The sequence below is a fragment of the Hypanus sabinus genome, chromosome 3 (genome assembly GCF_030144855.1).
Source record: "Hypanus sabinus isolate sHypSab1 chromosome 3, sHypSab1.hap1, whole genome shotgun sequence".
In the NCBI taxonomy this organism is placed as follows: domain Eukaryota; kingdom Metazoa; phylum Chordata; class Chondrichthyes; order Myliobatiformes; family Dasyatidae; genus Hypanus; species Hypanus sabinus.
Window position 1 is genome coordinate 16,526,640 of NC_082708.1, and position 576,716 is coordinate 17,103,355.

General features: G+C 42.9%; 2 protein-coding genes across 4 annotated transcripts; both read left to right on the plus strand.

The window, feature by feature from the left end:
- Positions 1–84,633: 84,633 nt before the first annotated feature.
- LOC132391069 (E3 SUMO-protein ligase ZBED1-like) lies at positions 84,634–108,607 on the plus strand. Of its 2 annotated transcripts, none has more exons than XM_059963777.1 (2): positions 84,634–84,769; positions 105,085–107,805. In XM_059963777.1, the coding sequence occupies exon 2, from the start codon at positions 105,137–105,139 to the stop codon at positions 107,120–107,122; it is 1,986 nt and encodes a 661-aa protein (XP_059819760.1). In that variant the 5' UTR covers positions 84,634–84,769; positions 105,085–105,136; the 3' UTR covers positions 107,123–107,805. The 2 variants fall into 2 exon arrangements, with proteins under 2 accessions (XP_059819760.1, XP_059819761.1); XM_059963778.1 differs by lacking the exon at positions 84,634–84,769 and adding an exon at positions 101,379–101,464 and having other exon boundaries at positions 105,085–108,607.
- On the plus strand, positions 84,646–412,207 carry dhrsx (dehydrogenase/reductase (SDR family) X-linked). 2 transcript variants are annotated; one of them, XM_059963779.1, is made up of 7 exons: positions 84,646–84,769; positions 183,700–183,807; positions 202,294–202,362; positions 284,811–284,912; positions 314,983–315,190; positions 366,456–366,663; positions 411,862–412,207. In XM_059963779.1, the coding sequence occupies exons 1-7, from the start codon at positions 84,670–84,672 to the stop codon at positions 412,057–412,059; spliced, it is 993 nt and encodes a 330-aa protein (XP_059819762.1). In that variant the 5' UTR covers positions 84,646–84,669; the 3' UTR covers positions 412,060–412,207. The 2 variants fall into 2 exon arrangements, with proteins under 2 accessions (XP_059819762.1, XP_059819763.1); XM_059963780.1 differs by lacking the exon at positions 411,862–412,207 and adding an exon at positions 411,541–411,831.
- Positions 412,208–576,716: the final 164,509 nt, after the last annotated feature.

The following is a 576,716-nucleotide window of genomic DNA, read 5'->3' on the forward strand; positions in this document are numbered from 1 at the left end:
CTGTGCCCAGAATTGCATTCAGTACTTCAGGTGTGGCGGATCGGAGATCCACAGGAAGTGAAAGGAGCTCCTTCCTTCCACTAGCCTACCATCCCCCCCTCCGATCAGGGACATTGGAGGCCACGGGAGCAGGTGGTGGGTGGCCAAATGAGCGGCTGGTGCATAAATCCTGGTTATGCAACCACTGATGCCTGGCAACTCTGAGGAGAATTGAAAATGGCTAAGTCACCCATCTTGTAAGTACACTGCACAGAAGAAGGGAATGGCAAAACACTTTTGCGAAGAACAATCAGTCATGGAAAGAGCACGATTTCCCACATCATACGAAATGGAACATGGAACATAACAAATGTGCTTCAAGTGTGACCCAGACAGCATTTGGTAAAGTACTATTAAACTGGAAGCTAGTTCATGCATAGAGAAAGTGTATCCACTGAAGAGATGCTGCCTTCAAGTTTAGAACTGACTACTGACTGACTGCACTGTTAAGGTATACAACCAGACAGATGGAGAAGTGGTAATATTTTTCTTGTCGTTCAGAAGTCTGAAGCCTACCCTGAGAGAAATTAAGTGAAGGAAGCTGCAACATGGGTATTACCATCACAGCAATCAAGACAACAAGACTGTTAACATCTCTATTTCCTTGTCTGCTTCAAATGGAATAGGTCGTCATGAAGAAGAAATGCCAAGCACAAATTTGGCAGGCAGCTACTGGCACAAAGCCATTGAGCCCCATGTGTGAAACTCGGAATTAGTGCAGTCAGGACACAATGTCTTCTCTTGAAGATCTGTTAAAAAATACTTATCTGTTCCATCCAAAGGAGATCATGAATATCAATGGCCAATAAGGAGATTTTGAAAGAACGTATAAATTGATGCTGACTGAATGAGCGTGTAAGGAGATACTGTCTAAAGGAGTGTGTAAGGAGACACTGTCTAATGGAGTGTGTGAGGAGATGTCTAATGGAGTGTGTGAGGAGACACTGTCTAATGGAGTGTGTAAGGAGATGTCTAATGGAGTGTGTAAGGAGACACTGTCTAATGGAGTGTGTAAGGAGATGTCTAATGGAGTGTGTGAGGAGATGTCTAAAGGAGTGTGAAAGGAGACACTGTCTAATGGAGTGTGTGAGGAGATACTGTCTAATGGAGTGTGTAAGGAGATGTCTAATGGAGTGTGTGAGGAGATACTGTCTAATGGAGTGTGTAAGGAGATGTCTAATGGAGTGTGTAAGGAGATGTCTAATGGAGTGTGTGAGGAGATACTGTCTAATGGAGTGTGTGAGGAGATACTGTCTAATGGAGTGTGTGAGGAGATACTGTCTAATGGAGTGTGTGAGGAGATGTCTAATGGAGTGTGTGAGGAGATACTGTCTAAAGGAGTGTGTAAGGAGATGTCTAATGGAGTGTGTAAGGAGACACTGTCTAATGGAGTGTGTAAGGAGATGTCTAATGGAGTGTGTGAGGAGATGTCTAAAGGAGTGTGAAAGGAGACACTGTCTAATGGAGTGTGTGAGGAGATACTGTCTAATGGAGTGTGTAAGGAGATGTCTAATGGAGTGTGTGAGGAGATGCCATTGCCTTCTTCAAGCTGGGTGACCCCAGCCATTATCTACACTCTTCAGACTGTCTGCCTGGTGTCAATGGTTGCATTATCAGGACTTGTGTTCTACATCAGCTGCTCATATGACCATCCACCACCTGCTCCCATGGTTTCACATGACCCTGATTGTGGTGGGGGTCGAGAGGCTAAGCAGGTGCCAACCTTTGCCCAATGGTGATGCCTTAATCTCCTTTGGTAGAGATGTTTCTCCATGCTACCACTCTTTGTGTTGGTATGGCAACCACAAAAAAACTATACGGCTCAGCACATCACAAAAACCAGCCTCCCTCCCACGGACCCTGTCTAAACTTCATGCATCCCAGCATAATCAAAGACCCTACCCAACCCAGATATTCTCTCCTGTCCCTCCTCCCATCGGGCTGAGAATACAAAAGCATGAAAACATGTACCAGCAGGCTCAAGGACAGCTTCTGTCTCATTGTTATCCGAGTACTGAACAGTCCCCTTGTATGTTAATAAGGACTCTTGACCTTGCGATCTATTGCTTCATGGTCTGGTGCCTTATTTTCTACTACACTGCACTTCCTCTGCAACTAATGTCTAACAGTTTATTCTGTTATTTCTTTTCCCTTGTACCACCTTAATGTACTGATGCGATGCAATGAAATGTATGTGGGGCATGTAAAACAAAGTTTTTTTTCACTCTATCTTGATACATGTGACAATAATAAACTAATTACCTTCCAGAAGGGGGCTGCTGAACCTGCTGGATGTTATACCTGTGCAATTGTTTATGCTCATCATCATAGTTGCTAACTTGTTCATGGGGAAGGTGATTTTGGTGTATTTCTTTCATATCTCTTCAAGTTTTCCAACACTTCTCTTTCAGTCTGTTGCCACTTGTGTGTTTTCATCAGCAGGGGATAAAGAAAGTACAAGATATCTAGATTAGAAATCACATAAGGTAATGAATTCTTCTTCCACCTGTCTGGTACCTAGCATTTGTCTCCTGACATAAGTATTACTTCACAGTTTGCATCTATTGTGGATTTGACCCAAACCACACGGATCTCTTGGGAAGTGTTGTTCAATTTATTCCTCTAATCCTCCCACAGCAGATTCCAGGAACGTCAAGTAAATCTCTGGAACTCTTTGTGTGTGGAACGCCCGGCCAGACATGGTGGTAGAGGCAGATGTATCGGGGACATGTAAGAGACTCTTAGATAGTCAAAGTAACTTTATTATCAAACACATATATGTCACCATATACTTGCAGGCATTTACAGGAAAATAAAGAAATACAATTTGACGGCCCTGGGCCTGTATTCTCTAGAATTTGGAAGAGTAAGGGTTGACCTAATTGGAATCTATTGAATGGTGAAAGGCCTTGATAGGGTGGATGTGGAGAGGATGTTTCCTATGGTGGGAGAGTCTAAGTCCAGAAGACACAGCCTTAGAATAGAGCGGCGTCCTTTTAGAAGGAGATGAGGAGGAATTTCTTTAGCCAGACAATGGTGAATCTGTGGAATTCATCGCCATAGGCAGCTGTGGAGGCCAAGTCTTTATGTAAATTTAAGGCAGAGGTTGATAGATTTTTGATTGGTCAGGGCATGAAGGGATAAGGGGAAAAGGCAGGCGATTGGGGCTGAGAGGAAAAATTGATCAACTATTGTGAAATGGCAGAGCAGACTTGATGGGCCGAATGGCCTAATTCTGCTTCTATATCTTACAATAGGATTTACAAAAAAAATTAAAAGCACATACCTAGTGCAATATTGAAGAAATAACCATGTATTTCTGTTCTTGTGAATGACACATCATCTGTGAATGTGAAAACGAATAGGGAGATTAGAGTAAATTTTATTCATCAGTAAATTACATATCTGTGACCATATACTTCTTTGAGATTCATTTTCTTGCAGATATTTACAGGGAAGTAAAGAAATACAATGGAACACCATGGCAGCAAAGCAATTAGTACAACAGCTCAGGGAGATGGAGTTCAGAGTTCAAGTCTGGCGCCGTCTGTAAGGAATTTGTACATTCTCCTCATGACCGTGTGGGCCTCCTCCGGGTGCTCCGGCTTCCTCCCACAGGCCAAAGACGGAACGGTTAGTAGGTTAATTAGTCATTCTAATTAGGCTAGGGTTAATTAGATGTAATTAGGTGGGTGGCAGAGCAGTGTGGCTCAATGGGTCAGAAGGGCCTGTACCATGGTCTATCTCTCAATAAATAAATTTATGCATAAACACTGACAATGAACCAATGTGCAAAAGAGAACAAATCATGCAAGCAATAATTTTAAAAAAACATAGATGCAGAGAACTGTACTGCTGCCGCAAAAATAATTCTTCAATACGTGAGTGATGATAAACCTGTTTCTGATATGGGTCTCTATTGTGGACTGAGAGTGGGAAGAGGGCAAGGAGAGGGGAACCGTGGTTCAGAAAAGGGGAAGGGAGTGGGAAGCACCAGAGAGATCTTCTGCAATAATCAATAACCTGATTGTTTGGAATCAAATGACCCTGCCTCGTGTCTCAGGGCTGGTTGTGTCAGTGTCTGCACCCAGGCCAGTCCCCGCCTCAGGACTCCTCCTCTGTTACCTGTCCCACACACCTAGCAAGGCATTCCACCCTCGCCAATCTCAACATCCTTTGCTCCCACCAGATTTACAAACGGCCTCTCCGTTCCACTTTGACAAATAGAGTACTGTGCAAAAGTCTTAGGTGCCCTCTCTATATATATCTGCCTAAGACTTTGGTACCATATTGTAGATAATAGAAAAATGGAGGGCTATATTGGGTGGAGGGGTCAGATTGACCTTTGAGTAGGTTAAAAGGTCGTCACAAAAGGACGTCATCAGATGGCAATGGCAACTGAATGTGTTTGGCTTCAAAAAGCCTTTAGGTCTATTCGATGAAGGAAGTATTCACAATTCAATTGTCTTTCATACCTTGATACCACCATGTTCCCAGTCACTTATGAGTCCATCATCTCTCCACACGGCCTCGGAACAATCCGTACTAACGTTTCTTGTTTCGAAAATTGAAAGGTTCACAGGAACAAGAACATCCCTACCCAAATGGAGACAAAGTGATTCCAAGTTGCACTTTAGTTAAAGAAGATAGTGGCTTATTCCATCATTCAGAAGTAGTTCAATGTGCTATGGCTCCGATAGATGACGCTACCAGGATGCAGAGGTCAATGACCTGAAAATAGATCTGGCAACTTTATTACCCACAGCAAGTCCATGCAGGTCACATCCTTTCAAGCAGATCATTAGCTCAACATTGTGGCAATGAATTTCTGTTCTTGTGGATGACACATTGTCTACCGACATCGATAAATCCAGGGAGTTTCTTAACATCCTGCACAGTTCCACTACTGCTGGTACTGCAACTGGTCTGCCCAGGACTGCAAGGAAACTGTGGAGAGTTGTGGACACAGCACAGCACATCACAGAAACCACGCTTCCCTCCATGGACGCTGACTGCATTTCCCTCTGCTATAGTAAAGCTGCCAAAGATTCCACTGACCCTAGATATTCAGTCTTCTCACTGCCCCACTCCTTCCAATAGGCAGATTTAAAAAAAAACTGAATATATTTATTTATTGAGAAACAGCGCAGAATAGGTCCTTCAGGCCCTTCAAGCCGTGCTATCCCAATTTAGTCAGCAGCCCTTGATCCCAGAGGATCACGGGTTTGCACCTCTGGTGGACTGCATCCTCTCCAGGGCACAAGCCTGCAGCGGGTTGCCCCTCTCAACGTCACTGAATTTGTCCAAGGGAAGGTCAAGTGCCAAAACAGCTTGGCACCAGCATAGTTGCCCCCATTTTAAGAATAAGGGGCCACAGTTTAAGAATAAGGGGTAGGCCATTTAGAACAAAGATGCAGAAAAACTTTTTCACCCAGAGAGTTGTGGATATGTGGAATGCTCTGCCCCAGAAGGCAGTGGAGGCCAAGTCTCTGGATGCATTCAAGAGAGAGTTAGATAGAGCTCTTATAGATAGCGGGGTGAAGGGATATGGGGAGAGGACAGGAACGGGGTACTGATTATGTATGATCAGCCATGATCACAGTGAATGGCGGTGCTGGCTGGAAGGGTCGAATGGCCTACTCCTGCACCTATTGTCTACTTAAACCTAGCTTAATCAGGGAATAATTTTACAATGACCAATTAACTGGTCCATCTTTGGCTGTGGGGGGAAACCACAGCATATGGAGGAAACCCATGTGATTACAGGGAGAACATACACACTTCTTACAGACAGTACCAGGAATTGAACCCAGGTCACCAGGTACTGTAAAGCATTGTTATAACCACTACACTAACTCAAGGATAGCTTATATCCTGATTGTATCAAACTATTAAATGATTCACTAGTACAATAAGATAGACTCTTGACCTCATAATCTACCAGGTATGGTCTTACACCTGTGATGCACATTCCCTGTAGCTGCAACTCTTCATTCCACAGTGCCATTGCTTTTCCCTGTCCCTCAAGGTACAGATGTGATGAAATAATCTGTAGGGATGACACATAAAACAAAGATTTTCACTGCACTTCAGTACATGTTACAATAGTAAGCAGTAAAAATAAACCAATGAAACCCCAGCATCATTTATTTTCAGTGGGAAGAAGGCCTAGTTAATAGTTTTTTTTTGGTGGCATTGTCCAATGAAGAATCTAAGCCTTAATCTCCCTGTTTGTCTTCAAAGCTTGCTGTAGATAAGATGTCATCCACAGGGGAAAAAAATTCAGTGAAACACGATTTAAGATTAGGTTGGTACATTGAAATACCGAAAAATACAGTGAAATGTGCCATTTTGCAGCAACAACCAACACAGGCCGAGGATTGTGTTAGGACAGACCACATGTGTTGCCATACTTTGGGCTCTAACATAACATGCCGATATAATGTTGAGGTAATATCAACAGTGATTCAATTAAAAGGCAAATCAGTTTGAGCAGCTGACCACCCTATGAACATGCTCTCAGTGGCCATTTTGGTAATAAAGTGGCCACCAAGTGTATGTTTGTGGTCTTCTGCTGCTGTAGCCCATCCACTTCAATCTTCAGTGTGTTGTGTGTTCAGAGATACTCTTCTGCACATCACTGTTGTAACACATGGTTATTTGACTAACTGTCGCCTTCCTATCAGCTCAAACTAATCTGGTCATTCTCCTCTGACTCTCTCGTTAACAAGGCATTTCCGCCCACAAAAATGCCGCTCACTGGATTCTTTTGTTTCTCGCCCCATTCTCTGTAAACTCTTAGAGACTGTTGTGCATGAAGATTCCAGGAGATCAGCAGTTTCTGAGATAACTCCAACTACCCCATCTGGCACCAACAATTACTCCATCGTCAAAGTCTCTTAGATCACATTTCTTCCCCATTCTGATGGGGAACAACAGCTGAATCACTTGACTATGTCAGCATGCTTTCATGCATTGAATTCCTGCCACACGATCGGCTTATTAGATACTTGCATTAATGTGCAAGAGTACAGGTATACCTAATAAAATGGTGACTGAATGTATATTCCAGAAACCTTTATTCTAAAGTCTATGAATCTTTGACATGTGCTCATTCCTTCAATACTGCATTAGATATGTGCTTCAAGGTCTGACAGAACTTTCAATTGGCACCTTATCGGGCAAAAGTGGCCTGCAAATGGAGCAAGCTCATCTACCCCAAGAGATAAAAGGATAAAAATGTTGTCTTTTGATAAAGACAGCCTCATATTTTGAACTGGGGAAGATGATAATCAACTATTCTATGTCAGAAATGGCATTTAATCATTGTCACTGTTACTCTGGCATATGCAATGTGATTGAGATCCTGACTAAATTCTGTCTGATGATGAGATCAGCTCTTTCCCCAGGCAGCAAGCCTTTTGTACCTGCTATTCCCAGATGGTCTCCCATCCAACTACTAATTGGGCCTGATTCTGCTTGTTAGGGAACTCACACAGACCACGACAAGGACATTGATCCATCATTACTAAACCTTATTTCAATAGAATATAAAGGAGGGCAGGTTGCAGTTGAGACTAGAGGCTCTCTTGTTTTGTATATTAGCTTGAATACAAAGATGAATATGTTGGAAACCAGGAATCATTTCTATTGAAATCAGTCACCTATTTTCACTTCTCTCATTTATGTCAAATCTTGACAGCCATTTCTCACTATCTCAACCCATGGAAGATGGGATTAATAGAGATGGATACCCGCTTGTCAGCATGGTTGTGACAGAATAAGTGGCTTGATTCCGTGATTCAATGGGGGGATTCATGACCTTCGCTATGCCATGGACTAATACCACTAGCAATGGGTGTCACAGCGTGCACTCACAAGACTGGACCCAGGAGTGGAGGAGCGACAGGCTCACAACTCGACCTAGGAGGGGAGGGTGGCAGATTCCACATGGAGAGACAGAAACAAGCGGTTAGACAAAGGAATATCAACAGAGCCTTGGAGAATGGCTGCGCGACACCGTGAGACAAACCATTCTCTCCAACGCAATGACTCCACTAAGGCACTAAACAAGAGTCCTTCTTAAATAATCATTGAATGCAGGATACTAGTGCCTGTCACAATTAACTTGACAAGATTAAATCAAAAGCACAGGGGCTTAGTGGCTCTAGTTAAGATAACAGTTAACAAGTACAGGTGCTCAAAAAACCCAGACCAACATTCTACACAAGCTGCAGAGGCCCCAGGTTGTGAAGCCCTGCTCTATGGCTCTTTGACTCTCTTGCTGCTGTCTCAGGTGCTTTAGATAAGCCTATCTATGCATTTTCTGGCATGTCCCAAAAGGATTAATAACATACCACTGAAGGGTCCTGATGAATGGTCTCAGCCTGAAAGGCCGTCTTCTCCATAAATGCTACCTGACCTGCTGAATTCCTCCAGCGTTTTGTGTGTGTTGAATAAGATACTGTTTGCGGCTTCCTTGTGGGTAAAAGTGTTGATTGCTTCTGCCTCCCCCTTTTGTCAATCGCCTCATTCATCCTGGGGGGGGGGGCAACCTAGCCAAACTCCTGCCCATCTTGCTCATCGGTTCCATAACCGACCACTTGCACTCTGCTAGATGAATAGCAATCTCTGTATCTCTTTTCCAAATAGCTGTCCACTTGTAATCAAGGCTCAAACATCCACAAGCCTGACTCCAGAGGCCTGAAGCACTCTATTTAGTGCTTTTTAATGGGAAGTGATTACGAAACGGGAAATTAAAGGATCTAAGATTTGGCCACTTTCTCCTTGGAGAAATGCTATCTCTGAACCAGAATTCAGAACGGAGTATTTCTGATAGTATCGAAGCCTTCAAGACCAGACATTGGAAGCAAAAGGAGGTCTTGCATAAATGGCTGGAGGAGCGCACCACCCTCGCAAGCTAACCACTCACCCCCACCACGTCTGTGGAAGAGTCTGTGGTTCTCATGTTATCGGCTAACCCAGGACCAACAGACCTGGAAGGAAAGCAAGTGGGAGGAGAAGGAAGAAAGAAGAAGGCAGCACGGCAGTGTGGTGGATAGCATAACGCTTTACAGTGCCAGCAATGCGGGTTCAGTTCCTGATGCTGCCTGTTAGGAGGTTGTTCCTTCTCCCCATAAACGCGTGGGTTTCCTCTGGATGCTTCACTCTTCCACAGTCCAAAGGTTGGTAGGTTAATTGGTTATTGTAAATTGTCCTACGATTAGGCTTGGATTACATCGTGGGATTGCTAGGCAGTATGACTCAAAGGGGCAGAAGGGCCTATTCCACTTTGTATCTCAATAAAATTTTAAAATAAGATAAAGAGCATTAATATTATAACTCTTTTATAACTCTTGCTTGACCATCTTTTGTTTATCTATACTTCTCATAAGTTCCACTGTATTTATTTATTTTCCTGTAAATGCCTTTGAGAAAATGAATCTCAAGGTGGTATCTGATGACATATACATACTTGGATAATAAATTTACTTTGATTTTGACTTTGACTTCCTCTCCTACCTTAAGGACTGTCCTTGAAGATGAAATACTTCTGCATTTCGCCTTTACCCCTATTTTTCCCATCTTTCCCTCAAGCTCTTTAGGATGTTTTCCTGCACTAAAGATTGGGTGCATATTTAAATCTAGACGTCACGGTAGAGCAGCGGTTAGTGCAACGCTATTACAGTTCGGGACATCGGAGTTTGAAGTTCAATTCCAGCATCTTCTGTAAGGGATCTCTGTAGGTCCTCCCTGTGGAATACGTGGGTTTTCCCCAGGTGCTCCAGTTTCCTCTCACAGTCCATAGATGTACTGTAGGTAAATTGTCCCATGATTAGGTTTGGGCTAATCAGCATTGTCAGGGGTTGCTGGGGTGGCATGGCTTGAAGGATCAGATGGATCTACTCTGTGCTGTATTGCCAAATATATAAGTAAATTTTTACTAATAATCAACCCACATCTGGAATAAAAAAGAATTCAACTGCAATGAGCAATTTTTGCTTATTCCAAAAAAGTACCCAAAATGTTATTCCCCTTTATTTTCTTCTCAGTTATGAGGAAGCTCTCAGTACTACTTAAAGTTATTTTTGATTGAGAATAATTTGATTTAGTTTATGTCATTTTAAATTTGGTGAATGATGGAATGGCAGAACAGACTTGATGGGCCGAATGGCTTACTCGGCTCCTGAGCCTTATCATCTTCGTGATGAACATGAAAGATTATAAACCAACATGAAAGAGATCAACAAGTCCTATGGTTATTGTTAAATTCCTGAAGGATAGATACTGAAGCCATAGCATCAATAGTATGGTCTCACTTGCCCCTCGAATTCCCTGTTCTAAATGAGCTGCAGTGTCATTGAGAAAAGCAGCCAAGGTGCACAGTGCTCAGGTGAGGAAAATCAGCTGATCTGTATGCCTGTATCCCTGTTTCAAACACTGACCCACATTCCAGCCTTACAGCACGCCGCAGTTTGAGAATTATGATTCAAGCTGTGATAACTTTCCGAGTATGATTACAGAATAAAAGGTGTTAAGACACCTGCAGCCATATTCCAACTGCCCAAAGAACAGAACACAATACTCTAGGCATGGCCAAATCAAAGTTTTATACAGCTGCAATGTGACTTTCCAACTTTCATATTCAACACTCCAAATTAAGACAATCATGTTCTACTCCTTCTTTACCATCCATGGAGTAATGGGCACCCCAAGATTTCTCTCTACATCATCATTCCTAAGGGTCTGACTATCTACTGTGGATATTCTTTTTTTTTTGAGCTCCCAACATGCATCACCCAACAATTGTACCATGGAGAGCATTTTAACTGGCTGCATCACTGTCTGGTATTGGAAGGGTGGGGGGCGGTGTTACTGCACAGGATCAAAGTGAGCTGCAGAGAGCTGTAATCTTAGTCAGCTCCCTCATGAGACTAACCTCCATAGTATCCAGGACATCTTCAAGGAGCGATGCCTCAAAAAGGCGGTGTCCATCACTAAGGATCCCCAACACCCAGGTCACGCCTTGTTCTCATCACTACTGTCAGGAAGGAGGTATAGAAGCTTGAAGACACAAACTCAATGATTCAGGAACAGCTTCTTCCCCTCTGCCATCCAATTTTTGAATGGACATTGAACCCATGAGCACCACTCTTTTATTTCTATTTTTGCACTACTTATTTAACTTTTTACTATCTCTCTCTCTCTCTCTCTCTCTCTCTCTCTCACACACACACACACACACACACACACACACATATAAATATATATACATACACACCTGTTATAATTCAGGTTTTTTCTCTATCATCATGTATTGCATTGTACTGCTGCCGCTAACAAATTTCACAAAATATGCTGATGATATTAAACCCGATTCTGATGGAACTCCATCTGCCAATTCTCAGTCCAAATTTCCAACTGATCGACATCCATCTGTATCCTTTGACAAACTTCCTCACTATCCACAACTCTATCTGTGTCATCTGCATATTTATTAATTAGACCACCTATGTTTCATTGAAAATATTAATGCATTTTCTTAGTGCACCATATTACTCTGCCAGTTGTAAAATCGATTGGGGTTCAGTTCCCACTGCTGTCTGTACAATCCCCCCCATGATCACGGGTTTCCACCGGCATTCCAAAGACGTACGGGTTAAGGTTAGTAACTTCATGGGCATGCTATGTTGGCACCAGAAACATGGTGACACATGTGGGCTGCCCCCAGCACAGCCTTGGACTGTGTTCATCATTCATACAAACGAACATTTCTCTGTATGTTATGTACATATGACAAAGCTAATCTTTAATCAACTGATGTTCAGTACTGGTCTTTGCCCAATACCACCAGTCATAGACCTCCAGACAGAAGTACACCCCCCCCCCCCGCCACCATTACTACTAGCCTCTGTCTCCCATGGCAAAGCCAACCTGAATCCAATTTGCCATCTCACCATGAATCCCATGTACCTTTATATTCTGGAGCAGGAGGCAACATGGTCAATGTTTTACTAAAGAGACACCAAGGAATTTCTGCCCCCGTGACTTCTCAGAGGAGGGAACCATAGAACACTACGGCACAATACAGGCCCTTCAGCCCTCTATGTTCTGCCCACCCATATAATCCTTAAAAAAATACTAAACCCACACTACCCCATAACCCTCTATTTTTCTTTCATCCATGTGCCTGTCCAAGAGGCTCTTAAATACCCCTAATGTTTTATCCTCCACCACCATCCCTGGCAAGTCATTCCAGGCACTCACAACCCTCTGTGTAAAAAAACTTACCCCTGATGTCTCCCCTAAACTTCCCTCCCTTAATTTTGATCATTCCAGATGATACTGCTGAATCAAAGGCGGTGATGAATCAGCACATAGGAGGAAGACAACATATGGCTGAGTGGAGTCATAACAACACTCAATGTCAGCAAGATCAAGCTGATTATAGACTCCAGGAGAAGGAAACCAGAGGTCCATGAGCCAGTCCTCATCAGGGGATCAGAGGTGGAGATGGTCAGCAACTTTAAATTCCTCAGTGTTATTAATTTGGAGAACGTGTCCTAGGCCCAGCATTTATGAAATACAATTACGAAGTGCAATTATGAAGAAAGGATAGCAGTGCCTCTATTTCTTTAGATGTTTACGCCAAATGCAGCATGCTACCTAAAACTTTGACAAACTTCTATAAATTTGAAGTATATTGACTGGCTGCATCACAGCCTGGTGTGGAAACTTCAATGCCCTTAAACAAATGGAAAATCCTACAAAAATATATGAATACAGCCCTGTCCATCATCGGTAACACCCTCCCCACCATTGAGCATATCTATACGAAATGTCATCGCAGGAAAGCAGCATCCATCATCAGGGACCCCAACCACCCAGGACGTGCTCTCTTCTCACTGTTGCCATCAGAAAGAATGTAAAGAGCCTCTGGACTCACACAACCAGTTTCAGGAACAGTTATTATCCCTCAACCATCAGGCTCTTGAACCAAGGGGGCTAACTTCACTTGCCCTATCATTGAAGTGTTTCCATGACCAATGGACTCACTTTCAAGGACTCTTCATCTCATGATCTTGATATTTATTTATTATTGTTGTTTCCTCTTTTTACATTTGCAGTTTGCTGTCTTCTGCACTTTGAATGCACTAGTTGGGCAGATTATCACTGATTCCGTTATAGTTAGTATTCTAAATATTTGTTGAGTATGCCCACAAGAAAATGAATCTCAGGGGTGTATATGGTGACATAGCTGTACTTTGAGAATAAGAACTACTTTGAAATTTGAAAACCTCAAAGATGTGCTACAGGAGTATACAAGAGCCCATCTCAAGTGCTGGGAAGAATGCACCACCCTCCAGACCTGTCCCATCAACTATCATCTGCTCCATCTGTGGAAGAGTCTCCAGTTCCTACATTGAGTGCATCTCTGACCTTAGAACCCCCAAAACCAGAAGAGAAGCAATTCATCTTTGGTCCTGAGGACTACCTATGATGAAGATAAGGAGCAGTGATATATTTTTACAATAAAGACAATGCAAAATTACAAAATTGTCTCGTGCTTCCACAATATGTAACAGATTTCCCTTTCTGCCATTGGATTAGCCAGGTGAGTTAGATGATACATTGCTACAGAAAAATGGCAATCTAATAGTTACCATCTACAGTCCCAAGCCAATTGACTGCCACTAAACACAGAACATAGAGCAACACAGGACCAAGCCCCTGGTGAAAAATTCATTTGTTCATTACGTTGCATATAGTACGACATGGGTGATCTTGTACTTGGCAAATTTTTCTACATAAGTGATTTGCCATTGCTATCTTCTGGGCATTGTCTTTACGAAAAGGGTGACCTCAGGCATTATCAATACTCTTCAGAGATTGCCCTGCCTGGCATCCAGTGTCACATAAACAGGACTTGTGACATCCACCACCTGCTCCCATGGCTTCACTTTGTCCTGAGCGGGGAGCTAAGAAGGTGTCCAAAGGTGACCTGCAGGTCAGCAGAGGGAAGGAGCACCTTACGCCTCCTTTGGTAAAAATGTATTTCCACCCCAAAATTGCAATACATAACAACAACAACTATAAATTACAGTGAAGAAGAAGAAGAATAGCCCTTAACTCGGCAGTGGAGTTATCGGGGCACCATCTTTGACAGTGTTTCCGTAGCAAGCTATACTTGTTTCTAAGAGGCCGAGTTGCAAGCTCGACGCTCAACCTGACTTGGATTTGAACTCGGAAACCTTCGCTCCAGAGTCTGACGCTGATATTATTGCACCACCAAGTGGGATAAATTAAAAAAGAACAGACAATGAGACCCTTCATCAGGACTGGAAAGAAGGACTGATGACTAGATGCTTCGCTGTTTTATGAGATGTCTTAAATAGGAACGAGGAGAATTAGAGAGGGAATTTAGAGCTTTGGCATCTGAATGTAGTGCCACTAATAATCCAGTTTTTACATCTGGGTATCACCAGAAGGCTGGAATGAAAGCAACACAGAAATCTTGCATTGTTGCAGCATCTGAAGAACTATTACAAAGATAGGATCATGAAAAAAAATTAAATATTAAAATTAAAATATTGCTTAGTTGGGAGACACAGGAGGTCAGTTGGAGCAAAAGTACAGGTAAGTTTTAACGTGGAATTTTGGATATCTTCAAATTCACAATCAGAATCAGGTTTATTATCATTGACAAACAGTACTGTACAAAAGTCTTAGGCACATATATATAGCTGGGATGCCTAAGACTTTTGCACAGTACTTCAGCAATTTTATATTTTGTTCTGTACTTCTGCCACAAAAATAACGAATTTCATGATGTTTGTGAGTAATGATAAACCTGATTCTGTTATAAATCCGTAAGACACAGGAGCAGAGATAGGCCTTCTGGCCCATTGAGTCTGCTCTGCCACTCAATCATGGCTGATCCTTTTATTTTAACCCCTCCTCAACCCCAGTTCCCGGCCTTCTCCCCGTAACCTTTGATGCCATGTCCAATCATGAACCTATCAATCTCTGCCTTAAATACAACCAACGACCTGGCCTCATCAGCTGCAAATCCCACAAATTCAACACCCTTTGGCTAAAGAAGTTTCTCTGCATCTCTGTTTTGAAAGGGCGCTCCTCTATCCTGAGGCTGTGCCCTCTTGTCCTAGACTCTCACACCATGGGAAACATCCTTTCCACATCTACTCTGTCCAGGCCTTTCAACATTCAAAAGGTTTCAATGAGATCCCCCCCATCCTTCCAAATTCCAGCAAGTACAGACCCAGAGTCATCAAACATTCCTCGTACGATAACCCTTTCATTCCTGGAATCATCTTTGTGAACCTCCTCTGCACCCTCTCCAATACCAGCACACCTTTTCTAAGATGAGGGGTCCAAAACTGTTCACAATACTCAAGGTGAGGCCTCACCAGTGCCTTATAAAGCCTCAGCTCTATTGTGGACTGAGAGTGGAAGGGAGCAGGGAGAGGGGAATCATGATTGGGAAAAGGGGAAGGGAGAGGGGAGGGAGCAGGAAAACGAGACAGATATCCTGTAATGTTCAGTAAACCAATTATTTGGAATCAAATGACCTTGCCTGGTGTCTCGGGGCTGGGTGTGTCTTCACCCTTCACCACCTTCTGCCCTGGCACTCCTTCGCTGCCACCTCTCTCACAGCCCTCAAGCGACGCTCTATCCTCACCATTCCCAACATCCTTTTTTCCCGCCAGATTTACAAACTCGCTCACTGTTCCACGTTGACAATTACAGCACCGTGCAAAATCTTAGGCGTCCTGTCCCTAAGACTTTTGCACAGTACTGCATATTGTGAAATTTGTGGTTTTGCAGCAGTACGGTACAGTACATAAAAATTACTATAACTTACTAAAATAAATAAATAAATAGCATAAAAGAGGAATAATGATGCAGTTCTTGTGGGTTCATGGAGCATTCAGAAATCTGATGGCAGAAAAGAAGAATCTGGTCCTAAAAAGTGAGTGTGCATTTCCAAGCTCCTGTACCTCCTCCCCAATTGTAGTCATGAGAAGAGGGCATGCCCCAGATGGTAAGGATTGTTAATGGTGGATGCCTCCTTTTTGAGACACACCTCAATGATGAGGCAGCCGGTGTCCACAATGTAGCTGGTTGAGTCTGTGACCTTCGGCAGCTCTTTCCGATCCTGTGCACTGGCCCGTCCATATCAAACAATGATGCAACCAGTCGAAATCTGCGCAAGTCTTTGGTAACGTGCCAAACCCCCTCAAATTCCACATGAAATATAGCCATTGGCATGCCTTCTTTGTAATGACATCAAAATTTCAGATTTTCAGAACTGTTGACACCCAGGAATTGGAAGTTGTTTACTTCTCCCATTCTTACAAACAGCAAGTTCAAGATCTTAAAAATTCTGTGGCTTAGATATTTCCAGTATGGCCACCCTCAGAGCGGAGGAACATCACCTTGTATTCCGTCTGGGGACCCTCCAAGCTGATGGCACGAATATTGATTCCTCCTTCTGGTGAACAAAAATTTCCCACTCTGACCATTTTACTTTTTCTCACCTGCCTATCACTTCCCCCGGGTCCCCTCCTCCTTTCCTTTCTACTCTTGTCCACTCTCTTCTCCCATCAGATTCTTTGTTCTCCCCAGCCCTTGACCTTTCCCACCCACCTGGCTTCACCAGTCACCTTCCAGCTTGCCTCTTCGCCCTTTTACGTTTTAGTTCAGGCATCTTGCCTACTTCCGTCTCGGTCCCGAAGAAGGGTCTCAGCACAAAACACAGACTATTGACTCTTTTCCATAGATGCTGCCTGACCTGCTGAGATCCTTTGGCATTTTGTGTGTGTTGCTTTAGGTATTTATCCTCGTTCCCCCCAACCCCCCGTGTCGTTTGATGGGCTGGTGTCCATGATGGAGCTGGCTGTATACAACCTTTGGCAGCTTTTTCCGAATCTTTGCAGTGGCCCCTCCATACCAGACAGTGATGCAACCATTCAGAATACTCTCCATAGTGCATCTGTAGACATTTTCTAAAGTCTTTGGTGAGGTACCAGTTGTCCTCAAATTCCTACTGAAATATTACCGCTGTGTGTCGTCTTTGTAATTGCCTCAAACATGCTGGGCCCAGGACAGAGTTTCGGAAATGTTGACACCAAGGAGACTTTAGTGGCACACCAATTCAATGGAATGAAGGAGAAGAGCATGATGATACAGAACACAAGAGATTTTGCCGTTGCTAGGAATCCAGCATAACACACACACACACAATGATGGAAGAACTCAACAGGTTGGACAGCAGCTATGGAAAGGAGCAAAGAGTGAGTCAGCATTTCTGGCTGAGTATTAGCAGGAACAGTTACCATGGATAAGAGTTTTTCTTTCACAATTATATGTGGGTAGATAGTATGAATGCTCACATGGCGTGCACTTCCAGTAAATTTGACCATCCTGACAAGCTTCTGCCCAGATTAAATTAATTTGCCTGTATAAAGTCACCGCTTTTCACCTCCTCATGCCCCGGTGGTGAGCCGTAGCGCCACTACTTGGAGGGAGGTGATCGCAGCATCCCAAGTTTGCACGGGCAGTTTCCAAGATAAAGAGAGACGTGGGAATTTATAATGGCAACACGGAAGTATGGGGAGAATGCATGAATTTGAAGCGGGGCTGAATGTGTTTACATAATGCGGCTTTGCAAACCCTTGGACTCCAAGCGTCACTTTGTAAGCTGCATTTTTTCTATGTGCAAATCCATGGTATTACATCCACATAAAACACGTGTGCGCTGTAATGTTCATTTCTGAATGGTTGAAGATTGTCTGACATAAATATGGCTATTAATCCCATAAACTCCTTCGTTTTGCCTATTTAACTGGCGATTAGATGAAAAAAACCCTCATCTCAATCATCGGGAACCTCCCAAACATTACGAAATTATAATTTAAAACGCAGATATACACGCTCACACCTCTGCAAAAGCACAGAACTGCCTTGAATGACAGCAGGCCAGTCTAAAGGAAAGTCCCCTGCTCCTGACAAAACCAATTTATCCCTGCTTTAATGATCTAAATAGATTTTACAAAACATTGCACCATTTAAGTTAACTCGAGTTTCAAATGAATAGTTATAATTTAGTAGTCACCGCTTATTGCTTGTAATTTAGAAGTCACTGTTTCATTAGTTATAATTTAGCAGTCACTGCACGGTGGTTTAAAATCTAAATGTAGTATTTTACGCGTATCTATTTTAGCCACAGCTGGCGGACACTGAAACCCTGCTGTATAACGTTTGCTGAATTAAACCCTATAATACTTTCCCTCACACTCCGGATATTATTTCATGTAAATCTCAGAATCGCGAAGTCGATCTGTTACAAACGGAATTTGAAACAGGGACACATGGTACGTGTGTTGAGAGGTGTCATACTGTATGTCTGTATCTCGCTCTCACTCCCTCTCACACACACTTTTCCTCTCTCTCTCTCTCTCTCTCTCTCTCTCTCTCTCTCTCTCTCTCTCTCACTCTCTCTCTCACTCTCTCTCACTCTCTCCCTCTCTCCCTCTAAAACATCTAAAATATTTTCACCCGTCCCTGCGCTGTGGTTTACAAGTGAAAAGCCATTCGGCTTGGGACTGCAGAACGCACAACAAGCGTGAAATGAATTGTTGATATCCAAGTCAGGTTTGGTCTCCCATTCTGCAATAAAATCCCTTGGGATCAAAGGGATTCGGGAATATGGAAGGGTTAAAATCTTCCCATTTAAGTACGATAAGTGCTTAGTAAAATAACATCAAAGACACGCAGTCAATCTGAAAAACGAGGAAGGGAGAGAACAGATACAAAGGGACGGAGAGCGAGCGAGCGAGCGAGAGAGAGAGAGAGAGAAATCCCTCCATCACGTGAAATCAACAGCGCATTGGGAAGGTTTCTTCCTGGAATACTAATCAATGTCTCCTTCTCTTTCTCTCTCCAACACATACAAACGTCTCCTCCGTTGACATCGAAGGATTGGCTAGGAAAGATTAAGAAACAGAACTTTGATTCTCATCGGGTCTCTGCCTCTTCCGGGAGTGAGTGAGTGTGTTACAAGTGTGTAAATCGCCAATATACCCCCCTCCCCGATCGGTTCTACTCTGGAAGTCCTGAAGATAGTTTGCTTCACTTCGACTCGGAGATCGCTACGTTGGATACACACTCACTCTCTCTCTCTCTCTCTCTCTCTCCACATCTCTCTCACCCTCACTCTCTCCCTCTCTCTCACTCACTCACTCACCCTCACTCTCTCCCTCTCTCTCACTCACTCACCCTCACTCTCTCACCCTCTCTCTCTCTAGCCCATTCCCCCCTCCCCACCCTCATTCCTGATTTTTTTGGTGCGATTTCTTCCATGTGGGCCATGCTAACGTTCGATGTGCTCGGAAGAACCTTCTGATTCGGATCTCGGGGAGGAAGCTACCTATTTTTTTTGAACTCTCTGCCGAGTTGACACTAGAAAGCAGCGTCCTTCTTGCAGAGACATATTTTGTCTGGAACTCTGGTAGTGTGCCGCGGTGTCCAACCGGCAGCCTGGCTGTCAAGGGGTCGCTTGTGACTTTCAACAACAGTATTGTTGTCATTTCGAGGTCTGATACATTTATACCCAGGAGTTCCGGATGTCATGCAGTCTTTGATCTCTCCGGTGACAAAGGCTATTTTGGTCGCCTTGTTTATTTTTGCCATACTGCTGATTCTTTATGTGATCCTGTGGTACATCTGCCGAGATGTCGATTGTGATCACGGCATCTGATTTGGGAGGCGAGACACGCTGAGGACAACCTGACATTGACCAGCGGAGGAAGAACCTGAAAGAACGGTGAGTGCAGTTGCTCTTGCATCCTCCGCCACCCCACCCCCCCCCCCCCATCTCCCCACCCTCTTCCAATGTATTAACGTGGATCTAACACCAACCTTCTGCAACCACAGGATGAAAAACATCCGTTGACGTGGCACAGATTTTATCCCTAAAATTATGTGCAATGTTGTTATTTCTGTTAGCCTAGATGTTAAACCTGATTTAATTGGTTTCACCTTGTATTAAGAATACAGCCTGACCGTGCCACGTCCATCACTGAACTTGTTACTTTCTTAGCAGAGACCTGGAAGTTTTCTTACAGCAGATTTGTATTTTTGAAATGTATGTGTGTGTGTGTGTGTGTGTGTGTGTGTGTGTGTGTGTGTGTGTGTGTGTGTGTGTGTGTGTGTGTGTGTGTGTTGTATGTTCTGTTGGGGTGCGTGTCTGTGTGTACTGTACGTGTATGCGTTTGTGAGTGTGTGTGTCAGTGTGTACTGTATGCGTTTGTGAGTGTGTGTGTCTGTGTGTGTTATATCTTATGTGTGTGTCTGTATACTGTAAGTGTATGCGCGTGTCTGTATGCACTGCATGAGTGTGTTTGTGTGTCTGTGTGTACTGTATGTGTATGCGTGTGTCAGTGTGTGTGTGTACTGTGTGTATGCGTGTCTAGTGTGTGTGTGTGTGTGTGTGTGTGTGTGTGTGTGTATGTGTGTGTGTGTGTGTGTGTTGGGGGTTGGGTGGATGTGGCAAAGAGTGGTGACTCGAAAGGTTGGGAATATCCCCCTTACACTCGCTCATTTGCGAATCAGTGCTCTTTATTGATCAGCGGGAAAGCGGAAAGGTGCGGTGCTTTTCAAAGACTCCTTTCCCATTTAAAAAGAACCAGTCACCATATCCGGATTAACTTTGGCACACATTGGCTTCTGTCTTTATGTATAAATATGCGATTGTCCATATCTCCTCGGCATGCATCAAAACACAAACGCTGAAATCATTGTAGTGGGAGAGGCGAGCGGTTTTAACATTTTCTTCACGTTTGCTTCGACCAAACCGTATCTGTCTCACAAATCCCGAGCAGTCACGAATTGAATCCCCCCACACATCACGGCGCGTCTTAGTTCCCAGGTTATACACAGGTCGGGTCTCACGCTCATCTTTGAAGCACTTCGGTAATTCTTTAAATCAAAAATGTTCGCTCCATAGAAGCGCACGGATTATTTTTGTTTTGGGGGGAGGGCAAGAACGAAGAGCATTTCGCGAAAAAAAAACTGAGTAATTAATCTTTGGAGAAATGTGCTGGTGTGGATGTATCCTGAGTTTTAAACAAACGGGGAACATCCGTAGGTTCAGCCAGGTTGTGAAAAACCAGCTTCAATTAACTTTTCTTGTTATAACGCTACACAGATCATATTCTGATTTTCCCTACAACATCATAGAGAGAATTAACTATCCCCCCCTCACAAAAAAAAAGCCCAGAGAAATCACATCTCCATTTTCCTCATCACTGTTTATCTCCATGTTAATTTGCGCAGAGGAAGCCTGGATGATTTCGGCGCGGTGCGCAGACTGCTAAACGCACCTTGCAACAACCTGTATAGTCAGGTGCAATGTTACAATTTAATTGAATATTAATCAAAAATATTTTTTCTGCGCTAGCAGAATAGGTCATTTGTTTAATAGATGTGCGTGCACTTAATAATAAGTTCAAAATACCAAATGCAACAAGTTGTTTATAGGTGGAGCGGCAGTAATGAAAACATATATTACCCGTAAAGTCCACGTCACATTCTCCTCTCCGGCTTCACTCCGTAATGCTTCGAATTTGACAGGCCATCTCATTTAAGTGAAGGTTAATTTTGTAAAACTACATTTCATATATCATGTCCACGTTAAAAAAAAACAAATTTCACAAGGTATGCCAATGATATTAAACCTGATTCTGATTCTGAGCATAATCCGCTTCTCAAGGACGTTACTGTATTAAGTGTGCGCTTGCAAGTTTAATGGTTTAGATCTAATTTGTAAGTTTTTTTTAAATGCACGGACGATCAATTCCAAAAACTGATTGGTTCTTCCGTCAATTTTTTTTTACCCCCCAAAAATGTCTGTTTATTTGTGACGCTATAATAGCGTGCAATACACCATCAGAGAAATTGACAAACACTATTTCCCGCCCGGAGTGGTTCCTCTGAACCATCAGAGTTGCCTATTACACAAAGGAGAAACGTTATTCCTAATTTCCACCATTCACGTGGTGCGTCTTTCCCTCATCCCTTCCTCAACTTTTCTAGTGCCATTCTCACTGTAAGGGTATCAACCAATACCCACTGTCATTCACTGACTCCGCAATTGTCTTGAGTAGATTTCACCCTGGGACTCTTTCAGTAAGGAATCTATCTCAGCCATGGGCACTCCCCTCCATCCAGGGCAATGTCTCAAAAAAAAGCTGCATTCTTCATGAACCACTGAGAACAAGCCCCCTTCTCATTACTACTATCAGAGAGGAGGTGCAGGAGCCTAAAGGCACGCACTCAATATTTTATGAACAGATTCATCTCCTCCACTATCAGAAGTTGAACTGGACAATGAACCAACCCATGAGCTTGCTCTCTTTTTGCACTATTTATTTATTTTTAAATATATATCGTACCATAATTTATACTATGTTTTATGTGTTATGCTGTACTGCCAGTGCAAAACTGCAGACCAAGAGAAAATTTGAAGATGCTGGAAATCCAAGCAACACACACAAAATGCTGGAGGAACTCAGTAGGCCAGACAGGATCTATGGAAAAGAGCACAGTCGGCATTTCGGACCAAGACTTTTCAGCAGGACATACGTTTCCTGACATATGTTAGTCATAATAAACCTGATTCTGATTACATTTTTCCAGTTACCCCATTCACTGCTGCATCAGTTTGATAATGCCAACTTCCACACTAAAACTTCCAATACACTCTTCTTTTCCTTTGAACTAGTTTCATGGTTGACAGGGACCTCAATTCAGTCCATCTCATTTTTCACACTTGGAGTCATTGAGTCCTAGAGTAATACAACACAGGAACAGGTCCTTCAGCCCAACTTGTCCATACTGATCAAGAGGTCTGCTTAAGCTAAGTCCCATTTGCTTGTGTTTGGCCTATGTCCCTCTAAACCTTTCCTACCCAAGTGACATACCAATTCTCCTCAAGGTCCTAATGAAGTTTAGCTGTACAAGTGCCTTCTAAATATTGGCAGTGTACCTGCCTCAACCACTTCCTCTGGTAGCTTGTTCCACTTAAGCACCACTTCTGCATGAAGGTGTTTTCCCCCAGGTTCCTTTTAAATCTTTGCCCTCTTACCTTGAACCTAATCCCTGGATTTTTAGATTCCCTTTCCTTGGGAAAAAGAGTGTGCATGTTCACCCTAGCCATGTCCCTCTTGATCTTATACACCTTCCTGAGGTCACCCCTCAGACTCCTACACTCCAAGACCGGGTCTGTCCACACTCTCTGTAACTCATGCATTTGAATCCCAGTAACATTCCAGTAAAACATTACTAGAATTTATAGAGTTATATTTGACTTCACACTTAATCTCACCATTCTCCACATTAATTTTGCTGTGTTCAGTTCATCTAATTTTCATAAAGCATTGAATATAGATCATTACAGCTCAGTACTTACTCTTCAGCCCACAATGTTATGCTGACTTTTAACCCACTCTTAGATTAATCTAACGCTTTCCTCCCATATAACCTTCCATTTTTCTATCCACCTACATACCTATCTAAGAGTTTCTTAAATTCCCTTAATGCATCTGCCTCTAACACCACACTTGGCAGGAAGTTCCACACACCTACCACTCTCTGTTTAAAGAACTTACTTCTGACATCCCCTTTCCGCTTCTGTCCAATCAGCTTGGATTTCCACCCTAAGGAAAAAAAATCTCTGGCTATCCACTTGATCTATGCTTCTTATTTTCATGTACAGCTCTATCAAGTTATCTCTCATCCTTCTATGCTCCAAAGAGAAAACTCCCATCTCACTTAACCGATCTTCATAAGACCTGCCCTCTAGTCTAGGCAGGACTTGCCTTTCCTTTCACTGTTCTAATGAGATCATTGCTCTGTGAAACCCTGGTCCATTCTTCATCTGTCCGCCCAAGACCACCTTCTTGTTCCCTGAGACTTCGCCATGCAAGGAAGGATATACAGCCACACTCTGACCACACTCAGGTTGAAGGAGCAACAAGTTATTTTCCATCTCGGTAGCTTGATGGCATGAATAATGATTTCTTGAACTTCCAGTAATTACTCCTCCTCTTCTTCAACATTTCCCATTCGTGTCCCCCTCTCAAACCTTCTCTTCTCACCTGCCCATCACCTCCCTCTGGTCTCGGCCCAATACAGTAGCTGTTTATTCTTTTCTATAGATGCTGCCTGACCTGCTGAGTTCCTCCTGCATTTTGTGTGTGTTGCTCTGGATTTCCAGCATCCACAGATTTTGTTGTGCTTGTGATGTGCAGTATTTATTATATTACCTTCCCTCTCCCCTGCACTATTATCCAGGGCCCTAAATACCCCTTACAGATGAAATATAAGAACGTAAGAAAGTAGGAGCATAAGTAGGCCACCCGGCCCCTCAAGACAACTACATCCATCGTCAAAGATCCCCACCATCTGGGCCATGCCACCTTCTTGCTTAAGGTACGGGAGCCTGAAGTCCCACACCACCACATTCAGGAACAGTTACTTCCCTTTAACCAATCATTTCTTCCATCAACCAGCTAACCCCTAAACACACCATTAATATAGCGACACTATGACCACTTTTGCACTACAATAGTCCTTCTATTGTTCTCTTTGTTGTTTGTCTTGTGTGATTTTGTATAAATTAAATTTATGTTTCTCTTGTGAATACTGTGTTTCTAAGTGCCCATGATACTGCTGTTATTAGGTTAAACATTACATCTGTGTATGCATGTACTTGTGCAAAAGACAATAAACCCAACTTGACTCAAAACCTGACACCCCATTCAATATGATTATGGCTGATTGGATCAGGGCTTCAATTCCATTCTTGTGTCATAGCCCCCATTTCTCAAATCTACTTCCTCTCTAATGATCTAGCTTCCTCTTCCTTTAGGGATGGAGAATACCAGAGATTTAACACCCTTTGCAAGCCATCCCTCAGGCAACAATTTTTAATCATTGCTCCCTGACGTTCAGAATCAGAATCAGGTTTAATATCATCGACATATAGCATGTCATGAAATTTATTGTTCTGAGGCAGCGTTACTGCGCAATTCATAAAATACCATCAATTACAATAATATATACATAAACAAGTAGCGGAAAAAGAGAGCAAAAATAGTGAGGTGTTGTTCATAGGTTGCATCACTGTCCATTCAGAAATTTGATGGTGGAGGGGATCAAGTTGTTCCTAAAACATTGAGTGTGAATCTTTAGGCTCCTGTACCTCCATCCTGATCGTAGTAATAAGAAGAGAGCATGTGTTATGTTTTAAATGGTGGATACCTCCTTTTTGAGGCATTGCCTTTTGAGGATATCCTCGATGCCGGGGATGCTAGTGCCCATAATGGAGCTGGCTAAGGTTTCATGTAGAAACTATGACACATCATTCAAAATTCCACCCTTGCGCAAACATCTCGACGTCTCGACCTTGAAGATCTATGGAGAGGAATATGCAGTTGATAGTTCGGGCTGAGACACAAGCGTTGACTGCTTGTTCCACTCGAACAATGCTGCCTGACCTGCCGAGTTCATCCGGCACTTTGAGTGTATTGCTCAAAATTTCCTGCATCTGCGGAACCTCTAGTGTTTTCAGCATCTACCCTCGTGATTTTATGTTTCAATACATCGCCCTTCCAAATTCCAAAGAGTGCAGATCTAGTTTCTTTAGCCACACATGATAGGATAACCCACTTATACCAGGATTTAACCAAGTAAATCTAGCTTAATGAATCCCTTTTGGACTGCTTCTAATGCTGGTATGTATTTTTTAAAAATCTGTGCTTCTTTTAACTTTATAACACAATATGTGTTCATCTGCGCCGACAAGACCAAGTGTAGACTGGTGACAATTCAGGTCCCAACACTAATGGTTTTATTGTCTGGATCTGATGTCTACATCTGAATATTGTTTAAGCACTAGACATTTAACAGAGTATCTTTTAAGCAATGCCTGGATTTGAATGTTTATTTAAGCAATATTACTTCATTGTTTTTTCCTGGGTAAAGGTTTGTCCTCTGTCCTTTTTTAAAATCTTGAACCTCTACAGTTTTGTAACGTTAAGAACTAGAATTTGTTATTACTGGAACTAGGTTTATTATTACTGACATAACATACATAACATAACATTTGCTGTTTTGCTGTAGTAGTACAGAGCAAGGCATAAAAAACTGTAAGTTTTAATAAATAATCAGATAAATAGGTAGGTAGATACATAGATAGATAAATAAATAGTGCAAAAGAGGAACAGTGAGGTAGTTTTCATAGTCTGTTCAGAAATATGATGGCAGAGGGCAAGAAGCTGTAGAAGAGAGAGATGGTGAGGATCTTTAATGGTGGGTGCCACCTTCTTGAGGCACTGCCTTTTGAAGATGTCCTTGATGCTGTGCAGGCTTGTGCCCAGGATGGTGATCACTGAGTCTACAACCCCCTGAACCCTCTTTCAAGCATGTGATTTGGAACCTCCATACCCGGCAGTGATGCAACAGTTGGAACGCTCTCCACCATGCATCTGTAGAAATTTGAAAGGGTCTTTGGTGACATACCAAATCTCCTTCAACTCCCAATGGAACAGAACTGCAACTTGCCTTCTTCGTGATTGCATCAATGTCTTTGGCCCAGAAAAGGTTAGTGAAAATATATATGTTTTTTAATTACAAAAATAGAGTCATAGACTACTACAGAAAAGGCCTTATGGCCCATCTAGTCTGTGCCAAGCTAACATTATGCTTAGTCCCATTGACCCACATCCAGACCATTGTGCTCCAAACCCCTCCCATCCATTTACATATCTAAACTTCTTTCATTCTTGCAATCAAACTTGTATTGACCACTTCCACTGGAAGCTTGTTCCACACTTGCACCAGTCTCTGATTGAAGAATTTCCCCCTCAGGCCTCACCTTTTATCCTAAACCTATGACCTCTAGTTCTAGGCCCACCCAACCTCAGTGGAAAAAATACCCTGCTTGCATTTATCCTATCAATATCCCTCCCCTAATATTGAATGACAATAAACAGAAACAGTAAAACAGGAAAAAGTATATGTCCCTCAACACAAGGATGACAACTGCTCTTCAACCTCATACCATTGCCTCGTCACTTATTATCTAGCTAACCCATTTCACATTGCAGTAAGGTACTGTGCAAAAGTCTTAGGCACATACCTGAATATGTAGTTAGGGTGCCTAAGACTTTTGCACCGTACTGTAGTAATTTTATATATTGTAATTTACTGCTGCCACAAAAAAACTGATTTCATAACTTGGTGTGAGTGATGATAACTGATTCTGATAGGGATCTCTGTTGGTGACTGAAAATGGGAAGTGAGCAGGGAGAGGGGATTCATGGTTGGGAAAAGAGGAAGGGAGGGGGAAGCACCAGAAAGACATTCTGTAATGATTAATAAACCAATTGTTTGAAATCAAATCACCTTGCCTGGTGTCTCAGGGCTGGGTGTGTCTGCACCAATGCCACCACCCTACTCTTGGCATTCCTTCTCTGCCACCTGTCCCACACCCCTCCTGCAGCACTCCATCCTCACCATTCCCAACATCCTTTGCTCCCACCAGATTTACAAACTCGCTCTTTGTGACAAATACAGTACTGTGTAAAGATCTTAGGCACCCTAGTGACAGTGTATAGATGTGCCCAGGACTTTTGCATAGTACTGTATATAAAGATTCACAAACGCTGTGCATCCAATCACCTCAGCAAACTAAACTAAAATATAAGCAAGATCATACCCCAACTCATCAAGGTATCAGTTGATTAACTATTTCTTAGCTATTTCAACTGATGATTAGTCCAGGAAAGCTCAGTTGTTCTCTTTGGAGTGAAGTTGAGAGATTGTGTACAAGATCATGATTGGGCTAAATAGGGTAAATATGTGGATGGTTTAAGGATCAAAAGACAAAATTAGAATGCAGATCAAACAATTATGGTCTTAGGGTCTATACAGGATGGAGGGAATGAGAACTATCTCAAGCACAGAATGCTTAAGCTGTAGAACTCACTGTTTGTAGGAATGGGGGAAGAAATAGAAAGGGTGAGAAACTTGAAGTTCCTGAATGTCAACATTTCTGAAAATTGTATTCTGGGCCCAACATATTGATGTAATTATGAAGAAAGAATGACAGCAACTATATTTCATAAGGAGTTAGAGAAGATTTGGCATGTCACCAAGGAATTCAGCAAATGTCTACAAATGTACTATGGAGAGCATTCTGACTGGTTGCATCATCGACTGATAGAGAGGCATTACTTACAGGATTGGACAAAACTGCAGAGGGTTGTAAACTCAGCCAGCTCCATCATGGGCACTAGCCTCCCCAGCATCGAGGACATCTTCAAAAGGTGATGCCCCAAGAAGGTGACGTTATTCATTAAGGACCTCAACACCCAGGACATGCATTACAGGCGCCTGAAGTTATACATTCAACATATTCAGGTCTCAGCCTGAAACATTGACTGTACATTTTTCCACAGATGCTGCCTGGACTGCTGAGCTCCTCCAGCGTATTTTGTGTGTGTTGCTTCAACATATTACGAACAGCTTCTTCCCCTCCGCCATCAGATTTCTGGATGGTCCATAAACCCATGAACACTACTTCACCATTTTGCTCTCTTTTGCACTCCTTTTTTCCCCAATATATTTCTTATTGTAATTTACATTTTTTTATATGTTCTGCACTGCAGTGCTGTGGCAAAACAATACAATTCACAACATTCTGTACATCAGTGATAATAAACCTGAATATGATTCTGATTTTATTGAAGACCTGTCATATAAAAGTTCTTTATGTTGAAGATATTCTATATGGACTGCTACTTATATTGTTTATAAACTATTTCATGTAACTTATTGTGTGTGTTTTAAGATGTTCACTGCATTAAGGTTGTGTCAGTATTGTCCTGACAGGGATTAATTTAGCATTATTCAGGGGTTTTCTGATGTCCAACCAGTAAAAAAAAATGTTCTGCCAGCATTTTGTGTTTTTAAAAAATATGGAAAAAGTCTTGAGCCTTAGATAATGACTTAAATAAATCTTTCTTTCAACTGTAATCGGTTTCAGGAAAGGTTTGGAAGTCATTTTCCCCTCACCTTCTCTTGCCTCTTGAGTGAGTGTCATACAGTGAGTGTCTCCTGATTGTTACCTGGGTCAGAAATAATAGGAAGTAAAGAGGAAACAGCAAATTAATGCTCAAAGGAGATTATTCAGAAATTGTTATGATAGGATGATGCTTACCTGACAATAGCACATCAAGCCCCCTCCAATCCAGGAAATGCTGGAAGCATTCAGCAGATCAGATAGCATCTGTGGAAAGAGGATTAATGTTTGTAGTGGAGACCCTTTATCAGACAATTGCTGAACCTTGCAAAATATCCATCTCTAGGAGCTGGTGGCTGGTGCAAAAATTGGGGAAGCAGTCTCACGGATGAGTTAAGCAACAATAATTATTTGCATTTATAGGATGCAAAGCTGGGCTGAGAACTGGCAGATAGAGTTCAACCCAGAAAAGTGTGAAGTGATTGGCTTTGGTCAGTCTACTATGAAGGCAGAATATAGGGTTAATAGCAGTGTGAAGGAACAGAGGGCTCCTGGGGCCCACGTCCATAGATGTCTCAAAGTTGCTATGCAAGTTGGTGGGGTTGTTAAGAAGGCATATAGTGTGATAATCTTCACTATGTTCTATGTATGTTAACAAAGTGCCTCAGAGCACCTCAGAAGAACACTACTAGATATGAATGACAGACATGAGAGAAAATGACTAAGAAAACAGTATAATAATTATGTTCTAAGGACCACCTTAATGAGTAAAGAGGCTGATAGAGGGACCATGCACTCAGAAGCTACTTTATTAGGTACATAGTGGAACCTGCTCTCCCGCTGCTGGAACCCATCGACTTCAAGGTTTGTCGTGTTGTGCATTCAGAGATGCTCTTCTGCACACCACTGTCGTAACGCGTGGTTATTTGAGTTACTGCCACCTTCCTGTCAACATGAACCAGTCTGGCTGTTCTCCTCCGACCTCTCTCATTAACAAGGTGCTTTCGCCCACAGAGCTGCCACTCACTGGATGCTTTTTATAGTTTGTTCTTCACACCATTCTCTGTAAACCTAGACACTGTTGTGCGTGAAAATCTCAGGAGATCAGGAATTTCTGAGATACTCAAACCACCCTGTCTGGCACCAGCAATCATTCCACGGTCAAGGTCACTTAGATCACATCTCTTCCACATTCTGATGTTTGGTCTGAACAACAAATGAACCTCCTGACCACGTCTGCATGCTTTTATGCATTGAGTTGCTGCCAGATGATTGGCTGAAGCAAGGGCAAAAGTTTTAAATCAGATGTTATTTATTTATTTTTATTTTTACTTTGTTTAGAGATGCAGCACGGTAACAAGTCTTTCTGGACGAACGAGTGTGCGCCACCCAGTTACACCCATATGATGAATTGACTGACTAAAACACACATTAACCCATACTTCTTTGGGATGTGGGAGGAAACTAGGGTCCCCAGAGGAAGCCCATGCGGTCCCCAGGAGAACATGCAAACTCCTTACAGACAGTGGCAGAACTGGACCCTGGTCGCTGGAGTTCTAATAGCGTTATGCGAACCCTGCCATGGCAAAATTGCTGCTGGGAGGTCGCTTGATGTAACTCAATTGTCATAATGTGTTTGTAACACAGTAGTCAAGTAAGAGAACACACAGCAAGAGTACTGGATCTGGAACCATGAGTTTGGATCCAATGCTGACAGATAGGGAATATAAAATCAGAGTGATTAAATAAATCTGGAATTAAAACTGGCATCAGCAACCACAATAATAATGGAATTCTTGTAAAAAACCCATCTGATTTACAAATGTCCTTCAATGAAGGAAAACTGCCATCCTTAGATATGAGGCAAATGGGTTAGGATCAGTAAGTTGTGGGCATGCTATTTTGGCGCTGGAAGAATTGTAACACTTGCGAGCTGCCCCAGCACGCATTGACATAAATGACACATTTTATTGTATGTTTTGATGTATATGTGACAAATAAAACTATCCTTTGAAAGGTTCTTTGAATCTTTACATGGAATGAATGGGCACAGTCTTTTTCCCAGGTTAGAGTATTTTTGTCAGAATAGGCTAGTTGTCCTGTTTTATGTGGTACGACTATGGATCGTTGAGTCTATGTGACTGGTATAGATGAGTACTTGATGGGCAGATTGTACCAACAGGCTTATCTCTGTGATTGACTATGTGTGCGACATGCATCATTAAATATATTAATGGGTATATTTAAAGCAGAGTTTGATAGGTACTTGATTAATAAGGGTGTCAAGGGGCTCGGGGAGAAGGTAGAAGAATGGGACTGAGAGGGATAACGACTCAGCCGTGATGGAATGGCAGAACGGACTCAAATGGCTGAATGGCCTAATGTCTTCTGGTCCTACACTCTTAAATTACTCTATTTCTCAGTACTTCTTCACTAGACTTGCTATTAGTGACTTTAAGACTGGTTCATCATAAGAATTTCTATTCTCTTGCTCCAGTTTCAAAGCATTTCTCATTACTTAGCTCCTATGTTGCTCTGGGTTTTAATTTTAAAAATAGAACTGGAAAATTGAGAATTGCTTGATTAGATTTTATTAAGGGGCGTTGACATACAAAACTGTAATTGTTACTTCCTTTTATTACTAGAATCCTTGACCTGACTTTAGTTCTCTCTCCCTGCATCTTGCTTTGGTCTTTTGGGGCATGGTTTCCACTTTACAGCAATATTAAAGTGTTTTTACAGAGTCAGGTTTGAACTCTGAACGGAGAACTGAGGCATCCCTAATGAATCATAGATTGATTCACAGCCCCACAGAAATTCAAAAGAGGACAGTCATGTCCATGCCAGCCAGAAACGGAGAGATTTAGGTCACCCCTCACTTTCCGGTTTTGGGGAGGCAGCCCTACAGGTTATAATTCAGGATCTAATTTTTCACGCACATCGTTGAATGTGATCAAGACATCTTCCTCCTCTTCGCTGATAGAGGTTTATAAGATTAGAAGCAGACAGAGAAAGAGTGGACAGTATCTTTTATCCGGGGCCACTGTTCCCTCTAAGCTGCGTGGGTGTGTGGCGATGAGGCCATGCAATAACCGAAATGCTCCTGCGCACGTAGCCTTTGTTAGCACGCAGCTGGAATAAAGACACACAAGAAAAAGTTGATGAAGTGTGAAAGGTTTTCTTTGTTGTTCTGTATTTCATCATATCCTTCAATTAATAAATAAAATCAAAAGTATCTGATATTTCAATCTTCCGTTGAAATATTCATAGTATTCATATTACAAAAAGAATACATTTGAAGTGCCATGCTGTTTTCAGGCTGTGTAGAAATTTCCCATTCAGGGCAATGATTAGTCTGTGCAGGTGGAATAAAAAATTAGAGGGAGTGTTGCCCAAGGTCGGAACATCCAATACTAGAGGACGTGGATTTAAGGTGAGCGGGGGTAAGTTCAAAGGAGATGTGAGGGCCAAGTTTTTTACACTGAGAGCGGTAGGTGTGTGGAATGCACTGCTCGGGTAGTGTCAGAGACAGATGCACTAGGGACTTCTAAAAGATGTTTAGATAGGCACATGAATTTGAGGGAAGTAGAAGGATATGGACATTGTATTATCATAATGGATTAGTTTAGTTGGCCATTTCATTACTGATTTAATTGGTTTGTCACAATATTGTGGGCTGAAGGGCCTGTTCCTGTGCTGTACTGTTCTTTGTTCTATGTTCAAACAAGTCAAGCAGTGAGTTCTAAAGGTCCATTATTCATTGCATGTAAATAAAGCCTCGTTAATGTCCTTTGAATTTCTTCAGTCATTTAATCTAAATTAAATTTCACTTAAATTAAGTTAAATTTAAGTGAAATTTAACTTAAATTAAGTTAAAGTTAACTTAAAATTCACTTAACTTAGATTTAACTTATGCTCTTCTGTCATTTTCCTTAGATTTCTTCAGTCACTTAACTTAGATTTATGTCTCCCAGTAATTGGCCTCACTGGCAAATTTTCCTGGTATGTCTCTCATAATTATATACACATAAATTAAATCTCCTCTTACTCTCTCTTGTTTCTCAGAAACCAATCGCAGACTTGTTACTATCTCTCATCATCTATGAGTAACACAATATTCAGCCTCAGCAACATCTTTATAAATCTCCACTGCATTCCCTCAAGCATTATCAGACACTTATTGCAGTGGGGTGACTAAAATTGTCCATGGCTCAGCTTGCACAATTTTGTACAGGATCACTAGTTCTCCAGCAAAACATTATAAAATCGTCTGTGCTCTCAATATATATTTGAAATATCATATTTCCATATTTGTTATGATATACAGTACAGTGGAAAAGACTTAGGCATGTATTTAAAGCTAGGGTGCCTAAGACTTCTGCACAGTACTCTATTTGTCAATGTGGATCGGAAAGCAAGTTCATAAATCTGGCAGGAGCAAAGGATGTTGGGACTGGAGAGGGGAGAGCACTGTGGGAGGGGTGTGGAATGGCTGGCAGAGAAGGAATGCCCGGGGCTTGGGTTGGCATAGCTACAGGCACACCCAACCCTGAGACGGTGCACAGGGTCATTTGATTCCGAACAATTGGTTTATTGATCATTACTGAATGTCTCTCTCTGGTGCTTCCCGCTCCCTCCCTTCTTTCTTCCCCTTTTCCCAACAATGATTCCCCTCTTCTTGCCCCCTTTCCTCAGTCCACAATAGAGACCCATATCAGAATCAGGCTTATCATCGTTTATATATGTCACTAATAGGAACCTTTAGTGGAGAGTATCCCAGCTGATTGCATCATGGGCTGGCAGGAAAGCACCATTGCCCAAGAAGGGAAAATTCTACAGAAAGAGGTGAATACAGCCCAGTCCATCAGATGAAAAGCCCTCCACATTTACGGAAGAGAGGTGAGCCAGCAAAGAGGGAAGAAGGAGAGTAGCAGGAAAGGATGCTGCAGAGAATGGTGGACTAAGGGGGGGGGGTACGGGGTGACAGATAGGATGGTAGTTGAGTGGGTTGGAGTTGGAAGACTATGGCAGGTGAATGATAGATGAAGACAGGGAAAGAGGAAAAAGGGGGAAAAATAAATGGAGCAAGATGAAGGAGGGGAGAGAGCTGCTGAGGGAGATAAGCAGGATCACAAAGGGTCCATTATAGTCCGTCACAGGAAAAGCCCTCCCCACTGTTGAGCACATTTACATGGGCGCTCTCTGTCACAAGAAAGCAGCATCCAACATCAAGGAGCACCACCAATCAGGCCATGCACTCTTCTCACTGCTGCCATCGGGATGGAGGTACAGAAACCTTGGGCCCCTCTCCACCAGGTTCAGGAACAGTTATTATCCTTCAACCGTCACACTCCTGAACTGGCAAGGATAATTTCTTTCACCTCAATAGTGAATTGATTCCACAGCTTTCACACTCACTATCAAGGAGACTTTAACTCATGTTCTCAGTAGTAGCTACTGATGTACTATTTGACTTCTTTTCTATATTGGATGTTTGTCAGTCTTTGTTTACAGTAATAGAGGCAGGTTCTTCAGCCCTTCTAGTCTGTGCCAAACCATTTAAACTGCCTACTCCCATTGACCTGCACTGGGACTATACCCCTACCATCCATGTATCTATCCAATGTATAGTTGAGTATAGTTTTTCATAAATTCTTTTGTATTTCTTTATTTTCCTGTAAATGCCTGCAAGAAAATGAGTCTCAGGGTAGTATATAGTGACATATATGTATTTTAACAATAAATTTACTTTCACTTTGAGATGAATGGCAGTAAAATGCTTCTCCTCCTTATACTGGCCATCATGCCAGAAACTGAGAAACAACTAATGTGCAAAAGAAGAGAATTTGTGCAAGTACAATAATATTAATATTAACAATATTAATAATAATCGTACGTCAGGTTTTACCAGATTGATGAGAAAATATATATTTGAAATAATAATAAGTAAAAAAACATCAGAAGTATGCTGAATTAATAGAGGAAATTGAAAGACTATCAAACATGAATAGGCTATACATTGTCCCAATAGTAATATTTACAACTGATATCATCCCGAAATCACTACACAATAGCATTAAGCAATTAGGGCTATACAGTACTATTTATGTAAAGCCACAAGCCACAAGTCCCAAAGTTCCTAGCAATTGAGAAATGAGCATGCTTGGCTATGCTGAACCTTAGTTTTTAACAGCTTGAGCTTAGAAAAAAATAAAAGTATGACAATAGTAAATAAATAATACTGAGAACAAGAGTTGTAGAGTCCTTGAAAGTTAGTTCATAGGTTGTGGAATCAGTTCAGTGTTGAGGTGAGTAAAGTTATCCATGCTGGTTCAGGAGCCTGATGGTTAAAGAGTAATAACTGTTCCTGAACCTGGTGGTGTGGTACTTTAAGCTCCTGTACCATCTTCCCGATGACAGTAGCAAGAGAAGAACATGATCTGGATGGTGGGGTCCTTGATGATGGGTGCTGCTTTCCCACGGCAGCGCCTCTTGCAGGTGTGCCTAGTGGAAACACTCGGAAGAAACCCAAGTAGTCACAGATTGAATGTGCAAAGTCCACACAGATAAAGCTGAAGATCGGGGGTGAGCAGCTCTACCAGCTGAGCCACCCTTCGGCACCGCAGAAGCTGGGGGCTGAGCCGACTTGCTTATACAACTGCGCAGAATGCAATGGCTATAATGCAAGCATTACTGGCTTTGAAGAAGCAGTAGGCAGCATGATAAAAAAAGCAAGAAAGATTAACTTTATTTGTCAAATGTACATCAAAAAATCAAAACATACAGTGAAATACATACATGAGGAAATCTGCAGATGCTGGAAATACATTGAAATACATTGTGTCTAATCAACTCAGAGAGGATTTCTTCTTCTTCCTTGTTTCTTTTAATTTTTCATCTGGGATGGGGTTGTTAATGACATCCATGGCTTTTCTACACTTTAGGGTTATCTGAAGAAGACGAATCTCAGAGTTATATTTTGCATACATACTTTGATAATAAAGTGAAACTTTGAACCTTTGGATTGTGCGACTCACTAACCCTAACCTTATGTCTTTGGAATAGGAAATTCATGTGGTCATGGGGACAGCGAGCAAACTTCTTGCAGGTAGTCATGGGAATTAAACCATAAACAGTTATTGCTGGCGCTGTAAAGCGATGTGCTAACTGCTGCACTACCATGCCACCGTAGCATAGTCCATGATGTTTTGTTGCCCTTTTTAACCTACTCTAAAATCACTCAAACCCTGCCCTCCCATGTATCTCTTCATTTTCCCATCATCCATGTGTCCATCCAAGACTCACTTAAAAGTCCCAAATGTATCTCCCTCCACCACCAGCCCTGGCAGGAGTTTCACACATTCTCTGTGGAAAAGAAAGCAACATTTTGGGGCAAGGGCTTGTAGTATGTTCTAATAAGAATGGAGATGCTTGGGGCGGTCATGTTTGATAAACCACACTGTGAGGCTACGTCCACACTAGACTGGATAATTCTGAAAACGCCGGTTTCGCATAAAAATGATAGGCGTCCACACCAAGCATTTTTGAAGATACCTCCATCCACATTAAAACGGGTATTTGGGTGAATCTCCTCCTACTGGGCTTGTGCAGGACACATCTACAGAAAACAAGTGACATGTTTGGTATCGAATCTCACAGTGAAAGTGAGTGTCTTTGCAGTTACAGACTAGAAAAACTTAAAAGGAAATTGCCAAACAATGGGTAGGAGGACTTAAAACAAAAAAAAACAAATACTGGAGCATATGGAGGCAACCAACAGGGAGTTCACAGACAGTATGACCCGGCTGATGACGAACATTGAAAAACTGACCAACTCTGTTGCATTAATAAAGCACCTTGTTAAATGTATAAAACAAGTCAGCATCAGTGTTATCTTGTATTTCCATACAATGTTACATTAGGCTGTTACACATCTATTGCCAGAGAAGTACTTGCATAAATAGATAAACCACCTTCATACAAGCAAGGACAGAAAACAGGGCAAAGTGACTATACTTATTTATTCAGCAAGTTATGGGTCAAAGTATTTGGTGAGTACATTTCGAACACTTCTGGCTTCAGCCTTGTTGCCGTCTGTTCTGAAATAGGGTGTGTGGGGGGTTGTGTTCAGGAAAACAATGAAATGCCGCCAGCTGTTCCAGCACGTCATTGCACCGTTTCTAGAAATCTCCGGTTACCCCCTCCATATTACTCTTGCCCAAGCAGCATTTTCAAATTTACACACACTGGAGGGCGTTTTAGAAAAGCTCCATTTACGGAGGAGGAAAATAGCGTTTCAGTGTGGACGGAGGGTCAAAACGAAGAGAAAAAGCTTCGGTTACAGATTTATCCGGTCTAGTGTGGACTTAGCCTCAATGACATAGGCTCTGTGTGCCTTCCGGGACTGGCTCGCAAGACTCTTCCGAGCCAATCCTGGAAGATAAGGAGAGCTGATGCCACTGAGGCTCCCTCCCACCATGTAGAACCATTCTTTCTTATTAATTTATTGAGATACAATGTGGAATAGACCCTCCCAGTCCTTTGGGCTGTCCTGCCCAGCAATTAACTCGATTCAATCCTAGCCCAATCAGCAAAGCTAAAATGTCTTCATTTCAATAAGCAACATGTGGGGATCAACAGGTACAGCATCCACACCAAGGTGAAGCTACACCAGAGCTGTGTTCTGTCCACTCTCTTGTACGGGTCAGAATGCTGGTGCATGACAGACAGTGACCTTACCAAGCAGTCGCCAAGCCTCTGGAAGATCCTCCACATTTTCTGGCCAAGTAAGATCTCCAACTACGCCCTACTCCTTCAGTGTCAGCATGGCCACAGTCAACATGAGGAAATGTTGGAGACAGATTGGGCACGTGATGGGAGGCCAACTCCATCATCAAGTTAGCACTTTGTTAGAGCCCCGAAGGGCGGAGGAAGCACGGGGGACCAACGACAACGGCACTGGACTGTAGAAAAGAGGATGCTGATCCACACCTGGGGCACAATAGCAAAGAGGGCCAAGGCAAACAGAGATGGAGGACCCTCATTGCTGCCCTAAACACCAGTGGCATAATGGGCAGTAAGTAAGTAGGTTAAGTTCATTGTCATTTAACTATATACTTTTATACAGCTAAACGAGGCGTTTCTCCAGACCAGTACAGTAGTACACATAACACACAATAACTTAGTAAAAGAAGGGTAAAATGTACAGTTGAATTATGCATAAATAAACAAAGTAAAATGCATAAATTAAATATTTTAAGCTATGGAACAGATTAACTGGGGACACTTTGAATGCAATACAGCAGGGAGTTCAGAAACCTATTAACCTGAGTGAAGAAGCTGTTTCCCATCCTGATCATTCCTGTCTTTCTGCATCGGAGTATCCTGCCTGATGGTAGAAAGTCAGAGAAGATGCTGGTGGATGGGTGGGATCCTTGATAATACTAAAGGCAGCACTCTTGATGGATGGTAGGAAGACCCCTAAGATCTTCTCAGCCACTTTCACCATCCTTTGTAGAGACTTCTGGCTGCTCCATACTAGATGGTGATGCAGGTTGTCAAGACACTCTCAACTGAGCTCCTGGAGAATTCAGTTAAGATGGGAGAGGGTGGAGAGCAGCCTTCTTTGTTTCCGTCCCCTCTGGAAGTGGAGGCGCTGCTGTGCCATCTTGTTCAGGAAGTAAGTAATCACAGGACAATTTACAACGGCCGATTTACCTACTAACCAGCATGTCTTTGGACTGAGGGAGAAAACTGGAACACCCAGAGAAATCCCAGGCAGTCTCCGGGAGAACGAACAAACTCCTTACATGCAGCAATGGGTGTCCCTGAGTTTAGCTTTATGCACACAAATTTAACGTATTTATCCTTCATTCATTTGTCTTCTGAACAAAATGGCCGGCATTAGTTAATGTCATTCATTTCTTCTGCTTCTTGAATAGGCTCTATTTTCTGTATGCTGGCAGTACAATAGACTGCCTGCTGTGAGTTGAATGCCCCGTACCATTTCAGCCTTTTCTCTGATGCAGTGTTGTCAAGAATTACTCTGTAATTACGAACGTCTCCTGTTCCCTTGTGACTTTCGGTTTTCAAGGAGGCTGAACAATAATACAGAGGTGAAGAAACAGAAACCCAGCAACAGCAAGGCTCAAAATATCATCCAGTTGACTCTTTTTTTAAAACGTAGAAAGTAAAGTGAGGAGAAATGGCTTAGGAATGAAGGTGGGGAGACCTTCTTCACTCAGAGGGTGGTGAGAGAACAGAACAAGCTAACAACAGAAGTGGGGGATGCGGGTTCAATTTCAACACATGCAGAATGCTGGAGGAACTCAGTCGGCCAGGCGGCATCTATGGAGAGGAATAAAGAACCAGGTTTTTGGGCTGAGGCTGAGCTGCTTCAGCACATTGTGTGTGTTGCTCCGGATTTCCATCATCTGCAGAACCGAAACACCAGGAAGCCTGCAGGGGCTGGGAATCCAAAGCAACACACACAAAACGCTGGAGGAACTCAGCAGGCCAGACAGCATCTATGGAAATGAATTGACAGTCGATATTTCAGGCCAAGATCCTGTTTTGGGACTGAGATGGAAGGATGAAGATGCCAGAATAAATGATAGGGGGAGGGGAAGGAAACTAACTAGAAGGTGATAGGGTGAAGCCAGGTGGGCGAGGAAGATCAAGGGCTGGAGAAGAAGGAATCTGACAGGAGAGGAAAGTGGACAATAGGAGAAGGGGAAAGAGGAGGAGACCCAGGGGGAGGTAACAGGCAGGTGAGAAGAAGCTAAAGGCCGGAGTGGGGAATAGAGGTGGGGGGACAAATTTGTTTACTGCAAGGAGAAACAGATATTCATGCCATCAGGTTGGAGGCTACCCAGATGGAATATAAGGTGTTGCTTCTCCATCCTGAGGGTGGCTGCACCTTGGCACCAGAGGAGGCCATGGATGGGTACGACAGAACAGGAATGGGGTTCAGAATTAAGATGATTGGCCACCCGGAAGTTCCGCTTTGGCAGATGGAGCGGAGGTGCTCGACATAGCAATCTCCCAATTTATGACATGTCTCAACGATGTAGAGGAGGCCACATTGGGAGCACGGGGCATAACAGATGACCCCAGGAGATTTGCAGGTGAAGTGTTGCCTCATCTGGAAGGACTGCCTAGGGCCCTGGATGGAGATGAGAGAGGAGGTGTATGGGCAGGTGTAGCACTTGGGCCACTTGTAGAGATAAATGATGGGAAGGAGATTCGCGGGGAAGGATGATTGGACAAGGGAATCACGGAGCAGGCAATCCCTGCAGAAAGCGGGATGGAGGGGGGAGGTACAGATATGTTTAGTGATGAGATCCCTTTGGAGATAGTGGAAGTTGAGGAGGGTGATGTGTTGGATGTGGAGACTCATGGGGTGGTAGGTTAAGACAAGAGGAATTCTATCATTGTTAAGGTGGTAGGAAGATGGGGTGAGCATGAAAAGGAGATCTGCATGAGGGCAGCATTGATGGTGGAAGAAATGAAACCACGTACTATAAAAGAAGGAGGACACCTCCGATGCCCTGGAATGGAAAGCCACATCCTGGGAACAGATGCAGTGGAGGCAAAGAAACTGAGAAAAGAGAATGAAGGGTCTTGGCCCAAAACATTATCTGTTTACCCTTTTCCATAGATGTTTCCCCAGCCTCCTGAGTTCCTCCAGCATGTTGTGGGTGCTGCGTTGGATCTCCAGCATCGGCAGATTTTCTCTTGTTTGTGAGAAAAGGGAATAGCATTTTTACAGGAGATGGGGTGGGAGGAGATACAACTTCAACAGTTAAGAGAAGTTTAGATATGTAGAATGCGTGGATGGGAGGGCTATGGACAGCTGAGCTCCAGTGAAAGTCAATGAGACTAGATGGGCTGAAGGGCATTCAGTGGTGGTCTATGACTATGACAAAGTGCCCAGTGAGTACAGGTTGGAGCTCCCATGTAATATCCAAGATTGAACAGTTGGTCACAGAAAGTGGTAGATACCACCCAGTCCAACACAAGCAAAGCCCTCTCCACCATGAAGCACATCTACAAGATGGACTGCCACAAGAAAGCAGCATCCCTTGACAAGGAGCACCACCATCAAGGCAATGCTGTCTTCGCATTGCTGCCATCGGGAAGGAGGTACTCCTGGAGGTCTTAGGTTCAGCAACAGTTACTACAACTTCAAACATTAGGCTTCTGAACCAGCATGGATAAATTTAGTCACCTCAACTCTGAACTGATTCCACAACCTATGGACACACTTTCAAGGATTCTATCTCTCATGTTCTCAGTATTATTTATTTAGTTATTCATTTATTATTAATATTATAGGGTGACAGGGTGGAGATAGGTCTTTATCAAAGGAAGTGTAAGGTGCTCCTTCCCTTCACTAACTTGTAGGGCACCCTAGGGTAAGGTGTAGCACCTGCTTAGCCCCATGATCAAGGTTACATAAAGCAATGGGAAAAGGTGGTGGATGGCCACATCAGCAGCTGGTGCAGATCACAAGTCCTGTTTATGCGACCACTGACACCAGGCAGACAATCTCCGAAGCATATTAATAATTGCTGGGGTCACACATCTTGTAAAGACACCACCCAGAAGGCAACGGCAAACAACTTCTGTACAAAGATTTGCCAAGGACCATCATGGTCAAGACCATGATCATCCACATCATATGACACAGCACAGAATGAATGGATAAATTAATTAATATTATTTTGTTTTGGATTTGCACCAATTATCTGCTTTTGCACTTTGGCTGTTTGTCAGTCCTACAAACATGAGAAAGCCTGCAGGTGCTGGAAATCCAAAGCAAGGCACAAAATGCTGGAGGAACTCAGCAGGTCAGACAGCAACTATGGAAATGAATAAACAGTCGATGTTTCAGGCTGAGACTCTTCAACAGGACTGGGGAAGAAAATGATAAGTCTTTGTAAGAAGGTGGGTTGGGGAGGCAAAGAAGCTCAAGGTAGTAAGTGATGGGTGAAACTGGGAGGGGGAGGGGTGAAGTAAAGAGCTGGGAAGTTGATTGGTGAAAGAGTTAGGAAATCTAGAGAAAGGAAATTTGATAGAAGAGGACAGAAGACCATGGCAGAAAGGGAAGGGTGCAGAGCACCAGAGAGAGCTGATGGGCTGGTGAGGAGATAACGTGTGAGAAGGAAGAGGGAAAAAGAAATGGGGAATGGTTGGGGGGGGGCAATTACTGGAGGTTTGAGAAATCGAGGTTCATGCCATCAGTTTGGAGGCTAACCAGATGGACTTTAAGGTGTCGCTCCTGCAGCCTGAGTGTGGCCTGCAGCAGTAGAAGGGACCATAGACTGATATGTCAAAATGGGAATGGGAATGGGAAGTAGAATTGAAATGGGTGCTCACTTGGAGATCCTGCTTTTTGTGAAGGATGGAGCAAAGGTGCTTAGTGAAGCATTCCGACAATCTACGTCGGGTCTCACTGATATACAGGAGCCACCATACCTGGGATAGGATTCCTCTTGTCCTCACCTATTACCCCACTAGCCTTGGTGTCCAGCTCATAATTTTCCATGACTTATGCCATCTCTAACAGGATCCCACCTCCCATGTTTCCCTCCCCCCAATAACTTTCTGCTTTCCACAGGGATCACTCCCTATGTGACTCCCTTGTCCATTTGTCCCTCCCCACTGATCTCCCTCCCGACACTTATCCTCTAAGCAGAACAAGTGCCACACCTGCCCCTACATCTCCTCCCTCACTACCATTCAATGCCCCAAACAGTCCTTCCAGGTGAGGGGACACTTCGCCTGTGAGTCTGTTGACACCTATGGATCATCCACTGTATCGGTGTGGCCTCCTGTATATCAGTGAGACCCGACATAGATTGGGAGACTGCACTATCGAGCACCTACGCTCCGTCTGCATCAAAAAGCGGGACTTCCCGGTGGCACCAATTTCAGTTCTATCTCCCATTGCCATTTCAACATATCAGTCTATGGCCTCCTGTACAGCCACGATGAGGACACCCTCAGGTTGGAGGAACAACACCTTACAGTCCCTCCGGGTAGCCTCCAATCTGATGGAATGCACATCGATCTCACCAACTTCCGATAATTGCTCCTCCCCACCTCCTTCACCATTCCCCATTCTTATTTCCCTCTTTCAGCTTATCTCTTCATCTGCCCGTCATTTCCCTCTGGCGCTCCTCCCCCTTCCCTTTCTTCCATGGTCTTCGGTCCTCTCCTATCAGACTCCCCCTTCTCCAGCCCTCTATCTCCTTCACCAATCAACTTCCCAGCTCTTTGCTTCATCCCCCCCCCCCCGATTTCACCAATCACCTACCACCCTGTATTTCTTCCTCCCCTCCCCCCACCTTCTCACTCTGACTTCTCCTCTCCCTTTCCAGTCCTGATGAAGGGTCTCGGCCTGAAAAATCAGATGTTCCCTCTTTCCCACAGATGCTGCTTGGCCTGCTGAGTTCCTCCAGCATTTTATGTGTGTTGGCTGTTGGTCAGTCTTTGTATGTAATTTGTCATTGATTTTATGGTATTTCTTTGTTCTAATGTGAATGCTTTAAGAAAATGTATCTCAGGGCAGTATTTGGTGACACTGTATGTATGTACTTTGCTAATAAATTCACTTTGAGCTTTGAATTTTGAACACTGGCCTTTATCAGTCAGGGCATCAAGTTTAGAGCTTAGGATATGATGTTGCAGCTGTACAAGACAACATTTGTAATATTATATACAGCTTTGGTAGCCTTAATTCCTAATGGACATCTTTAAACTAGAAGGAGTGCTGAGAAAATTTACAAGGCTGCTGCAAGGAATTATGGGGGCTGGATTATAGGGATAGCTAGGGCTTTATCCCTTGGAAAATAGGAGACTGAAGAGTGATCTTATCTTATAGATACAGTACTGTGCAAACATCTTGGGCACCTATATGTAGCTAGAGTGCCAATGACATTTGCCTAGTACTATAGTAACTTTATGTATTGCTGCTGCAAAAAAATTCATGACATGTGATTGAGAATAAACCTGATTCTGATATGGGTCTCTATTGTGGACCGAGAGTGGGAAGGGAGCAGGGAGAGGGGAATCATGGTTGGGAAAAGGGGAAGGGAGAGGGGAGAGAGTGAGAAGCACCAGAGAGACATTCTGCAATGATCAATAAACCAATTGCTTGAAATCAAATGACTTGTCTGGTGTCTCAGGGCTGGGTGTGTCTGCACCCACAGCACCCTCTGCTTCTGACACTCCTCCTCTGCCACCTGTCCCACACCCCTCTGGTGGCGCTCCACCTACGCCATTCCCAACATCCTTTGCTCTGCCAGGTTTATGAACTCGCACCCCGCTCCACATTGACAAATAAGATACTATGCAATGATCTTAGGCACCTTAGCTATATATGTGTGCAATAGACTTTTGCACAGTACTGTTGTGAACACATAGTCCTTTTCCAAGGGAAAGGGAATAAAATCTAAGGGGCAGATGTTTAATGTGAGAGGTGAAAGATTTAAAATGGACCTCAGGGGGCAATTTTTCCTGCAGAGGCTGGTGTGTTGAGACAAGTAGATAACAATTAAAAGACATTTGAAGAAGTACTTGGATAGGAGCTTTATTTTAGGGGCCAAACTCAGACAAATGGGATGAGCTTGATGGTTACGTTGTTTAGCCTGAACAAGATTGGCAGAAGGACCTATTTCCATGCTGACTCTTTCTCACTAAGTTTGAAAGGATTAGAAGAGATTAATAAGGCATCATATTCAATGTCAAATAATAAATTGTTTCATGCACAATTCAAGATTATTAGAGTAGGTTCAGTTCAATTTCAAGTCAAGTTCAAGTTTAATTGTCATTCCAGCATACTCCTGCATACAGCTTAATGAAATAGTATTCCTCTGGGGGCAAAGTGTGAACAGCACACAGTGCATACAATCACACAACAGCCCACAGAACATACAATCACACAACAGCACACAGTGCATACAGTCACACAACAGCACACAGTGCATACAGTCACACAAAAGCACACAGTGCATACAGTCACACAACAGCACACAATACATACAGTCACACAACAGCACACAGTATATACAGTCACACAACAGCACACAGTACATACGATCACACAACAGCACAGTGCATGCAGTCACACAACAGCCCACAGAACATGCAATCATACAACAGCACACAGTATATACAATCACACAACAGCACACAGTGCATACAGTCACACAACAGCACACAGTACGTACAATCACACAACAGCACACAGTACATATGACCACACAACAGCACAGTGCATACAGTCACACAACAGCCCACAGAACTTACAATCACACAACAGCACACAGTACATACAATCACACAACAGCACACAGTACATACAGTCACACAACAGCCCACAGTACATACAATCACACAACAGCACACAGTACATACAGTCACACAACAGCATACAGTCACACAACAGCACACAATGCATACAGTCACACAACAGCACACAGTACATACAATCACACAACAGCGCACAGTACATATCATTACAGTATCACCTACAGTCACAAAATAATTTTAGCACAGGGCCCTGAGTGGCATGGCCTGAAGCTTGATGGTGCATGGGATGTTGTCCTGGAGCCATGTTCCTGCAAGAACAAGCATGTGGCAATTCCTCACCTCACACATGGGTCAGCCGCAGATAAAGCCAACCCAGATTGTCTTCCGGGGAGTGAAAACTGGAGAGCAGCACTGACAGTAGAGCCAGTCTGCAGGGGCCGACCCCCAACCCAGTGCAGATTCCAGTGTGTTCGATGTGTCTCCATTCTCTCCCACACCGTCTCCTAAGCGGCTCTAACAGGTGATGCAGCGGGTGTGCTTTGGGTGGCTACTTCGCAGATGCGAGAGATTCTGCAGACGCTGGAAATCTTGAGTAACACACACACAAAATTAGTGGCTACGTCTGCAGAGTTTTCAGATCCTGTGCAGTGGCCCTTCCATTCCAGACGGTGATGCAATCAGTTAAAATGCTCTCCAGAGTACATCTGTAGAAACTTCCTGGTAACATAGCAAATCTCCTCAAACTCCTAATGGAATTTAGTGGCAGGTATGTTTTAGTTAGTAAGTAGGGATTACATGGTGCAAAGGTTTTGGTTTTAAAATCAAAGGAAACAAACAACGACAGAGCCAAAACGCTGGACGGCTACTTTATGCCAATAATCTATCTTTTGTTGCCCTTAATATGATATAAGATTTAAAAAGCAGATGCAGTTGTTACCGTGAAGGTAGATGTCCCTCTGCAATAAAACAAATGGCTGTGGAAATCAGATGTTATAGTGACGTCAGGCAGAAGGTTTCGCAGTATAAGAACAAGGACTGTTAGGCTGGGTAACAGTTTCTTTCCCCAGGCTGTGACACCTCTGAACACTGCTGGTACCCCGTACACATTATTTATGACAACACCAGTAACATCAAATCTGCACCTTATGTCAACTTGTACAACATTGGTGTCGTGGAGAGGGGAGACTTGCAGCGTGGGCAACTGCCGGTCTTCCATAAAAAAAACCCTGCCCAGGCTTGCGCCCTGGAAACTTTCCAAGGCGCAAATCCATGGTCTGACGAGACTACCGAAGGCCTACACACACATCTACAGAATACTTTTCTTAAAATCTGTTAATATTGTTCGGGTGATGAGACAGATATACATCTCTACATCATATGATGAATATTATTATATTAATATTAATTTGTGCTGTTTGTGATATATTTATTGTGTTTTGCACCTTGGTCCCTGAGAATTGTTGCTTTGCTCAGCTCTCCACATATGAATGATTGAATGACCTTAAACTTGAACTTGAAATGCAGTTGTCTTAGAGTGAAACATGGCAAGGCCAAGAACATTGGTGTTTCATGCCGCTCTCAAAATTGACTTGGCACTTCCACATGTGTCGCAGAGACACAGAGACCAGACAACAGGAGGAATTATCTGAGGTATTTAAGGTAATGCGTTGTCTGGACTGAGTGAAAGGCTTTCATGCGTGATGCTTACTTGCAGCAAGAATGTATGGCCCAGGTTCAACGGAACAGCAGGTACATGTTGGTAAGTAAATAGGGATTAGATGACGCAGAGGATTAGTTTTTAAAATAAGAGAAAGGAAAAAAATGAAAGAGATACAGAACAGATTTCAAGCCAGAAAAAATAAAGAATAAGAGTAGGGTACAATGTTACAATACCACACTCACCAGTTCCTGAAAAGATAGAGATAGTTAACGAAATGGAAAATCAAAGGGCAAACTGAAAATTGTGGAAGGAATCATAAAAGCAAGGACGTAAGGCCTTAGAGTATTAACTGCACTTGGAATATTGTGAGCAGGTTTGGGCCCCTTATCTAAGAAAGGATGTGATGGCATTGGAGAGGATCTAACGGAGGTCTTGGGAATTACATGGTTAATATACAGTATGAGGAGCATTTACTGTGATCCTGGGAATGAAATAGTTAATATAGGAGGAGTGTTTAATGATTAGGCCTGTATTCTCTGGAGTTTAGAAGAATGAGAGGGGGTCTCATTGAAACCTATTGAATATTGAAAGAGTGGATGTGGAGAGGATGTTTCCTATAGTGAGAGAGTCTAGGGGCACAGCCTCGGAATACAATGAACATAATATAACTCTCTATTATGTGGCAGTCCAGGATCACAGCCCCAGAATGCAGGGACATCCCTTTAGAACAGAGATGAGGAGGAATTTCTTCAGCCTTGGGGTGGTGAATCTGTGCAGTTCATTGCCGCAGACTACTGTGGAGGCCAAGTCATTGGGTGCATTTAAAGCGGAGGTTGATAGGTTCTCGATTAGTCAGGGTGTCAAAGGTTATGGGGAGAAGGCAGGAGAATGTCTCTGGGAGGATTAATAATCAGCAGTGATGGAAAGGCAGAGCAGATTCGGTCGGCTGAATTGCCTAAATCTTTCAGGATATTCAGGAAAGAGATTGATGGATTATGAGATTGAGAGAATGAATGGATACCAATAGCACAAGTAAGTGGCCCTGAGCCATGGTCTTGTCAAATGTTAAACAGGCTCAGTGGACTTTATGGCCTAATCCTGCTTCTACTTCTCATGCTTTAATAAGCTCTGGATGAGTCATTAGGACTATCCATCTGGAATCTGCATCAACTACGATCATGATCATTTTTCCCAAAGGAATCATAAGTACCAATTCTAGTCATTCTGACTCATATCACAAAAGCATCAATTTGGCCATTGGACTGTTTCTAGCTTTATACTTCATATGCGTACCATGAATTCATGGCTTTGTCAGCAACCTCCACTCAGCCACAGAAGACACAAAAAACTTCACAAAAGTTCATCAAAATTTATTTGAGAAAGAAACATCTGATTTTGTCATTTTCTCCAGTTGTCTTTCAATTGTCCAAAACGTGCAAACATGTGACTGAGCATCTCTTTCTCTATTATAAAGTAATTCTCTACACTCGATGATGTTATGTCAAATAAGGTAGTGTATTTAATGTCTGTATGATGGTTTAAGTTCTGAGGCTACTACAGATCTGGACAGGGATGTTGAAGTAGCTGAAGATTTCCACTTTTTGGCTGGAATAACTAGATATTCCTTTTTAAAACATAGAACATGGAACAGTACTGCACTCAAATGAAATCAGATCAAAGAGGTGCAAAGTTGAGACAGCAATGTATTCAACAATATTAACTTTACCATGGAAGTTGAAGCAATTGACCAACTCTGTTTCTTAGACATGCTAATCAGGAGGAATGTGGACAGAAGTTTGGAAACATCAGTTTGTCGGAAAGGAATGAATATGGACTACATCCTCAGTTATTGCAGCAATCACCCCTACTGCCATAAGCAAAGTTGTGTCCAAACGTCATTCAACTAAGTGGAAACAGTAGTGTGGACCTCAAGAAGAAAGAAGAAAATCTCCTTTTCAAAAGATTTACACACAATGGTTATCCAAAAAACTTCACTAGAAGGTGTCTCATCCAGAGGAACAACCTTTTAACTCCTTCTGAATAGACAAGAAAGAGGCTAACCCTACCCTACCCTACCCTACATCAGGAATATATCCAAAATGATGGCAAAACTGCTCCAACCGCACAGAATAATGGCAGCATACAAACCCAGCACAACCAGCAGAACCCTCATCTCAAGACCCAAAGATCCAACAGCCTACATGGAGAGAACAAACGTAATATACCAAATCCAATGTGGCAACTGCCCAAAACACTCTGTAGGACAGACGTGGAGAAAACTACCCATGAGAATATGAACATCAGCTAGCTATAAGAAGACACAATCGTCTGACACATCTCAGTACGTGAAGATCAGAAAAGGCACAAGATTGTTTGGGAAACTACAAAGATCCTGGTAGAAGCACAAAACAAGAAGTCAAGAGAATTCTTAGAATCTTGGTTCTCAACAGAATACTCTATTAACAAGTACACTGAACTCGATGCAATTTATGAACCTATGCGTCTGCGGGATCAGGGCCAAGGAGTGAGCCACGGACTCCCAAGGAGCCAACGCTCCCAAGGACCGATAAGCAGAGACATGGGCCAGTGGGTCAGTTAGCTGTCCAGTTGGCCGGGACCCAGCAAAGACTAGCTGCCAAGGTGGCAGCCATCCAATCAGAACAATGAGTCGGTCCAATATAAGTACTTGGCAGAAACAACACTCAATAGCACACTAATGATGTCACCGGTGATGAGACTTTTGCAACCTAACCTCCAGGATCAGTGAGCAACCCTACAAGCTAACAGCCAAACTGAGCTACCAATCTTGTCTTTCATTCATAAAACATAGAACAATACAGCACAGTTATGGGCCCTTCAGCCCACAATAATGTGCTAACCCTTAAAACTACTCCAGGATCAATCTAACCCTTTCCTCCCACATAACCCTCCAATATTCTATCATCCATGTGTCTATCTAACAGTCTCTTAAATGTCCCTAATGTATCCACCTCCATCATCACACAACCAACGTGTTCCATGTACTCACAACTCTTTGTTTAAAAAAACCTACTACTGATATCCCCACCTACACTTTCCTCCAAACATCTTAAAGTTATGCACCTTTGTACTTGCCATTTCCAACCAGGGAAAAAAACCTTTGGTTGTTCACTCAATCTAGACCATCCTTTTTTCTTGTACACCTCTATCAAGTGACCTTTCATCCTCCTTCACTTCAAAGAGAAAAGCCTTATCCAAAGAAATTTACTAGGCAGCATCCTGGTAAATCTCTGCACCCTCTCTGACCAATAAAAGCCAATACATCATATGCCTTGATAACTGCCCTATTATCTTGACTGCAACTTTCAGGGATCTATAGATTCTTCTGTATCTCCACAATACTGAGAATCCCACCATTAACCCTATGCTTCAATTTCCAAAGTCAAACACTTCCCATATTTGTGAATTGAACTTCTATGTTATAAATCTTGAAGATTCTTTGAAGTGACAGTTCATTCCACACTTGTACCAGCTTCTGAGGCCACTTGAATATTTCATCTTTCACCCTGACCTTTTGTTCTAGTGTCAACCTGAGAGGGAAAAAGTCTGCATGTATTTTGATAAGACCTTAATAAGATCTCTGCTCATTCTCCTATGCTCCAGAATTAAAATCCTAACCTATTCGACCTTCCTCTGTAACTCAGGTCCACAAGACCACAGCAACATCCTTGTAAATTTTGAAGAGTGTCAGAGGAGGTTTACAAAAATGACTCCGATATTGAAAGGCTTACTTAATGAGGAGTGTTTGATGGCTCTGGGCTTGTACTCACTGGAAGAATTCAGAAGAATAAGGGGGTATCTCATTGAAACCCATTAAATGTTGAAAAGCCTAGATGGAGTGGACGTGGAAAGGATATTTTCTATGGAAGGAGAATCTAAGACCAGAGGACACGGCCTCAGAATAGAGGGACATCCATCTAGAATGGAGATGAGGAGGAATTTCTTTAGACAGAGAGTGGTGAATCTATGGAATTCTTTGCCACAGGTGGTTGTCAGGGCTAAGTCATGTGGTATATTTCAGAATCAGAATCAGGTTTAATATCGCTGGCATATACCATGAGATTTGTTAACTTTGCGGCAGCAGTACAATGCAAAACATGATAATGTAGAAAATACAGTGAATTACATTAAGTATATATTATGTATATCAAATAGTTAAATTAAATGAGTAGTGCAAAAACAGAAATAAAAACATAGTGAAGTATTGTTCATGGATTCAATCACAAACACAAGAAAATCTATAGATGCTGAAAATCCAAGCAACACAAACAAAATGCTGGAGGAACTCAGCAGGCCAGGCAGCATCTATGTTTCAAGCTGAGATCCTTCATCAGGATGGTTTCAATGTCCCTTCAGAAACTGGATGACAGAGGGGAAGAAGCTGTTCCTGAAACAATGAGTGTGTGCCTTCAGGCTTCTGTACCTCCTTCCTGATGGTAACAATGAGAAGAGCAATGAGAATATTTAAGGCAGAGCTTGATATATTCTTGATTACTCAGGGCATGAAGGGACGCAGGGAGAAGGCAGAAGGCTGGGGCTGAGAGGAAAATAGATCAGCCATGATGAAAAAGCAGAGCAGACCCGATGGGCCAAATGGCCTAATTCTGCTCCTGTATCTTATGGTTTAATCAAAGATTGTCAACATGGCATTGCTGAAGAGATCCTGCCCAATCTACTTTATTTAACATTAGAAAGGAAGGAGATATATTGATGAAGATGTTGTGATTGTGGTAGTCCACATAGACTTCAAACAGGCCTTTAAGTAGGTCCCTCCTGGAAGACTGGTCCACATGGTTACATCATTAGCCAGTGGCCAATTGGCCCCAAGTTCCACTTGGAAAGGAGAAGCAGAGGGTGAATGGTGGTGGGTTGTTATGTGATTGGAAGCTTGCATGCAGTGTCACACCGTAGTGCCTGTTATGCTCATTAAACTAATTCAAAGGAAGACACAGGAGTCTGAAATGTGAATCTAACTTCATGTTTACTTTAAGGGAGGCACGTGCATAGATGTGGTAGCATGATGATGTATATACATATAACCTGTGATGAATTATTTAAATGAACAAGAATGCTTAATCAAACTATATATATAAAAGATTACTCAAATATTTCTGAAATATAAAATACACAATGGTGCTGGAAACCTATTGTCTGTTGTATGCATTAACAATTTGGATGTAAGTGTAGGAAATTTGCTTATTTATGCATTTATGCATATTAACTGAAATTCCATATTTGTACTTTTATTTGTTCCTTTTCAAACCTTCTGGCGCATTAGTCAGCATTTTTTTTTTGGCCATTTCTTTAGTGTTTGTCTGCTTTTTGCGAGGCTGAGTTGCTTAACACGGCACGGATGGAAAGCAAACAGGGGGGCCAGATGGATTTGAACCTGGGCCCAATTGCCTCAATGTTCAGAGCTGATGCCACTACACCACCAGCCAGCTTACTGTGTCCATATTTTAACCCCTGTCTTTATTCTTGTGTGTAAGTCTGTACGCTTTAGTAATTTCACAGTCTGCATGGAAATGGATGGTGTTGTTAATAGGGAGGAGAGTAATCTTAGGCTATTGGATACTGATGGGTTGGTAAAATAGGCAGTGCAGATGGAACTTAATCTTATTAAATGTGGTGATCGTTTTGATGGGTTAATAAAGCTAGGTTGGGTAGTGGGGTGGAGATACGTCTCTACCAAAGGAGATGAAGGTACGCTTTCCCTCTGATAGTATGCAGGTCACCACTGGACAAGGTGTAGCACCTGTTTAGCCTCTCTGATCAGGGTCATGTGAAGCTATGGGAGCATGTGGTGGATGGTTGTATGAGCAGCCGGTGTATATCACACTGATGCCAGGCAGACAATCTCTGAAGAGCATCGATAATGGTTGAGGTCACCTGTCTTGTAAAGACACTGCCCAGAAGACGGCAATGGCAAGCCACTTCTGTAGGAAAATTTATTAGGAACAATCATGTTCACGCACAGACCACGATTGCTCATGTCATATGAACAAACGAATCAAGCTAGGATTTACACAATGGCCTTCAGGTGTATTGAAAGACGACGATGATGGTGTACAAATCCATGGGTCCCTCAAGATGGCAGCACAGCCAAGGTGGTTAAAGATGCTTTTGGGATATTCCCTTCATTAACCAGGTGATACTATACATGAGCAGGAAACTTGCAGTACATCATTGTTAAGACCACAGCTGGGGTGCTGTGTGTAGTTCTAGTTGCCACAAGCTATGATTATGCTGCAAAAGGGAAAGAGCAGATTCAGCAGCATGGTGCTTGGAATGGAACATTTCAGTTACGAGGAGAGAGTAGATAGCCTTGGAGTGGAGGCATTCAACAAGGTATGCAGAATTGCATAGCATGGATAGAGACATAACACACACAAAATTCAGCAGATCACGCAGCATCTAGGGAGGGAAATATACAGGTTATATTTCAGGTAAAGACACTTTTTCAGGACCCTTCATCGGGAAGAATCTCCGCCTGAAATGCTGACTGTTTATTTCTCTCTGTGCAGTTCCAATAAAAAGTATTCACCCACTTGGAAGTTCTCATGTTTTACTGTTTCATGACATTGAATCACAGTGGATTTAATTTTACTTTTTTGACACCAATCAGCAGAAAAAGATTCTTTTGCATCAAAGTGAAAACAGATCTCTGCAAAGTGATCTAAATGAATTACAAATATAAAACACAAAATAATTACATAATTACTCACTCCCTTCACGTCAGTATTTAGTAGATGCACCTTTGACAGCAATTACAGCCTTGAGTCTGCTTGGAAAGGTCTCTCTCAGTTTTGCACTGCAGGACACTGAAAATTTCCTCCCACTCTCCTTTACAAAGCTGCTCAAGCTCTGTCAGATTGCATGGAGATTGTGAGTGAACAGCCCTTTTCAAGTCCAGCTGCAAATTCTCAATTGAATTAAGTCTGGACTCTGACTTGGCCACTTCAGGACATTAACTTAAGCCATTCCTTTGTAGTTTTGTCTTTATGCTTGGGGTCATTGTCTTGCTGGAAGACAAATCTTCTCCAAGTCACAGTTCTCTTACAGACTGCATCAGGTTTTCCTCCAGTATTTCTCTTTATTTTGCTACATTAATTTCATTTTCTGCATTCACAAGCCTTCCAGGGCCTGCTTTAGTAAAACATCCCCACAAAATCATGCATCCACCACCATGCTTCATGGTAGGGATGGTGTGTTTTTGATGATGTGTGGTGTTTGGTTTACGTCAAACATAGCATTTAGTCTAATGGCCAAAAAGCTTAATTTTGGTATCATCAGATCATAGAACCTTCTTCCAGCTGACTTCAGAGTCTCCCATATGCCTTCTGGCAAACTCTAGCTGAGATTTCATGTGAGTTTTTTTCTACAGTGGCTTTCTCTTTGCCACTCTCCCATAAAGCTGTGACTGGTGAAGCAACTGGGCAACAGTTGTATGCACAGTCTCTCCCACCTCAGCCACTGAAGCCTACAACTCTTCGAGAGTTGTCATAGGTCTCGATGGTCCCCTTTATCGCATGGTCACTCAGTTTTTGTGGAAGGTCTGCTCTAGGAAGATTTATAGCTGTGCCACTTTCTTTCCATTTCTTTATTGATTTAACTGTACTCAAAGGGATATTCAGTGACTTGGAAATTTTCTTGTATCCATCTCCTGACTTGTGCTTTTCAATAACCTTTCTGTGGAGATGCTTGGAGTGTTCTTTTGGTGTAGTTTTTGTCAGGATACTGACTTACCATTTACAGGTGTACCTTCTAGATACAGGAGTATTTTTAAACAAACAATTGAAACACCCTGACTGCCCAAAGGTCTCTAGAAACAGACTTCCATTTAACTGACTTCTAAAAACAATTGGCTGTACCAGTGTTGATTTGGTGTGACAAATTAAGGGGATGGGATGGTGAATACCAATGCAATCAATTATTCTGTATTTTACATTTGTAATTAATTTAGGTCACTTTGTAGAGATTTGTTTTCACTTTGACATGAAAGTCTTTTTCTGTTGATCTGTGTCAAAAAAAAAGACACATTATATCCGCTGTGATTCAATGTCAAAAAAGAATAAAACATGAAAACTTCCAAAGGGGAAATCCAATCGCAAACAAGAGAAACTTTTCAGATGCTGGAAATCCGAGCAACACACACAAAATGCTGGAGGAACTCAGCAGACTAGGCAGCATCTGTGGAAAAGAGCACAGTGGACGTTTTGGGCTGAGGACTGCACTCTTTTCCATAGGTGCTGCTTGGCCTCTTGAGTTCCTCATGTATCTTGTGTGTGTTGTGTGGGGGTGGGGGGGGGGGGTGTTGAATACTTTTTATAGGCACAGTAGCTGCAGCCTGACCTGCTGCGTTCCAAACAGCAGCATATACAAAATGCTGGACCAACTCAGCAAGTCAGGCAGCACCTAAGTTCTTGTATCCTCCCAGCTTTTTACTCCATCCTCCCTCCTCCACACACCCACCTTCACCCTCACATGGTCTCACCTATCACCTGCCAGCTTGCCACCCTTCCTCTTCCCCAGCCTTCTTATTTCAGCTTCTGCCCACTTCCTTTCCAGTCCTGATGAAGAATCTTGGCCCAAAACATCAACTGCTTATTCCCCTCCATTGATGCAGCCTGTCCTGCTGAGCTCCTCCAGCATTTTGTGTGTGTTACTCAAGATTTCCAGCATCTGCAGAATCTCTTGTGTTTAAGGTAGGTAATTTTTTTTTAATCATTGCAAAAAAGTATATTCTGTAAAGTCAAGGGACATAGATTTAAGGTGAGTGGTAGAAGGTTTAGAGGGGATCTGAGGAAGAGCTTTTCACCCAAAGAGTGTTTGGAACAGAAGAACACTGACTGAGGGGATGGTAACTTCGTAACTGCACACTCAGTAGCCATCTGGATACTTGCTCGTTTATGCAAATATCTAATCAGCCAATCATTTGGCAGCAATTCAGTGCATAACAGCAGGCTGGCATGGTCAAGGGGATCAGGTGCTGTTCAAATCAAGAATCTGAATGGGGAACAAATATGATCTAAGTGACTTTAAATGTGGAATGATTGTTGGTGCCAAATGGCCATTTTGAGTGCCTCAGAAACTGCTGATTTCCTGGTATTTTCACACACAACAGTCTGTAGACCAGGAGTTTCTAATCTTTTTTATGTCATGGACTAATATCAGTAAACAAGGGGTCCATGAACCCCAGGGTGGGAACACCTGCTCTAGGCTTTACAGAAAATGGTGTAAAAAACCCCAAAAATCATCCAATGAGCAGCTGGTCTGTGGGTGAAAATGCCTCATTGATGAGAGAGGTCAGAAGAGAATAGCCAGACTAGTACAAGCTGACGGTAAGGCAGCCAATTAAAGGGGAGGAGGGAGCACCCAGAAGTCTTGGCACATACTGGCACCAATGACATGGGTAGCAAGGGTGAGGAGGTCCTGAAGGGAGCTAGGCAGAAACCTGAAAAACTGGACTTCAAGGTTAGTAATTTCTGGATTGCTGCCTGTACCATGTGCCAGTGAGGGTAAGAATAGGATGATTTGGAAGGTGAAAGTGTGGCTGAGGAACTGGTGCCGGGGGAAGGGGTCCAGATTAATGGATCATTGGAATCTCTTCTGGAGAAGGGATGACCTGTACAAAAAGGACGGGTTACACCTGAATGGGGACAAATACCCTTGTGGGCAGATTTGCTCGAGCTGTTTGGAACGGTTTAAACTAATTTGGTGGGGTTTAGGAACCAGAGTGATGGTGCTGAGGATGAGGTAGTTGATTTGCAAACAGGCAGTGTGTAGTGAGACTGCCAGCAAGGAGAGGCTGATGACAGGGCAAAATTACAGTCAATTGGACGAGTTGCAATGTAAAAGGAGGACAAAATAGAAAGGGGTGAATACAGAACTGAAGGTGTTACTTTTGAATGTACACAGTATATGGAATAAGGTAAATGAACTTGTAGAAAAGTTACAGGTTGGCAGGTTTGACTTCTGGCTATCATTGAATGGCAGTGGAAAGAAGATAACAGCTGTGAGCTTAAAGTCCAAGGATACAGATTGTATTTGAAAGAACATGCAGGTAGACAGAGGGGGTGGTGTGTCTCTGTTGGTAAAATATGAAAGCCAATCAGTAGAAATAAGTGCCGTACTGTCAGAAGGTGTTGAGTCATTGTGGGTAGAGGAATGGAATTGCATGAGTAAAAAACCCTGATGTGAGTTACATACAGACCCCAAAAGTGTATTAAAGATGAGGTCTACAATGACAATGGGAGATTTAGAAAATGCTTGCCAAAAGGGCAATGTTGCAATAGTCATGGGGGGGGGGGGGGGATCCAATACACAGGTAGACTAGTAAAATCAGGCTGGTGCTGGATCCCAAGACGGGAAATTTCTAGAATGCCTGTGAGCAACATTCAGCTGAGCCCACTAGGGATCAGCTATTCTGGATTGGGTGTTGTGCAATTGAAATCAATTAGGGAGCTTAAGGTAAAGGAACCCTAAGAAGAGCATGATCACAATATTATAGAATTCACCCTGAAATTTGAAAAGGAGAAACCTGTTAGAAATACCTCTATTACGGTGGGAATTAGACAGGCATGAGAGCAGCTGGCCAAAATTGATTGGAATAGAACACTGACAGGGATGACAGCAGAGCAGCAATGAATACTACAACACAGTACAGGCCCTTCAGCCCTCTATGTTGTGCCGACCCATATAATCCTTAAAAAAAAAGTACTAAACCCACACTACCCCATAACCTTCCATTTTTCTTTCATCCATGTGCCTGACGAAGAGGCTCTTAAATACCCCTAATGTTTTAGCCTCCACCACCATCCCTGGCAAGTCATTCCAGGCACTCACAACCCTCTGTGTAAAAAAAACTTACCCCTGATGTCTCCCCTAAACTTCTCTCCCTTAATTTTGTACATATGCCCTCTGCTGTTTGTTATTGGTGCCCTGGGAAACAGGTACTGACTATCTATCCTAATTATGCCTCTCATAATCTTGTCCCCTCTCTATCAAGTCCCCTCTCATTCATCTGCGCTCCAGAGAGAAAAGTCCCAGCTCTGCTAATCTTGCTTCATATGACTTGTTCTCCAATCCAGGCAACATCCTGGTAAATCTCCCCTTAGGAGATAAAACCCTCTCCATAGCTTCCACATCCTTCCTATAATGAGGTGACCAGAATTGAACACAATACTCTAAGTGCAGTCTCACCAGAGATTTGTAGAGTTGCAACATGACCTCTCTACTCTTGAACTCAATCCCCCTGTTAATGAAGCCTAGCATCCCATAGGCCTTCTTAACTATCCTATCAACCTGTGCAGCGACCTTGAGGGATGTATGGATTTGAACCCCAAGGTCCCTTTGTTTATCCACATTCTTAAGTAACTGACCATTAATCCTGTACTCAGTCTTCTGGTTTGTCCTTCCAAAATGCATCACCTCACACTTATCCGGATTGAACTCCATCTGCCATTTTTCTGCCCAACTCTGCAGCCTGTCTATATCCTCTTGTAACCTTTGACCACCTACAGCTCCATCAACAACTCCTCCAATCTTCGTGTCAAAATTTCTGAAAGCAATTCAGAAGGCACAGGATATATACATCCCAAAGAGAAGGAAGTATTCCAAAGGAAAGATGATACAACTGGAGCTAACAAGAGAAGTCAAAGCCAACATAAAAGCCAAAGAGAGTGCATATAATAGAACAGAAATTACTGGGAAGTTAGAGGATTGGAAATCTTTTAAAAACCAACATCAGGCAACTAAAAAAAGTAATTAAGGAGAAGATAAAATATGAAGGTAAGTTAGGCAAAAATATTAAAGAGGATAAAAATATAAAGAGGATTAAAGAGGTTTCTTCAGAACCATGAAGTGTAAAAGAGAAGAGAGAATAGATATCAGATGCTGGAAAATTATCCTCAAGAAGTAGTAATGGGGACAAGGAAATGGTGGATGAACTGAATAGGTATTTTGTATCAGTCTTCACTGTTGAAGACACCAGAAGTATACTGGAAGTTTCAGAGTGCCAGGGGTCAGAAGTGTGTGAATTTACCATTATTAGTAGAAGGTTCTTGGGAAACAGAAATGTCTGAAGACAGGTAAGTCACCTGGACCAGATGGTATACACCCCGGGGTTCTGAAAGAGGAGGCTGAAGAGATTGTGGTGGTGTTAGTGATGACCTTTCAGGAATTACTAGATTTTGGTATGGTTACAGAAGTCTGGAAAATTGCAAAAGTCACTCCACTCATCAAGAAGGAAGAGAGGCAGAAGAAATAACATTATAGGCCAGTTAGTCTGACCTCAATGGTTGGGAAGATATTGGAGTCGATTGTTAAGGGTGTGGTTTTGGGGTACTTGGAGGCTCATGATAAAATAGGCCATAATCAGCATGTGTTTCTTCAGGAAAAATTTTGCTTGTCAAATTTGTTGAAATTCTTTGAAAAAGTAACAAGCAGGATAGACAAAGGAGAATCAGTGCATGTTGTGTACTTGGATTTTCAGAAGGTCTTTGACAAGGTACCACACCTTGTCTAGTTAAGCTGCTTAAATAGATAAGAGTCCATGGTATCACAGGAAAGATATGGGCATGGATAAAGCATTGGCTGATTGGTAGGAGTTGGAATAAAGGGATCCTTTGCTGGTTGGCTGCCTTTGACTAGAGGTGTTCTGCAGGGGTCTGTGTTGGGATAAAGATAGGTAGGGGGCAAATAGTTTTGAGGAAGTAGAGGGGCTGCAACACGACAGACAGATTAGGAGAATGGGCGAAGAAGTGTACCAGTAAGTGAATGGTCATGCAGTTTGGTAGAAAAGATAAAAGTGAAGACTATTTTCTAAACGGAGAGAAAATTCAAAATTCCGAGGCACAAGGGAACTTGGGAGTACTTGTGTAGGATTCCCTAAATTTGTGGTTTGAGTCAGAGGTGTGAATGGCAAATGTAACGTTTGTTACGAACCCCATAACTGGGTCACTTACCAGCAAAGATAGAGAGGTCCGTTGAAGTCTGATGGTACTATTTTTAACAGTATTTATTAGTAAATATACACAAAAATAATATCAATGCAAACATACAGATAATATACATCATCAATACTAAATCTAAAAGTGTGGGTATAATAATAATCAATAAGAAATAAGCTCTATCGTTGTCTAGGGGATAATGTATTGTCCGATGGAAATATAAAAGTCACTCAGTTCATTCAGTTCATACAGGTTTCAGCCTTTGGGGACCGCTGGGTTTTCAATTGTTGGAGAGAGAGAGGGCTTTTGAGAATAGAAACTTGCCAGCTTTCCTTTATCCGCTCTTGATCCGTATTTGTCCTTTAGCAAGGCCGTTCCATGGAAGACTCGTCATCTGGTCAAGGATGGACACACACACAAGTCCCCACCGGTCTTATATGTTTCTCCTGGTGCGTCTAAAGGGGTTGTTCCCCAGACCCTCTTTTATCCTTACTCACGGGGTCTCAGATGTCAATCAGGTTGGGATGATGCAATCTCTCAATCAGCCCACTCTGGTCATTCCCTGAGGGCTTCAATGAATAGTACAGTAGTCAATACACAATTCTGTCTCCAAGAGACAATGGCCATTATCCGTGGCTTTATATTGCTGAGGCCAGGACCCACATTCCAAACCCTTGTGGATTCTGCGTGTCTCTCTCTCATTTCCTGGGTCCCAGACCCGAATTAATAGCGATCTTGCGATTCTCAAAAAGGAGGGGGCTACTTTGTACCCTTCGGCCGCTCAGAGTTGTGGCACATTCGTAACACGTTAGCATTCATTTCGAGAGGACTGGAATATAAAATCAAGGATGTAATGTTGAAGCTTTATAAAACATTGGTGAGTCCTCACTATTGTGAGCAGTTTTGGGCCCCTTCTCTAAGAAAAAACTTCTAAGATTCAAAGCACATTTATTATCAAAGAATGTGTAAATTATACACCTCAAAATCTGTCTGCTTATAGGCAGCCACAAAACAAGAAACTCCAATAACCCAATTAAAAAAAGACCAACAATTACTGCTTAGAGAGTTAGAGGGGGAAAAAAACACATTGTTCAAACAATAGAAGAAAGCCAACAGCATCCCAAACCAGACTGAGTCCCTCAATGCCCAGAGCAGGCGCAAGCCAGCCCTGGTCCCCAGTTTCCATACCAGCAGGGCAGGAACACAAAGTAGCAGACTCAATTTACAGTCTCAGTGCAGCGGAGAAAGGAATAATCTTTTGTGGGACAGCGAGTGAAAGTAGCCTGAGCACCGTCTCCGCACCTGACACTCGGGCTTCCAGTCTATCTGTGCCTATGTTTAAACTGTCCACTCACTGAGTAGTGCTGAGCTCTGGGAGTTGTATCCCGGCACTCCAATACGCTGGGGCTGCTCCAGCCGAAGCCGCTCTCCATCTCACCGAATTGGTTCGGCGCTTGAAGCAATCTAACCTCGCAACCGGGTTTAGTAGGTGGGCATTGAAATGCTTCTGCATCGACGCCTCTCCAAGTCACTCACTCCATTTCCAGTCGCGATACGAAATCCATCTGTGAACCTGGCGGCTCGAACACATTGCACTTCACAATGTCCCAACACGGCTCATATCCTGAACCAGCCTCGCCTCCATCTACCTCCTCACTGTCTGCGGCGATAGTTCTTGAAAGATGTGTCTGTGCAATTCTCTTGCCTTAGGACTTATTGGTAAGCTGTTGTGCATCTTTGGTAGCGCAATCTTAACCCTGCTGACATTGGAAAGGGTTTAAATGTGGTTCAGAAAAATGAATCCAGCATTGAATAGCTTGTCATATGATAAGTGTTTGATGACTCTGGGCCTGTATAAGAATGAGGGGTGGCCTTATTGAAACCTATCGAACATTGAAAGACCTCAGTAGAGTGGATGTGGAGAGGATGTTTCCTATGGTTGGTGAGTCTAAGACCAGAGGACTCAGCTCAGAATAGAGAGGCATCCTTTTAAAACAGAGATGAGAAGGAATTTCTTAGCCAAAGGGTGATGAATGTATGGAGTTCATTGCCACAGGTGGCTATGGAGTCCAAGGCATTTGGTATATTTAAGGCAGAGTATGACAGATTCTTGATTAGAGCATAGAGCATAGAAATCTACAGCACATTACAGGCCTTTCGGCCCACAATGTTGTGCCAACCACGTAACCTCCTCTGGAAACTGCCTAGAATTTCCCGACCGCATAGCCCTGTATTTTTCTAAGATCCATGTATCTATCTAAGATTTTCTTAAAAGACCCTAACTATTCAAGAAAATGCCAATCTCTTCTTTAAATATACCCTATGACTTGACCTTCACAGCCATCTGTGGCAATGAATTCCACACATTTGCCAACCTCTGGCTAAAGAAATTCATCCTCATCTCTGTTAAAAATGGATGTCATAGAAACATAGAAAACCTACAGTGCAATACAGGCCCTTCAGCCCACAAAGTTGTGCCGAACATGTCCCTACCTTAGAAATTACTAGGCTTAGCTATAGTCCTCTATTTTTCTAAGCTGCATGTACCTATCCAGGAGTCTCTTAAAAGACCCTATCGTATCCGCCTCCGTCACCATTGCCGCAGCCATTCCACCCACTCACCACTCTGTGTGTAAAAAAAACTTACCCATGACATCCCCTCAGTACCTCTTTCAAGCACCTTAAAACTATGCACCTTTTGTTAGCCATTTCAGCCCTGGGAAAAAGCCTCTGGCTATCCTCACAATCAATGCCTCTCATCATCTTATATATCTCTGTCAGGTCACCTCTCATCTTCCATCGCTCCAAGGAGAAAAGGCCAAGTTCACTCAACCTATTCTCATAAGGCATGCTCTCCAATCCAGGCAACATCCTTGTAAATCTCCTCTGCACTCTCTCTATAGTATCCACATGCTTCCTGTAGTGAGGTGACCAGAACCTAACACAGTACTCCAAGTGGGGTCTGATCAAGGTCTTATATGACTGTAACTACTTCATGGCTCTTGAACTCAATCCCATGGTTGATGAATACCAGCACACCTTCTTAACAACACTGTCAACCTGCACAACAGCTTTGAGTGTCCTATGGACATGGACTTCAAGATCTCACTGATCCTCTACGCTGTCAAGAATCTTACTATTTATACTATATTCTGATGATGGAAAGATCATTACCAGATGCTCAACAATCTCCTTCTTTGCTTCCCAAAGTAGCCTGGAGGGCATCCCGTCTAATTCCAGTGACTTATATCATTTAATGCTTTTCAAAAGCTCCAGCATATCCTCTTTCTTAATGTCTATTTGCTCAAGCGTTTTAGTCCACTGTAAGTCATCCCCACAATTGCCAAGGTCCTTTTCCCTGGTAAATACTGAAGCAAAGTATTCATTAAGTACCTCCTCTACCTCCTCCGACTCCAAGCACACGTTTCCAATATCACATCTGATTGGTCCTATTGTCAGACAACTCATCTTCTTGCTGTTCACACACTTCGAGAATACGTTGGAGTTTTCCTTAATCCTGCTTAACAAGGCCTACTCATGGCCCCTTCCAGCTCACCTAATTTCATTCATAAGCTCCTTCCTGGAAACCTTGTAATTTTCTAGAACTCTATGACTACCTAGTTTCTTGAAACTTTCATAAGTTTTTCTTTTGTTCTTAACTAGATTTTCCACATCCTTTGTACACCATGGTTCTTTTACCCTGCCATCCTTCTCTGCCTCAATGGAACAAACCATGCAGAACTCCTTGCGAATGTTCCCTGTTCCCTGAACATTTGCCACATTTCTGCCCTGCATTTCCCTCAGATCATCTGTTCTCAATTAATGCTCCCAAGAACATCTGCTCTCAATTTATGCTCCCATGAAGGGATATGGGGAGAAGGCAAGAGACTGGAGCAGAGAGGGAAATTGGATCAGCCGTGATGAAACGGTGGAGCAGTTTTGATGGACCAAAAGGCCTAACTCTGCTCCTATATTTTATATCTTATGACAACTCAAATAACCAACAGTGGTGTGCAAAAGAGCACTTCTGAACCCAAACACATCGAACCCTGAAGTGGATGGGCTAAATCAGCAGAAGACCGGGTGGTCCCAAGTGAAGTGTGTATGGGAATCTTTGTACTTTTCCTGACTTTCTCTTTCTCTGGCCATGATAATGTTTTTACAGCACTTGTTTATGTTTCACTGTTAATTTGAGAAGCAATTTAATTTCAAGTCATTAAAAAAATAAAATACTTTTGCTTAAATAATGTGCCTAATGATTCCATTAGGATTATTGCGGTTTGGAGTTACTGTCGTGGATTAATATGCATCATTGTAAAGAAACAATTACTGAGCCACTAAAACTATGTCACATTTACTTATTTAGTTCATTCTTGTAATTGAGTTGTTGAAAATCAAATATGTAATGACATTTTGGGTTTATTGTTAAAAACAAAAAGAAATCAATGAATGGATTTGCTCATTCTCTTTTGCAATAATTTTATCATCATCATCATTATGTGGAAAGCGGCCAGTGAGTTAGTGGGCCAGTGAAGGAGTAGAGATTTGAGGCTTTGACTCGAGACACTTCGAAGAGAAGAGGCGGAGGACGAGCTTCACTCCAAGTGAGGTAAGGCCGGGTAAGTTCCTTTCAAAGGAGAAAGTTTCAAAAGTTGAGGCGAGTATTGGGTAGGTCATGGCAGCTGAGATCGGCCCCGTGGTTTGTTCATCCTGCAGTGTCCCTGATGACTATGTGTGCAGGAAGTGTGTCCAACTGCAGCTTCTGGCAGACCGCATTGAGTGTCTGGAGCTGCGATTGGATTCATACTGGAGCATCCGTGATGCTGAGCAAGTCGTGAATAGCACGTTCAGTGAGTTGGCCACACCACAGGTAAAGGCTACACAGGCAGAAAGGAAAGGGGTGGCCACTAGACAGCGTAGCAGTAGGCAGGTAGTGCAGGAGTCCCCTGAGGTCATCTCCATCCTAAACAGATATACTGTTTTGGATACTGTTGGGGGAGATGTCTCATCAGGGGAAGGCAGCAGCAGCCGAGTTCAGTGCACCATGGGTGGCTCTGCGGCACAGGAGGGAAGGAAAAGGAGTGCGAGAGCTATAGTGATAGGGGATTCGATTGTAAGGGTAATAGATAGGCGTTTCTGCGGCCGTAAACGAGACTCCAGGATGGTATGTTGCTTCCCTGGTGCAAGGGTCAAGCTGCAGAACATTCTGGAATGGAAGGGTGAACAGCCAGTGGTCGTGGTGCACATAGATACCAATGATATAGGTTAAAAAATGGGATGAGGTCCTACAAGGTGAAATTAGGGAGTTAGGAGATAAACTAAAAAGTAGGACCACAAAGGTAATAATCTCTGGTTTACTACCAGTGCCACGTGCTAGTCAGAGTAGAAATAGGAGGATATTTCAGATGAATACATGGCTTGAAAAATGGTGCAAGGGGGAGGGATTCAAATTTCTGGGGCATTGGAACCAGTTCTGGGAGAGGTGGGACCGGTATAAACAGGACGGTCTGTGCCTGGGCTGGACTGGAACCAATGTCCCGGGGGAGCATTTGCTACTGCTGTTCAGGAGGCTTTAAACTAATGTGGCAGGGGGATGGGAACCAGTGCAGAGAGACAGAGGGGTGTAAAATGAGGGTAGCAGCAAAAAGTAGTAAGGTGAAAAGTAAAAGTGGCAGGGAGACAAATCCAGGGCAAAAAGCAAAAAGAGCCACTTTTCAACATAATTGTATAAGGGCTAAGAGTGTTGTAAAAACAAGCCTGAAGGCTTTGTGTGTCAATGCGAGAAGCATTCGTAACAAGGTGGATGAATTGAATGTGTAGATGTTATTAATGAATATGATATAGTTGGGATCACAGAGACATGGCTCCAGGGTGACCAAGGATGGGAGATCAACATCCAGGGACATTCAATATTCAGGAGGGATAGACAGGAAAGAAAAGGAGGTGGGGTAGCATTGCTGGTTAGAGAGGAGATTAACACAATAGAAAGGAAGGACATTAGCCTGGGGGATGTGGAATCGATATTGGTAGAGCTGCATAACACTAAGGGGCAGAAAACGCTGGTGGGAGTTGTGTACAGGCCACCTAATAGTAGTAGTGAGGTTGGGGATGGCATTAAACAGGGAATTAGAAATGTGTGCAATAAAGGAACAGTAGTTATAATGTGTGACTTCAATCTACATATCGATTGGGTGAACCAAATTGGTAAGGGTACTGAGGAAGAGGATTTCTTGGAATGTATGCGGGATGGTTTTCTGAACCAACATGTCGAGGAACCAACTAGAGAGCAGGCCATTCTAGATTGGGTATTGAGCAATGAGGAAGGGTTAGTTAGCAATCTTGTCATGCAAGGCCCCCTGGGTAAGAGTGACCATAATATGGTGGAATTCTTCATTAAGTTGGAGAGTGACATAGTTAATTCAGAAACAAAGGTTCTGAACTTAAAGAAGGGTAACTTTGAAGGTATGAGACATGAATTAGCTAAGATAGACTGGCAAATGATACTTAAAGGGTTGATGGTGGATATGCAATGGCAAAGATTTAAAGATTGCATGGATGAACTACAACAATTGTTCATCCCAGTTTGGCAAAAGAATAAACAAGGGAAGGTAATACATCCGTGGCTGACAAGGGAAATTAGGGGTAGTATCAAGTCCAAAGAAGAAACATATAAATTAGCAAAAAAAAGTGGCACACCTGAGGACTGGGAGAAATTCAGAGACCAGCAGAGGAGGACAAAGGGCTTAATTAAGAAAGGGAAAAAAGATTATGAGAGAAAGCTGGCAGGGAACATAAAAACTGACTGTAAAAGCTTTTATAGATACATGAAGAGAAAAAGATTGGTCAAGACAAATGTAGGTCCTTTACAGTCAGAAACAGGTGAATTGATCATAGGAAACAAAGACATGGCAGACCAATTGAATAACTACTTTGATTCTGTCTTCACTAAGGAGGACATAAATAATCTTCCGGAAATAGTAAGGGGACGAGGGTCTAGTGAGATGGAGGAACTGAGGAAAGTACATGTTAGTAGGGAAGTGGTGTTAGGTAAATTGAAGGGATTAAAGGCAGATAAATCTCCAGGGCCAGATGGTCTGCATCCCAGAGTGCTTAAGGAAGTAGCCCAAGAAATAGTGGATGCATTAGTGATAATTTTTCAAAACTCCTTAGATTCTGGATTAGTTCCTGAGGATTGGAGGGTGGCTAATGTAACCCCACTTTTTAAAAAAGGAGGGAGAGAGAAACCGGGGAATTATAGACCAGTTAGTCTGACATCGGTGGTGGGGAAAATGCTAGAGTCGGTTATCAAAGATGTGATAACAGCACATTTGGAAAAAGGTGAAATCATCGGACAAAGTCAGCATGGATTTGTGAAAGGAAAATCATGTCTGACGAATCTTATAGAATTTTTTGAAGATGTAAGTAGTAGAGTGGATAGGGGAGAGCTAGTGGATGGGGTATAATTAGATTTTCAAAAGGCTTTTGACAAGGTCCCACACAGGAGATTAGTGTGCAAAATTAAAGTACACAGTATTGGGGGTATGGTATTGATGTGGATACAGAATTGGTTGGCAGACAGGAAGCAAAGAGTGGGAGTAAACGGGGCCTTTTCAGAATGGCAGGCAGTGACTAGTGGGGTACCACAAGGCTCAGTGTTGGGACCCCAGTTGTTTACAATATATATTAATAATTTAGACATGGGAACTAAATGCAGCATCTCCAAGTTTGCGGATGACACAAAGCTGGGCGGCAGTGTTAGCTGTGAGGAGGTTGCTAAGAGGATGCAGGGTGACTTGGATAGGTTAGGTGAGTGGGCAAATTCATGGCAGATGCAATTTAATGTGGATAAATGTGAGGTTATCCACTTTGGTTGCAAGAACAGGAAAACAGATTATTTTCTGAATGGTGGCCGATTAGGAAAAGGGGAGATGGAACGTGACCTGGGTGTCATTGTACACAAGTCATTGAAGGTGGGCATGCAGGTACAGCAGGCGGTGAAAAAGGCAAATGATATGTTGGCATTCATAGCAAAAGGATTTGAGTACAGGAGCAGGCAGGTTCTACTGCAGTTGTACAAGGCCTTGGTGAGACCGCACCTAGAATATTGTGTGCAGTTTTGGTCCCCTAATCTGAGGAAAGACATTCTTGCCGTAGAGGGAGTACAGAGAAGGTTCCCCAGATTGATTCCTGGCTTGGCAGGACTTTCATATCAAGTAAGACTGGATCGACTAGGCTTATACTTTCTGGAATTTAGAAGATTGAGGGGGGATCTTATTGAAACATATAAAATTCTAAAGGGATTGGACAGGCTAGATGCAGGAAGATTGTTTCAAATGTTGGGGAAGTTCAGAACGAGGGGTCACAGTTTAAGGATAAAGAGGAAGCCTTTTAGGACTGAGATGAGGAAAAACTTCTTCACACAGAGAGTGGTGAATCTGTGGAATTATCTGCCACAGGAAACAGTTGAGGCCGGTTCATTGGCTATATTTAAGAGGAAGTTAGATATGGCCCTTGTGGCTAAAGGGATCGGGGGTATGGAGAGAAAGCAGGTACTGGGTTCTGAGTTGGATGATCAGCCATGATCATACTGAATGGCGGTGCAGGCTCGAAGGGCCAGATGGCCTACTCCTGCACCTATTTTCTATGTTTCTATGTTATGTGCCCTGTCTTAAAATGTGGGCAATCATGGTCTTTGACCATCAATTTTTCTACAGCATCAGAACTAGGACTGGATAACAGCTTCTTCCCCCAGGCTGTGAAAGTATTGAATTCCCTGCCACCACTGAATTCTCATCACTAGGTCAGCGAGTTGTTTACTGTTGGCTGGAAAAGTGGAACAGTTGACCTTTTGGGCTGAGACCTGAAACATCGACTGTACTTTTCTCCACAGACGCTGCCTGGCCTGCTGAGTTCCTCCAGCAGTTTGTGTGTGTCGCTTCGATTTCCAGCATCTGCAAATTCTCGCATTTTTGTACTGCCGTGCTACATGCACCGAATTATATTTGATTAACGCATTTGTGATAATATTCTGTTTTATGCGCTATGCTTTGTGGGAGCATCATGGTCCACAGGAACATTGCTTCGATTGGTTGTATATACGGTATGTACAGCCAGATAACAATAAACTTGAGCTTGAATTTGAAATGTGGGCAAATGGGACTAGTTTAAGTCACCTTGGATGTCATGGCAAGTTTGGCTGGAAGGGCCTGTTTCTGTGGTGTATTTTTTTCTATGACTGTGCTGTCTTCACATACACACATTCCTTGATCTGGGTTCTCAACGACTGTGAGTTGCAATTCTTACTCTGAAACTGAAGTTTCTCACCTCATTATCACTTTCTTTTGTTTTGCAACCAACCCCCACTCTCTCCCATCATCCCCCAAGTCTCAAAGTAATTTCAGCTCCCACTTTGACCTCATGGTGCCTCACTACTTCCCTTAGTTTTATTCTTGCTAATGAAATAGAATTGTCACACATTCCAATATAGTTAAGAAATTGATATTCCTATATTTTGTGAACATGATTGCATTACAACTGAACCACATAATTCTTTGGTAAATTTTCACTGTTAGTTCCTGGGTGGGCCCTCTCTAGAACTAAGAAAATGGACTCTATGAAGTAATCTGACAAGTAAGTTCTTGCATTTAGCCAATTCCAGTGTGCTTTACACTCAAATATGGATTGCAGATCTGTATCTTGGGGAGGTGAAAGACATAACTATCATGGGAAGTTGGTGGGAGGGTAGAGATATATCTCTATCACAGGAGGTGTAAGGTACTTCTTCCCTCCACTGGCCTGTAAGTCATCCTTGGACAAGGTGTAGCACCTGCAATCAGGGTCCTGTGAAGCTATGGAACCAGGTGGTGGATGGTCGTATGAGCAGTTAGTGCATATCACAAGTCCTGGTTATGTGACCACTAATGCCAGGTAGACAATGTCTGAGGAGTATTGATACATGCTGGGGTCACCCATCTTGTAAAGGAACTAGTCAGAAGAAGGCAATGGCAAACCAATCTGTGGAAAAATTTCCCAAGAACAATCATAGCCGTGAGACCGTGATCGGCTTCGCCGTATAACACGGCGCATAATGATGATGATGATGATCGTAGAATGGTTGTGTCTGACAACTTGGTTGAAGTTTTTTACAGAAATAACAGAGGGACTTGAGAAGAACTGTGGATATGACGTAGTATAAATGGGGCTTAGCAAGGTTTCTGACGAAGTTCCACATGTCAGTACAGTCAAACAGGCCCTCCTCTGCTCTACACCTCTGAATATCCTTCCATTTGTCATGTGTTCTCTTGAATAACTGCACCATCTCAGATCCATTACCTCGCACCTTTTGGAATTAAATTCTGTTTGCTAGCTGTGACTTACTGTCCAATAAGGTGGATGAGGCAGAAGCTAACATCACATTTATACAGTATTTGAATCTGTATGAAAGAAGATGCTGGAGGAACTCAGCAGGCCATGCAGCACCTATGGCAAAAAAGTACCGTTGACGTTTCGGGCCGAGGCCCTTCGGCAGGACATTAATTCCATACTTTGTCCAGTGTGAATTCCTGGCATCCCTGATTTCTCTCTCACACTATCAGTGAAAAGCCTCATTTATTACACACCAGGACATAATGTCTTTAATTACCCACAAAGTTAACTTAAGACTACACATGAATTAGAATGATGGACCCCATAACATAGTTAGTCATATTACACAATTAGCATAATTATCTACAGTACCTTAAATACAGTATACAAAAACATATACACATCTACACACTCCCATTATTAAAGACATGGAATAATCCACCGTGTGTCGCGGAAAAGGCACCATAAAGCCAACCCAAGTGCATCAACTTGGTTTAGGACCCATGATGCGAATATATCAGGGAAGATATTGACATGAGTACACTCAGTGCACTGACAATAGGATGACAAGGCAACTGTGAATTTTGTGTGTGTGTGTGTGTGTGTAAGCAGTGTGTTTACTGAGTGCTTTCTGTCACAGCTTCAAGTCAAATCGGCAAGGATTGTGATGGGCAGCCCACAAGTCTCAACACGCTTCCAGCGCCAACACAGTATGCCCACACCATACAATGAAATGCATTGTTTGTGCCAACGACCAACACAGTCTGAAAGTGTCGCCATGTTTCCAATGCCAGCCCACAAAATACTGACCCCTAATTGGACATCTTTGGAACGTGGGAGGACACATTTACAATCACAGCGAGAACGTACAGACTACTTACAGGCAGTGGCAGGAGTAGAACCCCGATTTTACCACTTGTTCTGTCAAGTGTTATGCAAACCTTAATGGCTTCCTCTCTGTGTCATAAAATTTCCCTAATCTGACGACAGGCCTTTGATTTTACAGAGGCCAGTAATGCCCACAATATACTGAAGTGCCAGCCTTGCTCACACACCCGACAAGTCAGTTGAAGAGCTAAAGCACCAGTCTGCCAGAGAAACTATCTCCGAAAATGGCAAATCATAAATTGCCAGCTAAACTTGATATGTGAAACGTAAAGGCAATTGTGATGAAGTAATAAACTATATCACATAGAGCCATCATGTAGGAGTCAGACTTACTTGGTCAATCTGAGTTGAATGTCCACAGTGCTGTGAGGTACTAATGAGAACTATGATTCCAGATTTCAGAGTTTTTGTTCTTGGTCCTTGCTTGTCTGAGCACAGTGGTCCTGTACTAAGTGTCTGATCTTCAGATCTGCGTGTCATGACTATCAAAAGAGACTAAAATCAATGTTCCTGACATTTTCAGCCACCACATTATAGATGAGGCTGACATTTCAGGAAGCTGCAATTCATTACAACTCAGGGCAAAGCGAAGCAGTGCTTTGGTTCAGAAAACTAGAACACCGGAGGAAGCCTAGACAAGTCAGCTGAGATGGTTTATGCCACCCGGATGCCACAAAGCATTTCAAAGATTCAAAATACATTTATTATCAAAGTATGTCTACAGATTACAACTCTGAGATGCAACCACTGCAGGAGGAAACACCGTGGAACTTGTTCAAGAACAGATCAAACACCCAATGCTCGAAAAAGGAAGTAATTTCATAAATGGTAAAAAAGTAAACGACCAGCACATGGATTATCAAACATCAAACCAAGTCTAGTAGCATTCTGTATAGTTCCATTCAGCTTTGTGCTGCTAGCCCACTGCAGGCTGCAGGGTAAAGTGTTCTTTATTGAACCGCCCCAGACCACATCAATTGTCTTGATCGAACCGCTCAAGAATAGCGAAAGAAAGAGTAACCAGAATGCAGGACACGTGCAACATGAACCTTAATGCCCTCCCAAACCATGTCCATAGCCTCACTGATCAATCTTTGCAAGATGACACCTGCACTTTCCTCTGACAGCAGTGAGCGAGAGGGAGAGGAAGGTCACCCAAACGCAAGCAGACAGCACTGAACACCAGCCTGTCCTCCTCTCTCGTCCTTGCCAACTCGAACCTTGCTCAGCCCTTCAATTTCGAGAAAAGCAGTGGAGTCGATCCAGGGCTTGCACTCTACATGCTTCAATCAGAGAGAAGCAATGGAGTCAATCACGGTCTCCCACCTTGCAAGCCTCCAAGCTGCAGACTCCTCATCAAACCTCACCGAATTCACAGCAAATGAATCAAGATGGCGGCGCGATGCAGCTTGCAGCAGCCACTCTGGAGCTGATACGTTATTTGTTAAGCAGGGTGCCGTGCGCAATCCTAATCTAAAGAAAAAACAATTGGTTTTGGAGCTCCTTTCCGGGGAACACGCTAAGATGGTAGCGCAATATTAATACGCAGCAGCCTCTCCGGACTTTAGATTGGTGACTGCCAAATGTTATGTGGATTTTCTGGTGTAGCCTATTTTGTCATATGCTTTTTTGATATCATTCTGGAGGAACGTTTTCTCATTTTTTCACTGCATTGCATTTGTGGTTTTTAAATGACAATAAACTGAATCTGAATCTGAATCTGAAATAAAGAAATTATGAAACCCAAACATGAGAAAATCTGCAGATACTGGAAATCCAAAGAGAACACACACAAAATGCTGGAGGAACTCAGCAGGTTGGGCAGGATCTATGGAAAAGAGTGGACAGTGAATATTTTGGGCCTGAGATCCTTCATCAGGACCAGATCAGAATCAGGCTTGTTATCACTGACATATGTCGCAAAATTTGTTTTATGGCAAAAAAAGGTGCAAGGCAAAAAAATTACTATAAGTTACAGAGAAAAGTGCAAAAGAGGAATAACAAGATAGTGGTCAAGGGTTCATGCACGGTGGGGGTCAATCTGCAGATAGCCCTTTTGATAATCTTATGAATGAAATGTTAAATTGAGACTGTGTCTGCTCTTCCAGGTGCATGTGAATGATCCCTTGATAATCTGCTTTAATGATGTTGGCTGAGGATTAAATATTCAATTGGATACTACAAACATTCTACTACTCCTTTTCAAAATAACAATTTTTGCAATTATTCCAGCATAATTTATTCCACCCTCCTGGTCGCTCGAAATGAATGATTTGCTAGGCTGGCCATTTGGGAGAGCAGTCAGAAGTCACAGTGAATCTGGTGGGCCAGCAGTGCAGCTGATAATAATCAGAGAATCAATGATAATAATTATCACTGACTTATGTCCTGAGATTTGCTTTTTTGTGGCAGCAGTACAATGCAAGGCATAAAAATTATCATGTTACTAAAATAAATAAATAGTGCGAAAGATGAATAATGCGGTGGGGTTTATGGGTTCATGAACTGTTCAGAAGCATGATGGTGGAGGGGAAGAGGCTGTTCTTATTACTGTAACCCTCTCTGCATGGCTTGTAACAAACTTGGCTTGTTAGCTAACTGGTTAACAGCCACATGACTCAGCATTGCATGGGTAACAGTGAAAGGCCACCTTTGAAAAACAACACACACCTAGGGTCGGTTCTGACAAACAGGCAAGTTGGGATGTTCTGATGTGGGAACGAAAATTGTAGTGAATGCTGCACTGTGCAAAGTTATCGTTTGCTAGGAAATAACAGACCTTACACCAGCATAAAATTAAAGTGGGGGTACATTTACAGATGATCCACCTTTATATTTGCAGTATTTCAACTTTAACAAACATTTAATTGGAAAATGGTAAAAGGGCCCAGTACAGTTAATCCAGTTGAAATGTGTACTCATTTGTGGAGTAGTTGGGTGTTTCACTTTGATAACTCACGTGCTGAATCCATGTTCTGTGTGAAAGACACCAGCTGCAGTTCGAAATTCCCTCAGAGACCATCTTGAATGAACTGGCTAACTCACGGGTATCAGCCCTCCCTCCTTGGAACCATTCATCTGCAAAGCACTTCTTGCAACAGGGTCTCTCCTTCGAGCAGCATTCTGCAGCATCTTTCCTGGTGCCCTGCTCCGTACCCCCTTTGCCTTCCAACCCCTGCCACCAAAAATCTCAAAACCAGACGACTGTCCTTCAGAGATCTGATCTCTTGAATGCTCCATGGCATCCCACTGCACAGAATGTTACAGCACGCTACCCAGGCAAATCCAAGTGGCTGTCACAACATTCCTCGGCTGAGCAAACACTGAATATTTCAACCAAAGCCAAAACACTAGTCCAGGGGTCAGCAACCTTTACCACTGAAAGAGCCACTTGGACCCGTTTCCCACAGAAAAGAAAACACTGGGAGCCGCAAAACCCGTTTGACATTTAAAATGAAATAACACTGCATACAACGTTTTTTTTTGCCTTTATGCTATGTATAAACAAACTATAATGTGTTGCATTTATGAAATTGATGAACTCCTGCAGAGAAAACGAAATTACATTTCTGCATGCAACAAAAACATTTTGAACACCGAAAAAAAGACGTTGGGTTGAAAGTTACTTTTAAGTAAAATATTCAATGTCTATTTGAGTCCTTCTTGTATTTATGAAAAACGCTGAACTTAAATTTTCCGCCAGCAGCAAACCAAAAATAACGTCAGCCAGCTGTCATCCTGAAAAATGAAAGGACTATTTCACTGAACAATGAAAAAATATGAATATAAGTAAAATAATAGGCAATTAAAATATTTATCATACTTGGTTAATGGGATTTCTGCTCCTGGACCTCAGCGCACAGCGTCTGCACATCAGGGCTGTATGATGTCACCTTCATCTTTACACAGGATCGCAAGCTGTCATCTGTGAGGTTTTCAATATCACTCCATTTGTGTTTCTGAGCAAGAACGGCCTTCTGACGGGCAACATCTTCAAGGTCTGCTGTCAAGCGTCTAAACTTGGACACCCATATGTCTTTGTCGGCTATGTCGGCCAGTTCCATCTCAAGATCAGGTTGACTCACACCTGCCAATGCAGTCGTATTCAGTAGGGAAGGATCGATGCTTAAGGGAGTGACCGGGAAGGATAATGTGTTTTTTTCCTCTCTGAACTCACAGAAGCGTTTCCCAAACGATGTTTGCATTGCGATGATTGCAGAATGTAAATACTCCGAAATTATCATGTCGTGACCTTGTTTGAACTCTCTCAAATTGGGGAAGTGAGACAAAGTGCCTTTCTGTAAATCTCTGGCAAGCACTGTCAACTTGCGCTCGAATGCCAAAACATCCTCCAACATGTGCAGGGCTGTACGTCCTTTCCCCTGAAGAGCTGTGTTCAGCGTGTTCAGGTGCGCTGTCATGTCTACCATGAAGTGTAGCTTTTCCAGCCACTCTGGCTGTTCCAGCTCAGGAAAGGTGAGCCCTTTGCTGCCCAGGAAAGTTTTCACTTCTTCCAGACACGCGACAAAGCGTTTCAGCACCTTCCGTCTGGACAGCCAGCGATAAAAACACGTTGTAGCGGTGTCAGTAAACTGCAGTCAAAGATAGCTTTATTCGAACTAAACAGCCTTGCTTTTAAGCCTCCCTCAACCCAGCCCCCATGGACGCAGATGCTGCAAAAGACGCGTACTCACAAACCCCCGTAGGCTATCTCCCTTAGCCGGAATGCTGGCTAATTGTGAGCCGTTTCGGATGTGGCAGGAAATGTGTCGCTACACTTAGGTTGTACAAGATCACCATAATTACATTTCAAAAGCTAACAAACTAACATAAAATACATTTTAATTAAATACTGACCAATTATTTCCCAAAGCCACAGGGAGCCGCAGCACAGAGGTGAAAGAGCCACAAATGGCTCGGGAGCCGCAGGTTGCTGACCCCCGCACTAGTCTATAAAGCTGAACTAACAGGACACACTGACTGCATTTGCAGAAAACTGCTGAAATAAAAATACCTCACAGTTTAGCAGCAGAAGTACAATAAAACATGTCCTTAACCAGGGCATTATATAACATTAAATGTTCCTATAACGCTGAGTTTACTTTGCCTTTGACTATGACTGTGGGTCTTCAACTTCCTGTACCTCACTCCTGATGGTCGTAAGGAAAAAGAGGCATTCAGTCCCGACCTTTGGTGCAGTCTGTGAGCATGAGGGTTTCCTTGTCTTCTGCAGTTTCATCCCACATCCCAAAGATACCCGGTTTGGTCAGTCTGTGGTAAATTGCTCCAAGTGTGTCGGTGAATTCTGGAGTTGAAGAGAATGTGGAGTAAATTTAAAAAGGGATTGATTTTGATTAGAGTAAATGGGAAATTGATAGCATGGATTTGGTGGGCTGAATAGCCTGTTTACTTGCTGCAATTCTCTATGACTAGTTTAAGGTGGTGCTGGTGAATCTCAGCAACTTCTGACTAATGAAATAAGGAAAACAACTAAATATTTTGTTAATCAATCTTTATCTGTCAAATGCTCATTGTTTGTGCAGCTTCTGAGCTATATATCAGACATGGTTATGTGCAGCACTGAGGACTGTTTTCGCTCCCTTCCTGTTAACCCTGTAGACCTCAGATACAATACTGAGGCATGTCATCTGCTGAAATTCTCTGATGACTCAGCAATAGTTGGGTGTATAAAGGGAGGACGGGAGGATGAATACAGGGCCCTGGTGGAGGATTTGATCAAATGGTGCAAGCTGAATCTTTTACAGCTCAACATCAGTAAGACAAAGGAGATGATGATGGACTTTAGGAAGACTAAGCCTGCATTGCTCCCCACTACTATTGATGGTGAGGATGTAGATGTGGTGAGGACGTACAAGTACCTGGGGATGCACCTGGATGACAGACTTGAGTGAAGCACCAACACAGAGGCAGTGTACAAGAAGGGCCAAAGTTGTCTCTACTTCCTGAGGAGACTGAGGTCCTTTGGAGCATGCAGGCCTGTCCTTCACATGTTCTACCAGTCTGTTGTCACCAGTACAAACTTCTATGCAGTGGTGCGCTGGAGCAATGGCATCAACACGGGTGATGCCAACAGGCTCAATAAACTGATTAGAAAGGCTGGCTCTGTTATAGGAGTCAAACTGGATGCACTGGAGGCTGTGGTAAAACAAAGGAACCTCTGGAAAAATCCTGACACAATTCTGGACAATGTTTCCCACCCTCGGCATGCCACTTTGGCTAAACAGATGAACAGAAGAACATTTTTAGTCATAAAATAAGACAACTGCCCTGCTCCAAAGAGCACGATACGAGGTCATTCTTACCCTCGGGCATTAGGCTCTATAATGAGTCAACCTATAGCTGGGGAAGAGATGACTCCCTCCCGTTAAACAGTTTGAGGTAACTTTTTTAAAATTCTTTTTTACTTCTAATATTTATAGTTTTGGATATATATGTAATGCTTCTGTGATGCTGTAATATCCTTTGGGATCAATAACGTTTCTCTCTGTCGCAAGCAATAGTCAGTAATTTTCCTTTGGACTTGGAGGCAGTTCAGTGTGGCAGAAGTGAGGCGAGGTGAGGCAGCAAGCCTGTTGCCGAGAGCAAGGAAGACCCAAGGTTCGATGGATTTAAGCACCGTGCTGAATCGGAAAGGTCGGGTACAGGTCAAATCAAGCTGTCGAGTCCAGGCCCCAGAACACATCGAAGCAACAAAACCCGATGTTAGAATGATGATTTAGGCTCTGAGCCAGATTTTAAAGGTTAGGGTGTTGGGCGAGGTACAGGCTGGTTCAGCTCGCTGCCCCGCGAGGTTTCCTCGGCTCTGCGCTGAACTAAGGGTCTGTGGACAAACCCCTCATCGGCTTCAGTTCAGTACACTATTAGCTTGCATTTAATGTTTGCATTATTCGTTTCTCTTTGCACATGGCACATGGGTGTTTGATGATTTTTTTTGGGGGGGGTTCTTTGCTTTGTGGCTGCCTGACAGGAGACGAATCTCAAGGTTGTATGATGTATACGTACTTTGAACTTTTGAACTATATATCATCAGATCAGATAAGGACCACAGTGTTCCTTCCCTGAAAGGATACTAGCAATCTAAATAGACTTTTATAATCATCTAGTGGTTTTGTGGTTCTGTGAATACCCAACTCTTATTGATGGGAGTAAGTTTCCCTACACGGACGTTAGAGTTATAGAGCTATACAACATGGAAATTAGCCCTTTGGCCCATCTCATTAATGTAGGCCAAGTTGACTAACTGACTTAATCCTACTCACCTGCAATTGACCCATATCACTCTCACCCTTCCCTATCCATGTACTGTCTAAAGATCGTAATTTTTCCTACCTTAGAGATGGAGTTCTGTCCTGAGGTTAAATGACTGTATACGTGTGTGTGTGGGAGGGAAGAATTGGGCCCGGTCTTTGCAGTTGCTTCTTTCTTGCTGTGCTCTGTGTTGTTTTGCCGAGCACTGCGGGAATGCTGTGTTGGTGCCAGGATGTGTGGTGACACTTCTAGGCTGTCCCCAGCACACCCTCGGGAATGTTGGTTGTTAAAGAATATTAAACATTTCACTGCATGTTTTGACGTACTCGTGACAAACGGATCTTCACCTGGCAGGTCGCACCATACACTCACCACCCTTCATGTAAAAAAGTTGCCACTAGTGTCCCTTTTAATCTTTTTCCTCTTACTTTAAACCTGTGCCCCTAGTTTTAGACTCCCCTACCCTGGGGGTAAAAAATGGCAATTTACCTTATCTGTCACTGATCATTTTATAAACTTCGCCAAGATCATTCCTCAGGCTCCCACCCTCCAAGGGAAAAAGTCCTTTCTTTATTGTTATCATCATCATGTGCTGAGTCGTACGACAAGGGTGATCACGGTCTATCTATGCTACTACCCCAGCCATTACCAATACTCTTCACAGACTGTTTGCTTGGTGTCTGTGGTCGCATAACCAGGACCCTTCCTCGTAACTGTAGGATTAGGATGTTATTTTCCTTATGGATTAACTTTCCTATGCTAGTAATGCTCCTGAATGGAAAATCCTACAAGAAGTATTGGATGCAGCCGAGTCCATCATGGGTAAAGCCGTCCCTACCATTGAGCACGTCTACATAAAACGTTGTTGTTGGAAAGCATCGTCGGGGATCCCCACCACGCAAAACATGCTCTCCTCTCGCTGCCGCCATCAGGAGGAAGGTACAGGCGCCTTAGAACTCACACCACCAGGTTCAGGAACAGTCATTACCCCTCAACCAAAGAGGAGAACACCATCATTTAAATGTTCCCACAACTCACTTTCAAGGACTCCTCATCTCACATCCTCGAGATGTATTGTTTATTTATTTATTAACACTTCCTGTGATTATCCATCTAAATGTTCGGTGAGTTTTTCAGTGATAACAGTTGCCTCTATATTCGTCTGGAAACTTCATTGTTTCATGTTACTTGAATATGGATATTTTATTGGTTAATGTTATAAGTGGAATTTCTGTTATCAGTAGGCTGTTATGAGAAGACACACTGCTTCGAGTCTTTCCATTGTCTGCTCTCTTTCTTTCCTTTGTTTCCCACCTTACCTCTTTTCTTTCTATTATTTGCTCCTGTACCACTTTAAAAAAAACAACTGTAAGCAACATTTTTTTATGCCTCATTCTTAACTTCCAAAGAATCTTTGGATCGCAAACACATAGGCCATAGAGAACATAGAACAATACAGCATAGTACAGGCCATTTGGCCCACAATGTTGTGCTGACCCTTAAACCCTGCCTCCTATATCACCCCCCACCTTTAATTCCTCCATATACCTGTCTAGTAGTCTCTTAAACTTCACTAGTGTTTCTGTCTCCACCACTGACTCAGGCAGTGCATTCCACACACCAACCACTCTCTGAATAAAAAACCTTCCTCTAATATCCCCCTTGAACTTTCCTCCCCTTACCTTAAAGCCATGTCCTCTTGTACTGAGCAGTGGTGCCCTGGGGAAGAGGCGCTGGCTGTCCACTCTATCTATTCCTCTTAATATCTTGTACACCTCTACCATGTCTCCTCTCATCCTCATTCTCTCCAGAGAGTAAAGCCCTAGCTCCCTTAATCTCTGATCATAATGCATACTCTCTAAACCAGGCAGCATCCTGGTAAATCTCCTCCTACCCTTTCCACATCCTTGCTATAGTGAGGCGAATAGAACCAGAAGGATCCAACATAACACAAGACCTGTCAACAATCTTGTCCGCCAGGGGTTCCCAACCTTTTATATGTTATGGACCCTTATCATTAATTGAGGGGTCTGTGGACCTCAAGCTGGGAACCCCTGTTGTAAATCTTTCTTTTTTACATCCCTTCCAGTTTTAATAATATCCTTCATAGTGCAGGGCAACCAGAACTGTTTGGCTGGGTGAAGATTACTGATTAGGTGCAAAGTACTTGTAGACATGCAAAGGTCAAAACTATTGTGTTGGTCTAGCACATAAACCAGATAGGATGAGATAATATATGCTCTGGTGAGATAGAAAGAAGAATTATTAATGTGCCCATTTTATTAAAAATAAATATTTTCCCTCCCCCTTGCCTCTTCCTCTATTCCCCACTCTGGCTGCTTACTCCTTCTCACCTGGCTGTTATCTCCTCCTGAATCCCTCCTTCCTTCCCTTTCTCCTAAGGTCCTCTCCTCTCCTATCAGATTCCTTCTTTTCCAGCCTTTTATCTTTCCAACCCACCTGACTTCACTTTTCACCTTCCAGCTAGTCTCCTTCCCGTGCTTCTTATTCTGGCATCTTCTTCCTTCCTTCTCAGTCCTGAAGAAGGGTCACAGCCCAAAATGTCGACTGCTTATTCATTTCCATAGATGCGGCCTGACCTGCTGAGTTCCTCCAGCATTTTGTGTGTGTTGCTCTGGATTTCCTGCTTCTGCAGAGTTGCTCATGATACATTTTCAACATGCCGGAATTGGGTAGATCAGGTACACGTTCAGATGAAGCACATGGATTTGGGTTGATTTATACTGGGCCTTGCCACTCCAGCTCAGTACTTTGTCTGGGTCTTGATGGTTTGCTCGTCATTGCCAGCATGTGAATGGATATTAGAGATTAAAGTCATACAGCACAGAAACAGGTCCTTTGGCCCATCTGTTAACTACCTTCAGGAGAACTCGTGCCACTCACACCCCTCTTTACATCGAGCAGTTTCAAACTCTGGGAGAGCACATCTTGCACAACCTCTCATTGTCCCAGAACACATCATACACAATCAGGAGAGGTCAACAATCCTTCTACGTTCTGGAGAGGCTGAATAGCGATGGACTAGGCACATCTATGCTCACATCCTGCTACAGATGCACAGTAGAGAGCATCCTAACATGGAATGGAAATTACACTGTGGTAGACAGGAAGGCTCTACAACTTGCAGTAATAACTGCCCAACAGATCATCGGCACCAGCTTTTCCACATATGTACAGAAAGACACCAGAAAAAGGCCAGTAAGATTGTGAAGGCTCTCTGTCATGGACTGTTCCACTCAGGGAGGAGGTTACGTAGCATCCACACCAGGACCACTAGACACAAAACCAGTTACTTGCCCCAAGCAGTGAGGCTGATCAACATCTCCATCCACTAACCCTCCCCTTCACACCATCATCACCACTATTTTATAATTTCTTGTCAGTCACCTTATGTTCTTTTGTGCTGCATTGCATCTTGACTAGCAATAATTTCATTCTCCTTTATACTTGTGTACTGGAAATTATATTAAATAATCTTGAATACTGAATTCTTGAATTTAGTCCATGCTGATTTGATTACCTGCCTAATCACATCTACATGCACTCAGCTGATGTCCCTCCAGTCCCCTCCTACCCATGTATGTACCCAAACATCTCTAAAATATTACAACTGAACCTACATCTACCATTTCTGCTGGCAACTTGTTCCACGTTTGACAGTACCACCCCCTGAATGAAGAACCTTTGCCTTGGATTTCTCTTAAGTATTCCACCATTTACCTTAAAGCTCTAGTGTTAATCTTGGCTTGGTATGGCAGCTGTTCAGCAAGAAACTGCAGAGAGTTGTTAACATAGCTCAGAGCGTCAAGGGAACCAGGCTCCCCTCTATGGACTCTGCTTATACTTGTCACTGCCTCAGTAATGCAGGCAGTACAATCAAAAACCCTTCCCACCCCGACATTCTGTCTTCTCCCCTCTCTCAGCAGGCAGAAGATTAAAAATAAACATGGAAGTGCATACCACCAGGCTCACAGAGAGTTTCTATCCCACTCTTATCAGACTCTTGAAAAGTTTCTTTTACAGTAAGACAGACTCTTGACCTCACAATCTACCCTGTTGTGATCCTGCACTTTAATTGTTTTCTTACACAGCACTATTTCGGTAGCTTTTACACTTTATCCTGCATTGTTATTGTTTGCCTTGTTCAGCACTGTGTAATGGTTTGATCTTTAAAAGCTGCATGCATGACAAGCTTTTGGCAGTGTTTCAGTACGTGTGACAATAATGAACCAATTCCAATTCCCCCCAAAAAATCTGCCTGTTTTATTACTTCTTTGGTCTCTATGCCATCAACCCAACAGCATGCTCTGTCCATTTTATATAGTAACTGGGGTGCAAAGCATTCCAAGTTACATTAACTGATGCATGAGCATTTTTCACACTCTTCTCTATCCGAAGGGTTTGTTTAGTTAAAGGGACATACATATACTGAATAAACATTTTGTATCCATATACGGATACACGGATACGTCAAAGGCACATTCCTCTCCACCATCGCAGTATCTACACAAAGTGCCGCCTCATGAAGGCAGTGCCTATTATCAAAGGTTCAAACAACGAGGCCTTGCCATAGTGTCACGATGACCATCAGACAGGAGGTACAGAATTCTGAAGTCCCATATGACCAGATTCAAGAACAGTAACTACTCTTCAAGCATTATTATTGAAACAACCGTTGCAACTTTAACCACTACCTCACTAGAGCAATACTGTGACCACTTAGTACTACGACAGATTTTTTTTTGCTCTAATCCTGTTCTTTCTTGTAAAACTTTGTGTAATTTATATTTTTCTCGTGAATGTAGCCATCCCACCTCTCCCGGAAGTTCTGGGAGTCTCCCGCATATTGTTAGCGGCTTCCTGACACCCGCAAATTATATACAATATCCCGGAGCATCTTGATTGGTCTCTCTTTGTGCTAAGTAGACCTAACAGTTTTCTCTGTTGGTGGGGGGGGGGGGGGGCTTCACAGTCGACCTCTCTCTCTATTTTATTGTCCATCAGTTCAGTTTAGTGTCCTGCAGCGCCATGGCAGAGTGTTCCAAAAAAAGAAAATATAAAACGTACTTCACCCCAGACTACACTAAAGTGTACCCCTGCCTATTAGGGGTCAAAATAATGACAGTGTTGCTCGCTGCACTGTTTGCAACAGTGACTTTTCTATTGCCCGTGGTGGGTTAAATGACTCAAAATGGGAGGCAGGGTTTAAAGGTCGGCACAACATTGTGGGCCGGAGGGCCTGTACTGCGTTGTATTGTTCTATGTAAAAGACATGTTGGGGTGAGTTTAACAGCCGACATTCGTTCATTAGCATAGCTAACGTTATTTAAACTAGCTGGCTAGCTGCTAAGGAGCCAGTCCATTGATGTCGTACGTGGTGATGTGCTCCCTGTAGACTTGCTTAAAGTTGTAATAAAATTTAAAAAAACGACTCCATGATAATATAAGTACATATTTTAATGTCACGTTTTCTGCATATACCCAATTTTGTTTACAGATTAGACAAGATCACTAAACAAAGTATTACATACACCCTTGGAGGTCGACCGGGGTGGGGGGAGTGAGATATGGGGTTGCGGGGGGCGGGGGTGCCTCCTCCCTGAAATGAGTGTTTGCAGGGTGCAATGTCTGTGAATGTTATGTATTTGTGATGCAACTACAAGCAGGATCCTATTACACCTGTGCAAATATGTACTTATGCACATGTCAATAACTCGACTTTGTCTTTGAATTACCTTCAATGCATACGCGCATATATTTATAAAAGTACATGTATAAGTTTTATGCATAGGTTCATCTTCTGAAAGGCAAACTGCATATATTGATCAACATAATAATACGCATCGAATTGTACACATATTTAATAAAAATGAGCTCACTGAATAGATTATATGGGAATGAATCTATTCACATAGATACAGATCGCACTTACTGAGCTGAGCTAGAGACGGGACTGATTGTGCGGCGGAACCAAAGTGCGAGCTGCAGGAGCCGGGTGCACGCTGCACTGCCCGATGGCTGCCATGTCGCCGGTGGCCGCCTGCCTGTGGATGTACGCGGTGGGGCTGAAGGTTCTGCTGGAGCAGCTGCTGAGGCGCCGCTTCTCGCTGCCAGGTTAGAGCGGTGGCCGCGTTCGGGGTGTGGGAAGCCGGGGCAGGGGCACGGTCGGTGGGCCGCGGGCGACCGAGTCGGAGTTCTCTAGGCAGAAGAAGGAGCGACGTCGCTCGACAGTCCCGGGCCCCCTGTCTCCTCCCTCCACTCCTTTTTCCCACCCCCCCCCAATCTGTCCCTGATACCCCACTTACCCCTCCTAACGCGGCCCTTCTTTGATGTGTCCCTTAAACCCCATTCCTCTTCCTGCATCCCCAACACCTCCCTGTCTACCCCGGCCTCCCACCCCACCCATTCCGCTTCCTTGGCTTTCAAACTGCCCTTTCCACCTCCCTCGCCCATCACTCACTCTCGTCATTTCCCCTTCTCCCTTGATGCCCCCCCCCACTCCGCCCCATCTCCAGCCAGCCCATGTGAGAGTGGGTCCTGTCTCCTGATCAGCATCACAACACCCTATTCGCCACCTCATCCGCCTTGGATTGATTCATAAATTGAAACAGCTAGAGAAACTCCTTAAGCAGAAAATAACATCAGAGACTCACTTGTCATTAGTCAATCATCAGAGGATTAATCACAAACTTCAATGTACAGTAATTGCAATCGTTTTGATAAATTTATAAATAATTTTGAATCAAGGTTTTGATCAGTCACGTGTTAAATATTTGTTGCAATTGTGATAATTTTTGTTTTTAAAAACAATCATAGCAATTGAAAACAACAAAATGGTATCAAACTGTAGTTGGGACTGTGCTCTCTGACTACAGGTTAACCAATTGGTTGATTTGAGGGACTCTGATGTGTAGACGATGAGGATGGTACCATGGACTAAAATTTTATAGATGTGATCTTATACTGCTTGCTTTTCTGGCAAATGTTTAATTTGCTGTAGAATATGTTGACCCTTGGAGAATTCTGATTATTTAAGTGGCTTACTGGGACGCTGACTGGATTGGAGGGTGTAAGGTATAGGGAGAGTTTGGATAAACTTGGGTTGTTTTCTCTGTACAGCATTACTGGTATGGTAGGGTACTACAGAGAATGGCACGGTAGCATGGCTGTTGGTGCAACACTTTTCAGCACCAGTGATTGGGGTTCAATTACCAACTCTAAAGAGTTTGTATATTTTTCCCATGACTATGTGGGTATCCTCTGGGTGTTCCAGTTCTCTCCCACATGCATTCCAAAGGCACATAAGATACTAAGTTGTGGGCATGCTATATTGGTGCCAGACACACAATGTTACTTGCAGGCATTAGCGGTGGACCAGTTGATTTGCAGAGAGACAGAGCTTCGCACAGGTCAGGGAGAAGAGTTTAAAAAAGGAGCATTTTGCAGGGCTTGCTGCATTAGCAGCAAACTGGTTGATTTGTACAGAGAGAGAGAGCTTTGTACAGGTTGGGGAGAAAAGTTTAAAAATGGAGCGTTTTGCGGGACTTGGTGCATTAGCGGTATACGAGTCGATTTTCCATTCATTAGCAGGAGCAAATAAAAGTAAAGCATGGTCAAACTGGAGTGGCCATTGTGTGAATGGACCGGTGTAGGAGTGGAAACTTGAGGCTTTGGCTCAAGACGTTCGGAGGTAAGGCACAAGTAAGTAGCAGTTAAGGCTTTTGAAGTGGTTGAATAAAAAGTCACTAAATTACAGCTAATTAAGGAAAGTATGAATGATGCAGGATCAGGTGATCTGATGTGCTGTAGCTGCATGATGTGGGAACTGGTGGACCCCATTGTAGTTCCTGGTGACCACATCTGCAGCAAGTGTTGATGACCTGGAATCCGAGCTTCAAACATTGTGGTACATCAGGGAGGGGAAGAGTTTCTTGGATTCTCTGTTTCAGGAGGTAGTCACACCCATTAGATTAGCTGCCTCAAATTCGGTCTGTGGTCAGGGACAAGAGGGTGTGATTGCGAGTGAGGTGGGTAGTAGGTTCCACAGACGGTGCTGAAGAAACCTCAGCCCTTGAGCTGGTCCAACAGGTCTGAGACTCTTGCTCTCTGTGTGGATGAGAGTGGGGGCTGTAGGAAGCATGAACAATCTAACTGTGGCACTGTAGTTCGGGAGACCATTCAAGAGGTGGGAGAGAAGAGAAATGTAGTGGTAATTGGGGATAGTATGGTCAGGCGATAGACAGAGTTCTCTTTCATGATGATAGAGCGTCCGGAAGGCTGTGTTGCCTGTCTGGTGCCTGGATTCGGGACATCTTATCTGACCTGCAGAGGAATTTGAAGTGGGAGGGGATGGATCCAGTTGTCGTGATCCATGTGGGTACCAATGACATAGAATGAGGAAAAAGGTTCTGCTGGGGGAATTTGAGCAGCTTAGGGACTAAATTAAAAAGCAGAACCAAAAAGCTGGTCATCTCTGGATTACTACCTGTGCCATGCGCAAATTGGCATAGGATCAAGGAGCTTTGAAAGTTAAATGTATGGCTGAAGGATTGTTGTGGGAGACATGGGTGTGAAAAGATTTCATAGGTAATTGCCACCAGTACTGGAGAAAGAGGGAGCTGTACCTGCTCCACCTGAACCGTGATGGGACCTGGATCCTAGCAAATTGCATAACTAGGATGGGAGTGCTTTATGCAGGATTCACAAAAGGTTGGTTTGCAGGTGCAGTACACTATCAAAAAGGCAAAGGGATGTTGGCCATTGCAAGAGGGTTTGAATTTAAGAACGTGGAAGTTATGTTGCAACTGTACAGGGTACTGGTGAGGCCGCACCTGGAGAACTGCATGCTGTTCCGGTCTCCTTACTTGAGGAATAATATACTGGCTTTGGAGACAGTGCAGAGGGGGTTTGCCAGGTTGATTCCAGAGATAAAGGAGTTAGACTATGAGGAGAGATTGAGTTACATGGAACTGTACTCGCTGGAATTCAGAAGTATGAGAGGAGATCTTATAGAAACATATAAAATTATGAAAAGGATAGATAACATAGAGGCAGGAAAGTTGTTTCCACTGATAGTTGAGATTAAAACTAGGGGACATAGCCTCAAGATTCTAGGGAGTAAATTTAGGACAGAGATGAGGAGGAACTGCTTTTCCCAGAGAGTGGTGAATCTGCGGAATTCTCTGCCCAATGAAGCAGTGGAGGCTACCTCAATAAATATATTTAAGACAAGGTTGGATTGATTTTTACATAGTAGGGGAATTAAGGGTTATAGGAAAAGGGAGGAAGGTGCAGATGAGTCCATGGCCAGATCAGACATAATCTTATTAAAAGGCAGAGCAGGCTTCATGGGCTAGATGACCTACTCCTCCTATTACTTATGTTCATGTGTTCTGCCCCCTGCACATCCTTAGACTGCTTTGGTTGTTCATGCAAATGACACATTTCACTCTACATTTCGATATAGATGTGTGTGTGTGTGTCACAAATAAAGCTAATGTCTATCTTTAAGAGTCAGTGACTTGAGGGGAAACTGATAGAAGTTTGTAAAATTTTGAGCCATGTTTAATATAGAAGGAATCTTTTTCCCAAATTAAAAATCTCAAATGCTAGACAGCACACATTTAAAATGAGAGGGAAAAGTTTAAGGAGGATGTGTGATGCAAGTTTTTTTTAATAGGTTGTGGTAGGTGTGTGGAATGGGCTGCCAGGGGTAGTGGTGGAAGCAGCTATGAAGGTGGTGTTCAAGAGGCTTTTAGATAGGCAGTTGAATGTGCAGGAAACACGAGGAAATCTGCAGATGCTGGAAATTCAAACAACAGCACACACAAAATGCTGGTGGAACACAGCAGGCCAGGCAGCATCTATAGGGAGAAGCGCTGTCGACGTTTCGGGCTGAGACCCTTCGTCAGGACTAACCGAAAGGAAAGATAGTAAGAGATTTGAAAGTAGTGGGGGGAGGGGGAAATGCGAAATGATAGGAGAAGACTGGAGGGGGTGGGATGAAGCTAAGAGCTGGAAAGGTGATTGGTGAAAGTGATGTTTGCCTGTTCTCCATCTCCCTCTGGTGCTTCCCCCCACCCCCCTTTCTTTCTCCTGAGGCCTCCCGTCCCATGATCCTTTCCCTTCTCCAGCTCTGTATCACTTTCGCCTTTCCAGCTCTTAGCTTCATCCCACCCCCTCCGGTCTTCTCCCATCATTTCCCATTTCCCCCTCCCCCCACTACTTCCAAATATCTTACTATCTTTCCTTTCGGTTAATCCTGACGAAGGGTCTCGCCCCGAAACGTCGACAGCGCTTCTCCCTATAGATGCTGCCTGGCCTGCTGTGTTCCACTAGCATTTTGTGTGTGTTGTTGTCTGAATGTGCAAGATATGGAGGGGCATGAATTATTCAAGATTCAAAAATCTTTAATTTTCTGTACACAAGTTTAAGGCGAATGAAATAGATGTTACCCCACTTCCGATGCAGCACAAAAGCCCCCACAAAATCTAATGAACACTATAATATGAAAAAGACACCATAAATATTAATACATAGTATAGCTTAAGTATGCATATAGATTACTTGTATATCTATAAAGTGATGCTAGGCTGTACATAAGGTGACTGATGGGAAGTAATAAAGTAGTGATGGTGTTAGTGGGTGGCAGTGTTGAACTGTCTTACTGCTTGGGGAAAGTAACTATTTTTGAATCTGGTGGGACTAGGTGAGAGTAAGCGTTCGGCACGGACTAGAAGGGCTGAGATGGCCTGTTTCCTTGTTGTGATTGTTATATGGTCTTAATACGTGGGCAGTTTTTTGACTACCTGTTTGTTGTAGAGCCCTTCCTGTCTGTCTCAGTGTAGTTTCTGTACCATGCAGTTATGCAGCTTTGTTAGGATGCTCTCTACTGCATCTCTGTAGAATGATGTGCAAAGTCCAGCTCTCTTTAGCTTCCTCACATAGAAGAGGCATTTCTTGTGCTTCTTGGCTATGTATGCCTTGGCCGAAGAGACTGAGTTTAATTTGGCGTCATGTTCTGTACAGATATTGTGGACATGAATGGACTATATTTGGTAAATGCCAGTCTTTCAAACTAAATCTATGCATTTCCTTCATCTCCTGTTATATCTTGGAAATTGAGTTGTTGCTCCATTATTAAATGTCTGTCTATAATTACCTTTGAATGGTCAGAATCCAAACAGCATCACGGTTAGAGCCGCCATGCTATTACAGCTCAGAGGCCTTGGAGTTCGGAGTTCAATTCTGGTGTCCTTTGTAGAAAGTTTGTACATGATTTCCATGAGTGCATGGGTTTCCCCTGAGTGCTCTGGTTTCCTCTCAGAGTCCAAAGAAGTACCGGTTCATCAGTTAATTGGTCATTGTAAATTGTCCTTTGATTAGGCTATCATTAAATAGTTGGGTTGCCTGGCCCGTGTATTTCTTTTGACTGGAAAGGCCTGTTCTGCACTGTATCTTTAAATAAGTCATTTGTCATGTTTTTGAACATCATTGAGATTTGGGCATTTGTATTGTCAATAAAAGGCAATTAGACTCTTGGGACTTGGAGATAGTTTTGTCTGGTACTTGAGCATTGCAAATAATGCATTCTGACCTGCAATAGCAAGAGGTGTCAATTTCTTGCTCTGTATGCTGGCAGGGACCACTCCGGCATTTGAACTTCTGTCCCGAATTTGTCTTTGGTTGGTATTGTGTCAAGCTTAGCTGACCACCTTATGCCTTACACCTTGTGGGTTGTCTTTGTGTAGTGATTAGATTTCACATAAATTATCTTGTATTTCAAAATAATTGTGAGTCACCATCAGATGTAGTTCTAAGTTTTGCTACTGCCTCCTCCCTTTTCAATATTTGTTTTTCCAGTCCCTATAATAGTTTTTTAGAACTGGGCTGTGCTATTATTTATTAAGGAATATTATATTTTCCCCACCCTAGGACTTTATCATTATACAGTTTTGCAAATTGACTTATTAAGATAAAAGTACAGGTTTCTAATTCACAACACGAGATTTTGCAAATGCTATAAATCCGGAGCAACACACAAAATCCTGAAGGAACTCAGCAGGTCATATATCTTGTAAAAGGTATATTCACAAAATATTTTTTTGTAAAGTCATTCTGGATTGGATCATACTGCTTTGTGAATACTTTGTCAAAGAATAACAAAAAAAACTCTGAAAGCCTCAAGTGTGTTGTTAGTACAATGCTCTTCTGATGGGAGTAATCACGCTGCAATTAAATGCAAGAACCATACTCAAATTCACTTCGTATTTTTGAACAAAGTTATTATGTGAGTTCTCCGTTCACTTGTCGCAGTCAAAGCAAGCTTGCAATTCGATGTGGGCTAAACAAGATTTATGTCGTTGCCTTTGAAGACTGAAAGTTAGTGCATATAAATTTAGTTTCCTTCAGATCGTTTCGAGATACCATTTGTGAGAAAGTACTGCTGGTTGTATCAGTTTAACTGTGCCATTTAGAATTCCTTGGTGGCAATTATAAAACCATAGAATAATAGGCATAGAAGGATGATTTGTGGCCTTTTGAGTTCTTGCCAATTGTTTTGATGGATACTCTGGTTGATCTTATTACCTTTCCCTTTTTTTTCTAGGCTTGTCTTCTGATTTCATTCTGAAAGCCATTATGGAAGCAATAATATTATTTGCACATTAATTCCTTTTATATCTTATTTTTGATTTTCTCTATTTCTCCCCCAATCCTCAGACTTCGATATCATCTGGGTTGTTTAAATGCATTTATAATTTCAAAGTCAAAGTAAATTTATTATCAAAGGACAGATAGAACCCTGAGATTTATTTTCTTGTGGGCATATTAAATAAATCCACAATAGAATAATAGCCATAATGAAATCAATGAAAGACTACACCAATTGGGTGTTCCCTTTTTCTTCAAGACCTTGATGGTTGAGGGGCAATAACTGTTCCTGAACCTCGCGGTGTGAATCCCGAGGCTCCTGTACTTTCTTCTTGATGGCACCAGTGAGAAGAAAGCATGACCTGGTTAGTGGGGGGGGATATCCCTGAATGCTGCAGCAACGCTCTGTATAGATGTGCTCAATGGTGGGCAGAGCTTTACCTGTGATGGACTGGGCTGTATTCACTACTTGTTATCGGATTTTCCATTCAAGGGAATTGATGTTACCGTACCTGGCTTGAATGCAGCCTGTCAATATGCTCTCCACTACACATCTTTAGAAGTTTGTCTAAGTTTTAGATATCATGCCGAATCTTTGCAAACTTATTAGGAAGAAGAGGTGCTGCTGTGCTTTCTTCATAGTTGCACTTAATGTACTGGGCCTTGGACAGGTCCTCTGAAACGATAACCGAGGAATTTAAAGTTGCTCTCCACCTCTGATCCTCTGATGAGGGCAGGCATATGGATCTCTACTTTCCTCTCCCTGAAGTCAATAATCAGGTCCTTGACCCTCCTGACATTGAGTAAGAGGTTGTTGTTGAGGCACCACTCAGTCAGATTTTCAGTCTCCCTCCTATATGCTCATTCAGCCAATGACAGTGGTGTAATCAGCAAATTTGAATATGACATTGGAGATATGCTTAGCCACTTAGTCATAAGTATAAAACAAGTAGAGCAGGGGGCTAAACACACAGCCTTGTGGTGCACCTTTGCTGATGGATTTTATGGAGATGTTGCTGCCAGTCCAAACTGACTGCACAAGGATGTATTGAGGCTAAGGTCTTGAAGATTATTGATTAATTTTGAGGGGATGATGGTTTTGAATTCTGACCTGTAGTCTGTAAGACCATAAAGAACATCCTGATGTATGCAACTTTGCTGACAATGAAATGGCATCTGCTATGGACCTGTTGTGCCAGTAGGCAAATTAGAGTGCTTCTCAGGCAGGACTTGATATGTTTCATCACCAACTTCTCAAAGCACTTCCATCAATGTAAGTGCTACTGGATGATAGTCATTGAGGCAGGTTACAACATTCTTCTCAGGCATGGATATAATTGAAATCTGCTTGAAGCAGATGAGCACCTCAAACTGCCGAACCGAGAGGTTAAAGATCTGGTGAACACTGCAGCCAGCCAGTTGAATGTCACTGGTACTCTGTTTGGGCTTTTTTTTTGTGGGTTCACTTCTTGAAGGATGCTCACCTGTTGGCCTCAGAAACTGAAATCAGGATCATTGGGGGCTGTGGAGTTCATGATCTTTCCTTCATGTTTTGATGGTCAAAGCGAGCATAGAAGGCATTGAGCTCATATGGGCTCTCAGAAGATTACAGATCTCAGAGTTCATCCAGGGTTTCCGGTTGTAGAAGACTGAATGATTTTGTGGAGACACAGTCACCTACAACTTATTTTATAAAGTCCATGACAATCATGATGTATTCATCCAGATCCACAGAGGAGTCCTTGAACAAGGTCCAGCCCATGAACTTGAAGCAATCCCATAGCTGCTTTTCTGCTTCCCGCGACCACCTTTTCATTGTCCTAATTTCTGGAGCGTTGTTGTTTAGTCACTGCTTGTGTGTGTGGATAGGAGAAGGACAGCCAAGTGATCAGATTTCCCGAAGTGCAGTCTGGGTATAGAACAGTAGGCATTCGTTATCTTAGTATAACAGCGGACTAGTGTGATCACACAGTACATTAATTACTCTAGTTAACTTGAGAAGTCAGATTGCTAGCGTAGAACTGTATGTGTTAATTGGCTTGATAAGTATAGTTTTTTTTTGGTTTTATTTCATTTAGAGATATAGCATGGTAACAGGCCCTTCCTGCCTGGTGAGGCAGTGCTGACCTGTTGCATTCTTGTGACCAATTCGCCTATTATCCCGTATGCCTTTGAAATGTAGGAGGAAACTGGAGCAACCGGAAGAAACCAACGCATTCATGGGTAGAACATACAAACTTCTTGCAACAGCAGCGGAATTGAACCTGGGTTACTGGCACTGTAATAATGTTATGCTAACCATTACCATACTGCTCATGTCCAAAGAAAGTTAAATTGAATTGTCATTTGTTGGTTTGAGCGCTGCTAACCGTACCTTCTCTGCCACTCTCCCTTTTAAAAAAGCAAAAGCTAATTTATGACAAGTAGTTGGTGCTGTGCATGTTGGAAAAATGGAATAAAGATAAGAGTACTCAGGTCAGGCAGGATGTAGTTAGCTGCTGGCTGATTGGTAAACTCCAAGACCTGGGCCCCAATACCCCCTTGTGCAAATGGATCTTCGGTTTCCTCACTTGCAGACCCCAGCCAATCAGTTTGGATTGGCAAAAGCATCTCCTCCACAATCTCCATCACCACAGGGATGTGTGCTTAGCCCCCGGCTCTACTCACTTTACACCTGTGACTGTGTGTCTAAGTACAGTTCCAACACCATATACGAGTTTGCTGATTACCCCACTGTTGTGGGCTGTATCAAAGGTGGTGATGAATCAGCATATAGGAGGGTGGATGAAAATTTGGTTGAGTGGTGTAATAACAACAACCTCTCACTCAATGTCAATAAGACTTTTGGAGGGGGAAACTAAAGGTCCATGAGCCAGTGCTTATCGGAGGATCAGAGATAGAGAGGGTCAGTAGCTTTAAATTTCTGAGGATCACTATCTCAGAGGGTATAGCGCGTGGCCAAGTGGTTAAGGCATTGGACTAGCGATCTGAAGGTCGTGAGTTCGAGCCCCAGCCAAGGCAGCGTGTTGTGTCTTGGCAGCGCATATCACGCAGCTGCCATTCTCAGTGTAAAAAAAACTTGCATTTCCCTTATACTTTTCTCTAAACACCTTAAAATTATGCCCCCTCATTTTAGTTATTATTGCCAGGGAAAAAAGTCTCTGGCTGTCCACTCAATGGCCCTTATCATCTTGTACACTTCTACTAAATCACCTCTCACAACACCAACTCCAGCTTGGCAATCTCTTATTACTCTTTCAATGTTGATTGGTTGAAATCGAATGGAGAAAGCAACAGTATGGTGTGTGCATGCCAACATAATGAAAAAGTAATGTCCAAAGAAAATGGTATCACATTGACAGTGTCTGGATACATGGTCACTGGATATGGGGTAAGACGTGAGTGAAAACAGATACTTTACTCTCAGTTGATTAAGGTCAGTGAGCCCCTGGTGGCAAACAAAACTCTTCAGAGATAACCTCAAAATCAACCTGGAGGAAATCTGTTCAAGGGGGAGCTGCACTACGTGAGAGACCTCTCTGTGCTGCAGAAATCATGTGGCAGCTATGAGAGGAGTGTCTGAACAACCAAAAGACCCAACCATTAATCATAACAACCACTTACTCTGACCCACAGGGTACCAGAATACAGTACGTAGATCCTGGATCAGCCTCTATAGGCACCTCAGAACCTACCAATAGACAATCTCTTAGGAGAACCATCTTACTCGCCTTGAGTGATTACACTACAATGGGGTGTAGCATTTAAGGAAGCAATGAAGTAGAATTTCTTCAATAGGGTGATAAACCTATGGAATTATCTGCTAAATTGGAGAGGGTTCAACGGAGGTTCGCAAGAATAATCACAGGCGTGGAAGGGTTAATGCATGAGAAGTGTTTGGTGGCTCTTGGCCTGTACTCACTGGATTTTAGAAGAATGAGGGGGAATCTCATTGAAACCTATTGAAAGGCCTTGATAGAATGGATAAGGAGAGGAAGTTTTGAATAGTTGGGAAATCTGGGACCAGAAAGCATAACCTCAGAATACGTGGATATCCCTTTAGGACAGAGATTAGGAGGAATTTCTTTAGCTGGGTGGGGATGGTGAATCTGTGGAAGCAGAGTCATTGGGTATATTTAAAGCAGAGGTTGACCCTTCATTAGCAAGGGTGTCAACAGTTAAGAAGAGAAGGCGGGAGAATGAGTTTGAGAGAGCTAATAAAGCAGCCATGATTGAATGATGGAGCAGACTTGATGGGCTGAATGGCCTAATTATGCACCCTATGTCTTGTGGTCTTTTGGTCTAAAGATGGTGGAAGAAACGTTGATTTTAAAGGCATTAAATGAGAATCAGACAATATGATGTTGAGTTGGAAGATCAGCGGCAATCATATCAATTGGTAAGCAAGCTCAAGGAACTAAATCTTGCAATTTTCTGTTCCAGTCTTCTAAATATAGGGAAAATTATTGGCATGCAGTGAGTGTACATGCTATTGTGTTGCAACTTGTACAAGTAATGAGAAATTATTGTGTTAATTTAAATTTGCTGTTGAGTGGTGAACAACAGTTGCTTATTCATCACGCCACTGAAGAAGCTAAATAGATGTCTGTAATTAAGGGGTTGACAACAGTGAAGTATTAACCCACCCCTCCATATCGCCCACTGCCACTACTTTATCATTTCCTGTCAGTCTCCTTATGTATGGACACTTCTGTGCCTATTGTCACTTCATTTACATACAGTACAATCAATGTATATAAGCTATCATATGTATTTATTTTTTTTATTACTTAGTTCTTCATCTTACTGTGTTTTTTTTGGTGCTGCATTACATCCAGAGTAACAATTATTTTGTTCTTCTTTACACTTGTGTACTGGAAATGACATTAAACAATCTTGAATCTTGAATTAGCACTGCTAATTTTTACTTGGAGTTATGGACAAAAAAAGAAAGCTTCCAGAGGTGCAGAAATGCATGTTTGAATCATATATCTGAAGACATGAAATCTTCAACCCATCAAGCTCCTGAAGCAGCGTGGATAACTTCACTCACCTCAACACTGAACTGGTTCCACGATCTACGGACTTGCTTTCAAAGACTTTACAAGTCATGTTCTCATCATTTTTTTTTGTATTTGCACAGTTTGTCTTCATTTGCTCATTGGTCGATTGCTCATCTTGATTGATTCTGTTGTATTTGTTCTATGAATGCCTGTGGAAAAAATTATTTTAGGTGACTCATACATACTTTGGTAATAATTACTTTGACCTTCGATACTTTATATTTCATATACATTATGTTATTGATATATTATAGACGTTATTCAGGATGTTGTAGAAAGGCAAGACCAGCTGTAGATACTGCATTTGTGGAGAAACATTAGCATCTTGCTCACTTTCACTGTGTTTCATGTGATGCGAAAATAGCTTCAACAGCCTTGCAAGAAAGGTTCATAGTTTAGGAACAATGCACAAAACAGTGGAGGAACTCAACAGATTAGGCCGTTTTTATAGAGGCCTAATCCTCTGTAGAGGGAAAATGGGTAGTTGTAGTTTTGGGTTCAGATACTTCATCTATTGGAGTGAGGTAAGGGTTGATGTCTCTATAATGTTGACTGCCCATTTCCCTCCAGTGTCTCTGTGCTGCTTTAGATTCCAGCAATTGCTTGTGTTTTCATGGTTTAATAACTTTGCTATGAACATTTGTGTTTATTAAAAGTGAGTTGTTTCCTTTAGGAATACTTTTCTCTTTACTAGTTTTCTGTATAAGTAACCCTTAATGTATAAATAATGTATAAATAGCCCTTAGTGCATTATTCCCTCATTCTGGCACTGGGGAGAAATGGAGAAGGAAAGCAAAAATAAGTTATAAGGGAAATTAATGTGCAAGTAATATCATTGCTTCCATGATGGCTTTCAGAATGAAATCAGAAGACAAGGCTAAGAAGAAAAGAGAAGGGTAATAAGATCAACTTGAGCATCTATCAAAGTATGAGCCCTTGTATATCATGCTTCCAGGAATAATAGACTATGAATAAAATGCAGGTTTTTATCTTTATTGATTATATAATCCTAGCAGTCTATCAATAGGTGTGGCATGATTGTACTGAGCATGCTGCATAAGATATATTGTGTTAAGGGACTCATAATGTATTAAAGCTAATTTACACTTGGTGGATATTTTTTTAGGTACAGGAGTGAAACCCATTGTGGTCTTCTGCTGCTGTAGGTGTTTTGCATTCAGAGATGCTCTTTTGCACACCACTGTTATAACGGATGGTTATTTGTGTTATTGTCACCTTCCTGTCAGAGGCAGTGGAGTGGGTGCAGAGAAGATGGACAAAGATGAAATCAGAATTTCCAGATAATCTCTGATGAGACATGTTGGGTCTCCATTAATTTAAGATGAACATTGTCTGAACAGTGACCTAATTCAAGACATTAATATACAGTTATAGAGCACAACAACACAAAAACAGGTCCTTCGGCCCATTTGGTCCTCTTAAACATTTCAACTTTCACACTTAACTCATGACCTAGAGTTCTCATCTCACCCAACCTGTGTGGAAATATTAGTGTTTCCATGTGGCAGAGCGGAACTAGAATTATCAACGTGTCATCAAGAAGTTAATAGGAATTGCGAGCTTGTTTTCTGAAGAGTGACGCAAATGTTCATCTCATCATTGAAGTGAGTAGTAAAAATGCATTTATATGGGGGGGGCGTTGGCAAGCATATATGGAGGAGGTAATAAAAGATCATGCTGATAAACAGATGTGGAAGGACAGGAACAGAAGAGGCTTGACTGAATCAGAATCAGTTTTATTATTGCTGATCTATGTTGTGAAATTTGTTTTGTGACAGGAGTACAATGGAAACAAACATTACTCTAAATTAGTATAAAATTATATATAAAAATTAATACTACTAAAATAGAGCAGAATAGTGAAGTAGTGTTCATGGACCATTCAGAAATCTGATGGTGGAATGGAAGAAGCTGATCCTAAAGCACTGAGTGTATATCTTCAGGCTCTTGTACTCAACAATGGTAGTAATGAAAAGAGAGCATGCCATAGGCAGTGAGGGTCCTTCATGATAGATGCTGCTTTGGCATCGCCTATTGGAGATGACCTTGATGGTGGAGAGGCTTGTGCCTAGGTTGGAGTGGCTGAGTGTACAACTCTGCAACTTTTTGGCACCTCTGTACTAGAGGGTGAGGTTACTTGTAGTGAATTTCCCTCAGTGTAAGTTGGAGAATCAGGGTGGTATTAATGGGATTCAAGATTCATGACTGTTTATTGTCATTCTTCAGTACAAAAGGAGTTCAGAATCAGGTTTAATATCATCGGCATATGTCGTGAAATTTATTAACTTTGCAGCAGCAGTACACTGCAATGCATAAGAAAAAGCTGAATTACAGTAATATATATTAAATAGTTAAATAAGTAGTGCAAAACTAGAAATTTTAAAAAAAGGTAGTGTTCATGGGTTCAATGTCCATTCAGGAATCGGAGGGCAGAGGGGAAGAAGCTGTTTCTGAGTCATTGAATGTGTGCTTTCAGACTTCTGTACCTCTCCTTCCTAATGGCAATGAGAACAAGGCATGACCTGGGTGATGCAGGTCCTTATTGATGGATGTCACTTTTTTGAGGCATCGCTCCTTGAAGGTATCTTGGATGCACGAGGCTAGTGCTCATGATGGAGCTGACTTAAGTTTACAACTCTCTGCATAGGATACCTGACCTTCCTGCTGCTTTGCCTCCCTTCTATAGACCCTGTTTTCATTTCCCAAATAAATTCAGATGCAAACATCCATTTAAGATCTCCCTCATCTCTTTTGGCTTCATGCATGTATTGCCACTCTGATCTTCCAGAGGACCAATTTTATTCCTTGCTATCCTTTTGCTCTTATTATATCTGTGGAAGCCCTTAGGATCAACACTGGCACACGTCAGGTATATGTGTTTAGCCTATTGCTCTATTCTCTATCCCCATGACTGTGTGGCTAGGCATAGCTCAAATAACCATCTATCAATTGGCTGATGATGTAACCATTGTTGGTAGAATCTCAGATGGAGATGTGAGGGCATACAGGAGTGAGGTATACCAGCCGGTTGAGTGGTATTGCAGCAGCAACCTTGTACTCAGTTTCGGAAAGATGAAAGAGCTGATTGTGGACTTCAGGAAGGGTAAGATGCGGGCCATGAATCAGTCCTCAGAGGGATCAGAAGTGGAGAGAGTGAGCCATTTCAGGTTCCTGGGTGTCAAGATCTATGAGGATCTAACCTGGTCCCAACATATCAGTGCAGCTATAAAGGAGGCAAGACAGTGGCTATATTTCATTAGGAGTTTGAAGAAATCTGGTTTGTCAACTAAAACACTCAGTGACGAGCATTCTGACAGGCTGCTTCACTGTCTGGTACAAGGGGCTAGTGCACAGGACCGAAAGAAGCTGCAGAAAGTTGTAAAATTAGTTGGCTCCATCCTGGGTACTAGCCTTCATATAGTAGCCAAAACAGTTACAAGGATCCCTATCACCCAGGGCATGCCTGCTTCTCATTGACTGAAGCCTAAAGGCACACACTCAGCGATTCAGGAACAGCTTCTTCCCCTCTGCTATAGGATTTCTACCTCACTTTTTTGAACTATCATTAATCTATTCAATATACATATAAGAACACAAGAAGTAGGAGCAGGAGTGCCAGTGTTTGAGGACAGCATGAATTTGTGTATTCATTCCAATTGATTTACCTATTTATTTTTCTTTTCTATATTATCATGTATCGCTTTGAACTGCTGCTGCTAAGTTAACAACTTTCACGACACATGCTGGTGATAATAAACCTGATTCTGAATCTCCTTCACCTTGCCTGCTAGAGCAACTTCATGCTTTCTTTTAGCCCTCCTGATTTCTTTCTTAAGTGTTGTCTTGTAGCGGTGTGCTACACGCAGCGCTAAAATTACGACACGGAGTCGGTAACTGCAGTCGAAGAAAAACTTTATTCGAAATACCCAGCCTTGCTTTTAAGCCTCCCTCAACCTGCCCCCCGTGGCGCAGAGGCTCCAAAGCTCTGTGCTCGCAAACCCCCCGTAGGCTATCTCCCTTAGCCGGAACGCTGGCTAATTGTGAGCCGGTTCGAATGTGCCAGGAAATGGGTCGCCACAGTCTCGCATTTCTTATTCTCTTCTAGTTCCTCACTTGCCCCTTTATGTCTATGCCTGCTAGGCACCTCCTTTTTCTCAACCAGGGCTTCAGTGTCTCTCAAAAACCAAGGTTCCCTAAACCTGTTATCCTTGCCTTTTATTCTGACAGCAACATACAAACTGTACTCTCAAAATGTCACTTTTGAGTGTCTCCCTCTTATAGTACCAAGTACATCTTTACCAGAAAACAACCTATTCCATTCCACACCTGCCAGAATCTTTCTGGTACCATCAAAATTGGCTTTTCTCCAATTTAGAATCTCAACCTGAGGACCAGACCTATCCTTTTTCATAATCACCTTGAAACTAATGGTATTGTGATAATTAAATTCACCCTGCCTCATTCCCTTATACGTGATCTGGTGTCACACTCTCTCGTACTGGGACTTCGATGTACTGATTAAGGAAACTTCTCTGAACACATTTGACAGACTTTTTCCCATCCAGCCCTTTTACAGTTTGGGAGTCCCAGTAAAATTGTAGAAAAGTTAAAATCACCTATCACATCCCTATGCTTCTTGCAACAGTCTGCAATCTCACTACAAATTTGCTCCTGTAAATCCCATTGAGTGTTGGGTCGTCTATAATATCCAATTAATGCGGTCATTCCTTTTTCTACATTTCTACCCATAAAGCCTCATATGCTGAGTTTTCCAGTCTGTCTTGACTGAGCTCTGCCGTTTACTTTGGCTAGTAATACCACCCTCCCTTTAATCCCACCCACTCTCTCAGATCTAAAACAATGGAACCCTAGAACATTGAGAACAATCAAACTTCACTTTAGCATCCAAAGGTCAATGCTGCAATAATCTGAGCTATAGTCTAATGACCAATATGATGTTAAATGACATGTGACCAATTAAAATTGACATGACAAATTATATTTCTGCTCCATCAGGTTGCTAAATGCATTAAGAAGCAACACCAAAAATTTATGGCAAGAGATGCAAGAGAATGTAAGAATTTTGTTTAACATAAAGTTCTTAAGACTGTATAATAAAAAAATACTTTTGATTGGGGTACATTTTTGAATTATCTTCATGGATTGCTCCATTTTCTTTTCAATTTTAACATTTTGCTCTTTCCAGTTTCCCTCCATCTTCTTAGCACTTGTGCTGGGTCACCAGTTGGTCCTGTGTCAGCTACCTTTTGAACGCTTGCTCAGTCATGTCTCAACTTGAGAGTTTTGGCCTAATCTGTCTGGGATTGTTTTTACCATCCAGAAGTTTGTAGACTTTGTTTCTAACTCTGGTCCACCAAATCATGTGATCAACTGCTTTTTTCCCCAGCTTTCCAAGGGTACTATGGAGAGCTATTGAGTTAGATTGTAGGCGAACATAGTGTTTGTGTTTGTACAGTACAGAAATAGGCCCTTCAGCTCACAACATGCCTGTCAACCTTTTTGGTCATCTACACTAATCCGAGTGTCTGTATCCTTCTGTTTCTTGTCTGCTTAAGTGTATGGCCATATGGCTCTTTATGTAACAATCATCTCTGATGCCATGACCCATTCTTCTGGCAGCACATTCCAGAAATCAACCACTTGTTGTATACATGGGTTTCCTCTGGTTTCCAGTTTCTTCTTACTGCCCAAGATCAGAATCAGGTTTAATATCACCGGCATATGTCGTGAAATATGCTGTCATTATCAAATAGTTAAATTAAGTAAATAATGCAAAAATAAAAAAAAGTAGTGAGGTAGTGTTCGTGGGTACAATGTCCATTCAATGTCGAAATCTGATGGCATAGGTGAGGAAGCTGTTCCTGAATTATTGAGTGTGTGCCTTCAGGATTCTGTACCTTCTCCTTGGTGGTAGCAATGAGAACACGGCATGACCTTAATTATATGAAGAATAAGAGAGAGGTATGAGTTGATATTGGAACACTGGAAAATGATGCTGGGGATGTAGTAGTGGATGACAAAGAAATGGAAGATTAACTTAATAAGTACTTTGCTTTAGTCTTTACTGTGGAGGACCGTGAGTGTTGGGGAGCAGGAGTGAGTGCCATTGCTATTACAAAGGAAAGAGTGCTAGGCCAACTCAAAGGTCTTAAGGTAGATAAATTATTTGGGCCAGATGAACTACATCCCAGAGTTCTGAAACAGGTTGCTGAAGAGATAATGGATGCATTGGTCATGATCTTTCAAGAATTACTTGATTCTGGCCTGGTCCCAGAGGACTGGAAAATTGCAAATGTCACTCCACTCTTTAAATGCGAGGAAAACAAAAGAGAGAAAATTATAGGCCAAGTGGAGCCAAGTTATTGGGTATATTTAAAGTGGAGTTTGATTCGTTTTTCAAAGTTTGAAGTAAATTTATTATAGTAAGGGCATCAAAGGTTATGAAGAGAAGAATGGGTTGAGAGGGATAATAAATCAGCCACTATGGAGTGGCAGAACAGACACCTTGGTCCAAATGGCCTAATTCTGCTCCTCTGACTTACGGTCTAACCCAAAGTTGTTGATCAGAATGTGAAGGTTTCCTGAAGCCAGCATATCTATTTGTGTCCAGTTCACCTTGGGATGGATAACTAGGTTGTATTTAGCAATACTTACCACCATCACAATTACTGAAGATGAACTTAAAAAGAATAAATATGTTGTAAATATTGACTTGTAAATAGAGAGGTTTGATCTTTAAATATCACTACAAAGGCTTACCCTCTAGGGATTGGGAGGTAGAAGCAGATCAAGCAAATTGTCTAAATGTTTTCAGAGGAAATTTTATGTGTACATAAGAACAAAATAAATGGAAATGTACATTTCAAAGCTCAGATAAGGTAAATGGGAAATGACTTGTGGAAGCATACATTCAGTGGCACTTTATTAGGTACACCTGTACACTTGTAATACAAATATTTTATTAGCCAATCCTGAGGTAACAGCTCAATGCAGAAAAGCATACAGGCATTGTCAAGAGGTTCAATTGTTGTTCAGACCAAACATCAGAATGGGGAAGAAATGTGATCTAAGTGACTTTGACCATGGACTGATTATTAGTGCCAAATGTGGTGGTTTGAGTATCTCTCAGAAACTGCTGATCTGGGATTTTCACCCACAATGGTCTCTCAAGTTTACAGAGAATAGAAAGAAAAACAAAAGAAAAAGTCCAGTGAGTGTGAATGAAAATGCCTTAATGAGAGAGGTCATAGAGGTCAAACTGGTTCAAGCTGACAGGAAGGTGACAGTAACTCAAATAACCACAGGTTATAACAGTGGTGCAAAAGAGCACCTCTGCAGCACATCAAGCAGCAGCAGACCACATTGGGTTGCAGTCCTTTCCTTCATAAAGTGGTCACTGAGTGTACATGCCAGTGATGACAGTTGGTCTAAATAGGATTTTATTATGAACTAATTCTGCAGGACTACCGTATTATAATAGGACCATCTGCACCATCATTGTAAAACGAAGGATATCTGCAAGGTAATTGTTATAGCTATGAAAATCGACTTGTTTACATTGTGGCATTGTATCTGTGGGTCAAGTCTGTTTAGACAAGTGCATGCTTTAGGGTCATAATCACTAACCAACATCTTCATGGGGCTGGGAGGCTCTTAAGTTTCTAGTGAAGTTGCCTGCACTGTACAATGAGTGAAATCATTTTGTTAGATAGTATATAAAGATAGTGACTGCATTTAAGCTTATTATCTGCATTGACCTGTGCAGAACTGTTCTAATGCAAAGGTAGAGAGCTAATGATACTTTTTGTTGATCTCACTATTCTTAATCTCACTATTTATTGCGTATTATTATTTCTTTCTTTTTGTATTGGCACAGTTTGTTATTTTGCACATTGGTTGAATGCATGAGTTGGTGCAGTCTTTCACTGATTATTATTCTATTCAAAGTTCAAAATAAATTTATTATCAAAGTACATATACTGACATCGTATTCAACCCTGAGATTCATTTTCTTGTGGGCATTCTCAATAAATGCATAATAGAATCAATGAAAGACCACAGCAACTACACGGCTTTCAATAAAAAATAACAATTATGGATTTATTGCATATGCCCGCAAGAAAATTAATTAAGTTAGCCCATATGTTATCTTTTCTGTACTGTTTGCTGCTGTTATTCTATAAGCCTAGACCAATACATTGATTTCTTGAATCACAAGTTATTCTTAAATTCCTGCCAATGAAGATAAACCATTTTTGTTCAAACTGTATGTTTTGAGTAGTTAGGACGGCAAGACTTTCTTTGTGTATTAAAAAAAAGAGTTTGACTGTAAATTCATGCTGACAGTTGTGACACATTGCAACTCTCAGGCATGATAACTACTCGTATAAAAACCAATCCGTGTTAAACATTTCAGGTTTTGAACTGTAACCCTGCCTTTATCTGTCAGTTGGCATACTTGCTGGGCAAATCCAATTTACTTGCCAACTCATCAGCCGATGAGTCATCCTTTTCAGTTCCCCTGCCTTCACTTTCTGTTCTCGTTTATTTTTACTTAGGAACAGATCAGGTAGGTTATTATTGTGCAACCTTTGCTCTCCATATCCTTGAAGTGATGTCTGTTTTTTTTTTGGTAACTGGACTTCTTATTGTTTTCTTTCTTTTATTTGGCAGGTTGATGTTAAATGGATGAAAGCTCCATGTTTAGAGTTGTGTCCAACCAGCCATGGAGCACAAGACCCCAGAGGGCTCCACCTCAGACCTAAAGCTGGTTTGCCACCCAAGAGCAAAAAGTAAAGTCTGGAAGTACTTTGGGTTTGACACCGATGCTGAAGGATGCATACTGCAGTGGAAGAAAATCTATTGCAGAGTTTGCCGTGCTCAAATTGCTTATTCTGGAAACACCTCCAACCTTGCCTACCACCTTGAGAAGAATCATCCCAATGAATTCCATCAAGTTGTCAAAAGCAACAGTGAACAGCCTAAAGAGCCCTTTACCTCTAGTTTCTTGAAACAGGAGCCTGAGGGTGCACATCTGAGCATGCAAGATGCAATCATGAAGACTTCTTACAGCCAAGATAGTAAGCGACACCAGGAGTTGACCACGGTGGTCACCAGCTTCATATGTGAGGGGCTTTATCCTGTCTCTGTGGTAGAGGAGCCAACGTTCAAAAAGCTCCTCAAAATGGCTGACCCAAGGTTTGAGCTCCCTGGCAGGAAATATTTCTCAACCAAAGCTATCCCTGAGCGCTACCATGTTATTCGGACTGGTGTGGAAAAAGAGTTGGCTCTGGCAGGGTGGTGCGGTGTCACTGCCGACATGTGGACAGCACAGGGTCGAAACCGATGCTACTTGTCTTTAACTGCCCATTTCTTGGGAGGTGCAAACAACAGCTCAAACCCTTTGAAGTTCTCTTCCAGATGCCTCACCACATTCGAAGTGGCAGATGAATACACAACAGAGAACTTGGCACATGCCCTTGTTGAGTCCTTCAGAGAATGGGGCATCAGCAAAAACGTGTTGGGGGCCACGACCAGCAGTGACTGTGAAAGTGTGGTGAATGCCTGCTCCCTGCTGAACCTCCCTGTGCACGTGCCGTGTTTCGGCCACGCCATCAATCAGGGCATAAACCAAGCTCTTCAGCTCCCAAAATTCTGCACCCTTCTTCTGAAATGTAGTAAGCTGGTCGAGTACTTCAAGATGACACCAAGAGCAGCCTGCACACTAAATGAGAAACAGAAGCAGCAGTATTTAATGCAGCACCAGCTTGTTAATGACTGCAGCACTTGGGGAAATGCCCTATTGATGCTGCAGCGCCTGAGGGAGCAACGCACAGCAATTGCAGCTGTGTTGTTTGAGGACAGCATGAATTACCACTTAATGCCAGAAGCAAGTGAGTGGAACACAATTGAAGGGCTGGTGGAGTTGCTGCAGCCGTTCCAGCAGGCAACCGAGATGATGGGCAGATTGAAGTACCCGATCATTAGCATGGTAAAACCCCTTCTTCATGTCCTGTTGAACTCAGCTTTGAAGGTCGGAGATTCAGACTCACATTTGCTTGGTGCCGTGAAGGAGACGATTGCCAAAGAGTTGTCTGAAGCGTACCAGTTATCCCCAGAGCTGGACCTCTTCCTCAATGCTGCAACGTTCCTTGATCCAAGGTACAAGAAAGTACCGTTCCTTTCAGTCGCTCAGCAGAAACAAGTTGAGAGTAAGCTCATAGAGGAAGCCAACAGTCTCTTGGAAAAGGACAAAGAGAGCCCTGCCGGGGGAGAGGGGAGCTTTGCCTTCGAAGAGCCGCCACTAAAAAAGCGCGTCATGTCAATGAAGCCCTACAGCACCGGCAGCATCGACTTCATGCTGGCGGAAATCTTTGGGCAGGCAGGCAGCAGGGACGAAGACCAAGATGGATGGCGCTCCCAGGTCATGGAAGAAGTGCGCAACTACAAATCCCAGAAGCTCCTGGAATTGGCTGAAGATCCGCTGGCTTGGTGGTGTGACCGGGTGGCTTTATTCCCCACCCTAATCAAACTACTGCGGAAATACTGGTGCATTCCTGCCACGAGCGTCCCTTCTGAGCGGCTCTTCACTGCGGCGGGCAATCTGGTGGACACCAAGCGAAACCAATTGGCGCCAACTGAAGTCGACCGGCTGCTGTTTCTTTACGAGAACACTCGAGTCGATCGTGAGGTCATTGCAGACGATGAATAGGGCTGAGATCTGGACTAATGGCAAGAAGTCAGTTCAGTTGTTAAAGAAGTAAACAGAAGTAATCAAAGTAATGAGTTACTGTTGATTTAAATAAAAGAATTTTATTTTTTTGGAATGAATATATAATGTGAGGTGGTGTATATAGAAAAAATATAATGGATGACCAAGTGTACAGATTAAAAAAAATTATTTTAAAAAAACAAATGTTGATAGGATCTTATATTTGTTTTTGTCGATCATCTAAGGTGGCTTGGAAGTACCTGTTATTTTACCAAAAGTATGTTCCAATATTACACATTTAGTCCCCGGTGAAAGTGATATGAGCAATAATTTAACATTCCTTCAATTCTGCTGCCATACTTTTTTTAATCTCAGCCATCAAATTAGGAGTAATGCATACTCAAGCATTGTGAAATTGCACAGTACTTGAAGGGCTAAAATCTGAAAGTTGGAGAAAAATATAGCTTCTTTGATGATTTATGAAGGAAACTTCATAAGAACCATATAAAATAAACCTTAAACATGCACTATTTTTGTCATTTTTTTAAGGGAATGAATGATTGCAAGCTTTAACGTGATAACTTGGCCACTGTATCTTCATGTAATAATATCTGTTGTTTTGTCTTTTCTGTGTGTGGTCTATTACCCAGTTGTGTATCAGATTTTTTTTCTTGTTTAATGACAATTAAAGCACATTTGAAATTCTGCAAAGTAACTTGTGAAGTTTCACAAGAGATGCAATTCGTTTACTGTTCAGAGCCATTTGACTTGTGTGACTGCTTCTGTATTCCCCCTCTGGGCAAATTTCATTCTGCCACATCCAAATAGTCATGTTACTTTTGCTGGCCACTTTATTAGATACACCTGTACATCTGCTTATTATGCAAATATCTAATAGCCAATCATGTGGCAGCAGCTCAATGCATAAAAGCATGCAGACATGGTCAAGAGGTTCTGCTGTTCAGACCAAACATCAAAATTGGGGAAAATGTATTCTAATTGACTTTTACTGTTGGTACCAGACAGGGTGGTTTGAGTATCTCAGAAACTGCTGATCTCCTGGGATTTTCATGCACAACAGTTGCAGGAGTTTACAGAGAATGGTGCGAGAAACAAACTTTCAGTGAGGGGCAGTTCTGTGGGCAAAAATGCCTTGTTAATGAGAGAGGTCAGAGGAGAATGGCCAGACAGGTTCAATCTGACAGGAAGGCCGTGGTAACCCACGTAACCATGTGTTATAACAGCGGTGTGCAGAGGAGCATCTCTGAATACACATGTCAAACCTTAAAGTGGATGACCTACAGAAGACCACAAGCGTAAACTCAGTGGTCACTTTTTTAGGTATAGAAGGTACTTAATAAAGTGGCCACTGAGTATAGCATACATTGATACTGAATTGTTTAGTATCTTTTTCAAAGTCATTAAGTATAACAGTATGTGGATTTGAAGTATTGATTTATTGGCTTATAGTAGAAATAATTCCCAACTGAAAATTCTGTGAAGATTGGACCATTTGATGGTCTTCAAGTGTAAATGATTAAAACTACATACAAGCAACAAACTACTAAGTTGGTTTGATACTTGGGGTGCGTTTGCAAGTGCTACATTTGATGTTTTCCCTCTTAACAAGGGGAGAAAAAATTTGGTTCCGCGCTATGATCTAATTATTGGTCTCTAGATCCATGTACAGATGAACTTTTATTCATTCTGTAAATTGTGCTTTTTTTTGTGGGAGCTTCTTAACAGCCATAGGTGTGAGAGGTGCCTAGACTTGAGTTCTGACTATTCCCATGTCATGAATAGGTACTTGTTTAACAATATCTGTAAATTAATTTTGCCGATAAGATCGTGATATAGGAGCAGAATTGGCCATTCATTCCATTGAGGCTGCTCCTACATTCTATCATGACTGATTTATTATCCCTCTCAACTCCATTCTCCTGCCTTCTCCCTGTGACCTTTGATGTCCTTACTAATCAAAAATCTATCAACCTCTGCTTTAAAATGACTTTGCTCCACAGCCATCGGTGGCAATGAATTTCATAGATTCACCACCATCTGGATTAAGCAATTCCTCCTCTGTTTTAAAGGAATGTCCTTGTTACCTAAGGCTGTGCCATCTAAGCTTCACGTCCAGTTTATTTAGGCCTTTCAATATTTGATAGTTTTCAATGAGATTCCCCTTTCATTCTTCTAAACTCCAGTGAATACAGGGCCAGAGCTATCAAATGCTCTTTGTATGTGAACCCTTTCATTCCCAGGATTATTCTTATGAACCTGTGGACCCTTTCCAATCTCAGCGCATCCCTTCTTAGATAAGGGACCCAAAACTGCTCACAACACTCCAAATGTGGTCCGACCAATGCTCTATAAAGCTTCAGCATGACTTACTCAATAATACACAAAAATTACTCTATTGTAAAAACTCTACAGTACTCTACTCCAATGAATGGCATCAAAACACACAAAAATGTTAAAGAATGGTTACTAAAACCAGAGAGAGGGAAGAAACTAGTTTTGCAGTCTGTAGGTATGCATGTAGTTAAGTCGGACTTCTGAATTTAAAAATATTATGGGAGTTGGTCTACATGTAGTGTTGTCCATTTTTTTTTCCTGAAGATAGGTTGTAGATCTTTCAGTTGCAGCAGATAATAGTGAAAATGCTTCTATGTTGGTCTTGAAGAAAGGTCTCGGACCAAGACGTCAAGGGTTTATTAATTTCCATAGATGTTGCCTTCCCTGCTGAGTTCCTCCAGCATTTTGTGTGTGTTGATTCGGATTTATCAGAATCAGGTTTATTATCACTCTCATGTGTCGTGAAATTCGTTAGTAGCAGCGGTTCAATGCAATATATAATATAGAAGAAAATAATAGTAAATAAATAAGTACATCAATGACAATATACATACATTGAATAGATTAAAAATTGTGTGAAAAACAGAAATAATATATATTAAAAAAGTGAGGTATTCAAGGGTTGAATGTCCATTTAGGAATCAGATGGCAGAGTGAAAGAAGCTGTTCCTGATTCACTGAGTGTGTACCTTCAGGCTTCTGTACCTCCTACCTGATGATAACAGTGAGGCAAGTCCTGGGTGCTGGAGGTCCTTAATAATGAACACTGCCTTTCTGAGACACTGCTCCCTAAAGGTGTCCTGGTTACTTTGTAGGCTAGTACCCAAGACGGAGCTGAATAGATCTACAACCTTCTGCAACCTCTTTCAGTCCTGTGCAGTACCCTCCCCCCCCCCCGCCCTCTCCATACCAGACAGTGATGTAGCCTGTCAGAATGCTCTCCACAGTACATGTATAGAAGTTTTTGAGTGTATTTGTTGACATACCAAATCTCTTTAAACTCCTAATGAAATATAGTCATTGTCTTGCTATGTTTATAGCTGCATCAACATGTTGGGACCAGGTTAGGTCCTCAGAGATCTTGACACCCAGGAACTTGAAACTACTCACTCTCTCTACTTCTGATCCCTCTATGAGGATTGGTATGTGTTCCTTTGTCTTACCCTTCCTGAAGTCCACAATCAGTTCTTTCATCTTACTGACATTGAGTGCAAGGTTGTCGTTGCAACATCACTCCACAAGTTGGCATATCTCACTCCTGTATGCCTTGTCTCCATCTGAGGTTCTACCAACAATGGTTGCATCATCAGCAAATTTATGGATGGTATTTGAGCTATGCCTGGCCACACAGTCATGGGCATAGGGTAGACCAGTGGGCTATGCCTGGCCACACAGTCATGGGCATAGGGTAGACCAGTGGGCTAAGTATATACTGCTGAGTTGCTATTATGTAAGGAGTTCCAAAATGTTAACTCTGTGTTTGCGGGGGAGGTAATGGCAACAAGAAACGCCCATATCAGGATGAAGTATGACTTGGGAGCTGGTATTATTCCAATGCATCACTTATCTCTCTCCTACTGAGTGATTGCAGGCTAATTGTGCTGGGGAAGCATGGCTGAATTGCTGCAGTGAGCATTCTGTAGATGACAAACACTGAACTGACAGTGCGCAATCTAGGACATGGCGTTTAGGTCAGTGATGAATACATTGGCACGTATGATGTTGGCTACAAATTGTGTTGCACAGAATTATAGGCAAGTTATTTCACTGCATGTGATAGGGCGACTAGGCATTTGGGAACTGAACCATTTGTGAGAGAGAAAGCATAGTCTGTGGCATTTATGCAGCTGGACCAAGTAAGACCATAAAATACAGGAGCAGAATTTGGCCATTTGACCCATTGAGTCTTCTCTGCCAATTCATCAAGGCTGATCCAGAATTTTCCTCTTGGGCCCAATATCTTGCCTTCTCCCCATATCCCTGATCAATCAAGAATCTATCAGCCTCTGTCATATGTATACATAAAGACTTGGCCTCCACAGCCACTTGTGGCAAAGAATTCCATAGATTCACCACTCACTGGCTAAAAAATTTACTCCTCCATTTTGAGACTGTGTCCATGGTCTTAAACTCCCCCACCATAGGAAACATCTTCCCCATATCCACTCCATCAGGGCCTTTCACTCTTTGATCGGTTTCAATGAGGTCACCCTTCATTGTTTTGAGTTCTGGTGAACACAGGGCCAGAGCCATCAAATGCTCTTCATATGACAAATGTATATTTAATCAGCATCAGCTTATTATCACTGTCATGCATCATGAAACTTGTTAACATCAGCAGTTCAATACAATACATAATATAGAAGAAGAAAAAAAAGTAAGTAAATCAATTGCAATGTATGTATATTGAATAGATTAAAAATCATACAAAAAGCAGAAATGTAAGGTAGTGTTCACGGGCTCAATGTCCATTTAGTAATTGGATGACAGAGGGGTAGAATCTGTTCCTGAATCACTGAGTGTGTGCATCAGGCTTCTGTACTTCTTAACTGATGAGAACTGTGGGAAAAGGGCATGCCCTGGCTGCTGGAGGTTATAAATGGAAATAACCATAATGGTTTGTTAAGCTGACTACTGCTGGAAATGGGTATTGTCTGGCATTAGAGTGGTGAGAATTTTACTTGACACCTTCTAGCTTGAACCTTGAGTCATCCCGTTCTTGTTACTCTAGACATGTAAACATTTTCTTTTTGATGAATTGGGCCTTGACAAGGTAAAAGATTGTCGATTAAGCAATTGAAACACAGTTGAGCCAAGGAATTCATACTGAGGGCTTTCTGCACAAATGAGAACCTGGTTAATTATTTGTTGTGAAATTTGCTGTTTTGCGGCAATAGTACCGAACTGGAAGATATCAATATTACTATATGGTACAAAAATAAATGGTGCAAAAGATGAATAACAACATGAACCATTCAAAAATATAATGGCAGAGAGGACAAAGCTGTTTCTAAAACATTGTGTGTGGGTCTTCATGATCCTGTACCAACTCCTGGATGGCAGTCACATGAAGAGGGCGTGTCCTGGATGGTGAGGGTTCTTGGTGACAGATGCTTCCTTCCTGAGGCATGTTCTTGATGGCAGAGAGGGTTGTGCCTATGGTGCTGCTGACCAAGTCAACAACCCTCTGCAGCCTCTTGTGATCCTGTGCGTAGAAGCTTTCATACTGCTCTGTAATGCAACCACTCACAATACTCTCCACCATACAAATGTAGAATTTTGCAAATCTTTGGTGATATGAGAAGATTTGGAATGTTGGCTAAAAACATTCTACAGATGTATTCTGACTGCTGCATCACCATCTGGTATGGGGATGGGGGGGGGGGGTTTGCTACTGCTTAGGATCATAGTAAGCTGCAGAGAGTTGTAAAATCAGTCAGCTCTATCATGGGCATTAGCTTCTATTGTATCCAAGACATCTTAAAGGAGCAGTGCCTCAAAAAGGCAGTGTCCATTATTAAGGACTCCCATCACCAGGTCATGTCCTCTTCTCACTGTTACCATCAGGAAAGAGGTACAGAAGCCTGAAGGCATCCACTCAGTGATTCAGGAACCGCTTCTTTACCTCTGCTATCTGGACATTGAAACCATGAGTATTACCTCACTATGTTTTTATTTCTGTTTCTGCATTGCTTATTTAAATTAGCATACATATATATCTATTCTCACAGTGATTCAAATTTTTAATACAGTGCCCATAAAAAGAATTCACTATTCCCTTGGAAGTTTTCATGTTTTATTGTTTTACAACATTGAATCACAGTGGATTTAATTTGGCTTTTGATGCTGATCAAAAGACTCTTTGGTGTCAAAGTGAAAATAATCTCTACAAAGTGAGCTAAATTAATTATAAATATAAAACACAAAGTAATTGATTGCATAAGTATTCACCCCTATTAATATGACAAACCAAATCATCACTGGTGCTGTCAATTAGTTTTAGAAGTTACATAATTAGTTAAATGGAGATCACCTGTGTGCAGTCAAGGTGTTTCAATTGATTGTAGTTAAAATACACCTTTATCTGGAAGGTCCAACTGCTTGTGAGTCAGTATCCTGGCAAAAACTACACTTATGAAGGCAAAAGAACACTGAGCAATTCTGCAAAAAGGTTATTTAACAACACAAGTCAGGAGATGGATACTAGAAATTTTCCAAGTTACAGAATATCCCCTGAATTACGGTTTCATCAGTCATCAAGAAATGGAAAGAATAAGGCACAGCTGTAAATCTGCCTAGAGCAGGCAGCTTCAAAAACTAAGCAAGAAAGGAACTAGTGAGGGAGGCCACCAAAAGACCTATGACAACTCTGGAGGAGCCACAAACTTCAGTGGCTGAGATGGGAGAGACTGCACGTACAACAACTGTTGCCCGAGTGCTTCACCAGTTGCAGCTTTATGGGAGAGTGGCAAAGAGAAAGTCACTGCTGGAAAAAGCACATGAAATCTTGGCTAGAGTTTGCCAGAAGGCATGTGGGAGACTGAAGTCAGCTGGAAGAAGGTTCTATGATCTGATTAAATCCAAATTGAACATTTTGGCCATCAAGCTAAACACTATTATTGGCGTAAGCCAATTGTCAAAAATGTACTATCTGTACTGTGAAGCTTTGTGGTGGTTGCATCATGCTGTGGAGATGATTCACTGCAACAGGCCCTGGAAAGCTTGTGAAGGTAGAGGGTAAAATGGATGCAGGATACAGTATGCAAGAGAACTGCGAATTGGGAGTAGATTTGTTTTCCAGCAAGTCAATGATCCCAAGCATAAAGCCTACAGAGGAATGGCTTAAAAACAACAAAGTTAATGTCCTGGAGTGGCCAAGTCAGAGTCCAGACTTAATTCAATTGAGAATTTGCAGCTGCACTTAAAAAGGGCTGGTCACTCATGATCCCCATGCAACCTGACAGACCTTGAGCAGTTTTGTAAAGAAGAATGGGGAAAGATTGCAGTGTCCAGACATACAAAGCAGATAGAGACCTATCCACACAGGCTGTAGTTGCTGTCAAAAGTGCATCTACTAAATACTGACTTGAAGGGAGTGAGTAATTATGTAATTATTTTGTGCTTAATAATTATAATAAATTTAGACAGATTTGTTTTCACTTAGACACAAGAGTCTTTTTCAGTGTCAAAAAAGCCAAATTAAATCCAGTGTTATTCAATGTTGTAAAACAACAAAACATGAAATCTTCCAAGGAAGTAAATACTTTTTATTGGTGCTGCATGTTATCATGTATTGCATTGTACTGCTGCCGCACAGTTAACAAATTTCATGCTGGTGATATTAAACCTTATTCTGATTTACAAAATTTCAAACACCCAGTGAAGTAGACCCATTTGGGTGCCTTCTTCACGATTGCATCAATACATTAAGCTCAAGGTAGATTCTCATGTTGATGCCCAAGAAGTTTAAGATGCTTGCACTTTACATCACTGAACTCTGAGAATTGCTGTGTATTCTCCTGACTTCCCCTTTCATAAGCAATCTTGGTCTCAATGAACAGAATCAGGTTTAACAATGCTGGCATATGTCTGAAAGTTGTAAGTAAATATGTAGTTCCTCATACTTTCTTTTAGTAATGTTGATGGGTTCAATGTTCATTCAAAAATCTGATGGCAGAGGGGAAGAAGCTATCTTGAATCGTTGAGTGACTTTGAGTGTAAGATTGTTGTTATGGCACCACTCAGCCAGCTCACTCCTATACTGCCAATAACAATTGTGTCATTGGTGATATAAGATGTTTGAGCTGTCTCATGAGTGTACTGAGAGTAGAGCTGTATATGCTTGAGAACAGTTTGTAAGCTTGGAAGAGATGTTATTGCCAATCTGCAGTGTCTGTGGTCTTATGAAGAGGAAATGAAGGATCCAGTTGCAGAAGAAGGTACAGAGACCCAGGTTTTGAAACTTGTTTATCAGTAGTGAGGGGATGATGGTACTGAAAGCTTAACTACAATCAATCTGACCTATATCTGCTGTTGTCTAGGTTTTCCAAAGTTGATTGGCGGGTCAGTGATTCATAAACACAGTACTGATGAAGGGTCTCAGCCCAAAATGCCGATTGTTTATTCCTCCCCATAGATGCTGCCTGACTTAATTGAGTTCCTCCAGCAATTTGTGTGTTGTACTCTGACAGCCAGTAAGATTGTGTCCATGGTAGGTAAACTGCAACAGGTCCTGACTGAAGGGATTGGGCTTCAGTTTCCACAGAGATCTTGGTTTAAGCCAGCTATTCCTGGGCTCAAGAAAATTTTAATTCCTTTTAGATTTTAGTTTAACTGGATCTTCATATCAAGCTAAAAGCTGCCTTGAATTCAAGGTTTATTGCTTGCAGCTTCTCTTTGGTCCTTGTCTGAACCAAAGCTTTGATGAGACCTGGAGTTCAGTGTGAACATTGGTGATGTTTATTCGAGAATCAGAATCAGGTTTGATATCAGTGAAGTATTTTGTGAAATTCGTTGTTTTGCAGCAGAGTACAGTACATTTCAATACATAAAGAATTGTAACTTACAATAAGAAATATATCTATTTATATGAAATGTATTAAAGGGTGCAAAAAGAGAACAAAAAAGAAACACAAGATAGTGAGGTGGTGTGCATGGGTTAATTGTCCATTCAAAAATCTCAAGCTCTTCCTAGAACATTGAATATGTGTCTTCAGCCTCTTGTACCTCCTCCCTGATGATAGCAATGAGAAGTCATGCCCTGGGTGATGGCTTTCCTTAATGATGGATGCTGCCTTTTTGAATCCTCGCCTTTTGGGGAGGCTCAAGCTCATGATGGAGCTGGCTGAGGTGGCAACTTTCTGCACCATTTTCTGGTCCTGTCCAGTGATTCCCCCAGACAATGACGCACCTAGTTACAATGCTCTACACAGAACATCTGTAGAAATTTGTGAGTCTTCGGTGACATACCAAATCTCAAAAAATATAGCTGTTGCTGTGCCTTCTTCATAATTGCATCAATATGTTAGGTCCAAGATGGAATTTCAGAGAACTCAGGAACTTGAAGCTGCTTTACATTGCAGATCCCTTGATGAGGACTGGTGTATATTCTCTTGACTTATAAGACCATAAGATGTAGGAGCAGAATTTGGCCATTTGGCCCATCGAGCCTGCTTTGCCCTTCAATCATGGCTAATCCTTTTTTCCCCTCCCCAGCCCCACTCCCCAGCCTTCTCACTGTAACCTTTGATGCCATGTCCAATCAAGAACCTATCAAACTCTGCCTTAAATACACTCAATGACCTGATCTCCACATCTGCCTGTGGTAATAAAACCAACAAATACCCCACCCTCTGGCTAGAGAAATTTCTCCACATCTCTGTTTAAAATGGACGCCTCTCTATTCTGAGGCTGTGCTGGCTTGTCCTGGATTCCCCCACCATGGGAAACATCCTTTCCATATCTACTTTGTCTAGGCCTTTCAACATTTCGAAAGACTTCAATGAGCACCCTCCACATCCTTCTAAATTCCAGCTTTTAACTTAAGCTCCCAGAGCTATCAAATGTTCCTTGAATGACAACCTTTCCATTCCTGGAATCATCCTTGTCAACCTCTCTGAACCCTCTCCAATGCCAGCACATCTTTTCTGAGGAGACCAAAATGTTCACAGTACTCATGGTGAGGCCTCACCAGTGGAACCTCTTGAAGTGACTGCTAACATTGTATTTGCATTCCTTACCACTGATTTTACCTGCAAGTTAGCCTCTAGGATGTTGTGCACAAGGTCTCCCAAGTCCCTTTTGCGTCTCAGAATTTTGGATTTTCTCCCCATTTTGAAAATAGTCTGCACATTTATTTCTACTACCAATGTGCATGACCAACATTTCCAACATTGTATTTTGTTTGCCAATTTCCTGACCATCTAAGTCCTCCTGCATCCTACCTGTTTCCACAACATGGCCTGCCCCTCCAACAATATTTGTATTATTTGCAAACTTAGCAACAAAACCATCTATTCTGTCATCTAAATCATTAATATTAGCATAAAAAAGCGGCCCCAACACCGACCCCTATGGAATGCCACTAGTCACTGGCAGCCAACCAGAGAAGGATCCTTTTATTTCCACTGGCTGCCTCCTAACAATCAGCCAATGCTCTAACCATGACAGTAATTTTCTTGTGATACCATGGGCTCTTAACTTGGTAAGCAGCCTTATGTGTGGTGCCATGTCAAAGGCTGCTTCTGAAAGTCCAAATATACAACATCTACTCCATGCCCTTTTTCTATCCAATGTGTAATCTCCTCAAAGAATTCCAGTAGATTCGTCAAGCAAGACTTTCCTTTAATGAAACCATGCTGACTTTGTCCTATCTTGTCCTATGTCACCAAGTACTCCACAACCTCATCCTTAACAATTGACTCCACCATCTTCCCAACCGCCGAGGTCAGGCTAACTGGTCTATAATTACTGTTCTGCTGCCTTCCTACTTTTTTAAAGACTGCAGTGACATTTGCAATTTTCCAGTCCTCTGGCATCATTCCAGAGTCCAATGATTTTTGGAAGATCATTACTAATGCCTCAACAATCTCTGCTGCTGCCTCTTTCTGCAGTTCATCTGGTCTGGGTGACTTATGTACCCTTAGATCTTTTGGCTTTTTGAGCACCTTCTCCCTTGTAATAGTAGCTGCACTCACTATTCTTCCCTCACACCCCTCAACCTATGACACACTGCTGGTGTTCTCCATAGTGAAGACTGATGCAAAATGCTCATTTAGTTCATCTCCCATCTCTTTGTCCTCCATTATAATTTCTCTGGTCTCATATTCTAGCGGTCCTATATCCACTCTCATCTCTTTATTTTTTACATACTTGAAAAAGCTTTTACTATCCATTTTGGTCTTGTTTGCTAGATTGCTTTCATATTTCCTCTTTTCTGATGATTCTATTAGTTGCTCTCTGTAGGGTTTTAAAAGCTTCCGAATCCTCTGTCTTTGCACTAATTTGTGCTTTGTTGTATACCGTTTATTTTTCTTTTACATTACCTTTGACTTCCCTTGTCAGCCATGGTTGTACAATTTTGCTATTTGACTATTTGTTTTTGGAATACACCCATTCTGCATCTTCCTCATTTTTCACAGAAACCCTCACCATTGCTGCTCAGCTGTCAGCCCTGCCAGCATACTCTAATCTCCTTTAATCCGCTGAGATACTGCTATGCCAGACTACTTTCTCCCTATTAAATTTCAAGTTGAACTCAGTCATATTGTGATCACTGTCTCCTAAGGGTTCTTTTACCTTAAGCTCCCTAATCACCTCTGGTTCATTGCATAACATCCAAACCAGATAGCTGATGCCCTAGTAGGCTAAAGGACAAACTGCTCTAAAAAGCCATCTCATAGGCATTCAACAAATTCTCTATTGAGATCCATTTCCTACCTGATTTTCCCAATCAACCTGCATGTTGAAATTTTCCATGACTATCATAATGTTGCCCTTTTGACATGCCTTTTCTATTTCCTGTTGTAATCAGTGGTCCACATCCTAGCTGCTGTTGAGACGCCTGTTTATAACTGCCATCAGGGTCCTGTTACCCTTGCAGTTTCTTAACTCAACCCACAGGGATTCAACATCTTCTGATCCTATGTCACATCTTTCTACTGATTTGATGCCATTTTTACCAGAAGAGATACGTCACCCTCTCTGCCATGATTTAATGATTGCTCAATGACACCTGACAATCTGTAATAGTGCATCAAGATCATCCACCTTATTTCTTATATTCCATGCATGGAGATATGACACTTTGAGTACTGTGTTTGCTACCTGTTTTGATTCTATATCCCTAATGCACTGTTACTCACCCTGCTGGCTGCAATTGTGTCCTATCATCTGCCTACCCTTCCTGACAGTCTGACTGTATGCTATCTTTGCTTTTTTTTAAACCATCCATCCTATCCTGAGTCTCTTCCTTATGGTTCTCCCTCGTCCCGCCAAATTAGTTTAAACCCTCCCCAAAAGCTCTAACAACCTGCCTGCTAGAATATTGGTTTTTCTTGGGTTCATGTGCAAACTGTCACTTTTGAACAGTCAGACCTCTCCCAGGAAATATCCCAATGATCCAGAATCTGAAGCCTTGTCCCCTGCACCAGCTTCTCAGTGACACATTAATTTACCAGATCATCCTGTTTCTACCCTCACTGGCATGTGGCACAGGCAGCAAACTAGAAATTACTACCTGGGAAGTCCTGCTTCTCAGCTTTCTATCTAGCTCTTAAATTTCTCTTTTCAGGAACCCTTTGCTTTTCTTTCCTATGTCATTGGTACCCATATGTACTAAGACATCTGGCTGCTCTCTCTCTCTCCCTCTCCAAAATGTTGTAGATGTGACTGAGACGTCTCTGACCTTGGCACCTGGGAGGCAACATGCCATCTGGCTGTTCTGTTCATGTCCACAGAATCTCCTGTCTGTTCCCATCACTATTGAGTCCCCCTGTCACTACTGCTCCCCTCTTCTCCCTCTTTCCTTTCTGCACCACCGACCCATACTCAGTGGGTCATGCTCAGTCTCCGTGGCGTTCCCCTGGGAGTTCATCCTCCACAACAGTATCCAAAGTGGTATACTTATTATTGAGGGAGATGGCCACAGGGGAGCTCTGTGCTAACTCCCAATTCACATTTCCATTTCTCCTGACAGATACCCAGCTGCTCGCCTCCTGCAACTTTGGGGTGACTCGTCCCCTGTAACTCTGATGAATTATCTCCTCACTCTCTTGTACAAGCCGAAGGTCATCCAGCTGCTGCTCCAGATCCCTAACACGGTCTTCAAGGAGCTGCAGCCGGATGCACTTCATGCAGATGTAGTTCCTTGGGAGACTCTGGGTCTCCCAGGACTCAACATCCGGCATGAAGAACACAACAGCCATTTACTACACTAGGTACAGTGAGAAATAAAAGGGAACCTTAACTGAAGCTTACCCAGAGCCAACGCCTCCTTTGAGCCGAAGCCTGACTCTCCTACTCTCACCACCGGCCTACCCCCAACACTGGCCGCCCTGCTTGTCCCTTCTGTACTTTTAAACAAGCTGCGAGAAACCTCGTTGCTGTGGCCAGCTCCTGTCACTGATTGTGTCTTCAGAATGACCCTGAATGCCCGTGAAGCTGTCCTTTTAAATAAAAAAACGGAGAGCTTCACGGCTGTCGGACGTCATCTTCTGCCGTCAGACCGTCTCCTCACTAAAGTCCACAACCAATTCTCAGGTCTTGGTGCAAGGCTGTTGTTGCGACAGGACCCAACCACTTGATCTATGTCACTCCTGTTCGCCCCACAGTCATGGGTGTAGAGAGAGTAGAGCAGAGGATTAAGCATGCATCCTTGAGGTGTGTCGGTGTTGATTGTAGTGAGGGAGTGATGCTATTTCTGATCACAAGACCATAAGACTTAGGAGCAGAATTAGGCCATTTGTCTCATTGAGTCTGCTCTGCCATTCTATCGTGGCTGATGTATTATCCCTCTCAACCCTTTTTTTCCTGCCTTTTCCCCATAACTTTTGATGCCCTGACTAATCAAGAACCCATCGACCTCTGTTTTACATATACTGATTTACTCCACAGTGATCCATGCTAACAAATTCCACAGATTCACCACCCTCTGGCTAAAGAAATTCCTGCTCATATCTGTTCTAAATGGATGTCCCTTTATTCGGAGGCTGTGTCCTCTGGTCATAGACATCCCCCTCTGTAGGAAACATCCTCTCCACATCCACTCCATCTAGGCCTTTCAATATTCAGTAAGTTTCAATGAGATTCTCCCTCCCATTCTTCTGAGCTCCAGCGAGCACAGTCTCAGGAGCTATCAAACACATCCTCATATGTTAACCTTTTCATTCCCAAAATCATTTTTATGAACTACTGGCCTTCTCCAGTGCTAGCACATCCCTTCTTAGACAAGGCACCCAAAACTGCTCACAACACTCCCAAGTGCAGTCTGAACAATGTCTGATAAAGCCTGAGGATCACATCCTTGTTCTTGTATTCAAGTCCTCTCAAAATGAATGCTAACATTGCATTTGCCTTCCTCATCACTAACTGAACACAAAGTACACTGCAGATGCTGGGGTCAAAGCAACACGTACAACACGCTGGAGGAACTCAGCAGGTCGAGCAGCATCTGTGGAAACGAGCAGTCAATGTTTCTGGCTGAGCCAAAGGGTCTCGGCCCGAAATGTTGACTGCTCTTTCCACGGATGCTGCCCAACCTGCTGAGTTCCTCCAGCATGTTGTTGCTTACCACTAACTGAACCTTCAAGTTAACCTTTAGGTAATTCTGCACAAGGAATCCCAAGCCCTTTTGAGCCCCTGTTTTTGAATTTTACCCCCGTTTAGAAAATCGTATGTACCTTTGTTCCTTCTACCATAGTGCATGACGTTACACTTCCCTAAAGTGTATTCTGTCTGCCACTGTTTTGCCGATTCTCCCAATCTGCCCAATGAATACAATATTTTTGTATTGTCCAGAAACATGGCCACAAGGTCATTAATTTAAATCATTGACATCTGACATGAGAAAAAGCGGTCCCAACACTGACTCCTCAGCAACACCACTGGTCACCAGTGGCCCCTTTCATGCCTTTGTTTTACCTCCTGCTAGTCAGCTAAACTTTCATCCAAGCTAGTATCTATCTTGTAATACTATGGACTCTGATTTGTTAAACAGCCTTGTGTGAAGCACCTTGCCCAAGACCTTCTGAAAATCCAAGTAAACAACATCCACTGGTTCCCCTTTGCCTTACCTGCCTATTCTCAAAAATTTCCTATAGACTTGTCAGGCAGGTTTTTCCCTTCAGGAAACCATCTGCACTGCACTGACTTGTGGTCTCCCGAAGAGGAGGTCAAGGATCTGGTACAGAGGCCCACGTTTTGGAGCTTGTTGATTGGTATCAATGGTGTTGATTGCTGAGCTGTAATCAATACACAGCAGCCTGGTGTAGGTAATGCCATTGTCTGATCCAAAGCCAAGTGGAGAGTTAGTCAGATTGCATCCGCTGAAGATATATTACGCAGATAGGCAAATTGCAGCCTACATAGGCAGGAGTTGATTCGAGCTATGACCAACCTCTCAAAGCGCTTCGTTACAATAGATATGAGTGTACCTGAGCGATAGTCATTGAGGCAGCTCACCCTGCTTTTCTTGGGCACTGGTATGATTGTCACCCTGTTGAAGTAGATGAGAACCTCTGACTGCAGCAGTGAGTGATCAAGGATGTCCTTAAACTCTCCTGTTAGTTGGTAGGCACAGGTTTTCAGTGCCCTACCTTGTACACTATTAGAGTCTGACGTCTTGCAAGGGTTCGTACTCTTGAATGATGTTCTGATGTTGGTCTCTGAGACAGCTATTGTATGTGTTCATGTGTTGTGCAAGAAATTTCCATGCAATAATACTTACACAGAGTATAAAAATCAACTGGCCATTTTGCTTAGATTGTGTGGCTTCCAGTGGGACTGTACAGGAAGCAGCACAGGTAGTGTTTGGACTACTAGTATCAAGGCCCTCTTTATCCACTTCATAAATATATGCAGTGTTTAAAGCATTCCCGAGGTTCAATGAAACGCAAAGTAAATTTATTATCAAAGTACATACTATATATGTCACCATATGCTACCCTAGATTTGTTTTCTAGCAGGCATTCACAGTAGAACAAAGAAATGCAACTGGATCAATGAAGACCTATACACTGGCACTCAAAGAGCAAAAGAAGACAAACTGCAAATACAAAAAAAAAAGCTAAAATAAATAAATAATACTGAGAACAAGAGTTGTAGAGTCCTTGAAAGTGAGCCCATAGGTTGTGGAGTCAGTTCAGTGTTGAGGTGAGTGAATCTGTCTAATATAGGTTGGTGTATTTGAAATTAAAGGCACTTCACAATCCAAAAAATGCTGCAAAAGGCTCATGAAGGGGATTGAATAAAACAGTTAAGGTTTTGGATGAAGGGTCTTTGATCTGGATTGTTAACTTTGTTCCTCTCTGCACAGACACCACTTGAGTTGCTGAATATTTTCAGCATTTTGTTTTCATTACTGGTTTAGAGAATTTGCAATATTTTGCAGATTTTCTTGGTGGTGGAAATAGAATTCCTTGACTGTTTTTCATTATACATTCAGTGTTTTACCTAAATGATTCCACACATAATGTACTCTGTAGAAGAAGTGTGGAACCCTACTGGGAAGGTATTGGTTCCACCTCATCACCTCTGTCCAAGGTTTATTATTTGCATGGGCTAGACGCAATAAATTGTCAGCCTGAAAACCTAGACAGAATGATTGCAAGCTAGTTTTATACATTGGAATGGCACTTTGTACCTATATCTTTGCTGGATACGCACTAACAGTCTAATTTCCCATCAGTGACTCAATAAATTAAGTTGACCTGTTGCTTTACATTCTCTTTAAAGCCACAGAATCTCTCTTGTGAAATGTTGACCTTCTTCAAAAAGAGCTTTCTGAATTGATTGATCATTATTGCATTGCTGTTTCCAGGTCTTGCTATTGTCAGGCTCCCCATGTGACCACACTTCTGTGGTGATTTAATTGGCTTTAAACTCTGAAAGATAATGAGGTCCTGAAAGACGGACATAAACGCAAGAATGACCTATATAATGCTGCAACATTAGAGCAACACTTTGCATAACATTTTGCATAATTTTCCAACAAGCTATTTCAGTGTTTCCAATGAAGGAATTCAAATTCCATAACCAGTTCAATAGGATGATAATCTCTGCAGAGATAGAACATACGTAGAACAATCTTACTCTAAGATTAAGTTATTACACCTCAACTGTCAGGTTCCTGAACCAGATTGAATAACTTCACTCACCCCATCACTGAACTGAGTCCACAACCTATGGACTCTTTTTCAAGGATTCTATAACTCAAGTTCTCAATATTTATTGCTTGCGTATCCTTTTTTTGATATTCGCACAATTTGTTGTCTTTTGCATATGGGTTTTGCTTTGTATTGTTTTTCATTGAATCCATTGTGTTTCTTTGCATTTACTGTGAATGCCTGTAAGAAAATGAAACTTAGGGTAGCATATGGTGACATTTATATACTTTGATACATAATTTACTTTTGAATGTTTGAACCTTTGAATCTAATCCTTCTCTCCTACAGAGTTCTCCAGTTTTCTATCATCCATATGCCTGTCTAAGAGTTTCTTAAATGTCCCTAATGTCTCTACCATCACCCCTAGCAACTAATATTTCCGGTGCATAAAAAAAAGCTACCTCTCACATGCCTCCCCGATACTTTCCTTCAATCAAGTTAAAATTATGCCACGCCCATCAGCCATTTCTGCCTTGGGAACGTTCTCTGGCTGTCCACTTTATCTATGTTTTTATCATCTTATATGCCTCTATCAAGTTACCTGTCATCCTCCTTTGCTCCAAAGAGAAAAACCCTACCTCGCACAACCCATCCTCATAAAATATGGTCTCTAATCTTGGCAGCATCCTGGTAAATTTACTCTGCACTTTCTTTAAAGTTTTCACATCCTTTCTATAATGCGGTGACCAGAACTGAACACTCTATTCCAAGGGTGGTCTAGCTAGGATTTTATAGAGCTGCAACATTACGTACTCTAAGATCAATCTAACCCTTCCCTCTATATAGCTCCTCATTTTTCTATCCTCTGCATGCCTATCTAGGAGTTTCTTAAATATCCCTAATCTGTCTACCTCTACCACCAGCCCTACCACCACCATTCCATGCACCTGTCACTCTATGTATTAAAAAAGAACACTTACCTTGATATCTACTCTATATTTCATTCAACCACTTAAAAAAATATTCCCCTCAAAATTCTGGCTTGGTAAAAAAGTCTCTCACTGTCCACGATCTATGCCTCTTATCTTGTACTACTCTATCAAGTCTATATTTGGGTGTAGAGGAGATTTACCAGGATGTTGCCTGGATTGGAAAACATGTCTTAAGAGGCAAGGTTAGCAGAGCTGGGACTTTTCTCTTTGAAACGTAGAAGGATGAGAGGGGACTTGATAGAGGTCTTCAAGATTATGAGAGGCATAGATAGGGTGAGCTCAATCCTTTGATTAATGAAAGCCAACACACCATACACCTTCATACAGCATCTTTAAAGAATCTGTGGATGTCAACCCCAAAATTTCTCAGTTTCTCCACGCTACCAAGAATCCTATCATTAACCCTGTATTCTTCCTTCAAATTTGACCTTCCAAAGGGCTACATCAGAGAGAAGGCTTAGTTTCAAAGGTTCAAAGGTAGATTTGACCATCGCACTTTTGCGGGCTGAACTCCACCTGCCACTTCTTAGTCCACCTCGCAATCCTTACAATCGCCCATTGTAACCTATGCCAATCTTCTACATTATCTACACCACTAGTACCCTTCATTGGTGTAGCCATGTTACTTGCTGTAGGTTTGCTATTTATTCACTTATAGTGACTGGGCCATCTGGAATTGAACTTGAACTGACTGGCTGGCGAAGTCATTTCAAAGGGCAAAATGGTTGATCGCTTTGTAGTCAAGGGTCAGACCAACTCAATGACAGAAGATTTCACTATTTTGACGGCAGAATATTTTTCTTTGGAAATTTATAGCGCAGGAACTCCGAGGCAATCAGCAATGTGCATTTTTTAGCACCTTTCGTGTATTTTCAGGGCATCCAAAGTTGTTTACTGCAAACTTAACTACTTTGAAAATTCAGTGTTGTAATGTGCAACACCGCAAGTCCTGGAAACCAACCTGCGAAGGTCGAGAGAATCTGTTTTTGTACTGTCGGTTGAGGAATAAGTATTGCCAGGATATGAGTGAAACTTCCACGCCTAGGAATCTGATTCATTCACACATATATCACACAAGCAGTTTACGTATAATTGGCCTTTTGCACTTTGCATGCTTATTGGTCTTCGTTTATGCACTTTTTTAAAAAATAAATTATGGAGTACTTTATATATAGCAAGAATATAATGCTGAATCTTTAGGAAGCATTAGTCAGAATGGACTTGGATCATTTGAGCAGTTTTGGGCCCCTTATCTAAGTAGGGATGTGCTGGCATCGGAGAGGGTCCAGAGGAGGTTCACAAGGATGATCCCAGGAATGAAAAGGTTAACGTATGAGGAGGATTTGGTGGCTTTGGGTCTGTACTTGCTGGAGTTTAGAACACTGTTGGGGGATCTTATTGAAACCTATTGAATATTGAAAAGCCTAGATAGAGTAGTAATGTTTCCTAAAGTGGGGGAGTCAAGGACCAGAGGGCATAGCCTCAGAATAGTAGGACATCCCTTGAGAGCAGAGATGAAGTGCAATTTTTTTAGACGGGGTGGTGAATGGGTGGAATTCATTACCACAGACAGCTGTGGAGATCAATGCATTGGATATATTGAAAATCGAGGTGGTTAGGCTTTTAATTAGGTCATCAAAGATTGCAGAGAGAAAACAGGAGAATGGTGTTGAGGGGGAAGATAAATCAGCCATGATGGAATGGTGAAGCAGACTTAATGAGCAAAAATGCCTAATTTTGCCCCTATCTCTTCTGATTTTATTTTCTATAAATGCCTGCAAGAAAATGAAACTCGGGGTAGTATATGGTAACATATACATACCTTGATAATAAATTTTACTTTGACTTGGACTTTAGCCAAGATATTCTTATTACTCTACAACATTCAGGCTCCTGAAACCAGTGTGATTAACAATTCACCACTACACTGAAATAGTTGTGTGATCTGCAGGCTCACTTTCAAGGACCCTACAACTCAGTATTATTTTTACTTGCATGATTTGTCTCGTGAACATCAGTGTTTGTTATTCTTTGTTTATGTATAGTTCTTTCTAAACAAAAATTGTATTTTCCAATGAATGCCTGCAAGAAAACAAATTTCAAGTAGTATCGATTTATGTATTTTGATAATAAATTTTCTTTGTACTTTGATTGTTGGTAAATTGGCTTAGTCACTTTTGTGTCTGATGCACCTGACTGTCTAAGGTTTTCAAAGCATTAAGTAGGCATCTAATAATCGGGATTGCAGTAGCTATTTCTGCACTCAGTGACAGGAATTGTCAGTTTAAGGTGTGATCTCTGATCCGGATTTCCACTTGTTAGGATAAATAAGCAGCAAACTCCATAATATTGGCAAGGAGATGTGAATAAAACATCTCCCGCTGTCTTTGCCAGTCTTGTTTCTTTGTGCTCCAATACCTCTGGCGGAGCTGGCAGAAGATGATGACATATCAGAATGGCAGTAAGGTGGAGGAGGGCTACAGCAGTGAAGGATACCCAGTTGTCTTGCATTCAGGACACTGGATCCAGACCCTAATCTGTCAAGAACCGTCTGATATATGCCCACGCATCAGCACCCCTCAGTGAAAAAGGCAAATGGTATGTTGGCATTCATAGTAAAAGGATTTGAGTACAGGAGCAGGCAGGTTCTACTGCAGTTGTACAAGGCCTTGGTGAGACAGCGCCTAGAGTATTGTGTGCAGTTTTGGTCCCCTAATCTCAGGAAAGACATTCTTGCCGTAGAGGGAGTACAGAGAAGGTTCCCCAGATTGATTCCTGGCTTGGCAGGACTTTCATATGAAGTAAGACTGGATCGACTAGGCTTATACTTTCTGGAATTTAGAAGATTGAGGGGGGATCTTATTGAAACGTATAAAATTCTAAAGGGATTGGACAGGCTAGATGCAGGAAGATTGTTTCCGATGTTGGGGAAGTCCAGAACGAGGGGTCACAGTTTAAGGATAAAGGGGAAGCCTTTTAGAACTGAGATGAGGAAAAACTTCTTCACACAGAGAGTGGTGAATCTGTGGAAATCTCTGCCACAGGAAACAGTTGAGGCCGGTTCATTGGCTATATTTAAGAGGAAGTTAGATATGGCCCTTGTGGCTAAAGGGATCGGGGGTATGGAGAGAAAGCAGGTACAGGGTTCTGAGTTGGATGATCAGCCATGATCATACTGAATGGCGGTGCAGGCTCGAAGGGCAGAATGTCCTACTCCTGCACCTATTTTCTATGTTTCTATGTTAAACAAGTCAGGCACAGGTATTCTCTATTAAGGGAATCCATCCTAGCATCCTGTTTATGTGGATCCTGGATGGGTCTTTACAGCCACCTGAACGTTTCCTTTAATTTTTCCTTTGGAGAATATCGTACTTGAGTGCACTACCCATTGGGTCTTGGCCCAAAATGTCGACTGTTTATTCCCATCCATAGATGCTGCCTGACCTGCTGAGCTCTTCCAGCACACTGTGTGTATTGCTCTAAATTTCCAGCATCTGCAGTACCTCAGATTGATCTCAGGTTAAAAGGTTGGCACAATATTGTGGGGCCTAGAGGCCTGTGAAGTACTATTCTTTGCTCTATGTGACATGGCAGACTACTTTGCCAGACTATTCTATTAGTCTTTCAAGGCCCCACAGGAGAATATATCTTTCACCTCCTGGAACTTCCTTCACTGCTGTGGTGGCTCCTCCTCTTGCTTGTGCGTGGAATAATGAGTGTTCTTTGAGAGCTGATTGGATTTAAAAGATTAACTTAATTATCACATACATCGAAACATAGAGTGAAATGCATTGATTTCATCAAATCAAATCAGTGAGGATTGTGCTGAGCAAGTTGTGCAAGTGTCGTTTTCTGGCACCAACATAGTTTGTCCCCAATTTACTAACCCTAATCTGTATGTTTTTGGAATGAGGGAGAACGTACAACTTCCTTACAGACAGTGGCTCGAATCGAACTCTGATTTTAGATATGACACACTCACAGCAGTCTATGCTTCAGTCGCATGTTTACCATAAACTCTGCACGTGCAAAGTGTACAGGAATTGTTTTAAAGTGGGATTTAGGATCAAAGTCATCCTAATGTTCAAAGTAAACTTATTAACAAAATACATACTGTATATGTCACCATATACAACCTTGAAAATCACTTTCTTCCGGGCTTACTCAGAAAATCCAATAACCATAATAAAATCAATGAAAGAACACATCCAACAGGGTGGACAACCAATGTGCGAAGGACACCAAACTGTGCAAATGCAAAAGAAAAAGAATTATTATTAATAAACAATAAATATTGAGAAGTAAGATGAAGAGTCTTTGAAAGTATAGGTTATGGAAACAGTTCACTGATGGGTGCAAGTAAAATTATTCCCTCTGTTTCAAGACCAGAACCTGGTGGTGTGAGTCCTGAGGCTCCTGTACCTTCATCCTGATGGCAGCAGCAAGAAGAAAGCATGATCTGGGTGGTGGGAGTCCCGGATGATGGATGCTACTTTCCTGCGACAGTGCTCCTTTAGATGTGCACAATGGTGGGGAGGACTTTACCCGAGATGGACTAAGCTGTATCCCCTACACTTGTAGGATTTTCTGTTCAAGGGCATTGGTCTTTCCATACCAGGCTATGATGCAGCCAGTCAATATACTCTCCACCAGACAACTATAGAAGTTTGTCAAATATTTAAATATCATGCCAAATTTTTACAAACGTCTAAGGAAGTAGAATGGCTGCCATGCCTTCTTCGTAATTGCAGACATTTTAGGCCCAGGGCAGGACCTTTGAAATTATAATACTGGGGAATTTAAAGTTGCTCTCCATGTCTGATCTCCTGTTGAGGACTGGCTCATGGATCTCTAGTTTCCTCCTCCAGAAATCAATTATCAGTTCCTCGATCTTGTTGACATTGAGTAAGAGGTGGTTTTTGTGACACCACTTAGCCAGGTTTTCAATCTCCCTCCTGTAGTGGTGCTAGAAAGTTTGTGAACACTGTAGAATTTTCTCTATTTCTGCATAAATATGACCTAAAATTTGATCAGATCTTCACATAAGTCCTAAAACTAGATAAAGAGAACCCAATTAAATAAATAACACAAAAAAATATACGTGTTTACTTATTGAGAAAAATGACCCAATATTACATGTAACTGTTGGAAAAAGTTTGCTTTCAATAACTGGTGTGACCCCTTTGTACAGCAATAACTTCAACCAAATGTTTCTGGTAACAGTTGATCAGTCCTGCACATCATGCATCTCTACATTTCTTTTTCTAAGGTCTTCTGAAAGTTGTTTTGATCGAGGCATGGTGCACATAAACGGATCTTTCTTGAGAAGAGCAGGCTTTGTCCGTAACCTGACTTTGTGTGTCTTTTTTATAGGGCAGGGCACCTCTACAACACAAACCTCCAATTTCATCTCATTGATTGGAACACCTGACTCCAAATAGCTTTTGTATACCCATAACTGTATCGCCACCCACAGCTCCAATCTGCTAATTAAATTTGCCAATGATACCACATTGATGGCCTAATCTCAAACAATAATGAGGTGGCCTACAAGGAAGAAGTCATCTCTCTGACACAGTGGTGTCAAGAAAACAACTTCTCCCTCAATGTTACAGAAACAAAGGAGCTGGTTGTGGATTACAGGAGGCATGGAGATGGGCTAACCCCTATTTACATCAATGGATCTGGGGTTGAGAGGGTAAACAGTTTCAAATTCCTTGGCATCCACATCACCAAGGACCTCCATGTGGTTTGTACACTCCAGCTGTGTGGTGAAAAAGGCACAACAGTGCCTCTTTCACCTCAGATGGTTGAGGAAGTTTGGTATGGGCCCCCAAATCCTTTCTACAGGGGCACAATTGAGAGTATCCCGACTGGCTGCATCTCTGCTTGGTATGGGAACTGTACCTCCCTTAATCGCAGGACACTGCAGAGAGTGGTGTGGACAGCCCAGCACATCTGTAGTTGTGAACTTCCCATGATTCAGGACATTTACAGAGACAGGTGTGTTTTGAAAAAAAAAGGCCAGTAGGATCATTGGGGACCCGAGTCACCCTAACCACAATCTATTCCAGCGGCTGGGAAGTGGTACTGCAGCAAAAAAGCCAGGACCTTCAGGCTCCGGGACATCTTCCACCAGGCCATCATATAGATGAACTCATGCTGACTTGAATGTACTCTATATTACATTGACTGTTCTATTTATTATAAATTACTATGATTGCACATTGCACATTTAGATGAAGACGTAATGAAAAGATTTTTACTCCTCATGTGAAGGATGTAAGAAATAAAGTCAATTCAATTCAATTCAGAAGGCATTTCACCAGAGGTTCACATACTTTTTTTCCAACAAATACTTGCAATATTGGATCTTTTTTTCTCATTAAATAAATGGATAAGTATAATTATTTTTCTTTTACTTATCTAATTATGTTCTCTATCTAGTTTTAGGACTTGCATGAAGATCTGATCACATTTTAGGTCATATTTATGTAGAAATAGAGAAAATTCTACGGGGTTCACAAACTTTCTAGTACTACATAGTACATAGTTACATAGTTACCGAATTATAGGAAAGATATCAATAAATTAGAGAGAGTGCAGAGACGATTTACTAGGATGTTACCTGGGTTTCAGCACTTAAGTTACAGAGAAAGGTTGAACAAGTTAGGTCCCTATTCATTGGAGCGTAGAAGGCTGAGGGGGGATTTGATCGAGGTATTTAAAATTTTGAGAGGGATAGATAGAGTTGACGTGAATAGGCTGTTTCCATTGAGAGTAGGGGAGATTCAAACGAGAGGACATGATTTGAGAGTTAGGGGGCAGAAGTTTAAGGGAAACACGAGGGGGTATTTCTTTACTCAGAGAGCGATAGCTGTGTGGAATGAGCTTCCTGTAGAAGTGGTAGAGGCCAGTTCAGTTGTGTCATTTAAGGTAAAATTGGATAGGTATACGGACAGGAAAGGAGTGGAGGGTTATGGGCTGAGTGCGGGTAGGTGGGACTAGGTGAGATTAAGAATTCGGCACGGACTAGGAGGGCCGAGATGGCCTGTTTCCGTGCTGTGATTGTTATATGGTTATATGGTTATAGTATATGTTGATTGATTCAGCCTAAGACAGCAATGTCATTTGCAAACTTAACATATCATTGGAGCTGTGCTTAGCCACAGTCATAAGTGTAAAGAGAGTAGAACCAGGGACTAAACACACAGCCTTGGTGATGGAGGTTATGGAGGAGATGTCGTCACTAATCCGAACTGACTGACATCTGCAAGTGAGGAAATTGAGAATCCAATTACATCAGGGGCCAAGGTTTTGAAGTTTGTTAATTAGTTTTGAATGGTTGATAGTATTGAATACTGATCTGTAGTTGATAAGGAGCATCCTGATATATGCATCTTTGCTGTCCAAATGTTTCAGGGTTGAACGAACAACCAATGAAATACAATGGACCTGTTGTACTGGTAGGCAAATTAGAGCACCTCAGGAAGGAGTTGATGTGTTTCATCACCAACCTCTCAAAACACTTCATCACTGTGGATGTAGGTGTTACTGGACGATAGTCATTGGGGCAGGTTACCACATTTTTCTTAGGCTTCTGTATAATTGAAACCAGCTGGAAGCAAGTGGGTACCTCAAATTGCAGAAGCAAGAAGTTAAAGATCTCGGTGAACACTGCAGCCAGTTGAACAGCACAGGTCTCTAGTACTCGACTAAGTAACCCACCTGGGCTGGATGCTTTCTCTTGGTTCACCCTTCTAAGGTTGCTCTCATGTCTGCCTCAGAGACTGAAGCCAAAGGGTCATCAGGGTCTGTGATGCTTCTTCCATGCTTTGACGGTTAAAGTGAGCATAGAAGGAAGGCATTGAATGCATCTAGAAGTGAAGCCCTACTGTCACCCATGTCCCTTGATTTCACTTTGTAAGATGTGATAGCATTCAAGCCCTGCCACAGGTGTTGAGCATCTTTCAGTAATTCAAGTTTAGTCCGGAATTGCCACCTCACCTGTGAGATACCTTTCTGGAGATGGTACCTGGATCTCATGTAACTTTCTTGGTTGTCAGACTTGAACGCCTCTGCTCAGGCCCTCTGCAGATTGTGGATCTCATGGTTCATCCAGGGCTTCTAGTTGGGGAAGGCTGAATGATCTTGTGGGACACTTGTCTACGACTGTTTTTATAAAGTCCGTGACAGCTGTTATGTATTCATTCAGATCCATAGTTGAGTCCTTGACATTGCCCTGTGAACTGACTCGAAGCAATCCCATGGCGGTTCCTCTACCATCTCTTTGGAAGAGGAGTGGCCACTTCTTTGTTGCCCTAATCATTGGAGCTTTGTTCTTTAGTCTCTGTCTGTATGCAGGTAGGAGAAGGACAGCTAACTAATCAGGCTTCCCAAAATGCAGTCTAGACAGGAAACCATTGTATAGCAATGATCTAGTGTGCAGGACTCCTAGAGCTGCAATTATATTCTGCTGGTAATTGGGCAGGGATTTCTTCAAGCAAGCCTGATTGAAATCCATGACTATGATTTGAAATGTTAGTTTCTTGTTTTGTGACAACACTATACAGTATCTCAAGTGCTTGATCATCATCGGCTGCTGGTGGTATGTAAACTGCAGTCAGGATCACGGAGGAGAACCCTCTTGGTGTTAAAATGATTGGCATGTGATCATTAGATGCTCAAGGTCAGGGGAACAACAGTATGACAAAACCACCACATTGGAGCATCACAGAGCTTATCATGAAACACAGAACCTCTCCTTTTGCTTTTCCTGAATCAGCATTTCTGTCCTTCCTGAGTATCGAGAAGCTTTTGGGCCTGATCGCTGAATCTGATGTCTGGGCGTAAACCATGTCTTGGTCAACAAGCAGCATCCTGAAATAGGTGTTTGTATTGTCTAGGTGATTGAGGTTGTGTGAAGAGCCATTGAGATTGCATCTGCCGTAGACCTATTGTGGCAGCAGGTAAATTGCAGTGGGTTTAGGTCCTTGCTGAGGCAGGAGTTGACTCTGAGCATGACTAACCTCTGAAAGCATTTCATCACCATAGATGTGAGTGCTACTGGAAGATAGTCATTAAGGCAGCTCACACTACTCTTCTTGGGCACTGGTGTAATTTTGCCCTTTTGAAGAAGGTGGGAAATTCCCACTGTGGCAATGAGAGGTTGAACATGTCCTTGGATACTCCCAGCAGTTGGTTGGCACAAGTCTTCAGCGCCTTACCAGGTACTCCATCAGGGCCCACCGCCTTTTAAGGGTTTACCCTCCTGAAAGAGCGGGTGAAAACCTGGCCAGCAGGAGCCATCTCTGCTCTTCAAGACTGCTTTGAGCACACTGACTGGCACATGTTCAGGGAGGCTGCAACTGATGGTGACTCTACCAACTTAGAGGAGTACACAGCATCAGTGATCAGCTACATCAGCAAGTGCATTGATGATGTTTCTCTGTCCAAGACCATCACTATATGCACTAACCAGAAGCCATGGATGACTGCGGAGGTGCATGCGTTGCTGAGGACCCGTGATCAGCCATGATCTCAGAATGGTGGTGCAGGCTCAAAGGGCCGAATGGTCTACTTCTGCACCTATTGTCTATTGTCTATTGACTCCGCCCTTCAGAGCAGGCGACAAGGCAGCCCTAACACCAGCAAGGCCCAAACTGTCCCGGGCCATCAGAGGGGCAAAGTGTGCACACGCCCAGTGAATCCACAGCTACATCCACAGCAGCAACATGCGGTGCATGTGGAAAGGCATCCAGGACATCACCAACTACAGGACAACATCACCTGACTGTGCAGGTGATGCCTCCCTCCCAGATGCACTGAATAACTTTTACACCCGTTTTGAGGCAGAAAATGATGTGGCAGCGAGGAAGTCCGCCTCTCCTACAAATGACCAGGTGCTGTGTCTCACCGTGGCCGATGTGAGAAGAACCCTGTGTAGGGTCAACCCACGGAAGGCTGCTGGACCAGACAATGTTCCTGGTAGAGTGCTCAGAGGATGTGCAGACCAGCTGGCAGATGTTCTCACTGACATCTTCAACATCTCTGAGCAGCGCCTCTGTTCCAATGTGCTTCAAGGCCGCCACCATCGTCCCCGTGCTGAAGAAGTCTTCAGTGTCCAGCCTCAATGACTACTGTCCCGTTGCACTCACATCCATCATCATGAAGTGTTTCGAGGCTCGTCATGAGGCATATCAAGGCCCTGCTGCCCCTCTGCAGTTTGCGTACCGTCCCAACCACTCAACAGATGACGCCATTGCCATCACCCTCCACCTGCCCCTAACCTACCTGGACAAAAAAGACACATATGTTCAAATGCTGTTCATAGACTTCAGTTCAGCATTCAATACAATCATCCCTCAGAAACTGATTGGAAAGCTGAGCCTACTGGGCCTGAACACCTCCCTCTGCAACTGGATCCTAGACTTCCTGACTGGGAGACCTCAGTCAGTCCGGATCGGGAGCAGCATCTCCAACACCATCACACTGAGCATGGGGGCCCCCCAGGGCTGTGTGCTCAATCCACTGCTGTTCACTCTGCTGACACACGACTGTGCAGCAACACACAGCTCGAACCACATCATCAAGTTTGCCGTGGTGGGTCTCATCAGCAAGAACGATGAGTCAGCTTCCAGAGAGGAGGTGCAGTGGCTAACAGACTGGTGCAGAGCCAACAACCTGTCTGAATGTGAACAAAACAAAAGAGATGGTTGTTGACTTCAGGAGGGCACGGAGCGACCACTCCCTGCTGAACATCGACGGCTCCTCGGTAGAGATCATTAAGAGCACCAAAGTTCTTGGTGTTCACCTGGCAGAGAATCTCAGCTGGTCCCTCAACACTAGCTCCATTGCAAAGAAAGCCCAGCGGCGTCTCTACTTTCTGCAAAGGCTGAAGTAAGTCCATCTCCCACCCCCATCCTCAGCACATTCTACAGGGGTTGTATTGAGAGCATCCTGAGCAGCTGTATCACTGCCTGTTTTGGAAATTGCACCATTTGAGATCGCAAGACACTGCAGCGGATAGTGAGGTCAGCTGAAAAGATCATCGGGGTCTCTCTTCCCGCCATTACAGACATTTACACTACACGCTGCATCCACAAAGCAAACAGCATTATGAAGGACCCCACACACCCCTCATACAAACTCTTCTCCCTCCTGTCGTCTGGGAAAAGACACCGAAGCATTCGGGCTCTCACGATCAGATTGTGTAACAGTTTCTTCCCCCAAGCTATCAGACTCCTCAATACCCAGAGCCTGGACTGACACCTTACTGCCCTATTGTCTTGTTTATTATTTATTGTAATGCCTGCACTGTTTTGTGCACTTTATGCAGTCCTGGGTAGGTCTGTAGTCTAGTGTAGTTTTTTTTCTGTGTTGTTTTTTACGTAGTTCAATCTAGTTTTTGTAATGTGTCATATAACATCATGATCCTGAAAAAACGTCTCATTTTTACTGTGCACTGTACCAGCCGTTATGGTCGAAATGACAATAAAAGCGACTTGACTTGACTTGACATCGGCCTCCAAGGTAAAGAGCACAGGGTCACCGGGTGCAGCAGGGATCTTCAAAGATGTAGTTATATTCTCCCTTTCAAAGTGGGCGTAAATGGCACTGAGCTCGTCTGGTAGTGAGGAATTGTTGCCATTCATGCTACTGGGTTTTGCTTTGTTGGAAGTAATATCCTGCAAATCCGGTCAGAGTCATCTCTGGCCTCACTTGAAATTGTTTCTTGGCTCTTGAAATAGCCCTCTGCAAGTCCTATCTGGTTTTCTTGTACAGGCCCGGGTCACCAGACTTAAATGCCACAGAGTTAGCCCTCAGCAGACGATCCTGGTCCATCCATGTCTTTTGGTTTGGTAATGTACAGCAAGTTTTCGTTCGCACGCACACATCCAGACAGGTCTTAATGAAGTCGGTGACAACTGCAGCATACTCATCCAGATTCAACGATGATTCCCTGAGTACAGTCCAGACCACCAAATCTAAGCGTTCCTGTGCTTCTCTTGTCCATTCGTTTTTGATCCTCACTAGTGGTGCTGCAGTCTTCAGTCTCTGTCTATATTCAGGATGTAGAAGTACGAGCCAGGTGATCAGACTTTCTGAAGAATGGGCGTGGAATAGCACAGAAAGCACACTTGGTCTTAGTGTAACAATTGCTCTGGAAATACAAGTGATTTGTTGATGATAATTGCTTACTAACTTTTTCAAGCTGGCTGGGGTAGGACTCTGCTCGCTGGCCCTATGAAGCAGCAACTTTATTAGCTACGCCTCTGTGCTGCCCAAATTTACTGATTCTTTTCAGGCGTAGAAGTTAGATGACCAAAAAAAAGAAGAGGTTATATCAGATAATAATCAGAATCTGGTTTAATATCACTGATAAATATTGTGAAATTTATTGTTCTGAGGCAGCAGTACAGTGCATTACATAAAATATTTTAAACTTTAATAAGAAATATGTAAACAAATTAAATTAATGCAATAAGAGAGCAAAATAGTGAGGTAGTGTTCATGGGTTAGTTCATTGTCTGTTCAGAAATCTGATGGTGAACCACAAGACCATAAGATGCAAAAACAGAATTAGGCTATTTGGCCCTTCGGGTCTATCCGCCATTTCATAATGGCTGAACCAGTTTCCCTCTCAGCCCGAATCTCCTACCTCCTTCCCGTCTAATGCCCATGGTTCATATTTTTTCTCAGTTATGCTCTCCTGTTCTCTGTGTAAGCTGCTTGTCTTGGTTACTGTTGAAGATGAGAGATAGAAGAAACGTGTGCCATCCTATTGGGATGAATGGATTCAGGGGAGGTTTCTCTGGTGAGGGACACTAAGGCTGGGCTTGGGGCTTTTGAGAGGAGAGAAGAGAGAAGATGCTGGAGAGAAGAGGTTGGAGGAGTCGACCCTGAGTGGGGTCGGGATTTGATGAAGCCCGGGGAGATCGAAGGAGGATCGTTGAAGGGGAACCCTGAGCACCAACTTGTGCACTTTAGACTGTTTCATTAAAATGGGCCTTTTTTTTTGCTTTTTCTTTACTAACAATTAAGAATTGTAAAGCTAAATCTTTTAATTGTATGCTCTTTACTGTCTGTTATTCCATGGTACTTACTTGCAACAAGGTAACAAATCACGCAACATCCACACAAACAGGGATTTGGGAGCTTGCACTTCAACCTCCCAAGTTTGGCGGGGCGGGAGTGTGTCTTCCCTAGACTTATGCAGCCGACAGAAACAACCAGAAAAGGCACCTTTAATTCTGACTATTTGCCTCCTGCCAATCAACCAATGCTTTATCCATACTAGTATCTTTCCTGTAATATCATGGGCTCATAGCTTGTTATAAGACCATAAGATGTAGGAACAGAATTAGGCCATCTGGCCCAACAGGTCTGCTCCGCAATTCAATTATGGCTGATCCTTTTTTTTTCTCCTCCTCAACCCCATTTCCTTGCCTTCTCCCCGTAACCTTTGATCCTTTGATGCCATGTCCTATCAGGAACAAATTGCAACAAATTTCACAATTTCACCACCCTCTGGGTAAAGAAATTTCTCTACATCTCTGTTTTGAATGGTTGCCCTTCTATCCTGAGGCTGTGCCCCCTTGTCCTAGACTCTCCCACCATGGGAAACATCCTTCCCACTTCTACTCTGTCTAGGCCTTTCAACATTTGAAAAGTTTCAATGAGATCCCCCCCTCATCCTTCCGAATTCCGGTGTGTATAGACCAAGAAACATCAAACGTTCCTTCTATGATAACCCTTTCATTCCTGGAATCATCCTTGTCAACCACCTCTGGACCTTCTCCAATGCCAGCACATCTCTTCTAAGATGAGGAGCCCAAAACTGTTCACAATACTCAAGGTGAGGCCTCACCAGTGCCTTATAAAGCCTCAGCATCACATCCTTGCTCTTGTATTCTAGACCTTTTGAAATGAATGCTAACATGGCATTTGCCTTCCTCACCACAGACCCAACCTGCTAGTTAACCTTTAGGGTGTTCTGCACAAGGACTCCCAAGTCCCTCTGCATCTCAGATTTTTGGATTTTCTCCCCGTTTAGAAAATAGTCCACACATTTATTTCTACAACCGAAGTGCATGACCATGCGTTTTCCATTATTGTATTCCCAACATTGTTCTTTGTGGGCTGAAGGGCCTGTATTGTGCTGTAGATTTTCTATTTGCCACTCTCTTGCCCATTCACCTAATCTGTCTAAGTCCTTCTGCATCCTACCTGCTTCCTCAACACTACCTGCCCCTTCACCACTCTTCTTATCATCTGCAAACTTAGCAACAAAGTAATCTATTTCATCATCTAAATCATTTATATACATCACTGTATAAAAAGAAATGGTCACAAAACCACCACCTTCGGAACACCACTAGTCACTGGCAGCCAACTAGAAAAGGATCTTTTTATTCCCACTTGCTGCCTCCTACCAATCAGCGAATGTTCTAACCACGTTAGTAATATTCCTGTAATACCATGTGCTCTTAACTTGGTAAGCAGCCTCATGTGTGGCACCTTGTCAAAGGCCTTCTGAAAGTCCAAATATACAACATTCACTACATCCCCTTTATCTGTCCTACTTGTAAATCTCCTCAAAGAATTCCAACAGGTTCATCAGGCAGGATTTTACCTTAAGGAAACAATGCTGACTTTGTCATGCAGCCTCATGTGTGCCACCTTGTCAAAGGCTTTCTGAAAATCCAAGTACACAACATCAACCAATTTTCCTTTGTCTATCCTGCTTGTTATTTTTTCAAAGAATTCCAACCGAGTTATCAACCAAGATTTTCCTTAAGGAAATCATGCTGACTATGGCCTATTTTATCACGTGCCTCTAAATATCCCGAAACCACATCCTTAACAATCAACTCCAATATGTTCCTACTTGAAGTTAGGCTGACTGACCTATAATTTTCTTTCTTCTGCCTCTCTCTGTTCTTGAAGAGTTGAGTTACATTTGCCATTTTCCATTCCTCTGGAAACATGCCAGATTCAATTGATTCTTGAAAGATCATTATTAATACCTCCTGAATGTCCTTAGCCACCTCTTTCAGAATCTGGAGTGTACACCATCTGATCCAGGTGACTTACTGTATGTACATTCAGACCTTTCGGTTTCCCCAAGAACCTTCTCCCTAGTAATGGCAACTTCATACACTTCTGTCCCCTGACACTCTTGAGCTCCGGCATACTGCTTGTATCTTCCACACTGATGACTGATGCATATACCTTATTCCGTGTACTGCTCACATTCAAGTATAACATCTTCATTTCTTTATCCACCCTTTTCAATTTTGTCCTCCTTTTATATTGCAACTCATCCTGTTGGCTGCAATTTTGTCCTATCATCAGCCTGTCCTTGCTGGCAGTCTCACTGCACACTGCACTATTTGTAAACCAACTACCTCATCCTCAGCACTATCACTCTGGTTCCCATCCCCTTGCCAAGTTAGTTTACACCTCCAGCATCCCACAAGGATATCGATCCCCCTCGGGTTCAGATGTAACCTATCTCTTTTGTACAGGTCGTACCTTCTTACAACAGATCCCAGTGATCCATAAATCTAAATCCCTGCCACCTGCATATGTTCCTAAGCCAAAACATGTTATTCTACCTTCACTGGTTTGTGGCATAGGCTGCAACCTGGAGATTACTACCCTGGAGGTCCTGTTTATTAGCTTTCTATCTAGCTCCCTAAAATGTCTCTTCAGGACCTCTCTACCTTTCCTACTTAAGCCAATGTTGCAATATGCACCAAGACTTCTGGCTGCTCACCTTCCCCCTTGAGAATGCCATGTACCCAATTCCCAAGGCATCTCTGACCCTGGCACCCAGGAGGCAACATACTATCTGGGTGTCTTGATCGCGCCCGCAGAATTTCATCTCTGTGCCTCTGACTATGGAATCTCCGTTCAATACTGCAGTCCACTTCTCTTTTCTTCTGAGCCACAGCAGCAGACACGATGCTCTCCCAGTAGGTCATCACCCTCAACAGTATCCAAAGTGGTTTACTTATTATTGAGGGGAACAGCCACAGGCATACTCTGCACTGCTTTCCAATTTCCCTTCCTTCTCTTGACAGTCACACCGTTATCTTTCTCCTGAAACTTGGGGGTGACCACCTCCCTGTAGCTCCAGTTCCTTAATACATTCTCTCAGGAGCTGCAGCTGGTTTATTCAGGAGACTGGAGGCCTCCCAGAATTCCCGCATCCCACACACACAATACAGAACCTGGAGCCATTCTCACTGCACTACCTTGCCCTAACAGACGAGGAATGAAGAATTAAGAAGAGAAAAAGAAACTTACGAGATACCTACCTCGCTGAAGCCTGATGAGCCACAGCCACTCTAAACACTGGCACTCTCATAACAGTGGCTGCTCCACTTGCACCTGCATTATTTTTATTCGTCCTGTTTAATGAATCCTGCTCAGTGATTGGTCGCAGTCCAACTCCAAAAAAAACGGTGGTGGGGAGGAAGCTGTTCCTAAAGTGATGAATGTGTGACTTCAGGCAATAATGAGGTGATTAGATTAATAGTTTTAAGGATAAAAAAAAAGCAGCTGAGAGGATAAATTATTGTAGCTGACTTAGTAAATAAATTGAATTTTTTGGAGGACAAAAACCCAATATTTACAATATTGTTTGATTGGTATGCTATGAGCAACATTCAAAAATACTTTTGTCCTTTCTCAATACTCATAGCTCAGAAATGATTAATCATTTGTGAGACTGCTTTTACCACATGGAACATTATGGTCCCATCAGCTTCCAAAAGTCAGCTGAGTAGGGGTAATAAAAGATGTCCTTGCCACATTGTATGCCAGCTACATTTTGAGAAGAAATGTCACAAGATGCTCTCTGAAAAAGCAGTTGAGATACCTTGAGAATCTTTTGTGCAAAGGGTAGCTGTGTGTTGCCTTCTGAAACTTATCTGCTCTTTTGAAGAAGAAAGCTATGAATCACAGACAAGTTCAAACTGGATTTTGCCCTTTTATCTGTTGGTAAGGGTCCATGTCCCTGGAGTCCAGGATGTTGAATATGGAACATAGGACACAACAACAAACTATAGGTCTTTCAGCCCACAAACATTGTGCCAACCTTTTATCCTACTCTAAGATCAATCTAACACTTCCCTCAATTTTTCTGTCTTACATGTGCCTATTTAAGAATTTTTTATATGTCCCTAAAGTATCTGCCTCTACTACCTCCCCTGGCAAGGTTTTCCACACATCCACCACTCTGTGTGTAAATAAAAAAAAGTTTTGACATCCCCCCTGTACTTCTCCCCAATCACCTTAAAATGATGCCCTCTCTTATTGGCCATTTCTGGCTATGGGGAAATATTTCTGGCTGCCCACTCAATCTATGCTTCTTAACGTTTTGTACACATCTATCAAATTGCCCCTTATACTTCTTTGTTCCAAAGAAAAAAAAACCTGGCTTGCTCAACTTTGCCTCATAGTACTAGCAACATATAAGATGCTGGAAGAAATTAATGGGTAATAAAGGATCCCTCCATAGAAGCAGCCTGATGAGTTCCTCCCACATCTTGAGTCTTGTTCCAGCAGCTGCAATCTCTTGTGTCTCCAAGGTGCTGTTATCTGACTTGTATTGGCTCTCAGTCCAGTCTGCTTTTCTTCCATGTTCTTCCTCCGCTCTAATGTTTTGTAACTTGTAAGATTTTTACCCCCTTTTCAAATCCAATTTTTTGTACAGCTTGTTTTACATTGCTTGTAATTCTCTCCGTTACCATTTCTCCAGACCAGTCACCATGTCTTCGGCTCCACAATAGCATGCCCACAACTTACCAAACCCTAACGCCTTTGGAATGTGGGAGGAAACCGGAGCACCTAAAGGAAGCCCACTCTGTCATGGGGGAGAATGTGCACGCTCCCCAAATCCCGATCAGAGACCTTCTCATACCTACCCCTTGAAGAGGACCCCATTCCAGACCATCAGAAAACTGTCTCCGACTCCATCACTGACCTCATCAACTCTGGAGAACTCCCATCCACTGCCACTCAGCTCATAGTTCCCCTGCTCTGCACTGTTCATTTCTACCTCCGACCCAAGATCCACAAACCAGGCACTCCAGGTAGGCCTATTTCCTCTGCCTGCTCCTGCTCTACTGAACTCGTGTCCTCATATCTCAATTCCCTTTTATCCCCCTTGGTTCAGTCTCTTCCCACCTATATCTGCAACACTTCTCATACCCTCAATCCCCTCAGTAACTTTCAAATCTCTGGCCCTGACTGCCTCATCTTCACCATGGATATTCAGTCCCCATATAATTCTATCCCCCATTAAGAAGGCCTCAAAGCACTCTGCTTCTTTCTTGACAAAAGATCCAACCAATGCCCTCCACCATCAACCTCCTCCGTCTGGCGGAACTGGTCCGCACTCTGAATAAAATTTCCTTCAGCTCCTTACCACCTTCTCCAAAATCAAGGGGTAGCCATGGGGAGTTGCATGGGCCCCAGCTATGCTAACCTCTTCTTTGGCTATATAGAACAATCCATGTTCCATGCCTTTCCCGGTAATGTTACCCAACTCTTCCTCTGCTACATTGACGACTACATCGGCGCTGCTTTATGCATCCATGCTGAGCTCGTCAATTTGATCAAGTTTGCCTCTAACTTCCACCCTGCCCTTAAATTCACTTGGTCTGCCTCTGACACCTCCCTCCTTTTTCTTGATCTGACTCTCTCCATCTCTGGAGACAAATTGTCAACTGACGTCTTTCATAAACCTGCTGATTCTCACAGTTATCTCAACTTTTCCTACCCTGTCTCCTGTTAAAAGTGAAAATCCTTTTTCTCAGTTTCTTTGACTCCATTGCATCTGTTCCCAGGACATGGCTTCTGTTGCAGGACATTAGAGATGTCCTCTTTCTTTAAATATCGGGGTTTCCCTCCCTTCAGTATTGATGCTGCCTTCACCCGCATCTCCTCCGTTTCCTGTACATCTGCACAAACTGCATATTCCAATCACCTTAATAAGTGATAGAATTCCTCAAGTCCTTCTCTACCAACCCATCAGCCTCCACATCTAACACATTATCCTTGACAACTTCTGCCATCTCCAAAGGGATCCTACCGCTAAACATTTCTTTGCCTCCCCCATCTCTGCTTTGTGCTGGGATTGCTCCCTCTGTGATTCCCTTGTCTATTTGTCCCTCCCCACTAATCTCCCTCCCAACTTACCCCTGTAAGCAGCCCAAGTGCTACACCTGCCCCTACACCTTCCAGCTCTTCCAGGTGAGGCAACACTCGCCTGTGAATCTGTTGGGGTTGTCTATTGTGTCTGTTGCTCCCGATGTGGCCTCCTGTACCGTCGTGAGACCCATCGTAAATTGGGGGACTGCTTTGTCGAGCACTTCTGCTCCATCCACCTCAAACAGGACTTTCCGGTGGCCAAACATTTTAATTCCGACCCCCACTCCCATTCTGACATGTCGGTCCATGGCCTCCTCTTGTGTCAAGATGAGGCTACCCTCATGGTGGAGGAACAACACCTTGTATTTCCACCTGGGTAGCCTTCAACCTGATGGCATGAATATCAATATCGCTTTCCAGTGAACAGATCACCCCACATCTCTATTCCCCACTCTGATCTTTTATCTCTTCTCCCTGGGTCCCCTCCACTTTCCCTTTCTCTCAGGGTTCACTCTTCTCTTCTACCAGATTCTGTCTTCTCCTTGACCTTTCCCACCCTCCTGGGTTCACCTTTCACCTTCCAGCTGGCCTCCGTCCCCTCACACCCTTCTAATTCATGCATCTTCTCCCTTCCTTCTCAGTCCTGAACAAAGGTCTCGGCCTGAAACGTCAACTGGCAATTCACTTCCATAGATGCTGCCTGGCCTGCTGAGTTCCTCCGACATTTTGTGTGTGTGTTACTTTGGTTGCTGGCGCTGTAAAACGTTACAGTAACTGCTCTACATAGCAAGTCATTTAAAAAAAAAGTTACAACATGGGTATCATTGAAGGAACAATAAAAAAAAATTACTGTATTAGTGTTCCTGAGAGAGAGGAGCCTGCAGTTTTCCGAAGCTGTTATGTAGGCCACAGAGTCATTCCCTGCAGTCTCTTGGTCATGGTTATACTTCTTTGATCCCATTTTTTAAAAAAAAGGACTTTGACTTCTGAGAAATCAAATAAGGAATTGGTAACAACAAATGGAAAGTCTTCAAACAGCTTGCTCTTGCCAGTTTCCACAGCATCTGCTTGTCTCTGAGTGCGACTGTGTTTCAAAGAGACATTTCTTGCTTTCTGTTTATTCTTGCTTCTTTTGGATCTCTGCCCTTCCTTTACACTGCAGTCTGTCTTTAGTCCCCTGCTGTCTGGTGTTTTCTCAATATTTCACCTATCTCACAGCAGTTGGTGGTAAATATGGAGAACACTGCAAGCACTCAGCAAAGCGAGCAACATCTGTGCAGAGAAAACATGTGATAGGTCTCAGGCTTATGAACTTCCATTGTATTTAGAAATAAAGTTAACTTTTAAGCAGAAGTACTCTTTCCACAGATTCAGTTTTCCCCGTTGTTTTTTATTTTGTACTTTTGGCCATATTTGATTTTTGGTTTCAGTAGATTTTACTAACTAAAAGCTATGGATTGAAGGTCCTGGAAAGGATTTTAGGAAAGATTTACTAGAATGGTTTCGTAAATGAGGGAATTCAACTGAGAAGCTGGGGGTTCCTCTTGAAGCAAAGAACATTGCGAGACGTCACAGAGGTGGCTCGAAATAGCGGTTATTTATCCCCCTCTATAGATGTTCATTCTGACGCGAGATCTCTTGTTACCTAACATGAACAATACCATCAAGGTAGAAACTTTGGGTGGGATGATTGTATAGCAGTTATCACAATGCTTTCCAGTGTTGGCTGTAAGATTAGGGCTTGATTCCAACCACTGTCTGTAAGGAGTGTGTAGAGTACATTCTCTCTGTGGCCACATGAATTTCCTCCTGTATTCCAAAGGTGTCCTGCTAAGGGTTCGTGAGTTATGGACGTGCTATGTTAGCACCAGGAGTGTGCTAAGGGAGGATCTCATTGAAACCTGTTGAATGGCCTCGAAAGATTGGCTGTTGAGAGGATGTTTCCTTATAGCAGGAGAGTCTAGGACCCGAGGACACAGCCTCAGAATAGCAGGACATCCATTTAGAACAGAGATTGGAAGGAGTTTTAGCCAGAGAGTTGTGAATCTGGAATTCATTGGCACAGGTGGCTGTGGAGGCCAAGCCATTGGGTGTATTTGAGGCAGAGGTCAATAGTTTCTTGATTAGTCGAGGCATGAAGAGATAGGGGAAGAAGGAAGAAATTGGGGCTGAAAGGGAAATGGATCAGCTGTGATGAAATGGTGGAGCATTCTTGATGGACCAAGTGGCCTAATTCTGCTCCTATATCTTATGGTCTTGTGGGCTATGCAGCACAATCCTTGCTGATTTGAATTGATGCAAATGACACATTTTACTGTACGTTTTGCTGTTCATGTGACAAGTAAAGCTAATCTTTCTTTTCTTTGTATCATGAGGAATGGAAAATTTTAGCAGAAACACTCTGGCTTTGAATGCTAGTTAATATGTTTCATGTGTCACTGGACCAATGCATGCCAGCAGTTAGTGTGTACACTTCCACCAGAGCTTGAAATCAGTGTAAGAACTTATGACATTTTGGGATTTTGGTTTGCTCTGTAGTTACTTCAGCAGTATGTTGACTTGTGTAATGGTGTGAACAAACCCATGAACTGTTCTTGCTTGCTTTTTGCACTACTTAATTAATTTAATTTTTAAAAATATATATTTTTTGTAATTTATAGCATAGTGGTTAGCACAATGCTTTACAGTACCAGCGATCCCAGTCTATTTCTTGCCGCTGCCTGTAAGGAGTCTGTGTGTTCTCTCCGTCACTGCGTGGGTTTCCTCCGAGTGCTCCAGTTTCCTCTCACTGTCCAAAAATTATACATAAAGACTGAGAAACAACTAATGTGCAAAAGGACACACTCCTCCTTTTTCCAACGAGGTTAACATAGATGATTACAAAAATATATTTAAGATTTCAAACCCTATAATATTGAACATACTGCAGATGCTGGCAACTTTCAACAGTCAGGCAGCATCTGTTGGTAGTTAATTGGTCATTGTAAATTGTGCTGTGATTAGGCTAGGATTGAATTGGTGGATGCTGGGCGGTGCAGCTCGAAGGGCCGGAGAGGTTGACTGCACTGTATGCCAACAAATAGTTATTTTTAATAAATTACACTGTATTGCTGCCGCAAAACAAAAAAAAATCATGGTATACTGTATGTCAGTGATATTAAATCTGATTCTGAGCCACACATGTCCTGCTCATCATTCAGAACACAAGCTCTGCTAGTTTCAAGCCACGCTATTCCCTGTCAGAGCTCTTCATTATTAGTTAGGCTTTTCTTCTGGCTTGGAATATTTATTCTGATTAGATCACTATATATACTCTGTGCATGTAGTGATTCAATGTTTCTATTAGACTGAAATTAGACATTTTTCAGTGTAATAAAGGAATAATGATTGTTAAAGCAATGACTTTTTGTTTATCTCCTCAAAATCAAAGTAAATTTATTTTCAAAGAACATACATCAGAATCAGTTTGAATGTCACCAGTGTATATCGTGAAATTAGTTAACTTAGCGGCAGCAGTACAATGCAATCCATGGTAGCAGAGAGGAAAAAAGTAAATAGGTAAATCAATTACAGTAAGTGTGTGTGTATATATATTATATATATGTATGTGTGTATATCTATGTTAAATAAAAATCAGTGCAAAACAGAAATAATATAAAAAAAAGAGGTAGTGTTCGTGGGTCCAATGTTCATTTGGGAATCAGATATATTTCACTATGTACTTCCTTGAGATTTATTTTCTTTTACGCATTCACAGGAAAACTAAGAAATACAATGATAGTTGTTAAAAAAAACTATATTCAAATAAAGATTGACAAACAACCGAAGTGCAAAAGAAGACAAATTGTGCAAACAAACTCCTTTTTCCAACGAGGTTAACATGGCCGATTGCAAAAATATATTTAAGGTCACAAATCCTATAGTACTGAACTTTAAAAAGCACTACAGATGCTAGAAATTTGAAATAAGATCAGTAGATGCTGGCAACTTTCAACAGTCAGGCAGCGACTGTGGAAAGAAAAAACAGATTTAATGTTTTGCAACTGAGACTGTTCATCAGATCAAAGAACCTAATGGAAACTCTCATATCTGAAAGGTTAACTGTGTTCATAGATGTACCTGACCCAATAATATACTCAGTAGGCCTCTTTAATTAGGTACAAGAGTTTATCTATAAAGTGGCCACAGGAGAAGAACCCAATTTGGTCATCTGCTGCTATAACCCAATGCATTTCAAGGTTCATTGTGTGTGTGTGTTCAGAAATGCTCTTCTACATACCAACTTTGTAATGCATAGTTATTTGAGTTGCTGTTAGCTTGAACCAGTCTATCCATTCGTTTCTGTCCTTTCCACATCCATTGTCACTATCGTTATGTGTCATGTCATGTGACATAGGTGACTATGATCCCATGACCATGGTTGTTGTTGGCAAATTTTTCTACAGAAGAAGTTTGCTGTTGCAGTGTCTTTACAAGACGGGTGATCCCAGCCATTATCAATACTCTTCAGAGATTGTCTGCCTGGTCTCAGTGGTTGCATAACCAAGACTTGTGATCAGCACCGGCTGCTCGTGCGACCTTCCAACACCTCCTCCTATTGCTTCTCATGACCTTGATCAGGGGCTGAGCAGGTGCCACAGCTTGTCCAAGGGTGACCTGCAGGCTAGCAGAGGAAGGAAGCGTCTTACACCTCCTTTGGTAGAGATATATCTCCACTTTGCCACCCACTGCTCTCGTTAAAAAGGCGTTTTTGCTCACAGAAGTGCTGCTCACTGGATGTTTTTGTATTTTGCTCCATTTTCTGTAAACTCTAGAGACTGTTGTGTGTGAAAATCCCAGAAAATCAGTGGTTTCTGTACTCAAACCACCTTGTCTGGCACCAGCAATCTTTCCATGGTCAAAGTCACTTGGATCATATTTCATCTCTATTCTGATGATTGATTTGAACAACAAATGAACCTCTTGACCTTGTCTGCATGCTTTTTTGTACTAAGTTGCTGTATTAAGTAGCTGATCGACTGCATATACAAGCAGGTGTACCTAAGCTGAGTGTATCTGTTGCCAAGATTTTATCTTTTAATTAAAAATACATTGACACTTTTTGGTTTTTAATTAGCTGACTTGGTTTACGATGTAGGATAAAATTTACTGGTGTGTGTGCCTCATTCCTGAGAACTTTGTTCTCGTTGAAGACTCTAGTGTGAAGCTATTCAATTAATTTAAACCGCAGTGAAGTCACTTCAGGAAAGTCATCCACCACTTGTATTGTATTCGATGCACTTGATTCAAAACAAGCCCCAAGATGCTGTTCAGTTCATGTTTTTTCTCTGCTGTTAAGACTCTGACCTATGAAAGTAGAATTTGAACTACTGTCTCCTCCAGTAACTCAGCTGATTAAAGATGAAGATCATCTGGCTCCTGTGTAAGCAGCAGCCATCTGTGCCTGTCAGATGAGAGATATCCTGGACCGAGTCCCTGGCCTTTGCTGGTAGTGTAATGTTATTGTTGGTGGGTGGAGGAATCCTGCCTTTGATCTAAGTGTCACTGGATTAGTAAGAAAAAAGATTTGCAGTACTGCTGCCTGTCCTGGCTTCGGGCTGTCCCAAAGTCAATGAAGTATTTTGGAATTGTTATTGCTGTTGTCATAGGAGAACCCGTTAGCTAGATCGCATGCAGCATTGTCTCACAAACAGTAATGATATAAGTGACCAGATGCTAGATTTTGATGATAGCTGAGGGGCAAATATTAGCCAGGATAATGGCAAGAGGTTCTTTAAGGCTTTTATAGCTACCTATTAAATGTTCCCAGTGATGTACATCTCATCTTGTCTCTGACAACCAAGTCCAGTTCCTGGCCTTCAAGAGCAGCTTAGCTACTAAGCCAGGTGGACCTGTTTCTACTGACAGAAGAAAGGGGGGAAAGGTGGGTTACTGGTGTCTCAAAGCCAATCACTTCGAGCAGGTAGGACTCGTTGTCCACGGTTGGCAGCTCATCTAGGTGAAGGCAAGCTCTGATCTCAAACCTCTGCTGCCTTGCAGTAATGCCCACTAATGGGAAAGGCTTTGGGAATAAACCTTGAGGAAAAATCTGGAGCTAGAGTCCCCAAGGCAGTCCTGTGTTGAGTTCAATGCTCCTGTGATGCAGCTCGTGCCAAACTGTATCAGTCTTTGCTGTTCCTTTGGATTCATCAGCAGCGTGGAGCGGTGGCGCCTGCTGTGCGGGTAATAGCTTACTATCCATATTGTACTGCACTAGCTTGCGTATTATGTGGACAGCTGGGACACGACATCCATCGTCGACCCCGACCAGCAGAAGGCCTTCAAAGTGGCGAGAAGTCAATTGCTCTTCAAAGAGCTGTGAAACACGGTCTGGAACCACACCAGGACCACCAGACCGAAACACAGTTATTTTCCCCCAAACCGTCAGGCTGATCCCACCCACTGATCCACTCCATTAGCATTACTTTCTCGTTTCCTGTCAGAGTCACCTTCTGCACAGATATGCACCTAGCATCACTTTATACACATGCAATCAGTCTATGTACAACACAGTACTCCGCAAAATTCTTCGGCATCTTTATATAACTAGGAAGGCACAGCGCTGAGGTAAATTTATGTATTGCACTGTACTGCTGACATAAAAATAAACAAATTTCATGACATGAGTAAATGATGAAAATGCTGATTCTGATATGGGACTCATGTGGACAGGAAGTGAAAAGGAAGCAGGGAAAGGGAATCGCTTAGGAAATGGGGAAGGGAGAAGGGAGGGAGCAGGAAGCACCAGAAATACATTCTTTAATTACCAATAAACCAATTGATTGGAATCAAATGATCTTGCCTGGTGTCTCAGGGCTGGGCATGTCTGCACCTATGCTACCCACCTGCCCCTGGCACTCCTTCTCTGCCACCCCTTCTCTGCCACCTGTCCCACACCTCTCCCGCAGTGCTCCACCCTCACCATTCCCAACATCCTTTACTCCCGCTAGATTTACCAACTTGCTCTCTGCTCCATATTAGCTCCTAGCTATGTATGTGTACCTAAGACTTTTGCAGAGCACTGTAAGTCAATATGAAGTATGTTTATTGCTTTTTAAATTGTGTTACTGTGGTGAACTATGTGCCTGTCTGGACACGCCCCCTGCTGACTGCTCCTGTGGCTCCTCCCACAGGCCCTGTATAAAGGAGGTCTGAGGCCTGACGCTCAGCCTCAGTCTCCAGGTCATAGTATGATGGACACTCACTCCTGGTTCCTTCTTCCAGTCAATAAAAGCCGATATCTCGCCTTACGTCTCAGTGTGAGTTATTGATGGTGCATCAGTTACTTATGCTGATTGTGTATTCGCTATGCTGCATTGGATCCAGAGCTACAGTCATTTCCTTTCCCTTTGCACTCCTGTACTGATGAATGGCAATAAACAATCTTGAATCTTGATTTAACAACTCATGTCTTTGATGGTCTGACTAGTAGTGCACTGCTTCCTCTGTCGTCCTGTCTTTCCTCTTGCTGTTCTTGGATACGGTGTTAGGACAGGCAGAATATTAAGCTAGGCTAATATTGGATGGCTGTTCTCTCATTATGGGAACAAGGTCCATTGACCCTTCTAAACTTAGTTTTTCAAAGCATAAAAAATTCTTGTTAACCTTTATTACCCCAAACAATCTTTCCAGGTGTGGCAACACTTCACCTATGACTCTGTCAGTGTCATCTACTGTATCTGGTGCTCCCAGTGTGGCCTTCTCTGCATTGGTGAGACCCGACATATATTGGGGACCAGCTTGTCAAACACCACTTGCAATAAGCAAAATTTCCCAGTGGGTTTTTATTTTAATTCCAATCCCCATTTCCATCCCCTACTCCTCTCTACTGCCACGAAGAGGTAACTCTCATGTCAGAGGAGGAACACCTCAATCTGGGTACCCTCCAAACTGATGCAATGAACTTCAACTTCTCCAACTTCGTTAATCTCCCCTGTTGTTTATTTAATATTTCATCAATATTTGAGTAATATTGTTAATATATTGTTTGATTAAGCATTCTTTGTTGTTTAAATAGTTCATTATGGGTTGTGTGTAAAAGTATGTGAATGGCATACATTATTACACCATACGTGCATGTCTTACAGTCGAGTTAAAAAAAGGTAGAAAACCAATGAATTCATGGGTTCATAAACAGTAAGTACTGGGTTTTGGTAATCATAAATTAAAAGAAAACAGAGCAGAAATGGCTGGCGCAGAAAGATAGGCATGTTCGATTGCATGAAAGATAACTGGATATTGAATAGCATGCGAATTCAGCAGTACTTTGAAGCAATGAAATAGCCAATGAAAAGTGAGTGCCAGTTTTGTTGAGCACATTGTGTGGAAAAACACACAGTTTGCTTAGAAGTTTAACTGCAGCAATCAAACCAACCAAAATGAGCTTTGTTGATATTGTGAACATAATGCGGGAATATTTTGAACCAAAACCATTGTGGATTGCAGAACACTTTAATTTTCATAAGTGGGATCAGAAGGAAGGGGAGTCCTGTGCTTACTTGAATTGAAGAGATTGTCCGAGCATTGTCAGTTCAGTGATGGGCTTAATGAGGCCCTGAGAAATCATTTAGTTTGTGGAATCTTACAAGAATGCATTTCAAAATGGATCCTAACTGAAGCACATCTCACCTTTAGAAGAGCCGTTGAAATAGCTGTATCAGTGGAAACAGCAGAGACACAGGTGAGTTGCAATTGGGAATGAAAGTGAGCATGAACAAGATACCACCATTCTGATGCAGCTGTGTGCAGAGGCTCTACTAATAGTGATTTCATTCAATAAATCCCGGGAGGTTTCTGTAAGGAGTTTGTGAGTTCTCCCCCTGCCTCTGTGGGTTAGTAGGTTAATGGGTCACATGGGTGTAACTAGGTGGCGTGGACTGGGCCCACAGGGCCTGGCAGCATGCTGTATCTCTAAAGAAAAATCTAGAATTCAGTTGGCACTTGACTCCATCTGAGGGATGAATTAATGTTTTATTGGCAGCAGGAGAAAATCACATAGAAACTAATGGATTTTAATACTGGCCAACATACAATAATTCTGCTTAAAATTATGTTTGACTGCCATTTCCCTGGCATCTTTCATGTTCATTTTAGGATGCACAAAGCATTATAAAGCTTAGTGAAATGCTTCTGAAGTGCAGTGGTCTAAGAAATTCAGCAGTGAAAGAGACACAGGGTTAGTTCCATTCTCTTCTTCAAAGGTCGAAGGTTCATTTATTATTGACGTAGTGACACTGATCTTTCCTCTTGAAAGTAAGGGAATAATAGCTTGCTGTGTTGTCAATAAAAGAAGCAACAGTGTCACTTCCTTTGGTACCTCTGAAGAATGTAAGGTTAAACTTTTATGTTCAAATTCCTGACATGGAATTCCAAGGGGACCATAAACTTGTGGTTTCGAGGCTTGTATGCCTCAATGACCCGGAGATCTATGTTGGCTGGAGTCAGGGCTTTATGCTTTGGCTCTTGTTAGGGTCACTCATGCCAAACAAGTCAAAGGGTAGAAGCTAGACTAAGAGTGGTCCACTTGTCCTCCAGGTTCGGGGGTTCAGCTCAGTGCTAACAAACCTGACCGGTAAAACAAAACTGTTACAGAAACAGTAAGAACGAATCCATCTATATCTGAGTGCGATGGTATTCCTGAGTCTCCACCCAAGATTTGCAGGATTGGCAGTAGTGAAAACTGACAGGAAGCAACTGACGCAATGAAGGAAGCTCGGAACATCACCAGAGATGGAGGTGCCCTAAATGCACCTCCTTCATTGCTGCCCTAAATGCCAGTGACTTAATGCAAGTCCTGGAGTGAGACGTGAACCAATGACTCAGATTTAGCAATCTTAAGCATCTTTGGTGACAGGAACACACTGCCTTTATCAGCGCAAGCCTTCGGTAGTGACGTGCCCAGCATACTTTGTCCTGGTGACCTTTCCTTGATCAACAATACAAAAGGAGAAATGCTAGCTGTTTTCCTGCACTGTACCAACAATCAACCTGATGTTTCCTTCAAGAAAAAAACTTTTTTCATGAAATAACAATTGTATTGCCTCTATACCAGTCACTGTCAATATATATCCGAGTTGCATGCTAGCCCATTTCAGATGGTTAAAAAACAAAAAGAGGTGGCTTCAATATTTCTTGGAATATTTTTTAGTTTCCTCATCTCTCTGTTGAACTGAGGGTTTGGCTTGCAATGAACTGGCTCCTGGATCGGCTGTGACTGGCTTTGTGGCTGTGGACTCACTTTCGTGAACTTCAGTTATAGGCAATAGACAATAGACAATAGGTGCAGAAGTAGACCATTCGGCCCCTCGAGTCTGCACCGCCATTCTGAGATCATGGCTGGTCATTCACTATCAATACCCAGTCCCTGCCTTGTCCCCATATCCCTTGATTCCCCTATCCATCAGATATCTATCCAGCTCCTTCTTGAAAGCATCCAGAGAATTGGCCTCCACCGTCTTCCGAAGCAGTGCATTCCACACCTCCACAACTCTCTGGGAGAAGAAGCTCTTCCTCAACTCTGTTTTAAATAACTGACCTCTTATTCTCAATCCATGCCCTCTGGTACTGGACTCTCCCAACATCTGGAACATATTTCCTGCCTCAATCCTATCAAATCCTTTAATTATCTTAAATGTTTCAATCAGATCCCCTCTCAATCTCCTCAATTCCAGCGTGTACAAGCCCAATCTCTCCAATCTGTCTGGGTAAGACAGCCCTGCCATCCCAGGAATCAACCTAGTGAATCTACGCTGCACTTCCTCAATTGCCAGAATGTCCTTCCTTAAACCTGGAGACCAAAACTGTACACAATATTCCAGGTGTGGTCTCACCAGGGCCCTGTACAAATGCAAAAGAACATCCTTGCTCTTGTATTCAATTCCCCTTGTAATAAAGGCCAACATTCCATTTGCCCTCTTCACTGCCTGTTGCACTTGCTCATTCACCTTCATTGACTGGTGAACTAGGACTCCTAGGTCTCTTTGCATTTCTCCCTTACCTAACTCTACACCGTTCAGACAATACTCTGCCCTCTTGTTCCTGCTTCCAAAGTGGATAACTTCACATTTATTCACATTGAATGACATCTGCCAAGTATCTGCCCACTCACTCAGCCTATCCAAGTCTCCCTGTATTCTCCTAACATCCTCTTCGCATGTCACACTGCCACCCAGTTTAGTATCATCAGCAAACTTGCTAATATAGTTTTCAATGCCCTCATCTAAATCATTGACATAAATCGTAAAGAGCTGTGGTCCCAATACAGAGCCCTGTGGTACCCCACTAGTCACCTCCAGCCAGTCTGAGAAACACCCATTCACTGCTATCCTTTGCTTTCCATCTGCCAAACAGTTTTCTATCCATGTTGAAACCCTGCCCCCAATGCCATGAGCTCTGATTTTACTCACCAATCTCCTATGTGGCACCTTATCGAATGCCTTCTGAAAATCTAGGTACACAACATCTACTGGCTTACCCTCATCTAACATCCTTGTTACACCCTCAAAAAACTCCAACAGATTAGTCAAGCATGATTTGCCCTTGGTAAATCCATGCTGGCTCGGCCTAATCCTATTTCTGCCATCTAGATGTGCCACTATTTCGTCCTTAATAATGGACTCAAGCATCTTCCCCACGACTGACGTTAGGCTAACAGGGTGATAGTTCTCCGCTAACAGGGCGATAGTTCTCCGCTAACAGGGCGACAGTTCTGAAAGTTATTCTCTTATTTTTATTGTTTGCACAATTTGTTCTTATTCTGCACATAGGTTGTTTGTGTTTCTTTATTTTGATGGGTTCTATTTGGCTTCTTTGTTTTGTGGCTGCTTGTAAGGAGGTGAATCTCAAAGATGAATATAATATACATACTCTGATAATAAACTTTAAACTTCTGTTTCCAACTGGGATTTGAATTCATTCTATAGGTTACCAATATAATATTCTGGAGTAATTACTTAATATTCTGGATTATTACTCTGGCAACATGAGCAATGTAAATGGGAAAATAAACAATCTCCATCAAATTAATGTGATGTAGTTTTCTACAGAAAGACAAGGGGTTAGGCACAATGAAGTGGAAAGCTTTAAAACATAAATGGAAGTAAGTCTCCAGATGCTAGAAATCCAAAGCAACAAACACAAAACACTGGGGTATCTCCGCAGGACAGCCAGAATCTATGGAAATGAATAAACAGTTGATGTTTCAGGGCATCTTTAGGACTTTTAAAACATCATCTCTGCTTCCCTACTAGAGATGCTGGCTGCTTCTGCCATTTTCAAGATACATAAAGAAAATTTATTGCAATATTAAACACAAAGTACACTGCAGAAGCTATGGTCAAATTAAGATGTACAAAAAAGCTGGATGAACTCAGCAGGTCGGGCAGCATCTGTTGAAAGAAGCAGTCAACGTTTCGGGTTGAGACCCTTCGTCAGGACTAAAAACGTCGACTGCTTCTTTCAATGGATGCTGCCCGACCTGCTGAGTTCATCCAGCTTTTTTGTATGTCTTAATTTATTGCAATTTGTTTTTTGCCCTTATCAGAATATCCCAGATTCAGTCGCAACTTTTAAACATTACTTGGACATGGAAGGTCTTTCCCTTTTCCAACCCTCATGACATGCCTATTATTTTCGCCTTCCTCTCTCTGGTTCCCCTGCGTCTTCCCTTTATTCCATATTCCCTTTTTCCCTCCTACCTTCTCCCTCTCACTTGAATTTGTCTCTCACTTGCAAGCTTGTGCTCCTCCTCCGCCACCCTTTTATTCTAGCTTCTGACCTTTCCCTTTCCAGTCCTGATGAAGGGTAGAGCCATCCCGCCACTGAGCACATCCATACGGAGTTTATCGCATGAAAGCAGCATCTATTATCAAGGACCCCCACTGTCTAGGTCATGCTCTCTTTTCGCTGCTGCCATCAGAAGGAAGGTACAGATCCTCATTATCTCACCACTAGGTTCAGGAACAGTTAATATGCTACAACTATAAGGTTGCTGAACAAAAGGGAATAACTTCACTCAACTTTACTTGCCCCATCACTGAAGTGTTCCCACAACCAATGGACTTTTAGTGACTCTTCATCTCATGTTCTAAATATTTATTGCTTATTTAATGATTCTTTCTTTTTTATCTCATTTGCACAGTTTGTTGTCTTTTGCACTTTGGTTGAACGCCTGGTCGGTGTGGTCTTTCATTGATTCTATTATGGTTATTATTCGATGATGGATTTATTGAGTACCTGCAAGAAAATGAATCTCAGGGTTGTATATGGTGATACATATGTACTTTGATAATAAATTTACTTTGAAGTGCTGACTGTTGATTTCCCTACATAGATGTTGTCTGACCTGCTGAATGCCTCTGGTGTTTTGTGTGTGTTGCTGTGCATCTGCAGAATCTCTTGTGCCTCAATTAGCTAAATGGCCTCATTGCTAAATAGCCTTTTCCTCTTTTGTATAAACTCAAGCCGAGCATAGATATTCCACCTGCACTGCATATTCACGCGAATTGGCCACTTTATTAGATATACTTTTATACCTGTTCGTTCAAATATCTAATCATCCACCCATGTGGCAGCAACTCAATTGATGAAAGCATGCAGACATGGTGAAGAGGCTCAGTTGTTGTTCAGCCCAAACGTCAGAAAGGAGAAGGGATGTGATCAGTTACTTTGACAGAGAAATGACTGCTGGTGCCAGACGGGGTGATTTGAATATCTCAGAAACTCCTGATCTCGTGGGATTTTCACACAAAACAAGCTCTAGAGTTTACAGAGAATGGTGCAAAAAACAAACATCTCAGTGAGTGGCAGTTCTGTGGGCAAAAACTCCTTGTTAATGAGAGATGACAGAGGAGAATGGCCGAAATGTTTCAAGCTGACAGAAAGGTGACAGTAACTCTGCATTACAACAGTGTCATGCAGAAGAGTATCTTTGAATGCACAACGCATCAGACCTTGACGTGGATGGGCTATGACCATGGAACATGCACCCACTTTATTGGGTACAGGAGAAACTGAGTGTACATTGTTATGGACCTAGGTAATTGACTGAAATAATTATAGCTCCTTAACAAGCCAGAATAAATGTTTTTTTTAAAGCAAATTTTAACCTGTTCCCATTCAGACTAGAGAAAAAGAAGAATAGACAGACATGAGGTAACGTGCTTCACCTTGATCCTATTTATGAACCAATGCGGGCAGAATTCCAGAGCACAATGCACAAAGTTTGCCGCACAGCCAATCAGTAACGAGATTTCTTCCCCACATCAAAATTGAGTTTCTGAAATGATGTCCCATCAGCTGATTGAAAAGCATATGAAGGCCAAGCTTTCAGAGGACACAGCACATTCAACAGGGCACTGACGATGTTTCCTTGCGTGATGCCGAAACGCTTGCAAGAACAATTCAACCGAACCATCAACCACCTGAGCTACACATCTTCTGAATTATTTCCAAGAATAAACCGTTATTATCACTGAATATTCAGTGTTCACTTACAAATGGCAAAAGAAACCAATATTAGGAAAGCTATTGACCAACAACCCAACAGTTTGCTATGCAGTTACCAATATGTAGACCAGGTCAATGAGGGGTTCAGTATGCATAATCCAATGTCGTGTGTTCTCGCAACTGTCTAGCTACCGTCAAGCCAGCAAGAGACGTTTCCTGTGAAGACATCTCACCACTCTCAGGTTGTAAATAAACATTCAATGCTTCACTTGATAATAAAGATCGCAATAGTGCATCTTTTCACTATGAGTATGGTTTAAAGAACGAGGGGCCTCTCTTCTTGCCTCAATGCCAACAACATTCTTGGACATGCAAGCCCTAGATTTGTCACCACTGTGCAGGAAGATGCCCTGGCCAGGTTACTGGGGATCTTTGATGATAGATGTTCGTCTTCATCAAGCAACATCTGATACTTAATATCAGGCTGTGTTTTCATCCAGAGGGTTAAAAGGGAAACTGAGAATTGACACCACAACAAATCCATCATCTGGAAACAGAACTCTATGAACAATTTGAAGTGTAGCTTCCACGATTTCATTACCAACTAATTAGAATTTTGAATTTAAACAAAACAGGAAATTAAGAAGAGAAAGGATTACTCTTGATGATAGCTGTGTGCTTGTAAAATAGCCAGACTGACAGACCAGTGCTTTATAAATTTGAATTATTTTAAAGCCCTTTGTCACAGGGAGGGAACAAGGCAGTGCGCACATACAAATTGCTGGAGGATCTCAGCAGTTCAGGCAGCATCTATGGAAAGGAATAAACAGTCGATATTTCAGGCTGAGCCCCTTCATCAGGACTGGAGAGGAAGGGAAAAGAAGCCAGAAAGAGAAGGTGAAGGTTGTGGAAGATGATGGTTGAAGGCAGGTGAGGGGGAAGGTAGGGGAATGAAGTGAGAAGCTGGGAGGTGATCAGAGAGAATGGTAAAGGGTTGAAGAAGAAGGGATCTGATAGGAGAGGAGAGTGGACCATGGAGAAAGGGAAGAAGGAAGGGCACGAGGGGGAGTGATAGGCAGGTAAGGAGAACCGAAGTAATAGAGAAGCCAGAGTGAGGAATGGAAGAAGAGAGAAGAGGAGTGTTTTGTAATTCAAAAACATAAACTAATTGAAAAGAAAAGAACAGTGCTGAGATGCATGTCTTAGTTTCATTTTTACTTTAGCGAGGCAAGCACATATGACGTGGTGGCATAATGACGTACGCCATTAACGTACTCTTACATATAACTCACAATGAACTATTTAAACAAAGAGTGCTTAATCAAACAATATATTTCCTATATTACTCAATTATTACTGAAATATTAAACATGCAACATGACTCGCTGCTTGACTATATACAATACTCCAACTCAAGATAGAATGCATCTCAACTCAGCACTGACATCCACAGCATAGTAAATTATTAAATTATCCTATTCAGGCCTGAACATCTAACTGTTGTGGAGGATTTCTTACTCTTGTGAGAACGTATTTCCTGACAAGGGGTTTCACTCTGCTTAGAAGGTGAGACTTGTGGCTGTGAAACAATCTCAGATTTTGGGGCTTCCTCCATGGTTGTAGGAGTTGACTCTGGGACTGCAGGAAGTGGTTCTGAGAGCTCTGGACACCTTTCTTCTCTAACAGTTGGCTCTGTTCTCCTCAAGTGATCAATATGTTTCCAGATAACATCAGACATGACCTCCACTGCAGACATGACCTCCACTGTGTAGGGGTGTTGTTTACTTCTCTCTTTAACCTTCCCAGGTACCTAATTCTGACCATCTCTAGTCCCTCACAAGGACTACTTGTCCAAGAGTGAAACATCGAACCTCCTTGTTTGAGGAGCCCTCAGTTTGTCTCAGATGTTTGTTCTGGATATTCCTTTTGAGATTGGGTTTGAGGAGATGCAAGTATGAGTGCAAGAGACAACCCAGGAACAGCATAGCTGGTGAATTGTTGGTTGTGGAGTGTGTTGCATTGCGATATGCAAGGAGGAAGCTGGTGAGTTTCTGATTCGCTGTCAGTGTAGTGTGGTCTGCTGACATTGCTCACAGTCCCTTCTTTAACCCTGGACAAACCTTTCCACCAAGCCACTTGTGGCTGGATGGTGTGGTGCAGTTGCAATATGTCTTATTGCTTTCATTTTCAGGAATGACTGACACAGTTTCACTACAAACCGTGGTCTGTTGTCACTGACTAAGTGTTCTCGAAGGCCCGTCCTTGAGACGAGACTTCTCAACACATCAACAGTGTGTGAGGCTGTAGTTGAGGCTACTGGGAACACTTCCGGCCAGTTCATAGCTGCATCCAGTGCCACCAAGAAATTTGTGCCCATGAGTGATCCAGCAAAATCCACACAAATCGTCTGCCAGAACAATGGAGGCCAGTCCCAGGAATGGAGAGGTGCTCCCCTTGTCATCCTGAACAATGCATGGTGAGCGGTCGGATCTGCTGATTTTTCTCAGGCCAACAGGCAAAGCTTCGAGCCAACGCATTCATTTTGACCACGCCTATATTACCAGCATGTAGTTCCTCCAATACTTCAGCTCTCAGCTTGGATGGTACAACAACTCTCAATTGTCACACAAGACAACCTCTGTTCATCCATTGTTGGAACAAATAGTTAACTGGCATTGCTGCTGCCCATTCCAGCCATTTTGGGTGACTATGTAGACCTGAGAAAGGGGTCCTTTCTGGTTTCCCTTTGGATCATTTCTGCATAATAGAGAGTCTTTCAATTTGTATTAAGTAGAGTATGTCCAGAGAAGTATCCTCCTTTGTAAATTTTTCAGGATTTCCTTTCCCAAGTGTTAACGGGACAATCCATCAGCATTTCCATGATTAGTTGTATTCTTAAATGCAATCTTATAGTTGTGTCCTCCAAGAAAAGGAGCTTACCTCTGCATTTGTGTTGCTGCTGTTAAAGGAACACAGTGGATTGAAAATGGACACTATGGTTGATGATCAGTAAATGATGGAAAACTCTCTCCCAAACAAGTACTAATTGAAACGTTTCACACCCCGCAATAGACTCAAGGCTTCTCTGCCAATCTGTGCATAATTTTTCTCTGTAGTGGTAGGGGAACTTGATGCAAAGTCTATGGGGCGTTCACTTCCATCACTCATAACATATGACTGCACATGTGCCATAAGGTGAGGCATCACAGGCAGGCTTCACTCGATGTAATTGATCATAGTTTGTGAGTACATTGTCTGATATCACCATTTCCTTTACCTTTTAGAAAGCCACCTCAAACAGTATGTTTTGTCCAGTGTCATTTCTTCCCGATCCCAAGTAATGAGTTCAAGGGATGAAGCATCATAGCCATGTTTAGCTGGAAACTGTTATAGTAATTGACAAATCCTAAAAAGGACTGCAACATCCTATGGCTTTGTGGCATTAACCACTGCTTAAGTTTCCTCAGCACACTTGTGTAATCTTCTGTATCAATGGTGATGCTAAGTGATGCTTGATTTAAACAATTCACATGTATTGTGTTGTGCTTTGAGCCCATAATCTTCTAATCTTTTTAACATTTTCTTGCGATTTTTTTGAGATGCTCCTTGTCATTCTCACTGGTAACAATAATGTCATCCAGGTAACACGGAGTGCCTGGGCAGCCTTGCAGCACCTGGTCCACAGCTTTCTGCCAGAGTGCAGGTGCAGATGCTACTCCAAAAATAAGCCTATTATAGCGATAAAACCTTTTGTGAGTACTTACGGTGAGAAACACTTCGAACTCTTCTTCCATTTCCATCTGTAGGTAAGTCTCAGCCAAGCTTAGGTGTTTTCCTTCAGAAAGGTTTGTAAAAATAACCTCTATCCTGGCCAGAGAGTACTGAACTACTTTCAGTATTGTGCTGATGGTGACCTTAAAGTCACCCTAGATCCTGACAAACTCTTTCTTAATGACTGGGGTTGTTGTTGTTGCCCATGGATGTCACAATCTTAGAAAGAATTCCTTCAGCTTGCATGTGATCTAGCTCATTGGCTACTTTATCACAAATAGTATAAGGAACTAGAAGGGACTTGTAAAACTTGGGTGTGGGATTTTCACTTAACATTATTGTACCCTTGATATGTTAGAGTTTTCCAATATGATCCTTGAACACTACTGTGGCTTCACCCAGTAGCTTTCTTAATTTGCTTTCAGTTGATTCTATTGCAGGGGATTTGGCATGGGTGGCGCTCCAATCAATTTGTAGTTGTCTCAGCCAGTGATAACCCCACAGTACTAGCTAACCCTCCTGTTTTTGCCAGATACAAGACAATGTGGCTTGTTGGTTGTTGTATTTCACTACTATGAATGCCATTCCCTATGTTTTCTCCAGTATGAGTTCTTAGTTGGGTAATTTTGTTCAGTATCTTTGAAATGTTTGAAATTCAAACTCATTTTGAGGAATGATTGGGACAGCTGAGCCAGTGTCCAATTCTATTTTAATTAATGTGCTGTTCACTTCTGGTGTAAGCCATATTGCTTGTCAGGTTGTATATTGTACACATTCTCTGATATTAAGTGGAACTATTGAGCAACTGTTAGTTTTCACATTGTGCATCTCAAGGCTTCTCAGCTATAGTCACTCTCATCAATGTTAGATTTGTTCTCCTTTTGAAACTGCAACTAGATTCTTTTTATCTTTTTCCCTTTCCGGTGCAGTCCATTTGTTTTTGTCTGCCTGACGTGCTCTTTGTATGAGTCCTTCTTTGATGCATTTTCTGCAGATTTCACCTTTAATTCTTCATTGGTCTGGTGTATGTGAACCATTGCACAACTTTAACACAATTTGTTCAGTCAGGCCGGTTTCTGTTCAGATAATGCAATTGTGCTTATGGTTACATTCATTCCTGACTACAACTCAATTGTGTCTGTGTCTGCTGTTTCCATTGTACAGTGATTTCAACTGCTCTTTTAAATATGTGTTGTGCTTCAGTTAGGAGCCATTTTTGAATGTTTTCTTGTAAAATTCCAAAAGCTAAATGATCTCTCAGGGCATCATTAAGCCCATCACTGAACTGACAATATTCAGACAATCTCTTCAGTTCAGCCACATAAGCTGAAATGGACTTTTGATTCCACTTATGAAACTGCAAGCTTTCTGCAATCAGCAACGATTTTGGTTCTAAATGTTCCTGTATTACTTCCATGATATCAACAAAGCAAATTTTGTCTAGTTTGGTTGGAGCAGTCCAACCTTAAAGCAAACTGTTTGCACTTCCTCCAGTTACACTCAGCAAAACTGGAGCTTACTTTTCATTGGCTATTTAATTTGCTTTAAAATACTGCTCAATTCGCTCAGTATACATCAGACAGTTATCTGTTCTGCAGTCTTTCTTTCTGACGTAGCCAGCTATTTCTGCTCTTTTTTTGTATTATGATTATTATCACCCAGTACTCAACATTTGTGAACCCATGAATTTGTCTTCCATTTCTGCCTTTTTTAAAAACTTGAATGTTTCATTACACTTTTTCAAAAACTCGAGCTTCTGTTGTACTTTTAAAAAAAAACTATAACGTCTCGTTTCACTTTCCCAGGAGGTAGTCATCTCAGGTTTGTTTAAAACTTCCTCATGACCACTGTTATATTTTGTAACTCCAAAACATAAAACTAATTCAAAGAAAAACACAGAGCCAGGATATGTGTGTCTTATTTTTGTTGTTATTTTTTAGAGAGGTGTGTGCTTATGACGTAGTGGTGTAATGACATATGCCATTCATGTATTTTTGCATATAACCTATAATGAATTATGTAAACAACAAAGCATACTTAATCAAATAATATATTTGTAATATTACTCAAATATTAAGTACACAGCAAGAATGAATGTGTGGAATTCTGGGCATTAGGGGTGAGAATGAATGTGTGCTTAGTTAGAATAAACTGTGTGGAAAGTAGTCTGTCGAGCATCTATAAAGAGCGGCTTCTGAGGCAGAGAAGGTGTTGTTAAATGATTAATAACTTGAAATTCTGTGTTCCTACACACACTGCCTGCAGCATTTCAAGACTGAAGTCCATCACCTTTTCTTGGTAATTTACAAATGAGCATTTAAATTTTGACCTTGTTCACATCTTGTGAATTAAACAAAATTCTAATGACCGGCAGAACTGGCACATTAACTATCTCTGCTGACTTCTGAAGAGATTATAACTTAATTGTTGTTGGAGATCATGTGTATTTTAGAGGTTAAATGTTATCTTTATTTGTCACACATACACCGAAATAATGAAACAGATAGTGAAAAGTGTTATTTGCGTCAAATCAGACCCATGAGGAATGTGCTGGGGGTGGCCCGCTAGTGTCATCGTGCTTCTGGAGCCACACAGCGTGTCCCAAATTACTATCCGTTACCCTAACCGCAGTCTTTGGAAGGTGGCAAGGATCCAGAGTAGCTGAAGGAAAATGATGCAGTCATGGCAAGAACGTGCAACTCCTTACAGGTAACGGTGGTAATCGAAGCCCGATCGATGATTGCTGGCGCTGTAAAGCAATTGTGCTAACTGATGCATTACAGTGCTACCCCAAGACAGGAAAGCACCCCCAGGGATAGATATTTAAAACCTATGAAATGTTGGTTCTGAAATATGGTGACTTAACTGCATCTATATCAGTTACAGTGACTATTCGTGCATGCATTAAATTTGTGACCAGAATTAAAAAGATTCTCAGCTTTCGGAATTGACACGCCAGTCCATCCTTTGGGTTCCTTGCGGTTATCTTTGACAGAACTGTTGCAAGTTCTGTGGATGGTTTGCTATTCGGCATTGGGGCTTTGATCTCTTTAATAGCAGGCAAGAAAGTGCATCAGATTTATATGGAGTCCAGCCTTTTGAAATGTCAAGCACAGTTTTCAAGCTTTTGTGCTCAGTGCGATGCCAATCTCTGCAAAAACATCCTGGTGTGTGGCAGTAACACTTATCTCACCTCTCTCATCTGTGTTCGGGGTATTGAATAATGGGTACAATGCTCGAGTGGGCTACCTATACATAGTTTGCAAGTAACTTACAGCAAAAGTTGCGATAATTCTTCTCCGTACGAAAGTTTCTAATAGTGTCTGCAGCATTTCAAATGCAGGCTTTGAGGTGTATTATATTTTTTGTCTTCTTTACCCAGGGGAGAAATGGCTAGTACAAGGCAACAGCATTTTAAGGTGATTAGAGGAAAGTTCAGGGTGTTTGAGTTACATTTTTTGCATAGAGGATGTGGTGCGGTAAACACTTTGGTAGAGGCAGATACATTAGGGACATTTAAAAGATTCTTCAATAGCCACATGGATAAATGTAAAATGGAGGTCTATGTAGGAGGGTAAGGTCAGATTGATCTTGGAGTAAACTGGAGGCCAGTTGAGGGAATCAAACCTCTTGAAAGATCCAGATGACCTCAGCTGTCTAGTAAGCATCCTGATGTAGGACTGCTATCGCCGCAGGACCTGTATATGTCCAGGACAAAGAAGCGGGCAGGATAAATCATTACGGACACTACCCACAATTGCCTCTTCTAAAATCTCCCTTCTGGAAAGTGCTACAGATACAAAAACTTCATGCCATCCTGAAAGATTTCTCCTTCAAACACGAGGAAGTCTGCAGATGCTGGAAATTCAAGCAACACACACAAAATGCTGGTGGAACGCCGCAGGCCAGGCAGCATCTATAACTTAAAGACGCTGCCTGATTTCTCCTTCAAGACAGTTTATCTAATCAATTATTTTACCTCAGTCATTGAACTGCACTATAAACACTTTAAACCAAATTTTATAATGCTGTTTAATAGTAAATACATGCTGGTATTTATGTAGCTATGCATATTTTACTCTCTATCTGTACTTCTAACTTCATTTTGCTGAATATTGCTGTGTTTTGTTGCATGTAGCACCAGCACATGACTACAAATTCCTAATACATGTACATGGACAGTACTGTGCAAAAGTCGTCGGCACCTGACCTAAGACTTTTGCACTGTATTCAACATGGAGCAGAGAAAGAACTTGTAAATCTGGGCGGGAGCAAAGGATATTGGGAATGGCGAGGGTGGAGTGCTGCAGGAGGGATGTGGGACAGGTGGTAGAGAAGGAGTGCCAAAACTGGTATGGGGTGGCGCGGGTGCAGATGCACTCAGCCCTGAGACACCAGTCAAGATGATTTGATTCCAAACAATCGGTTTATTGATTATTACAGAGTGCATCACTGGTGCTTCCTACTCCTACCGCTTCCCCAACCATGATTCCCCTCTCCCTGCTCCCTTAACAATCTCAGTCCACAATAGAAAAGCATATCAGAATCAGGTTTATCATCACTCATACAGTATATGTCATGAAATTAGTTTTTTTTTGTGGCAGCAGTACAGACCACTACATAAAATTACTACAGTACCATGCAGAATTCTTCAGCACCTATATATGTGTCCAAGACCTTTGCACAGTACTCTATATAGTATATAAAGTTGACCCTTGTTTTTTGAGATGGTCTGGCCTTATCGATTCATTGGATTATATCAGAATCAGAATCCGATTTAGTATCACCAGCATGTGACATGAAATTTATTATCTTAGCAGCAGCAGTTCACTGTAATACATAATTTAGAAGAGAATAAAATAAAATAAAAATAATAAACAAGTAAATAAAACATGTAAAAACAGAAATACTGTATATTTTTTTTAAAAAGTGAGGTAGTGTCCAAGGATTCAATGCCCATTTAGGAATCGGATGGCAGATGGGAAGAAGCTGTTCTTGAATCACTGAGTGTGTGTCTTCAGGCTTCTGTACCTCCTACCTGAAGGTAACAGTGAGAAAAGGGCATGCCCTGGGTGCTGGAAGTCCTTAATAATGGATGCTGCCTTTCTGAGACACCACTCCCTGAAGGTGCCCTGGGTACTTTGTAGGCTAGTATCCAAGATGGAGCTGACTAGATTTACACTCTCTGCAGCTTCTTTCAGTAGTCAGACAGTGATGCAGCCTGTCCTCCATGGTAGAAATATAGAAGTTTTTGAGTGTATTTGTTGACATGCCAAATCGCTTCAAACTCCTAATAAAGTATAGGCATTGTCTTGCCTTCTTTATGACTACATCGGTGTGTTGGGACCAGGTTAGATCCTCAGAGATCTTGACGCCCAGGAACTTGAAGCTGCTCACTCTCTCCCCTTCTGATCTCTCTATGAGGATTGGTATGTGTTCCTTCGTCTTACCCTTTCTGAAGTCCACAATTGGCTCTTTTGTCTTACTAACGTTGAGTGCCAGGTTGTTGTTGCGACACCAATCCACTAGTTGGCATATCTCACTCCTGTACGCCCTCTCGTCACCATCTGACATTCTACCAAGAGTGGTTGTATTGTCAGCAAATTTTTAGATGGTATTTGAGCTATGCCTAGCCACAGAGTCATGTGTATATAGAGTGTATATCAGAGCATCTTCCTGAGTAAGAGTTCTGGTTTGGTTTTACTGTACAGGGTATATCTGAACTGGGGTTTTTGGGGTAGCAGTGGAGAGGAGTTGGAAGAAATCTACAGTAAAGACTTTCTAATTAACATAAAAAATTCTGATTGCCAACAATGTAAGAGACATATAATTGTGTCAAGATCATTCGCCTAAAAAGGAAAGATCTGAATATTTATAAGCTTCAATTTGCTGGGCCTTTCAGCTCCGCAGGGGATTGTTTCAGGGTTTCTTATGATGCTGGGGGTGTTTGGATCAAAGCTGCCATCAAGTGGTTGTTGGAATTAGGATGCATAATTCAAGATAGCTCAACCCCACCCCTGGGTGCAACAGATCTCAGATTAAAAGAAAACAGAATGTTTTATGCATTACCTTGAGACCACTGGGAGAATATAGAGCTGTCATTGATGCTTTGGTAAATTTCTTTCTGCACCAGCAAAACATTTTAAGCAGGGAAATTATGAGACCAATCACTAGAGTGAATTTAGAAATCATTGTTTCTGATTTTTTGTTTGCTTGAAACAAAACCCAGCTGATTTATTAATATGCAGGCACAGTGACTGTAGATCCAAGGTGAATTGAGTTTATTGTCACAAGCACCTTATCATCTGCCTGCACTGCACTTTCTCTGTAACAGTAACATTAACTCGGTTATTATTAGGTACAGGAGTGGAACTCAGTGTAGTCTTCTGCTGCCGTAGCCAGTCCACTATCAGGTTTGATGTACTGTGCATTGAGGAATGCTCTTCTGCACACCACTGTTGTAGCACGTAATTGTTTGAGTTACTGTAGTCTTCCTGTCATCTTGAACCCGTCTGGCCATTCACCTCTGACCTCTTTCATTAACAGGTGTTTTCACCCATGGAACTGCTGCTGTCACGGTCATAGAGAAGTACAGCACAGAAACAGTAGACAATAGGTGCAGGAGTAGGCCATTTAGCCCTTCGAGCCAGCACCGCCATTCACTGTGATCATGGCTGATCATCCACAATCAGTACCCCGTTCCTGCCCTCTCCCCATATCCCTTGACTTCGCTATCTTTAAGAGCTCTATGTAACTCTTTCTTGAAAGCATCCAAAGAATTGGCCTCCACTGCCTTCTGAGGCAGAGCATTCCATAGATCCATAACTCTCTGGGTGAAAAAGTTTTTCCTGAACATTCTAAATGGCCTACCCCTTATTCTTAAGCTGTGGCCTCTGGTTTTGGACTCCCCCAACATCGGGTACATGTTTCCTGCCTTTAGTGTGTCCAACCCCTTAATAATCTTATATGTTTCAATCAGATCCCCTCTCATCCTTCTAAATTACAGTGTATACAAACCCAGTTGCTCCAATCTTTCAACATATGACAGTCCCACTATCCCAGGAATTAACCTCGTGAACCTATGCTGCACTCCCTCAATAGCAAGAATGTCCTTCCACAAATTTGGAGACCAAAACTGAACCCGGTGTGGTCTCACCAGGGCCCTGTGCAACTGTAGAAGGACCTCTTTGGTCCTATACTCAACTTCCCTTGTTATGAAGGCCAACATGCCATTAGCTTTCTTCACTGCCTGCTGTACTCGCATGCTTACTTTCAGTGACTGATGTACAAGAACACCTTTATCTCGTTGTACTTCCCCTTTTCCTAACTTGATACCATTCAGATAGTAATCTGCCTTCCTGTTCTTGCCACCAAAGTGGATAACCTCACACTTATCCACATTAAACTTCATCTGCCATGCATCTGCCCACTCACCCAACCTGTCCAAGTCACCTTGCGCTCTCCTAATATCCTCCTCATATTTCACACTGCCACCCAGCTTTGTGCCATCCGCAAATTTGCTGATGTTACTTTTAATCCCTTCATCTAAATCATTAATGTATATTGTAAATAGCTGTGGTCCCAGCACCGAGCCTTGCGGTACCCCACTAGTCACTGCCTGCCATTCTGAAAAGGACCCGTTAATCCCAATGTTATGTTTCCTGTCAGCCAACCAATTTTCTATCCATATTAGTACTCTAGCCCCAATACCATGTGCTCTAATTTTGCCCACTAATCTCCTATGTGGGACCTTATCAAAGGCTTTCTGAAATGAGCCCTTTGGCCCATCTAGTCCATGTCAAAACCAATTAAACTACCTACATGCATTGACCTGCACCGGGACCATAGCCCTCCAGACCCCTACTATCCATGTACCTATCCAAACTTATCTTAAACATTGAAATCGAGCTTGCATGCACCACTTGTGCTGGCAGCTCATTCCACACTCTCACGACCTTATGAGTGAAGAAATTCCCACTCATGTTCCCCTTAAACTTCTACCCTTCACCCTAAACTTGCTTGCATTTACCCTATGTTGTATACTTCTATAAAATTTCCTCTCGATCTTCTATGATCTAAAGCATTCAGTCCTGTCACTGGATGTTCCTTGCACCATTCTCTGTAAGCTCTGGTGTGGAAATCCCAAGAGATACTCAACCATCCCATCTGACACCAACAATCTTGCCATGGTTAAAGACATTTAGATCATACCTCTTGCCTATTCTGATGTTTGGTCTAAACAACAACTGAACCTCTTGACCATGTCTGCATTTTATGCATTGAGTTCCTGCCACAGGATTGGCTGATTAGATATCTGCATTAATGAGCAGGTGCATGGGTGTACCTAATAAAATGGCCTCTGAGTGTATAGTCTACATTGTGTGATTGTTTTCCCTTGTAAGCACATGTGCAATGAAAATCTTACTTGTAGCAGCTTCACAGGCACCTATGTAGCACCATTTAGGGAGCATCCACAAGATAAACATAAATTATACACAACTTTTATGAGAAATATACAATTAAAAACAAAAGGCATTTTTAGTGCAAAGTGGTCAAATGGATCATATTGTAATGATTACAGTTTTGGTGGTTGGTTCAAGAACATCTTTTTCTTTCAAATGTGTATCTGCTACTGTTGGAGCGTGTGATCTACATTTTAGTGGTGTTTTTTCGGGCCGACTGAGTGACCCGGCACTTTGCTGTCTCCGTGGGTATTCTGTGAGGGTATTCATGCTGCCTGGAGGCCAAGAATCCTGGAGACCTGGCGCGAACCCCTGATCGACTTCATTTCTCACCGATCTCGCCGATTAAAATGCCGAGGAAGACTGAAATCATTGAAGCGAGTGCAGAAGGCGAGTGGGTGTTCAACGCCATCTACCAGCCTCTCGCTCACTGTGTGTGACGGTCTCTCTGTCTCTCTCGGTGCTATTGGGGGGATGGTGCCGGAGCTCTGTGTCTTGGGCAAGGTTTCATCAATGGTGTGTGGATTAGACTCTGGAGTTCACATTATGATGGATTTCTGGTTTCTGTTCGGTCACTCTTTTGTTGCTATTTTGGTCAATTTTGAATCGAGGTCGCCTGCAAACAATGACACAAGAAAATCCGCAGATGCTGGAAATCCAAGCAACTCATGCAAAATGCTGGAGGATCTCAGCAGGTCAGGCAGCATCTATGAAAAGTAGATATTTTGGGCCGAGACTCATCATCAGGAATCTCTTAAGAGTAGTGTTAACACCTGGGGGGGGGGGGCACGCATCATGTATAGACACTGCCTGGATAAAGGGAATGGCAAACCACTTTTGCAGAAAGCCAGGAACAATCAAGGTCAAAGACCATGATTGCCTATGTAATATGACATGGCACATAATGATGAAGATGATGAAAAGACAGGCAAATGGATGATAGCAAGTCTATGTGGGAGGGAAGTGACCTTAGAGCAGGCTGAAAGTTCAGCACAACATTGTGGACTGAAGGGCCTGTGCTTCCCTGTGTTCTATTTATCATTGTGTTCTTCTTCGGTTGTCCATTGGAATCTGATGACAACGTCCACTCCTTTAACGGTGAGATCTTTGATGACTATACAGTCCTATCCTGGACCTACAAGCTCTATTGCAGGTGGGACATGTATATGTGGTAGTGGTGGTAGTGTTGGCAACCATGGCTGCATTTCTCCTGGCTCTCTTCTGCTGTCTCCTCGTTGTTCTTTTCATCTCCAGAATACAAACCCCATCCCTACATACCTGTCGCCAAGTGTTACGGTCAGCAGCAACATCCTCCAGGTCCTCAGGTCTGATCTTGCACTTCCTTAAAGCATTCTTCATCTGATCCTTATAGCGCTTCTTCAGCCCTCCAACAGAGCGTTGACCATGATGTAGCTGGTCGTATTACACTCTGTGGGGTAGCTGACATGGGGGCATCCTTATCATGTGTCCCAGCCACTGCAGCTGACGCTGGGTGATCATGGCCTCAACAAGTGTGAGGCACCCCCTCACGCCAAGTAATTCCCAGGATGCACTGAAGGCAGCTTATGTGGAAGCGCTCCAAGGATTTGATGTGATGGCTGTAGATTACCCAAGCTTCTCAGCTATAAAAGAGGGTGGTGACGCAGACCGCTTGGTATACAGCGACCTTTGTGGAGGGACGAAGGCTCCTGTTCTGAAAGACTCTACGCCGAAGTCTCTCAAAGGCAGCTGATGCCTGTTTAATGCGGCTCTGGATGTTGTTGTCAATGCCACTATCCTCAGAGAGAATGCTCCCCAGATATTCAAAAGGTGGAACTACTGACAGCTTTTCATCACCAACAGTGAAGGGAGGTAGGGTGGGTGGGACACTGGTACTCCATTGACAAACCACTTCTGTCTTGGTGGTATTGACGGTCAGCCCCATCCTGCTGTACGCTCTCACCGCCACAGCAATGACAGTCTGAAGATCCTCCGGAGTATGAGCCACAAGAGCACAGTCATTGGGTTAGCACCCAGCAGAAGGCCAGATATGATACCGTACCATGTTCCAGAATTGAACACTATATATGTGATTATCAATGGCTCGCGGTCAAATCAGTAATTAAGTCAAATCAGTAATTAAATCAAGAGACTCGGGCCATGTTAGATTATGAAGGCAAGTCACAAACAATTTGCAATGTGACTATTCACTGAGATTCAATTGCTCCTTGCATCTCTCTGTTTGCTGTGATCATAATGACTGTCGCACTGAATCTCCTGCACTAAGAGACAGAATTCAGTTAACTTAGTTGATTTATATTCACTTGATGCAATAAGGAGAGGTTGGACCAACTTGGATTGTTTCCTTTGGGGCATCAGAGGCTGAAGGGGAGACCTGATAGAGTCTTATAAAATAATGACAGCATAGATGGGGGCAGTTAGTCTTTTTTACCCCCAGAGTGGCAATATCAAATATGTGGCATAGCTTTAGTTTGAGAGGGAGAAAGCTTAAATGGGATATGTGAGGCAAGTTCTTTTACACAGATATAATTAGTGAACTGAGGCTGAGAGTGTGGCCTGCTCCAGCTGCTGTTTGCTTACGCTAACACGAGGAAATCTGCAGATGCTGGAAATTCAAGCAACACATACAAAATGCTGGTGGAACACAGCTGGCCAGGCAGCATCTATAAGAAGAAGCACTGTTGACATTTTGGGCTGAGACCCTTCGTCAGGACTAACTGAAAGAAAAGATAGTAAGAGATTTGAAAGTGGGGGGGGGGGGATCCGAAATGATAGGAGAAGGCAGGAGGGGGTGGGGTGAAGCTAAGAGCTGGAAAGGTGCTTGGCAAAAGGGATGCAGAGCTGGAAAGTATCATGGGACGGGAGGCCTAGGGAGAAAGAAAGTGGGGGGAAGCACCAGAGGAAGATGGAGAGCAGGCAAGGAGTGATGGGCAGAGAGAGAATAAAATGGGAGGGGGGAATTAAATAAATCAGGGATGGGGTAAGAAGGGGCTTCTCTGAGTGAAGGTGGGGGAGAGGAAGCAAGGAGGGGATAGGCAGGAAATGTGAAGAAGTAATATTCAATGGCGTGAACATTGAATCCTCCAATTTCTGGTAATTCCCTTCCCCCATCCCCGTTTCACTCTGACTCCTCCTCCAGCTGCCTATCACCTCTCTCATGATTTTGCCTCCTTCTACTACACATAATGCTTTCCCCTTACATTCCTTCTTCACATTTCCTGCCTATCTCCTCCCTGCCTCCCCTCCCTCACCTTCTTTATAGGGACCCTGACCCCTTCCTCTTCAGTCTTGACAAAGGGTCTTGGCCTGAAACGTTGACTGCTCGTTTCCGCGGATGCTGCCCGACCGGCTGAGTTCCTCCAGCGTGTTGTACGTGTTACCTTCCAATAGTTTCTCCCTAGCTTGTCTCACAGGGACACTAGACATTACCGTCTCCAGGAACAGATGTGCGAGGGGCATCCCCCTCTTGAAGGTGGTCTCCTTCTTCATAGTGTTCCTGACAATCGCTGCCATCCTGCTCGCCTGTACAACCGAGGGCTTCTGTAGTTCAGGCCTCACCAATAACCCAACAGGAGATTCCAACTCCCCCCTCAGAGCATCTACTAAGAGGGCCTCGCCCTCAGGCATTCTGGGAAATTTGGGGGTCCCCATCACACTTGCTACTTCCCCGGGCCGTACCACCATTGGCTTCGACTCGGTGAACCACACAGTCCCTCATCAGGATTCGTTATCCGGCCCAATGCAGCCATGCACTTCCTCAAAAGCAGCTCGAAACACTGGGTAAACGTACAGTGTTCCCAGAAAGCTCTCGCCAGCCTTCTTCTTGCAGGCCCCCATGAGCCTCCTCACAATAGGGGTGTTGGTCCCCACCGGAATTGAAATGCTGCCCTTCTCAACAGGCAAACCAGCAATAATGTATCAAGGACTTAAGACACTGCCACACTGGCCTCTGAAAATTTCAGCTTTGCTGACAAATAACCATCATATGGATAATCACAGGTACTGAGACCCTAAATCTCCAGTGCCAAGAATGGTGTCAATGGCAAATGATTTAGATACCGGTTGTAAAACGAATGGTACAACAACGTGACCTGTGACCTGGTGTCGAGTATGTTTAAATACCCTCTATCCGTAGCGACACACTGGAGCATGGTCCCACTAAGCCTCTAGGAATTGGGGCTTTTGCTTTCGGGAGTTCCTTGGTACATTGCTGGGAACGTGTTCTCCCAGAGAAACCAGGCCATTCCCCCACTGGATGTCCTCTACGTTTTCCCATCGACTCTCCCTGCTCACTCTCCTCATGTGACACCGGCTGCCAGCAGCCCACTGCATTGATTGTCCTCTTAGGGGATTCATCCCCCCCATCAGCACCGTTAAATGGGGGGGGGGATAAAACCCCCATACAGCCGATAACAGCCGACATACCTCTCACCGTGGTAGGCTATCTGTGGTCACTTCACCACAAGGGGGTACTACCGAGGACTGTACCCTGTTGATGGAGCCGTGTCGTGTCCTCCTCCTCCTGTACCTCTCTGACCAGAGAGAGGGGGGCGCATCTTATGAGACTGTCGGAGACCCCAAGCAATCAGGTCCTGGGACTGGGCGCCTTCGGCTATCTGGTTCATTCTTAACTGATCCACCTCAGCGGTATGAATGGCCCCACTGCACCACAAGCAATTTAGCTGCCTCTCTAGCCGAAAAATGTTAGCAGTAAGCTTCTCCCCCCTTTCCTGACACATGTTCTGAAACCCCAGTGTGAGCTCCAGTGGGCTTCCAGTTGGACCAAAGGCGTTCTCCAATGCGCCCACATAATCGGCAATGTTACCTAAGCGTGTTTTCACAGCTCTCACCACCTCAGCAGCCCGCCCACTCAAACTCTCAACCAACTTCTGTCGTTTTACGTCATCGGATCACTGCCACTCATCTAACAACTGAGAGGTCTGCTCCGCCCAAGACTCATACTCCTCCCCCCCCTTTAGGGTTGGGCGTTATTCCAGAGAATAGTCGGAGCCTACCACGGCAGAGAATTTGAACCTGGGCATTTTTCCATTTATTTGCCAGAGACATAAGGTCGGATACTACCTCAGAATTCTCACTTTTCACTGGGGGACAGGGACTAATTAGACATTCCAAATCTGAGCACCCCTCTCCTCACTCCTCAGAAATGATAAAAACCTGTGTTTGAAGTCTATGCCCCCAGCTATGGGAAGCTCAACTTGTGACTCGACCGGCTCTGTTACACTCCCTGACAGTATGGACAGGTCATGGCCCTGCCTCACCATTGGCATCGATAGACGCTGGCAGTCCCACCACCGTTACATCAGCACTAGTCTGAATTAAGGCAAGGTCTGAGCCCGCCATTTTATCAAATCTCCATCCTACAACCAGGACTTTGCAACAGCTTTAAGTGTACTCAAAAATTGAATTAACAATCCAATATACGAATATCCAACCCACTCAATACGCACTTATTAGTTACAGGTAACCCCATGGAGGCACACCAGTGCTCCAGCCCATCAGCATCCACACCAGCACAGACGTAAACACGCAAACCATTGGTTCAATACTCAGGGTAGTCACACATCATCCAACAGAATCAATCCCAGACGAGCCCCCACAATTGTAACCCTCAGGTTTGGTCAGCATGCGTTTATCTAGGTGAGACAGCCTCTGGCGCAGCCAAACTGAGAAATCTTTTTTGTGTGGATGCTGCGTGATGTGTTGCCCAGTTACAAATCCGCTCTGAAAAATATCAGACAGTACACCATATGCAATTAAATGATGGAACTTTGTAAATCTTAATCTGACCGTAGGGTTAGTAAAGAAAATAAAACAAAGAGAACATTTTAATGAAACAGTCTAATGTGCACGTTGGAGCTCACGGATTCATCCTTTCGTTCCCTGTCAACCTTCTCTGAGGGTTGTTGACCGTCGGATCCTCACTTCGAGTCCACTCTGTCCACCGATCTACCAACTCATTCTATTCACATCTTCTCTGTCCATCTCTCACTGACAAAAGACTGCAAAATCCCTGCTCCCAGACACACAAGGAAGAACAACATACCTCTCATTGGATAGTGCACATTCCAAAGCCCCCCATTATCTCTAGTCATAACCCAAACATTGCTGCTACAGAGAAACCATTACCTTAGCAGTGGAACATTACAGAGAGGCCAATACATTAGCAGTGAAACCTTACAGTGTATTACGTATGTTAACTCAGCATTGGTTATTATAACAAGCTCTTCAGTTCTTAGGGAGGTGTTGGACAGGCGAGGAGTTAATTCTTAAGAGCATAAGATACTGAGGGGTGATCTTTGAGAGGTGTAGAAAATCATAATGGGCATGGACAGGGTGAATGCACACCATCTTTTCTTCCAGGGAAACGGAATTGAAAGTTAGAGGGCATAAATCAGGGGAAAGGTTTAAAAGGACTACAAGCTGGCAGCTGCTGGGTGGGTGGGAGAAGGGGAATGATGTGTGAAGCTCAGGGTGGATAGGTGGAAGTGGTGAAGGGCTGAAGAAGTAGGAATCTAGAAGGGGAGGATAGTGGACCATGGGAAAAAGGGTAGGACTACTCCACTCCTTCCCCTATCCTTCCTATTCTGCTCCCTTCCTTTCCAGTCCTGATGAAAGGTCCTGGCCTGAAATTTTGACCGCTTATTTCACTCTGTAGATGTTGACTGCCCCGCTGAGTTCCCCCAGCATTTTGTGTGGTTCTTACGATTTACAGCATCTGCAATTTCTCTTGTGTAACTATTTCAGATGGTTGTGGGATTCAAAAACCCAGGTCTGTGACCTTGAAACTAAAAGTACACTGTCCAATTATGGGTGGGCTATTCTTGCATGAAATAGTAATCACCTGTCTTCCCCCTAAAAGCACTTGATTAAAAATTTTAATTCTTAAGAATTTAGTGTCCTTTGTTGAGTTAAACTCTTAGATATGAGGAGATAAAAAACATTATTTATTTATAGACATTCAGCGCGAAGTAGTTCCTTCCAGCCGTACGATCTGCCACTCCCCTCCAGCAATTCCCCAATTTAATCCTAGCTTAATCACAGACAATTCACAATGACCAGTTGACCTACCAACTGGTATGTCTTTGGAATGTGGGAGGAAACCAGAGCACCCGGAGGAAACTCACACAGTCATGAGAAGGATGAACAAACCTCTTAGAGGCAGTGGCAGGGATGTGGGATTGTTATGTTAAAGGTTTACAAAATATGGATTTCATGGAGCTTGAATTGTTGTGTTTGGTTTTGGTCACCACTGTACAGGGAGGATGTGACAGGAATAGAGAGAGTGCAGATGAGGTTCTCCAGGATGTTATCCGGAATGGATGGTTGTAATGATTAGGAGTAATTTTTAGAATATATTCTCTCAAGAGTGTAGTGTAGAAGGAGAGAATTCATTCAGAGTCTGGGGTCTGAGGCAGCATGGTAGCACAGTGGTTAGTGAATTACTTTTACAGCAATCACAGATCAGGGTTCAATTCACACCACTGGTAGTATCACAGCCCACACCAAGTCCAGCTCCTTCAGTTTCTCTGCAAATAAGCATCTCTGTGTTGAGGTAGACCAGCAGTGCTTTAAGTTCTTAATGTCCAACAGTGTTTTGCAATCATAAAAAATGTTGATAACATCTTTGGTTGACTCTAGAAGCTGCTGCATCCAAGCGCACTATTGTCTTACTGGAAGACAAAGTGAAGGTTTTTACTGATGGATGCCGCCTTCTTGAAGTACTATCTTTTGGCAGTGTCCCTGATCGTGGGGAGTTTAGTGTGTGTGATGGAGATGGATGAAACTGCATCCCTCTGCAGCCTCTTTCGATCCTGAACATTAGAGTGTCCATACATGGTGTTGATGCAGCCAGTTGGAATGCTCTCCTTTGCACAAGTACGGAAATTTGATAGAGTCTCCAAACAAAATGAGATGAGACTAAGGGAAAGAATGAAAGCTTATATCTGTTTAGCATTTTTCATATTCCTTTCAGAAGGTGCTGATGTGCTCCAAAGGGAATGAATTGTTTTGAAAAAGTGGACAACTTCTTTGTTTTAAAGGGCAGACAGTCAAAGTTTAAAGTCAATTTATTATCAAAGTACATATACGTCACCATACTACACTGAGATTCATTTTCTTGCAGGCATACTCAATAAATCCATAATAGAATCAACGAAAGAACACACCAGCTGGAACGTTCAACCAGAGTGCAAAAGATGCAAACTGTGTAAATACAAAAATAAATAATAATAATAAATAAATAGGCAATAAATATCAAGAACATGAGATGAAGAGTCCTTGAAAGTAAGTCCATAGGTTGTTGGAACATTTCAATGATGGGGTAAGTGAAGTTGAGTGAAGCGAGTCCTGAGGCTCCTGTACCTTCTTCCTGATGATGGCAATGAGAAGAGAGCATATTTTGGATTGGGAGGGTCCCTGATTATGCTTTCCTGTGCATTGTTTTGTGTAGAAATGCTCAATGGTAGGGAGGGCTTTACCTGTGATGGACTGGGCTGTATACACTACTTTTTGTAGGATTTTCCATTCATTGGCATTGGTACTTCTGTACCAGGCTGCATCACAGCCTGGTGTGGAATTAGTATTCAGTAAGGCTCACAAACAGCATGATGGTAATGACCAGATAATCCATTAATCAAAGTATCAAAATTAGATAGGACTTCGAGAAGAATTACCTCAGCTTTTTACATAACAGTATCTTTTGATCTTAGAGAAGAGACAGGGCCTTAGTTTAAGGTAATATTTTAAAATATGCAAATAAACTGGCAGATATGCTTGTGATTTTAGAAGTTGTGTTTGTGTTCAAATTATAAGGGTACACAAGTTTGCATTAGCCATGGTGTCTGGATACTGCTTAAAGGACACAGACTTGCTGCTAGCTGTCAATGCTATTTCACTGTAGGGTCTAATTTAATTATTAAACACCATTTGAAGTGAAAAAATATGTTTTGATTCTGCTCTGAAAGATGAGAACTTGTCCCTTTGCATAAATTTCAAACCCTTTCCTGTCTAATCTGTCTGATGAATGCTACCTATTATAAAAATAGAAGTTGAAGCTGTAATGATGGTTCAAGTGAACTGACAAAGCATAGAGAATGGATTATTTAGAAAAATGGAATCGATTAAGGCTCGTTATGGCTTTGATTACTTTGTTGTAACTTGGTTGATTTGTCATCGTTCAGCCCCAGTACTTTGAGACACAAATAAATTAGGTTAAACTGTGACATTAGTATTTACACTCAGTGGTCATTTTATTAGGTACACCTGCACACCTGATCATTATTGCAAATATCTCATCAGCCAATCACGTGGCAGCAACTCAAAGCATAAAAGCATGCAGTCATGGTCAAGGGGTTCAGTTCTTGTTCAGACCAAACTTCAGAACGGGGAAAAAGTTTGATCTAACTGACTTTGACCGTAGAATGATTGTTGATGCCAGATGGGGTAGTTTGAGTATCTTACAAACTGCTGGTTGCCTTGGAATTTCATACAGAACAGTCTCTTCGGAGAATGGTGTGATGAGCAAAAAGCGCTCAGTGAACGACAGTCCTGTGAGCCAAAACGCCTCCTTAATGAGGGAGATCAAAGGGAAATGGCCAGACTGGTTCAAGCTGATCAGAAGGTGACAGTAAATCAAATAACCATGCGTTACTAGGGTGTTATGCAGAAGAACATCTATCTTGAGGTGGATGGGCACCAGCAGACGTACACTCAGTGGCCACTTTAGTAGGTACAGGAGGTCTAATAAAGTGGCCTGTGAGTGTATGTTGTCAAGGGTTTAGCTTAGTGTTTTTGATTTGAACCTGATCTGCATTCTTACTCATCGCTGATTTGTCCATGGAAGGAATGGCAGGCATGCTGCTTCACAACAGCACGGCAACTGCAGAACCCACATTTTACCAAAGCTGTGTGTGGATTAACTCTGATGGTCAAGCTTCTTATGGTGCTGATGCCTGGCACAAAACGATTTTCAGAAGCAGCACCTTTGAAAGATTTTCTGAAATCCAGGACAACAGACACAAATTGTTGGAGGGACTCAGCAGGTCAGGCAGCATCTACGGGAATGAATAAACTGTTGACTGCAAAGGAAGGGGGAAGAGATCAGAATTAGAAAATGGGGGGAGGGGGAAGGGAATACAAGTTATCAGGTGATAGTGAGATCAGGTGAGGGGGAAGAAGTGAGTGGTGGGAGGTGATAGATGGAAAAGGTGAAGGGCTGAAGGAGAAGAGGACAATGGACCATGGAAGAAAGGGAAAGAATACTCCTCTCCCTCTCTCATCCTTACTATTCTGGCTTCTGGCCCTTTCTTTTCCAGTCCTGATGAAGGGTCCTGGCCCAAAATGGCAAATGTTTCTTCCTCTCCATAGATGCTGCCTGACTGGCTGAGTTGTTCCAGCATTTTGTGTGTGTGTTACTCAAGATTTCCAATATCTGCAGAATCTCTTGTGTATAGAATTTGCTTTGGCCAGCTCAACTTGATGGGTTAAAACACAGTATCTTGCTCTGGATTTCCTTTGGTTTCTGTGGGTACTCAGAAATGCTGGTCCTTTCCTGTAGAAACGGAGAGAAAACGAATACTGAGATCTTGTGCTTGTGAAGAGGGCTTCATGCCATAATGGATGCTATTTTGTTCTTCACTGAAATGAAAATATAATATTAATGGTAAGACTCTTAGCAGTGTGGAGGATCTGAGAGATCTTTGGGTCCGTGTCCATAGGACACTCAAAGCTGCTGCGCAGGTTGACAGTGTTGTTAAGAAGGGGTATGATGTGTTGTCCTTCATCAATCATGGGATAAAGTTCAAGAGCCATGAGGTAATTTTACAGCTATATAAGAGCTTGGTCAGACCCTCCCTGGAGTACTGTGTTCAGTTCTGGTCACCTCACTACAGGAAGGATGTGGATACCATAATGAGAGTGCAGAAGAGATTTGCAAGGATGTTGCCTGGATTGGAGGGTGTAACTTATGAGAATTTGGCCTTTTTTCCTGGAGCGACAGAGCATGAGAGGTGTATAAGATGATGAGGGACATTGATAGTGTGGATAGTCAGGTGCTTTTTCCTGGGGCTGAAATGGCTAACATGAGGGGGCATAGTTTTAAGGTGCTTGGAAATAGATACCGAGGAGTAAGTTGTTCACATAGAGAGTGGTGGGTGTGTGGGGGTCTTCTAAGAGGCTCTTAGATAGGTACATGGAGCTTAGAAAAATAGAGGGCTATGCGGTAGGGAAATTCTAGGCAGTTTCTGGAGTAGGTTATATGGTCGGTAAAGTGCTGTAGACCACTATGCTCTATGTTCTTTGTTCTAATGTTCAGTACATCCCAAATTTCACATTTCTGTTGGTGTTTGATGCTTCGACGGAAAGTAAGGATTATTTCCCCTGCCGTCTTCCAATGGAAAGCATGGAACTGAAACAGTACCTCTCGTGTGAATTCATCAATGTAATTTACTGCATCCAGTGCTCCCTCCGCGGCCTCTCTACATCAGTGAGACCCAATGCAGATTGGGGATCACTTCATTGACTACCTTCGCTCTGTTCCCTGTATCAGCCAGGAGGTCTGTGTGGCCAGCCATTGTAATTCTATTTCTCATTCCCACACTGATTTATCTGTCTACGACCATCTCTACTGTCAAGTTGAGGCTAGACCATGATTGAAGGAACAATGCCTCATACAGTAATCCATTTTGGTGGTCTTCAACCAGACAGCATCTTCGATATCTCACCCCATCCTCTCACCTTTGCTTTCCCTCATATCCGAAGCCCCTTCACCCTTTTCCTCCCCCTCCCCCGGCACTCTTTTCACCTGCTGTTTCCTCCCTCTTGTTCTCCAGGTCCTTAATCCAAAAGGCTCCACCTCTGTTACACTCTTTCATGGCCTGAGTGCCAGCCGAGAATACACACTCAAGACTGGAGCTAAACACATAATCGCTGTGCTGAAAATGTTGACATGACAAATTGGGAGTGCCTGCCGCCCTCCCCCCACCCAGCTCGACTCTTGTGTTGGCGAGGGTCTACAGGAGGTTCCGGAGAATGATCCCAGGAATGAAAGGGTTAACATATGGGGAGAGATGCATTTTTGTGTGAAAGGCAAGATGCTAATTTATTTCACCATGGGCTCCCATTGTGCCAGTACTTATATCAGATCCACACAACTAACCACTTTATACATATGTAAACAAGCCTAGGGGCATAATTGTTTTGCATCAAAGCACCAGTTTAAGTGCATTTTATGACTGAACAACTTTTAGCTCATTGACAAGAAAAATCTCAACCTTATAATTTAAATCAATTTCTATTTGTATGTATACATTTTCACATTTAACATAACTTTATAATTGTGTTCTTTTTTTCTTTTAAATTGAGTTCAGCTTCTCAAAATGGTTTGATTGGACTTGAATATTATTTTGTGCATTGTAGTCCATTTATATGGCCAGTCTACAGCTATTTTTTTGTGATTACTCTACATAAATAGGGATATAATATGACGTAAATCTTATTTCCTCTTGCAGTTCTGCCATCTCAAGATGGGAAAGTTGCCATTGTGACTGGAGGTGCTAAAGGAATTGGGTATGAAACCGCAAAGCATCTTTCAACACTGGGAATGCACGTGATAATCGGTAATTGCCTTCTATAATAATATATGAATATAATGTCAAATTAGTGGGGACTTGCAATGAAAGGGCCAGTGGCATCATGAAGGATCGCATCCACCCTGTTCACGGACTGTTTGTTCCACTCCCATTAGGGAGGAGGCTACATAGTATCCATGCTAGGACCACCAGACTCAAAAACAGTTGCTTTTACCCACGTAGTAATACAGATCAACAACTCAATCTGCTAACCCACCCCTCCACACCCCCCACTACTGATGCTTTATCTTTTCCAAGCAACACATACTAAAAACTGAGGAGCTTAGCAGGTCAGGCATCATCTATGGAAAAGAGTAAATAATCAACGTTTCAGGTAGAGACGCTTCATCAGGTTATTTCTTCAGTGGTTTGATCGGGGCACAACTGTGCAAGCGCGTGGATGTCATCCAGGTAGAACAGCGAGAAGAGTTTAAAAGGAGACGGTTATTTCTTCAGCAGTTTGATCGGGGCATGACTGCGCAAGCATGCGGATGTCAGCCAGGTAGAAGAGCAAGAAAAGGAGACAGCTTTATAGAGCAGGTGCCAGAGGGGCGGGCGACAGAACAGAGGGAGACAGAGTAGGAAGGCTTTGACTCAATTCAGCTTTGGCGATAACAGGTTCAGGTAGGTAGGTTGCCTGTGTAGAATACAGACAGGAAGTATGTGTGTGAGGCCGGTTTTCTGTGCTGGGTGTCAGATGTGGGAAGTTCGGGAGACTCCCAGCCTCCCGGACGGCCACATCTGTGCCCAGTGTGTCGAGCTACAGCTCCTTAGGGACTGTGTTAGGGAACTGGAGATGCAGCTTGAAGACTCTCGTCTGGTCAAGGAGAGTGTGGAGGTGATAGAGAGGAGCTACACGCAGGTAGTCACACTGGGGCATCGGGAGACAGATAAGTGGGTAACAGTCAGGAGAGGGACGGGCAAGAGTTAGAGGCTAGAGAGTGCCCCTGTGGTTATCCCCCTTAACAATAAGTACTCCTGCTTGAGTACTGTTGGGGAGGATGGTCTATCTGGGGGAAGCAACAGTGGCCGAGCCTCTGGCACAGAGTCTGGCCCTGTGACTCAGAAGGGTAGGGAAAGGAAGAGGAAGACAGTAGTGACAGGGGACTCTATAGTTAGGGGGTCAGACAGGCGATTCTGTGGATGCAGGAAAGAAACTCAGATGGTAGTTTGCCTCCCAGGTGCCAGGGTCTGTGATGCTTCAGATCGCGTCCATGATATCTTGAAATAGGAAGGAAACAGCCAGAGGCTGTGGTACACATTGGTACCAGCGACATAGGTAGGAAAAAGGAGCAGGTCCTGAAAGCAGACTACAGGGAGTTAGGAAGGAAGTTGAGAAGCAGTACCTCAACGGTCCTCAGGATTACTGCCTGTGCCACTTGACAGTGAGTATAGGAATAGAATGAGTTGTTGGATAAATGCATGGCTGAGGGATTGGAGCAGGGGGCAGGGATTCAGATTTCTGGATCATTCGGACCTATTTTGGGGCAGGTGTGACCTGTAAAAAAAGGACAGGTTGCACTTGAATCCTGGGGGACCAATATCTAGGCAGGGAGGTTTGCAAAGGCTATTGGGGAGAGTTTAAACTAGAATTGCTGGGGGATGGGAACCGAACTTTAGGGATGGAGGAAGAGGCAGTTGGCTCAGAAATAGACAAAGCTTGGAGACAGTGTGAAAGGGAGGATAGGCAGGTGATAGAGAAGGGATACGCTCAGACTGATGGTTTGAGATGTGTCTATTTTAATGCAAGGAGTATTGTGAACAAAGTGGATGAGCTGAGAGCGTAGATCAGTACTTGGAGTTATGATGTTGTGGCCATTACAGAGACTTGATTGGTCAGGGGAAGGAATGGTTACTTCAAGTGCCAGGCTTTAGATGTTGCAGAAAGGACAGGGAGGGAGGCAAAAGATGTGGGGACATGGCGCTGTTGATCAGGGATAGTGTCACTGCTGCAGAAAAGGAGGAAGTCAGGGAGGGATTGTCTACGAAGTCTCTATTGGTGGAAGTTAGGAACAGGAAGGGGTCAATAACTCTACTGGGTGTTTTTATAGACCTCCCAATATTAACAGGGATATTGAGGAGCAAATAGGGAAACAGATTCTGGAAGGGTGTAATAAAAGGGGTTTGTTAGGTGTGTTCAGGAAAGTTTCTTGACACAATATGTAGATAAACCTACAAGAGGAGAGGCTGGTCAGGTGTCAGGTCTCTCAGTGGGAGAGCATTTTGGAGATGGTGATCACAATCCTATCTCCTTTACCATTATCTTTGGAGAGGGATAGGAACAGACAAGTTAAGAAAGTGTTTAATTGGAGTAAGGGGAAATATAAGGCTATCAGGCAGGAACTTGGAAGTATAAATTGAAAACAGATGTCCTCAGGGAGCTGTATGGAAGAAATGTGGCAAATGTTCAGGGGATATTTGTGTGGAGTTTTGCATAGGTATGTTCCAATGAGACGGAAAGGATGGTAAGGTACAAAAACCATGGTGTACAAAGACTGTTGTAAATCTAGACAAGAAAAGAAGAGCTTAAGAAAGGTTCAAAAAAACTAGATAATGATAGATATCTAGAAGATTATAAGGCTAGCAGGAAGGAGCTAAAGAATGAAATTAGGAGAGCCAGAAGGGGCCACGAGAAGGCCTTGACGGACAGGATTCAGGAAAACCCCAAGGCATTCTACAAGTGTATGAAGAGCAAGAGGATAAGACGAGAGAGAATAGGACCAATCAAGTGTGACAGTGGAAAAGTGTGTACGGAACCAGAGAAGATAGCAGAGGTACTTAATGAATACTTAGCTTCAGTATTCACTATGGAAAAGGATCTTGGCGATTTTGGGGATGACTTACAGCAGAATGAAAAGCTTGAGCATGTAGATATTAATGAAGAGGTTGTGCTGGATCTTTTGGAAAGCATCAAGTTGGATAAGTCACTGGGACCGGATGAGATGTACCCCAGGCTACTGTGGGAGTTGAGGGATGAGATCGCTGAGCCTCTGGTGATAATCCTTGCATCATCAACGGGGACAGGAGAGGTTCCGGAGGATTGGAGGGTTACGGATGTTGTTCCCTTATTCAAGAAAGGGAGTAGGGATAGCCCATGAAATTATAGACCAGTGAGTCTTACTTTAATGGTTGGTAAGCTGATGGAGAAGATCCTGAGAAGCAGAATTTATGAACATTTGGAGAGGTATAATTTGATTAGAAATAGTCAGTTTGGCTTTGTGAAAGGCAGGTCGTGCCTTACGAACCTGATTGGATTTTTTGAGGATGTGACTAAACACATTGATGAAGGTAGAGCAGTAGTTGTGGTGTATATGGATCTCAGCAAGGCATTTGATAAGATACCCAATGCAAGGTTTATTGAGAAAGTAAGGAGGCATGGGATCCAAGAGGACATTGCTTTGTGGATCCAGAACTGGCTTGCCCAGAGAAGGCAAAGAGTGATTGTAGATGGGTCATATTCTGCATGGAGGTTATTCACCAGTGGAGTGCCTCAAGGATCTGTCCCAGGACCCCTACTCCTTGTGATTTTTATAAATGACCTGGATGAGGAAGTGGAGGGATGGGTTAGTAAATTTGCCGATGACACAAAGCTTGGGGGTGTTGTGTATAGTGTGGAGGTCTGTCAGAGGTTACAGCGGGACATCGATAGGATGCAAAACTGGGCTGAGAAGTGGCAGATGGAGTTCAACACAGATAAGTCTGATGTGGTTCATTTTGGTAGGTCAAATATGAGAGCAGAATATGGTATTAATGCTAAGACTCTTGGTAGTGTGGAGGATCAGAGGGATATTGGGGTCTAAGTCCATAGGACTCTGAAAGCTGCCATGCAGATTGATTCTGTGGTTAGGAAGCCATACGGTGTATTGACCTTCATAAGTCGTGGTATTGAGTTTAGTAGCCGAGACATAATGTTGCAGCTATATAGGACCCTGATCAGACCCCACTTGGAGTACTCAGTTCTGGTCACCTCACTACAGGAAGGATGTGGAAACCATAGAAAGGGTGCAGAGGAGATTTACAAGGATGTTGCCTGGATTGGGGAGCATGCCTTATGGGAATAGGTTGCGTGAACTCGACCTTTGCTCCTTGGAGCATTGGAGGATGGGAGGTGACATGATAGAGGTACATAAGATGATGAAAGGCATTGATGGTGTGGATAGTCAGGAGCTTTTTTTCCAGGGCTGAAATGGCTAGCATGAGAGGGCACAGTTTTAAGGTGCTTGGAAGTAGGTACAGAGGAGATGTCAGGTGTAAGTTTTTTATGCAGAGAGGTGAGTGCGTGGAATGGGCTGCTGACGACGGTGGTGGAGGTGGATACGATAGGGTCTTTTAAGAAACTCCTGGACAGGTGCATGGAGCTCAGAAAAATAGAGGGCTATGGGTAACCCTAGGTAATTTCTAAGGTTAGCACATGACTAGCACAGCTTTGTGGGCCGAAGGGCCTGTATTGTGCTGTAGGTTTTCTATATTTCTATGTTTCTATCCGTTCTTAATTTTTCCTGTCAGAATTACCTTATGTTCAGACATGTCTGTGCCTTGGGTCTCTTTATGGACATACATAATTTATGCATGGACATACATAATCTATGCATAAGCTATCTTATATATTCATATCAATTATTACTTTTTATTATTGTGTTCTTTATCTTAGTGTGTTTGCGCTGCACTGAATCTGGAGCAACAATTATTTTGTTCTCCTTTACACTCGTATACTGGAAATGACATTAAACAATCTTGAATCTTGAATTTCCATGTTGCACATTCAAGGTTCAAGGCTCAAAGTTCAAGCAACACATCCTGGGTCTCACCAATATATAAAAAGCCACACCAGGAGCACCGGACGCAGTATACCACACCAGCTGACTCACAGGTGAAGTGTCGCCTCACCTGGAAGGACTGTCTGGGGCCCTGAATGGTGGTGAGGGAGGAAGTGTAAGGGCAGGTGTAGACCCGATGCAGACTGGGAGACCGTTTCATTGAACACTTATGTTCGGTCCGCCAGAGAAAGCAGGAGCTCCCAGTGGCCACACATTTTAATTCCATGTCCCATTCCCATTCTGATATGTCTATCCATGGCTGCCTCTACTGTCAAAATGAATCCAAACTCAAGTTGGAGGAACAACACCTTATATACCCGCTGGGTAGCCTCCAACCTGATGGCATGAACATTGACTTCTCTAACTTCCGTTAATGCCCCTCCTCCCCTTCTTACCCCATCCCTGACATATTTAGTTGTTTGCCTGTTCTCCATCTCCCTCTGGTGCTTTCCTTCCCCCCCCCCCCCTTTCTTTCTCCCGAGGCATCCCGTCCCATGATCCTTTCCTTTATCCAGCTCTGTATCAGTTTTGCCAATCACCTTTCCAGCTCTTAGCTTCACCCCACCCCCTCCGGTCTTCTCCTATCATTTTGAATTTCCCCCTCCCCCACTACTTTCAAATCTCTTACTATCTTTCCTTCCAGTTAGTCCTGACGAGGGGTCTCGGCCGGAAACGTTGACAATGTTTCTCCCTATAGATGCTGCCTGACCTGCTGTGTTCCACCACCATTTTGTGTGTGTTGTTTGAATTTCCAGCATCTGCAGATTTCCTTTGTTTGCTCAAAGTTCAAGATCAGTTTATTGTCATTCAACTAACTGTACACTTGCATACTGCCAAATGAAACAATGTTTTTCCAGACCAAGGTGCATAACACAGTACATATAACCCACACATAACACAAAGAAAATATTACCACTAATAAATTAGGAAATAATAATGTGCATATATGATACAAGTTAGAAAGTGAACTGTACAATGCTACTGCTGTTTCATACGTGACAAGACTGCATGATGAAATTCATATGTGGCGGCAGGGAGTTCAGTAGTTTTATGGCCTGGGGCAAGAAGCTGTAATCCATCCTAACAGTTCTTGTCCTAATGGTGTGATATCTCCTGCCTGATGGTAGGGTGTCACAGGGTAAACTGCAGTAAGCAAACTTGTCATGCAGAAGGTGATGTCTCTATACCTTATAATAATCCCGACCACAGAACAGTAAAGAAACAGGCAAAGCAAGAAAAGTTGGTAATGAAGATCCCAAGAGTATTCTCAGGTTGTGAAAACAAACCAGGAAAAGTCGGGACGAAGAACATTGGGCTGGAAGTTGTATGTTGCCATGCTAGTGTTTTCTTTCTTTTTCAATATTTTTATTGATTTCTTACAAAGAAGAATACAGAGTACAGGAGGATATATATCATATATCAATTACAATATATTTGAATCACACTTACAGTCTCATTACCCCATATTCATGCAACTTAATTTGTATCGTAATATTGAAAAGTAATAATTTTAGTATTCAAAAAAAATCTAAACCCACTACCAAGAAAAGCTGTTTGGTAAAAAGGAAAAAAAGGAAAAAAATCCTTATCATATAGTAAAACATATTATTAGCTAACATCTGTACTTGATAACAAAAAAAAGATTTTGAAAATAATTCAAAAAAGGTCCCCACAATGTTACAAAATCTTGTCTTGATTCAGTGATTTAACAGTGAGTGCAGTGTGAATTCTGACTTCCTGTCTGGCTGCATCATTGTGAGGTACAAAAGCTGCAGGGCATCAGACCACAAGACTGTACAGAGGATAGTCAAGCTGTTGAGAGGATTACTGGGGTCCCTCTTTTCCCTGTTTGTGAGCATTCTATACAAAAGGCCCAAACCATTGTTTTGAAGATCCCTACCATAACGTCTTTGACCCATGACCATCAGGAAGAAGGCGCAGGACATCAGGACTAGGACTTTTGGACTGAGTAACGGCTTCTTCCTTCAGGCTGTGAGACTAATGAACATCTTGTCACCACCAATGTCTTGTCACTAGGACAGCGAGCAGGTTACCTGTGGAGTGCACTACATGCATTTTGAATCATATTAACTTATCTATGGCAGTATTTTGTTTATTGTGCTATGTATGATATATGTTTTCTGGGTGCACCATGGTCCAGTGGAACGTTGTTTCATTTAGTTCTAAACTGTATTGTTTGGTACAGTCAGATGACAATAAACTTGAACTTGAATTTGAACGTCTAGCCATTGCTGTTCTGTTGGCATCCCTACTAGTGTTGCCGTTCAATCAACTTTGGCCAGCTGCACGCTCATGCTTCTGTAATTTTCTTTTACTCCACTGTAATAGTAATACATCTAACTTTATCTTCTCCCTCTCAAACTGCAGGATGAATTCCATCATACTATCACTGACTCCTAAGGGTTCCTTTACCTTAAAATCCAGAATCCAGAATTGTCTTTTCCTTAATGGTCTCAACCATAAGCTGGCTGCTTTCCCAAGGTAGCAAGAAAAGTAGACAGAGATCCATGAAAGTGTGGCTGTTTTCATGATGCACAATGCACAGTGTGATTGGTACATTTCAAAATAATTTTTTCCATTTTGTTTCTGCTCTGCAGAAGGATGTAGCAAAGAGTTAAATGCAACAGGAAGTGTTATTTTGTCCTTTACCTATTGTATTGGTAACCACTACGTTTTTCAAAAAATGGCACAGTAGGAAAAAAAGAGCTTTATTTGTCGCATGTACTTTGAAACATCAAAACACTGTGAAATGCATCATTTTTTGTCAATAACCAGTGCATTTCAAAGATAAGCTGTGAGCATCCCGCAAGTTTCGCTACACTTCTGGTACCAACTTACTAACCTGTACATCTTTGGAATGTGTGAGGAAATAGAAGCACCCGGAAAAATCCCACCCAATCACAGATGAACGTGCAAAATCTTTGCTGACACCGGGTGCAGGAACTGAACTTCTGGGTCTGTAAAGTGGTATGCTAACCACTACGGAATAGTGGATCCAGCTGAATCCCATTTGGCCCAATGTGCTAGACAGTACTGATTCCTACATTGGCCTCAGTCACTTTAGAACCAACAGATCTGTACTGGAAGCAAGTTATTCCTGATCTCAACAGTCTGCCTTGGAGGAGAAGTGAGGAGGGAAATATTTATCATATGAAGTTAGTGATAAATGTTCAAAATGAACCTTAAATTTAAGAAATTGCTTGTGTCTAAGTCATAGTTTGCAGAGAATTGAATTTGGTGTTTTCAGCTGTTTGCTGTGCCCATCTGTGCCAGAAGCAGTCATGTAAACAGTAAGACTTAACACTTCAATTTTAAATATTTCTAATTTCCTTTATCTTTAGTCGAGAATGCTGAGAGCAACTGCAGATAAATATTTTGTCAGAAGTGCAATTTCGGCTGCTGCCTGAGGAGAGTCTGGTGTTTCTGATAAGTAGGCCCATTACACTGTTGCATTGCAGGCTGCCATAAAGAATTGACAAGCAGGTTGATCATAGGAGCAGACCTAGGCCATTCAGCCCATCAAGTCTCTCCACCATTTGATCAGGGCTGATTTATTTTCCCTGTCAACACCATTCTCCTGCCTTCACCCCATAACCTTTGACACCCTTAGACCACAAGACCACAAGACATAGGAGCAGAATTAGGCCATTCAGCCCATCAAGTCTGCTCCACCATTTCATAATGGCTGATCCTGGAACCCATTCAACCCCATACTCCTGTCCTTTCACCATATCCCTTGATGCCCTGACCAATCTGGAATCTATTAACTTCTACTTTGAATATACCCATGGACTTGGCCTCCACTGGAGTCCGTGGCAGAACATTCCACAAATTCACCACTCTTTGGCTAAAAAAATTCCTCCTTACTTCTGTTCTAAAAGGTTTCCTCTCAATTTTGAGGCTGTGCCCTCTAGTTCTGGATACCCTCACCAAAGGATACATCCTCTCCACATCCACTTTATCTAGTCCTTTCAACATTTGGTAGGTTTCAATGAAATCCCCATATATTCTTCTAAATTCCAGTGAGTGCAGGCTCAAAGCTGCCAAACACTCCTAATATGTTAACCTCTTCATTCCCAGAAACATCCTCTGGACTCTCTCCAATGACAATACACCCTTTCTGAGATAAGGGGCCCTATACTGTTGACAATAGTCCAAGTGTGGCCTGAGTTGTGCCTTATAAAGATTCAGCATTATCTCCTTCTTTATTGAAATAAATGCCAACATTGCATTTGCCTTCTTTACCTTAGACTTGACCTGTAAATTAACTTTCTGGAAATCTTTCACAAAGACTCCTAATTCCTCTTGTACCTTTGAGATTTGAATTTTCTCCTTGTTTGGATAATAGTGTGCACTATTGTACCTTTTACCGAAATGCATTACCATACATTTCGCAACACCGTATTCCATCTGCCACTTTTTTGTCCATTCTTCCAATTGATCTAAATTCCGTTGCAATTGCATTGCTTTCTCAGCAATACCTACTCCTCCACCTATCTTCGTATCATCTGCAAACTTTGCCACAAAACCATCAATTCCACTATCAAAATCATTGACAAACAATGTGAAAAGCAGTGGTCCCTGTACTGACGCCTGAGGGACACCACTAGTCACTCACAGTCAACCACTAGTCATTGCCTCCTGCCTGTCAGCCATTCCTCTATGCATGCGAATGTATTTTTTGTAACATTATTAGATTTTATCTTGTTAAGCAGCTTCATGTGTGGTATCTTATCAAATGCCTTCTGAAAATCTAAGTAAATGACATCCACTACCTCTCCTTTGTCCACCCTTTTGTTACTTCTCTGAAGAATTCTAACAGATTTGTCAGGCAAGATTTCCCAGAAACCTTGCTGCCTTTATTTTATTATTAGTCTCCAAGTACCCCAAAACCTTATCCTTAATAATGGACTCCAACACTTTCCCAACCACTGAGGTTAGGCCAACTAGCCTATAATTTTATTCCTTTTGTCTTCCTCCCTTTAAAGAGTGGTGTGACATTTGCAATTTTCCAGTCCTCTGGAACCATGGCAGAATCAAGTGGTTCTTGAAAGAATATGACCAATGCATCCACTATCTCTTCAGCAACCTCTCTCAGGATACTGGGATGTAGTCCATCTGGTCCAGTTGACTTATCCACCTTAAAGCCTTTCAGTTTATTTCACACTTTTTCCTTTGTAATAGCAATGGCACGTACTTCTGCTCCCTGAGAGTCATGGACTCTGGCATACAGCTATTGGCTACCACAGTAAAGACAGATGCAAAGTACCCAGTAAGTCCATCTGCCATTTCTTTGTTCCCCATTACAATGCACAAGCATCATTTTCTAGTGGTCCAATATCAACTTTTACCTTCCGTTTATTCTTTATATAACTGAAAACAAATTTTAGTGTCCTGCTTTATATTATCAGCTAGTTTGCTCTCATATTTAATCTTTTCCTTTTTTAGTTGCCTTTTGTTAGATTTTAAAAGTTTCCCAATCATCCCACTTTCCACTCACTTTTGCTACCTTATATGCCCTTTCCTTTGCTTTTATGCATCCCTTAATTTCCCTTATCAGCTACAGTTGTCTATCCCTGCCATTTAAGAATTTCTGTGGGACATATCTATCCTGCACCTCATGAACCATTCCTAGAACTTCAGCCATCTCTGTTCTACTGGCATCCCCACCAGTATCTCCGTTGAATCAACCTGAGCAAGTTCCTCTCCCATGCTTCTGTAATTCCCTTTATTCCATTGTGATATTGATACTTAAGACTTACACTTCCCCCTCTCAAATTGCAGTATGAATTCTGTCATATTATGATCAAGAGCAAGAACTCTGTTAAAGTAAATGGCATTAAGGGGCTCAAAATTATGTTGCCACTTCAATATATATTTGAAAGTTTACACTGAGTGGCTGCTTTAAGAGGTACCCCCTGTACCTAATAAAGTGGCCACTTGGTGTATGTTCTTGGTCTTCTGCTGCTGAAGCCCATCTGGGGTGTAGTCCATCTGGTCCAGTTGACTTATCTCCTTCAGACCATTGAGCTTCCCAAGCACCTTCTCCTTAGTAACAGTAACTGCACTCACTTCTGCTCCCGGACGCTCTTGAATTTCTGGCATACTGATAGTGTCTTCCACAGTGAAGACAAAATATGTTTGTCCCCCATTATTACTTCTCCAGTGCCATTTTTCAGCAGTTGTACCTCTCTTTTATTCTATCTGGAATTATCTGGAAAAACTTTTGGTATCCCCTTTGATATAACCAGCCAACTTACCTTCATATTTCATTTGTTCCTCTCCTTATGGTTTTTTTAGTTGCCTTCTGTGGTTTTTTTAAAGCTTCCCAATGCTCTAACTTCCTACTAATTTTTGCTTAATTGTGTGCCTTATCGTTTGCTTTTATACTGTCTTTGATGTCCCTTGTCAGCCATGGTTGCCTTATCCTCCCTTTTGAATAATTATTCATCTTTGTGGTCTATCCTTCCTCCACCAGCTCCAGCCATTGCTGTTCTACCATCATCCCTGCTAGTGTCCCCTTCCAATCAACTTTGGTCAGTTCCTTTCTTGTGCCTGTGGAATTCCCTTTACTGCACTGTAGTGCTGATACATCTGAATTTATCCTTTCCCTCTCAAACTGCCAGGTGAATTCTATCATATTATGGTCATTGACACCTAAGGGTTCCTTTACTTTTAAGATCTATAATTAAATCTGAGTCATTACAGAATACGCAATCCAGAATTGTCTTTCCCTTAGTGGACTCAACCACAAGCTGCTCTTCAAAGCCATTTCATAGGCACTGTAAGTTCTCTCTCGGTATCCAGCACCAACCTGATTTTCCCAAATTACCTTCATATTGAAAACCCCATGACGATTGCATATTGCCCTTGTTACATATCTGTTCTATTTCCTCTTGCGTTTTAATCCCACATCCTGGCTACTATTTAGGTTACTGCATGTAACTCCCATCAGATCTATTTATCTTTGCTGTTTCTTAACCCAACCCACAAGGATTCTACATCTTCCTGTCCTATGTCACCCCTTTGTTAGGGTTTGATTTCATTTTCACTAACAGAGCCACACTGCCCTCTGCCTATCCACCTGCCCTTTCAATAAAAGGTGTATCCTTGGATGTTAAGCTCCCAACTATGATCTTCTTTCAGCTATGACTCAGTGATGCCACAACCTCATACCTACCAACCTCCAAGATCACCTACCGTATTTCATATACTGCGTGCCCCCATGTAACAGTTTTATCTCATCCCACTCACTGCAATTTTGCACGATCGTCTGTCTGTCCCTCACAGTCTCATGACCTGTATACCGACTGCGCCATCCTCAGTCCTAACCCTCTGGATCCCATCCCCCTGCCAACTTAGTTAGAGCCCTCCCCCACTACTCTAGGCAAGTTGACTGGAAGAATATTTGTCTTCCTTGGGTTCAGGTTATACCTTCCCCAGAAGAGATCTCAATGATCCAGAAATCAGAAACCCTGCCCCCTGCACCACTTCCTCAGCCATTCTTTCATCCATACTATCATTCTATTCCTGCCCTGACCAGCACGTGATACTGTGTGTAATCCTGAGATTGCTACCTTGGAGATCCTACTCTTCAGCCTCTTCCCTAACTGCCCATATTCACTCCACAGGACCTTTACTCTCTTTCTACCATGTCATTGGTACCAATGTGGACCAGGGCCTCTAGCTGCTCACCCTCCCTCTTGAGAATCTTCTGCAGCCACTCTGAGACCTTGGCACCTGGGATGCATCGCATCACTATGGCTTCTCTTTCATGGTCACATAATCTGCTGTCCATCCCCCTAACTATCGTCTCCTATCACTACAACTCTGTCTGACTTTACCCCTCCCTGCTGAACAGAGCTGGCCACAGTGCCAATAGTCGGGGTGCTGTTGTGTCATCACCCCCATCAGTATCCAAAGGTTTATGCTTGTTGCTGAGCAAAATGGACACAGGGGAGCCCTGCACTGACTGCTTACTCTCCCTCCTTCTCCATCTACTATCTGAATCCTGCACTTTGGACGTGATCACCTGAGTAAATGTCTCATCGATGAGGTTTTCAGCCTCCCGGATGGTCCTGAGTGCACCCACATCTGGCTTCTTGACTTTGAGAGTCAGGAGCTGAATTTGCATGTTCTTTCCACAGATGTAGTCATCAGGGAGACTGTTAGGTACCCTGAAATACCACATCTCACAGGAGGAACATTCTACTGCCTGAACTACCATCCTATTACATCTCTAACCTCTCAGACTTTTAACCTGCATCTGTTCTCGCCCAAACCTGTTGAGACACAGCCTGACCGACCAGTCCAACACTGAAGCCATCATAGTATTGTGATTTCATAATGGACAATAGATTAGCATCCATTTCAACACCTCAGGTGCAACATTTGGACAATGTGATTTTCATTCATCAATAACCTGTCCTGGATCAACAACACTGATGTCACGGCTAAGAAAGTTCAGCAACACCTGTGTTTACTTTGGAGGCTAAAGGAATTTGCAATGTTCCCGTTGACCCTTACCAATTTTTATCGATGCATCATAGAAAGCATTCTATCCAGTTGCATTACTGCAAATGCTCTGCACGAGACTCCAAGAAACTGCCAAGAGTTATGGCGCAGCTCAGCGCATCATGGGAACCAGCCTCCCCTCCGTAGACTCAGTCTGTACTTCTGGCTGCATCGGTAAAGTAACTAGCATAATCAAAGGTCCCACTCACCCTGGACATTGTTTCTTCTATCCTCTCCCATCAGGCAGAAGATACAAAGGACGTACCACCAGTCTCATGGTCAGCTTCTATACTGCTGTTGCTAATCATTCTACTTACCTGGAAAGTTCTTCTCTAGATAATCCTAAATGATCTTCTCTGTGGTCCTGACTGCAGTTTGCATACTGCCGCCAGCCGACTATACTCAGGCATTTGAGATGCTGCATGCTTCCATCACCGGACAGGAAACAGTTCACACTGACGCATCTCAAATCCGAGTTGGGGACTTCAGTCAGGTTTGTTTGAATAAACCTCTGCCCAATTACCATCAGCCTATAACCTGTAGCACCAGAAGACCCAACACATTAGACGACTGCTATACCGCGATAAGGAATGCCTACCATTTCATGCCCAGACTGCACTTCGAGAAATCTGATCACTTGGCTGCCCTTCTCATACTTGCAAACAGGAGAGAAACGCTAAAGAGAAATGCTCTAGGGATTAGGATGATGGAGGTAGTCGTGGGAGGCAGAGGAGTAGCTTCAGGGTTGCTTCAAGTCAGTGGACGGGGTCACGTTCAAGGTCTCATCAGTTGATCTGAATGAATACACCATGGTTGTCACGACTGTTATAGAAAAGTCATAAATGAGCATGATCCCACAAAATTATTCAGTCTTCCATTACCAGAAACCCTGGATCAACCACGAGGTCCGCAATCTGCTGAGGGCCAGGTCAGTGGCATTCATGTCTGGCAACCAAATAAGATACAAGAGGTCCAGAAATGATCTCCGGAAAAACATCTCATGGGTAAACTGTCGATTCCAGACTAAACTTGAATTTGCTCAACAGCTTGTGGCATTGCTTGAATATATTACCTTTTATAAAGTGAAATCAAGAGATGCAGGTGACAGCAGGGTTGCTATCTCAGATGAGCTCAATGCCTTCTATGCTCGCTTTGACTGTCAAAACATGGAGGAGCCTTCATGAACTCCCACAGCCTCCAATGATACTGTGATTTCAGTCTCTGAGGCCGACATGAGAGCATCTTTCAGGAGGGTGAACCCACAGAAGGCACCCAACCCAGAAGAGTACATGGCTGATCAATTGGCTAGACTGTTTACTGTTATCTTTAACCTCTCGCTTGGGCAGTCTGAGATGTCCACCTGTGACAAGCAGGCTTCAATGATACCACTGCCTAAGAAGAATGTGGTAACCTGTTTCAATGACTATCACCTGTAGCACTTAAATCCATGGTGATGAAATGTTTTCAGAGGCTGCCTGAGAAGCAACTTGGATCCACTCCAGCTTGCTGACCATCACAACAGGTCCACAGCAGATGCCATTTCATTAGCTCTTCACTCAACCCTGAAACATCTTTATCAGCTGCAGCTCAGCACTCAATACTATCATTCCTTCATAACTAATTAATTTGCTTCAAGACCTTGGCCTCAATACCTCCTTGTGCGATTGCTTCCTGGATTTCCTCACTTGCAGACCTCAGTCAGTTCAGATTGGCAACATCATCTGCTCCACAAGCTCCATCAGCACAGATGACCTGGCTGTGTGCTTAGACCTGTACTCTACTCACTTTATACTTATGACTGTGTGGCTAAGCACAGCTCCAGTTCCATATGTACTGTCAGTCTGCTGATAACAGGAGGAGGACCCAGGAAAGATGGCGGCAGCAGATCTTGCAGACCGAGGCAAATTCTTCCAGTTCATCCATGAAACAGATTATTTCTCTTCTCTTGCCTTTCTTTTCTTTTCTTTTCTTCACAATCAGTTCTTCACAAGCGGTGTGTTTTTGAACCGACTGTGAGGCGTTTGCTTCGCTAACTCCAGGAATGGCCTGGAAGATATGCATCCTTGAGACTGAAAGGTCGGAAGTCAGGGAACGGCACCATGTATGACTCAGCTCCTCACAGATTTTGCTGACTGAAGTGTTGTGGGTGACTAAAATATTGAGAATGGAACACTGAGACAGCAGGTGGTGTGTTTGCTAATTTCCGGCTGCGGAGGAAGGCCACTGTACTTGAGTTCTCTCTCTCCTCTCCTCTCCCTCTCCTCTTCCCTCCCTCTCCCTCTCCACCCTTCCCTCCCCCCCTTGATGGGGGGGGCGAGAGAGCGAGAGCGCGCGTGCCCAGTGGTCCTTCAGACAGTGGGGATGGTGCTCGGAGAAGTGATGTGGAATATTGTAGCATCAGAACAGCGAGTTGCTGGTCTCTACTCTTCTTGTTGCAGGAGTGACCTCTCTTTCCCTCGATGGAGAAAGAGAGCCTGTCTGAGATACCAAAGTGCTGGTTTGTGAATTGTAGTTTGATGGGCTCCGAATGAATGGTCTTTTTAGTGCTTTTGCTGCTGTTGGCATGGTGGCATTTAGTGAGGTCGGTACTCCTGCTGGGGCGAGTGGATGGGTGCTGATGCTTTTGTTGCTGCAAAGGGAGAGAAGGGGCTTTGGGGCTTCGATGTTTTTGGGGTTTCATTCTATGGGGTTTCTTTGATTCATGGATGTCTGTGAAGAGGACTAATTTCAGGTTGTATCTAATACAACCAAAAAATTAAATGATACTTTGATATTAAATATACTTTGAAACTTTGAAAACCACTGTCATTGGCCAATTCAAAGTGGTGACGAATCTGCATGTAGGAAGGAGATTGAAAATCTATCTGATTGATAATCAACACTGTAACATTCAATGTCGGCAAGAGAAAGGAGCTAATTATTGACCAGGAGGAGGAAACCAGAGGTCCATGAGCCAGTCCACAATGGAGGATCAGAGTTGGAGAGGGTCAGCAACTTTAAATTCCTTGGTGTTATCACTTCAGACTTGGGCCCAACACAAAAGTTCAATTATGAAGAAAGCATGGTAGTACCACTACTTTCTTAGAAGTTTGCAAAGATTCGGCATGACATCTAAATCTTTGACAAACTTCTATAGATGTGTGGTGGAGAGTATATTGACTGGTTGTATCACAGCCTGGTATGGAAACATGGAAAATCCTACAAAAAGTAGTGGATACAGCCTAGTCCATCATCGGTAAAGCCCTTCCCATCACTGACCATGTATATACAGAACGCTGTCACAGGAAAGCAGCATCCATTATCAGGGACCCCCACCACCCATGTAATGCACTCTTCTTGCTGTGGCCATCAGGAAGAAGGAATAAGAGCCTCAGAATTCACATCACCAGGCTCAGGAACAGTTAATACTCCTCAATCATTAGGCCCTTGCATCAGTGGGGATAAACTTCACTCAACCTCACTGGTCCCATCACTCAACTGCTCCCACATCCTATGGTCTCACTTTCAAGGACTCTTCCTCTCATGTACTTGATATTTATTGTATTGCTTATTTATTTATTATTATTGTTTGTTTTATTTCTTTGCATCTGCACAGTTTGTTGTCTTTTGCACACTAGTTGTCTGGCTGTCCTGTTGGGTGTGGTCTTCCACTGATTCTATGAAGGTTCTTGGATTTACTGAGCAAAGAAAAATAAATCTCAAGGTTGCATATGGTGACATATAGGTAGTTTGATAATAAATTTATTTTGAATTTTGAAATTTATTATAAGACCGTTAAATTGTTCCCTAGTATGATAAGACGGATTCCTGCCCTCAAAATCTACATTGCAATGGTTTGCTCTGTATGAACAGTATTCAAGACAAGCTTTTTACTCTATTTTAGTACACGTTCCAACAATAAAACAATACCAATACCTATAGCTAGGAAGTAAATAACATGTCCTTCATCGTTTTTCACTCTAAACCCTTAATTCCTTCCTCAACAGCACAGTGTGAGTATTTTTACCAGAAGTGGTCAGGAAAACAGGTCACTATCGTCTTCTCAAGGACAATTGGGAATGGTCAATGAATGCTGGTCTTCCCAGTGAAGCCTCGGTCCTGTTAAATGAAGAAAGAGTTAGAATTTTCTCTTTTGTGGTGCACTGTTGCCAGCAGACGGTATCTGATGGCATGAATAATGAATTCTTCTTCCAGTTAAAAATATCCCTCCCCTCTTCTTCTATTCCCCACTCTTGCCCCTTACTTCTTCTCACCTGTCTATCACTTCCCCTGGATCCCCTCCTCTGTCCCTTGCTCCTACAGTCCACTCTCCTCTCCTATCAGATTCTTTCCTCTCCAACCCTTTAATTTTTCCACCCACCAGGCTTCACCTACCTTCAGTTACCTTACTTCTCTTCCCCCCACCTTTTTATTCTGACATCTCCCTTCCTTACTGGTCCTGAAGAAGCGTCTTGGCCCGAAATGTTAATTGTTTGTTCATTTCCATAGATGGTGTGTGACCTGCTGAGTCCTCCATCATTTTGTGTGTGGTGAGAAGGTACACGTGGCGTGTTTTACTGTTTTTATTATTATCACAATGCACAGTGAAGAGTTTGTCTTGCACATTGTCCATACGGATCAGTCATTACACAGTGCATTGAGAAAATACAAGGCAATGCGGTAACAGAATGCAGAATAACTTAGAAGTTCAGGAAATTCTGCAGATGCTGGAAATCTTCAGCAGCATGCACAAGATGTTGGAGGAACTCTGCAGGTCAGGCAACATCTAAGGAGTGGAGTCAGCAGCTGACGTTTCAATGGAGATACTTCACCAGTACTGATGAATGGTCTGGGCCTGAAAAGTCAACCATTTGCTCCCCTCCATTGATGCTGCTCGACTTGCTGAGTGTTTTGTGTACATTGCACAGAATAAAGTACAACAGCTACCAAAGCATGTGCAGCACAGGTAACCAATAAGGTGCAAGATTATAACGAGGTAGATTGTGAGGTCAGAAGTTCAGTTTATCATACTAGGGAACCTTTGAATATTCTTATAATTTTGTGTGTGTGTGTATATATATATATATATATATATATGGGAAAAAGATTGTTTGTAACTATTTATGTTTCCATTTTATTTCAGCTGGCAATTGTGAAGATACAGGACAAGAGTCTGTGAAGAGAATTAGAAAAGAAACTGGGAATAACAAAGGTAATGTACAGAATATGATATGAAGTGTCTGGATTACATGAAACAGGAAAGCAGCATCCATTATCAGGGACCCCCACCTTTCTCTGTTTTTAAAATTCACATTTTGGAGACAAAAGGAAGATTCTTTAGAGAGTTGAGATAGCCTCTGGGGCAACACAGTAACATACTGGTTAGCAGAAAGTTTTAGTGTATCACCAACCTGGGTTCAATTCCTGCCGCTGCCTGTAATTTGTATGTTCTCCCCATGATTGTGTGGGTTTCCTTCCACAATCCAAAGAAGTACTGGTTCGTGGGTTAATTAGTCATTGTAAATGGTCCTGTGATTAGGTTTAAGTTGGTGGTTTTCTGGGTGGAGTGGCTCAAAGGGCCAGGAGTGCCTGTACCTCATATTCAAACAGTTGAGGAGTTTGGGGTGAAAGCAGTGTCAGAAATCAGCGGTGCAAAGGGACCTGGGAGTCCTCGTGCAAGGTTACCTAAAGATGAACTTGCAGGTTGAATCAGTAATAAGGATGGCAAATGCAATGTTGGCATTCCTTTCAAGAGGAGTAGAATATAAAAGCAAGGATGTAATGCTGAGGCTTTATAAGGCACTGATCAAATCGTTTTAGGCGCCCTTTCTAAAGAAGGATGTGCTGGCAGTGGGTAGGGTCCAGAGCAGATTCACTTGAATGATCTTGGGGCTAAAAGGGTTAAGGTATGAGGAGCATTTGATGGCTCTGGGCCTGTACTCACTGGAGTTTAGAAGAATTGGGGGGGGGGGGGATCTCATTGAAACCTATTGAATATTGAAAGACCTAGATGAAGTGGAAGTGGAGAGGATATTTCCAATAGTGGGTGAGTCAAGGACTAGAGAGCGCAGCCTCAGAACAGAAGGACATTCTATTGGATCCAGAACTAGCTTGCCCATAGAAGACAAAGAGTGGTTGTAGACAGGTCATATTCTGCATGGAGGTCAGTGACCAGTGGTGTGCCTCAGGGATCTCTTTTGGGACCCTTATGCTGTCCGAGGATGCTGTCCAAGTTGCATGCTATCTTGGACAATGACTCCCATCCACTCCATAATGTACTGGTTAGGCACAGGAGTACATTCAGCCAGAGACTCATTCCACCGAGATGTAACACTGAGCATCATAGGAAGTCATTCCTACCTGTGACCATCAAACTTTACAACTCCTCCCTCGGACAGTCAGACACCCTGAGCCAATAGGCTGGTCCTGGACTTATTTCCACTTGGCATGATTAACTTATTTTTATTTAATTATTTATGGTTTTATATTGCTATATTTCTTCAATATTCTTGGTTGGTGCAGCTGTAACGAAATCCAGTTTCCCTCGGGATCAATAAAGTATGTCTGTCTGTCTGTCTGTCTGTCTTACTCTTCGTGATTTTTATAAATGACCTGGATAAGGAAGTGGAGGGATGTGTTAGTAAGTTTGCTGATGACACAAATGTTAGAGGTGTTGTGTATAGTGTGGAGGGCTTTCAGAGGTTATAGCGGGACATTGATAGGATGCAAAACTGGGCTGGGAAGTGGCAGACGGGGTTTAACCCAGATAAGTGTGAGGTGGTTCATTTTCGTAGGTCAAATATGATGGCAGAATATAGTATTAATGGTAAGACTCTTGGCAGTGTGGAGAATCAGAGGGATCTTGGGGTCTGAGTCCATAGGACACTCAAAGCAGCTGTGCAGGTTGACTCAGTGGTTAAGAAAGCATACGGTGCATTGGTCTTCATCAATCATGGGATTGAGTTTAAGAGCCAAGAGGTAATGTTGCAGCTATATAGGAGCCTGGTCAGACCCCACTTGGAGTACTGTGCTCACTACAGGAAGGATATGGAAACCATAGAAAGGGGGCAGAGGAGATTTACAAGGATGTTGCCTGGATTGGGGAGCATGCCTTATGAAAACAGGTTGAGTGAACTCGGCCTTTTCTCCTTGGAGCGACGGAGGATGAGAGGTGACCTGATAGAGATGTATAAGATGATGAGAGGCATTGATCATGTGGATAGTCAGAGGCTTTTTCCCAGGGCTGAAATGGTTGCCAGAAGAGGACACAGGTTTAAGGTGCTGGGGAGTAGATACAGAGGAGATGTCAGGGGTAAATTTTTTTAAGCAGAGAGTGGTGAGTGTGTGGAATGGCTGCCGGCAACGGTGATGGAGGCGGATATGATAGGGTCTTTTAAGAGACTCCTGGACAGGTACATGCAGCTTAGAAACATAGAGGGCTATAGCTAAGCCTAGTAATTTCTAAGGTAGGGACAGCTTTGTGGGCTGAAGGGCCTGTATTGCGCTGTAAGTTTTCTATGTTTCTATGCCATCCATTTTTAACAGAGATGAGGATGAATTTCTTTAGCCAGAGGTTGGCAAATGTGTAGAATTCATTGCCACAGATGGCTGTGAAGGTCAGGTCATAGGGTATATTTAAAGAAGAGATTGGCATTTTCTTGAATAGTTAGGGTGACCGATTATGGGGAGAATGCAAGAGAATGGAGTTGAGAGGGATAATAAATTGGCCATGGAGGAATGACAGAACAGACTTGCTGGGCTGAATAGCATAATTCTGTTTCTATGTCTTTTGGTCTTGTACACATAAAGGTCTTATGGTCTTGTACTTGTAAAGGTCATGAAGCAGGGCTGAAGGATTCATCAGACCTGATAAAGGGACTTGACCCAAAACATTGAATGTTCATTTCCCACCACAGATGCTCCCTGACCTGCTGAGTTCCTGTAGCATTTTGTATGTTAATCCAGGTTTCCAACATCTGCAGTCTTTCTTGTGTTTTAACAATCCAATGTCATCTTCGTTTTATAGAAGTATATGACATTATAAAGGAGGAGAGGCTAGTTTACATGAAATGTGTTCACAACTCTCCTCAGTTTTTTGTACTGCTCAGTAGAGCAGTTGCTGAACAAAGCCTTGATGTCATCTGGACAGGATACTTTCTGTGCTGCGTTGGTGAGGGTCCATAGGGACACACAAAATTTCTTTTGTCTTCTGACGAAGTAGAGGTGCTGATGCACTAGATATCATTGCAAAAAGTATTTCCAAACACTTAGGAGGAAAGAATGAAATAGGTTAGACTTCTATCCCTGAAAAGAGAAGGCTAAGGGTTGACTAAATATTTGTGAAATGTCTTCATACAGTAATGCAAGAAAATGTTCCTGTTTGTGATGACAAACAAAATGTAGGGGCCATCAGAATAAATTGGGAATTTAGAAGAAAGCCGAAATCACCTACCATCACAACCCTCTTATTCTGGCAGCTCACTGTGATCTCCCTACATGCTTATTTCTCTAACTCCCACTGATTAAAACACAATCCCATCAAAGTGATCATTCCCCTCCTCTTATCTCTAAATTCTATGCATAATAGTCTTACTGGCAATCCCCTGGGGATCTCCTCTCTAGGTACTGCTGTGATTTTCTCCCTAATCAAAATCTCTAATTCTCCCATCATCTCTTACCTCCACTTCCACCTGCAGTATCTGTACCCTAAAGATGCCAGTCCTGCCCATTCTTCAATTATATTTCTGTAATGGCTATAATATCACAAATGCAATGTGCTTATCCATGGCCTGGCCTTATAGAGTCAAAGAAAACTACAGCACAGAAATAGGCCCTTTGGCAGCACCTAGTCCAAGCTGAAACCTTGTTAGTTTGCACCCAGACAATATGGTCTTATGGACCATAGCCCTCCATGTACCTATCCAAACTTGACCTAAGTTCTGAAATTGAAATCACATTCACCTTTTGTGCTGGTAGCTTGTTCCCCACTCTCACCAACCTCTGAGTGAAGAAATTTCCCCTCGTGTTCCCCTTAAAGATTTCATCTTTCACCCTTAACATGTGTCCTCTAGTTATAGTCTCACCCAACCTCAGTGGAAAAGTCTGTCCATTCTGCCCAATCTGACTAACATAAAAAATAGAACAGTATAACACAGGAAGGGGCCTTTTGGCCTATACTGTCTGTGCTGACTGTGATACACTTGATCCATGTCTCTCCATTCAATGCATGTTCATGTGCCTGACTAAATGCCTTTTGAACACACTTGTCATGTATGCTTCCACCAGCACCACCCCTGGGAATATGTTTCAGGATTTTGCTCTCCGTGTAAAAAAAATCCCTTGTATATCTCCTTTAAGTTTCCCCCACTCCTCTTAAAGCTAAGAACACTAGTGTGAAACACTACCATTCATGGAGAGAGGAGTAAAATTGCCACCATCTTGATGCACAAGAGGCACTACTGATTGTGATTGACATATCAGCAGAAAATAGTCATTTTCTTGTATGTGAAGTCATTTTGTCATTTTCTTGTATTTGTATCTGATTCAGATTTTTTTCATCTGACACAGAGGAAGTCTCATCAGCCCATCAAGTCTGTGCAATCCCATACTCCGTTTATTCCCTCCCCCTTGCTAATCGGTTCCCTTCTGATTCTCCATCCTCATCGGGGATAACCTAAAGTGGTCAATTAACCCACCAATTGGCACCTCTTTGGAATCTAGAAGATCCAGGGAGAACATCAAAGCTTCAGAGGAACAAGTTAATGCCAGAGAAATGTATACAATATGCATCCTAAAATGCTTTTTCTTCACAACCATCCACAAAAACAGAGGAGTGCCCCCAAAGAATGAACGACAGTTAAATGTTAGAACCCCAAAGCTCCCCCACCATGTGTAAGTGGCAGCAAGCAACAATCCCCCCTCCCCCCACTGGCAAAAAAAAGCAACGGCACCTGCCACTGCGCACTCAAGCGTGAGCAAAGCAACAGCAAAGACCCAGACTTGCAGTTACCCCAAAGACTTCCTGTTTCACCCGGTATACAACATACCACAGGCTCTCTTTCTCCCTGATAAGGGAGAAGGAGGTGTCTCCGTTTTACCCAGTTAGCGGGGAGACGTAACAAACAACACGCTGGTTTACGGTGTTAAAAGTCTGTTACGTGGCTCTCTTTGAGCTGAGTGCCTGAGGATCTCAAAGATCTCGGGCTTCCAGGCACACAACCGTAGATGATTGACTCACCCGACGACACACGGGTCTCCTGTCATGACACCGACTCTCGATCTGCCTGTCTCCAAAGCCCCAAGATCCTAGTCTTCCAAATCTCTTAGGCTGAGCCCTTGGCATGTCGAACAATGTCCGGTTATGGAACCCTGAGAGCGGATCCCATTCCTGCAAAGAACCAAAGTCAGCGTGTAACTCCAGGTCAGGGTCTTCAAAAGAACCCTGAAAGGGGAAAATAAAGATATTTAAAGATGGAAATAGAGCTGTTCCCAAAGATGCAAGGAAAGGGGTCGCCGTTTAGTGCCATCATTATTCCACTCCGCCTCCAGAGGATGTTCCCCCTGAGGCTGTCCTCTCCCTGTAACTCAGCGTCTCAAGCCCTGCCACCATCCACGTAAATCTTTTTTGCACTCTTTCCATCTTTGAGCTCCATGTCTATGCAGAACTTCGTCTGTATTTGAACTTTGAACATTTTCTTGCAGCCTGTCAGAACAGGCAGAGTGGGACTTTGCCTGCAGGTTTTCCCAAAGTACAGGAACTTATGAACTATATTTAATTCCTTTCATGGTAGCAAACTCTAGGAGTCCAATAGCTATATTGACAGGGTGGTTTTGTCACAAAGCATATGGCTTGTGCAGGTCTGTTTTTTCACTGACCTGTCTAGATCCCTCTAACCTACTTTGGAGTACGTATTCTTGTACCATTGTCCAGTCGATATGGCATCTATTCATTTAGTAGAATACTCCCCTGTAACTATCCTGATGTGGAGAGGATGATTCTTATAGTCGGGGAAAGTCTAGGACCAAAGGGTACTACTTCAGAATAGAAAGACATCCCTTTAGAACAGAGATGAGGAGGAATTTCTTTAGTTGGAAGGTGGTGAATCTGTGAAATTCATTGCCACAGATGGCTGTAGAGGCCAAGTCATTGGGTATACTTAAAGCGGAGTTGATAGGTTCTTGATTAGGAAGTGTGTCAAACGTTACAGGGAGAAGGCAGGAGAGTGAGTTTGAGATGGATAATAAATCAGTCACGATGGATTGGCAGAGCAAACTCAATGGGCCAAATGGCCTAATTCTGCTTCTTTGCCTTATGGTCTTAGTCATATTTGTGTAGTAATTTCATAGTCCAGTGGAGCTTGGGTGTACAAGCTCTAATCTGACGAGGCTACACCTATCTGAGTGAACAATGCACTGTAGTATCTGCACTGTCAGGTGAAATGTTAAACCAAGTTTTTGTCATCTCAAGCATTAGAAGATTGCACCAACACCATTCATGAACACTTGATATTCTCACGGATGCTGGAAACTGAGATACACACACAAAATGCTGGAGGAATTCAGCAGGTCAGGCAGCATAAGCAATTGATGTTTTGGACCAAGACCCTTCGTTTGGAGTGGAATGGAAGGGGAGAAGAAGCCAGAATAAGAAGTTGGGTGGACAGGAAAGGATACAACCTGACGAGTGATAGTTCAGGCCAGGATGGCACGTGGGTGAGGGGAGATGAAGTAAGAAGCTTAGATGGGATTAGTGGAAGAGATAAAGGGCTGATGAAGAAAGAGTGTAATAGGAGAGGGCAGTTGTCCATGGGAGACAGGGAAGGAGGATGAGAACCACAAGGAGGTGATGGGCAGGTGAGAAGAAGAGAAGTGGTGAGCGGGTGAACATAATGGGGAATGGAAAAAGAGAGAAGGAGGGAGTGGTGGTAATGTATCTTCATGCCATCAGGTTGGAGGCTACCCAGACAGAATGTGAAGTGTTGCTACCCTAACCTGAGTTTGGTCTTATCATGGTGGTAGAGAAGGCCATGGACAGATATGCCGGAATGGGAAGTCGAATTTAAATGTGTAGCAACTGTGAGATTCTGTCTTTTGCAGTGATCAGAGCAAAGATACTTGATGAAACGGTCCCCCAATCTGGGAGCATGAGATACAGTAGATAACCCCAACAGACTCAGAGGTGAATTGTCACTTCACTTGGAAGGCCTGTTTAAGACCCTGAATGGTGGTGAGGAAGGAGGTGAATAGGTTGGTGTAGCACTTGGCACACTTATAGGGAAAAGGGCCAGGAGGGGCAGCAGTATTCTAAAGGAAAGTCACCCTGACTCATTTTTTATCCTGCAATCAACTTCACTGAAATACATATTCTTTCATTGTCATCTGAGCAGAAATGCTGTTCCATTTCCAACATTATAGCAGGGACTGCATTTAAAAGGTAGTGTCATAAAACCATAGTAAAGTATTGACTTGAAGTAGTTTGGGATGTAAAAACTGCTATATAAATATTTAAAAATTATCTTCTTTTAAGGATAACAAAAGGTGTGATAAATCTGGGGCTCCCAGAGGAGTTTGTGGAAGCATTCTAGAAGGTTGTGTCATACAATATAAGGCCTAGATACTGTGAATGTAGAGAGGATGTTTCCTATAGTGTAGGTGTCTAAGACAAAAGGGCACAGCCTCAGAATGGAAGGATGTTCGAATGTTCATTTAGAACAGAGAGGAGGAGGAATTTCTTTAGCCAGGATGAATCTCTGGAATTCATTGCCACAGACAGCTACAAAGGCCAAGTCATTGAGTATATTTAAAGGTGGAGTTCTTTAAGTTCTTGATTAGTAATGGCTTAACAGGTAATGGGAGAAAGCAGAAGAATGGGGGTGAAAGGGGAAAAGAATCAGCCATGTTGGAATGGCAGAGCAGACTCTCTGGACAAAATAACCTAATTCTGCTTCTATATCTTTTGGTTTTATGGTGTCATAAAATCCACATTGATCCTTAAGTGTGTTACAGGGGAGATTGAAGTACTATTCTGAGCTGCCAATATCTGTCAGTAGAGACAAGGAAGTGAGTTTGTGATAAAGGTGAATGAGCTAAGGTGGATTGAAAGTCCTTTCCCATCTGTCAAATTCTGTTTTATTGTTTGGGATTCTGCACTTTGCAATTTTCCACCAATCAAGAGATTAAATTGCGGAGTATTCTGTTATAAAGGTTCTACAGGTATCTCGCATTAGCTGTGAGTCAGAAAAACCCATTTCAGATAGTACAGATTATTTTTATCAGCCAGTGATGTGCAGTTATAGCTAGCTTGAACATTGAAAGGAAACACTTATCAGATTAATAGTCAGGATTTTAGGAAAAAATACTTTTATTGTACATGCAAACTGCTGTTAATCTCTCTAGAACACTACAGCTGTAAAGCATACTTATATGAAAAAAGCATTTATAAAATCGTTGAACATTTACAATCAATAATTGTGTTGTTGCTGCTTAAAAATCCATCCATCTTAATCCCATTTTGGAACATTGGTCCATTAGCCTTGAAGGTTAACTAATCGAGTTCACATCAGGACTCTTAAAGTACACATCCATTTTGCTATCTACTATCCCATCTCTCCTTATAGCCTCCCCAATGTCATTCAGCTCAGTGACTATGTCAGCTCTCAGTGCTATTCCATCAATTCTATTCCCCTCCCCCCTTACTTCTTTATAATCTACTTATTCTCTCTTGCATGATTGCAAACTATAAGGATGTGCTGACATTGGAGAAGGTTCATAGGAGGTTCACAAAATGATTCTGTGATTGAAAGGCTTGTCATCTGAGGAGCATTTGATGGCTCTGGGCCTGTACTCACTGCAATTCAGAAGAATGCTGGATAACCTCATTGAAGCCTACCGAAAGTTGAAAGGCCTCAATGTGGAGGATGTGGAGAAGATGTTTCCTTTAGTGGGGGATTCTAAGACTGGAAGGCACAGCGTCACAATAGAAGGGCATCCTTTTATAATGGAGATGAGCAGGAATTTCTTTAGCTGGAGAGTGGTGAATCTGTGGACTACATTGCTGCAGGTGGCTGTGGAGGTCAAGTCATTGGGTATGTTTAAGGCAGGGCATGTAGGGATATGGGGAGAAGGCAGGAGATTGGGGCTGAGAGGGAAAATGGATCAGCCATGATGAAATGGCAGAGCAGATTCGATTGTCCAAATAGAGTAATTCTGCTCCTATATCTTATGGTCTTATCATCTTATCCCCATTTTCCCCTACTTTAGAGGTAATTTACAAAGGCCACTTAACCTACCAGCCAGAATGTCTTTGGGAAGTGGGAGGAATCAGGAGCATCAGAAGAAAGTAATCATCAAGGACCATCACCATCCAGGCCATATTTTCTTCTCATTACTACCAGGAGATACAGATGCTTTAGGGCCCTCGCCACCAGGTTCAGGATCAATTATTATCCATCAGTCACCAGGCTCCTGAACCAGCTTAGGTAACTTCATTCACCACTAATTCAAACTGAATCTACGATCTGTTGACTCAGTTCCAATGATTCTTTTCAACTCATGTTCTCAGGGTTATTAATTTTTTTCTATTTTAAGAGTTTGTCTTTTATTTTACATTGTTTGTCAGTCTTTGTGCTTGTATAGTTATTTTATAAATTCTATTGTATTTCTTTTTTTTTGAAAATGCTTGTTTGCAAGAAAATTAATCTCAGGGGAATGGAAGAGACTGATACAGGTTTGGCACCAGCGACGTCGCAGGAGTTTCTTGTCAGTGTTGAATTCAACGTAGGAGTGCGTTAGTGACTCCAGTTCCAGAATTTTCCTCCGGGCTTACTTCAAAAGCCTTTTCCATGAGTGGATATAGCTGCAGAGCAGCTGAGGTTTGAGATCAGAGTCTTCCTTCTTCGAGATGAGCTGCCAACCACGAATGAAGAGCCCCCATCTGACCAAAGCGACTGTTTTTAAGACATCAGTAACCCGGCTTTGCCCCTTCTCCTGTCAATAGAAACAGAGTCTGCTATCCTGGGCCGATAGAAGGTTGATCTATGTGACTTAATTAGATGTTGATCTATGTAACCCTGTGGCTTCTGCTTTCACCAAGTGACTTCATATGTATTATAAGTCAAGATCCTACCTCTCCCTAGGATGAGGACTTCGGAGATTCTATTGCTGCTTCTGTAGCTCTAGGTTTTAATAGGATGAAGTTGCTAGCTCCGTCTTCTTTCATAGCTGTGGTTGGGACTGTCCATGGCGGAGTTATAGAAATCTTGTGGCTTATACAAAATTTACAAGGTCACTTGACTCAAGACAACTTTTTGTAACCTACTGCCATTAGCATGTGTGCATTGACTTGAAAAGTAAACGTATCTATTTATTTAAAGATAGAATGCAGAATAGGCATTTCCAGCCCTTTGAGCCATTAGAGTCCCCTGTCGTATCCCAGTCTTTCAAATTATCCCCAGGTGTAGTCCCTCCTCAAAGATCCTTCCTCTCCCAGAGATGAGATCTTTGGAACTTCTGTTGATGTTTCTGTAGCTCTGGGTTTTTATGGGATGGGGTTAGTAGCCCCATGCCCAAACCTCTCCCTTTCACAGCCAAGTTTGGGACCTCCATGGTAGAGTTCAGACACATTTTTGGTTATCTCTGTAGTCTTTGCACTTAATGCAATCTCACTTTCACTACTGAGCAGCTGAGAAAGGCTCTGGGGGAAACTCAGACATGGCGACGCTTTGGGCCTGGATGGTGTGAATACCAAGGTCTTGAAGGAGTGTGCTAAGCAGTTACATGGAGTTCTCCAGCATACTTTCAATCTATCTCAGCGAGGAAAGGGTTTCAACTGTGTGGAAAACATCATGAGTGGTCCCAGTACCCAGGGAGGGCCAACCAAAAGTATTGAATGACTACCGTCCAATGGCCCTGACCTCCCACATCATGAAGTCCCTAGGCTGGTCTTGGCTCACCTCCGACCTCTGGTCAGATCAGCCCTTGATCTCCTGCAGTTTGCCTGCCAGGAGCACATTGGAATCTACCTGCTGAACAGAGCCTACTCCCATTTGGACAAGTGGGGCAGCACTGTGGGGATCATGGTTTTTGATTTCTCAAGTGCCTTCAATACCTTACAACCATCATTGCTGGGGAAGAAGCTCCATTCAATGCAGGTTTGCACTTCTTTGTGTCCTGTATAATGGACTACCTGACCACAGTTTGTGTGGCTTCAGAGTTGTGTGTCAGACATGGCTATAAGCAGCACTGGGGCCCCACAGGGGACTGTATTGGCTCTCTTCCTGTTTACCCCGTATACCTCAGACTTTAGATACAACACTGAGTTATGTCATCTGCAGAAATCTGACATAGGAATTGTTGGGTGTATAAACAGAGGACGGGAGGATGAATTCAGGTCCCTGGTGGAGGACTTTGTCAAACGGTGCAAGCTGGATCATCTGCAGATCAACATCAGTAAGACAAAGGAGATGGTGATGGACTTTAGGAAGGTTAAACCTGCATTGCTCCCTGTTACTATTGATGGTGAGGACATGGGGGTTCACCTGGATGACAGACTTGAGTGGAGCACAAACACAGAGGCTGTGTACAAGGAGGGCCAGAGTCACTTCTACTTCCTGAGGGGACTCTCCTCCACATGCTTTACCAGTCTGTTGTCGCCAGTACAAACTTTCTTGCAATTGTGTGTTGGTGCAATGGCATCAACATGGGTGATGCCAACAGGCTAAATAAACTAATTAAAAAGTCCGGCTCTGTCATAGGAGTCAAACTGGACACACTGGAGGCTGTGGTAGAACAAAGGACCCTATGGAAAATCTTGGCAATTCTGGACAATGTTTCTCATCTTTTGCATGCTTCCTTGGCTGAGAAGCACTTTTAGTAATAGACTAAGACAACTGCATTGCTCCAAAGAGCACTATATGAGGTAATTATTTTCCTCGGCCACTAAGCTCTAAAATGAGTCAACCTGTAGCTGAGGAAGTGATCACCCCCCTCCTGTTAGACTGGTAGTAGTAACTTATTTTTTATTCTTTCTATTTCTCTACTAATATTTGTATATTTGGATATCTGTGCACTTGTAATGCGACTGTGACACTGTAATTTCCTGTAGGATCAATAAAGTATCTATCTATCTAAATCTTCAGGTCTGCTCCATGACATAGTCCCTTTCTACATCTGCTTCTACTGTTTAATTCCTCAAAATCTTTGCAATTCTCCAGTTTTGGCCCCTTTTGATATCTCAACTTTCCTTTCTCAACCTTGTACTATCTTTCTGTTCCTACTCTCCTCTTTCCCACCCCTTGAGATGTTCAAAACCATGTTCTTTGATCAAACTTTGCTCACTCATCCTGGCATGAGTCAAATATTGTTAAATTTCTTAAGCCATCTTGTACGTTAAAAAGTTATTATGTTGAATTGTTAAGTGAAAGTGTAACAAAGAGCGAAGAAACAATTATTGAATTTGTCGCATTTACTGTACATCGAAACATATAGTGAAATGTATTGTTTTGTGTCAAAGACCAACACAGTCCGAGCATTGTGTTGGGGGCAGCCCACAAGCATTGCCATGCTTCCAGCACCAACATAACATGCCCACAATGTAGTAACCCTAAACTGTACATCCTTAGAAACTGGAGGTCTGGAGGAAACCCATGCAGATATTTCTTACAGACAGTGCTGGAAACCCGACCGCAATTGGTGATCGCTGTGTTGTAAAGGAATTGTACTCATCACCACGTTACTGTGATGCCGTCAAGGAGTTTGTACGTCCTTCCCATGACCAAGTGGGTTTCCTCCAGGTGCTCCTGATCCCCGCCAGATTCCATAGGCTAATCTTTTTTTTTAAATACTGGGGATTCTTGTTGATCTTCTGCTCTGAGAATCATGATTTATAAAACTTGGGTGACTGGGCATGAAAGATAATTTGTGTTAATACATAAACATGAGAAATTCTACAGATGCTGGAAATGCAAAGTGACGCACACAGAATGCTGGAGGAACTTAGCAGGTCATCAGCATCTGTGGAAAAATAAACAGTCAGCGTTTCGGGCCGAGAACCTGGAAGAGAAGTGGGGAGACATCAGAATAAAAGAGGGGCCCCAGGTAGAGGTGATAGGCAGATGAGAAGAGATAAGAGGCCAGAGTGGGGAATAGAAAAAGAGAGGGGAGGGGAATATTTTTTTTACCAGATGGAGAAATCGATATTCATGCCATCAGGATGGAGGCAGATGGAATATAAGATGTTGTTCCTCTACCCTGAGGGTGGCCTCATCTTGGCACAAGAGGAGTACATAGACTGACTTGTTGGAACAGAAATGGGAATCAGAATTAAAATGTTTGGCCACCTGGAAGCTTAGCTTAAGGTGGATGGAACGGAGATGTTTGATGAAGTGGTCCCCCACTTTTCAACAAGCCTCATCAATAGACGATCCCAGCAGATTTGCAGGTGAAGTGCTGCCTCACCTGGAAGGACTGTTTTGGGCCTTGAATGGAGATGAGGGAGTTCGTGAATGTGCAGATGTGGCACTGAAGCCACTTGCAGGAACAAGCGTCAGAACGGATATTATTGGGAAAGAATGAATGAGGAGGGAACCATGGAAGGAGTGATCCCTGGAAAAAGCATGGGGGGGCGGTAGGTAAAGATATGTTTGGTGGTTGGATCCCTTTGGCGATGGCAGAAGTTGCATTGGATGATGTGTTAGATCTGGAGGCTCTGGATAAGGACAAGAGGAACTCTATCATTGTGTTAGTACATGCCTTTATGCCCATAACATGGAGTGTGGAGACCACAGGTTTTTATATGAAAGGGTGAGAGGAGATTTAGAGCAGAAGGCAAGGGAGTGAGAAGGCAAGAGACAGTTTGAATCAATCAGGTTGTTAGTAATCTTAACAATCTGGCAGGCTTGGTCTTAGTAATGTTTCAAAGAAAGATTTGACAGCTGGGACATGGCATTGTAGTATGAAAATGCCTTCCTGCTCAGTGTTACCAAATGTTGGTTTCTCAGTAGTAACCTCTGCAGAGCTAGTTCTATTTCTAGCGTGCATCCGACCCTTTATCAATGATGATGTGCTTCCTGTGCACTGGTGCCTATTCAATGTCTATTGTCCTGAATATTAGGACTATAGTGAAGTCCAAGAGTGAAATTATGGCGAGGTGGAGATACGTCTCTACCAAAGGAGGTGTAAGGCACTCTTTCCCTTCGCTTCCCCGCAAGTCATCCTTGGGCAAAGTATAGCACCGGCTTACTCTCCCCTCTTTCCCCTGTAACCCTCAGCTCATGTTCGTCTAGGGGAAACAGCCTTTGGCCCCTCCAAACTGGGAAATCACGTTTGTGTGGATGCTATGTAATGTACTTCCCAGTTACAAACCCACATCGCAAAATATCAGACAGTACGCGATATGCAATTAAATGATTGAACTTTATGAATCTTAATCTGAATATAGGGTTAGTAATGAAAATTTTAAAAAAGGGTCCAATTCAAAGAAAAGAATAAGTTCATGTTGGAGCTCACTCAGTAGTTGTTCTTCCACCATTGATATCCTCCGAGAGTTGCCAACCTTCGGATCCTCATATCCCAGTCCACTCTGTCCGGTGGTCTACCAGCTCTCTCCACACGTGTCTTCCCTCTTCATCTCTCCTCGACAAAGACCAAGATAAAATATCCTTCCAGATTCACAAGACAGAGTAACAATATCTTATTGGCTAACATGCATACCATAGTGCTGCTATCTCCAGCCATAACCCAAACATTGCTGCTGCGGTACAAAGAAGCCATTACATTAGCCTTAGCAGTGAAACATTACAAAGAAGCCATTATATTACCAGTGAATCCTTACAGTGCATTACCCACCAGTCAGAGTCACATGAAGCCAAGGGAGCAGGTGGTGGATGGTCATATGAGGAGCTGGTGCATATCACATGTCCAGGTTATGTGTCCACTGCCACCAGGCAAACAATCTCTGAAGAGTATTGAATCACGGTCATGAGACCATGATCACCTATGCCATACAACCTGTAATTTAACGATGATGAGTGAAGTAATGAGCTTATTACTGATTTTGAAGAATGTTTTTTTACAAAGGACCTCCTGATCTTTATGGTGGAGACTAGTCTCCTTTGCTGACATGAGGTGCTGCTGGGCACCCTAAAAATCCCTGGCATTGGGCACAATAATGTCATTCAACTGGCAGCCGAGCCAGGATTCTCACAGACAGTTATCTACATGAAAGAATGCTTGTATAGCAGAAACTCAGCATTGTGGGCATTCAGCAGCACTTTGTAGATGTGAGTTATGAGAAAAAGAAATTAAATGAAGATTGAGTTTGGAAACAAAATTCAAAGTTTAAATTTATTATCAAAGTACATACATGTCACCATATACTACTCTGAGATTCATGTTCATGTTCTAGGCAGAAACAGAAAGGAATTAATGCATAACAAAGATGTAATGCATAACCAATGTACAAAGAACAACAAAATGTGCAAATACAAAAGAAGAATAAAATAATAAATGGCGGTTGTCTGTCATGTCTGGCGATGACAGGAAATCTGAGTGGGAGAGTTGCACTGGGGCTGTTTCACTCTCTTGATTTCGGAAGTCCAAGTCCAGTGGTATAAACATGCGTCACAAACTGGGCTCTTCCTACGATGCAGTGGATGACCATGGCACTTCTGTGCCTTGTCATGCACTTTGCCCTCCACAGAGTGTTGCAGCATCGCCTTCCTGGCCGTTGGATCTCACTGTAGCCCAGACCACCAGAGCAGACTTTGTACACTGGGACAGGCACGTCCCTATCTCACTGGGGTATGAGACCGCCAGCTACCCTCACCTGGTTTAGCTCGTTTGTTGAAGTGACGCGGCCACTGTCCTATGCAAACAGCTACCTGGAGCCGAGTGTCCAGTGAGTGAGCTGCTCCAGAATGGACACGACAAGCCCCTTCACCAGAGACGCTACCCCTCTACACCAAAAAAAGGTAAACAATCAATATCAAGAGCTTTAGTTGTAGAATCTTAAGAATGAGCTCATAGATTGTGGAATCAGTTCAGTGCTGGGGTGAGTGAAGTTAGCCCCCTCTGGTTCAAGAGCCTTTTGGCTGAGGAACAATAACTGTCCTGAACTTGGTGGTGTGGACATAAGGCTCCTGTACTTCCTTCCCCATGGCAGTAGGGAGAAGAGAGCATGGTCTGGAGGTGGTGGACCCTTGATCATGGAAGCTGCTTTCCTGCGACAGTGCTTCTTGTAGTTGGCTCAGTGGTGGTGAGGACTTTACCAGTGATAGTTTGAGCTGAATCGACTACTCTTTGTCTGTTTTCATATAACAAAATCTGCTTAATACCATCAAGGATGTAGAGAGATAATGTTGATTGTGATGACTAGCTGGTCATATATCTCAGAGTACTGATTATCCACTTGTGCAAGGCGTTTTACGGTCTCAGAATCCCATGTGTATTGCTTCAACTGTTTTACAAGTGAACCTCTTGACTAATTGCAAGACAGAATTGCATATAAAACATTAATTGGAAGAGGGATTATATCTTTACGGATAATACAATATTAAGTGGCACCCACTGTAATTGTGTTCTATCATTTTCGAGATCATTTGCTTTCAGCTTGGGACAGTGAAACTCCCTTGAAGCAGGGATGGTTGTCTTTGTACTTCAGCTGGTGATAATGATTTGAAGTGTTTCTTATTGTCTGCATTTTCAGTACTGCAGAAACACTTGAGACTTTATTTTTCCATCTTCTGTGAAAGAGATTTACTGGAGCCCATGAATGAGTTGCAGCCATCAGACAGGACAAGAACCTTTTTAGAAAGAAAAGTGCAAAATTGTGTCATCCTTTAACGGATCATTCACCTGGAAAGGTGTTGGATAGTTGCTGCTCTAAATAAATCAAGCTCAGCAAGTAAAAGGATATAAATTAGCCTTAATATTTGTGGAGAATAAAATCAAGCTTAAGGGGGAGCGCAATTAAAATTCTTTTGAAGTCAGAATATATATAGTCAGTGGCCACTTTATTAGGTACACCTTTACACCTACTTGTTAATGCAAATATCTAATCAGTCAGTCATGTGGCATGGTCAAGAGGTTCAGTTGTTCAGACCAAACATAAGAACGAGGAAGAAATGTGATCTAAGCGACTTTGACCATGAAATGATTGTTGGTGCCAGAGGGGGTGGTTTGAGTATCTCTGTAATGGCTGGTATCCTGGGACTTTCACGCACAGCAGTCTCTAGGGTTTACAGAGAATGGTGCGAAAAACAAAAAGAAAACAGTGAGCAGCAGGTCTGTGCGTGAAAGTGGTTAATGAAAGAGGTCAGTGGAGAATGACCAGACTGGTCCAAGCTGACAGGTAGGTGATAGTAACCTGAATAATCATGCATCGAAACGGTGGTACGCGGAAGAGCATCTCTGAATGTGCAACATATCAAATTTTGACTTGGATTGACTGCAGCAGCAGCAGCAGGCCAGAGTGGGTTCCACTCCTGCACCTAATACTGTAAATCGGGTTGCTGTGCGGCGAGGCTTAAAGAGTCAGAAGGGCCTACTCCATGCTGTATTTCAATAAAGAAACAATAAATAAAGTAACCATTGCGTGTACAGTACCCATATTGTTCTCTTTATGTGGAGAATAAAATCAAGCATGAAGAGGAACTTGATTAAAAGTCTATTGAAGGGGTCAAAAATGTATTTTCATCAGATTTTTTAATCCACTAAGTGGTGTGCAAACCTATCATTCCTCCCACTAATGAATAGCCATGGATTTTATAACATGCTGTTGAACTGTTGTGAATTGCATGCATTTTTTTTTTGAAAGCTTGAATTCTTTAATTGAATTACCATCCCTTATTTCAACTTAGTGCATACATGGATTTAGGACTATTAAAGAACACATCTTAAGTTCTACATTTCTCCATTTTTTTAAATATATTTTTTAAATAAAATTTTTAAGAGAATTACATAAAATGAATTGAATAATAGAGTAATGAAAATTAATATTAGCCCTCCCCTCCCCTTAACCCTTCCCCCCCCTTAACATCCCTGTCTAAAAAAGAAAAGAATAAAAAGAAAAAAATAATTAAAAAAAGGATTCACGAGTTAATCTGCAGATGCTGGAAATAAATAAAAAACACAAAATGCTGGCAGAACTCACCGAAACGTCGTTATTACCTCCTCCCATAGATGCTGTCTGGCCTGCTGAGTTCTGCCTGCATTTTGTATTTTTTTAAAAAGAAGGACTGCCTGGATATCAGAGGATCCCCACATGCTCCATGGAGTTCAAAATAACTTTAGTATATATTTTTATTTTTGGAATATTGGAATACAAAATTATTGGAATTATTGGAATACAACTTCCACATAGCCAAATATTATTTTTATTAGGTGATTGTTGAAGGGATAATACCGAAACTTAAATTGAATAAATATCAGAAAAAATTTATAAAAATTGCATTGGCAGTAGCCAAAAAAGCTATTGCAGTTACTTGGAAATCAGATTTATACTGAACTATGGACCGTTGGAATAATGAAATATATAGCTGCATTCCACTTGAAAAAATTACTTATAATTTAAGAAATGAAATATGATACATTTTTGAAAATTTGGCACCCCTATCTACAAAAGATAGGACTAAATATTTAGGTCCTTTGAAGATAAAATTATTAGTTATTTGGGGAAAAAATACTGCATGCATTCTTGAGATTCATTAATCTACCTGAAGTATTAGAGTGTAACAAAAGTAAATTAAACTTCCTTGAAACATACACTCAGTGGCCACTTTATTTGGTACGTCCTCTACCTAGTAAAGTGGTCATTGTGTACGTTCCTCATCTGCTGCTGCTGTAGCCCATTCACTTCAAGACTCATCGCGTTGTGCATTCAGAGATGCTCTTCTGCACGCCGCTATTGCAACATATGGTTGCATGAGTTATTGTTGCCTTCCTATCACCTTGAACCAGTCTGGCCATTCTCTTCTGAGTTCTGTCATTACTAAGGCGCCTTCACCCACAGAACCGCCGCTCACCGGATGTTGTTTGTTTTGCACACCATTCTCTGTAAACTCTAAAACTGTTCTGGGTGACAATCCCAGGAGATCAGCAGTTTCTGAGGTACTCAAACCACTCTGTCTGGCACCACAGTCAAAGTCACTTAGATCATATTTCTTCTCCATTATGACATTTGGTCTGAACACCAATTGAACCTCTTGATCATGTCTGCATGCTTTTATGCATTGAGTTGCTGCCACGTGATTGGCTGATTAGATATGTCCATTAACGTACAGGTGTAACTAATAAAGTGGCCACTAAGTGGATCATTCCTTCCAATAAGGGATGGCCATGGAATTTATAGCAAATCATTGAACCATGTGAATTGCAACCATTACTGAGACTCGTTAACGTACTTGAAGCATTAGAGTGTAACTAATGTAAATTAAACTTCATTTAAACATAAATATTAGAGTTGTATTATGCAATAAATAATATTAGCAGTTTGTTTTATACAGCTTCTTACATACAGCAAAATATCCTGAACTGATTATCTGGGGCATTATCAAAAACAATTTGAACTGAGCCACATTAGGAGATATTAAACCCAACTTTGCTGATTTTAAAGATAATTAGCTGTCACATATACATCAACAACATTGAAAAATGTAGTGAAATGTGATGTTTGCGTTGATGACCAACACAGTCTGAAATGGGCTGGGGGCAGCCCGCAACTAAGGGATTCACGTAGATGTAGTTTTACTCTCCCTTTCAAAGCATGCATAAAGGACAATGAGCTCATCTGGGAGTGAAGCATCACAGCCATTCATGTTGTTACGCTTTAATTGTAAAAAGCAATGGCCTGCAAACCTTGCTGATGAAAATCAGATTCTATATCTAACCTCAATCCAAATTGTTTTTTTTTGCTCTTAAGATAGCCTTCCATAGGTCATATCTTGTGTAGTTCTTGAATAGTGCTCAGCAGACTACAAATCTCCTGGTTCATTCATGCTTTATGATTTGGGTATGTCCTGTATGCTCTCGAAGGCACATACCCGGTACTCATCCACACAGGGTTTGATGATGTTCATGTGTCGATATTCATTCAGAATGGAAGATGAATCCTTGAATGTTGCCCAGTCCGCTGACTCAAAACAGCCCTGTAAGCACTCCTCCACCTCCCCTGACTATACTTTCTTCTTATCTATTAATACTCGTTACTCGACTTAATGTTCGACTACTAATCTGCCAAATATGAAATCAGCTTAAAAAATTCAGATGTCGTCTGGCATATTAGACTTTCTTTTCATAGACATGTGAACTTGATCCTTTCAATCATATGAATTATAGAGTTGAGCCCATTTAAAGCATAACCTTCCTTGATAAAATTATCTTGAGCTCCCTTTTTTTCAGAAAGACTATAATGAGAATCATCTTCAAACCATCACGCTGTTCTTGGGAAGGAGATGGAATATAATTATGCCTTGCTTGTTGGAAAGAAGGGAATAAAAGAGAAGGATCGATGATCTTATTAGACCACTGTCTGCAGAGACTTAAAATCTGAGGTGTGTTAAGGTGATTGAAAAATACTGCCAGCTTTAAGAAACCACAAAATATAGTTTGACTTCTCCAAGAAGGACAGAAGAGAGAGCGAGAGATTGGATTTATTACCGATCTCTAAAAGACTTTGAAACGCTGATGGTTGCCCACCTTCTGAAACTGCTGCTATCCTTCACATGAAGATGCTCACAAGGTGTGAATGAGTAGGGAAAAGTCCAATGACCATGAAGGAAACAGCGATATTTCCCATTAATGCAGCAGTTCCCAACCTGTGGCCATGGGCCACTCGCTTAATGGTATTGGTCCATGGCATAAACATGGTTGGGAGCCCCTGCACTAGTGTAACTTAGAGGGGAACCGTTAGGTGGTGGTGTTCCCAGCACTCTGCTGCCATTGTCTTTGTACAGGTCATGTGTGTGTGAGTTGCTAATGGAGTAGTCTGGGTCAGTATCCAGGATCAGCTCACTGGATAGGTCTTTTAAAGAGTTGGGACGTATGATGGGATGAACAGTTATTGTATCGTGCAGAAGTCTTAGGCAAATATATATAGCTAGGGTGCCTAAGACTTTTCCTCAGAACTGTAGTAATTATATGTATTGCACTGCACTGCTGACACAAAAGTAAAACCCCACGAATTTCATGACAACACACACAAAATGCTGCAGGAATTCAGCAGGTCAGGCAGCATCAATGAAGAGGAATAAACAGTCGAAGTATTGGGCTGCGGCACTTACTGATATGAGTCTCTGTTATGGACTGAGAGTGGGAAGGGGGCAGGGAGAGGGGGACCCTGGTTGGGAAAAGGGAACAGGAGAGGGAAGCACCAGAGATACATTCTGTTATGATCAATAAATCATTTGTTTGGAATCAAATGACCTTGTCTGGTGTCTTAGGGCTGGGTGTGTCTTTACCCACGCCAACCCTGCCTTGGCGCTCTTTCTCTGCCGTCTCTCCCACACCCCTCCCGCGGTGTGCCACTCTCACCATTCCCAATATCCTTTTTCCCCTCCATCCCCAGATTTACAAACTTGCTTTCCATTCCACGTTGACAAATATAGTACTGTGCAAAATTCTTAGGCACCCTAGCTATGTAAATGAGTCTAAGACCTTTGCATAGTACTGTGTATGTTATGGTATGGTTATGGTATACATGTAAGAATAATTGTATATTCTGTGCATAATTCTAAGCATAATTGGATTGAAATATAGTCCTTGTCAATCAGTGCTGTTGTGAAAGGTACTGTATATAGAGTAGTCACTTTATTAGGCACACCTTTCACACTGGCTCGTTAATATAAATATCTAATCAGCCAATCATGTGTCAACAAGTCCAGGCATAAAAGCATGCAGACATGGTCAAGAGGTTCATTTGTTGTTAAGACCAAATATCAGGATGGTGAAGACATGTGAGCTAAATGATTTATGGAATGATTGTTATAGACAATAGATAATAGACAGCAGGTGCAGGAGTAGGCCATTCGGCCCTTCTAGCCAGCACCGCCATTCACTGTGATCATGGCTGATCATACACAATCAGAACCCCGTTCCTGCATTGTTGGTGCCAAATGGCATGGATTTGAGTATCTCAGGAACTGTTGAGTTCCTGAGATTTTCATGCACAACAGTCTCTCGAGTTTACAGAGAATGGTGCGAAAAACCCCAAAAAACATCCAGTGAGTGGCAGTTCTGTGGGTGAAAATGCCTTGTTCATGAGAGAGGTCAGAGGAAAATGGCCAGACTGGTTCAAGCTGACAGGAAGGTGACAGTAACCTAAATAACCGGTATTACAACAGTGTTGTGCAGAAGAGCATCTCTGAATGCACAACATATTGAACCTTGAAGTAGATAGGCTATGCCAGCAGAAGGCCATAAACGTATACTCACAGATCGTTTATTAGGTACCTCTTATAGCTAATAAAGTGGCCACTGAGTGTATAAAAGCAACTTAATAAAAGGTTCTGATGAAGAGTCTTTGATCCAAATTGTTAATTTTGTTCCTCTCTCCCTGGATGTTGTCTGACCTGTCAAGTACAGTGCATTCTGTAGACGACACACCCAGCGACCAGGAAGTGTAAGTGAAAGTATGAATATTCAAGGTTCTGCATCCACTACGTTGGGCACCAAGAAAACGATAAATAACCATATAACCATATAACAATCACAGCACGGAAACAGGCCATCTTGGCCCTCCTAGTCCGTGCCGAACTCTTAATCTCACCTAGTCCCACCTACCCGCACTCAGCCCATAACCCTCCACTCCTTTCCTGTCCATATACCTATCCAATTTTACCTTAAATGACACAACTGAACTGGCCTCTACTACTTCTACAGGAAGTTCATTCCACACAGCTATCACTCTCTGAGTAAAGAAATACACCCTCGTGTTTCCCTTAAACTTCTGCCCCCTAACTCTCAAATCATGTCCTCTCGTTTGAATCTCCCCTACTCTCAATGGAAACAGCCTATTCACGTCAACTCTATCTATCCCTCTCAAAATTTTAAATACCTTGATCAAATCCCACCTCAACCTTCTATGCTCCAATGAATAGAGACCTAACTTGTTCAACCTTTCTCTGTAACTTAAGTGCTGAAACCCAGGTAACATCCTGGTAAATCGTCTCTGCACTCACTCTAATTTATTGATATCTTTCCTATAATTCGGTGACCAGAACTGTACACAATATTCCAAATTTGGCCTTACCAATGCCTTGTACAATTTTAACATTACATCCCAACTTCTGTACTCAATGCTTTGATTTATAAAGGCCAGCGTTCCAAAAGCCTTCTTCACCACCCTATCTACATGAGACTCCACCTTCAGGGAACTATGCACTGTTATTCCTAGATCTCTCTGTTCCACTGCATTCCTCAATGCCCTACCATTTACCCTGTATGTTCTATTTGGATTATTCCTGCCAAAATGTAGAACCTCACACTTCTCAGCATTAAACTCCATCTGCCAACGTTCAGCCCATTCTTCTAACCGGCAAAAATCTCCCTGCAAGCTTTGAAAACCCACCTCATTATCCACAACACCTCCTACCTTAGTATCATCGGCATACTTACTAATCCAATTTACCACCCCATCATCCAGATCATTTATGTATATTACAAACAACATCGGGCCCAAAACAGATCCCTGAGGCACCCCGCTAGTCACTGGCCTCCATCCCGATAAACAATTTTCCACCACTACTCTCTGGCATCTCCCATCTAGCCACTGTTGAATCCATTTTATTACTCCAGCATTAATACCAAACAACTGAAGCTTCTTAATTAACCTTCCATGTGGAACTTTGTCAAAGGCCTTGCTGAAGTCCATATAGACTACATCCACTGCCTTACCCTCATCAACATTCCTCGTAACTTCTTCAAAAAATTCAATAAGGTTTGTCAAACATGACCTTCCACGCACAAATCCATGCTGGCTACTCCTAATCAGATCCTGTCTATCCAGATAATTATAAATACTATCTCTAAGAATACTTTCCATTAATTTACCCACCACTGATGTCAAACTGACAGGTCTATAATTGCTAGGCTTCCTTCTAGAACCCTTTTTAAACAATGGAACCACATGAGCAATACGCCAATCCTCCGGCACAATCCCCGTTTCTAATGACATCTGAAAGATCTCCGTCAGAGCTCCTGCTATCTCTACACAAACTTCCCTCAAGGTCCTGGGGAATATCCTATCAATTTTATTTTAGTAAGTATGATTTTTTTTCTGTTGTTCATGATACAGATGAAAAGTTCAATTTCAAGTTTAATTATAATTCAATCATAGACATTTGTAGAGCTGAATGAATCAGTGTTCCTCCAGCGACAAGGTGCAAAACACAGTACATATAGTCACGAAAAATAATGCTAGCACATGTCCGTGACATGGCATGAAGATTGTTGGTGCATAAGATGTTGCCTCAGAGCGAAAGTTCCCAGCCTGGGGTCAGTCCACTGATTCCTCGGTTAATGGTGGGGCTCCATGGCACTAAGAGTGTTGGGAACCCCTACCCTAGAGCCACGCTAGTTCAACAGATGAAGGCAACTCAGCTTGTCTAGTGTAGAGTCAGATACAGGCAATCCTGCTTATCTTCCTTGCAGCAAACACTGGAGAGCAGCACTGATGGGTGGGGCCAGCTCCTAACCCAGCACAGGTTCCATTGCACCCGCTGCATCTCTCAGTCTTTTGTATTTTTGGTAACTCTAGGGCAATGGCAAAGGATAGCAAAATCCAATATACTGCATGAATCATACAAAAATTACAGACAACAAAGTAATACCTCATCAATTCCATGTCAAACTCTTTTTATTTAAAAAATCATTTACATTCAGCGCAGCGTCTGTCAAAGTCTGGAAATGCATTGATGATTTCTGAAGGGTATTTCACATGTCATTGGTATTGTTTAGGGCTCTAATTTTGATAAATGAGTGGATATTACTAAAAGATAAAGCAATTTCCAGAGTCTGAAATGCTATTATCGCCAAGCCACATTATCCAGACTCTTCTTCCCCTTCCAAACGTGTCACATGCATTTATCAATGGCTTGTGCTGCTCGCTGCCATTTCTCTCTATTTACAAATAACTACAGCTTTGTCCCCAGCTAATCTCTGGAAATGAAAAAATTACTCTACCATACCACAGTTAAATCAAAGTCAGATTTTCTGCCTAAGACGCCCGTGTGTGGGATTTATATCCAGCAAGATGAATAATACCAACTTGTCAGGAGTGAGTGGTGTGTATCACCTGAATCAGCCACTGTTTCCTTCTTCCAAAAAAAATGTTCAACTTTTTTTTTAATGTGATTAGTGGAGGTTTTTTTTGGTGCATTGTAAAGTTTCTCTTCACCTCTCAGATGAAAGTTAACTGCAGATGCTAGAAATTTAGAGCAATACACACAATGTTCTGGAGGAGCTCAGCAGGTCAGGCAGCATCTATGGATGGGAATAAACAGTTAACATTTTGGGCCTGATCAAGGTTCTTGGTCTGCAATGTAGACTGTTCATTCCCATCTATAGATGCTGCCTGGCTTGCTGAGCTCCTCCAGCACATTGTATATGTTGACCTCAGTAATTGTGATTGGCTTGTGAAGTGGCCGTGGAGTCACTTTTGTGAATTTCAGTTCCCTACGCAATTTGCTTGCTATCTGTCTCATTTTCTCTCACCCCACATTGCTTGTTTAACGGTCTTCTGCTTTGATGATTCTTTTGGTTTTTGTGTTTTATGGTTGCTGGTAAGGAGAGGAAGTATGCATACTTCGATAATAAATGTACTTTGACTGATTTCTTTGGCTAGCTGACAGAAGCTGATCTATTGGCGCCAAGCATTTTGCTGGTAATTAGATTTTTTTTGGTTTATTTAATTAAAATTGCATGTAATCTATTTTTTATAAAGACGTTTAAAATGTTGCAATGAACTTTCACTTTAGTTTTTGTAGCTTTCTTTATATCAGTGCTTCTGTTTTGGACCTTGTATAAATTAGCTGCAACATTTCCTCCAATGTATGGTAAATACACAACATTTATGGTAGAATTGGAGAATATCCTGTAATGAAAGGTGCTCTGTATAAGCAACTGGGTGAAGGGTTAAAATGGAATATCATCACCCTGAAATAGAGGGATAAAGATAAAGTTAAAGGTTAGCTACATCTAAAACTTTGACAAATTTCGATACATGTTTGATGGAGAGTATATTGCCAGGTTTATACCAGCCTGGTATGGAAACATTGATACCATTGAATGGAAAGTCCTACAAAAAGTAGTGGATACGGCCTAGTGCATCACAGGTAAAGTCCTCCCCACCACTGAGCACATATACATGAAATGCTGTCAAAGGAAAGCAGCATTCATTATCCATACCCCCACCCCCAGGAAAATCCATCATCAGGGACTCCCACCACCCAGGACATACTCTCTTCTCACTGCTGCAATAAGGAAGATGATACAGGAGCCTCGGGTCTCACCAGTTTCAGGAACAGTTATTACCCCTCAACCATCAGGCTCTTGAACCAAAGTGGATAACTTCACTCAACTTCACTTGTCCCATCTTTGAAATGCTCCCACAACCAATGGGCTCACTTTCAAAGACTCTTCATCTCATGTTCTCGATATTTATTGCTTGCTTGCTTGCTCGTTTGTTTGTTTATTTATTTATTTATTGATCGCCATCAATTTATTTATTTTTGTATTTGCATGGTCTTCTGCACTCTGGTTGAACCCTAGTTGGTCCAGTCTTTCATTGATTCTGTTATAATTGTTATTCTATAGTATGCCCACAAGAAAATGAATCTCAAAGTTGAATATGGTGACATATATGTATTTTGATAGTAAATTTACTTTGAATTTGAACTTCGCATGTGCATCGAAACATGCAGTGAAATGTGCTGTTTTCACTCAATGACCAATACAGTCCAAGAATGTGCTGACAGCCTTCAGCCCACTAACCCCACCCTAGCTGTACATCTTTGGAATGTGGGAGGAAATTGGAGCTTCCATAGAAAACCTATGCAATCATGGGGAGAAGATACGAAACTTCTTAAAGACAGCAGTGGGAATCGGATCCTGAGTAGTGATTGCTGGTGCTGAGAGCGATCGTGCATACTGTTTTGCCCCTTTCACAACAGGATGGAGGATATCCTGTCAAGTAGCGTGCTACTTACAGTAAAAACAACTTGATGAAGTGTTCTGATGCTGGGTCATTTACCTGAAGCATTAATCTTGTTCCCCTTCTCCAGATGCTGCCTGACCTGTTGAGTATTCTCAACATCCCCTGATCTTAAATAAATCCAAGGCTTGTTTTCTTTACTTTGATATGATTTGAAATAGTTTTCAAATCCAAACACACAAAAAAGAGTCAGATTGCAATTGTTTTCACCTTGCAGTGATGTGATGAAATATTCATCTGATGACAGGCTCCCATCTATAAGTGAAATGCTGCCTGAATTATGAGATGTTGGTGGAACGGAGAATGTGAGCCCTAAATAATGAGTTGTATTGTTCTGTAGCAATTGCTAAAAAATAATTTTGTTCATTTCTCTTACTGGTCAACTTGCAAATCATTATAAATTAAAGTGAGACATCAACAAACAACACAGGCAATATAGCCATGGATTTATAGCAGCAATACAGCATCAAAACAAGGCCTTCGGCCCACTGAGTTTTGAATCCTACATTAACATCATTTTTTATTCTCACATTCTAAATTGATAATTGGATTATTATTCTCATACTGTGCTGTGCAAAAGTCTTAGGCATACATTTTAGCTAGGGTGCCTAAGACTTTTGCACAGTGCTGTATTTGTCAACATGGAGTGAAGAGCAAGTTTGTAAATCAGATGGGAGCAAAGAATGTTTGGAATGGTGAGGGTGGAGCACCACAGGAGGGGTGTGGAACAGGTTGTGGAGGGGTGGGGGATGGTATGTGTGGAGACATACCCATCCCTGAGACACCAGACAAGGTCATTTGATTCCAAACAATTGGTGTGTTGATCTTTACAAAATGTCCCTCTGGTGCTTTCCACTCCCTCCCCTCTTTGCAACCATAGTTCCACTCTTCCTGCCTCCTTCCCACTCTCAGTACATAACAGAGACCCATGTCAGAATCAGGTTATTCATCACTCATGTGTCATGAAATTAGTTTTTTTTTGTTTTGCGGCAGTAGTCGAATGCAATACATGAAATTACTACAATGCTGTACAAAAATCTTGGGCAAAACAGCAATATGTACATAGACACACACGCACATACACACACACACACACACAGGACTCTATGCACTGATCTATGGTGTAAAATTTTGTTTTGCATGCAATCCATGTACACTCATCGCAATTGTGCATTGAGGTGATATAGGGAAAAGCAATAACGGAGGGCAGAGTGTAGTGTTACAGTGTAGGCAGACAATAGGGGGCAAGGGCATAACAAGGGAGATCTCAAGGTTGTACTAGAATTGAATAGTCATACTAACAGTTTGATAGTAGCTCCCTTGAGCTTGGGGATATGTGCCTTCAGGCTTTTGTATCTTCTGCTCCATGGGAAGGTAGAGAAGAGAGAATGCCTGGGATGGGTGGGATGTTTTATTATCCTGGCTGCTATACTGAGACAGTGAGAAGTCCGGACAGAGTCCATGGAGGGGAGGCTAGATTCTGTGATGTGCTGCAGTTTCTTGTAGCCCCATGCAGAGCAGTTGCCATAACAAGCCTTGATGCATCTGGATAGGATGCTTTCTATCTTGCGCCAATAAAAATTAATTACCACTAGCCACTATATTGGGTACATCTAAACTCCTGCTTCTTTATGCAACTATCTAATCAGCCAATCATGTGGCAGCAGCTTAATGTACAAAAGCATGCGGACCTGGTCAAGAGGTTCAGTTGTTGTTCACACCAAACATCGGAAAGGGGAAGAAATGTGATCTAAGTGACTTTGATAATGGAATGAACGCTAGTACCAGACAGGGTGGTTTGAATATCTCAGAAACGGTTGATTTCCTGGGATCTTCATGCACAAAGACTCCAGAGTTTACAGAGAATAGCAAAGCAAAAACAAAGACAAAATCCAGAGAGTGGCAGTTCTGTGGGTGAGAGTGCTTTGTTAATGAGTGAGGTCAGAGGAGAATGACCAGACTGGTTCAAACTGACAGTAACCGTGTGTTACAATGGTGGTGTGCAGAAGAGCATCTCTGAATGCACAACACATCGAACCTTGTTAATGCAGCAGAAGACCACAAACATTCACTGAGTGGCTACATTAATAGGTATAAGAAATACATAATAAAACAGCTACTGAGTGCATGTAGTTTGATAATAAATTTGCTTTGAAATCTGAACTTTGAACCATACCGTTTCTCTCAATGACTATGGAATATGAGTATCATGGAATTGATACAATGGTTTCACACAGAGATCCTATCACTTTGCCTTAATGCTCTCTGAAAGCCTTTGTGAGTCAGAGCAGCTCAGTGGCCACATTATTAGGTACAGATTGTATTATCAACTCAGTAAGAAGTGTGAACATTGTCATTAATTCTTCCCAGATTTCAGAACCCACCTGCAAATTAGGGAAATTTTGCAGTGGCCTTAGAATGTAGAAGATCGAGGGGAGATTTGATGGAGGTATATAAAATTATGAGGCTTAAAGATAAGGGAAATGCAAGTAGGCTTTTTCCACTGAAGTTGGGTGGGACGACAAGCAGATGTCATGGGTTAAGGGTGAAAGGTGAAAAGTTGAAGGGAAAACATGAGGGGAAACTTCTTCACTCAGATGATCATGAGAATGTGGAGTGAGCTGCCAGCACAACTGGTGCATGCGAGCTTGATTTCAATGCTTAAGTGATGTTTGGATAGATACGTGGATGGTTAGGGTAGGATGGCTATGGTCCTGGTGCAGGTCGATGGGAGTAGGCAGTTTAAATGGTTTGGCATGGACTAGATGGGCCAAAGGGCCTGTTTCTGTGCTGTACTTTTCTATGACTCTATTTGAGAAAGGCAATATATGCTGCTCATGCCAGTGATGCTCAGTACCTGGATTTAAAGGGCAAGGCCACAAAGAATTGTGGAGAGCTGTGAATGCAGCTGAGTTTATCATGTAAAGCAGCCTCCCTTCCATTTACTCTGTCGACTCTCACCACTGCCTCAGGAAAACAATCAATGTAATCACAGACCCCTCACACTCCATCACATTTACTTCCATTGACCAGAGTATGCAGAAGTTTGAAGATACATCCCACCACAGTCAAGGTCAACCCTCCTGAATGTACCTTTTTTACAATAAAGATTTCAGAATATATTTATTATCAAAGAATGTATAAATTATCCAAACTTTGCACTACGATGTTAATCATAATTTTATTTTTTTATTATGTATGAAACGAGCCGTTTTGGCCCAGTGAGCCACACCGCCTAGTAACCACAAGATAATTTACAATGATCAATTAGTCTTCTAACTTTTCGCCTTTGGAATGTGAGAGGAAATTGGAGCACCCAGAAGAAACCCATGTGGTTCACTAGGAGAATGTACAAACTCCTTAGAGACGACACCAGGGTTGAACACTGAATCTGGAACGCCCTGACTGTAATAGCAATGCACTAACCACTACATTACTGTGGCGCCCAAAACTAACTAATGTTAGTTTCTGAAAAGAAAATCTATCAAATTTGTGTTTACATGAATCAATACCAATTGCCCTCACTATCTACCAATGCAACCTTTTCAATAGAAAACCACGCCCTCACTGGAACTTTACATACTGTTTGTGCTCTCTATTCTGATTCTGACTGAAGTTAATACACAAAAAATATAATTGGATGTTATGGATGAAGTGAATGGTGATTGATGATGTCTTTGCATCAAATTGAAACAGGGGAGGCTTTTGCCTCACTGTATAATGTAGCACTTGTGTCGATGTTAAACACAAAGATTCTTCAGCTGCTGGAAATTCAGAGTAAGAAAATGCTGGAGGAACTTAACAGATCAGTCAGCATCATGGAGAGGAATAAACAGTCGACATTTCAGGCTGTGATGGAAGTGTCTCTATCCTACATGCTGACTGTTTATTCCTCTACATTGATGCTGCTTGACCTGCTGAGTCCCTGTAGCATTTAAAAACATAGAATACTACAGCACAGTACGGCCCACAATGTTCTGCCGACCCTTAAACCCTGCCTCCCATATAACCCCTCACCTTAAATTCCTTCATATACCTGTCTAGTAGTCTCTTAAATTTCACTAGTGTATTTTGCTTGTGAAGGTATCTTCTTGTTCACCTAAAGAACACAACATTAAATATTAAAGTTTAAAGTACATTTATTATCAAATGCAAACTTGAGGTTCATCTTCTTGCAGGCAGCCACAAACCAAAGAAACACAATAAAGTCCATGAACACACACACACACACACACAGAACAGAGATAGTCAAATATGCAATGTCCAATGTGGGAAAAAAGAACAAATCATGCAAACAATAAAAAGATAAACAAATAGTACAGAGAACATGAAGCAGAGTCCCTGAAAGTGAGTCTGCAGGCAAGCAGACAGTTCAGGAGCCTGATGGCCGCAGAGGCCAATAAAGCCTCATGGAGTAGTGAGCTGAATACCAGTTCATCCTTTGCCCTCAGCGTCGACGCCTTGGTCTTTTAAATCTGGTTCTGTACTTAAATCAGCATAGGTTCATTTCTCACTCTCAAACCTGGGCCTCACCACTTCAGTCCAACCTGAAGTATCAATTTGACCCAAGGTTATTTGGCACCTGCACTGAAACTTTGAAGAATCTTGCTACTTATCATTACCATATGGGTACAGTGCAGTGTCTGCATGAGTAATCCACAAATCTGGATGATTATAGACAATAGGTGCAGAAGTAGACCATTCGGCCCCTCCAGTCTGCACCGCCATTCTGAGATCATGGCTGATCATTCACTATCAATACCCAGTCCCTGCCTTGTCCCCATATCCCTTGATTCCCCTATCCATCAGATATCTATACAGTTCCTTCTTGAAAGCAACCAGAGAATTGGCCTCCACCGTCTTCCGAGGCAGTGCATTCCACACCTCCACAACTCTCTCGGAGAAGAAGCTCTTCCTCAACTCTGTTTTAAATAACTGACCTCTTATTCTCAATCCATGCCCTCTGGTACTGGACTTTCCCAACATCTGGAACATATTTCCTGCCTCAATCCTATCAAATCCTTTAATTATCTTAAACATTTCAATCAGATCCCCTCTCAATCTCCTCAATTCCAGCGTGTACAAGCCCAATCTCTCCAATCTCTCTGCGTAAGACAGCCCTGCCATCCCAGGAATCAACCTAGTGAATCTACGCTGCACTTCCTCAATTGCCAGAATGTCCTTCCTTAAACCTGGAGACCAAAACTGTACACAATATTCCAGGTGTGGTCTCACCAGGGCCCTGTACAAATGCAAAAGAACATCCTTGCTCTTGTATTCAATTCCCCTTGTAACAAAGGCCAACATTCCATTTGCCCTCTTCACTGCCTGTTGCACTTGCTCATTCACCTTCATTGACTGGTGAACTAGGACTCCTAGGTCTCTTTGCATTTCTCCCTTACCTAACTCTACACCGTTCAGACAATACTCTGCCCTCTTGTTCCTGCTTCCAAAGTGGATAACTTCACATTTATTCACATTGAATGACATCTGCCAAGGATTGAGCTGGAGCCTCAGGTTCAAATTCCATCATAGCAGGATGGGAATTATTAAATTAAAATTAATTGAATTAAATAATTTTGGAATATAAAGCTCACCTCAGTTGTAGTGACAACAAAGTGGCTAGACTTTCATGAAGGAAATTTGTCACCTCTGCTCGGTCTGTCAATATGTTCAAAGTTTGAAGTAAATTTATTCTCAAAATACACAAACGTCACTGTATACAACTCTGAGATTCATTTTCCTGTGGGCATACTCAATAAATCCATAGAATTATAACCATAACAGAGTTGAGTCAAGCTATCCTCTTTGATTCAAGGTTGAGAGGTAGTAACTGCTCCTGAAGCTGTTGGTGTGAATCCTGAGCCTCCTCTACCTTCTTCACAATGACAGCAGCAAGAAGAGAGTATCAGAATCAGAATCAGAATCAGACTTTAATCGCCAAGTACCTGTGCACATACAAGGAATTTACTTCCCGCAGATGTTGTCTCTCTGCTCATAACAATAATAATGATAAATATAAGTGAAAATATAGATTATACATACAGGTAGTGCAATCCAAGTAATAGTTAGCCGACAGTTAACTGTTCAGCAAAGTGACCGCTGTATGTGAAGTATTAACAGAAACTGCTGCAAGAAAATAAATCTGAAGGGGGTATATGGTGACTTTGATCATCAATTTACTCCTACTTTGAACTTTGAAATTCTCAACTGGTCAGCCAACTTATGACAAAAGGCTGCTGCTCTGAAGTGTTGATTCTGTTCCTTTCCCCATTGATGATTTCCAGCATTCTGTTTTTATTTTAGATTTCCAGCATCTTCATTTTTTTTTGCTTTACTTATAGCTCATCCATGGCTTCAAACTCATCTGAATTAGCCTCATCCAATATTCTCTTTAATTTCTTATGAACTACAGAATCACTTTATTGATCAGTCTGGGATTCCATGAAGACTAGACTGGTTTAGCAAAGCAGATTAGTGAACAACTTGTACAATAATCCTACTATTTGTGTTTACCTCTACTGAGGTGTTATACTCAGTGGTGTCTTTATTAGGTACGCCTGTACACCTGTTTGTTAATGCAAATATCTAATCAACCAATCATGTGGCAGCAGGCCAATGCATAAAAAGCATGTAGGTCAAGTTGTTGTTTAGACCAAACATCAGAATGGGGAAGAAGTTTGATCTAAGTGAGTTTGACCATGGAATGGTTGTTGGTGCCAGACAGGGTGATTTGAGTATCTCAGAAACAGCTGAGATATTCCTGCACAACATTCTCTAGAGCAGGGTATCCCATCCTGGGGTCTATGGACCCCTTTCTTAATGGTATTGGTCCATGGCATATAAAAGGTTGGAAATCCTGGCTCTCGGATGGCATGGAAAAAAAAACCATTAAATGAAAACAGTTCTATGGGCAAAAATGCCTTGTTAATGAGAGAGGTCAGAGGAGAATGGTCTCAAGCTGACAGGAAGGTGACAGTAACTCAGAAAACCATGTGTTACAACAGTGATGTGCAGAAAAGCATCTCTGAACACACGACACGTTGAACTTTGAAGTGGATAGGCTACAGCAGCAGAAGACCTTAGACACAAGATTAGCTTGCAATGAATGAATGATTAGGACTTGAAATGCAACAATTCAAATGCAGCCGTAAGAAAGGAAATGGATAAATATACAAAAGAGTAGAATTGCAGGGTGTAAGGAAAAATACAATTCAGGAGACTAACTGTTTTATACTTTGAAGACCCAGTATTGGCAAAACATGCTGAATTGTCTCCTTTCTGTCTTTATTCATCTCTGATATTTTGACATTAGTGCCAATGCTGGTATTTGTTGTCCAGTTCTAATTGCCCTTATCTGGTTATCTGATTTGTAGATTTATTTAATTACTTGTATTTATTTTCACCAACTAAAATATTAGAATTCAAGCTCATGATCGGACTGCGATGGACTTTGGGAAACAGTACCAAGGTCCCATTTGAAAATGATGTATGTGCACACTTGTTTCTCTGGAAGTGCAGAGCTCTTGTTAGAACTGTGAACTGTCTGGACATAATAAACAGGAACAAACTTTTAACAGAAGACGCAAAAGAGTTCCATCTCATCGGAACATTGAGTAGAAGTTCGACAGTATGGTGATGGCTACAGCTTTCAACGATGTGTCAGGTTTTTGACAGTGTGGGTTCTACTGAGGTGGCATTGTCCATACGAGGTACTTGATACCCACCACGCACCCCCCCCCCACCTCCTTCATCTACCTATCAAGCAGAAATCAACTCCACTACCATATGCTGAACAACTTCCTAACTTCTAATAACACACAAGATTCTGCAGACGCTGGAAATCCAGAGTAACACACATTGAATGCTGACTGACCTCAGCAGATCAAGCAGCATCTATGCAAAGGAATAACCTTTTTATTCTGGCTTCTTCCCCCTTTCATTCTAGCCTTGATGAAAGCTCTTGGCCCGAAACATCGGCTCTTTATTCATTTCCATAGATATTCCCTGACATGCTCAGTTCCTTCAGCATTTTGTGTGTGCTCCTTGCTTCCTATGTACTATTGTCATTCTACCAAGTTAGTGCAGGCTGAATTTGAATTTAACACAGAATATCATAAGTTGCTTATTGGACAACTCATCTTGCTATTGTACAGATTAAATTTTCAACAAATGTATTGATAGTCAAAAGAGAAGTATCAATGATAAACTTTATACTCCTTGTTTCCAAATCAGAATCAGGTTTAATGTCACTGGAATATGCCATGAAAATTGCTGTTTTTGCGGCAGCGGTACAGTGTAATACAGAATAACAGATCTGTGAATTGCAGTATGTATATGTTGAATAGTTAAATTAAATAAGTGGTGCAAAAATAGAAATTAAAAAGTAGTGAGGTAGTGTTCATGGGTTCAGTGTCCATTCAGAAATCAGATAGCAGTGGGGAAGAAGCTGTTCCTGAATCATATATTAGTAATTTGCTGTGTTGTGTTGCCATGACATGTACCACAAAACACTAACATTCAACAACAATGAATTGCTGTCTCAGGAAAGCAGCATTTACCATCAAAGAGCCTCATCACCCAGGCCAAGCACTTTTCTTGCTGCTTCCATCAGACAGAAGGTACAAGTGATTCAGGACTAGCACTACCAGGTTCAAGAACAGTTACTACCCCTCAACCATCAGGCTCTTACTCAAAAGAGGATAACTACATTCATCTATTGAGGTGTTCCCACTACCAATGAGCTCACTTTAAGGACTCTTTACCTTTTTATTTTATGCTCTCATTACTTATTGCTATTTATTTATAGTTGCATTTGCACCATTTGTTGTCTTCTGTGCTCTTGCTCTTTCATTGGTCCTGTTTATAGTTACGATTTTATGGATTTGTTGCGAATGCCCACGGGAAAAAGAATTGCAGGGTTGTATCTGATGACATATGTGTACTCTGATAATAAATTTTACTTTGAACTTTGAGCTTTTTAAAGATTGATATAACATAAAGTTACAGCTTAAAGTACAGATATGGAATAAAATGTGTATAAATATATAAATACCAGCATGTACTGTATTTACAATGTTAATAGTATTAAACAAGTTGTTTAAAGTATAATGATATTGGTTCAAATATTAAACAAAATGAATTAGAAACAGTCTGCAAAAGGTTAAGTCATACTGTTAAGAAGAATATTTTATTTATGGATGGATCTGATGAACCTGATGTGATCCCTTGGTAAATGAAGCCTCAAGGTGTACCTTGTGGGATGAGATGCTATATATGGATTGTTCTAATCCAATGGAGATTGGTGCATCTGTGCCAGAACTAAAAATTAACAACTAGACCCAGGACATTTGACTGTCAGATCTCATTGATCCAAAGCGATATTCGTGATAGAAGTCAAGCAAATAAACTGCGAACAGCTTTTATTTGTTCAATAAGCAATATTTAAATTCTGTTAACTTTCCTGAGACATCGACATCTCTACAAACCCAATTTAACACATTACAATAATATTTTTTTATAATTGACCTGGAAAATGGAATGGGATTGAAAGATACACAAGCAACAATTAAAGAAAAACTCTGTTGTCAAGCAAAATAAAAATAGAATTTGATTTATTATACAATGAACAGTGTCCTTAATTACAAAAAAGAAAGAACAGAATGTGATTTCAGAAGCATTTGTAAAAATCCCTGAATTCAATTTAAAAAAAGAATTGAGTTTTCACTTGGCATCAGAAATGATACATTAATATGCCCATCACATCAGAATGAACTTACATATTCCTGGAGAAGGAATTGATAGAATACTAATGAAGGATAAGCACAGAGGGATTGTTTCTCACCGGTCTGCATCAGGTCCTCGCTGAGCACCATATAAGCTATTTGCCATGGCTGTCTTAATGTCCTTTTCCTCCTATTTGCAAGGATGTCAAGTATATGTCTAGTGGTATCAGACAAGATACAGTTGATTCATTGTCACTTCATGGTCAGGTAGTTGTATGCTCAGCTTCCATTGCAGACGTAGCCAGGACGACATTTCATTGTAGGACTGCGGGAATGCTGTCCGGCCTGTGGTGTCCTCTTACAGCTGAGACGTTAAATGAAAACCCTGTTTGCGCGATCATCTTTTGTTGATCATCTTCATGTAGTTTCAAGGTTCATGATTGCTTACCATCATTTTTCAGTAAGCAAGTGAAAAGAGAATAAAATAATTACAGCATATGAAATACACCATAAGCCTAAAAACAGAATAAAAAGAACAAAACACAATCATTGCAAACATAAACATAATCCTCTAAAACAGTGTACAAGTGCAGGTCGATGGGATTAAGCAACTTAAGTAGGACCTGTTTTTGTGCTGTACTTTCCCATGATTCTAAGAAACTTATATACTGGTACCTGGACTGATGGTACGTACTGTGCCTAAAGTGACACCAGATGAAGTAAGTTGGAAGAAGATGCTGGCAGGGATGACAGCAGAGCAGCAACGGCGTGAGTTTCTAGGAAAAATGAGGAAGGTACAGGACAGATGTATTCCAAAAGCAAAGAAATGCTCAAATGGCAAAATAGTACAACTGTGGCTGACAAGGGAAGTCACAGCTAATGTAAAAGCAAAAGAGAGGGCATACAACAAAGCAAAAATTAGTGGAAAGACAGAGGATTGGGAAGCTTTTAAAACCCTACAGAGAGCAACTTAAAGAATCATTAGAAGGGAAAAGATGAAATATGAAAGCAAGCTTGCAAACAATATCTAAGTAAAACCTTCGTCAAGTATGTAAAAAACAAAAGAAAATTCAGAGTGGATATAGGACCACTAGAAAATGAGGCCAAAGGAATAAAAATGGGGGCCAAGGAGATGGCAGATGAACTAAATGAGTATTTTGCATCAGCCTTCACTGTGGAAGACACTAGCAGTGTGCTAGATGTTGAAGGGTGCGAGGGAAGAGAAGTGAGTGTAGTTACTATTACAAGGGGGAGAAGGTGCCCAAAAAGCTGAAAGACCTGAGTCACCCAGACCAGATGAACTGCATGCTGGGGTTTCTGAAGGAGGTAGTGGTAGAAATTGTGCAGGCATTAGTAATGATCTTTCAAAAATCATTGGATTCTGGCATGATGCCAGAGGACTGGAAAATTGCAAATGTCACTCCACTTTTTAAGAAAGGAGGCAGAAAGGAAATTATAGACCAGTTAGCCTGACCTCAGTAGTTGGGAAGATGTTGGAATCAATTGTTAAGAATGAGGTTATGGAGTACTTGGTGACACAGGACAAGATAGGACAGAGACAGCATGGTTTCCTTAAGGGAAAATCTTGCCTGAAGAACCCGTAGAAATTATTTGAGGAGGTTAGAAGTAGGACAGACAAAGGGGATACAGTGGATGTTGTATATTTGGACCTTCAGGAAGTTTTTGACAAGGTGCCGCACATGAGAATGTTTACCAAGTTAAGAGCCCATGTAGTACAGGAAAATTACTAACATGGTTAGAGCATTGGCTGAATGGTAGGGAGCAGTGAATGGGAATAAAGGAATCCTTTTCTGGTTGGCTGCCAGTGACTAATGGTGTTCCGCAGGGATCGGTGTTGGGCCCACTTCTTTTTATGCTGTAATCTTGACTATTGTGAACAGTTTTGGCCCCTCATGTAAGAAAAGATGTGTTGGCATTGGAGAGTGTTCAATAGAGGTTCACAAGGATGATTCTGGGAATGAAAGAGTTATCGTATGAGGAACGTTTGATAGCTCTGGGACTGTACTTGCTGGAATTTTGAAGGATGGGGGGGGGGGTATCTCATTGAAACCTTTCAAATGTTGAAAAGCCTGGACAGAGTAAATGTGGAAGGGATGTTTCCCATGGTGGGAGAATCTAGGATAAAAGGGCACAGCCTCAGGGTTGAGGGGTGTCCATTTAAATCGGAGATGTGGAGACATTTCTTTAGCTAGAGAGTGGTGAACTTGTGGAACTATTACCACAGGCAGATGTGGAGGCCGGGTTCTTGGGTGTATTTAAGACACAGCTTGATAGGCTCTTGATAGGTTCTTGATTAGACATGGCATCAAAGGTTATGGGGAGAAAGCTGGGGAGTGGAGCTGACAAGGGGAGATAAGGAGCAGCCGTGATTGAATGGCTGAGTAGTTTTGATAGGCCAAATGGCCTAATTCTGCTCCCATGTCTTACAGTCTTATATGTATATCTTATATGGAGGTGTAGTGGACAGTAAGGAAGGTTTTCAAAGCTTGCAGAGAGATTTGGATCAGTTGGAGACATGGGCAGAAAAATGGCAGATGGAGTTTAATGTGGACAAGTGTGAGATATTGCACTTCGGAAGGTCAAGCCAAGGTAGAACATGCAAGGTAAATGGTAGGACATGGAGGAGTGCAGTGGAACAGAGGGATCTGGGAGTACAGATACATAATTCCCTAAAAGTGGCATCACAAGTAGATAGGGTTGTCACACATTGGCCTATATAAATCAAAGTATTGAGTATAAGAGTTGGAATGTAATGGTGAGGTTGTATAAGACATTGGTGAGACTGAATTTGGAGTACTGTGTGCAGTTTTGGACACCTAATTACAGGAAGGGTATTAATAAGGTTGAAAGAGTGCAGAGAAGATTTACAAGGATGTTGCTGGGACTTGAGAAACTGAGTTACAGAGAAAGGTTGAATAGGTTAGGACATTATTCCCTGGAGGGTAGGAGAATGAGGGGTGATTTGATAGAAGTGTATAAAATTATGATAGGTATAGATAGAGTGAATGCAAGCAGGCTTTTTCCACTGAGGCCAGAGGAGGTAAAAAACAGAGGTCATGGGTTAAGGGTGAAGGGGGAAAAGTTTAAAGGGAACATTGGGGGGGGGCTTCTTCACGCAGAGAGTTGTGGGAGTGTGGAATGAGCTGCCAACTGAAGTGGTGAATGCGGGTTCACTTCTAACATTTAAGAAAAACTTGGACAGGTATATGGATGAGAGGGGTTTGGAGGGATATGGCCCAGGTGCAGGTCAGTGGAACTAGGCAAAAAAATGGTTCGGCACAGCCAAGTAAGGCCAAAAGGCCTGTTTCTGTGCTGTAATGTTCTATGGTTCTATGGTATGTAGTGGTGGCAGGGGGTGGAGATTTGGGTTGATCAGGCCGACGGCTTGGGGAAAGCAGCTGTTTTTGAGTCTGGTGGTCATGTTTTCGATGCTGCATAGCCTCTTCCCTGATGGGAGTGGGACAGACAGTCCATAAGGAGGGTGGGCAGGATCCTCCATGATATTGCTGGCCTTTCTCCAGTACCTTTCTGTATCTATATCTCTGATGGCGAGTAGGCCTGTGCCTTCGATACGTTGGGCAGTTTTAACCACCCATTGTAGGGCCACACCAGTCTGCCATGGTGCATTTTCTCTACTCTGTGGATGATACAATCTATCATCCGTATTATGGGCAGCATGGTACCGCTATTACAGTGCGAGTTACCTGGGTTCAATTTCCAGCACTGGCTGTAAGAGTTTGTATGTTCTCCCTGTGAATGTGTGGGTTTCTATCCAGTGCTTTGGTTTCCTTCCACAGTCCAAAGACGTAGGGTTAGGGTTAGCAAATACATGCATGTTCTGTTGGTGCTAGAAACATGACGTCACAGTACACATTTGATCTGAGTTGGTCAGTGATGCAAATGATGCATTTCACTGTATGTTTTGATGTATTGATTTTATTTATTTAGAGATACAGCATAGTTACAGACCCTTCTGGCCCAACGAGCCCTCAGTTACACCAATGTGACCAATTCAGCTAATAACCCTACCTCTTTGGACTGTGGGAGGAAACCAGAGCACCCGGAGCCCCACATGGTCATGTGGAGAATGTACAAACTCCTGACAGACAGAAATGGGAATTGAATGGTGATTGCTGATCACTGGTGGGAATTGCTGCCGTAATAGCATTAATGTGCATGTATAAAGCTAATCTCACTTTAATCTTCCACTACCCCATCTACCTGCAGTGCCGCTTTCAGGGAAGCCTTGCTAATCTCAGTGCCAAAGTGTCTATGGAAGGACGTGCTGACATTGGAGAGGGTTCAGAGGAGATTCATGAAAATGATTCTGAGATTGAAAGGCTTATCATATGAGGAGTGATTAATGGCTAACCTCAGTGCAAAGTTCGAAGTTTATTATCAAAGTGCATAAATATCACGATATACAATCCTGAGATTCCTTTTGCTCCAGGCATACTCGGCAAAACTATAGAATAGTAACTATAACACAATCAATGAAAGAGCAGCTAGAGTGCAGAAGACAGCAAGCTTTGCAAATGAAAATATAAATAAGTATCAATATATAACAAGAATATGAGATAACGAGATAAAGATTCCTTAAAGTAAGATCATTGGCTGTTGGAACATCTCAGTGATGGGGCAAGTAAGTGTAGTTATCCCCCTTTCTTAAAGAGTCTGATGATTGAGGGGTAGTAACTGTTCTTGAACCTAGTGGTGTGAGTCCTGAAGCTCTTGTACCTTCTACCGGATGGCAGCAGCAAGAAAAGAGCACGGCTTGGGTGGTGGCAATCTCTGATGATGGATGCTGCTTTCCTACAACAGCGTTTCATGTAGATTTTTCTTCATTGACCTGAAATTCCCCTAATATTTAAAATTCTATCATATGACAAAAAGCATTCTGCGTCTTCCTGGATTAGTGAAAGATTTTCTTGGAATATGCTCTCTTTATCAGCAACAGAGCTCAGGAACTCTTGGAGTTTGATGGATTGAGCGTAACACGATATCACCACTGTGCTGCACATCCCTATCTAATGGAAGTGTAATGTGTCCTTCCTCTTTGTGAGAACAGTGTTTAAAATTTTGCAGATTCAATATCATAATTCAGATGTCATTCTCTAATCTCAGTAGTATTTCTGGGTTAAGTCAGTCAGCTTCAGATGCAGCACGAACCAATTGACTCAGTTTAAATCCTGTAACTGTAGAATTTGTACCCTCTTTGTCCATTTGGTCAGAATTTTAAAGACCTTTCATCTATTCATTTTAAAATCAAAGCCAAAATTAAAATTGGAGATTCTGACAAATGAATACTTAACTTTCAAGGGACATAACTGGATTTGATTTTATTGCTATTTATTTCCACAAAACACCAAGTTTTAGTTTGGAGAAATTTTCAATAATGGGAACTTAAGCTAAAAATTACTTTTAGTTTTTCTATTTCTTAGAACAGAGATGATAAACTTGTTTAGTTAAAGGGTAGTGAATCTGTGAAGTTCATTGCCATAGATGGCCGTAGTTACCAACTCATTGGGTATATTTAAAGTGGAGTTTGCCAGGTTTTGATTAGTAAGGGTGTTGAATTTTGCAAGGAGAAAGCAGAAGAATAGGGTTGAGAGTTCAAAGTTCAATGTAAACTTATTATCAAAGTACAGGTGGACCCGTTTTCCGAACGTTCGCTTTACAACAGCTTGCTGTTACGAAAGACCTACATTAGTACCTGTTTTCACTAACCAAAGAGTATTTTCACTTTTACAAAAAAAAGACGCCCGCTTTATACATGTGTTTACCCTGAGAAAGACTACCATGACCGTGAAGCCTTGTGCGGGCAGTTGTGTGTACATACCGATTTTTTTCTTCAAATTGATTTTGGCTCGCTGTCTTCCAGATTTTGATAAGTGAAACTAAACTGTACGTACAATATTTCTACTTTATATCGGCTGTATATTTATCATATCATTCCTGCTTTTACTGTATGTTAGTGTTATTTTAAGTTTTATGTGTTATTTGGTATGATTTGGTAGGTTATATTTTGGGTCTGGGAATGCTCAAAAATTAATGTTAATTGCTTCTTTGCTTTTTGACATTTCGGCTTACAAACAGTTTCATAGGAACGTTCTACCTTCGGATAGCAGGGGAAACCCGTACATATATGTCACTGTTAAGGAAATTAATTTGTCAACATATTTCAATTAACATTGATCACAAGTAAGTTAGACACAAATGTTGAAGTAAAGAGAGCTTTATTCACAATATCGTGGAGAGTGGAACTGCTAACTGTGGGTTTTGAACTCCCAATACTACAGGGAGCACAGCTCCTTTTATTCATGTACAAATCAATCAAAAAGCAAAGGCTGTTCAGTTCCCATGTGAATTACAAAAGATAAGCTCGAATCACATGCATTTCTCATGATAAGCTATACCCACAGCAACAGCCAAAATTAAAAATTCAGTCCTGTGTACAACTTTGTATTAACAGACAGATTGTCTCACATCCTTGAGGCTAATTCTTACAAGATGAGCAACTGCAAGTATATATTGTAAGAACCGTCTTTGCTAAAAGGCAAGGCCATATCTCTCATAAGCTAAATTGCAAACTGGTTTCCATTTTCAAAAATGAATATTAACCCTTTGTCTATCAAAATCTTTAGCTTGTAATGTTTTCCTCCACAGTCACCATATACTATCCTGAGATTAAATTTCTTTTGGGCATTCACAGTCAATGTGAAGAAACACAACCGAATCGATGAAAAGCTACACACAAGCAAAGGCGGACAAAAAACCATTTACAAATTGTGCAAATACAGAAATAGAAACAAAATACTAATAATTATAGATTATTAGTAAAACATAATATCGAGGACATGAGTTGCAGCATGCTTGAGAGTGAGTGCATAGTGAATGGGGTGAGTTGAGTTATCCAGTCTGGTTGAGGGGTAATAACTGTTCCTGAACCTGCTGGTGAGGGGCCCAAGGCTCCTGTACCTCCTTCCTGATGGCAGCAGCGAAAAGAGAACATGGTCTGAACGTTGATGATGGATGCTGCTTTCCTGCGACAGCATTCCTTGTTGATATACTTAGTGGTGGGGAGAGATTTACTTGTGATAAACTGGGCTGTATCCACTACCTGTCGTAAGCTTTGTGTTGGTGTCTCCATACCAATAAATCAGCCATAACCAAATGGCGGAGCAGATTTAATGCTCTGAATGGCCTTATCATCTATTTATGAGAGTAGGCCATGATATATTCTCATATTCTAAGGCTGAGCGTTTTCATTTTCCCAGGTATTTGATTACACTTCTATGTGAGCATAAGGTGTAGGTTATTTCAGCTAGATATTTTTCCACACCACCTCCCAATATCAGACTAATGGCAGAAGAGCAACACCATTACTGTCCTTCTCACTCAGGATAAAAATAGCAGATGCTATATTAGCATACAGATACATTGAATTGCTGCTATTTGTACAGGCGTCCACAGAAACTTTCTAGATATGTTAAAGGCAAAATGTGAATGGAAATTGTTGTATTCAATTGGCAGGTCGTTGACAATTCTTAAAAGGCACTTCGACGGGTACATCAATAGATAGAGTTTAGAAGGACATGGGCCAAAAAGCTTGTTTCCATGTTGTAAACTCTCTGAATCAGAATCAGGTTCATCATCAATAACATATGTCGTGAAATTTGTTATTTTACGGCAGCATTACCATACAACACTTAAAATATACTTAAAATTATAATAAGAAATATATATCAAATAAGTAAGTCAAAAAGAAAACAAAAAATAGTGAGGTAGTGTTTATGGGTTCATTGTCTTTTCAGAAATATGATGGCAGAGCAGAGGAGCTGTTCCAAAACTGTTGAGTGTGTGCCTTCAGGCATCTGTACCACTGCTCTGATGGTAGTAATGGGAAGAGGGCACATCCTGGGTGATGGAGTCCTTGATTATTGAGGCATTGCCTTTTGAAGATGTGTTTAGTGTGGTGGAGAAGCTTGTGCCCATGATGGAGCTGGTTAAGTTGACAACTTTGTGAAGCTTTTTTTGATCATGTGCATTAACCAGATGGTAATGTAACCAGTTAGAACACTCTGCATGGTACATCTGTAGAAATTTGCTAGAGACTTTGGTGACATACCAAATCTTCTCAAGCTCCTACTAATAAAATATAGCTACTGGCATGCCTTCTTCATAATTGCATCAGTATTTTGGGCCCAGGATAGATCTTCAGAGATGTTGACACCCAGGAACTTGAAAGTGCTCACCCTTTCACCTGCTGGCTTGTTGATAAGGACTGGTGTATGTTCTCTTCCACTTCCTGAAATCCACAGTAATTTCTTTTGTCTTAATGACATTAAGACCAAGGAGCTACTAATGTTTCAGAAACTAATGCTACTTTCCATTCCCATTCCGACATGTTGATCCATGACTTCCTGTATTGTCAGGATGAGGCCACGCTCAGGTTGGAGGAGCAACGCCTTAAATTCCGTCTGGGTCAAATCCAACCTGATGGCATAAACTTCTAGTAATTGCCTCCCTCATCACCATTCCCCCTTCCTGTTTCCTTGTCTTCATAACTGCCCATCATCTCCCTTTGCTGCTCCTCTCCCTTCCCTTTTTTCTATGGTTTTCTGTCCTCTCCTGTCAGATTCCCTCTTCTCCTGCTTTTTGTCTCTTCTGCCAATCAACTTTCCAGCTCTTTAATTCACCCCCTCCCGGTTTCTCCTATTATCTACCACCTTGAACTTCTTCCTCCCCACCCCACACCTTCTTACTCTTACTCTTTCCTATCCAGTCCTGAGGAAGGGTCGCGGCCGACTGTCCATTCTTTTCCATAGATGCTGCCTGACCTGCTGAGTTCCTCCGGCATTTTTTGTGTGTTGCTTTTGATTTCCAGCATCTGCAGAATCTCTTGTGTTTGTTCGTATCACTGGAAAATGTCGTGAAATTTGTTGTTACGTGGCAGCAGTAAATTGCAATTCATAATAATAGGAACACCATTATTACTGTAAGTTGCAGTAAGAAATATATAGTTAAATCAAATAAGTAGTAAAAAAAAATAAAAAGGAAAATAGTGATGTAGCATTCGTAGGTTCAATGTCCATTCAGAAATCTGATGGCAGAGGGGAAGAAGCTGTTCCTGAAACATTGAGTGTGTGTCTTCAGGCTCCAGTTCCTCCTCCTGGTGAGAAGAGAGGTTGTCCTGAGTGATGGGGGCCCTTAATAATGAATGCCATTGGTAAAGTAACCTATCGTATGAATTTTGGTTCTCTTATAGTTTAAATACATTTCTGCAGAGATTCATGGCAAACATATCCTTCGGCGTATTACTTTTGTAACTTTGGAAAATTTGTATTTGGGGCTCTATGACAATGAAAACTTGGTACTTGTGACTTTGTCTGACCAGTCATTCAACATGCACTGGGTGTGGCAGTGCAGGACTGTGACACCAGCTGTCTGTGGTCAGTTTGTGTTCAGTGGTGAACAGATATGGTCTGCTTGCCATCTCTCTAAAGATAACTTCTGCAGGATACAGTTTCTGAGTGTAATAGCACCTGTTGGTTATAGGTTATCCTGCTAAGCATTGCGGGCATGCTATTTCACGATGTTCTGATATACATATGATAAATAAAGCTGAATCTGAATCTGTTCTCACTAATTGCAGGATATGTGTGAGAAGTCCTGTATGAATGACGCGCAAGACCATAAGACACAAGAGCAGAATTAGGCCATTTGGGCCATCGAGTCTGCTCCTCCATTCATTATGACTGATCGATTTTCCCTCTCAGCTCCCATCTCCTGCATTCTCCCTGTATCCCTTTATGCTGTGATGAATCAAGAATCTATCAACGTCTGCCTTAAATATACCCAGTGATGTCCTCCACAGCCGGCTGTGGCAACAAATTCCGCACATTCACCACACTCTGGCTAAAGAAATTTCTTCTCATCTCCATTCTAAAAGGAAACCCTTCTATTCTGAGGCTGTGTTCTGTAGTCTTGGACTCCCCCACATCATCATGTATTAGAAACGCAGGTACTGTATGGAAAAGGAAACAAAAGTTTTCAGCTGGAGTGGGAAGAAGAATTGGCAGTCATTGTTAGAGATGATAGATCACCGTGCTTTCTTGAAAAGCTTCATCTACTCACTCAAACATAAAGAGCTTGAAGTATCACTGGAAAAAGAATCACAGGAAGATTTCATCTGTATGTCCTCCAGGAGCAGAATTATAGTATTAATAATATTGACTAGCTAACCAACAAGCACTATTTTTTAAGCTATGACAACCAAAGCCAAAGTTAATTTTTTTGTTCCACAGAACATCACTAGAGGTAAACAAGTTCTGGTGGAGAAATTGTTGGAAAGATATTATAGCTATAGCTTCAATTTGATATCTGGATAACACAAAGGTGTTGAAAAAGATTTGCTTTATTTATCACACATACATCAAAACATACAGTGAAGTGCATTGTTTGCGTTGACGACTAACACAGTCTGAGATGTGCCCACATGTGTCTCCGTGCTTCTTTCACCAACATAGCATGTAAACAACTTATTAATTCTGATTCGATCTTCTATAATTTTCACACACTAGGGCAAAGGTTCCCACAGATTTTTTGGTTAATAGTAGGTGTCCATGACGTGAAAAAGGTTGGAAACCCCTGCACTGGAGTATTGGTTGTAAAATGTATATATAAAAGTTATGGGTTGCAGATCCTGAAATTCTGAACACAAACAAGAGAAATCTGCAGATGCTGGAAATCTGAGCAACACATACAAAATGCTGGAGTATTTCCTCCTGCGTTTTGTGTGTGTTGCTGAAATTCCGAATATTGTCACACCTGGTGATGAGGTCTGGTCAAAGCTGATCCATAGCAGATGGAATTTAAAGCAGTGAAGTGTGAGGTTTTGCATTTTGGTAGGACCATCCAGGGTAGGTCTCACACAGTGAATGGTAGGACAGTGAGGAATGTGGGAGAACAAAGGGATTGAGGAATGCAGGCCCATAATTCATTGAAAGTGGTGTCACAGATAGATAGGGTCATACGGAAAAATTTAGGCACGTTGGCCTTCATAAATCAAAAGTATTGAGTACAGGATGTTATGCTGAAGTTGTGTAAGACATTGGTGAAGCCCAATTTGGAGTGTTGTGTGCATTTTCAGTTACCCACCCACAGGGAAAATGTAAATAAGGTTGAAAGCGTACAGAAACAAATTACAAGGATGTTGCTGGGTCTGGAGGACGGGTTATAAGGAAAGATTGAATAGATAAGGACTCAGAATGTAGAAGAAGGAGAGGACATTTAATAGTATACAAAATCATGAGGGGTATAGATAGGGAAATGCAAGAAGGTTTTTTCCACTGAAGTTGGGTGGAATGACAACCAGAAATCATGGATTAAGAATGGAAGGTGAAAAGCTTATGGGGACCAAGTGAGGAAACTATTTCACTCAGAGGGTCGTGAAAGTGTGGAACGAGCTGCCAGCACAAGTGGTCCATTCAAGCTCGTTTTCAATGTTTAAAATAAGTTTGGGTAGGTACATGGATGGGAAGGGTATTGAAGTTATTAACTTCAAATTTTCTGCATAATCACTCAAAGAGTTGAACTGTATGTGCATTAACGAGAGCTGTATAACTCATCTCCTTCTACCTTGGCCACGAACTTATCAATCACCCCTGCTGTGGACCACTTCTGGAGGTCCAAGACGCCAACTTCTACAAAGAAGGATCTGTATGCTCCACGACCGCTGGACTAAGTGTGTAAATGTAGGAGGGGGCTATGCTGAAAAGTAAATGTGCTGGATTTTCTAAAATTGATTCCTTCTACCCTAGGCCACAAACTTATTAATCACCCCTCGTAAAGCAATACAGCACTGTACAAGCTCTTCAGCCTCTGATGTTGTGCTGACTTTTTAACTACTCTAAGATCAATTTAACCTTACCCCCCCTCTTAGTCCTCCATTTTTCTAACATCCACGTGCCCATCTAAGAACCTGTTAAATGTCGCTGGTATATCACCCCGGAAGAGCATTCCATACACCCACCACTCTCTTTGTAAAAACCTACTTCTGATATCCCTCCCCCATACTCGCCCCCCAATATATTTAAGTTATGCCCTCTCGTATTAGTTATTTCTACCCTCAGAAAAAGGCACTGATCTATGCCACTTATCGTCTTATATATCACCATTAAATTGCCTCTCATCCTCCTTTGCTTCAAAGAAAAAAAGCCCTGTTTGTTCAACCTGTCCTCATTAAACAAGCTCTCTAGTCCAGGCAGCATTCTAATAAATCTTCTCTGAAACCTCTCTAAAGCTTCTACATTCTTCCTATAATGAGGTGACCAGAACTGAGTATAATATTCTAAGTGTTGTCTAACCACGGTTAGATCTGCCACATTACTTTGTGGCGGCTCTTGAAGTAAATTCCCCAACAAACAAAGGCCAATCCAATTGCCTTCTTAACCACCCTATCAACGTGTGTAACAACTTTGAGGGATTTATGGATGTGGATCCCAAGATCCCTCTTCCATCACACTGTCATTAACATTGTACTCTGCCTTCACGTTCAACTATCCAAAGTGTTTCACTTTGCTACATTGAACTCCAGTTCTCATCCCAGCTCTGCATCCTATCAATCTCCCATTGTAACTGGTAATAACCTTCTGCACTATCCACACCACCAAACTTCATGTTATCCATAAACTTACGAACCCACCCTTCCACTTCTTCATTTAGAATCATAGTACACTACAGCACAGAAGCAAGCCAACTTGCCCATCAAGTCCATGCTAGCCTATTATTCTGCCTAGTCCTATCAACCTGCACCCAAATGATAGCCCTTCATACCTCTCCCATCCATTTCTCTTAAGTGTTGAAATCAAACCTCTATCTATGGCTTCCACTGGCAGCTCATTCTACACTCTCACCACCTTCTGCATCAAGTTCTCTCTTGTGTGTCCTTTCAATCTTTCCCCTTCAATCCATGACTTCTAGTTCTAGTCTCACCCAACCTCAATGGAAAATCCCTGCTTACATTTACTTATTTACTTTCTCTCTCTCATGTATATATATATACTTTCTAGGGAAAAAATCCTAACCTACTGAACCTTTCCCTATCCCTCAGATCCTCAAGTCCAGACATCCTTATAAAATTTCTCTGCACTCTTTCAATCTTACTGATATCTTTCCTGTAGGTCAATGAGCAGAACTGCACTCAATACTCCAAAATAGGCCTCACCAAAATCTTATACAACTTCTGTTCTAAAGAATTTGCAATTATTGTACAATTTAGAGTTGTTATCACATTTCTTTCCAGTAGTCTTGAAACATTTCCTCTGCCCATTTCTTGAGCACATGCTATGACTGAACTTTGACAGAAAAGCTTGGCTCTGGCAGGCCAGAGCTCTGCCGGATTCTAAGAACATCAAGTCCTGCAGGACAACCCCAGCAGCAGGTTGCTTAGTAGTGAGGGAGCTGGAGTTATTGTACATCATTGTTGTGTTGTTGCCAGGACTTGTTGCATACTATTGCGCCAAGACGGTACAAAATCCAACAATTGGAGCAAGTAATTGTTTTGGACATTTTTATTGTGATCACAAGAACCTGTTAGACATTGGTAATGTAGAATAATGTAAGTCCAGTTCACTGGTTCATTGGTGAGACCAACAGCGGGAGAGGTGCATTGCCTCAGCTGCTCCAAGGATTAGGCCTATGCCATATGATCACATTGGACACGGCCACATCTTGCAGTCACCCAGGTGTGAAAGGCTGAGGTAATATGGGAGCAAGCAGGGGCATCTGCCCATGTGCGCTGGAATCCGTGCTGGCTTTGGGGCTGGTCCCTCCCATTGGTGCTACCTCCAGTGTTCAGCCAGTGCTGCTCTCCAGTATTTGCTCAGTAGAAGAACAAGCTGGTCCTGGACAATCTAAATCATGCCCTTCAGGAACTTTGGCTGTATTATTTGTAACAGTATGTTTTTTTCTGAAATGGTAACCATATGTACTATTTGTGCTATTTGCTTTGTGCAGTGTGCCATGTGCTGTTGGTGATGTGTTTTGCACCTTGGTCCCAGAGAAATACTCTTTAATCTGGCTATATTCATGTATGCTTGAATGATAGTTAAACTTGAACTTGAGCATCCATTGGCGATGACTGGACCAGGAAAGTTGATGTTGTTTAGTTATTGCTTCAATGAGTTTCACCTGGAAATGGTATGCAATAGTTACTGAACTGATTGAAGTACAATTGTCTTGTAGTGAGTTCCTTTCTTTTTACAATAGCCTGCTGACGTGATTTTCTCACAAAAATCTTTGACAAATTGAGCAAGACAAGGGAACAATGTCTGTAAAGAGTACTGTCAACATCTACCAATACTAATGACAATACTAATTTAGCCAGCAGCACTTGTTCAAATGGAGTATTAACTCAGGATTTGACGGATTTTTTACAATGGTGAGGATGGGAAAGGCACCTAGGAGTAAGACACAGCACAGAAGGTCATTTAGACTATGTGCCTGTACTTACTTCTTGAAGGGCCTTTTCTTAACCCCATTAAGCAATTGTAATGGTTTTGTATTCCTGTGTAGATTAAAGGTTTTCAGATTCAGATTTATTTATTGCACGTAGATTGAAACGACCAGTGAGATGTATCACTTACAGTAAGAACCATCATACATAAGGATGCTAATGCAAGTGTCGTCACATGTTCCGATGCCAACATAGCATGCCTGCTATCCTCGGCAGAACAACATACAATACAACACGCAACAAAACAACAGCAAATCAAGCCCCTTTCCTCCCTCCCACCCAAGCACACACTTGGACAGTCCTCCAACTCTAGGACAAACCCCTGGGCTTCCCGTCTCCAGTATCCAGGTTCGCTGCGCGTATTACCATATTTGACTAATACTTTGTCCACCAATTTTGCAAGGCCTAATTTTCAAAGCTACACTAAACACTGGAGGAACTGAGCAGGCCAGGCAGCATCTATGGAAATGAATAAACAGTCGATATTTTGGGCGGAGACCCTTCTTTAGGACTGAAAATGAAGGTGGAAGATGCCAGAATAAGAAGGTGGGGGGAGGGGAAGGAGGATAGCTAGAACATAAACACAAAGAATACTGCGGATGTTTGTACATGTTAGCTAGAAAGTGAAGGGTGAGGCCAGAGTGGGGGAAAAGAGGCAAGGGAGAGGGAATTTTTATTTAACCGCAAGGAGAAATCAATATTAATGCCATGAGATTGGACTCTATTGAGTTGGAATATAAAATGAAAAAGGAGCTAGTGCTTTCCTGGCGTATATGACAAATAAATTTTTCTTGGACTTTTAGCTGGGTACAGGTATCAATTTTAACCAACATTTCAATGACAAAATCTGCCGTCTTCATCAGGGATGACACCTGGGCGTGTCTAGTCCAGTGGTATTCATACTCCTATTGTCTGTCCCGACTGATTAGTTAGGTCTCATCCAATCAGGTTTCTGCTGTCCAATCGTGTTTACAATTGAATTCCATTTCTTACTTAGAGCGAGACCTTTGTCTTTGTTAAAATTCATTTTCTCTAGTTTTATTTCAATGGCTTCCTTTACCAGGTGGTCCCAAAAGTCATTGGTGTGGCACAGTAGTTTGGACAGTGGAAACCTGATTGGATGAGCACTAACCAGTCAGGAGGGACAGACAACAAGAGGTATAAATACCATCGGACTAGACATGCCCAGGCACTATCCCTGATGAAGATGGCAGAGTTTGTCATCGAAATGCGCGTTAAAATCTATATGTATACCTGTCTGGAAGCATGAGAAGAGTTTATTCGGTATATAAAGTATTGCTCTCTACCCTGTGGGTAGCCTCACCTTGGCACAATCCCTTTGTAATGAAAGGACCATCAGTATTATAGATCCAAACTTTACAAGTGATAACCTTGTAAAATGAGAGGCAAATTCTTCAGAATGAATGGCTGCATTCAGATCCTGAAGCCATTTGGCTCAAAACCGTATTGGTTGAGAAATTGAATCATATTTCCAAGTAACTATGGTGACATCTAATGAATGCATCAGAGTGACTGGTCCTGTAAAATGATGGGACATTTGTCCTTAATAATAGAAGTTCTGAATTGCAAATGTGTTTCAAAGAAATACGGAATTGATGCATCTGAAAGATGTATTTTTCTAATTGAAGTGATGGAACATTTCCTTCCAAGATCGTGTTTTAATTCAACGATTTTCTCCAAAGCACAAGAACACTTCACATCAAAGAATATTACATCCGGCACTCCTGTTGGTTATACAACATTCTGCGGATATGAAACCTACCGATGGTTCGTTAAGGAGTAAAATGATCTCTAATGATACCACAGATTATATGTTGATTGTCATTTAATTAGAAGGCTGTGTCTCAATATGTGCAGAGCATTGGAAAAAAGACAGTAAATTTACATAATGTTCACATACAAAAACAGAAATTAGTGGCCTCATAGCCCGAAGAACCTCCTCTACCATTTGGCAGAGCGGATCAAATGTCATTTTTCTCCAAACTAGGTGGAATTGTGAATAGGGAGGGGATTTTTTTTAAGGACTTCAAGAGAATGCAGATTATCCAAGTAAGTGGGAGAAAACATAGAAGAAGTAGTATACGACCATAAGATTACAAGAGATAGGAATAGAATTAGGCTTTTCAGCCCATCAAGTCTGTTCTGCCATATTATTATGGCTGATTTATTATCTCTCTGAATCCCATTCTCTTGCATTCTTCCCATAACCTTTGATGCCCTGACTTATCAAGAACCTATCAACTTGCACTTTAAATAACCCAATGATTTAGACTCCACAGCTGTCTGTGGCAATAAGTTGCAGAGAACCAACTCCCTCTGGCTGAAGAAATTACTGCTCATCCGTGTTCTAAAGGGACGTTCTCGTATTCTGAGACTGAGCTCTCTACTCCAAGACCTCCCACTATAGGAACTTCTTCTCCAAGTCCACTCTATCTAGTCCAGGGGTTCCCAACCTTTTATAGGCCATTAAGCAAGGAGTTTGTGGACCCCAGGTTAGGAACCCCTGATCTAAGCCTTACAATATTTGATAGGCTTCAGTGAGATCCCCCCTCATTTTTAAATTCCAGTGAGTACAGGCCAGAACCATCAAACACTCTTTAGGTGTTAACCCTTTCATTCTCAGGATCATTCTGATGAACCTCTTCTGGACCCCCTCCAATGCTAATACATATGGGGCCCAAAAAGCTCACAGTATTCCATGAGTGGTCTGGTCAATGCCTCATAAAGGACGTGACTTTTTGTAGAAAGCTCAGTCCAGAGGTTGTTCTGTGCCAGAGGGAACTCTCTGTTCAGATGTTGTTATTAGGTAGCCTGGGTGGCTCTATCCAATGACTCCAGAATGTATCTGGTTAATCAGCACCAGGTGGTTGGACAGGAAGAAGTCAGCTTTAGTGGAAGCTGATCCCATGGATGGCAGTGGTGCAACAGTCTAGGTCTGTCAATATTCATAGGTTTCAATGTGGTATTATGTGGAAAATTGTGAAGGTACACACTCTGGTGCAGGTAACAGTGTCTTTACAGTGGTGGATGAATCAGAATCAGGTTTATTATCACCGGCATGTATCGTGAAACTTGTTAACTGAGCAGCAGCAGTTCAATGCAATACATAATGTAGAAGAAGATGAAAAAAATAATAAAATGATAATAATAAATAATGATAATAATAATAAATTACAGTATATGTATATTGAATAGATTAAAAATCCTGCAAAAAGCAGAAATAATATACAGGTGTCCCCCACTTTACAAATGTTCACTTTATGCCACTTTGCTTTTACAAAAGACCTACATTAGTAACCTGTTTTCGCATTACAAAGTGGATTTTCACTTTTACGAAAATTTTTCCCATATAAAGTAATGGTTCTTCGCTCTACACCACTTCAGCGTAAGAAAGTTTTCATAGGAACACTCTAACGTTGTAAAGGGGGGGGGGAGGACACCTGTATATTAAAACAGTGAGGTAGTGTTCACAGGTTCAATGTCCATTTAGGAATCGGATGGCAGAGGGGAAGTAGCTGTTCCGGAATCACTGAGTGTGTGCCTTCAGGCTTCTGTACCTCCTACCTGATGGTAACAGTGAGAAAAGAGCATGCCCTGGGTGCTGGAGGTCCTTAATAATGGGCACTGTCTTTCTGAGACACCACTCCTTGAAGATGCCCTGGTTACTTTGTAGGCAAATACCCAAGATGGAGCTGACTAAATTTACAACCTTCTGCAGATTCTTTCAGCCCTGTACAGTACCCCCACCCATACCAGACAGTGATGCAGCCTGTCAGAATGCTCTCCACGTTACATCTGTAGAAGTTTTTGAGTGTATTTGTTGACATACCAAATCTCTTCAAAGTCCTAATGAAGCATAGTTGCTTTCTTGCCTTCTTTATAACCGCGTCGATATGTTGGGACCAGGTTAGGTCCTCAGAGAGCTTGACACCCCAGAACTTGAAGCTGCTCACTCTCTCCACCTCTGATCCCTCTATGAGGATTGGTATGTGTCCCTTCGTCTTACCCTACTTGAAGTTCACCCTCAGCTCGTTCAACTTACTGATGTTGAGTGCTAGGTTGTTGCTGTGACACCACTCCACTAGTTGGCATATCCTGTATACCCTCTCCTCTCCATCTGAGCTTATACCGACAATAGTTGTATCATCAGCAAATTTATAGATGGTATTTGAGCTATGCCTAGCCACACAGTCATGGGTATACAGAGAGTAGAGCAGTGGGCTAAGCACACACCCCTAAGGTGCACCAGTGTTGGTCATCAGGGAGGAGGACCTATTGTAACAATAGGCAAATTGCAATGGATCCAGGTCATTGTTGAGGCAGGAGTTCAGTCTAGTCATGACCAACCTCTCAAAGCATTTCATCACTGCAGATGTGAGTACTAACGAGTGATCGTCATTAGGGCAGCTCACATTACTCTTCTTAGGCATGGGTATAATTGTTGCCTTTTTGAAGCAAGTGGAAACTTTCACCCATTGAAGTGAGAAGTTGAAAATGGCCTTGAATACTCACACCTGTTGGTTGGCACAGGTTTTCAGAGCTTTACCAGGTACTCCATTAGGACCTTCTGCCTTGTGAGAGTTCACTCTCTTTAAAGACAGCCTAACATCGGCCTCTGAGACAGAGATCCCAGGGTCACCAAGTGCAGCAGAGATCTTCACAGCTGTAGTTATATTCTCCCTTTCAAAGGTGGCATAGAAAGCCTTGAGTTCATCTGCTAGTGAAGCATCACTGCCATGCATGCTATTGGGTTTCGCTTTGCAAGTAATGTCTTGCAAACTGTGCCAGCATTGTCGTACATCCGATGTCGCCTCCAACCTCATTTGAAATTATCTCTTCGTCCTTGAAATAGCCCTCTGCAAATCATACCTGATTTTCTGTTACAGACCTGGGTTGCTAGACTTGAAAGCCGCAGATCTAGCCTTCAGCAGACAACATACCTCCTGGTTCATCCACGGCTTTTGGTTTGAGTATGCGCAGTAAGTCTTTGTAGGCACACACTCATCCACATAGGTTTTAATGAAGTCGGTAACAACTGCAGCATACTCAACCAGGTTTGGAGATGAATCCCTGAATACAGTCCAGTCCACCGATTCAAGGCAGTCCTGTAGGCTCTCCTGTGCTTCCCTTGTCCAAACCTTCTTGGTCCTCTCTACTGGTGCTGCAGTCTTCAGTCTCTGCCTATACTCAGGGAGTAGAAGTACAGCCAGGTGATCAGACTTCCTGAAGTGAGGGCATGGAATAGCACGGTAGGCATTCCTGGGTGGTGATATTTTAAGGATCTTGTGTACAGGTGATGCACCATCAATAACTCACTCTGAGACGTGAGGCGAGATATCGGCTGGAAGAAGGAACAAGCAGTGGTTGACCACCATACTACATCCTGGAGACTGAGGGCTGGCTCAGGCCTCAATCACCTTTATACAGGGGTCTGTGGGAGGGGCCACAGGAGCAGTCAGCAGGGGGCGTGTCCAGACAGATAAATGTAGTTCACCACATTCACCCCGCCTTTGTTTTAAAAGAGAGTCCCCATGTGCAAAATGTCTTACAAGTATATTTACAGGTTAAGTCTATCAGATGGTCGAATCTGTTGCTGCGATCTACGTAGCACCGGCTGTGATTGCACAGGTGCCGGTGGTGATTGCACCGGAGACGGTGGTTGTGCTGGTTCCGGCCTAACTGGAGGTGTCAGCCCAGGAGGCGTCAGTGATCCCTCATGCGTGTGTGAGGCGCCCGGAATATAGGCGTACGAGACGCCCGGGTTATAAGTGTCGTGAGGAGTCTGTGTAGGGCTTAGTGTGCGCGGTGTCACCTCGGGTACAGGGTTCATAGTTACCAAGAAGTGTTCGGGGTAGTGGTCTGCTGCTCCTGCGGGCGCCAGGTCGCAGACGGAGACCGTGTCCTCCCGCCCATCAGGTAAGACCATGTAGGCATACTGGGGGTTCGCATGTAGAAGGTGAACCCTCTCGACCATCGGGGAGTATTTATTACTCTTCACATGTTTCCGGAGCAGCACTGGCCCTGGGGACGTCAGCTAAACTGGTAGGGTGGTCCCAGTGACAGACTTCCTGGGAAAAGAGAATAGACGTTCATGAGGGGTGGCATTGGTGGACGTACATAACAGGGAGCGGATAGAGTGGGGTGCCTCAGGGAGGACCTCCTGCCATCAAGAGACCGGCAACCCTTTTGACAAGGGCTAAAAGTGTGGCCTTCCACACTGTGGCATTCTCCCTCTCCACCTGTCCATTTCCCCGAGGATTATAACTCGTGGTCCGACTAGTAGCAATGCCCCTAGCTAGCAGATACTGGCGCAGCTCGTCACTCATAAAGGAGGACCCTCTCTCACTGTGGATATAGCAGAGATATCCGAACAGAGTGAAGAGCTGGTGCAGGGCTTTTATGACGGATGTGGTAGTGGTGTCGGGGCAGGGAATGGCAAAGGGGAACCGCGAGTATTCATCGATAATATTGAGAAAGTAGACATTGCGGTCGGTGGAGGGAAGGGGGCCCTTAAAGTCAACACTCAGTCGCTCAAAGGGGCGGGTGGCCTTGATAAGTTGCGCCTTTTCAGGACGGTAGAAGTGCGGTTTGCACTCAGTGCAGATTTGGCAGTCCCTAGTCATCGTCCTGATGTCCTCCAGGGAGTACGGCAGGTTCCGGGCTTTCACGAAATGGTAAAATCGGGTGACCCCCGGATGGCAAAGATATGCATGAAGGGTGTATAGCTGGTCGAGCTGTGCGCTAGCCCACGCTCCCCGGGATAGGGCATCAGGGGGCTCATTGAGTCTGCCAGGCCGGTACAGGATGTCAAAGTTGTAGATAGAGAGTTCTATTCTCCACCGCAAAATTTTATCATTTTTGATTTTGCCCTGCTGTTGATTGCTGAACATGAACGCAACCGAGCGCTGGTCGGTCAGCAAGGTAAACCTTTTGCCGGCGAGATAGTGCCTCCAGTGCCTAACAGCTTCCACTATGGCCTGGGCTTCTTTCTCCACCACGGAGTGCTGAATTTCAGGGCCTTGAAGGGTATGAGAGAAGAATGCTGCTGGCCTGCCTGCCTGATTGAGGGTAGCAGCCAGCGCGAAGTCGGAGGCATCACTCTCTACTTGGAAGGCAGCGGTCTCGTCTACCACATGCATCGTTGCTTTGGCAATGTCCCCTTTAATGCAGCTGAAGGCCGCGCAGGCCTCAGCAGAGAGGGGAAAAGTGGTAGACTTGACCAGGGAGCGGGCCTTGTCTGCGTAATGGGGGACCCATTGGGCGTAATAGGAAAAAAACCCAGGCACTGTCTGAGGGCTTTGAGAGTGGTGGGAAGAGGGAGTTCTAACAGTGGGCGCATACGGTCAGGATCAGGGCCAATGACCCCGTTTTCCACGACATACCCAAGGAGAGCGAGTCGGGTGGTTCCGAACACACACTTGTCCCTGTTATAAGTAAGGTTCAGAGCTTCGGCCACTTGGAGAAATCGTTGGAGGTTGTCGTTGTGATCCGGCCAGTCGCGACCACAGATGGTGATGTTATCCAGATAGGGAAATGTGGCCTTCAGTTGGCACTGGTCCACCATCCGGTCCATTTCCCTCTGGAAGACAGAGACACCATTCATGACACCGAAGGGGACGCGCAGGAAGTGATAGAGCCTGCCGCCCGCCTCGAAGGCGGTGTAGGGGCAGTCCTCTGGGCGGATGGGGAGCTGGTGATAAGCGGATTTCAGATCTATTGTCGAGTACACCTTGTACTGAGCCATCTGGTTGACCATATCCGCGATGCGGGGTAGGGAGTATGCGTCAAGCTGCGTGAACCTATTGATGGTTTGACTATAGTTCACGACCATCCTATTTTTCTGCCCAGTCCGAACAACAACCACCTGGGACCGCCAAGGGCTTGTGCTTGGCTCAATGATCCCCTCCCTGAGCAGCCACTGCACCTCCAACTGAATGGAGGCCCTGTCCCCCGCGCTGTACCTCCTGCTTTTAGTTGCCACCGGTTTACAGTCGGGGTTCAGGTTGGCAAACAGTGGTGGGGGAGGGATCTTGAGGGGGGAGAGGCTGCAAGTGGAGTCGGTAGCGCAGCTGTCAAGCATGGTGCTGGGCGGGACGTGTGGTTCGGTGTGTGTGTGTGTGTGTGTGTGTGTGTGTGTGTGTGTGTGTGTGTGTGTGTGTGTGTGTGTGTGTGTGTGTGTGTGTGTGTGTGTGTGTGTGTGTGGTCAGTAGCAGGGTATATGGTGAAGTCCCACCAAACTGAGGATTCCGGACAGTGAGTGGTGGGAGGGGCCTGTCATATGCCATAGTCACACTTTCGAGATGGCTCTGGAAGTCCAGCCCCAATAGCACAGGTGCGCACAGTTGAGGCATGACCAGTAGCGCAAAGTTCCGATATTACCACCAATGTCGCTGCACAACCCACCTGGATGTCTGTGGAATGCGACCCAGAAGCCAAGGTGACTCTCTGACTTACCGGCTGTGTCACGAGTCCACAGCGTTGCACTGTGTCCAGATCAATAAAACTCAGTGCTGCCCCTCCACCAGGATGTCCATCATTGACCTTGCAAGCTGGTGTGGGGCGCTTTGGTCGAGGGTTACGGTGGCCAGAGTTGAACTGCCGTCTTGGTACCCAGTAAACACTGGTGGGTCGGGGGCGGGGCATGTTGACGCTGACAAAGATGGCCGCCCACATCCGGGCATGCAAGATGGCGGCCCCCACGTCTCACATGCAGCGCTGCTCGACCCCGCTGGGGGTTTAGACTTACAGACCTTGATGAAATGGCCCTTCTTTCCGCAGCTGGAGCAGGTCGCTTCTCGGGCTGGGCAGCATTTTTGGGGGTGCTTTTCAAGTCTGCAGAAGTAACACAGCACGGGCTTTCGCCTGGCCGCAGCCATGGTTGGGTTCGGGAAGTTTGTGGAATCACGACTGGCAGCGGCGTTGGCGAATCCGCTCGCGGGAACCAGCGGCGGCGGGGTCTGAGGTGTCCACGGAACAGCCGGGGAATCGTGCGGCTGGACAGCATCGGCATTGCACAGAGCAGCCTCCAGCGTGTCAGCCGTCTCGATCGCCGAGCGTAAGGTAAGATCGGCATTTTCCAGCAGCCACTGGCGCACATACACTGATTTAATTCCTGTAACAAAGGCGTCTCGTACTAGCAGCTCCGCATGCTGTTCCGGCGTGAGTGTTTTGCAGTCACAAGTTCGGACGAGTGTCTGTAGGGCTCGGAGAAACTTGGCGCTCGACTCTGCAGGCCACTGTCGTCGCATAGCTAAACGATGTCTTGCGTAGACGGTGTTCACCGGCCGCAGGTACTGTCTTTGAGGGCGTCCAGTGCCCCTTCATAGGTCAACAGGTCCCTGATAAATGAATAAACTTTTGGGGTGTCCCTCGAGAGGAGAATTCTGTGCATAACAGCGGGGTCAGTTGCACGAACCTCCTCCAAGTATGATTGGAAGCATGCAAGCTAGAGTTCAAAGGCAAGAGCTGCTTCAGGGTCTTGGGGGTCCAAATCCAATCTTTCTGGACGTAAAATGGTTTCCATGTTTTAAAACTTCCAGTCAATAAAATTGATGCACCATCAATAACTCTCTCTGAGACGTAAAGGTGAGATATCGGCTTTTATTGACTGGAAGAAGGAAGTGGTTGACCACCATACTACATCCTGGAGACAGAGAGGCTGGGCTCAGGCCTCAATCGCCTTTATACCGGGGCCTGTGGGAGGCGCCACAGGAGCAGTCCGCAGGGGGCGGGTCCAGACGGGTATATGTTCACCACAACAGGCTACAGAAAGGCAGCATGCATACGCAGGAAGGAGTTAGAAAGGCATGTGGTATGGAAGTATTTTTGTACAGTTGTTATCAACCACCCCTCATATGTTAACTATTTCATTCCTGGGTTCACTTTTGTAGTCTTATTCTGGCCCTTCACCAATGTCAGCATGTTTTCTTCGATAAGGGACCCAAAACTGCTCATGCTACTCCAAGTGCAGTCCAACCAATGCCTTATAAAGCCCAGTATTACAACCTTGCTTTTATATTCTAATCCTCTTGAAATGATTGCTGGCATTGCATTCGCACCCCCCCCCCCCACCACCACTGACGCACAAGGGAATCATTCACAAGGACTCCCTGGTACCTTTGCATCTCTGATTTTTGAATTTTCTCCCCATTTAGAAAATAGTCAATGCCTTTATTCCTTCTACCAAACGGCATGGCTATACTCTTCCCTCCACCATATTCCATCTGCCACTTTGCCCATTCTCTCAATTCTGCAGACTCCATTTTTCCTCAACACTACCTGCTCCTCCACCTATCTTCATATCATCTGCAAACGTGGCCGCATCATCTAAATCATTGAAATATGATGTGAAAAGAAGCAGTCCCAATATCAGCTCCTGTGGAACACCACTAGTCACCAGCAGCCAACCAGAAAAAAACGCTTTATTCCCATCCTTTGTCTCCTGCCGGTCAGCCACTTATTTATCCATGCCAGTATCTTTCTTGTAATACCATGGACTCCTTTCTTGTTAAGCAGCCACATATGCAACACCTTGTCAAAGGCCTTCTGAAAATCAAAATAAGTAACATCCACTGACTCTCTTGTCTACCTGCCTATTACTTCCTCAAAGAATTCCAACAGATTTTTTGGATATTTTCCCATAAGGAAACCGTGCTGGCTTTGGCCTATTTTATCATGTGCCTCCAAATACCTCATCCTTAATAATAGACTCCAACATCTTCTGAATCACTGAAATCAGGCTAACCAGTTTATAATTTCCTTTACTCTGCCTCCCTTCTTAAAGAGTTGAGTAACATTTGCAACTTTCCAGTTCTCCCAAACCATTTGAGAATGAATTGATTTTGAATTGAATTTGAATTGATTTTATTACATCCTTCATATACATGAGGAGTAAAAATCTTTACGTTATCTCTGTCTAAATGTGCAGTGTGCAATTTATAGGAATTTATAATAAACAGCATACGCAACAGGATAGTCAATATAGCATAGAAATACAGTTGTGTCAGCATGACTTAGTCTGAATGCCAAGTGGAAGAAGTTGTCCTGGAGCCTGTTGGTCTTGGCTTTTATGCTGCGCTGTGGTTGTGTCGTCAGCAAGTCTATAAATTTGCTGACGATACAGCAGTTGTTGGTAGAATCTCAGGTGGTAACAAAAGGGCATACAGGAGTGAGATATGCCAACTGCTGGAACGGTTCCGCAGCAACAACCTGGCACTCAACATCAGTAAGATGAAAGAGCTGATAGTGGACTTCAGGAAGGGTAAGATGAAGAAACACATATCAATCCTCATAGAGGTTTCAGAAGTGGAGAGAGTGAGCAGCTTCAAGTTCCTGGGTGTCAAGATCTCTGAGGATCTAACCTGGTCCCAACATATCGTTGCAGTTATAAAGAAGGCAAGAAAGCGACTATGCTTCATTAGGGCTTTGAAGAGATTTGGTATGTCAACAAATACACTCAAAAACTTCTACAGATGTAACGTGGAGAGCATTCTGACAGGCTGCATCACTGTCTGGTATGGGTGGGGCTACTGCACAGAATCCAAACAAGCTGCAGAAGTTGTAAATCTAGTCAGCTCCATCTTGGGCACTAGCCTACAAAGTACCCAGGACATCTTTGAGGAGTGGTATCTTAGAAAGGCGGTGTCCATTATTAAAGACCTCCAGCACCCAGGACATGCCCTTTTCTCATTGTTACCATCAGGTAGGAGATACAGAAGCCTGAAGGCACACACTCAGTGATTCAGGAACAGCTTCTTCCCCTCTGCCATCCGATTCCTAAATGGACTTTGAAGCTTTGGACACTACCTGACTTTTTTTTTAATATACAGTATTTCTGTTTTTGCACATTTTAAAAAATCTATTCAATATCTGTAATTGATTTACTTGTTTATTTATTATTTTTTCTCTTCCTCTGCTAGATTAAGTATTGCATTGAACTGCTGCTGCTAAGTTCACAAATTTCATGCCACATGCCGGTGATAATAAACCTGATTCTGATTCTGATTCCTGGATGGTAGCAGCTGGAACAGTCTATGGTTGGGGTGACTCAGAGTCCCTAATGATCCTTCATTAGTAATGACAGATCATTACTAATGCCTCCACAATTTCTTCAGCTACTTCTTTCACAACCCTGGGGTGTGGTCCAGCTGGTCCAGGTGACTTATCTACCTTCAGTCCTTTCAGCTTCCCAAGCACCTTGCTCTTAGTAATAGCAACTATACTTCCTTCTGCTCCCTTGACGGTCTTAAATTTCTGGCATACTTCGACTGTCTTCCACAGTGAATACTGAATGAAAATGCATCTCTGTTCATCCGCCTGAAATTGAAATTGAAATTGAAATATCTTTATTGTCATTGATAGTACAATTTGTCATGCACCAATACAGTGAAAATGAGTTTGCAACTCTCGTACTCAATGCTATAAAACAACAAATACAATAAATAAACAATAAATAAAATCAAGTAACCGGCCAGTACAAGCAATGTCCAGCAGTACAAAAGCGCAACTCAAATGCTCGACAGCCATAAAACCAGTATTAAAAGTAGCAATGTAACAAATTTATGGATGATGCTTGATCGATTGGTTCAGAGCAATTATAGCTCTGGGGAAAAAGCTATTTTTCAGTCTGGAAGTTTGGGCATAGAAAATCTTATAACATCTGCCAGATGGAAGAGGTTCAAGCAGATGATTGCGTGGGTGTGTATTGTCCTTACAGATGCTTGTAGCTTTCCTTAGGCAGCGTGAGCTGTAGGTGTCCTCCAGGGCTGGGAGCTGTGTCCCGATGATCTTCTGTGCGCTGGAGACGACCCGCTGAAGTGCTTTCCTATCAGCTGCTGTACAACTGAGATACAACACAGAGATGCAGTGTGTTAAGATGCTCTCTGTGGTGCAGCGGTGAAAGGTCACCAGCACCTGTTCAGGTAGACCAGCTTTCTTCAACGTCCTGAGAAAAAAGAAGCATTGCTGAGCTTTCTTAACTATTGTTGTGGTGTTAGTGAACCCCGTAAGGACTTCTGAGATGTGTATTCCCAGAAACCTGAAACAGGACACTCTCCCCACTATGTCTCCGTTAATGTAGACTGGAGCGTACTCGTCATCCCATGACTTCCCACTTTGTCCCATTTAGTACTTCTCCAGCATCATTTTCCAGTGGTCTGATGTCCATTCTCACCTGTCCTTTACTCTTTATATATCTGAAAAAACTTTTGGTATTCCTCTTTGTTGGCTAGTTTGCCTTCATTTTTCATCTTTTCTATCCTAATGTCTTTTTAGTTGCTTTCTGAAAAAGCTTTCCACTCTTCTAACTTACCACTAATTTTTGCTATACTGTACTATATGCCCTCTTATTTCCTTTTATACTGTCTTTGACTTCCCTTGTCAGTCACGTTTGCCTTATCCTCCCTTTAGAATACTTCTTCTTTGGGATGTATCTATCCTGAGCCTTCTGAATTGCCTGCAGAAACTCCAGCAATTGCTGTTCTACCATCATCCCTGCTAGTGTCCCCTTCCAATCAACTTTGGCCAGCTCCTCTCTCATGACTGTAATTCCCTCTACTCCACAGTATTACTGATGCTTCTGACTATCTCCTCCCTCTCAAGCTACAAGGTGAATTCTTTCATATTATGGTCACTGCCTCCTAAGGGTTCCTTTACCTTAAGATCCCTATTCAAATCTGGTTCATTGTGCAACAATCAATGGAGAATTGCCTTTCCCCTTGTAAGCTCAACCACAAGCTGCTCTAAAAAGCCATCTCATAGGCATTTTAAAATTCCCTCTGTTGGGAGCCAGCACCAGTCTGACTTTCCCAATCACCTGCATACTGAAATCCCCTATGACTGTCATAATGTTGCTCTTGTAACATGCTTTTTCTATCTCCCATTGTAATTTATATCCTATATCCTGGCTATTGTTCAGAGGCCTGTATATATTTCCCATTAGGGTGTTTTTACCCTCGCAGTTTCTTAACTCAACCTACAAAGATTTTACAGCTTCCGATCCTATGTTACCTTTTTCTAATAATTTTATTTAATTTTTTACTAACAGAGCCACCCACCCCCTCTGCCTACCTGCCTGTCCTTTCAGTATAAAGTGTATCCTTAGAAGTTAAGCTCCCAACTATGATCTTCTTACAGCCACGACTCAGTGATATCCACATTGTAGTACCTGCCAGTCTCTAACTGTGCTTACAGGGTCAACTACCTTATTCTGTATACTGTGAACATTAAACTGTAACACCTTCGGTCCTGTATTCATCACCCCTTTCCACTTTACGCCCATGTTACACGTCAACTCATCCCACTGGCTGCAATTTTGCCCTGTCATCTGCCCGTCCTTCCTCTGCTATACCAATATATACATGCCAGTATATACATTTTTGCACACCATTGTAAGTTACCATATATGACCCTGAGATTTGTTTTTATTGCAGGCAAACTCAGTAAATCCAAGAAGCATAATGGTATCAATGAAAGAGCACACCCAACAGGACAAACAAACAATATGCAAAAGACCACAAACTGTGAAAATGTAAAAGGAGAAACTAATAATGAATAAATAAGCAATAAATATCAAGAAAATGAGATGACAAGTACTACAATGAAAAGAATAGAGTTAAATACAATCATAATGAAATAATAATTAGCTGACATATATATATATATTCATGAGCACAATTGCCGGATTTGCTGCCCTGCCAAATCCGTGGTTGTGACATCTTTGTTAGATAAAGACCAAAGCTTCACACAATACTCTAGTTGTGCCTGAGAAGGTGGAGGCAGGTGCTCTTCCAACATTTAAGAGGTATCTGGGCAAAGGCTTGAATTGCCAAAGCATTTTAGACCCCGAGGTAAATGAAAGCAAAGCATTACTCTTAAGCAGCAAGTTTAATATCACTGGCATATGTCTTGAAATCTGTTGTTATGCGGCAGCAGTACGTGCAATACATAATATTTAAAAAACATAAATTATTGTAAGAAGTATATATATATATTAAAAATTGCAAAAAGAGAGGAAAAAAAAGTAGTGAGGCAGTGTTCATGGGTTCAATGTCCATTCTGAAATCTGATGGCTGAGGGAAAAAAGCTGTTCCTGAATCATTGAGTGTGTGTCTTCATACTTTTGTACCTCCTTTCTGATGGTAGCAATGAGAATAGCAACAATCTATTACTCTGTAAATATGCACGACCTTTCTGTTTATCTTTCTGGAGTGAATAATTGCACATTTGAGGTAAATGTCCTTTGGTATTCAACTTTATTTTGTATTGTACATCGAGGTAGTAAAAAGTGCAATGCAACGTTGCAGTTGAAGAGTAAGTGCAGTGCGGATAGTGAAAAGAAAGGGTTTTATAAATGGAAGTTTCTCTTTTTAATTAAGACATTTTTAACCACATTTCACACAGCAATGCTTCCTAAACTCTTCAGGTCTAAATTAGGATTGATGTAATACTTGTCTGTGTCAAATGCTCCCACATTGCGACAAGGATGAATTGAAGCATTTAGGATTGAAACTGGTGTTTTACCACAGGGACATATTAAGTGGTTTTGTCTAACGTTTGTAGACTTAATTGTAATGTATTATCTTTGATTTGCTTAACAGAATGCTGTAGCACAATGAATGCAGGTGAAAAGGACATACTCATTTTGTTGTTCAAAAAAATGCCTTTTCCTTCATCTAACAGCCATCATCATCATGTGTCGTTTTGTTTGACATGGATGATCATGGTCTATGACCATGATTGTTTTTGGCAAGTTTTTTGTACAACTAATTTGCCTTTGCCGCCTTCTGGGCAGTGTCTTTACAAGATGGGTAACACAGCCATTAACAATACTCTTCAGAGATTGTCTGCCTGGCGACAGTGGTCACATTACCAAGACTTGTGATATGCTCCAGCTGCTCATACAACCATCCACCATTGTGACCCTGATTGGGGGGAGGGGGCTAAGCAGGTCTAGCACTTGACCAAGGACAAGCTGCAGGGTAGTGGAGGGAAAGAGTGCCTTACACCTCCTTCGGTAGAGACCAATAAGAACATAAAAACTTAAGAAATAGGAGCAGGAGTAGGCCATCTAGTCCGTCAAGCCTTCTTTGCCATTCAGTAAGATCATAGCTGATCTGGTCATGGAATCATCTCCACCTATAACCATATAACCATGTAACAATTACAGCACGGAAACAGACCATCTCAGCCCTTCTAGTCCATGCCGAACGCTAGTCCTCTCTCACCTAGTATCTCTTACCTAGTCCCACTGACCTGCACTCAGCCCATAACCCTCCATTCCTTTCCTGTCCATATACCTATCCAATTTTACTTTAAATGACAATATCGAACCTGCCTCTACCACTTCTACTGGAAGCTCGTTCCACACAGCTACCACTCTCTGAGTAAGGAAATTCCCCCTCTTGTTACCCCAAACTTTTGCCCCCTAACTGTCAACTCCTGCCTCTTGTTTGAATCTCCTCTACTGTCAGTGGAAAAAGCCTATCCACGTCAACTCTATCTATCCCCCTCATAATTTTAAATACCTCTATCAAGTCCCCCCTCAACCTTCTACACACCAAAGAATAAAGACCTAACTTGTTCAACCTTTCTCTGTAACTTAGGTGCTGAAACCCAGGTAACATTCTGGTAAATTTTTTCTGTACTCTCTCTATCTTGTTGACATCTTTCCCATAATTCAGTGACCAGAACTGTACACTATACTCCAAATTTGGCCTTACCAATGCCTTGTACAATTTTAACATTACATCCCAACTCCTGTACTCAATGCTCTGATTTATAAAGGCCAGCATACCAAAAGCTTTCTTCACCAGCCTATCCACATGAGATGCCTTTTCCCCGTAACTTTTAATTCCCCTATAATGCAAAAATCTATCCAACCTTGTCTTAAATATATTTACTGAAGATTTCTTACCTCCACCTCGCCACCCAATATACCAGCCATTAGTCTTTTAATCTCAGTTGCCGGGTCTGGCATTACATCGTCCATTCTCCCATGACATCTGTGCCAATCATGATGCCAATTTAAAATCAATTCCATCTGCCTGCAAATGATTGATATCACTTTATTCCTTGTATGTTTATGTGCCTCTCAAAATGCCTCTTAAACACTGCAATAGTATCTGCATCATCTCTTCCCCGGCATGTTTCAGATACCTGCCACTTTCTGTGTGGATAAAGTCAAGACTTGCCCATCTCCTTTTAAATATCACACTCTGAAATTAATGATATTCCCTCTCATATCTGGCATTTCTACCCCGGAGACATGACAATCTGCCTCATCTTTGCTTTGTCCCCTCAACATCTGACACTCCAGAGAAAGCACCGCAACTTTGTCCAGTCTCTCATTCCGGACCGATTGGCAGCATAGCAGTTAGCATAACACTATCACAGCGCCAGTGACCCAAGTTCAATTCCCACCATTGTCTGTGAGGTGTTTGTAGGTTCTCTCTGTGACCACATGGGTTTCCTCAAACTTTCCAGAGATTAGTTGGTTAATTGTTCACGTGGGTGTAATCAAAAGGTGCAGCCCGAAGGGGAGAAGGTCCTGTAACTGTGGTGCATCTCCAAATTATAAAAAAATTATATATAAGTCATGCTTTATAAACCAGGATGTTACCAAGACATCCAGCTCCCCCCCCCCCACCCTTTCTTTCTCCCTAGGCCTCCCATCCCATGATCCTTTCCCTTCTCCAGCTCTGTATCCCTTTCGCCATTCACCTTTCCAGCTCTTAGCTTCACCCCACCCCCTCTGGTCTTCTCCTATCATTTTGTATTCCCCCTCCCCCCACTACTTTCAAATCTCTTTCCGTTAGTCCTGACGAAGGGTTTCGGCCTGAAACGTCGACAGCGCTTCTCCCAAAAGATGCTGCCTGGCCTGCTACATTCCACCAGCATTTTGTGTGTGTTGCTTGAATTTCTAGCATCTGCAGATTTCCTCGTGTTACCAAGACTGGAGGACATGAGTTATAAGGGAAGGTTGAATAGATTAGGACTTTATTCCTTGGAACATAGAAGATTGAGGGGAGATTTGATAGAGGTATACAAAATTATGAGGCGTATAGAGAGGGTAAATGCAAGCAGGCTTTTTTCATTGAGGTTGGGTGAGACTACAACTAGAGGTCATGAGTTAAGGGTGAAAGGTGAAATGTTTAAGGGGAACATGAGGGGAAACGTCTTTACCCAGAGGGTTGTGAGAGTGTGGAACAAGCTTCCAGCACAAGTGATGCATATGAGCTTGTTTAAGGGAAGTTTGCATGGGTCCATGGATGGTAGGGGTACGGAGAACTTTTGTCTGGGTGCTGGTCAATGGAAGTAGGCCGTTTAAATGGTTTATCACAGACCAGATGGGCCAAAGAGCCTGTTTCTGTGATTCACCACATTCTTCCTGTAATGTGCCAAGCAGAACTTCACACTGTACTCCAAACGTGGCTTAAACAAAGTTTTATACAGAGGCAACATGACTTGCCAACTCAGTGCCATGACTGATGAAGGACAGACAATCAACCAATGTGCAAAGGACAATAAACTGCAAATACAAAAGGGAGAGAGAGAAAAAAATAAATAAATAAGCACCCACCACTGTGTAAAAAACCTGCCTCTGATATCCCCTTATACAGTCCCTCAGTCAGCGTAATGTTACGTTCCCTTGCATTTGTCATTTCCACTCTGGGAAAAAGATGCTGGCTATCCGCTCGATCTTGAAGTTCAAAGTAAATTTATTATCGAAGTCTGTGTATGCCATCATATACAAACCTGAGATTCATTTTCTTGTGGGCAATCGCAGTAAATCCAAGAAACACGATAGAATCAATGTAAGACTGCTCACCCAGCATGGACAAGCAACCAATGTGCAAAAGACAGCAAACTAGAAATACAAAAAGAAGGGAAACAAAAAAGAAATAATAATAATAAATAAATAAACAATAAACATCAAGAACATGAGATAAAGAATCCTTGAATGTGAGTCCATAGGTGTGGGAATAATTCGGTGATGGAACAAGTGAAATTGAGTGAAGTTATTCCCTTTGGTTCAGGGGGAATAACTGTTCCTGTAGCTGGTGGTTTGGCTCCTAAGGCTCCTGGATCTTCTCCCTGATGGCAGCAACAAGAGGAGGGCATGACCTAGGTGGTGCAGGTCCTTGATGGTGGATGCTGTTTTCCCGTGACAACGCTCCATGTATGTGCTCAATGGTGGAGAGGGCTTTACCAGTGTAAGACTAAGGTGTATCTACTACTTTTTGTTGCTTTTCCATTCAAGGGCATTGGTGTTTCCAGATCAGGCCAAACTTAAGGCACACAGGCAAAGTTGAATTCAGTTTGAGCTTTGAAGGTCATTGACTGCTGTCTTCCTTCACTGCAGGATTGTGTATATCCAGGACTAAGAAGCTGGCAGGAAAAGTCCTTACGGACACTACCCACCCTGCAAACTGCCTTTTCCAGAAAGAGCTATAAGGCTATTAAAACAAGAATTTCTTGCCATCGTAAAAGTTTCTTCCGCAGATGGTTAATCTAATCAACCATTCTAGTTAGCCTTCCCATTCCCCTCTATTTATTACCCCTATCAGTGCACTGTAAGCACTTTAAACCACACTTTGTAATGTTGTTTACATTGTAAATAGATGCTGATATTTATGCACTTCTTATTCCATGTCTGTATTTTAGCCTCTAGCATAGAAGTGTCCTTTTAGAATGGAGATGAGGAGGGATTTCTTTAGCCACACAGTAGTGAATCTGTGGAAATGATGGCCTCAGGCGCTGAGGAGGCCAAGTATTTGCATGCTTTTAAAGCAGATGTTGATACATTCTTGATTGGTCTGGGCACGAAAAGATACAGGAGATTGAGGCTGAGAGGGAAAAAAATGGATCAGCCATGATGAAATGGTGGAGCAAACTCGATGGGCTGAATGGCCCAATTCTGCTCCTATATCTTATGGTCTTGTTGTCTGATAAATATAGGTGGTGAATAAAGTCGATATCAGATCCTTGATTCCAGAGTATTTGCTTCCATTGTAGGACACTTACATGTTTCTTTAAGGGTTTGTTATCTGTTTAATTTGTTTATGTTAGCTGCAGACAAACCCCTTTCATCCTCAAATATATATTTCAAATACTTCGCCAATGTTTTAGTTGTTGATTTGAAAGAAGCTTTAATCTTACTGCATTATTCGGATTTTGTGATCAAAGGAAACCATGGCTAAGACATGAATTGTTAATGATGAGACTTGTGGGCAAAAGCTTTCATAAACTGACACGCCACTTCATCTTTCCTCACTCTGTATTTTATTTAATTCTACAACTTCTTAACTTCTTCTGCACAAAAATTAACTTCCAAATTATGGAGCTGGAACTGTCTAATTTACACTCAGTGGCCACTTTATTAGATACACCTGTACACCTGCTTGTTAATGCAGATATTTAATCAGCCTATCATTTGGCAGCAACTCAATGTATAAAAGCATGCAGACATGGTCAAGAGGTTGGGTTGTTGTTCAGACCAAACACCAGAATGGGGAAGAAATGTGATTTAACTGACTTTGACTGTGGAATGATTGTTGGTGCCAGTCGGGGTGGTTTGTGTATCTTAGAAACTGCTGAGCTCCTGAGATTTTCATGCATAACAGTCTCCAGAGTGTACAGAGAATGGTGCAAAACAAACCAAAAAGCATCCAGTAAGCGGCATTTCTGTGGGTGAAAGTGCCAGAGAGGTCGGAGGAGAACAGCCAGATTGATTCAAGCTGACAGGAAGGCAACGATAACTCAAATAACCACACATTGCAACAGTGGTGTGCAGAAGAGCATCTCTGAACACAGTACATTGAACCTATACAGCAGAGGATGACCACAAACGTACAATCAGTGGCCACTTTACAAGTACAAGCAGTACCTGATGAAGTGGCCACCGAGTGTAGATTTCAGAAATGCCGCCAACATTTTAGTTGCAGGTTTGAAACAAGCTTTAAACTTACTGGGTTATTGGGATTTTGTGATCAAAGGAAACCGTTGCTAAGACACGAATTGCTAATGATGAGATTTGTGGACAAAAGCTTTCATAAGCTGACACGTCACTCCATCTTTCCTTATTCTGCAACTTTTCTCCTTCTGCAAAGTAATTTCCAAATTATGGTTTGGGATGCTGCCTAATACACTTAGTTGGGTTTAATTTAACAAATCGTTTATAATTTTACCTTGAGAGTACCAAAGTTTCTGATTTGCGCCTTTCAGTTATTTTTCTGTTACGTTACCTCAAGGGAAACATTAATTCAATGATTTACACGCTCTCCTTGCAGTACATTCTTTACCATAATTTTGGATTTCATCATTTGTTAGACGTGCAAGTGCTTCAGAAGACTGCCTGCAGCCATGCTGAATACTAAATCCCTATGCAAGCAAGTGTTATGTGCCATTTCAGAGATTACTGTACTTGTCACTGTGTCTCTTTGATGTATTGGTACCAATTTGTTTGAGTATTGTTGAAATTCATTTCAATACTGAGGTGCTCGGGAGCCACACTCCATTCAATGTCAGCTTCTGCTGACAGAATGCACATGCCTTAGAGATTCTAACAAAAACAGCATGCTGACATATCACTCAGGCTCTCCAGATATCAACACGATCTATCGTTTTAGCAGCAGTGTAATATAACAGCATAGAACTGTACAGCACAACACCAGACCCTTCAGCCCAAGATGTGGTGCTGAACCTCATATACAAACTCCACAATCAATCTTCCCTCTTACAGAGCCCATAATAATCTATTTTGCTTACATTCATGTGCATATCTAAGAGCCTCTTAAATGCCCCTAATGTATCTGCCTTCAACACCAACCGTCAGTGTTGTCTCGGCACCTGCCACTCCGTAAGATAAACCGGCTTCTAACATCCTCTCTATACTTTTCACCACTCATCTTAAATAGTTTCCTGTTAGTAGCCATTGCTGCTCTGGGAAAAGGGTATTTGTTGTCCTCTTTATGCTTCTTATAATCTTATACATATCAATCAAGTTCAAAGTTCAATGTATATATACATTATACAACCTTGACAGGCAAATACAAAACAAAGAAACCCAAAATAGCTCATAAAAAAAGTCAACTGCCCTAAAAGAAGAGAAATTTAAAAAAATCAGATTATGCAAACAATAACCTCAAGCAAATAGCATGCTGAGCTGAAATTCACAAAGAGAGTCTGAGACCCAAAGTTCAGGACAGAGCCAAAACATTATGGAGCAGCAAGCTGAACTCGAGTCCCGATACTCCGACCTTTTCAACCTAGCCCAATGCCTAAACCATTGTCCAAGCATTGGGTTCAGTCACTTTGACATGCTCTGGGGCCTGGACCCTGATGCCTTGATTCATCCCCCATTTAAATCGTTGTCTAAACATCGAGTTCAGTTGCTTTGATACGCTGTAGGGCCTGGGCTCTGCCGTCTCAATTTGCACTGTACCCAACTTATCAAATTCAGCCCGTCGCTCAAATCAATTGAACCTCAGGTCCTCCTCGCTCTTGGCTATGGACCCACTGCCTCAACGCACCTCGGTTCTGCCACGTCAAATTGCTTCCAAGTCCAAAAGGAAGTTACAGGCTATTGCTTATGATGATTGTTTGCTTCTCATTCTCCTTCAATCCAAAGAGAAAATCCCTAGTTTACTCAATTTTTCCTCACGAGACATGTGTCTAATCCAGGCTACATTCTGGTAAATCTCCTCTGCACCCTCTCCGGAAGTGAACACAATACTCAAAGTGTTGTCTAACCAGCGCTTTACAGAACTACAACATTACGTCATGGCTTTTGAACTCAGTACCGCAGTTGAGGAAGGCCAACACACCATATGTCTTCTTAACCGCCTTATCAATTTGTGTGACGGATTTAAGGGATCTGTGAACTTGGACACCAAGATCCTTCTGCTCCTCCAGAGCAGTGGAGACGAGTGAGTGTTCAGCGCCATCTGCCAGCCTTTCACTCACTGCTGCTGGAGGAATGTGTCTGGATGTGATGTGATGCTCTCTCTCTCTCTCTCTCTCTCTCTCTCCCCCTCTCTCTCCCCCTCCCCTCTCTCTCCCCCCCTCTCCCTCCCCCTCTCTCTCCCTCTCTCTCTCCCTCTCTCTCTCTCTCTCTCTTCTCCCCTCCCTCCCCCTCTCTCTCCCCCTCCCCCTCTCTCTCCCTCTCTCTCTCTCCCTCCCCCCCTCTCTCTCTCTCTCTCTCTCTCTCTCTCTCTCTCTCTCTCTCTCCCCCCTCCCTCCCCCTCTCTCCCCTCCCCCTCTCTCCCCTCCCCCTCTCTCTCCCTCCCCCCCTCTCTCTCTCTCTCTCTCTCCCCCCTCCCTCCCCCTCTCTCTCCCCTCCCCCTCTCTCTCCCTCTCTCTCTCCCTCCCCTCTCTCTCTCTCTCTCTCTCTCTCTCCCTCCCCCACCCCACTTCACTCACTGCTCCCAAGGGTAGGTCCTTGCACTCAAATGATCTCTCTCTTCCTTGATGATGTCAGAGGATGGTGCAAGGTTTAATCGGCACCTTCAATATTCTATTTTTCTGGTCACTCAGTTTTTTTATTGTTGCTATTTTTGGGCAATTTTTGAATCGGGGCAGTCTGCAGACAATGAGCACTGACCTGAACTGAAATTTAGCTTTTGATTTTGTGTATTACATGCTACGTTTTCACTCTTTTGTTTTGTTGCCATTTGTGCAATTTTATTTGGTACATGGGGGGGGGGGGGGGGATGTGTGGTTTGATGTTTTTCTTTGGATGGGTTTTTCCAAGGTAACTCTCTAAGACCACTGTGGTTCTGTCTAGATTTAAACCCGCTCTCTAATTTACTGAACTGGAAGAAATTTGGATTTCAAATCAGAAACAACCAAATAAGCTATAGCCTAACACACCTTTGAAATTATGTGTTCCTTCATCAGTAAAGCCAGAGCAATTAATTCATACAGTGGCAACGCACACAAAATGCTGGAGGAATTCTGAAGGCCCAGGTAGCATCTATGGGAAAGAGTACAGTCGACGTTTCGGGCCAAAACCCTTCATCAAGACACCGATGAAGGTGTTGTATAACGTAAAAAGAAGTGGTTCCAGCACAGACACCCATGGAACACCACTAGTCACTGGCAACCAGCCAGAAAAGGCTCCATTTATTCCCACTGTTTGCCTCCTGCTGATCAGCCATTGCTCTATCCATGCTAGTATCTTCCCTTTAATGCTATTGGCTCTTGTTAAATAGCTTCATATTTAGCACTTTGTCAAGGGCTTTTTGAAAATCCAAGTACACAATGTCCACCAATTCTCCTTTGTATATCCTGCTTGTTACTTCTTCAATGAATTCCAACAGATATGTCAGGCAAGATTTTCCCTTGAGGAAACGAGGCTGATTACGGCCTACACACACAAAATGCTGGAGTTTATCACTTGGATTTCCAGCATCTGCAGATTTTCTCTTGTTTGTGATCTGATTATGGCCTACTTTATCATGTGCCTCCAAGCACCCAGAAGCCACATCCTTAACAATCGACTCCAACATCTTCCCAACTATTGAGAACTACTTGGCTTATAATTTTCTTTCTTCTGCCTCTCTCCCTTGTTGAAGAGTGGGGTGACATTTGCAATTTTCCAGTCCTCCAGAACCACTCCAGTGAATCCTAAAGGATCATTTCTCATTTCTTCAGAATAACTTCAGCAACGGCTTTCAGAACCTTGGGGTGTACACCATCTGGTCCAAGCAACTTATCTACCTTCAGAGTTTTCTGTTTCCCTTGAACCTTCTTCCTAGTAATGGCAACTTAAATCTGAGGATATAATTGAAGGTCACAAGCAAACAAAAACAAGGGGAAGTTGAAGGGAAGTGTTTACTTTCTACTTCATGAACCGTTAACGTCTGAAGATATAGTGTGAAATGATGACGGTTACCTCTCCCAATGGGATACAATAGATCCCGTGGAACAATAAGAAAGAAGAGGAAAGCAATTTTCCTTTATGCTAATCGTTGAACCACAAACCATTTAATAAAATATCTTACCTTCACATACATCTCATTTCCATATTTTTTTACAATTGGTCACCTACTAATAATACCCACAAAGTATTTTAGGATCTTTGTTTGTCAAAGGTTGGCTCCTGTAGAGCACAGGCACCACCATTGAGGTGATGGGCCAAATGGTCTTCTGTGTTGTAGCCATTGGTATAAATGTGATATTTTTCTCTTATGGTTCAGAGGAAATTCCTGTTTATGATTGTCAAACAAAATTGTGTAACTGTTTTTACCACTACCAGAGGTAACTAATTCTTGCCAAAACCATGATTTTAATATAAATTAGCCAATTTTAACCCTGATATTTCAAGCATAAATAAACACAGGAATTGATTGATACATCTTGAGGCATCTTGGCAGGATGAACATGGAGAGAATGTTTTCTTTCCTGAAGGAATTTAGAATGTGGTACGACTGTTCAAAAGTAATGGATTGTCCATTTAATATCAATCAGCTACAGTCTTATTGAATGGCAGAGCAGGATTGAGGACAGGGTGGCCTACTCCTACTCCTGATTCACACGTTCATATGCAAAACAGAATCATTATCATTAATCAAAAGGAAATATTATGTGAATGCTGGAAATCTGTAAATTAAAATGCCAGTAGTACTGCTTGTCTGAAGATAATTAATTGATTTTAAAGTGGAAATCTCATTCATTACAGCCAAGTAACAGAAGTCATATATTATGTTTAATAGTCTGAGGTAAGACGTTAGTCAGACTGCACTTAACAGTATTGTGAGCAGCTTTGGGTGTACTGGCATTGGAGAATGTCCAGAAGTGGCTCATGCAAAGATCCCGGGAACGAAAGGGATAGCATATGAGGTTGTAGGTCTGTGCTCACGGGGGTTTAGAGAATGAAGACAGATCTTATTGAAATAAATCAGCCACGATTGAATGATGGAGTAGACTCAATGAGCTGAATGACCTAATTTTGTTCCTATGTCTTATGGCCTTAGGAGAATCACTGGATGACTGTGGTATTTGTTCTATTAGCACTCACCGGAATATTTTGATGGCAAGAGAACACTTGTTTTCCGAGCTAAAGAGTCACTGAGAGTGCTAATACACAACCTTAGCTGATTTAATCCACCAGCTGGCACTTACACAGAAGCACCAAATCCTGGATTCTTTCACAAGAAGAAATGTCTTCTCTTTATCTAGCCTGTTAAGATGACTTGAGATGTTTCAGTCAAGTCCCCTCTCATTTTTCTAGTGGATACAAAACCTTTCCTCACAAATGATCACTTAACATGCTCACCCATAGCATGTTGGTGTTACTGCTGGAGCTCAGCATTTGTTGCAGATTAATTTGAATTCATATTTATTTAGTTATCTCGTACTTTGAAACATTACAGAGAAATGTGTCAGAAAGGCTGTTTTAGAAAGGTTCTAAAAATAAAACAGAAAATTATAGGCTGGGGAACCTGACATCAGTGTTGGGAAAGTTATTTGAAGGTATTCTAAGGGACCAGATATATGAGTATTTGGAAAGAAATGGACTTATTAGGGATAGTCAGCATGGTTTCTTGCGTGGTAGGTCATGTCAAACCAATACAATGAAGTTTTTGAGGAAGTTACCAGGAAAGTTGATGAAAGCAGTTTATGTTGTCTCCATAAAGCACTTGATAAGGTCCAGCATGGAAAGTTGTTCAAGAAAGTTTAGATGCTTGGCATTCAAGATGAGGTAGTAAATTGGATTTAGCGTTGACTTTAAGAGAGAAGCCAGAAAAGATGGTTGCCTCTTTGACTGGCATCCTGTGACTAGTGGAGCACCGCAGGGATTCGTTGTTGTTAGTCACCCATATGAATGATCAGGACAATAATGCAGTTAACTGGATCAGCAAATTTGCAGACGACACCATGATTTGGGATGTAGTGGACAGCGAGGAAAACTACCAGAGCTTGCAGTGGGATCTTGACTAGCTGGAGAGATGGGTTGAAAGATGCCTGATGGAAATTAATACAGACAAGTGTGAGGTATTGCAGTTCAGTAAGGCCAACTAGGATAAGTCTTACACAGTGAACGGTAGGGCACTGAAGAGTGTGATAGAACAAAGGGATCTGGGAGTACGGGTCTATAATTCATTGAAAGTGGAGGGTCATAAGGAAAACTTTTGACACCTCATCCTTAATAAATCAATATATTGAGTACAGGAGATGAGATGTTATGTTGAAGTTGTATAAGACATTGGTGAGGCCTAACTTGAAGCATTGTGTGCAGTTTTGGTCACCTACCTAGGAGAAAAATGTAAATAAAGTTGAAAGAGTACAGAAAAAATTTACAAGGATTTTACCAGGACTGAAGAACCTGAGTTATAAGGAAAGACAGAGTAGCTTAAGACTTTGGAACATATAAGATTAAAGGGAGATTTGGCAGAGGTGTACAAAATTATGAGGATTATAGATAGACACAAGCAGATTTTTTCCACTGAGGTTAGGTGAGGCTACAACCAGAGGTCATGGGTAAAGGGTGAAAGGAGAATAGCTTAAGGGGAACATGAGGGGAAACTGCTTCACTAATCATGGCCTGGTATGGGAACTGCATTTCCCCTCAGTCGCTGGACTCTGCAGAGAGTGGTGCAGACAGCCCAGCGCATCTGTAGATGTGAACTTCCCACTACTCAGGACATTTACAAGGATAGGTGTGGAAAAGGGGCCCGAAAGATCATTGGGGACCTTAGTCACCCCAACCACAAACTGTTCCAGCTGCTACCAGCCGGGAAATGGTACCACAGCATAAACACCAGGATCAACAGGCTCTGGGACAGCTTCTTCCACCAGGCCATTAGACTGATTAATTCATTCTGACACAACTGTATTTCTATGTTACGTTGACTACGAATATTATGTTGTACTTAATATTTATCACAAATTACTACAAACTGCACATTGCTCATTTAGACGGAGATTTTTACTCCTCATGTTTATTAAGGATATAAGTAATAAAGTCAATTCAATTCAATTCAATGAGAGTGTGTAATGAGCTGCCAGCACAAGTGTGCATGTGAGCTTGATTTCAACATTTAAGAGAAGTTTGGAGAGGTACATGGATGGTAGGGGTATGGAGGGCTATGGTCCTGGTGCAAGTCGATGGGAGTAGGTAATTTAAATGGTTTAGCATGGACTAGATGGGCCAAAGGGGCTGCTTCCATGCTGTGCTTTTCTATGACTCTATGACCTTAACTAACACAATCCAAAAATGTGCTGGGAGATTCTTGCAACACACACAAAATGCTGGTGGAACACAGCAGGACAAGCAGCATCTATAGGGAGAAGGACTGTCGACGTTTCGGGCCAAGACCCTTTGTAGGACTAACTGAAAGGAAAGATAGTAAGAGATTTGAAAGTAGCGGGGAAGGGGAAAATGCTAAATGATAGGAGAAGACTGGAGGGGGTGGGGTGAAGCTGTGAGCCAGACAGGTGATTGGTAAAAGGGGTACAGAGCTAGAGAAGGGAAAGGATCATGGGATGGGAGGCCCTCGGAGAAAGAAAGGGGGAGGGGAGCACCAGAGGGAGATGGAGAACAGGCAGAGTGAATGGCAGAGAGAGAGAAAAAAAAGGAGGGGGAAAAAGAAACCAAATATATCAGGGATGGGGTAAGAAGGGGAGGAGGGGCATTAACAGGAGTTAGAGAAGTCAATGTTCATGCCATCATGTTGGAGGCTTTCAGCCGGTATATAAGCTGTTGTTCCTCCAACCTGAGTGTGGCTTCATCTTGTACCATTTTTTTGTATCATTGAGGTCCTTGTGCTGAAGATACTTCTGTGTTCAGTTGACTAGGGATCCTCACAGTTTCGGACCATCAGCAATACGGGATTGCAGAGTATTTCCAAGGGAGGATGGCAGGTTACATTGTGTTTCTAAACACAAGAGATTCTGCAGATGCTGGTAATCCAGAATAACTGACACAAAATGCAGGAGGAACTCAGCAGGTTAGACAGCATCTATGGAATGAAATAAACCTGACGAAGGGTCTCTGCTCAGAATGCTAACTGTTTATTCCCCTCCATTGAGCAACACCACAGGTCAGGCAGCATCTATGGAGGGGAATAAAGAGTTAACGTTTTGGGCCAAGAGTATTTGTCAGGTGTATTTCTTTCCATAGATGCGGCTTAACCTGTTGAGTTCCTTCAGAATTTTGTGTGTATTACTTTTTGTTTCTAGCTCCCATTAAGATGTTTACAATCTTTCCAGTGTCGTAGAAGATCTTGGTAATAATGATTAATTTTTTCGGACTACCAAGATTTTGTTTCCTGAATACTTTTGGAATTTAGGCTGACGATCATGAAAATCACCGTAAAATTTCCCTATCACGCACTATTTTTTTTTGAATTAGCCTGTATTTGTTATTTCAATTAATAACTGAAGTCAATTAAAATATTGCCTACAATGTAAGCTGAAAAGTTTTCTATCTTGTCCAGACATGCCTGGGCATGCTTAGGCAGGGTGGATAATGCAAACAGGACATGTTTTAGAAAGGCTATAAAAACATCATGCATACATCATACTATGCACTGCGTTTACATATATACAGGTTTGCGATCACGTTGATACGCATGTTCTACATGCACGTAACATACTATGTGTACTCTTATAATAAAGTAATCGTATTTTCAGGAGTATTTGAGATAGCAAAATGCTTCACCAATGTTGCAACAGCCGCAATACTTTCTGTTATATCTGTGGCGAGTATACGCTTAAATCTCAAAGATGGAGCATGGCTGCTCTTATGAGCTCTACTTTGGCTGTAAAATTGGTGACCAAGACAAAGCCTGGGCTCCTCACATTTGTTGTGCAACATGCGCTGTCGATCTTAGAGCTTGGCTCAGGGGTACGCGGAAATCAATGCCGTTTGCTATCCCAATGATATGGCAAGAGCAGAAGGATCATGTCAATAGAGTGGATGTGGAGAGGGTATTTCCTAAAGTGGGACAGGTAATAAATCAGCCATGATAAAATGTTGGAGCAGACTCGATGGGCTGCATGACCTCACTCTGCTCCTATGTGTTATGGCATCATTGTCTTAAATGACTATTAGACACTAATTCCCAAAATGGAAATATAAATGCAAGTTGTTGTTGTCATCCCAAGCTCTTGTTGGCTTTGGCTATTGAACCATCTCTTTGCATCAAAGGGTTTATTCAAAAATTGGAAGATAATTCAAACTATTACCCCTCTATCCAAACACAGAAAAATATCTGCTTAGCTATAACTTTAATGGCAGTACCTCTTGTCTTTCAGTGATGAATTTTTAGTATTTGCTACTGAGACTCATTAGCAGTAAGATGATAGAGTTATAGGGTAATACAGCATATAATAGGCCCTTTGGTCTAATGAGTTCATTGCTGACCACTTTTTCCACCTAGCTCATCCCATTTCCTGCATTCAAGCTGTACTCCCCCATGTATCTAACCAATGAGGCCCACGGTTGGTTGGGGTTAACCATGTAAGTTGCATCTCAGCTATCTATGTGACAGGCAAGCCAAGGCAGTATGACATGGAGAGAGCAGGCTGTTGCCCCTCCATGTAACTGATGAATCCAACGAAATGGCAGAGACCAATGCAGTTTGGCCCCAGGAGGTGCCAGTCAGCATTGAACTCAATGTAGGACTGCCTTAGGGACTCCCGCTCAGGATTTTTACTCCTGAAGCCTTCCTTTTGAGTGGATAAACCCGCAAAGCAATGGAAGTCTGGGATCAGAGCTCTCCTTCTACGTGAACTGCCAACCATGTCTGAGGAGCCCCACTCTACGTAAAGCGACTTGTTTTAAGGTGTCAGTAACCCACCTTTGCCGCTTCTCCTATCAGTAGAAATGGTTCTGCTAGGCTTAGTAACTAAGCCATATATGAAGGCCAGGAGCTGGACTTGGTTGTCAGAGGCTATTTGAGATGCATGCCATTGGGAGCCATTTAAAAGGTCGTGGCAGATTATTCCCACTACCACCCCCAGCTATAACAATCTTAAGGAACAATACCAAGTACCTAACCAAGTGCTTTTTAGATAACTCCTTTGAACCTGCCTCAACCATTTCCTCTGGAAGCTCATTCCATATACTTAGCACGCTCTCATTAAAAAGTAGCACTGCAGGCCCCTTTTAAGTCCCTTCCCTCTCTCCCTTGATATTACAAATAATATTTTCTTTTTCTTTTCATTCACAGTGGAGTTTATGTACCTAGAACTGGCTTCATTGCAATCCGTACGACAATTTGTGGAACATTTCAAAGCAAGGAACCTTCCCCTTCATGTCTTGGTGAACAACGGTGAGTTGTAACTTATCTTTATGGAGTTACAGAGTATATAATGCAGAATCAGTCCTTGCACCCCATGGAGTCCATGCTGACCACCAAGAACTCACCTTGATGTGACAAGAAGCTTGAACCTTAGAAGTTCTGTACTAATTCAGTTTTCTAGCACTCTGTCCGTAACCTTCTACGTCAACGAGGTACTCGGCAGGTTGGGCAGCATCTTTGGAGGGGAATAAGCAGTCGGCATTTTGGGCTGAGACCCTTTATCAGCACTGGAAAGGAAGTGGGGCAGACTACAATAATAAATTAGGGAAAGAGGAAGGAGTTCAAGCTGGCAGGAGATGGCTAAAACCAGGTAAGGGCGAAGGGAGGTCGATGGGGGTAAAGTAAGAAGCTGGGAGGTGATAGGTGGAAGAAGTAAAGAGGAGGGGCACCAGAGGAAGGTGATGGACGGGTGAGGAGAAGAGAAGGGGTAAGAAGCGAGCCAGAATGGGGGGTGGAAAAAGAAAGAAGGAGGGAGAAGAAATGAACAAAAGTTAGAGAAATCGATGTTCATGCCATCAGGTTGGAGGCTACTCAAACAGAATATAAGGTGTTGCTCCTCCAATCTGAGTGTGGCTCATCGGGGAAGAAGAGGGAGCCATGCCTTCTATGTAATGACATTTCTCTCAATACTTAAATATTACGAGAGTATCTGCCTAGCCCCATTCCTCCCCCAGTTTGTTCCAAATTTCACCCATCTCTAGGGATAAAACCTTATTTTTCAAATCCCCTCTAAAACTCCATTCCCTTGCAAACCAGCACCCTCTTGTTACGGACATGTCTACCAAGAGGAAAGGCAGCATTGTAAGTTTTAATGATTCCATCCTATTGCAAGCAATTAATTTTTGTTTGTTACTATTGAATCTATCCATACCCCCACAATGGCTAAGCATTTCATAACTTTGTATACCTCAGTCCGGAACCCCACCCCACACATCACAAGCTTCACAGGTAGATAGAACCATACAGAAAGCTTTTGACATATTAGCCTTCATAAATCAAAGTACTGAGTCCATGAGTTGGGATGATATATAAAAGTTTTATAAGATGTTGGTGAAGTCTAATTTTGTACAAATTGTGTACAGTTCTGGTTACCTGCCTACAGGAAAGGTGTCAGTAAGTTTGAAAGAGTGCAGAGAAAATTTACAAGGATGTTGCTGGAACTTGAAGACCTGAGTTATAGGGAAAGGTTGATTAGGTTAGGACTTTATTCCCTAGAGCACAGAAGAATGAGGGGAGATTTGATAGAGGCATACAAAATTATGAGGGATATAGATAGGGTAAATGCAAGCAGGCTTTTGTCTGCTGAGGTTGCTTGAGAGGACATTGGTTAAGGGTGAAAGGTGAAATGTTTAAAGGGAACATGAGGAAGTACTTCTCTCAGAGGCTGGTGAGAGTGTGGAACAAGCTACCAGTGGAAGTGATGAATGCAGGATCAATTTCAACAGTTAAGAGAAATTTGGATAGCCACATGGATTGGAGGTGTATGGAAGGCTATGATCTGGGTAAAGATTGATGGGACTAGGCAAATTGATGGTCCAGCATGGGTCAAAGGACCAGCTGTGGTGCTCCATTACTGTCTGACTCTATCCTGCCAACCCGCCCAACTCAAAGTCCAAGAGAAGCAAATCCAACCTGTCAGAAAGGATACAATATTCAAGTGCTAGTGGTGTGTAGCTTTTTGTTCTGAGTGTCCTGGTGAAGAATCTGCCTGCTCCCACACCATACTAATCTTTGAAATTATCTGGATCATGCATAATGTGTGAATTACAGTACTATCCAATCTGCAACATTTATTCTAAGGTAATTGCATAGCATAACTCTGCTCGCTTCATGCTTTCTTTCCTGTAATAGTTATGGTTTTCTACTGTAGGAACAGAATTAGGCCATTTCCCCATTGACTGCTCCACCATTCTATCATTGCCTGATTTATTATCCCTCTCAACCCCACTCTCCTCCCTTCTCCCCCTAACCTTTAACACCCTTACTAATCAAGAGGAGCTATAGCATAAGAACAGCGACTGTTAAAGATGGGAAATGGCTTCTTCCCCATGCTGTGGGACTACTGAACTCCCTGCCACCACCCAGCTTTCATCACGCATGAAGCACCAGTAGCATTAATACTGTCTATTTTAAAACTCGTGTCATAAATGCATCTTATGCCAAATATCAATCTACTGGAATATATTATTAGTTAATTTATTTGTGGTAATTTTACTTTATGTGTTGCGAGTGAGTTACATGTACTGTGTTTTCCACCTCAGTCCAGAGGAACATTGTTTTGTTTGGTGGTATATGTGTACACTGTTGAAAGACAATAAACCTGAACTAAGATATACTTGTGCAATTTTCTCAGAGATCATAGTGTAACTTAACTGTCACTGTTGCACTTTTGCACTGTTGCACTTTCGTTTCTGATACCGTGGTGTGATTATCTGTATCTATTCCTGGTTTAGTATTTCTCCATTTATTTTGAAACTAGTGCCAGTGATGAAGTTCAGAGAGAGGAGCTTAATACGATAACAGGGATGACAAAAAGCAAAATTAAAAATTAAGCTTCACGGAGAGAATCAGATTTGAAAGAAAATCAGTTCTTAAGTAGAAAGGAGTCCAAGTGAAACCAACTGGAATCTGTGGAATGAAGAGGAGAATCATGTTACTCCGATTAGCATTTGATTGTTCAGATCTGTAATGCATAGCTGGAGAAGGTTGTTGAAATGTATTGAATGATAATAATCAAAAAGAAATTGCTTTCCTTAATCACAGAATCATTTAGGTTTACAGTACAAGTATTGGCATTCATACTGTTTAAAAAATAAGTCAGCTCTTTAGATGACAGCTCTGTACGTCAGGAGTGCATGAGAGGTTCCCGACCATTCTTAAGCCATGGACCAACGCCATTAAGCAAGGGGTCTATGGACTTAAGATTCGAAACCCCTGTATAGAGCGTGTGTGAGTTGGAGAGGCTGCTTTAAAACAGTGTGTTCGGTCTTGGTTTCCCTGCTACAGAGAAGGTGTATTAAGCTGAAAAAGGAATGCAGAGGAGATTTGCAAGGATGTTTATTTATTTATTTATTGAGATAGAGTGCGGAGTAGGTCCTTCCAGCCCTTTGTGCTACGCCATCCAGCAATCCCCTGATTTAATCCAAGCCTGATCACGGGACAATATGCAATGGCCAATTAACTAACCAATCGCTACACCTTTGGACTGGCAGGAAACCCACGTGGTTACGGGAGGAATATACTAACTCCTCCCAGACAGCAGCAGTAATTGAATCCGGGTCATCTGTACTGCATTAACCACTATGCTACTGTGCCTGCACTCAAGGGACTGAGTTATGGAGAGAGTTCAAGCAGGTTGGAACTCTTTTCACTGGCGCATTAGGAAAATGAGCTGTCATCTTATGGAACTATCTTAAAATTATGATGGCATAGACAGGGTGAATGTGCAGTCTTCTTTTCCCCAGGGTTACGAAATCAAGTACTTGAAGGCTATAGATTTAAGGTGAGTGGGGAGAGATTTAACAGAACCCTAAGGAGCAACTTTTTCACTCACGATCAGTACATGGAATAAGTTAACAGAGGAATACTGTTCTCTCTCTCAACTGCACAGGTGCACAGGTGCACAGCCACACAGTAACTGAAATGCTCCCATGCACATAGCCTTTGTTGCCCAGTAGATAGGATTTTCTTTTATATAATGTTTTATTAAATTGCCGTGCAGTTTTCTGCTCAGGGCAATGGTTGGACTGTGCAGCTGTAAAAATATAATTAGAGCTAACATTGCAGAGGGAATGGTGGAGGCAGGTATATTAATAACATTTACTAGGTACATAGATAGGAATGGTTTAGGCTAGGGGTTCCTAATCTTTTCTATGCCATGGACCAATACCATTAAGTGAGGGGTCCATGGACCCCAGGTTGGGAACCCCTGACTTGGAGGGATATGGTACAAATGTGGGCAAATGAGACTAGCTTAGATGGGAAACATGGTCAGCATGGATGTTTTGGAATGAAGGGCCTGTTTCTGTGCCATACGACTCTGTACACCTAAGGGCTCCATGTAGTAAATCTGTGGAATTCTCTGCCCGGGGAAGCAGGAGAGGCTGCCTCATTAAATATATCTAAGACGCAGATAGATTTTTGCATAGTAAGGGAATTCAAGTTTAAGGGGAAAAGGGCAGGAATATGGAGCTTAATTACTGAATGGAGCAGGCTTGATTTGCCAGATGGCCTAATCTGAAATTAAAAAAAGACAGTAATACTGATCACAAAACTACCCGATCTGAAAATAGGTTAAATGGTTGGCACATTAGGGCCGAAGGGCCTGTATTGTGCTGTAAACTTCCTTATTCTGTGTTCTATTTTCTAATGACATGAATTAAATGTTTTTACAGAAATCTAGTAGTTTCATGATCACGATAACTGATTTTTGAAAAAATTCAGATTATTTTAATTAGGTACATTTAAATTCCTCAACTGTCATGATGTTATTCAAATTAATCTCTGATCATCGAACCTTCTACATGAGAGCAAAATAATCACTATGCTACTGTACCCGCTCTGCTTATTTCTCATTCCATTTTAAGGTTTTAAAATAATGGATAATGAAGGGAGAATGAAATCAGTTACAGTCAAATGCACACTGATACCAAATGTACTGGTCTGTCAGAGGTATTCTTCAAAAGAGAAATTAAGCACAAGTCTCATCTGGCTGTTCTCATGAATCCTAAGGATTCCATTGAAGAATTTTATAAAAAATGCCGTGACTTCAGCCAATCTTCCTCCTTCCAACCAGATTAACATAGAACATAGAACAGTACAGCACAGGATGAGGCCATTCGGCCCATGATGTTGTGCCAATCTTACAAAACTAATGGCACAGAATCCCTTTTGCTTGGACATGGTTTATATCCCTCCAGACTCTGCATATTCATCACACACTGAGTTACTCTAAGCCTTACTTTCAGTGGATCATTCTCCTAAAGGAAATAATTCAAGACTCAAAGGTTCAAAGTACATTTATAATCAAAATATGTATACAGTATACAACCTTGAAGTTCATCTTTTCCACAGACAGTCACGAGACGAAGAACTATTGAACCAACCCAGTCAAAGAAAAAGTTCCAACACTAAACTTCCCTTGTCCTCTCCATGTGCAAAAGAAAGTTGTGCAAACGGCAACAAAAACCGAGCAAAAATACAGAATATAAAACACAAAATATAAAGGCATATTTTAGTTCAGTTCAGCTCAGTGTTACAAAAGTGTGTCTATCCCATGGAATTATTTTTACAGTAATAGCTTTCAAGAGGAGCAATCACCATTGTTCTATAATCTTTTTTTGTGCGGGGTTGATTCTTGCAAAGCTGGATGTGAAACTGAACATCAGATGTAAGTTACTTAGCTCCTCAGAGCTGATCAGGGAGATTATGTCGAATCTTTGACCTAACTGCATACATGCATCACTTCCCCATGATGCTTAATACATTTGAGTCCCAAACTCTATCCATCTCGGCATTTAGAATTAAAAGCTGACACGGATCTGTTTATTGTTTGTGTAAGTGTATGCCTTTGTGAAAATATATTTCTATCAGATGGTAAATGTTGTCAATGTAGAGAAATCAATATGACAAAAATTGAGAGCATTGATTTGTGCTGTACTATTTTATTATTGTTAGGAACAAAAAGGCCATGTTTTTGTGAACTAAATTGTTCCAAGTTTGTAATTGAAGACTCTTAACTTTTTTTTTCATGTCTGAGGGATGTTCAAAAGTTCAATGTTCAAAGTACTGTACACTTATTATCAAAGCACGTGTACATTATACAAGCTTGAGGTACGGCTCCTCACAGGCAGCCACGAAACAAAGAAACCCCAAAGAACCCATTAACAAAAGAAAACCGTCAAACACCCAAATACTGAGAAAAAACAAATCATGCAAACAATAAACACAAGCAAATAGTGTTCTGAATTAAGTCCACAAAAAGCATCCATCCACAGGCCCTAATTCAGCATGGAGTGGAGAAGGAACTCATTAACAATATAAAGAATTCTTTATTTAGTTATTTATCTATTATCCCTTTATTTATCTGTCTTTCTATTGAATTATTATTATTTGTGGTTTTTAATATTTACAGTTTGTCTTCTTTTGCACGTTGATTATTTGTCAGTCTTTGTGTGTAGTTTTTCATTGATTCTGTCGTATTTCTTTGTTCTACTGTGAATGCCTGCAAGAAAGTGAATCTCAGCATAATGTATGGTGTCATACAATACAGTGCCAAAGTCTTCAGATCTAGATTGATAGCTAGGGTGCCTAAGACTTTTAAGGAACTGTATTCGTCAACATGGAGTGGAGAACGAGCTTATAAATCTGGTGGGAGCATAGGATGTTGGGAATACTGAACTTGGAGTGCCACGAGAGAGATGTAGGAGAGGTGGCACAGAAGGAGTGACAGCTGTGGGGGTTATGTGGCACTGGTGCAGACACACTCGGCCCTGTGATACCAGGCAAGGTAATTTGATTCTGAACAATTGGTGCTTCCTGCTCCCTCCCCTCTCCCTTCCCCTTTTCCCAACCATGATTCCGTGTCCCTTTCCCAATCTCAGTCCACAATAGAAACTCATATCAGAATCAGGTTTACCATCACTCACATCTGTCATGAAATTTGTTGGTCTTTTTTGAGGCAGCAGCTCAATGCAATACATAAAATTCTTACAGTACTGTGCAAAAGTCTTAGGCACCCCAGCTATATATATGTGCCTAAAGACTTTTGCACGGTCTATATGTGTACAGTACTTTGATAATGAGGTACTTTATGTACATTGTTTATGCACTTTATAATTATATGTACTTTGACAATTCTGGTGCAATGAACTGGAAATAATTAGAGAGCTTAAGGTAAAAGAACCTTTAGGGGAGTGTGATCATGATATGATCAAATTCACCCTGAAATTTGAGAAGGAGAAGCTAAAGTCAAATATATCAGTCTTATAATGGAGTAAAGGGAATTACAGAGGTATGAGAGAGGAGTTGGCCAAAATTAATTGGAAAAGAACACTGGCAGGGATGACAGCAGAACAGCAATGGCTGGAATTTCTGGAAGCATTTCAGAAGGCACAGGATATATACATCCCAAAGAGGAGAAAGTATTCTAAAGGTAAGATGACACAACCGTGGCTAACAAGATAATCGAAGCCAACATACAAGTCAAAGTGTTGTGTATGTGGCCTGGTTACACAACAATGCTGTTAATAAAAACGCTGGAGACAGGAGCTAAGGTTCATGGTCCTTTAGTGGCAGAAACCGAACTCAGCACACATGCACAGATCAATATGCGCCTAATAGCACATTCAGTGATGTGTTACTAAAACAAAGTAGTCGCTTATTATACTGTAGGCTATACGGTACACTCCTCCCCTTTTATTTTAATAGTGTATCAACTGTTTTTTTTACTGCGGCACTATGCTAAACTAATATGTTTACCCTTAACATACAAATGCTTACCATTTGTTTACTTAATAACATAATATCAAATTATAACAAGCCTTATTTTATATAATATCAGAAAGTTTTTTTATTAATAAAGCAAGTGCATTGTCTCAAACATTATTTGAATCTTGATCATATACAAATACAGTAGTAATTAACATGGATTTTTCAAATTTTTTTGCAGTTTCACACAGGCTCTATTGAGTGTGATCAAATGACACTAGATTGTTTTTAATAAATGGGTGTGAGAACCTTACAGGCAAACGTAGCTGCAACTCATTCCTTGCAATTTAGACACATCTAATTCCAGGAGAGTTAGCAGATCTCTTACTTCTTATTCTTGCATTCACATTCTTCTTGCAGTAGTCACTGGGGAAGACAAGGAAAAACTCCCATGGAGTTTCAGGCAGGAGATATTGGTGAATACAACAGCAGTCAGAAAAATCGGACATCTCTTGTGTATAGTCCAGGTGGTACAGTTAAATAAGACTCATATAGAGTTATACTGCACAGAAACAGCCTTCAGTACATCACACCCATGCAAACAGAAACGCCCATCTAAGCTACTGCCATTTTCCTGTGTTTGGCCCAGGTCCCTCCAAGATGTCTCTATCAATGCAACAGTACAAATGACATTCTACCTGCCTGTATTACCTCACCTGGCAGCGGGTTCCGTATATACAACTCACCACCAACTTCGTGTTCTCTTTTAAATCTTTTCCATCACACTTTAAGTCTATGCTCTTTAATTCTGGATCCTCTTATCCTGGGGAAAAGGACATTGGCTATTCACTTTGTTCGTGGCCTTCATAATTTTAAAACCCTATACAGAGTCACCCCTCAGCCTCCTACACTCCAGGGAAAATATCTATCCAAGCTGTCCTTACAGTCCAAGCCCTCCAGTCCCAATAACACCCTTGTAAATCTTTTTTGTACCCTTCCCAATTTACTGACCAATATAACTGGAAAATTGGCCAGTTACAGTTCATTCCACTCCACAGTTCTCTGGAGTAGATAATTCTGAAGAATCATGACCCTCCAATAGAAGCAAGTCATACCTATCTCCATATGAAATGGGTGACCCCTTACTCTGAATCCATTGCCCTGCTTCTAGATAGCCCCACTAGGGAAATCATCCTCTCACTATCCATGATGCCAATATCCCTCAGAATGTTATCTACTTCAGTAAGATCACCTCCCATTCTTCTATATCCCATTGTATAGGTCAATGTGTTCAACCTATCCTCAGACATAAACCCTTTCATCTCAGAAATCAACCTTATCTGTGCTGCTTCCAAAGCAAGCACATCCTTCCTAAATATGGACACTAAAACTGTGCACAGTAATACAGCTCCTTGTGGATTTACAAGACAGCACTCTTACTTTTTTACTCCAGACCCCTTGCAATAATAGAAGAAAACAATATCTCAAGTTTTAGTAACAGACAGAAAATGCTGGAGACGGCAGCTAAGTTTCATGGTTCTTTACTGGCAGAAACCAAACTCGACACACACGTACAGATCAATACGTGCCTAATAGCACATTCAACGTCGTGTTACTAAAACATAAAGTAGTCCTTTATTATACTGTAGGCTATACGGTACACAAAGAGAGAGCATATAATAGACCAACCATTAGTGGAAAGTGAGAGGATAGGGAAGATTTTAAAAACCAACAGAAGGCAACTAAAAAAAAATTATTAAGAAAGTAAAGATAGAATACAAAAGTGAGCTAGCCGATAATATTAAAGAGGATACCAAATGTTTCTTCAGGTACATGCTGTGTAAAAGAGAGGCAAGAATGGATATCAGACTGCTGGAAAATGATGCTGGAAAGGAAGGAATGGGAGACAATGAAATGGCAGACAAACTGAATAAATATTTTGCAACAGTTCATTGTGGAAGAGACTAGCAGAATGTAAGTTTCAGGTGTTGGAGGCCATGAGGTGTGTTACCATTACTAGAGCGAAGGTACTTTGGAAACTGAAAGGTCTGAAGGTAGATAAGTCACCTGGACCAGATGGTGTACACCCCAGGTTTCTGAAAAAGGTGGCTGAAGAGATTGTGGAGGGATTAGTAAAGATCTTTCAAGGAGCACTAGATTCTGGAAGACTAGAAAATTGCAACTGTCACTGCACTCTTCAAGAAGGGAGTGAAGCAAAAGAAAGGAAACTATAGGGCATTTAGTCTGATCTCAGTTGTTGGGAAGATGTTGGGGTCGATTATTAAGGATGGTCTCATGGTACTTGGAGAAATATGATAAAAATAGGCCATAGTCAGCATGGTTTCCTCAAGGGAAAATCTTGCCTGATAAATCTGTTGGAATTCTTTGAAGAAATAACAAGCAAAATAGACAAAGAAGAATCAGTTGATGTTGTGTACGTGGATTTTCAGAAGACATGTGAAGCTGCTTAACAAGCTACAAGCCCATGGTATTACAGGAAAGATTCTACCATGGATAAAGCAATGGCTGATTGGGAGGAGGCAAAGAGTGGAAATAAAGGGAGTGTTTTCGAGTTGGCTACTGGTGACTAGTGGTGTTCCACAGTTGTCTGTGTTGGGACCGATTCTTTTTATGTCAATGATTTGGATGCTAGAATTGATGGATTTGTTGAAAAGTTTGCAGACAATATGAAATAGGTGGAGGGGCAGGTAGTTTTCAGGAAGTAGAGAGGCTGTAGAAGGACTTAGAGAGATAAAGAGAATGGACAAAGAAATGATAGATGGAATACAGTGTCAGGAAGTGTATGGTCATGCACTTTGGTAGAAAAAATGAAAGTATTGACTATTTTCTAAATAGAGAGGAAATACAAAATCTGACGCACAAAGGGATTTGGGAGTCCTTGTGCAGTATTCACTAAAAGTTAATTGGCAGCTTTAGTCAGTAGTGAGGAAGGCAAATGCAATGTTTGCATTCATTTCAAGAGGACAAGAATATAAAAGCAAGGATGTAATGTTGAGACTTTATAAAGCACAGGTGGGGCTGAACCTGGAGTATTGTGAGCAGTTTGGACCCTTTATCTTAGAAAGGATGTGCTGAAATTGGAGAAGGTTCAAAGGAGGTTCATGAAAATGATCCCAGGATTGAATGGCTTGTGTATGAAGAGTGTTTGATGGCTCTGGCCCATATTCACTAGAATTCAGAAGAATGAGAGGTGACCTAATTGAAACTATTGAATGGTGTAAGGCCTTGATAGAATGGATATGGAGAGGACGTTTCCTATGGTGGGAGAGTCTAAGACCAAAGGATACAGCCTCAGAATAGAGGAGCATCCTTTTATAATGGAGATGAGGAAGAATTTCTTTAGCCAAGGAGGGGTGACTCTGTGGAATTCTATGTCACAGGAAGCTGCAGAGGCCAAGTTTTTATGTATACTTAAGGCAGAGGTCAATAGATTCTTAACTGGTCAGGGCATGAAGGGTTACAGGGAGAAATCAGGAGATTCGGGCTGAGAGGAAAATTGGATCAGCCACGTTGAAATGGCGGCGCACACTCAATGGCCAAATGGCCTAATTCTGCTCCTATATTTATGGTCTTATAATCAATTTAATTTGAACTTTGAACTTTACTGCTAGGCTTCACCAATCTATTAGAGACTCAAACCACTGCTGATGCAGGAATCTGGAACAAAATGACACATTGCTGGAGAAACTCTGAAGGTCAGGTACCGTCTATGGAGGGAAATGGATAGTCAACAATTTAGGTCAATTCATCCATACTGCTGAAGGGTATCTATCCAAAAAATCAACTCTCCACATCCCTCTACAGATGCTGCTTGGTCTACTGAGTTCCTCCAGCAGTTTGTTTTCTGATCACCAGTCTATTGCTGTGAAAAAAACAGGAATGTGATTAGTGTCAATGGAAATAAACGTTTATTTGTTGCGTATTTCAGCATGTAACAGTGTGTTTCCCAATATCTCCCATGACTCCTATGTTAGCAGTGTGTCCATTGCTTTGACTTCACCTCCAGAGAAGAATTCCTCCCTTATTTACTCACCCAATCGCTTTAATCAGAATCAGAATCAGGTTTAATATCACTGGCATATGGCGTGAACTTCATTGTTTTGCAGTAGCAGTACATTGAAATAAATAATAATAAAAACTGTATATAAAAAGTTAAATAAGTAGTGCAGTTAGTGAGGTACTGTTCATGGGTTCAATGTCTATTCAGAAATCTGATGGCAGAGGGGAAGTAGCTGTTTCTGAACCATTGAGTGTGTGCCTTCAGGCTCCTGTACTTCCTCCCTGATGGTAGCAATGAGAAGGGGGCATGTCCTGGGTAAAGGGGGCCAACAATGATGGATGCCACCTTTTTGAGGCATCGCTCCTTGAAGATGTCCTGGGTGCTGGGAAGGCTAGTGCCCATGATGGAGCTGACTGAGTTTACAACTTTATGCGGCTTATTTTGATCCTGTGCAATGCCCCCCCCCCCCACCATACCAGAGGGTGACGCAGCCAGTTAGAATACATCTGTTGAAATTTGTGAGTGTTTTTGATGACTTACCAAAACTTCACAGGCTCTTAATAACACATAGCTGCCCTCATACCTTCTTAGTAACTGCATTGATGTGTTGGGCTTGGATAGATCCTCAGAGATGTTGACACCTAGGAACTTGAAATTGCTCACCATTTCCATTTCTGATCCCTTGATGAGGACTGGTCCATCACCTTATCCTTTCGAAAGTTCACAATTTGCTCTTAGTTCTGACCAAAAGGAAGTTTACTGCTCCCTTATTTAAGGAATGGGTGCCGAAAAATAGCCTACAGGCAAAAACAGCAAAAGCAGGTATAGAGGCAATCAGAAGCCAGCATGGAAATGTGGCGTGGCTGAATATTCGAATAGCTGCAAGGATTTATGGGATGTTTCTTTGTAAAAGGTGCTGTATGTTTCTGATAGAGTACAATCACAACCACTGAGACCTCTTTTTGTGTAAATGGGATTTATTGCTAAGAGGAAAATCCTTTTTATGATGCCCCAAACAAAACTGTGTGATGGTTTTGCCAGCTCAAGAAGCAAAATCATGACTGAACTGAAATTAATATAAATTACCCAATTTTTAACCCAGAAACCCAGATACTTAATGTATAAATGGAAACAGGAATTGATTGACAGGCATCTTGACAGTTTGAATATAGAGAAGATGTTTTCTTTTCTGAAGAAGTTTAGGATTTGATGCGACTGTGTAAAACTAGGACACAAGGCATGGCTGAATACATTACATCAGTCTTTAAAAGGAAGAAGCTCTATTTGTTTTACACTATAGCCTAGCAACAGCTTATTCAGACCATGATGCATGTGCCGAACATAGACTAATTTAAACTAAATCTCCTCTGCCTGCACGTGATCCATATCCCTCCATTCCCTGTATACTCATGTGCCTGTCTAACAGCCTTTTAAACACCATTATAGAATCTGCTTTCACCACTACACTTAACAGTCTGTTCCAGGCACCTACCGCTCTGTGTAAAGAAAACTTGCCAGACATTCTTCCTTCATGCATTCCCCTTCTCAGCTTAAATGGAAGTCCCCTGTTATTTCATATTTCTACTTGGGATGGGTTGGGCAGAAGTTGAAAGATTCTGATTGTTAATCCTGTCTGCACCTTTCAGAATTTTGCAAAGTGCTCTGATGTCTCCTTTCAGCATCTGATGCTCCAGAGAACCACAATACCAGTTTATCCACTCTCTAGTTTCTGCTAAACTTTCAGCAAAGGAAGATGTAATTGTTACTCTAAACCATACTTCCACTCAGTGGCCACTTTATTGGGTATTGTGGTGAACTACATATACCTGTCTGGACACGCCCTCCCCCCCCACTGACTGCTCCTGTGGCTCCTCCCACTGACCATGGCTCCTCCCACAGACCCCGGTATAAAGGTGATTGGGCCCTGAGCCCTGCCCTCAGTCTCCAGGATGTAGCATGGTGGTCAATTGCTGCTTGTTCTTTCTTCCAGTCAATAAAAGCCTATATCTCGCCTCACGTCTCAGAGAGTTATTGATGGTGCATCACGTATGGTCTTCTGTAGCCCATCCACTTTGACGTTTGACATGTTTTAACATGTCACCTTTCTGTCAGCTTGAACCAGTCTGGACATTGTCCTGTGACCTCTTTCATTAACAAGGCATCTTCATACACAGAACTGCAGGTCACTGGATGACTTTTTGTTCTTTGCACCATTGTATGTAAACTCGAGAGACTATTTTCGCTGAAAATCCCAGGGAACTTAAAGCTGCTCACCCTTTTTTACCAATGACTCCTCAGCAATGACTGGTGGATGTTCTCACAACTTCCGTTCCTGAAATCCACGATCATTTACTTGGTCTTTCTGATGTTGCTACAACACTACTCAAACAGCTGATTTATCTCCTGTATGCCTCCTTGTTGCCATCTGAGATTTTGTCAACAACAGTGGTGTTATCTATGTACTTATAAATGTTATTTGAGCTGTGCTTAGCTATGCAGTCACAACTAGAGAGAGTAGAGCAGAGGGCTAAGCATGCAACCTTAGGTCTGCCATGTTGATTGTCAGCACAGAGAAGATGTTATAACTGAGCAACACACACAAAATGCTGGAGGAACTCAGCAGGTCAGACAGCATCAATGGAGAGGAATAAACAGTATAAATTTTGTGCAGAAAGCTTTCATTATGACTGTTTGTTCCCCTCCATTAATGCTGCCGGGCCTGCTGAGTTCCTCCAACATTATGTGTGTGTTGCTCAGGATTTAAAACATCTGCAGAATCTCTTGTGTTTATGATGTTATTATTGATCTGCACTGACTGTGATCTCCCAGTGAGGATAGCAAAGATCCAGCTGCAGAAACACTGGTAACAGAGCTAGTTCTTAAACATTTTTGAACATTTTTCAGCGTTTATGAACATCAGAAACTCAAACTCCTTCAATAGTTTTGAGAGACAGAATGTCGGTGAGGGGCACTGAATTGTACCAAAAGTGTTTTCAGAATTTGAACCACTCATTTGCATTATGTACATATAATCTACACTCAGTTGCCACATCATTAGGAATCTCCTGTACTTAATAAATTGGAAAGTGGCTACTGAATGTATATTCGTGCTCTTCCGCTGCTGTAGCCCATCCATTTCAAGATTCAATGTGTTGTGCATTCAGAGATGCTCTTCTGCACACCACTGTGGCTTTCCTGTCAGCATGAACCAGTTTGGCCAATCTCCATTGACCTTTCTCATTAACAACGGGTTTTTGCCCGTAGAACTGCCGCTCACTGGATGTTTGATGTTTTTTTGCACAAGAGACTGTTATACATGAAAATTCCAGGAGATCAGTAGTTTTTGAGATACTCAAACCACCCCATCTGACACCACAGTCCTTAGATCATATTCTTTCCCCATGCTGATGTGTGGTCTGAGCAACAACTGAACTTCCTGACCATATTTTCATTCTTTTGAGTTGCTGCTGCATGATTGGCTGCTTAGATATTTACATTAAGGAGCAGGTGTACCTAATAAAATGGCCACTGAGTGAGTGTAAGAACTACCTTATAAAACCAATGTTTTGGCACCCACTGAAGTGCAATATGAGAACCGGAGACAGATAAGATTCATTTATTCAAGATGAATCTCTTTGTTTCATCCCTCCAGAGCTCCTTAATTTTCAATTTCACTGACTTCAGTGGTATTTATCTGGACCCATAGAAGGAATTCCCAGCACTCCTTATTAATTAGCTCAACTGACATGGGGAGGATGGAAGCATGTCAGATAGAAGGAGTCAGCTTCTACAGTATGTCATCTCAGAAGTCTGTCAGCTCACCTGTAAGGATACTCTGAAGATTAGAAGCTAAATATAGGAGACTTTAATCCAGTTAATTAAGTAAACCTGGAATAAATAAAAAGCTAATACCAGTACTTGTGACTGTGCTGGATAACCCCAACTGATTTGCTAATGTTATTCCTGAAAAGAAGTTTACTTGGTAGTAATTTTATATATTGCACTATACTGCTGCTGCAAAAAAAAATCATGAAATCTGTGAGCGAAGATAAACCTGATCCTGATAGGGGTCTCCATTATGGACTGAGAGAGGAAAGGGGGCAGGGAGAGGGGCATCATGGTTGGGAAAAAAGGAAGGAAGAGGGGATGGAGCGGGAAGCACCAGAGAGACATTCTGCACTGATCAATAAACCAATTGTTTGGAATGAAATAAACTTTCCTGGTGTCTCAGGGCTGGGTGTCTCTGTACCTGTGCCACCCCCCACCTGTAGGCATTTCTGTCACCTGCCCCCCAGAGAAACAGATCTTCCTTTCCTAGGGTTGAGGTCTTGAGAGTGTCAGTTGGCATTTTTTGTAGCACTGGTTCTTTGCGGGATGGGGTTGGTTGTTATCCAATTGCCCAACTCTCTTCCTTTCACAGCCGGGCTTGGGACCATCCATGGCAGAGTTGATGGGCAATGAATACCTATGTTCCATGAAAAGATAAAACATGTTGTATTTCAAGATAATGGAATAGAAGCAGGTTTGAGCTATACAGACACTTAAACTTGCTCCAACATTCCTAATCATGGCTGCATTCTCCCTCTCCCTTTTCTCTCTTTTTCTATTCCCCATTCTCACCCTCTCCCACCTCTTCCCTTCTCTTCACCTACCTATCAACCCATTCTAGTGCCACTTCTTTCTTTTTCTCCCATCGTCCATTCTCCACTCCTATCAGATTTCTTCTTCTTCAGCCCTTTGCCTTTTCCACCTCTTACCTCTCAGTTTCTCACTTCGTCCCTCCTCCCACACCCACCTGGCTTCACCTATCATCTTCTAGACTGTACTCCTTCTCTTCCACCCCCAACTTCTAATTCTGGCTTCTTCCCCCTTCCTTTCCAGTCCCGATGAAGGGTCTCGGCTTGAAGCATTGATTCTTGATTCCTTTCTGTAGATCATCCACTTTCCCCTAACCCTATTCTCCTTGAACACAAGAAATGGAAAACAGGTAAAAGAATTCAAAGAGAAGATGTGGATCACCCTACAGAGTTTGTCATGTTCCAATTCATGGCATTCAGTAGCCCAATAAAAGAATCACATTTTGAACACCTTTCACCTTGTTTCTCCTGGGTGCTCCAATGTCCAATCACATCCCGAAGATGTGTACGTTGCTAGGGTATTTGCACCTCTTGGGTACACGCAAGTGTTAGAATCCGAGGGGACGGTGTAGGCTGATCCATGGCAAACCAAAGTTTCAGGAAGGGCCATTTCATTTGGTATTAATTCATGGTTCAAACAAAATAAATTTATTATCACAAGTGCATATATGTCACCGTGTGTCAATTTGTTGTTGTGATGTGTCTAGTGTGGTAGCGCAGAGGGTAGTGCTTGTCACTCTCACTTTCAGCTTCCACCACACTGGCTAGCAGTCTTATGAAAGGGAGAGCTGAATACGCAAGTCTCTCCCGGCCAGTACATACCACTCCAACAGCAAGCCTCACGCAGTACCTCCTCTCTGGTGACGCACAGAAACTTCAAACTCAGGCTGAACTACAGAGGATGGGAAGGAGGTTTGGCCCCTGCACACGTAGTACACAGGCCCACTGGCGCGTGGGCATGTCGTGGTGCTCGTGAACCAGATCCCCAGCTATAGGTAAGTAGCCCCACTGGCTTGTGGGCAACCTCAGGAGAGACAATGGCTACGGAAGTAAACCCAGACAGAACATCTGGAGTAAAACCCTTAGAGCGGCTGGGTGTCAGTGAACATCTGACCGCACCCAGCAGGACATGACAAGCAACCAGTATGCAAAATTCAACAAACTGTGCAAAAAGAAAGATGAAATAAATAAATATCCGGAATATGAGATGAAGTCTACTTGAAAGTGAGTCCAGTTGAGTGACGGAGCAAGTGAAGTTGAGTGAGATTATCCCCACTGGTGCAAGAGCCTGATGGTTGAGGGATAATAACTGCAGGTCCCAGGCGTCTGTAGCTTCTTCCTAATGACAGCAGGGAGAAGAGAACAAGGCCTGGTTGGTGAGGGTCCTTGACGGTGGATGCTGCTTTCCTGCGACAGCACTCTGTTTAGATATGCTCAATGGTGGGGAGGGCTTTACCTGTGATCACTGGGTTGGATCAGTTACTTCTTGAAGGTTTTTTCAAACAAGGGCATTGTTGTTTCTGTACTAGGCCATGATGCAATCAGTCACTATACTGTCTACCACACATCTAAAGAAGTTTGTCAAAGTTCTGAATCTTTGCTAACTTCTAAGAAAGTAGAAACACGGCCATGCCTTCTTCATAATGACACTTATTTGTTGGACCCAAGACAGATCTTCTAAAACATTAACATTGAGGAATTTAAAGTTACTAGCCCTCTCTACGTCTGATCCCCCAGAATGGCTCATGGACCTCCGCTTTCCTCCTCCTGAAGTCAATAATCATTTCCTTGGTCTTGCTGACATTGAGTGAGAGGCTGTTGTTGTGGCACCACTCAGGCAAATTTTCTATCTCCATCCTATATGCTGATTCGTTACTACCCTTGATTTGGCCAACAACAGTGGTATCATCATTAATTTTAAATATGGCTTTGGAGCTGTGCTTAGCTTCACAGTAATTATATAAAGCGAGTAGAGCAGGGGGCCAAGCACATAGTCTTTTGGTGCACCTGTGCTGATGGAGACTGTGGAGGAGATATTGTTGCCAATCTGTACTGACTGGGGTCTGCAAGTGAGGAAATCGAGGATCCAGGTGTAGAGGGCAGTTTTGAGGCCTAGGACTTGAAGCTTATTAATTAGCTTTGAGGGGATGATTGTATTGCATGCTGAGCTGTTGTCAATGAAGGTCATCCGAATGTATGCATCCAGATGCTCCAGGATTGAGTAAAGAGCCAATGAATCTGTGGTTGTCCTGTTGTGATGGTAGGCAAATTGGAGCTTTATCCAAGTCGCTTCTCAGACTAGAGTTGATACGATTCATCACCAACCTCTCAAAGTGGATGTACAGTAAGTGCTACTGGATGATAGTTGTGGAGGCAGGTTACCAGGTTCTTCTTAGGCACTGGTATAATTGAAGCCTGACTGAGTTAGGTGGATACCTTAGATTTCCAAAGCAAGAGGCTAAAGATATCAGTGAACACTCCAGCCAGTTGGTCAGCATGGATCTTTAGTAGCCAGCCAAGTTCTCCATCTGGGCAGGATGCTTTCATCCTCCTAAAGGGTACTCTCAAATTGACCTCAGATACTGATGTCACAGGACCATCAAGGATGGTGGGACTTCCATGTTTCAATGGTCAAAGCAAGCATAAAATGCTTCAAGCTCATCTGGGAGTGAAGCCGTGTTGTCACCAATGTTGCTTTCAGCCTCATTGACCAAAAGACTAAAATCATAGGGTCATCCAGTGCTGTGGGAGTTCGTGAAGGTGTCTCTGTGTTTTGATGGTCAAAGCGAGCATAAGAGACATTGAGTTCATCTAGGAGCAAAGTCTGCTGTCACCCACCGTATGTCAATTGACTTTACTGTGTAGGAGGTGATAGCATTCAAGCCCCGCCACAGCTGTCATTCACCCTTTTGGGGATTCAAGTTTGGTCCAGAATTGCCACTTCACCTGTGAGATGGCTTTCTGGAGATCAGACCTGGACCTCTTGAATTTAATTTGGTCACCAGACCAGAACGCCACTGATCTGGCCATCAGCAGATTGTGATCTCTTAGGTCATCCAGGGAAGACTCTGAATGACTTAGTGGGGGCACACTTGTCTACGACTGTTTTTATAAAGTTTGTGACACTGTGGTATATTTGTACAAGTAAATTACAGTAATAAATAAGCAAGCAAACATCTCGACAGATATATGGATAGATAAGTATATAAGAAACCTCATGCAAAAAGGAAGAAGCTGTTGCTAAAACTTTGAGTGTATATCTTCAGGCTCCTCCTCGATGGCAGTAATGAGAAGAGGGCGAGTCCTGGGTGCTGAGAGTTCTTAATGATCTATGCCTCCTTCTTGAGGCACCACTTTTTGAAGATGTCCTCGATGGCAGGGAGGCTTGTGCTTGTGATGGAGCTGGCTGTGACTACAACCCTCTGCAGCCTTTTTTCAATCTTGTGCATTGGAACTTCCATACCAGATAGCAGTGCAACCAGTCAGCTTACACTCCATGGTACATATGTAGCAAATTGAAATTTGACGTACCAAAACTCTTCAAACTCCAGTGATGTGGCATAAGAAATAAGCCCTTCGGCCTATCATGGTCAAGCCAGCAATAAGCTACCCATCTATCTCATCGAACGGCATTTGATTTACAGGTGAAACACATAAAATAAAGATAGAAGTGAGTTTTCATCATGCTGGCCTCACAGCTTCCCATACCACCTCCTCTGCCGAATACAAAAAGTTTCCTTGTACTTCTCAGTCCAGCTGTTCCATTTAAGTGCAGTCATTGGGCGCAGCGTGGGTCTGTCGTCTCCAGCCTCTCTGCTGATCAAAAAGCTAGCCGTCTTTGAACTCTGCCTTGCTCGATGTGGGAGACAACACGAGTAGCTTCAATAAAACTTCTCATCTTGCAGCTCAGGAAGGAGCCTGCCAATCACGTCCTCACCCTATGTTCCTGCTTGTTGTATTTCAGTCCCAGTTGTAGAATTCTTGTTAGTCTAAGTCTGTACAGAAAATGTCATAAATTTAATTTACCATGAGAAATTAAGTAGAATTACTGATTAATTTGCAGTGCTGTTTAATAAACACAGAGTCAGCTTGTCCTCATTATCTCATTCCAGTCATAAATTATAGTAATCTGCCTTCAATTCCATAATCGCATTAATCTGCTCCAAAATCTTATTCATTGAAGCCCTACATTACCTCCATCTTGACATTCCTAACACCAAGGCAATTTTTGCTTTTGCCCTGTCCAGTTGCTTTAATTGTGATGCATAGGGTGATGTATGTGATTTACCTCAAAGTCATTTGGCATTTTGTGCTGAATGCAAATTGCTCATTACATTTTTATGTCATCTTCTTAAAGAAAGGAAGTTCTTTCACTAGGGATTCTGCAGATGCTGAAAATCCACAGCAACCCACACACACACATACACACAAAGGAACTCAGCCAGTCAATCAGCATTAATGGAGAAGAATAAATAATCGACCTGATGACCTTCATCTAGTTAAGGGCTAAGAAGATAAAGGTCATGACCCGATCTGCTGGGTTCCCCCAGCATTTTGTGTGCATTGTTCTGTATTTATATGCAAGACTATAACAAACAAAAGCAGGAATCAGTTTGTTTCGGCTGCATCTGGAATAGAGGACATTTAAGGTAAGCTGTGGGTGGGGAGGGTGGTGGAAGTGAGTTCAAAAAATTCATAGGATACCTGCCTGGGAAATTTTTTACACGGAGAGTATTGGGTGCCTGGAAAACACTGTCGGGGTGATGGGGGAAGCAGAGAGAGCAGAAGTGCTTAAGCAGCTCTTCAATATACACACACATATGCAGGCAATGGAGGGATATTGACCATGCGTTGACAGAATTAATATAACCTCATTATTTTGGCACAACATCCTGTACCATGTTGATCTATTTTCTGCATTAGGGCATAAGACATAGGCCATTTAGCTCATCGAGTCTGCTCTGCCATTCTATCATGGCTGATCCCAGATCACACTCGGCCCCGTACACCTGTCTTCTCGCCATATCCTTTGGTGCCCTGATTGATCAGGAAACAATCAACTTTTACCTTAAATATATGCATGGACTTGGCCTCCACCACAGTCTGTGGCACAGCGTTCCACAGATTTAGTACTCTCTAGCTAAAAAAAAATCCTCCTTACCTCCATTCTAAAAGGTTGCCATTCAATTTTGAGTTTGTGCCTTCTAGTTCTGGATACCCCCACCATAGGAAACACTCTCTCCACATTCACCTTATTTAGTCCTTTCAACATTCGGTAGGTTTCAATGAGATTTCCACCTTCTACATTCCAGTGAGTACAAGCCCAAAGCTGCCAAATGCTCCTCATATGTTAACCCGTTCATTCTTGGAATCATTCTCGTGAACCTTCTCTGGACTCTTTGCAATGACAACACAACCTTTCAGAGATATGGGACCCAAAACTGTTGACAATTCTCCAAATGTGGCCTGACTAGTGTCTTATAAAGCCTCAGCATTATCTCCTTGCTTTTACATTCTATTCCCCTTGAAATAAATGCCAGCATTGCATTTGCCTTCTTTACCACAGACTCACCCTGTAAATTAACCTTCTGGGAGTCTTGCATGAGGACTCCTATGTCCCTCTACACCTCTGATGTTTGATCCTTCTACTGAACTATGTCAGTATAGTGACATTTTTGCTTCTAGACCACAGGTTAGTGGATTCATCGACACTGAGTCTCGGTGTTGTAATTCACCAATTAACAAACAAGGAATACCTTCACCTCTTGTCAAGTGCAGCTTGGGATGGACAATGAATACTGGCCTGTTAGTGATGCTCTACTCTCTTTACTAAATCAAAAGCATTCGGTATATATCATATCTGAATTTATGACCTGTGGTTCATGGTCCAGTATCAGAACTGTTATGTTAGCCTGAGTGGCATATTCTTTTTCTTGCCTAAGGCCAGGCTGCAGGCTGGCAAAATGAGCAAAGTGGTGACAAATGGAAGTCAATACAGATAAGTGTGAGGTGTTGCATTTTGGAAAGTCAGTCCAGTGTGGGACTTACACTTTGAATGACAGGGCACTAGGATTGTAATGGAACAGAGGGACTGGGAGCATACTATACTCGGCAAAAGTCTTGGGCATATATCTGTTGCTAGGGTGACTGAGACTTTTGCACAATGCTGTAGTAATGTTATGTATTGCACTGATCTACTGCCACACAAAAAAATAAATTTCATGACATATGTGTGTGATGATAAACCTGATTCTGATATGGGTCTCTATTGTGGACTGAGAGTGGGAAAGGGACAGGGAGAAGAGAATCATCTTTGGGAAAAGGGGAAGGGAAAAGGGAGGGAGTGGGAAGCACCAGAGAGACATATTGTAATAAACAACAACACACTCAAAATGCTGGTGGAACGCAGCAGGCCAGGCAGCATCTGTAGGGAGAAGTGCTGTTGACGTTTCGGGCCGAGACCCTTCGTCAAGAAATATTGTAATGATCTATTAACCAGTAGTTTGGAATCAAATGATCTTGCCTGGTGTCTCAAGGCTGGGTGTGGCTGCACCCATGCCAGCCCCCTGGCCCTTTACACCCTGCACTGCTTGTCTGCAACCTGTCCTGCACCCCTCTGGCAGTGCCCCACCCTCGCCAACATCCTTTGCTCCTGCCAGATTTGCAAACTCACTTTCCGTTTCATGTTGACAAATACAGCACTGTACTAAAGTCTTAGACACCCTAGCTATATATATATGTCTAAGACTTTTGTACAGTACTGTCGATGCTGAGTTCATTGAAAGTGGTAGACAGGGTGGTGAAGAAGCCATTTTGCATGTTGGCCTTTAAAAATCAGGGCACTGAGTATACAAGATGAGACCTTATGTTGCAATTGTGTAAGCAGTAGATGAGGCTGCACTTGGAGTATTGTGTCCAATTTTAGGCATTTTGTTGAAGGAACAATGTGGTTAAATTGGAAAACATGCAGGGAAGATTTACCAGTACTAGAGGGCCTGTATTTTCAGGAGAGGCTGGCTAGGCAAGGTCATTATTCCTTGGAACACTAGAGAATGAAAGCTGACCTCACAGAAGTGTTTAAAATTATGCCAGGTATAGAAGGTGGCCTTCATTGCTGGAAGGAATGAATTTAAGAGCAAGGAGGTTATGTTGCAACTGTACAGCGGGGTGCTGGTGTGGCCACACCTGGAGTACTGCGTGCAGTTCTGATCTCCCTACTTGAGGAGGGATTGACTTTGGAGGCAGTGCAAAGGAGGTTCACCAGATGGACTCCAGAGATGAGGGGATTAGTCTATGACAGGGGTCGGCAACCATTACCACTGAAAGAGCCATATGGACCCATTTCCCACAGAAAAGAAAACACTGGGAGCCACAAAACCTATTTGACATTTAAAATGAAATAACACTGCATACAACGGTTTTTTTTTGCCTTTATGCTATGTATAAACAAACTATAATGTGTTACATTTATGAAATTGATGAACTCCTGCAGAGAAAACGAAATTACATTTCTGCATGCAACAAAAACATTTTGAACTCTGAAAAAAAGACGTTGGGTTGAAGGTTACTCCATAGTTAGCCTACCTTCGATCGAAAAATTAAAAGAAATCGCGCACTGGCGGGTGTCAGGGATTGGCAGTGGTGACGTATATTAATAGCGATAAAAAACACGTTGTGGTGGTGTGCTACACACAGCGCTAAGATAACGACACTGCAGTCAAAGATAACTATTCGAACTAAACAGCCTTGCTTTAAAGCCTCCCTCAACCCTCCCCCCCGTGGGCGCGGATGCTCCAAAAGACACGTACTCACAAACCCCCGTAGGCTATCTCCTTTAGCCGGAACAGTGGCTAATTGTGAGCCGGTTCGGATGTGCCAGGAAATGGTGTCGCCACAATGTTTTATTTAGATTGTACAAGATCACCATTATCTTCAAATTTCGAATTACATTTCAAAAACTAACAAACCACAGGGAGCCGCAGCACAGAGATCAAAGAGTCGCATGCGGCTCCGGAGCCGCGGGTTGCCGACCCTTGGTCTATGAGGAGAGATTGAGTCGCCTGGGACTGTACTAGCTGGAATTCAGAAGAATGAGAGGAGATTTTATAAAAACATATAAAATTATGAAAGGGATAGATAAGATAGTGACAGGAAAGTTATTTCCACTATAGGTGAGACTAGAACCAGGGGACACAGCCTCAAGATTCGGGGGAGTAGATTTAGGATGGAGATGAGGAGGAACTGCTTTTCCCAGAGAGTGGTGAATCTGTGGAGTTTTCTGCCCAATGAAGCAGCGGAGACTACCTCTGTAAATATATTTAAGACAAGGTTGGATAGATTTTTGCATAGTAAGGGAATTAAGGGTTATGGAACACAAAAATACAACTGCAGATGCTGTGGATCAAAGAATATGTACACAACGCTGGAAGAATTCAGCAGGTCAGGCAGCATCCGTGAGAAAAGAGTAGCCAACGTTTCGGGCCGAGACCCTTCGTCAGGAATGGGAGGGTGAGGGGGGGGGAGAGAGGGCCGAAGCCCAGTAATAGAGATAGGGGAGGGGGCAGGACCTAGAGGCGCCAGGTGGAAAACCAATCAGAGGAAAGATAAAGGGGGGAGGGGGAGGGGATAAGCATGAAAGAACTGTAGAGATAAAGAAGCAGAAAGTTGAAAGGGGAGAGAGGCAGAGAGGGACCTGGGATAGGGGAAGCGGGAGGGGGAGGGAATTACCGGAAATTGTTCATACCACCAGGCTGGAGGCTACCCAGATGGTAGATGAGGTGTTGCTCCTCCAACCTGAGTTTGGCCTCATCATGGCAGTAGAGGAGGCCATGTATGGACATATCTGGACGGGAATGAGAGGCAGAGTTGAACTGGGTGGCAACCGGGAGGTCCTGTCTATTGTGACGGACAGAGCGTAGGTGCTCGACGAAGCGGTCCCCCAATCTGCGTCGGGTCTCGCCGATGTAGAGGAGGCCGCACCGGGAGCACCGGATGCAATAGACGACTCCAGCAGACTCGCAGGTGAAGTGTTGCCTCACCTGGAAGGTCTGTCTGGGGCCCGGAATGGTGGTAAGGGGAAAGGTATAGGGACAGGTTTAGCATTTGCGCTTGCAGGGATAATTGCCAGGTGGGAGTTCTGTGGGGAGGGACCTATGGACCAGGTAGTCGTGGAAGGAATGATCCCTGCGAAAAGCTGAGAGGGGTAGGGAGGGAAAGATGTGCTGGGTGGTGGGGTCCTGTTGAAGGTGGCAGAAGTTGCGGAGGATAGTGTGTTGGATCCGGAGGCTAGTGGGGTGATAGATGAGAACAAGGGGGACCCTGTCCCTGTTGTGGTGACGGGAGGATGGGTTAAGGGCTGAAGTGCGGGAGATGCGGGTGAGGGCATCTTAGATGATGCCAGAAGGGAAACCACGATCCTGAAAGAAAGAGGACATTTGAGAAGTCCTGGAACGGAAAGCCTCATCCTGGGAGCAGATGCGGTGGAGACAGAGGAACTGGGAATAGGGAATGGCATTTTTGCATTGGGTAGGGTGGGAAGAGGTATAGTCAAGATAGTTATGGGAGACAGTGGGTTTGTAGAAGATGTCAGTGGATAGTCTATCTCCGGAGATGGAGACTGAGAGATCAAGAAAGGGGAGAGAAGTCCATGGCCAGACCAGCCATGATCTTATTGAATGGCAGAGCCAGCTTGACGGGCCAGATGGCCTACTCCTGTTCCTATTTCTTAAGCTATTAGCCTTTTCTCCAGGGTAGGGGAATCCAAGACTGGTGGACATAGGTTTAGGGTAAGGAGGGGGAGGGGGGATTTTAAAATAGACCTGAGGGGCAACTTTTTCACACAGACAGTGGTTGTTGTACGGAATGAACTGCCAGAGGAAGTGATAGAGTCAGGTACAATAATATCATTTTATAATACACTTGGAAAGGTATTTGAAGGGGTGTGGGCTTAGAGGGATTGGGTAAGTGTAGGAAGAACTGGGATTAGGGGGTGGGCACTGTGGTCAGCATGGACTGTTTGGACTAAAGGACTTAATTCTGTGTTTTTTGTTCTATGAGTCGATAAAGGAGAGGTGGTAGAAGCAGATACATTAGGGACATCCAGGAAACTCTTACGTGGGCACAAGGATGAAAGAAAAACTAGGGTTATTTTGATCTTAAAAGGTTAGCATAACATCATGGGCCAAAGCATCTGTACTATGCTCTAGTTTTCTATGTAAGTGAGATTTGTGTGGATGGTTATGTTATATCAGCATGAGCATGATGGGCTGAAGGGTCTGCTGTACTGTATATCTCTGTGTCAATGACGTTAACTGCAGAGTCTACAATTTTGGAAATAGCAACCTCCTTCCTGAGCCAGAATTTATGGATTGTCCAGTGGGTTGCTGCTCTCTTTTGGATGAGATGTTTATCCTGTCTATTCTCTAGTGTTGACTTGAAAGAATCATGACTCTATTTGTAGATAAACAGGGGTTGTTTTCCCATGTATCATTAATCATTACAATTCCCATTCCCATTCTGACATATCTATATTTCTCTTGGGCCATGTTGAGGGCACCCTCAAATTGGAGGGCAACTCCTTATATTCCATCAGGATAACCTCCAACCTGATCGCATAAATTTCGATTCCGCCTTCTGATTAACAAAAATTCCCTCCCTCTCCCCTCTACCTCTATTCCCCACTCTGACCTCTTTACTCTTCTCACCTTCCCATCACCTCCCCCTGGGACCCCTCCTCCTTCCCTTCCCCCTATGCTCCACTCTCCTCTCCTATCAGATTCCTTCCTGTCCAGCCCTTTACCTTTCCTACCCACCTGGATTCACCTAATATTTTCTAGCTATCCTTCTTCCCCTCACCCCACCTTTTTATTCCGGCATCTTCCCCCTTCCTTTCCAGTCCTGAAGAAGGGTCCTGGCCCAAAATGTCAACTACTTATTCATCTATCTCCATAGATGGTGCCTGGCCTGCTGAGTTTCTCCAGCATCTTGTGTGTCTTGCATCTGCAGAATCTCTTGACTTTATGATTTATCATCTTGCTGTGTGCAGGCAACTTGGCTGCCTCATTTCCCACATTACAGCAGTTATTACATTTCAAGATTAATTTATTGTCTCCTAAGTGCTTAGAGGTATGAAAGAACAGCAAGATAAATGAAAGATTTTGCTTCTATCTTGCATAAATTTGTATCTTTCTGACATTAGTAGAGGCCAGTGTATAAGATAACATTTTGCATGCGTAATGAACTGTTCACACGAGCTATCTCAGTACTCTAATATATTATTCTGATCAAAAGATTGTCCCTGCCGTGTAGTCTGAAGCCTCCGTTGGTCAAGTTCGACCATGGATGTTGCATCCTAGCTTTCTAGATATGCAAGTCAGGTAGGTACGATATGGAGAGCAAGCTCCCCTCTCCACATGTCTGATGAACCAAGGGAATGAGAAATGGCAAAGCCTGATACATTTTGGAACCAGCCGTGCCGCAAGAGTTGCCAGTCAACGTTGAGCTCAATGTAGGACTGCCTTAGGGACTCCAGCTTCGGGGTTTGCTCCTGGAGCTTTCTCCATGAGTGAGTATGGCTGCAAGGCAGCGGAGGTTTGAGATCAGAGTTTTCCTTCTCCTAGATGAGCTGCCAACCACGCTGACGAGCCCCATCTGCCTGAAGTGACTGGTTTTATGGCACCAGTAATCCGCCTTTGCCCCTTATCCTGTCAGTGGTTCTGCTGGGCTTAGTTACCAAGCCACATGTGAAGGGCACGAGCTGGACTCGGTTGTCAGAGGCTATTAGAGATACACGCCAGTGGGAGCATTTAATAGGTAGTGGGAGTTTGCCCCATTTCCATCTCCAGCTATAACAACGTTAAGGGACCTGCCAGATATATATAACAGAATATAAAGTAATTAGATTGGAGATTGGATCATGAATTAAGTTTTCCTCCCACTTATTGGTAACCAAACACATGATATGATGATTCCAGGCCAGTAGATTAACTAACACTATTGCACCTCTAGGTTCCAACTCTGTCAGATTGAGCTAACTCAGTAGTTGAATTTTTACAGAAAACATCAAAATTACAATTCACAAATGCATTCATCCATAGGTACATTCCAGATTTTCATAATTAGGACATAGAACAGTAAGGCCTTTTGGCCCGCAATGTTATGTCAGTCTCTAAACCTGCATGATCAATTCTGCATGGAGGTCGGTAACCAGTGAAGTGCCTCAAGGATCTGTTCTGGGACCCTTACACTTTGTGGTTTTTATAAATGACCTGGATGAGGAAGTGGAGGGATGGGTTAGTAAATTTTCTGACGACACAAAGTTTGAGGGTGTTGTGGATAATGTGGAGGGCTGTCAGAGGTTACAGCAGGACATCAATAGGATGCAAAACTGGTCTGAGAAGTCTAAGATGGAGTTCAACCCAGGTAAGTGTGAGGTGGTTCATTTTGGTAGGTCAAATATGATGGCAGAATATAGTATTAATGGTAAGACTCTTGGCGGTGTGGAGGATCAGAGAGATCTTGGGGTCCAAGTCCATAGGACATTCAAAGCTGCTGCACAGGTTGATACACGATACTCCGGATTTAGCTTGACAAACATCTTAAGTAGCTTCAACTTCAACATAACGCCCATACTCCTGTACTCTGAGCTTTGATTTACGAAGGCCAATGTCACAAAAACTCAATTTATGACCTTACCTAACTGTGACGTTACTTTCAAGGAATTATGGATCTGTATTCTCAGATACCTCTGTTCTACCACATTTTTCAGTGCCCTACTGCTCACCATGTAAGTTCGACCCTGGTTGGTCTTCCGAATGAAGACCTCACACTTGTCCGCATTGAATTGCATCTGCCATTTGTCAACCCATGTTTCCAGCAGGTGCAGGAAGCTTTGATGGCCTTCCGACTACATGCTTTGATAGCCTGCCTTTGATATGGAGGTTATGCCTCATTAACTTTCTGGCGGCAAGAGGCCTGCAGCACAGTGTACCATCTTTAGCCTGCAGCTCCTCTCACAACAGGGTATGCAGCATTGCCGGTGCTGAAAGCCACAATTGTAATTGCCACTATCATTCAATGTGCTCTGAAAATCATCAAAGTTAATATAAATGATTTTTTAAAAAAACTGATCGGTGAGACTTTACAAATGCATTCAGTGGCCACTTTATTAGGTACATCTGCTCGTTAATGCAAACATCTACTCAACCGATCATGTGACTGTAACTCAATGCATAAAAGCATGCAGACCTGGTCAAGGGGTCCGGTTGTTGAAAATGCAAGCAGGCTTTTTTCACTCTTATGCTGAGACTAGAACTAGAGGTCAAGGGTCAAGAGAGAAAGGTGAAATATTTAAGGGGAACCTGAAAGGGAACTTTTTCACTCAGAGGTGTGAATGTAGAGTCTGCTGCCAGTGGAAGTGGTGCATGCAACATTTAAGAGAAGTTTGGACATGTACATGGATGGGAGGAGCATTAGACCATTAATTATAGGAGCAGAATTAGGCCATTTGCCCCATTGAGTCTGCTCCACCATTTCATAATGGCTGGTCCATTTTCCCTCTCAGCCACAATCTCCTGCCTTCTCCCTTCATGCCTGACTAATCAAGAATCTATCAACCTCTGCCTTAAATATACCCAATGACTTGCCCTCCACAGGTGCTTATGGCAACGAATTCCACAGATTCACCCCTGGATATGGAGGGCTATGGTCCAGGTGCATGTTGGCTGGACTGGGCAGAACAACAGTTCAGTGCAGACAAGATGGGCCAAAGGGTCTGTTTCTGTGCTAGAGTGTCTATGGTATAATGATTCTAATGATAAAAAGCCCCAGTCCAATAAGGGGGAAAATTGCTTGCTGCCACCCATCTGGTTAAATATATAAATGTGTATTTGGATATATTATCTGGTGTGTGCATTATATGTGCTGGAATTTAACACTCTTCCATTTCCAATCACAGCGGCAGTGATGCTGGTTCCACAGAGGTACACAGAGGATGAATTTGAAGAGCACTTTGGAGTGAATTACCTTGGACATTTTTTCCTTACCCATCTGCTCCGAGATGCTCTGAGGCAGTCAGGGAGCAGTGACTACAGCAGTCGAATCGTCACTCTCTCTTCAGCCACCCATTACATTGGAGAAATAAATCTAAACGACTTGCAAAGCAGGTATGAGCATGGCCCAGGTGTGTATGACACAGATATAAGCATCCTTTGCCACTGTATCAGTACATCTTTATGTTTTTACTGAGAACTTTTTCACCTTGAGTTTTAGCAACCTCCCCAGCAGTTGCACAAATGATAAATGTTTGAATTCTTTTACTTAGAAATTGGTTTAATATCAAGCTCAAGTTCAAGTTCTAGTTTAATTATCATTCAACCATACATGATTATAGCTAAACGAAACAGTGTTCCTTTGGGGCCAAGATGCAGCACACATTACCAACAGCACATAGCTCATAATTTCAGACAAAAAAAGCATACAGTCACAAAGAAATAAAATAATATAGCAAAGTCCCTGAATGACATGACTGTCATCCTGGTCCAGCTTGTTCTTCCACCTAGCGAATACTGGAGGGCAGCACTGAGCGAACACTAGAGGGCAGCATCGACAGAAGGGGCCAGACCCTAACCCAGTATGGATTCCAGGATTAATATTGTCACATGTACTGAGTTGAAAATCTCTCTCTTGCATGTCATCCATACATCACCAGTATATAACTTTTGGGACGTAGACATCACTGGCTTGGTCAACATTAGTTTCTGTAGCAGTTAGCATAGCATTATGTCAGCAGTGAAATCAGGGTTCAATTCCCACTGCTGTCTATAGGGAGTGAGTACTCTCTCCACATGACCGTGTGGGCTTCCTCAGGGTGCTCCAGTTTCCATCCACGTTCCAAAAATGTACTGGTCAGTAAGGGTTAGTGAGTTGTGGACGAGCTATGTTGGCACCAAAAGCACGACAACACCTGTGGGCTACCCCCAGCACATCCTCGGACTGTGTTGGTCATTAATTGAGAGTTTGAGAATTTAAGCATTGTTTCATTAAAGCAAAACCATTGTATTTTCATGTCTGGGTGATGTGTGCCCATGTTAATTGAAATGGACATTCTCATTGATGCCTTCATTTTCAGTCTAGCCATTACTGTATACAGGTGATCCCCATGTTATTGGGGAAGGTGGTGGAGAGGTGGGGTTTGATTTCCTACAGAAAGTTCAATATCCCAGTTTTCCTAGGTGAAGCTATATCTTCTGTACATGCTTAGAACATTGATATTACAGCACAGAACAGGCCTTTCAGCCCACAATGTTGTGCTGACCTTATAAATTACACTAAGATCAATCTAACCCTTCCCTCCTACATTGCTCTCCATTTTTCTAACATCTATGTGCCTAACTAAGAGTCTCTTAAATACCCCTAATGTATCTGCCTCTACCACCACACTGGCAACATGTTCCAAACATCCTCTGCTCTCTGTCATCACTTCTGACATTCCCCCTATACTTTCTCTAATCTCCTTGTACTAGCTATTTCCAGCCTGGGAAGAAGTGCCTGGTGGTCCACTCGATCTCTGCCTCATATCATATTATACTCCTCTATCAAATCACCTCTTATCCTGCTTTTCTGCAAAGAGGAAAGCCCTTGCCTGCATGAAGAAACACGAGATGTTTATTTATTTACTTTTTCCAACATAAATTCTGTAAGAGTGAAATTTATTCTGTGTCTCAGATTTTTTAGAATTCTGTAAGGGCGAAATTCCATAACCTGAGTGGCCGGAACACAGGGGTCACATGTATTCACTTGCGAGTTGCCGAATCTATCCACTTGTGCAAACAAAGTGTGTGCTTTACTGGCAGGGATTGTAACCCCGGTTATACGTTACATTTCTGTAGAGTTGGGTATTCTGTTTTGAACTCTGTTCTGAATGATTCAACAGATGGGTTCTAAGTACCTGATGCTTCATGCTGGAAGTACGATTTCACATACAACTATACAGAAGATAGAAAATATTCAGTCCAGATTATCGAGACTTATTAGAGCATAAGGTATAGGATAAATATTAGGCCATTCAGCCCATTGAGTCTGCTCCACCATCTGATCATGGCTGATTTATTTTCCCACTCAATCCCATTCTCCTGCCTTCTCCCTGTAATCCTTGATGCCCTTACTAATCAAGAACCTATCAACCTCTGCATTAAATATACCCAATGACTTGGCCTCCTCAGCTGTCTGTGGCATTAAATTCCACAAATTCACCACCCTCTGTATGGAAACTCCCCCCTCATCTCTATTCTAAAAGAGATGTCCTTCTACTGTGAGGCTGTGTCCTCTGGTCCTAGACTCTCCCATTATTGAAAACATCCTCTGTGCATATCCATCATTTCCATATTGGGTAGATATACAGTGTTGTTGTCAGACAATACACTGTAACACAGTGGACCATGGAAAACCAGAACTCTGAACCCCAAATAATGATATCAATATCAAGAGAAAACACTAAACCTGAGATGGAAATGTGGTTGCTGGACAAGGTTTATGGAACCATGACGTGTAGGGGGTGAAGGACCTGTCCTGTTCTATAAAGCTCCGTGACTGTAGCTGCATGCCTAGCAGCAGAAATCAGACTGCATGGCGGAATGTGTATGAGGGGCTGAATTCTATCTCCAATATTTATTAAATTATTTATTATCAGATTATTTATTTTGTGGCTTCTGGTGATGTTGGTAAGGTCAGAATTTGAGGCCCCGTCCTGAGAAGGGGATGAGGAACTACCTTCCTGGATTCCAGCAAACTTGGCATGAAATATTCTGCTTCACTGCGGCTCACGCTCTGGGATCTTGATCAGCGAGGCTGGGGAGTGACTTGGTGGATCAAAGCTGGTGAGGAGTTCCATTTACAGCTTCTGCCCTTATTCTTAGCAGAAAGTTGCTGAAGATGATGCAGCTCTGAAGAATTCCTGTGCTCATTCATCCTAGTCCACAAGACTTAGGAGCAGAATTAGGCCTATCCACCATTTCCATGGCTTATTTATACTCCCTCTCAACCCCATTCTCCTGTCTTCTCCCTGTGACCTTTGATGCCCTCACTAATTAAGAACCTATCAACCTCCACTTCAATTATACGCAATGACTTGACCTCCACTGCCAACTGTAGTAATGAATTCCACAGGTTCACCACTCTCTGACTAAAGAAGTTCCTCCTTTTCTCTATTCTAAAGGGTCACCCTTGTTTTCTGATGCTGTGCCCTCTAGTCCAAGGCTCCCCCTCTATTGCAAATATTTGCTCCATGTCCACTTTATTTAGACCTTTCAATATTTGATAGATTTCAATGAGATGCCCCCTCCCCATTCTTCAAAATTCCAGCAAGTATGGGCTCAGAGCTCCTTACTTGTTAACCCTTTCATTCCTGGGATCATTCTTGTGAACATCCTCGAGACCCTATCCAATGCCAGCACATCTTTTCTTAGATATGGGTCCTAAAACTGCTCACAACACCTCCAACACGAGGAAGTCTGCAGATGCTGGAAATTCAAGCAACACACACAAAATGCTGGTGGAACGCAGCAGGCCAGGCAGCATCTATAGGAAGAAGCACTGTCGACGTCCTGACGAAAGGTCTTGGCCCGAAACATCGACAGTGCTTCTTCCTATAGATGCTGCCTGGCCTGCTGTGTTCTACCAGCATTTTGTGTGCACAACACTCCCAAGTGTGGTCTGACCTGTGCCTCATAAAGCTTCAGCATCATACCCTTCTTTTATATTCTAGTGCTCTCAAAGCCTATGTTAACATTGAATGAGAAGGAATCATTACAGTTTTTCTCTCAGGAAAATTGCCTGAGGGAGAAGTTGCTAACGTAGCTGCAGAAGGTTCTATGTGTTGTTTACCTTTTGGAACCGGAGCAAAGCAGCTGTAAAACAGAATGGTAGGCAGTCAGTGAATACAAATGTGCTTGTGTGTCAGATTTGTACTCATGAAACAATGAGGCATTTATTTTTTCTTATGCTGCATGGCGTATGTTTCCTGCCCAGACAGAGGATAATCAGACTACAAACCCGAGTGGCAAAATAGGGCGCACGGAAGATAAATGGTCAAATCCTTATCTTTATTGCACGGTAGAGTAGCAGTTAGCAGAAAGTTTATACGGGTTTGATTCCCACTGTTGTCTGAAAGGACTTTCCACGTTCTCCCTTTGACCACATGAGTTTCCTCTGAGTAGTTTGGGTTCTTCCCACATTCCAAAGTAGTTAATTGGTCACTTGGGTCTAATTGGGTAATATGGTCTGATGAGCTGGAAGGGCTTTTTTACCAGGCTGAAATAACAATAGATTAAATTTGTACATAAACTGTAACTGTCTTCATTAATTAATAGCTAGTTCAGAATCAGGTTTAATATTACTGACATACGTCATGAAATTTGTTAACTTTAAGACAGGAGTACAATGAAATACATGATAAATAAATATAGAGGGAAAAACAGCATTACAGAAAGTATATATACATGTCTATTAAGTAGTTAAGTTAAAATAAGTTGTGGAAAATAACAGAAATTAGAAAAAGTAGTGAGGTAGTGTTCATGGGTTCAATGACCATTTACAAATCGGATGGCAGAGGGGAAGAAGCTTGTCTGAATCACTGATGTGTGCCTCTCAGGCTTCCGTACCTCATTCCTGATGCTAACAGTGTGAAGAGGACATCCTGGGTGGCAGGGACCCTTAATGATGGACATCGCCTTCCTCAGGCACCGCTCAAGGTGCCTTGGATACTACCGAGAATAGTACCCATGAGAGAGCTGACTAATTTTTCAAGTTTCTGCAGTTTTTTCAATCTTGTGCAGTAGCACCATTCCTGCATACCTGACGGTGATGCAGCCAGTCGGAATGCTCTCCACGGTACATTTGTAGAAGTTTTCAGGTGTTTTAGTTGACAAACCAAATCTTCTCAAATCCCTAATGAAATACGGCTGCTGCCTTGCCTTCTTTATAGCTGCATCAATATTTTGGGTCCAGGTTAGGTCCTCAGAATATTGACACCCAGGAACTTGAAATTGCTCACTCTCTCCACTCCACTTCTATGAAGATTGGTTCCTGTCCCCTTGTCTTACCCTTTCTGGGGTGTACAATCAGCTCTTTGGTCTTGCAACACCGCTCAACTAACTGGTATATCTTGCTCCTGCATGCCCTCTCATCACCATCTGAAATACTGCCAACAATGGTTATATCATCAGCAAATTTATTGATGGCATTCGAGCTGTGGGTATAGAGAGAGTGGGGCAGTGAGCTCACCACACAGCCCAGTGCTGCACCAGCATTGACCAACGTTGAGGTAGAGATGTGATTTCCGATCTGCACAGATTGTGATCTTTCAGTCAGGAAGTTCAAGATCCAGTTGCAGAGGGTGGTACAGAGGCACAGGTAATGTAGCTTCTCGATCAGGACTGTGGGGATGATGGTGTTAAATGCTGAGCTCTAGTCAATAATCAGCATCCTGAGATAGGTATTTTCATTGCCCCGCTGATCCACGGCCACTTGAAGAGCCAATGAGATTGCATCGGCTGTAGGCCTGTTGTGGCGATAGACAAGTTGCAACAGGTCCATTGCAGCTCTGTTACATTGAAAGAGCTGTCGCTCACTTGGTTTGTGCACTTTGCTGCATTGTTGTCAAGTCAACAGCACGAATAATCACAGAGCATTATATGAGCTTCAGCGAACTGCAAAGGCTTATGGGATAGTGACACCAATTTACCCCCCATGAATATATCCACCATGGTGATGCAGGTGAAAGAGAAATGGATCGTCAAGGCTCAGTAAAACAAAAGGGGTAAGACCCTGTAGAAGCTGGAGGAGGCTATAAGGTCAAGCAGTAAGGTAATGGCTATAAGCTAAGGACTCTACCTATTACCTTAATGTTTCAATCTTTCCTCTGTGCAGGAACCCATTACGTTGCTTATTGATGTCTCTGAAAGCAAACCACACACTGACCTCTCATGGTAGTTTATTCCTCTACTGAATTAACTTTTGTAGAGAGAGGAATGAAAAAGAAACAAATTGAACCTTGTCTTCAGTTCAAAACTCTCATGGTGACACAAGAGGGGTGGAGATACGGTTCTACATCTCTGGGCATGAAAGATAATTTGCGTTCATACATATCTTCAGTAATATGGAGTGTGGAGATGACATGTTTTTATATGGAAGGATGAGAGGAAACTTAGAGTAGGAGGCGAGAGAGTTAGAGAGCAAGAGACAGTCTGAAATGGTCTGTTAATAATCTTAAAATGTGTGGATAGTAAGCTTGGGCTTAGTACTGTTTCAAAGGAAGATTTGAAAGCTGGGGCATGGCATTGTAGTGCGAAAATGCCTTCATGCTCAGTGTTACCAAATGTTAGTTTCTCAATAGTAACTTATGCAGAGCTCCGACCCTTTATCAATGATGATGTGTTTCCTGTGTATTGGTGCCTATCCAATGTTCATTGCCCTGAATATTAGGACTATTTCACTAGAGTGAAATTATGTTGAGATGGAGATATGGCTCTACCAAAGGAGGTGTAAGGTGCTTCTTCCCTGATGGCCTGTAGGTCATCCTTGGGCCAAGGGTAGCACCTGCTTAGCCCTTTGATCAGGGTCACATGAAACCATGGGTGCAGGTGGTAGATGGTCGTAGGAGTAGCAGGGGCGTATCACAGGTCCTGGTTATGTGACCACTGATGCCAGGCAGACAATCTCTGAAGAGTATTGATAATAGCTGGGGTCACCCGTCTTTTAAAGACACTGCCCAGAAGAAGACAATGGTAAACCACTTCCATGCAATTTACCAAGAGCAATCATGATCATGGATAGACTGTGATGCATACCTCATACGACACACCACGTAATGACAATGGTGACACAAGATGCATGTGCTCTAGGTGTACCAGGAGATAAGAGGTATAGATCAAGTGACTTTTCCCCAGGGCAGAAATGACTAATACAAAGGGGCATCATTTTAAGGTGATAAGTGGGAAGTATGGGTGTGGGGTTGTCAGAGATATCTTCTTTAACAGAGATTGGTGGGTGCGTGGGACAACCTGTCAGTGATGGTGGTAGAGGCAGATATATTACGGGCTTTTAAGATATTCTTAGGCACATAAATGGAAGAAAAATGGAGGGCTAAGTAAGAGGGAAGCATTCATCTCAGAGTAAGTTAAAAGGTCGGCATGACCTCGTGGGCTGAAGGGACTCTACCATGTTGTAATGTCCTATGTTCTATGCTGGAATCTGGAGCAAAAAAAAAACTAAATAGAGGAATTCAATGGGAGTAGCATCTCGGGGTAGGGGAGGAATTGTCAACAAGATTGAGGTTGGACGGGGAAGGTACCTGGTTTAAAGAAGGGAAGGAGAAGGGTGAGACATTGGTGAGTTGATAACAGCTGGAATGAGGAGGGGTGAGGAAGGATGAGATAGAGCTGGGTGGGGAGAGGGAAGAGTGAAGCTGGATACTGAGTTTGGAGGGTGACTAACATCCTACAGTAAAGAGTACAGAGAAAATTTATGAGGCTGTTACTGGGTCTAGAAGACATCAGTAATAAGGGAAGATTGAATAGGTTAGGACTTTAATCCTTGGAACATAGAAGACAGAGAGGAGATTTGACAGAGGTATACAAAATTATGAAAGGTATAGATAGGGTAAATGCAAGCAGGCTTTTTCCACTGAGGTTAGGTGGGACTACAACCAGAGGTCATGTTTAAGAGTGAAAGGTGGAAAGTTTAAGGTGAACATGAGGGGAATTTTCTTCACTCAGAGGGTCATGAGAGTGTGGAATGAGCTTCCAGTGCAAGAGCACAATTTCAACAGTTAAGTGAAGTTTGGATAGGTACACGGATAAGAAGGCTATGGGGTTAGGCACTTTAAATGGTTCGGCATGGACTGATGGACGAAAGGGCCTGTTTCTGTGTTGTACTTTGGAGTACAATGCTGGAGGATCTCAACAGGTCAGGTGGCATCAATGGAAAGGAATAAACAGTTGATATTTTGGGCCAAGGCTATTCATCAGGTGTGGAAAGGAAGGGGGAAGAAGCCAGAATAAGCAGGTGGCAGAAGGAGAGGGAGGACAAGCTTGAAAGTGATAGGTAAATACGAGTGTGTGTGGGGGGGGGGGGGGGAATGAAGTGAGAAGCTGGGAGGTGATGGGAACCAGATGAGAGAGGGGATCTAGTAAATGAGATGTCATCATTGTGGGAAGGGGATAAAATTGGGTGATGGGGGGGGGGGGAGCGAAACAGAAGGTGGTGGTGGAGGAGGAGGCATATCTGAAAGTGAAAATTTTATTATTCATGTCATTCAATTGTAGATCTGGTATCATTTTCAAACACCATGCATTTGCCCCTTTATTTTTATGACATCCTGCTGGTCTACCAGCTTCAGAGACCTTGACAACTCCCCCGATTCAGAGTCTCAGTTTGAAAACATTGATCATTCCTCTGCCTTCACAGATGCTGCCTGATCTGCTGAGTTCCTCCAGCCCTTTGGTCTTTTTTGCTCCAGATTCCAGCATCTGCTGTCTCTTGTATCTCCATCAGCATTCCTCCTGCTTCATTCTCTAGTAGATCCCTGATTTTAATTGATCCACCATCTCTAAAGGTTAACCGGCAGGTTGAGTCTGTGGTGAGGAAGGCAAATGCGATGTTGGCATTCATTTTGAGATGACTAGAATATAAATGCAAGGCCTTATAGGCATTTGTCAGACTGCGCTTGAAGCACTGTGAGCCATTTTGAGCCCCTAAAAATGATGTAATGATGTGCAGGCAGTGAAAAGGGCCCAGAGGAGGAGTTCCCAACCTGGGGTTCATGAATCCCTTAGTTAATGGGAGGGGTCCGTGGCATAAAACAGTTCACTAGAATGATTCTGGGAACAAAAGGGTTGACATATTAAGAGCATTTGAGCCTCTGGGCATGAACACTTTGGAATTTAAGACTGAGGGGGGATCTCATTGAACACCATCAAATATTGAAAGGCCTGGACAGAACAAATGTGGAGAGGATGTTTCCAATAACAGGGGAGCCTAGGACCAGATGGCACAGCCTCAGAATAGGAGATCCCTTTAAAACAGATATGTGGAGGAATTCTTATAGACAGAGCATGATGAATCTGTGGATTTCATTGCCAAAGGCAGCTGCGGAGGCTAAACCATTGGGGATATTTAAAACTGAGGGTGATAGGTAGCAACGTTTATGGGGAGAGGACAGGAGAAAGAATTTGAGAGGGATAATAATCAGCTGTAATGAAAGGCAAAGCAGAATTGATGGGCTAACTGGCCTAGTTTGCTTCAATGTCATCTGGTCTTATTGACACTATATCTTATCTTTCTCTCCCACACAACCAATCTCACCCCCCCACCACTTATCTTTACCTATCCCTCCTTTAAAATAAAATAAACACATTTAGCTTAACAAGTAGCTCGCTGTCCAAATCCTCCTTATGTGGGATGGTAACATATTTAGGTGGATAATATTCCACTCAGATGCCATAGGGTGTTTTATCATTTAAAATCAGGGGTTCCCAATCTTTTTTATGCCATGGACCCTCATCATAAACCAAGAGGTCTGTGGACATCAGGTTGGGAACCCCTACTTTAAGGGTTCTCTGCAAATGTAAGTTATAGTTGCTGTTCTTTGATCCTATATACGTTTTTGCTATTTTTGATCAATGGGACAATGCTGTGGTGCAGCTGGTAAAGCCATTGCCTCCAGCAGGCCGGGTTCACTGCAGGCCTGTGAGGAGTTTACCCACTGTCCCTGTGTGTTTCCTCACACTGCTTGGTAGATTAACTGGCCAGTGTAAATAGCCCCTAGTATGGAGATTGAGTTAATATGAATGAACCAAGAATATAGGGGGTTAGATTCAAGATTCAGGATCATTTAATGTCCTTTCCAGTACACAAGCATAAAGATTAACAAGATAATGGTACTCCACGTCCGATGTAGCACCCAAAAAAAACAATAAGTTAAAGAGCACAATAATAATAAAAACACGATAGATATAAATACAGAGATTGATTGAATGTCCATGAAGTGAAGCTAGGCACAGGAGTGTCTGCACATACAGTGACCACCAGGAAATGATTAAGTAGAGATGGTGGGGGGTTTGGAGGGGTGATTGGCAATAATATATGGGGGGATATGGAGAATATAGGGGTTGACACTCAAAACATCATATTGGCTTATTTCATCTTATCTTCGGCTTTAGACCTGATTCTTTCCAAGTGACAATTACTTGAAAAAAAGTAAATCAAACTCACACCCAGCACTTCCACTGGCAGCTCGCTCCACACTCTTACCACCCTTTGAGTGAAGAAGTTCCTCCTCGTGTTTCACCTAATATCCTTATCCCCATGACTTCTAGTTCTAGACTCATCTAACCTCAGTGCAAAAAGTTCTAACTTATGCAACTTTCCCTATAACTCAGACCCTCAAGTCCCAGCAGCATCCATATAACCATTTAACCATATAACAATCACAGCACGGAAACAGGCCATCTTGGCCCTCCTAGTCCGTGCCGATCCCTTAATCTCACCTAGTCCCACCTACCCGCACTCAGCCCATAACCCTCCACTCCTTTCCTGTCCATATACCTATCCAATTTTACCTTAAATGACACAACTGAACTGGCCTCTACTACTTCTACAGGAAGCTCATTCCACACAGCTATCACTCTTTGAGTAAAGAAATACCACCTCGTGTTTCCCTTAAACTTCTGACCCCTAACTCTCAAATCATGTCCTCAAGTTTGAATCTCCCCTACTCTCAATGGAAACAGCCTGTTCACGTCAACTCTATCTATCCCTCTCAAAATTTTAAATAGATCGATCAAATCCCCCCTCAACCTTCTATGCTCCAATGAATAGAGACCTAACTTGTTCAACCTTTCTCTGTAACTTAATTGCTGAAACCCAGGTAACATCCTAGTAAATCGTCTCTGCACTCTCTCTAATTTATTGATATCTTTCCTATAACTCGGTGACCAGAACTGCACACAATATTCCAAATTTGGCCTTACCAATGCCTTGTACAACTTTAGCATTACATCCCAACTTCTGTACTCAATGCTTTGATTTATAAAGGCCAGCGTTCCAAAAGCCCTCTTCACCACCCTATCTACATGAGACTCCACTTTCAGGGAACTATGCACAGTTATTCCTAGATCTCTCTGTTCCTCTGCATTCCTCAATGCCCTACCATTTACTCTGTATGTTCTATTTGGATTATTCCTGCCAAAATGTAGAACTTCACACTTCTCAGCATTAAACTCCATCTGCCAACATTCAGCCCATTCTTCTAACTGGCATAAATCTCCCTGCAAGCTTTGAAAATCCACCTCATTATCCACAACACCTCCTACCTTAGTATCATCAGCATACTTACTAATCCAATTTACCACCCCATCATCCAGATCATTTATGTATATTACAATCAACATTGGGCCCAAAACAGATCCCTGAGGCACCCCGCTAGTCACCGGCCTCCATCCCGATAAACAATTATCCACCACTACTCTCTGGCATCTCCCATCTAGCCACTGTTGAATCCATTTTATTACTCCAGCATTAATACCTAACGACTGAACCTTCTTAACTAACCTTCCATGTGGAACTTTGTCAAAGGCTTTGCTGAAGTCTATATAGACTACATCCACTGCCTTACCCTTGTCAACATTCCTCGTAACTTCTTCAAAAAATTCAATAAGGTTTGTCAAACATGACCTTCCACGCACAAATCCATGCTGGCTACTTCTAATCAGATCCCATCAATCCAGATAATTATAAATACTATCTCTAAGAATACTTTCCATTAATTTACCCACCACTGATATCAAACTGACAGGTCTATAATTGCTAGGCTTCCTTCTAGAACCCTTTTTAAACAAAGGAACCACATGAGCAATACGCCAATCCTCCGGCACAATCCCCGTTTCTAATGACATATTAAAGATCTCTGTCAGAGCTCCTGCTATTTCTACACAAACTTCCCTCAAGGTCCTGGGGAATATCCTGTCAGGACCCGGAGATTTATCCACTTTTAAATTTCTTAAAAGCACCAGTACCTCCACCTCTTTAATTGTCATAGGTTCCATAACTTCCTTACTTGTTTCCCACACCTTAGACAATTCAATATCCTTCTCCTTAGTGAATACCGAAGAGAAGAAATCATTCAAAATCTCTCCCATCTCCTTCGTTGCACACATAGCTGACCACTCTGATTCTCTAAGGGGCCAATTTTATCCCTCACTATCCTCTTGCTTTTAATATAACTGTAGAAACCTTTCGGATTTACTTTCACCTTATTTGCCAAACCAACCTCGTATCTTCTTTTAGCTTTTCTAATCTCTTTCTTAAGATTCCTTTTACATTCTTTATATTCCTCGAGCAATTCCTTTACTCCATGCTGCCTATATCTATTGTAGACATCCCTCTTTTTCTGAACCAAATTTCTAATATCCCTTGAAAACCATGGTGCTCTCAAACCTTTAACCTTTCCTTTCACCCTAACAGGAACATAAAGATTCTGTACCCTCATAATTTCACCCTTAAATGACCTCCATTTCTCTATTACATCCTTCCCATAAAACAACTTGACCCAATCCACTCTCTCTAAATCCCTTCGCATCCCCTCAAAGTTAGCCTTTCTCCAATCAAAAATCTCAACTCTAGGTCCAGTCCTGTCCTTCTCCATAATTATATTGAAGCTAATGCTATTGTGATCACTGGACCCGAAGTGCTCCCCAACACATACATCTGTCAGCTGACCTATCGCATTCCCTAACAGGAGATCCAACACTGCCCCATCTCTAGTCGGTACTTCTATGTATTGTTGCAAAAAACTATCCTGCACACATTTCACAAACTCTAAACCATCCAGCCCTTTTACAGAATGAGCTTCCCAGTCTACGTGTGGAAAATTAAAATCTCCCACAATCACCACCTTGTGTTTACTACAAATATCTGCTATCTCCTTACACATTTGCTCTTCCAACTCACGCGCCCCATTAGGTGGCCTATAATACACTCCTATCAGTGTTACTGCACCTTTCCCATTCTTCAATTCCACCCAAATGGCCTCCCTAGAGGAGCTCTCTAATCTATCCTTCCAAAGCACCGCCATAAGATTTTCTCGGACAAGCAATGCAACACCTCCTCCTCTGGCCCCTCCTACTCTATCACACCTGAAGCAACTAAATCCAGGAATATTTAGTTGCCAAACACACCCTTCCTGCAACCATGTTTCACTAATAGCTACAACATCATAATTCCAGGTATCAATCCACGCTTTAAGCTCATCCACCTTTCTTACAATGCTCCTAGCATTAAAATAGATACATTTAAGATACTCTCCATCTCCTCCTCTCTTTCCATCCCCAACAATGCATTCAAATTTATTATCCTTTTCTTTCTTCTCCCCTACATCTTCGGGCTGAGCGCATCCCTTCTCCATCACCTGCCTTTCCTCCCTCACACACTGTCTATTTACTTGCTCCACTGGTGAACTAACCTCCTCTCCCATAGTCTCCTCAAATAGTCTCCCGCCCCCCCATCTTACTAGTTTAAAGTCCGCCCTGTAGCCCTAGCAAACCTCCCCGCTAGGATATTGGTCCCCCCACGATTCAAGTGTAACCCGTCCTTCTTGAACAGGTCACTCCTGCCCCAGAAGAGGTCCCAATGATCCAGAAACTTGAATCCCTGCCCCCTGCTCCAATCCTACAGCCACGCATTCATCCTCCACCTAATTCTATTCATACTCTCACTGTCGCGTGGCACAGGCAGTAATCCCGAGATTACTACCTTTGCGGTCCTTCTTCTTAACTGCCTTCCTGACTCCCTATACTCTCGTTTCAGGACCTCTTCCCCTTTCCTTCCTATGTCATTGGTACCTACATGTACCACGACCTCTGGCTCTTCACCCTCCCACTTCAGGATATCTTGGACGCGATCAGAAACGTCCCGAACCCTGGCACCAGGGAGGCAAATTACCATCTGGGACTCCCGGTCACCTCCACAGGAATGCCTGTCTGAGCCCCTGACTATTGAGTCCCCTATTACTATGGACCTCTTTCTTCTAACCCTACCCTTCTGAGCTACAGGGCCGTCCTCTGTGCCGGAGGCTCGGCCACTGTCACTCCCACCAGGTAGGCTGTCCCCCCCCCAACAGTACTCAAACATGAGTACTTACTGTCAAGGGGTACAGCCACTGGGGTACTCTCTAGTACCTGCCTCTTCCCCTTCATGACTGTAACCCACCTATCTGCCTCCCGTGGTCCCGGAGTGACCACCTGCCTGTAACTCCTCTCTATCACCTCCTCACTCTCCCTGACCAGGCGAAGGTCATCGAGCTGCAGCTCCAGTTCCCTAACTGGGTCCCTCAGGAGCTGCAGTTCGGCGCACCTGGCGCAGATGTGGACGTCCGGGAGGCTCGGAGACTCCAGGATCTCCCACATCCGACACCGAGAACAACAAGCTGCCCTCACACTCATACCTCCCAAATAACTGAAAATACAAGAACTAAAAGATAAGCCTACTGTGCCCTCTTCCGCCTAAGCCCTCTGAGCCCAAGCCCTACACTCCGCGCCCGGCTCACTCCGCTGCCTGCAAACGAAGCTGCCCGCTTCTTAAGGCGGCGTTCTTTATATATCTTCCCTCCTTCCCGGGCCTCCTTCACGTGCCTGCGCAGTCCCGCCTCTCAGAACTCCGATCTGAGAAGCAATTGGACAATTTGAAAATGGCCGCCGCCGCACTTCCTCTCAAGCCTCGCTGTCCTCTTCCAAAAGAGAACTACCTCACTCAGTATCTCCTTTATATATCTTCCCTCCTTCCCGGGCCTCCTTCACGCGCCTGCGCAGTCCCGCCTCTCAGAACTCCGATCTGAGAAGCAATTGGACAATTTGAAAATGGCCACCGCCGCACTTCCTCTCAAGCCTCGCTGTCCTCTTCCAAAAAGAAAAAAAAATTCCTTGTAAATTTTCTCTGAACTTATATCCATTACCCTTTTCTGTGCCATTAATTGAAATGTACCAGCTTTTAGTTTAAGAATAAAATACGATGGGTGGTGGAAATCCAAATGAAAACCAAAAGAATTTTTGGAATTACAGTGTTTATGAATGAGAATTATGTTTATCGTTTAGCTTTCTAAGAATGCAAAAAACTTAGAGATGTGAGCGACTTTGAGCATCTTTGCATTCAAGGAAAGGGGAAGTGATCATAAGAAAGATGATCTGTGACAGGAGGACAGAAGAGAGTAAAAAGCATGATAGTTCAAAACAATAAACACAGGAGATTCTGAAGATGCTGGAAGTCCAGAGCAATACACAGAAAATGCTGGAGGAACGCAGCAGGTCAGGTAGCATCTATGAAAATGAATAAATAGTTGACGTTTCAGGCTTAGGCCTTTCATTAGGGTTCACCAGTCCTGATGAAGAATCTTGGCCTGAAACATTGACTATTTTCTCCTTTCCACAGACGCTGCCTGACCTGTTGAGTTCCGCAAGCATTTTGTGTGCATGGTGCTAAACAAGATAATTTGAAAATAAACCAAAAAAGATATATAAAAAGAATTAATGATTATATTGTAAATGGGAATTGCAGTCATTATCAACAGCTGTTGTATGATTAATGGCAAAGGAATTATGATCTGAAGTTATTGAATTCAGTTTGTGCTTGTAACATTGGAAGATGATTTATTGAAAAATGATGTTCCTCAACCTTCTGTTCAGCTACGAATAGCTTAGGAGGCCAAAGGCAAGTGTTCACAATGGGAATGAACTTCATAATCAAAATGCCATGTTGGCTTATTTGGTCTCGTCTTTGGCTTTAAACTTCATTCTTCCCAAAGGACAGTTAATGGACAATACACAGTGGCCACAATGGCTTCTTGTTGCTGTATCCCATCCACTTCAAGGTTTGATATGTGTACTCAGAGATCTTCTTCTGCACATCACTATTGTAACTCATGCTTATTTGAGTTACTGTCAGCTTGAACCAGTCCGACCATTCTCTTAAGTCAGAATTTTATTGAGTAGGGGTCCCTCTGCTCACCTAGAAGAGGTGGCCATGAAGGGTTTTGCAATATGACTAGAAATAATTTTGTGCTGGAGTCCCACAGGGAAACAGAAGCAAATTCACCTTCTTCCACACGGTAGGCTTATTCAGAAAGTCAGAAGGCATGGGATCCAGGGAAGTTTGGCCAGGTGGATTCAGAATTGGCTTGCCTACAGAAGGCAGAGGGTCGTGGTGGGGGGAGTACATTCAAATTGGAGGGTTGTGACTAGTGGTGTCCAACAAGGATCTGTTCTGGGACCTCTACTTTTTGTGATTTTTACTAATGACCTGGATTTGGTGGTAACAGGGTGGGTTGGCAAGTTTACAGACAACACAAAGGTTGGTAGTGTTGTAGGCAGTGTAGAGGATTGTTGAAGATTGCAGAGAAACATTGATAGGATGCGGAAGTGGACTGAGAAGTGGCAGATGCAGTTCTACCCGGAGAAGTGTGAGGTGGTACACTTTGGAAGGACAAACTCCAAGGCAGAGTACAAAGCAAATGGCAGGATACTTGGAAGTGTGGAGGAGCAGAGGGATCTGGGGGTACATGTCCACAGATCCCTGAAAGTTGCCTCACAGGTAGATAGGGTAGTTAAGAAATCTTATGGGGTGTTAGCTTTCATAAGTCAAGGGATAGAGTTTAAGAGATGTGATGTAGTGATGCAGCTCTGTAAAACTCTAGTTAGGCCACACTTGGAGTACTGTGTCCAGTTCTGGTCGCCTCAGTATAGGAAGGATGTGGAAGCATTGGAAAGGATACAGAGGAGATTTACCAGGATGCTGCCTGGTTTAGAGAGTATGGATTATGATCCGAGATTAAGGGAGCTAGGGCTTTACTCTTTGGAGAGAAGGAGGATGAGAGGAGACATGATAGAGGTGTACAAGATATTAAGAGGAGTGGACAGCCAGCACCTCTTCCCCAGGGCACCACTGCTCAGTACAAGAGGACATGGCTTTAAGGTAAGTGGAGGGAAGTTCAAGGGGGATATTAGAGGAAGGTTTTTCACTCAGAGAGTGGTTGGTGCGTGGAATGCACTGCCTGAGTCAGTGGTGGAGGCAGAAACACTAGTGAAGTTTAAGAGACTACTAGACAGGTATATGGAGGAATTTAAGGTGGGGGGTTATATGGGAGGCAGGGTTTGAGGGTCAGCACAACATTGTGGGCTGAAGGTCCTGTAATGTGCTGTACTATTCTATGTTCTATGTTCTATGTGTTCTTCCCCTTGCTCGAAAGTTTTGTGCTCTGACTTGCATTCGTTTGGATTGCTGAAGACTAGCAAACTCTCAAACTGTGCACAGAGGCTGTAAAAATCAGCTCAGTCGTTTGAAATTATTTTCAGAGCCAAAATGATTCCAAAATAGCACAGGCCATTCTAGATGATGATTTGGGGAGGATTTTTGCCCATTTGTAAATAGCATCTACCAGAAATATGTAGGCATGCAAATTGCACAGACCTTAACGTCAGTTATTATGGAGTTTAGAGAAATAGAGGGCAATGGGTAACACTAGGTAATTTCTAAAGTAAGTACATGTTCAGTACAGCATTGTGGGCCGAGAGGCCTGTATTGTGCTGTAGGTTTTCTATGTTTCTGTTTCTATAATACTAATCTTGTACCATGACATATGCCATGTATCCCCATGACCCTGTTTTATTTATTTTTTCCTTTTTTTCCAGTCCAGATGAAGGGTCTGCGCTCTTTTCCATAGATGCTGCCTTGCTTGCTGAGTTCCTCCAGTATTTTGTGCATGTTGCTTAGATTTCCAACATCTGCAGATTTTCTCTTGCTTGCCCCTGTTATTTCCTGAGCACGACCAAGTTTGCATTCAGTCGCAAGAACCGCTGATATTTAAAAGGATCATCACCAGAATTGTACAGCAAGGAATAAGTCTATTTAGCCCAACACATCCATGCTAACCCAGACTCTCTGATCTACAGGCCATTCCCAAGAAAGCACACACTGAGACAAACATCGAGTGCAGCTGGCAGATCATCAAATCAGTGAAAGACATCCTTTGGTACATTAACAGCATTTAAAAGATACTTTAACAGGTACATGGACAGAGATAGGATAATCGCAGGGGTTCCCAACCATTTTTATGCCAAGGACCCCTACCAGCAACCAAGTAGTTCATGGACCCCAGGTTGGGCTGATCATGGACAATTTTTTTAAATCAATGCAATCTTTATTCATTATTAAAAAAAATACAAGAATAAGCCTTGCAATACCTTTTCTTTCTTTAAATCCATAGGCAACGCTTTCAGTATTGTTCTCTTAACATTTCAACATATCAATGCCACTGCTGACATTCGTATGGCTCTCTAGGTTAGTACACTGTTACAATAATTGAGGGGCTTCCTCAGCCAACCCGGCTTCTCCCTTTCCAGAGGCAAAAGAACCCTACACTGTGGTCCTTCCCCTCCAAGCACTTGCAGTGGGTGCACCAAGCTTCAGTGCGTCCCTCAGCACGTACCCCTGCAGCCTGGAACGTGCTTTACTCTATGGGTGTCTTGATGTATTGGCACGCCAACAGCTTTCAGGCAGACCAAAGGACATCTTTTAGCTATTTGATGATCTGCCAGCTACACTTGATGTTTGTCTCAGTGTGTGTATTCTTGGGAACAGCCTGTAGATCCAAGAGTCCGGGTTAGCATGGATGTGTTGAGCCAAATAGACTTATTCCATGCTGTATGATTCTGGTGATGATCAGTGGTTTGGGGAGGTGTCCTTGCGATTGAACACAGGTCGTGCACAGGTAATAACAGGGGCAAGCAAGAGAAATTCTACAGATGTTGGAAATCCAAGCAACATGCACAAAATGCTGGAGGAACTCAGCAGGCCAGGCAGTATTGACGTTTCGGGCCGAGACCCTTCATCAAGATGGAAAAAAAGGAGTGGGAAAAAGAAAAATTAAATAAGGGGCATTAGGCTACATGGTAAAGGTTATGGTACAAGACTAGTATTATACATTAACTGATGTAAAAGTCTGCAATTTGCATGCCTACATATTTCTGGGAGACATTATTTACATATGCTCAAAAATCTTCCCCAGTGCGGCTCCGGAATGACTTATGCCTCATCAGGTGCTATTTTGGAATCATCTTGGCTCCAAAAACCTCAAACAACTGAGCTGATTTTTACAGCCTCTGTGCACAGTTTGAGAGTTTATGTTAGTCTTCAGCAATCCAACAGAATGCAAATCAGAGCTCAAAACTTCCAAACAAGAGGAAGAAGATGAATTTGCTGCTGTTTCCCTGTGGGACTCTAGCACAAAATGATTCTCAGTCACATTGCAAAACTCCTCTTGGCCAGATATATCCCCAGGCAAGCAGAGGGACTCCTGCTCAATAATATTCTGATCTAAGAGATCCGGTTGACTTGTGTAGGAAAGTGAAGATGACATGATAAGGATGTTGTGGGTGTTGGTGTGAAATTGGAACTGAGACTCTTTGAGCAGAGTGGCAGGACTCTACATTTGGATCAGCTCCAATTAGGCTGAAGGTATTTGAAGACTGATTGACTAAAATGAAAGCATTCCATTACATGGCACTGATAAAGCTTAACCCCAGAGAGAATTATGCTTTTTCTCTCTTGCATAGAAACTAATAGTGATATATTAAATAGTAGTGTGGTTATTCTGATATTTTTTATCCTGTGGGACTGACGTAAATTGTATAAAGTTATGACACAGTCAGACTAAGGAAAGATTATCCATCCTAATCCTATTCACAGGTTTTAGCCTGTAATGAAGTGCTGTCAAATGTGTTGATAATTTCTCCTTACACTAGTGAATTCCAGAGAACCAACACCTCCGGGTGCCAGTTATCTCCAGCGAGGCAAGAGATTGCAGATGCTTGAATCTGGAACTACAGATTGTTAGGCAGCATTGGCAGTAGGAAAAAAAATCGTTGATGTTTTGGGTCAGAATCCTGCATATCTGTTAATTTGTAAAAAGTGGGATTTCCCAATGGTCAACCATTTTAATTCCTATCCTCTTTCCTATTCCAAATTGTCAGTCCGTGGCTTCCTCCGCTGCTATGATAAGGCCAATCTCAGTTGGAGGAGTAACATGTCATATTCCATCTGGTTAGCCTCCAACCTGCAGGCATAAACATCAATTTTTCTAACTTTTGATCATTTCTCCCCTCCCCTTCTCTCTTTTTCCATTCCCAATTCTGGCTCCTATCTTACCTCTTCTCTTCTCCTTACTTGTCTATCACCCCCCTCTGGTGCTCGTCCTCCTGCCCTTTCTCCCATGGTCCACCCTCCTCTCCTATCAGATTCCTTCTTTCAGCCCTTTGCGTTTCCCACCTATCACCTCCCTGCTTCTTACTTCACCCCCGCAACCAGCTATTTTCCCCCTCATCTGGATTCACCTATCACCTTCTAGCTTGTACGCCTTCCCCTCCCCCCACCTTCCTTTCCTGTCCTGATGAAGGGTCTCGGCCCGAAAAGCCAACTGTTTATTCCTCCTTATTCCTTTCTACAGATGCCGCCTGACCTGCAGGGTTCCTTCAGCATTTTGTGTGTGTTACTTTGTATTAGTTTTCCCTCTGAGTCCTTCATCAATTACCTCAAAGGCATGACTTAATTTATTTCTCTGTTTAGGGAATTAGGTTTTTTACATTACTCTGTTTAGGGCCCTCACAATGTTTTTACACCTCACTTAAAACTCTGTTTAGTTTCCAAGTACAGCCTATTCTCATTTCTAAATTTCTCCTGATATTCAGGTTCTTCATTATCTCCTCTGTTTAGACCTCTGCATATCCTTCCTGTAATGTGAAAACCCAAATTACTTGTCAGAGAGAAGAAAATCACAGATTTCTGGAGAACATTGATGAGCCTGGACACTGATTTGCAGGGGAAATCTGTGATTAATAGCATACTGTAGATGTCACTGATTAAATAAATACAGTCCTACTTAATGAAAATTATCTCCTTAATGATCCCACACCAGACAACATGTGCTCCAAGTGCACCTAGCCAGAGTTAAGGAGAATCCCTAAATGATTAATTATAGAAATTATGTTGAGGGTTTGGAGAGGGTGCAGAAGAGGCTTACTGGGATGCTGCCTGGATTAGAGGGCATGTGAGAGGTTGGACAAACTTGGGTTGTTTTCTCTGGAGTGGTGGAGGCTGTGGGGAGAGATTTATAAGATTATGAGAGGCATAGAGTAGATAGACAGTATCTTTTTTTCCTGAAGTTGCATGCACTTAAGGTGAGAGGGGCTAATTTTTAAGTAGATGTGAAGGGCATGCTTTTTTACACAGAGTGGTGGGGGCTGCGTGGGGTGGAGTTGAGGCACAGTAGATACATTAGGAACTTTTAAAGGACGTTTAGATAAGCACACAAATGTGAAGAGAATGGAGGGATTGGACATTGTGTAGGCATAAGGGCTTAGTTTAGTTGATTCATTTGATTACTACCTTGGGGGCCAAAGGTTCTGTTCCTGTGCTGTGGTGTTCTATGTTCTAATAGATCTTAATAAAATAAGCGCAATAACTGATGAGCACTGTTACACTCATAGGTCAAAGCCTGAGTGCAGGAGTTAGTTCCTCATGTACCAGTCCCTGGTGAGACCACACTTTGAGAATTGTGTGCTGTTCTAGTTGCCCAGCTATAGGAAGGAAAGTATCAAGATAGAAAAGGTGAAGAAAGAAATCACAAAGATATTCTGGAACTGGAGGGCTTGAGTTATATGGAGAGGCTGGATAAGCCGTGACTTTTTTCCTCTGGCACGTAGCAAGCTATGAATTACAGCAACAGAACAGCATGACCATACAGTCAGTAGCCACTTTATTAAGTACCTCCTGAGTGCAATTCATTCAGCTCTTTCAGGAATAAAAGCAGAAAATGCTGGAGATGCTCAGCAGATCAGGCAGCATCTGCGGTGAAAGAAACGGAATTGAATTGAATTGAATTGACTTTATTACTTACATCCTTCATATACATGAGGAGTAAAAATCTTTATGTTACATCTGTCTAAATGTGCAATTTATAGTAATTTGTAATAAATAGTATGTACAACAGGACAGTCAGTATAACATAGAAATGCATTTGTATCAGCATGAAATTAAACAGTCTGATTGCCTGGTGGAAGAAGTTGTCCTGGAGCCTGTTGGTCCTGGCTTTTATACTGTGGTACTGTTTCCCGGATGGTAGCAGCTAGAACAGTTTGTGATTGGGGTGACTCATCCCCCAATGATCCTTCAGGCCCTTTTTACATTCCTATCTTTATAAATATCCTGAATAGTGAGAAGTGCACATCTACAGATGTGCTGGGAGTTAATGCTGCATGTTGATCTTTAAGTAAAACCAATTTTTTCACAGAAATTTTCTTCAACAATCACGTTTCCCATAATTTATTACAAGACTGTTGAAGTCAGTCTAGTTTGCCTAGAAAATTAAGAATCAAACTATCCATTGTACTTTTAAAAAAAAGTCTCAAGTTAGCAATTATATTTCCCGATATTTATCAATCACCTCCTGTATGGTAATAACGAAGTAATTGCTCATTAACGAGGTGCGATCAGCTCATTGAGAACTGCATGATGACCCAGCTGGTTTGAAATCCACAGAGCTTTATAAATGGGTTAATATAGCAAAAACACATATTGATGAAATGCCCGAAATAATCGACTTGGCTAATAAGCTGCCAGTGGGTGTCCGTGACTGACTGCTTTGAAAATGGCAAATTGTTAGCACCATTTTCCCAATAGATGGCATCTGGCTGTGATTAGCATGGGCAAGATAAATTATAGGATCTGTAGTATACTAAAATGTGTGAATTAAAGCTACAGTGTTTGACATAATCAAAATCCATTACAGTGTTTTTTTTGTATTCAATTTCAATTTTTAGCAACACACTCAAACTGCTGAAGGAACTCAGCAGGTCAGGCAGCATCTATGGAAAAGAATAAACAGTCGATGTTTGAGGCCAAGACCCTTCTTCAGAACTGAGAAGGAAGGGGGAAGATGCCAGAGTAAAAAGGCGAGGGAGAGGAAAGAGGCTAGTTGGAAGGTAATAGGTTAAACAGGTGAAGTTCAAGGGCCAGAGAAGAAAGAATCTGATTGGAGAGGAGAGTAGACCACAGGGGAAAGGGAAGGAGGAGGGGACCCGGGGGAAGTAATGGGCAGGTAAGAAGAGAAATGTCAGGGTGAGGAACAGAGGAGGGAAATTTGTTTACCAGACGGAGTAATCGATGTTCATACCATCAGTCTGGAGGGTGCCCAGGTGGAATATAAGCTGTTACTCCTCCAACCTGAGGGTGGCCTCAGCTTGTACAAGAGGAGGTCACGGATTGACACAATTAATTTTATACATTTTCCATTCCAGATGTTTGCCAGCGTTATATACCACCAGTACTCTCCACCCAATCCTCTTCCTAGGTCGAAGTGTGTGAATAATATGTCTATTAATGATAAGTACAGGAAGATGCAGGAGGATTGGTGGAAGAGTGAGTACATGGCACAGTGTAACGTAAGTGCCAACATGACAACATCTCTACATTCTTAGATGTTTGCGTAGATTTGGCACGTCACCTAGAACTTCGACAAACCTCCATAGATAACCAGTGGAGGGTATCCTGACTGGTTGCATCTTGACCTGGTGACGAAACACCAATGCCCAGAAACAGAAAAGTCTTAAAATGTGGTGGATACAGCCCAGTCCATTGCAAGCAAAGTCCTCCCCGCTACTGAGCGCATTTACACAAAGCACCACACAAGAAAGCAGATTTCGTCGTCAAGGGCCCTCACCATCCAGCCGATGCTCTCTTCTCACTGCTGGCCTCAAGAAGGAGGAACAGGAGCCTTAGGTCCCACACCCCTTGGTTCAGGAACAGTTGTCACCCTACAGCTATCAGGCTCCTGAACCAGTGTGGATAACTTAAGTCACCCCCACAGACAGCTGACCTCACCAGATCCAGGCTTGTTTTCAAGGATTCCAGATCTCATAAATTGATAACTTGTGTCCTCAGTATCTCTTTTCTTAACTTGCACATTGGTCGTTTGTCAGTCTTTGTTTATGTATGGTTTTTCATCAATTCTATTGTATTTCATTTTTCCCCTGGAAATACCTGCAAAAAATTAATCTCAGGTTAGTATATGGTAATATATACGCACTTTAACAATAAATTTACTTTGACTTTGAACCATTAATTAATACTAAGTCAAATGGTGCTTCCTAAACATGCTGCCATGACAAACTCCCCCTCCCCAGATTTAAGCACTCATGTGCACTCAAGGGATGTGAATACCCCACCAATGTACACATCTTTGAGATGCAGCCTCTTCTTATCACTGGAACATTTTGATGCCAGATTTTGACCAGAATTGTTAACTCCGCATGGATTCTGCCCATCTGCTGAGCAGCTGAAGTATTTTATTATGATTTTCAGTAAGGCTGAATCAGAATCAGATTAAAAATCGTGCAAAAACAGAAATAATCTATTTTTAAAAGGTGAGGTAGTGTTCATGGGTTCAATGTCCATTTGAGAACCGGATGGCAGAGGAGAAAAAGCTGTTCTTGAGTCACTGAGTGTGTGTCTTCAGGCTTCTGTAGCTCCGACCTGATGGTAACAGTGAGAAAAGGTCACTGTCAATGCCCTGTGTGCTGAGGTCCTTAATCAAGGAAGCTGCCTTTCTGAGACACCATTCCTTGAAGGTGTCCTGGGTTCTTGGTATGTTAATACCCAAGATGGAGCCAACTAAATTTACAGCCCTCTGCAGCCTTTTTTGGGTCCTGTGCAGCAGCCACACCAGGCAACGATACAGCCTGTCAGAATGCTTTCCATGGTACATCTATAGAAGTTTACACAGTACAAGTTATTTGTCTGTGGAACATTGGCACTTAAAATATATTCTATATTTGAAAATGGGTGTCCCAGTTGTTAGGAAACATCATTGTCCACTCCAACCTGATAGTACGAACATGGATTTCTCTGGCTTACAGTAATTACCCCCCTTCAGTTTCCCACTCTGGCCCCCTCTTACCTCTTCTCCCCACCTGCCTATCACCTCCCCTGGTGACCCTCCTCCTTCCCTTTCATCTATAGTCTACTTTCCCCTCCAATCAGATTCCTTCTTCTCCAGCCCTTTACCTTTTCCCCTTATCACCTCCCAGCTTCTCACTTCAACCTCACTCCTCCACCCAGCTGTCTTCACCTATTACCTACCAGCTTCTACTCCTTTCCCTCGCCCCTTCTTATTCTGGCTTCTTCCCCTTTCCTTTCCAGTCCTGATGAAGGGTCTCAGGCCAAAACATCGACTGTTTTTTTCATTTCCGTAGATGCTGCCTGACCTGCTGAGTTCCTCCAGCATTTTGTGTGTGTGTTGCTTATTGTTCAGTTATTAATATTGCTTGTCTGAAATATAATGGAATTTCTCAAATGAGGTTAGTTACCAACATTCAATGAATTACCAGCAGTTTCTACCCTCAGTGCCCACTTTATTAGGTGCATCTATATTCCAGCTTGTTAATACAAAATCTAGTCATGTGGCAGCAACTCAATGCATAAAAGCATGCAGACATGGTCAAGAAGTTCAGTTGTTGTTCAGATCAAGCATTAGAATGGGAAGAAATGTGATCTAAGTGACTTTGACTGTGGAATGATTGTTGATACCTGCTGGATGGTCCGAGCAATCAGAAGTCATGGTAGATATTGGTACCAATGGCATAGGTAGAAAAAGGGAGGAGGTCCTGAAAAAAAAATACAGGGAGTTAGGATGGAAGGTGAGAAGCAGTACCTCAAGAGTAGTAGTCTCAGGATTGCTGCCTGTACCTTGAGACAGTGAGGATAGGAATAGAATAAGGTGGCAGTTAAATGTGTGGCTGAAGAATTGGAGCAGGGGGCAAGGATTCAGATTTCTGGATAATTGGGACCTCTTCTGGGGCAGGTGTGACCTGTACAAAAGGGACAGGTTGCACTTGAATCCAAAGAGGACCAATATACTTGTGGGCAGATTTACTAGAACTGTTGGAAGTGTTTTAAACTAATAAGGCAGGGGGATAGGAAGAGTATGATAGAGCTGAGGATGAGCCAGCATGTTTACAAGTAGATGATGGATGTAACATGAATGTAGGGAAAGACCAGCCAATGACTGAGTATAAATGCAGACATAGCAATGAGTTAAATTGTACCATGGAGGCAAAATTGAAAAAGGCGAAGAATGCAGCACAGAAAATGCTGTATTTAAATGCGTGTATCACTCAGAATAAGGTGGACAATCTCATGGTGGAGTTAGACATTGGTTGGTACGACATTATGGGCATCATTGAGTTGTGGCTGAAAGAAGGCCATAGTTGGGAGCTTAACATCAAAGGATATATTTTGTATCGAAAGGACAGGCAGGAAGGCAAAGGCAGTGGTGTGGCTCTGTTGGTAAGAGATAGAATTACATCTTTAGAAACAGGTGGCATAGGGTCAGAAAATGTTGAACCTTTGTGGGTGGAGTTAAGAAACAGCAAAGGTGAAAAATCCATCATGGGAATCATATATAGGCCTCCAAATAGTAGCCAAGCTGTGGGGTTGAGATTGCAAAGGGAGCTGGAAAAGGAATGAAATAAGGAGAATGTTGCAATTGTAATGGGAGACTTCAATGTGCAAGGGGATTGGGTAAATCAGGTTGGTGTCGGATTGCAAGAGAGGGAATTTGTTTAATGACTACGAGATGGCCTTTTAGAGCAGCTTGTGCTCGAGCCTACTCGGGGAAAGGCTGTCTTAGACTGGGCATTGTGTAATAACCCAGATCCTATTAAGGAGTTTAATGTAAATAAACCCTTAGTCACATGTATCATATCGTAATGGATTAAGGGGAATTACAGAGGCATGAGAGAGGAGCTTGCCCAAGTCAATTGGAGGAGGATACTGGCAGGGATGACAGCAGAGATGAGGTAGTTCAAATTTCTGGGAGTACTTCACAACGCACAGGATAGATATGTCTCGCAGAATAAGTTGTTCTCAATTGGCAGGGGTAGGCAACAGTGGCTGACAAGGGAAGTTAAGAACTGCATAAAAGCCAAGTAAAGGGCATATAAGGTAACAAGAGTGAGTGGGAAATTGGATGATTGGGAAGCTTTAAAATCTGACAAAAGGCAACTAAAAAAGCTATAAGAAAGATAAAGATGAAATATGAGAGCAAACCAGCCAATAATATAAAGCAAGATGCTGGAAGTTTTTCAGTTATATAAGGAATAAAAGGAATGAGAGTTGATATTGGACCACTGAAAAATGATGCTGGTGAGGTAGTAATGGGGGCAAAGAATGGCAGCTGAACTTAATGGGTACTTTGCATCAGTCTTCACTGTGGAAGATACTAACAGTGCGCCAGTGGTCTGTGAATGTCAGGGAGCAGGAGTGAGTGATGTTGCTATTACAAAGGGGAAATTTGCTAGGCAAACTCAATGGTCTTAAGGTGGATAAGTCACCTGGACCAGGTGGACTACATATCAGAGTCCTGAGAGCAGTTGTTGAAGAGATAGCAGATGCATCGGTTATGATCTTTCAAGGGTCACTTGATTCTAACATACTCCCAGAGGACTAGAAGATCGCAAGTGTCACTCCACTCTTTAAGAAGGGAGGAAGGCAAAAGAAAGGAAATTATAGGCCAGTTAGCTTAATCTCAGTGGTGGGGAAGTATTGGAGTCTAACATTAATTCAGATTCAGTTTATTGTCATTTAGAAACCACAAATGCAATGCAGTTAAAAAATGAGACAACGTTCCTCCAGAATGATATCACAAAAGCGTATGACAAAACAGACTACACCAGAAAATCCACATCACGTTTGGCAATCCCCAATCCAGAGTCTGGAGAGGCTGCTGCGTATTAATATTACGCTACCATCTTAGCGTGTTCCCCGGAAAGGAGCTCCAAATCCACCAGACAAAACAAGACCAAAAACTAAAGCTACAAGTTCTGCACAAAACCACATAGTTACAACAGTGCAAACAATAGCATAATTGATAGAAAAAAACAGACCATGGGCACAGTAAAAATAGTCCAAAGATGCAAAGATGTTAAAAGACTGTAAGTTCGAAAGAAACCACCACACAGTTTCCACAAGTCCTCAGGGTCCCGATTGACTTGTCATCCCACACCAACAGCAGAAGGGAGTACCCCTGCTATGGACTTACAAGGCGCTGCCCGACTTAGCCTCACAGACGCAGCACACAATGAAAGCTCCGTTGAACCCAGACTCGCAGGCGCAGCACACAGTGAAAGCGACCTGACCGTAGCAGATTCCGAGTCCGTTGAACCTCCGACCATCCCCTCTGGCACAGCTTCTCCGAGCACCATCCTCTGCCGAGCATATTAGGATGCCCCCACCAATGGCCATCGGCAACGCGACCCCGAGGACTGGGGGCCTGTTCTTCCCAGCAGAGACCTGGACCTCACAGCAGCAGCAGCAATGAAGAAGGTCTTCCTGGAGATTTTCAGATGTTTCTCCATGCTCCCACGTCAGTTTTCAACCGATTATGATTGCGCACGGCACCCCGCTTCACAAGTAACAGACAATCAGCTCCGGAGTGGCCGCTGCAAGCTGCATCGCACCACCATCTTGGATCACATCTTGGATTAAGAATGAGGTTTCAAGGTAGTTGGAGACTAATGATAAAATAAGTCAAAGTCAGCATGGTTTCTGTGAAGGAAAATCTTTCCAGACAAATCTATTAGATTTCTTCGAGGAAGTAACAAGCAGAGTGGACAAAGAAGAGGCAGTTGGTATTTCATAAGGTGCTACACATGAGGCTGCTTAAGAAGATAAGATCCTGTGGTGTTACAGGAAAAGAATTGCCATGGATAGAGGAACGGCTGTCATGCAGGGGGCAGTGAGTGGGAATAAAGGGGGCCTTTTCTGGTTGGCTGCCATTGACTGGTTGTCTTCCTCAGGGGTCAGTATTGGAACCCCTACTTTTCGCATTGTTTGTCAGTGATTTGGATAATGGAATTGAGGGCTTTGTGGCAAGGTTTGCGGATGATATGAAGGTAGGTAGAGGGGTGCTGAGGAAGCAAAGTGATTGCAGCAGGACTTACAAGGAAGAGAAAATCTGCAGATGCTGGAAATCTGAGCAACACACACAAAATGCTGGAGGAACTCAGTAGGCCAGGCAGCATCTATGGAAAAGAGTCAATGTTTTGGGCCGGAACCCAGAACCCTTCAGCAGGATTGGAGTTTAAAAAAAAAAGCTGAGGAGTAGATTTAAAATGTAGGGGAGGGGAGAGAGAACCACCAGGTTATAGGTGAAACCTGGAGGGTGAGGGATGAAATAAAGAGCTAGGAAGTTGATTTGCTGAAAGTAAAAAGGAGGAAAGTAAAAAGGGAAGGAGCACCAGAGGGAGGCGATGGGTGGGCAAGGAAATGATGTGAGAGAGGGAAAAGGGAATGGTTATTGGCGAAGAAGTGGGGTGGTTGGGGGGCATTACAGGAAGACTGAGAATTCACTGTTCAAGCCATCAGTTTGGAGGCCATGCAAAATGAATATAAGGTGTTGTTCCTCCAGCCTAAGTGTGGCCTCATCATGACAGTGGAGGAGGCCATAGTTGACCATATTGGGATGTGAATGGAAATTGGAATTGAAATAGGTGGAGGGTTAGGTAGTGCTGCACAAGGAATGTGATTGCAGCAGGACTTAGACTTGGAAGAATGGGTAAAAGTGGCAGATGGAATACAGTGTTGGGAATTGTTTGAATATGCATTTTGGTAAAAGGAACGATAGTGTGGACCATAACAGGGAGAAAGTTCAAACGTCAGAGGTGAAGAGGGACTTCGGAGTGCTCGTGCAAGGTTCCCAGAAGGTTGATAAACAGGCTGAGTCTGTGGAAAAGAAGGCAAAAGCAATTTTGGCAATTTATTAGAAAGGGGATAGAATATAAAAGCAAGGAGATAATGCTGAAGCTTTATAAGACAGTAGTCAGGCCGCGCTTGGAGTATTGTCAATGGTTATGGGCCCCCATATCTCAGAAAGGCTGTATTGTCATTGGAGAGAGTCCACAGGAGGTTCATGAGGATGACTCCGGGAATGAGGGAGTTAACGTTATGAGGAGCATTTTGACGGCTTTGTGCCTGTACTCATTGGAATTTTGAAGATTGTTGGGGGATCTCATTGAAACCTACCGAATGTTGAAAGGACTAGATAGGGTGGATGTGGAGGGGATGTTTCCTATGGTGGGGGTATCCAGAACCAGGGTGTACACCCTCAAAATTAAGGGATGACCTGTTAGATCAGAGGTAAGGAGGTTATTTTTTTCGCCACAGAGTTGAGAATCTGTGGAATGCTCTGCCACAGATTGCCAAATCTGTGGATATATTTAAGGCGGAAGTTGATAGTTTTGTGATCAGTCATGGCATCAAAAGATACAACAAGAAGGCAGATGTATGGGGTTGGCTCAGATACAGGATTAGCCACGATGGAATGGTGGATCAGACTCGATGGGCTGAATGGCCTAATTCTGCTCCTATGTCTTATGGCCTTATGGTCATATCTCAGAAACTGCCAATAACATCAGTCTCTAGAGCTTACAGTGAACGGTGCGAAAAGCAAATAAAAAAATACAGGGAATGGCAGACTACTGCAAAAATGCCTTGTTAATGAGAGAGGTCAGAGGAGAATGGCCAAGCTGGTTCAAGCTGACAGGAACTTAAATAACAACAGGTTACAACAGTAACTTGCAGAAGAGCATCTCTGAATGCACAACAGATCGAACCTTGAAGTGTATGGGCTTGAATAGAAGATAGGAATATAAACTCAGTGTCACTTTATTAGGTGCATGAGGTACTTAATAAAGTGGCACTGAGTGTGCATTTTTGATGCACACAGCCAGTATTTTTGGTATCAAAATTCGAACAGGCTGTTGCATTGAATCTGAAGGATTTTTCTGAGGAACAAAGCACAGACAACCACAAAATCTGATCCTCAGAATGCTTTTGAAATTTGTGGAATAATCAGAGAAAAATCAGAATCAGGTTTAATATCACCAGCTTATGATGTCAAATTTGTTGTGAAAATGGTTAAATTAAAATTATTTAATATAAAAAGTTAAATTAAAGAAGAGCAAAAAGAGCGGGGAAAAGTAGTATGGTCACGTTTATGGGTTCAATGTCCTTTCAGAAATCTGATGGCAGAGAGGAGAAAGTTGTTCCTGAATTGTTGACTGTGTGTCTTCAGCCTTCTGTACCTGCTCCCTGATGGTAGCAATAAGAACAGGGCATGTCCTGAGTGATGTGGGTCTTTAATGCATCTTTGATTGCCAGCACAAAATTGCTGTGTATATATTGACTGCCATTCATACACACTTGTGCATCATCGCTTTCCATTACTTCATTTTCCTGAATTATAACCAAGAAACTAGAAAGGTTAAAGCAGTCCCACAGTGTCTTTCTACACACCTCTCCTCTTGGACTATCTGATATCTAATCAATTCTTGTTTGGAGTTAGTTGATCATTTTGCCACAAAGGCATACAATTGATTTCAAGGCTAATTCAATCAGGAGAGAAGGTACTCACATCAAGTTTTCTCTCAGTGGCTGTCTATTGGAAAACAATTGTTCAGACAAGGACAGGAATTAAGTTGGTTTACTGTGCTTCTAGAGATATTCCACTGAGCCCTTGAAGAGCCACATAACATAGAAGAGTACAAAACAGGAACAGGCTCTTCAGCTCCCAATGCCGGTGAACAGTCACTGTCATGGTATAGCAACAGGGTCGGCTAGAAATAGGGAATTCTGGGTCACTGAAAATCTGCAAAGGGTTATAAACAAAGCCTGCTCCGTCATTGCCACTTGCCTCCATACCATCAAGGAAATCTTCAAAAGGAGATGCTTCAAGAAGCCAACATCCATCATTAAGGACCTTTACCATCCAAGACATTGTCCTCTTCTCATTGCTACCAACAAGGAGGAGTTACCAGGACCTGAAGACACACACTCAATATTTTAGAAACAGCTCCACCAATAGATTTCTGAATGAACCATGAACATTTCCTCACTTTTTGCTCTACTTATTTATATCTGTTTTACATATTCCTTATTGTAACTTATAGTAATATTTTTATGTATTGCATTGTAATGCTACCATAAAATGACAAATTTCACAACATATGGCAGAGATAATAGACATGATTTTGATCCTGATTCTGATTCTCCTAGCGGACTCAGTTGATCTATCTGTTCTTGACATGTTTGCCCCCCAGTCATGACCCTCAGCAAGGTGAGCCTGTAGGTGTTGGGACCACGGGTTGGTCTTGACAGTGCTAAAGTCCATCAAAGGAAAAGCCCTCTCAACCATTGAGCACATCCACATGGAGTACTACCACAAGAAAGCAGCATCCATTTTCCAAAGCCCCGACCATCCAGCCATGCTCTCTTCTAGCTGCAGTCATCAGGAGGGACAAACAAGAGCCTTAGGTCCCTTATTACAAGTTGTTACCCATCGACCATCAGGCTCCTGAACCTGTGTGGATAACTTCACTCGCCTCAAGTCATAACTGATTCCACAACCTATGGACTCACTTTCAGGGACTCTACAATTCATTTCCTCAATATTATTTACTATTTATGCATTTTTTATTACTTATATATCAGTAAAACATTTGATAAGGTTCCCCATGTCAGGTCCCCATGTGAGGCTCCTTCAGAAAGTAATGAGGCATGGGATCCAATGAGACCTTGCTTTGTGGATCCAGAATCGGCTTGCCCACAGAAGTTGTGGATAGTCTGGAGGGATGTCAGAGATTACAGCATGACATCAATAGGTTGCAGATCTTGCTTGAGAGATGGCAGATGGAGTTCAACACAGATAAGTGTGAAGTGGTTCATTTTGGTAGGTCAAATTTGAAGACAGAATATAGTATTAATGGTAAGACTATTGGCAGTGTGGAGGATCCACGAGATCTTGGGTCCATTTCCATAGGACACTCAAAGCTGCTGCGCAGGTTGACAGTGTTTTTAAGAAGGTGTATGGTGTGTTGGCCCTCATCAACTGTGGGATTGAGTTCAAGAGCCATGAGGTAATGTTACATCTATGTAGGACCTTGGTCAGACCCCATTTGGAGTATTGTGTTCAGTTCTGGTCACTTCACTACAGGAAGGATGTGGATACTATAGAAAGAGTGAAGAGGAGATTTACAAAGATGTTGCCTGGATAGGAGGGCGTACCTTATGAGAATAGATTGAGTGAACTTGGCCTTTCTCGGAGCGACGGAGGATGAGAGGTTACCTAATAGAGGTGTATAAGAAGATGAGAGGCATTGATCGTGAAAGTCAGAGGCTTGATCCCAGGGCTGAAGTGGCTAACAAGAGGGGACATGGTTTTAAGATGCTTGGAAATAGGTACAAGGGGAATGTTAGAGGTAACTTTTTCACACAGAGAGTGGTGGGTGCATGGGATACACTGCCAGTGATGGTGGTAGTGGCAGATACAGTAGGGTCTTTTAGGAGAGTCCTAGATAGGTATTTGGAGCTTAGAAAAATAGAGGGCTATGCGGTAGGGAAATTCTAGGCTGTTTCTAGAGTAGGTTACATGCTCGGCACAGTATTGTGGGTCGCAGGGCCTGTAATGTGCTATAGATTTCTATATTCATATTATTATCATAAGATATGTTTTTATTTTAATTTGAACTTTGTCTTCTTTTGCACCTTGGTTGTCCACATTGATGTGTAGATTTTCATTGATTCGATAATATTTCTTTGTATCTACTGTGAATGCCTGCATGAAGATGAATCTCTAGGTAGTATATGGTGATATAAGACTGTAAGACATAGGAACAAAATTAAGCCATTTAGCCCACTGAGTCTGCTCCACCATTCCATCCTGGCTGACGCAGATCCCAATCAACCCCATACATCTGCCTTGACCAATCAGGAAACGATCAAATTCGGCTTTAAATGTACCTATGGACTTGACCGCCAGTGCAGTCTGTGGCAGAGCATTCATCAGATTCACTACTCTCTGGCTAAAATAATTTCTCCTTAATCCTTTTCTATAAGACTGTACCTCAATTTTGAGGCTACGCTGTCTAGTTCTGGAAATGCCCACCATAGGAAACATCCTCTCTATATCCGCCTTATCTAGTCCTTTCAACATTTGGTAGGTTTCAATGATACCCCACTGCAATCTTCTAAATTCCAGTGAGTACAGGCCCAAAGTTGCCAAGCGCTCCTCATATGTTCCCCGTCATTCCTACAATCATCTTCGTGAACTCCTCTGGACTCTCCCCAATGACAACACATCCAATCTGAGATATGGGGCCCAAAACTGTTGACCATACTCAAAGTGCGATCTGAGGCCTGACCAGTGTCTTATAAAGCCTCAGCATTATCTCCTTGCTTTCATATTCTATTCCCCTTGAAATAAATGCCAACATTGCACTGTAATTGCCTTCTTTACAACAGATTCAAACTGTAAGTTAATCCGTGAGTCTTGCACGAGGACTCTTAAATCACTTTGCACCTTTGGTGTTTGAATTTTCTCTCCATTAAGATAATAATCTGGATGATTATTTCTTTTACTAAAATGCATTATCATACATTTCATAACACTGTACTTAATCTGTCATTTTTTGCCCATTCTCCCAATCTGTCCAAGTCCTGTTGCAATCGTAATGTTTCCTCAGCACTACCTACCCCTCCATCTATCTTCATATCATCACAAACTTTGCCACAAAGCCCTCAATTCCATTATCTAAACAGTGTCATGGCTGCAGAAAAGGAGGAAGTCATGGAGGGGTTGTCTACTGAGTCTCTGTGGGTGGAAGTTAGGAACAGGAAGGGGTCAATAACTCTACTGGGTGTTTTTTATAGACCACCCAATAGTAACATAGAAACTTAGAAAGCCTACAGCACAATACAGGCCCTTCGGCTCACAAAGCTATGCCGCACATATCCTTACCTTAGAATTTACCTAGGGTTACCCATAGCCCTCTGTTTTTCTATGTAGCAGGGATGTCGAGGAGCAGATTGGGAGACAGATTCTGGAAAGGTGTAATAATAACATGGTTGTTGTGGTGGGAGATTTTAATTTCCCAGATATTGATTGGCATGTCCCTATAGCAAGGGGTTTAGATGGGGTAGAGTTTGTTAGATGTGTTCAGGAAAGTTCCTTGACACAATATGTGCCTACAAGAGGAGAGGCTGTACTTGATCTCGTATTGGGAAATGAACCCTGTCAGGTGTCAGATCTCTCAGTGGGAGAGCATTTTGGAGATAGTGATCACAATTTTATCTCCTTTACCATAGCTTTGGAGAGGGTTAGGAACAGGCAAGTTAAGGAAGTGTTTAACTGGAATAAGGGGAAATATGAGACTATCAGGCAGGAACCTGGAAGCATAAATTGGAAACAGATGTTCTCAGAAAAATGTATGGAAGAAATGTGGCAAATGTTCAGGGGATATTTGCGTGGAGTTCTGCATAGGTACGTTCCAATGAGACAGGGACAGGATAGTAGGGTACAGGAACCGTGGTGTACAAAGGCTGTTGTAAATCTAATCAAGAAGAAAAGAAGAGCTTATGAAAGTTTCAAAAACTAGGTAACAATAGAGATCTAGAAGATTATAAGGCTAGCAGGAAGGAACTTAAGAAAGTAATTAGGAGAGCCAGAAGGGGCCATGAGAAGGCCTTGGTGGGCAGGATTAAGGAAATCCCCAAGGCATTCTACAAGTATGTGAAGAGCAAGAGAATAAGATGTGAGAAAATAGGACCAATCAAGTGTGACAGTGAAAAATTGTATATGGAACCGGAGGAGATAGCACTTTTATCTGCCACCACATTCTGTTCCTATCCTGACTGTTGTGTGGCATAGGCAACAATCCTGAGATTACTGCACTTGAAGTCCTGCTTTTCTGCTTCCTTCCTAACCCCTTGTATTTTGTTTGCAGGGCATCCTCCTTTTTTTCTACCTCAGTCGTTGGTACCTATATGTACCACGACTTCTGACTGCACACCCTGGCAAACCCTGGGAGGCAAACAACCATCCACATTTATTTTTAGAATCCACAGAATCGCCTATCTGTGCCCCTAACTATAGAGTCCCCTACTACAGAAGCCATCTTCTTCATTTCCCCACCCTTCTGAGCCATAGGGCCAGACTCAGTGCCAGAGGCACATCTGCTGTTGATTCTCCCAGGGGCATGGCCACAGGGGGGATCTCCACTATATGATGCTCTGCCTTTCTTCTCCTGACAGTCACCCATTTATCTGTCTCCTGTAGCTTCTGGGTTACTACCTCATTGTAGCTCCTGTCTATCACCTCCTCACTCTCCTTAACAAGCCAAAGGTCATCGACCTGCAGTTCCCTAACAGGGTCTCTAAGGAGCTGCATCTCGATGCACCTGATGCAGATGTGGCCAATAGGGAGGCTGGTAGTCTCCCTAAAATCCCACATCTGACTCCCGGAACAGAACACTGGCTCTAAAGACATACCACCTATTCTCTCAAGAGTTGAATAAGAAAAAAGAAATGAGAAATTAACTTACCTTGCCTCCACCTGTTCTTGCCGCAGCCCTGTTGAGACAAACCCTTACCACTCTGATGATGACTGTTCCCATGATTATTGCTCTGCTAGACAGTACACCTCTTTTATGGATACTGCATTTTTAAAGCTTTTTGTTGGACTTTTGCAGGAATGCTTCTATTGCATCTGTGCCATACTCTAATCAAGGACTCTTGTTAAAAAAAGCTTGCAGCTTTTTAAGGTTCTTCACCGGACTTGCATGGGAATGCTTCGACCTCATCAGCCCTGTCCTCTAATCAAGGACTCCCATTGAAAAGCTTCCTGCTTTTTAAAGACATATTCAGACTTTGATGATAAATTTACTTTGAACTTTGTTGGTGGGCTGCTGGATTTCCTGGATTATTTCACTGCATCACCTGGTCTTTATGTAAGAAGCTTTCGAAGGAAGCTTCAAGTTCTATGGAGCTGCTTCTTTTCCTACTGCAGGATGAGTTCCCAGTGCTACACCCACTTGCATTTGCGTTTAATTTTCAGATCCTGAAGTGCTTTTGCAAGTACGATTAAAATAAAAGTGACGGAACACTTCTCTCCAACCACTGTTCACATCTGTGGGACAGATGGTGATACAGTACGCTGTGTTATTCTTCAGTCAGCTCTTGATAGCTTGCTCTCCACATCCAATTTCAACAGCACCCCTGGCATCACCCAGGAGCCTTGGAATACAATTGTTATTGGTATCTTCATGAAACACCTTGCAATGACTGCAGAGGTAATTGCATTGCTTGGTAGGAATCCATATACCAAGTAAATCTTACTGAAGGATTCACAAGTAATATAAACGCACCCTGTGGATGGATTATAAGACACGATCTGGTATGAAGCAGCTGAAAATGCCAGTGACTGATGTTCTTTCCACACGGGACAAGTCCTGTAAATCCTGTTTTATGCTATCTTTACAGTGGGGAAGAAGTCACATATTGGAACAACCAGTTTTGTGCATGCGTCTAATGTTGCAGTGAGGTTACCTACTGCATCAGAGGAAGCACACGAAATGCTGGAGGAACGCAGCAGGTCAGGCTGCCTCCAGGGAAAGGAATAAACATTCAAAGTTCCTGGCCTGAGACCTTTCATCAGGACTGGAAAAGAAGGCCAGAATAAGAAGGTGGGGAGAGGGCAAGGAGTACAAGCTGGCAGGTGCTAGATGAAGCCAGGTGAGGGGGAAGTGGGATGGGGGGGGGGGGGGAAATGAAATGAGAAACTGAAAGCTGAAGAAGGAATCTGATAGAGAGAAGAGTGGACCATGGGAGAAAGGGAAAAAAAGGAGGGGTAATACATCATCGCACTAAACTGCACCCCAACCATAGCCTTCCATACCTCTGACATTCATGTACCTATCAATAAGATCATGACATAGGGGCACAATTAGGCCATTTGGCCCAACAAGTCTGCTCTCCTTCCATCATGGCTGATTTTTTATCCCTTTCAACTCTTTTCTCCAGCCTTCTCTCCACAAACTTTGAAGCCAATTAATCAAGAACCTATCAACCTCTGCAGACTCGATGGGCAAAATAGCCTATTTTGGCTCCTATGTTTTATGATCTTGTGGTCTTAAATATATCCATTGATTTGCGCTCATTCTTCTAAACTCTAGCGAGTACAAGCACAGAGGCATTAAATGATCCTCATATGTTAATCCTTTCATTTCTGGGTTTATTCTAGTGAACCTGCTCTGGACCCTCTCCAATGCCAGCACATCTTTTCTTAAGTAAGGGACCCTAAACTTCTCACTATAGTCCAAGTGCAGCCTGACCAAAGCCTTATAAAGTTCAGCATCAGATCCTTGTTTTTGTGTTCTAGTCCTCTTGAAGTGAATGCTAAAGTTGCATTTGTTCCTGTCTACTGCCTCAACCTGCAGGTTAACCTTTAGGGAATCCTGCATGAGGATTTCCAAGTCGCTTTGCACATTCTACCAAAGTGCATGACTATACAATTCCTGACACTGTCCTATTTGCCACTTCTTTGCCCATTCTCGCACTCTGTCTAACTCCTTCTGCAGATACTCTGTTTCCTCAACTCTACCTGCCCCTCCACCTATCTTCGCATTGTCCATAAACCCAGCCACAAAGCCATCAATTCCTTGATCTAAATCATTGACATATATCTATAAGACCAATATTGGGTCAGAAATAGGCAATTTGGCCCATCAAGTCTACTCTGCCATTTCATCATGGCTGATCGAATTTTCCTCTCAGCCCCAATCTCCTGCCTTCTCCCCTTCTCCCGTCATGCCCTGACCAATCAAGAATCTAAAAACCTCTGCCTTAAATATACATAAGCTCTTGGCCTCCACAGTTGCCTTTGAAAAAGAATTCCGGAAATTCACCACTCCCTGACTAAAGAAATTCCTCATCATCTCTGTTCTAAAAGGACACCACTTTATTTGGGGGATGTGTCCTCTGGTCTTCGACTCTCCCACCATAGGAAACATCCTCTCCACACCCACTCTATCCAGGCTTTTTACCATTCGATAGCTTTCAACAAGGTCACCCCATTCTTTTGAATTCCAGTGAATACATGCCCAGAACCATCAAACGCATTTCATATGACAAGCCATTCAATCTTGGAATCATTATTGAACCTCCATGGAACCCTTCTCCATTTTCAGCACATCCTTTCTAAGATATGGGGCCCAAACCTGTTCACAGTTACTCAAACTGAGGCCTCACCTGTGCTTTATAAAGTATCAACATTGCATTCTTGCTTTTAAATTCAAGTCCTCTTGAAACGAGTACTAACATTGCATTTGCCTTCCTCACCACAGACCCTCAACCTGCAAATTAACCTTCAGGGAATCCTGTACAAGGACTCTCAAGTTCCTTTGCACCTCAGTTTTTTTGTATTTCTGCTCCCTTTAGAAAATAGCCAACCCAAAGTGCATAATCATACACTTCCCAACACTGTATTCCATCTGCCAGTTCTTTGCCCATTCTCCAAATCTGTCTAAGTCCTTTTGTAACCTCTCTACTTCCTCAAAGCTACCGGCCCCTCCACCTATCTTCATATCATCTGCAAACTTTGCAACAAAGCCATCAATTCCATCATCTAAATCATTGATATATAACGTAAAAAGAATCGGTCCCAATATAGACCCATGTGGAATGCTACTAGTCACCAGAAGCCAACCAGAACAGGCTTCCTTTATATTTACTTTTTGCCTCCTGCCAATCAACCACTGCTTTATCCATACTAGAATCTTTCCTATAATACTATGGGCTCACGTAAATATTCTGTGCCTTCTGAATTGCTTCCAGAAATTCCAGCCATTGCTGCTCTGCCATCATCCCTGCCAGTGTTCTTTTCCAATCAGTTCTCACCAACTCTTTACTCATGCCTTTGTAATTCCCTTTACTCCACTGTAATACTGAAATATCTGACTTTAGGCATCCTCATGTTTGGCACCTTATCCAATGCATTTTGACAATCCACGAACACAACATCAACTGCTTCTCCTTTGTCTATACTGCTTGTTATTTCTTCAAAGAATTCCAACAGATTTGTTGGGCTAGATTTTCTGTTGAGGAAACAGTGCCTCCAAGTACCTTGAGACCTCATCCTTAATAATTAACTGCAACATCTTCCCAACCTCTGAGGTCAGACAAACTGACCAGCAGTTTCCTTCTGCTTCTCTCCCTTGTTGAAGAGTGGAGTGACATCTGCAATTTTCCAGTCTTCTGGAGCCACTCCAGGATCCAGTGATTCTTGACCAATCATTACTACATGCCCCACAATCTCTTCAGCCACCTGTTTCAGAACTCTGGGGTGTGAAGGATTCAGAAATCTGGTCCAGGTGACATATCTATCTTCAGACCTTACTGCTTCCCAAGAACGTTCTTTCTAGTTATGGTAAGTTGATTCTCTTCATGACTCCTGACACTTAGAACTTCCACAATTCTGCTGGTATCTTCCACAACGAAGGCTGATGCAAAACACTTCTTCAGTTCATCCGCCATTTCACTGTCCCCCTTTACTACCTCTCCAGCATCGTTTTCCAGTTGTCTGATATCCACTCTTGCCTCCCTTTTGTATTTTATCCATCTGAAGAAACTTTTTGTATCCTCTTTTATATTATTGGCCAGCTTATTTTCGTACTCTATTTTTACCTTCATAATGACTTTTTTACTTGCCTTCTGTTGAAAATGTAGTTGGGTGGGTTAGTAAGATTGCAGATGATATGAAGATTGGTAGTGTTGTGGATAACATAATGACTAGCAAAATATTCAGCAGGATTTACAGTAGATCGGTTGCAGATATGGGCGGAGAAATGGCAGGCGAAGTTTAATCCGGCCAAATGTGAACTGTTGCACCATGGTAGGTCAAATGTAAAGAGACAGTACACTGCTAAGGACAAGACCCTTAACAGTATTGATGAGCAGAGGGATCTCGAGGTCCTAGTTTGTAGCTCTTGATATTGCGGTTAAGAAAGCATACAGCATACTTGCATTTATTAGTCAAGGTATTGAGCTCAAAAGTCAGGAAGGTTTGTTGCAGGTTTATAAGACTCTAATTAGGCCTCAACTGGAGTATTGCACACATTTCTGGTTGCCCCATTATAAGAAGAATGTCGAGGCTTTTGAGAGGGTGCAGAAGAGGTTAACCAGTACATTGTCTGGATTGTGATTTCCATTAAGTAGACAACATCAAACAAAGAAACCTGTGACCCATCAGTGCAGTTTCTTCACCCATGCCTTTCTATTGATGATGAAACTCTTAAGTTAAAAAGAAAAACACATACTCAGAATTGGGATTAAAAGATTCTTGACTTTCACTTCATCTACACCTCAGACTTCAACTACAACACAGAGTCTTGCCATCTTCAGAAGTTTTCTGATGACTCTGCCATAGTTGGATGCATCAGCAGGGGAGATGAGGCTGAGTACAGGGCTACAGTGGGAAACCTTGTCACATGGTGCGAGCAGAATCATCTGCAGCTTAATGCGAAAAAGACTAAGGAGATGGTGGTGGTCCTGAGGAAGGCTAAGGCACCGGTGACCCCTTTTTCCATCCAAGTGGTCAGTGCGGACATAGTGGAGGATTACAAATACCTAGGGATACGAATGGACAATAAACTGGACTGGTCAAAGAACACTGAGGCTGTCTACAAGAAGGGTCAGAGCCGTCTCTATTTCCTGAAGAGATTGAGGTCCTTTAACATCTGCCGGACGATGCTGAGGATGTTCTATGAGACTGTGGTGGCCAGTTCTATCATGTTTGCTGTTGTGCGCTGGGGCAGCAGGCTGAGGGTAGCAGACACCAACAGAATCAACAAACTCATTCGTAAGGCCAGTGATGTTGTGGGGGTGGAACTGGACTCTCTGACGGTAGTGTCTGAAAAGAGGATGCTGTCCAAGTTGCGTGCCATCTTGGACAATGACTCCCATCCACTCCATAGTGTACTGGTTAGGCACAGGAGTACGTTCAGCCAGAGACTCATTCCACCGAGATGTAACACTGAGCATCATAGGAAGTCATTCCTACCTGTGGCCATCAAAGTTTACAACTCCTCCCTCGGAGTGTCAGACACCCTGAGCCAATAGACTGGTCCTGGACTTTATTTCCACTTGGCATGATAACATTATTATTTAATTATTTATGGTTTTATATTGCTATATTTCTTCACTATTCTTGGTTGGTGCAGCTGTAATGAAACCCAGTTTCCCTCGGGATCAATAAAGTATGTCTGTCTGTCTGTCTGTCTGTAAGGGGTAAGGGGAAAGTCAGGTGGATGGGGTTGAGAAATAAAATCAGCCAGAATTGAATGATGGAGCACAGTTGAAAGGTCAAATGGCCTAATCTGCCCCTTTTATTTGAAAGTCCAATCAAGAAAATTGGACTGTATGTAATACTATTTTAAGAGCTGTTCAGAAATTCTATTTATCCAACAACAGAGAAAAAGCAAGGTCATAATTGAAGATGGAGGCCAATTTAAAAAATCAACAAGCTTTTATCAAAACTAGGAAATATGAACAAAAAAGATATTTAATTTCATCCCACAGGAAGTCTTTCCCATTTGAAACACTTGTAATACCATTACACCAGGAAAACAAGCTAAGTGCTTGGAGAAACACCACCTGGCGCTTCTGAACCCAGTGAAACGTCCTGACAAGGTGATGGAACGATGAAGAGAGAGAGACAGACAAGACTCCACACTCCGGAGCAGAAGGTGGCGGTAATGCACCATGAAGCTGGGTGCCAACCGTCGTAAAACAAGAAGAAGAGGAGAGAAAGAATAAGCGAGGGAGAGAGAGATTCTGTTGTATTATTTTGATAGCCCTCTACACTGTCCCCAACCATCAATTTTTGTGTTGTTTTCAAACTTGCCAACCAGCCCATCTCCATTTCCTCCCACAGTCCAAAGACATACCAGATAGATTAATTGGTCAGTGTAGATTGTCCCGTGAATAGGTTAGGGCTAATCAGATTTGTTGAGGATTGTTGGGGCAGTATGGCTCAAAGGGCCAGAAGGGCCTACTCTAAGCTATACGACTAATATGAAATAAAAGAAAAAATTAGTGCCCAAGTCATAAATAGCTGTAATGTGGCTTTCAGCAATTTCTATTTTTATTATTAATATGGAATCTATCTTTTCTGTTTCTAGCTAAAAGTTGAATAATATTTAAATGAGCGATGCTGTTTGTAGCTCAGGATTGGATTGAGCATCATAAGGAAGTAAAAGTACAGCAAGAGCAGCTCATTTGGGGCTCTTGGGACTGCACCACCAATTAATAGGATAGGACCATAAGATATAGGGGCAGAATTAGACCATTTGGCCTATCGAGTCTGCTCTACCATTCCATCATGGCGGATTTATTATCCCTCTCAACGCCATTCTCCTGCCTTCTCCCTTTAACCTTTAATGCTCTCACTCATCAAGAAACTATCAGCCTCCACTTTAAATATACCCAATGACTTGGCCTCCACAGCCGTCTGTGGCAGTGAATTCCACAGGTTCAACACCCCCCCACACCCCCCGGCTAATGAAATTCCTCCTCTCCTCTGTTCTGTAGCTTCTATTTTTAGGCTGTGCCTGTTGATGTTAGACTTTCCCACTATTGGAAGCATCCTCTGAACATCCAGTTCATCTCAAAAGGCAGGACTTCTTTTCAGAGCGGGCAGCGGAGTCCATGGAAGCAGAGTCCTGGGCTTTGGCTAAGTGGGCTTCGGCGTAAGGGGACTTTGGTAAGCCTGTGTGATTGCTCGCTGAGGGGAAGAAGGTAAGGTCGCTAGGTGCTTCTTAGACTTATTCTATTAATCCAGTTCAGATATGGGGGAGACAGTCAGAGCAGTGGTGTGCTCCGTATGCAGTATGTGGGAGGTCAGGGTCAACACAGTTGTCCCTGATGACCACACCTGCAAAAGGTGCGTCCAGCTGCAGCTCCTATCAGACCGAGTTAGGGAGTTGGAGCAGGAGCTGGATGAACTACGGATCATTCGGGAGGTGGAGGCAGAGATAGATAGGAGTTATCAGGAGGTAGTCACACCAAAAAACCAAGAAGTAGGCAGATGGGTGACGGTCCAGAGAGGCAGGGGGAGCAGGCAGAGAGAGCAGAGCACCCCTGCGGCCATTCCCATTAACAATAAGTATACCGTACTGGATACTGTTGATGGGGATGACCTACCAGGAATGAGTTGTAGTGGTCCTGCCTCTGGCACAGAGGTTGAACCCTCAACTAGAAAGGGGAGGAGGGAAGAGAAGAGAGCGATAGTTTTAGGGGACTCTATAGTTAGGGGGGCAGATAGGAGATTTTGTGGGGCAGATCGGGAGTCTCGGATGGTATGTTGCCTCCCTGGTGCCAGGGTCCGGGACATCTCAGATCGGGTGCAGGCTATTCTTGAGAACAAGGGCATGAACCCAGATGTAGTGGTCCATGTAGGGACCAACAATGTAGGAAAGGTGAGTGAGGGGGTCCTGCTTAGAGAGTTCAGGGAGTTAGGAGTGAAGCTGAAAGGCAGGACCTCCAGGGTGACAATCTCGGGATTGCTACCTGTGCCACGTGCGAGTGAGGCGAAGAATAGAATGATTATGCACATTAATACGAGGCTGAGAGCATGGTGCAGGAAGGAAGGGTTCAGGTTTTTGGATAATTGGTCTTTGTTCCAGGGTCATTGGGATCTGTTTCGAAGGGATGGTCTACATCTGAACCGGAGGGGTACTAACATTCTTGCAGGAGTATTTGCCAGTGCTGCTCGGGGGGGGGGGGGGGGGGTTTAAACTAGATGTGCAGAGGGCAGGGATCCAGATCCAGAGGGTTGGTCAGAAGGTGCATGGGGTTAAATGTGTACAAGGTTTGGGTGATCTTGAGAAGGTAATCAAAATTCAAGGTGCAATTTGCCCGATGGAAGTTCAAGGAGCTGGGTTAGGTACAGTAGACAGTGTTTTAAGCAAAGAGAGGAGGAATGGGCTAAGAATTCTATACTTGAATGCGCGTAGTGTCAGAAATAAGACAGATGAGCTTGAAGCTCAGATGAAAATGGGGAACTACGATATTGTTGGGATAACGGAGAGATGGCTGCAAGGGGATCAGGCCTGGGAATTGAGTGTACCAGGGTATACGTGCTATCGTAGAGACAGAAATATGGGAAGAGGGGGTGGGGTGGCCCTGTTGGTGAGGAATGAGATTCAGTCCTTAGCAAGAGGTGACTTGGGAACAGGGGAAGTAGAGTCTGTGTGGATTGAGCTGAGGAACAGTAAGGGTAAAAAGACCCTAATGGGTGTTGTGTACAGGCCCCCAAACAGTAGCGTGGATATTGGGTACAAGTTGATTAGGGAGTTAACATTGGCATGTGCTAAAGGTAATGCAGTCGTTATGGGAGATTTCAACATGCAGGTGAACTGGGAGGATCAGGTAGATGCTGGACCCCAGGATAGGGAGTTTGTGGAGTGTCTAAGGGATGTATTTTTGGAACAGCTTGTGCTTGAGCCAACCAGGAACGAGGCTATTTTGGACTTGGTGATGTGTAATGAACAGGAATTGATAAGTGATCTTGAAGTAAAGGAGCCATTAGGAAGTAGTGATCATAACATGATAAGTTTTTATCTAAAATTTGAGAGGGATAGGGGCAGATCAGAGGTGTCAGTGTTGCAATTAAATAAAGGAGACTACAGAGCCATGAGGGATGAGCTGGCCAAAGTTAAATGGGCGGATGCCCTGGCAGGAAAGACAGTGAATCAGCAGTGGCAGATATTCTTGGGCATAATACAAAAGATGCAAATGCAGTTCATTCCAATGAGAAGGAAGGATTCAAAGAGGGGGAAGGGGCCACAGTGGTTGACAAAGGAAGTCAGAGATTGTATAGCATTAAAGAAAAAGAAGTATGACAGGGCTAAGATGAGTGGGAATACAGATGATTGGGAAAGTTTTAAGGAACAGCAGATCTTAACTAAAAAAGCAATACGGAGAGAAAAAATCAGGAATATAAAAGCCAGGAATATAAAAGGGGATAGCAAAAGCTTTTTTAGCTATGTGAAGAGAAAGAAGATAGTTAAGAACAATATTGGCCCCTTGAAGAATGAATTGGGAGAAATTGTTATGGGAAACAGGGAAATGGCAACAGAATTTAATGCATACTTTAGATCTGTCTTCACCAGGGAGGACACAAGCAATCTCCCAGATGTATGGATGGGCCAGGGTCATAAGATATCAGAGGAATTGAGACAGATTGACATTAGGAAAGAAACTGTGATGAGTAGACTGGTAGGACTGAAGGCTAATAAATCCCCGGGTCCAGATGGTCTGCATCCGAGGGTTCTAAAAGAGGTGGCTCAGGAAATTGCGGATGCATTGGTAATCATTTTCCAATGTTCCTTAGATTCAGGATCAGTTCCTGAAGATTGGAGAGTGGCTAATGTTGTCCCACTTTTCAAGAAGGGAGGGAAGGAGAAAACGGAGAACTATCGCCCTGTTAGCCTAACTTCAGTCGTGGGGAAGATGCTTGAGTCCATTATTAAGGACGAAATAGTGGCACATCTAGATGGCAGAAATAGGATTAGGCCGAGCCAGCATGGATTTACCAAGGGCAAATCATGCTTGACTAATCTGTTGGAGTTTTTTGAGGGTGTAACAAGGATGTTAGATGAGGGTAAGCCAGTGGATGTTGTGTACCTAGATTTTCAGAAGGCATTCGATAAGGTGCCACATAGGAGATTGGTGAGTAAAATCAGAGCTCATGGCATTGGGGGCAGGGTTTCAACATGGATAGAAAACTGGTTGGCAGATAGAAAGCAAAGGGTAGCAGTGAATGGGTGTTTCTCAGACTGGCTGGAGGTGACTAGTGGGGTACCACAGGGCTCTGTATTGGGACCACAGCTCTTTACGATTTATGTCAATGATTTAGATGAGGGCATTGAAAACTATATCAGCAAGTTTGCTGACGATACTAAACTGGGTGGCAGTGTGACATGCGAAGAGGACGTTAGGAGAATACAGGGAGACTTGGATAGGCTGAGTGAGTGGGCAGATACTTGGCAGATGTCATTCAATGTGAATAAATGTGAAGTTATCCACTTTGGAAGCAGGAACAAGAGGGCAGAGTATTGTCTGAACGGTGTAGAGTTAGGTAAGGGAGAAATGCAAAGAGACCTAGGAGTCCTAGTTCACCAGTCAATGAAGGTGAATGAGCAAGTGCAACAGGCAGTGAAGAGGGCAAATGGAATGTTGGCCTTTGTTACAAGGGGAATTGAATACAAGAGCAAGGATGTTCTTTTGCATTTGTACAGGGCCCTGGTGAGACCACACCTGGAATATTGTGTACAGTTTTGGTCTCCAGGTTTAAGGAAGGACATACTGGCAATTGAGGAAGTGCAGCGTAGATTCACTAGGTTGATTCCTGGGATGGCAGGACTGTCTTACGCAGAGAGATTGGAGAGATTGGGCTTGTACACGCTGGAATTGAGGAGATTGAGAGGGGATCTGATTGAAACGTTTAAGATAATTAAAGGATTTGATAGGATTGAGGCAGGAAATATGTTCCAGATGTTGGGAGAGTCCAGTACCAGAGGGCATGGATTGAGAATAAGAGGTCAGTTATTTAAAACAGAGTTGAGGAAGAGCTTCTTCTCCCAGAGAGTTGTGGAGGTGTGGAATGCACTGCCTCAGAAGACGGTGGAGGCCAATTCCCTGGATGCTTTCAAGAAGGAGCTGGATAGATATCTGATGGATAGGGGAATCAAGGGATATGGGGACAAGGCAGGGACTGGGTATTGATAGTGAATGATCAGCCATGATCTCAGAATGGCGGTGCAGACTCGAGGGGCCGAATGGTCTACTTCTGCACCTATTGTCTATTGTCTATTGTCTATCTCAGCATTTCATGGCTGCTCCATAATCTCAGTGCTATTTTCCTGTGCTAACCTCATATATCAAAATCTATTGGTTTCTGTCATGGATATGCTCACCATTTGAGCACCTGTTGTCATTTTGATGGGAGAATTTGATGATGATTGTAAGAATCTTGTATGTTTCAATGAGTTTCAATTCTTCTAAAGTTTAGAGATTGTGGACCCAGTCTATTTAATTCTACTAAAGGGATGGTCACTCTCCCAGGAGTCAATGGCCCAAGAATCAATGGTATGAAACACCACACAAGATTCTAGAGGAGCTCGGCAGGTCAGGCAGCATCTATGGAAGGAAATGGACAGTTGATGTTTTGAGACCCTTTATCAGATGTCTTCTGACCCAGTGAGTTCCTCCAACATCTTGTATGTTGCTTCAGATGCCAGCATCTGCATCTCTTGGATTCCAGTTAACTTGCTGAACCCTTGTTTGATTACTTTAGTCACAATTTTGTAATTGTGAGAATCTCCTCAAAGCTCTTCTGCACAATTTTACAATCTAGATGGAGCCTTCACTTTGTGCATGCCTGGGGCATTTTTATTAACATCAACCAAGGATTGTAAAATTTGGAATATCTCCAGGACAATGCCTAGCTTCCATCAGTATTTGCATAATTAGAGTCATTTACCATGACTGTGAACAGACTGCTGAGAAATAACCTTAACTCTTGTCTACTCAAGCACAGGAGGAACCCGACACAATACCCTATCCTTATCTATGTGGTTTTGTTGTTTAGTATTGTAGCAGCAGGACACAGGAAATGCCCTGCTGCTTTTATACAGTTTTCATGCATCTCACCCAGTACTAAAGAGTAAATTTGCTACTAATTTGGGATATTAGCTTGTAATTACTCCCAAGTATCCATCATTCTGTGTCTAAGAACCCTATTGACTAAATTACTACTTTCAACTTGCTCCCAGGGTAATCGGAAATCCTGTAAATGTTCATTTTCTTATAAAATTAATCCTTGATCATCTATCGAAGGATTGAATGAAATAACTACACTGCTAAGCCACAGGTTTTTGCATTTGACTAACACACACAAAAGGCTGGAGGAACTCAGCAAGTCTGGCAGCATCGACTGAGAGGAATAAACAGTTGACATATCAGGCTGAGACTGGAAAGGAAGGAGGAAGAAGCCAGAATAAGAGGGAGGAGTACAAGCTGGCAGGTGAGACCAGGTGGATGGGTGGGAGAGGGAAGAGACAGGGAGGGGATAGGTGGAAGAGGCTGAGGATTGAAGAAGAAAGAATATGATAGGAGAGGTCAGTGAACCGTGGAAGAAAGGGAAGGAGGAGGGGCAACAGGGGGAGGTGATTGACAAGAGAGGAGAAGAGAAGGATTGTGGGGGTAACCAGAAAGAAGAATCGAAAAAGCAGAACAGGGAGGGGAGAAAATACTGGGATCCTCCTGCACTTTGTTACTCAATTATTTGTAGTTTTTTTCTTACAAATTTAAGAGCTTCATTGTCTATAGAAAGGAATGAATGAAATAACTTCACTGATAGGCTTGTACGTTTCTGTATTTGGTGCTGACCTCTTAATGGAATTCAGAGTATGAAGACTGGCATCTTATTGAGGACAGTGCAGTCGTACTGGAGACATTGTTTTTAAACTGGATATAATCATAGTGCCCTATAGGAGCAAAATTAGATCTTTCAGCTCATCTGCTCTGCCTTTCAATCATGGCTGCTACTTTTATCTCAACCCCATTCTCTTGTCTTCTCCATGTAACCCCCTAGCACCACCCCCTGTACTGAACAAGAATCGATATATCTGTGCCTTAAATATTGCTAATGACTTGGCTTCCGTATCCTTCTGATTCACCACAACCGGCTAAGGAAATTCCTCTTCTCCTCTCTCAGAAAGGAACATCTGTTTAATATATTCGGGATTTGACATTAGATCTGGTAGTGTGCAAAAATGTATGCCTACACAATACAATGAAATATGTTTATTGAAATAACAGTGTGTGATAAGTATTTATACCATGTAGGATGTCACAAGTGTATGTTTACAGGATATGTCACTGTGTGTGTACTGAGCTGGGTTTATTCAGTGTGATTATGTTCTGGATATGATTAGTTTCTATATCCTGTAACACGCACAAAATGCTGATGGAACACAGCAGGCCAGGCAGCATCTATAAGGGGAAGCACAGTCGATGTTTCGGGCCGAGACCCTTCGTCAGGACTAACCGAAAGGAAAGACAGTAAGAGATTAGGAGTAGGAGTAGGAGTGGGAGGGGAAATGCAAAATGATAGGAGAAGACTGGAGGGGGTGGGGTGAAGCCAAGAGCTGGAAAGGTGATTGGCAAAAGGGATACAGAGCTGGAGAAGGGAAAGGATCATGGGACAGGAGGCCTAGGGAAAAAGAAAGGTATGAGGGGAGCACCAGAGGGAGATGGAGAACAGGCAGAGAGAGAGAAAAAAAGGGAGGGTACTCATCTACACTCATGACTTTGTTTAGTGAATGATCAATATTTGTGTGCTGTTACTCTCTATCTGTCTATCTATCTACTATATCTATTTCATTATTTTTTCTTTCTTTCCTTTTTTCAAAGAGTCATAGTCATAGAATAGTACAGCACAGAACAGGCCCTTCAAACAATCTATTCGATGTCCAACCATTTAAATGGCCTACTCCCATCGACCTGCACTGGGACCATAGTTCTGCATTCCCCAATCATCCGTGTACCTATCCAAACTTTTCTTAGATGTTGAAATTGAGCTCACATGTACCAAATGCTGACAACTCATTCCACACTCTCATCACTCTCTGAGTGAAGAAGTTTCCTCTTCTGTTCCCCTTAAACTTCTCACCTTTCACCCTTAACTTATGAACTCTGGTTGTAGTTCCACCCAACCTCAGTGGAAAAAGCTTGCTTACATTTATCCTATCTATACCCCTCATAATTTTCTATACCTCTCTCAAATCGGCTCTCAATCTTCTACATTCTAAAGAATACAGTCCTAACCTATTCAATCTTCCCTTATAACTCAGGTTCTCATTCATTCCTTCTTTTGTTCTTTCTCTCCTTTCTTCCAGGACTTAGTGGTGTTGGATCTGAGGCTCCTGTACCTCCTGCCCAATGAAAGTAGTGGGAAGAGAGTGTAGCCTGGATGGTGGGGGTCCTTGATAATGGATGCTGCTTTCTTGTTGCACCACTCATTGTACATGTGCTCAATGGTGGGGAAAGTTTTACCTGTGAGGAACTGGGCTGTATTTATCACTTTTTGTGTCTTAGACATTGATGTTCAACATCCTCTTTAACCACCCCCACCAACAAGTCCACACCACCTATGTGACCAGTTAGCCTACTAACCCGTACATGTTTGGAATGTGGGATGGAACCAGAGCACCCGGAGAAACCCACACAATCATGGGACGAATGTACCAATGCACAGATGCATTACAGACAGCAGTGGAAAAGCAGGTCACTGGCACTGTAATAGCATTACACTACTCTGAGTGGCGTTCAGCATATAGATGGTACATTATTGACCCAGTATTATCTGGTGTGTTCTTTCTGCAGAACCAGCTACTCGTCCCACGGAGCTTATGCCCAGAGCAAACTTGCTCTTGTCCTCTTCTCGTACCAACTGCAGCAAACGCTAGCAGCTGAGGGGAGTCACGTAACTTCGAACGTGGTGGATCCAGGGGTCGTCAACACCGATCTATACAAACACACCACCTGGCTCTTCAAACTGTGCAAGTGGTTATCTTCCTGGTTACTCTTCCAGGTAGGAGGCTTTGGCTGTGCATTTCTCCTAACTGTTGACTCCAGAATCGGGTTGAAACTTGCTTTTCTCCATAAAGCCAATGCAAAGCAAATTCACCCTGTGTTGTTCATGCTGTGATGGGCTTAGTTAGACATACAAAAATGAAACTGGGAATAATACTTGAACTCATAAGGCGTATAAAGCATCTTTTGCACATTGGTTGTTTGTCCATCTTTGTGTGTAGTTCTTCATAGATTCTATTTTATTTTTTGTATCTACTGTGAACACCAACAAGAAAATGAATCTCAGGGTAACGTATGGTGACATTTATATACATTGATAATAAATTTACTTTTGAGCTTTGAACTTTGAACTGTAACTCACTACTCTAACCTCACAGGGCAGTTTTTTGATTCAGGTCCGTGTCTCCAATGGAATATTGAAGAGTGAATTACTGCTAGAGACCCCATTCATTCACCACAAGATCAGTAAATATAGGAGTAGAAGGAAGCCATTCAGCCCATTAAGCCACTACTATTCAATGATGGTTGATTTATTTTCCCTTTCAGCACCTTTCTCCTGCTTTCTTTCCATAACCTCTGATCACCCTTACTAATCAAGAACCTTTAGATGAAACATTAAAGCAATACCTATTTTATATCTAATGTGAAGGCAAAAGATCCCTTGGCACTCTTTCTGCTAGGCATTGGATATTCAACATTGATTAGATAGCAATTAGTGCAGCCAGCTGAAAGATCCCGATTCTATTCCCATGGCTGTCTGTAAGGGGTTTTTATGTTCCCCGTATGACTGCACGGGTTTCCTCGGGGTGCTTTGATTTCCTTCCACATTCCAAAGTACAGGTTAGGGTTAGTAAGCTGTGGGCATGCTATATCGACACCAGAAGTATGACAACACTTGCAGGATGCCCCCAGCATATCCTTGGACTGTGTCAATCATCGGTGCAAACAATAAATTTAATTTTTAACCTGGAGTAAGATTTGAACCCCAGCCTTCTGAACCAAAAATACCACCAAATGAAAACAAGCAGTTCATTTCCTGTTACAATTATACTGGAGAATAAAATGCTGCTTTTTGCAGGACTTCAATTTGAGTAGCAATTACTCCCAGGGTAGTAATCACTTGCATCAATGAATAACATTACTTTATCTGCAGTAAGGTCCCCCCTTAACTGCAATTAATCAGGTCAACAGCAGATACAGTAGATAATGACCAGAGAGGCACCAGAGTGTTTTTCCCTCTCCATAGATGCTGCCTGACCTGCTGAGATCCTCCAGCATTTTGTGTATATTGCTATTGCTTTCCAGCATTGACAGAATCTCTTGCGTTTAAGAGGCTATGTTGATTCGGAAGGGTTGAACAAGCTTGGATACTTGCCTAGTGAAAAGAGTTGAACAAAACAGGACATGATGGAGAGCTTGTCACCAACAGAGTCATACGATATGGAAACAGGCCCTTGGGCTCTCTGACTCCATACTGATCACTGTTTACACAAATCTTACATTAATGATGTGATGTAATGAGATAATGAAAGAATTTGGCAGGATACATAAAAGAAGATGCTGAAATACAAGAAAGTTTGGAAGTAACAGTCATATGGACTTGATAAGTGCAATGTATGGATTGATTTCTTTTATAGCAATGACCTTCCCCCCCCCCCGTAGCACTACTTATTAATCTATTGTCTATGCATGCATATTGTTCTCTCTCTCTCTCACTACAATGTGAATATACCAGTTAGTTATATCCTGTGTGTGTACTTTTATTTCATATGTATGTAGTTGTGCACAGACACAACAAATTGGTGATGAGTACGAAGCTGAATGTCAGAAAATATCATGAACTGCACCGACAGTTCCAGGACAAAACAGCAAGAGCTAAACAGTACGAGGAAGCCGTCATGGACGCTAACAAAGGTGTGAGTACAGCATAGCACACAGTGAAAGACGCGCTGAATTTAAAGTGAAAATAAAGTTGGGAAAGTTGATGAATTTGATAGCGCTAATGAAGACTGGGAGTCATATATTGAGAAGGTGGATCTGCATTGTATTGTGAACAACGTCGAGGAGCAAAAGAAAGCCCCTACACTTCTTAGCTTAACGGGTGTAAGAGCGCACAGTCTCTCATGTATCCCTGCAAGCCAGCAAGCAAGACGATGGATGAAATTGTTACAATGTTACAAAATCACTTGAGCCCAAAACCGCTGATAATAGCTGAGAGAGTTAGATTTTACAAAAGGACCCAATCCCAGAATGAAAGCTTTTCTGAATACTGTACATTGCAGAACTGCGCAAGCTTTCTCAGTACTGTGATTTTAGAGATGACTTTCTGAGGCATGAAGAGACAGGTTTGTATGTGGCATGCATAGTCAAAGCACTCAAAAGAGGCTACTATCTGAAAGAGACCGAACCTTAGAACGGGCATTGACCATTGTAATATCATTAGAGACTGCAGCAAAGGATGCAGCAGAAAAGGAAATTAGAATGTGAAATGCACAAAATGTCCCTCAATGGTGCAAAAAACCAATGATGTTATTGATTTGGCAAACCCTCCCATGTTGTTTCAAAGAAAAAGTGTGCAGAAAGCGTCACAGACAAGGTCACATAGAGAGAGTGTGCAAGGCAGACAGAAAGCACAACCGAGTGAAAAGTCTGAAACTCAAAACTAAACAAATGAATTAAGTTCCCGAATGTAAAACGGATTCAGACAACATAGAATCTGACAAAAGGGGAACTGTCATGCCTAGAACTGTACAGTATTACTGAAGGAAATCACAAAATCATCTGGATCATAACAGATGTGTCTGGTGTAAAACTGAAAGTAGAACTGGATATAGGATCAGCTTTGTCCATAATTCCAGAGGCTGACTCCAACAGAGTGTTTTCTAAGTTACCATTAGAGAAGCCCTGTCTGATGCTAAAGACTTACACAGGTGAAGAAGTATCTCCCAAAAGCAAAGTGGAAGTAAATGTTTCATATGGAGACCAAACACAAGAGTTAGAGCTTTAGGTATTGAAAAGTGAAGGGCCAGCACTTTTTGGATGTGAATTGTTGAGAAAAATCTAACTAGGTTGGCACTCAATCAAAACTCTCAGTGTGGCATCAACAGGGAACGGCAGCCTAAATGGTAGCATTAACCAGAAACTGGCACAGCTGCTTAATGCTAATGAGAAGGGGATTGGTAAACTCAAAAGCATGATGACCAGAGTTGACCTGGACGAAACAGCAACACCAAGACTCCATTAAGCACTCCCAGTGCCTTACGCACTATGTCCTAAAGTGGATGTTGAACTGCAGAGCTTGGAGGCATCTGGAATCTTCTGCAAGGTAGAATGGAGTGATTAGACCACACCCATTGACCTGGTGATCAAGAAAGGGAAGGCCAGAGCTGTTCACATATGTGGGGATTTCAAGGTGAGCATCAACCCTGTGCTGCATACTGTGCAGTATCCCCTACCACGAACAGAAAACATTTTTGCATCTTTGGCAGGCGGGGGAGGTTTTCAGGGATTGACTTGTCACAAGACTATCTGTAATTGGAGATTGAAGTCAAGCAGGAAGTTCCTTACAATCAACACTCACAAAGGACTGTTCCAGTATAATCGTCTCATCTATGGCGTGATATCAGCTCCAGCACTTTGGCAAAGAGCAAACCAAGTGTTCCAAGATATCCCAGGAACAACATGTTACCTTGACGACATCATCATGACTGGTCAAAATTGATGAAGGCACCTCTAGAACCTTGGTGCTTACCAGGCTGAGTGAGTATGGTCTGCGCGCAACAAGAGAGAAATGTGACTTTTTCAAGAATGATATCCAATATTGTGGACATATTGACAAACAAGACTTACATAAGACTGAAGCAACACTACAGGCTCCTAAACCTGAAAATATGTCTCAACTCAGGTCATACTTGGGCCTTGTAAACCACTACCAGTGGTTTCTCCCAAACATTGCTACAGTGCTGCACCCATTGAACACACTGTTACAGACAGGAGGAAAGTGGGAATGGTCAGAAAGATGTGAAAAAACATTCAGGAAAACAAAAAGTCTAATAACATCCGATGAACTGCTCACCCATTATGACTCATCCCTGCCCATCAGACTGGCATGCGATGCATCCCCTTATGGCATCGGAGCTGTTTGTCACACATTATGAAAGATGGATCTGAACGCCCAATTGTGTTTGCTTCAAGATCACTGATAAGTGTAGAATGCAACTACACACAGATTGACCGAGAGACCTTTAGTCTCGTATGGGGAATAAAGAAGTTCCACCACAACCTCCATGGACAAAAACTTATGCTAGTGAAAGATCACCAACCCCTTGTGTCCATTTTCAATCCCAGGAAGGGATCTCTAGTGATGACCGCTACCCGGTTACAACATTGGGCACTTTTCCTAGAAGCCCACTCTTATGAAGTAGAGTTCAAGGGTACCAAACAACACAGAAATGCTGAAGGCTTGTCACATCTTCCATTATTGTTAACCGAAGAAGAAGAAAAGTTTTCATGCTGTGACCAGCAGAAGTATTCCACACCACATTAGTGGTCCAGTTGCCAGTAACATATTCTAAAACACAAAGGGAAATAAAGAATGACCCAACATAGTCAAAAGTCTATAAAATCATCATGGAAGGATGGCCAGCTCATGGTAACCCTATGTTTCCAGAGTTCTCAGCGAGACAAGACCAAATCGAATGTCAAAGAATGTTGTTGTGTGGATTTCTTGTTGGGGTTCCCCCTAAAGTGCACACCAGAGAGTTAGAAAATCTCCATGAAGGATACCTGGATACAGTCAAGGTGAAGATTCTCGCCCAGAGCTGCATATGGTGGCCGGCAATAGAGAAAAAGATTGGAAATATGGCCATAAGCTGTTTAGGATACCATAGAGTTCAAAATGCACCCCCACAGGCACCGTTACACCTGTGGGAGTGGCCGTTGTCACCATTGCAAAGAGTAGAAATTGACTTCGCTGGGCTATTCATGGACTCCCATGTTTCTGATTGCTGTGAATGCTCACTCCAAGTGGCCGGAGGTTAAACCAATGAAGTCCACCACCTCAGCAAAGGCTGCCTCTGCTCTGAGGACTACCTTTGCCCGAAATGGCTTACTTGAACAAATTATGTGTGACAACGGAACAATTTAAAAAGGAGTTAGATATGGCCCTTGTGGCTAAAGGGATCAGGGGGTATAGAGAGAAAGCAGGTACAGGGTTCTGAGTTGGATGATCAGCCATGATCATACTGAATGGCGGTGCAGGCTTGAAGGGCCAAATGACCTACTCCTGCACCTGTTTTCTATGTTTCTCTGTTAATACATGTCAGAAGAATTCTGACTGTTCATGAAGAAAAATAGCATCAGACATCACAAGCCAGGTTCTCACCACACAGCAATGAATGGGTTAGCTGAAAGGTTTATCCAAACCTTCAAGAAGTTCATTAAAGTAATGGACAATGAGGACATTTCCCTACAGCACAAGGTGGACAACTTCCTTTTTGTATATTTGAACTCTGTTTGTGCTACGACAAATCCAACAGCTGCAAAGCTATTCATGAGCAGGAATCTGAGATCTTGCATAGACCTCCTGAAACCAGATCTATGGAGGGAAGTGCACAATAAACAGTTCAGTTGCTAAGTGATACAACAAGGTTCTTCAAGATTGGAGGAAGTCCTAGCGCATGATTACCGAGAAGATAAGTGGACTACCAGTAGGATAGCTACAAGAACTGGACCACTGATGTACACAGTGGATGTTGGAGATCAGACAAGGAGACGTCATGTGGAGCAGATACTGGATGATCAATCAAAGAATGCACTTGAATCAATTGCATCTAACAAGACGGATGCATTACAGTCACCAGCCTTACCTCTCAGTGATGATCATGTCACTGATAGCAACGTGGTGTTAGACAAGACATCTGCCAAACCTGATGGCACTCCACAGGTCCAGAGACGTTATCCTGAAAAGAACAGAGTGCCACCCAAAACACTGAGTCTTTAGAACTGTGAAGTTAGATATGAACTGTTATTCTGAAAGCATTTTTATTTAGAAAATGGGTTTATGAAAGGGAAATTAAATGTTTTGCGCAGATACAGTTTTAAGTTGCATTGATCTAAAGAGAGTGGAAGAGTAATAACCCCCCCCCCCCCCCCCCACCGCCCCGACCACCACACATTGATATATCGCCTGGGCAAGCACTGTGGTCTAGTGTTACCCATTGTTTTCTCCCTCTCTCTCTCCTGCACCCTCTCATTGCAATGTGAATACACCAGTTAAAGCCATTTCGCACATGTATGCTTTTATTTAATCGATATGTAGTTGTGCACAGACACAACAATAATCATTAACAAGCCCAATGGGTAAGCCAAAGGCAATGTCATTACTCAGAGTGGGCAGAATGTTTGCCCATTACCACATGCCATAAGTGAATGCCATAAATTCATGTAAAGGAAAGCTGAATATGTGGCTAAGGAGCGAAGAATTAGTTCGTTAAAGTTTATTGTCATTCAGCTGTAAACTGTATTCTGCCAAATCAGACAACGTTCCTTGGATCAAGGTCTACAACACAATACATACATATAATTCACACACATAACACATAAAGTAATATTACTACAAATAAATTAACAGATAACAACTGTGCATATATGACGCGAGTTAAGAAGTAAGCAGCTTAACACTATTGGAACTTCACACATGATGAGACCTGGGTGGTGGTAGGGAATTCAGTATTCTTATGGTCCGGGGGAACAACCTGCTTCCCATTTCTAACAGTTCTTGTCCTAATGCCATAGAGATGAAAGTTGCTGGTAAACCTTTATCGATGTGCAACAGAGAGCTACTGTCATACAGAATGACAGTGCGGTACTCTAGCTGCAGCAGAACAGATCACAGAGCACTCCAGTGGGTGATTAGGATAGCTCAGCACATCATTGGGACTCAGCTACTGGACTTGGAAACAATCTACAATGCTCGTAACATCATTAAAGACCCATCCCATCCTGGACACTGTCTGTTCAATCTCCTGCCATCTGATAGGGGATGCAGAAATATCTTGGCCAAGACAGTGCAACAGAAAAACAGCTTCTTCTTGAGGGCGGCTGTGCAACTGAATAATGCTACACTCCAGCTTGCCAATGGCCTTTCAGTGTTATGGACTATTAAAATGGGAACTCTTTTTTTATTAATCTGTACTGCATACCCTGTGAATATGTGTTTTGCTCAGACTGGAGTAGCGCCCGGTGGCTGGTAGGGCGGATATCCGTCTCTATCAAAGGAGGTGTAAGGCACTCCTTCCCTCCGCCAGCCTACGGGTCCCCCTTAGGCAAGGGGTAGCACCTGCTTAGCACTGGTCATGGTCACGTGAAGCCATGGGAACAGGTATGGATGGTCGCACGAGCAGCTGGTGTATATCATATGGCCTGATTATGCGACCATTGACACCGGGCAGACAATCTCTGAAGAGTATTGATAATGGCTAGGGTCACCTGTCCTGTAAAGACATTGCCCAGGTGAAAGCAATGGCAAGCCAATTCTACAGAAGAAATTGCCAAGAACAGTCATTGTCATGGATAGGGAAAAGAACAAGAACAACAGCATCAAGGAGATATTGGAAGATGATGATCGCCCACGTCATGTAACAAGAGAAAATCTGCAGATGCTGGAAATCCAAAGCAACACACGCAGAACGCTGGAGGAACTCAGCAAGTCAGGCAGCATCTATGGAAATAAATAGATAGTCCTATTTTCAGGCCAAGACCTTTCTTCAGAACTGAGAAGGAAGGGGGAAGGTGCCCAAATAAAAAGGTTTGAGGGCGGGGGAGGGAGAAGAAAGCGATATGTGAAGCTGGAAGGTTGGGAAGCTCAAAGCTTGAGAAGGAGGAATCTGATAGAAGAGGAGAGTGAACCATAGGAGAAAGGGAAGGACGAGGGTATTCAGGAGGCAGTAATAGGCAGGTGAGAAGAGGTAAGACGTCAGAGTGGGGAATAGAGGAGGTGTGAGATTTGCTTACCAGAAGGAGGAATTGATACTCATGTCATCAGGTTGGATGCTACCCAGGTGGAATATAAGGTTTTGCTCCTCCATCATGAAGGTGCCTCATCGTGGCACAAACGGAGGCCATGAATCAACACATTGGAGCATTCTGATTCTGATAGCACCACAATCTTGTCTTGAACAGTGACAATAAAATTGTATATGAAATAGGATGGAAGGAAACAACGTGAAACACAATAGGCAATATAAACTTGTTTGGTAGTATGGCCTGCTACATACTGTGGAATTCTGTTATGTTTCCTCTGAGCATAAGTCACTGCGTCCTGAGTGTGTGGGTATGGAAAACTATTTATCAGTCACTAATATTTTTGTAGCTACTGTGTGTCATCTATAAAGGAGCACAAAACTACGCAGCTGTGCAGATGCTCTGGAACTACTTTTGCTTAATCCACAGCTAAAAGTTTATTTTCTTCAGATAGGAAGCTCAAACTTCGCAGATGAACAACTTAAAACAATATAACATCAGCATAATAATTCCAAGATAATTCTAACAGAACTGTTGTGCTTTATTCTAACACAAACATTCATGTTCTCTAGCAAAAGGGACAAGGCACAAAAAAAGCAGAGTATATTTTAAGTTTATCTTCTGTTATCAAGGAAGATATCACTGTCTACAGTTTAATGTCTCTGCCTCTCTGGCCCGTAGTCTGACAGATTTAAAATCACATGGCGTACAAAATCAGTAATCAAGTCACTGCGTGAACTTCCTTTCATTTCTACTTAATAAAGACTTTGCTGTGGTTATTTTAAAACAGGCATAGACATCTCATGCAAATAAAGACCATGAGATATATGAGCAGAATTAGGCCATCTGACCCAATGAATCTGCTCTGCCATTCAATCTGGCATTTTGTGTGTGTTGTTTAAAGGGGATCTGAGCCACAATTTTTTCACACAGAGGGTAATGGGTATGTGAACGAGCTATCTGAGGAAGTAGTAATGGTGTGTACAATTACTATGTTTAAAAGACATTTAGACAGGTACGTAGATACAAATGTTTTAGACTGATATGGACCACAGGCCAATACTATAGGACTAGCTGCAGTACACTACTTGGATGGCATGAACAGTTAGGGCTGTTGGACCTGTTTCCATGCCGTATAACTCTGTGACTCTCTAAAGAAGAAATGAGACTGGATCAGATCAGTCATCATGATGTTCAATAGTGAACTGTGCGGCTGGGCACAGCTCAGGTGCCATCTATAAATTTGTTGATGACATTACTGTTGTTGCCAGAATTTCAGATGGCAAAGTGTGTACAGGAATGAGATATATCAGCTAGTTGAGTGGTGTCTCAGCAACAAACTTACCCTCAATGTCAGTAGGACCAAAGAATTGATTGTGGACTTCAGAAAGGTTAAGATGAGCAAACACACACCAGTCCCCATAGAAGGACAATAAAAATGAGCCTTTTCTAGTTTCTGCTTGTCGGAATCTCCGAGGAACACTCCTGAGCCCAACATATCGATGTAGTTACAAAGACTGCAGGACAGTAGCTATATTTTATTAGGAGTTGGAGGAGATTTGGTATGTCACTGAAGACACTCACAAATTTCTACAGATGTACTGTGGAGAGCATTCTAACTGGCTGCACCACCATCTGGTAGTGGGGGGGAGGGGGCAATGAGATGACACAGCACAGGAATGAAATAAGTTGCAGAAAATTGTAAACTCAGTCAGCATCCAGGACATCTTCAAGGAGCGATGCCTCAAGAAGGCAGACTCCATCATTAAAGACCCCCATCACCAAGGACATACCATCTTCTCATTGCTACCATCAGGGAGGAGGTACAGGAGCCTGAAGGCACACACTCAATGATTCAGGTTCAGCTTCTTCCCGTCTGCCGTCAAATTTCTGAATGAACATTGAGCCCATGAACACTACCTCACTACTTTTTTTCTCTCTTCTTGCACTACTTATTTAATTTATTTAATATATATACTTTTAACTGTAATTTACAGTTTTTATTATTTTGTATTACAATGTACTACTGCCACATAACAACAAATTTCACGACATATGCCAGTGATATTAAACTTGATTCTGATTCTGATTCTTCGCTGGACTTCAGGGGCCCCATTGCCCACTCCCAGTTCTGTTTTGTTAGGCTCTGATATTGTACGTAGCAATTCTAACAGCTGTGTGGCATGCTCTTATCTTGGTTTTAATATGACATGCTGCATTCTTGCTGAACTAGTCCAGCATCAATGGCAGTATTGTTAGCAGTGTGGAGGAACAGAGGGATCTTGTGGTCCAAGTTCAGTGATCCCTCGGATTTACCACAAAAACTAATAGGATGGTTAAGGAGGCAAATGTTGCGATGTTTATTAGTCAAGGGATGGAGTTCTAGAGCCATGAGCATTTGCTATGTTTTTTTTAACTATTATGTGCCATGTCATGTGACATTGGTGAATCATAGTCCTTCCATGACCATGATTGTTCTTGGCAAATTTTTCTACAGAAGTAGCTTGTCATTGCCTTCTTCTGGGCAGTGTCTTGAAAAGATGGGTGACCCCAGCCATTATCAGTACTCTTCAGAGATTGTCTACCTGACCTCAGTGGTTGCATAACTGGAATGTGTGATATGTACCAGCTGCTCATATGAGCATCCGCTGCCTGTTCCCATGGCTTTGTGTGACCCTGATCGGAGAGACTAAGCAGGTGGTACACCTTGCCCAAGCGTGACCTGCAGGCTAGTGGAGGGAAAGAGTGACTTACACTTCCTATAGCATTGACATACCTGTACCCCATCACCTCGATATGTTACAACTCTGTAAAACTCCAGTTAGACCACATTTAGGGTATTGTGTTCAGTTTTTGTTGCAACATTGTAGGAAGAATGCAGAAGCTTTAGAGAGGATTCAGAGGAGATTTATCAGGGTCAAAAGTTTCAAAGGTTCATTTATTATCAAAGTATGTATGCACTATACATGTCTGAGATTCTTCTTCCCCAGATAGCCACGAAGCAAAGAAAACCATGGAAGTCAGTTCAAAGAGAAACAGCAAACCATCCCCCCCCCCACACACACACAAGAAGAGAATGGCAACAGAATCATCAACCCTCCCAAACCCTGTCCACCCACACAAAATGCATCAAGAACATTGACACTCAAACCCTCCTCCATTGCACAACATGCAACAGGAGCACAGACCCTCCTCTCCAAACCCCCCTCCACCCACACAAAGCACAACAAGAACACAGACCCTCCTCTCCAACCCCCCTCCACCCACACAAAACAGAACAAGAACACAGACCCTCCTCTCCAACCCCCTCCACCCACACAAAACAGAACAAGAACACAGACCCTCCTCTCCAACCCCCCCTCCACCCACACAAAACACAACAAGAACACAGACCCTCCTCTCCAACCCCCCCTCCACCCACACAAAACAGAACAAGAACACAGACCCTCCTCTCTAACCCCCCTCCACCCACACAAAACACAACAAGAACACAGACCCTCCTCTCCAACCCCCCCTCCACCCACACAAAACACAAGAACATAGACCCTCCTCTCCAACCCCCCCTCCATCCACACAAAACACAACAAGAACACAGACCCTCCTCTCCAACCCCCCCTCCACCCACACAAAACACAACAAGAACACAGACCCTCCTCTCCAACTCCCCCTCCACCCACACAAAACACAACAAGAACACAGACCCTCCTCTCCAACCCCCCCTCCACCCACACAAAACAGAACAAGAACACAGACCCTCCTCTCCAAACCCCCCTCCACCCACACAAAACAGAACAAGAACACAGACCCTCCTCTCTAACCCCCCCTCCACCCACACAAAACACAACAAGAACACAGACCCTCCTCTCCAACCCCCCTCCACCCACACAAAACACAACAAGAACACAGACCCTCCTCTCCAACCCCCCCTCCACCCACACAAAACACAACAAGAACACAGACCCTCCTCTCCAACCCCCCCTCCACCCACATAAAACAGAACAAGAACACAGACCCTCCTCTCCAAACCCCCCTCCACCCACACAAAACACAAGAACATAGACCCTCCACCTGTATAACACGCAACAAGAACATAGAACCTCCCCCCACCTTGGACAAAAAAACTTACAAAATTGCATTGAGGACATCAACTCCCAACTCCCCCTTCCCACACACAAAAAAATACAATGAGAAAGAACAGCTGACAACACAGAAATTGAAAGTCATAAAACTGATGAAGTCCATAGTCCATAGTCCAAATTGAAAAAGGCAGAACCTTGGTCCTCCAACATCATCGAAAGAGAGACACCACTCAAATGCAGAGGCCTGCCCTCCTGGCACAGTGATAGGCCACACAGGCTCCTTCTCCAGCAGCAGAGGGATCCCATCACCAATCAAAAGGCAGGTAGTCAGCGCTGAACCCTCACTCCCCTTCTGCATTTGCCTCGATGTTTCAGTCTTCCTCATCGCTTTATTGGGTGAAATGGAGTCGAACATCAGCTGGCGACCTGTCTCATAGGCCTCAAGGGTCGTGCTCACTTTCTGGAATCTTCTCGGAGACAGCAAAGCACAGGGTCAAACAATCGATCCTCATACTGTAAATCACAGGCTGTAACAGTTCCAGAAACATAGTTAAGATGAAAAACAGACGTAGAAGAAGTGAAATAAACTGTTTTGTGGTCTACCCAGAAGATGTCAGCCAAGGGAGCATTGTACGTAGGTGTCATCTTGACCGGAAGGCCAAGATGTTGCCTGGATTAGAGAATATGTCGTGAGGAAAGGTTGAGCAATCTAGTGCTTTTCTCTTTGAAGTGAAAAAGAATGGAAAGTGACTTGACAGAGGTGAATAAGATTATGAAGGACATAGTTAGAGTGGACAGTCAGCACCTTTTCCCAGGAGGTAATCACACCCATTTAAGGTGAGTGGAAGAGAGTTTAGAGGAGATGATAGAGGTAGTTTTTTTTAAAGCAGAGTAGTGGGTGCCTGAATTGCACAGCCATGGCTGGTGATAGAGAAGGACATTTAAGAGAATCTTAGATAGGCATATAGCCACATGCCTGTCCTAGCTTGTGAAGTCAGCTTTGAAAGACTGGGCGGATGAGATCAACAGTGAGATCCAACTGTGAGGAAGGCAGTTCTGCGGTGCTTCATAGAGAGCAAAGGGCATGACAAGGCACAAGGTCATGGTCATCCACTGCAACCAAGGAAGACCCCATTTCACGAAGTCTACTTGTACCACTGGAGCAACAGAGTGGAATTGCCTTACTGCAATGGCTTTTCCACTTTTAAAAACTCTCCCACACAGATCTCCTGTCATAGAGTCATAGAAAATACAGCTCAGAAACAGGCCCTACGGCCCATCTAATCTGTCGAACCACTTATTGCTGAGTCATCAATGTTGGATACTGCAGGCAACTGATAGAGAGGTACTTGGATGAAAAAGAAATGGAGGGTTATGGGCTATGTAGGAGGAAAGGATTAAGTTAATTGCTGAGTAAAAGATTAAAAAGTCAGCACAACTTTGTAGGCCAAAGAGTCCATACTGTGCTGTACTGTTTGATGTTCCATAAGAAAGTAAAAGCAGAAGAAATAGTTGCACTATCCAACAGTTTCCTGAACTCTACTGTGCAACTCATTTTATGGTTGATGTCTTCATTGGCTCATGTCTACTTTTCTGCCCAATCCTTATATAAAGCTCAAATATGCTTAATGGCCCAACATCCATAGCTCCCTGGGGCAGAAAATTCCAAAGATTCACAATGAGTGGAACATTGAACGCTCCAGGTTAATGCAATAAGCTGTGAATCCATGAAGGTTTCGACTGTCATATTATCACGTTGCCTATTAGCACACAGTATTAATGAACAGCTTTTGAATTCCAATCTCTCCTTGTGATATGTCTTTTTATCTCCGAGACCATGGCACATTTGCTATTCATTGCTGTCGGCAATATAAAAAAAAAGCAAAGCGCAGATACTACATTTATCTTATCGCTGACATAAAAGCAGAATTCAAAGAGCTTTGTCAAATGTTTGCAAAGTGCCAAAGACGGGCACACGAGTGACAGATCTGCAGATCACATCCTGAATTTAAAGTGATGAATGTCCTTCAGGGATTCTGTCAGTAGCTCTGGTCACCTCTGTAGTGATGTTCACAAGATGGTTTTATAGCCACTGCTCATCCGAGGGTAACTGTGACCTGGTGCAATGTTATGCTATATTCACAGAGCTTGTGGTTTGCTCTTTTGAGGCCATTGTTTCCCATTCTGTCTGAAAGGGACCGGTTGCTGCTGAAATCCACACACGGTGACCATGTAGGTACCTCCTGCACTCAATAAAGTTCCCACTGAGTGCACATTCATGGTCTCCTGTTGCTGTAGCCCATCCACATGAAGCTTCAGCATGTTGTTTGTTCAAATATGCATTCCTGCACACCACTGCTGTAACACATGGTTATTTGAGTTATTGTCACCTCCCTTTCAGCTTGAACCACTCTGGCATTCTCCTCTGACCTCTGTCATTAACAAAGCATTTTTAGCCTCAGAACTGCCACTTGCTGGATGTCTTTTTTTTGTTTTTCACACCACTCTCTATAAGTTCTAGAGACTATTGTGCATGAAAATCCTAAGACAACAACAGTTCTTGAGATATTCAAACCACCCATCTGGCACCAACAATGGTCAAAGTCACATAGATCTCATTTCTTCCACATTTTGATGTTTGGTCTGAACCTCTTGACCTTGGCTACATGCTTTTATGCATTGAGTTGCTGCCACATGATTGGCTGATTAGATATTTGCATTAATGAGTCAGTGTGGAAGTGTACCTAATGAAGTGGCCACTGACTGTATGTGTTGTACTCTGGTATCTTATCCAGTTCAAAATTCAAAGTTAAAATTTATTATCAAAATAGGTGTACCATATACAACCTTGAGATTTATCTTCTTGCAAGCAGCCCCAAAACAAAGAAACACAATAGAATTCATTAAAAAGCACACACATGACTGCCACATATCCAGTTTACAAAACAGAGCAACTTGCTCAAATAGCAAAAAGAAGTAAACAAAAACACATGGAACATGAACTCCAGGGTCTCCGAAGGAGAGTCCACAGTTGCAGATCCCTTTCAGCACTGAGGCAAGTGAAGTGTGTCCACGAGGCCGATGGCTGTGGGGCAATAACTGCTCCTGAACCTAGTGGTGTGCGACCAAAGACTCCTACCCAACAGTAGTAGCTAGAAGAGAGGGAGACCCATCAAACACAGGCAGGTGGCACTGAACAAGACTTTATTTTCTGCTTTCATCCTCGATGAGTTTAATGCTACTTGACGCTTTAATCAGCGAGTGGCAATGGAGCTGACCATGGGTCCACCTTCTGCTATCAGTCCTCGATGACCTGTCCACCCCCAGTGGCGACACTCTCAAGAGTCAAAATCGCAAAAACGCCAGATCGTTTAGTCAGTTCAAAAGAACATCTTTAAAAAGGAAATTACAGGCTGCAGATTGCAGTGATCACAGTTCAGAAGAAGATGTATATCTACTAGCATACTAAGTGGTTGGACATTCTTTGAATACGAACCTAGGCAGTCAATGCAATATAGTCAGTGCATATTGTATATTTCAAAGAATTATGTTGCTTTCACAGGAATGTACATCTATGTTTAAGCACACAATCACATGTGTGTGGAAATGTGTGAGCACACACACACACACTCTCTCTCTCTCTTTCTTTCTTTCTTTCATCCATAGATGGTAAATGCTGGCAATAAACTGGTCAAACCAAGTGACCAGTTCCGTATTACGACTTATGTGTATTTTGTTGCACGTTTTAACAAAGGTTTCTTTGCCATGGAAGTGATGAAGGTCATAAGATAGCAAGACTTAGGAGCAAAATTAGGTTATTCAGCCCATCAAGGTTGCTCTCCCATTCAATCATGGCTGATTATCCTTCTCAGCTCCATTCTCCTGCCTTCTCCCCATATCCTTTGACACCCTTATTAATTATGTACATATCAACCTCCGCTTTAACTATAACTTGCCCTCCACAGCCGCATGTGGCAATGAATTCCACAGGTTCACCACAATGTCGGCCAAAGAAATTATGCCTCATCTCATTTCTAAAAGTACATCTACTCTGAGGCTGTGCCCCCGATACTAGGCTCTGCCACTATTGGAAACATCCTCTGCTCGTCCAGTCTATGAATGCTTTACAATGTTTGTTTGGCTTTGCTGAGATCCTCATCCAGGCCATGATCTCTTCTCACTGCTACCATCAGGTAAGAGGGACAGGAGCCTCAGGTTCCACACCATCAGGTTCAGGAACAGTTATCACCCTTCACCCTTCATCCTGAACCAGTGTGGATAACTTCACTTATCTCAACACTGAACAGATTCAACAACCTATGGACTCACTTTTAAGGAATATACAACTCATGTTTTCAGTATTATTTATTATAATTATTTGTTTTTGTCTGTATTTACACAGGTTGTCTTCTTTTGCCCATTGATTACTTATCAGTCTTTATCTCTGTGTAGTTTTTCACTGATTCTATTGTATTTTGTTCTGCTGTTAATGTCTGCATGAAAATGAATCTCAAGAAGTATATAGTGACATATACAGTATGTACTTTGACAATAAATTCACTATAAACTTTTGCCAGAGGAAATGGTTAAGATGGGTACAACTGAAGCATTTAAGAGGCATTTTCATAGGTACATGGAAGGGAGGTGCTTGGAGGGGTAAGGGCATAATGCGGGCAACTGGGACTAGCAGTGAGAATGTTGTGGTCAGCATGGACCATTTGGGCAGAAGGGCCTGTTTCTGTGCTCTATAACTTGTATAGAGGTGTATAGGATTATAAGGGGCATGTATGGAGTGGACAGACAGCACCATTTTCCTTGGGTAGCAGTGCTGATCAGCCCATAAAGCTGTGCCAAACATGGTAGAAATTACCCAGAGTTACCCATAGCCCTCTATTTTTCTAAGCTCCACGTGCCTATCCAGAAGTCTCTTAAAAGACTCCACCACCATCGCCGGCAGCCCATTCCACACACTCACCACTCTCTGTGTAAAAAAACTTACCCCTGACATCTCCTCTGTACCTCCTTCCAAGCACCTTGAAAGTGCGTCCTCTCGTGCTAGCCATTTCAGCCCTTGGAAAAAGTCTCTGACTATCCACATGATCAATGCCTCAGATAATATTCCAGAGCACCAAAGGATATCCATTCAGGGTGAATGGAGGAATATTTAGGGGATATGTCAGAGGTAAGTGCTTTCACATAGAGAGTGATTGGTGTGTGGAATGCATTGCTGGGAGTGGTGGTATAATCTGATGCAGTAGGGGCAGTTAAGAGATAGATAGGCAAATGATTAAAAGAAAAATGGAAAGTAATGGGCTGTTTGTGAGGGCAGAGTTAAATTGATCTTGAAGTAAAAGGTCAAGAGTTAGCACAACATTGTGGGCTGAAGGGCCTGTACTGTGCTGTACTGTTTTATGAGCCTATGACCATGTGGGTTTCCCTGAGTGCGCCCATGATCTCCTATATCCCACAGACATGGCTAACTGGTAAATTATCCTCTGTAGACTCTTTGGCAGAATAGATTGCAAGGAAAATTATTGGGGAGATAGGACTGATCTGTGAACCTGCGTAGTCTGGATGGGCTGACTTGGACTTCTTCCTTGCCTGAAGGTAATATAGAGCTTACTGCTTGTTGTAGTCCGCTCTCCCATCATGACAAATGGTTTGGAACTGAAAGTGATAATGATGCTTATTTTGATTGCTTCTTGAAGAGATAATCACCAATATATTATAGCTGGAGCAATGAAGAGGACTCGTGAACACACCAGATTCAGATTCATTTATTTATCACATAAATCTAAACGTACAGCTCTGTGCAAAAGTCTTGAGCATATATATAAATATACCCATGCACTGTACTGCTGCCACAAGAAAATAAAAATCAGGACATATGTGATTGATGATAAACCTTATTCTGATATGGCTCTCTACTGTGGACTGAGAATGGGAAGGGGGCAGGGAGAAGGGAATCATGGCTGGGAAAAGAGCAAGAAAGAGGGGAGGAAGCGGGAAGCACCGGAGAGACATTCTGTAATGATTAATAACCAATTGTTTGGAATCAAATCACCTTGCCTGGTGTCTCAGGGCCGGGCGTGTCTGCACCGACATCGCCCACCCCCACCCCTGGCACTCCTACTCTGCCACCTGTCACACAACCCTCCTGTGGGGCTCCACCTTACCATTCTCAACATCCTTTGCTCCCAACAAATTTACAAACTCACTCTCCGCACCACGTTAACAAATACAGTATTGTGCACTCTATATATGTGCCTAAGGCTATTGCACAATACCGTATAATGAAATACATACCACATTTGCATTTATGACCAAAACACCCATGTCATGGTCCGGTCCATGAAGTCCGTGTTCCGGTTCACAGTCCGGTCCGTGGACTCCGGACTCTGGGTCTTCTGGCTGTCCGTTGTTTCAACACTCACAAAATGCTGGTGGAACACAGCAGGCCAGGCAACATGTACAGGGAGAAGCACTGTTGACATTTCCAGCCGAGACCCTTTGTCAGGACTAACTGAAAGGAGGGGCCCGTCCCATGATCCTTTCCCTTCTCCAGCTCTGTATCACTTTCGCCAATCACCTTTCCGGCTCTTAGATTCATCCCACCTCCTCCGGTCTTCTCCTATCATTTTGCATTTCACCCTCCCCCCACTACTTTCAAATCTCTTAGTATCTCTCCTTTCAGTTAGTCCTGACGAAGGGTCTCGGCCCGAAACGTCAACAGTGCTTCTCCCTATAGATGCTGCCTGGCCTGCTGTGTTCCACCAGCATTTTGTGTGTGTTGTTTGAATTTCCAGCATCTGCAGATTTCCTCGTGTTTGTCAGTTGTTTCAGTTGGGCTTAATCACAGGCACCTGATTCTCATATTGGGGCTGGAATATAAGTGGCCCTGGGTTCGAATGTGGTTGCTGGTTTGGCTTGTCGGTATCCTGTCCTTGCCTCCGTGGGGTAAGTCAGGCCGTCTTTACCGTTACCTTGAGACTGGACTGTTCCCTTCCTTCGCTCTGAAGCCCTGCCTGCAACCTACGCCTGTAGCCCTGCCGCTACCCACGCCTGTAGCCCTGCCGCTACCCACGCCTGTAGCCCTGCCGCTACCCACGCCTGTAGCCCTGCCGCTACCCACGCCTGTAGCCCTGCCGGTAACCTCGCCTGTAGCCCTGCCGCTACCCACGCCTGTAGCCCTGCCGGTAACCACGCCTGTAGCCCTGCCGCTACCCACGCATGTAGCCCTGCCGCTACCCACGCCTGAAGCCCTGCCGGTAACCTACGCCTGTAGCCCTGCCGCTACCCACGCCTGTAGCCCTGCCGCTACCCACGCCTGTAGCCCTGCCGCTACCCACGCCTGTAGCCCTGCCGGTAACCTCGCCTGTAGCCCTGCCGGTACCCACGCCTGTAGCCCTGCCGGTACCCACGCCTGTAGCCCTGCCGGTACCCACGCCTGTAGCCCTGCCGCTACCCACGCCTGTAGCCCTGCCGCTACCCACGCCTGTAGCCCTGCCGGTAACCTCGCCTGTAGCCCTGCCGGTAACCTCGCCTGTAGCCCTGCCGCTACCCACGCCTGTAGCCCTGCCGCTACCCACGCCTGTAGCCCTGCCGCTACCCACGCCTGTAGCCCTGCCGGTAACCTCGCCTGTAGCCCTGCCGCTACCCACGCCTGTAGCCCTGCCGCTACCCACGCCTGTAGCCCTGCCGCTACCCACGCCTGTAGCCCTGCCGGTAACCTCGCCTGTAGCCCTGCCGCTACCCACGCCTGTAGCCCTGCCGCTACCCACGCCTGTAGCCCTGCCGCTACCCACGCCTGTAGCCCTGCCGGTACCCACGCCTGTAGCCCTGCCGCTACCCTCGCCTGTAGCCCTGCCGGTAACCTCGCCTGTAGCCCTGCCGCTACCCACGCCTGTAGCCCTGCCGCTACTCACGCCTGTAGCCCTGCCGGTAACCTCGCCTGTAGCCCTGCCGCTACCCACGCCTGTAGCCCTGCCGGTAACCTCGCCTGAAGCCCTGCCGCTACCCACGCCTGTAGCCCTGCCGCTACCCACGCCTGTAGCCCTGCCGCTACCCTCGCCTGTAGCCCTGCCGGTAACCTCGCCTGTAGCCCTGCCGCTACCCACGCCTGTAGCCCTGCCGCTACCCACGCCTGTAGCCTTGCCGGTAACCTCGCCTGTAGCCCTGCCGCTACCCACGCCTGTAGCCCTGCCGCTACCCACACCTGTAGCCCTGCCGGTAACCTCGCCTGTAGCCCTGCCGCTACCCACGCCTGTAGCCCTGCCGCTACCCACGCCTGTAGCCCTGCCGCTACCCACGCCTGTAGCCCTGCCGGTAACCTCGCCTGTAGCCCTGCCGCTACCCACGCCTGTAGCCCTGACGGTAACCTCGCCTGTAGCCCTGCCGCTACCCTCGCCTGTAGCCCTGCCGCTACCCACGCCTGTAGCCCTGCCGCTACCCACGCCTGTAGCCCTGCCGCTACCCACGCCTGTAGCCCTGCCGCTACCCTCGCCTGTAGCCCTGCCGCTACCCACGCCTGTAGCCCTGCCGCTACCCACGCCTGTAGCCCTGCCGCTACCCACGCCTGTAGCCCTGCCGCTACCCACGCCTGTAGCCCTGCCGCTACCCACGCCTGAAGCCCTGCCGCTACCCACGCCTGTAGCCCTGCCGCTACCCACGCCTGTAGCCTTGCCGGTAACCTCGCCTGTAGCCCTGCCGCTACCCACGCCTGTAGCCCTGCCGCTACCCACGCCTGTAGCCCTGCCGCTACCCACGCCTGTAGCCCTGCCGCTACCTACGCCTGTAGCCCTGCCAGTAACCTCGCCTGTAGCCCTGCCGCTACCCACGCCTGTAGCCCTGCCGCTACCCACGCCTGTAGCCCTGCCGCTACCCACGCCTGTAGCCCTGCCGGTAACCTACGCCTGTAGCCCTGCCGCTACCCACGCCTGTAGCCCTGCCGGTAACCTACGCCTGTAGCCCTGCCGCTACCCACGCCTGTAGCCCTGCCGGTACCCACGCCTGTAGCCCTGCCGCTACCCACGCCTGTAGCCCTGCCGCTACCCACGCCTGTAGCCCTGCCGCTACCCACGCCTGTAGCCCTGCCGGTAACCTCGCCTGTAGCCCTGCCGGTAACCTCGCCTGTAGCCCTGCCGCTACCCACGCCTGTAGCCCTGCCGCTACCCACGCCTGTAGCCCTGCCGCTACCCACGCCTGTAGCCCTGCCGGTAACCTCGCCTGTAGCCTTGCCGGTAACCTCGCCTGTAGCCCTGCCGCTACCCACGCCTGTAGCCCTGCCGCTACCCACGCCTGTAGCCCTGCCGGTAACCTCGCCTGTAGCCCTGCCGCTACCCACGCCTGTAGCCCTGCCGCTACCCACGCCTGTAGCCCTGCCGCTACCCACGCCTGTAGCCCTGCCGCTACCCACGCCTGTAGCCCTGCCGCTACCCACGCCTGTAGCCCTGCCGGTAACCTCGCCTGTAGCCCTGCCGCTACCCACGCCTGTAGCCCTGCCGCTACCCACGCCTGTAGCCCTGCCGCTACCCACGCCTGTAGCCCTGCCGCTACCCACGCCTGTAGCCCTGCCGCTACCCACGCCTGAAGCCCTGCCGCTACCCACGCCTGTAGCCCTGCCGCTACCCACGCCTGTAGCCTTGCCGGTAACCTCGCCTGTAGCCCTGCCGCTACCCACGCCTGTAGCCCTGCCGCTACCCACGCCTGTAGCCCTGCCGCTACCCACGCCTGTAGCCCTGCCGCTACCTACGCCTGTAGCCCTGCCAGTAACCTCGCCTGTAGCCCTGCCGCTACCCACGCCTGTAGCCCTGCCGCTACCCACGCCTGTAGCCCTGCCGCTACCCACGCCTGTAGCCCTGCCGGTAACCTACGCCTGTAGCCCTGCCGCTACCCACGCCTGTAGCCCTGCCGGTAACCTACGCCTGTAGCCCTGCCGCTACCCACGCCTGTAGCCCTGCCGGTACCCACGCCTGTAGCCCTGCCGCTACCCACGCCTGTAGCCCTGCCGCTACCCACGCCTGTAGCCCTGCCGCTACCCACGCCTGTAGCCCTGCCGGTAACCTCGCCTGTAGCCCTGCCGGTAACCTCGCCTGTAGCCCTGCCGCTACCCACGCCTGTAGCCCTGCCGCTACCCACGCCTGTAGCCCTGCCGCTACCCACGCCTGTAGCCCTGCCGGTAACCTCGCCTGTAGCCTTGCCGGTAACCTCGCCTGTAGCCCTGCCGCTACCCACGCCTGTAGCCCTGCCGCTACCCACGCCTGTAGCCCTGCCGGTAACCTCGCCTGTAGCCCTGCCGCTACCCTCGCCTGTAGCCCTGCCGCTACCCACGCCTGTAGCCCTCCCGCTACCCACGCCTGTAGCCCTGCCGCTACCCACGCCTGTAGCCCTGCCGCTACCCACGCCTGTAGCCCTGCCGCTACCCACGCCTGTAGCCCTGCCGGTAACCTCGCCTGTAGCCCTGCCGGTAACCTCGCCTGTAGCCCTGCCGGTAACCTCGCCTGTAGCCCTGCCGCTACCCACGCCTGTAGCCCTGCCGCTACCCACGCCTGTAGCCCTGCCGGTAACCTCGCCTGTAGCCCTGCCGCTACCCTCGCCTGTAGCCCTGCCGCTACCCACGCCTGTAGCCCTCCCGCTACCCACGCCTGTAGCCCTGCCGCTACCCACGCCTGTAGCCCTGCCGCTACCCACGCCTGTAGCCCTGCCGCTACCCACGCCTGTAGCCCTGCCGGTAACCTCGCCTGTAGCCCTGCCGGTAACCTCGCCTGTAGCCCTGCCGGTAACCTCGCCTGTAGCCCTGCCGCTACCCACGCCTGTAGCCCTGCCGCTACCCACGCCTGTAGCCCTGCCGGTAACCTCGCCTGTAGCCCTGCCGCTACCCACGCCTGTAGCCCTGCCGCTACCCACGCCTGTAGCCCTGCCGCTACCCACGCCTGTAGCCCTGCCGCTACCCACGCCTGTAGCCCTGCCGGTAACCACGCCTGTAGCCCTGCCGCTACCCACGCCTGTAGCCCTGCCGGTAACCACGCCTGTAGCCCTGCCGCTACCCACGCCTGTAGCCCTGCCGGTAACCACGCCTGTAGCCCTGCCGCTACCCACGCCTGTAGCCCTGCCGCTACCCACGCCTGTAGCCCTGCCGGTAACCACGCCTGTAGCCCTGCCGCTACCCACGCCTGTAGCCCTGCCGCTACCCACGCCTGTAGCCCTGCCGCTACCCACGCCTGAAGCCCTGCCGCTACCCACGCCTGAAGCCCTGCCGGTAACCACGCCTGCGTCCTCACCTGTATTGCTGTCAAGTTCAGCCACTGGAGTGAGACCAGAGCCTTGCCACGCCAACAGAAGGAACTATCTATTGTTGAGCTTGGAATTGTCTCCTTGTGTCCCTGTCTTTAGTGTCTGTGTATGAGTCCCGGCCCTATGTCCTGTCCCCAAGGAGGGGTCCCGGCTCTGTGTTCTGTGTTCCTGTGCTCCAGTCCAAGGCTCAGTGTTCCTGTGCTCCAGTCCAAGGCTCAGTGTTCCTGTGCTCAAGTCCAGGGCTCCATGGAGGTTCCATTCCGTGTCCAAGGCTCCATGGAGGTTCCATTCCGTGTCCAAGGCTCCATGGAGGTTCCAGTCCATGTCCAAGGCTCCATGGAGGTTCCATTCCGTGTCCAAGGCTCCATGGAGGTTCCATTCCGTGTCCAAGGCTCCGAGGAGGTTCTATTTCATGTCCAAGGCTCCGAGGAGGTTCCAGTCTATATCCAAGTCCAAGTCATAGCCTAGGCTCTGAGTCCTGGTCTCATCCAGGGCTAGTGTCCATGTCCAGCTACACCTCTCCCCGCTTCTGCTTTGCTCTCCCTCGACCTGGGTTCTGTGTTCCTGCTCTCCCTCGATCAAGACAAAGTCTGAGCTTCATGTCCTCGTCCAGCCCTGGAGTCGTGCGTCCTGCCCCCACGTCCAGTCCTGTTGCCTTGACATGTCCAGTCCGAGCCTGGATCTGGAGTCCGAGCCCGAGTCAAGACCCAGGTGCCGGATCCCTGTCCAGTCTCTGGCTCAGAGTCCTTGTCCAGGTCCCCAGTTCCTAGTTCCTCGTCCATGTCCCATTTTCCTACTCTAATCCTAGCCTATGCCCCATCTTCTAGGCTTGTCCAGGACCTGTGTCTTGTCCAGCATTGTTTCTTCCCCACTTCCCTTGCTGTCTTGATACACCTAGTCTTCTCCCTAGTACTTCAGTGTCTGTGTCTTGCATTTGGGTCTGCTCTCAACGCCCACCTTATGACAACCCAAGGACGTGCTGGGGCAGCCTGCAGCTGATGCCACACATTCTGGCACCAACATAGCATGCTCACAATGGTCAGCAGAACAACAGAAGCAACAACAACAACAACAAAGCAATAGAACAGCTAAGCAAGCCCCTTTCCCACCCGCACACAGACCCCAGGACAGGCTGTCCCCAGGCCTCCAGTTCCTGGCCTAGTCTCACAGACGTCAAGCCTCTGACCTCCAGACTCGCCAACTTTGGTATTTGACCAAGTCAGAACATATTCTTTAAAGGCTTCAATAACAAATTCAACACCAACTCAGAGTGATAACTGTGATCCCATTCCACCTTATTGGATGTGTACATTTTAAAATTGATCTCAACTCTGACTGTCCTTCAATCATTTTGATTCTTCACCTTTTCCACCAGTAAACTTGTAAAATCCCGACTCTGTCAAAACCAGAAGATTCTACAATCAGTGGCCATTTTATTAGATACCTCCTGTACTTAATACAGTGGCTACTGAGTATATGTTCACTGTCTTCTGGTGCTGTAGTCCATCCACTTCAAGGTTCAGGAGCAGTTATTGCCCCACAGCCATTGGCCTCGTGGACACACTTCATTTGCCTCAGTGCTGAAAGGGATCTGCAACTGTGGACTCTCTTTCGGAGACCCTGGAGTTCATGTTCCATGTGTTTTTGTTAACTTTTGTTTTGCTATTTGCACAATTTGCTCTCTTTTCCAAATTGGATATGTGATGGTGCATTCAGAGATGTCCTTCTACACAGCAACATTATAACATATGATTATTTGAGTTATTGTCACCTTCCTGTCAACTTGAACAGTCTGGCCATTCTCTTATGATCTCTCTCATGGATTATGGGCCCACAGAACTGCTATTTTATTTTTGATTTTCATCATTCTCTGTAAACTCTATGACTTGTGCATGAAAATCTCAGGAGACCAGCAATTTCTGCGATACCCAAACCACCCCATCTGTCATCAACAATCATTCCACGGTCAAAATCACTGAGATCACATTTCTTCCCCGTGCTGAGGTTTGGTCTGAACAACAACTGACCTTCTTGACCATGTACACGTGCTTTTATTGAGTTGCTGCCACATGATTGGCAGATTAGATACTTGCATTAATGAGCAGGTGTATTTAGCTGACCAATCATAGCCACAGTGGCGATACTAATGCGCATCTGCGGAGGTTGAGTCTTTCAATCCTCTTTGAAATTCTTTTATTCAAGCCTGGATAGGAGCCCAGAAAGCCTCCTGGTGTGTTTGGAGGTCTTGTTTACAAAGTTGAACAACCCATTTCAGTCAGAAATTCCCCCAAGCCACAGCCATTCCAGATAAAATCCAATGAGTTGTGAACCTTGATGGAGAGAGATGATGACAAATAAAACTTATGAGTGTAAATCACGCTATTCAATTGCACTGATGCTCGGGTCATGTGCCATAGATACAGGTATCATCCAATCACACAGCTAGCATTCATGCGGCGGTACGTAATCCATTTTGAGCACAAGACGAATGCGAGCTTTGAGGCAGCAATGCATGCGGTGTTTCAGATGCGACTGATAAACGAGCTTCACTTCACGATTATTATTTATGACATGATCTACGCGCCTTGTTTGGATCTGCCTTGACAGATTATGCTAGCTGTGAGCCGTCCCGACTTAGCTGTTTGAAAGCAAGAGTCTGAGCTGCAGCATCTTTCGGGAGAGTTCAAGTCACGCAGGCCTCCTATACATATAAATAATTTTGATGTCACCTTCCCTTTGCCAAAGCCCTTTGTAAAATGGCTTACTATCAAGTGAAGACACATGAAATAAGTTCAAAGGTAATGAGTGATTAACTGCGTCATAGCTGGTGATTCAGAGATTTCTGTCCTAAAAGCGCACTGTGCAAGGATATCATGACCTTGGGGATTTTGTGCTAGTCAATTTTCAAAAATTATTTCTCCTTTTATTTGACAGAGTATAATTCTTATCTCTAAACCAGGTCATAACATAGGCATTAATTTAAACCCCAGCCAGTTACCATAACAGATAAGCTGACTATTTATCTTATTTTCTGTTTGTAAGACCTAGATGTGTGTCCACTAGCTGCTGGGTTTTCAAAGCAACAAAAGATATATAGACTATAATTTATAACTTGTTTGTACTTGCACTGAAAGATCTGTTGCTATGCTGCGCATGTGATGCACGCATAAATGACATTGTAAACACAGGAGATTCTGCAGATGTTGGAAATCCAGAGGAACACACACAAAATGCTGGAGGAATTCAGCAGGCCAGGCAGCATCTATGGAAATGAATAAACAGTCAATGTTTCGGTCAGAGACCATCCAACAGCATATTTTGATATACTTTAGATGTTCATTATAGAGGTCGAAAATAATGAATTTGCATCCATTTAATACCTTTCAGGACAATACAGTACAGGCCCTTCAGCCCACAATGCTGTGCCAACCTTTTAATCTACCCTAAGATCAATCTAACCCTTCCATCATTTTTCTGCCATCTGTATGTGTTTATAAGCATTTCTTAAACATTCCTAATGTATCTGCCTCTAACACCTCCCCGGCAGGTCTTTCCACACACCAATCACTCTCTGTGTGGAAAAAAAATCCACATTTGACATCCCCTCTATACTTTTCTCTAATAACCTTAAAATAATGTATCAAAGTATTATCAACTTTTTAAAAACTTCTAGCATTTAGTATTGGTATTGTTTTAATCTTCTACTGAGATATAGAGAAAACCTTTTGTATTGATGCAATCCAGATGAATCATTCCGTACAGAAATACAGTACTGTAAGAAAATATAACAGAATGCAGAATATAATCTCACAGTTGCAAACAAAAGAGATTAATTCTGCAGATGCTGGAAATCCAGAGCAATGCACACCAGAATGCTGGAGGAACTCAGCAGGTCAGGCAGCATCTATGGAGAGGAATAAACAGTTGATATTTCCCTCCAAAATCCTTCAACAGTCTGGCTTCAGGGTAGGTATACAGTACGTCGAAGAGACTTCACAATAGAGCATCTAACCATAAACAGGCGAAGTTCTGCAGATGCTGAAAATCCATGACAACACACACAAAAAATGCTGGAGGAACTCAGCAGGTCACTAGAACACTAGAACACTATTGCACAGTACAGGCTCTTCAGCCCTCAATGTTGTGCCGACCCATATCTTCCTTTTTCAAAAAGTACTAAACCCCCACACTACCCCGTAACCCTCTATTTTTCTTTCATCCATGTGCCTGTCCAAGAGGCTCTTAAATACCCCTAATGATTTAGCCTCCACCACCATCCCTGGCAAGTCATTCCAGGCACTCACAACCCTCTGTGTAAAAAACTTACCCCTGATCTCTCCCCTAAACTTCCCTCCCTTAACTTCGTACGTACGCCCTCTCGTGTTTGCTATTGGTGCCCTGGGAAACAGGTTCTGGCTGTCCACCCTATCCATGCCTCTCATAATCTTTTAGACCTCTATCAAGTCCCCTCTCATCCTTCTAAGCTCAAAAGGGAAAGTCCCAGCTCTGCTAACCTTGCCTCAAAAGACTTGTTTTCCAATCCAGGCAACATCCTGGTAAATCTCCTCTGCACCCTCTCCATAGCTTCCACATCCTTCCTATAATGAGGTGACCAGAATTGAACACAATACTCTAAATGTGGACTCACCAGAGATTTGTAGAGTTGCAACATGACCTCTCTACTCTTGAACTCAATCCCCCTGTTAATGAAGCCTAGCATCCCATAGGCCTTCTTAACTATCCTGTCAATCTGTGTAGCGACCTTGAGGGATGTATGGATTTGAACCCCAAGGTCCCTCTGTTCATCCACACTCTTAAGTAATTGACCATTAACCCTGTACTCAGCCTTCTGGTTTGTCCTTCCAAAATGCATCACCTCACACTTATCCAGATTGAACTCCATCTGCAACTTTTCGGCCCAACTCTGTATCCTGTCTATATCCTCTTCTAACCTTCAACAACCTACAGCTCCATCCACAACTCCTCCAATCTTCGTGTCATCTGCAAACTTACCCATCCTTCCGCCTCTTCATCCAGGCCATTTATAAAAATCACAAAGAGCAGGAGTCCCAGGACAGATCCTTGTGACACTCCACTAATCACCGACCTCCAGGCAGAATACTTCCCTTCCACTACTACCCTCTGCTTTCTTCCTGTAAGCCAATTTTTTTATCCAGATAGCCAAGGTTCCACTGATCCCATGCCTCATGACTTTCTGGATGAGTCTCTCATGGAGGACCTTGCTAAATTCCAAGTAGACCACATCTACCGCCCTATCCTAATCAATTTCTTTTGTTACCTCTTCAAAAAACTCAATTAGGCTTGCCCTTCCCTTCACAAAGCCATGTTGACTATCCATGAGTAGACTGTACTTCTCCAAATGCTCGTAGATCCTATCCATAAGAATCCTTTCCAGTAGTTTGCAGACCACCAACGTAAGACTCACCGGTCTATAGTTCCCAGATTTCTCCCTATTACCTTTTTTAAACAAGGGAACTACATTTGCCATTCTCCAATCCTGCGGCACCTCCCCTGCAGCCAAAGAGGATTCAAAGATCATAGCTACTGCTCCAGCAATCTCTTTTCTCACTTCCCACAGCAACCTGGGGTATATCACATCTGGCCCTGGGGACTTATCAATCTTAATGTTTTTAAGAAGATCCAACTCTTCTTCTTCTTTAATCTCCGTATTGTCCAGCACACAGGCCTGTTCTATTTCGACCTCACCCTGATCAAGGTCCCTTTCGCTTGTGAATACTGAAGCAAAGAATTCATTTAGGACCTCCCCAAACTCCTCCGCCTCCAGGCTCATGTTGCCCTCTTTATCCCTTAGCGGCCCCAGCTTCACTCTTGTCATCCTTCTGTTCTTCACATACACATAGAATGCCTTGGGGTTCTCCTTAATCCTACATGCCAAGGCCTTCTCATGGCCCCTTTGATCTCTCGTAAGTCCTTCCTTAAGCTCCTTCCTGGCTACCCTACATTTCTCATGAGCCCCTCCTGCTTCCTGCTTCTTATATCTAACATATGCTTCCTTCTTCCTCTTGATGAGTTTCCTCACGTGTTTCCTCAGCCACGGTTCCCTTTTCCTACCATTTTTCCTTTTCTCAGTGGGACAAACCTATCCTGAACCCAGCACAAGTGGTCCCTAAACTTACTCCACATTACTTCTGAGCTTTCACCCTTGAACATCTGTTTCCAATTTGCTCTCGCTAGTTCCTGCCTCATCCCTTCATAGTTAGCCCTTCCCCAGTTAAGCACTTCCCCATTTTGTCTGTTTTTATCCTTTTCCATAGCTATGCTGAAGCTAAGGGAGTTGTGGTCACTCTCACCAAAATGCTCCCTTACCAAGAGGTCTGTCACCTGAACAGGTTCATTACCCAGAACTAGATCCAGTATAGCTTCTCCTCTCGTCAGCCGGTCCACATACTGTGTCAGGAATCCTTCTTGAACACACTTGACAAATTCAGCCCCATCTACCCTCCTTGCAGTCAGAAGGTGCCAGTCAATGTAAGGGAAGTTGAAATCACCCATAACTACAACCCTGTGTTTCCTGCACCATTCTAAAATCTGCCTGCTTATCTGCTCCTGGGTGTCCCGAGGGCTATTTGGGGGCCTATAGACTACTCCCAGCACAGTGATTGATCGCTTCCTATTTCTGACTTCCACCCACACCGACTCCGTGGACACTCCCTCTGCAACGTCCTCCCTTTCTATAGCCGTGATACTACCCCTGACCAGTAATGCTACTACCCCCCCCCCCCCCACTTTTCTACCTCCCATCCTATTCCTTTTAAAATACCTAAACGCTGGTACCTTCATCATCCGATCCTGCCCTTCCTCCAGCCAAGTTTCAGTAATGGCCACAACATCATAGTTCCACGTACTGATCCATGCTTTTCGTTTGTCCCCTTTATTCCTAATACTCCTAGCACTGAAATAGACACATTTCAACCCCTCTAACTGGCTACATTTATGTTTGTCCCCTGCCTGTCCTTCCTCACCAACTCAGAACACATAGCATCATGCCCTTGTCCTTCTACCCTAATCTGTGCACTCACATTCTGATTCCCACCCCCCTGCCAAACCCTCCCCAACAGCTCTAGCAACATCTCTGGAGTGGAATAAAGAGCCGATGTTTCGGTATGGACCGCTTCATCTATCTGGCTTCAGGGTAGTTAGACAGTCCCTCGAAAAGACTTCATAATGGAATAGCAAGTCATAAACAGAAGAGATTCTGCAGATGCTAGAAATCTAGAGCAAAACGCACAAAATGCTGGAGGAACTCAGCAGGTCAGGCAGCATCTATGAAAAGGAATAAACACTCAGCATTTTGGATGGAGCCCCTTCATCAGGGCTGATATAGCAGACAGACAGACAGACATAATTTATTGATCCTGAGGGAAATTGTTTTTTGTTACAGTTGCACCAACCAAGAATAGTGTAGAAATATAGCAATATAAAACCATAAATAATTAAATAATAATAAGTAAATTATGCCAAGTGGAAATAAGTCCAGGACCAGGGTGTCTGAGCCTATTGGCTCAGGGTGTCTGACACTCCGAGGGACGAGTTGTAAAGTTTGATGGCCACAGGCAGGAATGACTTCCTATGACGCTCAGCGTTGCATCTCGGTGGAATAAGTCTCTGGCTGAATGTACTCCTGTGCCTAACCAGTACATTATGGAGTGGATGGGAGTCATTGTCCAAGATGGCATGCAACTTGACAGCATCCTCTTTTCAAACACCACCGTCAGAGAGTCTAGTTCCACCCCCACAACATCACTGGCGTTACGAATGATTTTGTAGTGCAAGGGCAACAAATTGTGCATAGATAATGATTAAGTGATCTGGTTATATTTTTATATGTCCAATTTTTATAGGTCATAAAAAGCATCCTACCCCATTGTATCACAGCTGTACATAAGGCTGCGAGAAATTGCAGATCAACATGTACAAACAAGCCAGAGGAACTCAGCAGGTCAGGCAGAATCCGTTGACTGCTCGTTTCAACTGATGCTGCCCAACCTGCTGAGTTCTTCCAGCTTGTTTGTACGTATTGATTTGACCCCAGCATCTGCAGAGTACTTTGTGCGAAATTGTAGAGCTGTGAACCCAGCTCAGCCCATCACACAAACCAACTTCTCCTCCATAGACTCCATCTACACTTTCCACTGCCTTTGGTAAGCAGCCAGCATAATCTAGGAACTCCCACCCCCCCCCCCGTTATTCTCTCTTTCCTCCCCCCCCCCCCGTCATGCTGAAGGTATAAAACCACACAAGTGAGGCTGCACACCCACACCCAGAGGCAGAACCAAATTTATTGAGATACAGCAGAAATAGACCCTTCCAGCTTCAGCTGTGAGAGTTCTGAACACCCAGTACACATTATTTATGACTGTGCCAGTAGCATTATACTGTTGAATGTCAGATATGTACTTCATGTCAACTTGTACATCTACAGAGTATTTTTTACTATCTGTCAAGATTATTGTGTTAATGTTATTATATGTGCTGTAAGTGTTATATATACTGTTTTGCACCTTGATCCCAGAGGAGCATTGTTTCATTTAGCTGTATACTTGTGTACGGATGAATGACAATAAACCTGCACTATTTCTCTGCTTAATATGAATTTCAAGGCGTTACTACAACTGAAAGGAGGTCTCTTGGCAATAACTTACAGATCTGCTCACAGACCTTCAATTCAGTCTATTTAAACAAAACGAATACTTGCGCCATCTACCCACAGCTTTGCATTTCAAGATTCAAGGATGAAAGATCGACTTTATTCACCATATAACTGTACATTTACAGGCATTAGTATCTTGCTGCTGTGTGTTGGTCAGAGCGTGACATGCAGCAGGAAGCAACAATGTCCAACAATTATAAAGAATAAAAGAATTATATAAACGCTCAGCATATTCATTGTCATAGATGCTGCCTGACCTGCTGAGTTACTCCAGCATTTTGTGTGTGTTGCTCAAGATTTACAACACCTGCAGAGCCTTCAGTGTTTGTGCATTAAGTATCCTAGGTTGGGCTTTATCTTAGATAACAGTCATTGGGCAATGGTTAGAATAATTTTGTCTCCTGACGTTTTGTTGTATTAAAGGGTGAATATCAGGAAGGGAGTGCAATGGACATCTGATACTCTGCAGTTCATTTACCATAATGATCCGTGGTAAATTTGTACCTTCTCTATGAGGGAACACATACCAGTCCTCATCGAGACAACAGAAGTGGAAAGGCTGAGCAAGTTGAAGTATCTGGGTGTCAGCATCTCTGAAGTAGGCCCAACATATTGATGCAGTTACAAAGCAAGCACAATTTCTGGCCCCTCGAGCCTTCCGCCCAGCAATTCCCCAATTTAAACAACACACACGAAATGCTGGAGGAACTCAGCAGGCCAGGCAGCATCAATGGATAAAAGTACAGTCGACGTTTTGGGCCGAATCCCCTCGGCAGGACTGAAGGAGTAGATTTGAAAGTTGGGGGAGGGGAGGCAGGAGCTCCATGTGACAGGTGAAACTTGGAGGGGGAGGGATGAAGCAAAGAGCTAAGAAGTTGATTGGTGATAGAGACAGAAGGCCATGGAAGAAAGAAGAAAGGGGTGGGGGCTGGGACGAAGAGCACCAGGGGCAAGGAAACAACATGAGAGAGGGACAAGGGGATAGGAATTGGTGATGGGGATGGGGGTTGGAGTCGTTGCTGGATTGAGAAATCGATGTTCATGCTATCGGTTTGGAGGCCACCCATCCTGATGGCGAGGAAGTCCACCCTTCCTCCAAATGACCAGGAGCTGTGTCTCACCGTGTCCGGTGTGAGAAGAACCCCGTGCAGGGTCAACCCACAGAAAGCTGCTGGACCAGACAATATTCCTGGCAGAGTGCTCAGAAGATGTGCAGACCAGCTAGCAGATGTTCTCACTGGCATCTTCAACATCTCCCTGAGCAGCGCCGCCGATCCAGCATGCTTCAAGGCCGCCACCATCATCCCCATGCCGAAGAACTCTTCAGTGTCCTGCCTCAATGACTACCGGTCCCGTTGCACTCACATCCATCATCATCAAGTGTTTCCAGAGGCTCATCATGGGGCACATCAAGACCCTGCTGCCCCCCTCACTGGACCCCCTGCAGTTTGCGTACCATCCCAACCGTTCAACGGACGACACCATTGCCATCACCCTCCACCTGGCCCTAACCCACCTGGACAAAAAAGACACATACGTTCGAATGCTGTTCATAGACTTCAGTTCAGCATTCAACACAATCATTCCTCAGAAACTGATTGGAAAGCTGAGCCTACTGTCCTGAACACCTTCCTCTGCAACTGGATCCTAGACTTCCTGACTGGGAGACCTCAGTCAGTCCAGATCAGAGGCAGCATCTCCAACACCATCACACTGAGCACGGGGCCCCCCAGGGCTGTGTGCTCAGTCCACTGCTGTTCACTCTGCTGACCCACGACTGTGCTGCAACACACAGCACGAATCACATCAAAGTTCGTCAGCAAGAACGATGAGTCAGTTTACAGAGAGGAGGTGCAGTGGCTAACGGACTGGTGCAGAGCCAACAACCAGCCTCTGAGTGTGAACAAAACAAAAGAGATAGTTGTTGACTTCAGGAGGGCACGGAGTGACCACTCCCCGCTGAACATCAACGGCTCCTCAGTAGAGATCGTTAAGAGCACTAAATTTCTTGGTGTTCATCTGGCGGCGAATCTCACCTGGTCCCTCAACACCAGCTCCATAGCAAAGAAAGCCCAGCTTCGTCTCTACTTTCTGTGAAGACTGAGGAAAGTCCATCTCCCACCCCTCATCCTCATCACATTCCACAGGGGTTGTATTGAGAGCATCCTGAGCAGCTGCATCACTGCCTGGTTCAGAAATTGCACCATCTCGGATCGCAAGACCCTGCAGCAGATAGTGAGGTCAGCTGCGAAGATCATCGGGGTCTCTCATCCTGCCATCACAGACATTTACATTACACACTGCATACGCAAAGCAAACAGCATTATGAAGGACTCCATGCACCCCTCATACAAACTCTTCTCTCTCCTGCCGTCTGGGAAAAGGCTCCGAAGCATTCAGGCTCTCACGACCAGATTGTGTAACAGTTTCTTCCCCCAAGCTATCAGACTCCTCAATACCCAGAGCCTGGACTGACACCAACTTACTGCACTATTGTCTTGTTTATTATTTATTGTAATGCCTGCACTGTTTTGTGCATTTTATGCAGTCCTGGGAAGGTCTGTAGTCTAGTGTAGTTTTTTTCTGTGTTGTTTTTACATAGTTCAGTGTAGTTTTTGTGTTGTTTCATGTAGCACCATGGTCCTGAAAAACGTTGTCTCATTTTTACTGTGTACTTTGCCAACAGTTATGGTCGAAATGACAATAAAAAGTGACTTGACTTGATGAGTATCGATTTCTCAAACTTCCAGTAATGCCTCCTCTACCCACCCTCTACCTTCACCAATTCCCATCCCCATGCCTCTCTCTCATGTTATCTTCCTGCCCATTCATCACCTCCCCCTGGTGCTCCTCCCCCCCCCCCCTTTTCTTTCTTCCATGGCCTTCTGTCTCTTTCATCAACCAACTTCCTAGCTCTTTGCTTTATCTCTCCCCTATCACCTGATATTTCTCTCTCCCTTCCCCCCACCTTTCAAATCTACCCCTCTGCTTTTTTTCTCCAGTCCTGCCGAAGGGTTTCAGCCCGAAACGTCGACTGTACTCCTTTCCTAGATGCTGCCTGGCCTGTTGAGTTCTTCCAGCATTTTGTGTGTGCTGCTTGGATTTCCAACATCTCCAGATTTTCTCTTGTTTGTGATCCCGAATTTAATCCTAGCCTAATCATGGGACAATTACCCCACCAACTAGTACATCTTTGGACTGTGGGAGGAAACCAGAGCACCTGGAGGAAACCCACTCGGTCACAGGGAGAATATACAAACTCTTCACTGGAATTGAACTCGAGTTGCTAGTTCAGTAAAGCATTGTGCGAACCACTACGCTGAGAGTGATGCCTCAAAAAGGCAGTATCCACCATTAAGGAACACCACCACCTAGGCTCTCTTCTCATTGCTACCATCAGGAGGGAGATACAGGAGCCTGAAGGCACACACTCCACAATTCAGGAGCAGCTTCTTCCTCTCTGCCATCAGATTTCTGAATGGACAATGAACCCATGAACACTACCTCACTACTTTCTTTTCTCTTTTTGCACTACTTATTTATTTTAACTACTTTAATATATGCATATATACTTCCTACTGTAATTTACAGTTTTTATTATGTATTGCGATATACTGCTGCTGCAAAGCATCAAATTTCACGACGTAGATCAATGATATTAAACCTGATTTCGATATGCGTGTTGCTGTTGATCAATTTAACACATTAGACTTTGCTCTGGTGGTTTAGGGGTAAAGAGTCTCACGTGCTAGATCGTAAGGAATGCGTATTGGGAAGCTTCATTCTTCTGCTTGAGACCTTTATGGGACATTGCTTCTGGGTGGCCTTCCTTGCATGGATCTGCTCGTGGTACTTCAGCTTGCTCACGCATCCAAAGACAAGCAGGGTTGGTTCATTGGTTAATTAGCCACTATAAATTGCCCTAGCATATAATTGAGTTGCAGAATGTGATGGGAAGTGATGGGAGCACAAAGGTGAGAATACAAAATGGGTTTGTGTAGGACTTGAAACGAGAAAATTTGTAGATGCTGGAAATCCAAAGCAACACATACAAAATGTTTGAGGAACTCAGTACCTATGGAAAAGAGTAAACAGTCGATGTTTTGGGCCAAGATCCTTCATCAGGACTGAATACATGGTATATTGTGAGCAGTTTTGGGCCCCTTATCTAAGAAAGGATGTGCAAGCATTGGAGAGGGTCCAGAGGAGGTTTACAAGAATGATTCTGGGAATGCAAAGGTTATGGTTGGGGAACATTTAATACTTCCTGGCATGTACTTTGCGAAGTTTAGAAGAATGATGGGAGACCTTATTGAAACCTACTGAATATTGAAAGGTCTAGATGGAGTGGACATGGAGAGAATATTTCCTCAGTAGGTGTGACACCATTATTCTTTGACTCCAATCAGAAGGGTAATAAATAAGGGAATGGATCAAGGAGGAGGTACTGGAGCCAGTATATGCACAGTCAATGTTTCAGGAACATCTTCTTCCCCTCCACCTTCAGGTTTCTTAATGGAAAATGAATGTCCTTAGTAGTTTATGCACTACTTTTTAAATTTATTTTTTAACACAAATTTATTATTGTAATTTATAGTTTTATTGTTATGTATTGCAATGTTGGGTGGCAGGATGGAGGTGCATCTCTACCAAAGGAGGTGTAAGGCACACCTTCCCTCCACTGGCCTGCAGGTCACCCGGGCAAGATGTAGTACCTGCTTAGCCCCCTTGATCAGGGTCACGTGAAGCCTTGGGAGCAGGTGGTGGATGGTCATATGAGCTTATATCATAAGTCCTGGTTATGCAATCACCGACGCCAGGCAGACAATCTATCAAGAGTATTGATGATGGCTGGGGTCACCCATCTTGTAAAAACACTTCCCAGGAGCAGGCAATGGCAAACCACTTCTGTAGAAAAACTTGCCAAGAACTATCATGGCCACGAGACTCTGATTGTTTATGTCATATGACACGGCACATAATGATGATTGCATAAGACTCATGCGATGTACTGCTGCTGCAAAGCAGCATATTTCATGACACATATCAGTGATATTAAACCTGATTCTGATTCTGAATTTGACAGGAAAATGGCCCGAATCTGTGCCGTCACAAATAGGAGAATGCAATATAAGAAATCTCATCCATTCAGAGAAAAATTCAAAGAGCTGTAAGGTAATATTGCAGCTCTATAAAACCCCAGTTAGACCAGACTTGGAGTTTTGTGTTCAGTTCTGGTCACTTCTTTAAGAGAAAGATGTGGGAACTTTGGAGAGGATGCAGGGGAGATTTACCTAGATGCTGCCTGGACTACAGGGTGTGTCTCATGAGTCTTATGTACCTTGAACAAGCTGGGGCTTTTCTCTTTGGAGCAAAAGAGGATGAGAGGCGACTTCATTGAGGTGAACAAGATTATAAGAGGTGTAGATCAAGTGGATAGCCAGGGACATTTTTCCCTAATGCGAGGGGGCATAATTTTTGGGTGATTGGAGGAAGGATGAATGTCAAAGGTACTTTTTTTTGCAGAGAGAGTGGTGGGTGCATGGAACACGTTGTGGAGGGTGGTAGTCCAGGCAGGTATGTTAAGGACATTTAGGAATCTCTTAGATAGGCACGTGGATGGTGGAAAAATGGGGGTCTATGTGGGAGGGAAAGGTTAGATTGATCTTGGAGTAGGTAAAAGGTTGGCAAAACACTGAGCTGAAGGGCTGTAAGTTCTATATTCTATAAAAAGAAATTTGAACATGACTTGATCTCTGGGATGCAAGTGTGCAAAGGAGGAATCATTCTTTATTTTAAATGGATTATATTTTGTCAGAGAGTGGTATTCTGAGCAAATATAACCACTGTAACCTACCAAGTAACTTTAAGAGCATGTGTATAGTTAAATCATTTCTCCCAGCATCTCAAGGTGGCTCCCTTAAAAAGAATTATTTTCATAAACACAAGAAATTCTGAAGATGCTGGAAATGTTTATAACCACACACAGCGTTCTGGGAGCAGCTCAGCAAATCGAGCAGCGTCTATGGAGGGGAATAAACTGTCAGGATTTCAGGCCGAGAGCCTTCATCAGGACTGAAGGCGAAGGGGGATGAAGCCGGAATAAGAAGGTTGAGGAAGGGGAAGGAGTACAAGCTGGCAGGCGATGGGATGAGAGCAGGTGAGGGGCAAGGCGGGTGGGTGGAGGAGGGGGGTATGAAGCAAGAGGCTGGAAAGGGATAGATGGAAGAGATAAAGGACTGAAGAAGAAAAAAAAACAATTATTTTGTTGTATACTGATGGTTATTTTCTTGGGAAAAAGCAATTGTCATTTGCAATAATGGATCAAGTCAGCAGCTACAACATATTGACCATATAATTGGATTTCAGTGAAGCTGACTGAGGGATAAATGCTCTCCAGGACTCTAGGGATAACCCCTCTGTTATTTTATTCAAGTGATGCCGTGACTCTTTATTGTGCGTCAGGCAAACAATGTCTGGTAATATGCAACCGCAGAAAACTTAATTATTGTTTTAAACATTTTCTCAATTACCCTTTCAGAAACAAACTGTTACCTACAAATATAATTATTTTGTCCCTGTCAATATCCATTTAGATTTTTTTTTCTCTTTCTCTGACTCATTCCCTGCAGACGTATATTGAAAGTCTATCACTGCGACCTTTATTTGACTACGAACTGAAGGAATAAAATGGATTTCTAATTGGGTAGAAGTGAATTGTTTTTAAGCATCTGAAGCCTGATCTTTCAGTACCTTGCCAAGGCTGAAATGCATTAGTGTCTGAATCCATGATATTGCAAGAATAAACACATCTCAGAAGTTGTTTTTGGGCTGTAAAGGAGGGATGGTTCAGGATTGTGAATGGCACCGCGTACATTTAAGTCCTTATTTTATCAATGAAAGAAAATGAGAAAATAAGAACAAGAATGGGACACTCGAACCTGAGGCCTACCCTGCCATTCAATATATTTATGGCTAATTTGCTGGAGGCCTCATCTCTTCCTCTCTGCCAGATTGGTAATTCAAAGTTCAAAGTAAATTTATTATCAAAGTGTCATACACTCAGCTTTTAGGAAACCATGTACTTAATAAAGTAGCCACTGAGTGTATGTTCTTGGTCTTCTGCTGTTGTAGCTCATCCACTTCAAGGTTCAACATATCTTGCATTCAGAGATGCTCTTCTGCACATCACTGTTGTAATGTGATTTGAGATCCTGTCGCCTTCCTGTCAGTTTGAACCAGTCTGGCCATACCCATCTACCCTCTCTCATTAACAAGGCTGCTTCACCCACAGAACTGCCCCTTGCTGGCCATCTTTTGTTTTTCACACCATTCTTTGTAAACTCTAGATGCGCGAAAATCCCAGTAGATCTGCAGTTTCTGAGACACTCAAACCACCCGATCTGACACCAACAATAGTTCCACAAAGTCATGTAGGTTGCATTTCTTCCCCATTCTGATGTTTGGTCTGAACAACAGCTGAATCTCTTGATCATTTCTGTGTGCTTTTATGAATTGAGTTGCTGCTACATGATTGGCTGATTAGATATTTGCTTTAACAAGCAGGTGTACAGCATGTTCACATTCATTTAAGTTTGATTACTGATATTTGCATATGAGACTGTTCTGCTAATTGTTGATTGCTCATGACTATTTGCACTATTATCTTGTAAACTGTTGGTTGCCATTGTGTTGTCTGTTCTGGTATTGTCCTGTGTTTTGCGCTTGGCACCAAACCACAATATCAATTCTGGTATGGTATGTTTCACACACTGGCAATAAAGTGATTCTGATCCAGACAGATCATTCTTTATATCAGTATGTTGAGGTGGTACAAAATATTTTTTAAAACAGAATGCAGAATATGATGTAACAGTAACAGATAAGATGCAGTCCAGGCAGATGAGTGGGTGCCTACAAAGACTGACTGTACATTCTCAAAGCAAAAGCCGTAGATCAATTAGGAGGTACATCGTCTCCTGAAGGCTATATCTGTGGCATTCAAGACCAGCAACCCAGGACTGCACCAGAAAACCAGGTGTGATTTGCGGAGGGCTATTTCAAGGGCAGAGGTTCAATTTCGAATCAGGTTGGAGGCGATATCAGATGCACGGCAACTCTGGCAGAGTCTGCAAGACATAACTTCCTACAAAACAAAACCCAGACAGACAGACATACTTTATTGATCCCGAAGGAAATTCAGTTTTGTTACAGCTGCACCAACCAAAAATAGTGAAGAAATAGCCAATAGCATGAATGGCAGCGATGCTTCACTACCAGGTGAACTCAACGCCTCCTATGCACACTTTGAAAGGGAGAACACAACTACAGCTGTGAAGATCCCTGCTGCACCTGATGACTCTGTGATCTCTGTCTCAGAGGCCAATGTTAGACTGTCTTTAAAGAGAGTGAATCCTCGCAAGGCAGAAGGTCCCGATGGAGTACCTGGTATGGCTCTGAAAACCTGTGCCAACCAACTAGCGGGAGTATTCAAGGACATTTTCAACCTCTCACTGCTACGGGCAGAAGTTCCCACTTGCTTCAAAAAGGCAACAATTATACCAGTGCCAAAGAAGAATAACGTGAGCTGCCTTAACAACTATCGCCCGGTAGCACTCACATCTACAGTGTTGAAATGCTTTGACAGGTTGGTTATGACTAGACTGAACCCCTGCCTCAGCAAGGACCTGGACCCATTGCAATTTGCCTATCACCACAATAGGTCAATGGCAGAATCAATCTCCATAGCTCTTCACACAGCTTTAGACCACCTAGACAACATAAGCACCTATGTCAGGATGCTGTTCATCGACTACAGCTCAGCATTTAATACCATCATTCCCACAATCCTAATTGACAAGTTGCAGAACCTGGGCCTCTCTACCTCCCTCTGTAATTGGATCCTTGACTTCCTGACCAGAAGACCACAGTCTGTGTGGCTTGGTGATACCATATCTTCTTCGCTGATGATCAACACTGGCGCACCTCAGGGGGGTGTGCTTGGCCCTCTGCTCTACTCTCTGTATACACATGACTGGGCGGCTAGGCATAGGTCAAATACTATCTACAAATTTGCTGATGATACAACCATTGTTGGTAGAATCTCAGGTGGTGACGAGAGGGCGTACAGGAGTGAGATATGCCAACTAGTGGAGTGGTGCCGCAGCAGCAACCTGGCACTCACCGTCATAAAGACAAAAGAGCTGATTGTGAACTTAAGGAAGGGTAAGATGAAGGAAAACATACCAATTCTCATAGAGGGACCAGAAGTGGAGAGAGCGAGCAGCTTCAAGTTCCTGGGTGTCAAGATCTCTGAGGGTCTAACCTGGTCCCAACACATTGATGTAGTCATAATGAAGGGAAGACAGTGGCTATACTTTATTAGGAGTTTGAAGCAATTTGGCATGTCAACAAATACACTTAAAAACTTCTATAGTTGTACCATGGAGAGCATTCTGACAGGCTGCATCACTGTCTGGTATGGAGGGGCTTCTGCACAGGAATGAAAGAAGCTGCAGAAGGTTGTAAACCTAGTCGGCTCCATCTTGGGCACTAGCCTACAAAGTACCCAGGACATCTTTAGGGAATGGTGTCTCAGAAAGGCAGCGTCCATTATTAAGGATCTCAACACACAGGGCATGCCCTTTTCTCACTGTTACCATCAGGTAGGAGATACAGAAGCCTGAAGGCACACACTCAGTGATTCAGGAACAGCTTCTTCCCCTCTGCCATCCGATTCCTGAATGGACTTTGAAGCTTTGGACACTACATCACTTTTTTAATATACAGTATTTCTGTCTTTGCACATTTTTTAAAAATCTATTCAATATACATAATTGATTTACTTGTTTATTTATTATTACGCTTTATTTTATTTATTTATTTTTCACTCTCTGCTAAATTATGTATTGCATTGAACAGCTGCTGTTAAGTTAACAAATTTCACGTCACATGCCAGTGATAATAAACCTGATTCTGATTCTGACAATAATATATAAGGGGCAGGATATGGGAGATTGAGAGATCCAAAGAACATCTTTATTATATAAGAGGTCCGATCCATAATCCAGATAGAAGCTGTCCATGAGCCTGAAAGCACATGTTCTCAGTTTTATATCTTGGGCTCATTGGGAAACTGAACTGTACTGTTAGACAGAGACTGCCCGACAATGCACATTTGTGTCCTGGAAATAGACTTCTGCTTCTCCTGGGCCTGAATGAAGCCATGAGTAAGTTTAAAATTCAAACTCATTCAGTCTTCCATAGGCCTTAGTTTGTTTTAATGGTGGAATTCACAGCTTAATGGAACATGGATAAGAAAATAAGATGTCTGCCCCTTTGAGCCTGCTCTGCCATTCAATAAGATCATAGCCGATCTGGTTGTGAACTCAGCTCCACTGTTACATAATGCCAACTGTAAAACCTGGATTTTGACAAACCCAAAGTTCAAAGATCAAAGTAAATTTATTATCAAAGTAGACATATGACGCAATATACACTCCAGAGATTCATTTTCTTCCAGGATTCACAGGAAATGCAAGAAGCAAAATAGAATCAATGAAAAACCACTCCCAAAAGGATGGACAACAACCAATGTACAAAAGACAACAAACTGTGCAAATACAAAACAAAATAATAATAATGATAAATTAAAAGGCATTAAATATCAAGAAAATGAGTGCCAAGTCCTCAAAAGAGAGTCCATAGGTTGTGGGAACATTTCAGCGATGGGGTAAATAAAACTGAGTGAAGTTATGGGGTGTTAACTGTTTCTGAACCCAGTGGTTGTGTCTTGAGGCTCCTATACCTTCTTTCTGATGGCAGCAGTGAGAAGAGAGCATGGCCTGGATAGTGGGAAACACTGAAGATGGATTTGGCTTTCCTGTGACATCGCTTCCTGTAGATGTGCTCAGTGGCGGGGAAGGCTTTACCTGTGATGGACTGTGCCATATCCACTACTTGTAGGCTTTTCCATTCAAGGGCATTGGTGTTTCCATACCAGATTGTGACACAACCAATCAATATTCTCTCCACCACACATCTGCAGTGGTTTGTCAAAGTTTTAGATGACATGCAAATTCTTTTCAAACTTCTGAGAAAGTAGTGGCGCTGCTAAACTTTCTTCATAAGGCTTTTTTTTTCTCAGGAGTCTTTCCTGACAAAAAAAATCACTAATGCAATGACATGAGTTGGAATGTGCAGGGAAGAGCTTGACAACCGATTTAGCCACTTGTCTACATAATGCCACCAACTTCCTTTCAGTTCTGTTGTGCTAATTCATCAATGCTAACTTGGAAAAATATTATCAAAGTTCAAAGTTTAAGGTAAATTTATGATCAAAATATGAATATGTCACAATATACCACCTTGAGATCCTTCTACCCCAGCACCTTAATCAACGGTAAGGATATCCTGTACCATTTCAGTGACTGATTGTAGTCTTTCCCAAGCACTAATTTGTATCAGATTTCATCATTTTATAAGGCCACTTTCTCTTGACCACTTGCTGTACTGATTTCATTAGGAATCTTGTGTATTGAGAAGTATCAGAATGAATCTCGTAATACCTATATGGGCTTCGAGATAGGATGTGCTTTATGGAGAAATTTAATTGAATGTTGTGTTCTAATATCATTATAATTCTATACCAATTAATGCCCACCATCCATATCCTAAGACACTTATTGCACTAATGATGCTATATAAATGCAAATTAATGTTGTTAAGTACTCAGATATTAATATTCGGACTCTAAGTTGAAATGCCAAGACACTTCATAGAACTGGAAACAAAAGGGTAAGACGTCAAAATAAGAAGCTGGGGGTTGGGGGAAGGAGTACAAGCTGGCAGGTGATAGGTGTAACCAAGGTGGGGGGGAGGGGAGATGAAGTAAGAAGCTGGGAGTTGATAGGTGGAAAAAGTAAAGGACTGAAGAAGACGGGATGTGATAGAAGAGGACAGCGAACTACTGAGAAGAGGAAATAGGAGGATGTGTGCTATTTGACCATACGTCTATTTCCATTTGCCAGAAGTATGAGCCTTAAACAGTTCAAGCCCTAAATAAATGGAATCACCAGAAAGGTGTAAAGACGAAGCAAGAAACTGAGGTGGAATAGTCATAGATTAATAGAGCATGGAAGCAGGCCTTTCAGCCCAACTCATCCATGCTAAATATGGTGCCCACCAAGCTAGGTCCATTTGCCCACATTTGGCCCATATTACCACCTATCCATGTACTAAACCCTTCCTGTCCATCTGCTAACCTCTTCCTGTCCATCTGCTAAACCCTTCCTGTCCAGCTGCTGAACCCTTCCTGTCCATCTGCTAAACCTTTCCTGTCCAGCTGCTGAACCCTTCCTGTCCATCTGCTAAACCATTCCTGTCCATCTGCTAAACCGTTCCTGTCCGGCTGCTGAACCCTTCCTGTCCAGCTGCTGAACCCTTCCTGTCCATCTGCTGAACCCTTCCTGTCCATCTGCTAAACCCTTCCTGTCCACCTGCTAAGTCCTTCCTGTCCATGTACTGGAAAAAGAATGAAGAAAGGAAGAAGGTGAATTAAAGGCAGGTCAAGCCCAGAATGTGATGCACTAGGAAAAATATTGTTAATATCAGCCAGGATGATATATGTTGGAGCAGACTCAATGGGCCAAGTAGCCTAATTCAGCTCCTATGTCTTATGGACTGTTTAAGATAAAGAGGAAAATAGTCAGGAAAGTAAGAAAAAAATACGTGAATTTTAAAATTCTGCAACTGTTTGTTACTTCATGCAATTTCAATTCTTCTTCACTAGGCTGAACAGGAAAATGCTGTAAATCACAGTGTTTAAGACCCTAATGCCATTAATCACCAACCCTAACTTTCTCTGGGGAATTAATCAACGTGTGGTATCATGAAACCTACAGGCAGATAAGTAAAGAATTCTAGTTTCTTTTTAAGGTTAAAAGCTCAGCAAAGAGCAGTCTGGCTTGAGGCAATTTACAATTCCTGGGCATCTTTTCCTTTATAAAATCTACACAGTCGTACTAATATGGGGCTAAAAAGCTTCACCTCTATTTTGTTCGCAGGCCACTAAATCCACTTTCACGGTTTTCGTTCCTCTTTCCTCCTGCAGACTCCGAGCCAGGGGGCCTCCACTGTGATATACGCGGCAGTCTCACCCAGCTTAGAAGGCTCTGGAGGTTTCTATCTCACCAATGGCCAGAAGGTGAAATCAGCAGACATTTCGTACAACGAAGATCTCCAGAGAGAACTTTGGAACCGGAGCTGCAAGCTGGTTGGGATTCTGGAGGCGTGCGATCAGGCCTCTTGAAAAACAGAGCCCTCTGTACCTCAGAGACCCTGTGTTTTCCTTCTTGAAGAGCAGGTGTCAAGATAACAAATCAAGTATAGGAATATCCCTGCTTAATTTTTTAATAATCATGAATAATTAATAAAATTCCTCACAAGGTTAACACTCACTAAGTATCCAAAACCACAGAGTTCAGTTATTTACATCTGTCCAAAGCAATGACATACTCTAGTTAACATATTATCTCACCAAATGTACTGAGGTTTGGACAATGGAAAAGCAACACAAATGTGAATTTTGTCACTGCTATGTTCTGGTACTTAGTTATCATACATGGAAGTTGCTCATGGTTATAGAATTCCTTACTAAGCTTTCTCCTGCTCCAGAATCCACTACTTCTAATGAGCTGATCTTCTCATAAATAACTGCTTGAAGTGATCCATTGAGCCTTTGCAACCTTTTCCATATTAAACCTCAGTCATTACCGATGGTCAAAATAATTTTTTTCCCTGCAACAGGAGAGTCTATAAGCAGAGGGCAAAGGTTTAATGTAAGATGAGAAGGATTTAAAGGGGGCCTGAAAGGAATTTTTTTCACATACAAGGTAGCGTGTAAGTGGGATGAGCTGACAGAAAAAGTGATAGGAGGTGGGTATAATTACAACATTCAAAGTTCAAGGAAGTTCAAAGTACATTTATTATCAAAATATGTATAAATTATACAACCTTGACATTTGTCTGCTTACAGGCAGCCACAAAACAAGAAACGCAAAAGCACCCAATTAAAAAAAGATGAACACCCAATGCAGAGAGAGAGAGAGAAAAAAGACATAAATCATGCAAACAGTAAAAGCAAGTAATAGCATTGAGAACAAAAGTGAGTCCATAGACCTGAAGCCTGGAACAGGCCCATAGACTCGGTCTCAGTTTGGCACACAGCAAGACAAATCGTTGCAAAGTTCGCAGACACAAGGCCAATAGCAGTCGAAACGGGGCATAGCCTCAGCGCCGAGGAAAGTGGAAAGTGGAGAAGAACCAGCCACAGCCCTCACCCCTGGTCCCAACACCCTGCCTTTTCCATCCATCTGGCCCGTCGTTCAAATTGCCCAAACACCATGTCACCCCCACCTCACCCCAACACTCAGAAATTTGGGCACCTATGTGGATAGGCAGGGTTTAGTGGGACACAGACCAATTGCAGGGAAATGGGATAAGCTCATGCAGGCAACTTACCATCGAAGGAGTTGAGCCAAAGGGCCTTTTGTGACTCAATGACATGCCATCTACTGGATATGCAAAACACCTAAGCCTTACCTTCTTGCTTCAGGGAATAAAAAATGTTCCTATAGTATCATTTTGAAAAAGAGTGTGTGGATTTTCCTCAGAGCCCTGGCTAATATCTACCTCTCAGTCATGAGTTGTGGGAACGTGCTATTATCAGGAAAACTGCAAGAATAATAGTCATAGGATTGGGCAGTGTCAACACAGATTTAAGAAAGGAAGTCATCTTAGATAGATGCCATCTAGCTGGCGGCATGGTAGTGGGGTGGCTCCATATCATAGCGACTAAGGTAATGCTATTATAGCGCCAGAGACCTGGGTTCAGTTCCGCCACCATCTGTAAGCAAGCTTGTACCTTCTTCCTCATGACCACATAGGTTTCCTCCGGGTGCTCTGGTTTCCTCCCACATTCTAAACATTTTGATGTACATGCATGCAATTATTTGTTTATTTAGAGATGCATCAGAATAGGCACTTTCGGTCCTTCAACCCCCTCCACCCTGTAATCCCTGACAACCCCCGATTTAACCCTTTCCCACCCACGGGACAATTTACAATGACTAATTAACCTACTAACTGGTAGTTCTTCGGACTGAGGAAAGAAACTGGAGCACCCAGAGAAAACCCACACATTGCACAGGGAGAACGTACAAACTCCTTACAGAGAGCGCTGGGACTGAACCCCGAACTCCAATGCCTCAAATTATAATAGTGCCGCGCTAACTGCTACATAACAGTGATTAGAAATGAGGATTAGAAACACTGCATCCCTTTGTTTCCAGAAGTTGTAAACTGATACAAAAAATGGTTTCATTTTTGGAGCGGCACTGGAGCGTAACAGTTAGCTTAACACTATTACAGCGTCAGCGACCCAGGTTCAGTTCCCACTGCTATCTGTCAGGAGTTTGTATGCTCTCCCCGTGACCCTGTGGGTTTCCTCCCACATTCCAAAGACGTACGGCTCACCAGGGTAATTGGTCACATGGGTGTGGTTGGACGGCGTGGGGTTGTTGGGCCAAAAAGGCCTGTTACTGTGCTGTATCTCTTAAAAAAAAGATCCACTCAAGTTTCTTTGATGAGGTAACATGCAGAACTGATTAAGGTGAAGCAGTTTATGTGTGTTTGATTTTGGAGTAAGCAGTAGAAGGGAAATATTGAACAAAATTGAACTCTTATTAGAGGTTACATAGCGGCCTGGACTGAGAACTGGTTCGTATAGGTATTGGTTTATTGCTGTCCCATGTATGAAGATGCAGTGAAAAGCTTGTTTTACATGCTGTTCGTACAGATCAATTCATTACATGGTGCATTGAGCCAGAATGTCAAATAATAACAATGCAGGATAAAGTGGAAAAACTACTGAAAAAGTGCAGTGCAGGTAAGTAACAAAACGCAATATTGCAATTTCATAATCAAGTAGATTGTGAGGCCATGGGTCCAGCTTATCATAGAAGAGATCCGTTTAAGAGGCTGATAACTGTGGGGTAGAAGCTGTCGTTGAGGCTGGTGATACACGTTTTCAGGCTCTTATACCTTCTGTCCAATGGGAGGAGGAGAAGAGAAGTTATCTAAGATGGATGTCTCTGATTAGACTGGCTACTTTACTGAGGCCGCGAGATGATTCCATGATATACTATAATGTGTTGACAGTTCTCGGTAGTTACTTGTGATTGCATTCACAGCAGTTGCCATGCCAAGCTGTTAGCATCGAAACAGACTGCCTTCTATGGTGCGTCGATGAAAATTGGAGACATTCTGAATCTCCTCAGCCTCCTAAGGATGTAGAGGTGCCGGTGAGCTTTCACGTGCACAGAAAAACAGGAGAAGGTAAGCAGTGAGGATTGTGCTACAATCGTTGGTTTTGACTGAAGAAAAGATGGTTGGAGTTGCTTCGCGGCTTCATGCAAGACATGAGACATAGGAGCAGGATTAGGCCATTCGGCCCATCAAGTCTGTTTCTCCATTCCATCATGGCTGATCCCAGATTCCACTCAACCACATACACCTGACTTCTCACCATATCCTTTGGTGACCTGACCGATCAGGAGATAGTCGAGTTCCATCTTAAATATACGCACGGACTTGGCCTCCACCACAGTCTGTGGCTCGGCATTCCACAGATTTACTACTCTCTGGCTAAAAACATTCCTCCTTACCTCTGTTCTAATGGGTCACCCCTCAGTTTTGAGATTGTGCTCTCTAGTTCTGGAAACAGTCACAGCAGTTGAATCCACCCTATCTAGTCCTTTCTCATTTGGTAGGTTTCAATGAGATCCCCACACATTCTTCTAAATTCCAGTGAGTACAGGCCCAAAGCTGCCAAATGCTCCTTGTATGTTAACTCCTTCACGCCCGGAATAAATCTCGTGAACTTCCTCTTTTCTGAGATAAGGGGCCCAAAACTGTTGACAATACTTTAAGTGTGGCCTGACTAGTGTTTTAAAAGGGCTCAGCATTATCTCCTTGTTTTTATATTCTATTTCCCTTGAAGTAAATGCCAACATTCATTTGCCTTCTCTACCACAGATTCAACCTGTAAATTAACCCTCTTGGAGTCTTGCTTGAGGACTCCTGAGTCCTCTAACCTTCTCCCCATTTATATAATAGTCCGCACTATTGTTCTTTTTACCAAAATACATTATCATACATTCCCCAACACTTTATTCCATCCGACGCATTTTTTGCCTTTTCTTCCAATTTGTCAACTTTCCTCAGCACAAACTACCCCTCCGTGTCATCCACAAACTTTGCCACAAAGCAAAGTGTTTATTAGATGTATCAAAAATCTTGCAAAAGTTTGTGAAAATAGTGAAAAGAAGACTGCAAATATTTACAAAAAGATATCTACCAGAAAACACAATAAATAGATCCATACTTTGTCGAGTGTGAACTCCTAGCAGCTCAATCTTTCTCTCTTCTACTGAGAGCAATCTGCCCCATATTTTAGACACCCCGGCATACCATCTTTAATTACTCACAAAGTTAACTTAGGGCTACACGTGATTTAGAATATGATGCACCCCGCAATGTACTTACAATCATATTACAAAATAAACAAAGTATCTACCTTAAATTCAGTACACAAACAATATATAAACATTTACTGAAGAAATAGAATATTCTACTGTGTATGGTGGAAAGGCATCATAAAGCCAAGCCCTTTATAAGAATATACCAGAGGAAGACATCAAAGTGTGCACACACTCGGTACAGCGACTGCTGAATGACAAGGCAGTGTTTGCGTGCATGCATGTAGATGCACATGTGTAAGGAATGCATTTACTGAGCACTCTCTGTCACAGATTGGCAGGTTTTAACCAGTGGAATGCTGTGAGGATTGGTGCTCAGGCCACAGATGCCCACAATTTATTTCAGTTCTTTGAACAGGGGGATCAGGTGTAATACATCCAAGTTTCGAAATGGTGTGGTGCTGGGTGGAGATGAAGGCAGTGATGATGGTTCAAGGAGATAGGCAAGCTGAGAGGAGGCAGATGGAAAACTGCGGGATCATTCACTATGGCAGGAGAAAAGAGAAAGGGGGATACTTTGAAATTTGTGACAGATTTGAAAAGTTGATGCTCAAAAAGACCCGTGTACTTTTGTATACAAATGATTGAAAGTTAGTCATGAAGTGCAGCAGGGTAATTAGAAAAGAGAGATGGTACGAGGGAACACAATAATAGGATGCAGAATAAAGTGCAGTGCAGGCAGACAATGAGGTGCGAGGCCATAATGAGTGAGTTTAGTGACAGTAACGGTTTAGATTTTTGGTGGATTGCCTCATGCATGCAACCTACATGTACTAGAACTCTCATAAATTATTCACAAATGTATAGAGCCATAGAACACTACAGCACAGAAACAGGCTTTCGGCCCATCTAGTCCAGTACAAACTATTAATCTGCCTAATCCCATTGACCTGCACCCAGACAATAGCCCTCCATACCCCCGCCCCCATCCTTGTACCTATCCAAATTTCTCTTAGATGTTAGAATCAAACCTGCATCCACCAATTCCTCTGGCAGCTCGTTCCACGCTCTCACCACCCTCTGAGTGAAGAAGTTCCCCCTCATGTCCCCTTAAACATTTCACCTTTCTGACCTTTAGTTCTAGTATCACTCAATCTTAGTGGAAAAGCCCTGCTTGCATTTACCCAGTCTCTGTCCCTCATCATTTTGTATACCTGTATGAAATGCCCCTTCATCCCCTCTAGGAAGTAAAGTCCGAACTTATTAATTCATTCTCTACAGTACTGTACTAAAGTCTTAGGCACATATATAGCTAGGGTGCCTAAGACTTTTGCACAGTACGCTAGTTATCAATGTAGAATGGAGAGCGAGTTTGTAAATCATCCAGAGAATTGGCCTCCACTGCCTTCTGAGGCAGAGCATTCCATAGATCCACAACTCTCTGGGTGAAAAAGTTTTTCCGCATCTCTGTTCTAAGTGGCCTACCCCTTATTCTTAAACTGTGGCCTCTGGTTCTGGACTCCCCCAACATCGGGAACATGTTTCCTGCCTCTAGCGTGTCCAATCCCTTAATAATCTTATATGTTTCAATCAGATCCCCTCTCAACCTTCTAAATTCCAGTGTATACAAGCCCAGTTGCTCCAATCTCTCAACATATGACAGTTCCACCATCCTAGGAATTAACCTCATGAACCTACGCTGCACTCCCTCAATGACAAGAATGTCCTTCCTCAAATTTGGAGACCAAAACTGAACACAATACTCCAGGTGTGGTCTCACCAGGGCCCTGTACAACTGCAGAAGGACCTCTTTGCTCCTAAAATCAACTCCCCTTGTTATGAAGGCCAACATGCCATTAACTTTCTTCACTGCATGCTGACTTTCAGTGACTGATGTACAAGAACACCTAGATCTCGTTGTACTTCCCCTGGCACAGGCAAACACGAAGCAGGCACAAGAATTTTTAGAAAAGCAGGGTTCTCGTCTGATACCTCTGTAAACAAACTTATTGAAATAGCCATCATATATGAGCCCCTAAGAGCCAAAGAAACTCAAGCCAATAGAATCTAAAGGTTGACTGAAGGGGTAGCCAATCAGGACCGAGGCAAGTGAATGGGAACCTATATAAACATGAGTGCTCCCAGAGAGAAACGCCAACAACTGCGCACTGAGGATGTCACCTCGACCGGTGATGAAACACCTACGAACTAATTTCCAGGCTTGGCAAACACTCCAACATCAAACACCAATATTCACAACCATTCTAAGTTATCAAAGTATGTATATGTCACCATATATTACTTTGAGATTCATTTTCTTGCAGGCATTCACAGTAGACACAAATAAATACAATAGAATCAATGTAAAAAATGACACACAACCAATGTGCAATAGAAGACAAACTGTGCAAATAAAAATAATAAATAAATAATACTGAGAAGATGAATTATAGAGACATTGGAAGTGAGTCCTTAGGTTGTGGAATCAGTTCAGATTTGTGCTGCGTGAAAGTTATCCACAGTGGTTCAGGAGTCTTATGGTTAAAGGGTAATAACTGTTCCTAAGCCTGTTGGTGTGGGACCTAAGGCTCCTGTTCCTTCCTCCCGATGACAGCAGAAATCAAACAAAATATTTGCACATAATAATCCCCAAAACCTCAAAATGATCACCTGGCTTGTTTTTAACAGGCAATTTTATATAAGAATGGAACTTCCCACCACTCAGTCCATCAGAAAGTTACACCTTAAACTGTGTACCCATCCTTCACTACTGCTCTGATGTATAAGATTCATTTTAAGATAGGGTTCAAAAAAGGTTCATGAAAATAATTCTGGCATTGAAAAGCTTAGCTTATGAGGAGAGTTTGATGACCCAGGGCCAGTACTCACTAGAATTCAGAAGAATAAGGGGGTGGGGGGGAATCTCTTTGAAACCTATGAATGTTGAAAGGCCTCGACAGAGTGGATATGGAGAGGATGTTTTCAATGATGGCAGAGTAAAAGACCAGAGGACACAACCTCAGAATAGAGGGACGTCTGTTTAGAACAGAGATGCAGAGATGAGGAGGGATTTTTTTAGCCAGAGAGTGGTGAATCTGTTGAATTCATTGTCACAGGTGGCTGTGGAGGGCGAGTCCTCAGGGGTACTTAAGGTAGAGGTTGATACATTTTTGGTTAGTCAGGACATGAAGGGATACAGGGAGAAGGCAGGAGATTGGGGCAGAGAAGGAAATGGATCAGCCATGATAGAATGGCTGAGCAAACGTGATGGACCAAAGGGCTTAATGCTGCTCATATATCTTACCGTTTATTGGTCTTATTAAATTAGTGATGTTTTATTATTGTCACATGTACTGTGATATTGTAAGGCTTTAGTTTGAGAGCCATCCAGACAGAGCATAAGTACATTGAGAGAGTATAGTACAAAAGGAAAAACAACAACAGAATGAAGAATATGGTATAACAATGACAGAGAAAGTGTCATGTGAGTAGACAAATAACATTCCAGGGCCATGATGAGATAGCTTGAAGATTAAGTGTTCATCTTTATCATTAATGAGGGCCATTTAAGAGTCTTGTTTTATTTGTTTCTTTTATTTAGAGATACAGTGCAGAACAGGCCCTTCCAGAACAATGAGCTGCAGGGCCTAACAACCCACTGATCTAACCCTAGCCTAATCACAGGACAAAGGATCCGGTACTTGCCCAGCATATCTGATGAATAAGCTCCTCTCGGACTTGCAGCCAGGTCCAGGTGTCGATTTTAACTGACATTTCGATGACAAACTCCGCCATCTTCATAGCGGAATTCGTCATTGAAACATCGGTTGAAGTCGACACCCAGACCCGGCTGCAGTCACAGGACAATTTACAATGACCAATCAACTTACTATCCGATACATGTTTGGAATGCGGGAGGAAACCCACTAACTTGGGAAGAATGTACAAACTTTCTTACAGAGCACATTGGAATTGAACTCTGAACTCTGACACCCTGAGCTGTAATATTGCCATGGCACCCAATAATGTTCTAACAAAATTTATAACAGTGGGTTAGAAGCTGGTGATACGCATTCCTGAGTTTTTTGTATTTTCAGCCCAATGGTGGGGGGTGGGGGAAGAAGAGAATGAGTAGGGTAGGAGGGGTCTTTGATTATGTTTTATACACTCGATGCAAAATAAGAATGTTAACAATGAGCGGTGCAGCCTCCATAGGTAGGCCGCATTGTTGTTGTGGGAACATTTTTGAATATTTCTCCTGAGTTTGTGACAACCACATTTGAGAATCAACCCATCCCAGCACTGATAGATGTATTTAAAGAAAATAAGAGGTAGTTTATATGGCTGTAATTCATTTGGTTGGCAGCACTGAATTTTTTAGAAGAGTGATCCACTCAGACTTCATCCAGCTCATTGTGAAGGTTATCCAATGATTCTCAATCTCCTGATCTTTTCTTATAATCCTGTAGTTATTCATTTCATCAAATATTTAAACAATTGCTTTTCAAAAGACATTGTCAAAACTATTTCCACTGTATTTTCAGGCAGTGTGTTACACACCATTAAAAATATACATTTCTCTATACCTTCCCACTGTTAAAGATCCTAAAATCATCTTTCTCCTGCCAACGGAAGCAGTATCTCCTTTCAACACCACTCATAAATTGAATGCCTTCTTTAAATGTCCCCTCTTGTGAGGATAGCCTCTATTTTTAGATGGTCTTCTTTGCTTGGTAATATTCCAGTAAATTTTTTCCGCACCCACTCAATCGTCTTAACCTTCAACATCTTGTACAGTGACCCAGACTCAACTCCCCACTTCAATCTGAGGTCTAATCAGTAAGCTAGTAGGGTTTGGCATTTCTTAACAAGTACAACATTGTGTGGGTACTGGAAATATGAAATGATTTGGTGTGGTACAGTGATTACAGTGCCAGTGACCCAGGTTTAGTTCCATCACTGCAGGTAAGGATTTTGTACGTTCTCCCCATGGATTCGTGGAATTCCTCTGGGTGCTCCAGTTTCCTCCCACATTCCAAAAATGTACGAGTTAGTAGGTTAATTGGTCATATAAGTGTAATCGGGCAACGCAGGTTCACGGGGCTGGAAGGGCCTGTTACTGAGCTGTATCGCTAAATAAAAATAAATAAAAAAGAATATGTTGGAATTATTCAGTGGGTGTAATGAATGGTGATCAGCCTGAAATATTAATTCTGTTTCCCTCATCACAGATGTTGCCAGACTCGCTGTGTATTTCCAGCAATTACTGCTATTTTAGAGCAACTTCCTTAAGTAATTTACAGTACTGTGCACGTATATATAGGCACGTATATATAGCAAGGGGGCCCAAGATTTTTGTACAGTACTGTAGTAACTTCATGAATTGCTGCCACAAAAAAAAACAAATTTCATGACATGTGTGAGTGATGATAAACCTGATTCTGATATAGGTCTCTATTGTGGATTGAGAGTGGAAAGGGGGCCAGGAGAGGGGTATCATGGGTGGGAAAAGGGGAAGGAAGAGGGGAGGGAGTGAAAACACTAGAGAGACATTTTATAATGATCAATAAACTTGTTATTTAGAATCTTTAACTGATGTCTCAGGGCTGTGCGTGTCCACATCCACACCACCCTCTGCCCTGGCACTCCTTTGATGCCGCATGTCCCACATCACTCCTGTGGCACTCCAGCCTTGCCATTCCCAACATCCTTTGGACACAGTAGATTTATAAACACACTCTCAACTCAGTACTGTGCAAAAGTCGTAGGCATGCTAGCTACGGCTGTACTTTGTTGCATTTAACTCAGTGACTTACTGGTTCACAAGAAGCAGTTAATGTCACTATAAGTTAGAGGACCAACTAAATAAGAATAGATTTCCTTCGCCAGTGGAATTTTGATGAACCATTGAGTTGTTAATTTTGGTCAAAGATGGTCAATTTTACTTATTAATTTAATTAAGAGTTGATTTCCCAGTGCCCACTCATTTTAATTCTACTCCCATTCCCATTTCAACATGTCGGAATATGGCCTCCACTACCACTACCTGTGATGGTATTGGGTTTGCTGCCTGCTAAGTTCTAAACTCAACCAAAGACTTTAAGCATTATTAGATATAAATAGCCTCAAGCACTCTCACTAAAGGGACATTATATTGTGACTACCTAATCTTCAAAGACTAGTTCACTTCTGTTTATTCTCCACAGTGTGTTTAGCTGCCAATACCAACGATTTGAGTGATGACTCCCTGCTCCCTACAAAACAGAAAATACTTCCTGCTAGCAAAGTATTTTAAAACATTGATAATTTATTTTCAGTGATAATCATTTAAATCTAAACAACACTCTTAACACACGTTTACAACTCACAGAGGATTTCCAACTTAAATATTTCCCAATTCTCACAGAGGATTTCAATCTTGTACACTTTCAAAGTACAAACCATTTTCTAAACACAAAGTGTTTCTTGAATATAAAGCATTTCCAAAGCACAATGCATAAGAGATTTCTCAAACACAGAGAATCACCAAAGAATTGTCAAAACACAGATACAATTTGATAAATTAAAAAGACATAACAAGATGGAGTATGGAGTCAGGTAGATGGAGCTTGTCAGCCTGTCATCTAAGAGAGGGAAAACTCTAATCTCAAACCTCCGCTGCCTTGCAGCCATACCCACTCATGGGAAAGGCTTCGGGAGTAAACCCTGAGGACAAATCCGGAGCTGGAGTCCCTAAGGCAGTCCGATGTTGCCTTCAACCTCGTTCTGGCAACTCCTGCGATGACACTGATGCCAAGCTGTATCGGCCCTTGCCCTTCCCTTGGACAACATCAGTGTCATGGAGAGGGGAGGCTTGCAGCATGGGAAACTGCTGGTCTTCCACACAACCTTGCCCAGGCCTACACCCTGGAAACCATTCCAGGCGCAGATCCATAGTCTCACAAGACTAACGGATGCCACCACCAAGACGCAGAAAAATTGTCCATCGCAAAATCCGAAGTAAGAGAAATGAATTCTAATTTACCTTGTGTTATTTCCATGATTCTTGATATTCCTTACCCAATATCTAATAGGATTGAACTGCTGTCTACATTTATACCCTTTTTTTGACTTAGGTGACTTCACGTGCATATAGTTCCTTTCAAGGCAAATGTTCTAAAAGCATTGTCTGAGACATATATTCTAATATATATACATATTTATATATATATATATATATATATATACACAGCCTAATATTCACAATGTTCAAAAAATGCTGTAAATCTAACTTCCTTGAGCACATAAAACCTTGCAACTATAAACACATAAGTTATTAATAAGCTAAATGATATTATCCCTCCATTCTGCAAGCTTCCTTAAACTCATCAACTTAAGAGTCAGTTTATCTATATGAAACAACCATAATTAAACAACCCATTGTCTTTTGCTGCATCTTGAGCAATAAGACAGGTGCTGTGAGCTAGCATCTGCTACTCACAGACAGAGTGTCTCCTAAATACAAAGCTTGTTTGCAAGACTGTTCTTCTGAGGGTGCTTTTTTAACCTTGAGTAAATTAAAACTTTCCATTTACATTTCGGGAACAGAAGACCAACTTCTATTTATGACCAGAAACTAAACAAACTGTTACTTGGAAGTTTACTTACATCTGTTTTCGATGTTACGAGTGTCACCTGTGTTTAGAAAGCAAGCTTTGAAAAAATCCAAGAAGTGAAAATCCATCACAAGGCTGGAAGAGCAACATCTCATAGTCTGTTTGGGTAGCCTCCAACCTGATGGCATGACATTGATTTTCTCGAACTTTTGGTCATTTCTTTCCCCCTCCCCCCCACATCCCTGTTCTCTTTTTTTCATTCCCCATACTGGCTTCCCTCTTCAAGATTGTTCAGTGTCATTTCCAGTACACAAGAGTAAAGGAAACCAAAATAAATGTTACCCGATATCTGATGTAGCACAAAAAAACACAATAAGATAAAAAAAACCACAGTAAATATAAAAGCATAAGATAGCATATATAAATAGAACCATAGAACCATAGGACACGACAGCACAGTACAGGCCCTTCAGCCCTCCATGTTGTGCTGACCCATATAATCCTTAAAAAAGTACTAAACACACACTACCCCATAACCCTCCATTTTCCTTTCATCCATGTGTCTGTCCAAGAGGCTCTTAAATACCTCATTTAAACCTCTTAAATAATAGATTAATTGTATGCCCATAAAGTGACGTTAGGCACAGTAGTGTCTGCACATAAGATGCTTCTGACAGGAAGTGATCTAATAGTGATGGTGGGGGTGTGGTGGAGTGCTAAGCAGGTGAAGGTGTTGATTGACATTACTGCCTGGGGACTGAGACATTACTGAGACTGGTGCTTCTGGTGTGGAGGCTATGTCGCCTCCTTCCTGATGGGAGTAAGACAAACAGTCCATGAGCAGGATGGGTGTGAACCTTCATGGAGTTGTTGATCTTCTTCCGAGTGCTTTCTGTGTATATCCTTGATGTCGGGTAGGCTAGTGCTGGTGATCCATTGCCGCACTCTCCCCTCTTACTTATCACCTGCCCATCACTTCCCTCTGGTGTCCCTCCTCCTTCTCTTCCTCCCATGGTCCACTCTCCTCTCCAACCAGATTCCTTCTTCAGTCCTTTACCTTTTTCACCTATCAACTCTTAGCTTCTCACTTCAATTCCTCCCTCCCTCACCCACCTACCTTCTCCTCTCCTATCACTGATCAGCTTGTACTCCTTTGCCTCCTCCAACCTTCTTATTCTGGCCTCTTCCCCCTTCCTTTCCAGTCCTGATGAAGGGTCTCAGCTTGAAATGTCAACTGTTTGTCTCCATGGATGCCATCTGAACTGTTGAGTTCCTCCAGCACTTTGCAAGTGTTGCTCAGGACTTCTGACATCTGCAGACTCTCTTGTGTTTATCACGAGTCAGTTATGTTCCAGTCATGTAACCAACATTTCAATTCATACTGCAGCATCTGAGAAGATTGGAACAGGTAAAGGCTGTCTTAGACAAATTGACAGACTTACAACTGTGAAGAATTAACAGTTAAGAATAAGCAATTGTGTCAGTGAATTTTCAGATTCTGCTGGCTGATATTTTTATACCAACATAAAATGCTGGAGGGACTCAGCAGGGCTGGCAGTCCTGCTGAAGGGTGTCAGCCCAAAACATCGATTGTTTACTCTTTTCCATAGATGCTGCCTGGCCTGCTGAGTCCCTCCAGCATTTTGTGTGTGTTGCTTGGAGTTCCAGCATCTGGATATTTTCTCTTTTTTGTGATTTTTATACCAATCCTCTCTTTGATGACCCACAGTGGTTTCTGTTGGTTATTAATATGTCCAGTTGTTTTAGCCGGGAAGCCATTGATTCAGGCGTGCAGACATGTAAATATTAACAAGTTAGTCTGATTTGCTAAGTGTTCATAGCTGAGCCGATAAAGTCAATGTGATCTGCAATTTGAAATTTTAAGGAGCTCACTAGCATACTGTTATCTCCCTGATTCACCACAGGCATCAGAATAGCAAGTGAACTACCTGCATCACTATACATGCATGGCCACCTGTACACCTGCTCGTTAATGCAAATATCTAATCAGCAAATCTCATGTCAGCACCTCAGTGCATAAAAGCATGTCAGGATGTTCAGTTGTTGTTCATGCCAAGCATCCAAATGGGAAGAAGTGTGATCTAAGTGATGTTGACTATGGATTGGTTGCTGGGGCCAGAAGGGCAGGTTTGAGTGTCTCAGAAACTGCTAAAATCCTGGGATTCTCACACAGAACAGTCTAGAGTTTGCAGAGGGTGGTGCAAAAAACATTCTTCAAACTACCTGCCCCTCCACCTGTCTTTGTATCATCTGCAAACTTGGCCACAAAGCCATCAATTCTATCATTCATATATAACTGAAGAAGAACTGGTCCCAATGCTGACTTCTGCAGCACACCAACTGTCACCAGCAGCCAAACAAGTTAGGCCATCTTTACTTCCGCTGTTTGCCTCCCGCCAGTCAGCCAATTTTCTATCCATTTAGTATGAAGCCTGTACTACCATGGGCTCTTATTTTGTTAAGCAGCCTCATGTGCTGCACCTTCTCAAAGGCCTTCTGAACTTCCAAGTAAACAACATCCATGCCTCTCTTTGTCCTGTCTGTTAATTCCTCAAAGACAGCCAAGAGTGTCATGCAAGATTTCCCCTTCAGGAAACCATGCTGACTCTGGCCTATTTTATCATGGGTCTCCAAGTACCCCAAAACTTCATCCTTGGGCTCCAGCACCTTCCCAACCACTGAAGTCAGGCTAACTGGTCTACAATTTCCTTTTCCCTGCCTCCCTTCCTTCTTAAAGACTGGATAAACACTGTAGCTGTACATTGACCAGCTGAATTGACTTCCCAATCCGCCAGCTTTCTACTAATTTTAGCAATATTATACATCTTCTCCCTTCTTTTTATGCTATCTTTGAATTCCCTTGTCAGCCACATTTGCCCCATTCTCCCTTTAGAATTCTTCTTCATCTTTGGGATGTATTTATCCTGCACATTCCGAGTTGCCCCCAGAAACAACAGCCATTACTGTTCTGCTGCCATCATCCCTGCTAATGTCACATTCCAATCAACTTTGACCAGCTCCTTTCTCATACCTCTGTAATGCCCATTTACTCCGTGGTAATACTGATGTGTCTGACTTTATCTTCTCCCTTTCAAACTGCAGAAGATTGCATTAGTGATTGAACAAATTGCAATGACAGAGAGCAATCAATTCCTGCTTCTATTATCTAAACAGGGAGAAAATTCAAACATCAGAGGTGCTGAGGAATCTAATAGTCTTCATGCAAGACTCCCAGAAGGTTAATTCATAGGTTGAGTCTGTGGTCAAGAAGGCATTTATTTCAAGGGAAGTAGAATATAAAAACAAGAAGTTAATACTGAAGTTTTATAAGATGCTAGTCAGGCCACACTTGCGTATTGTCAACAATTTTGGGCTCCTTATCTCAGAAAGGATGTATTGCTATTGGAGAGAGTCCAGAGGAAGTTTACGATGATTATTTAGAAGTTGAAGGGGTTAACATATGAGGAGCATTTGGCAGCTTTAATCCGGTACACACACTGGAATTTAGAAGGAGGATTTCATTGAAACCTACCGAATGTTCAAAGGACTAGAGAGGGTGGATGTGGAGAGAATGTTTCCTCTGGTGGGGGGTATCCAGAACTAGAGGGCACAGCCTCATAATTGAGGGGTGACCTTTTGAGATCAGAAGTAAAGAGGATTTTTTTTAGCCAAAGAGGGTGCATCTGGGGAATATTCTGCCACAGACTGTGGTGGAGGCCAAGCCCATGGGTATATTTAAGACGGAAGTTGATAAGATTTCTGATTGGTCAGGGCTTCAAGGGATATAGTGAGAGGGCAGGTGTGTGGCATTGAATGAGACCTGAGATCAGCCATGATGAAATGGTGGAGTGGACTCAATGGGCTGAATGGCCTAATTCTGCTCCCATGTCTTATGGTCTTGTGGTCTTAAACATCATGCACATGCCAATGTGCATTGTTAATAACCATATGGCCTCAAGCTTTTTTTTAAGCCTTCAAACAATAAAGGTTCCTCACAGGAAACTTCCATGTTTACATCAGAGACTGTCACAAAATGTAGAGGAGGCTTGACCCAAGTTCAGAGCTCATCGATTTAGCAGTGAGCAGTAACTTTTATAATAAACTGCAAAATAACAAGCCACAAGAGGCCACAAAAATAAGAGAGAAGAGATACTAAACATGACACAACAACAAAGTATCTAATGGCTAGGAGCAACTAGTTGAGGCTGGCTGGTTCATATGAGTGAACAAAGATTGTAAATGAGAGATGGTTGCAGGTGAGTTAGAAATGAATGGCGGGTGATTCCTGTTAATCTGAGTGGAGACTGGGAAGACCCTTGCATGTGCAGGACTGATAGGATTACCACCCACCAAATGACTGACCCCCAAAGGCCTAGGACTATTTGTATAGGTCCAGTGAAACTCCTCAATCAGCAATTGATCCAAGTTGTATCTGGATGGTACCCAAGATCTATCCTCTAGACTGTACTCTTCCCAATCAACCAGGTATTGATGTGAATGTATTAACTGGCAAACCGTGTATTATGGACCACCTTCCACCATCCTAGGGTGGTAAGTGACTGTTTTGATGCAATGGCTAATTTTGTAAGGACCGATGAGCTGGGGTGAAAGCTTGCATGATTCGATGTGCAGGAGCGGATCTTGGGTGAACAGCCAGACATGGTCCCCAGGCCAGAGTAGTCTGGGTGGGCACCAAAGGTTGTTAGCTTGTCAACAGTAAGCATGCTGGGCTGCCAGGATGACCCTCCATGCCCTCTTCCCAGCATTTCAACAGCAGCAAACTGGTGGATGGGTCCTCCACTGTTGACTCCACCATTGGGAATGACGAAGGTTCGTAGCCATAAAACACTTCAAAGAGTGCAACATGAGTGAATCTGCAGATTCTGGAAATAAGTAAAAACACAAAATGGTGGCAGAACTCAGCAGGCCAGACAGCATCTATGGGAGGAGGTAGTGAGGACGTTTCGGGCCGAAACCCTTCATCAGGAGTCAGGAGTGATATATTTGAGGCAGGTGAGATGTGTAGCTTGTAGGATAGATTGTTCCGGAGCAGAGACTTCTTCGATGTGGAAGGGTTAAAGACAGCAGAGCATCACAGAAACTTCTCCGCCTGCTGATTGGTTCCTTCCCACTGACTGTTGGTCTGCGGTTGATAGCCAGAGGACAAACTCACCAAGGTGCAGAAAGTTCACAAGAAGCAGGAGATGAATTGTGGGCCTCGGTCCAGCATAGTGTCCTGGGGGAAACCGTGGAGGGGAACTACATTTCAACTACACTCTGCTGCAAGGGTCTTGAGTTCTAGTGCAATCCAGTACTGAGCGTGAGCCTCAATGTAGTCGATCTGCTTCACCCACTTCACTTCACGGATTGTCGAAAACCTGGCACATATCAGCAATGAGGTCCTCATATTTATTGCAAATGGCTACTTTATTGTCCCAGATTCTGGCAGCCCACACCAAAGCTCACTCGAGAGAGAGATGACAAAGGCAGTCTTGGCTCGGTCTGTAGCAAAAGAAATGGCCGGAGCTCAAAGTATAAGTTGCAGTGGGACAGGAAGCTCTGCCATTGAGTTGGGGATCCATTGAAGCATTTGGGGAACAGAACCCGGGGCTCAGAGGGAGGAGGTTGACTACCGTGGGATCGCTGTATCGAGTGCGAGAGAGTAGCGAGCAAATAGTCAGTGCTTTCTTTCTGCTTCAGGATCATTTGCTCATTTCGACGGAAAACTTTTTTTTTGGTGAGCATAGTCTGCAGAGCCAATCAGTCATTCATTCATCCTATCACAAGATATAGAGGAGGCTTGACCTGCACCGAGCAGTGGAGATGATTTAAGTGGCGAGCAATAACTTTAATGATGGTTGTCCATTGTACTCCACGATGACAGGAAACCCTTGTGGGGGAGCTTTAAAAGTGGAAAACCTGTGGCGCTAGGACGGGTTGACTCGCTTGACCTCAGAAGACCAGGTCCAGTGCTATGATCAGTAAGCTACAAAATAACCAGCCATGAGGGGCCACAAAACAAGAGAGAAACAGTTACTAAACACAAGAAGGCTAGGAGCAACTGGTTGAGGCTGGCTGGTTCATATGAGTGAACAAGGATTGTGGATGTGAACTGGGTTTTAATAGGCTGCAGGTGATTCCTGTTAGCTGGGGTGGAGACTGCGAGGAAGCTGCATATGCAAGTCTGACACTGATGGGAGCCAAAATTTATAAAGTTATGAGAGGCGTAAAGCCGGGGAGAATGCACTGACACATGAAGATTAGATCGCTGATGGTGTCACTGTAGTTCCCATCAGAAAATCCTAGCAACTTCTTGCAAGTCAGAGGAAAAGAGCACCATAACCAAGCCTCTGTCATTCTAAAAGATATTCGCATTTTCTACCCTAGGCTATGCTACCGTAGCTTTGCCTTAGAATGGCAGTGTTCACCAACCTGGATTTGATTCCCACCACTGTCTGTAAGGAGTTTGTATGTTCTCCCCATGATCATGCAGGGTTTTTATTGGTTTCTCATCGGTCCTGGAAGTGTGGCGATACTTGTAGGCTGCCCACAGCACAATCTTCTGTGATCTGATTTGATGAGAATTATGTATTTCATTGTCTCCCAAACAGATCTGTAGATGCTGGAAATCCAAGCAATGCACACAAAGTGCTGGAGGAGCTCAGCAGGCCAGGCAGTATCCATGGAAAAGAGTGAACAGTTGATGTTTCAGGCCAGGACCCTTCATCAGGACTGGAAAAAAAAGAAGAGAAGTAGTGTGAGAAGCTGGGGAGAGGGAAAGAAGAAGTACAAGGTGGTAGGTGATATGTGAAACACCGGAGTGGGGGAGGAGTGAATTAAAGAGCTGAGAAGTTGATTGGTGAAAGAGATAAAGGGCTGGAGAAAGGGGAACCTGATAGGAGCGGGTAGAAGATCATGGAAGAAAGGGAAGGAGGAGGAGCACCAGAGGGAGGTGATGGGTAGGTAATGAGATAAGATGAGAGACGGTAGTGGGAATGGGAAATGGTGAAAAGAGGGAGACAATTACCAGATGTTTGAGAAATTGATGTTCATTTTGATATGTTAAGAAAAGCTAATCTTTAAAGATAATCTTTCCTTAGTGTGCAGAATCTGCTCTCATTATCACCCAACCAGAAATGTTGGCTCAGCCAGTGAGGGGCCTTATTATGGGTTACATGCGAGGTAAGCAGTGCTAATTGGTGTAATCTAGCAGCTTTGCTTACTACACTTTATAATTGGTCTTGGATTTGTGGTTCAGTTCAAAGTGACCCATGATGCTGCTGGTAACAGTGCACATTATCTGTTGATTAGTTTCTATTGCAGGGTCATAAACACTGACTAATGGTGATAAAAGGAAATGGGCTACGTCGTTTGCTTCTATTAGTACTTTGATCTCGACTCATGTTTTAGGATACTCATTATTTCTGAGCATATTTTGTGTACGCTACTGTCTTTGATGCATGGATTTCAGATTTCATGAAAGAACTATATGCTGCTTTGATTGTGTGGGAACATGATAATCTCTCTCATCATTCAAAGCCACCAAGTTAAAGGTAGCAACATACTGGACTCACAGGGCTCGAAATCCAAAGACTGCAAAGTTCAAAGTAAATTTATTATCAAAGAACATGTATGTCAACATATACATTTTCTTTTGGGCATATTCAATAAATCCATAATAGAATACAAGGGGTGATTGATAAGTTCATGGTCTAAGGTAGAAGGAATCAATTTTAGAAAACCTAGCACATTTTTGTGCTTTGTAGAAGTCGGTGTCTTGGACCTCCAGAAGTGGTCCACAGCGTGGGGTGATTGATAAGTTCATGGCCTAAGGTAGAAGCAGATGAATTATTAACTTCAAACTTACTGCATTTTCACTCGAAGAGTTGAACTGCACGTGCATGTAACGGTAGCTGTAAAACTCATCTCCTTCTACCATAGGCCACAAACTTATCAATCATCCCTGCTGTGGACCACCTGGAGGTCCAAGACGCTCTTGTTACATGCACGTGCAGGTCAACTCTTTGAGTGATAATGCAGAAAGTTTAAAGTTAATAACTCAGCTCCTTCTACCTTAGGCGCCATGAACTTGTCAATCACCCTTTCCACTTCCACAAAGAAGCGATCCGTATGCTCCATGACCGCTGGACTAAGTGTGTACATATAGGCGGGGACTGTGTTGAAAAATAAATGTGCTAAGTTCTCTAAAATTGACTCCTTCTACCCTAGGCCATGAACTTATCAATCACCCCTCATAGTAACCATAACTAAATCAATGAAAGACCACAATGATGGGGTTAGTGAAGTTGCGTGAAGTTATCCCCTCTGGTCCAAGAGCCTGATGGTTGAGGGATAATAACTGGTCCTGGGCCTGGTGGTGTGAGTCCTGAGGTTCCTGTACTTTCTTTATGATGACAACAATGAGAAGAGAAGAAGAGAGCATAGCTTGGTTTTGGGGGGGGGGGGGGGGTCCCTAATTTCCTGCAACAGCATTTCTTGTAGATGAGCTCAATGGCGGGGAGGGCTTTACCCATCATGGACTTGGCCGTGTCCATTACTTTTTGTAGGATTTTCCATTCAAGAGCATTGGTAATTCCAACGTGATGCCACCAGTCAATATACTCTAAAGGGTGTCAAAGTTTTGGATGCCATGCCAAATCTCTGCAAACTCCAGAAGTAGAGGCACTGCTGTGCTTTCTCCACAATTGCTGGGCTCAAAGAAGTCCTCCAAAATAATAACACTGAGGAATTTAAGATGCTGACTGTCTCCAGTTCTGTATGTGCTTAATTCATCTCTATGTTCCTGAAGCAGTGTAGATAACTTCCCTCACCACAACTCGGGACTGATGCTATAACCTACAGGCTCACTTTCAAGGACTTTTTGCAACTCACGTTCTCGTATCTTTTATTTGCACTATTTCTCTTTTTTGTACATTGGTCAGTTTTTTGTTTGTATATAGTTTCTCATGACTTCCATTGTACTTTTATTTCCCTGTGAGTGCCTGCAAGAAAATGTTTCTGAAACCATCTTCTTGCAGGCCATGGACCGGTCACTGGGTGGTCCGGGGTCATTACAGAAGCGCAATGAACCAAAGCAAGTTGAACTTATTGTAACTTATTGGAATGGTGAGGTACAGGAGCAACGAAACGCTTGCAGCAGCATCACAGGCATGTAGGTCCAGAAAACCCCACAGAATACAAATTATGCGTAGGTTGTAAAAGACAGTGAAAAGAGAAAAAATTGTGCAAAGAAAAGATGCAATCAGAGGCAGGTCTATGGTAGTGCTGAAGTATGATTAGGATTGTACAGGTTGGTTCATAAACCTGATGGTTATGGGAAAGTAATTCTTGAAATGGTGTGGTACTTGAAGCTTCTCTATCTCCTGACTGACGGGAGCAGTGATAAGAAAGCGTGACTCTTATAGTGGGGATCTGTGATGATAGATGCCATCTTTCTGAGCCTGTCTGTGCCCATGATGAACTGGGCTGTGTCCAACACTCCCTTGCATTCATGTGCATTGTATTTGTACCTATAGAAGTTTGCCAGAGTATTCGGTGACATGCCAAACCGCCTTAAGTAGAGTAAGGATTATTCCATTTAGCTCACCACTCCACCTTCTCATCTTTATACTGGCCATCTCTCCTATCCACTCCTAGTGTTAAGAATGGGTTTAGACACAAGTTGTTGACAAATTCACTCCCACTACGGATGCTGCTTGATCCAGCAGATTACTTGTTGAGACCACTACTCTTTGTAGCCTCATGCATTCATGTGTGTTGGAATTGCCGTTCCAGACAATGACGCAGTCATTTCAACAGAGTACCTGACTCTCCTGTAAATGAGCAGAAGAAAAAGTCCATTGCTTTTCAGCGTGCAATGTTTCTGTCTCCAAAGTGAGATTTCTCACTCTCTAGGGAGCCTTGGTGCAGGATTCATTGAGAATCCAGGCATATTGATCACACTGTTTCAGAGCAATTTTAACTTGATATGCAAGATTGTAAAAAAAATGTGTTGGGAGGTAACAGATATACTTTCAATTGCGCTATATTTATTGAGCACTGGTAAAAACATAAAGCTCTAAATTATAGAAATGTCAAATTAGATCCGGCAGTATCCAGTACAATGATGAGACACAGTGATATCTAAATGGTCAAATATTAACAGACAAAAATGTAAATCCTCTTAATGGATACTTTCAACTTTTATTTTAGATGTACTTATAAAAATCAAGACTCTTTCTTTGAACATCAATTTCTTTAACTGTCAGTCATTTCTCATCTCTCCCCCTTTTCTCTTCTCCCATTCCCCATTCTGATTACCCTCTCACCCATTCTCTGTTCCTCACCTGCCTCTGGTGCCCCTCCTGCTTCCCCTTCTTCCCTGGTCCTCTCTCCTCTCTATCAGATTCTTTCTTCTTCAGCCCTTTATCCCTTCCACCTATCCCCTCCCAACTTCTTAGTTCATCCCCTCCCCCACCAACCCACCTCCCCCTCTCACTAATCACTGCCAGCTTGTTCTGCTTCCCTTCTCCCCACTTTATTATTCTTGCTTTCCAGGCCTGATGAACGTCAACTGCTTACTCCCATCCATTGATGCTGCCTGACCTGCTGAGTTTTTCCAGCACTTTGTGTGTGTTGCTCAAAATTTCCAGAATCTTCAGAATCTCTTGTGTTTAAGACCACTTACTGTTTGAACTCATTTCCATCTCTCCTGGATTTTCACTCATAGATGAAACTTTTTGGAATCAAATTCAGGTGCTTCTGGGATCCACTGATATTGATGATTCAATACAGAAAGGGCAATAAGTAATATGATTTTTGTTGTCATGTTCTTTGACTGTATGACTTGTGAAGGGATTCAGGGAAAAATGAAGGAAGTGGAGTTAGATTCAGATTCAGATTTGCTTATCACATGTACATGGAAGCATACAGTGAAATACGTTGTTCGGGCAGACCACAAGTGTCGCCACATATCCTGGAGCCAACATAGCATACCCACAATGCTAAGCAGAACAACACAGAACACACAAAAAAGAACACATCAGGCAACAAGACTACAACAGCAAAACAAGCCCGTTTCCTCCCTCCCAACCATCCATCCATGCACCCACAGATGGTCCTCCAAGTCCAGGACAGAACTCCAAGCCTCCGGTCTCCAGACTTCATCCATTAGGATTTGGTTTCCAGACTTCTGATCGACCTTTAGGCCTCAGTCTTTGGTTTCAGCCGCTGGACTATCTGATGCTAGGACTCCAGACTCCAGGTTCAAGCTCCAGATGCACTGATGGACCAGACACCGTGCCTCCCGCACAAACAGATATCCGATCCCAGGACCCGCTGACCTGAAGCAGCCTAAAATCCGCAGGTGTACTTTATCACCCGTCCACGACATTGTCCTTAGAGCAAGGAGTAGCATAAGAGATTGTAAGCTGCTGGAATCTGGTGCGACAAACAATCTGCTGGAGGAATTCAGAAGGTTGAGTGGTGACTGTGAGGGAAAAGAAACTATCAGCATTTCCTGCTGTAACCCCAATTCACACGCATAGTTTCCCGAAGTTTCATCAATTCCTTCCTCCCCTCATCCCAACAGAGGCTGCTCAACCCACTATGTTCATCCAGCAGATTGCTTATTGCTCAGGTGGACTCTGGACACAGATTAACCATGATCTCATTGAAGAATGGAACAGGCTGAAGACTTCAGTGGCCTCCTATTATAAGGTAACTACACTTCCTGTAACTTATTCTATTAATCTTTTAGATTTAGATTTCTAAGTAATTATTCTATTAAAGTTTTTTTCAATATCTGTGTATTACTGGCAAGACCAGGATTTTTTACAAGTCCCTAATTGCGCTCGAAAAGGTGATGGGTGAGCCATCTCTTCAGCTACTGCAGCCCTTTGTGTGAACGTTCTCACACTTCTGGTGTTTTAGAGGGAGCTTTATGATGTAGACCCGGTAACAATATAGATTCGTTCATCTACCCATTATGCCACTGGCATTTAGGGCAGCAATGAAGGTCCTACATGTCTTTGGTCTTACACAGTCGTAGAAGCCATCTTCATTGCTGTTTCCGTAACAATTTGTTTTTATGGCCATTCAGGGTTGGGTTGTTAGCCCCTGAGCTGAATCACTGAACCTGGAGGACTGGTGGACCACTCTTAGTCTGGCCTCTACCTTTTGACGTGTTTGGCATGGATGGCCCTACCAAGAGTCAAAGCCTAAGGCCCTGACTCCAGCCAGCATAGCATTCTCGGTCATTGAGGCATACAAACCTCCAAACCATGACAAAGTTATGGTCCTGTTGGAGGAACAATGAACAGCAGGTGATATATTTCCAAATCAGGATGGTGGGCAGCTTGCAGGGGAACCTACAAATGGCAATGCTCCTACGTAGCTGTTATTCTTGTCCTTTCTTGAGAGGTGGTAGGTTTAAGTGGCACTGTTGGGGTAGACTAGGCAAATCACTCCAGAGCATTGCACAGATGATACTGTTATGGTACAGTTCCGGCAAACCAGGTTGGGACTTGCACAGTGAATTGTAGAGGAGTGTGGTAGAACAGAGGGATCTGGAAGTACAGATTCATAATTCCTTGAAAGTGGCATCGCAGGTGGAAAGGGCAACAAAGAGAGTCTTTGCTACATTGGCCTTCAGAAACTGGAGCATGGAGTACAGGAGTCGGGATGTTATGTAGAAGTTGTGCAATACATTGATGAAACCGGAACTGTGTGCAGTTCTGGTCACTGATCTACAGGACAGGTATCAATAAGATTGAAAGAGTACAAAGAAAATTTACAAGGATGTTGCCATGACTGAGGACATGAGTCATAGGGAAAGGTTGAATAAGTTAAGACTTTTTGCTCTGAAGTGCAGGAGAATGAGGGGCGATTTGATAGAGGTATACAAAAATTATGATAGGTAAGGTTGGATAAAACTAGAATTAAGAGGCTGGAGGTTAAGGATGAAATATTTATGAAATATTTAAGGGGAACATGAGGGGGAACCTCGTCATTCAGAGGGTAGTGCCAGTGTGGAACAGGCTGCCAGTGGAAGTGGTGAATGCAGGTTTGAATAAAACATTTAAGAGAAGTTTGCATAGGCACATGGATGGGAGAGGTCTGGAGTGTTATGGTCCAGGAGCAGGTCGATGGGACTAGGCAGAAGAACGGTTCAGTATAGATAGGCTGAAGGGCCTTCTTCTGTGTTCTATGAGTCTATGACACTATGACTCTAAGTTTGAGAACAATTCGTCACAATTCCAACATCGCCTTTTAAGTGGTTCTGTCGAGCTGACTCACTCACTGCATGACACCCAGTTTTTGACCTGCTCTTCTGACCCCAGCATTTATGTGACTGATCCAGCTGATTCTGTATTCTCTGAGTACTATTTATGGTTTGCTATCTTTTACTTGCTCTGTTTTATAGTTTATTGCTCTTTAACCCCAGCTCCCACACATCCACAGTTGCTGCCTTTGGTCTGGCAGAGGAGAAGTGAGTTAATATTCAATGTGGATACCTCTGTCAGAAAGCTCAATGTGGTCTCACTCGAGGTATGAAATCAGATTCATTTTTGTTCTAAATCCCAGACAAAGGAAGTGACCAGAGCAGCATTTCTACATTGATGGAATATTAAAAAGGTACATCGGCTTCTGCAATGTAACAATGCTGCAAAACTAGTTTACAACTTTATATTGAATAGACTAGGTTACTGCAATACACTTATTACTGGCCTTCCAGAGCAATCTATTGACAAACCTCATCTCATTCAGAATACCGCTGGTCGACTTTTAACCAAAACCAGAATGAGGGAATGTATCACCCCTCTCCTAGCTACACTGTATTGGCTTCCAGTAACTTTTAGAAATGATTTTAAGTTATCTTATTTATTCTTAAAACTCTCAATAGCCTGGAGGACTATTGCTTTCATTTTTTAATTCTGCTCGAGCTCTTGCGTCTTCTTCCACCAGTCTCATAAATTTAAAGAAACTTCCTCAAAAGATAATTAGCAGGACAGCTTTTTTGAACTGTGCTCCTAAACTGCGGGACCCAATACCTGAAACTATAAGGGATGCAGATTCAATTGAAACTTTTAAATGCCTGCACAAAATCTGTTTATTTAACCTTGCTTTTAACTAAGCAATTCACACAAAACGCTGGAGGAACTCAGCAGTTCAGGCAGCTTCTATAGCAAAAAGTACAGACGATGTTTCGGGCTGAAACTCCTCAGCAGGACCAGAGAAAAAAAGCTGAGGAGTAGATTTAAAAGGTGGAGGGAGGGGAGAGGAGAGAGATCCACCAAGAGGGGAAGAGATGAAGTAAAGAGCTGGGAATTTGATTGGTAAGATGAGGTGAGAGATGGAAAAGGGGATTGGAAATTGATGGGGATTTTGTTGGGGGACATTACCAAAAGTCTGAGAAATCGATGTTCATGCCATCAGGATGGAGGTTACCCAAACAGAACATATGGTGTTGTTCCTCCAACCTAAGTGTGGCCTCATCACGACAGTGGAGGAGGCCATGGATGTTCATATTGGAATGGGAATGGGAAGTGGAGTTAAAATGGGTGGCCACTGGGAGATCCCACTTGTTCTGGCAGATGGAGCGTAGATACTCAGTGAAGTGGTCTCCCAATCTACACCAGATCTAGATCTCACCAATATACAGGAGGCCACACCAGGAGCACTGAACACTGTAAATGACCCCAACAGACTCACAGGTGAAATGTCGCCTCACCTGGAAGGATTTCCAGGATCTGCAGATTTTCTCTTGTTTATTGTTTTTAACTAACATCATTTTATCTTGAATTTTAATATTTGCGCTTTATCCCGTTGTAAAGCACTTTGAGCAACATCGTTTGTATGGCAAGTGCTCTATGAATAAGTTATTACTATTATCACATGTACATGGAGACATACAGTGAAATGTGTTATTAGCATTAACATCTAACACAACCTAAGGATGTGTTGGGGCCAAGTGTCACCACGCATTTCAGCGCCAACATACCATGCCCACCACGTTCAGCAGGACAACAACACAACAGAAACACAAACCCCTTTTCTCCCACCCAAAGTTCATAATAGTTAGTGAACAAACAGCACTGTGCTGACTTCAAAAGTAGTACCAACCTAGCACCACATATGTTTTATATTCCGATGTGAAAAGGGGGTTAAAAGCAGGAATGGCATACCATCTGCTGTGCCTCAAGAAAGCAACACCTATCATCAAAGATCCCCACCCCCAGGGCGATGTCACCTTCTTGCCGCTATCGTTGGGCAGGAGGCACAGAGGGCTCACTGATGCACCATCAATAACTCTCGGAGACGTGAGGCGAGAGATAGGCTTTTATTAGCTGGAAGAGAGAGCACTATCAGCAGCAAGAGACCATCACACAACATCCTGGAGACTGAGGGGGAAGCAGTGCCTCCAATCGCCTTTATACAGGGGTCTGTGGGAGGTGCCACAGGAGCAGACAGCTGGGGGCGCGTGTCCAGACAGGTGGGGGGGCGTGTCCAGACAGGTATATGTAGTTCACCATACCCACACCACCAGGTTCAGGAACAGCAGCTTCCCTTTCATCATCTGGTTCTTGAACCAACCAGCTCAACCCTAATCACTGCTGCAGTATAGCAACACTATGATCACTTTGCACAAAAATATACCATTTTTTTTGTTCTGTGTTCTTTTTTCAAATAACTTTTGTGTAACTGTTGCTACATATACCGAGGTAACATGAAAAAAATTGTTTTGGAAAGTTGAGTGAGCTAATGCTTTTCTCTTTGGAGAGAAGGAGGGTGAGTGGTGGCATGATAGAAATGTATAAATTGCATAGATAGAGAGAGGCCTTTTTCCCAGGGCAGGAATGACTAATCTGAGAGAACATAATTGATTAGAGGAAGGTATAGGGGGGTATGACAGAGGTAGGCCTTTTAAATAGAGTATGGGAAGAGCATGGAATACTTGCCCGGGGTGGTGCCAGAGGTAGATACGTTAGATACATGCCAGAGACACTTAGTTAGACACTCTTACAAATAAATAATGGAAGGTTATGTGTGAGGGAATAATTAGTTTGATCTTGGAATAGGTTAAAAGGTTGGCACAAGATTGTGGGCTGAAGGGCCTGTACTGTGCTGTGTTGTTCTATGTTCACTGTCTCATAATCATGAATTTTATTGTTTTGCAGTAGCTGTACACTGCAAAGGCAAAAATATTACCATAACATACGTTTTTAATCTCTCCCTCTCCCTGTGTAGTGTGCCCTCCTACTTCAAAACATTGTTCCGGTACCTAAAAAGACCAAAGTGACATGTCCAAATGACTGGCGTCCTGTCGCGCTCACCTCAATAATAAGCAAGTGTTTTGAGAGGCTGATCAAAGACTACATCTGCAGCTTGCTACCACCTACACTGGACCCCCTACAATTTGAATACCGACACAATCGATCGACAAATGATGCAATAGTCACCACTCTACACACCGTCCTTACACATCTGGAGAAGAGGGATGCTTATGTGAGAATGCTGTTCTTGGACTACAGTTCAGCATTCAACACCATAATTCCCTCCAGGCTCGACAAGAAGCTCAGAGACCTCGGCCTTCACCCTGCCTTGTGTAGCTGGATCCTGGACTTGCTGTTAGATCACCGGCAGGTTGTAAGAGAGTGCTCCCTCACCTCCGCCCCTCTGACTCTCAACACAGGTACCCATCAGGGCTGTGTAATAAGCCCCCTCCTTTACTCTCTGTATACCCATGACTCTGTCGCCACCCACAGCTCCAATCTGCTAATGAAATTTGCTGACGACATTAGAATCAGAATCAGGTTTATTATCAGAGGCATGTGATGTGAAATTTGTTTACCTAGTAGCAGCAGTTCAATGCAATACATAATCTAGCAGAGAAAAGAAAAATAAAAAAATAATTAATTAATTATGTATATTGAATAGATTTTAAAAAACGTGCATAAACAGAAATACTGTATATTAAAATGAAGTGAGGCAGTGTCCAAAGATTCAATGTCCATTTAGAAATCAGATGGCAGAGGGGAAGAAGCTGTTCCTGAATCGCTGAGTGTGTGCCTTCAGGCTTCTGTACCTCTTACCCGATGGTAACAGTGAGAAAGGGTGATTGGCCTCATCTTAAATAATAATGAGGCAGTCTACAGAGAAGTAATCATCACCCTGACACAGTGGTGTCAAGAAAACAACCTCTCCCTCAATGTCACAAAAACAAAGGAGCTGGAATGGAGACAGGCTAGCCCCTATTGACATCAATGGATCTGGGGTTGAGAGGGTAAACAGCTTTAAATTCCTTGTATACACATCACTGAGGATCTCACGTGGTTTGTACATACCAGCTGGGTGGTGAAAAAGGCACAACAGTGCCTCATTCACCTCAGAAGTTTGGTATGGGCCCCCAAATCCTAAGAACTTTCTACAGGGGCACAATTGTAAGCATCCTGACTGGCTGTATCACTGCCTGGTATGGGAACTGTACCTCCCTCAATCAGAGGACTCTGCAGAGAGTGGTGTGGACAGCCCAGCGCATCTGTAGATGTCAACTTCCCACTATTCAGGACATTTACAAAGACAGGTGTGTAAAAAGGGCCCGAAGGATCATTGATGACCTGAGTCGCCCCAACCACAAACTGTTCCAGCTGCTACCATCTGGGAAACGGTACCACAGCGTAAAAGCCAAGACCAACAGGCTCCAGGACAGCTTCTTCCACCAGGCCATCAGACTGCTTAATTCATGCTCATACAGTTGTACTTCTATGTTATATTGACTATCCCGTTGTACATACTATTATAAATTCCTATAATTTGCACATTGCACATTTAGACGGCGATGTAACATAAAGGTTTTTACTCCTCATGTATATGAAGGATGTAAATAATAAAGTCAATTCAATTCAATTCAAAATTAATAAAGAGGTCAAAATTCAAGGAATAATGGATAGTGTTCCCAGATCATTCAGAAATCTGATTACAGAGGAGAGGAAGCTGTTTCTGTGTGTGTGTGGGTCTTTGGGCTGTTGTAATGGTAATTCTAATCTACCATCTGTTCATTGCTGCTGTCCTGTGCACAAAGTGGCAGATAATCCCCAGATTATATTTGTCAAAAAAGTATGAGTGGGGATCCTGATGCTAGACAGCTAAATTTAAATGCAATCTTTTTTCTCAATTCCTTTCCAGTCTCTCCCTTTCTCTCTCTCTCATTCTCTTTTCCCTCTTCTTCACACTCCAGTCTCCTCTCTCACTCTCCCTCCCTCTCCTCCTCCCTCACTCTCACTCCTCTCTACCTCTTTCTCTGTCTCAGTCACTCTTCCCCTCACTCATATCTCTCTCACTCCTCACTTTCTCTCCTTTTCCCTCTCACTCTCCTCTGCTTTTCTCTCTATCTCTCACTCACCTCTCTCACTTTCTCACTCTCTCTCCTTCTCCCTATTACTTTCCCTCTCCCCTTCTCTCTCTTCCACCTCCTCTCTCTACTTCCTTCCATCTCACTCTCTCTTTTCTCCCCCTGCGCGCCTCCCTTCACCACCATCTCCCCATGCTTTTTTATACCCTCTCTGCAGCTTTAATTGATTAACTCATTAAAATTTTGACAAAAGCTTGCTTCCAAACTAGTGAACCAATTTTTAACTAATTTGTTAAAAACCTCAAGGACAAATCTTTGTTAAAATTCCTCCTCACAGTCCAATTAAACTTCATCTTCATAATTGCTCATCATTGGCTAATTTGGTTGCCTCCTCAAGGAAATTAGTCCTGTCAGTGAAAGGTGATCATTTCATTTTAAACTCTTTCTGAACAGGATGTACATTGACATTGAACCCACTGCTGTTCATTGATTGTACGGCAGCATCTGTGATGCAGTACCTTACTTTCTGATGAAATGGAGAGAGTGAGCAATTTCAAGTTCCTGGGTATCAATATCTCTGAGGATCTAACCTGAGCCCAACATATCAATCCAGCTACAAAGAAGGCACGACAGCAGCTATATTTCATTAGGAGTTTGAAAAGACTTGCAAATAAGTACTGATGTACCGTGGGGAGCATTCTAACTGGCTGCATCACCATCTGGTATGGGTGGTGGGGGTGGGGGGGGGGGGACCTTACTGCACAGGATCGAAAAAGAGAGAGTACAAAGGAGATTTACTAGAATGTTACCTGGTTTTCAGCACCTAAGTTACAGAGAAAGGTTGAACAAGTTAGGTCTTTATTCTTTGGAGTGTAGAAGGTTGAGGGGGGGACTTGATAGAGGTATTTAAAATGATGAGGGGGATAGATAGAGTTGACATGGATAGGCTTTTTCCATTGAGAGTAGGGGAGATTCAAACAAGAGGACATGAGTTGAGAGTTAGGGGGCAAAAGTTTAAGGGTAACACGAGGGGGAATTTCTTTACTCAGAGGGTGGTAGCTGTGTGGAACGAGTTTCCAGTAGAAGTGGCAGAGGCAGGTTCGATGTTGTCATTTAAAGCAAAATTGGATAGGTATATGGACAGGAAAGGAATAGAGGATTATGGGCTGAGTGCAGGTCGGTGGGACTAGGTGAGAGTAAGCGGTCAGCATGGACTGGAAGGGCCAAGATGGTCTGTTTCTGTGCTGTAATTGTTATATGGTTATATGGAAATAAGCTGTAGAGAGTTGTAAACTCAATCAATTCCATCATGGCCAGCAATGTACTATCCAGGACACCTTCAAGGAGCAGAACCTCAAAAAGGCTGCATCCATCCTTAATGGTGATCCTTAAATCACCCAGGCCATGCCTTCTTTTCATTGCTACCTTCAGGTAGGAGGTACAGAGAAGCCTGAAGGCACACACTCAATGATTCAGAAACAGATTCTTCCCCTCTTTCTGAAAGGACATTGAACCCATGAACACCACCTCACTACTTCTTTAGTTCTATTTTTGCCCTACTTATTTAATTTAATTGATTTAAATGATTTAATATATATATACTTACTGTCATTAATTTTTTTTCCTATTATTATGTACTGCTGCCACAACGTTAACAAATTTCACGACTTATGCCTGTGATATTAAACCTGATTCTGACTCTGTGGCTTAGCACAGCTCCAATGCCATATTTAAGGTTGCTGACAACATCACTGAGTTGGCTGAATCAAAGGTAGCGATGAATTGGCATATAGGAGTGAGGCTGAAAATCTGGTTGACTCGTGCCTCAATAACAACCACTCACTCAATGTCAGCTGATTATCATCTACAGGAAGAAGAACTGGAGTTCCATGAGCCAGTCCTCATCAGGGGATCAGAGGGGGAGAGAGCTGGTAGCTTTAAATTCCTAAGCATTATCATTTCAAAGGATCTGTCCTGGGACCAGCATTCAAGAAGCTCTGCATGCTTTAATAGTTTGCTCAGTAAGATAGTGGAAAGGGTCCAGTTAGGGGAAGTTTGAATATTTGACATTCATGCTGCCAGGTTGACTGAGGCTCAGGCAGGATATGAAATGTTGTTCCTCTAATTTCCATTTTGGAGTGACTAACCAGTGGAAGGGGCTGTGGATGGATATGGTGTTTGTGGGACCTTTGTGCATATGGAAACAGCAGCATTGTGGCTAACCTACTGGACCTGTGTTCTTATCTATTAATCCAGAGACATGAGCGGAAGTACTTTTGAAATGGTGGGATAGCAAATCAGAGTCATTTTAACAGTCAATTGCTCTGGAGCCCAGGGGAATAGATTTGATGTGAAACGTCGACTGCCCATTTCCCCCCACAGATGCTGCCTGACCTGCTAAGTTCTTCCGCAACTTGTTTTTCTGCTCACCACCACCACCACATTCAGGGGCAGTAATTACCCTGTAAACATCAGGCTCCTGAACCAGCATGGATGACTTCACTCACTTCAACTCCAAACTGGTTCCCACGACCTATAGAGGACTCTGCAACTCATGTTCTCAGTATTATTTATTGACTTTTTTTGCACAATTTGTCTTCTTTTGCACATTTTCTTTTACACATTGGTTGCTTGTCAGTCTTTATCTATAGTTGGTTTTTCATCAATTCTATTGCATTTCTTTATTTTCCTGTAAATGCCTGCAAGAAAATGAACCTAAAGCTCAAGGTAGGATATAGTGATATATACTCAGTGGCCATTGACACCATGTTTGTGGTCTTTTGCCGCTGTAGCCCATCCACTTCAAGGTTCAATGTGTTGTGTGTTCAGAGACGTGCTTCTTCATGCCACTGTGGTAATATGTGGTTATTTGAGTTACTGTCACTTCTGTCAGCTTGAACCAATCAGGCCATTCTCCTCTGACCTCTCTCACATCTTCCCCCTTACTTTCCAGTCCTGGGAAAGGGTGTCAGCCTGTAATATTGACTGTTTATTCATTTCAACAGATGCTGCCTGACCTGCTGAGTTCCTCCAGCATTTTGCATCTGTTTCACCGACAAGATGTTTTCACCCACAGAGCTGCTGCTCAGTAGATTTTTTTGTTTTGTTTCTGCGCCGTTCTCTGTAAACTCTAGAGACTGCTGTGCATGAAAACCCCAGGAGATCAGCAGTTTCTGAGATACTCAAACCACCCTTGTCCAGCACCAACAATCAAGGTCACATTTCTTCCCCATTCTGACATTCGCTCTGAACACCAACTGAACCTCTTGATCGTGTCTGAATGCTTTTATGCATCGAGCTGCTGCCACATGATTGGCTGATTAGATATTTGCATTAACAAGCAGGTGTACCTAATGAAGTGGACATTGAGTGTATACGTCACCATATACTACATATATTGTACAATACAGCACTATTTTTGTGTGTGTGTGTATATATAAATGCAAAAATAGTGAGATAGTGTTCATGGATTCATGGACCAGTCAGAAACCTGATGGTGCAGGGGAAGACTGCTGAGTATGTGTCTTCACGTTCCTCTACTTCCTCCCTGATGGTGGTTATGAGAAATGAAAATACCCTGGGTGGTGGGGGTCCGTAATAATGGATGCCACCTTTTTAATGTCCTCTGTGGTGGGGAGGCTAGTGCCCATGATGGAGCTGGCTGAGTTGACAACCCTCTGCAGCTATTTCCGCTCCTGTGCGTTGACCTCTCCATACCAGACGGTGATGTGACCAGCCAGAATGGTTTCCATGGTACAGCTGTAGAAATCTGCCAAGAGTCTCTGGTGACATACCTGTAGCTGCTCAACTTCCAACTCTGCGTTGGCGGTCACTGGAAGGGTTAAAAGTAGGCACTGAGCAATGTTAATTTCAAAGAGCTTGTGCCACAATAACCAGTTCAGTGACTCTCCGGGTTCCGCTCCCCTGTTGCTGCTTCTTTGCTGTGTGGGGATTTTTACTCTCTCGTTTCCTCAATGCCGCCTCCTCACCTTTCCTCCCAGCTCTTACTTTCAGGGGATTTTTTTGTACAGAAGAGAAAGAAAACACACACGTCTTACATTTCTCATCTGTACTGCATTAAAGTAACTCCAGTGAGCTCAGCTTCTCCAGATTACAATGAGCGAGAGAGACAATTGGTGCAGTGGCCGACTGCGTTGTGTTATTTTGCAGCATTCAGTGAGCTAATAATCACATCAGAGGCAGACAGGGAATGATAATCGCATCCAGAAAATGCCACTAGGTGCTGAAGTTTCTTTATGGCCCACTGGCTCACATAGAGAGCTCAGAATAGAGTATACAGCATGACCTTCCAGAATCAATCAAGCAAAACCCACATTTCTTCTTTCTCTCTCAACATGTACTAGTGTATATTAGGCACCCTAAAACTTTTGCACAATATTGTATTTGTCAACGTGGAGCGGAGAGCGAGTTTGGAACAGGGGTGGGGGATGTAATGATGCAGACATCAGGCAAGGTCATTTGATTCCAAACAATTGATTATAGAACCATAGAACACTACGGCACAGTACAGGCTCTTCAGCCCTCCATGTTGTGCCGACCCATATAAACCTTAAAAAAAAGTACTAAACCCACACTACCCCATAACCCTACATTTTTTTTTCCATCCATGTGCCTGTCCAAGAGGCTCTTAAATACCCCTAATGTTTTAGCCTCCACCAGCATCCCTGGCAAGTCATTCCAGGCACTGACAACCCTCTGTTTAAAAAACTTACCTCTGATGTCTCCCCTAAACTTCCCTCCATAACTTTGTACATATGACGTCTAGTGTTTGCTATCATTGCCCGGGGAAACAGGTATCCACCCTACCTATGCCTCCCATAATCTTATAGACCTCTATCAAGTCCCCTCTCATTCTTCTACGGTCCAAAGAGAAAAGTCCCAGCTCTGCTAACCTTGCTTCATATGACTTGTTCTCCAAACCAGGCAACATCCTGGTAAATCGAAGCAAGAGGCGGAGAGGGAAGAGGTAAAAGAAGCTCAGAGAGAAACTGTTTCTTTTTAACTGATCGGGGCAAAGAGGCTAGACTGCGCAGGTGTGTGACGTAGCGCGCCAAAGGTTTAAAAGAAAGACTGCCATATACAGCGGCCAACGTTGAAGTGGCCATCGTCGGAGTGGACTGAGGCAGAGTGGGTCGGCTTTGGCTCAATCAGGCTTCGGCGAGAACAGGCAGAGGCGAGGTTTGAATGGGGCACGACTGCGCAACCGCGTGAAAGTCGGCCTCTGAGATCAGCGGGAGAATTTTAAAAAGTGAGCAGAGGCTGAGCATGAGCTTCACTCCAGGTGAGGTAAGGCCGGGTAAGCTCCTTTAATTAATCCAATTAGCTTAGGAGTAGGTAATGGAGGTAGCAGTTAGGGCAGTCGAGTGCTCCGTTTGCAGTATGTGGGAAGTCAGGGCGAGCACAGCTGTCCCTGATGACTACACCTGCAAAAGGTGCATCCAGCTGCAGCTCCTGACAAACCGTGTTAGGGAGCTGGAGCTGGATGAACTTCAGATCACTCGGGAGGCAGAGGCAGTAATGGATCGGAGTTTCAGGGAGATAGTCACCCCTAGGAGTCAGGAAACAGGTAGTTGGGTGACTGTCAGGAGAGCGAAGGGGAATAGACAGGAAGAGCAGAGCACCCCTGTGGCCGTTCCCATCAACAATAAGTGTACCGTTTTGGATACTGTTGGTGGGGACGACCTACCAGGGACAAGTTGCAGTAGTTGTGCCTCTGGCACCAAGACTGGACCCTCAGCTCAGAAGGGAAGGAGGGACAAGAGGAGAGCAGTAGTGATAGGGGATTTGATAGTTAGGGAGACAGATAGGAGGTTCTGTGGAAGAGATTGAGAATCCCGGATGGTCTGTTGCCTCCCTGGTGCCAGGGTCCGTAATATCTCGGATCCAGTTCTCAGTATTCTCAAGAGGGAGGGTGAGCAGCCGGATGTCGTGGTCCATGTAGGGACCAATGATGTGGGTAGGAAGAGTGAGGAGGTCCTGAAAGGTGAGTTTAGGAAGCTAGGTGCCAAGTTAAAGGACAGGACCTCCAGGATAGCAATCTCAGGATTGCTACCAGTGCCACGTGCAGGTGGGTTTAGAAATAGTAAGACAGTGCAGATCAACACGTGGCTGAAGACATGGTGCAGGAGGGAGGGCTTCAGATTTATAGATAATTGGGCAGTTTTCCAGGGAAGTTGGGACCTGTTCTGGCGGGATGGTTTACATCTGAACTGGAGGGGGATAAATATTCTTGCAGGTTGGTTTGCTAGAGAGGCTCCAGTGGATTTAAACTAGATACAAGGGGGGAGGGGAACCAGAGTGTAGGAACAGATGTATGGGAGAAGGAAGAAAAAGAAGACAGTAAAGTTCTTTGTACTGTTAGAGATAACAGAGAGGAAGAGGTGGAGAATTTCTTAAATGCATTTATTTTAATGCTAGGAGCATTGTAAGAAAGGTGGATGAACTTGGGCTACATCCACACTACGCTGGATAAATCCGTAACCAAAACTTTTTCTCTTCGTTTTTACCCTCCATCCACACTAAAATGGCGTTTTCATCCCCCGAAACCGGAGCTTTTCAGAAACACTTCCCAGGCTGGGTATTTTTGAAAACGCTGCTCGGGCAGTTCTGTGTGGACGGTTTGAGAGAGCCATGCTTTTCAAGGAATATTGGAAACTTGGTTAGGAAAAAGACAGATATCTACAATAAATATAGGCAGCATGGAGTAAATGTGGTGCTCGAGGAATATAAAGAATGTAAGAAGAATCTTAAGAAAGAAATTAGAAAAGCAAAAAGAAGATACGAGGTTGCTTTGGTAAGTAAGGTGAAAATAAATCCAAAGGTTTTCTACAGTTATATTAATAGCAAAAGGATAGTAGGGGATAAAATTGGTCCCTTAGAGAATCAGAGTGGACGGCTATGTATGGAGCCGAAAGAGATGGGGGGGATTTTGAACAATTTCCTTTCTTTGGTATTCACTAAGTAGAAGGATATTGAATTATGTAAGGCAAGAGAAACAAGTAGGGAAGTTATGGAAAGTATGATGATTAAAGAGGAGGAAGTACTGGCTCTTTTAAGGAATATAAAAGTGGATAAATCTCTGGTTTCTGACAGGACATTCTCTAGGACCTTGAGGGAAGTTAGTGTGGAAATAGCAGGGGCTCTGACAGGAATATTTCAAATGTCTTTAGAAATGGGGATGGTGCCGGAGGATTGGCGTATTGCTCATGTGATTCCATTGTTTAAAAAGGGTTCTAAGAGTAAACCTAGCAATTATAGGCCTGTCAGTTTGACGTCAGTGGTGGGTAAATTAATGGAAAGTATTCTTAGAGATGGTATATATAATTATCTGGATAGACAGGGTCTGATTAGGAACAGTCAGCATGGATTTGTGCATAGAAGGTCATGTTTGACAAATCTTACTGAATTTTTTGAAGAGGTTACGAGGAAAGTTGACGAGGGTAAAGCAGTGGATGTTGTCTATATTGACCAGTAAGGCCTTTGACAAGGTTCCGCATGGAAGGTTCAATCGTTGGGTATTAATAATGAAGTAGTAAAATGGATTCAACAGTGGCTGTATGGGAGATGCCAAAGAGTAGTGGTGGATAACTGTTTGTCAGGTTGGAGGCCGGTGACTAGTGGTGTGCATCAGGGATCTGTACTAGGTCCAATGTAGTTTGTCATATACATTAAAGATCTGGATGATGTCATGGTAAATTGGATTAGTAAGTATGCAGATGATACTAAGGTAGGTGACGTTGTGGATAATGAAGTAGGTTTTCAAAGCTTGCAGAGAGATTTAGGCCAGTTAGAAGAGTGGGCTGAACGATGGCAGATGGAGTTTAATGCTGATAAGTGTGAGGTGCTACATTGGTAGGACTAATCCAAATAGGACATACATGGTAAATGGTAGGGCATTGAGGAATGCAGTAGAACAGAGTGATCTAGGAATAATGGTGCATAGTTCCCTGAAGGTGGAATCTCATGTGGATAGGGTGGGGAAGAAAGCTTTTGGTATGCTGGCCTTTATAAATCAGAGCATTGAGTACAGGAGTTGGGATGTAATGTTAAAATTGTAAAAGGCATTGGTAAGGCTGAATTTAGAGTATTATGTACAGTTCTGGTCACCGAATTATAGGAAAGATGTCAACAAAATAGAGAGAGTACAGATGAGATTTACTAGAATGTTACCTGGCTTTCAGCACCTAAGTTACAGGGAAAGGTTGAACAAGTTAGGTCTTCATTCTTTGGAGTGTAGAAGGTTGAGGGGGGACTTGATAGAGGTATTTAAAATTATGAGGGGGATAGATAGAGTTGAAGTGGATAGGCTTTTTCTATTGAGAGTAGGGAAGATTCAAACAAGAGGACATGAATTGAGAGTTAGGGGACAAAAGTTTATGGGTAACACGAGGGGGAATTTCTTTACTCAGAGAGTGGTAGCTGTGTGGAACGAGTTTCAAATAGAAGTGGTAGAGGCAGGTTCGGTATTGTCACTTAAAATAAAATTGGATAGGTATATGGACAGGAAAGGAATGGAGGGTTGTGGGCTGAGTGCGGGTAGGTGGGACTAAGTGAGAGTAAGCGTTTGGCATGGACTAGAAGGGCTGAGATGGCCTGTTTCCGTGCTGTAGTTGTTATATGGTTATATAAATCTCCTCTGCACCCTCTCCATAGCTTCCACATCCTTCCTATCATGAGGTGAACAGAATTGAACACAATACTCTAAGTGCGGTCTCACAAGAGATTTGTAGAGTTACAACATGACCTCTCTACTCTTGAACTCAATCCCCCTGTTAATGAAGCCTAGCATCCCAAGGACCTTCTTAATTACCCTATCAACCTGTGCAGCGACCTTGAGGGATGTATGAATTTGAACCCCAAGGTCCCTTTGTTCATCCACACTCTTAAGTAACTGACCATTAATCCTGTACTCAGTCTTCTGGTTTGCCCTTCCAAAATGCATCACCTCACACTTGTCCGGATTGAACTCCATCTGCTATTTTTCTGCCCAACTCTGCAGCCTGTCGAAATCCTCTTGTAACCTTCGATCACCTACAGCTCCATCCAGAACTCCTCCAATCTTCATGTCATCCGCAAACTTATTCAACCATCCTTCCACCTCTACCTCCAGGTCATTTATAAAAATCACAAATAGCAGGGGTCCCAGGATAGATTCCTGCGGCACTCCACTGGTCACCGACCTCCAGGCTGAAAACTTCCCTTCCACAACTACCTTCTGCTTGCTTCCTTTAAGTCAATTTTTATCCAAACAGCCAATGTTCCACTTATCCCATGGCTCATGACTTTCTGGATGAGTCTGTCATAAGGGACATTATTAAATACTTTGCTAAAGTCCACGTAGACCACATCCACTGCCCTACCCTCATCAATTTCTTTTGTTACCTCTTCAAAAAACTCAATCAGGCTCGTGAGGCACGATCGTCCCTTCACAAAGCCATGTTGACTATCCATGAGTAGACTGTACTTTACCAAATGCTCGTAGATCCTATCCTTAAGAATCCTTTCCAGTAGTTTGCATACCACCGACGTAAGACTCACTGATCTATAGTTCCCAGGTTTCTCCCTATTACCTTTTTTAAACAAGGGAACTACATTTGCCATTCTCCAATCCTCCGGCACTTTCCCTGCAGCCAAAGAGGATTCAAAGATCATGGCTAATGCTCCTGCGATCTCTTCTCTCAATTCCCACAACAACCTGGGGTGTATCATATTTGGCCCTGGGGATTTATCGATTGGAACAAGAAGATTTGATTTGGAACGTTAATCATTTGATTCAGAACGATAATCAATCGATTATTGATCATTGCATAAAGTCTCTCTGGTGCTTCCCGCTTCCTCCCCCTTTTCCCAACCATAATTCCTCTTTCACTGCCCCCTACACACTCTCAGTCCGCAATAGAGACCCATAATAGAATCAGGTTTATCATCACTCACATGTGTCATGAGATTAGTTTTTATTTTGAGGCATATTAAAATGACTAAGGTACTGTGCAAAAGCCTTAGGCACTCGAGCTATATACATTTATGTGCCTCAGGCTTATGCATGGTATTGTTTGTCACACACACAAAATGCTGGAGGATCTGAGCAGGTCAGGTAGCATCCATTGAAAGGAATAAAGAGCTGATACTTCAGACAGAGACACTTCATCAGGACCGCATGATCTCAGCCCAGGCCATCCACCCTTTACTCTTTTCCATAGATTGCTGCCTGACCTGCTGATTTCCTCCAGCATTTTCTGTGTATTACTCTGGATTTCTTCAGAATCTCTTGTGCTTATAATATATGGTAATTTATGTTCATCCTCACTTTGTAATGTTCTGTAGTGCTGCTGCAAAAAGCTCATTTTCATTGGATTTATACCCTGTGTATGCATGCCAATGACAATAATTTACCAGACCATGCTCTCTTTTCACTTTTGCTATTGGGCAGGAAGTACAGGAGCCTGAGGTCTCATACCACCAGGTTCAGGAGCAGTTATTACTCTTCAGCCATAGGTTCCTGAGCCAGTATGGATAACTTTACTCACCTCAACTCTGAACTGATTGCACAACCTACAGACTCATATTCAAGAACTCTACAAATCCAGTTTTCATTATTATTTATTTATTTTTCTTTGTACTGTTCATCTTCTTTTGCACATTGGCTGTTTTTCGGTCTTTGTTTATGTACAGTTTTGCATAAATTCTATTCTATTCCTTTATTTTTCAGTAAATGCCTACAATAAAATTAATTTCAAGATTGTATATGATGGCATCTATGTACTTTGATAATAAATTTGCTTTGACTTTGACTTGAACTTGAAATGGCTGGACATATCATTTATATTCATTCTCAATAATTGTGCTGCAAGAAATGTTTTCAGAACACTAGAAAGACAATTCACGATCATTTAAATCCAAGAGCTAAAGTAAAAGACAGAAAATGATGGGAACTCTCAGCAGGGCAGGCAGAATCTGTGGAAAGTGAACACAAAGTACACTGCAGATGCTGGGGTCAAACCAACACGTACAACACGCTGGAGGAACTCAGCAGGTCAGGCAGCATCCATGGAAATGAGCAATCAATGTTTCGGGCCGAGACCCTTTGTCAGGAAACTGTGAAAAATGAAACGGTTAATGTATTCAGTATTCTTTGCCAGAAGTGTTACACTTTAATAATGATGGGTGATTCTGTAGTATTGTGATCTCTCAAGTTGAGTATGATGTTCTCATGGGTTTTCTATTAGTGGGACGTCAACTGGCTGTGGAGTCCAATCTGTATCCCATATTCTGGTGCTGTGTGGGCAAGAGCAAGTGGTGACTGTGGTTAGTGGCTCGGTCTTTTCATTGTTCAGTCTCTCCTTTCCCAACAGCCTGCGTCACAAAGGAGGCCTTTCTCATGTAGTGCAGCTCTTTCTTAGTCATGGAACATTACAGCACAAGGACAGGCCTTCAGCGCACTTTGTCCATGCCGAACTATGAATCTGCCTAGTCCCATCGACCTGCGCTTGGACCATAGCCCTCCATACCCCTCCCATCCGTGTACCTACTCAAATGTCTCTTAAGTATTGAAATCAAACCCAAATCCACCAATTCCATGGGCAGCTTATTCCATGCTCTCACCACCCTCCGAGTGAAGAAGTTCCCCCTTGTGTATTGCTTAAAAATTCCACTTTTCACCTTTAACTCATGACCTTTAGTTGTAGGCTCACCCAACTTCAATGGAAAAAGCCTGCATGCATTTAGCCAATCTATACTCATAATTTCCTATACCTCTAGTTGTCCCTAATCGTCCTACAATCAAGGTAATAAAGTCCTAACCTATTCAGCCTTTCTCTATAACTCAGGAATTCAAGACCCAGTAACATTCTTGTGAATTTTTTCTGTACTCCTTTAATTTTATTGATATCCTTTCTGTAGGTAGATGATATAGATGTGCAGTGGCTGCATCTCAGCCTGGTATGGAGACACCGATGCCCTTGAGTGGAAAATCCTACTAAAAGAAGTGGACATGGCCCAGTCCATCGCAAGTAAAGCCCTCCTCTTCGTTGAATACATCTACATGGAATGCTATCGCAGGAAAGCAGCTTCCTCCATCAGGGATCTCACTACTCAGGACATGCTCTCTTCTTGTTGTTGCCGTCAGGAAGAAGGTACAAGAAACTCAGGACTCACACCACCAGGCTCAGGAACAGTTTCTACCCCTCAATCATCAAACTCTTGAACCAAAGGGGATAACCTCACTCAACTACACTTGCCCCATCCTTGAAGTATCCCCACAACCTATGGACTCGCTTCCAAGGACCCTTCATCTCATGTTCTCGAAAATTTATTGTTTATTTATTTATTATTATTGTTTCTTTTTTTATTTCCCCATTTTTTTCTGCACTCTTCTTAAACGCCCTAGTTTGGTTGTCTTTCACTGATTCTGTTATGGCTATTAAATTTAGAACAGAGATGAGGAGGAACTGCTTTTCCCAGAGAGTGGTGAATCTGTGGAATTCTCTGCCCAATGAAGCAGTGGAGGCTACCTCAGTAAATATATTGAAGACAAGTTTGGATAGATTTTTGCATAGTAGAAGAATTAATAGCAATGAGGAAAAGACAGGTAAATGAAGATGAGTCCATGGTCAGATCAGCCATGATCTATTGAATGATGGAGAAGGCTTTATGGGCCAGATGGCCTACTCTTCCTTCTACTTCTTACGTTCTTATGTTCTGTTCTATAGATTTGTTGAATTTATCCACAAGGAAATGAACCTCAGGGCTGTACAGTATATAGTGACATACATGTACTGTAATTTGATAATACAATTTACTTTGCAGTTTGAACTTTGAAGTACATGGAGAGAGAGAAACAAAGTTACTGTTTAAATGTTGCAATGACCCTCAGAGCTGGAAAAGGGAGCAAACAAGCTTGTTTCCAGTCACAGAAAAGGAGAGGGGTAGGGAGAGCGGTGGGACTGTGCGCACGAGAGAGGGTTTGTGTTATTGTTGAATCCAAGGGACTGCTTAAGAAGAAGAAGATATGTGACTTCAGACACACCATTGTGCTTGTCTTTGACATGCCCTCCAATTGACCCTGTTAGTCAGGACAGAATGACAGATGGACACTAAACATTGGCATTGTCAGCAATGACTGCAGCTCATGAATGAATGCAAAGCAGGGTTGTGCAAGGTGCCAAGATCCCACATCATCTTCCCTGACTCACAAGTATCACCATGTTTATAGTTTTTACAATGTGTCATCGCATTTCATTTGAAGCCACCGAGCACTTTCACAGGCTTTTATCTTACAGTCACTGCGCTATCAAACCCAGGTTGTGTATCTGTTAACTCTGCAAGAATTCACAGCATCCAGTACTGTGCAAAAGTCTAGGGCAAATTTATATATAGCTAGGGTGCCCGAGAATTTTGTACAGTACCTTAGTAATGTTATCAATTGCACTGTACTGCTGCCACAAAAAAAAACAAATTAATGACTTATGTGAGTGATGATTCTGATATGGGTCTATTGTGGACTGAGAGTGGGAAGGGGGCAGTGAGAGGGGAATCACAGTTGTGAAAAGGGGAAAGGAGAGGGGAAGGAATGTGAAGCACCAGAGAGACATTCTGTAATGATCAATAAACCAATTGTTTGGAATCAAATGATCTTGCCTGGTGTCTCAGGGCGTCTGGTGTGTCTGCACTCACACTGCCCATCACCCCTGGCACTCCCTCTCTACCACCTGTCCCACAGTTCTCCTGCAGCACTCCACCCTTCCCAACATACTTTGTTTCCACCAGATTTACAAACTCGTTCTCTCCTCTTGAGGATCCTAGCTATATATATATGCCTCTCTCCTTCTCTTTGGCTGTCCATTGATTTTTGATGATGACTGAGGCCTGGGCAAGGTTGTATGGAAGACCTGCAGTTGCCCATGCTGCAAGTCTCCCCTCTCCACGCCACCGATGTTGTCCAAGAGAAGGGCATTAGGACCCATACAACTTGGCACCAGTATCGTCACAGAGTAATGTGTGGTTAAGTGCCTTGTTCAAGGACACAACACGCTGCCTCAGCTAAGGCTCGAACTAGCGACCTTCAGATCACTAGACCGACGCCTTATGTGCCTAAGACTTTCACACAGTACTGTACATCCCCATGAAATAACAAATTCTAGATGTGCATTAAGAGAAGGGGTGGTAGATCTGGGACTGGGGTGAAGTCTCCTTTATTAGACCGGACTGTTATGAGAAACCATTTTGGTTGTCAGATACACCACATGCTTCAATATGAACATTTCTAAGGGAGACCATGCAAAAAAGTGCTAATAATCTTTCAAAACATGCTCAACTGTAATTCTAATAGGGTTGGGCAATCATTGTTACACCCCTAACCTACAATTGTGATCTCATTTCTATAATGATGCTTTCTCCATGTCATTAGCAGGGTTATGGCCCTTCCATATCTGATCTTGCTCTCTTGTGTTCACCAATCTTTCTCTCTGGATCAATGTTCAGCCAACTATTTTAATTCATTAGTTCCAATGATTTCCAATTACCTTTCAATTATTTTTATTTCATTTAGAGATACAGCATGGAAGTAGACCCTCCCAGCCCAACAAGCCCACGCCACCCAATTATACCCGTGTGACCAATTAAACTACTAACCTGCAAGTGTTTGGGCTGTGGGAGGAAATCAGTGCACTCAGAGGAACTTCACCCCCATGAGGAGAATTGAGCCCTGATTGGTGATCGCTGGCATCATAAAGCGATGCGCTAACCTCTACACTACTGTGCTGCCCCCCTGAAATTTGGTAGCTCGCACTTATACAGTATATGGGAACGTAATGGAGTCCATGGTGCTTCAGGATAGTGTGTTTGACCCTCCACACGTAGACCATAGAACATAGAAATCTACAGCACATTACAGGCCCTTCAGCCCATGATGTTTTGCCGACCATGTAACCTACTCCTAGAGCTGCCTAGAATTTCTCTAGCATATAGCCCTCTATTTTTCTAAGGTCCATGTACCTATCCGAATCTCTTAAAGGACCCTATTGTTTCCAGCAGTGCATTCCACGCATCCACCACTCTCTGTCTGAAAAACTTACCTCTGACATCCATTTTTACCTACTTCCAAGCAACTTAAAACTATGCCCCCTTATGTTAGCCATTTCAGCCCTGGAAAAAGCCTCTGACTATCCACATAATCAATGGCTCTCATCATCTCGTACACCTCTATCAGGTCACCTCTCATCCTCTGTTGCTCCAAGGAGAAAAGGCCAAGTTCATGCAAACTGTTCTCATAAGGCATGCGCCCCAATCCAAGCAACATCCTTGAAAATCTCTTCTGCACTCTCTCTATAGTATCAACATCCTTCCTATAGTGAGGTAACCAGAACTGAACATAGTACTCCAAGTAGAGTCTAACTAAGGTCTTATTTAGCTGTAACATTACCTCATGGCTCTTGAACTCAATCCCTTGATTGATGAATGCCAACACACCACACACCCTCTTAACAACACTGTCAACCTGCGCAGCAGCTTTGAGTGTCCTATGGACTCGGACCCCAGATCTTCCAGATCCTCCACACTGCCAATAGTCTTACCATTAATACTATATTCTGTCTTCAAATTTGACCTACCAAAATGAACCACTTCATACTTATCTGGATTGAACTCCATCTGCCACTTTTCGGGCCAGTTCTGTATCCCATCGATGTCCCGCTGTAACCTCTGACAACCCTCCACTCTATCCACCACACCTCCAGCCTTTGCGTCATCAGCAAACTTACTAACCCATCCCTCCATTTCCTCATCCAGGTCATTTATAAAAATCAAGAAGAGTAAGGGTCCCAGAACAGATCCCTGCGGCACCCCACTGGTCACCAAACTCCATGCAGAATACGAACCATCTACAACCACCTTTGCCCTCTGTGGGCAAGCCAATTCTGGATTCACAAAGCAAGGTCTCCTTGGATCCCATGTTTCATTACTCTCTGAATGAACCTCACGTAGGGAATCTGATGAAATGCCTTACAGAAATCCATACACTCTACATCCACTCCTCTACCTTCATCAATGTGTTTTGTTACATCCTCAAAGAACTCCTAAGTCATAACCTGTTCTTGACAAAGCCATGCTGACTGTCCCTAATCAGATTATATCTCTCCAAATGCTTATAATTCCTGCCTCTCAGGATCCTTTCCAACAACTTGCCCACTACTGAAGTAAGTATAGTTTCCGCGATTATCTCTACTCCCTTTCTTGAACAAGGGAACAACGTCTGCAGCTTTTCCATCCTCCAGTAGTTCTCCCGTCCCTATTGATGATGCAAGGATCATCGTCAGAGGCTCAGCAATCTCCTCCCTCACCTCCCACAGTAGCCTGACGTATATCTCATCCTGTCCCGGTGACTTATCTAACTTAATACCTTTCAAAAGCTCTAGCACATCCTCTTTTTTTAAAGTGCATACACTCAAGTGTTTCAGTCCACTGTAAGTCATCCCCACAATTGCCAAGGTCCTTCTCACTGGTCAAAGGATTCATTAACTACCTCTGCTACCTCTTCCGGCTCCGTGCACGTTTCCACTATTGCTCCTAATTCGTCCTATTCTCACACGGCTCATCCTTTTGCTCTTCATATTCTTGTAGAATGCTTTGTGGTTTTCCTTAATCCTGCTCGCCAAGGCCTTCTCGTGGCCCCTTCTAGCTCACCTAATGTCATTCTTGAGCTCCTTCCTGGCACCCTTGTATTTTTCTAGAACTCTAACAGTACCAAGTTTCTTGAACCTTTTATAAGCTTTTCTTTTCTTCTTAACTAGGTTTTCTACATCCTTTGTATGCCATGGTTCTTTTACCCTACCATCCTTTCTGTGCCTCAATGGAACATACCTATGAAAATGTTATAACTTTCCTAATATTGACTGGTATCCCTGAACATTTGCCACATTTCTGCCGTGCATTTCCCTGAGAACTTCTGCTCCTAATTTACATTCCAAAGTTCCTACCTAATAGCATCATATTTCCCCTACCCCAATTAAATGTTTTGTCAAATTGTCTGCTCCTATCCCTCTCCAGTGCCATGGTAAAGCATATAGAATTGTGATCACTACCTCCAAAATGCTATCCCACTGAAAGATCTGACACCTGACCAGGTTCATTTCCAAATATCAGATCAAGTACAGCTCTCCTCTGGCATTCTACATATCCATCAAGAAACTTTCCTGAACACACCTAACAAACTCCACCCCATCTAAGCCCTTTGCTGTAAGGAGACGCCAGTCAATATTAGGCAAGTTAAAATCACCCATCACAACAACCCTATTATTGTTACACCATTCCAGAAACTGCCTCCCTGTCTGCTCCTCAATGTCTCTGTTACTTTTGGGGGTCTATAAAAATACCCAGTAGAGTTATTGCCCTGTTCTTGTTTCTGACTTCCACCCACAATGACTCAGTAGACAATCCCTCTATGCCTTCCTCCTTTTCTGCACCTGGGATACTATCCCTGATTAGCAGTGTCACTCCCCCACCTCTTTTGCATCCCTCCTTGTCCTTCTAAAGCATCTAAAGCCAGCATACTCAGCAGCCATTCCTGTCCCTGAGACATCCAAGTCTCTATAATGGTCGCAACATCATAGTTCCACTTATTTATCCATGCTCTAATTTCATCCACCTTGCTTACACTCCTTGCATTAAAATAGACACATCTCAAACCATCAGGCTGAGTGCTTCTTTGTTCTATCATCTGCCTATCCTTCCTCACAAACTCCCTCCAAGCTGTCACTAACTGCCCCATCCTCTGCCTCTTCACTTCGGTTCCCACCCTCCATTAAATCTAGTTTAAACCCTCCCTATAGCATTAGCAAAACCTCCCTCCCAGGATATTGTTTCCTCTCCAGTTCAGGAGCAACCCGTTCCACTTGTACAGGTCACCCCTTCCCCAGAAAAGTTTCCAATAATCCAAGAACTTGAAATCCTGCCCCCTGCACCATCTCCTCAGCCTCACTTTCATCTGTGCAATCTTCCTGTTCTGACCTTCACTAGCTCGTGGTACTGGGAGTAATCTGGAGATTACCAACTTGGAGGTCCTGCTCTTCAGCCTCGTTCCTAACACCGTAAACTTACTTCACGGGACCTTTATCCCTCTGTCTACGTCATTGGTACCAACATGTACCATGACCTCCAGCTACTTATCCTCCCCTTGAAGAATATTCTGCAATTGCTTAGAGACACCCTGGACCCTAGCACCCAAGAGGCAAAACACACTATCTTGCCATCTGTTTGGCTGCCGCAGAATCTCCTATCTGTCCGCCTATTGGTCTGCCTGACCTCACCCCACCCTTCTGAGGCCCAGAGCTGACCACAGTGCTATTGGTCTGGCTGCTGCCGCCTTGCCCAGATAGGTCATCCTCCTCAGCACAGTATTCAAAGGGACATACCTGTTGCTGAGGGGAATGGCCACAGGGAGACCCTGCACTGACTTCCTTTTCCTATTACCATGGACATGGTAAGTGAAGGGAGCACAGCAGGTTTGGAGGGAAATGCTCTTGAACAGCAACTCCAGTGCAGGCACTGGTTAGGTGTTTAGGACATCCTGAGTTTCTTCCAGGATGCCATCTAATTGGCAGACTTGTATTTTTTTTTTCAAATGGAATTATAGGAAAGATATCAATAAATTAGAGAGAGTGCAGAGACGATTTACTAGAATGTTACCTGGGTTTCAGCACTTAAGTTACAGAGAAAGGTTGAACAAGTTAGGTCTCTATTCATTGGAGCGTAGAAGGTTGAGGGGGGATTTGATCGAGGTATTTAAAATTTTGAGAGGGATAGATAGAGTTGACGTGAATAGGCTGTTTCCATTGAGAGTAGAGGAGATTCAAACGAGAGGATTTGAGAGTTAGGGGGCAGAAGTTTAAGGGAAACACGAGGGAGTATTTCTTTACTCAGAGAGTGATAGCTGTGTGGAATGAGCTTCCTGTAGAAGTAGTAGAGGCCAGTTCAGTTGTGTCATTTAAGGTAAAATTGGATAGGTATATGGACAGGAAAGGAGTGGAGGGTTATGGGCTGAGTGCGGGTAGGTGGGACTAGGTGAGATTAAGAGTTCGGCATGGACTAGGAGGGCCGAGATGGCCTGTTTCCGTGCTGTGATTGTTATATGGTTATATGATATGGAAAGCCACCTTCCAGACAGTGTCAATACAAAACTAACTTATTGCCCATTACACCACTGGCGTTTAGAGCAGCAATGAAGGTCCTCCATCTCTGGTGGGGTTCTGAGGTTCCTTCATCACGTCAGTAGCTTCCTCTCAGTTTTCACTACTGTCCTGAGTGGTCTCAGGAATACTATCACACTCAGATGTAGAAGGATTCTTCACTGCTGTTTCCATAACAGTTCTGTTTTACCAGTCAGGGTCGACAGCCCTGAGTTGAACCCAGGTTCAGCCAGGGACCACTCTTAGTCTGGCCTCTACCCTTTGACCTGTTTACCATGGGTCACCCGACCAAGAGCCAAAGCATAAACCCCTGACTCTAGCCAACATAGCTCCCCAGGTCACTGAGGCACGCAAGTCTCTAAACAAGGTTGTGGTCCTCTTGGAGGAGATGACCCTTACTGGCATATTTTTCCCAACATAGAAAGCTTCCAATTTAAGTATTGAGTTGAAAATAAATGCAAAATTAATAAGCCCCTAGCAAGGCATAGGAGTAGGATTTCTTGTCCTCTCGTGAGGTGTAGGACGGTAGCATAGAGGTTATTGTGATGCTTTACAGCGCCAGCTGTAAGAAAAATTGGGGTTCAATTCCACCAATGCCCGTAAGGAGTTTGCACACAATCCCCGTGTCCATGTGGGTTTCCTCCCACAGTCCAAAACGGCTAGTGTTATTAAGTTGAAGGCATTCAGATTTAATTATCATGTGTATCAAACATACAGAGAAATGCGTCATTTGTGTTAACAATCAACACAGCCAAGGGTGTGCTGGAGGCAGCCCCCAAGAGCCGTTTCTGTTGGTGCCAGAAAGCATGGTGAGTCTTGTGGACTGCCCCTAACACAGTCCTTGGGCTGTGTTGGTCATTGGCACACATAACACATTTTACTGTGTGTTTCGTTGTCTTGATGTACATGTGACAAATAGAACTAATCTTTAACCTTTAGATTGGGTGATGTACAGTATTGTAGTACATTAAAAAATAATGCTCTGCTGCATTATTGAAGACAGAAAAGTTTTTTCCTCCGAGTAAAATTATTCCAACCTCCGATATAGTGTTGGGAACAATTGCATGGAATTCTTTGTCGCATCACCTACCAAAATATATCGTAGAGACCAGGTGACATAATTAGGCTATTTGGCCCATTGAGTCTTCTCTCCCATTCCATCATGGCAGATTTATTATCCCTCTCAACCCTGCCTTCTCACCAGATTCGGTTCCACAGGTTCACCACCCTCTGGGGTGGCACAGTAGTATAGTGGTTAGCGCATGCTTCACAGTACCAGTGACCCGGGTTCAATTCCTGCGGCTGCCTGTAAGGAGTTTGTGTATTCTCCCCACAACTGCATGGGTTTCCTCCGAGTGATCCAGTTTCCTTGCACAGTGCAAAGACCTTCCTCTTGATAGGTTAATTGTAAATTGTACCATGATTAGGCTAGGGTTAAATCAGGGATTGCAGGGGAGCACAGCTCGAAGGGCTGGAAGAGCCTATTCCATGCTGTGTTCAAGAAATAAATAAATGAATTCCTCTTCAATTCTCTTCTAAGAGCATGTCCCTGTATTCTGAGACTATGCCCTGGTCTAGGAAACATCCTCTCTATCACTTTCAATACGTGATAGGACAGGAGTATGAGCAAGAGGACTGATTCTATCATTCGGGGAAGAGAATGGCGATGGACTTCAACCAGGTAAAACAAACTGAGTGGGCTGCTGAGAGGAGTGGCCAATTTAGATGCAGCAAATCATTAAAAGCAGCATGGGCATGGATCCTGAAAAACATTAGATAATTAATGATCCTTGAGCAAGAGTTTGGAGATACTCAACGTTAAACGTGACACTGCTACCACCAGTTGCTTGAAGTCCTCGCACCAGGCCTGCATTCTTTCTTTGCTCATGAAACTCTGGCTGTCATGTTTGCTTATTGGAATAGAGAGCAAAGACACAGAAATTTCTCCAGATGTACTGTGGAGAGCATTCTAACTGGTAGCATCGCTGTCTGGTATGGGGGTGGGGATGGGGAGGGGGGGGGGGGGGGGGGAAGGGAAGCTTCCGCACAGGATTAGAAAAAGCTGCGGAGTTATAAGCTTACTCAGCTCTAGCCTCTCTACAATCAATGCATGTATCGTAGAAAGCATTCTAACTGGCGGCATCACTGTCTGGTATGGGGCAGGGGTGCTGGCGGAGAGGGAAGCTACTGCATAGGGTCAAAATAAGCTGCAGAGAGTTGTAAACTTAGCTCTATCATGGGCACCAGTGTCCATAGTACCCAGGACATCTTCTCGGAGCGATAGCGATGCCTCAGAAAGATAGCATCCATCATTAAGGACCCACATTATACAGGTCATGCCTTGTTCTCACTGTTACCATCAGGTAGGAGGTACAGAAGCCTGAAGGCACACACTCAGTGATTCAGGAACAGCTTCTTCCCCTCTGCCATCCGATTTCTGAATAGACATTGAATCCATAAACATGACCTCACTACTTTTTTTGTTTCTATTTTTGCACTACTTATTTAGTTTAACTATTTAATAATTAATATATAATAGTCACACACACACATATATACACACTTACTGTAATTCATGATTTTTCTATTATCATTTGTTGCTTTGTACTGCTGCTGCAAAGACAATGAATTTCATGACAAATGCCAGTGATATTAAACCTGATTTTGATTCTGATTGAGGAGATCTTCAAAAGGTGGTGGCATTCATCATTAAGGACCATCGCCATCCAGGGCGTGCCCTACTTGCCTCTTCTCCATTTAGGTGATTGTGTCGCTGTTATTTAAACTTTGGGACCACAATGGATTCTATGCACTTTATTTACACATTCTTCACTCACTGCAATTTAACTTCCACCATGGCTTCTACCACGATGCCAGGCAGTGCATTCCAGGCATCCACCACTCTGTGTAAAAAACTTGCCCCTCATCTCCTTTGAAATTATCCTCCCCCCCCCCCCCCACTCACCTCAAATGCATGCCTCTGGTATTAGACATTTCAACCCTTGGAAAAAAGATATTGTCTGTCTATATCTATGCCTCTCATAACCTTATAAACCTATATCAGGTCTCCCCTCAGCCACCAGCACTCCAGCATCTCACTATAGCAGGTTATCTAATGCAGACCGCATCCTGATAAACCTCACCTGCACCTTCTCCAAAGCCTCAACCTATAAAGGGGTGACCAGAACTCTATGATGTGGTCTAACTAGAGTTTTATAAAGCTGCAACCCTTGGCAAAAGATATTGTCTGTCTACTCTATCAATGCCTACTATCATCTTATAAACCTCTATCAAGTCTCTTTCCCTCCTTCTCTCCAACGAGAAGTGCCTTACTGTGCTGTTATGTTCTATGTTTTAAGTTCTGTGTTTTGGGTTCTGAATGAGGTAGCTATAGAGAATGTGGAGGCATTAGTAGTGTGCTTTCAAGACCAGGTGAGGAGGAAGGTGTGTGGGAGTGGGATGGAGGAATGTAAATTTCACTCCATTCTTTAAGAAGGCAGGGAAGCAAAAGACAGGAAATTATAGGCCTCAATGGTTGGTAAATGAGGGAATCTATTTTTAAGGATGAGGTTTTGGGGTATTTGGAGTCACATAATAAAATAGGCTGAAGGCAGCATGGTTTCCTTCAGAGGAAACCTTGCCTAACAAATTTGTTGGAATTCTTTGAGGAAATAACAGGCAGAATAGTCAAAGGAGGGTCAGTGGATGTTGAGCACTTGGATGTTCAGAAGGCCTTTGATAGGGTGCTGCACATGAGGCTCTTAACAAAATAGAGCCCATGGTATTACAGGAAAGATACTAGCATAGATAGAAGATTGGCTGACTGTCATGAGGAAAGAGTCAGAATAAAGAGGGTCTATTCTTGAGTGCTGATGACAACTGGTGTACAACAGGGACTGGTGTTCGGATTTCTTCTTTTCTTCTTGTGGCCAAGTTTGTGGAAGATACAAAGGTAGGTGGAGGGACAGGTAGTGTTGAGGAAGCAGCGAGTCTATAAAAAGACATTGACAAATTGAGAGAATGGGCAAATAATTTGGCAGATAGAATGCAGTGCAGGGAAAATATGGTCATGCACTTTGGTAGAAGGAAAAAATCAGGCTGCAAAATGACTTGAGAGTACTTGTGCAACATTCTCTAAAGGTTAATCTGCAGGTTGAGTCAGTGTTCAGGAAGGCAAAAGCGACATTAGCATTCATTTTAAAAAGAGTAGAATATAAATGCAAGGATGTAATGCTGAGGCTTTATAAGCCATTGGCAGGGTGCACTTGGACTATTCTGAGCAGTTTCAGCCCTGTTATCAGAATCAGATTCAGAAACAGGTTTATTGTCACCTGCAGGTATCGTGAAATTTGTTAACTTGGCAGCAGCAGTTCAATGCAATACATTATATAGAAGAAGTGAATCAATTACAGTAAATGTATATTGAATAGCTTGCAAAAACAGAAATAATATATATTAAAAAAGTGAAGTAGTGTTCATGAGTCCAATGTCCATTTAGGAATCAGATGGCAGAGGGGAAGAAGCTGTTCCTGAATCGCTGAGTGTGTGCCTTCGGGCTTCTGTATCTCCTACCTGATGGTAACAGTGAGAAAAGGACATGCCCTGGATGCTGGAGGTCTTTAATAATGGACGCTGCCTTTCTGAGACACCATTCCCCAAAGATGTCCTGGGTACTTTGTAGGCTAGTGCCCGAGATGGAGCTGACTAGATTTACAAGCTTCTGCAGCTTCTTTCATTCCTGTGCAGAAGCCCCTCCATACCAGACAGTGATGCAGCCTGTCAGAATGCTCTCCATGGTACACCTATAGAAGTTTTTGAGTGTTTTTGTTGACATACCAAACCTCTTCAAACTCCTAATGAAGTATAGTCGTTGTCTTGCCTTCTTTATAGCTGCATCGATATGTTGGGACCAGGTTAGATCCTCAGAGATCATGACACCCAGGAACTTGAAACTACTCACTCTCTCCACTTCTGATTGCTTTATGAGGATTGGTATGTATTCTTTTGCTATACCCTTCCTGATCGCAGAAAAGGTGTGCTAGTATTGGAGAGGGTCCAGAGGAGGCGCATGAGAATGATTCCAGGAGTGAAAGAGTTAATATGTGAGTAGTGTTTGGTGGCTCTTAGCTTGTACTCTCTGGAGTTGAGAAGAATGAAGGGTGTTCATTGAAACTTATAGAATATTGAAAGGTCTAGATAGAGAGGATGTGGAGAGATGTTTCATATCGTGAAGGAGTCTAGGACCATGATGTCACCTTGTATGGTGATGAAACATTTGTAAATGGATTGCCAAGATCGGAGAACAACTCAACCCAAACCCTGGTAGTAGCTCAAAATGAGACCGTTTAATGCTGCAAATGAACACTACTTAAATGTTACGTTGCCTTTAAATGACCACCATCATTTTAATGGAAGACTATTATCTTCAATCGGGGGATTGAGTTCAAGAGTCACAAAGTAATGTTGCAGCTCTGTAAAACCTTGGTTAGACCACACTTGGAATATTTTGTTCAGTTCTGGTCACCTGATAATAGGAAGGATATGGAAGATTCACAGAGTGTGCAGAGGAGGTTTACCAGGTGTTGACTGGATTAGACAGCATGTCTTTGGAGGATAGGTTGAGTGAAATAGGGCTTTTCTCTTCTGAATGAAGCAAAATGAGAGGTGACTTGATGGAGGTGTACAAGATGCTAAGATTGAGTGCCTAGAAAATTCCCGGGGCAGCAATTCCTTATATGAGGGGGCAAATAAGATGATTTGAGGAAAGTAGAGGAGGGATGTCAGAGGTACGTTTTTTACACAGGGAGTGTGAGTGCGTGAAAAGCTTCGCCAAAGTCAAAGACAAAGTAAATGTTTTATCAAAGTACGTATACATATACAATGGAAACAATGCCTTATGAGGATAAGCTCAGTGAGCTAGTGTTTTTTTCTTTGGAACAAAGAAGGATGAGAGGTGACCAGATAGAGGTGTACAAGATGATAAGTTGTTAGAATGAGTGCATAGACAGAGACTTTTTCCCAGAGTGGAAATGGCTAATACGAGGGGGCATAATTTTAAGTTGTTTGGAGGAAAGTTTAGGAGAGATATTAAAGGTAATTTGTTGAGACAGGGAATAGTGGGGGGCATGGAATGGCCTGCCAGGGCTGCAGGGAGAGGCAGATATATTAGGGGCATTTTAAAAAAACTCATATATAGGCACGTGGATGATAGAAAAATGGAGGGCTTTGTAGGAGAGATGGACTAGATTGATCTCAGAGTAGGTTAAAAGATTGGCACAACATCATGGCATAGCCCAATGGGTCTGTGCTGTGCTGTAGTGTTCTATGTTCTATTATTCTATTTATCTTTACTATGTCCATTAAAATAGTAAAGCCTATTGCAAGGTTTAAATGTTCGCTGAATCATATCTGGAAAAGCCTATATGTAGGCATTGGTGTAGCTTTGGAATCTGACGAGGTTATGAATTTTTATTGCTAACAAATCCTGTCACATCAGTTCTGAAGTCTGCAACTTCTATCCCAAGTAGCAGCTCCCTGAGTCTCTCTTGGGAAATGGTAACATCGGAAAGGCTTTTCAGAAGCAAAATATTGGCAGTCAGATTGTCTGCTAGATGAAGCAAATGCACACTTCTACTGAATATAAATGACCCAGCTTTTTGTTTTTATGCTGGTGTGTGGAGAAGCATTGACAACAGCAATATACCAATTATAATAGTTCTGAGAAGGAAAAGGTTAATGTATGAGGAGTGTTTGATGGCTCTGGGCCTGTATTCACTGGAGTTATGAAGAATGAGAGGGGTCTCATTGAAGCCTATCAAATATTAAAAGGCCTAGATAGAATGGGATGTTTCCTATAACGGGGGACTAGGATCAGATTGCACAGCCTCAGAATAGAAGGAACAAAGACGAGGAAGAATTTCTCTAGTCAGAGGGTGGTGAATCTGTGGAATTCATTGCCACAAATGGCTGTGGAGGCTGTCATTGGGTATATTTGAAGCAAAGGTTGATAGTTTCTTAATTAGAAGGGCATCAAAATTTACAGGGAGAGGTAGGAAAATGAGCTTGAGAGGGATAATCAATCAGCCAAGATGGAATGGTGAAGCAGATTTGATGGGCTGAATGACCTCATTCTGCCCCCATGTTGTATGGTCTTTTAATAACAAGCCATTTCTTTAAGCTCTGTGGAGCCACACTACTCCCATAATCAGATTCAATCCTGATATCTGCCACTGTTAATGTGCAGGTTCTGTAATCTCCCTGTGGACTGCATCACTTTGCCTTGGGTTTTCTGGTTTTCTCATATCCCAAAGAGGTGAAGACTGGCAGCAAGTTGATCCTTGTGTGTTGGTGAGTGGGTAGACTTTAGGATAGCTTGATGGGAATGGGCTGAGAATCTGCTTTCTGTTATTGTTTCCTGTTTGCACTACCTCAATGTACTTTTGTTTAGAATGATCCCACTGGATGGCATGTAGAGAAATGTTTTCACTGCATCTGCTGTGATTTCACTGATCTATTCATGTAACATTGATAAAATGGGTTGTGTCATATTGATGGAAACGATGTCTCATGGCTGGTACAGGCTCGGTTAACTGAAGGGATTTCTTCTATCCAATGACACAGTAGCATAGTGGTTAGCACGACACTTTTACAGTACACAGGTTCAATTCCCGCCACTGTCTGTAAGGAGTTTGTACGTTCTCCCTGTGACCACATGTTTTCTCTGGTGCTCCGGTTTCCTCCCACAGTCCAATGATGTACCGGTTAGCAGTTTAAGTAGTCATTGTAAAGTGACCCTGTCCAAGAGGACCACAACCTTTCATTGGGTCTGGAGGCTTGCATGCCTCAATGACCCAGGGAGCTATGTTGGCTGGCGCCAGGGCCTTGTGCTTTGGCTCTTGGTAGGGTCACCTGTACCAGACAACTCAAAGGGTAGAATGTCCACCGCTCCTCCAGGTTTGGGGGTTCTTCTCAGGGCTAACAACCCTGACTGGTCAATGAACAATTATTACAGAAACAGCGATGAAGGATTCTTCTATACGGACCATGATAGAGGACCTTCATTGCTGCCCTAAATACCAGCAACATACCGGGCAGTGAGTCGGTATGTAAAGGGGTTGAATCAGGGGTTGCTGGAAGCACAGCACGAAGGTTCAGCAAGGCCTATTTCAAGCTGTATTTCAGCAAATGAATAAATAATTCTAAAACTAGATGCACAAATAAATTCAAATAAGATTTTTTTTTAAAAAAAAGCAGTTTTCCTGGAGTCTTTTACAGAAGGCAGTTGTGGTGGAGATGTTCAGGCAAGTAACTCCAAATTAGACATGAGTGGTAGCATAATGTAATGTTACAGGCTTAGCAACAAAGATTCAAAGATTCAAGGTACATTTATTATCAAAGTATGTATGCACTCTACAACCCTGAGATTTGTCTTTCCACAGATAGACACCATTGTCCAAGAAACCTAATTTCAAATCTCACCTTGGTGGCTGGGAACTTTAATAGAGTTATAAAGCTATACTATATGGAAACAGGCCCTTTGGCCTGACATGGGAACAGGCCCCTCACCTGTTTTTGTTCTCGAACCTACCAATATAACACTAATCACTCCAGCTTAACCATGACCACTTTGCTCTAAAATGGACTTTGTTTTATTTTTGTGTTCTTTCTTGTAAAATTATGTATAACTTATCCTTAATTTATGTTTTCCTTGTGAATTCTGCTCATCTGATGCTGTGTCATAAATTATACAAATATACAAAATATGTGTATAATTTATGCTTAATTTATTTTTCTCATGAAAACTGCTTATTATAGCATCAGATAAGCAGCATTTTCAAGGAAAACATAAATTATAGAAATAAGATTTTCAGACACGTTTAAGAGACTCTTAAAAAGGCACTTGGATATCTAAGAGTGGAGGGCAATATGGCAGGGAAGGGATCTTAGAGTAGGTTAAAGAGTTGGCACAACATCATGGGCCAAAATTGTTCATTTAAAACATGGTGTTGTGTATGAATGCCTCACAAGTGCACCTGTCTAACGCTAGTTAGAAACCTTTCTGCTACAGTCTCCTGGCCCAAGTCTGCGGAATAGTTTCCCAAATAAATAAAGGGAATCCCGGCTATTTTCTCAACTACTTCTTGTTCTTTAAGAGTTGTCTCAGATAAGTGGCTGCCCCAATTAACTGTAATCCAGAGTCCTGCCGAAGGGTCTCAGCCCAAAACGTCAACAGCGCTTCTCCCTATAGATGCTGCCTGGCCTGCTGTGTTCCACCAGCATTTTGTGTGTGTTGCTTGAATTTCCAGCATCTGCACATTTCCTCGTGTTAACTGCAATCCACGGTATTTAAGAAAAAGCTAGAGGAATGGATTCTAATTCACCCTGTGTTGCTTGCATGATTCTTGATATTCCTTACACAATATATAATAAGCCTACACTGCTGTCTATATTTATACCCTTTTCTTGACTTGGGTGACTTCACATGCAAGTGATATTTCCTCAGATATCCTTTTAACACAAAGGCTCTAAAAGCATTTTCTGAGACATAGAGCTTAGCCTAAAGCAGATTTAAAGCTCATAAAGGGTTTCTATCATATAAAAAATTTCCAAATTACAAAAGATTTCCAAAACACAGCTCCAATTCCTACAAGCTAGAAAGACATATGAACAAATCACCCCTCACAGAAATCAAAGTCAGATGAACAGATTCTAGTCCACCCCATGTTCCTTTTCATTCTTCTTGATGTTCCTAACACCATTCCTAATAAGCCTGAACTGCTCTCTACCCTTTCTTTGCCACTGGATGACTTCAAATGTCTGTGATATTTCCTCAGAAAACCCTTTTACACAAATGGTCAAAAATCTTTTTGGAGACACGATTCTCAATGCTGTAAACTTAACTTCTTTGTGTACTCCCAACTTATTAATAGATCAGTTTTTAATGTACTAAATTATATTATCCATCTGGTCTGCAAGCTTCTTTGAACTAAACAAAATAATGCATACAAAATGCTGGAGGAACTCAGCAGGCCAGGAAAAGAGTGAACAGTCGAGGTTTCAGGCCAAGACCCTTCATCAGGACTGGAAAAAAAGAGACGAAAAGTCAGAGTAAGTAGGTGAGTGGAGGGGAGGAAGAAGTACGAAGTAGTAGGTCATAGGTGAAACTGGAGGTGGGGGAAATGTGTAAAGATATGGGAAGTCAATGTGATGAAAGAGAGAATGGGGTGGAAAAGAGGGAATTTGATAGGAGAAGGTAAAAGACCGTGGAAGGAAGGGAAGAAGGGGAAGCACCAAAGGTGTAGGCAAGTAAGGAAATAAAGGGAGAGAGAAAAATGGGAATGGGGAATGGTGAAAGAGAAGGGGGAGGGGAATTACCAGAGGTTCGAGAAATTGACGTTCATGCCATCAGGTTGGAGGCTACCCAGATGGAATATAAGGTGTTGCTCCTCCAACCTGAGTGTGACCTCATCATGGCAGTAGAGGAGGCCATGGGACTGACATGTCAGAATAGGGAGGGGAAGGAGAATTGAAATGGGTGTCCACCGGGAGTTTCCATTTTTTCTGGCAGATGGAGCATGGGTAAGTCGGCGTTGTGAGTTAAATTAAATTAAGCCAAATTAAGCAACCCATTGTCTCATACTGCACCAATTTAACATTAATAAACCAGGACTAGCAGCCTGCTCCATAGACAGGGCTTGATTGTAAAGCTGCTCTATAGATAGTGCTCGTTATAACTTCAAACTGATTACTGATTTCCATTTACAGTTAAGAACTGAAAACTGGCTCTTGTTTATGACCAGAAGCTAAACAATGTTAGTTGGAAGTTTGTTTGCAACTGCTTGATAGTACAGGTTGCAGCTACTGCATTTAGAAAGCGGAGCTTGGCAAAACATAAGGCCCCCTGACCCGGGACGTGAATACCCATCACACATTTTCCTCAATGTCTCCAACAGAGGGGTGGTACTGTGCATGGTTTTGCCTACATCGATGATGTTGAGGTGAGATGGTTGAGAGCTTCAAATTCCTAGGAGTTAACATCACCAAGAGCCTGTTCTTGTCTATCCATGTTGATGTCACAGCCAAGAAAGACATTAATACCTCTATTTCCTCAGGAGGCTGAAGAAAATTGGCTTGTCCCCCTTTGTCCTTGCCAATTTTAATCGATGCATTGGGTTCCCAACCTTTTTTATGCCTTGGGCTAATACCATTAAGCAAGGGTCTGTGGACCCCAGGTTGGGAACCCCTGAGAGATGCATAGCAGCTGCTCTGCGTGTGATCGCAAGAAACTGCAGAGGTTTGAAGACACACCTCAGCAGATTACAATAGCCAGCCTCCACTCTCTGGATTCTGTCCGTGCTTCTCACTGCCTCAGTAAAGCAGACAACATAGTCTCACAGGATCCCACCGACCCTGGGCTTGTCTTTCCTCTCATGAGGCAGAAGATACAGAAGAATGGAAGCACGTGCCACCAGGCTCAAAAGCAGCTTCTACCGGCTGTCGTCAGACTGCTTTTACAATAAGATACCTCACAATCAACCTCACTACGATCTTGTACATCACTATTTGCACTTCATTTCTTGCCTTCACCACACTTTCTATGCAGCTGTAGACTTTATTCTGCATTGTTATTGTTTTACCTGGTTCTACCTCAGTGTCCTGATCTGTATAAACAGTATGCAAGACAAGTTTTTCACTGTGTCTTGGTACATGTATAATAATAACCCGATACTAATCTCTACGCTCAGAATGACCGACTCAGGCACAATCACTTGACTTTGAGATGGAGCTGGTCCCTGTGGGTCGGTAACTCTCCTGGAAGTGTATCATCTCGCTCAGGACTGTTCCCATTCTGCCATGCACCAACCTAAGTGACAAGAAAGAGCCCAAAGTAAGTGCAAAGACTCAATTTAGACTACACCTCAGTCCAAAAAAGGCTCGGCCATTAATCATTATGTAAACTCCGTGACAAGCCAATGATGTGAAACATCATCTAATGGAAGAATCATTTTACATTTTACAAGCTTGTAAATATCGCATTCTATTCCATTTTGCCAGAGAGCACAGGAGATTATTTCACAGTATAATGCTCTGCTGAATGGTTGTTTTGAAATGAAAAATAATTGCACTGTGATTTTCTTTTCCTTCGCTCATGCTGTTTATATATAAACACTGAAGCAGAATGTCATCTAAACAGCAATCTTACAGTGAGCTTTGACACTTTGGCTTTCAGGACTGAATAGTGTGTCCTTCAGCGGCGTCTAGGATTCACTGATGCCGTGGCCTCAGCCAAGGTTCATTAAGTCACTCTTCTGCATATGAGAGCTTGAGCACAAATCCTAGGCTGACACTTAGTGCAGTGCTGGGGATGTTCTGGAATTTAACAGGTTCCAACCTTCAAACAAGATGATAATCTGAGATCCCAACCCAACCAGACAGTATAAAAAATGATAATAATTTGAAGAAAATAAGGGAGTTAATTTTATCTGAATGAAGGCATCTCCAATAATGCGGCATGCACTCAGTACTGCTCCAGAGTGACAGTGTAGATAATCAGAGTAATTATTGAAAATGATAAGTAATGACTCAGATGTTGATCTCGCTAAATCAAAGCTGATGCTGCAAAATTAAAATAAAAAGAAAACCCGGAGATGTTCAGCTGATCAGGCAACATCTAAACCTTTATGACATTGATCAGAATTTTATTTATTTATGTAGACATATAATACAATAACTGGCCTTTCCAGTCAAATAAGCCTGCATCGCACACTTACACCTACTAATCTGTACATCTTTGGAACGTCAGAGGAAACTGGAGCACCCGGAGGAAGCTGCTGAGTACCTTTTTGCTACGTCTTATAAAAAAGCTATTAAGTCAGAGTGGATCAATCATAAGCATGTTTATTTTACTTGCAGCAGGGGGAGACTTGCACCACACAATAGCCAGTAACGGGCAGCATAGTCACTTCTTTATACACAGTTTCGATTTCAGGGTACATTCTGTTTGTCTGCTTATCAGTGTTTCTGGCTTCCTTCCAGTAACGTGTCTGTGGGTCAGCAGTTTAGCATATACTCAAGTTCAATCAGCATAATGTTGGATGAACACTATTAGCAAAGCACTCTGGTACAATACAGGTTCCATTTTGTTATAGACACAAAGCATTTTGTCACTACAAAACCTATGGGGAACACAAACAAAATCCTTACAGACAGCAGCAGAATTGAACTTGGGTAGCTGGTGTTGTTAGCAACAGGTCGCGTCGGTGGTGAGGAAAGTAAATGCAATGTTAGCATTAATTTTGAGAAGACTATAATTTAAAAGCAAGGATGCAATGTTGAGGCTTTATAAGGCACTGGTGATGCCTGACTTGAAGTATTGTGAGCAGTTTTGTGCCCCTTCTTGAAGAAAGGATGTGCTGACATTGGAGAGGGTTCAAAGGAGGCTCATAAAAATTATTCCAGGATCGGAAAGCTTATCATATGAGGAGCATTTGACGGCTCTTGTCCTGTACTCACCGGAATTCAGAAGAATGATGGGGAGTCTCATTGAAACCTATCGAGTGTTGAAGGGCCTCGATAGAGTGGATATGGAGAGGATGATTCCTATGGTGGGGAGTCTAAGACCAGAGGACACAGCCTCAGAATAGAGGATGTCCATTTAGGACAGAGAGAGAGGGAATCTCTTCAAAGAATGACGAATGTGTTGAATTTGTTGCCACAGGCGGTTCTCTAGGCCAAGTCACTGGGTATATTTAAGGCAGAAGCTGATTGGTTAGGACATGAAGGGGTATGGGGAAAAGTGCTGAGAAGGAAATGGATCATCCCTGATGAAATAGCAGAGCAGACTCGATGCGGCAAATGGCCTAATTCTGCTCCTATACCTTATGGTCTTATGATAATAGCGTTGCGCTAACTGAACAGTGAGGCAGGCTTTAGGGCCTGTTGTTGTCCCTATTTGGTGGGAATGTGAGGAGAATGGGCCTGTATTCATGCTGCATTGCTATATGATACCAAAACAGCCACCATTGATTCTTACATTATTTCAGGAGACTATGCTTCAAAAATATTTAGTCAGCCATAAAGTGTTATGAAAGATTCTGTTTGTGAAAAGTACCAGAGCAAAACATGCCTGATTTCATCTGTCCAATACTTCCCTCCACCTCCCCCCACCACCACACACATTTCTTTTCCTTGTATTTTCTCTTTACCAGAAACTATGCCTCAGTGATACAGACCTAAAAGCAAACTGTAGGCCTTCTCCCGGTCCGATGAGCTGAGTTACCACAGGCACGCACCTTTTCCCAATGAAGCAGAGGTTATCTGAAGGGTAATTTCTCTCTCTGGCTCCTTCCTGGTAGTTCATGCAGCAGTTGATTGAGCCTTTTTTTTAGACAGACATAAGGGATGTTCCTCAAGGCTCTTGTCTTTAGAATGGAGGAGGACGAGAGGTGATCTGATAGAGATGTATATGTAGGCAGCCAGCCTACTTTTCCCAGGGCAACGATGGCTAATAGAAGGGGGCATAATTTTAAGGTGAGTGGAGGAAAACATAGAGGAGGTGACAAAGATAGTTTTTTTTAAGGATGATATCCTTGTCCCAGCTTCTCCAAAGGAAGGCTAAAGGACAAAGCTTTGTCTTCTCTTTACGCAATAACTCAAAGAGGTGAATATTGCAGTGAACTTCCTCCCCAAAGAGATGTGAAAAAGGATCCAATGCTTTCCCAGCATATGTGATTAATTATTCATCATATATCGATCCATGTTGTTGTCGTCGTCAGGTCGCATCTGAAAATTCCAGTTGGCGGACGATTTTCCTCCACGCTGCTCTGACATATTGGGATATCATGTTCGTGGCAAGTTACAGCAGTGGTTTGACTTTGCCTTCTGCCAGGTGGGTTTAAAGAGATCACCACCTCATGCAGTGGATGACCAGGACGTCTAAATGCCTTGTCGTGCTCTTAGCGCTCTGCAACGCCTGCTGGCCTGCCTTCTTGACCGTTGGACCATTAATTGGTCTCTTTTGCTCAATCTGCCAGGGCCAGACTTCACACACTGGGACACGCAGATCCCCTACTTCATTCAGGGTCGATGACCTGTCGGCTACCCTCACCTGGTTTGGATCATCTGCCAAGACGGTTTATCGGGGTGTGGCCGCTATGCATGTTACAGCTACTTGGAGCCACAGGTGAGAGCTGAGTGCCCGCTGGGGACCAGAGGTGGATGAGCTGCCCTGAAAAAGGGCATGGCAGGCCCCCCCCCACCAGAGGTGCTACCCCTCCCTAGACACCCCATACACCATGTCAGTAGCACCGTATTAGCATTATGCTAACTGCTATGCTACCATGTCATCAAAGGTCACAAGTGATAAGAAGCAAACAGACTGGAAGAGTACGAGCGTAGGGGTTTGAAAGATATTAAAAGGGGCTGGTTCTTTGTGCAAAGAGGAATCTTGCCATAGGCTGGGGTCACAACCAGTGAGAAAGACAGAGAGAAAGAGAGAGAGAGAGAGAGAGAGAGAGAGAGAGAGAGCTGCTGTCTGTAAGGAGCATGCACATTCTCCCCGTGACTGCATGGGTCTCCTCCAGGTGCACAAGTTTCCTTGCGCATACCATAGAGGTACTGGTTAGCAGGTTAATTGACCACATGCTGGAAGGGCCTGTTACCATGTTGTATCTCTAAATAATAAATAATAAAATAATTATAATAAAAATAAGTTATAACCTTAAAATCGAGACAGCAGGTTCTGCAAAAGAAATTATTTTCCACTGTTAACAGCTCTCAAGGCCATTTACTAGTACTCCTGGACATTTTGAAAACATCTCCACATTCACCGTTAACTCCATTTTGTCTTACGGCCACCATTTTGTGTTACACACTTTTGATACACTAAGAAGAAGCTGCTGCACACTTAGGGTTCCTTCTGATGTTGTATCAGATCGGTTGATAAGTATTTTCTTTCCCTTCTCTATTTTATTCAAGTAGTTAGTGAGTATATAATTCTACTGTACAGTGTCTTGAAAAAGTATTCAGCCCCAACAACTATTTTCAAGTTTTACCTTCTCATTTTCTAAACTGGGGAGGACGTTCGTATTTCAACAGGACAATGATCCAAAGCACACTGCGAAAGCAACCATGAAGTGGCTTCAAATGAAGAAAATTAATGTCCTTGAGCGGCCCTGTTAGAGTCCTGATTTTAACTGAATCAAACATCTCTGGCAAGACCTCGAGATAGCTGTCCACCACCGCTCCCCAACTAGCCTGCCACAGCTTGAATAATTTTGCAAGGAGGAATGGGCCAATCTTGCTTCATTACCTTGTGCAAAGCTAATAGAGACTCATCCAAAAAAAAACTACTGGCTGTAATAGCTGCAAAGGTTGGTTCACGTCAGTACTGTGCAAAGGGGATGAATACTTTTGAACTGCTGACATTTCAGTTTTTGAAATTTTAGTTTCTCCTGCTTCACAATTTTCCCTATTTTAGGTGCCCTACTGTGAAACAATAAGTATGTGATTCACAAGTAAAAATTCTCAGTTAAATTAAGCAAAATCCCTGGTTGTAATACTCATTTATGTGAACAAAAGGTTGGGAGCTGAGTGCTTTTAAAAGGTGCTGTAGTAGTTTTCATACATTCAGCTCCTTTATGAATAACACTTGATGCCGCTAAGTCAGGTAAGAACAAGGAACAACTATTTTAAATATTTTATTACACGAGTGTTACGAACCCCGTAACTGGGTGTCTTACCAGCAAAGATACAGTATATCAATAGTATACTGTTGATACTATTTTCAACAGTATTTATTAGTAAAAACATACAAAAATAATATCAATGCAAATATACAGATAATATACGTCAGCAATACTAAACCTAAAAGTGCGGGTATAATAATAATCAATAAGAAACAAGCTCTATCATTGTCTAGGGGATAATGAATTGTCAGATGGAAATATAAAGTTCAGTTCAGTTCATGCAGGCTGCGGTAGTTGTTGGTCGCTGTGTTTCAATTGTTGGAGAGAGAGAGAGAGAGAGAGAGAGAGAGAGAGAGAGAGAGAGAGAGAGAGAGAAAACGTGTGAACAGTAACAGCTATTATCTTGCCAACCTTCCTTTACGATTTTGATCCGTTGATGCGTTGTTGTTGTGGCCATTCACGTATGATCCCTCCGTCCTTTAGCTAGACCGTTCTTCCGTGGTGGACTCATCACCCAGGCAAGGGTGGACACACACACAAGCCCCCACCGGTCTCACTACAAAACACTTTGAGTTAAAATTTACCAACCCTTTGTTCGGTCTTCAATCTCCCACCCTGTCTCGTGGGGGTTCTGATGCTCACTAGCATTTCTCCTGGTGCGTCTGAGGGGTGTTACCCCAGACCCCACTTTTATCCCCACTTATGGGGTCTCAGGTGTCAGTCAGGTTGGGATGATGTAACCCATCAAACCAGCCCACTCTGGTTGCCCCCTGAGAGGTTTCAATGAATAGAACAGTACCAAGTAAACAATCCTTCTCCAAAAGACAATAGCAGTAAATCAATGGCTTTTGTCAGTAGGAGACATTCCACCTTAGCTGTGTCTCTCTCTCATTAACTTTCATGAGCTGTTATCAATAACAACTGCCCTGGCAGATTTCCTTTTGTCTCTTTCACTTCCTTGATAGCAGCATCGAAATAGTAGTGATTTGCGATTCTCCAAAGGGGGGGGGGGGGCATGGGTGACTTTGCACCCTTCTGCCATCAGAGTTGCTCATCCTTCGTAACACAAGTAATAATTTGATGATACTAAGATAGGCGGCGTTGTGGATAATGAAGTAGGTTTTCAAAGCTTGCAGAGAGATTTAGGCCAGTTAAAGAGTGGGCTGAACGATGGCAGATGGAGTTTAATGCTGATAAGTATGAGGTGCTACATTTTGGTAGGAATAATCAAAATAGGACATATGTGTTAAATGGTAGGGCATTGAGGACTGCAGTAGAACAGAGTGATCTAGGAATAATGGTGCATGGTTCCCTGAAGGTGGAATCTCATGTTGATAGGGTGGTGAAGAAAGCTTTTGGTATGCTGGCCTTTACAAATCAGAGCAATGAGTATAGGAGTTGGAATGTAATGTTAAAATTGTACAAGGCATTGGTGAGGCCAAATTTGGAGTATTGTGTACAGTTCTGGTCACTGAATTATAGGAAAGATGTCAACAAAATAGAGAGAGTACAGAAGAAATTTATTAGAATGTTACCTGGGTTTCAGCACCATAGTTACAGAGAAAGGTTGAATAAGTTATATCTTTATTCTTTGAAGCATAAAAGGTTGAGGGGGGACTTGATAGAGGTATTTAAAATTATGAGGGGGATAGATAGAGTTGACGTGGATAGGCTTTTTCCACTGAGAGTAGGGAAGATTCAAACAAGAGGACATGAGTTGAGAGTTAGTGGGCAAAAGTTTAGAGATAACACGAGGGGGATCTTCTTCACTCAGAGAGTGGTAGCTGTGTGGAATGAACTTCCAGTAGAAATGGTAGATGCAGGTTCGGTATTGTCATTTAAAGTAAAATTGGATAGGTATATGGACAGGAAAGGAATGGAGGGTTATGGGCTGAGTGCGGGTCAGTGGGACTAGGTGAGAGTAAGCATTCGACACGGACTAGAAGGGCCGAGATGGCCTGTTCCTGTGCTGTAATTGTTATATATGGTTATATATTATAAGTGATAAACTGACAATAATTCTATCTCATCCTTGGATATTGAATGTCATATCAAGCTTCAGATGGTCATCTTAAATCAAATCAGAATCAGAATCAGGTTTATTATCATCAGCAAGTGATGTGAAATTTGTTAACTTAACGGCAGCAGTTCAATACAATACATAACATAGAAGAGAGAGAAAAAAATAAATAAATAAATCGATTACAGGATACATATATTGGACAAATTAAAAAACATGCAAAAAACAGAAATACTGTATCTCAAAAAAAGTGAGGTAGTGTTCAAGGGTTCAATGTCCATTTAGGACTCGGATGGCAGAGGGGAAGAAGCCGTTCCTGAATCACTGAACATGTGCCTTCAGGCTTCTGTACCTCCCACTGATGGTAACACTGAGAAAAGGACATGTCCTGGGTGCTGGAGGTCTTTAATAATGAACGCTGCTTTTCTGAGACACTGCTCCCTGAAGATGTCCTGGGTAATTTGTAGGCTACTGCCCAAGATGGAGCTGACTAGATTTACAACCTTCTGCAGCTTCTTTCAGTGCTGTGCTGTAGCCCCACTCCCCCATACCAGACAGTGATGCAGCCTGTCAGAATGCTCTCCACAGTACATCTATAGAAATTTTTGAGTGTATTTGTTGACATGCCAAATCTCTTCAAACTCCTAATGAAGTATAGCCACTGTCTTGCTTTCTTTATAACTATATCGATATGTCGGAACTAGATTAGATCTTCAGAGATTTTGACACACAGGAACTTGAAACTGTTCACTCTCTCCACTTCTGATCCCTCTATGAGGATTGATATGTGTTCCTTCGTCTTACCCTTTCTGAAGTCCACAATCAGCTCTTTCGTCTTACTGACGTTGAGTGCCAGGTTGTTTCTGCGGCACCACTCCACTAGTTGGCATATCTCATTCCTGTACGCCCTCTCATCACCACCTGAGATTCTACCAACAATGGTTGTATCATCAGCAAATTTATAGATGGTATTTGAGCTATGCCTAGCCACACAGTCGTGTGCATATAGAGAGTAGAGCAGTGGGCTAAGCACACACCTCTGAGGCGAACCAGTGTTGATCGACAGCGAGGAGTAAATGTTATCACCAATCTGCACAAATTGTGGTCTTCGGTTAGGAAGTCGAGATTCCAATTGCAGAGGGAGGTACAGAGGCCCACATTCTGCAACTTCTTAATCAGGATTGTGGGAATGATGGTATTAAATGCTGAGCTCTTATTGATGAACAGCATCATCAGGTGTTTGTGTTGCCCAAGTGGTCTAAAGCCATGTGGAGAGCTATTGAGATTGCATCTGCCATTGACCTATAGTGGTGATAAGAAAATTGCAGTGGGTCCAGGTCCTTGCCGAGTCAGGAGTTCAGTCCAGTCATGACCAACCGACCTTCATCACTGTCGATGTGAGTGCTACTGGGTGATAGTCATTAGGGTAGCTCACATTATTCTTCTTTGGCACTGGTATAATTATTGCCTTTTTGAAGCAAGTGGGAACTGCTGCCCATAGCAATGAGAGCTTAAAAATGTCCTTGAATACTCCCGCTAGTCGGTTGGCACAGGTTTTCAGAGGCGTGTCAGGTACTCCATCTGGACTTTCCCCCTTGCGAGGGTTCACTCTCTTTAAAGACAGTCTAACATCAGCCTCTGAGACACAGATCACAGGGTCATCAGGCGCAGCAGGGATCTTTACAGTTGTAGTTGTGTTCTCCCTTCCAAAGCGGGCATAGAAGCCGTTGAGCTCATCTGGTGGTGAAGCATCGCTGCCATTCATGCTATTGGGTTTTGCTTTGTAAGAAGGAATGCCTTGCAGACTCTGCCAGAGTTGCCGTGCATCCGATGTCGTTTCCAACCTCGTTCAAAATTGTCTCTTCACCCTTGAAATAGCCCTCCACAAATCATACCTAGTTTTCTGGTACAGGCCTGGGTCGTCTGACTTGAATGCCACAGATCTAGCCTTCAGCAGACGACATACCTCCTAGTTCATCCACGGCTTTTGGTTTGGGAATGTACAGTTAGTCTTTGTAGGCGCACACTCATCCACACAAAAATATGACTGTCAAGTTAAATATTTCGGCACAGACTGAATGGGCTGAAGGGCCTATTTCGGTGCTTTATTTTTCTATGACCCTATGACAACTGAAGAAAGAGAAAGAAGAAACATTATAAAGATCTGCTTTATTTATCACGTGTACATTGAAGCACCTAAATGCAGAGTGAAATGTGTTGTGCAGGTCCTAGGATGTGCTGGAGGCAGCCCACAAATGTTGCTTACGGTGCCAACAGAGCATGTTCGTGACTCATTGACGCTCACCAACCTGTAGGTCTTTGGAACATGGGAAGAAACTGGAGTACCTTGAGGAAACCCACACGGTCATGGGGAGAACGTATAAACTCCTGATAGACTGCAGTGGGAAATGAACCATGATTACTGGTTGCCGGTGTTGAATGGTGTTAACCTTTATGCTACCATGCCAGCCGTGATTTAATGATGCCAATTTGTATCGCAAACTATGAGCACTCTGCATTAGGTACAGAATGCAGCTGTCGGCCCAGAGTAGAGGACAACATGAGCATTGAATGAAAAGCGAGTAAAATAAAACTGAATAATACCAAAACAGTCTCCCACTGTCCACTCTATCCAGTTCTTTAACCAATTCACATCTTCTCTCAATTTAAACCTTACCCTAGCTCCACACACAAAGTGCTGGAGAAACTCAGCAGGTCAGGCAGCATCGACGGAAAAGAGTAGAGAGTCAACATTTCAGGCTGAGTCCCTTCTTCACGATTACTTTTTTCCCATCGATGCTGCCTGACCTACTGAGTTCCTTCAGAACTTTGTGTGTATTGCTTTGGATTTCCAGCATCTCTGCAGTACATTATCTTTCATTTCATAGCATAGAATGTAGAAAAAGGATCTGGTGCTTTCCCAGTGTATATGACAAATAAACTCTTTTCGTACGTGGCCTCCGTCTTTGTTAAAATTATTTTCCTGTAGTACTACTGTGCGGCGCCAATGGCTTTTGAGAGCACGGTGCAGGAAGCCATTGAAATAAAACTAGTGGAAAAGAAGTTTAACAAAGATGAAGGTCTTGCTCAAAGAAAGAACTGGAAATCGATCGTAAACAAGGTGGCACAGCGGAAATCTGGTTGTATGAGGACTAACCAGTCAGTAGGGATGAAGAATGGGGGTACAAATGCCACTGGACTAGACATACCCTGGCATCATCTCTGATTAACATGGCAGAGTTTGTCATCGAAACATTGGTTAAAATCGATACATGTACCTGGCTGGAAGCCCAAGAAGTGTTTATTCACTAGAACAGAGAATATTACAGCACAGTATTACAGCACAATGTTGTGCTGACCTTTTAATCTTTTCTAAGATCCATCTTCCCTCCTCTATCCTGCTCTAAGATCAGAGCCTTTCCTCTTACATAAGCCTTCCAGCTTTCTATCATTCATGAGCCTACCTAAATGTTTCTAAAATACCGCTAATGTTACTGACTCACTTCCAAGGACTCGATAACTCATTTTCTCAGTATTATATATTTACGTATTTTTATTTGCACAGTTTGTCTTCTTTTGCACATTCCTTGTTGATGTATAGTTTTTTCACAAATTCTATTTATTTCTTAATGCCCACAAGAAAATGAATCACAATGAATCCACTCAATCTTAGCACCTTGTACATCCCCATTGACACCTTTTATCCTCCTTTGCTCCAGAGAGAAAAGCCCTAGCTTGTTCAGCCTACCTTCTTAAGACGTGCTCTCTAATCCAAGAAACATCTTGGCAAATCTCCTCTGCATCTCTCTAAAGCTTCTATATCCTTCCTTTAATGAGGTGACCAGAACTGAACGCAATATTCCCAGGTTCAAGTGTAATTGTCATTCATCCATACACATGTATATAACTAAATGTATATTGTGGTCTAACCAGGGATTTATAGAGCTTCAACATGACCTCGTTGCTCTTGAATTCAATCCTGCGACTAATGAAGGTCAACACACCATATGCTTTCTTAACTTTTTGCAGCAACTTTGAAGGATCTTTGAACATGGCCCCAGGATCCCTCTGTTTCCCCGCACTGCTAGGTATCCTACCATTAATCTCACATTCTGCCTTCAAATTTGACCATCCAAAGTAAATCATTTCACAGATTTTTCAGTTTGAGCTCCATCTATCTTTTCTCTGCCCAGCTCTGCACTTTTCCAAAGTTGTAACCCTCGACAACTTTCACTATCCACAACAACACCAACCTTTGTGTCATCTACAAACTAACTAACCCACCCTTCCATTTCCTCACCCAACATGGTCCTTTATTCGAGATGCAACACACACAAAATGCTGGAGGAACTCAGCAGGCCAAACAGCATCTATGGAAGGGAGTACAGTCGATGTTTTGGGCCTAGACTCTTCATTAGCTTTCATTCCTCTTCCTTTCAAAGTACGTAATCTTTCATTTCTTCATACCAAACCTCATCTGCCAATTCTACCTGCTGCTTAATATTTTATTGCAATTCTGTAACTATTCTTTTTGTAATTCACAATATAGCCAAGCTTTGATTTACGCAAGTAGTACTGTACGGAAGTGTTAGGCACATATTTATAGCAAGGATGCCTAAGACTTTTGCACAGTGCTGCAGTAATTTTATGTATTGCACTGTACTGTTGCCGCAAAAACAAAACAAAATTCATGACGTATATGGTGTGTTGTGGTGCGGAATAGTGTGGTGAGGTGTGGTGTGGTGTGATATAGTGAACTGTGGTGTGGTGTCGTAGGATATGCGGAGGGATGAATTAATGGGGGGAGGTGTTGATTAACCTCACTGCTTGGGAAAAGTAACTATTTTTGAGTTTTGTGGTCCTGGTGTGGATGCTACATAGCCTCCTCCCTGATGGGAGTTGGACAAACAGACCATGAGCAAGGTGAGTAGGATCGTTTATGATGTTACTGGTGCTTTTCAGGCACATTTCTATATATTTGTTCTTGGTGGGGGTAGGGTAGGTTGGTACCGATAATACATTGGGCAGTTTTGATTACCTGTTGTAGAATCTTCCTGTCTGCCGCAGTTAGTTTCCGCTCCATTGTGTACTATTCTAGGATGCTCTCTGCTGTGTATCTGTGGAATGATGTGAGTATAGATGTGCAAAGTCCAGCTCTCTTCAGCCTCCTCAGAAAGTAGAAACACTGGTGAGCTTTGCTGATTGTGTAGGATGTGTGGAAGAGAAAGAAGGAAGAAATCTTATCAGTGTGGAGGAACAGACGGATCTTGGAGCCCACGTCCATTGATCCCTCAAAGTTGCCAGTCAAATTAATAGGATTGTTAAGAACATGCATGGTGTGCTGGCCTTCATTCATCGGGGGACTGAGTTCAAGAGCCACAAGATAATGTTGCAACCCTGTAACACCCTGGTTAGATTATACTTGGAGTATTGTATTCAGTTCTGGTCGCCTTTTTAGAGGAAGGGCGTGGAAGCTCTCAGCAGGATGCAGAATAGATTTGCCAGGATGCTGTCTGGATTGGAGAGCATGTTCAATGAGGAAAGGCTGAGCGAGCTACGGCTGTTCTCTTTGAAGCAAAGGAGGGTGAGAGGTGACATCATTGAAGTGTACAAGATGATAAGAGACATACATAGAGTGATCACGTAGACTCCTCCCTCTTGCTAAGATAAAGAACACAATAATAAAAAAGGTGCTAAATGTAAATACATAAGATAACTTATATACATAGAATGATTGTATTTCCATAAGGTGATGCTAGGCTCAGGAGTTTCTAAGCATAAAAAGTGACTGACAGGAAATGATAAATTAATGGTGGCGTAGTGTGATGTGAGACCTTTTCCCCAGGGCAGAAATGGCGAATACAAGGGGCATATACTTTAGGTTATTGGGGGAAAGTGTAGGGGAGATGTTGTAGGTAATTTTTTTACACCACAAGTGGTGGGTGTGTGGAATGCCAGGACTGGTGTAGAGACAGGTACATTCAGGACATTTGAGAAACATTTGTTAGGCACATGGATGATAGAAAAATGGAGAGCTATGTGAGAATATGAGCTAGATCGATCTTAGAGTTGGTTAAAAGTTTGGCACAACTTTGAGTCCAAAGAGCCTGTGCTCCGTTGTAATGTTCTGTGTTCTACATTCTTGAATAGATGACCTGCATCACATAATGGGAATCTGTTGTGTCCATATTGGATGGTTACATCTGCAAATCACAGAATTAGATATAAATTGCTTTGATGTGGAAGATCCTGTACACAAGTATTGGCATTTTTTTCCCTCCTTGCATTACCTTCCAGTGGTTGTGTACAGTGTTATGTTTTGAAACATTAAGCTAATTCAAAGGAAGCCACAGGAGCCCAAAATATGAGTATAACTTTGTGTTTATTTTAAGTGAGGTGCACGCATATCATGTGGTAAAATGTTGACGTAAGCAATTCATGTCTTTATACATATAACCTGTGATGAATAATTGAAACAAACAGAACTGCTTAATCAAACAAAATATTTAGAAGGTTACTCAAGTATTACTGAAATATGGAATACACAACATACAATACTCCCACAGTCAAGGCCATTCTCTATGGTAGGTGAAGCTTTGTCACTCCCACTTTTCTGTGAATCAAATTTGACCTCCCTTGTGTCAAACCACAATTAATCAGGTGAAATTATGAAGGAAAAGTTTAAAAGGTACAAATTTCAGAGGTTGCTGTAACATTTTCATTCCCACAATCATTATGCAGAATTATGCAGAATCACAAACTTAATATGCAACACTTAATATGCAAACGAGGACATGTAAGCCTCACTATCATCTAGTTTTGAATGAACTGAATGTATTAGGGAGTCTATGCATGTTTTGCAAATTATTACATCTGGTCATTTTTAGTTCTAATACAGCATCATCTCCAGAAATGTATGTTTTTTTAATGGTGTCTATATTTAAACTACAGAAGCTTATCACATCTAGACTAAGAATTCTTAAGTCTCCAGATCAGTGGTAATGTTGGAGTGAGTCAGACAGCCTGCAAGGTCCTTGTATTTCAATTGCAAAGCTGCTAATTTTCTTTTTGATGTTCTTTGACTCAGCTATTCCTACTTGGGACCCACCGGCTCAGATTACACAAATAGATTTTATTCTCAGTTGCTCTACACCATGCCCTTGTGAAATGCAAATTGGAGAGTTATTTTCCCCAACACCCACTCACAGTCTAGAGTTAATATTTTTTCTCCTACTCCCCTGAACCTGGGAGGGTCTGTCCTTCCTTACACTAAATATTAAGACCTCTGAATCATTGAAATGAAAAAGGGTTGTGGAAGTGAGATCACATCATGATGATAGAATTGAACATATGCTAATTTGGTGCATAACATGACGCATTCAGAATTTTAAAAAGAAGCATAACACTCCTCAGAACTCCTAACATTACCAAAAAAGCACTTCTTACAGAGTTCCCACAACACTGACCTGGAATTCGGTAGAATGTGAAGTGCATGGGAATTCACATCTTTACCTTTAGGTTACAAGGATGTTCCTTCAAGCCCCAGTCTGTTATTTGAAGACAAGCCAAGGTGAAGAGGTGAGCATCTGACCACAGGGAGCCAAGGGTGTGACTGGCCAAGGCTCAAGGCAAGTGTGGTAAGTGGGACTTGTAAAGATACGTACATGAAGGTCAGCGTAGATGTCACCACCGTGACCGCTGCTGTCGAGTCTGGATGCTTTTGCAGGCAGGCAGCTGAAAGAAGACAGCAAACACACAAGTGAGAATGGACTCATTTCAGTTAGTTAGGGTTCATTTGTAATAATATTTAACTCTCCTCCCTTTGTTTCAGTCTTTTCAAATCTCGACCGGACCACAGCGACGACCCTGCTCCCTGTTTACTTTAGTCCATGTTCCAGGAAAGAAGATTGGTGATTTAGATAGATGCTGTATTAAGACAGAATTAGATATTAAGATAGAATAAGAAAGATTTAGTTAGAAGGAGCAATATTAATTTAGTTGAGGCTTACCGCTTTCGAACTACAGTGATGGTATGAATCTGTAGTTAGTTTGAGATTTTTTAGTTAGCAATGCTGTTGAGTCGCCTGTTTATTATTTTCCTGTGTTCTGAACATTATTATCATCAGGTATCTTGTTGCATGACATAGGCAATCGTGGTTTTCTACAGAAGTGGTTTGCCTTTGCCTTCTTCTGGACAGTCACTTTACAAGACAGGTGACTACGCCTATTATCAATACTCTTCAGAGATTGTCTGCCTGGTGTCAGTGGTCGCATAACCAGGATCTGCACCAGCTGCTCGTACGACCATCCACCACCTGCTCCCATGGTGTCATATGATCCTGATCGGGGGGCTAAGCAGATGCTACATCTTGCCCAAGGATGACCTGTAGAATGTTTTTTGAATAGTTCTTATTAAAACTCATTGAACTGTTTATTCTGTACCTATATCTCCCTCTTTGCGTTTGGGCCATCACTGAACTCCGGTCAGTAGACATGGGCCTGACTCTATGAGTGACGATGCTGATGATGGAGAAGGAGAGCGAGGAATGGTGTCTAGAAACAGCCAAGCCAAGGAAAAAATTAAATATGAGGGCACACTAGCCAATAATATAAAGCAGGCTACTAAAGCTTTTTCAGTTATATAAAGAGTAAAAGGGAGGTGAGAGTTGATATTGAACCAATGAGAAATAGTGCTGGTGAGGTAGTAACAGGGGACAAAGAAATGGCAGCTGAACTTAATGGGTACTTTGGATCAGTCTTCACTGTGGAAAACATTAGCAGTGTGCCAGTGGTCTGTGAGTGTTAGGGGGCAGGAGTGAGTGCCATTGCTATTACAAAGGAAAAAGTGCAAAGCAAACTGAAAGGTCTTAAGGTGGATGATAGGTCACCTGGGCCAGATGGACTACATCCCAGAGTCCTGAGAGAGGTTGCTGAAGAGATACCAAATGCATTGGCCATGATCTTTCAAGAATCACCTGATTCTGGCATGGTCCCGGAGGACTAGAAGATTCCAAATGTAGCTCCACTCTTTAAGAAGGGAGGAAGGCAAAATAAAGGAAATTATCGACCTCTGTGGTTGGGAGTGTTTGGAGTCTATTATTAAGGATGTGGTTCCAGGGTACTTGGAGACTAATGGTAAAATAAGTCAAGGACAGCATGGTTTCTGTAAGGGGAAATCTTGCCTAAAAAGTCCATTAGAGTCCTTCAAGGAAGTAACAAGCAGGGTGGGCAGAGGAGATGCAGTGGATGTCATTTACTTGGATTTTCCGATGGCTTTTGATAAGGTGACACATACTGCGTTCCTTAACAGGATAAAATCCTATGGCATTGCAGGAATGATACTGGCATGGATAGAGGAATAGCTGACAATCAGGAAGCAGTGAATGGGAATAAAGGGGAGCTTTGCTGATTAACTGCCAGTGACCACTGGTGTTCCTCAGAGGTCAGTATTGGAACCACCACTTTTCACATTGTTTGTCAATAATTTGGATAATAGAATTGATGACTTTGTGGCAAAGTTTGCAGATGATACAAAGATAAGTAGAGGGGTAGGTAGTGCTGAGGAAGCAATGCAATTGCAGCGGGACTCAGACAAATTGGCAGAACGGGCAAAAAAGTGGCAGATGGAATACAGTGTTGGGAAATGAATGATAATGCACTTTGGTATAAAGAACAATAGTGCAGACTATAATCTAAATGGGGAGAAGGTTCAAACATCAGAGGTGTAGAGGGACTTAGGAGTCCTCGTGCAAGACTCCCAGAAGGTTAATTTTCATGTTGGGTGTGTGGTAAAGAAGGCAAATGCAATGTTGGCTTTTATTTCAAGGAGAATAGAATATAAAAGCAAGGAGATAATGCTGAGGCTTTATAGGACACTAGTTAGGCCACACTTGGAGTATTGTCAACAGTTTTGGGCCCCATATCTCAGAAAGGATGTGTTATCATCAGAGAGAGTCCAGAAGAGGTTCACGAGGATGTTTTGGGAATGAAGGGGTTAACATATGAGGAGCCCTTGGCAGCTTTGAGCCTGTACTCGCTGGAATTTAGATTAATGCACAGGGATCTCATTGAACCCTATCAAATGTTGAAAGGATTAGACCGGGTTGATGTGGAGAGGATGTTTCCTATCATGAGGTTATCCTGAACTGGAGGGCACAGCCTCAAAATCAAGGGGCAACCTTTTCGAACAGAGGTAAGGAGGAATTTTTTTTAGCCAGCGAGTAGTGAATCTGTGGAATGCTCTGCCACAGACTGCAGTGGAGGCCAAGTCTGTGGGTATATTGAAGGCAGAAGGTGATCATTTCCTGATCGGTCAGGGCATCAACAGGTATGGCGAGAAGGAGGCGTACGGGGTTGAGTGGGATCTGGGATCAACCATGGTGGAGCAGACTCGATGGGCTGAATGGCCAAATTCTGCTCATGTCTTATAGGAGTTTGTCAACATTTTAGATGTCCATGTTGAATCTTCGCAAACTTCTAAGTAAGTCGAGGTGCTGCTGTGATCTCTTACGTGTAATTGCACTTACATGCTGGGCCCAGGACAGGTCCTCTACGATGACAACACTGGAGAATTTAAAGTTGCTGACCCTCTTCATCTCTGATCCCTGACAAGGACTGATTCATAGACCTCCAGTTTCCTCCTCCTGAGGTCATAATTAGCCCCTTGTGTTGTTGTGGCACTAGTCACCAGTCAAAAGGATCTTGGCAGTTGTAGGGATGACTTGCAATGGACCAAAATGCTTGAGTGTATAGGCATTAAGAAAGAGGATGTGCTGGAGACTTCAAAGGTACTCAGTTAGCTATGTTGCCGGGATTGGACGAGAATATACCCCAAGCTACTGTGGGAAGTGAGGGAGGAGATTGCTCCCTCAAAAGAGACGGGAAAAGTACCGGAGGATTGGAAGGTTGAAAATGTTGTTTCCTTGTTCAAGAAAGGGAATAGAGATAACCCAGGAAATTATGGACCAGTGAGTCTTACTTCAATGGTGGGTGAGTTGTTGGAGAAGATCCTGAGAGGCAGGATTTATGAATATTTGGAGAGACATAATCTGATTAGGGATAGTCAGCAGGTAGATAGCAGATAGATGTACAGCTTGACAGTGTTGTTAAGAAGGCGTATGGTTAAAGAGCCGTGAGGTAATGTTAAAGCTATATAAGACCTTAGTTAGACCTCACGGAGTACTGTGTTCAGTTCTGGTCACCTCACTACAGGAAGGATGTGGATACTATAGAGAGAGTGCAGAGGAGATATACAAAGATGTTGCCTGGATTGGGGAGCATGCCTTATGAGAATAGGTTTAGTGAACTTGGCCTTTTTTCCTTGGAGCGACAGAGGATGAGAGGTGACCTGACAGAGGTGTATAAGAGGCATTGATCATGTGGATAGTCAGAGGCTTTTTCCCAGGGCTGAAATGGCCAACACGAGGTGGCATTGTTTTAAGTTGCTTGGAAATAGGTACAAGCGGGATGTCAAAGGTAAGTTTTTTCACACAGAGAGCGGTGGGTACATGGAATGCATTGCTAGTGATGGTCGTAGAGGCAGATACAATAGGGTCTTTTAAGGGACTTAGAAAAATAGAGGGTTATGTGGTAGGGAAATTCTAGGCAGTTTCTAGAGTAGGTTACATAGTCAGCACAACAACGTGGGCCAAAGGGCCTGTAATATCCTATAGATTTCTATGTTCTACTCAGCCAGGTTTTCAGTCTCCCTCCAACACGCAGATTCATTACCACCCTTGATTCGACCAAACAACAGTAGTGTCATCGGCTAACTTAAATATGGCATTGGAGCTTTGCTTAGCCGCACAGTCATAGGAATAATGAGAGAAAAGCAGGCAATCAAGCTCAGTCTGCTGATGTACTTGTGCTGATGGAGATTGTGGAGGGGATGTAGTTGCCAATCTGATCTGACCGGGGTCTGTAAGTGAGGAAATCGAGGATCCAATTGCACAAGTGGATATTAAGACCTGAAGTTTATTGATTAATTTTGATGGGATGATGGCATTGCATGCCGAGCTGTAATCCATAAAGAACACACTGATGTATGCATCTTTGCTGTCCAGCAGTTCCAGGTTTGAGTGAAGAGCCTGTGAGATGGCATCCGTTTTGGACCTGTTGCTCTGGTGGGCAAATTGGAGCGGATCTAAGTCACTTCTCAGGCAGGAGTTGATATGTTTCATCACCAGCCTCTCAAAGCTCTTCATCATAGTGGACGCAAGTGCTACAAATGAAAGTCACTGAGGCAGGTTCCACACTCTTCTCAGGCACCGGTATAATTGAAACCTGCTTGTAGCTGGTGGGTGCCTCAGACTGCCAAAGCGGAAGGTTAAAGATCTCAGTGAACACTCCAGCCAGTTGATAAGCACATTTTGATCTATTTAAACAGTTTAAGACAAGCCTTTCTCTGTAACTCGATACATCTTGGGACGTCACAGTAACGTAGTAGTTAGCACAATGTCTTACAGTACCAGTGACCCAGGTTCAATTCCCTTCACTGCCTGTAAGGAGTTTGTACATTCTCCCCATCACTGTGTGGGTTTCCTCCGGGTGCTCCAGTTTCCTGCCACAGTCCAAAGACGTACTGTTTGACAGGATTAAATTAGGTAGGATGAAATTGGGAGATTGCTGGGCGGTGTGGCTCTCAAAGGGTGAAAGGGTCTATTTCATGCCCTCCTTATTCTCAATAAATAAATAAAATAATAATAGAACAATAATGAACAAAAACCAGTATCAATTTTCTGATTGCAGTATTTATTTTTATAATTTATAGTAATTTTTTTATATTTGCACCGTAGTCGTAGTGCAATAATTCAAGTCAAGTATGATGATCTCCTGAGGGTTGTCTATTGATGGGTCTTCCGTTGGCTGTAAAGGTCAATCTGGGATCCACACATTCACTTTCTGAATGGAGAGTTCCTGTGCCTGACTTTGTTTAACGTGGGGAGGCTGATGCACGGGCGGCCACCCCACATTCCTTGACAGATCGGGGTCAGTGTCCACTGGCTTGGAATGCAAGACAACTGGGGACCCTTCACTGCTGCAGCCTTCCTCCACCTTCACAGCCATTGTGATGTGTCATCATCTCCTGCCACTGTACTGCTGCCTTAAAACACATTTCAGGTCATTTAACTCAGTGGTAATACATTGATTTTGATTTTGATTCTTTTACCATAGTCAGGTAACAAAGTACATCAGAGCATTCCATTCAATACAAGCCAAGATAATTATCAAAAGAATAATTAAAAGTAATTCTTTATGCAAGGAAGGTTTTAATCTTGCTCCATGTGTTATAAATTGAATATGCATTTTTCAGCTGACTTGTGAACCGTAGTGATTAAGAAAAGATTTTTAATTGTTTCTTCAGTCTTAATGTTTGTTTTCTATTTCCATTCATCCTCAGGAAATCTCAGTGAAGCAAGCAAAATTAAAAAGTCAAGTTGCGCTAGCTTGCGTACTTTTAAATAATTTACAGTTGCTCCTGATGAATCCCAGCACCTTTCTGGGGATGTTGGTATTTGGTTGTGTTGTATTTGTGATTAGTAAAACAAATTCCAGCTGACAGGTTTCAATAGACTTGGAATATTTTATGTGCTGGCAGTGTATTCCTTCAGCTGCATGGGTTGTTTCCTATTTTCTGTCTCGCCACAAGCAATAACTTTGAAAGGGGGATGATTTAAATGGTGACAGTAATTGGTTTTCGTTCTGAATACCTTTGGGAGAAAAGATATTGGCAAAACACCAATATTGTAGTTTAATTAAAATTGATGTAAACTGGAGCAACAGATTACTTACCTAGGGAAAGAACAAAGGTTTAAGCTTTTCCAATTATTTATATCAACATGTTGTCACTCAGACAACAGCAATACAAATTCTTCCATGCACTTCATGGTTAAATACCTTTAATGAAAAAAAATTGCTTATCTCTGAAGCTTCAAGAACCTTTTCAGAAGTCAGAGTACCATCTCAGAACAAACAAGAAATGGCATCTGAACCACGCAGCTTCCTTAACCGGTCATTTCAGATCTCATTTCCTTATCATCAAGGCTATTCATTTTAGCTCAACAGTGACAACTTTACTTCGAAGTTCAAAGTAAATTTTATTATGAAAGTACATATGCAACCCCTCAGCGGGCTCACGTGGGAACTTGGCTCTTTGCCGGCCCCGAACAACCACAGGACTCACCAGTGAGAAGGCTGCCTGTCATAAACTACAGGCACCTAACTGTCAGTGTGATTTTGGGTTCAACCAAACAGGAATGTTGTGATGTTCCAATTAAAGAATCTTCAATTTGAGCAAATGTTGTGTAAACGTTGCCCATACATAATTGTCAGTCAACAAGAAATAACAAATCGTGCACTGCGTAAAGTTATAAAGAAAGTATATTTACAAATCTTTGCTTTATTGAACAGTTAGTAGGAATAAAGGAAGGGGTCCGTTACAGTTAAACCAGTCTAAATGTGCACATCATCTTGAAGTCTTTTTACTCACGCTCTCTACCCATGGTCTGTATGAAAGCACACAACACATTCTGATCTTCGCTCAAAATCAATCTCAAACAAATGGCTGCTTTCACAGGAGAAATGGCCCTTCCTCGGAGCCATTCATTTGCACAAAGCACCTTGTGCAACAGGGACGCTCCTTCCCACAGCATCCTCAGCCATCTTCCTTCCTGCTCTCTTCCAGTTCCCGCCAAACAGTCCACGAACCCCACCTGTGTCCGTCACAACTCTCTCTCCAGCCAGTTTTCCCTAGGACGTTCTCCCAACTCCACCATCCTGATTGGCTGATGCAACATGCCTAAGGTGAACATCATATCTTTAGCTGAAACGGAAACATGCTATCAGTAGGACACACTGCTTTGACAGAAAGCTACATAATGAAATAACCCTACAGCATTAGCAGTAAAAATCCTAACCAGAGCATTGTGCATATATGTCACTATATACAATCCTGAGATTTGTTTTCTTGCGGGCATACTCAGTAATCCCATTAACTGTAATAGAATCAGTGAAAGACTGCACACAACAATGCAAATACAAAAGAGTAAATAAAAGAAGTAATTAGAATAAATAAATAAGCAGTAAGTTTTGAGAACATGGGATGAAAAAAACACAATAAGATAAAGAATGCAATAATAAAACACCATAAATATAAATATATATGATAGCTTATATACATAGATTGATTGGATGTACATCAAGTGATGCTAGGTGCAAGAGTGTCTGTATATAAAATGATTCTGACAGGAAATGATAAAGTAGAAGAGATGGGGAGTGTGGAGAGATGGGTTTGTGGGTGGAGTTTTGATCAGACTTACTGCTTGGGGAGAGTAACTGTTTTTGAGTCTTGTGGTCCTGGTGAGAATGCCATGTAGCCTCCTTCTTGATGAGAGTGGGCAAACAGTCCACGAGGAGGGTGGATGGGATCCTTCATGATGTGACTGGCATTATTGCTTTATATATGTCCTTGATGGCTGGTGGGCTGGTGATGCATTGGGCAGTTTTGACTATATCTGTTGTAGATATTGGAAGCACTGGTACTAGCAACCGGTAATCAGTTTATTACCTCATGTACCAAGATGCAGTGAAAAGCCTTTGTTTGCATGTCGTTGAGACAGCTCATTCCATATGTCAGTAGAATGAAACAGTCCAAACAAAAGAAATAACAAAATCCAGAATATAGTTTTACAGTTAGAGAGAAAACACATTGCAGGTTGGCATTAAAGTACAAAGACAATAACGGAGTAGATTGAAAGAACAAGAATTCATTTTATTGTAGTAATTATATCATATCAAATCAAGTTTAATTATCATTCAACCATTCATAGATGCAGCCGAGTGAACCAGCATTCCATTGGGGCCAAGGTGGAAAACATACAAAATAGCAAGAAAAGAAGCATATTCATATTTAAAAAAAATACATATAAAGTCCAAGACCCTAATCGACATGTCCCCCAATTAATGGTACAGTTTCCTGGCAGTGCACAGATGCATGCAATCCAGCCTGTTATCCACCGATCGATCATGAGAAAGCAGCACCAACAGAAGAGGCCAGCTCCCAGCTGAGCACAGACGCCACGTTGCACCTCCTCCAGATCTCCTCACCTGGTCTGCAGCAGCAGTCAAGCCCGAGGCTTGAGGCCTAGTCCACGCTACAACTGAGGCTGCACATGCTTCCATGTCATCTGTCGTGCTGCTGGACAAGGGTCATAGGCCTGTGTAATTGTCCAACACAGTCTTGCAATTGCAAGTGAAATGTCCGAGACAATCACCTACGGTTATATTACAAGCCACCTTCACACACAGACTCCAATGTCTTTGGGTAGCAGGCAGCAACATGATCTGCTGCCCGGTCTGTTCCTCTGAATCCAGACCAGCTCCTCCACCATCCCAGCTGGCTCCTTCCCTGGCATTCCTGCTGGCTCCGCCACCGGCGCCTCAGCTGGCTCTTCACCAACACCGGTCCAGCTACTCTGTATAAGTAATTCTATCCTATAATTATCTGTTATTTCTGCAGATGTAACGTGGAGAGCATTCTGACTGGTTGCGCCAGCTCTGGTCTGCAGGCGGACAGGATCTGAAAAAGCTGCGGAAAGTTGCACGGGCACCACCTCCTCAGCATCGAGGTCATCTTCAAAACATGGTGCCTCTGAAAGGCGGAATTAATCACTAAGAACCCCCATCACCTAGGATGAGCCCTCTTTTCATTGCTACCATCAGGAAGGAGGTACAGGACCCTGGAGACACACACTCAACATTTGAAAAACAGCTCACATGGGTACAACCCTCTACTATTAGATTTATGAACGTTCCATGAACCCAAGAAGACTACCTCACTACTTTGTTTTCTTTTTGCATTACTTATTTATTTTTTTATATTTCTTATTGTAACTTGTATTAATTATATTTCATGTATTGTACTGTACCATGGCCATGAAACAACACGATGCAATATCATCAATATAAGTTTGCTGATGACACCACAGTTGTAGGCCGCATCTTGGGTAATGATGAGTCTGAGTACGGAGAGGAAATTAAGAAGCTGGTGGCATGGTGCAAAGACAATAACCTATCCCTCAACATCAGTAACATGAAGGAATTGGTTGTTGACTTCAGAAGGAGTAGCGGACCGCACGACCCCATCTACATCGGTGGTGCGCAGGGGGATCAGGTCAAAAGCTTTAAGTTCCTCGGGGTGAATATCACAAATGACCTGATTTGATTGTATGCTCTGGTATCAATTGTTTGGTGACAATAAAGTATTTGTATTTGTACATGGCATGTTGTATACATGCGCCATCATGATCTTCCATCTATCCATGACCATGATTGTTCTTGGCAAACTCTTCTACAAGTGATTTGCCATTGCTGCCTTCTGGGCAGCGTCTTTACAAGACAGGTGACCCCAGCCGTTATCAATACTCTTCAGAGATTGTCTGCCCGGAGTCAGCGGTCACATAACCAGGACTTGTAAAACACAAAAATACAACTGCAGATGCTGTGGATCAAAGAATACGTACACCATGCTGGAAGAACTCAGCAGGTCAGGCAGCATCCATGAGAAAAGAGTAGCCAACGTTTCAGGCCGAGACCCTTCACCAGGAATGGGCGGGAAGAGAGGGCCAAAGCCCAGTAATAGAGATAGGGGAGGGGAAAGGGTTAGAGGCGCCAGGTGCAAAAACAATCAGAGGAAAGATAAAGGGGGAGGGGAGGGGATAAGCATGAAAAACTGTAGAGATAAAGAAGCAGAAAGTTGAAAGGGGAGAGAGGCAGAGAGGGACCTGGGATAGGGGAAGGGGGAGGGGGAGGGGGAGGCAATTACCGGAAATTGGAGAATTCAGTGTTCATACCACCAGGCTGGAGGCTACCCAGACGGTAGATGAGGTGTTGCTCCTCCAACCTGAGTTTGGCCTTATCATGGCAGTAGAGGAGGCCATGTATGGACATATCTAGATGGGAATGAGAGGCAGAGTTGAACTGGGTGGCAACCGGGAGGTCCTGTCTATTGTGACGGATGGAGCGTAGGTGCTCGATGAAGCGGTCCCCCAATCTGCGTCGGGTCTTGCCGATGTAGAGGAGGCCGCACCGGATGCAATAGACATCCTTTGTCAAATGATACTGAATGGATTCTTGTTTTGTCTTTATTTTACTTAGAGATACCACACTGTAACAGGCTCCTCCAAACCCGCACTGCCCAATTAACCTACTGATCTGCACATCTTTGGAATGTAGGAGGAACCTGGAGAACATGGAGGTAACCCATGGAGAGAACATACAACCCCCTCACAGACAGCAGTGGGGACTACCCTACCATGCTGCCCCCAGGACCTTTCAGTGTGATGATGTTTAAAGATGGAGTTTGGCATAGTCCTTGACTGCACATGGACCAACCCTCAGTCTTCCTTCCACAAAGTTCATTGATACTCGGATTTCCCGTTCCAATTAGCTGGCTCCTTGAGCGCAGCAAGAAGAGGCATCCTTATCAGCTGTCTCTTCCTGGCATAAAGACATTTGTTGCTACAGAAACTGTTCAAATGCGGGCCCACCAGCTATAATCTGGCACCATGCCAGTCAGCTTGTCTTCTACCAGTAAATTGCCTACGCAGCCCAGTCTGGAGCCTAATCTGTATTCAGTACCAGCACCAGTCTCTCAAGAAGAACCTGATCTGTGAAAGTTTGAAAATCCCAGCATATAATGTTGGAACTAAGACAAAACCTAACCTGGCTGGTTTGAGCTTCTCCTCAACACTTGTTTTAATGACCTCAATGTGTAGGGTAGACTCCCAAGGCAGCTTAACAGGATCCAAGTCCTGAGCACGAGCTTAGCTTTTCTGAAAAGGAATTGTACATTTTAGCGTTGGATTTCCTCCGAGTGCTACCTTCTAATTTATACGTATGTAGAAGAATTCATCTTTTCGCTCTTTTTTTCCTTCATCTTTGCTTTGATTTTTTTTTACTCAGAATACAGAGCTGGCCCTTCCACCAGGCTGTTATGCTGAATTCATTAAGCGAGCAATTGTAGTGGTTGTCCGCTGTGTCTAACCATGACAGGAAACCTGAGCAGGAGTTTTTAAAGTGAAAAAGCCATTTCACTGGTGCAGTTCTACTCTCTCGACCTCAGAAGTCCGGGTCTAGTAACACGGACAAGCATCACAAACAGGGGTTGCAACGGATGACCGTGACTTCTGTGCCTTGCCACGTCCTTTGCTCTCTGTGGAGTGTTTCAGTACTGCCTTCCTGGCCGTTGGATCTCACCCAATCCGCCAGAACTGATATTGCATGCTGGGACAGACCTGTCCCTATCTCACTGGAGTATGAAGCTGCTGGCTACCTTCACCTGGTTTAGCCCGCCTCTCGAAGTGGTGTACCGGGATGTGGCCCCTGTCACATGTAGCCAGCTGTTTTCAGCAAGAGTTGAGTGTCCGGTGGGGACCAATGGAGAGAGAGCTGCCCCTGAATGGACCCAACAAGCCCCTTCACCAGAGGGAGCTAACTGCCTCTTAATCATTGCTACTGTAAAGTTTGAACATGGCTGAGTATCATGACCCAGGAAACAGAAGAAATATAAAACAAGATGCTGGAACACAACAGAGGATAGAAGATCAAAACTGTAATTATATTCTCAGTGGTCATTTTTATAGGTACCTCCAGCACCGAATAAAGAGGCCACTGAGTGTATCTTCATGATCTTCTGCTGCTATAGCCCATCCACTTCGAGATTCAATATGCTGTGTGTTCAGTGATGCTCTTCTGCACACCACTGTCGCAATGTTGCTTATTTGAGTTACTGTCGACTAACTGTCAGCTTGATCCAGTCTGGCTATTCCCCTCTGACCTCTCTCATTAAGAAGGCATTTTTTGCCCATAGAGCTGCCACTCACTAGATGTTCTTTGTTTTTTTTTTGCTCCATTATTGGTAGAGTCTAGAGACTGTCATGTGTGAACATCTCAGAAGATCGGCAGCTTCTGAGATACTCAAACCACCCCATCTGGCGCCAACAACCATTCCATGGTCACGGACACTTAGATCACTTTTTTCCCCAATTCTGATGTTTGGTCTGAACAGCAATTGAGCTTCTTGACCATATTTGCATGTTATTTATGCTGCCACATTTTTGGCTGGTTAGATATTTGCATTAACACACAGGTGTACAGGTATACCTAATAGAGTGGCCATTGAATGTAGCTGTAGTTTTAATGAATGTCTTAAACTATGAAAGGGAAATGTAAGAAGGAAAATCCAGAGCTTAAGAATTTGGCAAATGAAGTCATAGCTTCCAATAGCAAAGTGACTAAGATTGGAGATGATTAAAAGCCAGAATTGGAGAATTCACATTTATATGGCACCCATGATGTGGTGATATGCCACAGGGTTTCCACTGTGGGATAATCTAGCAAAAGATATCGTCATCAAGGCACAGTATAATACTTTGGAACAGACGACCAAAAATTCCTCCAGAGGTTTGGACTTCAAGAATTTTTTAATGGAAGAGGGAGAGTTCATTAAGCAGAGAGGCCTAACGAAAGCATTGTGGAACATGAGGCTGAATGACAGTGAGGAAGGAAATGATGGAGAATGTCAGAGATGGTGTATGGTGTTCTTGAAGGCTTTTGTCAATTCAGGGAAGTACATTTTGATAAAGAATATTGAGTTGCTCCAGAATTGGGGAGTTAGGGAACAAAGTTTACCATATACAGTATTGGGTCAAAATAAACAGCTGAATATCTGGGCAAATTTAACAGATTTCCTCCCAAATTGAATGGTGATTGAAAAGTCTGGATGGAGTGGATGAAGGGAGGATTGTTTCCTATAGTGGGGAAGAGTAGGACCAGATGGCACAGCCTCAGACTAGAGGGACGTCCATTTAGAACAGAGGTCAGGAAGAAATTCTTTAGCCAGTGGGTAGCGAGTCTGTAGAATTCTTTGCCACAAGCGGCTGTGCAGGCCAAGTCATTGAGTACATCTAAAGCAGTGATTCTTGATTAGTCAGAGTGTCAAAGCTTACAGGGAGAAGGCAGGAGAAAGGGGTTGAGAGGGATAAGAATTCAGCCATGATGGAATGGTTGAGCAGGCTCGATGGGCCAAATAGTCTAATCCTGCTCCTATGTCTAATGGTTAATGGTTTTATGAATGAACTGGAAAGGAAACAGCCAGGGAAAAGGTATCAGACTTTTGCTGGTGAAATGAGCGTTGGGTGGGACAACAGCAGTGGTGATGAAATATGCTTCTATCCCACTGTTACAAAACTCTAGATTGTACCTCTTGCAAACTAAGACGGACTCTGGACCTCACTGTCTACCTCACCGTGGCCTTTGTACATCATAGGTACACTGCACTTTCTCTGAAACCCTAACACCATATTATGTATTCCATTATTGGGTTTTTGAAAGGTATGTATCACCGGGTTTGTTTAGTTCATCTGTTTTAGAGAGGATGTCATTTTTGGAGGGCTGGAAGGATATTGGCAGGTTTTGGCCATTGTTTTGATGCTAATCCTATTAGATTTGGGCCACTCTTCCTGCACGGACACCACTCACCTTCCCTTCAATCCACACACCTTTGCCCATCTCCTATGCTTGTTATTGTTCTTCCCTCTGTATAACCTTAGTTCTTATATTTTGAAATGATCTGTATAGATTGTGTGCAAAGCAATTTTTTTCCACTGTATTTTGGTGTACATGACAGTGATAAACCAACTCTAGGTATATTTGGAGGCAAAGTGAGTGGATATCACTGGGATAAAAGTCAAGAAGGATTTTGCAGCTATGGAAACTCGAGGTCAAGCTGCATGTCCAGACCTCAACAGAGTTAAACACTAAAACCAACCCTTTGTAAAAGTCCTCAGTGATTGGCTTGCAACCTAGGGGAGGCAGGGTAGCACAATGCTTTACAGTACAGGTGACCAGGGTTCAATTCCCACCGCTGCCTGTAGAACCTTTCCTGCTCTCCCTGTGAATGCATGCATTTCACTCAGGTGCTCTGATTTCCTTACACAGTCCAAAGATGTACCTGCTGCTAGGTTAATCGGTCATTGTAAATTGTCCCATGATTAGGTCAGGATTAAATGGGGGGGAACACTGGGTGGCATGGCTGAAAGGGCCAGAACGGCCAACTCCGCACTATATCTGAATAAATAAAAGTAGGCTCTCTAACCTTGCCCTATAAAAATGCACAGGGCAGGTGCAAGTGCATTTGAAGGACCTGGACTGAAAAAGTGACATCTTCGGGCTTTCCACCTCTCCCAAGCTAGTTTGGATTAAAATGCACCGCACAACCTCGATAATGCTCGTGCTCAGTACAGAAACAAATATTCCTGATGCACAATGTACTAGAGTGAGCTTTGACATTTCAATTATCTCCATCATTAAAATTCATTCATTTTCAAAGACCTTTCAATAACATTTACAGTCACACTCTTGGATAATATTTAAACTTGACAAAGTTCCAGTTAACAATAAAAGCTATACAAAGTGGTCCATCAGTTGTTGAAAAGCTCCTCAACGATGCTCAGGGGGGATTTCTGTAATTGTTTAAATAAACAAACTGTCAATATTAATACTTCATTTCTTTCTCAGAATGTTCTGTGAATCTTAATCTGATTCTGGCACGGCCTGGATTTACGTTCCCTGCAGCTCCCCGTAATTCCACTCTCCAGGTGCTGGGAATCTTGAGCAACATACTCACAAACTGCTGGAGGAACTCAGTAAGTTGGGCGGCATCTATGGAGGGGAATAAATAGTTGACGTTTCAGACCGTGACCCTTCATCAGGATTGGAAAGAAAGGGACAGAGTTCACAATGTCCGTTTGATCTCCAAATTTCCAAATCTTTTCATAATCTAACTGACTAGGTGGAAGAACCCTAATGAAATCATTTGGGATGACTGGCTTCCAGTTTAATTTTGTGGGTTCTGAGGCAGTTAATGAGATCATTATGGGTTCTACAGACTCTTCAGCTTTCAATGCTTGAAGGGAGGTTTCTTTTAAAGCTAACTGAGATGTCTGTCAAGACTAGCACATATAACTGCTTTTGGCCCATATCTTTCTAAACCCCTCCTATCAATATACTGACTAAAAGTCTTTTGAATGTTATAATGGTACCTGGCTCTGCCATTTCCCCTGGCAGGTCATTGATATATGCACCATTTTTATGCCCCCTAGATCCCTCTTCAGTCTTTCCCTTCTCACCTCAAGGTTTGCCTTCCAGTTTGTATTCCCCTGCACTGAGAAAAAGCCTGTGACTATCTGTCCTGTCATTATCGTCGCTATGCACCATGTTATTTCTTCAGTGGTTTGATCGGGGCATGACTATGCAAGCACGTGGATGTCAGCCAGTGAGTACAGCGAGAAGAGTTTAAAAAGAATACAGATTTATACAGCGGGTGTCGGAGTCGAGGGAGACAGAGTAGGAAGGCTTTAGCTCAACAGGGCTTCGGCGATAAAGGGTCAAGGCAAGGTAGGTTGCCTGTGTAGAATACAGACAGGAAGTATGTGTGTGAGACCGGTTTTCTGTGCTCAGTGTCAGATGTGGGAGGTCCTGGAGACTCCCAGCCTCCCGGACGGCCACATCTGCACCAGGTGTGTCAAGCTGCAGCTCCTTAGGGACCGTGTTAGGGAACTGGAGGTGCAGCTCGATGACCTTTGTCTGGTCAGGGAGAGTGAGGAGGTGATAGAGAGGAGCTACAGGTGGATAGTCACACCAGAGTCTGGGGAGGCAGATAAGTGGGTAACAGTCAGGAAAGGGAAGGGCAAGAGACAGATGCTAGAGAGTAGCCCAGTAAGAGTACCCCTTAACAATAAGTACCCCTGTTTGAGTACTGTTGTGGGGTGGGGGGGGGAAATGGCCTACCTGGGGGAAGCAACAGTGGCCGTGCCTCTGGCACCGAGTCTGGCCCTGTGGCTCAGAAGGGTAGGGAAAGGAAGAGGATGGTAGTAGTGACAGGGAACTCTATAGTTAGGCGGTCAGACAGGTGATTCTGTGGATGCAGGAAAGAAACACAGATGGTAGTTTCCCTCCCAGGATCTGGGATGTTTCTGATCACGTCCATGATGTCTTGAAATAGGAAGGAAACAGCCAGAGGCTGTGGTACATATTGGTACCAATGACATAGGTAGGAAAAAGGAGCAGGTCCTGAAAGCAGACTACAGGGAGTTAGGAAGGAAGTTGAGAAGCAATACCTCAAATGTAGTAATCTCAGGATTACTGCCTGTGCCACGTGACAGTGAGTATAGGAATAAAATGAGATGGAGGAAAAATGTGTGGTTGGTGGATTGGAGCAGGGGGTAGGAATTCTGATTTCTGGATCATTGGGACCTCTTTTGAGGCAGGTGTGACCTGTACAAAAAGGATGGGTTGCACTTGAATCCCAGGGGGACCAATATCCTGGCGGGGAGGTTTGCTAAGGCTACTGGGGAGAGTTTAAACTAGAATTGCTGGAGAGTGGGAACCAAACTGAAGAGACTGGAAAAGACACAGTTGGCTCACAAATAGAGAAAGCTTAGAGACAGTGCAAAAGGGAGGATGGGCAGGTGATAGAGAAGGGACGCACTCAGACCTATGGTTTGGGATGTGTCTATTTGATGCGAGGAGTATTATGAATAAAGCAGATGAGCTTAGAACGTGGATCACCACTAGGAGCTATGATGTTGTGGCCATTATTGCAGACTTGGATGGTGCAGGAGCAGGAATGGCTACTTCAAGTGCCAGGCTTTAGATGTTTTGAAAAGGACAGGAAGGGAGGTAAACGGGGTGGGAGAGTGGCACGGTTGATCAGAGATAGTGTCATGGCTGCAGAAAAGAAGGAAGTCATGGAGGAATTGTCTATGGAGACTCTGTTGGTGGAAGGTAGGAACAGGAAGAGGTCAATAACTCTGCTGGGTGTTTTTATAGACCACACAATAGTAACAGGGACATTGAAGAGCAGAGAGGGAGACAGATTCTGCAAAGAGTGGTTGTAGATGGGTCATATTCTGCATACAGGTCGGTGACCAGTGGTGTGCCTCAGGGATCTGTTCTGGGACCCCTACTCTTCATAATTTTTTAAAATGACCTGAATGAGGAAGTGGAGGGATGGGTTAGTAAATTTGCTGATGACACAAAGATTGGAGGTGTTGTGGATAGAGTGGAGGGCTGTCAGAGGTTACAGCGGGACATTGATAGGATGCAAAACTGGGCTGAGAAGTGGCAGATAGCATTCCACCCAGATAAGTGTGAGGTGGTTCACTTTGGTCGGTCAAATATGATGGCAGGATATAGTAATAATGGGGGATCAGAGGGATCTTGGGATCCGAGTCTATAGGACACTCAAAGCTGCTGCGCAGGTTGACTGTGGTTAAGAAAGCATATGGTGCATTAGCCTTCATCAACTGTGGGATTGAGTTTATGAGCTGAGAGGTAATATTGCAGCTATAGAACCCTGTTCAGACCCCACTTGGAGTACTGTGCTCAATTCAGGTCGCTTCACTACAGGAAGGATGTGAAAACCATAGAAAGGGTGCAGAGGAGATTTACAAAGATGTTGCCTGGATTGAGGAGCATGTCTTATGAGAATAGGTTGAATGAATTCGGCCTTTTCTTCTTGGAGTGATGGAGAATAAGAGGTGACCTGATAGAGGTGTACAAGATAATGAGAAGCATTGATCGTGTGGAAAGTCAGAGGCTTTTCCCCAGGGTTGAAATGGCTAGCACAAGAGGGCGTGGTTTTAAGGTGCTTGGAAGTAGGTACAGAGGAGATGTCAGGGGTAAGTTCTTTACGCAGAGAGTGGTGAGTGCATGGAATGGGCGGAGGTGGAAATGATAGGATCTTTTAAGAGACTCCTGGATAGGTACATGGAGCTTAGAAAAATAGAGGGCTATAGGTAAGCCTAGGTAGTTCTAAGGTAAGGACATGTTTGGCACAGCTTTGTGGGCAGAAGGATGTGTATTGTGCTGTAGGTTTTCTATGTTTCTATATGATGTGAAGCATCCGTAGTTTTTGACCATGGTTGTTCTTGGCAAATTTTTCTACAGAAGTAGTTTGCCATTGCCTTCTTCTGGGCAGTGTCTTTACAAGTCAGGTGACCCCAGACATTATCGATATGTTTCAGAGATTGTCTCCCAGGTGTCAGTGGTTGCATAATCAGGACTTGTGATATGCACCAGTTTCTCATATGACCATCAGTCACCTTCTCCCATGGCTTCACGTGACCCTATATGGGAGGGCTAAGTAGATGCTACACCTTACCCACATGAACGTGAGGGGGACCAATATCCTTTGGGGAAGTTTGCAAGAGCTGTTCGGGAGGGTTTAAACTAATTGGCGGGGGATGGGAACTGGAATGATATGGTTGAGGATGGGGATGTTGTCTTACAAGCAGAGGTAGTGTATAGTGAGACTATCAGGAAGGATATGCAGATGATAGGACAAAATTGCAGTCAGTTGATGCGTTCCAGTGCAAAGGGGGGCAAAATTGAAAAGGGCAACAAATACAGGATTGAAGGTATTAAATTTGAACATACACAGTATACAGAATAAGGTAGATTATCTTGTAGCACAGTCAGAGATTGGCAGCAATGACATTGTGGGTATCACGGAGTAATGACGGAAAGACAATTATAGTTGGGTGCTTAATATCCGAGGACACGCAATCTATTGAAAGGACAGCCAGAGGAGGAGGAGTGGCTCTGCTGGTAAAGAAATGAAAGCAAATCTTTAGAAAGAGGTGACATAAACCTTGTGGGTAGAGTTAAGAAACTGCAAGGGTTAGGCAACCCTGATGGGAGATATTTACAGACCTTTGAACAGTAGCCAGGATGTGGTCTACAAATTACAGCAGAAGATAGAAAAGCATTTCAAAAAGGCAATGTTGCATTACTCATGGGGAATTTAAATATATATGTAGCTTGGGAAGATTAAGTTGACGGTGGGTCCCAAGAGAGAATTTGTGAAATATTCTGATATGGCTTTTTGAAGCAGCTGGTGGTTGAGCCCACTGGAGGATCAGCAATTTTGAATTGGGTGTTCTGTAATGAGCCAGATATCATTAGGGAGCTTAAGGTTATGGAACCTTTAGGAAACGGTGATCATAATATGATAGAATTCACCCTGCAAATTGAGAGTGAGAAGCTAAAACCAGTAAAACAGTGGAGTAAATGGAATTACAGAAACATGAGAGAGGATCTGGCCAAAAGTGACTGGAAGGGGATACTAGAAGAATAACAATGGTTGGAGTTTCTGGGAGCAAATTGGAAAGTGTAGAATAGATACATCCTAAGAAGAGGAAGTATCTAAAGGCAGGATAACATAACTGTGGCATATTCAGGGAATGAAAGGTTTATCATATGAGCTGTGATTGAAGGTTCAGAGCCTGTAATCACTAGAATTTAGAAGAATGGGGGGGGCGGGACCTCATTGAAATTAGTCGAATGTTGAAAGGCCTAGATAGAGTGAAGAGGATGTTTCCTTTGGTGGGGGAGTCTAGGACCTGATGACACAGCCACAAAACAGAGGCCAGGTCAATGGGTGCATTTAAGGTGGAGGTTGATAGGTTCTAAATTAGTCAGGGCATGAAAGGTTATAGGGAGAAAGCAGGAGACTGTGTTTGAGAGGGAAATGGATCAGTCATAATGAAATAGAAGAGCTGATATGATGGGAAATTGGCCTAATTCTGCTCCTATGTGTTTTGGTCTTATGGTGTTCTGTATTCTAGTCCTCTGGAAATTAATGCTAACATTGCATTTACTTTCCTGTCTATTGTCTCAACCTGCAAGTTAACCTTTATGGAATCCTGTACCAGAACTCACTTGCTCCTCTAATTTCTGAAATCCCTGTTTAGAAAATAGCATATGCCTTTATTTCTTCTTCAAATGTGCAAGACCAAACACTTCCCTGCATTATATGCCTTTAAAAGACCCCAACATTATTCCTTCATCTGGAAACATTCAGGGTTTGATGTCAGAGACAGATTGAAGGAGTCTATCGAGGCTTGAGAAAATGCACACAATCAAATCTTTAAATGTTGGTGCAGAAATTCTGACACAGAGTGATAAATATATTAGCTATCCTACTACACAATTCAATCTATTTTCACCAGGAACAAAGCTAAACTCAAAGTATTTTCTATTGAAGTAAATTGTAGTGTGATCTTCAGATAATTGGGTTCAGAACTGGGTTTGATTTTGATCTTTTCTACAAAATTTCAAAGAATACTCACTGCCATCTCATCAGAAGTCTGGAAATTCAATTTGCAAGGTCCTACAAAGTAGGCCCTAGTCTCCTTCGGAAATCCAGACAGTGATCTGTCAAATTAACAAAGACCTACATGATTCTCAAGTGTTCTTACTTGGTATTTGTTGGGTTAGAAGAGAGTATCCAGGAACGGTCCGGTTTGAAATCAACTTGGCAGCTTTGTTTTGTGTCTGGCAATGGAAAGGTTGATGGTTTTCATGAATGAACACAAATCTAGCAAAGCATCGTGGCTAAGTTATTGAATTTGTGATATAAAACCTTGACTAATGACCCAGTGATCTGAGTTAAAATCCCACTCAGTTATTTGTAAAGTTTAAATTAAATAAGCCTGAATAAAATCAAGCTTCAAAAATGATTTGTCCTTCAAATCATCGTTTGGTTTGTGAATGTTCTCAGAGTCATAAAGAAGTCAAGCACAGAAACAGGCCTTCCGACTCATTTAGTCCAACATTTAAACTGCTTACTCCCATCGACACGCACCGGGAGCATAGCCTTCCATACCCCTCTTAGGTGTTGAAATCAAGCTTTCATGCACCACTTGCACTGGCAGCTTATTCCACACTCTCACCACCCTCTGAGTGAAGAGGTTTGCCTTCATGTTCCCCTCTAACTTTTCAACTTTCAACCTTAATCCATGATCTCTAGTTGTAGTCCTCAGTGCAACCTCAGTGCAAAAAGCCTGCTTGCGTTTACCCTATCTATATCCCTCATAATTTTGTACGTCACTGTCAAATCTCCCCTCAATCTACTAAATTCCAAGGAATAAAGAGCTAACCTATTCAATCATTCTTTCAATTTTCTGGAGGAAAAGAAATGTATCACCTTTACTTGGTCCAAGATGATCCAAGATGGTGGCGCGATGCAGCTTGCAGTGGCCCCTCCAGAACTGATTATCTGTTATTTGTGAAGTGGGGTGCTGTGCACAATCATAATCGATAAAAAAACGGACATGGGAGCATGGAGAAACATCGGGAAATTCCAGGAAGACCTTCTTCATTGCTGTTGCTGTGAGGTCCGGGACTCTGCTGGGAAGAACGGGCCCCCAGTCCTCGGGGTTGCATTGCCGATGGCCGTTGGCGGGGCCGTCTTAATACGCTCGGCAGAGGATGGTGCTCAGAGAAGCTGTGCCGGAGGGGATGGTCATCGGCTCGGAGGTTTGACGGACTCGGGTTGCTTTCAGTGTGTGCCTCATCTGCGAGTTTGGTTTCGATGGAGCTTCCATTGTGCGCTGCATCTGCGAGGCTGGGTCGGGTGGCGCCTTGGAAGTCCATAGCGGGGGTACTCCCTTCTGCTGCCGGCGTGGGATAGCGAGTCTGTCGGGACCCTGGGGACTTGTGGAAACTGTGGTGATTTCTTTTGAACTTACAGTCCTTTAACATCTTGGACTATTTTTACTGTGTCCATAGTCTGTTTTTTTTTTATCAATTATGCTATAGTTTGCACTGTTGTAACTATATTTTGTAACTATGTGGTTTTGTGCAGGTCTTGTAGCTTTAGTTTTTGGTCTTGTTTTTGTCTGGTGGATTTGGAGCTCCTTTCTGGGGAACGTGCTAGGCAGTAGTGCGATATTAATATGCAGCAGCCTCTCCGGACTCTGGATTGGGGATTGCCAAATGTTACGTGGATTTTCTGGTGTAGTCTGTTTTGTCATATGCTTTTGTGATATCATTCTAGGGGAACGTTGTCTCATTTTTTAACTGCATTGCATTTGTGGTTTCTAAATGACAACAAACTGAATCTGGTCTGGCCAAATGTGACACCAGAGGCACAATGGTATCGAAAGTCAAAGAAAAATGCAGATACAAAAAAATCTGAAATAGAAGCAAATCATTCTGGAAACTCTCAGGCAGTATAATTAGAAAGGGAAGCAAAATGCTGATGAAAGATTTAAGATCAGAAACAATTCCATACTGCTATCATAGACAGCATCTTCACATCAGCTATTACTGTCTGGTTGGTACAATATACAAAATAAAGAATTACATAAAAATTAAAATATCCAAAGGTGGTGAATCTGTGGAATTCATTACCATGGAGAGTTGTGGAGGCCAGGTTATTGGGTATATTTTAAGCAGGGGTTGACAGGTTCTTAATTAGTCAGAGTGTCAAAAGGTACAGGGTGAAGGCAAGAGGATGGTGTTGAGACGGATAATAAATCAGCCATGGAGAAACTGCGGAATAGAATCAATGTGCTGAACAGCCTTATTCTGAGCCTATGGCTCATGGTCTTACTCTTTACGAAAACTATCGCGAACTGTCAGGACAGTGGAAAAGGTCACTGGGGGCAATCCATCATTACAGCAGGACTTGTATGTGTCCAAGACAAAGAAATAGACATGAAATATCATTGTGGACACTACCCATTCAGCAAACTGCCTGACTAAGACCACACTATCTTAAAAGTTTCTCCCCGGCAGTTCAACCAATCTGGTTAGACCTCCCCCAACTCTTCTCCATTAATTACCTCAGTGTCTGCACTGCTTTGTAAACACTTTAAACCATTTTTTATAATGCTGTTTACATTGTAAGCACATGATGGTATTTATGCATTTATTCACATTTTATTCCATATCTGTATTTCTAACTTTATTTTTATATACACACAGTGCCCACTTTATTAGTTACCTCCTGTAACTAATAAAGTGGCCACTGAGTGAATGTTCATGGTCTTCTGCAGCTGTAGCCCACCGATTTCAATGTTTGAAATGCTGTGTGTTCTGCACACCACTGTCATATCATTCGGTTATTTGAGTTACTGTTGCTTTCCTGTCAGCTTGGACCAGGCAGACCATTCTCCTCTGACCTCTCTCATTAACAAGGCAGCTACACCCACAGAACTGCCACTCTCTAGATGCTTTTTAATTTTTGTACTGTTCTCTGTAAACTCGCGAGACCGTTGTGTGTGGAAATCCCAGGAGACCAGAAGTTTTGCATAAAATGCTACATAGCAAGTCACAAAGGACTCAGGTCTCATGTTTCCTGGTCACCACCTAGTTGTTGCTGAGAGAATTCCAACTCTGACTTATGAGACCACCCCTTGGTCCCAGGCACCGATCAACAATTCCGGTCAGGGTGAAGTTCCAGTCAAGTCTGGAAAGTTCCTTCATATATATAGGCTTCACAAGGGCAGACTCACCAAATAGACAGACAAACCTTTTTGTTATTGTGCCAGCATCATTCTGGTTTCTTTAAAAGAAGTCTTCAGCATAACCTCATACACCAACTTGACATTTTAATGACTACTTGTTATCTCATTCATTAATCTCATAATGTCCACACCACACAACATTCCTTGGGCTTACACAGTACATTAATGATTACATGTAAGTGATAAGTCAAGTTCAGAAAGAGTCCAGCTATCATCCCACTGACAGACATTTTCAGTCATTACGCAACATGCTACAAGTTCAGTAAGAGGTTAGTTGTTATTCCACCTGGCAGATATTCAATCATTGTTTTACAAATCACATATATTACACACACCAACACACCATAGGTTGAGTGAACTCAGCCTTTTCTCCTTGGAGTGACGGAAGATGAGAGGTGACCTGATAGAGGTGTATAAAATGATGAGAGGCATTGATCGTGTGGATAGCCAGAGGCTTTTCTCCCAGGGTTGAAATCGTTGCCACAAGAGGACACAGGCTTAAGGTGCTGGGGAGCAGGTACAGAGGAGATGTCAGGGGTAAGTTTTTTACTCAGAGAGTGGTGAGCATATGGAATGAGCTGCTAGCAACGGTGGTGGAGGCAGAAACGACTGGGTCTTTTAAGAGGCTTTTAGATAGGTACATAGAGGTTAGTAAAATAGAGGGCTGTGGTAAGCCTAGTAATTCCTAAGGTAGGGACATGTTCAGCACAACTTTGTGGGCCAAAAGGCCTGTATTGTGCTGTAGGTTTTCTATGTTATTTCTATGTTTATGGCAAATCAAGATGATCCTTGACATTAGCGCAAATGTTTTTATCACACCAACGACATTGTTTCTTGCCTGCCTCAAAGCTATCCTGGCAAAGCACTCAGATAAATGACAGCCTGAGGTCTGGGCAGTAACAGCTGGTTTACCCGCACACCTTGGACAAATAAATGCATAACCCCACTAATTCTTATGGAATAGTCACAGTTCTTTCTGGGATTTAGTAATAAGGCTGATAGGAGTTGAAAGCCCTTTGGCAGATGGGGAGAATGCATTTGTTGCCCAGAAAGCCTCTCGAAGTATGCATCAATCTAAAGACATTAATCTTTAAATTCTGTTAGAGTCTCACAATAAAATTTAAGCAGCTGACAGGATAACACAAGTCAGTTATTGCTTTTACCGTCTGGTCATTGATTTAATAGCTAGTCGGCAGATGTTACATTGGCAGGTACTTGAGGCCAAAACTGCCAATCTCACACTTAGGAGGGTACAGTGGCGCATCATGTAGAAGACTGTCTCACAGTTCCAGCAATCCCGGTTCAAACTCAGGCACTGTCTGCGTGGAGTTTGCATGCTCTTTCAGGGGCTGTGTGGGTTTCCTGGGATGCTCCAGCTTCCCCTCCATGTTCCCAAAGAGGTATGATTGGCTATGGTAATTTGGTCTTTGTGTCCAGGTAGGTGGAAGAAACTGGAGGGAGATGACGAGCAAGTGGGTGGATAAAATGGGATTCAAAAATGAGCAGTTGGCATGAAATGACAAGCCAAAGAACCTGAGTCTATACTGGGTGACTTTATGGCAGCAAGGTTCACAGGTGGGGCTCTGGAAGGTGAATCGTTTGATATGCTGGCTCTCTGTTTGTTTCCTGATCCTTAGGGTTCTTCCGGGAGTCAAAAATGGCGAGCAGTCTTAACTTATTTAAGTGTACTAACAAACATTCAAACACAAAGCAAACTAAATAAAGAGCTGAGAAAGAATGCTAAGAGGTAACTGTATGGCCAAGAAAGTGAAGGCCAAAGATCGAAGTAAAGATGGCACCTCTGAAAAATCCATCACTTTTATAGATAAGGAATTCCTCAGATAGGAATAAACTAGTTAATAGGCTACATAATTAAAACAATTACATTAGATGGGTAATATGCTAATACTTAGCCAATGAAAAATAACAAAGGTGATAAAATGTTAGTTTAGCTGCTAAAGTGCTTTTTGACAGTCAGTGAGGATGAACCATCACATTCTGTTTAAAATATATGAATTTGTTAAAAAGTACAAATCTCATAAAAAGGATTTTTTTTTTTAAAGCGGCCGTTTCCAACAGGTATGAAAGGCAATGCAAGAGAAAGATAAACCGTCTGAGCATCTGAGGTCTAGTCAGCAGTTCTGATGTAAAGTTATCAATGTTTTTCTTGTGATGAGTATCGCCAGCACTTTTTCAGATAGATTCATAGAACCCTGCAAGACAGAAACAGACCCTTTGATCCACAGGTCCACGCTGATCTGGATTCTCATCAAAACTAGTCCCATTTGCTTGCACGTATGCTATATTCCTTTCCCATCCATGTGAATTGCCCAAGTACCATTTGAATGTTGTTAATGTACCTGCCTCAACCACTTCCTCTTGCAGTTCATTCCATTATATGGACCAACGTCGCGTGATAAAATTGTCCCTCAGGTTCCCAATATTTCCCCAATCACCTGATGCTCAAGCAAACCTCTGTTGCTATTTGTGCGGAGTCTGCATTTCCCCTCGAGGCTGCCAGAGGCTCTTCAGTTTCCTCCCAAGGATTTGTGGACTGTGAAATTCCTTGGCCACCTTGAATCATTCTTGGACAGCGGTTCCCAACCTGGGGTCCCTGGTTAATGGTAGGGGTCCATGGCACGAGAAAAGGTTGGGAACCCCTGCTCTAGGATGAGAGAGTAAATGCAAAAATGCTTTTTTTCCACAGGGTAGGAGAAACTAGAATTAGAAGTGATAGGTTAAGGGTAAGGGGTGAAATATTTAAAAGGAACCTGAGGGGGAACTTCTTCACTCAGAGGGTGGCGAGAGTGTGGAATGAGCTGCCAGAGGAAGTGGTAGATGCAGGTTCAATTGCATCATTTAAGAGAAGCTTGAATAAGTCCATTAATGAGAAGAGTATGAAGGGCAATGGGCCAGCTGCAGGTTGACGGGACAAGATGGGGAGAAGCTGTAGTGCTCTACACCACTATGGCTCTGTATTCTGTGGTGGAAGAATCTGGGAAAGCTGATGGGAATGTGGTGCAAATGAAGTGAGCTGAGTGAAGGATGAGTGTAAATGGTCTAAATCCTGCAACTCCCTAAACCGATCATTAGATCTTCCAATGGTCAATAATGAATTGGCAATGATACCCACTTGTGGGCAGTGTTGGCTGTTAACACAAATGATGCATTTCACTGCATATTTCAATGTACATATGATAAATAAATATTAATGTGACTCTGAATCACATTTTGTTAATGAAAGTACCATAAGCTCTCATGAACTTATCGACAGAACCAATAAACATTTTTTTTTACATTTATTTTACAGGAAATGGACACCATTAGCATGGTTAATGCGCTAGTGATGCTACTGCAAGCAAGTTTCTCATTGCACCTGTGCCTCCCTAGGGCAATAAACTTGGCGTTGACCTTTGAGCACTGCACATTCTAAAACTCCTGCGAAAAGTAAATTTCTTGAACTGCTGCAGCCCTTCTGGTGATTCGTTTCATTAGGAGTTTGAGGAGCCTCGGTATGTCACCACAGACTGCAAGTTTCTGCAGGGTGTTCTGACTGGTGGCATCACTGTCTGGGACGAAGGAGCCACGGCACAGGATCGGAAAAATCTGCAGAGGGTTGCAAACTCAGCCCGCTTCATCGTGGGCACCAGCCTCCCCAATGTCAAGGTCATCTTCAAAAGAAGATGCCTCACTAAAGACCCTGGTCACCCAGGTCATGCTCTCTTATTACTCCCATCTAAGAGGAGTTACAGGACCCTGAAGACACACACTCAACATCTTAAGAACAGCTTCTTCACTTCCAGCATCAGATTTCTGAACAGACAATGAACCCATGAACAATACCTCATGTTTGGCTCTCATTTTGCACTGTAGTACCGTTTGTACTTATTTAATTTGATTTATACATATTTATACAGTACTGTGCAAAAACCTTAGGCACATACATATAGCAAAGGATACCTAAGACTTTTGCACAGTACGTTATTTGTCAACATGGAGCGGAAAGCAAGTTTGTAAGTCTGGCAGGAGCAAAGGATGCTGGGAATGGGAAGGGTGGAATGCCGCAGGAGTCGTATGTGACAGGTAGCAGAGAAGGAGTGCCGGGGTGAGGGAGGTGATGGCTGGTGTGCAGACGCACCCAGCCCTGAGACACCAGGCAAGGGCATTTGATTCCAAACAATTGGTTTATGGATCATTACAGAATTCTCTCTGGTGCTCCCACTCCCTCCTCTCTCCCTTCCCCTTTTCCCAACTATGATTCCCCTCTCCCTGCCCCCTTCCCACTCTCAGTCCACAATTGAGACCCACATCAGAATCAAGTTCATCATCACTTATGTATATCACAAATTTTTTTTTTACAGCAGCAGTACAATGCAATACATAAAATTACTACAGTACTGTGCAAAAGTCTTAAACAGCCTAGCTGTATATATATGCCTTAGACTTCTGTACATTACTGTACATAATCTTATTATAACTTATAGTATATTTTATGCATTACACTGACCTGCTGCTACAAACCAACAAATTTTGCAATATATGCCAGTGATACTAGACCTGATTCTAATTCTGAAAGTATAGCCACAGTGCTGTTGGGTTGGCTGAAGAAGCTGTAATATGCTTCCACAGGATGGTGAGCATTTGGAGGAATGAATGAGAGATGCTGTCAGTGAAAACGAGGCAAAAAGCCTAAGTACATTTTGCAAAGGATATGCACTGAAGCCACTGTTCATCAGCATGAAAGGAATAAATAAGCAGTGAGGTGGATGATGTGTCAATCACTTTGATTGGCCCTGAGTGGTATCAAGCTTGCTGAGAGCTGTCAGAGCTGAATTCATCCAGACTCAAGATGAGCAATCCATCGTGTCCCTGACTAGTTACTTGCAGATAGTGGAAAGGCTTTGAGACAAGAGCAAGTGAGTTTTTACTCAACAGGGTACGCAACACAAAGGTAATCTCCATTTGGGGATGTCCAGTTGAATGGTGCATCCTCAGGATAGTGGAGAACCTCCTTTGAATCCTCTCCGATGTCAGCACAGCCTTTCTGAGATAAGGAGCCCAAAACTGCTCTCAGTCCTCCAAGCAAGGCCTCGCCAGTGCCTTGTAAAGCCTCTGCTTTTATTAAATCCTTGCTTTTATTTTCCAGTCATTCCTTAGGTTGTGTTGGTTGTTAACAGATATGGCACGTTTCATTCTAAGTTTCGATATACGCGTGATAAATAAATGAATCTGAATCTGAATCCATCATACAGAATTATTGCTTTTCAGAGGATCTGTCTACCGAAGGCAGCTCCATGATTAGAGAATATTGGTTCCTTTGCAAGTCTCACAGAAAAACTCTAATTTTACGATCATCACACATAGAAACAGAATTAGGCTAATCGCCATTTGATCGAGGCTGATTTATTTTCCTCTTCATCCCCATTCCCCACCTTCTCCCTATAACCTTTGATGCCCTGACTAATCAAGAACCTAACTTCACATTAAATATACCCAATGGCTTTGCCTCCACCAGTGCCTTTGACAATGAATTCAACAGATTCACCTCCCTCTAGCTAAAGAAATTCCTTCTCATCCCTGTTCTAAAGGGATGTTCCTCAACTCTGAGGCTTTGTCTTCTAGTCCTGGTATCTCCCACTATAGGAAACATCCTCTCCATGTCAAGCCTTTCAATATTTGGTAGGTTTCAATGCAATCCACACCCCTCCTCATTCTTTTAAAGCCCAGCAAGTACATCACTTTCAATATTTGGTAGGTTTCAATCTGCAGGAGGGATGGGTTGAACAGTATCTGGAGCGAGGAGTGGGTGGAGAAATTGTCAATGCTTCCATGGGTTGTAGGAACCTGAACGTCAACTTTTTCCAAGGCTTCAAAGGTACATTTAGTGTCAGAGAAATGTATACAATATACATCCTGAATTTCTTCACAACCATCCACGAAAACAGAGGAGTGTCTCAAAGAATGAATGAAAGTTAAATGTTAGAACCCCAAAATCCCCCATCTCCCCCTTCCCACACACAAGCAGCAGCAAGGCAATGGCCCCGCCACCCCCCACCAGCAAAAAAAAGCATCGGTACCCCACACCGAGCACTCAAGCGTGCAGCAAAGCATCAATAAATACACAGACTTGCAGTACCCCAAAGACTACTTGTTCACCCAGTAATTCAACATACCACAGGCTCTCTCTCTCTCTCCCTAATGAGGGGAAAAGAGGTGTCTCCATCTTCACTGAAACAGTGGTCCAGAAAGGAAGGAGCTGCCAGAGGAAGTTGTTGATATAATATTTAGAAGACGCTTCAACTGGTGCATGGATGGGAAAGATTTGGAGCAGTGCTTCCCAAACTGGGGTCCATGGACGCTTTGCATATTGGTATTAATCCATGTGATAAAAAGGGTTGGGAACCCCTGATACTGATGGCTTTGGGCCAAATGAGGGAAAATTGGACTTGCTTCAATGGGAATTTTTGTCCGCATGGACCAGTTGTGACAAAGGCTCCATTTCCAAGCTGCTCAATTCTATGACAAAACATCGACAATACCTTCCCCCTCCCCCGAGCACATTGCCTGATGCTCAAACTGAGATAATCACTTCATTATATTTAGATTTGGAGTCAGGTCCTTTGTATTTCCCAAAGAAGAGGCACACATTCTTTCAGAGATATAATACAACCTACCTCCCCCAGCCCTTATCATTAATATCTAATTATATTTGGATATGAAATAAATTACAGAACATTTAATGTGCAAACTAATTTGTAATCTCATTGGTGAGAAGTACTGAATCAGAGCAATCTGTTCTGGAGAGTTGGCTTTTTACCCATATTTATTAATGCTTGCTAGGACTAAATGTTCATGATTTCAAAGCTTTTCTCAGCTGGGAGAATAAAAGAGTCCAACTTATTTAGAGAGATAACAGGTGCACAACTCACTTGGTAGCGTCACTTGCCTCCATCATAATGTGTGCATTCAAATTCATCACCACACACTGAATTAAAGCACTATCCATCTTAGGATTTCCCCATGACTGTTGATATAACCACTATCTATATAAGAGCACCTGTCAAGGATGAGGAATCCAATATCTTTAGTATAAACTCATTGCATCTGGCAGTAGATATAGTGTATTCAATATTTCAGTAATATTTGAATAATATTGTAAATATATTGTTTGATTAAGCATTCTTTTTTACATAATCCATTATTGGCTATAATGATGTATGGTAATGCCATACGTCATTACGCCACCACTTCATATGAGAGTGCCTCACTAAAGAAATTAAACTAAGTACACAAATATCCCCAGGCTCCAGTGTTTTTATTTTGATTATTTTCCGGAGTCACAAAACTTAACGGTATTAACAAGGAAGTCCTAAAATGAACCTGAGATAACTACCAACCTGTTGAAGTGTCCATTTTTTATCAGAAGGGTGGCAGAGACGTTCAAGTTTAAAATAAAAGTGCAGCACACATTTCTTCAGAAGAGGAAAGATATAGTTGAGTTTTAAAAAAGGAAAAAATGGACAAAATTAACAGGTTCATAAACAGTGAGTACTGGGTGATGTTGATTATAATAATATTAATAATAATAATAATAAATAAGCAGAAATGGCTGGCTAGATTGGGAAGATAGACATGTTTGATTGCACAACAGATAACTAGATTATGTATACTGAATGAATTGAACAGTATTTTGAAGCAAATGAAATAGCCAATGAAAGGCAAGTGCCAGTGTTACTAACTGGAATAGATGGAAAAACACACAGTTTGCTTAGGATTTTAACTGGTGCAACCAAACCAGCCAAAATGAGCTTTGCTAATATTGTGAACATAACGCAAGAACATTTAGAATCAAAACCATTGTTGATTGCAGGATGCTGTAGGTTTCATAAGTGGAATCAGAAGGGAGTGGAGTCGATTTCAGCTTATGTGGCTGAATTCAGGAAATTTCCTGAGCATTATCACTTCAGTAGTGGACTTAATGTTGTACTGAGAGATAATTTATTGCATGGAATCTTACAAGAAATAATTAAAAAACTGTTCCTAACTAAAACACAACTCACATTTAAAAGAACAGTTGAAATTGCTATATCAATGGAAACAGCAATCAGAGTTGCAATTGATTTGCAATCAGGAATGAAAGTGAGCGTGAACATAATTGCAACATCGAAACAGAAACCTGCCTGGCCAAACAAATTGTGTTACTATTGTGGCAATGGCTCACATACACCAGACCAATGTAGGTTTTAAAGCAAAACTTGCAGACACATACAAATTAGGACACATACAAAGAGCATGTTGGACTGATAAACATAATGGACTGTATAGGGAAGAGAAAATGATTTTAGAAAGTCAAGCTGCAGTTTCTAAAAGAGCACTAATCTACTTGCTGCTGATGAAAAAATCTGATAGTGATGAGAGTGATGCAGGATTGGGTAGCCTTGAGATTCACAACGTGAAAAAAGAAATGTACAACAAATTAATTAAAATAGACTTCGAAACTAGCTCAGCTGTTTTAGTCATTCCACAAAATGAATTTGAATGGCATTTCAAAGATTCTGAACTGAAGCCTGCAGATATCCAAACAAGAAATGATATGGACAAAAAGATCATTCCTGTGGGAATGACATTCGTAACAATGAAATACAATAACAATGAGCTTGTATGTTTTAAAAACAGGAGGGCCAGTATTCTGAGGACATGACTGGCTGAGACAACGACAACTTGAATGGAGATCCATCCACTATTTGCATGCCACATCCCCTGCAACAGAGTCATCTAAAAGTGAATTAAGAAAGGTACTGGATTACCAGTATTCAAGATGGCATTGGAAAACTCAGAAATAGGAAGGGTAAAATAGTGCTAAATAAAAATGCCACTCCCAAGTTTTACAAAGCTTGCCTGGTTCCTCATACCATCCACGATAAAGTAGCTAGTGAGTTAGAATGCATGGAGGCGGAAAGAGTTCTTTGAAAGTTTGAGGGAAGCTCATGGGCAACACCAGTGGTCTCAGTCACCAAGAGGATGAGTCTGGCAAGACCTGTTGGTGATTTTACGGTCACCAACAACCTAGTACTGAAAACAGATTGACCCCCTATGCCCAGGATTGAGGATACCTTTGCAAATCTTTCTGGGGGAAAACACTTCCGTGAACTGGGCTTAGCTGAAGCCTACCTACAGATGGAGATGGAAGAAGAGTTCAAAGTGTTTCTCACCACAAGTACTCACAAAGGGCTTTATCATCATAATAGGCTTATTTTTGGAGCAGCATCTGCACGGGCAGAAATCTATGGACCAGATGCTGTTAGGCTGCCCAGGTACTTAGTGTTCTCTGGATGATATCATTATTACTGGTGAGGACAACAAGGTACATCTCCAAAGTCTCAGGACAGTGTTTAAAAAAAAAAAAGAAGTTTATGAGCTCATGTAGATTTTTTAACACTACTATCACTTACTCTGGCCACACCATTGATGAACAAGAATTACACAAGTGTGCTAAGAAAGTTGAAGCAGTGGTGGAAGGTCTAAAGCCAAGGGACATGTCACAGTTCTGATCCTTTTTAGGATTTGTCAATTGCTGTAACAGGTTCCTGTCAATTCTGGCTACTGTGCTCCACCCCTTGAACTCATTACTACCATTCTTGGTGGATGGGAAGAAATGGCAATGGACAAAGCAGTGTGATGATTTTCCAAAAGGTTGATGTCAAGGTAGTATCTATGGAAAGGAATAGTGGTCAAGATTTCAGGCCAAGACCCTTCATCAGGACTGGAAAGGAAGGGGTAAGCTGCCAGAATAAGAAGGCGGGTGGAGGGCCAGGAGTACGAGGTAATAGGTGATAGGTGAAGCCATGTGAACTATAAGACACAGGAGCAGAATTAAGCTATTCAGCCCATTGTGTCTGCTCTGCCTCTCCATCATGGCTGATTTATTACCTCTCTCAACCCCATTCTCCTGCCTTCTCCCTGTAATATTTAACACCCTTCTTAACCAAGAACCTATCAACCTCTGGCACCTGGGAGGCAACACATTTGACTTCACCCTTCACTGCAGCTGAAACCCTCACCTGCCCCTTGGTTACATGAAGTCTTGATGATTCCAAAACATTTCTGGCTTGGTTGCTTCAGTGATCTCGTCCACTGGCCACCCCAACTCACACTGTCCCACCACCCACATACACCAACCAACATAATGTCCTGCTGATAGTTGGTCAAAAGGCATATTTCCACACTCTGTGACTTTATTCCTATAAGAAAACCCTCATTATTAAAACATTCATCTTCCTTTGAAATCTCTCCTGGCTTCCCCCTCATTATCTTGTAACCTCCTCCATCTTTAGAGCTCTCAGTTATAGCTGCGTTCCTCTATGCTTCAGCTGCAGTTTTAATTGGCTGAGTGTGAATGGCCACATTTTCAGTCATTCTTTCTAAGTCTCCATCTCTCCTCTCTTTTTTCATATTCTCCATATAACAAGTCTCTCTGTCCAGACTTATGCTGCCTTTATCTCCCTTGTTATGAATCAGAGACAGAAAGCATTCCCATGAATCACCTTGGGATGTATTATCATATTGGAGATGTTATACAAGTGAAAGTTACATAGTGCCTTCAATGTGGTAATACATCCTAAGGAAAGGCACTGCTGCTGGTAATGGAATTTCAGCTCAAAGTGTCATTAAACTCAAATTCCTCAGACAAAACTCTTAAGCAAGACTCTAGTTTGAAATAAGTGAAACTTAAATGGTTGTCACAAAGTCATTGTCAAGGGTAAATTAATTTGCCTGCAAGGCTGTATGTGCCAATTGACATTTGGATGCAGACTGCATTATAACTCAAACACAGAAAGTCGATAAAATCACCAGCTCCCAGCCGGCACAATGTTATGGATATCAGTTGAAGAATTTATACCGAGGAGGCCGAATGGAGAAGTGGTAGGTGGAAGTCCATGTGCAACAGACCTGTTGAGTCAAGTGACCTGTTTCATTGCTACAGTTTGTTTTTCGTCTTCAAATTGAATGTCTTTTAACACTGCATCAGTTGGTTTGAATTTCACTTTCTGCAGCCTGTTACCTTACTGGGAATCTTCGCCTGTCTGGGGTAAAGTTAATGCCCAGCAACCACCAAAATACTGTTATTGCCTTTGAGAGCAGTGCAGAATCACACTCGAGATGGCGACAATGCTTTCACTTTGAATAAACTGAGCTTTACTTCTTTGATCATCAACAATAAATCTCAACCCTGATGGACTACAGGCGAACTGGAATTATAAATAGACCCCGATGTCAAACGAGGTAATCAAAACCTTGGATGTAGAGTCATAATTGGTAATTGGGCACAACCTCCCCACTGTTGTGGAAATCTCAAGTGTCTTTTATTAATACCCTCATCAGTCAAGATATACCATCTTCTCATTCCTACCATTGAGAAACAGGTGTAGGAGCCTGAAGATGTTTCTTCCCCTCCACTAACTAATTTCTGAATGGTCCATGAACCCATGAACATTTCCTCACTATTCCTCTTTTACACTATTTATTTTTTAATTTGTAGTAATTTTTATCTTGCACTGAGTAGCGGCAACTCAGATAAACCAATGCTGCTGCTAGGGACCGGGCTCGGGGAGTTATACTGTATGACGTGCCCTCTGATCAGTTCAGTTATACTGTTCAAACAATCGAAGAATGTCTTCAATCCTTTATTAGCAATTAGCAACACATACGATCTTGAAGCAGTAAAACACTGAAACTAAAACCAATGATATTAAATGTACTTAAGCAGACGTAAGTGAAGTTCAGTTAAATGAGTTCCAGTGTAATTAAGCAGGCAACAAAGGATATGACATCTGACAGTCCCCAGCTTGAAAATGCCAAGAACAAAGCATGAATATGTAAATAAACTCTTCACTTTTACCACGCCCCACCCATGTGACTAGTTACCACAATAAACATAATAAACACACAACACAGAATACAATGTAGATAGAAAACAGATGCTTGGCTCCTACACACTGTATTGCTGCCACAAAACAATAAATTTTCACAACATACGTCGGTGATAATAAACCTGATTTAGTACTGAGGTAACTGTAACACCACATTCTGCATTCTGTTATTGCTTTGAAATGATCTGTAAAGACGCATGCAAAAAAAACTCGGTACATGTGACAACAAAATCCAATTTATCCGTGTCTGGCAGTACAGTGAAAAACTTTACTTTGCAATATATCAAGGTAGAGCAAGGGGAAAGCAATAACTGAATGCAGAACATTGTGTTACAGTTATGGAGAAAGCGTAGTGCAGGCAGACAATAAGGTACAAGGCTGTCACAAGGTAGTCTGTGAGGTCAGTGTTCCATATTATTGTATTATTGTATATTCACTGGTCTTATAACTGCAGGATAGAAGCTGTCCTTGACTCTGGTGTCCTTGAGTATGGTCACTGAATCATTCAACATGGAATCCTCTGAGCCCATTTTCAGGGACTCTTCATCTCATGTTCTCAATATTTATTGCTTTCCATTTTTCTACCGTAACTCTGCCTACCTAAGTGTCTGAAATGTATCTGCCCCTACCACCAGCAATGGCAAAAAGTTCCATGCTCTGTGTAAAAAAAAACTTACTTCTGACTCGATGACTCCAGGACATCTGCCTTTTACTTTCATCCAGTCTCTTTAAAATTATGTCTGCTCTCGTAGCCATTTCTGCCTGGGAGTAAGTCTCTGGCTGTCCACTCAATCTATATCATTGTTCAACTCTATTAATTCACATTTCATTCTCCATCACTTCAAGAGAAAAACCTGGCTCACTTGAGCTTTCTCATAAGACAGGCTTTCCAATCTAGGCAGCACTCTGGTAAATACAAGAATTCTCCAGATTCGCAGAAATCCAGAGCAACAGACACACAGTGCTGGAGGAACTCAGCAGGTCAAGCAGCATTTATGGAAATCAATAAATAGTCGATGTTTCGGGCCAATATCCTTCATTGGACTGGAAAGGAAGGAGGGAAGAGCTCAAAATAATGTGGGAGGGCCAGGTGGGAGGGGAAAGGGGGATGAAGTAAGAAACTAGGAGGTAATGTGGAAAAGGAAAAGGGCTGGAGAGGAAGGAAGCTGATAGGAGAGAAGAGGGGGCTATTGGAGAAAAGGAAGGAGGAAGCATATCAGGAGGAGGAGACTGGAAGATGAGGAGAGAGAAGAGATAAGAGGGAGCCAGAGAAGAGGTAAGGAGAGGGAGGAGAGTACTGGAAATTCAAGAAATCGATGTTCATGTCATCAGGTTGGAGACTACCCAGATAGAATATGAAGTGTGGCTCCTCTATCCTGAATGTGGCCATGTTGGAATGGGAATGGGGACTGGAATTAAAATGGTTGGCCATCAGGAAATCTGGCTTCCAGTGGATGGAGTGAAGATGCTCAACAAAGTGGTCCCCTAATCTACGTCCAGTCTCACCAACATAGATGAGGCCATATTAGGAGCAGTGGACACAGTAGCTAACTCCAAAAGATTCACAGATGGAGAATTGCCTCACCTGGAAGGACTGTTTGGGGCCTTGAATGGAGATGAGGGAGGAGGTGAATGAGCAAGTGTTGGTCTTCTTCTGCTTGCAGGGATAAATGCCAGGAGGGAAATTAGTGGGGAAGGATGAATGGACAAGGGAATCATGGTGGGTGTAATCCAGGGGTGGGCAAACTTTTTGACTTGAGGGCCACAAAGGGTTCTAAAATTTGACAGGGGGGCTGGACCAGGAGCAGATGGACGAGTGTTTTGGTAATACACCTCATAAGAGAAAATAAAATATCATGGGATATGTAGAAAACATGTGCTTTAATTTCAATTAAAAATGAACAAATGCATTACAACAAAATATCTGTCTTTGAAGTCCCATGGTATTTAGCTATTTATTGAAATGACTTTTAAAACACTGAAAATTAAATGAATAAAATACAGCTTTTTTTAATAGTATCAGTTATTATTTTAAAGCACTGAAAATTCTGTTATCCTTCAAGATATTATCATCATCACTCTCCTCCTGACTGTCTTTATTTCAAAAACGGTAGGAGATGCAGGTCTACTTGTCCTGCTCCTTCTTATTCAATTGTCCCCGTGCCAAAACTCAACGACCCACACAATAACAGAACAGTGAGAGCGCACCAGTATGCGGAGCGCGTTATTTGATCTAGAGCGCATTTTTTATTTTGAGAACGTATGTGCATCTGCGCACTACTCATGTCCATCACTTAACAGAAATGACATGTAATGTGTAAGGCTTATTGAAAAAATATTTTCAAATGCATTTCTTACATAACACAACGAAGAAACCTATTTTTAATTTCAGTGGGAACAGAGTTGTTGGTCTCCCTTTTTAGCCAGCGCATCAAAGTCTGGATTTAGTTTTGTTGTGGCGATTCTCAGGATGGATCTGAGGTGTTGGTCAGTTAACTTGGATCTGTGGCTGGCTTTGTTGATGTTCATGACGCTGAACGCCTGTTCACACAAATAGGTCGAGCCGAACAAAGAGTAAAACGCAAATGTGGAGTAATACGCTGCACCTCAACAAAGGTCAATGTGTAGCGGTGTGCTACATGCAGCGCTAAAATTATGACACAGAGTCGGTAACTGCAGACGAAGAAAAAAACTTTATTCGAAATCCCCAGCCTCACTTTTAAGCCTCCCTCAACCTGCCCCCCTGCGCAGAGGCTCCAAAGCTCTGTGCTCGCAAATCCCTGCAGGCTATCTCCCTTAGCCGGAATGCTGGCTAATTGTGAGCCGGTTCGGATGTGCCAGGAAATGGGTCGCCACAAATGTATATAGAGTGCGTCATCTATTGGGAAAACGCCAGAATTGCGGGGGGAAAACGTTAACAAGGTTTATTAATATAATTTCATCAAGTTCTGCGGGCCGGATTAAAAAGCTTAACGGGCCGCATATGGCCCGCGGGCCGTAGTTTGCCCATGCCTGGTGTAATCCTTATGGAAATCAGAGGCTGGGGGAGAAGTAAAGGTGTGCTTGGTAGTAGGATCCCACTGAAGGTGGTGGATGTTGTGGAGAATGATGTGCTGGATGTAAGGGTTCATAGGGTGGTAGAGGAAGACAAGAGACACTCTGTCACTGTTGAGGTGGCGGAAAGATGGGTTGAGTGCAGACGTTCAGGAAATGGAGGAGATGTGGGTGAGGACAGCATCAATGGTGGAGGAAGGGAAGCCCCATTCTTTGAAGAGAGAAGACCACCTCTGATGTACTGGAAAGGAAAGCCTCATCCTGGGAACAGATATGGCAGAGACATAGGAAAAGGGAAAAGGGAATGGAATTTTTACAGGAGACAGATTGGGAGAGGTATGGTCAGGATAGCTGTGGGGGTTGGTAGATTTTTAAAAGATATTGGTAGACATGTTGTTTCCAGAGATGGAGACAGAGAGATTGAGAAAGGGGAAAGAAGTGTCAGAATTTCTAGAGGGCCAATCAGGGGCAGAGCAGAGGACAGTCAAGAGGTTGACCGCAGGTTGGTGTTGGTTGTTTAAAAGGAGAGCTTCGCCAGTGTTTGGACATTCTGGAGGCCCAAACAATGGCAGAGCAGAGCATAACAAATTAAATAAAAGTACAGAAGGGCCATTGTTTGGAGTAGTGTAGGGGTGAAAGGAGGACTGTCAGGTTTTGGCTCAAAGGAGGCTTCGGCTCAAAAGAGGCATTGGCTCTGGGTAAATTTCTGTTAAGGTTCCCTTTTTTTCTCTCTCTTGCTGTATGTCGTGTAGTAAATGGCTGTTCTGTGTTTTTCATGTTGGATGTTGGAGCCCTGGGAGACCCAGTGTCACTTTGGAGACTCCATCTGCATGAAGTGCATCCAGCTGCAGCTCCTTGAAGACTGTGCTAAGGTTGATTCCTGGTTTGGCAGGACTTTCATATGAAGAAAGACTGGATCGTCTAGGCTTATACTCACTAGAATTTAGGAGATTGAGGGGGGATCTTATTGAAACGTATAAAATTCTAAAGGGATTGGACAGGCTAGATGCAGGAAGATTGTTTCTGATGTTGGGGAAGTCCAGAACGAGGGGTCACAGTTTAAGGATAAAGGGGAAGCCTTTTAGGACCGAGATGAGGAAAAACTTCTTCACACAGAGAGTGGTGAATCTGTGGAATTCTCTGTTCATTGGCTATATTTAAGAGGAAGTTAGATATGGCCCTTGTGGCTAAAGGGATCAGTGGGTATGGAGAGAAAACAGGTACAGGGTTCTGAGTTGGATGATCAGCCATGATCATACTGAATGGCAGTGCAGGCTCGAAGGGCTGAATGGCCTACTCCTGCTCCTATTTTCTATGTTTCTATCTGGAGCAGCAGCTGGATGACCTTTGGCTTGTACAGAGAGTGAGGAGATAATCGATCAGAGTTACAGGGAAGTAGTCACCCCCAGAATTGCAGGAGGCAAGAAGCTGTGTGACTATCAAGGGAAATTAAATTGTGAATAGGCAGTTAGCACAGAGCACCCCCGTGGGCATTCCCCTCAAAAGTAAGTATACAGTTTTGGATTCTTTTGTGGGGGATGACCTACCAGGCGAATGCCACAGAGACCTGGTTCCTAGCATAGAGCACAGGTCCATGGTGCAGAAAGGAAAGAGGGAGAAGAGGGAAGTGGTAGTGATAGCAGACTCAATCGTCAGAGGAACAGACAGGTGGATGTGAATGGGACACGCCGATGATATGCTGCTTCCAAGCTGCCAGGGTCACATCTTAGAGAGGGAGGGAAAGCAGCCAGACATCTTGGTGCAACCAATGACATAGGAAGGAAAAGCAAAGAAGTCCTGAAGGAGAATTCAGAGAGCTAGGCAGAAATTACTATTCCCCAGGATAGTAATTTCGGGCTTGCTACCTGTGCCACGTGCTAGTGAGGGCAGAATTAGGCTAAAAAGCTGGTGCAGCGGGTAGATCTCAGGTTCTTGGATTATGAGGATCTCTTCTGGGGGAGGTATGACCTGTACAAAGGAGACGGGTTGCCGAGGGAAATGAATATTCTCACGGGCAAGTTTGTTAGAGCTGTTCAGGAGGGTTTAAACTAAGTTGGCAAGTGGTTGGGAACTGGAGTGAAGGAACTCAGGATATGACAAATGGTAAAAAGGCAAAGATAGTGTGCAGTCAGACTGCCAGGAAGGACAGGTAGACGATAGGACAAAATTGCAGGCAGCAGGGTGAGAATCAGTGCGTTAGGGATGCAGAGTCAAAAAGGGTAGCAAATACAGCACTCAAAGTGTTATACCTCAATGCATGGAGTATAAGAAATAAGGTGGATAGTAAAGTTTTTTCAAGTATGTAAAAAGTAAAAGAGAGATGAGAGTGGATATAGGACCACTAGAAAATGAGGCTGGAGAAATAATAATGGGGGACAAGGAGATGGCAGATGAACTAAATGAGTATTTTGCATCAGTCTTCACTGTGGAAGACACTAGCAGTATGCCAGATGTTGTAGTGTGTGAAGAAAGAGAAGTGATTACAGTTACTGGTACAAGGGAGAAGGTGCCCAAAAAGCTGAAAGACCTAAAAGTACATAAGTCATCTGGATCAGAACAGTTGCACTCTAGGGTTCTGAAAGAGGAAGTGTTAGAGATTGTGGAGGTGTTAGCATGGTGCCAGAGGATAGGAACATTGCAAATGTCACTCCACTCTTTAAGAAAGGAGGAAGACAGCAGAAAGGAAATCATAGACCAGTTAGCCTGATCTCAATGGTTGGGAAGATGTTTGAGTCAATTATTAAGGATGAGGTTATGGAGTACTTGATGACACAGGACAAGATAGGACAAAGTCAGCATAGCTTCCTTATGGGAAAATCTTGCCTGACGAACCTGTTGGAACTCTTTGAGGAGATTCCAAGTAAGATAGATAAAGGAGATGCAGTGGACATTGTATAGTTGGACTTTCATAAGGCCTTTGACAAGGTGCCACACATGAGGCATCTTACCAAGTTAAGAGCCCATGGTATTACTGGGAATTTACTGGCTTAGTTAGAGCATTGGCTGATTGGTAGGAGGCAGCCAGTGAAAATAAAAGGATCCTTTTCTGGTTGGCTGCCAGTGACTAGTGGTGTTCTGCAGGGGTCAGTGTTGGGACCACTTCTTTTTATGCTGTTTATAAATGGTTTAAATGATGGAATAGATGGCTTTGTTGCCAAGTTTGCAGATAATATGAGAATTGGTGGAGAGGCTGGTGCTGAGGAAACAGGTAGGTATCAGAAGGACTTAGACAGATTAGGAGAATGGGCAAGAAAGTGGCAAATGAAATACAATGTTGGAAAATACATGGTCATGCTCTTTGGTAGTAGAAATAAATGTGCACACTATTTTTTTAAATGGAGAGCAAATCCAAAAATCTGAGGTGCAAAGGGACTTGGGAGTCCTTGTGCAGAACACCCTAAAGATTAAGCTGCAGTTTGATTTGATGGTGAGGAAGGCAAATGTAGTGTTAGCATTCATTTCAAGAGGTCCGGAATACAAGAGCAGGGATATGATTCTGAGGCTCAAGGTGAGGCCTCACCTTGAGTATTGTGAACAGTTTTGGGCTCCTCATCTTAGAAAAGATGTGCTGGCATTGGAGAGGGTCCAGGGGAGGTTCACAAGGATGGTTGCAGGATTGAAAGTGTTATTGTGCAAGGAACATTTGAGGGCTCTGGATCTGTACTCACTGGAATTTAGAAGGATGAAGGGGGGTATCATTAAAACTTTTCTGATATTGAAAGGCCTAGACAGAGTAGATGTGGAAAGAATGTTTCCCATGATGGGGGAGTCTAGGACAAAAGGGCACAGTGGCAGGATAGAGGGGTGTCCATTTATAACAGAGATGCGGAGAAATATATTTAGCTAGATGGTGGTGAATTTGTGGAACTTATTGCCACATGCAGCTGTGGAGGCCAGGCCATTGGCTGTATTTAAGGCAGAGATTGATAGGTTCTTGATTGGACAAGGCATCAATGGTTAAAAGGAGGAGCCTGGGAAATGGGGTTGAGAAGGGGAAAAAGGAGCAGGCATAAATGAATGGAGGAGCAGATGCGATGGGCCAAATGGCCTAATTCTGCTCCTTTGTCATGTGGTCTTATGGAAATGGACCAAGTGAATTTAAAGGCAGGGTAGAATCTGGAAGCATAGTACACGTTTGTAGATGAAATTGACAAGCTCTTCATGGGTGCATGAAGCAGCTCCAATACATTCATTGATGTAGTACAAAAAGAATCGGGGAGAATTACCAGGAAAGGCTTGGCACGTGGACTATTCCATGTAGCCAAAGAAAAGACAGGTGTAGCTGCAGCCCATGTGGGTGCCTATGGTTACACTCTGAGCTTGGAGAAAGTGGGAAAAGATGAAAGAGAAATTGTTGTGGGTGAGGACCAGTTCCGCCAGACAGAGGAGGGTGGTGGTGGAAGGGAACTCTTTGGGTTTATTGTCAAAAAAAGAAGTGGAGAGCTTCAAGGCTTTCTTGATGGGGGATAGAGGTGTGTAGGTCTGGACATCCAGAGTGAAAATGAGGCGGTCAGGGCCAGGGAATTGAAAGTTGTTGAAGCGATCAAGAGCATGGGAACTGTTGTGGATGTAGGTGGGATGGGACAGAACCTAGGGAGTCAAGGTATGCAGCGGGTATTGGGCAGGAAAAGGCAGAGACAATAGACCTACCTGGACATTCTAGTTTGTGGACCTTGGATAGGAGTTAGAAATGAGCAGTGCAGGGTAAGGGGACTAAAATTGATGGCAGCGGAAGCGCCATCTCCATAGGCGATAAGGTTTGTGACTGTGTTGGAGGCAATGTCTCAATAGCACTGAGTAGGGTCCTTTTCAAGGGGTGGGTAATAGGAGGTGTCTGAGAGTTGTAGTCTGGCCACAGCAAGGTAGAGGTCAGTCCACCAGACTCCAACAGTAGCCCCTGTGTCTGCAGGTTCAGTGATAAGCTTGGGATCAGTGTGGAGAGACAGAAGGGCAGTGTGTTCAGAAGGGATAAGGTTTGATGAGGAGTGAGGAGTGCTGGTTGAGAAGGTTGATATCTCATCAGCAACTCAAGATGAAAGGATCCAGAGCAGGTAGAAAAGCAGAGCGATGCTCAAAGAAGCGAAGGAGGGTTGGAGATGGGAGAAAGGGTCATTGGTGTGGGCTGAGTTATCAGACCAAGATTTAACATTCTGGTAAATTTCCTTTAAAGCTTCCATATCTTTCCTTCAATGAGATGACAATAACTAAACACAATACTCCAAGTTTGTTCCCTCGTGCTTGCTAACCATGTGTTCCCTGGTGCTCGTGGGTTTAAGGATTGAGGAACAAACATTCAGTGTGCAACGGCAGTCCCATGCACAGGCAGCAAACACTGCTGTGTGCCAATGCAGGACGGTCTGCCAATCAAGCAGGTTCCATTGTCCCAGATATAACTGACAACAAAGTTGAGTAGAATAGAAGGACCGAGGCACAGAAATGATGCCATTGTGGACAAATAGGACATTGGCTGAGAATTACTATTCACAGAGTGTTAATAACTGCACTGCAAAGAGGAGCTCGATGTTCTGCCTGGCTTTGTGCTGCGATCAGTACTTTGGGCAACAATGTACATGTGGAGGAAACCTGTTCAAAAGGGAGCAGGATGACATGAGAACAACCTCCACTGTGCCGCTGAGAAACTATTCTTGTCCACACTGCCCTCGAATATGTGGATTCAGATCAGCCACAATAGCGACCTGAGGACCCAACAATAGACAACCCGTTAGGAGAACATCATCCTTCACCTGGGTGATCACATTAATGACACAAAGTAAAACGGTAGCATAGTGTTTAGATACCAGTGACCTGGGTTCAATTCTCGTCTCTGCATGTAAGGTGTTTGTACATTCTCCCTGTGACCAAGTGGATTTCCTACAGGTGCTCCAGTTTCCTCCTACAGTCCAAAGAACATAGAACATAGAATAGTACAGCACATTACAGGCCCTTCAGCCGACAATGTTGTGTCGACCTTCAAACCCTGCCTCCCATATAACCCCTCACCTTAAATTCCTCCATATACCTGTCTAGTAGTCTCTTAAACTTCACTAGTGTATCTGCCTCCACCACTGACTCAGGCAGTGCATTCCACGCACCAACCACTCTCTGAGTGAAAAACCTTCCTCTAATATCCCCCTTGAACTTCCCTCCCCTTACCTTAAAGCCATGTCCTCTTGTACTGAGCAATGGTGCCCTGGGGAAGAGGCGCTGGCTGTCCACTCTGTCTATTCCTCTTAATATCTTGTATAACCTCTATCATGTCTCCTCTCATCCTACTTCTCTCCAAAGAGTAAAGCCTTAGACATGTGGGCCAGTACGTTAATTAGTCATTATAAATTGTCCAAAGATTTGGATTGGGTTAAATCGGAGGTTGTTGGGCTCAAAGGGCTGGAAGAGCCTATTCTGCACTATATCTCAATAAATAAATTTAAAAATGTAGATAAATAAAGCATGATTTTAAAAACACAAACACCAGGAAATCTGCAGATGCTGGAAGTTCAGGCAACACACACAAAATGCTGGTGGAACTCAGCAGTCCTGATGAAGGGTCTCAGCCCAAAACCTCGACTGTACTTCTTCCTCTAGATGCTACCTGGCCTGCTGTGTTCCAGCAGCATTTTGTGTGTGTGTTGAAAGCATGATTTTCCAGTTTCTGGGTGACTGTATTGAAGATGGTCATAGGTTAACAGGATGCAGATAAGATTAGTATTAAGATTAGCTTTATTTGTCACATGTATATTGAAATATCAAAACATCTAGTGAAATGCATTGTTTGCATCAACGACCATCGCAGTTTGTGCTGGGGAGCCTACAAATTTTGTCATGCTTCTGGTGCCAACGTAGCATGCCCACAACTAATCTGTACACCTTTGGAACGTGAGAGGAAACGGGAGCACTTGGAGGAAGCTCACAAGATCATAGAGGGAATGTACAGACTCCTCATAGACAGCGGTGGGAGTTGAACCCTGATCTTACACCTGGAGATGCAAGTGGATTGATAACTTGTTTGGAGGCAGATGGCAGAGTCCCAGAGGCATTCAGCTGAGAAATAGTTCTGCAACAATCAACGTGCACCCCATTTACTAATACAATACTAATTCATGTTATCTTCCCTATTTTCCCATAAGTTCCCTCTAAGTCTGAGGTCCCCAAACTTTTTTAATGACATGGACCCCTACCATTAACCTAGGGGTCCATAGACTGTAGTTTGGGAACCCAGTGTCTAGATTCTACCATTTTTTGAACTAGGAGTTATACAGGATGAAACTGTGAGGTAGAAGTTGAGGAACAGTTACTACCCCTCAAGCATCAGTCTCTTAAACCAAATGGGATAACTTCACTCAAATTCACTTGCCCCATCATTGAAATGTTCCCACAACCAATGGACTCACTTTCAAGGACTTAATTTCATGTTCATGATATTGATCACTTACTTATTTATTATTATTTACTTATTTTTGTATTTGCACAAGTTGTGGTCTTCTGCACTCTGGTTGAATGCCATAGTTGGGTGGTCTTTCATTGGTTCTGTTATGGTTATTATTCTACAGATTTATTGAGTATGCCCACAAGAAAATAAATCTCAGGGCTGTATTTGGTGACATATATTTACCTTGATAATTAGTTTACTTTGGACTTTGAACTTTCTGTCACTGTGCCACCTAAATGCAGTAAAGGATAAATATTCACAATGGTGCTGGTGATGCTCTGCAGAGAAGATCAGATTGAATTAGCTTATTGTCCTATACACCAAGATGCAATGAAATTCCTTGCTTGCGTGAAGCTCACATTAAAAAGCATACATTTTGTTAATGAATACAATAATAAATATAGAAACAAACACAAAACAACAGAATGGTGCAAAGAGTGAGCTGCTCAAAAGCAGTCTCGTCACCGACACTGTGTACGCCAACATTTATCCATGTCACCTGCCTTTTTCCTTCATCATAATCTATTGGTGTGACACTCTGCTCTCTTCTCTCACGTGCTTGCCCAGTCTTCCATTAAGTGTGTCTATGCAATTTGCCTCGCCCAGTCCCTGCAGTGGTGTGTTTCACAGTCTCACCACTCTTTAAGTAAAGAAGATCTTTCTCATTTTTTCATCAGATTTCTCAGTGGCTGTTTGGTTTAGAGAAGAAGAAGAAGAAGAAGAAGAAGAAGAAGAAGAAGAAGAAGAAGAAGAAGAAGAAGAAGAAGAAGAAGAAGAAGAAGAAGAAGAAGAAGAAGAAGAAGAAGAAGAAGAAGAAGAAGAAGAAGAAGAAGAAGAAGAAGAAGAAGAAGAAGAAGAAGAAGAAGAAGAAGAAGAAGAAGAGGAAGAAAGCCCTTAACTCCTGGTGGAGTCATCGTTTTTTTGGCAGGCTTTCTTGTTTTTACGAGGCCAAGTTGCTAGCTTGATGCTCAACCTAGCACATATGGAAAGCATAGAAACATAGAAAATAGGTGCAGGAGTAGGCCATTCGGACCTTCGAGCCTGCACCACCATTCAGTATGATCATGGCTGATCATCCAACTCAGAACCCTGTACCTGCTTTCTCTCCATACCCCCTGATCCCTTTAGCCACAAGGGCCATACCTATCTTGCTCTTAAATATAGCCAATGAACCGGCCTCAACTGTTTCCTGTGGCAGAGAATTCCACAGATTCACCACTCTCTGTGTGAAGAAGCTTTTCCTCATCTCAGTCCTAAAAGGCTTCCCCTTTATCCTTAAACTGTGACCCTTCGTTCTGGACTTCCCCAACATCGGAAACAATCTTCCTGCATCTAGCCTGTCCAATCCCTTTAGAATTTTTATACGTTTCAATAAGATCCCCCTCTCAATCTTCTAAATTCCAGTGAGCATAAGCCTAATCGATCCAGTCTTTCTTCATATGAAAGTCCTGCCATCCCAGGAATCAATCTGGTGAACTTTCTCTGTACTCCCCCTATGGCAAGAATGTCTTTCCTCAGATTAGGGGACCAAAACTGCACACATTACTCCAGGTGCGGTCTCACCAAGGCTTTGTACAACTGCAGTAGAACCTCCCTGCTCCTGTACTCAAATCCTTTTGCTATGAATGCCAACATACCATTTGCCTTTTTCACCGCCTGCTGTACCTGCATGCCCACCTTCAATGACTGGTGTACAATAACACCCAGGTCTTGTTGCATCTCCCCTTTTCCTAATCGGCCACCATTCAGATAATAATTGGTTTTCCTGTTCTTGCAACCAAAGTGGATAACCTCACATTTATTCACATTAATTTGCATCTGCCATGAATTTGCCCACTCACCTAACCTATCCAAGTCACCCTGCATCCTCTTAGCATCCTCCTCACAGCTAACACCGCCGCCCAGCTTCGTGTCATACACAAACTTGGAGATGCTGCATTTAATTCCCTTGTCTAAATCATTAATATATATTGTAAACAACTGAGCCTTGCGGTACCCCACTAGTCACTGCCTGCCATTCTGAAAAGGTCCTGTTTACTCCCACTCTTTGCTTCCTGTCTGCCAACCAATTCTGTATCCACATCAATACCATACCCCCAATACTGTGTGCTTTAAGTTTGCTCACTAATCTCCTGTGTGGGACCTTGTCAAAAGCCTTTTGAAAATCTAATTATACCACATCCACTGGCTCTCCCCATCCACTCTACTAGTTACATCTTCAAAAAAATCTGTAAGATTCATCAGACATGATTTTCCTTTCACAAATCCATGCTGACTTTGTCCGATGATTTCACCTCTTTCCAAATGTGCTGTTATCTCATCTTTGATAACCAACTCTAGTATTTTCCCCATCACCGATGTCAGACTCACTGGTCTATAATTCCCCAGTTTCTCTCTCCCTCCTTTTTTAAAAAGTGGGGTTACATTAGCCACCCTCCAATCCTCAGGAACTAATCCAGAATCTAAGGAGTTTTGAAAAATTATCACTATTGCATCCACTATTTCTTGGGCTACTTCCTTAAGCACTCTGGGTTGCAGACCATTTGGCCCTGGGGATTTATCTGCCTTTAATCCCTTCAATTTACCTAACACCACTTCCCTACTAACATGTATTTCCCTCAGTTCCTCCATCTCACTAGACCCTCGGTCCCTTACTATTTCCAGAAGATTATTTATGTCCTCCTTAGTGAAGACAGAACCAAAGTAGTTATTCAATTGGTCTGCCATGTCTTTGTTCCCTATGATCAATTCACCTGTTTCTGACTGTAAAGGACCTACATTTGTCTTGACCAATCTTTTTCTTTTCACGTATCTATAAAAGCTTTTACAGTCAGTTTTTATGTTCCCTGCCAGCTTTCTCTCATAATCTTTTTTCCCTTTCCTAATTAAGCCCTTTGTCCTCCTCTGCTGGTCTCTGAATTTCTCCCAGTCCTCAGGTGTGCAGCTTTTTTTTTGCTAATTTATATGTTTCTTCTTTGGACTTGATACTATCCCTAATTTCCCTTGTCAGCCACGGGTGCACTACCTTCCCTGGTTTATCTTTTTGCCAAACTAGGATGAACAATTGTTGTAGTTCATCCTTGCGATCTTTAAATGCTTGCCATTGCATATCCACCGTCAACCCTTTAAGTAACCCTTTAAGCATGCAAGGGAGCTGGCTGGATTCGAACTCGGGAACCTTCGCTCCAAAGTCCGGTGCTGAGCTGACTTGTCTTCCCCACATTCTCATTGTAACGTCCTCACTTGGAGTGAGATAGGTCACAGGGTCAAGTGGTACTGCAAAAACAATCTATCACTCAATGTCAGGAAAACTAAAGGGGAGATTGTTGATCTCAAGAAGGGGATGGAGGATAAGCTCATCAACATTGGGGGATCAGTAGTGGAGAGAGCCAGAGGTTTTAAATTCCTGGACATTAACTTATCAGATGACCTATCCTGTGTGAAGAGCATAGATACAATAATAAGGAACGTGTAATAGTGAATTGAGACGGCTCAGTCAGGCCAGAGAGTGAGGAATGAGTCAATCCATCACCATTGATGAAGCAGACTTTGAGGCAATTTGATTCAGCAGAACTGAGGCAAAGAAAGTGGAGGCAAGACAGAGCCCAGGCCTAAGGACAAGGAAAGACGCGAGGTTTAATCCATTTAGGCGCCAATCTCAGTTGGAAAGTTCGGATACCAGCCGAATCGAGGCGGCGGGGCCCCAGCCTGTGAGAGTCTCAAAGAGGCAGGGCCCAGCTCCGAAAGCAAGGAATGACCCAAAACTTAGACAATTTAAGTACCGGACTAGATTATAAAAGTCAGGGTGTTGGGGCTGGAAGCGAGGAAAGGCTGGTTCAGTTCATTACTCAGCAAGGCTTACTCGTCTCTGCGCTGAAGTGAGGGTGTGGCCTACAACAAGTGGGCTTCTTAATTGGCTGCAGTGATGACTGGCTGTGGACTCACTTTCACAAACTCCAGTCTTGAATATTATTTGCTTGCTTTTATTGTTTGCATGATTTGCTTATTCTCCCCTCACCATTGGTTGCTTGATAGCCTTCTTTTGTTTCCATGGCTTCAGTTGGGTTTCTTTGTTTTGTGGCTGCCTGTAAGGAGATGAATCTCAAGGTTGTATAAAGTATACATACTTTGATAACAAATGTGCTTTGGAGCTTTCTTCTGAGGTTATTGGGATTCAGCTTGTCATTAAATATTCTAACAAACTGATACAGATGTGTTGTTGAAAGTATCCTGACTAGTTGCATCATGGTCTGGTACAGCAATCTGAATGTGCAGGAATGTAAGAGGTTGCAGAGAGCAGTACCCAGTATATCACGGGCACATCTTTTGCAACCTTTCATAGTTCCTACAGGAGGCGTTGCCTTGAGAAAGCAACATTTCTCATCAGAGATTCCCCAATGTCTGGGCCATGCCATCTTTTTACATCTACCATTGGGCAGGAGGTACAGGAGCTGAAGTCTCATGCCACCAGGTTCAAGAACAGTGCTTCTCAACCATGAGGTTCAAAACCACCACAGTTCAGCAGCACTGTCAGCACTTTGACCCTTTTGCACTTGGCTTTGTTTAAAGTTTATTTTGTTGTAAAGTTCATGTATAATTTATGTTTAATTGATGATTTTTGGAGCAAATGCTGTGTATATGACTCTATGTGCCTGAGATGCTGCTGCAACTAGGACTTTCATTGGACTTGCACACAAATGTATTTGTGCGTAAGACAATAAACTTGACTTTGAAACTTTCAATCTGTTCCATCAAAACCTTCCCCCTTTTAAAGATGTTTATTAGGTCACCACTCAACCATTTCTTCTCAAGCCAATAGAGACCCAGTCAGATATGTATAGTCTTATGCTTTGCTAAGTTCTTAAAAGCTTTCTCTGCAGCCCCTCTAATGCCCGAAATCTAGTTAAAAGATGGCAGATCATACTTGGACCATTATGGAGAACAGCTGGTGCTGAGGAAGATGGTAAGTGATTGCAGGATATTAATAATTTCCAATTTAGTCCAACATTATACTATTAGGCAGAATGCCAAATTACAAACCAGATAGCTACAGAGTCTGAAATGACCCTGATCAATATAAAAAGTTTAAAGTTCAAAGTAAGTTTATTATCAAAGTACATATACATCATCATTACAACCCTGAGATTCATTTTCCTGTGGGCATACTCAGTAAGTCTGTAATAGAATAATACAGATGTAAAATCATACAAACAATGAAAACCTGCACTTATAAACTGAAGCTTTGACTCTTAACATCTGCACAGATGATTTAACCAATCGCGAGTGAATCAGAAGTAATAAGCTTCCTTGGGAGATTAATTCAACATTTGTATTGATAATACAGAACGCAAACCAACATTGATCATCATCTGCCAAGGACTTTGCTTTTGGGCTCCACTCATCTTCAGGAAATTATCTGTGTTACCACAAACAGAAATATTCAATAACAACAGCATTTAACAATGACAGTGTGACCTAGATCTGAGCAAAGTGACGTCTGGAAGAATTTTACCCCAAAGGAATCAATCTGTGAAAGTAGATGGATTGATCTGACAGGTTCACACCAGAATTAATCTGATAATTATATGAAACTATATACAGTTCAAATGTTGAAATCAAACCTGAATCCACTGGCAGCTCATTCCACACTCCCACCAGCCTCTGGCTGAAGATCCCCCCCTCAAGTTCCCCTTAAATATTTCACCCTTAACCTATGACCTCTAGCTCTAGTCTTACCCAACCTTAGTGTCCGAAGTGGAACTTACAGCACTTCACCAATATCAAACATCCACCTTAGAAAATGTTACAGTGTGGTGGTCAGTTCTATTCCAGTCTTCTTTTCATTACAGTGTATTCTGGCCTAATTATCCCTAACTATCACGGCGCTGAGAACAGCTTTCTCAGCGCTAGTCCAGCTGAGGCTAAAATGTCAGAACAAGACAATTACTGACAAAACAGAAGATTTACATCCAACAACAGAGTTCAAAATCATTCCAATTAAGCTGAGCACCCTCCGTCTGGAGGGTTTTGCTTCCGTGATGAGCAAACACTGAAGACAGTTAAATAGGCAATATAAATCGAAGCAAAGTAGGAAACCCAGAAAAAGTTAAAATAATCAGTTAATCTGACTCAAATTTGAATGTGATAAAGTGATGGAAAACAGACCCTTTGGCCCATCTAGTCCATTTCAGAACCACTTAAACTGCCTTCTCCCATTGACTGCATTGGGACCATAGACCTGCACACTCCTACCACCCACATGTCTATTGAAACTTCCCTTAAACATTGAAATTGATCTTGTATGTACCATTTTCAGTGGCAACTCGTTCCACACTCTCACGAGCCTCTGAGTGAAGAAGGTTGCGCTCATGTTTCCCTTTCAACTTTTCACCTTTCACCCTTAACCTATGACCTCTGGTTGTAGGCCCACCCAATCTCAGTGGAGAAAGCCTGCTTGCATTTACCCTGTCTATATCCCTCATAATTCTGTATACCTCTATCAAATCTCCCCTCAATCTCCTCCATTCCAAGGAATAAAGTCCTAACCTATTCAGTCTTTCCTTATAATTCAGGTCTTCCAGCCCCAGCAACAACCTTGTAAATTTTCTCTGTACTCTGTATACTTATATACTGAGCAAAGCAAGCACGTTCAGCACCTTTGGTATCACAAAGGGACAGAATCTCATTCAGAATGTCGCAGAAGTCGTGCAAAAGAGAGCAAAAATAGTGAGGTAGCGTGCACGGGTTTATTGTCCATTGAGAAATCTCACGGTGGAGGGGTAAAAGCTGTTCTTGAAGAATTGAGTGTGTGCCTTCAGGCTCCTGAACCTCCTCGCTGATGGTAGTATAGAGAAGAGACACATCTTGGGTGATGGGGGTTGTGGTGGAGAGCTCTCGGTAAATACACTCCTTCCACACACACACATTGCCTTGTCACTCTGCTGCTGTACTGAATGTGTTCACGTCAATGTCTTCCCATAATGGCCAATGTGCTCAGACTGGCTTTATGGTACCTTTCCTGCCATACACGGTGGAATATTCCATTTCTTTAGTAATAAGGATGAGTAAATGTGTATATATTGTTTGTATATACTGTATTTAATGTAGATACCTATTTATTTTGCATTATACATTGTACATTGTGGGGTGCATCATCATGTGTCGATTTTAGTTAACTTTGTGGGTAATTAAAGATAAAATGAGCTTCATCACTCTCAGCAGGAGAAAGAAATTGAAGCAGCCTGTAGTTCACACTGGACAAAAATAGTATGAAGTTATTATTGTGTTTTCCAGTAGATATCCCTTTGTAAATATTGGCAGTTTTCTTTTCACTAATTTTTGTAAGACTGATCTTGATATGTCTAATAAGCACCCTTGCATGAAAGTGCTGAGACTCCAACACTTTTTTTGCTTTCAGTTATAACCCACGTATCTTATAGGAGTACTTAATGATGGATGAGGTATTGGCCTTAGAAAATGTTTTCAATTTTGGTGAGGTGGGTGCTGACGAAGCAGCGGGCTGAGTTATAAAGTTATACTGGACTGAAATAGGCCCTTGGCCCTCCACATCCACATTAACCTCATTCCATTCGGCTGCACATCCTCTACGCCTTGCCTATTTCACTGTCTTTCTAAACACCTCCCAAATTCAACGATGGCTTCTGATTCCACCACCTCCCCTGGCAGCGCAATGCAGATATCAACAACTCTGTGTAAAATTCCTTTCTTTTCACTTTAAGACTGTGCCCTCCTGTTTTCGATGCCCCTTATATGGGTAAAAGGCTTTTGACCGTCTGCTCCTTCTAACTCTTCCATAATCCGTGTGGAATTAGAATGGGCATCCAAGTTTACAAGCAGAAGGCGGGAGAATGGGGTCAAGAAGAATTGACCATAAATGAATGGAGAGCAAACTCAATAGCCAGATAGCCTATTTCTGCTCTATGCCATAAGTTCTTATGTCTTATGGTCTAATCATACGTACTTCTATCAGGTCACCCCTCAGAGTTCTTTGCCAGGACAAACAAGCCCAGCCTACCCAATGCCTCCGCATGATTATAATCCTCTAATCCAGGCAACGTCTTGGTCAATCTCCTCCACGTTCCTTCCAGCATAATGCAGTGTTCAGTATTGTAAGTATGGCCTATTCAATGATTTGTAAACTTGCAACAAACCATCCCAACTCTTACATGATTAATCTATGCTGTATGCTCTTAACTGATTTATATTGTTAGATTTGTCTAACTCCAATAAAACCCCCACCCTTTCCCCTTCCATTCCCCAGTCTGGTCCCCTCTTAACATTTTGCTTCTCCTTACCTGCCCATCACCTCCCTCTGGTGTCTCTCCTCCTTCTCTTTCTTCCATGGTCCACTCTCCAATCAGATTCCTTCTTCTTCAGCCATTTACCTCTTCCACCTATCACCTCCCAGTTTCTTACATCATGAACCCTACTCCCTCACTTTCCCCCTCACCTGGACTCACCTATCATCTATCAGCCTGCACTCCATCCCCTCTTCCCCCACCCACACCCCACATCATCATTCTGGCTTCTGCCCCCATCTTTTCCAGCCGCAGCCCGAAACATTCCCCTCCGTGGATGCTGCTTGACCTGCTGAGTTCCTCCAGTATTTTGTGTGTGTTATACTGGATTTCTCAGCACCTGCAGAACCTCTGGTGTTAAGTAAATGAGGTTGCTTGTAGGTGAAAAAAAACAATAATCACAAAAAGCAGGATATAGACAATCTAAGGGAGCCTCAAGGGAACATAAGATATGATAGTGACACAAATAAATGCTAACATTTTTGAAGTTACAGGTACACTGCTCTTTTTAATTAAAAGAATGTTATGTAGCTGAAGGTTAGAAAACATTTTGGCTCTGCAATCCCCATAAAATACAAAGAATACCGAATGACATTTTGAAGAATCTATATCCAGATACTCTGTTTACTGATACAAGGGAAAAGGGTTTTGTTTCTATTGAGCCTTGCTTTCCTTCAACAGATCTCGAAACAATGAGCATTTTTTGAAGTGTAATCAATATTACAATGTCAGAAAGGCTAGGAGCAACTATGTACTCTCAAACTCTCTGTATTCATATTTCATTTATGCTTGTTTAAAAATTAATAAAAAGATTTAAAAAGAAAGATTAAAAAAAAGTAAGGCTAGGAGCGTCCCTCAAATAATACGACAAGATACAAGCCATTGATTTTAAGTTACATTACATGTTAAGCTTGGGTCTGGGCATCGGGATATTCAGGCTTATTCAGAAAGTCAGAGAGCATGGGATCCAGGGAAGTTTGGCCAGGTGGATTCAGAATTGGCTTGCCTGCAGAAGGCAGAGGGTTGTGGTGGAGGGACTACATTCATATTGGAGGGTTGTGACTAGTGGTGTCCAACAAGGATCTGTTCTGGGACCTCTACTTTTCGTGATTTTTATTAACGACCTGGATGTGCGGGTAGAAGGGTGGGTTTGGCAAGTTTGCAGACGACACAAAGGTTGGTGATGTTGTAGATGGTGTAGAGGATTGTCGAAGTTTGCAGAGAGACATTGATAGGATGCCGAAGTGGGCTGAGCAGTGGCAGATGGAGTTCAACCTGGAGAAGTGTGAGGTGGTACACTTTGGAAGGACAAACTTGAAGGCAGAGTACAAAGGTAAATGGCAGGATATTTGGTAGTGTGGAGGAGTAGAAGGATCTGGGGGTACATGTCCACAGATCCCTGAAAGTTGCCTCACAGGTAGATAGGGTAGTTAAGAAAGCTTATGGGATGCTAGCTTTCATAAGTCAAGGGATAGAGTTTAAGAGACGCGATGTAATGATGCAGCTCTATAAAACTCTAGTTAGGCCACACTTGGAGTATTGTGTCCAGTTCTGGTTGCCTCACTATAAGAAGGATGTGGAAGCATTGGAATGGGTACAGAGGAGATTTACCAGGATGCTGCCTGGTTTAGAGAGTATGGATTATGATCAGGAATTAAGGGAGCTAGGGCTTTACTCTTTGGAGAGAAGGAGGATGAGAGGAGACATGATAGAGGTGTACAAGATATTAAGAGGAATAGACAGAGTGGACAGCCAGTGCATCTTCCCCAGGGCACCACTGCTCAGTACAAGAGGACATGGCTTTACGTTAAAGGGTGGGAAGATCAAGGAGGATATTAGAGGAAGGTTTTTCACTCAGAGAGTTGTTGGTGCGTGGAATGCACTGCCTGAGTCAGTGGTGGAGGCAGACACACTAGTGAAGTTTAAGAGATTACTGGACAGGTATATGGAGGAATTTAAGGTGGGGGGTTATATAGGAGGCAGAGTTTGAGGGTCAGCACAACATTGTGGGCCAAAGGGCCTGTAATGTGCTGTACTATTCTATGTTCTATGTTCTATATAAAGTATGAGGGGTGATTGATAAGTTTGTGGCCTAAGGTAGAAGGAGATGAGTTATTAACTTCAAACTTTCTGCATAATCACTCAAAGAGTTGACCTTCACGTGCATGTATCAAGAGCTGTATAACTCATCTTCTACCTTAGACCACAAACTTATCAATCACCCATCCGTGGACACTTTCTGGGGGTCCTAGGTCCGTATGCTCATAGTTTTTGTCTCAAATTTCATTGCTCAAATTTATAAGGGCCATCCCTAATCCTACATTCCTCATATCTCTTTACATTGGAATACTCAAAATCTAAAGTTGAAAGTAAAGTTATTATCAAGTTACATGCATGTCACCATTTACTACCATGAGATTCATTTGCTTGCAGGCTTTCACGGTAGGACAATAAAAAGCTACAAACACAGACTGACAAACAGCCAATGTACAAAAGAAGCCAAACTGTGCAAACACAATAATAAATAACATAGGTAAATAAATAAGTAAGTAAGTAAGTAAATAAGTTAGCAAATAAACAAATAAACAAACAAACAAATAAATAAATAAATAGCTAGATAAATAAATAATACTGAGAACATGAGTTGTAGAATCCTTGAAAGTGAGTCCATAGGTTGTGGAAACAGTTCAGAGTTGAAGTTATCTACTCTAGTCTAGGAGACTGATGGTTGAAGGGTAATTGTGGTTCCTGAACTTGGTGCTCTGGAACCTAAGGCTCCTGTACCTGCTTCCCGATGGTTGTAGTGAGAAGAGGGCATGGTCTGGAAAGTTAGGGTCTTTGATGATAGATGCTGCTTTCCTATGGCAGTGCTCCCTGTAAATGTGCTCAGTGATAAACACCACCTTCATCAGACTCATCCAGAACAGTGATGAGTCTGTATATCGACAGCAGGTGGACCAACTGGTGCTCTGGTGCAGTCGGAACAATCTGGAGCTGAACGCGTTCAAGACAAAGGAGATGATAGTGGATTTCAGGAGACATCCCCCCATTATGTCCCCCCTCACAGTCCTCAGCAGCCCTGTGTCCACCGTGGAGAACTTCAGGTTCCTGTGAACCACCATCTCTCAGGATCTGAAGTGGGAGCAGAACATCAGCTCTATCCTGAAGAAGGCCCAGCAGCGGATGTACTTCCTGCGGCTCTTGAGGAAATATGGTCTGCCTCAGGAATTGCTGCTGCAGTTCTACATGGCAGTCATTGAGTCTGTCCTGTGCACCTCCATCACTGTATGGTTTGGAGCCGCCACCAAGCAGGATAGAACCAGACTACAGCGCACAGTGAGGACTGCCGAGCGCATCATTGGAGCCTCCCTGCCCTCTATTGTGGACCTGTACTCTTCCAGGTTGAAGAAGAGGGTGGGGAACATCATAAAGGACTCCTTCCATCCTGCGCACGGACTGTTTGAACTGCTTCCGTCTGGTAGGCGCTTCAGATCCCTCCAGACTAAGACTAATAGGGACTGCAGAAGTTTTTTCCCCACTGCGGTCACTTTGCTGAACAGTTAACTGCCAGTTAACTGTCAGCTAACTATTACTTGGATTGCACTACCTGTATGTATAATCTATATTTTCATTTATATTTATCATTATTATTGTTATGAGCAGAGAGACAACATCTGCCGGAAGTAAATTCCTTGTATGTGCACAGGTACTTGGCGATTAAAGTCTGATTCTGATACTGTTTATGTGCATGTTATAATGTCCCTTATGCACACTCCAAATAAAGCAGTATCCCCCGACTGTCTCCATTGCACTCCTGTCTGAGACACTTCATGAAACTTACACAGGGCTAGAAATCGATATGCAGTTGGTTGCAAGGTGGAGATACTTCTCGACCAAAGGAGGGATAAGGCATTTCTTCCATCCACTAGTCCGTAGGTCACTCTTGGGCAAAGTGCAGCCCCTGAACAGGGTCACGTGAAGCCATGGGAGCAGGTGACGGATGGTCGTACGAGTAGCTGGTGCACATCACAAATCCTAGTTATGTGACCACTAACGCCAGGCAGACAATCTCTGAAGAGTATTGACAATGGCTGGGGTCACCCATCTTGTAAAGGCACTGCCCAGAGGAAGACATTGGCAAACCACTTCTGAAGAATTTGCCAAGAGCAATGACGGGACTATTATCACCCACACCATACATCACGGTGATGAAGATAAATTGGCTCATTATTTTCGCATGTACCGAGGTACAATGAAAAGCTTTTGTCAACATGCTTTCCAAGAGATCATTCCATCCATAACTACACTGAGGAGATGCAGAAGAAAAAGAGTTCAAAAGTTCAAAGTACATTTATTATACATTATACAACCTTCATAGTTGTCTCCTCACGTGCAGCCACAAAACAAAGCAACCCAAAAGAACCCACAAAAAAGACCATCGAACAAACAATGTGCAGGGGGAAAAAATAAACAAATCTTGCAACCAGTAAAAGAATAAAAGAACAATAAAGGCTGCAGAATATAGAATTAAAGTTACAGAAAAAATGTAACTTAGGTGGTCAAATAAAATTCTGGGCCATGACAAGGTAGACTGAGGAATTCATAGTTCATCCTTTCTTGTGTAAGAGATCCATTCAAGAGGATGACTGAGGGCTTGCAGAGTCCTTTAGCCTGATGGTATATGTTCTCAAACATTTGTGTCTTCTGCTTGATGGGAGTGGGGAAAAGAGCAAAGGACAAGTTGGATCGTCTGCCTGACAGGAGTGAGAAGAGAGAATGACTAGGTTGGGAAGAGCCCTTGATTATATTGGCCTTTTTCCTGAGGCTGCAAGGAGCACATTCAGAACAAATGAAAAATATTAAAAATGTTGGAAATTCACTGCAAACAAGAGAAAATCTGCAGATGCTAGAAATCCAAGCAACTCACACAAAATGCTGGGGGAGCTCAGCAGGCCAGGCAGCATCTATGGAAAAGAGTACAGTCGATGTTTTGGGCCGAGGCCCTTCAGCAGGACTGGAGAAAAGAAGATGAGTATAGTTAAAAAGTGGGAGAGGAGAGGGGGAAGCTGGGAGGGGGAGGAGTGAAGTAAAGAGCTGGGAAGTTGATTGGTGAAGGAGATACAAGGCTAGAGAAGAGGGAATCTAATAGGAGAGGACAGGATGCCATGGAAGAAAAAAAGGGGGAGGAGGAGGAGGGAGGAGCTCCAGAAGGAGGAAATGGGCAGGCAAGGAGATACTGTGAATGAGGGAAAAGGTGATGGGGAATGATGAAGGAAGGGCTGGGGGGCAATTACTGGAAATTCGAGAAATCAATGGTCCTGCCATCTGGTTAGAGGCTACCCAAATGGATAAGGTGATAAAAGTGTGGCTTCATCAAGACATCTGCTCTCAGGATGAGGCTTTTCATTCCAGAATGAAGGAAATGTCCTCCTTCTTCAAAGAAAGGGGCTTCCCTTCCTCCACTATCAACGCTGCCCTCAACCGCCTGTCTTCCATTTCATGCACATCTGCCCTCACCCCATCCTCCCGCCAGCCTACCAGGGATAGGGTTCCTCTTGTCCTCCATACCACTCCACCAGTCTCCACGTCCAGCACGTAATTCTCCACAGCTTCTGCCATCTCCATTGGAATCCCACCACCAAGCATATCTTTCCTTCCCCCCCCCCCCACTTTCTGCTTTCCACATGGATCGCTCCCTATGCAACTCCTTGGTCCATGTGTCCCTCTCTCCTGGCACTTATCCTTGCAAGTGGAACGCTCAACCCTGCACCTCCTCCCTCACTACCATTCAGGGCCCCAAAAAGTCCTTCCAAGTGAGGCGACACTTCATCTGTGCGTCTACTGGGGTCATAAACTGTGTCCAGTGCTCCCGGTGTGGACTGCTGTATATAGGTGGGACCCGACATAGGTTGGAAGACTGCTTCGCCAAGCACTAATGTCCACCAGCTAGAAAAAGTGGGATATTCCAGATGCTGCCCGTTTTAATTCCACTACCCATTTCCATTCTGTTATGTCAATCCATGGCCTCCTCTACTGTTGCAACGAGACCACGCTGAGGTCGGAGAACAGCTTATATTCCGTCTGGGTAGTCTCCAACCTGATGGCATGAACATCAATTTCTCAAACATCCGGTAATGTCCCCCTCATTACTATCCCCTTTTCCCTTTCTCACCAAATCTTTTTTCCTGCCCATTGCCTCCCTGTGGTGCTCCTCCCCCCACTCTTTTCTTTCTTCCATGGCCTTCTGTTCTGTCCTATTAGATTCCCCCTCCTCGAGCCCTGTATCTCTTTCACCAATCAACTTCCCAGCTCTTTAATTCATCCCTTCCCCATCTGGTTTCACCTTTTACCTTGTGTTTCTTCCTCCCCTTCCCCCACCTTCTATCTCTTCATTTTCTTCCCCTAGGCCTGCTGAAGGTTCTCGGCCCAAAACATCAACTGTTCATTCATTTCCACAGATGTTGCCTGTCCTGCTGAGTTCCTCCAGCTATCTGTGTGTGTTGCTTAGAAATCTTCTGCAGTTCAGATAGCACTTATTGAGAGAGAAAGATGCCTAATGTTCCCGGAAAACTGCTTTCATTGGAATTTGTGGAATGCTGGAGGTAAAACACATTTTAAGACTGCAAGGATAGTTGAGCAGAGTGGGAGGACATGAAGAGAAAAACAGTGAAGTTCTATGTTAAGGTACAAACTAAATTTCAATAAGTGAGTGAAAGGTATAAGGAGGTGACAATGGGACGTAAAGCCAGACTCAGGAGGTAAAATTGTAGAATATGTATCTGAAATCATCTAACAGGCAGGTGGGGGGGAAGGAGATGTTAGAAATCTGAAAAAAAAATTATTAACCAAAAAGGAAGAAATACGCTGTAGGTCAGGCAGCTTCCATGGAGAACAAAGTTGAGTTAACACTTCAGTTTGGTGATCTTCTATCACCCTGAGAATTTGAAACATTGGGGTGTGGAAGGCAATAGACTGAGTGGCAATCAGTAAGATTTGTATAGGTGGTTGCTTGAGAGTGTCTTTGGAGATGCCACGGACTGGGTAGTATGAGGGATCTGTCCCTGGGCAATATGACTCCATGATTTTATTAAACCCAGTTGACTGTTGCATGCCCAGTTTGTGATACTAATTAGTGATCAGTGGGCAGCACAGTAGTGAAGTGGCTGGCGTAACACTCTTACTGTAACATCAGGGTTCAATCCCACCACTGCCTGCGAGGAGTTTATACGTTCTCCCTGTGACCGTGTTGCTTTCCTCCTACATTCCAAAGTTGTGGTTAGTGAGTAGGGAGCATACCGTGTTGGCGCTAGAAGTGCGGCAACACTTGCACAATTTGCCCAGTACAATCTTTGCTAATTTGACTTGACACAAATGACGATTTGCACCACGTGTTTTGATAGACATGTGACAAATCAAGCTAATCTTTATCTTTCTTTAATCTCTTTACTCAAGCACCCAGTGCAGGTCTTGAACCCACAACCTGACGATGCAGAGCTGAGCTACAGCCAAATACAGCATTGGGTCGTATCTAATGGAAGTAGGAGTGTAGCATAGCCTCATACTACAAGGACATCCCTTTAGTCATGAATTGAATTGACTTTATTTTTCATATCCTTCATATACATGAGGAGTAAAAATCTTTACATTACGTTTCTGTCTAAATGTGCAATGTGCAATTTATAGCAATTTATAATAAATAGTCAACATAACATAGAAATACATTTGTATCAGCATGAATTAATCAGTCTGATGGCCTGGTGGAAGAAGCTGTCCCGGGACCTGTTGGTCCTGACTTTTATGCTGCAGTACTGTTTCCCGGATGGTAGCAGCTGGAACAGTTTGTGGTTGGGGTGACTCAGGTCTCCGATGATCCTTCGGGCCCTTTCTACATACCTGCCTTTGTAAATGTCCTGATGCGCTGGGCTGTCCGCACCACTCTCTGCAGAGTCCTGCGATTGAGGAAAATACAGTTCCCATACCAGACAGTAATGCAGCTAGTCAGATGCCCTCAGTTGTGCCCATGTAGAAAGCTCTTAGGTGTCTAAGGTGTTGTTGTGCCTTTTTTACTACACAGTCAGTATGTACACATGAGATCCTTGGTGATGTGTATGCTGAGGAAATTATGGACCCCTGATGTGGGGTCCACAAGGTGACCAGGGTGATGATTTCCTCTCTAGAGACGGCGTGACGGCGCCTTAACACTGAGTGGAGTCATTGGGACACCGTAACAGCATTTTTTTTTAGCAGGCTTTCTTGTCTTTACGAGGTCGAGTTGCCAACTTGACGCTCAATCCAGCACAGATGGAAAGCGTGCAAGGGAGCTGGCTGGATTCGAACTCAGGAGCCTTCACTTCGAAGTCCGGCACTGATACCAGCAGGCTTTCCTCTCTGTAGGCTGCCTCAATACTATTTGAGATTTGGTCAACACAGGGGATGAGAAGGAATTTCTTTCACCAAAGGATGGTGTATCTTTGGAACTCGTTGCCACAGGCAACAATGGAAGGTGACAATATTGTGTATATTTAAAGTAGAGGTTGATAGGTTCTTAATTACGTAGCCCCCTGGCTCGCCTCAGGTTCGCTCAGCTCGCTTCCGTCTAGGGGGAGCAGCCTTCAGTGCCGTAATCAGCTTGTGTGGACACTGTGTGATGTCCCACCAAGCCCAATAACAGACAGTACACCATATGCAATTAAATGATTACACTTTATAGATCTTACTGGAACTATGTACTTAATAGAGATACAATATAAAAGGAAAAGTAAAAGGCTCCAAATTTATCAAAGTCCAACCACTTCATGCACAATCGTTGGAGCTCAGTTAACGACGTCTTCTTGCCACCATTCGACCCCCTCTGACCTCCTTGACCCACCGCCTGGGACCAACCACGGTAGTCGACCAGATGCTCCACATGAATCTGTCCTCATCTCCTTTCCTCACTGAAAACCCTGGGCCTCAGAACCCCACTTGGGGTCCGTTCCATCACCCAGCTTACAACATCGCATCTTCTCCCTCTCACCCCCTCGTGCCGTCTCCCCCAAAGTCCGCCCAACGCTAGCTTACAGACCCACAAGAAAGAATAACCTCTATCCCAATTGGTTAACAAAACGAATACAATTCTCATTATCAGTAACTATAACCCAAGCAAGCTGCTAGAGAAAGCACTCTCTCACCCGTTAGCATAACAAAGAAGCATTTTTTACTTTTAACAAACAAAGAAGCCATTTTGATTCCACACCCAGTAACATAAAAGAAGAAACCCCTTACAAACAGTAAAAACATCAAAGGTTATGGGGAGAAGGCAGGAAAATGGGATTGGCAGGGATAATAAATCGGCCATACTAGAATGGCAGAGCAAACTCAATGGACTGAATGGCCTAATTCTGCTGTGATGTCATATGCACTTAATGCCCTCTCGAGCAGATTCCGCTGTCGTATTATTTAAAATAAAAGAAAGCTTAATGGAGTGTCTCACTTATCAAGCAGTGGCTTCTTGTACCTCTTTAGTCATGTACTGTTAATAATTGGAATCGTTCAGATTGTCGGGAAGAACAGCGACATAATTGAAAAAATGCAGATGAACCATGCAACAACTGGCAAGGGCACATCGTGTCAGCTCCTTCTTTCAGATGAACCACAGACTAAGGCTGGCATCAAGTACAAGAGCATTGTACCAGGGTTTGAAAAAGAGCCCTGTTGCTGCTGACAGCAATCCCACCAACTAACACTATAATTATTTCTGGTTAAAGAACATAGCAGAGCATAAATTAAGCCAGGCAGCCAGATGAACCCAAAGTGCAAGTGCATGTTATGAATTCACATTATTTAGTGACTATGAGCAGAAAACAGTCAGCATGACACCCAGTTATAGAGAAGATCAAATGCGAGTCACATTCCAGTCAGATACAGCTGTGTAAAACATATTGAAGAATCTATCTAAACCATGAGGGTTGGGTGATTTTATTAACACACCTAGTGCTTGTAAAGGTGCCTCTGGGAAAATGCAACTCAGCTGTTAAACAGCCACCTTCGTTCGGAATTATTCACACAGTCTATGCACATACCTTCCTTAATTTTCAATGTATTTAGATACCTGCAGACAGCAAATAAGCTTTCTATCTGTGACATTGCAGCGATTTTTTTAAACGAGCCGCTTGTACCTCTATATTCAGCAGAAGAGAGTTCAAAGTAAATTTATTATTGAAGTACTTATATGTCAACATATACATACCTTGTGGATCAGGTTCTTGCAGGCATCCACAGTACAACAGAGAAATACAATAGAATCAATGAAAAGCTACACGCAAAGCCTAACAAACAACCAATGTGCAAAAGAGGACGAACTTTAAAAATACAAAACAAAACGCACAAATAAATTTATAGGTAGATAGATAAATACACAGATAGGCAAATAAACAATTAAAAATAAATAAATGCATACATAGTCTGGATGGTTGGTAGGTAGATTGATAGATAGATAAATAAATAAACAATTAAAAATAAACAGATAGATAGGAAGGTAGATAGATAGATAAATAAATAAATTAGCCACAAAGTCAGTCACAGCCAATCCAGGAGTCTGCTGGTTGCAGGCCACAGCCTCGGTTCTGTGCAGAGATGTATAAACCTCATGGAGCAGTGAGCTGAACACCAGCCTATGCCCCTCCTCTGACCCTGACACCCTGACCTTTCAATCTGGCCCTGTGCTTAAATTAGCCAAACCTCGAGTCATTCCTCGCTCTCAGACCCAGGCCCTACCACTTTGATATTCTCTTGGGTCTGGGCCCTGCTGCCTCAATTCAGTTCATTCCCAACGTTTCGATTCAGCCCATACATGCCCTCTCACAATCATCCTGCACCTTCAAGACTTCAGCTTACACTGCGAAAATGCCAGGTTCAGTAGCTCAATTCTGAAAGGAAGGTTACAGACTATTGATTGTTTACGAGAAAAAGTGTGATTAATAAAGTAGTTAATAGCTGTGTTTGCTGCCAGCAAGTCATCGCTGTGCTTCAGCATTGCCATCCCACACCAAAGCTTTGCACAGTTTGGTATGGCAACTGTTCTGCCCCTGGCCAAAAGAGAATGCAGAGAGTTGTGGACAGAGCTCTGCACATCACAGAAACCAGCCTCCTCTCTATGGACACTGACCATTCTTCTCACTGCCTCGGTAAAGCGGCCAGCATAATCGAAAACCTGGACCTTCTCCCTTCTCCCCTCTCCCATCAGGCAGAAGATACAAAAGCCTGAAAGCACTTAGCACCAGAACTAAGGACAACTTCAAACCCACTGACATAAGAATATTAAGTGTTACCCTAGTATGATAAGATGGACTCTTGACCTCATAATCTACCTCACTATGATCTTGCACCTTATTGTCTTCCTGCACTAAACTTTCTCTGTAACTGTTGTACTTTAGTTATAGAGTCTTTGAGCACTACAGCACCGAAACAGGCCATTTGACCCATCTAGTCTGTGCTGAACTGCATTATTATTGTTTTACCTTGTTCTACCTCAATGCTCTGTGTACTGAATGACCTTTATGAACAGTATGCAAGAGAACGTTTCCTTTTATCTCAGTATGTGACAATGCTAAACCAATGCCGGTTCCAATTCCAATTGTGAACACGATCTCCCTTGGTATTATCTGCTGTGTCTCCAGGAGACTCACCAAGGAACAGTATGATATTTAATGTTACATAACATTACCTATTACACTATATATCATGTTCTGAGTTACAGTAATAACAAGATAATCTATTGTGTCTGTGAACAATTGGAATCTTCATGTTGAGTATTCATCAACGGCTTTAGGTTAGACAACTCACTATGCAATCCTTAATTAATCAAAGCTCACACTTTATTGTCTCTACACAACAACAATGGAACTATGTTGAATCCCGGCCAACAACTTAAGATATGAATTCTGCTGTTCCCTCTGTACTCACTCAGACCACTTCTCCAAATTATAATGCTGAAATAGAAGATCTCCCCTTGGCCAGATGACTGATCTTTTCTTCTCCGATTCCCTGGCATGGGGAATCTTCCTCATGATGGTTTTGTCTCCAGAGTTCTCACCCCCTTGCATTTGAACCTCCTTACTTTTAAACACTTCTTATCAGTTCAAATGTTGCACTTCAATCTTGTTGGCTCGATGTCATCTGACTGACCTGTGTCAATTCCTATTGGATATAGTCCAAAGGCTACACAACTTTGTGCCTTAGGTCACTTCTGTTCTATTTGACACTGATTCAAACCAGTCAAACCACATCACTCAGGGATTGGACGCGCTGGAGGCAGGAAGCCTGTTTCCGCTGATGGGTGAGTCCAGAACTAGAGGCCACAGTTTAAGAATAAGGGGTAGGCCATTTAGAACTGAGATGCAGAAAAACTTTTTCACCCAGAGAGTGGCGGATATGTGGAATGCTCTGCCCCAGAAGGCAGGGGAGGCCAAGTCTCTGGATGCTTTCAGGAGAGAGTTAGATAGAGCTCTTATAGATAGCGGGGACAAGGGATATGGGGAGAGGGCAGGAACGGGGTACTGATTGTGTATGATCAGCAATGATCACAGTGAATGGCGGTGCTGGCTAGATGGGCCGAATGGCCTACGCTGCACCTACTGTCTATTGTCCAATGTCTATTATTTCTGCAAACCTGCATTGTACGCAATAAACTGCTTATCTGAGTGTAATGCTCACGCAGTCGGCTGGTGTATGTCTAGGGGAAAATTCGTTGGCCCACCAAACCACGTCTCCGATATACATGGATGCTGTGAAATGCACACTGGTACAAACTCGCACACACAACAGCAAACCGCACACCATGTACGTTTACAGAATACACTTTATAAATCTTACCAGAACTAAGTGATTAATAATGATACAATATATATGAAAGAAAAAAAAGGAAAGAAAGGTGCCAGAACTTATGGCGCCTCCAGCATCATCCACCTTCCTTGTGATCTCCTCTCCAACTCCCCAAAAAACTCACAAAAACCACAGCTCACAGACCCACAAGAAAGAAAAACATCTATCCCAATAGGGTAACAAATGAATACAATTCTCATTATCAGTAATCATAACCCAAACAAGCTGCAAGTGAAAGCAATCTCTCACCAGTTACCATAACAAAGAAGCATCCCTACTTTTACTTAACAAATAAGCCATTTTGATTAACATACACAATAACATAAGAAACCCTTTACGTGAGAATGATAACTAGAAGTACAGTCGCTGTTCCAGGCCAAAACCCTTTGTCAGGACAAAGGGTCTGAGCCCGATATCTTGGCTGCATTCCACCAGCATTTTGTGTGTGTTGCTTGAATTTCCAGCATCTGCAGATTTTCTCGTATCTGAGAATGATCTCAGGTTTAGCAGAAACTCCTTGTGTCCACATTCAATTGCCCTGATTATGTTATCTCAGAGCAAGAATCAGTTCATCAAACAGTTCATAAAATGGAGGCTACAGAACAGCTTCACAAAATGGTTGCCTCCATTCCTTCAAGCACATGGCAAGAACAAAGACAATTTATTTTTCTACTTCCACTGTCCTTGACTCATTCAAGTTTGATGTTTTCTTCCATACTTTAATCCTTTCACGGCCAACATCATCTTTGAATAATGTGGAGCAGCCATATTCCGATGGTCTTGGGCAGAATGCAGGATTAAATAGGAAGATATATCTTGACAACTGAAGGACTGATGTCAATTCAGAAGTGAGGCTGAAGCAATATATGCAAAGGGTAGGCATAGAAAGTGATCCAAAGTCAGTAAAATCTTGTCTAGGTAAACCATGAAAAATACTGATTAGCTTTTGACTGCAGAATCTTTATTTTATTAGGATTGGTGAAGGTTATTAGAAATAACTTTCTGTTAGACATATGATCACCTTTCTACCACCAAGTATGCATTATTTATGACAGCACCAGTAGGATTGTACTGTTGTATATTTAACCATGTATCATTGATGCACATTATGTCAACTTGTACATCTGCAGGATTTTTTTTATTATCTGTTAATATTATTTTATGTGTTGTATGTGATATATGTACTGTGCTTTGCAGCTTGGTCCCAGGGGAACATTGTTTGGTTTAGCTGTATACATGGAATGACAATAAACCTGAGTTTGAACTTGAAAGATTTCACTTGCAGTGGGAGGCTCCTACAAAGAGGTGTTAATGGTTTTGAGCAAGGGGATCCCTCACAATCACTCATAATGCAAGCTTGATGGACACACATTCCAGCCGGTCTCTGAAGCAAGCCCAGCATGAGTTAGTGCCACGTTCACTGCTCAGGCACAGATGATGCTGGTGTAGATTCCTTGCAGGCCCTGCTTTCGGGAGAATGCATCTTAATTTTATTGCTAATTAACTGTTCATACAGGAAGCCAGGAGCGGTCAGGCAAGCAATTCTCTCCTCATGTTGCTCTGCTTGTAGGCCGAAATATTCTGAACGTTGCCACGTTGCATTAACCCTCCTACAAAGCAAATTGTCTTGGCCAGTCTCTCTCTCTCCCATTTATATCACCAGCTGGTGCTCAGAGTTTTTTAAAAATAATTTATTCTTGTTATTTACCCTTTCTCTTCCCATATCCCCTCTTCACCCTAATCAGATCGGAATCTGATTTGTTATTACTGACTTTCACAAAGTGAAATTAGTTGTTTGGTGGCCAGAGCTCTGTGCAAGGGATAAAGTTACCATAAATTATACAAATAAATAAATGGTATAAATAAAAAAGGAATATTGAGGTATTGCTCACAGATTCACTGACCATTTGGAAATTTGATGGGGGTGGGGTAGAAGCGATATCTAAATCATTGAATGTGCATCCTCAAGCTCCTGTACCTCCTCCCTGATGGTAGTGACAAGAAGGCATGTAGCAGGAAGGAGAGGCTCCTTAGTGCTGGGTGTCACCTTCCTGAGACACCACCTTTAGAAGATGTCCTTGAGGCTAGGCGGCTTGTGCCCAAGCTGGTGTTGACTGAGTCTACAGCATTGTTTGTTAACTGTGCATTGGAACCTCCATACCAGACTGTGATAGTCTGAGAAGGTTACAGTAAAGTTTCATTGAGGATACTCACTGTAAGGTTCAATAGTTCAATTTAATATCGGAGAATGGCAGAACCAGAATGAAAACCAGTTTAATATCGCTGGCATATGTTGAGAAATTTGTTAACTTTGCGGCAGTACTACAATGGTGAGAGCCTCCGTCGGTCAAAGTTGACAGTGGACGTTGAATCCTAGCTGTCTAGATATGCAAGCCTAGGCAGTACGATATGGAGAACAAGCTATTGCCCATGTAGCAAGCTCCCCCTCTCTATGCACCTGATGAAGCCAAAGGAACGGCAGAGACCGATATAGTTTGGTACCAACAGTATTGCCAGAGTGGGCAGTCAACATTGAACTCAACGCAAGACTGCCTTAGGGACTCCAGCTCCAGGTTCTCCCTCGCAGTTTACTCCCAAAGCCTTCCCCATGAGTGGATGTAGCTGCAAGGCAGCGGAGTTTTGAGAACAGAGTTTTCCTTCATCCAGATGAGCTGCCAGCTGATGAGTTCTATCTGCCTGAAGCGATTGGTTTCAAGGTGCGGGTAACCCAGCTTTGCCCATTCTCCTATCATTAGAAATGGTTGCACCGGGCTTAATAGCTAAGTCACACGTGAGGGCCAGTCTGGACTTGGTTGTCAGAGGCTACTTCAGGCGCACGTCATGGAGAGCTTGCCCCCATTACCACCCACGGCTATGACAGCCTTAAGGAACCAGCAGTAGAATGAAAAATAAATATAGAGAAAATAAACCAGAGCTACATTAAGTATATACATGTTGGTTAAATAGTTAAGTTAAAATAAATAGTGCAATTAAAACAGAAATAAAAACTAGTGAGGTAATGTTCATAGGATCAATGTCCATTTAGAAATCGGATGGCAGAGGGGAAGAAGCTATTCCTGAATCACTGAGTGTGTGCTTTCAAAGTTCTATACTTCCTTCCCAATGGTAACAATGAGAAGAAAGCAGTTCTGGTTGGGTGATAGGAGTCCTTAATGATGGACACCGTCTTCCGAAGGCACCACTCCTTGAAGATTCCTTGGAGACCACAGAAATCCTCACTCTTCACAGAAATCCATGAAACAGAGAGAAAAGAAACCCAAAGAATGAAAGACAGAAAAGATTAGAAGATACCTCTCCACCCTCCCACACACAAGCAACAGCAAGAGCATCAACTCTTCCCCCACCTACGTCAACAGAACATCAACCCCCACCAAAGCAAGCCCCCAGAGACCGTGATCTAGAGTTCATCAAAAACTACTGTCCCTCCCAACACTTCGGCATCTCAGGCAGGCTCTCTTTCACACTAACACAGGAGAGAGAGATACCGCTCCAGCCACCGCGAGAGGGGAGGCCAACAGCCCGTCGTTTCAGCGTTACATTCTGTAGCATTGCTTATTTGAGTTCTCCTGACTTGGGGACAGCAGTCTCTCAATCTCCATTAAGAGAGTGAGAGAAAGATCACTTGAGTACAGAGGCCTCCGACAGTTGACTCGATATTTCGATCTTCCCCGATGCTTCAGTTGGCGACATCGGTGAGGAATCAGGTCATCCACAGGACCACACCCTGAAGGCGCACATGTTCCAAGCTGCTCCTGGAGATACCAAAGCAGCAGGCCACTTGGAAAGTCCCGAGAGTGAGAACTCACCGTCCCTGAAGATTGTAGTTTGAGCGCAGCTGTAGATCATGGACTCTGACAGGACCCCAGCCACCTTGAAAAGGAAAAAAAAAACAGACATGAGAGCAGGAGATTTAAACTGCTTCCCGGATGAACTGGAAGAAGTTGCCCAGGTTCACAAAAACTCTGGCACCAGCTTTAGCTCCTCCCACTCCAAGGACCGTTGTACATGTTATAAGCTTATAGGAACAAATCTCAGCAAATACTAGGATTCCTTTGAGTCTTATTTATCACGCAATAAGCTCATGGTCCATCCTGGTGACCATTGTTGGGAGGTAAACCTAGTGGAACTTGTGTTTCACAGCTCTAGTGACCCAGGCTCGATCTTGACCACTGCTGTTGTCTGTGTGGAGACTCCATGCTCTCTCTGTTGCTGTGTTGATTTCCTTCAGCTGTTCCAGTTTCCTCCCACATCCCAGAGATCTAGTGGTCAGTAGGTTGGCTATCCATTGCACACTGGTGGAATCTGCAAGATGTTGTTGATGGAGGGGTAGGGAGAATGAAATAGGATTAGTGTAAGTAAATGAATTGTAGCCAGCATGAAGCTGTTGTGCTGCATGACCCTAAGGACCATAACCCTAAATCACTTACTTTTTGATTCCCTTAGCATCCAAACATCTATCACTCTAAGAGCAGTCTTTTGGCTGATCTCCCTATACCTTCTCAACTGGGAACCCAGCAGTTGGAGAACAACTTCATACTTCATCAACAAGGATCATAAATCCATCAAGGACACCATCAAGTTTTGGTGCTTCAAATAGATGGCATCCATAATTAAAGACCCTCACCTGTAGCATGGCTTTATCCAGTAGCAAAATGCCTACAGAGTCTTCAGGACTTTTAATGCCCTTTGGACCTAGATTGTTGGGTTGAGGTATTGCTCACTGAAAGCAAAATCTCTCCAGTTCTAACTACCTTTAAAGGAAAGAAATTGAGTGACACAGAAGTTAGTTTTGTATAGTCAATGTTATCTTGAGCTGGAACACATTGCCTCCTGCAATTCCTTCAGGATTTGTAGATGTCCGATTGGAAGGATGCTCTTTGAAGTTTCATATTTCCAAACAAAAGCAACCTTTTCAACTGGGAATTCAGTAGTTGCAAGATACCTTCATCCTTCACCAAATGGGTCATAAATCCATCAGATCAAGGACACTGTCAAGATGTGGTGCCTCAAACTGTTGGTATTCATTATAAAAGACCCTCATTACCTGGGACATAAGTTGAGTGTGGGTCTTCAGGCTCCTGTACCTCTTCTCATTACTATGATTAGGGAAGGGGTACAGGAGCTTGAAGACCCATAGTCAATGTTTTCTTTCCCTCCACCATCGGATTTCTGAATGAACCTTGTACCCACGAACACCACTTCATTATTCTACGTTCCCATGACGCAGGGGTTACTAGGTTAATTGGTCACATAGGGTGTCTGAAGTAAATTGTTGTCGACTATCACCACAAAGCTGATTCAAAGCTTGGGCCATGCGGATGCATTGCAAAGCCAAGGAGCAACGTGTTCAAGATGGGGCCGCAGATGGAGTTCATATCGCTGTCACCATTGGAGTGGATAACTTGGAGAGGAGTCAATGCAGAAGAGTTTTGATGCCCACCCTCTTCACCCTGGTGTGAGGTTAGATCATCCCAAGCACTGAGCCGATTTGGTGAGGTCGAGAATGACTTCGGGCTGTGCACCAGAATCCAGCTCCCAGAGTGAGCACTACTCAGGCTTGGACGATGTAAATGCCATCACAGATTGACTGGAAAGCCTGAGAGCGGAGGTGAGAGTCGGGTTGATTTCACTCACTCTCCCGCGAAGTTCATTCCTCTGTGGCAGCTGTTGTCTCTGCAATTGTGCTGTGTTTTGCCCCTCTGATATGATGATCTAAGATGGCTAATATGAATAGGCCTGGGCCTGCTCCGACTGCTCTGGGGAAAAGATCTAAGGACTCAATGTGGTTCAGAATATTGTCGTTTCCTTCTATTGTTTGCATGATGTGTGCTTTTTCCCTCATTTATGGTCTTTTTTTTATTGGTTTCTTTGGGTTCCTTCACAAACAAGAGAAAATCTGCAGATGCTGGAAATCCGAGTGACACACACAAAATGCTGGAAGAACTCAGCAGGCCAGGCAGCATCTATGGAAAAAGAATACACCCGACATTTTGGGCCGAGACCCTTCAGTAGGACTGTATCTTTATGCTGCCTTTCCTGCTGAGTTCCTCCAGCGTTCTGTGTGTGTAGATCGGATTCCCTGCTTTGTGACTGCCTGTAAGCAAACAAATTTCAAGGTTGTATAATTGATACATACTTTGATAATAAGTGTACTTTGAATCTAATCGGGTGGCATGGGCTCATTGCTCCAGAAGGGCCTGTTACTGTGCTGTATCTCTAATTACTTGTATTTTGCAATATTTGTTTCTGTAGATTATAGTAATTTTATGCCTGGCAATGTACTGCTGCATTTTAACAAATTTCACAACATACAAGTCAGTGATAATAAACCTGATTCTGATTAGGATATACCGTAAGACCAATATGGACTTCAAAAGGAACTTCAGTATTTGGGAATCGTTAGAACAGATGGTTGAGGTGGGTTACCTACATGTTTAGGATAAAATGGATAAAAGAACAGAAAGAAGGCAAGGCAGCATCTATGGAAAAGAGCAAACAGTCGACATTTTGGGCCAAGACCCTTCTCCATGACTCCTTTTAATAGGTTCAGAAGCTGTAGGGTACTTAGCTAGCAGGTCCTACCCTTGGAAGGAATGCACTTTAAAAGAGTTGAGAACTTAGTCATGTGGTTTGATTTCCGCCACTGCCTGTAAGTAGTTTGGATATTTTTCCCATGATCGTGTGGGCATCCTCCAGGTGCTCTGGTTTCCTGTCTCATTCCAAATGAAAATGTATGGTTAAGGTTAGTGAGTTGTGGGCATGCTATATGGCCTATGGAAGTGTTCTGACACTCATGGGCTGCCCTGCACAATCCTCGCTGATATGATTTGACACCAGCAATGCATTTCACTGTATAAACATAATGTACATGTGACTAAACAAACCTCTAACCCCTTTAAGCCAGCAGAGATGAGGTGTGCTGAATCCCTTGTTCTTGAGCAATAGATTTGGATTTAATTCTGCACTGAGCACATTTAGATATTTGGATGTTTGAATGCTTGATGCTGAAAAACTGCTTACAGCCTGGAATTGATCAGTTTAGCCTTATCTGATAATTTCTGAGACCTTTATCAGGCAATTCTTGTTCTCCTAGATTGAGAATTCAAAGATACATTGTGTAGAAGTCAAATCCCTGACAGTAGCATGGCGGGGTACATAGTTGGGTCAGTACATTTTATTCTGTCTTTGGAATGTACTCAACTGAGGTAAGTGAAGTTTGAATCCTGGTACAGTGGGCTGATGTGACCATCACCCAAATTTTTCACATTTCTGGGGACAGATTACAAGTTTTACACTTTTTGTGACTCTGTGCCTGACCACATGAGACATTTATTGGCAATCACTTGCTACTTTGAGGAGGTGGCAGTGAGATTATGGTTGCTGGATTTATTGAGTATGCCTGCAAAAAAGTGAATCTCAGAGTTGTATGTGGTGGTATATTGGTACTTTGATGATAAATTTACTTTAAAATTTGAACTTTGAACTTCTTAAGCCACTGTCATCCATATGATAAACTTAAGAGATTCTGCTGATGCTGGAAACGCACATAAATGCTGGAGGAACTCAGCTGGTCAGGCAGCATCTATAGAAATGAATAAACAGTTGACATTTTGGGACGAAACCCTTCAAATTCAAGTTCAAATTCAGTTTATTGAATTCAAGCATACACACGTATACCGCCAAACAAAACAACGTCCCTCCAGATGAAGGTGCACAACACAGTGCATATAACTCACTCCCAACACATAAAATAATAAAGCCACTAGTAAATTAACAAATAATAAGATTCACTTACGATACACTAGAGGCAGGAAAAATGTTCCCGATGTTGGGGGAGTCCAGAACCAAAGGCCACAGTTTAAGAATAAGGGGTAGACCATTTAGAACAGAGTTGAGGAAAAACTTTTTCACCCAGAGAGTGGTAGATATGTGGAATGCTCTGCCCCAGAAGGCAGTGGAGGCCAATTCTCTGGATGCTTCCAAGAAAGAGTTAGATAGAGCTCTTAAAGATAGTGGAGTCAAGGGATATAGGGAGAAGGCAGGAACGGGGTACTGATTGTGGATGATCAGCCATGATCACATTGAATGGCGGTGCTGTCTCGAAGGGCTGAATGGCCTAGTCCTGCACCTATTGTCTATTGTCTATAAGTTAAAAAGGTAACAATATAGAGCTACTGGCACTTCTTGCGTGAAGAGACCTGGTGGTGGTCTGGCATCCAGTATTCCTACAGCCTGGGGGAAGAAGCTGTTGTCATCTTAACAGCTCCTGTCCTAATGCCATGGTATGTGCTGCCTGATGTTAGGGAGTCAAGGAGGTTGTTGGGCAGATGGGAAGAATCGAAGTGCAGAAACAAATATCACTGAGATGATTGTACGCTCTAGTATCAATTGTTTGGTGACAATAAAGTAAGTAAACAAGAATCATTAGCAAGCTAATGATTGACCAGTCATCAGGACTGGTAATGCCTGTCTATGGAGAGGAATAAATGTTGACTGCTTATTCCTCTCCGTCAATTCTGCATGACCTGCTGAGTTCCTCTTGTACTTTGTGTGACACATATGTATGATAATGTGCTCCCAGATTCCTACAATAATTGAAGTAGCAAATATTGTTTGGGGGGCTGAATTGTAGTTCAGTCTCTGAAGCTGGGCACTATTGCTTGATCTGAGGGTGGGGAGGTTAAGTAGGTTTGATAGAGACAGGAGTTTGGATCCTGTGTCACAGATCCAAGCATTCTTGGATTAGCATGGAAAAACGAGCACAGTGCAGGAGGATGAAGATGATAAAATTATCATCCATGTCAGCGAATGTACTGTATAGACCAGCTGAAGTTCTCACTTCCATGCCAGGATGCCTGGCAGAATCAGTGTGAATACTGAATAAACGTCTACTCCAGTAAAAGAGAAGATTGGTAGCTCATGTTGGCTGCTTCCCTGTAGGGTTGTTCACTGAGCTTGGAATCAACAGAATTCTTAGAAGCTTGGTTCTCAATGGAAGACTCCATTACCAAGCAAATTGAACCAGATGCAACTATGTGTCTGTGGGATCTGGGCCAAGGGATGAGCCACAGGCACCTGAGGAGCCAACTATTGATAAACAGGGACATGGGCCAGCGGAGATCACTCAGCTATCCGGTTGGCTGGGACCCAGTGGGGACCAGCTGCCAGCACGACAGCTGACAAATTGGAACAATCAGTCAGAGCAGTGTAAACGACAGCACTCGGCAGAAACTGCACGCAATTGCGCACTGATGATCTCATCTCGACTAGTGAAGAAATGATCGCGACCTGGGCTCAAGGCTTGGTGAACAACCCTACAAATAAAAACACCTAATCCAATGTTTTGTGGAGTTTCTTCTCTCCAATAAGGGGTGCAGGCTGTTGACATTCACCAGTAAGACCAGCCAGCAAGAATGCCCCATTGGAGGCAGGTTACCTAAGATTATTTGGATGGTATTGGATAGCTGTGGAATCAAATCCCACATTAAGCACAAAGCCAGGCAGTGCTGCACTGCCAGGGAAGACATCTATTGGCCAAGATGTGTGCCCTTATCTCATTTATATGTAGGAAGTCCTATTTTTAGTAAAGATTAATTTTTAAGACATTATTGAGGCCTCATTTGGAAATATTGTGTGCAGTTTTGCTCACTTATCTACAGGAAAGGTGTAAATAAGTTTGAAAGAACACAGAGAAAATTTACAAACATGCTATCAGGACTGGCAGATCTGAGTTATGAGGAAAAATTGAATAGGTTAGGACTTTATTTCTTGGAACATAGAAGATTGAGGGGAAATTTGATAGAGGTATACAAAATTCTGATGAAGGGTTTCGACCCGAAACGTTGACTGCTTCTTTCAACGGATGCTGCCCGACCTGCTGAGTTCATCCAGCGTTTTTGTACATCTTGATACAAAATTATGAGGGGTATAGAAAGGGTGTATGCAAGCAGGCTTTCTCCACTGAGGTTGGGTGGGACTACAACTAGAGGTCATGTGTTAAGAGTGAAAGGTGAAAAGTTTAAGTGGAACATGAGGGAAAACTTCTTGATTCAGTGAGTTGTGAGAATGTAGAATGAGCTGCCAGTGTGAGTGGTACATGCAAGCTCGATTTCAGCATTTAAGAGAGGTTTGGAAAGGTACATGGATGGTAGGCATATGGAGGGCTATGCTCCAGATACAGATCAATAGGAGTAGGCAGTATAAATAGTTGTGCACAGACTAGATGGGCCAAAGGGCCTCTTTCTGTTCTGTATTTTTCTATGACTCTATGACTATTAGCTTTATTTTGTCATATATACATTGAAACATACAGTAAAAACGCACCTTTCACATCAAATCAAATCAGTGAGGATTGTGCCGGGCAGCATGCAAGTGTCACCACCCTTCCAGCAACAACATGGCACACCCACAACTTCCTAACCCTAACCCGTATATCTGTGGAGATTGAGAGGAAACCGGAGCAGCCAGTGGAAGCCTATGGGGTCATGAGAAAAGCGTACAAACTCTTTACAGGCAGATGGAATCGGACCTAAATTTTACTGCATGTTCTGTACACCCATAACAAAGTTCACAATCCTATTAAAGTGAAGTCACCCCAAAGGCAGGTCCTGCTAATATGTACCTTACAGCTTCTAACCCTGTTAAGAGGTCTTTTGGTTTGCACTCTGATCTTACAGCTTGCGTTGTAACAACCATATGCTAATTGCTATGCTACTGTGAGCCCAGTTCCTCCTCACATCCTGGCTGAAATGTATCCTTCATACAAAACCACTAAAATTATTCTTTTACTGGACATTTTTACATTGTTGTTTGAAAGCACCGTGCTTGCTTGCACAATAGACTCCATTGATTCCTCTTAAAGATATTAGAGTTGTCCCCGCCAATTGAAAATGCTTCTCTCCTGGAGCTCAGGTTCCTTCTGAACTGCAGATCAGTGGCAAGTGTACTGTAAACAGGAGTTTCCGGACTGTAATAAATATTGACGTCTATCAGTTAAACTCAGTGAACTTTTCAGATGACATTTCCATTGGGCAGGTCACTGATGATAGCTGCCGAACGCCACTGGAAGGCTCCTTCCAGCTTTTATCTCAATAACTGCCCAATGTGACAGCCCGAGAAACCCCTGCAAGGGGAAAGCCACAGAAATCTCTCTGATGCATCTGATGCATTTTTTGTTTTGCTCCCTTTTAGTGAATGACAACAGGAATGATTGAAGAGGGAGAGAAAAAAAACCTATGGGATCTAATGAATAACCTTAGCTCCGCTTCCTCTGGGTTATAGCTGCAGGAGGACTTTATAAAAAGAATATTGTGCTTCTCTGCTTGCCTAAGCAAATAAATGTCACTTAATTCACTGATCGTGTGTGTGTGTGTGTGTGTGTGTGTGTGTGTGTGTGTGTGTGTATTTTGAACATAGAATAGTCCAGCACAGGAACAGGCCCTTCAGCCCACAATGTTGTGCCCAACCAATTAAATTAGTCATCAAATGGCCAACTAAACTAATCCCTTCTGCCTGCACAATCTCCATATCCTCCCATTTCCCTCCCATTCATGTGTCTAGCTAAACATCTCTCAAAGTCCCTAATGTACCTGCCTCTATCACCACCCCAGGAAGTGCATTCTAGACACCAACGACTCTACAAAGAACTTGCCCCTCTACATCTCCTTTGAAATTACCCCCTCTCACTTTAAATGCCTTCCCTCTTGTATAACACATTTTGACCTTAGGAAAATGATACTGCCTCTCATAATCTTATAAAGCTCCACCAGATCTCAGCTCAGCCTCCATGGCTCCTGAGAAAAATAACCCACTTTGTGTGTTTGTGTATATGTATTTTAAATTTCCTGGAGAATACGCTGTTCCAGAAAACGTAACATGACTTTAAATAAACAAGAATGCATCGCTGGTCTCTCATGGAAGTTGCTCTAAATGCCACAAAGATGTTTCGCATATCTTTTCTTTTTCGCTGCTAATCTTGTCTCTTCCTGTTGTAGAAAACTTTAGCTCTTTTAATCATGCTTTCCCTGACTGTGTTCATATCAACAGACTCTTGTCCCACTGGGTATATCACAGTCTGGTTCAGCATAGAGAAGCGAAGGATCGCCAGGCAAAGTCACATGTCAGAATAATCACTGAATGTGGAATTGTTACCCACAAATACTTTTTTTATCAGTTTCACCTATTTCCTGCCTTATCAAGTCCTAATTTCTTCCTTGCATTGTTCTTTTAATGCAGGAAGAAGAAAGCATATTTGAGGCAGTGTATGTGAAGCAAAAATCTGATAGAGCTCTTGAGAGTTATAAAGTAGCCTGGAAGGAGCTTACAAAGGGACTTTGGAGAGCTACAAGGAGCATGAGAAGGCCTTGGCGAGTAGGATTAAGAAAAACCCCAAGATCTTAGGCACATATACAGTATATAGCTAGGCAGCCTAAGACTTTTGCCATAGTACTGTATTTGTCAAAGTAGAACGGAGAGCAAATTTGTAAATCTGGTGCGAGCGAAGAATGTTGGGAATACTGAGGGTGGAGTGGTGCGGGAGGGGTGTGGGACGGGTGGCAGAGAAAGAGTGCCAGGAGTGGCATGGGCGCAGACACACCCAGCCCTGAGACACCAGGCAAGGTCATTGAATTCCAAACAATTGATTTAACTGATCATTACAGAATGTTTCTCTGGTACTCTCACTCCCTCCCCTTGACCTTTCCTTGATTCCAACCATGATTCCCCTCTTCCTGCCCCTTCCCACTCTCAGTCCACAATAAATAACCATATCATAATCAGGTTTATCTTCACTCACATCATGAAATTTGGCTTTTTTGCAGCAGCTTTACAGTGCAATACATAAAATGACTACAGTACTGTACTAAAGTCTTAGGCACCCTTGTATACATATGAGCCTAAGGCTTTTGCACAGTACTGGACATGAATAAGAGGAGGATGATTAGAGTGATGGAGGACCAATCAGGGATAATGGGAGGAACATGCCTTGAGTTGGAGAAGGCAGAGGAGGTCTTTAATGAACACTTTGATTCAGTGAGAGGGACCCCGATGAATGTAAGGTCAGCATAAAGCAGACAAATACGCTGGAGCATGTTGCGGTTAAGAAAGAATTAGTGCCAGGTCTTTAAAAACACATTAGGATAGATAAATCCCTGGGGGCCAACGGGATGTACCCCATGTTACAATGAAGTACTTATACTGTACTTTTCCAGTGGCTGGTGGTGCAATGGCATCAGCACTGGACTCTGGAGTGAAGGGTCCCGAGTTCGAATCCAAGTCGGGCTGCCCCCGAGCAAGCTTTCCATCCGTGCTGGGTCGAGCGTCGAACTAGCCACTCTGCCTCGTTAAAAAAAACACAAGGGCCGAGTCCGGAACGCTCATATCGTGACCCGGTTAATCCGAAAGGAGACCAAACCTGACACCACGTGCCAGACAAGAACGGCTGACTGGTGCGACACACTTAAAAAAGCAGCGGTTTTTACACTTTATTCTGCATTGTTACTGTTTTACCATATTCTAGCTCAATGCACTATGTAATGATTTGCTCTGAATGAACAGTATGTAAAACAAGCTTTTCACTGTTTCTTGGTGCATGGGACAATGATAAACGAATTCCAAAACAAAGGCAAAGGTTTAAGGAGATGAGGAGGACCTTCTTTTAAAGGAGAAATTAGTAATGAGCTGGGTTTGAGTGTGTGCACTCCAATGGAGATTCATCTTGGAAGACATGCGCATGTTTTGGTTTTTCCCAACCTTTTCACCTGCCAGAACATAGACCAATACAGGCCCTTCAGCCCACAATGTTGTACCAGTCTTTTAACTCACTGGTTCCCAACGTGTGTGATATTGTCCCCAGCCCCCCCCCCCCCCCCGCCCCCGGAGGTAGTGGGAATTTCTACAGGGCCTATAAAGATAAAAGGGGTGGGGTGCACTCGGTAGTAAGGGGGGCAGCGAAGGGATTATATTTGACTTGTTTTCAGTAAAAGTGTGAAAATTTTCAGAAATGGATAATACTTCAAACACGTTTGTCAGCACTTCACGACAAATGATATTTGCGTGCTTCATAAAACATTTCATTGCTCATTGCCAAGTCTGAAAAAACCCAGTGCAGAATTGGAGAAGAACTGCCAGTACTAAGGCAGCTTCAAAGTACAGTTTTACGTAGGTCACCAGAACAAATCATTGATACGATTCCACTCAGCGACAGCTCTCTTCAAAGACGAATGCAAGAAACGTCTGAGAATATGGAAGGCACATTGTGCAACATACTTATGACAACAGAATTTCCTCTGCAGTCAGATGAGTCAACTTTGAAGGCAATGGATCTTTGCTTCTTGATTCTGTTCACTTCATAAAAGATTAAAGCACGGTTCAGGAGGTGGTATTTGCAAAGGGAGTAGAGACAGATACAAAGTGGGAGTCTAATTCAGGTGTTGAGGGACTTTTCAAAGAGGACATTTTGCTCACCGACATTCTTCCTTGTTGGTGGGACACCATCAATGACACAACACCATCGTGGGGTTATTACTTGCTTGGAAAAAAGCTGTACCTAACACATTTACTAGTCACTATGTAATTCATTGACAACATCTTGTTTCAAAAAACCTAAGTGATTGACTGCACAAATCATTAAATACTGTTATACTGCTAAATAAAATCAAGTCCCATGCTTTCAGTTCTCGACCATTTTGAGAGCTTTGTATTGAGAATGATGAACAGTTTGAATGCATGCTGTTGCGCACAGAAGCCAGATGGCTCGCAAAAGGAAGCTGAATGAGACACTTTTATGTGATTTTTGAACTGTGATAAAATTCTTTGAAGACTCATATGCTTCATTCAGTAATCAACTTGAGAATATTAGGCACGACGTTGCTTATTTATCAGAATTATTCACAAATTTTAATGAAATCAATCTTTAATTGCAATATGTGAATCTTAGCAAATTCAAATCAGTCATTTTCACATTTCTGTCCAAGGTAACCCTTCTTAAGTGTAGTATTGACAGTCACGACACTTTCCAGTCTCTGAGCCTCTCTGAGTTGGAAGAAAAAGAAAGAATACCAGACGATAATCTTCAAGTATACTGTACTCTCCTGGGTAAGCTGCATAAAGTCATAAAGAGAGACTTCAGGATCGTCTCTCGATCCAAGTTACAGATTGGGTAAAAAAATCCATTTCTGAACACTGGTAATGAGGAATTAACTGGAAGGATAGAAGAGTAACTGATCTTGCTGCAAAATGACTTTGAACTGAAGCTGAGGTTCAAAGAATCATATCAAGTCTTTTGGTTGCAGAAAAAAATTTCTGACTGCTATACTGCACTGTCGAAAAAGGTCAAGATGTTCTTTATTGGCTTTCCAACATTATATTTAGTGGAGCGTGGTTTCAATGCAGTCACACAGCTTCTTTCAAAGCAACAAGTCAAACTGCAAATTACTGAACATGGAGATCTGTGACTACTTCTGAGTGGCATTCAGTTGAGAAGTTGATATCACTGCACCAAGCCTATCCATCTCATTAAAAGGTGAAAAAGCAATGAAATAGTTGGATTGCTATGTATGCTCTAAAATTGTTAGTGAAAATTGGTTTACTATTTGTTACTTAAAATAGATATGGATAATTTTTGCAATTATTTGCTTTGAATTTACAGGTCTTATTTTCTTTCACTGTGCTTATAAGTCTTTATAGCTTTTATGTAATGGAGGGAAAGGGAGAGTGGTTGCTGTGGGTATGGTCTGGGAGCCAAAGGTTGGAAGCAACTATTTTAACCTGATATATGACGAGTATGGACTGAGTTAAGTGAAGTCAGTAGAAATGTGGCAAAGCAGTACTAGTTAAGGACGCAGCTGATTCTGTGCAGAAAATAAAGATGAGACTTCACTGTGAATTAAATATACAGGTTTCCCCTGCTATCCGAAGGTCGAGCGCTCCTGTGAAACTGTTTGTAAGCCGAACTGGCATAAAATAAAGAACCAATTACCATTAATTTATATGGGAAAATTTTTGAGTGTTCCCAGACCTAAAAAATAACCTAGCAAATCATACCAAATAACACATAAAACCTCAAATGACACGAACATATAGTAAAAGCAGGAATTATATGATAAATACACAGCCTATATAAAGTAGAAATATTGTATGTACAGTGTAGTTTCATTTATGAAAATCGGGAAGACAGTGAGCCAAAATCGATTATGAGAAAAAAAATCGGCAGGTACACGCATGCGCACATACACGCATACATACATACATGCCTATGCACATACACACATGCGCACACAACTGCCCGCACAAGGCTTCACAGTCATGGTAGTCTTTCTCAGGGTAAGCATACATATAGAGTGGGCGTCTTTTGTTTGTAAAATTGAAAATCCTCTTTGGTTAGCGAAAACAGGTACTAATGTAGGTCTTTTGTAACAGCGAGCTGTTGTAAAGTGAATGTTCGAAAAACAGGGGCTATCTGTATCCTTAACTCATAGTACTGCTAAAGCATTTTGCTGTGTTTCTGAGTGTCTCATATTTTTATAACCATAAAAGAAGGGAACATTGAAAGGCCTAGAGAAAGTGGATGTTGAGAGGATGTTCCCTACAGTGGAGTAGTGTAGGTCTAGAGGGCAAAGCCTCAGAATACAAGATTATCCCTTCAGGACAGAAATGAGGAGGAATTTCTTCTGCCAGAGGGTGGATGAATCTGTGAAATTTGTTGTTTGTAACTCCAGAACATAAAACTAATTGAAAGAAAACATGGAGCCCTGAATGCATGTCTTAGTTTTGTTTTTACTTTCAGCGAGGCATGCACATATGACATTGTGGCTTGATAACATATGCCATTCATGTACTTTTACATATAACCTGCCATGCATTATGTAAACAACAAAGAATGCTCAATCAAACAATACTGTATATAACGCAAATATTACTGAAGTATCAAATATACAACTATATACACAGCTATAAACTCCAACTCAATATTGAATGCAACTCAACTCGAATATGTAATGTCTTGCTCTCTAGTTATCTTACACAGTATACTGTATAATACACTACTATGTAAACATCCACAGCACAGTAAATATTAAATTGTCCTAATCAGGCCTAAAGGTTTATTCACTGTGGAGGATCTCTTACCCTTGCACGATAAAGTCTCTCCTGATGGGGGGATCAGTCTGCTTGGCAGTTGAGACTTGGGGCATTGAAACACTCTCAGGTTCTGGGGCCTGCTCCGTGGTGGTTGCAGACGTTGACTCTGGGACGGCAGAAAGTGGTTCTGACAGCTCTGGACACCTTTCAACTGGACATTTTGATTTCCGGAACAGTGCGTGGCAAGTTATTCAATCTGCAAATTTATCTAGGTCACCAAACAAAGCTTTGAGCCAAGGTTTTCATTTTGACCATGACTACATGGCCGGCACGTGGCTACTCCGACACTTTAGCTCTCAGCTTGGATGGTACAACAGCTCTCAATCTCCACATAAGGCAACCTCCGTCAAGGGCAAGTTCATCCCGACACTGGTAACTCGGATTTCTGCAGCATATTCCACCCATTTTTTTGTGACCGTGCAGACCTGAAACAGTGTGGGGTCTCTTCTGGGTTCCCTTTGGATCATTTCTGCCATAATAGGGAGACTCTTGATTTGCTTTGGGGAGAATACATCAAGAGGACTGTCCTCTTCTGTGAGCTTTATCAGGTATTTCCTTTTCCAACAGTAAAAAAAAATCCATAATTAGTTGCCCTGTTAAATTTGATCTTGTAATTGTGTCCTCCAAGAAACAGAGCCCATCTCTGCATTCGTACTGCTGCTGTTTATGAACACCCTCCTGTGGGTTGAAAATGGACACTGGTGATTGATGATCAGTATTAAGAGTAAACTCTCTCCAATACAGGTACTGGTTGAAACGGTTTACACCCCAAACCACACTCAAGGCCTGTCTGTCAATTTGTAAGTAGTTTTTCCCTGCAATGATAAGGGAATGTGATGCAAAAGCGATAGAGCATTAACTTCCATCGCTCACGACATGTGACGTGGCAGAACCCCTTACCATAAGACAAGGCATCACAGGAAAGCTTCACTGTACGATGTGGATCATAATGTGTGAGTACAGTGTCTGATGTCACCATTTCCTTTGCCCTTTGGAAAGCCTCTTCACACTGCTTTGTCAATTGCCATTTCTTCCTGGTTGGCAGTAATGTGTTCAATAGGTGGAGCACATTACCTAGGTTTGGCAGGAGCCTGTGATTTTAGTTGACAAATCCTAAAAAGTACCACAAATGTGACACGCCCTTTGGCTTTGAGGCATCCATCACTGTGTGAATTTTCTCAGTGCACTTGTGTAATCCTTGTGCATCATTAGCTTGACCACGGTAAGTAATGCTTGATTTAAAGAATTTACCCTTGTCACGTTGTGCTTTGAATCCATAATCGTCTGATCTCTTTAATCAAACTCAAGGCCCACGGGCCATATCCGGCCCAGCGTACAATTATATCCAGCCCATGAGATCATTTTAGATAGATCTATTATTTTAATTATTAATGGCCCGGCGATATGAAGCCTATGATTCTAAGTTAATACCAATCATAAAAATAATGCTTGCTCAGCAGTTTTCTTCATAAGAAATGGAATTTGTGAAGTGAAACACTTTGTAGTTATAGCAGAGACTGAGACACATGAGAACAGGCTGAAAAAACGGAGGCAATGAAAGCTGCGTTCGCACGCGCCCGACTGATCCGGCCCGCATGAAGCTGCATTTTGCCCAATCCGGCCTGTGACCTAAAATGAGTTTGACACCCCTGTCTTTAATATTGTCTTGAGATTTTGGAAATGTTCCTTGTCATTCTCACTGGTAATAATAATGTCAACCAAATAACACTGAGTGCCTGGGCATCCTCGTAGCACCTGGTTCATAGCGTTCTACCAGAGCTCAGGTATGTAGAAGCATATTATAGCAAGATACCATAAACACTTTGTGAGTGTTTATGGTGAGGAACAGCTTGGACTCTTCCTCCATCTCTTTCTGTAGGTAGGCCTCAGCTAAGTCCAGTTTGTTGAAGTGTTTTCCTCTGAAAGCATTTACAGCAATATCCTGTATCTTGGGCAGAAGATATTGATATACTTTCAGTATTGGGCCGATGGTGACCTTAAATCACTACAGATCCTGACAGACCCATTCTTCTTAGCCACTGGGACCACTGGAATTGATCAGGGTCTCCACTCAACCTTGAAAATAATTCTTTCAACATCCATGCCATCCAGCTCACTGGCTGCCTTATCACAGATGGCATAACAAACTGGACAGCCTTTGTAAAACCTGGGTGTGGCATTTTCATTTAACACCATTTTACCCTTGATTTGTTTGAGTTTTCCAATGCCATCCTTGAACACTGCTGTGGCATCATCCACTATCTTCCTTAATTTCCTTTCAGTTGACTCTACTGCAGGGGATGTGGTATGCAAATGGTGGATGGATCTCCAGTCAAGTTGTAATTGTCTCAGCCAATCAACCCCCTCCTGTTTTTACTGCATACAATCCTAAATCAGCTTGTTGGGTGCTGTTTTGCACTGTTACGAATGGCATTCCCACAGGAGTTAGCTTTCTCCAGTATACGTTCTTAGTGGATAGCTGCAGTATCTTTGAACTTACATTCAAACTCATTTTGTGGGATGGCTGAAAACAGCCAAGCCAGTGTCTAATTCCATTTTAATTAATTTGCCATTCACTTTTGCTGTAAGCCATATTGCTTGTCTATTGTTAGTTTTCACTTGTAAATCTCAAGGCTATTCAGTCTTGTGTCATGCTCATCATTATCATATTTTTCATCAACAGCATATAGATTAGTGCCCTTTTTTGAAACTGCAAAATGACTTTTTAATCTTCTCCTCTTCTCTATACAGTCCATTTATTTTTGTCTGGCGACATGCTCTTTGTATGTGTCTTGCTTCTTTTTTGCATTTTCTGCAAGTTTCACCTCTAAGTCTGCATTGGCCTGGTGTATGTGAGCCCCTGCCACAACAGTTACACAATTTGACTGTCTAGGTATGTTTCTATATAGTTGTTGCAATTTTGCTCATGCTCACTTTAATTCCTGATTGCAACTCAATTGTGTCTCCATCTGCTGTTTCCATTGATACAGCAATTTCAACTGCTCTTTTAAATGTGAATTATGTTTCAGTTAAGAGCAATTTGGAATGCTTTCTTGTAAGATTCCACAAACTAAATTACTGTATACCTCAGTACATCATTAAGCCCACTACCAAAATGACAATGCTCAAAAAATTTCTTGAATTCAGTTATGTAAGCTGAAATGAATACCCTTTCATTTCGATTCTGCTGATGAAACTTAAAGCATTCTGCAATCAACAATCATTTTGGTTCTAAATATTCCTGCATTGTGTTCATGATATCAGCAAAGCTCATTTTGACTAGCTTGGTTAGAGTAGTCAGACTTCAAAGCAAACTGTATATCCTTCCACGCAATACACTCAGCAAACTGGCACTCACTTATTATTGGCTATCTCATTTGTTTCAAAATACGACTCAATACTTCCATCCATTGCCACCAAATTCATAGTTTTCTTACTCCAAGCTGCTTGCTCCTACCCCCTAGACAACAGCCACAAAGCTGACTGCCCATGTAGGCCTATTTTCTCTGCCTGCTCTTGCCCCACTGAACTTATGTCCTCAAATCTCAACTCCATTCTATTCCCCTTGGTGTAGTCCCTTCCCACCTACATCCACAACCCTTCTCGTGCTCTCGATCTCATCAGTAACTTTCAATTCTCTGGCCTTGACTGTCACTTTCACCATAGATACCCAGTCCCTACATGCTTCTGTCCACCATCAAGAAGGCCTCAAAGCTCTCTGCTTCTTTCTTAATAAAAGAACTAACCAGTTTGCCTCCACCACCACCCTCCTCCATCTGGCAGAACTGGTCCTCATCCTCAAAAATTTATAGCTTTGGCTCCTCCCACTTCCAGCAAATGCAAGGGGTAACCATGGGCATCGCATGGGCCTCAGCTATGTCTGCCTTTTTATTAGTTATGTAGTGCAGTCCGTGTTCCAAGCCTCCCAGTAATGTTCCTCAACTCTTTCTCTGCTAACTGATGACTGCATTGGTGCTGCTTCATTCACCCATGCTGAGGTCTTCTGTGTCATCAACTTTGCCTCCAATTTACAAAATGCCCTTAAATTCACTTGGTCCATTTCTGACACATCCCTCCCCTTTCACAATCTCCCTGCATCCATCTCCAGAGACAAACTCTAAACAGCATCTTTTATAAACATACCAATTCCCACAATTATCTTGGTTATAACTCTTCCCACCCCGTCTTCTGTAAAAATACTCAGTTCCTTCATCTCTGCCACATTTGTTCCCAGGATGTGGCTTTTCTTTCCAATATATCAGCGATGTCATCCTTCTTCAAAAAACAGGGTTTTCCTTTCTCCTCTATTGCTGCAACTCCTCCATTTCCTGAACATCTGCACTCACCCTATCCTCCCGCCACCAGAACAGTGTTGGAGTTCCTCTTGTCCTTACCTACCACCCCATGAACCTCCACACCCAACACATCATTCTCCACA

Bases quoted from the DNA above. Each gene is read 5' to 3' on its own strand.
- dhrsx (XM_059963779.1), top strand. From the start codon at position 84,670: ATGGCTGCCATGTCGCCGGTGGCCGCCTGCCTGTGGATGTACGCGGTG. The intron at 183,808-202,293 runs GTAATTGCCTTC...ATTTTATTTCAG, and splicing joins GGGAATGCACGTGATAATCG to CTGGCAATTGTGAAGATACA. The intron at 366,664-411,861 runs GTAGGAGGCTTT...TTCCTCCTGCAG, and splicing joins CTTCCTGGTTACTCTTCCAG to ACTCCGAGCCAGGGGGCCTC.
- LOC132391069 (XM_059963777.1), top strand. From the start codon at position 105,137: ATGGAGCACAAGACCCCAGAGGGCTCCACCTCAGACCTAAAGCTGGTT.